This window comes from Calliphora vicina, chromosome 5 (genome assembly GCF_958450345.1).
Source record: "Calliphora vicina chromosome 5, idCalVici1.1, whole genome shotgun sequence".
NCBI classification, from domain to species: Eukaryota; Metazoa; Arthropoda; class Insecta; order Diptera; family Calliphoridae; genus Calliphora; species Calliphora vicina.
The window spans coordinates 105716575-106282839 of NC_088784.1; the positions used below are offsets into that span (position 1 = coordinate 105716575).

General features: G+C 29.2%; 2 protein-coding genes across 2 annotated transcripts; both read right to left on the reverse strand.

Annotated features, from left to right (window-relative positions):
- Window positions 1-98317: 98317 nt before the first annotated feature.
- Window positions 98318-412517, reverse strand: LOC135959637 (Krueppel-like factor luna). Its single transcript, XM_065510629.1, has 4 exons — window positions 412211-412517; window positions 117612-118974; window positions 116780-116932; window positions 98318-98732 (listed from the first exon to the last, which is right to left on the reverse strand). Exons 1-4 carry the CDS (start codon window positions 412322-412324, stop codon window positions 98557-98559), a joined length of 1806 nt encoding a protein of 601 aa, XP_065366701.1. The 5' UTR covers window positions 412325-412517; the 3' UTR covers window positions 98318-98556.
- Window positions 412518-526412: 113895 nt separating this feature from the next.
- LOC135960244 (probable cytochrome P450 12d1 proximal, mitochondrial) lies at window positions 526413-528428 on the reverse strand. Its single transcript, XM_065511487.1, has 5 exons — window positions 528268-528428; window positions 527870-528204; window positions 527692-527808; window positions 527184-527628; window positions 526413-527125 (listed from the first exon to the last, which is right to left on the reverse strand). The coding sequence occupies exons 1-5, from the start codon at window positions 528355-528357 to the stop codon at window positions 526550-526552; spliced, it is 1563 nt and encodes a 520-aa protein (XP_065367559.1). The 5' UTR covers window positions 528358-528428; the 3' UTR covers window positions 526413-526549.
- Between the last annotated feature and the right edge of the window lie 37837 nt (window positions 528429-566265).

Sequence of the window (566265 nt, forward strand, 5' to 3'; positions counted from 1 at the left end):
TTGGCTCTCAGTTACTTATCTAGTTGCCATCTATGGTTTAGAGGTTGCACATTTTATAGTTTCGAGTTCTGGAACAAAGCAGTAGAAATATTTTCAAAAAAAAAAACAAGTAAGAAAGTATGGTCGGTCAAGCCCGAACATATAATACCCTACACCAAGTAAATGAGTAAAAATATTTTTCTTTTAAAATATCAATAATTTATATTCGTGAGTGATTTTCGGAAGTGGGCCTTATATGGGAGCTATGACCAATTATGGACCGATCACCATGAAATTAGGTCGTGTGATTTATGTCTATATTAAAGTTAACTATGTTAAATTTTGTGTGTATACCAACATTTTTAAGCGATTTATGCACGTTAAAGTGTATTCGGAAGCGGGTCTATATGGGAGCTATGTCTAATTATGAACCGATCGTATCACAATTTGGTGACATGACTTTTGTATATATAAAACTTATTTGGAGCGCAATTTGTGGAGATACATTTATAAATTAAACATTTATGACCGATAAAGTCCAATTTCGGAAGGACATTTGTATGGGGGCTAGGTGAAATAATGGACCGATTTTAGCTAGTTTCAATAGGCTTGGTCCTTGGGCTGAACAAATAATATGTACCAAATTTGATCGAAATATCTTCAAATTTGCGACCTGTATTCTGCGCACAAGGTTTACATGGACAGCCAGCCAGCCAGCCAACCAGACGGACGGACGGACGAACATCGTTTAATCGACTCCGAAAGTGATTCTAAGTCGATCGGTATACTTTAAGGTGGGTGTAATATTTTTGGGCGTTACAAACATCTGGACAAACACATGGTGGTGTAGGGTATAAATATAAACATTTTTCTGACATCGTGAACCTAAAACTTGATACCAACAAAAATATCTCAAATCCCAAATTTTACATTTTCAAACGAAATTTCAAAAAGAATTAAAAAATGGTTTTCGAATAAAACAAATGCTAAATAAGAATCACGTGTCACAGAATCTAAGGAGACAAAAATCGAATCTTTAAGATAAAGAGGTCAAAATTGATATGCAACTAGCTTATCAACTTTAATGTATAATACAATAGGTGGCCAGGGTACATGCCACACCCATTTTTTATAAACATGAAAAATTCTTATCATTTCTTTTAAAAATATTGATTATACAGGGCAACAAAATCGAAAAAATGTTAGAGGCTTTTTAAACCACTACACAATTATGCTGTATTGTGGTTCCAGTAGTACAAATATGGTCCAAATTTTAAATTTTATGGAGCAGTTTTTTTTTCCACATAATTTATGATAACTCAAGAAGAGTTAAGCAGATATTACTAAAAAAAACATAGAAAAGTTTAGATTTACATAGCCTTTAATCCATTTATATATTGCATTTTAATCGGCTGAGTAGTTTCGGAGTTATAATAACAAATTTAAACAAAAAATATATTTTTTTTTCTCTGCGAGTTGCTAAGTTTTCCCTAATTAATTTGCCACGTAAAAAACATAAGGTAGACATGTTATTTATCAGTGGATAGGGGATTTTGTCTACTTTTCAATAATGTATATAACTTTTGACAATTTAAAAATTCATGGAATACTTTTTTGAAAAATATGACAAAAAATGCTTTTTATTGAGTTTTTGCATAGATACAAATTTTTCAAATTGAAATAAAATTTTTATTTATGAATATTTTTCTATGAAATTTTACAATTGTATAGAAACAAATTTGGAAATTTGTAATCAGGAATCCCGTAGTTTGCAAAAATAGTATTGAAAAATTCTAAAAATGGGATATTTTCGTTTTTTGGCTAAAATATCCATACCAGGGGCGGGGTTTTCGGAACTCTTTACAAAATAATTAAGAACATATTGGGCCATCTAAAATGAGTTACTATATTTTGATATACTATGCGATTTGAGAATTTTTGCTCTAAAATTAAATTTTTCATAAAAAATAGGCATTTTTTGAATGGACCTGGTCCCCTCGGTGTAAAAATTCAATTTTTTTTTTTTGATTTAGAATATTTAATGTAAAGTTTGCTTCTTAAAAAGTACAAATTCATTATACAGCCTTTTAAAATTTTTTTAGATAACTTAAAAAGAATAAAAGTACTTTTTTCCCAAAAAAATAACGAAAAATAGCCTTTTTTAATTTTTTAAATTCAAATTCCTGTAACTTTGGACTCTCATTTAATTTGATATATAAATCTGCTATTAATCCTATAAAACAAAAATGGAGAAAATCGGGAAATATTTGGAACCGCGGTCATCAAAAAACTAAAGTAGGGTTGGTAAAAATGTTGAAAATTTAATTTTCAAATGCGAATATCTCCTAAGCTATAAGAGATAGGTTTTATGTAGTGCTTGATGAGAAGATTCTATTTATGTATTTTTTTGAAATCGCAACATAAACGAAGAAATATAATTATTTTTAAAATAGAACATACCCGAGGTGTCCTATTTTGGGTACCCCTGGCCCAGCTCCTGGTGGGCTCATGAGGTCCAGTTTCAAAACTTAAACTCGTCAATACTTCCCCTTTACGCATGTAAAATTTTATTCAAATCGGACTAAGGGTTTAAAAGTTACAGATTTATTTCCCTCTTTTTTTTCTCATACCATTGTGCAACGTCTAAAATTAGAGCCACCTTAATGTACATACATATGTAATGTATAAACACAGTCATTTATATTTTGTATTCCCATATAACAGGGGTGATCATCTAAGGACATTCACAACTTTGAAGACAAAAGATATTTAGACAAAATTAAGATGGCATCAATAAAAAATTTAATTATGAATTGAAGTATTTCAAAATAGATAGAAATTTCAATTTATTGTTCCATTCATTAGCAGCATATTTCAACATTTCTGAAATATGTGAAATTATTTCCGAGATTTTAAATTTTATAATTAGTTTTATTTTTTTGCTGATATTCCAAATTTTGCCCTTTGGTAACCAAAACTAGATATAGATATTTTCAAGAACGAAAATAGATTCGAAATTAAATTCGATTATACATTTCCAAATCAAAACCAACACAGACTAATTTTTGTCAGATTGATCTCTTTTTTCAAATTTCCAGGCAGTCATTAATTATTATATGGCTCTTTATTTTTAAGCAAACTATACTTTAATTTCAGTTGTCCACATTGCCAATTTTTTTAATATTGCCATCCTAATACGAATTGCTATTATTTTTAAATTGTTAAATGTTAAACCATACAGTTAGTTGTACTACTAACGAAGCATAAATTAAATAAATTACAGTTAAGAAAAAAAAGAGACGAAGGAACAAACTTTAATTTAAAAACTAGAAAATAAACTTGAAATAAAATAAAAATGCTCTAACATATGAGCACATATGAGGAAATTCAAAACTTAAAGGAAATCATTAAAATATATCTGTATATCAAAAAACTTGGATGAGAAAAATGTTAGGTTACCAATCTGGCAACTCTTAAAGTTATGAACATTTAAATGTTCAAAAATATAAAATAGTATTTGAAAATTACAAAAACTTTATTATTAATTTTTTATCTTTACTCTTGATGAGTGCGTATTTCTACATTTTTCATTTGCGATCCCATAAAGTATATTGTTACGTTTTTACGTCTAAAAACTTTAGTTTTTTTCTTTTTGTATTACGACCTCATCATTCTTGAGGTTGAGTTTGTGCAGATGTTTCTAACGCCCAAAAATATTAGTCTAACACCTACCTTAAATTACACCGATAACTTAGAATCACCGATCGACTTAGAATCACTTTCTGAGTCGATTAAACGATGTCCGTCTGTCTGGCTGGCTGGTCGGGCTTGACCGACCATACTTTCTTACTTGTTTTGATTCGGATTAATTTCTTAAAACGCAAACGTTCTAATTAGGATTTACGTTGGCGGTCATTTATTATTTGTCCAATATTTCCATTTTGGCAATCCCACTTCTGATACCATTTGTTACGTTTTTACCTTTTAAAAATGGTGGTCTATTTACTCTAAATAAATCGTATTATTTTAATCGCAAATAAAAGCGATTTAACAACTCTTTATTTATTTAAATTTACATAACAATTTAAGTAGTCACTCCCTTTTAACACACACACTGGTTAGGGTTCTATAGCTGAAACAAAAAGTCGACTTTTCGAACTTTCGACCTTTTAGTTAATCGACTATTTTCGACTTTCCAACTATGTTCGACTTTTTTCAACTTTTTACCATTTTTTGTAAAAAATACATGGTTTCTACATTGAAATTTATCAAGTCGATAATAAGTAGTTAGAAGAATGTTGTAAGAATTTTGTGTAGAAAAAAGCTTTATTTTATAAACACTTATTTATTATTTACATATATTAGCATACACAACAAAAAATGCAAGTGTACCAAATTGCAATAGTTTTAGTATAATGTTGCAATTAAATTTTTTTTTAACAATCTAAAAAGTCGACTATTATCGACTATTAGACTTTTATCGACTATTCGACTTTTGAGATAACATAATCGACTGTTCGAATTTTTTTCCTACCAAAAAGTCGATTTCGACTTTTTTCAGGAAAAAGTCGATTATAGAAAGTCGACTTATAGAACCCTAACACTGGTAATACAGTTGATGTTAAGTCTAACAGCGACATCAAGTAGTTTCATGAATTATCTAACTCGTTCCACAAATGGCTGAGATATAAGCAAAATAACTCGACTACCTCGGTTTTTTTTTTACTTATTTTTCACCATAAATTTGTTTAGCCAAATTTTTTTTCAAACAATTTTTTTTGCATTAAAATTTTATCAATTTTTTTTCACCGAATTTTCTTTGACCAACAATTTTATATACCGAAACCAATATAACTTTCTTGCGCAATGAGAAAAATAAAAATAAGATTCTTAGATGTCACTACAAAATAGAACTATAGAATTTTTTTAAATATTTTTACTCAAATTCTCCAAAAATTTTTGATTTTCCTCATATGTATATAAATTGCGTACTGATTACACAGGCCAATCTAGAACAAAATACTTACAATACACACATCCTTGTGTAAACTATAGAAATGTTGTGTATGTATTTGAAGCATCAAATGTACAAGAATTTTGTTCAAAAGAGCAACGAAGTAGAATTAAAACGGAAACGCTACACTTAAAGTTGCAGCTCAATAGCGGAAATGCACTCGGATACGGAAATATACTGAGGGTAAAAAAAAAACACACACACAATCTCACTCACTCACATACTAGAAACAACAAAAAGAAACGAGCACACAAATGTTTTCGTGAACATGAAGAAATAAAAAAAAATTAAAATAAGTTCTAACAAATCTGTAAACATAACAACAAGGAATACCAGAAGTATAAACACATATGTAGCATAATGTTCTGAATCTAAAATAATTTCAAATATATTTTTTCATAATCCTAATGAAATTCTTGGCACATCGTTTGTTTTGTTTGTTTGTTTAGCTAAATTTTAAAGAGGTGTAACTGCCTGTATTGATTTCTGGCAGAGTTTTGTGTTTCTTTTTTTTTTACTCAATTTAGTTCACATTTTTTTCACTTTCTAGTATTTTCTATTTTTTTTTGGTACTAAACTAGTGACTTTGTATAAGTATTTAAGAGTTTTTAGAATTTTATATTTTCAGATGCTCTGCCCTAGAAAATCATTTCAGAAAGTTATGAAAAAACTACAACTCAAAATTATCCTTACCCCTAATCTTATGTTTGTCAAAATGCTAATCTACATACCTCAAAAAACCTAATTTTTATTAAACAAAGAGGCTATAATTGCTCTGATTTCACTGCTCTTTAATCACAAGTTAAATTTCTTTCTAATTCATATACATTTTTCTCTTAGACTTGATTTCTCTTTAAAAATCTTACAAATGCAGGCCAACATCATAATCATGTACCAATCCTGCACGATAATGCTGAATACCATAATGATGATGTTTATCAATATTAAAACGAAAGTTAAGAAAAGGTTAAAGCTAATGTGCTGCAGATGAGTTGTTTCATTTCTAATGTGTTCAAAGAATGTTGGTTTGTAGTATTTTTTCTTTTTTATAAAATATACTAAAATCATGTTGGCCGTAGAAAAGCTAAGAGAGAGCATTTAAGAAATAGAAAATAGTTGCATACATACGAGTATTTATTGTACATAGAAAATTCATGTTACAAAAGAATTCGTTGACTGCAAATGTTTGTAACGCATGAATGATCTCAAGGAAACTAATTTGTTTCTTTTTTTTTTGAATTTATTTATTTCTTCTTTTTCAATTCCAGTACAAACATACAAAGCAAATTGTATATAACCCAGCCAACGTTATTTTAAATGTGAGAAAATGCAGGTTTTAAATTTGGAAATTTAATCAAAACATAAATAGCACGGTGCTACGATGGAAAAAAACTTGGAAAATGACCTAGCGTAGGTTATAGTGCTTGCTAAGTACATTTGAAAATTTCCAAAACACCCTCAAATTCAGAAGTTATTCTGAAAAAACCGTTTTCAGTTATGTCCGTGAACTTATCGATTTATAACTCAGTCAGTCTCTGTCCGACTTTAAATATTTTAACGGGGTTAAAAAGTAAACTGATTACGCTTTAAAATGACGTGCATTTTTTGATACATTTGTTAGTTATAAGTATTGTTTTTTTTTAAGAATATCTAAAAGAAAAACGAAATGTATCAACTGTTTTGATTTTAATTTCTTTTCATTGCTTATTTTGATATGGAAGCTTATATAAATTTATACCAATGTATTAAGGAAATTTAGTTCTTAACAAACCATCGTTTTAATAATGCAAATCGTATGAAAATTGTAAAAGTTATTCAACTTTTTATTAACACCTTTTTTAGTATAGCCCATATGAATAAAAAAAAAAAACAAAAAACTTTAAAAAAAAAATTATCTAAAATTTTTAATTTACAAGGTAAATTTTGTGGAACTTTTTTGAAAAAGTTTAACAACTTTTGCAAGTATAAACCGATTTTAACAACTAATATCTCGTTTTTGTCTACATAAAATTGTCTATAAATTACTGTGCAAAAAAATAGGGTTTCATAGACAAAAATTAAAATAACTATTGTTGAATTTGAAAAATTAGGAAAAAAAATAAAAAAGAAAGCCAAACTATTTATAAAAACTTAAACAATTTCTAGGAATATAGAACTTATACATACATTTTATGAAAGCTTAATTCTTTACCTAACTATAATTGTTTAAAATTTTGAAATCGGTCTAAAAATGTGTGAGTTAGAGGTACTAAAGTACTACAACCTACCCTAAAACATTTTTTTCAAAATAACTAAAAATTTTGCGGGTGTTTCAAAATCTTTGAAAACGGTTTTAGTATGTCCTCACCTAGGCCTACAACCTCCACTAGGTGGCTTTTCAAGTTCTGACAAAAAGTGTCATTTTGTAGCAGAGTGTAGTTTTTCTACATGTCTTATTCGTCTTCTGTATACCCTCCATCAATATGTAGTTTTGTCCTTCTATGGTCAAAAACTGTACAGATTATCACTCTAATTTGTCCAACATTTTATAATGATACAGTATTAAGGGGGACATTTGTATGGCAGCTGGGTAAAATCATGGACCGATATTGCTTATTTTTAATACCAAACAAATCTTATCAACAGAGAGTACTTGTGGAAATTTCAGCCGGCTTGCCCCCTTCGTTTAGGACCTATACCACAATTCCCAAAAAAAAGTTTTGAAAAATTCCAAAAAATGGGATTTTTTGGCTATAATAATACCAGAGTCGGAGATATCGGAACCCTTCACAAAATAATTAAGAACATATTAGGTCATCTAAAATGGTTTACTATATTTTGATATCGACTATGCAATTTGAGAATTTTTGCTTTAAACTAGAATTTTACATAAAATATAGGAGTTATTTGGATGGAACTGGTCCGTTGCACATTGTGGTAAATCACAAATCTAGCTGGACAAAATTAAAAAATAAATGTCTGGCAACATTTCTTCTGATCATTTAATGAGCTTCTCAATACAATAGGGAACTGTAATTCATGTTTTGTTTTTTTGGTTTTTAGCTCCGATTAGGAATAACTAAGCTTTAAAGTCAGTTGTTGTCAACAGGTACATTAAGATTTCAAAGAGAAATGTATTTTTTGTGTGACTCTGGTTTATGATTAAAAAGGCTACGGTAATTTTATTGTCATAATTTTTTAATATTATTATTAAGCTCTATTTCAAGGAAATATGCAACAATTTTCATTTAATTATTTCCATGTAACAATTAAAAAAAAACTATTTTTTGTGAGAAGATCAGAAATTGGAAAAAATAAAATATTTCCTTTTTTCAAGTAGAGTTAAATATGTTTATTCCGCATATTTCCGCTGTAAAACTATATTTGGGTTAATCTGTCAAGTGTTCACTTTAAGGTAAATCAAAAACATCTTGCGCATTTTTGGGACCGCCATACATTTGTTTTCATTTTTTAAAAAAGATAATAATCGTATTCCTAAACGTATGTTTTATGAAGATACATCTTCCAACGGTAATCAGGAATCTTGCGAATTATTTGCGGATTACTTTCAAAGCACATTTAGTCAACAAAATTCTAATATTTTTGATATCCAGGGTCAACTTTGTAATACTGATCATAATTTTGATATTTATATAAAGGACGTAGTTGATGCTATAAATTCATTAAGTAATGATACTAAAGCTTCTGTCGGAAATTATCCCCCTATATTTTTTAAAAAATGTTCGGAACAAATTGCGGAAACAATTCTGTTTCTATTCAACAAATGTATTAAACATGGGTTGTTTTTAAGTGACTGGAAACTTTGCTCTATAGTGTCTATTTTTAAATCTGGCGATCGTAGTATGGTAACCAACTATAGACCTATTATCAAACAGTGTACTTTTGCCAAACTTCTGGATAAAATTGTAAAAGATAAACTTTTTAAATTAATTGGACATTCAATATCTCCTTGCCAACATGGCTTTTTTCCAGGTAGATCTACTACTACTAATTTGGCTTTAGTAACCCATGAGATAATTAACTCTATGGAACACAGGTCACAATGTGACGTTATATATACAGACTTTGCTAAAGCGTTTGATTCCGTTAATCATAATATACTCTTGCATAAATTAAATAATTTTGGCATATCCAATAATATTTTACTGTTTTTTAAAAATTTTCTAGTGAACAGGAAAATATATGTTGCCCTTGGAAATTTTAATTCTAATAAATTAATTGATGCATATTCTGGTATTCCTCAAGGAACTCATCTTGGACCTTTATTATTTTTAATATTTATTAATGATTTGCCTCAAATTTTTAAATTTTCAAAATGTCTTTTATTTGCAGATGATATGAAATTATTTGCAAATGTAACTAATGTTAATGATTGTAGTAAACTACAAACCGATTTAAATCACTTATCAGAGTGGTGTTCTAAAAATTTTATTAATATTAATGTTTCAAAATGTTGTATAATTTCTTATACGCGTAGTTTAAACCCTATTATGTTTAATTACATAATAAATAAAATTGAAGTCAAACGTGATGTTGAATTTAAAGACTTGGGAGTTATTTTTGATGTTAAAATGTCATTTGTGAATCATATTGACTACATAACATCTAGAGCATATAGTATGTTAGGGTTTCTAAGAAGAAATTCAAGGGAGTTTAAGGATCCTTTTACTCTAAAATCCTTATATATTTCGCTTGTTCGTAGCTTATTGGAATATTGCTCAATTATTTGGAGTCCATTTTATAAAAAGGAATCTAATCGTATTGAACGGATCCAAAAAAAATTTGTAAACTTTGCTTTTACATTATTATGTTGGCCTAATGATCCTTCTTATGCATCTAAGAGGAAATTGTTTGGTCTTCAAACATTGGATGATCGCAGATCTTGTTGTGTAATGTTTGTTTATAAAGTTTTGTCTGGTCAAATATTATGTACCGAAATGTGTGAACATTTTACATTATTTTCCAGTATGACCTACACAAAGAAAAAATAAAATATTTCCTTTTTTCAAGTAGAGTTAAAGCTGTTTATTTTGGATAGTTCCGGTATAAAACTATATTTGAGTTAATCTTTCAAGTGTTCACTTCAAGGTAAATCAAAAACATCTTGCGCATTCTTGCCGCCATACATTTTTTCACTTTTCCAGTATGACTTCTACTTTTTCGCGAAAGAAAATTTTTGAAGAATGTTTAAAAACTCCCAAAATACATTGCGAAAAAAAAGTTGGTTTTTTATAATCGTTTATATATTTGGACTAATTTTTTATATGATTCATAAGTGAGAAGTGAACCCAACGTGATTTATTAATTTTGTCCAGTTAGATTTGCGATCTACCACACTGTGCGTTGGTAACAAAAATTTTTAAACTTTTTTTCATTTAAAATATTTGATGGAAAATTAGCTTTTCAAAAAGTTTAAATTCCTTATACAATTTCTTAGAAATTTTTTGAGATAAGCATCTAATCTAATCTAATTTTTAAAATTTTTTAAATTCAAATGCATATAAATTTGGACTCAGTTATTAGTTTTAAACAATTCTTTTTCTATTTGACATATACATTTGTTGTTAGTCCAATAAAGGAAAAATAGAGAAAATCGGGAAATATTTGGACCCGCTGTGATAAATGCGAATATCTCCTAAACTATAAGAGATAATTGATTTTTGTAGTGCTCTACGAGGAGATTCTATATAAGTAATTTTTTGATATCGAAACACAAAAGAAAAAATTTAACATACCCGAGGTGTCCTACTTTTGGGGAAGCCTGGCCGCGCCACTTTTGGGCTCATAAGTTTCATATTAAAATCTTAAACTCGACAACACTTTTTCATTCCACATGTGAAATTTCATTTAAAGCCGACTAAGGGTTTAGAAGTTACAGATTTATTTCCCTCTTTTTTCTATACCACAGATTTTTGCAGCTCATAATAAATAGAACATTTTTGCTCCCACCAAATACAAAGTCGATTTGGTTGTTTAGATGTGCTTTACATACGATATCTTACTCTTCGGTATATCAAAATGGATCCATTTTGCATCGGAATTAATGATAACGTTAATTTATAACGTTCATACTGCATTTTAGACAAATCGTCTTTCAAGGTCTCTCGGCTTCATTTCGTATGGTACCCAATTTCCCTGCTTTTGTATGAATTCTGCTGCTGAGTAGCTTCCATTGATTTTGCAAGCTCCTGTTGAGTTTGACACCAATCTTCTTGCAGTAATGCCTCCAATTTTTGTTCTTGAAGCTTTTTTTGCTGGACGATCTTTGTCTTTCGTGTCAAAACGACCACTTCTGAACCGAACAAACCATGTTTCGCAGGCTGAAAACAATGGAAGTAAAGAAGTTAAAGAAGTAAAGCAAAACTTCCCGCATATGACGCTTTGTTACTTATATTTCCATTTAATCTTTTGCGTATTTAGCTACAATTGTTTACTGGGTCATTGTGCACATGTATAGGTAACTTTCATATGTGTAAATTTAGGTGAATGAATTTATGTATGTGTCAGGTTTAAATTACATATATTCACTTAAATCGTTTACGGAAATACCAAACTAAGCAAACAAGAAATTGTTATCCAAAGTTCAAAATGTCCGAGAAGAAAAAATACAATAAATAAAATAATACAAATTGAATAATTTATTCTATAATAAGATGAATAAATTTATAGAAATATGTACATTTTAAATCGATCTCAAATACATTTACATATTTAGGTTGCCAGTATTTTATTTGCCAGTTCAATAGCCTTGACCGAAATAAGGATTTTATGAACTTTCTAGCTTTAATAGTTAAATTTTATTTAGTTATGTTCATTCAATTAAATGGGTTAGCATTGGTGAACTTTTAAATGAATTAAATAATTTATTTAACTTATCTAGTGTTTCATTTTAAGTAATCAGACAAGACAAGTATCATTAGTCAGGTCGCAAATAAATAAGATTTTGAATCACGGGTTAGCATAAGTATATTTTTCGGCATTGCCTATTTTGTCCAGCTAAATTTGTTTGCAAACGTTCACCCTTTAAACCTTCAGGGCAACATTTCAATTATGAGCATCACATCATCTCAGTGACATCATCTTCATGCCATACAACTGTATGGATTCATTATTTATACCTTTAACAGGTCAATCTTTACATGGTTGTACTTGTATAAGTTACTTTAATTTAACACATTTTTCTTTTTATTTTAATTTTTATTAAATTTAAACGAAAAATAAAACCCCACATACAGTGTATTTTGTTGTATTTTTAATTGTATTTTCCTGAATATGGACGATGATGGTCTCTTGTATGGCAAATTATATTAAAAGTTTCCATTCAAACACTCATTTGTAGAGTAGTGGGCAGTGCGGAAAGGACAGAATTTACAATGAAGACAAACAAAAAAACATAAAAGAACCGAAAAATTCAGAGCATGATGACTGACTGAATAATTTAATCTCAAACGTCAACAGCAATAACAACAATATAACACTACCAACTACCGACTACAACATATTTAACACATAGTACATACACTGTGGAACACAGCCGGGGAAATGTGGAATACAAATTGTGTCGTTGGTGCAAGGCGTAAGCAGCAGTAGTAGTTTCCATCATCGACTATTTATTATAAATGTATGAATGTGAATGTGTGTTGCAATAGACTGGTACAAAAAAGTACCTCCCCCATAGAAGAAAGTGTACAGAGGTGACAAATTTGACAAAAAAGTCAAAATCGGTTTTCTAGTGCAGTTCTCATGGAGAGAAAGATAAACAAAAGGCAGTTCGGAAATAAAGAGATAAATATAGAACTTGTTTTTCTTCTGTATACTTGTATTGTAATTTTTGCAATTACCATTTATTTCTGATAAAAATTAGCTCTTGGTAAATTATGCCACATCGGCCCTAAATCACATGTAGACCAAGACCACAGACAAGTATGTTTACCCACAAATGTAAACACAGTCATCAAACTCCTGTTTGTACTCATACGTATGAGTCTAGTGAAACTCCCATAAATTGTCTGTAATGATCGTTACACATCGATGCTACCAATGTCTAAAATAATTCTTCGACATCTAAAAACCAAATGCCGAAAATTTAAGTAAAACCGAATAACGTTTAGATGTTGCACATTTTATCCAAAGTTTCGTGTTTTGGGTCAAAATTGCAATATTTTCCTAAAAATTTTAAAACAATCTAAAATTAAATATTAGAAAATATAGTAACATGTGTATTTCTTAAAAATATTTTTAAAAACTATTTACTTTTTAGATAACAGAGAACAATTTTAGACCTTGGGAAAAGTTCAAAATAAGGACCACCCTAGTAACTATAGATACAAACAGTATATCAAAACATGAAAGATGGTTAAATAAATGCATCTATCTACACATTCGATTAATGTCAACTTTTATAAATGTTGAATAAAGCTTTTTCATAGCGAACATCACAGAAAGCGTCATTGGTCACCGCAATGACAACATATTTCAGTTGTTGTTGCTGCTTCAGCTACTGTTTAAGTTATATCCAGGGCAAGTTTTTCAAGCTTTTTGCATGAAAAATAAGCCTTTTATATTTCACAAGCTTTAACATTTACATATGTCAACGGCAACATACCTTGGGTATGTTTTGCATTTTCAAAATGTTGTAGCTCTGAATTGGATAATCGGATATTCTAGCCAAAACTGTTTTATGCAATTGTCCCAAGTTTGGTTAGGATAGGATCACCCCCGTTTCGAAGATAAAGTCAATTTACAAAGTTGCAGCCTTACGTCAACAGCATAAATACCGGGGTATGTATAGTAAAACGCATGCAAATATAATGATAAAATTGAAAAGTATAGTATTTTTTCAACGTTTTTACCCACCCTACTCCACATTTTTGGTAACAGCGGGTCCAAATATATCCCGATTTGCTATTATTGGACTAACAAGAAATGTATATGTCAAACATTCTCAAATCGCATAGTCAATATCAAAATAAAGTAACCTATTTTATATGACTAAATATGTTCTTAATTATTTTGTAAAGGTTTCCGATAACCCCGCTCCTGGTATGGATATTATAGAAAAAAAAACTAATAAATAGCAGTTTTGGGATTTTTCAAAACTTTTTTAGGAATTGCGAGATTCCTGATTATAAATTTCAAAAGTTTCATTAAAAAACATTAATAAATAAAAATGTTTGTCTATACTTGACAAATATTTATCATAACAATTAATGACGTTTCTTGTCAAGACAAAGTTGTCTGAGCAAAAGCACTAACAATTTTGTCATAACGAAGCAATAATATTAATAAATGGAGACATATATACCTGATAATTTTTTATCTTGACAACCATTTTGACGTTTATCATGATAAAAATTTATCAAGTATAGACAGGGAGTTAACAAAAATTCAATAAAACGAATTTTTTTGTCATACCTACACATACCTACACAAAACGACATGCTAACGACATGCCATTCCCAAAACAAAACGTATGTATATACCCAGGTATGTTGCTGTTGGCGTGCGTAAAGCTGTTCCGGTGTTGATGTAAAGGTTAAGGAGCAAAAAATGAATTGTTTGCTGAACCTTGCAGAAATATCCAAATCCGTCTGTATGTTGAAATCAACTTTCCGTATCCCCCAAATAACTTACATACATGATTCATATAATATACCCGGCTCACAGTGCTTTGTGTTCATATAGGCAATGGACAAAAATAGAAGGAGTTATTGCAGACGAATAAAAATTAGTGGAATATTACCTTTTGGTAAGATTAAGAAAAAATATAATTCTTGAAAAAATCCGTTAAAGGACACGGGTACCTCCCATATATCCTGAACATATAATTTTGAATAAAATTCACAGTTATACTCCTAACATTTTAAAATTTGGTTATAGTCATTTTAATAAAGTTATTGTTGTTTGTGAAAATTTGTATTACAATCGCAGCACGGATTCGGGTGGCTTCCATACATCCTTTTCTTTAAAAAACCTATAAACCTGTATAAAGTTATTCATTTTCAGAAATTATATTTCTCTTATAATATTAGATGCAAAGTTATGAAAATTTTATCGGAAGGATATTCATAATTCCAAGACATCAAGATTTCAATATCCTGTATAACATCTAATTTTTTTTTTAAAAAATTCGTAAAAATCGTTTCTTATTTTGGAACCAATTTGGTTATAATCATTTTAATAAAGTTATTGTTGTTTGTGAAAATTTTTATTACAATCGCAGCAAGGATTCGGGTGGCTGCCATACATCCTTTTCCTTAAAAAACCTATGAACCTGAAAAAAATTATTCATTTTCAGAAATTATTGTTCTCTTATAATATCAGATTAATTTAGTTATTAACATTTCAATTTTAGCAAGGATTTACATATCCTTTTTTAAAAAAAATATTTTATATATTTTCTAAATTCGGAAGGACAGATGGACGGACATTTTTAAATATTGATAGCCTTATGGTTCAGCTGTAATATTAGAAACTGGATGTTGGATTATACTTTAAGTGTTCCTAATATCAGCAGAAGTTCATATTAATATCTCAATCTAAGGATATGTAGGTTATATTAAATTATTGAGTTACTTACATTTACGGTAAAAATGTATTATTTATGGGAGCCATCAAAAACTATTTTTTTTTAAAGTTCTAGTCAAAACGGACAAATAATGATTTCACATTATAATAAATAAGAGATAGGCATTAGATAAAATTAAAGAAAAATTAAAATTGAATAAAATGTTTTTTTTTTCAAAATTAAATCAAACTTTGGAATTTTTTTTTGATTTCAGCAAAAAAACATACAACATCAAGAACCAAATAAAGACCTATTAATACACTTTATGTCATTAAACTACTTTTTTTAAATAACGCAATATTTCTTAGTTACTTAAAAGAAAAAACCGTATTATTTTATAAAAAACCAAAAATCTGGAGCTATTTCCCCAAACCATCAAATTGAAAATTTACGAAATGTGAATTTATACATTTAAACAAAAACTAAATTTTAATAGTTTTCATACGAAAGGACAACTAATGATTACATTTTCTTATAGATAATACTTATGGCTATTCCATAGTTAAACATAATCAAAATAGATTAACACGTATTTTACTAATATTCCAACAAAATTTTAGAATTTCAGGCTTACAATAAAAAAAATGTTAATTATTAAAAATTGCGCAGATTAAACTGTTAAACCTTTTTTGACAAAAACAGTAATTTTTCATAATTCCACATTCATATTCTTTCATTTGCAGCCAATCGCGAGTTTATATCTTTTAAAACGAACTTTTAACAATGATTTTAGTTAACCATAAAAAAAATATATTTTTCTCCATAAAATTTATGTTGAAAATGTACTAAATTTAGCGACCTCTAGTGACGACAAAAAGAGATATTTATAAAAAAGTCTTTTTTACACGAATGAGTTGTTTAGTTGTCCATTGAAAAATATAAATTTCATTAACATCAAAGACATGATCTTGTTTTTGATTTTTGTCCATTGAACAAAGCACTGTGCGGCTGGATTATTTAAAATAAATTAAAAAAGAAAATTTTAAAAAGAAATTTTGAAAAATTGTTTTTGCCATAAAATGTTTTTCAGTAATAAATTAAAAAAAAAAATTTTAAATTTGTTTTTTTTTAAGTATAAATTGGTGAAGCTCCCTTACTGTTTTTAATTTTTTTATGCATATTTAAACTTCCCCTGGTTATATCCTTTACATATTTGTTTTTATCCCTGCTACTACTACAGTGTTGGTGACTTTTATTAAAGTCATGCTAGAATAAAAGTGTATCGTATTTATTTTTCCTAGAATATGGCTGATATAAAATTATTTGTTTCACTTTCACGTTCATCGTTTCCGTACACACGAACATTGTTGGTCTGGCCGTGTTTATATGTATGTTGTGACACTCAAACACATGTGACCCCGCTGTTTTATGTTTAATTGAGTATTATCCATGATGCACTCACTCACTCATTCGCCGTTGTGCTCAATTACAACAGAAATAATAAAATCAAACACAATACTGGGCCGCATCTTAAACACACTTTTTCAACTGGTGGACGAACGTTGTAGCCTGCTATGAATTATGAATAATTTAATAAATTTGGTTAAGAAATCTGTTGGAAAAAAAGTGTTGTGAGTTTCGAAAAAACAAACAAATATGAGATATTGTGGATTTTTACAAAATTACTTTTACATCAATTGTTCGATTTTAAGGTTTTATGATTTTAAAATGGCCGGAATATCTTTTTTACCTATGTGTCATTTTTTGCTTTGTAGCCGAAGATTTATCAAACATATTAATACAGCTTATTATTTAGGGAAAGGGATCAAACAAATCTTTTCATTTCCTATGCATAAGTTTAGACCCTTGTCAATGGTATGTATGTGTATGAGGATGGTTAGTAAATTAAATTAACTTCTTTCTCATTGGGGTGATGCTGCAACCAGTTATTAATTGTATATAAAAAAATACTAACTCATATACATACATATGTGTGTGTATTAGGGTGGCCCTTATTTTAGACTTTACGATTCTCCCACGGTCTAAAATTCTTCTGGGTTATCAAAAAACCAAATGCTGAAAATTAGAGCATAATAGGTACAATCGTTAAAATTTAAATTTTAATTCTTATTAAGCATTTATTAGAATCGAAAGACCTATTTTGAATTTTTGAAAAATTCGTTTAAAAATTTTTGAATATATAAAATTTGGTATTTGACTTATATGGAATTTATATGAATTTATTTTAAATATAAAACATTTTCCGATTTAGCTCACATTTTCAGCATATGATATTTATATGATGTAGAACATTGATGCAATATTGCAAGCTAGTGACACACATATTCTTATTCTCTTTTGTTTAGTCGTCACTGAGACAGCGACGAATGCACATGCTAAGCGGGTGTATTGCTATTTTTTCATGACCACTGCAAAAATATTTGAGTTAGGAAACTTTTCTTTCAGTTGAGTTCTCGTTCACTCACCAACATAAATACAGTTTTAGCTTTGGACATCCCTGATGTAGAACAATTAGACCTTGGAAGTATAGAAAACCCAAAAAGTGCAAAATAAGGGCCACCATATTGTACGCACACTTCCTCAATTACTCATTTACACTACAGATTTCATATCTCATACGATTTGTTCACATCACACGAAGGATTATTGTTGACTCCTCTTGCATTCACAAACATATACATGCATAAGTAAATAATGTTGAATCTTTTGTAACGCTTTTTACCTCCCTATCTATTCTAGTCTTACTAGCAAGTATCCATTGATTACACATTTACCTACACATTTATATGGCTGAGTGTAAAACATACATACGTACTACATATATCTACAAACACATTTCGCACTCCCACAGAAAACAAAATCTCCTTTGAGATGTTGTACAAACAATCCGGTATAGGATTACTTAATGATACAAAGACAAACAACAAAGGGACAACAAACTCCTAACTTTATACTCGTACTTACACATTTGGCCTAGAAGTCCCACCAGACCAAATCATTGAAAATTTCAGTGAGGAACTTTGCAAAAAGCAAATAATTTTCGAAAAGAAATTTTTGCAAAATTATCGAGAATTTCTAAAAATATAAATTTTCACAATACAGAATATTTTTAGAGAATTTTTCGTAAGGTAATTCTCCGATACTTGAGGGAACGTATCCTGGAACTCCCTTCCTCTTGTGTTTAGATGAGTTATCGAGGATGAATCTGAGATGCTTGTCGAGTGGCTGCCTATGAAACCTAATCTGTCCTAATATAAAATGACAAAATTTAATTTAGAAGGGTACGAATGGGATATTGACATTTGACATTTAGAGAAAATATGTATGAAAAGTTGAGTATTTATTTTTGGAAATTTTACAAAAAAAAAGGAAAGTTCTCTTATATCACAGTTGCATTAGTATGTAAACAAAGCAAAAAAAAAACGAAATTACATTTTACTCGATATCGAATGCAGTAATTCGGCTTCAGCTGTTATCGTAAGACTTGGGTAGTTCATGAAGGAGCTAGTTCTATTGAACGATTCACATGATTGAGCTAAATAAAAACGGTAAATTATTTTCGCTCACTACTAAAGCATATCGATAGCTCACCAAAGCTTATGGTACTCCATCTGTTTCAATGTGCGAGAGATGGTTTGTTCGGTTCAGAAGTGGTGAAGGCAGACACGGAAGGCATAGATCGCCCAGGGCATCCAAAAAAGATTGTTGTAAAACTCAAAAAGTGCTTGCTAAATCATTAGAATTAACTGAAGCGGCTATTTCGAAATGATCGCGAGCTGCAGGATTCATCCAAAAAGTTGGAAAATATATGAATTGAAGCCGAAAGACCTTAAAAGACGATTTCGCATGTCCGATGCTTGACGCTATAAACGAAAATCATTTTAGTAACGAATCAATGACTGCGATGAAAAATGGATGCATTACGATAACCCGAAGTGTAAGATAAATATGGTTGCCACAAACATATATTTGTTTACTGTAACCATATAAATGGTTGATACAATCATGTGAATCGTAAATTAACCATATTATGGTCACCACAATCATGTAAATGGTAACTGTGACTATAATATTGTTAAAAATCTTGTAACACTATTTAAATGGTTACAGTAACCATGCCCAATTATATTTTTTCTCTGCGTGTATGTGAAGCCCGGCCAACCAGCCGAATCCACATTAAAGCCAAATATCCATGGCTCTAAGGTAATGCTCTGTATTTGGTGGCAGCACATGGAATCCTTACCGAACGCTACTGATTCGTTTAAAACGAGCACTTGCAGAAAAACTCCCATAATATGCGGTCAGAAATGAAACCCTAATATTCCATCATGACAACGCTCGGCCATTTGTTGTATTACTTGTTAAAAAATATTTAGAATGAATTGGTTGCAAAGTTTTGCCTCACCCGGCTTACAGTTCGGTCCTTGCCTCGTCCGACTACCATTTGTTTTGATCGATGCACAATGCTCACTCTCTGGGATATGCTTCTCTTTTGAACAGAGTATCCGAAATAGTAATGATTCGTTCTCAAAAGATGAGCAGTTTTTTTTTGGATCAGATCCAGCTAACATACTTTGCATAAATTTATATTGTACAATTTATGTTGTAAAATATGAGAATTTGAAAAAATTCCGCATTTTTAAGTTTTACACCCAATCAATAACCTTAATTTGTTCTGACATAAGCTGGATTTTAATTCGAGTTATTTTGTATTATAAAATTTGATTTTTTTTTTAATTTGTAAACCAATAAGTTGCAAGCCATTTATTCAATTAACAGCGAACATTGCAAACATCAATTGCATGAAGTGGTAATTCACGTAGGACGTTCCAAATCAAAAATAGCAATTGAACTAGATGAGCTACCTTTTTAGTTATTGAACTGTAAACTAAATTGAGTGATCATTGCACTAAACTATAAATCACGAATCTAGTTATCGTCTTATTTCACACGGATCGTGTAAAAAAAATACTTAAACTACTTTTATCATATATTTTTTGGCATATGGATGAAATTTGATTTTATTTTCTCTCTCGTACTTAAAACGTTATCTTCTACAGCCATCTTTTGTAATGGTTCAGTATCTAGATCATTGTAGAAACTTTCTAAATGAATATTTACTGTCATAAACTGAGCGGCAATTGAACATCTTTTGAATCGTTCGCATAAAGTTCATTGGTTATCAAATTTTCAAATTCTTTGGCCAGGTGGGCTACTGAAGAAGCCCAGGAAAAACGTCTATGTCATCTTCATATATCTATGTCGTGTTCATTATATCCTCTTCGTCATAGTCTTACTAGTTATTATACAAACAAGATTTGGTGGAACATATGTTTAGCAGACAGATTGTATGAAAAAAATTATAACCAACAAACAAAATGAGAGCAAAAAAAAATGTCACAAAACAACAGAAAATAAAACCAATGTAATTAGAAAGCCACATGTTGCATGCTCACTCATTCTCATTGTACTTTACTCTCCGGAGTATATTTCAATTAAGACTGAGATTAAAAAGTTGTTTAGATTTCTGCTTAAACATTTAATATTTTCTAGTATGAAACACACAATAAATACATTAAGTACACATAATATTATTAATAAGAGAATTTAACTACAAAGGGAATTTAATACAAAACTTATCAACAAAAAATAGTTTTAATTTTTGAATGAAAATCGTAAATAATTATTTCGAATCTAAACAATATAAAATAGCATCATAATTTGAGTTTTTATTGTGACATAAAAATCTTTTATAATGTCCATGGCTTGGAAAAAGTTTGACTACACTCTAGACTACCTTAAGACAGTAAAGTGACAATTGACTTCACTCTAGATTGTCCCGAATATATAAAGTATCCAAATATCTTCTCTTTGCATTGGAAAGAATACATACGTCCAGTGGAGTGCTCCAAGATTGTATGGCTGATAACTAAGACCAAGGCACAGTACGCCCTCCCCCCTTTAAATTGTAACACAATTATCATGACACACTGACTACTTGTGAAACTTTTGGATAATATAAAGCTAAATTATTTAATAAATTTTATTCAACAAATTATGTTTTGTTTAAATTTTCTTTAAAAAACTAATTTTTCGCCTGAACAACTTAAGACTTCATTTCACTTCAGCAAAGAAAAGAAATGAAAAATTTATTTTGTTTTTAACAATTTGTCTGAAGTTGCTTCACACTTGAGTTTTATAAAAAAAAACACGTCATAACTTTTTTTTTTAACTCGTATGAGTGGATGTCATGTCAACAGGTTATAATCGTTCAACACAAACATTTAACCTAATTTGGAAAATGAAAAATAAAATAAAATAAAATAAAAAACTCACACATAACAACAAAATTATCTCTCACGCACATGTCCTTTTGGAAATAATTTTAAGTACTTTTACACAAGAACACATGCACACATTGTACTAAATATTAATTTAGCTTTGTAATGTTGTACTACAAATACGAGTTTATGTGTTGGTATGCATGTGGTGGCACTAAAAATAGCCCTCCACTTGACAATTAACCTTCATTAAATGTAATTCCGTATAAAGAATAAAAAAAAGTTTATTGAATTATAGGAATAGGTCGAATTTTAAGCTCTCTAAAATCTAATTATACGTAAATATTTCCACTATATTCGCAGAATGCATAAACAGAAAATTGTTAAAAGAAATTGCTGAATGCAACACAATTTTAACAAAACTGAAGATTTATTCATAAGGAAAAATAACAAAAAGTTTATGGTTTCAAAAAAGAACTTTAAGGTCATTTTAATCTACAATTTTAGCTTCAACCATAGATCGTTTTAAACTACTTCTCCAAGAGTAAGAGGAAATTTACTACTAATTTGAAAATATTACAAGAAAATTTTTAAATTCTTAAAGCAAATTCTATGAACATTAAGATTCTTTATTAAAAATAAATAAATTTCATACCTTTAAAAAGGTAGTATTTTTACTACTATTTTTCAATAGTCATGAAAATCGTATTTTTGAATTTCTCCTAAGAGTATTAATTTAAAGAAAGATAATAGTTACAAATGAAAAAATTTTTACAACCTTTGCTGAAATAGTAGTAGAAAATATACTACTAATTGAAAAATATTAAATGAAAACCCTTAAATGCTTAAAGAGAATTTTATAAATACTAAGATTATTAGCTAAAAATTAAAGAATTGCATACATTCATAAAAAGTATTTCTACTCCTATTTTCAAAATTGATAAAAGTATTTTTTTTTTTAATATTTCTAAAAGTATTTCTTTAAAGGAATATAATGGCTACAAATGAAATAATTTTTAAGAATTTTGTTCTGAAAAAGTAGTAGAAAATTTACTACTAATTCGAAAATATTAAAAGAAAAGTGATAAATTCTTAAAGCAAATTCAATGAACATTAATATTCTTTATTAAAAATAAATAAAAATTTAAAAAAGTAGTATTTTTACTACTATTTTTCAAAATTGATGAAAATGGTATTTTTAAATTCCTCCTAAGAATATTAATTTAAAGAAATATTGTAGCTAGAAATTAAATATTTTTTTACAACCTTTTCTGAAAAAGTAGTAGAAAATATACTACTAATTGGAAAATATTAAATATAAAATGAGAATTTTATGAACACTAAAGAATTTCACACATTTATAAAAAGTAGTATTTCTACTACTATTGTAAAAATTGTGGTATTTTTTGAATGTTTCTAAAAGTATTTTTTAAATGAATATAATTGCTACAAATGAAATAATTTTTAAGAATTTTTTCCCAAAAAGTAGTAGGAAATTTACTACTACATAATTGGAAAATATTAAAATATTAAATACTTAAAGAAAATTTTATAAACATTCACAGAAAAAAAAAATTCATAATTGGAATGAATTTTGTAATAAATATTATTAATCGAACTTGACTTTTTTTTCCCAAACTTATTTCATTCAAAATAAGAACATGTTCATAAATATTATAAAATTTTACATGACGGAAATTTTAGCTTTTTTTACTTAATTTTTTTAATAAATTGCATTATACTTGTATTATATAATGAATTAGTGCAAGAATATTTGCATAATAGCCATATATTGGCTAATATTTTAAGATAAAAAGGAGAATATCTGAAACTTAAAAATTATCATTAAACATAATAAAACATTCATAAATATAAAAGCATTTCATCCTCTTAAATCAATTTAATCATTTTCGCGCTTTTTATATCATTTTGTAGCTGAAAATCATAAAAAAACTAAAAATTTTCCATGAAAAATTTCAAACATTTTTGAACAACATAAAAATAAAAATGAAATTGAAATTATATTTTTCAAGCCTTCTAGATTTTATTTCAAAACATAAAATATTAAAAAAATCATACTATTTAAGAAATTATTTATAAATGTTATGAATTGAAATCAATGAATTCGAATCATAATATTTATGTTGAAACTTTTTTCTGTGTTAAGATTATTAGTTAAAAATTAAAGAATTGCATACATTTATAAAAAGTAGTATTTCTACTACTATTTTCAACATTGATAAAAGTATTTTTTTTAATATTTCTAAAAGTATTTCTTTAAAGGAATATAATGGCTACAAATGAAATAATTTTTAAGAATTTTGTTCTGAAAAAGTAGTAGAAAATTTACTACTAATTCGAAAATATTAAAAGAAAAGTGATAAATTCTTAAAGCAAATTCAATGAAAATAAAGATTCTTTTAAAGCAAATTCATTGAAAATTAAGATTCTTTATTAAAAATAAATAAATTACATAAATTAAAAAAGTATTATTTTTTACTACTATTTTTCAAAATTTATGAAAATGCTATTTTTTAATTCTTCTAAGAGTATTAATTTATAGAAAGATAATGAAATAATTTTTTACAACCTTTGCAGAAAAAGCAGTAGAAAATGTACTACTAAATGGAAAATATTGAATAAAAACCCTTAAATGTTTGAAATGAATTTTATGAACATTAAGACTATTAGCTAAAAAATAAAGAATTTCATAAATTTATAAAAGTAGTATGTCTACTACAATTTTCCAAATTAATAAAAGTGTTTTTTTTTTAAATGCTTCTAAAAGTATTTCTTTAAAGGAATATAATGGCTGCAAATGAAATAATTTTTAACAACTCTTTCTTAAAAAGTAGTAGGAAATTTACTACTAATTGTAAAATATAATTCTTAAAGCAATGTCTCAAATCATCTACTAAACTTATTTAAACTGACCACTTTGTATTGTGCCACATGCTTTTACTACATAACATTTTCAAAACCGCCAAATAACTACTTTTGTATTTGCCCTAAAAAATACATACACGCGTATAAAATTTTAAACGTACAATAAGTAAATTGAATATTTCACTTACACTAAAGGGAGTGTAACCATTAAAATTTTTGAAAGGATATTTGAAAATTAGTACATTTTTTGTTATAAAGTTATAAAAGAAAAGAAAAATGTTTTGTGGCCAAATGTAGTAAAATAATGATTTAATTAAAAAACTTAATAGGAACATGGGTTCGAATCAAACCCTTAAAATGACAATCCTTAAATATAAACGCCACAACACACACAATTATAACTACTATATATTTGTATTCTTTGTTTATTTCTTTACTTATGTTTGTATTAAACCACTAATGTGTAATTAGTTGCCACTAATATCTAATCAACTGCAACAACTATTATTTCAACACTCTAATTGTAATTGTGTAATTTTGAAATTCGAATTTAAATTTGAACTAATGACAGACCAAACACATGTAAGTACACAGTACAGTCCATAAAACTTAAAACGCACGTGCTTTTTGTGTAATTTTACTAACATTAACATCTTTTAGAATTAAAATTTTAATTAATTTCCTTATTTAAGTATTCATAGTCCTTAATGTAATGTATTCCTTGATAATACTTATAATGATGTCTCTTAGGTATATTAGTGTCATTTTCCTTAAAATAATCATATAATCAACACCATTCATACATATGTACATGCTGAAGCTCGATAGTGAGAAAAGTAATTAAACACGTTATTGTTATTAAAGCCAATTTGATCATAAAGGATGGGGGATGGATAAACAAACAAACAAACTAACGGATGCAAACAATATGTTTGAGATTAGATACTTTTATGAGTGAAATATAAATATGTAGCGTACGTTCTGTAATTAACATTATTATTCAAAGTTATTGCGGAATACATACATATTAATAACTGTTTATATTATGTACATATGTGTGCATACAAAGAAAACAGATTTATTATGACAGTAAATTTCAACTATTTAGATTTTTGTTGGAGATTGAATAGTTTATATAGGAAGGAAATTAAAGTTTTCTATAAGATTGGTACCTTACTATTTCCAAATTTGTTGAAATTTGGCATATCAGTTCACTGTGATAATACGAAATTTGAAGTTCCTCAGAATTTTTTAAATTTGCTATGGTTTGCTTTCTATTAAATTTCAAATTTATAATATTTTTGGGCATTTCATTCGTTGTCCTAATTTTTACACACTTAATATAATACCATAAATCCATTTCCGAAGGAAAAGTATACAAATTTAAACAATATTGTTTACGCAAGGTTGTTTTAAAATCCATATGGGGGATTTCATGTCAAGTGAACCAACTTTTGAAATCGATGTCTTCCGAAAAGTCAAAAATTGCATGTCTTGAGTTACGAAATATTTATTTTGATAGATATCCCACTCGCATTCCACTAAGGTAACATAAATGTCTTCAAGGAAAAGACCTAATAGTGCATTTACACCGAAGCGAAATCTAGTACATACGAGATTTCGAGCCAAATCTTGTTATTTTGACGAGATTTCCCATACAAAATGAAATCTACTTCGTGACTAGATTTTGGTGAAATCTCCTCAAATCTACTTAGTACCAAGTGATGCAACCTTGAATTTCTTAATAATGGACTAAAAAATACAGCCCTGTTCAAGTAAAATTTGACAGATACAAATAAAAAAATAAAATAAAAAAATGCGGAAAAAATTAGTTGAAAAATATTTTCAATGGATGCAAAAATGAATAAAAAAGGTAAGTTATACATATGAAAATAAAAATTATAATACTAAAAATTAACTTATTACCAGCAAATGTACATACAAAAAAAAAATGTGTGTTTTTTTCGTTTTTTGATATTAATAGCCTGAAATCTTGCTAAATGTCAGTAAACAGTATAGATTTTGACGAAGATTTCAATTGAAATCCGATAGATTTCGCTTCGGTGTAAATGCACTATAAGCTTTCTTTTGAGCAAAAAAAAAGATAAATAAAAAAGTGTCCATTCTGAAAAAAAACATGACATGAAATCCCCCATATACCCTTAATTCGCTCGATATTTTGGACAACAACGTTTCGAAAGTACTTATGGTTAGTACCATCAGAATGGAAGATAAATAACAAATTATATTTCAGATACTCTTATTTTTGCATAATCTATTCCACTCAATAGACGTACAAATGCCACGTACGATGACATGGAATTGCCCACATACCTAAATTTTATGCATTTCATATCACTCACACGAATTTTGAACTTAAAATTAAAAACAATTTTATGTTTTTTGTGTGTTTGACCATTTTGGACCTAGCACCGCACGATGGCAAATGTTGTGTTATTTACGATAACATTTTTTTCGGCTCATTTTGGAACAAAAGACTCACCCACAAAATCGATTTTTTATAGTCATAATATTCTCAAATTTTATTACTTTTTTATTTATTTTATATTAGGTTTGCGACTTAAAAATGCGGGATTTTTTCAAATGCATTTGATTTTTTTTGAAACATTTTTATAATATAAATTTACTCAAAGTATTGGCCAATGTTAGCTATAACCTTTTCACATTTTTTGGCAACATATGAATTCCCAACCAAAATAACGGCTCCAAGAACAAATCAAGCCAATATTGGATACTCTATTCCAAAGCGAAGCGTATCCCAGAGAGTGTTCTGCTTCGATCGAAACAAATAGTAGTCAGATAAGGCAAGGTCTGGACTTCAGAGCAGGTAAGGCAAAACCTCCCAACAATTTTATTCTAAATATTTTTTAACTGGTATTCCACAATGTGGCGTTGCCATGTCTAGCCTGGTCAGATTTCAGCAGCTCAGAATAGGACCCTTTTACTCGCACCAAATACACAGAATTGCATTGCTGAGTTTTGCAACAATCTTTATTCAACTCTTGGTCTTCAAACTTTTTTGGTAGGCGTGGGCGATCTTTGTCTTCCGTGTCAAAATCACCAAATCTAAACCGCACAAATCATCTCTTGGTGAGCAATCAGCAGTAATTTTAAAGAAGTAATGCAAACTTCCCGCATATGTGCCCTTCAAATTGACATATAAGTTATTAAAAACAAAAATCCCTATCCCGCATTTTTAAGTCACTCTAACCCAATATATGAGTGGGGCAAATTGTTTGCGACAAAGGGTCATTCCAAGTAACTTTGGCGAAGAAACCAAAGGTCAAATATGAGTTCCGAGCCCCCTATATCCAAATACATACATAAAATATTAAAAAAATGACATTAGAAAAAGTATTTACATAGAAGTTATGATACCTAATTTTATATATAAGGCTGATTTCCGAAAATCACATTAACATGCATTAATATTTTACAAATATCGATATCTAGATGCAATTTAACTCAAATAAGTTTTAAATTTCAAAATATTACATTTCGGCAAACCTTGTTGTGACACAGATATGTCTCAAACTATCGAGAAAAAATATATATTTTAAACAAGTAAGAAAGTATGGTCGGTCAAGCCCGACCGTATAATACCCTACACTAAGTAAAAGGGCAAAAACATTTTTCTTTTAAAACTTCAATAATTTATAATTTATGGACCGATCACCATGAAATTAGGTTGTGTGATGTATGTCCATATGGAAGTTTACTATGTTGAATTTTACCCTAGGTGGTGTAGGGTATAAATAGTACCAAATTAATTACGCGGACTTGGCACAAGTTCGCATTCAAGTTCCAAATAATAACCTTTTCATTTTAAAAATTTCCTTAATAATTTTGAATAAAAAGTATTTTCCCGTTTGGTACCATTTTTTCAATATTTTTTCCACTTTCTAATTTCTTTATTGTATTTTTTTTTCAGCAAATAACTATTGTTAACTTACAATAAAATAACTCGTACATGGAGCAGTGAGTTAGCAGCTTGACTATCAAACACAATTAAATAATGTGACTGTTCGATTCCCACACAAGGCAATATTTTTCGTGTTTTTTTAGCTACATATTCTTGTTGTGAATTTACTACTTATTTCTTAAATGATTGTAAGTACATTTGTAAGCTTGACGCATGAATTTTTTAAAAATCTCGAACAAAGGTAAGTAGTGTTTCAGTCAAATAATAAGTAGTTATGCCTTGGATCCAATATTACTTGCTGGCTTACTAAGTAAGTAAAGTTTTTGCTGGGCGATTCCTCACGTAAAGAGTTTGAATTTTAAAAAGATTTTTTGAAATAGATAAAGATGGAATTTCTTTTTTGGTATTTTTTTGCTCCAATTTATATATTTTGGGTCATTTGACACGTATGTACTATTTGTAGTGCAGAGAGAAGTCATTTGGTTACATTATACCTCCCATGTAATCTATCGTGAAGACAACTGACACTCAAGTGGCTCAAAGTAATCTATAGTGTAGTCACTTTGAAAGTTTATTTCGAACTGCACTTTTTTGTGAGTCATTTTAAAATGGAGAGATATCGGCGGAATATATTTTACAAGCTATCGGTTATTGGACTGTTTATAAGCTGTCTTTTTAACCGACTATTTATGGTCTGACTCTATGTAACCGGTATGTGAATGAAATGCGTATTCCCAAAGGGTCAATTGACAGCCTGTTTATGACAAGCACGTGTTAGAACTAACTAAAAATAACTAGATGATAGGTAAAATCAATAGTTCAGGACAGTATCCTTGAACTGCTGGGATGTACATGGGAAGAGGGAATCTACAATACAAATTGAATGACTATAGCTTCAAACAATTGGGCAATGCAATGATGAATCAGTCATTCATTCATTCAGTAATGTTACTCTTTTATATACACAAGAATTCACATTGCTTATAGATTGATAAATTTAAAATATCATTATAAATAAATTATCGACCTCTAAATATTATCCAATTTGTTAATAAAAATTTGCTAATTGTAATTGTGGGAGCTGTGCAGAAGCTTTTAAATTTCCACAGTTTTGCATTTTTGCACCAGTCTAATGTGTAATACATGTTAATTGTAAAAAGCTTTGTTATGAATATATTCCACAATCGTTATCAGTTGGTGGCTTTTCCATGAATTATTGTTAAAAACTTTAACCGATTCCTAAAGTGTGTCATCATATTATGTACTTGTGAACATGTTGATAAATATTAAAATAAATACTGTAGTCAACAAAAATTTTAAAACTGTGTCATGTCACAGTAAAACAAATAAAATGTTTTATAACTTAATGAGATTTTGCCATGGTTACTCAGCATTCATTAACTTTCGAAATGCTAGAGCATCGGTTTGAATTACTGATGAACTGATGATGGCAAGAAATCTGTATTTCTGGTTTACATACATTGTATATGTTATTTGAATTATGAAAACTATTATAAATATTAATAATATTTGTACAAAACACTAGCTGTTATACTAGCAGCCATTATTAATCATAATCATCACAACCTTTTGTTTCACTCAAAATTTTCTAAATAAATGCTGTCATTTTCTTTTCAGCCAAACTTTGGTAATTTCTTTTAGTCAGCAAATGTCGAAAAATTTTCTATTTTCCGGGATTTCTTGCTGTTTCTGCTGGTATTTAATATGCGACACATGTAATTATGTACATTTATTAAATAAAAAAGAAAACTTTTTTAATAGCAGACCCATCATCATGGATGGGTCAGCATCAAAAAAGTAAATATTTTGTTAATATAGCAATGTAAAAGTATTTATAGCTACAGTGTCAGGCATTCTATAACAGATAGACAGACAGACTTCCTTAATATTCACGCATATATCAAGGTGATAATGGAAATCTATTAACAAAAACCACAAGTTTTTTTTTATTATTTTCCTATGAGTAACAGTGTGGTTCAGAATAATTATTTAAACAGATTACATAAATTTTTCTCAAAACAATAAAGCCATTTAAATTATTAAACTTATACCTACACTTTTAATTTCTGTGTAATTCCTAGTATTTACTTTTTGTTCATATTATAGGTTAGTTAAATTGAATAAACCAAACTGTCACTCTGTCACTTTAAACTTTTCTTTTGCATGTAGTTTTGTAAAACTCAAAAAAAAACAAAAAAACTAAAAATATTGTTGTTAATTACTATGTGTAAGTAAGTATTAGAACGAATATAAAATATAGTTAGTTTGTGTTCCGGCAATTTTGTCATTCTATTACTCTACTACTAGCTACAACTCATCTGGTATTTTGCAGTTTTCTCTTCCTGCTCTGCTAAAACTTAAAAATGTGTTAACTGATGTGGTAAATACAATTCGCTTTTAATGCGACACTAATCATCATGTTGATGATGACGACTACGACGACGATGACTGCGATGACGAGGAAGTCGACCAACTTGAATGTTTGTGTTGATAGTTTGTGGAAAGAAAAAGTTTGTTTAATTTTTTTGAAAATTCAGCAAATCTAGGTTACATATTTACAAATCTAAAATGACATATAAACAGACACACATACACATATACCCCTATATAGTACATGCCCAGCAGTTCTAGGAGACTGTCAACTTGTTACATAACTAGCTACATGACTAGTTATTTTAATATGTGCACGTACTAAACAGGAAACAGTCAACGCATTGGATTCACGTGCCTTACCAGCTACTAGGGTATTCATTCGACTAATGATCGTTCGATTAATTGAATAATTATTCGAACAATTTAAAAATTGCCATTTTCGAATAACGAATAATTCGAACAATTTTATGCAGAATAATCGAATAAAACGAATAAATGTTCATATATATTTAAATTTATTAAATTGCTTAAAATTGTTCATACCCTGAAGGAAACCTGGGGACAAGTGTCTCCAAGTCACCAGTTTTGTCGACTATTTTGGTGACTTTTTAGCGACATTGTCAACGAAGCGTCAACGAAGACTACTCTTCCATCTGTTATGAATTCATACCATTTCGTTTTTTAATTTGTTTAATACAACGTCAAATGTTAACAAAATATCCAGTTTCATTATTTACATCTACTTCAGAAAAGTACCAAAAGTGTAGATTAGAATTACTAAAATGTACTAGTGAATAAATACCTAGTCAATAGTAATATCGTCAGTAGTAGACTTCCAATGACACGCACATGTTAAATGTCTATAGTAAATAGCATTGTCTGGGGTAAAATAAGTCACTAGTTTCACTATTGACACTTCCTGCAGGGATAATTTCCAATTTAGGTAATAATGACTCACAAAAATTGTATTGTTTCTGTAATTCGGCAAATAACTAAAGACAAAGGGACTTTCGATCACTGTAGATGAGCTCCTTCTATAAATATATAAAAATTACTGCAAGAAGTTACAATTCTAAAAACAAATCTTTAACAATTTTGAACTTAGGACTTGAAACAATGAAAATAAAAGGTACGGAATAAAATATTTGTTATTTAGCTGGCGAAATATTAGAAGAATCGCAATTAATAATCAAAATATTAACTTAGATTAAAGTGGAGTTGAATGTGATGGAGAATGTGATTTTGAAACGGTCCACATTGTGGTAGATCGCAAATCTAACTGGACAAAATTAATAAATCACGTTGGGTTCACTTCTCACTTATGAATCATATAAAAAATTAGTTCAAATATATAAACGATTATAAAAACTTTTTTTCGCAATGTATTTTGGGAGTTTTTACCCATTCTTCAAAAATTTTCTTTCGTGAAAAAGTAGAAGTCATACTGGAAAGTGGAAAAATTAATGGCGGTCGCAAGATTGCGCAAGATGTTTTTGATTTACCTTGAAGTGAACACTTGAAAGATTAACTCAAATATAGTTTTACACTGGAACTATCCGGAATAAACAGCTTTAACTCTACTTGAAAAAAGGAAATATTTTATTTTTTCTTTGTGTAGGTCATACTGGAAAAGTGAAAAAAAATGTATGGCGGTAGCAAAAATGCGCAAGATGTTTTTGATTTACCTTAAAGTGAACACTTGACAGATGGAGTTCGTCATATATATGATTTTGAACATCATTGGACATCTTTGTCTAACATGGTAATAAACTTTTTGCGTATTTGTAAATGTGTCAATCATATACTGCCTGACTTCAAACATTGGACAGATTCCCTTTATTGTGTAATTCCCCAAGACCACTTTATTAAGCAAAGGTTCGGCAATGTTGATAGAGCTTGATGTATAATACAATTTGTTATAAATAATTTAGAAATAGTGAATAATTAATTTACTAAAGAATTAGTTACTCAATTTAAAACCCGAATTAATGAACGACATAAAAAAGTTCTTAATACGTTTATATTGTATTTGAATTCAGGATCATGTCCAACTAGCTAAAATTTTTTAAAGTTCCAAAACGGAAACTAAAGTGTTTGCTAGTAAATTGTTATGTAGATTGTTCGGGAGTTAATCTGATCAGAATATTTCTGTTGAAAATTTAATGATGGACTTTGTTTTCGAATGTTTTTTAACATTATCAATACTTGAATTGTTAACTTTAATGTTGTTTTTTGTTTTTCTTTAACAATAAAATATTAAAAAACCGACATCAAAACTTCATTCTTTACTTTTTTGAAAAAATTTTAATTATTCGAATAATTCGATTAATTTTAAACGTGTGATCGAATTATTCGAACAAGTTAAAATCTCTTATTCGAATTATTCGTTTTATTCGATCAAGAGAAATATCGAATAATTCGAATTTCCTACTAGCTACCTAACTGGTTACATGATCAGCTAAAAAACGAATTATTTTAAAGTCTAAGGATGCTAATTGACCTCAAATAGACATCCCATAAACAAGTCCAATAACCGATTACTTGTAAAAAAAACCTTCCTCCTACATTCTCCATTAGATTAGTTCTGTTGGGTAAAATAACTACTTTGCAATATAAAATAAACCTTTAAAGTGACTACACTTCTGGTTACTTAGAGACACTTAAGTGACAAATGACTTCACGCTAGATTACCTGGGATGTATAGAGTAACCAATTGACTTCTCTCTACACTACAAAGTTTACATATGTGTCAAATGACCCAAAATATATTAATTTGAGTTAGCCAAGTGATCAGACATTAGTGACAATTACTGTCTAGAAGGGATATATTGAATTGCTTAACTGCTGGGTACATACTAACCATACACATTCATATATATAAACATATCTATCTATATGTATATAGATTACTTTTATTTCTATTTCAACTATTTGATGTTGTTATTGTTAGTTAGGTTTCCATTCCAACAACATTTAACAAGCATCACAGCATCACAGTGAACTTGGTGAACATTTAGTGTAAGGATTCACTGAAATGAAAGGGTCATAAAAAAGTTTTATGTTATTTTTATGGTGATGACAATTATGCTGGATCCTTAAATAGAAAGTTCCACATTTTTTTTGCTTTTTGTTTTTCCTATACTCTTCAATTCTCTCCTGTCCTGTTGTCGTATGTAATCGTATAATGCCGATTTAACAAAAAAAAAATAAATAAAATAAAGCGTTTAGTTTTTTTTATATGTCTATAAATGTATCTAAGTGTAGTAGTAAATATTAATAAAAATGTGTTTGGTATTAAAATAATATTCAAATGGTACTTTTTATATTCTCAGGGTACTAAAATTGAAAATTCTAATTTAGTTTCATGTAGTTTTTAAGACTGTTATACTAATGATGTTCTATAGAAAATATTGAAGATATTTTATAGAAAATACAAGACTTTCTATAGAAAATACTATTATACTGAATATTTTCTATAGAAAATACCAGAGCAATTTTTTATAGTGCATATGTTCTACAGAAAATACTGAAAATATTGAAGATTTTCTATAGATAATACTGTTATACTGAAGATTTTCTATAGCAAATGCTGTTTTACTGCTTTTTTTATAGAATACAGTGACGGACATTACAATAGAATCACTATCAATATTTCATTTGAAACTAGGAGCAATCATAAGGATTGGTGTGGGCCAGAAAATATAAAGAAGTGGCAAAATGTGTTGTGGACGGACGAAACGACCATTAATTTAATTGGTAGTGATGATAAGACATGGGTTAGACGTCCAAAAAATGGCAAAAACCAAAAACGTTTAAACATGGTTGGGGAAATATTATTATATGGGGATGCTTTTCTTGGTATTGCGTTGGTCCAATTTATTGGATTAAAGAAAATATGGATAAGCACATGTATGTAAATATTTTGGAGAATGTTATAAAGCCACATGCAGAATGGAATATGCCCTTAAAATGGTTCTTCCAGCAAGATAATGACCCAAAGCACACGTCAGGTTTTGCCAAAAAATGGTTTTTATATAACAAAATTCATGTTATGGATTGGCCGTCTCAATAACCAGAATTAAATCCTATGGAAAATAGTAAAAGACAAACTCGGACCTGAAAAATTGAAAAACAAGGAAGAACTTTGGCAGAAAATTCAGGAAATATGGTATGCAATTTCCCGATCTACATGCGAAAGTTTGTTAAATTCAATCACCAAAAGATTTGATGCTGTTATTAGAAATAATTGATATGCAACAAAATATTAAGAAAACAACGAATTCTTATGATGATTTTTTATTTTTAATCATTTTAAGATTGATTGATTCTATTTGAATGTCGCATATTTTATTTAGTCTTTTAGATTTGACATCGTTTTTAACATAAGAATGTGTTATTTTTTTCTATTTATTGTTTACGTTATGAGCATTAATATATAATGAACATATTTTAAATTTTGAAATCAAATTTTGTAGTTTTACCGCTTTAATCGAATTCATATTTAGTGATTCTATTGTATTCTCCGTCACTGTATATATTCAAGATTTTGAATTAGAGTTTAAAGGAAGATTACACATTTTGTGTGTAAAACTTATCTTTATGAACAATATATCGCTCATTTGCTGCAACAACGTCATAATTCAAAAAAAGTCGTTTAGACAAAAATATTTTATGACATTTTACTACTTCTTAAATAAATGTTCAACAAATCATGCGATTTCTGAAATAAAACCTGATTTAAATAGTAGATATTAATATCTTTCTAATCTGTATTTAACCCAAATTTTTACTTGTCAAATATACGAGAAAACATGAATTTTAAATTTGATGTTTACAACTGATAAAAAAAAGACTAAAAAAACGGCGCATATTTTGTATTACTCAGTTCAAAACACCTGGATTTTGAGTTATGACGTTTTTGCAGCAAATGAGCGATATGTAATTTTACACTTATAATGCCTATTGTACACAATAAAAATACTACATTTTGAATGTATTTTTTAAAATAAAAATATGTAAATGATTCTGATAATCATATTTGAGCCTAAATTTACACATATTGTGCACATGAAAACATACTTACTTTTTAGTAGTAAATTTACATGCATTTTTTAGAGTGTACAATACTGAAAATGGTTTGAAAGTATTAAATGAGTCTCGAGAGTACCATGGTACTTTTCTTTATGAAATAGTATTAAAAAAGTAAACTTTTCTATCACTGATACATATGTATTACATAGTGTATAATAGGGTATTCGAATTATTCGATTTTTCTCTTGTTCGAATAAAAGGAATAATTCGAATAAGGGATTTTAACTTGTTCGAATAATTCGATCATACGTTTAAATTAATCGAATTATTCGAATAATTAAAATTTTTTAAAAAAGTAAAGAATGACGTTTTGATGTCGGTTTTTTTAAATTTTATTGTTAAAGAAAAACAAAAAATAACGTTAAAGTTAACAATTCAAGTATTGATAATGTTTAAAAACATTCGAAAACAAAGTCCATCATTAAATTTTCGACAGAAATATTCTGATCAGATTAACTCCGGAACAATCTACAAAACAATTGACTAGCAAACCCTTTAGTTTCCGTTTTGGATCTATGCTTTAAAAACTTTGAGCTAGTTGGACATGATCCTGAATTCAAATACAATATAAACGTATTAAGAACTTTTTTATGTCGTTCATTAATTCGGGTTTTAAATTGAGTAACTAATTCTTTAGTAAATTATTTATTCACTATTTCTAAATTATTTATAACAAATTGTATTATACATCAAGCTCTATCAACGTTGCCAAATCTTTGCTTAATAAAGTGGTCTTGGGGAATTACACAATAAAGGGAATCTGTCCAAAGTTTGATATAATTGTCAGTGAACGTGGCTAATTTGAAGTCAGGCAGTGCATGATTGACGCATTTACAAATACGAAAAAATGTTAGACAATGATGTTCAACGATGTTCAAAATCATGTATAAGACTCCATGCTTTTCTTGCAACAAAACGTTAGTTTGCAAAATTTGTGTTTATCATTCGATTTATTAAATATTTTGCAACACTTACGTACGCGGTTAATAACATCACTTATATACATATATTTTAAGATCATGGCCTTCTATTTCAATGTAATCATTATAAATGTCATCCTCAATATCACTTTCGACGACCGTTTCAAAATCACATACAACTCCACTTTAATCTAAGTTAAGATTTTGATTATTAATTGCGATTCTTCTAATATTTCGCCAGCTAAATAACAAATACTTTTATTTTCATTGGTTCAATTCCAAAGTTAAAAATGTTTAAAGATTTGATTTTAGAATTGTAACTTCTTGCAGTAATATTTATATATTTATAGAAGGAGCTATCGGAACACTCATCTACAGTGATCGAAAGTCCCTTTGTCTTTAGTTATTTGTAGAATTTCAGAAACATTACAATTTTTGTGAGTCATTGTTACTTACTTAAATTTGAAATTATGAAAAATTTTAAGCAATTTAATAAATTTAAATATATATGAGCAATTATTCGTTTTATTCGATTATTCTGCATAAAATTTTTCGAATTATTCGTTATTCGAAAATGTACATTTTTAAATTGTTCGATTGTTAAATTATTCGTAAGAAATTATTCGATTAATCGAACGATCATTAGTCGAATTAATACCCTAGTATATACATATGTTTACTAGGGTGGCCCTTAATTAACAAAAGTTGGATTTTGGCCAGTCTCACCCCCCCCAGTTTGGTGAACATTGGTAAAAAAAAATCATCCTGAAAAATTTTTAGGTAAATCGGTTGGGGTTAAGACGTGCCGTGCCGCAAGCGCTCTGAAGTTTTAAGATGCATTTACAAGGCGAAAAAATGCCATTTCTTCAGTTTTGTAAAAATTTTGCCATTCAAAAATTACTTTTGCAATTTAATTTGAAAGAATAGAAATGTGTATATAATTGTCGTTCTAATGAGACATAAAAAACAGAAATTCGTTAAAAAATGTTAAAGTTATTAAAAATTTTCCAAGTCATTAACGTGTCTCAGGCCACTAGAACAAGAAATGTAGCAACAAAATTAACATATTTTAAGAAATATTAAAATAAAAGCTTATTTTTATTTAAAATATATCCATATTTACTTGTATATTAGTTTTTAGCTTCGTAGGATTCTGATAACCTATTTGCAGGTATGACTACAACAATTTATTTTTTTAACTGCAGTTTCAAAACTCAATTTTCAATTTTTTAAAAATTTTGTTAAACAACTTTCAGAATTTTTTTATCATCTCATTTTGGATTTATTGAGAATATAAAAGAGAATAAAAATATGAAAAAGTTATGAAAATATCTCCAAAAGTTTTAAATTTTCGAGAAAAACAATTTATTTTGCCATATTTTGGCGAATGAGCTCAATTTCCTTACTGTTATGAATTTTAAGTAGAACCTATTCAGAATATTGTTACGAAATTGTACTTGAATTCAAAGTGGCATAATGCTTTCAAATAACAGTGCTGTAATAGCAAACTGTAACATATCTGTGGGCATTATTAAATAAAAGCTTTCAGTTGACCATTGATCGTAAGTTGGCAACGCTGTATTCGAATATTCAGTTAAAGAACATTGTAGAAATAGAACTTTCTAGATGGTTATGCAGTGTTATAAATAGTGGCAGAGGTGGCAGTCGTGAGAGAGTTTTTATCAGAGACGCTTATCGAATAAACAACAACTAGTGCCTTAAAGTGTTTTGTGTTTTTCAAGTAAATTTGTGTACATTATAAATTGTGTCTGTATTTCTGCGAATTTGCAAACGTGTATAAAAAACATTGAGTGACTATTTAATTCTGTTGTTGTTGTACATTTAAAGAAATAAAGAGTTGTTACCATTTTCAAACTACTAAACGGCTTTTATTTGCAATCAAAAGTATCCGGTTTATTTAAAGGAAATAAACTAACGATTTGAAAAGGTTAAAACGTAACAATATTATAGTCAAGATAATTCTAATTATATTCTGAATGTTTTACTAAAAGTGGAAAACGTTAAACCTTAAATCGTGAAGGTCAAAGGTTAAATTTTTCAATATTTGGAATTTCTAATGGAAAGATAGCGCAGTTGTATATATTTAATTCAAGAAATATTAAAATAAAAGCGCATATATGTTAAATCCATTTTTACTTGTATATGACATTTCGTCTTTGTATAATACCGTTAACCAATTCGCAGGTATCTCCAAAAAAAAATTAATTTTTTTTACGGCAGTTTCAAAACTAAATTTTCAAATTTTTAAAAATTTATTGAGAATATAGGTAATAAAAATATGAAAAAAGTATGACAATAACTCCTATAGTATCTACCAGGTGATCGATTAAACTATATATAGGGCTTGAAGTCATATCGAACTACTTAACTCTTTACAAAATTAAAGAAAATTCATAAAATTAAAAAAAAATTAAAATTTGTTGATTTTGCAGAGATGAAAATTTAAACTGAATTAAAATTTTATATCAACTTTATTACTATTGCATTTGTATGGTCAAAGAAGATAGCAGTGACTTTTCTTTTGTAATTTTCGTATATTTTTATTTTATTTAAAGTAGTATATTACTATAAAATCTATTTTTTATTTTACATTAAAAACATCCAAAGAGTTTCATGGTTAAACATTAACTAACTCTTTACTTTCTTTTACTTCTTATCTTAGTTATTTATACTTATCTTATCCCATCATATAATTTGACATTTGTACTTATGATTATAATTGACATTACTTTAAAGGATATCAGTGGACTCAGAGGTAACCAGTGTGTTGTATAAGTAATATAGTGGTTCGTAAAGCATTTGCTATTAATAACCTCCAGCTTTTTAGATAAGAATTTTCATTTTTATAAATTTACAAATAAAAATTCCTTATTATTATATGAATAAGATTTCAAATTATTAACAAACAGAATTTACCTACCACTTCTTAAAGAAAACATCTTTCTATTCTCCACAATTTAATCTTTAGCAAAACTTCAACCTGTCGCGAAAAGTTTCTGGTGTCATGATAAATGTGTCTGTTGGAGTATTTGATTTTATGATTTATAGTTTCATTAGCAACAAAGTCTAAGCTTTAAATCAATCAATTTTCCATGCTGCTGATATTCGTTCATTCATTTCCACTCCTATTCTGAACTGAACTATAACAAATTTCTAACAATGTCACTGTTTTCTAACATGAGCATTATGCTTGAGGCTGTTGTTGGAGGAGGGTGTACAAAATCAAAGACAAATGTGATATTTTCTATAATTTTCCATCATTTTTATTCCGTGTGTGTGTGTGAGTGTTATTCCTTTGAATAGATAGATAGATTGATAGATATTTTATTATATTTTATGCCAATTCACTGCTATTTGCATTGTATGCCAAATATTTTTTTCACCTGAGGAGGTTGTGCAGCAGGATTCTTGCTCTGGTTGTTGCTATTGATACTACTCCTGCCACAAAACTCAAAATTAACTATTCTTTGTGTTCAGTTTGATATTTTTTCTTCTGTCGTATTTTATTTTATCATTTTGCGCCATGAAAGCTGATTTTGCTGTAGAAGACAAAATGGAGTTTAGTTTGAAATAAGGGACACCAACCAACAACACCAACAGAATGGTTACAACAAAATTCTAGTACTTATTAGTTTAGTTTTTGCTCTCGTCCCGTCTTGTGTATGTGTGTCAGTCATGTTTTATAAGTTCAATCTATTCATTTATTGAGTATATAGGAGAGTTTGATTTTTTGGCTCTACTTAGTGACATCACATCCGGTGATTTTATATCTTTGATACTCGTTTACACACACACACACACCCAAACATCCCAACAACTGTGTCTGTAGATTGTGTCAATATGTTTAGTTGTAGAAGTAGTTTGAACATGACGTTTAAATATTGAAACCACTAGTAAGTAGTAATGCTTAGACGTATGATGTACGTAGGATTGCATATGAGGAAAACCAAAAATTTTGTTAGATTTCACTAAAAATATTTTTCAAAATTTGTTTCTTTTGAATCAAATGCCATTTTGTAGTTGTATCACCGATACTTAGGTATGCTAAAACTGCGTGCGTTACTCATTTCTCTCATTGCACGCAGAAGTTATGTTGGTTTAAGGTTGAAAATTTAGGAAATTTGCTTAAAAATTAAGCTTTTGCTAAATTTCAATATATTTCTACGTTTTAACCTTTTCAAAACGTTTGGTTTATTTCCTTTAAATAAACCGGATACTTTTGATTGCAAATAAAAGCCGTTTAGTAGTTTAAAAATTGTAACAACTCTTTGTTTATTCAAAATGTACAACAACCACAGAATTAAATAGCCACTCAATGTTTTATTTTATACACGTTTATAAATTCTCAGAAATACCGACACAATTTATAATGTACACGAATTTACTTGAAAAACTCAACACACTTTAAGGCACTCAGTTGATGTTTATTCGAAAAGCGTCTCTGATAAACTCGCTCACGACTGCAACCTCTGCCACTATTTATAACACTGCCATCTGCACTCTAGATTGCTCATTAACTGTCAAAGTTCGAATATTCTAGATCATACGCCATCTGTGGTGTACTTTCTACAATGTTCTTTAACTCGAATTCAAACAGCGTTGCCAACTTACGATCAATGGTCAACTGAAAGCTTTTATTTAATAATGCCCACAGATATGTTACAGTTTGCTATTACCGCACTGTTATTTGAAAGCATTATGCTACTTTTAAATCAGCTCTTAAAATCGTTATATTTGAATTCAAGTACAATTTCGTAACAATATTTAAAGCGTGTTTGTAAAAACAAAAAATTTACCGTAATTATTTATAGGCTATACAAGTGTCCAAGATCTAGTCATTCTAAATTATGTTGGATTTAATCTGTAAGTTAGAAACTGTTAAGTTAGGTTATGAATGCAACTGATACTATCAGCTCATTTGGATACATGAATTGGTCCCTTTGTTAAACCCTAAGAATCATGCTCAGGTCCTCAAGAGCTCCATCACATGTCGGAATGGGGTTCAATGCCAAACCAACCTGACTCAAGATTGAACGAATCCATCTTCCTAACATCCACACTAGATAGATCCTTTAGGCAGTGCAAAAAAGGACTAGCTATTGTTGTAGTCCGTGCTCCCGGTAGAGCAGAGCAGAGACAGATTATAAGTTCAACCGTTTCCTCATCGTCCTCATCATGGGAACTTTTACAAAAGTAATTTTATGGTGTAATTAGTAGCCGAGCCCGTGAGAGACATTGACCTATGATGGTAAAAAAGCATCGATATCGAGCAATTTGTCAAACTAGACCATCTGAGCTGAGTAGACTCAAACAATTTACAGCTTGCAGACGTGAGCCTTTTTTGGCCAGTTCATCCGCAATAGCATTGCCAAGTACACATGAGTGTCCTGGCATTCAGAATAACTCCAGGTTAGAGCTACCCGGTATTCATGTACCAATCTGGATGTCAAATAGATACGAGAGAGGGATTTGATACTCTCAATACAGATTCGGATATTCATACCAAATAACCTATAGTACTTCATACAGTGTACCGCTCTTTTGATGGCTGAAATCACTGCTTGAATTCTGTAGCCTGAAACACACCCCCTTCGGAAATCGGGGAATATAGAAGCCACCAGCCACCCTAGTTTCTTGAAGAAGGTAACTCGCCCGCCATCGATACGGATAAGCGTCTGTCAATAAAAGGTATGGGGGTGCAGTAGTCAATGTTCGCAGGGATACAAGACATACACCCCAGAACAATCGCATGGCCAGTACAAGCAGAACTCCATGCTCCTACAGCCATAAGATCAGCCAGTAGCCAGTGCAACATACTCGTCATCCTTAGTGCAGAGATTCGCTGGATTCTCGCAATCAACACACAGTAGGCGGATTTACTTAGAGTCTTCCACAATACTAGTGCTCCGTACATTAGTCAAAAAGCCATTTCGGATTCCTTATTCCCCAGTCCCTTCTGCAGGCATAAATTCGGGATCCTGGATAGCTTAGAGTTTAAAATGTTACCTAGGTACTTCCCACTATCCTAGAGCTTAAGTTCCACTTTGTTAAGTCGCGGTAGTGGGAACTAGTGGATTTTGTACCTTCTTGAAAAAGCACAAGTTCCGTTTTCCAAGGATTCACACCAAGTCCACTATAAGTGATCCAATGGCTAATTGTACTAAGAAACTGTTAGTACCGAAAAAAATTTATTTTTAACTATTCATCTTTTAGGTAACCATAACTTTAAGAGATGAAAGATTAATAACCTGAGATTTCAGATTCACAGTTTTTTTTTTCCATGGTCTACCCATCGTGTCACTGATTTTTTTCATTTCGAAATCCAAAAAAAAATTTAAAACATCTGAATTCTCTCGCCAAAATTTTTTGATTTTCCTCATATATCTGTGTATGTTTATCTGTCACTTTGTCTTTATGCCGTTTGTTCAGCTTTTAGGAATATAAACTAAAACTGATTTGAATTTGAGAACTCAGAGTTGAGTTGAGTTGAATTGAGTTGTTTTGTGTTGCAGTTTGACTTTCGTTAAGGATTTATTTTGGCTTTGCATAACGGTTTTACTAACGATTCGCAAACAGATTTTCCAAATGCCAACAGCCATTTAAAGATGTGATACATCCATTTATACATTTGATCACACCACATACAGCAACAACAACAACAGCACTATAAACAAAAATCATCTTATCTTTTGGGTAGTTTATGTCTTTGTGTTTGTTAGCTTTTTCTATTCTGTGCTCTTCTGTTCGGTTCGGTTCAGTTCCGTTTTATCTTTTTGTGGTGCTGCTAAAATTGTATATGTATGTATTTGTTTTGTGTATTTAAGAGTGTCCTTTTTTTACCAGAGTATCTTTGTATGTTTGAATTTGTTTGTTTGCATTTAGTATAAATTGGCACTGACGCGTCAACTTAAGACCTGAGGGCAGTCAATTTTTGTCGGGTTTTTCGTATCTTTTAGATATTTATTACAAATGTGTCTATATACATATGTATGTGTACGTAAGTCTTTGTATTTGCATTTGTGTGTATTGGTTTTTAGTCTATTTGCTTCATTTATTTATCCCAGCTTAGTTTCGATTGTGTCTGCTTAACGAATTTATTTTAACGTTGTCATGTCAGTTACTTTTGTAATGCCACCTTTCACTTTTTTGTGTATTTTGACTTTGACTTTTTCTTATTTTTAATATTCATCTCCTGTTTGTTGCCTGCTAATCTTTAACTGATGATATATTGGATTTAACTGTCTGTCTGTTTGTTTGTTCTTAAATGTGGTTGCAATTTATACTCGTCTTTTTTTTCTACTTAACAAAAAAACTTTCAATTTTTCAAATGAACAAAATAAGAAAATAAACCGAAGGTTTTTACAGATTTCATTAATAGTGTAAATAAAGATTATTGTTAAAAATTAAATAATTAATATGTTCTTGTTATTAATTATTTTCATAATGGATCCGCGCTCGTACCGAATAATGACGAGATCTTCGAAAATGATTTTTAGCCAAAGGATGTCATTATATTGTTCTATAGTCGAATCCAATTGTTCTATAGTCGAATCCAATTCAACTGCATAAATATGAAACGTTTAAAACAAATCTTTGAAGTCTTCTCTACTGCTGTAGATATCTAAATCTTTAAGCTATTACAAAATACCAAAAGTTTATATCTCGTACATAAAATTTGTATCACTGCTTCATCACTTTATCATTAAATTTAAATTAATATAATTAATTTTCTACAATAAAATGTCTAACAACTCATTGTCTAACATGTCGCCCCTTAGAGAGAATAACAACATAACTCTAGAATTACAATATAATTTTAATTAAAAATACCAACCGATATATCGGGTTCGACATAGAAATTTTTTATAATAATGAAAATCTTTGGTCACTGATATTTCCCAACAAAAATATGTTTTTTTAGTACAAAATTCCAAAATATCTAAAATTGCTTATATTTCGTTAATTAAAGGGTTTAGAGCGAAAATAATGAAAATCTGTGATCACTGATATTTCAACAAAAATATATTTTTTTAGTACAAAATTCCAAAATATCTAAAATTGCTTATATTTCGTTAATTAAAGGGTTTAGAGCGAAAATAATGAAAATCTGTGATCACTGATATTTCAACAAAAATATATTTTTTTAGTACAAAATTCCAAAATATCTAAAATTGCTTATATCTCGTTAATTAAGGGGTTTAGAGCGAAAATAATGAAAATCTGTGACCACTGATATTTCCCACAAAAATATATTTTTTTAGTATAAAATTCCAAAATAACTAAAATTGCTTATATCTCGTTAATTAAAGGGTTTAGAGCGAAAATAATGAAAATCTGTGATCACTGATATTTCCCAACAAAAATATATTTTTTTAGTATAAAATTCCAAAATAACTAAAATTGCTTATATCTCGTTAATTAAAGGGTTTAGAGCGAAAATAATGAAAATCTGTGATCACTGATATTTCCCAACAAAAATATATTTTTTTAGTACAAAATTCCAAAATAGCTAAAAGTGCTTATATCTCGTTAATTAAGGGGTTTAGAGCGAAAATAATGAAAATCTGTGATCACTGATATTTCCCAACAAAAATATATTTTTTTAGTATAAAATTCCAAAATAACTAAAATTGCTTATATCTCGTTAATTAAGGGGTTTAGAGCGAAAATAATGAAAATCTGTGATCACTGATATTTCCCAACAAAAATATATTTTTTCAGTACAAATTTTTAAAATAGCTAAATGTGCTTATATCTCGTTAATTAAGGGGTTTAGAGCGAAAATAATGAAAATCTGTGATCACTGATATTTCCCAACAAAAATATATTTTTTTAGTACAAAATTCCAAAATATCTAAAATTGCTTATATTTCGTTAATTAAGGGGTTTAGAGCGAAAATAATGAAAATCTGTGATCACTGATATTTCCCAACAAAAATATATTTTTTTAGTATAAAATTCCAAAATAACTAAAATTGCTTATATCTCGTTAATTAAGGGGTTTAGAGCGAAAATAATGAAAATCTGTGATCACTGATATTTCCCAACAAAAATATATTTTTTTAGTATAAAATTCCAAAATAACTAAAATTGCTTATATCTCGTTAATTAAGGGGTTTAGAGCGAAAATAATGAAAATCTGTGATCACTGATATTTCCCAACAAAAATATATTTTTTCAGTACAAATTTTTAAAATAGCTAAATGTGCTTATATCTCGTTAATTAAGGGGTTTAGAGCGAAAATAATGAAAATCTGTGATCACTGATATTTCCCAACAAAAATATATTTTTTTAGTACAAAATTCCAAAATATCTAAAATTGCTTATATTTCGTTAATTAAGGGGTTTAGAGCGAAAATAATGAAAATCTGTGATCACTGACTGATATTTCCCAACAAAAATATATTTTTTTAGTACAAAATTCCAAAATATCTAAAATTGCTTATATTTCGTTAATTAAGGGGTTTAGAGCGAAAATAATGAAAATCTGTGATCACTGATATTTCAACAAAAATATATTTTTTTAGTACAAAATTCCAAAATATCTAAAATTGCTTATATTTCGTTAATTAAGGGGTTTAGAGAGAAAATAATGAAAATCTGTGATCACTGATATTTCCCAACAAAAATATATTTTTTCAGTACAAATTTTCAAAATAGCTAAAAGTGCTTATATTTCGTTAATTAAGGGGTTTAGAGCGAAAATAATGAAAATCTGTGATCACTGATATTTCCCAACAAAAATATATTTTTTCAGTACAAATTTTCAAAATAGCTAAAAGTGCTTATATTTCGTTAATTAAAGGGTTTAGAGCGAAAATAATGAAAATCTGTGATCACTGATATTTCCCAACAAAAATATATTTTTTTAGTACAAAATTCCAAAATATCTAAAATTGCTTATATTTCGTTAATTAAGGGGTTTAGAGAGAAAATAATGAAAATCTGTGATCACTGATATTTCCCAACAAAAATATATTTTTTCAGTACAAATTTTCAAAATAGCTAAAAGTGCTTATATTTCGTTAATTAAGGGGTTTAGAGCGAAAATAATGAAAATCTGTGATCACTGATATTTCCCAACAAAAATATATTTTTTCAGTACAAATTTTCAAAATAGCTAAAAGTGCTTATATTTCGTTAATTAAAGGGTTTAGAGCGAAAATAATGAAAATCTGTGATCACTGATATTTCCCAACAAAAATATATTTTTTTAGTATAAAATTCCAAAATAACTAAAATTGCTTATATCTCGTTAATTAAGGGGTTTAGAGCGAAAATAATGAAAATCTGTGATCACTGATATTTCCCAACAAAAATATATTTTTTCAGTACAAATTTTCAAAATAGCTAAAAGTGCTTATATTTCGTTAATTAAAGGGTTTAGAGCGAAAATAATGAAAATCTGTGATCACTGATATTTCCCAACAAAAATATATTTTTTTAGTATAAAATTCCAAAATAACTAAAATTGCTTATATCTCGTTAATTAAAGGGTTTAGAGCGAAAATAATGAAAATCTGTGATCACTGATATTTCCCAACAAAAATATATTTTTTCAGTACAAATTTTCAAAATAGCTAAAAGTGCTTATATTTCGTTAATTAAAGGGTTTAGAGCGAAAATAATGAAAATCTGTGATCACTGATATTTCCCAACAAAAATATATTTTTTCAGTACAAATTTTCAAAATAGCTAAAAGTGCTTATATTTCGTTAATTAAAGGGTTTAGAGCGAAAATAATGAAAATCTGTGATCACTGATATTTCCCAACAAAAATATATTTTTTCAGTACAAATTTTCAAAATAGCTAAAAGTGCTTATATTTCGTTAATTAAAGGGTTTAGAGCGAAAATAATGAAAATCTGTGATCTATATAATTCCCAACAAAAATATATTTTTTTAGTATAAAATTCCAAAATAACTAAAATTACTTATATCTCGTTAATTAAGGGGTTTAGAGCGAAAATAATGAAAATCTGTGATCACTGATATTTCCCAACAAAAATATATTTTTTCAGTACAAATTTTCAAAATAGCTAAAAGTGCTTATATTTCGTTAATTAAAGGGTTTAGAGCGAAAATAATGAAAATCTGTGATCACTGATATTTCCCAACAAAAATATATTTTTTTAGTATAAAATTCCAAAATAACTAAAATTGCTTATATCTCGTTAATTAAAGGGTTTAGAGCGAAAATAATGAAAATCTGTGATCACTGATATTTCCCAACAAAAATATATTTTTTCAGTACAAATTTTCAAAATAGCTAAAAGTGCTTATATTTCGTTAATTAAAGGGTTTAGAGCGAAAATAATGAAAATCTGTGATCACTGATATTTCCCAACAAAAATATATTTTTTCAGTACAAATTTTCAAAATAGCTAAAAGTGCTTATATTTCGTTAATTAAAGGGTTTAGAGCGAAAATAATGAAAATCTGTGATCACTGATATTTCCCAACAAAAATATATTTTTTCAGTACAAATTTTCAAAATAGCTAAAAGTGCTTATATTTCGTTAATTAAAGGGTTTAGAGCGAAAATAATGAAAATCTGTGATCTATATAATTCCCAACAAAAATATATTTTTTTAGTATAAAATTCCAAAATAACTAAAATTGCTTATATCTCGTTAATTAAGGGGTTTAGAGCGAAAATAATGAAAATCTGTGATCACTGATATTTCCCAACAAAAATATATTTTTTTAGTATAAAATTCCAAAATAACTAAAATTGCTTATATCTCGTTAATTAAGGGGTTTAGAGCAAAAATAATGAAAATCTGTGATCACTGATATTTCCCAACAAAAATATATTTTTTTAGTATAATATTCCAAAATAACTAAAATTGCTTATATCTCGTTAATTAAGGGGTTTAGAGCGAAAATAATGAAAATCTGTGATCACTGATATTTCCCAACAAAAATATATTTTTTCAGTACAAATTTTCAAAATAGCTAAAAGTGCTTATATTTCGTTAATTAAAGGGTTTAGAGCGAAAATAATGAAAATCTGTGATCACTGATATTTCCCAACAAAAATATATTTTTTCAGTACAAATTTTCAAAATAGCTAAAAGTGCTTATATTTCGTTAATTAAAGGGTTTAGAGCGAAAATAATGAAAATCTGTGATCACTGATATTTCCCAACAAAAATATATTTTTTCAGTACAAATTTTCAAAATAGCTAAAAGTGCTTATATTTCGTTAATTAAAGGGTTTAGAGCGAAAATAATGAAAATCTGTGATCACTGATATTTCCCAACAAAAATATATTTTTTTAGTATAAAATTCCAAAATAACTAAAATTGCTTATATCTCGTTAATTAAGGGGTTTAGAGCGAAAATAATGAAAATCTGTGATCACTAATATTTCCCAACAAAAATATATTTTTTTAGTACAAAATTCCAAAATAGCTAAAAGTGCTTATATCTCGTTAATTAAGGGGTTTAGAGCGAAAATAATGAAAATCTGTGATCACTGATATTTCCCAACAAAAATATATTTTTTTAGTATAAAATTCCAAAATAACTAAAATTGCTTATATCTCGTTAATTAAGGGGTTTAGAGCGAAAATAATGAAAATCTGTGATCACTGATATTTCCCAACAAAAATATATTTTTTTAGTATAAAATTCCAAAATAACTAAAATTGCTTATATCTCGTTAATTAAGGGGTTTAGAGCGAAAATAATGAAAATCTGTGATCACTGATATTTCCCAACAAAAATATATTTTTTTAGTACAAAATTCCAAAATATCTAAAATTGCTTATATTTCGTTAATTAAGGGGTTTAGAGCGAAAATAATGAAAATCTGTGATCACTGATATTTCCCAACAAAAATATATTTTTTTAGTACAAAATTCCAAAATATCTAAAATTGCTTATATCTCGTTAATTAAGGGGTTTAGAGCGAAAATAATGAAAATCTGTGATCACTGATATTTCCCAACAAAAATATATTTTTTTAGTACAAAATTCCAAAATATCTAAAATTGCTTATATTTCGTTAATTAAGGGGTTTAGAGCGAAAATAATGAAAATCTGTGATCACTGACTGATATTTCCCAACAAAAATATATTTTTTTAGTACAAAATTCCAAAATATCTAAAATTGCTTATATTTCGTTAATTAAGGGGTTTAGAGCGAAAATAATGAAAATCTGTGATCACTGATATTTCAACAAAAATATATTTTTTTAGTACAAAATTCCAAAATATCTAAAATTGCTTATATTTCGTTAATTAAGGGGTTTAGAGCGAAAATAATGAAAATCTGTGATCACTGATATTTCCCAACAAAAATATATTTTTTCAGTACAAATTTTCAAAATAGCTAAAAGTGCTTATATTTCGTTAATTAAAGGGTTTAGAGCGAAAATAATGAAAATCTGTGATCACTGATATTTCCCAACAAAAATATATTTTTTTAGTACAAAATTCCAAAATATCTAAAATTGCTTATATTTCGTTAATTAAGGGGTTTAGAGAGAAAATAATGAAAATCTGTGATCACTGATATTTCCCAACAAAAATATATTTTTTCAGTACAAATTTTCAAAATAGCTAAAAGTGCTTATATTTCGTTAATTAAGGGGTTTAGAGCGAAAATAATGAAAATCTGTGATCACTGATATTTCAACAAAAATATATTTTTTTTTCAACAAAAATATATTTTTTCAGTACAAATTTTTAAAATAGCTAAATGTGCTTATATCTCGTTAATTAAGGGGTTTAGAGCGAAAATAATGAAAATCTGTGATCACTGACTGATATTTCCCAACAAAAATATATTTTTTTAGTACAAAATTCCAAAATATCTAAAATTGCTTATATTTCGTTAATTAAGGGGTTTAGAGCGAAAATAATGAAAATCTGTGATCACTGATATTTCCCAACAAAAATATATTTTTTTAGTATAAAATTCCAAAATATCTAAAATTGCTTATATTTCGTTAATTAAGGGGTTTAGAGCGAAAATAATGAAAATCTGTGATCACTGACTGATATTTCCCAACAAAAATATATTTTTTTAGTACAAAATTCCAAAATATCTAAAATTGCTTATATTTCGTTAATTAAGGGGTTTAGAGCGAAAATAATGAAAATCTGTGATCACTGATATTTCAACAAAAATATATTTTTTTAGTACAAAATTCCAAAATATCTAAAATTGCTTATATTTCGTTAATTAAGGGGTTTGAGCGAAAATAATGAAAATCTGTGATCACTGATATTTCCCAACAAAAATATATTTTTTTAGTATAAAATTCCAAAATAACTAAAATTGCTTATATCTCGTTAATTAAGGGGTTTAGAGCGAAAATAATGAAAATCTGTGATCACTGATATTTCCCAACAAAAATATATTTTTTTAGTATAAAATTCCAAAATAACTAAAATTGCTTATATCTCGTTAATTAAGGGGTTTAGAGCGAAAATAATGAAAATCTGTGATCACTGATATTTCCCAACAAAAATATATTTTTTCAGTACAAATTTTCAAAATAGCTAAAAGTGCTTATATTTCGTTAATTAAAGGGTTTAGAGCGAAAATAATGAAAATCTGTGATCACTGATATTTCCCAACAAAAATATATTTTTTTAGTATAAAATTCCAAAATAACTAAAATTGCTTATATCTCGTTAATTAAAGGGTTTAGAGCGAAAATAATGAAAATCTGTGATCACTGATATTTCCCAACAAAAATATATTTTTTCAGTACAAATTTTCAAAATAGCTAAAAGTGCTTATATTTCGTTAATTAAAGGGTTTAGAGCGAAAATAATGAAAATCTGTGATCACTGATATTTCCCAACAAAAATATATTTTTTTAGTATAAAATTCCAAAATAACTAAAATTGCTTATATCTCGTTAATTAAGGGGTTTAGAGCGAAAATAATGAAAATCTGTGATCACTGATATTTCCCAACAAAAATATATTTTTTTAGTATAAAATTCCAAAATAACTAAAATTGCTTATATCTCGTTAATTAAGGGGTTTAGAGCGAAAATAATGAAAATCTGTGATCACTGATATTTCCCAACAAAAATATATTTTTTCAGTACAAATTTTCAAAATAGCTAAAAGTGCTTATATTTCGTTAATTAAAGGGTTTAGAGCGAAAATAATGAAAATCTGTGATTACTGATATTTCCCAACAAAAATATATTTTTTTAGTATAAAATTCCAAAATAACTAAAATTGCTTATATCTCGTTAATTAAGGGGTTTAGAGCGAAAATAATGAAAATCTGTGATCACTGATATTTCCCAACAAAAATATATTTTTTTAGTATAAAATTCCAAAATAACTAAAATTGCTTATATCTCGTTAATTAAGGGGTTTAGAGCGAAAATAATGAAAATCTGTGATCACTGATATTTCCCAACAAAAATATATTTTTTTAGTATAAAATTCCAAAATAACTAAAATTGCTTATATCTCGTTAATTAAGGGGTTTAGAGCGAAAATAATGAAAATCTGTGATCACTGATATTTCCCAACAAAAATATATTTTTTTAGTATAAAATTCGATAATAACTAAAATTGCTTATATCTCGTTAATTAAGGGGTTTAGAGCGAAAATAATGAAAATCTGTGATCACTGATATTTCCCAACAAAAATATATTTTTTCAGTACAAATTTTCAAAATAGCTAAAAGTGCTTATATTTCGTTAATTAAAGGGTTTAGAGCGAAAATAATGAAAATCTGTGATCACTGATATTTCCCAACAAAAATATATTTTTTTAGTATAAAATTCCAAAATAACTAAAATTGCTTATATCTCGTTAATTAAGGGGTTTAGAGCGAAAATAATGAAAATCTGTGATCACTGATATTTCCCAACAAAAATATATTTTTTCAGTACAAATTTTCAAAATAGCTAAAAGTGCTTATATTTCGTTAATTAAAGGGTTTAGAGCGAAAATAATGAAAATCTGTGATCACTGATATTTCCCAACAAAAATATATTTTTTTAGTATAAAATTCCAAAATAACTAAAATTGCTTATATCTCGTTAATTAAGGGGTTTAGAGCGAAAATAATGAAAATCTGTGATCACTGATATTTCCCAACAAAAATATATTTTTTCAGTACAAATTTTCAAAATAGCTAAAAGTGCTTATATTTCGTTAATTAAAGGGTTTAGAGCGAAAATAATGAAAATCTGTGATCACTGATATTTCCCAACAAAAATATATTTTTTTAGTATAAAATTCCAAAATAACTAAAATTGCTTATATCTCGTTAATTAAGGGGTTTAGAGCGAAAATAATGAAAATCTGTGATCACTGATATTTCCCAACAAAAATATATTTTTTCAGTACAAATTTTAAAAATAGCTAAAAGTGCTTATATTTCGTTAATTAAAGGGTTTAGAGCGAAAATAATGAAAATCTGTGATCACTGATATTTCCCAACAAAAATATATTTTTTCAGTACAAATTTTCAAAATAGCTAAAAGTGCTTATATTTCGTTAATTAAAGGGTTTAGAGCGAAAATAATGAAAATCTGTGATCACTGATATTTCCCAACAAAAATATATTTTTTTAGTATAAAATTCCAAAATAACTAAAAATGCTTATATATCGTTAATTAAGGGGTTTAGAGCGAAAATAATGAAAATCTGTGATCACTGATATTTCCCAACAAAAATATATTTTTTCAGTACAAATTTTCAAAATAGCTAAAAGTGCTTATATTTCGTTAATTAAAGGGTTTAGAGCGAAAATAATGAAAATCTGTGATCACTGATATTTCCCAACAAAAATATATTTTTTTAGTATAAAATTCCAAAATAACTAAAATTGCTTATATCTCGTTAATTAAGGGGTTTAGAGCGAAAATAATGAAAATCTGTGATCACTGATATTTCCCAACAAAAATATATTTTTTCAGTACAAATTTTCAAAATAGCTAAAAGTGCTTATATTTCGTTAATTAAAGGGTTTAGAGCGAAAATAATGAAAATCTGTGATCACTGATATTTCCCAACAAAAATATATTTTTTTAGTATAAAATTCCAAAATAACTAAAATTGCTTATATCTCGTTAATTAAGGGGTTTAGAGCGAAAATAATGAAAATCTGTGATCACTGATATTTCCCAACAAAAATATATTTTTTCAGTACAAATTTTCAAAATAGTTAAAATGCTTATATTTCGTTAATTAAAGGGTTTAGAGCGAAAATAATGAAAATCTGTGATCACTGATATTTCCCAACAAAAATATATTTTTTCAGTACAAATTTTCAAAATAGCTAAAAGTGCTTATATTTCGTTAATTAAAGGGTTTAGAGCGAAAATAATGAAAATCTGTGATCACTGATATTTCCCAACAAAAATATATTTTTTTAGTATAAAATTCCAAAATAACTAAAATTGCTTATATCTCGTTAATTAAGGGGTTTAGAGCGAAAATAATGAAAATCTGTGATCACTGATATTTCCCAACAAAAATATATTTTTTTAGTATAAAATTCCAAAATAACTAAAATTGCTTATATCTCGTTAATTAAGGGGTTTAGAGCGAAAATAATGAAAATCTGTGATCACTGATATTTCCCAACAAAAATATATTTTTTCAGTACAAATTTTCAAAATAGCTAAAAGTGCTTATATTTCGTTAATTAAAGGGTTTAGAGCGAAAATAATGAAAATCTGTGATCACTGATATTTCCCAACAAAAATATATTTTTTTAGTATAAAATTCCAAAATAACTAAAATTGCTTATATCTCGTTAATTAAGGGGTTTAGAGCGAAAATAATGAAAATCTGTGATCACTGATATTTCCCAACAAAAATATATTTTTTTAGTATAAAATTCCAAAATAACTAAAATTGCTTATATCTCGTTAATTAAGGGGTTTAGAGCGAAAATAATGAAAATCTGTGATCACTGATATTTCCCAACAAAAATATATTTTTTCAGTACAAATTTTCAAAATAGCTAAAAGTGCTTATATTTCGTTAATTAAAGGGTTTAGAGCGAAAATAATGAAAATCTGTGATCACTGATATTTCCCAACAAAAATATATTTTTTTAGTATAAAATTCCAAAATAACTAAAATTGCTTATATCTCGTTAATTAAGGGGTTTAGAGCGAAAATAATGAAAATCTGTGATCACTGATATTTCCCAACAAAAATATATTTTTTTAGTATAAAATTCCAAAATAACTAAAATTGCTTATATCTCGTTAATTAAGGGGTTTAGAGCGAAAATAATGAAAATCTGTGATCACTGATATTTCCCAACAAAAATATATTTTTTCAGTACAAATTTTCAAAATAGCTAAAAGTGCTTATATTTCGTTAATTAAAGGGTTTAGAGCGAAAATAATGAAAATCTGTGATCACTGATATTTCCCAACAAAAATATATTTTTTTAGTATAAAATTCCAAAATAACTAAAATTGCTTATATCTCGTTAATTAAGGGGTTTAGAGCGAAAATAATGAAAATCTGTGATCACTGATATTTCCCAACAAAAATATATTTTTTTAGTATAAAATTCCAAAATAACTAAAATTGCTTATATCTCGTTAATTAAGGGGTTTAGAGCGAAAATAATGAAAATCTGTGATCACTGATATTTCCCAACAAAAATATATTTTTTCAGTACAAATTTTCAAAATAGCTAAAAGTGCTTATATTTCGTTAATTAAAGGGTTTAGAGCGAAAATAATGAAAATCTGTGATCACTGATATTTCCCAACAAAAATATATACAAAATTCCAAAATATCTAAAATTGCTTATATTTCGTTAATTAAGGGGTTTAGAGCGAAAATAATGAAAATCTGTGATCACTGATATTTCCCAACAAAAATATATTTTTTAGTATAAAATTCCAAAATAACTAAAATTGCTTATATCTCGTTAATTAAGGGGTTTAGAGCGAAAATAATGAAAATCTGTGATCACTGATATTTCCCAACAAAAATATATTTTTTAGTATAAAATTCCAAAATAACTAAAATTGCTTATATCTCGTTAATTAAGGGGTTTAGAGCAAAAATAATGAAAATCTGTGATCACTGATATTTCCCAACAGTACAAATTTTCAAAATAGCTAAAAGTTCTTATATTTCGTTAATTAAAGGGTTTAGAGCGAAAATAATGAAAATCTGTGATCACTGATATTTCCCAACAATAATATATTTTTTTAGTATAAAATTCCAAAATAACTAAAATTGCTTATATCTCGTTAATTAAGGGGTTTAGAGCGAAAATAATGAAAATCTGTGATCACTGATATTTCCCAACAAAAATATATTTTTTCAGTACAAATTTTCAAAATAGCTAAAAGTGCTTATATTTCGTTAATTAAAGGGTTTAGAGCGAAAATAATGAAAATCTGTGATCACTGATATTTCCCAACAAAAATATATTTTTTCAGTACAAATTTTCAAAATAGCTAAAAGTGCTTATATTTCGTTAATTAAAGGGTTTAGAGCGAAAATAATGAAAATCTGTGATCACTGATATTTCCCAACAAAAATATATTTTTTTAGTATAAAATTCCATAATAACTAAAATTGCTTATATCTCGTTAATTAAGGGGTTTAGAGCGAAAATAATGAAAATCTGTGATCACTGATATTTCCCAACAAAAATATATTTTTTCAGTACAAATTTTCAAAATAGGTAAAAGTGCTTATATTTCGTTAATTAAAGGGTTTAGAGCGAAAATAATGAAAATCTGTGATCACTGATATTTCCCAACAAAAATATATTTTTTTAGTACAAAATTCCAAAATATCTAAAATTGCTTATATTTCGTTAATTAAAGGGTTTAGAGCGAAAATAATGAAAATCTGTGATCACTGATATTTCCCAACAAAAATATATTTTTTGTGATCACTGATATTTCCCAACAAAAATATATTTTTTTAGTACAAAATTCCAAAATATCTAAAATTGCTTATATTTCGTTAATTAAGGGGTTTAGAGCGAAAATAATGAAAATCTGTGATCACTGATATTTCCCAACAAAAATATATTTTTTAGTATAAAATTCCAAAATAACTAAAATTGCTTATATCTCGTTAATTAAGGGGTTTAGAGCGAAAATAATGAAAATCTGTGATCACTGATATTTCCCAACAAAAATATATTTTTTTAGTATAAAATTCCAAAATAACTAAAATTGCTTATATCTCGTTAATTAAGGGGTTTAGAGCGAAAATAATGAAAATCTGTGATCACTGATATTTCCCAACAAAAATATATTTTTTCAGTACAAATTTTCAAAATAGCTAAAAATGCTTATATTTCGTTAATTAAAGGGTTTAGAGCGAAAATAATGAAAATCTGTGATCACTGATATTTCCCAACAAAAATATATTTTTTCAGTACAAATTTTCAAAATAGCTAAAAGTGCTTATATTTCGTTAATTAAAGGGTTTAGAGCGAAAATAATGAAAATCTGTGATCACTGATATTTCCCAACAAAAATATATTTTTTTAGTATAAAATTCCAAAATAACTAAAATTGCTTATATCTCGTTAATTAAGGGGTTTAGAGCAAAAATAATGAAAATCTGTGATCACTGATATTTCCCAACAAAAATATATTTTTTCAGTACAAATTTTCAAAATAGCTAAAAGTGCTTATATTTCGTTAATTAAAGGGTTTAGAGCGAAAATAATGAAAATCTGTGATCACTGATATTTCCCAACAAAAATATATTTTTTTAGTATAAAATTCCAAAATAACTAAAATTGCTTATATCTCGTTAATTAAGGGGTTTAGAGCAAAAATAATGAAAATCTGTGATCACTGATATTTCCCAACAATAATATATTTTTTAGTATAAAATTCCAAAATAACTAAAATTGCATATATCTCGTTAATTAAGGGGTTTAGAGCGAAAATAATGAAAATCTGTGATCACTGATATTTCCCAACAAAAATATATTTTTTAGTATAAAATTCCAAAATAACTAAAATTGCTTATATCTCGTTAATTAAGGGGTTTAGAGCGAAAATAATGAAAATCTGTGATCACTGATATTTCCCCACAATAATATATTTTTTTAGTATAAAATTCCAAAATAACTAAAATTGCTTATATCTCGTTAATTAAGGGGTTTAGAGCGAAAATAATGAAAATCTGTGATCACTGATATTTCCCAACAAAAATATATTTTTTAGTATAAAATTCCAAAATAACTAAAATTGCTTATATCTCGTTAATTAAGGGGTTTAGAGCGAAAATAATGAAAATCTGTGATCACTGATATTTCCCCACAATAATATATTTTTTTAGTATAAAATTCCAAAATAACTAAAATTGCTTATATCTCGTTAATTAAGGGGTTTAGAGCGAAAATAATGAAAATCTGTGATCACTGATATTTCCCAACAAAAATATATTTTTTAGTATAAAATTCCAAAATAACTAAAATTGCTTATATCTCGTTAATTAAGGGGTTTAGAGCGAAAATAATGAAAATCTGTGATCACTGATATTTCCCCACAATAATATATTTTTTTAGTATAAAATTCCAAAATAACTAAAATTGCTTATATCTCGTTAATTAAGGGGTTTAGAGCGAAAATAATGAAAATCTGTGATCACTGATATTTCCCAACAAAAATATATTTTTTTAGTATAAAATTCCAAAATAACTAAAATTGCTTATATCTCGTTAATTAAGGGGTTTAGAGCAAAAATAATGAAAATCTGTGATCACTGATATTTCCCAACAAAAATATATTTTTTCAGTACAAATTTTCAAAATAGCTAAAAGTGCTTATATTTCGTTAATTAAAGGGTTTAGAGCGAAAATAATGAAAATCTGTGATCACTGATATTTCCCAACAAAAATATATTTTTTTAGTATAAAATTCCAAAATAACTAAAATTGCTTATATCTCGTTAATTAAGGGGTTTAGAGCGAAAATAATGAAAATCTGTGATCACTGATATTTCCCAACAAAAATATATTTTTTTAGTATAAAATTCCAAAATAACTAAAATTGCTTATATCTCGTTAATTAAGGGGTTTAGAGCAAAAATAATGAAAATCTGTGATCACTGATATTTCCCAACAAAAATATATTTTTTTAGTATAAAATTCCAAAATAACTAAAATTGCTTATATCTCGTTAATTAAGGGGTTTAGAGCGAAAATAATGAAAATCTGTGATCACTGATATTTCCCAACAAAAATATATTTTTTCAGTACAAAATTCCAAAATAACTAAAATTGCTTATATCTCGTTAATTAAGGGGTTTAGAGCGAAAATAATGAAAATCTGTGATCACTGATATTTCCCAACAAAAATATATTTTTTCAGTACAAATTTTCAAAATAGCTAAAAGTGCTTATATTTCGTTAATTAAGGGGTTTAGAGCGAAAATAATGAAAATCTGTGATCACTGATATTTCCCAACAAAAATATATTTTTTCAGTACAAATTTTCAAAATAGCTAAAAGTGCTTATATTTCGTTAATTAAGGGGTTTAGAGCGAAAATAATGAAAATCTGTGATCACTGATATTTCCCAACCAAAATATATTTTTGTAGTACAAAATTCCAAACATAATAATTTCCCAACGTAAATAATTTTTAATATTCTTAACATCTCTTCCATTATTGCCGTCATTTTACCACTCGAATCTATGAGTATTTTTTCCAGTGGGTTCTTCTTAGATTCACAAATTTCTCTGTTATCCAAGGGTTTTCTCTCGGGAATCTTCTATTTCTAAGTGGTTTGGGAATGGGAATACTTTTACCTAATTTTACTTTTAAGGTCGAAATTTTTAAATAAAAATTCTGCTTAAATTTTACACTTAAATTTTACATCGAATATTAGTAAATAGTTCTTACTTGAAGTAAGAACTATTTAGTCAAATAGATGAACCGTGGTTTTAATAACTCTAAATTTAGAGATATGACGGTCTCTGTGGCAAAACAGCATGTACGTTGCAAATCTACATACATACATGTGTATAAATAAGTATATTGTATAAACAATGGTTGTCATTATCTACAGATTGGTTAAATTTTATTTTACTATTGAACCACATAATCATATGCAATGTAAAGGATGTCACATGACTTCAATAATATAAAAGTATAATTTAGAATAGAAGTGAATGACAATATGAGATGAACACTCTCTGGCAGACATTGTGGGCAAAATGGTTAGTCTAATAATATTATCTATATACATAGAGTTTTTTCTTTTTATTTCCTTTAATTTGTATGATCATCAGCATACTTTTCAACATGATTATAAACATTATAAACAAAAACAAACAACATCAACGTCATCATCATTATTTCAGACATCAGCATCACTTTAGTGTTGGATGTCACAGTGTCACTGACAGTCATCCTCTCCTGGTTGTTAAATTTGTGTGTGTATGAGAGTGTATTAGGGTGTCACCAGAAATAAAGTTGTGGATGTTTTCAACTAAAATATAAGTATCAGTAATTCTAGATAAAAGAATGAACATGTCCTTTATGAGGTTTCTATGATTTGATTCATATTTCTCTCAAAGGAAACATAACAAATATTATCATGTGCAAGATGGTGGAAAGTCGCTCGCAATGATAATCTAAAATTATAACGTAGTCCAAAAGTATTCGAACTATAACTATTTTAAATTTTTCAAATTTTTACATACAATTATTTAATAAAATTTGAAAAATCTTATTGGGTGTATGACTTAAAAATGCGGTATCTTTTGGAAAATTTTTACAATATAAATTTATGCAAAGTATTTCCCATCTTTCTACCAACATATGGATTGGGAGCCAAAAGAACTGCTCATCTTTTGAGGCCAACAACGAATCAAGCCAATATCGAATACTCTGTTACAAAGTGAAGCGTATCCCAGAGAGAATGTTCTGCATCGATCGAAACAAATAGTTATCGGTCGGGAAACCATCTGGACTATAAAGCGGGTGAGGTTAAACTTCCCAACCACTTCATTCTAAATAATTTGTAACAGGTATTGCAACATTTGGCGGAGCCTTGCACAGTGAGGCAGAAATAAATATGGTATTTCTAAACGGCTAATACGATCGGTATAAAATTTGACGTGAGCGCAGCCAAGGAGTATTCGAGTTTAAGTTATTAAAATTTGTGCTACAAATCCTCCACGTCGGCGGTATGGGGGCTAGGGTACCTTCGACATGTAAATATTTGGCTTTGGTGTCGATTCTTAAGGTCTCTCAGCTTCAATTCGTATGGTACTCAATTTCCCTGCTTTTGGATGAATCCTGCTGCTCGCAAATGTTTTGAAATTGATGACTGAGTAGCTCAAAAGGATTTTGCAAGTTCTAATTGAGTCTGACAACCATATTCATGGAATAATGCATCCAATAATTAAGTAAAAATAAACGACGGATATGTACGATTCCTTTTGCGAGAAATTGATTTTGAAAAAAATCATAAAAACCTTTAAAAAGGAGCATATTATAAAAATGGTCTTCTTAAATAAACTAAACTTTGATTTTAGTTTTAGTCGGGGCCGCCCTAGAGTATATATGTATGTATATCTTATGGATGTTTAAATATTTAGTTGTGTGCAATTGCTATTAGATACATATGTATGTATATACGAAGTATGTAAGTTAAAGTACCAGTACTAGGGAAATTGACAACATTCTCAGATACATAAATGTTTGAACATTTAACTGTTACATGTTTTAACGTTATCTTTAAACAACTATTTACTACTACATGATTAAACTACACTAACACTCAACACACATAAAACGCCTTACAAATCGATTGTGAGCTGTGGTTGTTGTTGTGGCATGGAACAGCATCCTTTTGACTCCATATCACAGCTATTAGAATTTCCAGTGCATGTAGCTGCATGGTACGTTTTGTTGAAGTTACCGAATTTAAGTTTAGAATTTTAATGTCCCAATACTGAAAGCTAGTAAAACACCAAAAGCATCATTTGTAAAACGAACAATATTTGTGCTGCCACAAAGAGTGTCACGAAACTGAAACATGTTGTTAGAATTTTAAACTCTGAACTCTTTGATTTTCATCAAACGAAGCCAGGCAATTTTTTCCCCAATTTATGGCTTTAAAACATGTACAAGAATTTACATAATGGAGCAGAGAATATATTGGCTATTTTTACACTATTTATAAATAGATATAATTAAGAGTACTCATGGTCATAATTATTTTGATGTCTCTAAAACTGTCTATCAATTAACTTGAAAGACAATTCCATACTCCTGCTCCGTAGACAAAAATATAAATAAATAATGGTGATGGTGAATTACAATTACTTGCAAAAGTTCAAATTAAAGAACAAAATTGAATATATTGTACATACATAATTACAGTAACAATGCTGACAATTAATGATTTGCGAACCACAAAAATACTTCCGGAAAACATGCACACCAACAAAACGTACAACTAAAAACACACAATACCCATAAAAAAGTCCTTTAAAAACTAATTGAGAGTTTAACTCATGCCAGCACCTTTATGAACATGACTGACTGACTAACCGACTGACTCATCAACTAACTCACCCTCGGACCATTTAAGAATATTTATACGAATACACGTGCTATTTCCATCATACCCAAATAAACTATCACTATATCTTGGAAAATCCTACCCACCCCTTCATTATTATAATCATCATCAGCAGCAGCATCAAAATTATCAACATTAACATTACATGTAAGAGTATTGACTTTCTCAACTTCAATTTGCTTTAAATGTTACACTGTTGCCAATTGAAACAATAATGCAATATATTATTTATGAATATAAAGGGTGTGCCAAAATTTACTCAAATGTTACAAACTAAAGGGACAAAAACAGTTTAACAGCTGACAGTTAGGGTTAGTAAAAATGGAGAATTACCCAGTATAACAATGTATTTTCACCTTTGACCTTTAATCGTCAAAAAATGCCGCATTTGCGGTTCACATGTGATTGTTGTAAAATAAATGCATCCACAACGTAAAACTGTTTGTTGCGGAGTTTGGGCTGGAGGCATCATTGGACGATACTTCTTTAAAAATGAGGCTGGTAAAGCAATGACTGTTACTTAAGCTACACGTCATGACAACGGAGTTATTTCTGCCTAAATTGGATGATATTGATGATATGATACGCAATACCGACCTTGAAACGCCTCTATTACTGTCTGTTTCGGTGATCAGAATTGGCTCCATAGATCATTTCTCCTAGATCATTAATTACTCTTTATGAGGATTTTTCAATTCAACGCTGCATCATAGAAATTCATTTAAAATACTTTTACTTTTTCAACGAACATTTATCTTATTTTTATTCAGTATTGTTTGACAATTCCTCGTGATCGAACCAAAACTGGAAATGACTCTGCATCTTCTAAGCTACTGGTCCGAATGCTAAATTATGTATTAATAAATCTTTCGAAAAAAAATATTTTTTTCCGAAATCAAAACATGCAATTTTTTACTTTTTTTTGCAAAATCAAAAACTTTGTTGACTTGTTTTTTAATTTTTTGCTTAAAAAAAGCTTAGATATTTTCCTTGAAGACCTATTTGGTCTCGTAGTGGGATGCGAGTTCGATATCTATAAAAATAAATGTTTTGTAACTCAAAATATGCAATTTTTGACAAAATCTAACTTTTTTTTTCCAAAATGGGCCCTTTTTTAAAATTTTTTTTTTGCTCAAAACAAAGCTTGGGTCTATTCCTATAAGATCTATTTAGTCGCTTAGTACGATGCGAGTGGGATATATAGCAAAATAAATGTTTTGTAACTCAAGATATACAATTTTTGATTTTTTTTGGCAAAATCGATTTTTTTCCAAAATTAAATTAATTAAATTTTTTTTTTTGCTCAAAAGAAAGCTTAGATCTATTCCTTTAAGAGCTTTTTGGTCTCTTAGTGGGATGCGAGTGGGATAGTATCAAAATAAATGAGTTATTAAATATTTATTTTAATAGATATTCCACTCGCATCCCGATCGGAAGACATTGTTTTTAAAAGTTGGTTCACTTGACGTGAAATCCCCCAGATAAATAAGTTTAAAATTCAAAATTATCGTTTTTTATCTTTGTTTTTTGCAAATATTGGGTGTATGACTTAAAAATGCGGAATTTACAATAGAACATGATTTTAGTTTTTAACAACTTATATATCATTTTGAGTGGTGCATATCTGTCATTTATTCTTACTTAGTTATTGAACATTACGTTTTATTTTTGCTTCGAAAATGTCGAATTTTATACCAACGAATGTGCGGGAAGTTTTGCTTTACATTTTTAATCTGAAAAAAGGTGCCGCTGAAGCACACCGATTGCACACAAAAGTTTATTTGTGAATGTGTTTCATCGTTTTCAACGTGCGAGAGCTGGTTTGTGCGGTTCAAAAATGGTGATTTTGACAAAGATCACCCAGGCCAGCCAAAAAAGTTAGAAGACCAAGAATTGGAGATATTACTCTATGAAGATTGTTGTCAAACTCAACCAGAGCTTGGAAAATCATTGGGAGCTACTCAAGCAGCAGTATTCATCCAAAAGCAGTGAAATTGAGTACCAAATAAATTGAAGCCGAGAGACCTTGAAATACGATTTTGCATGTCCGTATGTCGTATGTGAAGCCCGGCGCTAAGGTAAGCCCGGCGCTAAGGTAATGTTCTGTATTTGGTGGAACCAAAAGGGTTTTATCTATTATGAGCTGCTGAAATCTGACCAGTACATCTCAGGGGACCTGTAACTGAATCGTTTGAAAAGAGCATTGGCCCAAAAACTCTCAGACTGTGCGGCCAGACATGAAACCGTAATATTCCATGTTTGGAATCCATATTTTGCCAGAAAGATGGGAAAAGGTCATAGCTAACAATGGCCAATACTTTGAATAATTTTATGTTGTACAAATGTTTCAAAACAAAAGTTAAAAATAACCACCTTCAAAAAAGATGGGGTTATATCGGTTTTGTCATTCCGTTTGTAACACATCAATATATTTGTCGCAAACTCATATTTGTATATGGGGGATTTCATGTCAAGTGAACCAACTTTTGAGATCGATGTCTTCCGATAGTAATTCAGACACAATTTTTCAACAAAATCGGTGGAGAACTCTCTGAGTTCGATATGGTAAAAATTTGACATTTTGGCTAGGAAGGTGTTTTTTTCTCATCCATTTAACTTATTACCTATTGTTCTTAGCAAAATGTGTCTCAAAAAAAAAAATTAAATTTTTTACTTTTTTCCGAAATCAAAATCTTTTTTTACTTTTTTTCAAAATGGGCTGTTTTTTCTTAAAAGAAAGCTTAGATATTTTCCTTGAAGACCTATTTGGTCGCTTATTGGGATATCTATCAAAATAAATATTTTGTAACTCAAAACATACAATTTTTGACTATTTTTTGCAAAATCAAATACTTTGTAGACTTTTTTTTCAAAATGGAACCTTCTTTTCTTTGCCTTGAAGACCTTTTTGGACACTTAGTGGGATGTGAGTGGGATATCTATCAAAATAAATATTTTATAGTTCAAGACATACAGTTTTCGACTTTTTTTTGAATTTTTTTATTGCTCAAAGAAAGCTTAATAACCAAATCGGAGTAACCGTTTGGAAGATACAGATTTATTTCCTACTGTGCGTTGCGTTTTTTTCTATACTACTGTGCGTTTCGTTTTTTTATTCGCGGTACTGTAAGTCCCCATGGAAGGCCAAAACTAGATATAGATGGTATAATAATCGACACAACCGAATTTAACACTGTTACTTGTTTTCTTTTAAGTGCTTGAATAACTTTGACTTGATATCTTTAACTAAGCCCACTAAACGCACAGAAAAAAATATAGTTGTCAATGTTTACTGTAACCATTTCTATATTATTACAAGTTTTTTAACAATTGTATCAATCATATATATGGTTACAGTAAACATGTATATGTTTGTGACAACCATTTATATGATGAAGGACTTACCATATTATGTTGCTCTCGGCTTATTGGTATCATAATCAGAGAACAACATATTATGATAAAATTATTTATCATAAATATGGTTGTCACAAACATATACTTGTTTACTGTAACCATATAAATGGTTGATACAATCATGTGAATCGTAAATTAACCATATTATGGTTGCCACAGTCATGAAATAGTTACTGTTACTATAATATAGTTTAAAAACTTGTAACACTATTTAAATGGTTACAGTAAAGATGCACAACTATATTTTGCCATTATTTGCTTCCTGGTATAAGGCTCGCATGTCTCACTTTCTTCAGTATAATTTGTCTACTTGTCTCGCAACTTTTTCAATCGCCATTTGCTTATTAACATTTAAATTTTCAGTCCCAGTGGACCTTTCCGTGGAAATACCCATATATTTACTGATTACAATGATTTGTCAGGGGAAACAGTGTTGTCGTGTAATCACACATCCTATTTATATGCATACAACAGGATTTCAAACCTTCACACCGGCATAAACTAACACATACATGGCCACACGTACGTAGTTTTTGAGAGTTTTGCTAATGAGTTCAAAACATGCATTCATTCATTCATTTTATGTTTAATACTGCTTGTACGATGCCACTTTAGCTAGTTTTTTTGTTTTCTAATACTTTTATAACACTGCTAAGGAGTGAGATCGAAAAATTCTTAACACACGTTTTTCATTACATTTTTTAACCCAAGTATTATTTGAATTTTTTTTTGATCAAGTTACCTTTGAAAAACATGTCAGTTATTATGTGTAATGTCAATTATATTAATTTTTTTGTTAATCTGATTAAAATGAGTGACCAGAAAAAAGTGCGTACTGAAATTATTAAATATTTTCAACAAAACCCAACTTGGTCTTACAAAAAGTTGGCCAAGCATACAAAGGTCTGCCGTCAAACTGTTTCCAATGTTATTAAACAGTACCGGGAGAACTTGTCAGTTGATAGAAAACCTGGTTCAGGTAGAAGGAATGGTCCACATGATGTTTCTAAAGCCAAAAAAATAGAACGCATTTTCAAAAGAGCTCCCAACACATCCGGTAGGAAAGCAGCCCGGTTAGCTCAGTGCTCGGACTATTTGGTACGAAAAGTTAAAGCTAATGCAGGTTTAAAAACATACAAGGCTCAAAAAGTTCCTGACAGGAACGCTACTAAAAATTTAGAGGCCAAAAACAGAGCACGGAAATTGAAGTCAAGTTTTATAAAAAAATATTCTTGCTGCATAATGGATGACGAAACGTATGTTCTGGCAGATTTTTCGCAACTTCCAGGTCAAAAATTTTATGTTGCTGATGCTCGAGGGAATGTTGAAGAAAAGTTTAGGACCCAAAAGCAGACAAAATTTCCCAGAAAGTTCTTGGTATGGCAAGCAATATGCAGTTGCGGCAAAAGAAGCCACTCATTTGTTACAACGGGCTCTATAAATACCGAAATTTACATCAAGGAATGTTTACAAAAAAGGCTGCTTCCATTCATAAGACTTCATAATGTGTCCACTTATTTTTGGCCTGACTTGGCATCCTGTCACTATGGCAAACAAGCCCTTGAGTGGTACAAGAACAATAATGTGGTATTTGTACCAAGAGAGGCAAATCCTCCAAACTGCCCGGAGCTAAGGCCAGTGGAGAGATATTGGGCTCTTGTTAAAAGAGAATTGAAGAGTACAAAAAAGGTGTCCAAAAGTGTGGTAGATTTTAAACGGAGATGGACTACATGTTCGAGCAAAGTGACAGAAAGCACTATAAAAACGTTAATGGAAGGGTTTCCGAAAAAGGTTCAAAATTTCATCACTAGTGATTAAAACTATAAAAATAATTTTTTTTGTAAATTGTAATAATAATTTCAATCAAATAAAAAAAAATTAAAGCTGTAAGTTTAGTGGTTTCTTTTTTATAAACATATATGTATGTTAAGAATTTTTCGATCTCACTCCTTACTATTTCAGTTGTGTGAAGGTACGAAAAACCACTACTATTACTGCTACACTATCTCGTCCTGTCAGACAATAGTCGTACGTACAAGCAAACATTCATTCATTCTACTTGTAGTCTTTGTTTTTCTAATTTAGATTAATTTATGTTGAACTTAGATTAGATTACAATTCATCCTTTACTGTTTTTTGGTCCTTTTTCTAACTAGACACACACAAACATTCACACTCATTCCAACACAAACGACAACGAATCCCAAGTATTTTTGTTTGGTTTATTTGTTTTCAGTTAATTAAACGTATTACTTGTTTTTTGCATTTTTTTTGTGTTTTTTTGTGTCTTGTATTTTGTTTGTTTGATCATTTGTACTAGTAATGAATAATTAATATTTTTTGTTGCTTTACTTAGTTTCTTTCCTCTGGTTGTTGTTCTAGCTTTTGCTGTGCTGTTGCTGGTGAAGAGCAGAAGAGCTGCAAAAACGTAGAGAAAATGAATTGATGATGAGTCTGTGCTAATGCCTGATGATGATTTTAATCAATTAAAATTATCCTAGAAATAGCAAAACAATCTAAAAAAGGATTTTCTTGTTTCGTAAATTAGTACAACATTGAAAAGTTTTTCTGTATTTTCTTTTTCGACTGATTGAAAGATGTGTGTGAATGGTTTTAATAATTAGTGAATGTGCAAAAATAAAATGAAACTTATCAATTCTATGGATGTATTTTTTCAATCATTTTTCAATTTATATAAAGATGTTAATTTCGATATTATTAACTCACCGATATCTGATATTTTCGTGTTTTTTATTTAAAATTTTACCTAATTTTGTTTAAAGATAGTTTTCAAAATTTTAATTACAACTTTTAATTAAATTACTAAACTTACCTGCACATACTTACATGTAGTTAACTTCTAACAAATAAATCTTAAACTAAGTACCATTTATTATAATAATTAAAATGAATTTTGTGTTTTCTACAATGTGTTTGCTTTTACAAACATTAACTAACAACCATTTACAATATTTAATTTTAATTTAGTCTATACATATAGTAAATAAAATTTACCATAAATACTTATATATACTTAGTAAATACCTATGTATTATATTCTATAAGATTGTAGATGAAATTTAAATTTTATTTTCACATTTTAATAAGTTATTTTATTTAGGCAAAAACAAATGCAAACATTTTAACAGTAAAATACAATCTACATATGTTTATATATATAAATTGAAATCAGTGATGTGTAATTAAAATTCTAGATTTGAACAAAGTTTGATTATTTTAAATTAAATTGTACCAAAACTTTATCAGTCAAGCGTTGTAAAATGTGGCGAAAAGCGGGCAACATTTTTCCATAGTCCCCATACAAGGTTCCCCTGAGAAAATGTCTTGAAAATTCATGATTATCTTATACATAATAATTAATATCGTGCTGAAATTAGTCATTGCTTTATATGCACCTATCACCAATATAAACCCTATATCAGAAAAATTTGTTTATTTGGCTAGTAAGACAAACATTTCAAAATGTATATTTTTATTAAGAGAAAATATAAGTTTACCAAATAATTATTGAGTATACATGTTTTGATTGATCAATATTACTCATACGCTAACTGATTCATCAGAAAGATGCATTTATTTAGTCTAAAGAGTGAGTCAGAAAAATTATTATTTTTTTTAATCATATTAGCTTTTAAAAATATGTCAGATATTCTATTTTCTAAATCATAAAAACTTTTCAAAAAAATCTAATATGGACTTTTAAAAAAAGTAAAAGATCTGAAGGTTTATCGTCACACTGTTTCAAAATTCTTTTAACAGTATAAGGAAGACTTGAACACTGATCAGGAAAAAAAGGTCAAACATATATGTATGTATTGGTAAGGTAAAATAAGTCGAAAACTCTTTTGAAGAGCACAGAGCACTTCCATCAGAAAATCGGATCGTAAAGTTAAATGCTCTGATTCGTTTGTGCGCAGAGCCAAAGCTAATGCTGGGTTGAAGTCATATAAAGTTCAGAAAGTTTCAGATCGCATTGCGGTAAAGAACTTAGAACCAAAGAACGAGCGAACAAATTTAAGTAAAATTTCTGGACCGATTTGGCATCATGCCACTATGGAAAAAGTCCATTAAGTGGTATTCAAACAATAATGTCAGTTTTGATCCACGGGAGGCAAATCCATCCAACTGTCCAGAACTTCGGTTTGTATAAAGGTATTGGGCTCTTGTAAAAAAAAAGAATTAAAGGACACAGGAAAGGTACATGTCTGATTTTAAGCGATAGTGGACCACTTCGTCCAACAACTATAAAATCATTATTGTGAGGATTTCCGGAAAAAGTGAATAAATCTATAAATTCCGAGTACACAGAAAAAAGAAATTCATAATTGGAATGAATTTTGTAATAAATATTATTAATCGAACATGACTTTTTTTTCCCAAACTTTTTCATTCAGAATAAGAATATGTTCATAAATATTATAAAATTGTTCATGACGGAAATTTTAGCTTTTTTTGCATAAATTTAATAATATTTTATAATAAATTGCATTATAATTGCATTATCTAATGAATTAATTCATAACTATTTGCATAATAGCCATATATTGGCCAATATTTTAAGATGAATCAACAATATCTGAAACTTAAAAAATATCATTAAATATAATAAAAATATCCATTAACATTAAGCATATCAATCAATTTCGCGCATATTTTCTCATTTTGCAGCTGAAAATCATAAAAATAAATAAAAAATTTTCCAAGGAAAATTTCAAACATTTTTCAACAACATAAAAATATAAATAAAATTGAAATTATATTTTTCAAGCCTTCTAGATTTAATTTGAAAACATTAAATATGAACAAAATCTTAATATTGAAAAAATTAATTATAAATGTTATGAATTGAAATCAATGAAATCAAATCATAATATTTATGTTGAAACTTTTTTCTGTGTAATATGCCAACATTTTAATGTGTAATCAATTTTTATTAATTCGAATAAATATACGTATTCTTTAAAATTTTTATATTGTACGATTAAAGTTTTATTTAACTTAATACAAGTATATGTTTTTTCTGGCTCACTCTTTACGACTCAAAAATGCGGGATTTTTTAAAATGTTTAGCTTGTATTGGCCATTGTTAGCTATGAAATTTTCCCATCTTTCTAGCAGCATATGGATTCCCACCATATACAAAAAATTACCTTTTGTCATCGCTAGTAATGATTCGCTGCAAATATTATTTTCTTTTGTAGCGTTCAAGCAGCATTTCAAACATACAAAATCGACTTCCAAGATCTCTCAGCTTCAATTAGTATTTCCTGCATTTGCATGAATCCTGCTGCTTGCAAACGTTTTGAAATTGCTTGAGTAGATCCCAATGATATTTAAAGCTCTTGTTCAATTTGGCAACTATATTCATGGAGAAATTCACCCAATTCTTGATCTTCAAACTTTATTGGCTGACCTGGTCGATCTTTGTCTTCCGTTTTCATATCACCACTTCTGAAAGAACCATCTATTGCACGTTGAAACCAATGGAATACATTCACCATAAGCTATGGTGAGTAATCCGTGTGCTTCAGCGCACAGTGGCGCCCGTAGAATAAGTGAGGTTGCAAAAATCAAAATTAAAAAATATTGAATAAACCTCTTTTACAGTAAATTGTCCAAATCAGATTTTTGGTTCAGAAGATATAGCCCTTCAAAGTTGACTGATTTTCAGATTTCAAAAAACAGACAATTTTTAGGTAATTTGGTCCGCTTTCAGATACAATATATCGAAAACTATGTAACTGATTTTTGATTCTTTTGATATATATATTTACTAAGAAAAGAATAAACAAAAATTGTACTGTTTGCTTTTACCAACTATCCATTATTTCAATATTTCTAAACTTTGAAGGAAAATAAAAAAAACTATCAATTTCTATATATGCCATATTTTCAAAATAAGTTCTTTGATTATTCCTTCACTTAATGCAAAAATTTTCAGCTGCCCGTTCTTGCCCCATTTTTTGCTAGAGGTAAAATTTTGAAAAAAGACAAAAATTACATACATATGACCGTGAAAAACCAACCAAACATTTTTTTCAAATCAATTATCTATCATATGCCTTTTAAATTTTTTGATTATTTCATTTGGTTCAAAAGTTATGATTTTAGCAATGAAAAAACTCAAATGGCGCCACTGTGCAGCGGTACTTTTTTCAAATTAAAGAAATAAAGCAAAAATTGCCGCATATGACGCTTTGTTGGCACAAAATTCGACATTTTCGAAGGAATAAAAAAACGTTGTTGTTGACACTATAATGTCCAATAATTAAATGAGAATAATAGAGTTACTAAAATAAAAATCCGCGTTCAAAAAAAAACCCAATATATTGTAAATACTATATTTTTATGACATACTAAAAGTATTAATACAAAACTTAAACATTTTGTTTATTTGGCCAGTAACAACTCAAAATTAATTTTTCGGGTTTATATGCTTAAAATATTTACAATACACTTGCTTATCTATAAAAAAAAAAAACAAGTAAGAAAGTCTGGTCGGTCAAGCCCGACCATATGATACCCTACACCAAGTAAATGAGCAAAAACATTTTTCTTTTAAAATATCAATAATTTATATTCGTGAGTGATTTTTGGAAGTGGGCCTTATAAGGGAGCTATGACCAATTATGGACCGATCACCTCGAAATTAGGTCGTGTGATTTATGTCTTAATGAAAGTTATTTATGTTGAATTTTGTGTGTATACCAACATTTTTAAGAGATTTATGCACGTCAAAGTGATTTTCGGAAGCGGGTCTATATGGGAGCTATGACTAATTATGGACTGATCGTAACGAAATTAGGTGATATGAATTTGGTATATATAAAACTTATTTGGAGCTCAACTTGTGGAGATACATTTATAAATTAAACATTTATGACCGATAAAGTCCAATTTCGGAAGGACATTTGTATGGGGTCTAGGTGAAATAATGGACCGATTCCAGCCAGTTTCGATAGGCTTGGTCCTTGGGATGAAAAAATAATACGTACCAAATTTGATCGAAATATCTTCAAAATTGAGACCTGTACCCTGCGCACAAGTTTTACATGGACAGCCAGCCAGTCATCCAGCCAACCAGACGGACGGACGGTGGGTGTTAGACTAATATTTTTGGGCGTTACAGACATCTGCACAAATGCATCATACCCTCCCTACTATGGTGGTGTAGGGTATAAATAGATTAAATTCGGAAAGATCTAGGGGAATATCTATTAGCTTAAGTTTGCCATTTAGTATATTAAAGTTACTCCTGTCTTTATACCCTACACCACCATAGTGGGGAGGGTATTATGCGTTTGTGCAGATGTTTGTAACGCCCAAAAATATTAGTCTAACACCCACCTTAAAGTATACCGATCGACTTAGAATCACTTTCTGAGTCGATTAAACGATGTCCGTCCGTCCGTCCGTCTGGTTGGCTGGCTGGCTGGCTGGCTGGCTGGCTGGCTGGCTGGCTGTCCATGTAAACCTTGTGCGCAGAGTACAGGTCGCAATTTTGAAGATATTTCGATCCAATTTGGTACATATTACTTTTTCGGCCCAAGGACCAAGCCTATTGAAACTGGCTGAAATCGGTCCATTATTTCACCTAGCCCCCATACAAATGTCCCCTCGAAATTGGACTTTATCGGTCATAAACGTTTAATTTATCTATCTATCTACACAAATTTCGCTCCAAATAAGTTTTATATATACAAAATTCATGTCACCAAATTTTGTTACGATCGGTCCATAATTAGTCATAGCTCCCATATAGACCCGCTTCCGAAAATCACTTTAACGTGCATAAATCGCTTAAAAATGTTGGTATACACACAAAATTCAACATAGTTAACTTTCATATAGACATAAATCACACGACGTAATTTCATGGTCATAGCTCCCATATAAGGCCCACTTCCGAAAATCACTCAAAAATATAAATTATTGATATTTTAAAAGAAAAATTTTTTTACTCATTTACTTGGTGTAGGGTATTATATGGTCGGGCTTGACCGACCATACTTTCTTACTTGTTTTAAAATGTATAAAAACTCTATAAGTTCCTTTAGAAACTACTTTTTTACGAAACTTAGAGTTATAGAGGTTTTCCGCCAAAAGGTATAGTGCCAAACCCATAAAAAATTTCCAACTTGAAGTAAATTCAAATCTTTTAAATAGTTACAAAAGGTTTTTTTTTCTCTGAAGGGAATTGAACCCTTAAACCTCAGATTGATAGTCCGGCACACTATCGTCTATCGGAGCACCCAAATTGTACCAACTATCTCATCCCTGTTGTACTATATTTGTAAGAGTGCACTCACAACCATGCATACATACATACGACTACAACAAGCCAGCAACAGCAATTATTGTTTAGGATGTCTAACTAACAAATTGCATTTGGTTATCGTATGAATTAAAGTCATACAAGTATTCCTAACACTTGTATGTGTGAGATTGTATGGCATATATATCTTTGTTATTTCTTCTTCATTATTATTGTTTTCCAAGGGAACAACATATGCAACACAGATAGAGTTTGTCAATTAGATAAATTCCCTTAAAACATACTTAATTAATGTAGAAATTTTATCAACAATTTTTTTTCCCCAAAAAAAAAAAATATAGAACTTGCTCATTGTAAAATATAACATATGTACGAATGTGTTTTACTATATAAATACAAACAGAGAAATAGCTCTGAATAAGTATAAGAAATAGTTCGTTTATTTTGCTCTTGCTCGTATTCTGACCAATTGTAATAGGATTTGCTTTACATGTTATAAAATTCTTACTTATTTCAATAGTAATTTTACAATAATCTCAAATAGTTTTATTTTCTTTATATAAGTAACTACACACACACAATACATAACCAGTATGTAAGTAAGTGTTTCAATCCATGAATGTTTCCATGTGTTTAGGTGTTAGTGTTATCCTGTCCTTAACTACTTGAAGTGAAAGTAAATTTCCATTTGAATTTTAAATATTTTCACACATCCTTGTACAGATTTGTATGTTTCTGAAGTGAGTGGTGTATGAGTAAGTGTGTGTTATGTTTTTACATTTAAATTTTAGTTTATGCAAATGTTTCCTATTGCCAATTTTCTTATAAAATTAAGATAAACTGCATATAAGGGTGGCCCTCGTATTGGACTGATGTTTTGTCCCAAAATTTGAAATTACTCTCTGTTTGGTAAATTGAAAGTGCAGAAAATTGAAACCAAACCGGATAAAATTTAAAAGTTGCTTTTTTTATCTGAAATTTCCAGCATGGGGTCAATTTTTTTCCAAAATATTTGAAAAAAAAAATATTTCAAACATTCCCATTAAAAATAGTTGTTCAATAGCTGTTTAAATATAAAAATAAGTTTTTAAATAAGGCCCTCCCTAATATATGTATGTATCTTGTATGTTCTCATATCAAAACCACTGTCCAGCTGCAAAGCCCACACATTCCCTCCTTTACTTTAAAATTGTTTTATAGTTATTATTATTGTTGTTAAATTTATTTACAATTTTCTGTAATACAAACATTAAAAATCCTATAAAGTTTTATACTTTCTGTTAAATATTCTCACACACAAATTTTGAAAACAAATAAAGAAAAACGAAAAAGATTTAACAAAAAAAAAACTTTTTCATTTCCGGTACTAAGGTTCAGGGTTTTTTCTTTCTACATAAAAATTTTAGTTTTTCTTGTTGATTTTCTTTAAAAGAAAAACTTCTAATTACATACATGACCAAAGGAAAGAAAAATGGAAAAAATAAGAAGTGAAATTTTGTAAACCCAGCACTCCATACATAGATACACAAGTATGCGAGTGTGTATGTGAGAAAAGTTAATTATTCTTTTTCTTACAACTACAATTTAAAATTACAGACACACGCAATACATACACACATGTTTACTTTCACAAATGTCTACAGAGCAGCTCAAATGAAGTTACACTTAAAGCCAAAAAGGTCTAAAGTTGCGTATGTGTTTTAAGAAGTAAAGAGTTTAGACCAGAAGGCATTTGAACATGAACATGGTTTCACCTTGTTGCAAATACTGCTTGAAAAATGAAAAGTTTTTTCTATATACATATACAATATATATATATGTATTCTTTGCTGTAAGGAGTATGAGTGCAAGCATGCAATCAATATACAGTGGAGGTCATAACAAACAAATTTCCAAAAAAATAAAATAATTGCTGTTTTTATACCTTTTACCATGAGTGGTAAGGGTATATATGTTTGTCATTCCGTTTGTAATTTTCACATTTTTCATTTGCGACCCCATGAAGTATATATAAGGGTGGGTCAATAAAGCCGAGACTTTTTGAATTTCCCGGCTCTTAACTGAACGGGCAACACTTCTCCTGTCAACAGGCAGCTGTCAGTTGACTTCTGTCAAAATTTGAACAAGCTGCGTCATATAGTTTGAGTTTGACACATATTGATAGCAAATTACCTCGTGACTTGAAGACAAATTGGAAAAAGTGAATACCTGCTCATTAAGAATTATTTTATGCGGAAACTACCATCACTCAAGTAAAGTCTAAGCTTGATTAATACTATGGGAGCTCTGTACCATCAATTTAAATGGTAAAAATTGGTTTACTGAATTTCGTTGAGGCTGTACAAGCACGGAAGCACCCGAAACAATCGGAGATTGTAAGTGCGAAGGTAATGGAAGCCATAGGCATCTCACATGGTTCATTAGTTTAAATTTTGAATGATCACTTGTTGCTAATAAAAATCGATGACGAAAAACAACTATATCCACAACCTGGCTCTCGGATTTTGAGAAGGCAACATTTCTTAAAATATTGATGCATGAGACACTTCCTGATCGTTTACTTTCTTGTTTTGATCACTCTTGTCCCGCTGAATCATGCGATTTAACACACAACCTGAGCGTTGATGGATGAAACTATATAGAAAATCTTGTGTATACCAGTATTTTCCATAGAAAATCTTGTGTATAACAGTATTTTCCATAGAAAATCTTGTGTATAACAGTATTTTCCATAGAAAATCTTGTGTATAACAGTATTTTCCATAGAAAATCTTGTGTATAACAGTATTTTCCATAGAAAATCTTGTGTATAACAGTATTTTCCATAGAAAATCTTGTGTATAACAGTATTTTGCATAGAAAATCTTGTGTATAACAGTATTTTCTATAGAAAATCTTGTGTATAACAGTATTTTCCATAGAAAATCTTGTGTATAACAGTATTTTCCATAGAAAATCTTGTGTATAACAGTATTTTCCATAGAAAATCTTGTGTATAACAGTATTTTCCATAGAAAATCTTGTGTATAACAGTATTTTCCATAGAAAATCTTGTGTATAACAGTATTTTCCATAGAAAATCTTGTGTATAACAGTATTTTGCATAGAAAATCTTGTGTATAACAGTATTTTCTATAGAAAATCTTGTGTATAACAGTATTTTCCATAGAAAATCTTGTGTATAACAGTATTTTCCATAGAAAATCTTGTGTATAACAGTATTTTCCATAGAAAATCTTGTGTATAACAGTATTTTCCATAGAAAATCTTGTGTATAACAGTATTTTCCATAGAAAATCTTATATATAACAGTATTTTCCATAGAAAATCTTGTTTATAACATTATTTTCCATAGAAAATCTTGTGTATAACAGTATTTTGCATAGAAAATCTTGTGTATAACAGTATTTTCCATAGAAAATCTTGTGTATAACAGTTTTTTCCATAGAAAATCTTGTGTATAACAGTATTTTCCATAGAAAATCTTGTGTATAACAGTATTTTCCATAGAAAATCTTGTGTATAACAGTATTTTCCATAGAAAATCTTGTGTATGACAGTATTTTGCATATAACACTCCCCTTTTATAAGTTATATAAGAAAGGTATACACATTCTTAAATCAAAATGTTTGATCTATTTGTTAAATTATTCACTGTATTAACACACACTTGCATTGTATGTGTATATTTTTGAATGTATACATTCGTATACGAACGTATGAGCACTTTTTACTTTTACTATTTCACACAGAAACTGCATCTTTATCTAAATTGTTTCCAAGAGTTCAAAAACTCTTCGTGTTACTCCTGAGGCAGCAGTAGCAGCCACTGCCACGGTTAAACATACCAGTCATTTAGACACATGTGTGTCGTACATATACATTCATGACTTTTGGGTAAAAGTGTTTGGGTAGAAAAAGAAAAACTTGCATACATGAGAGTTAGTTAGAGTTGTAGTTTTTATATCAAGCAAAAATGTTTATACTAAAATGTGTGCAAGTATGACTTGTCAAAGTGGCTCAACACTCGGCTCTTAAACGACAGTCATGCTAAAACTCAAACCAATTTATTTCCGTTTCTCTTTCTTAGATGGAGTAAATGTAATTGTATGCCAACGAGTATGAGTGAGTGACTGGTTTCTTTATTTGTGTGCACAAATTTTGAGACTAAAAAAATCAAATTTTTTTTTTACTTTGAAATTTTCTACTTTTTGTATTGTACATATTTTGCTTTTATTTACTTTTATGCCGGATTTTTTTGTAACACTTTGTATGAACATATGTGTAACTTAATTTATAAGTTTTCGTATGTCTGTTTATGTGCTGTTGTCTTATTTTGTCAAAGAGAAATAAAATTTAAAAAAAAAACTTGTTTTAAACTTTAACAATTTTTGCTATGGTTACTTAAAGTTACAAAAATACTATTCAGAGGTATTTTACGGGGTAAATTGTATGTTAAGTTTTACCTGTAAACACACAGGCACACTGCTTAAAAATCCTCAACTCATCGCATGTGTGCGTGGGAATCTGTGTGATTTTAAGTTCACATTTCCAAGATCAAGTGACAGACACTGATGTCAGAATACACAGACATTGCAAATGTGTACATTATTTCAAGACCACCATGTGCGGGAAGTCAGAAAATTGGGTGGGTCAATAATTCCGCTACTTTTTGAAATTCCCGGCTCTTAACTGAAAGTTCCACACTGTTCCCTTCAACAGGCATCTGTCAGTTGTCTCCTGTCAAAATTGATAGTAAACTACATCGTGACTTGAGGAAAAATTAGAAAAAATTGAATTTCGTCTGCTCAGTAAGCATTATTTTGTGCTGGAAAAACGATCATTCAAATAAAAGCTAAGCTTGACAAATACTATGGAAACTCTACACCATTAATTTCAATTGTAAAAAAGTGGTTTACCGAATTTCATTGTGGCCGTACAAGGACGGAAGATGCTGAACGTTTTGGACTCCAAATTGAGGTCTCTACACCCGAATCAATTGAACAAAATAACAATATGAAGTTCGGAGATTGAAAGTGTGAGAGATAGGCATCTCACTTGGCTCAGTGGTTTCAATTTTTAATGACCATTTGGGTATGATAATGCTTTCCGCAAGATCCATAAATTAGACTACGAAATACTCCCTTTTCCACCCTATTCACCGGATTCAACCCCGAATAACTCTTTCTTGTTGCCAAACATCAAATTAAATGTCTGTGCGGAAAGAGATTTCACTCACCAATGAAATCATCTCACAAAAAAAACATATTTTGATGTAGAAATAAACAAAATAGAAAGTTGCAGTAGCAGTAGTATGTTGACAAACAAAAAAGAAACAAATAGTTTATGGTTAGTAAAAATGGAGCTTCGCAATAGTAATTGCTGAACAATATTTCCAAAATAATGAAAGTTTGGCTGCCACGGTTCGAAAATTCCCCACAGAATATGGACGGAATATTGATTTAATTCTTAAACTGTGAAGAGATTAACTGAAAAATTCAAGGTAATTGGATCAATTGGTGATGCTAAATAGTCTGGTTGTTCAAAAACAAGCCGTACAAATTTCAATATCATAGCAGTGTGAAGAGGGTGCTTTGCTAATCGTTGCTGTAATTTGCTAGTTAGGATTATTGCCAATTTTTGAACCAGATCATTCTAAGCGATGAATCAAAATCCCACCTTGATCTTCGAAAAAGTTGCTGGTCGAGCAGTAACATGGTAACGTAGTTATTTCTGCATAAATAGGATAATATTGACGTAGACGATATTTCACGAAGAGGGTGCAACTTGCCATACCCGAAACAATTCAATTGCTGCTATCAGAATTGATCCCTTATATCGTGAGATTTACCAACATTTTATGGGGTTATTTGGAATGAAACATTCGTGCACTGAATAAGGAAATTTATCGCTGCATCAACGAAATTCAGCCATATTTACGGCAAATGTTCATAGAAAATTTTAACAAAAGAGTGTGTACGTTATCGCAAAGCCGTGAAGATCATTGGCTCGATGTTTTCTTTCATACATAACCCTATCTTTAAACTACAACTTTTTGTTAACAGATGTCTTCGAAGAATCCTTAAAATCGTTTGGCCTCGTACAATATCCAAAGAACAACTTTGGGCAAAAGCAGAAGTAAATGGCATTAATATTGAAATCCATAAAGGACATTTTTTTTGTTGGATCGATCATAACCTTCGAGAACCTCATGCGGAGATATGTAATCACGCGCTTGATTATAACCCAAAAGGTAGCAAGGAAAGAGGTCGTCTTAGAAACACCTGACAGATCAACATTACAATAAGTTAACGAGATGCCAGTCAGCCTAGGATATACGCTTAAGAATATCGGTGATCTCAAGGACCTGACAACGATTAGACAATGATGGAGACAACTTAAAAACAACCTATTGCCAGAATAGAGGCAGCCGGTAATCAACATATGTATGAGGGTTTTCATCTTAAGTCACACAACTTGAAATCGGTCAAGAACTCTCTGAGTTAGTCAAAATTTTACATTTTGGCCAAACATGCGTTTTTTCCCATCCATTTAACTTATTATCGATTGTTCTTAGCAATATCTTTCCAAAATATTTTATATAGCAATTTCACCACTATTCCGAAAAAAAAATATTTTTTTTTCTCTTTTTTGCATATCCAAAAACTTGTTTGACTTTTTTTCTAACTATCTTGCTGAAAAATTGTACCTAAACTACTATCCAATAGTACTACCCATAGTTGAGATGGAAACCCCCATATATATATAACCCTATCTTTTGTAGTCTTCGATTCCATAAAAAAATATTTCAATTCAATATTTGATATTCATAAAAATGTATACATATTATTTGCTTGAACTACATATGTATTTATTTCTATAGTATTGAATGACCGTTATATCTCATTATTTAGATTTCAAAAAATGTCCTTTTCCAATTAAAATTATAAATGATAAAAACAATTATGTCATATAATTATGACGTGCCCAAAAGAAACCAATTGGTTTTTAACAAAATATGTTTATATGCACATTAGACCAGACCTTCAAAAATAGATTTGCTTCGGTAATGGTGTTTTCTTGTATGGCATAAATTATGCCTTTGTTCGACCTTTTACCCTTCCTTGTGTCCTTTTCTGAAAAAAAAGTAGTTTGGTAAGCATATAACATGTTCTTTTCAAATAATGTTGCCCTAAAACCCCGAAAATATGTTTTACCTAATTTTATCAAAGGGCTAGAAAGGTAGCACTTTTAAACAGCTTTTCTTGTTATTGTTTTTGAAGTTCGCTTGTTTAATGAAATAGTTTTTGTATTTTTTTATTAAAAGTGTTAAAATGGAAGCAAAAAGCATAGTTTCACAATATTTGGAAGCTACATGAAAGAAAATTGCATAAATGGTAATAGTTTTTGTTCCATTGTGAGCGTTAAAAAGTTAACAAATTATTAGGGTCCAAAAATGTTGGCAAAATCTTGTGTCAGAAAATAAAACGCCATAAGTTTTACATACTTAGGAAGAAAATAAGACCCATCCAGAGCAAATTTATTTTTTAAGAGCAGATCTAATGCACAGATTTCTATGTGCGGGTTAGTGCGTATGTGAAAGCACCCTGTCGGACTTTGAGTTAACTTAAAACTACCTCATTTTCCATGTTATGTCATCAGAATGAGCCAGAACTATTCTAACTCTGCAAACCTTTCTGCCAACCTTCAGTTAGCTGATTATGGGCTTGCCATACCACGACTTCTGCAGAAGTTGTCAAAACGAGGAGGATGATGAGACTATTTTTCATCTTCTTTGTCACTGTCCGGCATTAGGAGATCTACGCCTAAGGTTTCTGGGACACCGTTCGCTAAATAGTCTTTCTGAGCTCTCGAATATGAGGCTTGAGGGCATTAATACCTTTATAAGGAGAAGTAATTGGTTAAAAAGACCAGACATGGGGATCACTTTAGATTAACCCAATTAACCGCCGACTCATTGGCATGCAACTTTTCTTTTTTTTAAATCTCCTCCCTTTCTCTTTCCTCTGACATCTTCTTAATTTTTTCAATCTTCTCCTTCTCTCTTTTCACTTCTACCTGTCCCTCATTTTCTGTTTTTTCTACTTTCAGGTAACACAAAGGGACCATTGTTTGGTCCCACGTGAGCTGCTATTCTTTTCTTTCATTTCGTGGCTGCCTGGAAACCTAACCTAACCTATGGGTTAGCTTGTTCTTTGCTTTTTATCCTCTCTAATGTTTGTTTACTTCTGCATCTGCTTTTAGTGAGCAAAATGTTAGTTAGTTATCAGACTCGGGTGTTCATGAACAAACTAGTTCAATTGAACGATTCACTTGCATGAGCTGAACGAACTAGTTCAAATCTTTTGAACTAGAAATAGCTCGCAGAGATGAAGTCAGATATTATAAAAAAAACAAATAGAATTCAGTTGTAAATAAGTTAGCAATAATTCAACTTGGTTTTGAGTTAGCTTATAAAAGTCCGACAGGGTATGTCATTGTACATATGAATGAATTAATGTAATACATACTACATTTTCACTCTGACTGTTTATTTATTTAAAATATTTCCATGTAACATAATTAAAACGCTGAAAATAAAACAAACTAAATAAAATATCAAAATTAAAACACAAATTATCTATAATATCAGTTAGAGTCATTAATGTTTTTAATTGTGTCGAATCCTACACACCCTACATTATCAAAATGTATGTACATATGTATGTATAATTTAATATAAAACATTTATTTTTAATTGAATGAAACAGTATACCAAACCTTAGAGAAATACACATACAGCGGAAACTAGAAAAAAACTCAAACAAAAAAATTACTCAAAATAATCACACAAATGAGGTCGGTTTTTTTTCACATAGATTTTTTTATTAATACATTCTCACCATTTAGGTTTTTGACAACTGAGTTAGGTCTATGGCAGCAGAGTCTCACTAAACCTATAAAACGAATCCTTGAACTGATAATGTTAACAAATAATAGCAGTATGATTAAAATCGAGTTTGGATACTGATTCACGACGGCCAAAAGGTAACGTTAACGTTAAGCGGTAACAGAAATTTCCGTTATTTCGGTATTTTAATGATATATCACTTTGAATTGAAATTGACACTACCCACAAATAATATAGCTTTTTAGTCACTTGTGACTCATTTCTGATTGATCAAGTGTTAGTTTTAAATTACATAACTCAAATTGTGACAGGATACTTTTATATGTTACAAACGGAAGAACAAAACCATTTATACCCTTATCATTTCCGGTAAATGATAAAAATATACAATAAATGTATGTATGTGTATTACGTATTCTGTATGTGTAAATATGATGGTGATGTGATAAAATTATCACAATAACCGCAAACAATAAAATTGACATTTGTGTTAATTACAAATGCCAAAAATGTTTCGTTTTTTTCTTCTATATTATACAATATAACATTTAATATGAGTTATGTTAAACAAATAAACTACATGACAACCTTTTTAAAACCAAATTTTGTGAATGAAAACCATGAAACCTATAATATGTAAGTGTAAATTAATACGAATGTACGTGTTGTGAAGAGGGTCATAAAGTCACGAAGGAAGTCATTAAGGTTAGATTGAACGTTAATTGTTGTTTATGCATCTACATTTTATTTAAATAATTGTATTACAGTGATTTTATTATAAAGGGTATTTCATTAGGCGCTTCCTATTTTTAAATTTTAATAAAACAAAATCGAAAAATTAAAAACAATGACTTTTTCAGAATACATTGAACGCTTATGAATATCATGGAATCGTCCCAAATTTTACAATTTTGATTGTTTACACAGAATCACTTTCTGAGTCGATTTAACGATGTCCGTCCGATGTTCGTAATCCTATTGAAACTGTAAAAATCTGTCCCTCATACAAATGTCCTCCAGAAATAGGATCAAGTTTCTTATAAGATTAAGTTGAAGTAATTTCACAGCCTTATATTTATAATTAATTATTTAATTAATTTGTCTGTCTATCTTGCACAGTGAATCCGATCGCAAAGTAGTAGTATATGTGGTAGTAAATATTTATCGATGCCCACCATCAAAAAAGATGGGGTTATATTGATTTTGTGTTTCCGTTTGTAACATATCGATTATAAACAAAGTGGGGCAAAAGTAATCACCCTATTTGAAAACGCTATACGTTTTGCAAATGGCGCAATAAATGACTTGAACATTAATAATTAATGTCGTGATGAAATTAGACATAAACAAGTTCTATATGAACCTAAATTAGTGTAATATTCGAACGGATTATATTGAAAGTGACAGGAAATACTTCAGCAGGAAGCTTTTTCCACATACTGAAAGTACGGCTAAAGAATCCAGTCGACCACGAATGGATGAGCTTTTGCCGAAGAAAGTGTATTTCATAAAAAACTATGGGTTTCGGGAACGAGTTCCCTAGTTTCTGCTGAACACATTTCATTGTAGTATCGGTAGAACAGTGAAACACAACCCAAATTGCGACGATGATCCAGTGAGTCAATAGAGCTGGATACCCTACTGTCACCGATAAGCACATTCGGCCTCTCCTGTACGCAGTCAAGTAACTCCAAAATAGACTTCGATATAAGTGGTGTAAATAATAAGGAGATCAGATAGAGTGAAGTATTTCCTACACCGTTTTAGAAAACCAAGGCACTTGATTACTTCCTTCGACACTTGAAAAATTTGGTTTGTCCATCGGACATCGCCTAGAACATCAAGAGCTTCTGATTCTTTTATATTTACACCACCCATAAAAACAGATGAAGCAACATGATCTGTCGTGCGCTTGTGTGTTAACACACAACATTGAGTCTTGCGTGCATTAAAGTCGACTCTGTTCGCACAACCCCATTCAGAGATTGTCACTAGGACCCGATTAAGGGAATCATTCATGTTTTGTCTCGTTGCCCCAATCTCCGACAGAGCTGGTCTTTAATTGAATGAATATGAACGGCAAACTTTGGTAAGCAACTTTGGGGGACGTCCACTAACCCCCATTCCAACTACGAACCCATGCAAATACAAGTCAACTCCTCACCATTGACTACATACTCTGCTGTGCCAAACCTTTTAAAGCTCGTAACCATAGAGTAACATTGAGAGGAGTCATAATTGCCAAAAACCTAACTCTCGCAACATCAAAATACATGTTAGTCAATGTATTTTGTTGTTGTATTTTTGTTTGGAAAATCGGAGTGTCTAGTCTCTATGTATAAATCTCTATGCTCGTACCTTTTATAAATATGGATAGACAGCTTTCAAATATTTGAGAAAAACAAAATAATGCCAAAGTAAAAAACAAGAATTTTAAATTCTACTTATAATAATGTCGACTATTCTTTCTTGTTTGTATTTATTTCAATTAATCAGCCACTAGATTTCGAGGCTAAAAGACGAACAATACAAACTCTGCTCAGGAAATTTGCTGAATCTTGGCATTTTCTCATATATTTTTGTTACAGCATTATTGAACTGCATTACCCATTAACAAGGAAACAGCAATATAAAACCAACTACTTAGAAACTTAAGATATTTAAAGTAAATGCTTGAAATACACTTAATAACTTACCCATTTTGTACTAATTAAAGAAGAACATTAAATTTGTTTTAAATTTTATTCATTTTTTATTGAAATAAAAAAATTTTTGCTTTTTCTTTCTATATTTTTCATAATATTTTTGGGTTTTTTTTCATTAGTTTTCTTTGTTTTTTTTTTTTTTGTTTTTTCACAGTAATTTCCTTCATCAAAATATCAAATTACGTACATTATCTGGAGTTCTTTAAGGATTTTGTTTTTTTTTGCTGTGTTTTTCTTATTTTAAACATTTTATTTTTAAATGATTTTTTGTTTGTTTTGTAATTTATAATTATTTTTTTTTGTTTGTGTTACGGTTGTAGTAATATACTTGACATTTGAATAAAAATATAAATATTACTATTTATTTAATATAATTTGTTTTGTTTTTTTTCTCTCGTTTTATGATTAAAGGAAAATGTTAGTTTTTTCTTTGTTGTTTTTTTTTGTAATTTTTTTTTTATTTTTATATATGTATTTATAATAATTAATAATAATGCACAAAAAGCAGCAACAATTAAGCAAAAATTATTTTTTCATAAAATTATTATAAAGGTAAAAAAAGTAAATAAATTTAATTTATTTTTTCTGGTTTAAGTTTTTGTATTTTTATTTGTTTGTTTGTGTAAATTAAAGCTTAAAATAAATAACAATTTGTGTTTGTTTTATTTCATTTCATTTTGACGAAAACAAAACAAAATAAACTATAAAAATCTTTTATTAAAAATAAAAAACAAGCTGGGGTTGGTTGTAATCATGTTAAATATTAATCAATTAATTAATTATACATACATACATTTAATGCTAACGTTTTTTTTTAATAAATTTAATTTAGTTTAATTTAATTTAAATATATATTAAATATAATTATTTTTGGGTTTTTTATGTTTTTTTTTTATTTTCATTTTTGGAATGTAAAAAAATATGTTTTTTTATTATATTGTAAATTAAGTTTTAACTTAATTTTGCTTTTAGTTGAAAGAAACAAAATCTAGGCTAAAAATAAACAAATTGTAATTATATTTATATTTATACTTATAGTTTGGTTTTGTTTTTTTATACATCTAAATTACGTTTAATTTTACTTACATACATACAGTTTCATTTTGTTTTGTTTTATTTATATTTAATTTATTATATTATTTCTGTTTTATGTTTTACATTTATAAATAACATGGGGATCTTGTTGCTTATTTTTCTTTATAACAATTTTATTCCAGTTTTATTTAATTTTCACACTTAATTTTAGTTCCGAAAATTTTGATTTTTTTTAAATTTTTTTTTTATTATTATTTAACATTTGTTAAATTTTTGTTATTTTTTTTTTCAAGGACATATACAAAACTCACATTTATAAACTGAAAAAGAAAAAGTAGCTAAAATTTATATCTTATTTTCTAGTTTTTTCTACATTTTTTTTTTAATTTATTTTTAATAATTTATTTTAATTAATGCTATCTCGCTCAAAAATTGTTTTATACTTATTAGTAAGTAAATGTTTACATACAACATTATATATATAAACAAGTTATAGTGCTTAAATTCGACCAGGCCGAAGTTTTTATACCCTCTCCAACTGGCTGTCTTTAATTGAAAGGTTTTACAATTCTCTTTTACTTTTATATCACACACATTTTAAATATCCATAAAATGTTTTTCCACATTCTAGTGTATTGCTTGCAATTAAATTTATATTTATTTGAAGTTCATTTATTTTCTAAATTTTCAGTGAAATTTAGTTTGAGTCTTGTTTAGCCAGCCAATGTTTTCCAAGAAAAATATTGTTTCTACTTGAACTCCAAATCGGTAAAGGTTCTTTTCTTGAATAAAATTTCTCCTTGAATAAATAGGCATAATTTTTATAATTGGAGCTAAAAGCAAGCTTATTATGTTCTTTTAGCAGACGGACAAGGATCAATACGCAGAGAAAACACATGGTTGTGGTAAACATATTATGATCATTTTTAGTATCATAAAATATTATCAACTCTAGTATTAATGTCATTGTCATACGTGATCGTAATATATTCTGAATGACCCAAAGTAATATTATTATGAAATTATTTACGATCCAAAGTAATCATATTATAATCCAATATAATCATAATATGACCCAAAGTAATAATTATAATCCAACGTAATTATATCAATAATCATTTAAGATCAACCATATAGGTAATATCATTGCCATACATGATCATATTTATGATCTATTTAAATCATATTATGATCTTAAGCAATCATATTATCATTAAAAGTTATTTAGTGATAAATTCACTGAAATTTATTGTTGTTCGCTTTAGAAAAGCTAAAGATATTATGTGTATGACTTAAAAATGCAGGATTTACAATAGATGACGTATATTTTGAAATCGGTTTTTGTGTTTAATAACTTACATATATGTCATTTTGAAGGATATATATATATAATTTATTCTCTCTTAGTCTCGAATAGAGTCATATGCGGGAAGTTTTGCTTTACTCCTTTAATATGAAAAAAAAGTGCCGCTGAAGCACACCGATTGCTCACCAAAGCTTATGGTGCATATTCTCAATCGGTTTCAACGTGAGAGAGATGGTTTGTGCGGTTCAGAAGTGGTGATTTGACACAAAAGAAAAAGATGGCCTAGGCCAGCCAAAACAGTTTGAAGATCAAGAATTGGAGGCATTACTCCATGAAGATTGTTGTCAAATTACTCCATACGAATTGAAGCCGAGAGACGATTTTGCATGTTCGAAATTATGCTTGAACGCTATACTTGCGATGAAAAATCGATCCATTACGATAACCCGAAGCGTAAGAGATCGTACCAAAGCCAAATATCCTTGTCGCTAAGGTATTGCTGGGAGCAAAAGGTATGAGCTGCTAAAATCTGGCCAGACTATCACAGGGAATCTTTACAGAACTCAAATCATTACATGAAACCGTAATACACAAACAGGACAACTCTCGGGAACATTTTCTAATACCTGTTAAAATGTATGTAGAATAAAGTGGTTGGGAAGTTTTGCCTCATCCTCATTATAGTCAAGATGCAGAACGATCACTCTGGGATATGCTTCACTCTGGAAATGAGTATCCGATATTGGCTTGAACCGTTCTTGGCCTTAAAAGATGAACAGGTAGCATTTTTAAGTCATACAGCCAATATAATTGGGTATAATATAATTTTAATGTCCTAATATATAACGATAGTTTAAACAAATTTTTGTTGTGTTTCGAACAAAATAGTTCTAAACTAATAAGACTATTTGAAGTGTGTTTATTGTTTTGTCATAAAATTACACATTTTTTGTTTAAAACACAACAACAACTATTATAATATATTAGGACATTATGACAATAGCAGACCATGTGAATACTAGACTTGTGCTTAATAGTTCATTTCAATTACCGCTCATTTTAGTACTAGGTAGCTCTTCTAGTTCAATCGCTCTTTTTGACTTTTGAACTACATATTTATAAAAGACCATGGAACGAATAATACATGTCTTATAATAAAATATTAAAATTGTCTCTCTATTCTGAACTAAAACAACAGATATGATACCAGAGCTAAAATGCTCCTTGGGTTTTTAATTTGCTGTCAGTTGCCGTATAATTCCGAGAATCTATCCATTATGACCCTTATTTTTTCGGCATTATATCAGAATTCGTATAAAAAGAAGCAGGAAAAGCAACGAAAACACTCATTAAGTTAAGAGCGCACATATGAGCCATTTTAGTAAACTAAGTGACCATATGATTTGAACTAGTTCATTTAGTTTAAATAATGGAATCGTTCAATTGAACTAGTTCGTTCATGAACTACCCGAGTCTAGTGAATACCCCAAATATTTATCATTCTTTAGTGGTTTGAAAAATAATTATGTTCCATACTCAATAATATAATACCATACTCAATTTTATACTTGCGATGAATGTTTACAGTAACTAAAATATTGTTGAAATTAAATTAAAATAACAATTATTTGTATACAGGGTAATTGTCGTAACCACACCGAACAATGTTTTTCTCTGCGTGAAGAAAGAACTCTTACTTAAATATAACACATACTAAACAGGATCCCGGAAATATATTACAAAATTATATTCAAATCAGTGGTCGGCACTAACAGAACATATATGTAACAATTAGTAAATATATTGTAGTGTTGCATAAAACCAATTTTCAGTTTGGGATTTTGTTTTCACTTTGATAATTTCAACTAGTTTCGCTCGCACTCATGATGCATACATCTAAGTGTTCGGTGGCTATAGCTCATATATGAGTGCCGACCACTGATTTACATACATAGTACTTACATATACCATCATCATAACTAGCTAATGGAGGAGGGTATAAAATTAAGTGATTATTATTTCTAGAAACTTAAAAGAAATAAAAATCAAAATTATGTATAAATAAAAACTTGCCAACAAAAAAATAAAAATTAATCATATATTTCCTTGTTTATTTCATAAAGTTTTAAACATTTTTGTGCGTAAAAATATACTTTTCCTTTTATATCGATTTTTTTTCCATCTATATTACAATTATATTCCATATAAATCTATGCTTAGCATTTTATTTACTTATTTTTTAAATATTTTAATTTATTTTATATTAATTTTTTCCATATCATTTATGCTAAATTTATAAATATTTATTTTTTTTACATTAAACATTAATTAATTTTAGTAATATTATTAAAATAAATCTAACTTAATTTCTTATCCAGTAATTCTATTTTAATAAAATCTAATATTTTGTTACTTTTTATTATTTTTCTTTCTATATCCATAAATAAAAAAATGAATTATTATATTATTTTTTTAATTTAATATTATTATTAGCTTAAAATTAATAATAAATATTTTTAAATATATCATTTGTTTTATTTTTGTCTTACAAAAAATATTTTCTATATTGTAGATATAAATATTTTTCGTTTAAATTGTTTAAATCTTTTCTCTTTCTTTATTTGTTTATTGTTGTTTTCCTTTTACATAAATTTTCTTTTATAGTATATATATTTTCATTTATCATTTTTTGTTGTATTTTATTTGTTTAAATATTTTCTCTACTGTAAATTCTTAGTTTCCATTTCTGTATATCTCGCTATAGAAATAATTTAAACAAAAATAAGAACCGAAATTACTTTTCATTCACTTGTTTGTTGGTTTGTTTGATTTTAACAAATTCGTTTTTTTTTGTTTTATATTTATTTATTCTCTTATCGGCAATAACAAAATAAAAATGTTTATTGCATTGTTGTTGCTATTATTTGTTTTATTTTCTCATTGCTTGATTTACACAACAGTGAACAAAAACAGTGCCCCAAAGTATGCTTTAATTTTAAGTTTTAATTTCCAAGTAAGACAATAGTGTTGCCAGATAACAATTTAGAGTCTCTTAGTTGTTGAAAAGCTATTAAATCTGTTTAATAATGAAACTAACTCAGGCTAGCTAAAAAACTAAAATATTTGCTAAAGCACCGTCACCGAAATATGCAAAATTAAAGTAAACGTATCGAATCGGTAACCAATTAATTTTTTGTACATTTAATTTTCAACAGAAATTATAAAATCTTTCAAATGTTGTGAATTTTAGCCCATTTTTTAAATTTTGAAGAATTTTATAATTAATATGTAAAATTATGAATAAATAATTTCAATCTCGTTGTTGCTTTTATTTAAAAACACTAAATTTTAACAAGAGAAATATTTAAATTTAACATTTCTGAAATTATGCTGTACTCTTCATACAATCGAATACTGAAGTTTTCTTTAATTAAATTTTCAAAATCAAAATAAATTAAATTTCAGATATTTCAATTATAATAGTATGTTAAATAGATGATATTTACAATAGACCTTCATAATAAAGATTGTTGATGACGCCCTTGGCAGGGTAGAAAATGCAATTTGCCAATTGTCTAAATATTAGTTTACAGTGGTATTCTTTGATTTATTACAGATTTATTATAATAAATGAACTTGAAAATAATTAAGAACTAAATTAATTTACAGGTTTTCTTATTATTAAATTTATTTAGAACTCAAAATTAGTTTGATCAGTTCGTAGTATTTTTATGTAATTTAAATGTTTTGAATTCACTGCATTAATTTGTTGTGAAATTAATACTTTATTGAATCATTTAATTTGTCCATAATTCAAACGCATTGAAATTATTGAATAATTCATTTTCTTTTCAATTCCATTCTTTTAAAAATTAATTTCTGAAACTAACCAACATGCAAAATAATTAGCAGTTATCAAGAAAATTAATTAATTTTTCTTAAAATTTCTTTGATATGGAATTCGATGTAATGTCAATAATTTGCATGTTTTCCTATGTAGAATGCAGAGCGATATAGAGTCGCAAAGTGGTTATTATTGCTTCTATATCTCTTTTGATATTAAAAATGTTCAATAACGATTAATTTTATGTTCAACGAACTATGGAACAATGTCTTCTTGAAGTGATTAATTTCCAATACCCTTGTACGTCAGTTGTGTTTTCATTTTCAAAACCAATAAACTCTAAACGTACTTTTGATGTTTGCTGAATGTTTTTAACACGCCAATGATGGACTGAGGTTTTGATTTCCCGACCAAAATTAAGATATTTTTTTACCCGATCATAATGAATTCATTAACGGAATTAATAAGAGAAAATATTTATTTTTATATCGAAAATGGAATAAGAATTAATTCTTTCGAAGCTATACAATTAAAAAACTAAAGTCGTAAGCATTACAAATAAATACCATCGGCAGCACTGAAATAAATTCAATAGCTACAATCATTACATACTTTAAGGCAAAACAATAAATTATGATTTCTTTGTCCCCTTAAGGTATGTGAAGACTTTTATCTAAAAAACATACTTTTTGTATTGTTTTAATAAGTTTTTAATTAAATGCAGCCTGCTGCTTAAAGCAAATTTCAGCCATCTTAAATTTTTCAAAAAGGAATTAATTTTGGAAATGTCTGTGATGGACTGACTCATCATCCGAAAATCTAAACTTTAATGTTTCACTGTTGTGTTTCAGCAGCAGAAAACATTTTCAATTTGTTGCCTTGATTCGCTTTTAAACTTAGGTATAATCATCTTAATAATTTAGTTGTTAAGATTTTACTTGCTAGTGTTTGTCTATTTATTTAATTAATTACATGATTCTTTTTTTGTATTTTTTTTAATAAATGTTTTTTTTTTGTTGCATATACGCGGAACACCTCGTTGACCAGTCTTTAAATTGTTTGCTTTTGTTGTGTAAAAAATTTTTAGATTTTTTTGTTAAATATTTTTTTATACATTTTTTTTCGTTTAAATATGTATTTTATTTTTCTCTTTTGGGGGAAATTTTTTTTCTCATTAAAATAATTGTTCAATGTTAATGGAGAGATGATTTAATTAATTAATGGAAAATGAATTGATTTATAAAAATTAATATTTGTTTTGTTTTCTGTTTTTGTTTTTTCCGTTATGTTTAATTAGTTTAAATAGTAAGTGTTGGTTGGTTGTTTTGGTTTTAGCTTTGATAATAAAGATGAAATACATATGTATAAAGATAATTTTTGTGATGTGAATAAAATCTTATGATTGGTATTTTTTTAAGTGTATTTTTACTTCTTTTTTGTTATTAAACGTGTTCGTGTGTGTGTATTGTGTATGAAAGAGTTTTCAGATATTTTAAATCTTAATTTTTTACTTGGTTTTCTTGTATAAAATATGTATATTTTTACAAAATATGATTTGTTTACTTTTGGAGATTTTATAAATTTTATGATTCATTTTGTTTTGGTTTCAAAAGAAATAAAAGATTGAATTTTTATTTGACACATTCGTAGATAAGAAGACGTTTTTAGTAGAAATGTCTTCTTATTTATTGATTTTTTGTTGTTGTTAAATATTTATAAATTTTTTAGATCTAAATTTGCGGAAGTTGATTTTTTTTTAATAATTTTTATAAAATTAGCCAAATTATACACAGTTTATGGTTTTAATCATTTAAAGGAAGCAAATAAATTAGACTGGAAGCTGAGATCGCGTTTCTTTTCATACTCTCTCTTTGTCTTGTCAGGGGAGGGGCCCTTAATTTTTGTTGTATTTTATTTGCTTATATTAGACGATCTTATATTTTTCAATAAATTTATTTAATTAATCAATAATTACTTAATTAAAATTAGTTAATTTAAGCACACAAAGTAAAAGACACATATTTTTTTTGTTAGACATTAATAAGCATTTTATAAATGTAATTTAATTTTTAATATTTTTTTTTTTATTTTATTTAATGAATGTTTTGTTTTTACTAATTTTTTTTCTTATGGCTTCAAAAAAAGCTTTGTGCCAAAAGTTTTTTTTACCTACATAGAGTTTAAGCTACAAATTAGTTTTTAAGTTTTTTGTTTATACAAATTTGCTAAAAAGCTATATATTACAAATAATTAAAATAAAAATCTAAAATTAATAGGAAAAAATATTTTGCTAATTATTACATATTATTTTATTAATGAAAAGTGTTTTTATTTTCGTTAAGGTTTTTTTTTGCAACATTTTCGGTTGTTGGCTTTTTATGTCGGTTTTAAATATATTAGTTAAGTTTTTTTTATATATTTTTTTTAATTTAATATTTTTTGTTTTTTTTTTCTCAAATGCTGGATCACAGAATTTTTCATCACACATCACTGCATTTAGCAAATATTTTATTTTGTTCTACAAGTTTTGTTCAAATAAATTTATAGTCATGTCTTAGAATTCTTTTATAATGGTGGTGGAGAGCATAAACCTCAAAAAATTAAAAAAAAAACTAGTTTTAAAAAATATATTTTTTTTTAATTTATTAGTGAAACTTATTTTTTCCCCGTTTGTAGGTCCGATTGGCCTTGACTACGCCATTGCAAAGGTCTTTGAAATATCTGACATTATATGCATGTATATCCATATAGTCTACATTAATGAATTGGTAATCCTGATAAAGATCAAAAATAGAGGTTGTCCTGGTTATTTCCTTATATTTCAGCCATTTGTGGGCCGGTATAAAAATTAGAAAGAGGTTAAGATCAATGATCACACAATTTTTTTTGGACATATCAGTGATCGTGTACAGTAAACTTGTTAACAAATACAAGGAGATTTGAATCTCTTCAGTTGCTTCCCACAGATCCATTGTTTAGAACTTTAAGACAAAGATCTAGCATAAATTTTAAATTTGAAGTCTGATCATTAACAAATAAAATTTAAACACGTTTTTAAGGTTTGCTCTCTGTACGCTCTGAACTCTAAGACATGGCTGCTTATATAAAGATTTTATTTTATAATTTAAAGATATAGTTTATGCTCGAGATGAAAATAATGGGAATTCAGAGTGAAAGTGCATCAAAATTTTAATTGTAAATAAAATTGAAAATTACAAAAAATAAAAAGAAAAAACGATCAAACAAATAATCTACTAAAAATAGCACTGTAGTAATGGTTAAGTCTCAAAAAATTAAATACTTTTGCTTCTAAATGCTAAAATGTACTGAGAAATAAAGATCTATAAAATTTTTTCGACTTTTTGGTTATAAAAATTCACTATTGTAAAGTAAAAACTTTAAAATATAAGATTTTACAAAAAATAACATTTCTTTTCCATAAACAAACTGGCAACACTAAATATAATAGTTAAATTAATCATCACATACTTTAAGGCGCCATAATAAAATGCGAATTTTTGCCTCCTTGAGATATGTGAAGAAATATGTTTTACTTATGCAGCTGTTCGGCTTTTTTAACGAGCATAATGTTTGATTGAAAATTTAAATGAAAATGTCCGGTTGTTTTGCATACGAACAAGGATGCAACCAGCTTTAAATTTGTCTGTCCATACTGTCCATTCATTAAGTACATCATTCAATTAACCTTTAGTTAATGAATTCCAAACATTTATTCAGTTTGAAAAATGTTTGCAGAAAATTACATGATGTAGTAGGACAATATCAATCAGTGTGGATAGTTTAGACTTTTCGATTATAGATTTAAATTCATTTTATCAATTTCTGGTTATTTTTTTATCGTGACGATATACCGACAGTTTTCATACAAAAAGTATTTTATTTGGAAGTATGTATATCGTTACGAACCATAGATTAATTAAATGGGACTTAATGTTGAAACAGAACTGGATATTTAAGCATTTTTTCGTACAATTTAACATTTAATTAAATTTTGACAGTTTGAGACGTCATGTGGTTTCAACAAGACAGACCGTAACACATGGCATACACATCATGAAACAATTAAATTATTGGTCGTTTGGTTTGGTCGGTCTTGGCCGCCCTAGATTGTGTGATTAACACCATTGAATTTCTTTTTATGCAGTTGTTTGAAGTCAGACTATAACCATTTTTACATTGAAGCAGGAAATTTAACGATGCATCAATAACAATCTAAGGAAAATCTCCGTTTCCTATTCAATTTTATTCAAATCTTGCGTAAATTTTGCGACATCCATAATAACTCCTTCCACGCGATAAGAGCATGAATTACTATGCACCATGACTTTCATTAAATTTGCTCCGAAAGAAATTATCAAAGCAGAATCAGAGTTCTACAACTAAAAAGGTTCCTGATATTGAACCTGTAATTTGCAAATAAATCAAAGCAACAACTAAAATAAAATTTCCAAAAATTAAAAAAAAGAATCATAGTTTTATTTTTAAAGCATTTATTAAAATAATAAAAATTACATAAAAAAAATATTATTATTATTATCATTATTATTATGTTTAAAACTTTAATAAAAATTTAAGTTTATAAATTGAATTATAGAAATAAAATAAAAAAAAACTTAAAATTTAACAGAAAAATAAATTTTGCATTAAAAATTAATAAGACTGACAGACAAATAATGTGTTTTTAAAAACATACATAGAAGAATTTAATTAAATTATTACTTTTTAAAAAGTTAAGGCCAAACTAGGACAAAAATACAATCATTTAAATTATTTATTTGTAAATAAAGCAACAAAGTTTCAAATATAGATTTTTTTCAATATGATTTGAATTTAACATTTGAGTAAAAAATGTAATTAATTTTTGCTTAAATATTGTGTGCACAACCGTTTTATTTATAGTTAAAAAAAGAAATTATAAATATTTTTAAAGACCAAAATATCAATAGAAATTTAATTAATAATACTTTTGTTATTGTAAAAAAAAACTAGAAAAAATAAAAGCAAAAGACTTGATTTTTTTCAAAGAAATTAAAATAAAAATAATTTTTGTTTTTAAATTTTTGTTTTAATAATTTAATTTAAGATAGTAAGAAAGGGAATATTGTTTAGTTTTTGAATAGGTTTGATTAGAGTAGAATACCATTTTTGTTTTAATTTAAATTATATCATGTTTGTTTTTATATTCTTTTAAATCAACAAATTAATAAATATGAGAACTTAGTAACTAATATCGTTAACATAAATGTTTGAAACATTATTTGCACTTGAAATTTTTAATATAAAAATAAACAAATTTATTTTGTAAAAAAAACTAAAAAAAATATGTATTACTAAAAGCCTAGATACATGTAAGTATATTATTTAATATTTGGAAATTTATAAAAAAACAGCTCAAAATATTAAAAAAATTTTCAGTCTTTTAAGCAAATAACAAAATGACTAAACAATAACCAGGGCAAAAGCAATTAATTTGAAATATTTTGCATTAGTATTTAAAGTTAGTTGCTTTTGCCAAAGTTTGCTAAAATCAACTAAGTAATTACTTGCCCAAATTAGTATTGTGGCTTGTTTGTTTCCATATTATCCAGGCTTGAAAATTAAATTTGCAACATGATTTCTTTTTTACTTTTAAGATTTATTTTTTTTCTGATAATTTTTTGGCAGTGTTTAGCTTGACACTAGCATTTTTCTCTCTCTAAATATTATTTTTACTAATTTTTTTTAAAGACAATTTTGAAAATCAAAATAAAATTTGTTTCTTTAAACAACTTAAACACAAAACTTACTTAAAACATAACATATCTATTAATTAATTAATAATTATGGTAATAATATATAAATATATATTTATAAAAAAAAACATAAATTGCTTTACTTTGGTAAAAATTTGATTTGTTCTTGTTAACATACTACATACAATACAATACACTTCTCTTGCTGGCTTAAAAAACTAAAAAACATTTTTTTATCAACTCCACAAATTATAATAATACAAATAAAAGTAATGAATTTCTTTTTTTTATTAAAAAAAATACAAAATTATATTAAATATATGTTTAAATTTTCTTTTAAATTTTTATTTGATAAAAAAATGTGTGATGATGATGGCACATAACGCTCATAATGTAAAACTTTCTTCTCTAGGTTTTACTTACATACTTACCTTTAGTTTTTGCTAAATTTTTCTCTTAAATATCTATATGCTACAATTCTCTTAAATGCTTAAGAAACTTAAATTTAAATTTATGTTTTTGTAAGGAGTTTTGCAGTATAGTTTCTTTTTTTTCCCAGGAATTTTGCACTGTTTTTCTTAATTATTCAAAAAAGAAAAAAAAGATGACTTTTTTTTCTTGATTTGAATTTCTGTTGGAAGATTTTCCTCTACCGCTTTTATTCTAGGGCTGGCGTTTGCTTGATTTACATGTGACGTTTCATGTGCAACGCTAAGTGATCGGAACGTGAGAAACAACGATCACAGTTGCGGCATTTAAAGGGTTTGGCGCCAGTATGTTTGCGATAGTGACGGGTTAATTCATCACTGCGTGCAAAACGCCATTCACAACCTTCCCACGAGCATTTATACGGTTTTTCGCCTGTAAAGAGAAATAAAGGAGATTTATTAAATTAAGAAAAACTAAGTATTAATAAAAAGCATTAAGTTGAATGATTAAGTTGTGTTGTCCAGTTAGACCTTCTCGGGCAAGATTTTTAAAAATATTTATTAGCCTATGAGTCGTACAAATTTGTATGGAAATTATTCGAAAATGATTTCCAAATTTACAAAAAATAAAATTTTTTGGAGAAAAGCTTTTAAGTAATAAAGCTCCTTTGAGCTAAGCTTTAAAGCTACCTAATTTTTTGAGTAAAGCTTTTAAGTTAGAAAGCGGTTATGTTAGACAGTGTTTAGGAACAGCATCTGTGTTGGAAAGCTTTTTAGAGAAAACTTTTATGTAGGAAATAATGTTTGTATTAAAACAAGATTTTTTAAGCTTTTAAGTTACAAAGTTTCTGGCGTAAAAGCATTTATGTAAGGAAGTTTTTAGGAACAATTTCTGTGTTGGCAAGCGTTTATCTAACATAAATGCTTTTTCAAGTTTTTAGGAACAGATTCTGTGTTGAAAGCTTTTTAGGGAAAAGTATTTATGTAGGAAGGAAATTTAAGAAAACGGTTTTATAAAATAACTTTTTTTAAAAGATTTCTGGAGTAAAGTTTGTTTTGTTTTGTTTATGTGCAATTGAGTTTATGTTAGGAAGTTTTTAGGGACAGCTACTGTGTTGGATAGCTTATTACTGAAAAGCTTTTCTGTAGCTAATATTTTTAGGGAAACTATCAAGGTTGGAGAAAAAGTCTTTTACGGATAAAGCTTTTATGTGGGGAGGCTTCTTAAAGAAAAATATTCATGTTGGGGAGGTTTTTGAGGAAAAGCTAAAACCGGTTTGGCCACAGAATTTTTTTCAAAAGCTTGTCTTTGTTAAAAATCCATTTGGTGGCTAAAGCTTTTTTGGGGAAAATATCTTATACAAATATAGACAATTTTAAGTTTGTTCCTTTTTTTGGATTTAAAAAAGCCTGTCAATAAAGTATTATGTATGTGTTGGAAATGTGTTTTTAGACATGTGTATTTATTTGTTATCCTTCATTGTACGTGTATGCAAGTATAAATTACAATACGTCTTTATTTGTGTTTGTAAATTTTTCAGAACTTATTTGTTTTCATTATTTTTGTTTTGTCTTCAGAATACTTGGTTGTAGTTCTATTTTTTTTTTATTTTTTTTGTTTTATTTATCTTTTTTCTTGTTATTTTCTTTATTTCAAATGTAAAGTTTTCGTTTTCTGCCTTTTCATTAAAGAGTGTGTTCGTTCGTACGTTTTGTTTTAAAAAACTTGGCTCATTTACATTTTCTTCTCATTGTTGTTCTTGTAAGATCCTTGTTTCATTGAAAAAACAAGAAACAAAAATAATAATAAAACGTAGTAAGGAAAGAAAAGTTGTTTGCCGGTTGTTTTGTTTCTGATGAAAGAATTTTAATGAAATTAATTTTTTTCTTTCATTTCTAGTTTTAATTTTTAGTTTTTTTCTTTCATTTCTTCCGTTTTATTTGCAAGTTTTAAGCACAAAAATGTTTTATTAAATAAATATTTATAGCAAATGCATATTGTTGAAAATGTTCCGTAAGGTAAATAGAAATAAAACAAAAATAAATTAATAAAGCCAGAAACCAAATTAAACTTTTGTAATTTAAGCAGGAATGAAAAAAGAAATAACAAAGTTGTGTAAGCTGTGCATATTTAGGGAGTAAATCCAAAGATTTTTAAGAAAGTATTTAAACAAATTTCAAATATAAAATTGAAATAAGTATTTTTAAATTGTTTTAAACAAATTTGTTGCATTTGTAAGTTTCAAAGTAATTTATTGTTAAACTAAGTATGTAAATTAATTAAGGAAATGCTCATAATTTGAGCTGTTTAACTAAAATGAAATTATCCCACTGTATCTCAGTATGTATAACTTAAAATATCATTATTTTAAATCTTGCACAAAATTTATGATTGAATAAGTTAAACTTAATTGAAAACGAGGTCAATTTGGTATAAAAAAACAGTCATTTGTTATATATAGTTATTTTCTATATTCTTGGCAATACAGATAAAATATGTTGGATTCAGTTTTTTTTCTTTTTTGCACAAAATTTTTTTTATAATTTCCGCTTGCTTTGTGCCTGTGTTTAATATACAAGAAACAAGAAGAAAGATGGGAAATAAGGAAACTGGAATGAGGTTAAAACCATAAAATAAAGCTACAACAGAATGATGGGGATAAAATAAAAAAAAATAACGAAACAAGGAAAATCTCAAGCAGACATGCACATAAAAATGGCGACAACCAAAAAACTACCAAAATTTAAAACAAACTCTCGAACTCAGAGAATTGCAATGTCTCTACACTTTTCGCTGCCATAGTATACAGCCAAACAACATTAATAAAAGCTTTAAAAGTAGCTACAACTGTAGTGGTGGTTGCTAATACATCTACCAGTTTAATTTCTAAAGAAACGGCAGATATTTTTTCAACGAAATCTATGCAGACGACGTGCTTAACATGTTCAAAAACACTTACAGAAACATACATCCATGCGATGTACTACATACATTCATGAACATTCGTATATAAAAATCGAATGTAATTTATAGTTAAACATCGCAGTTTGTTAAACTAAAGAATGGACGTATAAGAAAAAACGCAATCAGGATGTGCCAAAAAAAATTGCATTTAATTTAGTTTGCTTAAGAATTCCCACAAAAGAAACATTGAGAAATTCGTTTTACCAAACTTTAACAAAATGGAAATTTTAACAAAATGTATTTCTTTGATGTTTTTCATAATTATATTGTATAATTAATAATTGATATACAGTTACGGTCCAATTAACTGATTAAGTTTAAAGTATTTAAATTGAAGAGAGGATTAACAGAACTTTGAAGCTACAACGTGGATTAACTCTTGCTTAATCAGTGTTGCATACTTTTGGGAACTCAAACAAAGGGCTACATTTTAAAAACGATGTTTTATAAGGAAAATCTATAAAAAAATTTAAAAAAGCGCAAAACAACCTGTTCAAATTTCGAACAAATTTTAAAAGAAATTAATTCTTTTAATCCCAGTGTCTCAACTTGGATCAGTTAAACTGAAATGTTTTGAGCCACTGGCAAGTCTAAATTTAGCTAGAAAAGAGTTAGCATTATTGTAATAATATTTTAAACACAATTTGGAGAGAGAGGGAGAGATCAAATTTATATTATATGGCGGTTATGTTTCAAAGAAAAAGATTATTAACTTTTAAGCAATACTTGTATTTTAATACACGGTGGCATATTCCGTTTGTGCCATCCACTGATTTAATTACATATAACAGGGAGAGCGATTTCCTACATGTCACTAACTTGTTCGTAGCAGGACGTGACATTATGACACGCAGTAAGAGTTTTATATAAAGCTTAAAATTTGTTTCTACTCTTTTTCTTTAAACTCACAATATTTTTAGTTTATTTTCAAATGTTCTCCATGATTTCACTGTATTTTTCTTTAACACAGTGTGTATTTTATGGCACTTTTAAGTGGCCACTAAATGCATTAGCTGTGTCACACACTTGCACATATTTTTCAATTGTACTATATAGTTTGGCAAACATGTTTAAACTGCGCTGGACTTGAACAGTTTAGCTATTAGTTTTTGCGCTGTAATTGAAATTATACAATGCTTATAAATGTACAACATATATAGAGGGCTTAAGTGATAAATAAATCGCAAACACAGCACACACTTGTGTAAATTAATAGCAAAGATGTCAGACATAACTCTTAAATTATGTAAGTTTCTTAATAAGAATTAAAACAGCATTTGTAAGGATTTTAAGGTTTTTTCACAACAAAAGCTTTTTTCGTAAACTTATTACAAACAATACTTTATAATAAAAAAGATATTTTCACAAAAAAAAAAAAATAATCATAAAAAAAGCTTTTTCACAAAAAACTATATATTTTCAAGAAAGATTTGATTTTATAATCAAAGCAGCTATTTTCTTTAAAAAAATTAATTAAAAGCCAAAAATCTTTATAACCAAAAAAGCTCTTTTCTCAAAAAAAACTTTTTATATAAAATAAAGCTTTTTCCAAAAAAAATATCTCTTTTCTCATAAAATAAATTGTACTCACAAACAAATCATTATAATAGATATTATAGATATTATATTTTCACAAAAAAACATTTATTATAAAAAAAGCTTTTTTCACAAAAAACCTGAAGAAGATTTTATAATCAAAACAGCTATTTTCTTAATTAAAAACCTAAAATCTTAAAACAAACAAAAAAGCTCTTTTTCAAAAAAAACTTTTTATATAAAATAAAGCTTTTTCCAAAAAAAAAAAAAATTCTCAAAAAATGTTCTCTCTTTTTTCATAAAATAAACAAAATTTTATAATAAAAAAGATATTTTCACAATAAAGAAATAATCATTTTTTTTTTCACAAAAAAAACTTTGTTAAACATCAAAAAAGCTATTTTCAAGAAAAATTTTGTTTTATAATCAAAACAGCTATTTTCTTTAAAAAAAATAATTAAAAACCAAAAATATTCATAAAAAAGCTCTTTTCACCAAAATATAAAATAAAGCTTTTCCCCAAAAAACTAACTAATAGCTTTTATAATCTAAAAAGCTATATTCACAGAAAAACTGTTTAGATTTTTTTTCCACAAAAGAAAAGCTTCCTTCTTTCATGGAAAATAATCTCTCATAAAAAATTATTTCCGTAAAAAGTTTCTTTCACCAAAACAAAAAGTTTCTTCTAAATTTCCAAAAAATTTACAGAAAATCAAATTTCTCTAAAATCTCAGAGAAAAATGCTATACAGCAAATAAAAGCTTTTTTAAAATTTAAAAAAGCAGAGAAAGTTTTTTGACAGTGAATAAAAAAAAAAATAAAAATAACTTTTATAATTAAAAAAGTTCTTTTCACAAAAATTTAAAACATTTTAATTCAGAAAGTAAGCCTTTTATATATTAACACATTTTACTATCAAAAAATGTATGCATAAAAAGTTTTTTCATAATTTTTTCAATAAAAGTTTCTTCAGACTTTGAACAAATTTTTTAAAAAAATGTGTATTTGATAGAGAAAAACTTTTGTCGCAATAAATAAAAGCTTTTTTTATAATTTTATTTTCAGAAAAATATTTCACATCCAATTTTTTCCCAAAACAAAAATTGTTTAGAATTAAAATTCTCTGATGCCGACAATTTTTTAACAAAAGCTAATTTCAACCATTTTGTTTTGTGTGAAATAATACAAAATCCGCTTTATTTAATACAAATTTAATGTTTGCCATTTTCGTTTCTCCCTTTACCACAGTCAATATTTCACTTTGAACTTAACAATTTCCTTTTTCGCAAAACTTTATAATACAATTTTCATAAAAACCTTCTTGCTGTCTTTGTCTTTTATGGTTATAATTTAATCCACTTTATATAAAATACTACATATACTAATACACACACACAAACATTTTGCATATATATTAGGTTGGCCCCGTTTGTATGGTCTCATCCGATGTTCCCGACTAAAATGAAAATTTAGTTTGTTTGAGGAGACAATTTCTTAAAATTTTTGTTCTGGCTTGTGTATTTGGAGAGCTGAATCAGATTGGGGGAAAATAGGTTTTCAAAAATTCAAATAAATTGAAATAAACTTCCAATTTTTTTGCTGGCACCACCCTATCTTTGTATATATACTCTAGATTTAATGTATAACGAAAAAGCTTTAGTCTTAGCAGCTGCATTTGGATGATAATGGCTTTTGAGACACACAGCAATTAATTGTAAATAAAATGTGTCCAATAGTTTGTAAAAAGGAATTTTTTAATTTCATTTGTATTAGTTCAGCTTGATAAAACTTAGAGATAGCAAAATATTTTGGAATGAAAAACGAACGAAAAAAAACTTAAGGAAAATTGCTTTGGCTTTTACAGTATTCAATCAATTCCATGTATTAAAACTAAAGGCTTGCATTAATGTAAAAAGAAGGAAGACTGCGCACAGAAAATGACAAAGACAACTATGGCTGTCCTGTGTGCGTCAAACTGTTGGTGCCAACACTGCTCGTAGCACACTTGCTTTATTCCTGGTGCTTGTGCTTTAATGGTCGTAAAAACTTTTTAATTACCCGCTAACCATTACAATTTTAAAGTGGTCGTGTAGAAATCCTTAAGGGAGAAATTGTTTTCTTGATGATGATAAAATCGACAATAATTTATGGCCATTTAAGAAGGGAATAAAATCAAGTAGCAAAAGAAAATTAAAAAGGGTTCAAATACAACACGGTTTTTTTGTTGTTGTTATGGTTGTAGCGTTTTAAAACAGTTAATTTAAAAGCTTTTCTGCCAACATCATCACGAGTGAGTAGAGCTTATCAATTATCAAACTTTTTGTATAGATAAAATTTATAATTTGCGTTTTAATTACATTAAATTTTTGTTTTTGTACTCGGTTATAATGATTGAAATCAAAAATGGTAATATCTACTTATGGCTGTGTAGTATTTAAAAGCTCTGTGATTTAAAGTATAAATTTCCCTTAAGGGTTTGGGCACAGTTTCCTAATTGTGTCTATATTTCTTTTCACAGCCGCTCGACAGTATTTTTTAGTTGTTGGCAAAAATGTTTCTTGTGTTGGAAAACACAACTCATATACATACATCCGTTTCCCTGTAAAAAAAGAAACCGGCATTCATTCATTTTTTACATTTAGTTTTGCTTACTAACACTCACTCTTCTTACTCAGTCTCTTTGCAAAGATTTATGCGATATTCTTCTTTCCCTTTTTTTTGTACATATTTTGATCATGGCTATAAAAAATATGCGGCCTATTTTTTAATATTCCTTTATTTACTTAAAGAAAAACAGCGTTAAGGAAATGACGAAACAAAATAATAAGAAAAAAATATATATATTTAAAGGCCTTTTGGCTAAAAAGCTGGAAATGTTGTTTTCTTTATAATTTCAATTTGTGTGTGTTTCTATTTTCAATGGATTTTTGCTGTTTCTTATATGAATAATATTGGTATGTAAGATGTAGTTTGTATGTGGGCTTGGTTTTTTCTCAAACCCATATACTTTAAGGCAAGGAAATATGTCAAGCAAAACGTAGAACTTAAGGCAAGGAAGAAAAAAAGGCTTTAAGTAAATTTCTCAAGAAAAAAAATAACTCCTACTAAGGAGTGAGATCGAAAAATTCTTAACATACATATATGTTTATAAAAAAGAAACCACTAAACTTACAGCTTTAATTTTTTTTTATTTGATTGAAATTATTATTACAATTTACAAAAAAAATTATTTTTATAGTTTTAATCACTAGTGATGAAATTTTGAACCTTTTTCGGAAACCCTTCCATTAACGTTTTTATAGTGCTTTCTGTCACTTTGCTCGAACATGTAGTCCATCTCCGTTTAAAATCTACCACACTTTTGGACACCTTTTTTGTACTCTTCAATTCTCTTTTAACAAGAGCCCAATATCTCTCCACTGGCCTTAGCTCCGGGCAGTTTGGAGGATTTGCCTCTCTTGGTACAAATACCACATTATTGTTCTTGTACCACTCAAGGGCTTGTTTGCCATAGTGACAGGATGCCAAGTCAGGCCAAAAATAAGTGGACACATTATGAAGTCTTATGAATGGAAGCAGCCTTTTTTGTAAACATTCCTTGATGTAAATTTCGGTATTTATAGAGCCCGTTGTAACAAATGAGTGGCTTCTTTTGCCGCAACTGCATATTGCTTGCCATACCAAGAACTTTCTGGGAAATTTTGTCTGCTTTTGGGTCCTAAACTTTTCTTCAACATTCCCTCGAGCATCAGCAACATAAAATTTTTGACCTGGAAGTTGCGAAAAATCTGCCAGAACATACGTTTCGTCATCCATTATGCAGCAAGAATATTTTTTTATAAAACTTGACTTCAATTTCCGTGCTCTGTTTTTGGCCTCTAAATTTTTAGTAGCGTTCCTGTCAGGAACTTTTTGAGCCTTGTATGTTTTTAAACCTGCATTAGCTTTAACTTTTCGTACCAAATAGTCCGAGCACTGAGCTAACCGGGCTGCTTTCCTACCGGATGTGTTGGGAGCTCTTTTGAAAATGCGTTCTATTTTTTTGGCTTTAGAAACATCATGTGGACCATTCCTTCTACCTGAACCAGGTTTTCTATCAACTGACAAGTTCTCCCGGTACTGTTTAATAACATTGGAAACAGTTTGACGGCAGACCTTTGTATGCTTGGCCAACTTTTTGTAAGACCAAGTTGGGTTTTGTTGAAAATATTTAATAATTTCAGTACGCACTTTTTTCTGGTCACTCATTTTAATCAGATTAACAAAAAAATTAATATAATTGACATTACACATAATAACTGACATGTTTTTCAAAGGTAACTTGATCAAAAAAAAATTCAAATAATACTTGGGTTAAAAAATGTAATGAAAAACGTGTGTTAAGAATTTTTCGATCTCACTCCTTAAATACTAAAATATAAATCCACTTCATACTCATGTATATAATACAAATATTAAATCTTTATTTTTTCTCTTTTTCTTGGGAAACATGAAAGCAGTTACAATAAAAGGAAAATCTTTTGTCTCTTCTGTATGAAAGGAAGCCTTAAGGAAACACAAATTCGCCAAATCACACAAATGTCAGCCAGATTTAAGTCACATTTATTATAATTTGAGTGTTATTCATTGTATCATGTGTATATATGTATTTGCTTTAATACAAAAAACTTAAAACTCTGGCTGTAAACATTTGCCACATTGCGGTATTTGTGGCATGCAAGTTTTTCTGTGTGCCACAATTTGTCACTAAAGATATAACATAAAAGGAAAAATTAGAAATTTGTAGGTTGAGTAAAGCTTTAAAAGTAACTGAAAAGTTAAATCCCTACTTTTTTAAAGTTATTATTTTGAAAAGCTTAAAAACAATTTTTAACACAGGCTTTTGTATTGGAATTGAAGGCTAATTTGCTCAAGGGAAAATAATAGCTCTAAATAAAGCTTTTAGTGGTGATATAAACCATCTTTTAACTAATTAACGGTTTCATTAAGCGGCTTTTTCTAATATGGCATTAAAAGCTTTATAAAAAGCTTTTGAAGATTCGTTTATTTAATTTGTTAATGCTTACTTGCATTTTTGGTTGAAAACAATTGTTTTTTGATAAAAACCTTGATATTGATCTAAACTTGTTGAAGTTAAAATTAGCAGGTGTAAATTTAAATTTACAATCAGTTTATAAAAGCTTAATTTTACGCAGTTTTTATTAATGTTTGAGCAGAAACTTTAATAGTTCAGCATTAATTTCTTAATATTTATAAGAATCTCTTATTTCATATAGGATTTTGAAAAGCTCCTGTAAATAATAATAAAATGTTTTAGGAACAAAATTTTTGATTTAAAAAAATTTTAGTGAAATCAATTGGAAAGAAGAATCAAGATAGTCGTGTGTTTTTGCTTATATCTCAACCAGTTATGGACCGATTTTCTTTATATGGCTATGACGACTCCACTATCAATAACGATCCGGAATATGGGGGTCTCAAATGAAAAATGTGGAAATTACAAACTTAAACATAGCCTTACCACTCATGGTTAAGAGTATAAACATAAATCTGAAAGCTATTTTATGATAAAGCTTAAAATTAAATAAACAGTTTATAAAGCTCCATTGAAGAATGTTTTTATTAAGTATATGTTGAAAGCTTTTCCAGAAACGTTCGAATTAAATACTATGTTCTTTCTTCAAATTTTAAAAGCAAATTCAGTTTTATTAATAGTTTATTTATGGATAATTCCAAATTTCATCGACTCAAAAATGGAGTTTTGAATTTGTATCTTTTTTGTTTAGTAAAACTTTAGAACACGATACTTTAAGCTAGGTATTCTATGAAGTTTATCAAGGGCAATTTTGTAAAGAAGATCGCATAACTTTGGAATGCATCTTGAATGTAATTTATGAAACTTGGATCAGCAACTTTTGAATATTTTAATGAAATTGATCGTATTGACTGAGTCTGAAAGCTTTATAAAATGCTTTCACTACCCAAGAACAGTTACTGACTAAAAGCTCAAACAAGAACATTTATATTTTCGAAAGCAGAAATAAGAGCTTTTAGAAATACTTTTATAAACTTGTGTGAGGTTTAAACTCTTCATATTTAATTTAACCAGCAAATAAATAAGAAATTGGTGGTTTTTAAACCATATATTTATTTCCATGAAACTTTTCACACAAAAGGGATTGTTACTTAAAAGCTTTTAGAAATCTGTGTAGGGTATTAGATTCGTATTTATTTTCGAGCTTTGTCTTATGACAAATTTGCCTATTTCGTTTCAGCTCATTTCCAGCGATGAGTCATGTGAATTTTTCAAATGTGTGTGTATCTTTTAAGGATAAATTAGAAAGTCTAACAAATTTTACAAAACTGTTCAACTGACAGCATCTTTCTTACGATTTTTTTAGGCTTTAGCATGTTATTTTATTATTTTCTTTCTTTTTTTTCCAATATTTTTAAAAGGGATTAACTTTTGTCACATTACAACACTATCAGCTTTTGCATACCTGACAATGAGTCTGCTAAACATGTGTTCTACTACTGTGAGAGAGTAAGAGTGTAGATATGTCACTTTAAATCAGAGTAGGTGTTTTAGAAATATATAAAAAAGAAAACTTGACTGTTGGGGATTTACATTTGTTTTCTTTATTTTTGGCTTGAAATTGAATAATTGGTTGTCATAAATTATCTTTTAGAGTCTGTTGGGATTTGTCTAAGGATTTGAAAAGAATAAAATAACCTTCAACTTTTAAACAACAAAACACTTTTGCTTCTAGCTCCCTGTTATCCACTCTCTTTGCTATTACCAGCCACTATGTGTCTTACCATCAATGTTGGCAATGTTGGCTTTTTAATCAATAATGTATGAAATCCTTGCAAAGCTGATTCTTTCTATTTTGTGGTTTTAAGAAATTGTTTAAACTTAAGTAAGCCATTAGAATTATTTATTTATTTACAACAAAACAACAACCAAATTAACCATATTTATTTAATATTCATTTTGTAACAACTAACGTTTATACTTTATTTTTTGTGGCCAGCATATGAACAATTTGTTGCTGCCACTTTCTTAACTGCCAACAGAGTTGTGTGTCTATTGATTAGTGAGTTTGTTAAAGGAACAAATCCAAAAGTAGTAAGTGTCTGGGTTAGATTGTGTGTAAAATAGAGAGGCGTTAATATGAAAGGTGTTAATTTGTTAAAACCTTTTGTTTTTCTTTTCTTTCCATTCCATTCCTTTCACTTTTTATTTTTGCTATTATAGCAAGTGTTGTTATTGTTTCTGCTGGTTATTGTGTATTAAGCCTTTTTTTATGTTGGCAAAAAAGTTGTTATTTATTCTTATTGGTTAACAATATTATTCCTTGAAACATGAAAAAAAATTAAAACTTTTTCCTTTCTATACTTTAACCACCTACTGTTGGTTTTTCTTTGACTTCGTTGGCTTTTTCCTAATTTGGCTTTCATAACCAACCATCTTAAGTTGGTTACGGAAGTAAAATTAAAGCTGGTTTGTTTGTCTCTTTGTATGTGTGTAAATAAGTTCTATTTTAGTTGTTTAACTTAAATAAGTTGGAGTTGTTGAAAGGTTATCGTGGCATAATGGCAGGGGATAACAAAAAAATATTAAATTACAGCTTCATATACCTATTAGGGGCAACCACTACTTTTTCCAAACATCCTGCTGTTTGTTGTTGTTTAATAATAAGCAACTACAAAAGCTCCCTTAGGGTGTTATTTAGTGTTTTGTAGGCCATTTTTTTGAATTTTTTGGCATAAATCATCAGCCTTGCTTACAAAACTCATGTTGGAGTGGAGGCATGGAATTCTGTAGGTGTAAGGAAAATCTTTTGTAATGATTACATCAAAATTTATAAGAATCTGATAACAAGTTTTGGTTACCAGCCACAAAATAACAACAAAACTGTGTAAACAAATTTATTTTTTATGACGTAATATGTTTTCATGAAGAAAAAAAAATGAAAATGAGAGTTGTTGGTTAGAGAATTTTGAAGAAAAATGTCAAAAACATGAAAATTAGTTATTTGTTGCGGGAATAAGTAATTAACCTTTTTAAAGGTCAGATGATTAAAAAGGGATCTAGTAATTTTATATTAAAGAAACTTGATAAAATAAGGTTTATAGTAAGGAAGATTAATAAATTAGGTTCTCAAATGAACTATGAAAGTTAAATTAACAAAGAAAATCAAAATAATGATAAAAACATAAAGGATTTGGGCATATATCCTTATATGGACCTAATTGAATTGAATATCTATCCCAACTACTATAACAGTTTTATCAAATGTTCAAAGAGTCCTTGAAACATGTCATGGGTTTATACATGACATCGTATCTGATTCCCGAATAACGGGAATCTCTTGTATATCTTAATAACTCGCATCCCACTAAGCGACCAAAAAAACTTTTTTTTTATTTTTTTTTTAAAACAAACACAAACTGCGAAGCGTTTTGCTTGTCTGCAGATACACCCAGAGTATCTGGCGGGAATCGAACCCGCAACCCTCCGATTAATAGTTAAGCACACTATCGACTAGTCTATCGCGGCCAAAAAAAGTTAGGTTTTACAAAAAAAAAATAAAAAATTGTATGTTATGAGTTACAAAACATTTATTTTGATAGATATCCAACTCGCAGTAAGCGACCAAATAGGTCTTCAAGGAAAATATCTAAGCTTTCTTTTGAAAAAAAGTTTTTGATTTCGAAAAAAATGCCAAAATTAGTTTTATTTTTTTTTCCAAAGATTAAAGAAATAGCTATATAAACTATTTGGGACACATTAAGAACAATAGGTAATAAGTTAAATGGATGAAAAGAAACACCAGTTTGCCCAAAATGTAAAATTTTGACCTCCTCTAACTCAGAGAGTTCTGGACCGATTAAATTAAAAAATTGTTTATACCGATCGGAACACATAGATTTCAAAAGTTGGTTCACATGACATGAAATCCCCCATAACCGCTATAGCCATAACTTTCACATATAGAAAATCGGCCCACAAATGCCTGAGTTATGAGCAAAAAATCGCGACTAATCGATTTTCCCACCACAGTTTTTTTATAACAAAACTTTTTTCTCCAATTTTCTTTTACCAAAATTTTTTTCCCCTAATTTTTGTTCACACCAATCCTTTTTATCAATATTTTTCTGAAAAATATATATTTATGTTAAATAACAAAAGCTTACTAAAATTTAACTCGAGTAATAGACAACATTAGTTAGGTCATTAGGATCGATGTTGATCGCTAGGCGCCAATAAAACTTTACTTGAGGCTAAGATGGCTAAGGTCTTTAATGGAAGAAAGTTCTTGATTAATATTCTGTAAAACTACCTTGCATGAATGTATAGATTACTTCGATCTGGATGATATTACGCGACATTCGGCTGTGTCTGTTAGGTCAACAGGAGTAATGTGGCAATTGTACTGCTAATCGATTGCTAGAAGAGGAACTTTACTCTCTGTTGCCGAAGTCGATAAATTGATCAATTCAACAGGGTCCCTATAGAGGTGTGTGAAATTTAAAAAGATGGTCTCTAGAGCCTTCATGTTTGAAGGATATTTAAAACTTTAATGATATTAGAATCATAACTTTAAACTCAAAATTATTTCAGGTATTTTAAACAATCTCTAGTATTTACCATTAATGTCAAAGCTCAGAAAGTAAGTCAATAATTCTAACAAAAAGTGACAGAGAAAAATCTTTACAACAAAACCTCTCTAACCTCTAAACCATACATCAAAAATTATACAAAATTCCTTAATAAACCCTTTCTAAGACAATACTTAAATGAAAAACCACTTTGTCTTGAACTTGAAACCCTTAACTTTACAATTATGAAAATAATCCCCTAAAATTCATCATTATGATACTGTTTTACAAAATGAAACTAACACACACACAAAACTAAACAAAACCGTACAAAACTATAATTTAAAAGCCTAAAATGAAATAAAACTTGTCATCTTAGGTTAACAAAATCATATTGAAAGTTGCCACTAAACGAAAATCCTTTAAATCTCTATTTTAACACCCAACTACTTTAGGCATTCTCCATACAAAATCTACATAAAAAAACTAAGAAACCTTAATGAAAATAAAATCTACAGCCTGTCAACCTCTATTATGTACATACATATGTATATAATGGGTAAATGTATAGAGGGACGTAAGTATTGTCATTGCCAGACGAAAGGGTGTAAAAAGAAACTGTTATATGATGACATGGTTTCAATACCTAGATTGAAATGTCAAAAATTGTTGTTTTGTTGTCATCCACAAAAAAGGTCTCTTTAGATGTATAAATAATAAAATATACATATGTAAGGATGTATGTAAATACATATGTGTAATATACATGTGTATGTGCATGATTTATTAATAAAATCATATAACAATTGTCCTTCCGTTATGTTATAAATATTCTTTAATATTTATGTTCAAGTTGTAGTTGGATGTGTTGATACACAAATGTGCGGATCTCTGTATATACCCACGTGTGGGTATTCATTCAATTTGATCTCAAGAGAGAACTTTTTGCATTATAAATATTATTGTATAGAGTTTTTGTGTACATATATGTATATCGTCACCTAAAATGCAAAACAACGTATCATCAAAAAATTCGAAATTGATTTTATTTTATTATTGATGGGGATTCACTACGTTATATTATATATGTGTGCACAATTTTAAACTTTTGCTATCAAAAATAACCAAGTTATAACCAAATCAAGTACACAGAAAAAATTATATTTGAATTCAAACATTTATCCCATATTGAACTGGTTTCAATTATTTCATAATTAAATCAAGTATTCATTTGCTCAAAAACAAAATTTCTTGATATTTTCTATTGAATTTTGAGTTTTGAATTTGATTATTTTGACAATTGAATATACAATTTTCGTTATTGGTTGAATTTCAAATACAAAAATTATTAAATAGATAATTTTCGTAATTGAAACACAAAAAATAACAAAAATGTGTTTTTAATTACTAAAATTATCTATTCAATAATTTGTGTATTTGAAACTCAACCAATAACGAAAATTGTATATTCAATTGTCAAAATAATCAAATTCAAAACTCAAAATTCAATAGAAAATATCAAGAAATTTTGTTGTTGAGCAAATGAATACTTCATTTAATTATGAAATAATTGAAACCAGTTCAATATGTGACAAATATTTGAATTTTAACGGTTTAAGAAATAGTTTTTTCTGTGTACATGACTTTCTTAAACAAAATAACGTATACGCTCTGAGTAATAAAAATAACAATTCAAAATAATGTAAGACACATAGTTAAGTGTACTTTAAAAAAACAATTTTTTTTATATAAAATATAATTCTAATTTCAATGTAATTCAGATTTGAAAATTTTATTTCAATATCACAAATAGTTTTCATTTTATACCGTTTTTTGCTTATCCTATAAATTTATGAAAAGTGAAGTTAGGTTATTTTGCATTTTAGATGACGATATATAGATTTGTGTGTGTCTGTATATGATAGATTAAATCCCTATATTACTTATGCCTATATATAATATACATGTTTATAGCAGTGAGTATAATATACTATTTATTATGTATGTACGTTTTCCAAATATATTTAAATTATTTCATTACTTTCATTAGAGATGTCAATTCCAGTCATATTTGACTTTCGAAGGCCACCTTTTTCATTTATTTAGCTTAAGAGTTGGCTGCTATTGTAATTACATAAAGGCAGCATAAAATATTACATTATTACTTGCTACATTTGTGGAAATTGTTGGACTGTTTCAGTTTCAACTGTAAAGGTTTTTTGGACAAACGTATTTTAACTGAAATGTTTATAGGCTATGGAAGTGAAGTCCTTTTATTTTAAAAGTACCTAAATGTTTGAAAAAAAAAGGAATTGATTAAAAAATATGATCGAAAACAATTTTAAAAACTTTCATTGGAAATCACTCAGTTTTTAAATCATTTTTGAGTGTTTAACATAAAAAAATTGGAAAATTGGAATTGGAAAATTTAATTTGTCAAAAATTCACTGTTAAATATTAAATATTTATTTCATATTTTTGTTGGTTTACAAATTTTAGAAAAACCGTAATTTGGAAAATTTTATTTTGGAAAAAAGTGCTATTTAAAAAAATCAAAAGTTTAAAATGAACATTGATAGTTTTTTTTTTTGGCAAAAAGTACCTTTAAAAAAGGTAATTTGAAGAAAATATACTGCTAAAAAAGAGAATGTCAAAAACGATGTTCGATAAAAGTACTTGTAAAAAATGTCTTTGGAAGAAAATTCTTTAAGGAGGAGATTTAGAATTAAATTTACTTGGGAAACAAGTTTTTTAAAAAAGTTATTTTGGAACAAGTATCTTGATAAATTTGGCACCGTTATATCAAAACCAATAGAACTTTACATGTTTTCAATAGTTAACAAGAGACCATATAAAAAAGTACTTTGATGAAAATACTTTAAAGCTTTTGGATCAAAATATCTCTTGAAACAAGTAGATTTGGGAAAAACTACTTTCGAAAAATGTGATATTGAAGAAAGTATCAATAGACACATGAGATCAATACACACAGAGTGCAGAGAAAAAAAGTACGTTTAGAAAATGTGCTTTGATGGAAATACTCCAAAATTTAACTTTTTGATTTAAGTTCTCCTAAAACAAATACTTTTAGCAAAAAAAATGTCTTCGAAAAAACTGTTGTTGAGAAAAGCTCATTATTTAACCCTCCGTAAGTCGCAATCATTTTCAATCGAGACTAGTCGCAATCTATCAACTTGATATCAATAAAATAAGAAAATAATCTCTTCACTTTTTATTTCGAAAACATAAAAACAACAAAATTGCAGTCAAAATATTATTTTATCAAAAAATTTAAGGAGTTTAAAACAATTTACAATAAAAACGTTTTTGCCTGTATCAGATCAGTTGCGAGTAACGGAGGGTTAAAATACAACAAAATTTTACAAGAAGCTAAGAGTCAAATCTATTATACACAACATTTTCTATAGAAAAAACTGTTATACAAACAATTATATGTGGAAGAAACTGTTATACAAAAAAAAATTTTAAAGAAAAAACTGTTATACACACAATTTTCTGTAGAAAAAAAATGGTATATACAATATTTTCTTTAGAACAAAACAGTTATATATAAAATTTGCTATAGGAAAAACTGTTATACTCTGAACATGAACCAGTATCGTAAAAGTACTATCATATCAACTTGTTGCTACTAGTTTGGAGAACGGCCAGCAATACCAGTATTAATTAGACACAGATCTAAAATTCTAAAATTCATGACGTGGGGACCTAAGTAGAGAGATGTTCATCGATGTTCACGTTAGAGCAAATAGTTTTAATTTCAATTATAAGATTTTAATACTTATTATAAGGCCTATAAAAAAGGTACTTATGGTACCAAAACTAACAATTTACTATTAAATATTACATCACTGTTATTTTTTTATATGAATGTATGTAAAGCTCATTTATTACATGTCCTTAATATGAGTTTATTATTATTGTCTGTTGCTCTCTCTTTCACACGCGGATTACACTAGCATGGAGTCCATTGCATGAAGTAAAAATAAATTGATAGTCATTCTTAGATTTTTCTCATATTTGTTCCAAAAGAATATTGCTATCATATTTGTCCAAGAACTTAACATTTTTAGATTTTCCAAACAAATATTAAATTTTGTAAAGATCTATACGGATTAAACTAGAGTTTTTAGTTTAAATCCAGGCATAACACCTGCAATTCTACTGAAATAGCATTTATTTTTTAAAATTCTTGCCTTTTTGATGGACCATCCTAATATCCACACATGTCCATTGCATGTTTTCAACTTGATTATTATTAAGATTGAATGCTTCAATATACTTATATACATATATATTGTTTCTTTGTTGTTGTTGCTGCTGCTGTTATATTATAAATGAATTTCACTTACCGGTATGTGTCCGTTGATGAGCTTTTAAGTGTGAACTTTTTGTATAGACTTTTTTGCAGCCTAAAAATTGACACTTGTGTATCCGGCGCTTAGCATCAGGACTGTGTTTTTCATGTAATTGCTGTTGTTGACGTTGATGAGGTTTTGTGGTCACTACAATAAGAGTGTGAGAAAAACAAACGGGAAAAAAAGAAAGGCGAAAATTGAAAATGATTTTCAAGGTTATAACAATAGCAAATGAACAAACAAAAAGTAATTAATAAAATATATTGATATTTAATGATGATGAAATAAAGAAAAAAAAAAACTGGTTAAATATTGTATGGCATTAATTTCTTACGTAGTACGTAATTACATTTGCCAGTGTGTATGACACATGAGGATGTTAGTTATACATATAATTTGTTTAATTAATGCATACTTTAAGGGGTTAAAACGTTTGGTTTTAAGAATTAAAAGCGGAAATATGTTTAAAGACGAGGTGTTGGTATACATATTTTCAAATAAAGTTAATGAAAAGAATATGCAAATATCCCCGATTTTTAAAGATGTTCCTTCTAAGTGATTTATAAAAGTTCATCTTCCAAATTTGCCTATTGGCATTCCTAACTATTTTAGGACTATGATGACCAACATTATGGATAATAATATGTATATTTGGATACTATTTTTGTTATGATCATACAGGTATCACAAGATATGTATCATATATCGAGGTCTTATACTCAATAATGATACATATTCCTGCAATTAGAACCTTTTGAATAAAAGCCATTGCTATATATTTTAGATGAAGAAATATCAAATACGTTTAAAGAAATCGTAAACTTACGTGTTGTTACTTGAGGATTCTGCAGCTGAGTACCCCTCTGGGTGATCTGAGCCGACGTCAATGGATTACTAGCATTCCCCACCACATTACCGCCATTGGCAGCAGCTGCTGCAGCCGCGGCGGCCGCCTGTGCTGTATTGAGTAGGGCAGCAGCGGTAGCCGATAAATTCCCACTATTGTTGCTTTGCATTTGTATGACATGGGCCAAACTAATGGCGCCACTCTGTTTGCCATTTGTAGTGGTCAAGCGTACAATGGTGCTGTGGGGAATGTTTGTTGTATGGCTGAGTTGATGTGTGGTGGTTGTAACCGACTGGGGATCGGTGTTGGTAGCAGCACTAGCTGTTTGTATAGTCAAATGATGAGGTACAGCTGTGTTGACATGACTCGCTGGTGGCTGAGACTGTTTTTGTTGCTGTTGTTGCTGCTGTTGTTGAGTGGTGGTTATTGGTTGTACATTATGTGACTGGTGTTGTTGCTGCTGTTGTAGCAGAGGAACTGTGTTGCTAGTAGTGGGACTTACAGTGGCTGTGGTAGCGACAGCGGCGGGAAAACGTAAAATGGCAGTAGTAGTTGGTGGCACATGGGTTTGTTGCTGATTCTGTTGTTGATGGCCAAGACGTTGTTGCTGATGATGTTGTTGATGTTGTTGTTGTTGCTGCTGCTGCTGTTGCTGCTTATGCTGTTGCTGTATAAGGGCAGCCAACTCATTGGCATCAATTTGGGCCGTTTGCTGATGTTGCTGATGTTGCGGCTGCTGTGACTGATGACAACTACTCGATGATATATTAGTACGTATAGATTCAGGCGATGAGGGCGGTGTTAGGGTGGGTAAACTATGATGATGGTGATGATGATGATGATCAGTAGATGTTTTAGCCGCCACTACTCTGAGTTTGATGGCTTTCTCCGTTAACGGACACTGTTGCATAACCGTTGTCGTGGTAGTGGTGGGCGTAGCAGTCGTCGTTGTTAGCATATGGCTTGTACTTAAAACATGTTGTAACGCAGATTGTGATAATTCCGTACTGTGATGATGTAAGCCACCAATAATCATTTTCTCCTCACCATTATCAGAACTGAGAGCCTCTTCGTCATCCTCATCATCTAGTCTTTCCTTCTTAACCACCACCGAACAGCTTAACGACTGAGAACCCGTACTGTCCCAGGACATGCCCGAACATTGTGATGAAACCGATGATGTGGTCGATATAGAGTCCAAATTTTCTTTCTTAATCTTAAGTTCCTCTAAAATGCGAGCAGGTGCTGAGAATATTTCCCAAGAATCGATTTCACTGTGTAGTTTCTTGTAGGACTGTAATTTGGGTTCATCGCGTAAATAACGTTCCAACTCGTAGCAGGTCTAAAAAAAAGAAAGAAGAGAACATAAGATAAATAATCATGAGATAGTTGGAAGGAGCTATAGATATAAATCTAAAATGTAGGTAATTTTTAAGATTTTATGGGCGTTTTAAATTTCATTTATGATAATTATTATGATTCTTTTTGTTGGCTCTCTCTCTACTTGGCCACAAGTTTGCATGTTGATTTTAATAAAGTATGTGAGTGTTAATTTTATAACAGTTAGAGGAGGCAGCAGGGTGAAGAGCAAACATTTTTCAAAGCAAGTAATTCAATTTCAATTTGTTCGTACTTAACAATTGTCATAAATAACTGGAGTGTTTTATGTGTGGCAGCTTTTAAATGTGGCTCTTGCTGCTTGGGTGTCTAGAGTTTATTGTTATAGGATGAAAATTAACAATTTCTGTGCAATTTGGTTAGTTAACAGAGAATGCCGAGTACAACCTCAATTTACCTCAGAATTCTTCAAAAAGCCATTTATTTATTTATTGTTGTTTCATATAAAATTTATGGTCATTGTTATGTGGCATTAATGTGCGGTAGCATCATTTTATTTTCATTTCTTTGTGTTGGTAAATAAAATTTATTTCGAAAAAATACATCAGTTTCAGTAAATTATATAAAATATTTTGGATGTCTATCTATCTGTCTGTCTGTCTTTCGGTCGGTTGGTTGCTCGTTCGGTCTTTGTGGATGAGTAAAAGTGTATGTTTGAGGCTGCCAGTTTGTATAAATATTTTTTCAAAGTTTGGCGTGAAATTAATGTGCCAACATGTATAATCATAAATTCAAAATAATAACATTTTATGAACGCAATTAATGTGGGTTATTTATATGAAAGTGTGAATGTATAAGTTTTATATACTGGTATTTTATGTATGTATGTGTGTGTAAACAGCCAAAAAACACAAAAACTTTTTCCTCATTTCTATAAAGTGCATGCATTTTAATACTCTTTTGCGAGCTCCAGTTTCCTTTTCCGCCATTTGCCTGTGCGCGGTTAATGGGGGAAGTTGATAATAAATGTTTAAAATTAAAGAAATTAATTTTAACAAATTAGCAGTTAGACAGCAGAGGAAAATGTACCATCAAAATAGATAAACAAAAAAAAAAAATACATTATGAAAATTAAATATGTATTTCATTACAAAATGTTTAAAGGTAAACGTGTAACTAAATGAGTTTTTATTGTTTTTTAAGTTGATGGAAGGCGTTGCTCGAAATAGAATAAAACTTTTTAATTATTTTTTTTGGAATATACATATAAAACCAGAGCCAGTAAGTTTATTTTCAAAAGACAGCAGAATGACATGACCGCAAAATTTCGAAGAAATATCAAAAAACATCAAATATATTTATAGGCATATTTTTGTAATATGCACTTTGAACCAAATATCAAATTCAGAAGAGTAAAGCTACAAAATTAATTTTATTGATCGAAATATTTCGCTTTGCCCCATCTATTTAATTAATTTTAGAAAACAAATGGAGCCAACCTAATGTTTATGTGTACATAAGTTTATATGATAGAAGTATATGTATACCACAAAACATTTGCCTAACTAAAACTTTCACAATATTTTATGATTATTTTGCTACCAATTTGGCAGACAGGGTAAAAAGTATGCATAAAAATTACCAACACATACTCACGCATAAACACACAAGCCCACTTACAATAATAACAGCTGCAACAACAATGTAAAATAACATTTTGTTGCAGCCACAAGCAGGCTTTGTGCAAATGACAATAACACACAAAATTTCTGTTTTACTACATACATACTATTTTTTTTGGGTGTTTGTGCTTGTTATACCAAAAACAATAGATTACAACAAAAATAAAACTTGCTCTCTCTCTGTTTGTGATCCTTTCGAACAACAATTTACACCCACACACACAATATAAAGTAGGTGATTGTACTTGTTTCAATGTAGGAGGCTTCAAAACGTTAAAGGACTTTCACAAATGCAATTGATTAAAATACTTGAATATGAGCCATCATCATACAAACGAAACGAAATACACCAGCCAATACTTAAATTTTTGTTTACATTTGTGTGATGCTGCTGCTGAACTGCCAGAGAGTCCCGGGGCTTGGAGAAACATCCACAACAGCCATCATAGTAGTAGTAGTAGTATGTACTTTACTACATAGTTAAACTCTTTCAAGTAAACATTACAAAGTTTTGTGGAGAACAACAATGTGTGTGTAATTTTTACGTTTACATTAACACAAACAAACTTACGCCCTTTTGAAGTTTTAGTTATTTCCGTTGCTGCATTATCCAGGGAAATCAATTTAATATGCAGCCACCCAAAGTCAAGCCCTTTGCAACAACTGATTTCAGCAAAAATACACCAATACAAACGTATGATTTTAAAGCATTTTTTTTTTGCAAAATATATAGAGATTTTACTTTATTTAGTAAAAAGCAACAGGTTGTTATTTGTAAGCTTAGAATTTAATATGGCCTAACAAAGAATTTCATTAAAAAGGAATAACTTGTAATTAAAGCGTGGTATGCGTTAAAGGGATTTTCGAGTCAAAATTATAAAAAAAAAATTTGGGTGAAAAACAATATATTAAGAAAACTATAATATATCAAACAATAACAGGTCGTAAGTCGCTCAAATGTTTCCCTAACGCTGTACAAAAACGTTCCCAAGTCTTTTTAATTAATTGCTTATGCTTTAAATTAAAGAGGTAGCTATTAAAAATAACAAATTTAAAGTTTAAATTTAACATTTCAATTAGCGCCTGTTCGCTATGCTTTAAAAAAAGAACTCAATTAAAATTAAGTACTTATATACACGTAAATAACAGAGATTTACCTTTATACTCACAGTATTTTCAGTGTTATTTCAACATAAATGTTGTGTAAACCTTTGGTTAATATTGTAAAATAAATATTTATTTTGGTCTGATGGAAAAATTATACGTCAGTCAATATAGTTCATAAGTTATGTGAGAGTTATTGTATGCTGTTCGATCATTTGTTTGCATAATTGTCCAAAGAATAAAGTTTATAAAAAAATATCAACAACAAAAAATAAAAAATAAAGTGTATGTATTTCAGGGTTTAATAAACAATTTAAATTTTAATCGTTTTTCATTTAATGTAATTGCTTTTTTCCCTTTTAAAAACGACACACATCTCTATACATACATATGTATATATTTGACAATACAAATAAACAAAATCACTGCCTACTTATGGGGGTAAGGATAACAAAACTTTATGGTTAGAGAGTTATTTGTTGAATGATTTATGGTAATTGTAAACAAACTTTAGACACATATAACAATTTATATTTATCTACTGAATTTACACACAGACAGACAAACACAATAACAAATAAAGTATAAGTAAAAGAAAAATTTTGATTTAGCATACAGCTGTAAATAAATGAATTTAAGTTTATATAAATAATAAACTTTTTTTAAGCTTAGGCTGTTTATGAAAAAAGTTATACAGAGAGAGAGAAAGAATTTAGATATACTCACTCATGTATGTGAAAGTATCTAACAGAAATACAACCAATATACATAATAAGATAAGAAGATTTGAATTGTTTTTTTTTTTTTTTTTGCTTTTATCAGACAATTTGAAAATAAATTTTACTTTATAAATGATAAAAATACATATAATGGCAGTGGTGTTTGTTGGAAATGGCTGTAAGTGTATGAAATATGTTTTTAAATTTTCCTTTATATTTTTGAAATATATGTATTTATTTGTAAATATATATTTTGTTGTTGCAGTGTATATGTTTTATATAAGTATTTTTATGTTTTGTTCTGTTCTGTTTGTTTGCAATCGCTGTAAATCTCAGAGTAATAAATTATTTTGATAACTGTGAAAATAATTGGCTTTAAATCCTTACAGTATGCTTTGGTTTTTTCTTTATTTTTATCCATATGTATGAATGTTTATTTTTCTATATGTTTGTATATGTATAATCATTTTTTGAGTGAAAGCAAAGTATAACGTAATGTTAAAAGAAAGTGCAGAGAATTGACCATGTTTTTTCCCCCATACATATATTTTTTTATTTGGTTTGTGGTTAAGATTATAGTGTTTGTGTGTGTATAAGCATTTGCGCTATCTGTGTGGGTAATATATAGCATAACAAAAAAAAACATATGCTGTCTTTAAAGGATTTATGTGGTGATTTATGATTTAATGTTTTGATTTACATTTTTCTATTAAAAGAAATAAAATTAATATATCTTTGCTCATATTTTTCTGCAGGATTGAAAAACGAAATGATTTTTCGTGTTCAGCAAAAAAAAAGAGAATGAAACAGCAAAAACTATTATTGAATTTCAGTATGAAATGGAGGACTTCTTATATGCGCTATTCACGAAAAAGATCCTAAGCTATTTTTTTAAAAAACCAATGTTTCATTCTAGGCTCTAGATCCCACGAGCCTTTGCCAGGCATAATATTGGACAATTCCAGTGATCGAGCGTTCAAGATCGGCAGTAAGGATAATTTAGGTGGGGTTGATTTCTTCGCACCATATACACAGATATAACCAGATCTTCGGCGTAATCAAATGACTTTATGTTTGTGACTACTCATGTGTGAACTGTTTCCTGAAAATGTTCACAAATAATGTAGAGTACATAAACTGCAACTGCATATGCTGCACTTTCTCTACTGACAATTTTTCACAAAATCTTTGCATATACTTAAGCTCCTAAAAATAACGTAGCATATTATGCTGATATTTCAAAATTGCTTTTTATTTTATGATCTAAAAACACCTTTACAGAAATAAATTCCTACAACAATAATTTGGCATTTTTACTACACACATATACATCATTCACAGACATTTTTGAAATAAGTATAAATTTCAGGCTATTTATTAAGAAAATAAACGAGAATTTTTATGTTTTATTTTAAAAAATGAGTAGAGCTTTGCTACCCTTTTCTTTTGGAATAGATAAAGCGTTAAATTACATCGTTAGACAATATTGTTAACACACTCACACACGCAAAAAAAAAAAACAATCATACCCTTAAATAAATTTCAAAGCTAAGAAAAGGGATTTTGTAGTATATAAATTACCCCAGAAACAACTGATGAACCGTAAACAGTCCTAGCAAAACTAAACCCACGCGGACAAACAGTTAGACACATCATGCGTATACACAGATATTTATTTCCAATAAGATTTATTTATATAAATTACAAGTTAACGGCTCATATATCATACTTTACAAAGATAAAAATTACAAACACACAGCTAAAATAACCCAATTTTACAAGTTTAACACGTATAACACAGAAATCAAAGTCTACTTTAGGGGTTTAATGGTGAGCGACACAGTGAGAGAGAGAGATATTGGAAAAAAGGGTTGCATAGTTTTACAACTTAACAATAAAAATATCATATTTCAAACGAAAGTTTTATGACCCACCTAAAAATTAATGATTTTTATAAAACTGACCATTTAAATAAACAAAACATAAGAGCCATAACAATTGTTAACCTTTTCCGAAAAACATGCAAGTGAGAGGAAATGGAAATTAATGTATAATGTTATCATTTACATTTTCCAGTAAATCATTTTAATGGTATTTCAAAAATAATAATTGTTTAACATAAATTTTCTTGCTTCAAACTTCTCTTCTTTAAACTAAATTTTATGTATGTGTTTTTTGCTCGCTTTTTAAGTATTTTGCTGGTTTTTTACATTTATCTCTATTAGAAGTCCGGTGTTTAAATATTGCCAAAAAAAAAGACAACAACTTTCATTCTTTTTTAGTTTATAGATTTATGGTTAAAAACAGTCAAAACTTTGCTGTGTATGTTTTTTTTAAACCGCAGAGAAGAGGGTTTAAAGCAGTGGCGGACAATCCAAATCAATAGGATACGGATCTAATCGGTTATTAACATGGACTGAACACTAATGTAAAATAAACTTAATAGAGAAAGAAATTATCGGACATTTGTTTTACTTTTTTAAAAAAAGCGTTATATTCTCTTTGTGACCACCACTGCTTTAGAGTATAACCGAAATGTAGTTGAATTATGCTTTAGTTTAGCAAACATTTTATTCATGTGTAATGATTAATGTTTTATAGTTGCTAGAAATATTTTGTTTTGGCGCGTTATTTATTTTCTTGGCCATCCTATTCTATTTATGTTCAGCACACACAAATTACATACGTTGTTTAAAACTTTTTTTTTAAACTATATAAAAATGCTGCTGGTTTTGTTTACTTTTTGCCATACTTTTACCATTGCAAATAAATGAATATTGCATGTTTTTTAAATTGTATTTATGTTGTTTGTTATTTAATTTCAATGCTAAACTAAAAATACAAGTAAAAAAAAGGATTTAGTTTGCTTGAAATAGTGTGGAAATCTTAAAACTATAGGTTCAGTAAAATATTTTCTTTAGAACTTTCTAATTTAGTTAAAAAATCCTCTAAAATTTACTCATGAAAAGCTTCTGCAGCGAAGGCAAAATATATAATCAGAATTTGTATGAAATTCCAAATGTGAGACAATTTTGCAAAAAATAACAAATTGCAAGTCTAATCTTGGCTAATAACATGTCTGAATCCATTTTATGTATTTTTGGGTCATCAGAGAACATACGTGTACTCTTTTTGTAATACAAAGAGAAGTGAATTCTTTACTTTATACATCACAGGTAATTTAGCATGAGGCCAATTGCCACTCTAGTGTCTGTAAGTAATCAAGGGTCTAGTCACAAAGTTTTTTATTTTAGCTAGCAGAAGTAATCTATTGATTAGTCTACTATCACTTAGTGTTCCATTGAAATTTTTAAGTGTAGTCTGTTTAATTTTTTTCATTTCATTTAAGGGATAAGCCATTTTGTTCACTGCAAGGTCCCTTTCCATTGTTGGACCAAGCTGTAGTTATTTCTAAAGTAATAAAGTATGATTATATTCTGGCCAAGTCAATTAAAATATTGTATAATACTTTAGAGACTACTTATTTAACTTACGCCAAGTAATCAAGAGTCGGGCAATTGTATTTGATTGAGTACTAGGATTTATCCTTTAGACTGGCTACGAGGGGTCTATTATCTTCTGCATAAGACCCGGACATGTTAAAAAAAAAGCCAGTCAAGTTACCAGTTGGGCGGCTAGTTAGGTAAAAATTACTAGTTCAGGTCACTCGGTACTGCTGCGGTGTTATAGTTTTAATTGTAGAAGGTATGTGTGAATGATCATCAATGTTGAGACAGATGTGTAATTTTAATGAAATTTTAATCATAGCTAAAATCTAGTATTCTAAATTGTTTTACCTTAAATGTAGATCAAAAAAGATGCATAACAAATAAATAAATTTAATCAAAATCATTTTTATGAGGTTACTGCTAACATTTTTACCCAAGGCTATGTAATTATAATATTAAAATACATTCAATCACTTTTCGATATTTGTTTCCCTATTTATTATACCCTTCACCTTCGTGAGGAGGGTATATATAAGTTTGTCATTCCGTTTGTTATTTCTACATTTTTCATTTTCGACCCTATAAAGTATATATATTCTGGATCCCTATAGATAGCGGTGTCGATTAAGGCATGTCCGTCTGTCTGTCTGTCCCAGGGATCTTCGGAATCCAAATCTTCAATAATTCCGTCAGACATACTTTCGAGAAGTTTGCTATTTAAAATCAGCAAAATCGGTCCACAAATGGCTGAGATATGAGAAAAAAACAAGGACAACCTCGATTTTAGACCTATTTTTGACCTATATCTGGATTCCTAAGTCATTAATATAGACAATATCTAATGACAGATATGTCAAAGATATATAAAACCATAGTAAGTTGGACGTATATAAAACCATAGTAAGTTGGACCTACAATGGGTCAAAATCGGAAAAATATTTTTTAACCCGAATTTTTTTTCGCTAAATATTAAAAAAAATTGAAAAAACAAAAAAAAAAATTTTTAATTTAAAAAAAACAATTCGAAATTTTTTTTTTCCAAAAAATTAAAAAACTGAAAAAAAAATAAATTTTGTTCAGCTAAAAATTTTTAAATATTTTTATTTTGAAGTATAATTTAGTGAAGGGTATATAAGATTCAGCACAGCCGAATATAGCTCTCTTACTTGTTTTATATTGAAATAGTATTTGAATTCAGGAATGTATTAAATACTATATTATCAATAAAATATGAATAAAACTAAATATATTGAAGAATATTTAATGAAGTAAACAAACTAAGTATTTGAAAATGAAAAGTGAGTAATTTTGTAGCATACTTTTGGGAATAATTGATATTTATATGCACACATGATGACAACCATATTAATAAGAATTATTGATATTTAAATGCCAAAATAGATTAAGGCTTAAATAACGAAAGTAGAACAAAGTGATAAAATGCTTTTCTACATAATTTTAAATAAAAAAGGACTCAGTCTTAAACGTTTCCCTTCAATTTTAAATATACTTCTAAGTTTTATTTTGTCAAAATACACTGTCTTTTATTTGTTATTTGTGTCATTTCTAAAGAGTTTAATAACTCATTTATACTGTATACAATACTTTATAAAATACTCTAGTGCAATAAATTTTATACAAATGCTACATGGTAAATTACTTAAATATTTACAAGAACTTGACGTAAATTAGTTGTTTATTAAAAACAACTACAGCCTTAAAAGTGTTTGTTGGCAAAAATTCAATTGAGTTTGTAATTAATTAATAGAATCAATTGTTTTGGCTCTAAATTCTAACTAAACACTCGTTAAAGTAAAATGTAAACAACAGAAACATTTTACTGCATAAATAAAGGGGTACTTGTAAATGTATGTATGGATGTATGTATGTTTTTATGAAGTAGTAGTGAAGTGTTTACAGTATAAATAAATGAGTATGTCAGGAAAGTAAGAGAGTGTGTGTTTTAGGTAAATATTTATAGCGTCGTTATTACCATTAAGAGCGTTAATTTATACAACTAATTGTTACAAATGCAAATGTTGCCATGTTGATGATGATGATGATAACAATAATTAAATGATGAGCAGTGATGATGACAGTGTATTTGGAACATTTAACAAAATATATTTTTGCACTTAAATAGACATTTATACATATTTAAACTCATTAAGTGTAAAATATTATTGCATGTACAATATACATATGTAGGTATGTTTACTCTGGATGTATGTATGTTGTGTGTAATTGTATCAAGTTACTTTATTGTTAAAATATTTATGTATGCCATAAATTTTACTTTATTTTGCTGTTAGCTAGTAAGAAATTATGCGTTTTGTTGTTTCTTTGTGTGTTCCTTTGTTTGTTTTAGTATTTGTATTTCAATTTTCATTTTTGTTTTATCAATATTTATTGTTAACTTGTCACACATAATATTATTTGCTTTTAACAAAAACATCTAAGTATAAGTATATAAACTAAATACATAAACAACGAATAAAAGCTGTAAAGAAAAACTTTTTTCTACACATACAACACACACATAAATACTCGTATAGAGAAGAAGAGCAATTTATATGTGTATTTAAGCAGCAAAAAAAAAAACTAACTAACTTGACGCCTAAATAACTACACTACATTTTTGTATACAAAATATACTATAGACATTTATTTACAATACACTACGCAACTACTAATACACTGTAACTAAAAAATATATGAGAATGAATGAGTGAACGAAGAATGAACGTAGAAATATATGTATGTAATTTCTTTTTTATCATTGCGTTTGTGAGTGCTTCTGTAGAAGTTTGTGATTTTGTGTAAGCGTTTTAAGGAAACGGATATGAGAAAGAAAAACTTTTTTTAGTGTTAGTTATTACTGTCATGCCAACTTAAATTCCCTTAATGTGTTGTATTTTAGATGCTTGTTATGTTGTTTATCATTGAGTTGTTTTTAGAAAAAAAATATTATTTTTCTAACTGTTTAAATAACTATAATTTAAAAAGTTTTTTTCTTTGAGGGGAGTATTAAAACAAATTGGATTAGAGGAAAAACCTTTAATGCATTTCTTCAAGGTTTAAATATGAAGCAGATAACCTAAATATTTCAACTGAATTAAAAGTATGAAAGGCATAGGACACAGAACTGTTGCTAAGATAACCCTGACCTTCCTCATCGGAATTTCGCGGCCCTAAATTTCAAATTTCATCACATTCTTTAATTTATTAAAACAATTTGTTCTGAATGCTATAAATGTCATTCAAAAATGAACTATAGCTTTATGTTTTTGCCGCATAAACTTCACATTATTTGCTAAACAAATCATGACGTTCCTATTTTTCTGGTTTTGCAAAAAAAAAAAAAAAGTTCATTGCCAGTTATTCACCTGAGCCACATTTGTGATTTTTATGTGATTCATGGCTGTTTAATGGCTCATTTTTGCCAACCACACAGGTGTTTACTGCTTAAGCAATATTCTAACCATTTGTTTTATGATTTTCAAATATGGTCATAATATGGACAACAACTTTGTTAGCAAACGTATTAGAAAATTCAAAAAATACAATTACATAACCATTAATTTGTTCATTTATTTTACTATCAGTGTAACCATCAAAATTCATTGTAATAAATTTACTCAATAGACATTTATGACTCATTCTGTTTAAATGTTTAGAATTATGAGTATCTATCTGGTCATTAAGATTTGTATACTTTGAGTAGCTTGAAGTTAATGTGTAATTAAATTTTATTGTGAGTTCTTAAATTACCCAGCAAAATGTATTTTATTTAGCATCTTTACAGCTTCTCCTGAAGTCTAAAAATAAGGTTGAAAACAAAGCCTCGTAGAAGGAATAAATATATCTTTCAGGAGCTTCAATAATGTCTTAAATAATGAAATTTAATTTTAAATGATCAACTTATTTTGCTGGCTATCTCGTTAATAAAATTATTCTACTCTTACTATATTATTTTTAACTGTATTCCTTATAGAGTTTTTTTATGAGTATTTACGAATGCTTAATTTGTAAACAAGTTCTAATTCCTTTAAATAAATTTGCTTATCTATTTGCTGTATAAAAATTAATGATGCATTAGATTTTTGACATATGTATGCTGTAATAAATATGTTCATTAATTCTTTTATTCTAAGATAGACAATGATTAATCGATATGATTGATGCCTAAAAATATGCTTTAATTTAAGTTAATAGAAATGGTAATAAAGATCTGTAGAAGAACATTGACAAATTATTTTATGTGAAAACTTTAAAATAAAGTTAATAGAAACTAGCAGAATAAGAAGTAGTATATTTTTATACCCTTCACGTTCGTGAGAAGGGTATATATAAGTTTGTCATTCTGTTTGTAATTTCTACATTTTTCATTTCCGACCCTATAGATAGCGGAGTCGATTAAGCCATGTCCGTCTGTCTGTTGAAATCAATTTTCTGAAGACCCCAGATATCTTCGGGATCCAAATCTTCAATAATTCTGTCAGACATGCTTTCGGGATGTTTGCTATTTAAAATCAGCAAAATCGGTCCATAAATAACGGAGATATGAGCAAAAAACCGCGACAACCTCAATTTTTGATCTATATCTGGATTACTAAGTCATTAATATAGACAATATGGATATCTAATGATAGATATTTCAAAGTCCATTGCAACGATGTAGATAAGGCTATAGTAAGTTGGACCTACAATGGGTCAAAATCGGGAAAAATATTTTTTAACCCGAATTTTTTTTCCATCAAAAAATTTTTTTTGTCATAAATTTTTTTTCCAAAAAAAAATTTTTTAAAAAAATTTGGAAAAAACTTTTATTAAAAAAAATTAAAAAACAATTTCAAAAAAAATTTTTTTAAAAACAATTAAAAAAAAATATAAATTTTGTTTACCTAAAAATATTTAAAAAAATTTATTTTAAAGTATAATTTGGAGAAGGGTATATAAGATTCGGTACAGCCGAATATAGCTGTCTTACTTGTTGATAATAAAATAGTTTGGGCGTAATGAAATTACAAATGGAATAACAATATTAAAACACTTTCAGCTGAGTTTAATTTTTTGTTTTTCAACACGTTTTTGTTTTAGCATTCATAGCAGAAGACTTAATAACATTTTCCATTAAAATCATATAACAATTTATGTGTGAAATAAATAATTTATGAAATGTTTTCCATTAATAAATTGGAAATCAAAGGTAGACTATATTTGATATGTTTTATTGATCCCTAGGAATATGCTACGTTATTTTGTAGGCTTTCAATGAAATCAAATTTTTATATTTCATAACGACATAGCATTAGCAATAGATACACGTAGACAAACATAAATCTAACAATTATAATGTTAGTTTGTTTCTTCTTTTCCAAGGCAGCCTTTAGAAAAAACATTTCAAATCTCTGCAGACCGGGTAATGTGCAAGAATGTTTAACATAAAATAGGACACAACCAAACAGCATATGTAAATTAGTAAAAGCTTACACAAAGACAAATGAAAACTAAACCAAATAAGAAATTAAATTAACATGTGTAGAAAACAATTGTTTCTTACTTTTACTTAAATATTTAAGAAACAATGAAAGTTATATACATACTATTTAAAGCACAAATGAAATGAACATAATTAGATTTAATTATTTCAATTGTTAGACAAAGCTTTATTAAAGTAAATTAATTAAGAACTAAAAACAAAAATATTTTATTTTAAAGAAAATTTAAATTGACCAAGGGAAATGTAAATAGATATGCTTAAATTTGATTAGAGGTACTTAGTAAACAAGCCTAAAACTAGGCAATTAATATTTCAAATTTAACTAAAAAAGTACCTTTAAGCAATTGCTTAAATTGGAAAACTTTAGTTAAGCTTAAATTTTACAAGTTTTATTAAATTGCATAATTTAATTGTTATACCAAACGAGTGAAGAAATCTAGTTGTTGCTAGTGTAATAGATATTGTAATTTATTGATTATTTCCAACAAAAAATAAGTAGTCAATAGCAACAATAATTTGTAATCTTAATATGTAATATGTTTTTAAAATTGTATACATATATTAACTCTGTGGTAAATTTCTTCGAAAACATATACAATTACAAACATTGTTTAATTGTTTAGCAGCACAAGGACATAGTTATAATCTTGCATTGTTTATTGCAAGTTAGTAAGTAAGTTGCCATTATTATCCTTGATACAATACATAGTTTAAGACTTATACAAGCATTTCGAAATCTACTTACAGTATGGCTACAGAATGTATACATATGTATCTAAAATCTTAAGACAGTCATACAATTCATATCACTAGCAGACGTCTTATTAGTTAGAAGAGATTCCAGGGCAGATGAGATAGAGATAATAATAAAATTATTAGTATTATAAACATGTTAAGTAAGATACCAAACCAATGTCTAAAGCATTCACAAGTGGGGGGTTACAACTTATTATAATTTATAAGCATGTGTAGTATTGTAAACTGAATTAAGTGTAATGCTGGAGAAAATGCATTAAGTAATAAATTATAAATTATTTTAGAGAAAAATTTATGTATAATTCATTATATAATTTTCACATATTTAACAATTAGATATTATTAAATGTTGCAACAACATGTTGCTAAGAACTTTAATAAATACTTATAAATATATATCTATGCAACATGTTGCTAAGAATTATGTATGCAGCCACATTTGTTGAACTTGATTAAAAACAAAGCTAAAATTTAATAGACATTAATGAAATGTTGTTTTTATTCCGTTATTAATATTTTCAAAACTTATAAATGTGTCTGCAACATTATTTGTAGGAATAGTTTACAGAATAATTATGTTGCTAGTCTTTATCACAAACTAGTATTTATAATAATAAGGATATTATAATAATGTTGCTAAGTTCATAATATTGTAACAGCAACATTTATTCAACAAGTTAACAAACAAAGCTACCTTTTAACATCTATTAATGAAATATAAGTCTCTGCAACATGTTGCTTAGAACAGCTTTCATGTGTACGCAACATGTTGGTAACAATTATAATGCTTAAAATTTATAAATTTTTGTGATTTATACTGTAACATCTTTTATAATGATTTGCAATGTTACAGCAATATGTTGCTAATTATTTTTTAGCAAAATATTTGTTTCTAGTCATAAGCATAGTTTCAATTGAGTAATAAATTAGTTTATCTTAAATTTAAAACAAATTTTGTAATACAACATGTTGACGCAACATGCTAGAAATTGTTTATTATTTAATTTTTAACTAAATTATGAAAAGCAACATGTTTAGCAACATCATATAATTAGTGTGGTCCATAGCAGCAAGATTAACATATATAATAATGTTACAATAATGAAGATTAGAACTATTTTGTTCGACACTGTTAAATACACATCATTTAAACTTTTACCATGTTTCTATCTATATACATATTTTGCAATTACGTTTATTGTTATTATTATGAGTTTCTATTGTACATTTTGCAGTATTTTCATCTTTTCCAGCATGTTGCGGTAATGTCTCCACAACATTCTTGGGAAAAAGTTGAAACAAAAGTAACACAAAGAAATTGCAATGAAACCAAAAACATTTTTTAATTAAATTTAATTTCCAGTCTTAAAAACACACTGGGATATAAGCAGTGGCCATAATGCAATATTAAGTAGAAATAATGTTGTAAAATTTAAGCTTCAAATAATATCATATAAGCCAAGGCAGATTACAACAGTTTCAAATATATTTAAGCATGATAATGATTAAATAGCCCATAGAAATCTTCAAAAATATGTATGTTATTATTCAAACAGGTTTCAATGTTTAATAAAATATTTCTACATACATACATATGTCTTGTCACAATCTTCTTTTTCTTTTATTTTTACTTTAAATTGTCCACAAAACTTTTACCAGCTACTGTAAGTTTTAGTATTATTATTATAGTATAATATATATAGTGTTTGATTTTTATGATTATGGACACATGTACTAAGCTGGCAACCACATACTTTTAATAGTTGTTTGCAAAAAGTAAAGAAATAACATAATGTGGTTAGTCTAGTAGCAATAATCTTAAGACAATGCAACTTTAATGGCTAAAAAGTAGCCAGACTAGGAAAAAATAGTCTACAAAATACAAGATTTTTATTTTCAACATTATATGGAATAAAAACCCATAAAAACTGCAATAGAAGTTGTACTCAAACAGCACTTAAGTCGTTTCATTAAAAAGACAAAACAACCATAGCATACATGCAGGCGAAAATCAATAAACAGTCAAGACAGGATATTAAATGGCAAATGAAAATCTTCATTAGAGAACTGTATGTATATTTTTGTAAAAGTTTTTATTTTAAAGTTCGATATGTTCTAAAATAAGCAAATAAAGATATTTTTATTTCACATTTCATGAAAAATTAAAATATTTAATTAGTGTTTTACTTGTATCCATTCCAATGCTGTTTTATTGCAAAAACCATTATTTAATTTTATTTTAAAATAATTTTGTGAAAGTGGATTTTAATTAAAATGTCCAATATTAAATTAAAGTCATGTCTGTATAAACAAAATTTGTTATATAGACAAATCAAATAAAATTGTTGTCATTGCAAACAAAATAACATAAAGGGAATGTATTAAGTTTAACAGTTTGTTTGCTGCATATGTATAAGAAGATAGGAAGACTCATTCAATCAATGGTCGTTACAAAAAATTTTATATTTATGAATATAGTTGGGTATTTGCATTCATGCATTTATAAATAAAATTATGCGCCTAAGAATATGCTTTATTAAAAAATAATTATTAACGGATGGAAACTAACAAACAAACAGAACCAGTATTGATTTATTTTGTTTTTCGTTGTAGTAACTATGTCGTTTAACAGATTTCTTGCCTATCTTTAGGCGCATAATTTTATTTATAAATGCATAAAAATCCGCTCCCCACTAATCAATTAAGAAATAATATTTCTCCCCACTAAAAATTTTTCTTTTGATTGGATAATTATTAGTATATTTAATAGCCACTGAAGTACAATTTAAGTTCGTATCTGCTGGATTTCTATCTACAGTTTAGTTTGAAATTTAATTTAAAAATAAATCACAAAAGTTTTATTATTTATTTGCCAGCAGAGCTGAAATAATAGCAAACGAAACAACCAAATTTGTCATTTGTTGTTTTTAAAGAAATAGTATGACATCTGGCAAATTTAAAACATGTCATGTTTGGCTTGTTAAAACATAAACATCGATTAGATTTGCTAATATTTTCAAGTAAAAATGTAAATTTTAATGAATTTGCTGACACACTCTCTGACCCACCACCACCCTCAAATTTCAAAAGAATTACTTGTCATTTTGAAAAGTAAAAACACAAATACACTCACACACACAGGCACAAAGTGTTTAGAGCTTAACAAGTCTTAAAGCTTAGTTAGCTTATTAGTAACACACAGACAGGCACTGCTACAGTGGAAATATAAGATGAGTAATAAAAGTGAGACGCCAGCGACCTTCTAGAATATAAAGCATGTTTGTGAGCTCTCAAGTGTGCTAAATTTATTTATTATCATTGTAGTCTTGGATAAGACTTAACACTAAATTCACCCTCCCAGCCAACATCCACCACGACAATTGCTTTTTATCTTGATGCCCCTGTGCTGACTCTCGGGTTGTTGTGAAACTAAAATTACTTATTATGATAAAGTGGACGACTAACAAACCAACCATAAACATCAAGCGGAGACTTGTGTCATCATATAGACACCTAAAAACAAAACATTTACAAAGGCATCAACAAAAAATTAAAATTCCTAGGCTAGAGAGTCCTATAACAACATAGTCTGTAAGACTTATTTTGTTTATACAAATATAAATACATATTTCCATTATGCCAAAACCATCGATATTTCCGTTTTATTTAAAACGTAAATATTTCGGTTTTGTTTGACCCTAGATACAAAAATACATAACTTTCCCCCCTGCACTTCCTCATCATCATTGTCAATATTACCATCATCTTAATTTTCAACGTGTTCATCTTTAAAAATGAAAATGAAAGATAGTAAAGTAGAAAAAAACGTAAAGCAACATGGTGGTCCTTGGTAGTCAGCGTTATTGGAATTTTACAAGAAAACCAAAGTAATGTAATATTTGGCATTAATTCCTCATTTAAATTCAGTAACGCGTACCAGGCATTAGTTTGTATTAGCAATAATATTTATTTCTCTTGCCTCTTCCAACACTTGCAAAACCATTTTTACCCAATAAAGGTTTCTCTTTTGCTCTTATACTCTCTTTATATGCATAAGTATAAGCTCGATTGTATGTTTGAATGGATTTTCCCTACAACAGATGTAGGTCGTTGGTTTTATTTATACAGCAGTTTTATTTTTTTACTTTTCTAAACGTTTCATTTTTTATTTTTTCACACATTGTATGTTTTTTGTTCTTCATCTACGTAGCATACTTTTTGGGTTTGTTTGCTGCTGCTGCTGTTTTGTTGTTGTTGTTATTGCTACTAGGCAACCAACCAGCCATCGTTATATTATTGTTTACGTTTCGCTAGACTTTGAAGTGTTTTTCGATTACTTAAAAGCAAATTTAATGCATAGCAAGCGTGAGAGATAATTTGGCCACTTTAATGTTTAAGTGTATGTATTTATGTAAGTTTGTGTTTTCTAAAATATTGGGGTATATGTTTCTTATTTTTGCGTTTCTTTTTTTTTTTTTTGCTTTAAAAAGATTATCGATTTTGGCCTAAATGTATGCAATGTTTTTATTCAATTTGATAGCATCAACTTTGTTGGTTTTGTTCAGTTTGCTGTATTCTTAGCAGACGAGAATAACAAATTAAAGGGGAGCCATTTAAAAATTGACATCACATACATCATTGATGATATAATTAATTTAACTTCAACATTTAACAAATTAAATATGCCGACTGACTGAATCTGCAATATTAGGGGAAGATGATTGGCAATATTTGGGTAATTTTAAGAAAAATTTTAATTTTAATAATATTATACATACAAGTAAGATAGCTATATTCGATAGTAACAAGTCTTATATCCTTCATCTGATACTTTAATGAAGGATATATGCATAAGATAAATATAAAAAAATTTTAAAATAAAAAAAATGTTGGTAAAAAAAATCGGTGAAAAAACTTTTGTATGATTTTTTTTAATATGGGATGGGTGAAACAATTTTATGCCAAAAAAAATTTGGGTTAAAAAAAACTCCGGTTAAAAAATGTATGTCCTGATTTTGACCCATTATAGGTCCGATTTACTATCATATCAATATATGACGTAGGTCAGTTAAAATATGCTTTCGAAAGACACCAAATAACCCACGGAAGTTTATATTATACTTAAATATAAAATATATTTTCAAGTTTATTGATAGATAGCTAAATAATTGGTTCATTAAGTATTTTTGTGCATACGAACATTTAAGACAGATTTACGGCCATTTTCACAATGTACAATTATTTCATTTTAACCGGAAAATTAACTAACTGTCGGTTTGTTTAACGGGGACCATTTAACCAACGGTTACCGATTTACGTTTCACCATCATTTGATTACTTAACCAAAGCATTCAGTAGAAAGTATGGCAATAATGCATACATTTGTTTACGAAAAATAGTGTAATGAAAGATTGAAATATAAAAAATTGTCTAAAAGACGGCATAAAAAAAATAATAATAAAGTGGTATAATAAAAAAAACTTATAAAACTCAAAAATATTAAGGTTCCTAACTGTAAAATTTACAGAACAATCTGAACAACAATTACTGAAAACCATCAAGGAAAAGTGCACATTTGTTGTTTGGTTTGTAAGTGCAATATCCGGGTGGTATATGGATCACCCCGTGCAAAATTTAATTTTCTTCGCTTTACACTTTTAAAAATTATAAATATTACAAAAATATAAATGTTTTTCCATGTTCTTTTATTATATTTCTTTCAATTAAGATGCTAACCGGCGAAATTTATTCGGTTATATTTAACAGCAACTTTGTTGTTAAATAGTGTCAGTTAAGAATTAATCGTACATTGTGAAATTCATATTAGCCTAACTTGCGGTTAAAGTTCACGTTAACTTTTAATCGTACATTGTGAAAATGGCCGTTAGTAAATAATTATTAATAGGAAGTGAATTTTCATGAAATTATAAATAAAATTATGCGCCTAGAAATGCTTTAATAAAAAAAAAACATTATTCAAGGATGAAAATTACCAAACAGAACGAGTATTGATCTATTTTGTTTTTGTTGTTTTTCATTTTAATAACTATTTTGTTTAACAAAGCTCTTGCCTATTTTTAGGCGCAAAAATTTATTTATAAATGTATGAATATCCGCTCCCTATTCTCGAAAATTGTCTCTTTATCAAATCGTTTTCATTAAAAAAAATACTTTCTTTTTTTAAAGAAAATTTTTTTCTTCAAAAAATTTTAGCGAAAAAAAAAAACTTAATTCGAAATTTTCATCAAAAAATACCTGTTTGAAAAAATATTAGGTGTTTAACATTTTATTTAAATCTAAAATATGTATGATTCTTTAAAAATACAAGTTTCAATAAAAAGCCTAAAAAACTATTTTATTAAAATCTTGTTTTAACAACACAAAGCCAATCTGTTTATGTCGATTTGTTAAAGCAAAAAAAAAATCTCATTTAAAAATTATGGCATACCTTTCAGGCGCTTTGCAGTAAAGTATAGTTTTTAACCTATTTTTTTAGGTCAACAACAAATTTACATTTAAATTCATATTAACCTTAATTTACATTAAAGCTGCCAACATAGCTACCATAGTTATATAGATATAGCACACATACACAAAAAATAATCCTTTTATATTATAATTTTTTTCCTTAAACTCATACAATCATACCCCTGTAAATGTACATTACCAATACAACCTTAAATTAACATGAACGAACATGTATAGCCTACAAATTTTCATTGATGTGGCCTTAAACGTAATAAAAAAAAAACAGAAAAAAGTCAATTTTTGTGGTTGTTACAATGATGACAACAATCAATACAAAAGATAACCCGTCTGAACAAAAAAAAAAATTATATAAATGTAAGTGTCTATTTTGTAGGTAGGAAAGTTATACAACATACCTAGAAAAAATATCATTTTTAACATATACAAGTACACAGCTATACAATTATATAAAGGGAAAATAAAGAGAACTGACAACATATAAAGCCATATAAACTTGTTTTGGGTCAATATTATAAGCCATGATAGTTGTTAACCACAAAATGATACAGATATCCATAAGAGACGAACATTTAGACAAACACACTCTCACTCACTCACACATATGTATGTATAAGTGTATATGTACATGTACATCAGATAAATACGATAAAAATAACAAAAACCAAATGGATTTAGGAAATTTTCAAATATTGACTATATTTCTTATATAGTAGATGCTACAAATGTATAACAGAAATGAAAAAGACTTAAAACTTTATTTTTTTTTACTTTTTCTGTACAACTAACACCAGCCAGCAGGGCAGAGGAAAGGTAAGGCAGTAATGTGTATGGTAACACTTGTATATGTATGTAGAGTTTACACATGAGTGTGTGCAAACAGAGTTTTATTTTGTTTTCTTTTGTCATTTATGTGAATCCTCTTAATGCGACCACAAAAAATTAGTTTTTATTGTGACTTTGTTTTATATTTTCAACATCATCTCCCAATATTTGTAGTGTATATTTTTTTTTGTTAAAAAAAAAATCATTTATACTTTCATTATTGTGGCTGTTGTGAAAATTAAACAAAGGCCTGTATAATGTCGAGCCTGATCTCTATTTGTTATTTATCGTTTTGTAAGTGTTCATCTGTGGTTTCTGTTGTAAGCTTTAATATTAAGTAATTTTGTGGTTAAAAGTTTAACACAGGCAAGGGACCTTTGTGTCTGTGTCTGTATTACTATTTTGTTGACAATATATGACAATATGGGTTTAATTTCGGCTATACAGACTGCTATCTATACATTTTAAGTGTAAGAAAAAATAAAAACGCAAACAACCTAAATGTTTGACCAAATATCATCACCATTGACAATGCCGTAATTAATTGTTAGATAAAGAGCAATAAAGGATTTAAGAAATGGCCATAATTGGAAGCAATAAAAATCTTTATGAGCCGTATAAAAGTTTTGCTAGAATATAGAAAAACAAACCACGATAAACAAACAGGAAATACAGAAGCAATATTCATACGTGCCTGAAAGTATGCAATAGTTTTTAAGAAAATATTTTTATAAACTAATTTGTAATTCACCTGCTGCAACATTTGAAATTAACTACTAAACAACAGAAAATATGTAGATGAATAGCAAAAAGCTCATTAAAGTAATATTTTTATAATTGTCTGAAAGTATTATTCGTTTTGGCTACTTACAATAATAGGAATGTTTGAAATATTATCGAAAAAAGTTAGATTATTTTCATAATTGCCTAAAAATATTCTTCGTTTTGGATACTTAAACTAAGTATAGGCAATAAGAATGGAAATTCTAGGAATATTCTTGAAAAAATGTTAAAACTTTTTCATAACTGCTTAAAAATATTCTTCATTTTTGATACTTACAATAAGTATTGGAATATTTTCGAAAAAAGTTAGAACATTTTTATAATTGCCAAATGTATTCTTCGTTTTGGATAGAAATTCAACATAGAAATTCTTGGAATATTCTCAAAAAATATAAAATATTTAACCTGTTTTAATAATTAAGGGTTAATAAGATTATTATAGACATATTTTGAAAATTTCTTTGTTATACAGGAGACAAAACGAAAAATGTCGATTAATACAATTAATTTTTAAACATTTACTCTTCTGATATTATGAAAATAAGACTAATTTTATAAAAATCGGACAACTAATTCCTATGAAATATTAAGACATTTTTACTAAATGATAATTATCTCGAGATCCCCTCATAGCCCCACTCTGAATTTTGTATGTGTTGTCAACAACACAATGGCTTCAGAGAAATCTTTAGAAAATGGAAGATAACTTTTGTGGGATATTCTTTGTTAAAGGACAATTTTTTGGTTCAACACAGGATAGTTGCAAAGAAATGGATCATAGGATTACTATGATACCAATAAATTCTTGACATACATACATAAGTATTCAGAAAATTTTTAATTCTTGTCAAAAAATGTGATATTCCAAATTCAATTATTACTTATACGGTCACTTTCATATTATTCTAAAACTCTGTACATCTCGTTCAAAGAAATAACGTGTTGCAAATCACACAGAAATGACAGCAGCTAACTACTCTTAAGACTGTTAAGTAAACCTTAAAAGGTAGATTTAAAAAATTGTAATTTCCTGTAGCTTTTTAAACTACTACTACATTTTCGTTTAAAAGTCGTAACAACAAAACTACAAATCTAGTTTGATCTCAAGCAAATTCCACTCAAAAGAGTTCCCATATACACACATCCATTTAAATTGCAATTGTACAAATAAAAATCAGAAAAAAATCTAAAAAGGTAGACAGACAAGGGAGAAAGACATGCAAATGCATGTGTCTGTCTGTTTGTCTGACTGTATGCACAAAATGAAAGTGAGAATTACGACAAAAGATAAACTCAATAAAGCTGTTACAAAGTAATTGGGTCGATTTCTCGATATACACACTGTACAGTTTAAACAAATATGCAGGAGAATCAGAGTATACATACATATGTATGAATGAGTGTGTAGAAACCAACCAATATTCACGAATGATTTCATATGTCCTTAACACAACCAGACAAATTTACAATTGAAGTGCAGCAAATACAAACAGATATTCATTAATGTATGTATGTATAAGTGCATTAGAATGGCTCCCATTAAAAGTTTATATTATGATATCATTTCTGGCACTAGCCGAATAATAAGTAACTTGTCAAAAAAGGATAACAATTCGCAGGATAACAAAATTATATAAGTATTTTTATAAATTTTTGTACAAAAAATAAATTGATTTTTGAAAATCATCTACTTTTTGGGTTCATCCTAATAATCCTGCATATATTTGTATAATTTATACCTTTTAGTTTTTATTTTTTGTTGTTGTATAGTTTTGTAAAATTCAAGCTTGACTTCATTCAGTACTACAGCATATATGATTGACTAAATTCGTTCAATCGTATCGCATCTATATACGAGCGAGCAATCAATATTATTCTTTGTACGCCTAAAGCTATGCAATAATTGCATACACAAGTTATAAATTTAACATGACATGTGTGCTGTGGTTAGATGTCAATGATTGATACAAACAACAAAAAAAAATTAAATAATCCACATATTAATCAACTGTAAACTACAATTTTATGGCTCTATGTAATATTTCGTCTATTTTTAATATAAAAAACATTTTTTTTTATGTGTAATTATTATTGCTTTAGTTACACAGCACTTTTATGTGTTTTGTAAAATTTTCCATAAAATATTGATCTGTTTTTGAAAGCCTAAAAACTTATATATGTTTAAATTATAGGAAAAAAACGATGTTGTTAAAAAAAATGTATTCCTTTTGCTATTTATAAGCAATAATCAATGACCTGAATTGAAAACTGAAATGAAAATTTAATGAACATTTAAAAAGAAATTTTAAGCAAAATATAGCATAATAAATAAGCTGCATAAAATTTGATTAAAACTTTTTTGTAAATAAGCAAATTTTACAAAAAAAAAAATGCTGAACATAATTAAGTCATTTACAGATGTTGATATTTTTAAAACTACCTTAAAGTATGCCCTAAATGTGGTAATAATATAAATTGTAAGATAACAAATTCTTGGAATACTCTCGAAAATTACAAAATTGGTTCCTAAATCATCTAGATATAAGTAAAATAAGTCAACCAAGAAAACTTTAGAAAAATTATATGCATATGTACTTAATTAATTTTGAATATTTTGTTTTATATTTAGTTTAAAAAGATTATTTTCGATTGACTAAAGCACAGCATTTAAATTGCTTTTATTGTTTGCTTTTAGGGGGCGAAAACAGTTTAAATTTAAAAGCTCCATAAATCAAACAAACAAAAGAAAAAATCGCTGGGCAAATCTTAAATAAACATGTTAAAGTTATGAAAGTTTATCTGGTTTTTATACTTCTCTCTGGCAAACCCTTTTACCAACTCCCTTCTACCATTCTTAACTCTTCTCTATTATCTACTGTCATGACCACACCACTGACTTTATGCATAAATTTACAACTTGTTGTATGTTGTACTTTTGGCCAAATACTCCATGTTAGTTGGAGGTATTCATGGCAACAATAGGAATACAATAATGACAAAAACAACAGCAACAACTGAAGCTACGTAAATGTATTGCGGTCATTCCTATTACTCTCTTATACAGTACAGTGAGAATTTATAGGAAAATATGATAACACTAACATCGACCACAAAAACCTTTAGCAACACCAATTTACAAATGCAATAATAACGAAAACTGCTAGAGATATGAGAAACTAGAAAACAAGGACAACAACTGAATAGGAAATAAAAGAAAAGAAAACAAATCTGAGGAAAAAAATCCATTTTATATTTACACACTTTACTTTTAGCAATTGTCCTTCCTTAAGGAACACTGCAAAGGCGGAAGAGTGTACAATAGTTAAAATAGAAATTGCTTTCACAACACTGTAAATGTCATTTGGGCCACAAAACATTGCTGGCAAATGTATTACAGTTTACGGTATAATCTACATTTGTTAGTTGGCCATAAATATTGTTCATTTTCTTTCTATGCTCTTTTACCAACTACCATTCATTTCCATTCTTCATGAAAACAACCAACGCAATCCATGTTAAACATAAACGCAAGAAGAGCTGAAATAGAGTTGGTAAATTTTTAATTTTAAATCTCAAGTCTTAAGGGACATATTAAATGTATGGCTAGAAAAGCAAAAGTTATCTATATATCTACTATTACTTACTTTATTTGTTATAAAGAAATTGATTGCTTAGCAGAGACTAAAGCAATTCATTAATTATCTATAAAAAACTGTATAAACAACTACTAGCTAGGAATGTTAATTAATTATTAAGTAAATGTAAAGCAATAAAAAAGAAATCTAAAATTTAAAGCATACTTTGGGGGTTTTAAAGAAGTTACCATAATTTAAGGCTTGATATAAAGAAATTCCGTGTTTGGCATATTTAATATTGTTAAAGGAAATCTAAATTTAAGTTTTTTGTCTCTAGAATAAGATTAAACAAAAATTATGATTTTAATTTCCTTAATAAACTTCAAATACATTTTAAAAGTCTAAATGAGGCTTTCTGTAACTTTGATTCATGTTTTGGCTTTATTTAAAAGCTTACAATTTGTTTATTACAACTAAAGCCTGCCTTAAAAAAGAGTGTGTTCCTCCTTAACACATACAAGACTTGTTAAAAGTTTTACGGCCTCACAAACACTAGTTAACAGTTAATTTTTTTACGATTTTACTCTAAGAATTACTACCGGGTTGTACAAGAAACAGTAAAAATAAAAAAAATCTAAGAAAAAAGTATAAAAACTGTTGTATACTTTTCGGTTTTGTTTATTACATGTAAAATCCCAATTTTCATGTTTTTCCTTTTTTATTCTTACAACATTCAAGTCTGTCTCCTCAACCCGCCTTGATTTCCACTTATAGTCATAAACTTTTGGAGTAAAAGAAGACATAAATTTCCTTTGCTCAAACTTGTATTCAGTATTCTTTGGGATTGTGACATAAAATCTAAATGAAACGTAAATTTGAATAACAAACTTGTTTGTGCATGTTTCGTATTTCTTTCTTTTTGCCGGAATGTTCAGTTTTTTTATCGTTTTAACGAGCGGCATAGAGTTACAACACAGCAGCATTTTTCTCGCAAGGTGTATGCTTGTTTGGTAAACAATTTGGGAATAATTACCTAAAAAGAGACAGAAAGAGAATAAAAAATGTTAATTTAATTTTAAGCAAGTAAGAGAAAAAATCTAGTTAAGAAATAGATATAAAAATTTGCTACAAAATATAAAATTTGATTGGTAAGGTCCAGAAAGAGATATAAAAATATGTATTTAGATTCTAAAAAAACAATTACAATTATTACAATGGGAAACATAAACAAAAGTCGCACAAAATTTTACATTGCTACAATTTAAGCAATAAAGTGTTGCCAACAAATAAAAAATAATTGGTTTGACAGCTGACAGTTTAGGTTTACTAAAATGGAGCATTACACGAGAGAACTGTGTCGAAAATATTGAAAATTTAACGGCCACAGTTCGATCAATATCATCTTAAGCAAAGCCATAAAGATGAAAATGTGATTCATAATTTTCAACTTGATGACTTTGTAAATCGTTCAAATTGTCGCATTGTCGAAACTTTGCCGAAAAACAAATGCATCCACAACGCGTAACTGTTAGTACTGATTTTGGACTGGATACATCATTGGACCATATGTTTACGAAAATGAGGCTAGTCAAGCAGTACGCGTAAATATTCGTGATCGAAATAGCAAGCTTCAGTGAATTCAAATCAGCTGTCATATTTTAAAATATGTTGCTCTACGAAAAGTTCTATGAGCCTGAAAAATAATTCATATAATTAAATCATACTTCAAAGCTTATTATTGTAAGTGAATTTACAGAATAATCATAATAAAAAGGGTGATTCCAAATTAGCTGTCATGTTCTAAACTGGGAGAGGGAGCAGAAATGGTGAGAGTTAAATATTTAAAATTGAAGCATACTTTTAGGGTTATTATAGAAAATGGAAGGCTTGTTATAGGGATAATAAAGGTATCAATAATTAAGGTCCCTAGAGACCGTTGTGGTACGTCTTTATTAATTGATGTATGAACGAATGAACTGAAAACTGTGTTACACTGAAAGTGAAAATTTGTTTCTAGAAGTTATTTTTCGTTGTATAATCGCAATAAAAATAGAAAATTACATTGAATACAATTGAACTAGTAACATTTTAAATCTTGTTACACTGAAAAATGGAATCACAAGCGTATTATTAAAGCATACTTTTAGGATTATAACTGAAAGTGACAACTTGCTAAAAAAAACTATGATGAATAGAAAATCAACGTTTATAAATTTTTAAATATTGTTTAGATCATATATAAAAGTAAAACTAAAATGTAAATTATTTTGTTTAAAATGAAGTCTAACTACTATTTGGGTTATAAGTTTAACATACGTCTTTAAAAAGGAATGTTTATTCATTTAAAACTTTCCCTAGAGATTTAAAATATTCAACAAATCTGATTTACTTTCTATTTCAGCGTGTAAGTAAGTGATTGAAGCAACTGTAAGATTCATTATTCGAAGTAAAACTCCCACACTTATTATATTTGTTACAATTGACAAAATTCCTTATCTAGTTTATGTACAGCAGAGTTTTCTTTAGATGAATAAACTATGTGCCTCTCTAACATAAAACATTGTAGGTTATATTTAGGCGCTACAGGCATAAATATTTTCAAATATTGTATACAGTAGAGTTTCAAATATTCGTTACTTTGCATATTTCTTTTCGAGTATTTGATCCGGTGATTTTTATCACCTTTTTTTGCGTTTGAAAATAAAAAAAAACCTAAAATTAGCAAAAGTATTGCACTACAATTCCATATACATACATCCATATGTATGTATGTAATTTTTTCTAATTTTACATTTTGTATACAAATAGTATGTTGTCACTTTATATACCTACTCCAGTTTAAGTATTCGTACTAAACTTAGAGTAAGATAATAACTAGTATTACTTGAGTAGATATTCTAATCTACATATGAGTTGTTTGTATATTCGAATTAAAAGCAAAATAAAGACTAAATAAAGCAAACGCAACAACAATACTATACATGTGTAAAATACAGTATAAATGCATGTATATATAATTTACAGGCAATATCGGATTGAATACTTTACTGCCTTCCTGGTTGTTAAGTAAGTAAGTAAGAAAAACATGGATAGATACTTACATAGATACATGCACAATTACTTACATGTAAAAACTTGTATGTATACATATTTATATATTTATTTATACACCAGTAGATAGTTGTGTATGTTTTCGTTGACATACAGATTTAATTTCTTTTAATCTTGCAATTGTTTCGCACATCTATGTACTCGTACATTTGTAGAAACTACATTTTTATACAATTGTAATCGACTTATATACATACAGACATTCACGCACTTACTTTTTATGTATTTTGTTTGTATCTTCATTTACTTTTGTCTAATGAAACCCTATAAATGCGTGTGATTTGTTTTTTTTTTTTTCAACTTTGAGTTTTTCCTAACAAATGTTACAAACTACTTTTTATATCTTTGTATCAGTTGGGCTTAATAAATGAGAAAATGTGAATTAAGATTCTAGATATGCTTGTTGTCATATAAAGAATTTTGAGAGCCCTACTCAATAAAGTTGGTTCAATAATGTATTTTATTACACTTTTATGTATGTTTGAATCTTGACGTCTGAAGCTTTCGGAAGTCCTTAGCAGTTTATATTCGTCATACTTCAGCCCACTTTTAATAGTACGAAAGGGATAGTCTAAACGTAATATGTAATGAAACCATTTGACATTGAGAGAAAATACAGATGAAAATTTTGCAGTCTGTCTCTATTTTTTAAAGTTTTTCAAAAATAGTAAGTTGTATTAGATCCGTGTTGCATTTATGTGTAAACAAACCCAGAAAACATCGATAGTTTGGTACATGAAAAAATATTTTTTTTTGAAAATAAATTATTTTAAAAAAAACTTTCAATCAATAGGATTTATTTTTTTTTCATTAATAAAGAGCTTCATTTAGCTTAGAGCTTCTCCTTCTTGTTCTTTTATGTTCAAGTTCATAGGCTTTAGTATTGAATTATTGTGTAGCAACTAAAAATATGCAATACTTTTTGCAGTTATATCTATTACACGCAATTGTCTTAAACATTTAGCTTTCGTCACAAAAAATAACTGTTTTACAAAGAAACTTTAGAAACGTAAATACAATTGACATATTTTCATTAAAATAGAGATCCCTCAAAGTCGAATATGCAACAAAACTTTGTAAAACCAAACATGTCCCATTTAATCAATATACACAAACAACTCCGTAGCATTTCTTCAACAGAGGTTAAACTTAAAACAAAAAGAAATAGAGTAGAAAATCAAGTGTCATTGCACTATTTAAATGAAAATATACATAAAACAGAAACAACTGTTGAAGCAAGGGGAATTTGAATAGAAATAAAAATTAAACAAATAAAAATTATTATAACGTACTACTGCTACTACATGTAGCAATCAACACAGTACATGCTCTTAATAGTTTTAGTATTTTAATAGAAAAATACCAGTATGTATGTATGTATTTTGTTTCCATTTTCAGCAAATTTAATTTTATTAAATCTGTTGTTGTTGCTGGAAATGTTTTGTTTGTCATTTGCAATGAATAAAACATGAGTGTGTAGAAGTTTAAAGTTTAACTTACAATCAAGTGACAAAAATAAACAACAAGAGATCTGCATACATTTGCAAAACAAAAGCTGCAGAGAGCAAAACTACAAGTAGAAGAAGAAAAAAAAGTGCAGTAACTTCATTAAGCCGATTAGTTTTGTTATTGTCTAAGGTAAAGTGTCAACAATAACAACTGCATACACACATTCCAACAACCACAACAACAACTATCTATGTACTACAAACTGGGTTTATTCACAGATTGTTATAGCTGTTGCAGCTACTGCTTTTTTTGAACAATACTCCAACTAACAGTGCTATGAAATGCACTCCAAGGTATTAAATATATAATATTAGATGTTAAGATTTAAAATACAAATAAAACACAATGACAAAAACAAGCAAAACAAGAAAGAAAAAAAGAAAAAGCTCAGCAACAATATACAACAGTGTTTTTAGGTCTTAATGTCAAACTAAACAATGCAACAAAATAACACATGAAAATAATCTTATTCTTCTTCAGTTTCTGCTTTTATTTTCAAGTTCTTAGGCTTTAGTTTTGAGTTATTGTGTGTAGCACCTAAATATAGGCAACACTTTTTACAGGTGATTTTATTACACACAATAATAGTATTCTTAAATGTGTGTAAAATTCCTTAAACATTTAATGAAATGAAATTGTTTAAATTAATATGAAATTTGTAGATAGTTTTGAAAATATAAAATGATTTTAAAGCTTTTTATTATTTAAAACTAAACTTTTTTGTTAACTTAAAAAAAATCCTAAAAATAGGCAATATGTTTTTAAATAAAAAATTTATGAAATTATTTGTATTAAATTAAGATCTTATTTCAGCCAATTCTTAAAAAATTATAAATAATTTTTAGACAATTTATTGAATAATGCAGTTATTTCTTTCTGTTGAAATGCAGAATGTCAAAAATATATTTTAGCCATTACCACAGAAATGGCAGCGTGACCGAAAATAAAAATATTCATAAACAAACATTATATTAAATAAATTTCAAAATTTGTATTTCCAGCTAATATGTGTTGTGATCATGAGAAAATTGGACTGCAAATCCTTGCTCTTGGTACTTTTAATGACTTTTTGTCTTTAGTATTTATTGTTTACATATTTATATCGTGATTGCACTCATCTTATAAAATCTCGTTCAGATTTCTTTTTATTTTTCACTTCAAAGGCGTACGAATGTCGCGTTCGAGAGCGTGGCAATGCCCATATAAATAACTGAAATTGTTATATCAGTTTTACCAAATTTTGTCTTTTAACTATTTGTCGTATAAATCTTTAAAATCCTCACTTGTTTGTTCATTTAAAGCCTCAACCATTTTAAATGGCTACATCAAAGGTCTGTGTTTTAAAATAAAAACAAAAAAAATGTAAATGTTAACATGTTATTGCGCCTAAAAGCAGACAGCATAAATTGTATATACTATTAAAGATCAAGTAAACATCCACAAAAGCATCAGCATCATCGTGCTCGGCAACAACGTCATTGACTACAAAACTGAGAACACCAAAGCAACAGTAGTTTTATGCTTTAACGTTTATTGTGCTTTTTTAAATATTGATACAAACGCATAGCTAAATATACATACACATACTTGCATACATAAATAAATGTTAATATGTATGTATAAATAAAGCAACTATATAAAAAAGACCTAGTCTATGATTACAAGGACTTCATATTGCATTGTATACTACATATAGGAATAAATATACAATACATATATTTTTAATGGTCATAAAAACTCTTAGAGTATTGGTGTTCATTTACCTATTTTCCACTGTGTTTGTTTTTATGGCCCCATATACAGCAACAAACACCCATTCCATTGCTGTTTAACATTGACACTAAAAAGTAACAGGAGCAGGAGTAGAAATAACATTTAAACACGTGTAACCATACCACTATTTTTTTCTCTTTCTTTTTGAACACAACAGCCATTTTGTCCTTACTTCCTTCCTATTTCGCCATCACTATAATGCCAGGGTAAGTGTAAATGTTTGAGTTTTTGTAGAAATATGGCTGGCCATGTTTTATAAGGTTACAATTTTCTATAGAAACAACAGCAGTGTGGCAGCGTCAGCAGCAGCAGTTTACTCATTGTTTGTATTTTGGTTGCTGCTGCTCAAATGTTTACCGTATAAAAAAGGGCTCCTTAGTTAGGTACTTCTTTTTTTCCATATGGTAAATTGAACAAAATGGTATAAAAAAAAATATTGGGATTTTTTTTATTTTGATACTTTGCTTGTTTGCTGCTATGTTGCTCCACACCTCAGTAAATGTTTAGCGTTCGGTTCGGTTGCTGGTGCCGTTTGCCGTTCTGCTATCAGGTAGGACATTTTTTATACAATGGTTTATTCACAGAACCAATGAATTGGTCAATTTTAAACCACAAATGTAGGTATGGTTCGTTAGTTGACATATAGCCATAGAGATAGAAAGATAGATAGATTTTCAGTATACACACATAGTAAAATAAACTGAATGACTGACTATGCTTCTCTTTACCTACAAATATAGACAATATTATGGAAATATATGTATATTGCATATAGGGATCATGGACATAAAGTCAAAAGACAAAAGTTTCCGCATTGAATTGAAAAATATGCGACAAATAGGGCGGGATAATACAACAACAAAGAAAATATAAATAAAAAAAAAACAAGTAACATGTCTATGATGTATGGAAAATTTATTAAAGATTAACAATAGAGTTAAAAGTAAATGGAGTACAGGTATTAATTTATTTAAATTTTCAATACTACAGCATATTTAAAGGAAGTATTTAAAGTATACAGAATAAAGTAATGTTGAAATGTTATATTTTAAAGCATATTTTAAGGGGAAATAACTTAAAAGACTAATAAAGTTATGGAAAACTTTACTATATAGTAAAGTTAGCATTAACTGCTCTATAGAACACTAAAGGTTATCGATAACTTGAATTCTGTGGAATTATAAAGTTATCGATAACTTTTCTGTAGAATAATAAATTTATCGATTAATTTTCTATAGAATAATAAAGTTATCGATCAATTTTCTATAGAGCAGTAAAGTAAACGATTAAGTTGCTATGGAACAGAAATCTAAAGTTATCATTAATTTCTCGATAGAATAGTAAAGGTTATCGATAACTTTTCTATGGAATTATAAAGTTATCGATTAAATTTCTTTATAATAATAAAGTTATCGATTAATTCTATTGAATAATAAAGTTATCGATTAATTTTCTATAGAACACTAAAGTTATCGATTAAGTTTCTATAGCTCAGACAAGTTTTCGAGAATTTTTCTATATACTAGTTAGTTATCGATAACTTTTCTAAATAATAGTAAAGTTATCGATAACTTTTCTGTATAATAGTGAAGTTGTAGTGAATACAGCATATTTAAAGGAGTATTCAAAGTATACAGAATAAAGTAATATTGTTATGTATTATTTTAAGGGGCAATCATTTAAAAGACTAATAAAGTTATGGAAAACTTTTCTATAGAATAGTAAAGTTAGCATTAACTTAATGGATATCTATAACTTTTCTTTGGAAGTTAAGTTCTCGATTACTTATCTATAGAATAATAAAGTTATCGATTAAGTTTCTATGGAACAGAAATGTTATCGATAACTATTCTATAGAATAGAATAATACTAAAGTTATAGTTAGGGTATTGAGAAGTTTTTAATATTTAGTTCTAAAGAAAACCAAGAATTTATTAATTAAAGGTATTTTTAGCTTACATATTCATTCAGACATATTCATATTTTGTTCATCATAAGTTAAAATTTTATAGTCTTAAACTTTATATAATAAATTAACTGAAAGTACTTTTAAAGACTTAATAATAATATCATTTATTATTTTAAATAATACATGACACAAGGACACACAATATATACAATTGCTTCTTTAGACCATCATCAAAATTTCAGCACAGTTAAATAAAAGCACAATAAATGACTATGGCGTTGGTGATGATGTTGATGTTGACGACAATAATGTTAATGATTGCAACAAAATAAATATTACTCAAGGAAAAAAAATTATTATGCGGTTGTTAAGGAAATTTTTATGAAATGAATAAACGAACAACATCATAAAAATCTTTTCGGTTTTTGTGCACAATAATATTTACTTTTTGCTTTCCATTTTCCCCTTGTTATTTCCTTCGTTCGTTTTTAGTTCTTTATAAGTTTCCGTTTCCGTTAATTTGTATTTGTATTGTGATGAACATGACAACAATTACAAGTAGGTATCCAAATAAAATTTGTATTTTTTTTCTCATCTCTCTCTCTCTTGCTACATTTTAATATCACACCTTCTTTACAGCTGCTGCTGCTGCTTTAAATACTACAATTGCTGATACTTTCCGTTTTCCTTCATTGTTGTTGGGACATAAAACGTAAATACATAAAAGAAAAATCTGTCTTATTGTTATTTCTTAATTAACAATTATTGGCAGAATCCTGTTCACCATCCCGCTCTTATACAGTTATCCTTTGGAAATGCCAATTTGACACTTTTTTTATTTTTGGTTTTTTTATGTGTATTTTTCTCTGTTTTGTACCCAAAATAGCCCAAATGAGTAGGAAACCAATGATGTTGGTTGATTTCATTTATTTCTTTTCTTAAATTTTCTATAGATTTCCGTTTTACATAAAGCAGTCGGTAGAGGGTGGCTGTTGAATTTTCTTGCACAGCTTAATTTTCTTAATATCCGCTTTTAATTAAGCAACATCCGTTTGATTATTGTTCGATTTTTCATACTATTACGAACAAGCTGATTTATTTAAACAATAAAATTATAATAATTTAAATTGGTCTGAATGAAAGTTGAAATACATATTAACACACCAAAAGTTGAGAAAATATGAAAGAGATTTTATTTAAGGTTAAAAAAGATGAACTCATTTAAATGTTGAAAATAATGGTATAAAAATATGTCTTTAGCTTAAAGTTGTCTATCTTAAATATTTTTTTCTTTTTTATTTCAATGTTAACAAGCCGTAATTACAATAAAATATATTACAGCCTACTTCTAGGCTTTAAATTGCAATGCTTTAATATTTGGATTAACTCATATATTTTTTTTGTTTGTTATAAATATTTCAAGTAGAGAATGTTGTACTTTAATTTTAAAGTGTAAAACCTTGTAATACCTGAAAATCCCATAAATAACTATGAAGTATGGCTGCTTTTTTTTTGCGAAAAAACTACTGTAACAACAATATTTTGTTAGCTCAAATTTTTTTTCTTATACTTTTAACACATATCTTCATTATACATTAGGAAGGCCCCTTGATTGTCTATCTTCGGGAATAGAGAAGCTGTCGATATTTTTTCTACAGAATAGTAAAGTTATCAATAATTTTTCTAAATAATAGTAAAGTATTCGATACATTTTCTATAGAATATTAAAGTTATCGATAAATTTTCTATGGAATAATAAGTTTGTCGATAACTTTGCTATGGAAGTAAAGTTGGAGTAAAGTTTTTCGAAAACTTTTTATAGAATAGTAAAGTTGTAGATAAGTTTCAATAGAATAGCTAAGTTGTTGATAAATTTTCTGTTGAATAGTAAAGTTGTCCATAACTATTCAATTGAATAGTAATGTTGTTGATAACATTTATATAGAACTAGTTGACCCGTCCGGCTTCGCCCGGTATCATTTACTAATGTTAGTTCTTCAAGTTTCTCCAACCCACATACACCTGCCTGTTCTTATTTATTTGCAAACAAAATATCTAAATTTGTACTGCATACTTTAGGGAGCTTTTTTATTAAGAAAAAAAAATTCCGAGTTTTACCCTCACTCAGCCAAATCCTCCAGCCTTTCTCACGTGATGCCATTAAATACATGGACCATTTAATTTTTATATATATAGATAACAAAGTTATTGACAACACTTCTATAGAATAGTATTGACAAATCTACTATATAATAGTAAAGGTCCCGATAACTACTTTATGGAATAGTAAAGTTTTTGATAATATTTCTATGGAATAGTCAAGCTATAGATAACATTTCTTTTTAATAGTAAAGTTATCAATAAATTTTCTATAGAATAGAAATAATATTGATAGCTTTTATATATTTTTATGGACTAGTAAAGCTTTTTGTGGACCCTACTATTAGACATATTACATGATTCTACTACCTAAAAAAAAATGACATTATTTCTACTTTATTAAATGACATGTGTTGTTTTTTGGTTTTGTAGACTACTAGTGTTGTGTAGTGTCAATTCATTTCTCTCATTTTTTAGCAGATAGAGTTGTTCATTTTCCTTTCCATTTTTGTTGATGGCAGTTTCTTTTTTCTCTTATTATTCAAGCAACAACATAAATCCTTTGTATGATCTGACAACTACATATGAAAATCTAAAAAACCTCAACGTACAGAATTTTAGTTACATTTAACAAGCAACCGAAAAAATGTAATAAAAAACCCGGGCAACTACAACAATTTGAACTTGGTCAAGAAGTTTTGTGCTGTAGTTCGCACATATTGGCTTTCATACGACTACACAGTACAGTACATATACCGAATTGAAAGATACAACAAGAGAGTTTTAGTTTTTGTTTTATTTTTTATGGTATCTAAACTTTACTATGGCTCAAGTAAATGATGTAAATTTTTTGACACTTTTTGAGTTATTCTACTGCAAGTTTAAAGCACAAAAATGTGGATTCTTTTTTTTTTTTTTGCAAGCTTGTGTAGCCAACATGATTATAATGTAGAGCATGTAAAATGTTTGTATGCATGTGTTTAAAAGTTGCTATGTTGTGGTTAAACACTCTGAACTTTAAATACTTTTAACAACTTAACATAACATTACTCATGCAAAGGAATGCTAGGGAAAAAAATGTAATGCGATGAAAAATAAAGAAGATATTTTAAAATGTCTAATGGTATTTTGTTTTCAAAATATTTTACTTTTCTAAACAGGAACAAAAAAACGACATAAAGGAAAACATTTTTAAAAGTTTTTCTAATACAGGACATTATAAATTTGCAGCTTTTAAGTTTTAGTTCAAAGCTAAAGTTTCCCCTAAAAATGTGCTTTAAATATTTGACTTAAACTATTTAAGTTTTCTATTTTTACATGAACTTTTTTAAATTTAGTATTTTATTAAAATACTAACTAAATAAGCTTAAAAATGCTTGGAAAATTTTTATTTTTATTTAGAAAACTTATGTCGCTGTTGGTTAAGCCCTGTCATGTTTTTTAACAGACAGCTGGGCATAACAATGATTTTAAAGGGCTTAACATGTTGCGCGAAATATAAACAGGAAGACCGGGAAATTCAATTTATTTAAATATAAAAAAGACAACACAATACTTTAAGTAAAGCTCAATTTAAAGCTCTCCAACAACTAGAAAACTTTAATTTACTTTAAAATAATTTAAATTATAATTACTGGCAGTCTGTATTTCTTAAAAGTATATAATTTTATATCAAAATAACATTTTCCACCAACAAAAAACGTTAATTTTTCAACATACTTTTATCAAAGTTTAAATTTTGTTTGCCTTAAATGACAACCATTTATTTGATGATGATAATGATTTCCTTCATGGCAGAAAAAGTAACAACCATGTCCTTTAATAATCTGCTGTGCCATAAAAGGGGACACTTTTGGTAATTTTTCGTCTTTATTTTTTTTTGCTTCGCTCCCTTCGGTCATGGTAATCAAATTTATTAGAATAAATATAAACCTTACAGTACTGGCATGGTGGAGGGAGTGCAACAACAACTCAGCTACAACAAAAAGAAAGGAACGATAGAAAGAAAAACATTTACTAAGCTTGAAAAATGGTGACAGTTTCTTGTAATACGTTTGTAAATTACCAACGTCTGTTAAGTAAAATGTTTATATTTAATATAAAAATTTAGCAAGAAAATAAAGAAAGCAGATATTTATACGCAAGTAGACAACAGCACAACTTTTTTTTCTCTAACTTAATTAGCTTATCATTTTGGTATTTAAATACCTTTAACAGGGTCTTAAAGTAACAAAAAGAAACGAAATTTTAAAATATAAATTTTGTTAAGGACCCCCTCATAAAAAGGTCACAGCAGTTAGATTTTTTTACTTTTTTAAATTTTGCTAGATAATGAGATTTAAACACCTTTTTATATATATTTTCTACAGAAACACACCTTTTTTCATTCTCTTAAATGGCAATACTTTTTAAAGCTATAAAATTGATTAAAATTTAGTAGGAGGTATATTTTATTAATGTTTATATTCAAACATATATAGAAATAAGTTTGTATATAGGGAAAAAACATTATGTTGTATACTTTTAGGCTGTAGGTTTAACAAGTTTCTGTGTAAATCGTTTTCCATTAATGGCAGCCGTGTTTTGTACTAATACTCGATATATTTTGCAGAATAAAATTGACATTTATATTGTAGACATATGTAAGTGTACACTTTTAGCCATAGAAATAAGTACGGAATTTCAAATTTATTTTTTTTTCAGTTTCTTTGTATACATATTCAACAGATTCTTTTAAAAGAAAGTATAACTTTTATTCTGGCCAATAGTGTGATTGAATTTCAAGGCCTTAACACGTAACTTTTTTTAATATTTTAAATTAAAAATTTGGTATTTTGTCCAATTTTCATTTACCAACAGATTTCCGAAAAGCTCTTTTAATATGATGGAGTATGTTTGTGAAACTATAATGTGTAATAAACCATTTTGTGTAAACAAAATTTCTTGGAAAATAATTTTGTGAACAGTTTTGTTTTTAAAATGTTATCGATGACTTGTCTATAGAATACTAAAGTTATGGATAACATTTCTATAGACTAGTAAATATATCGATACTTTTTATTGGAATAACAAAGTTATTGATAACTTTTCTATAGAACAGTTAAGTTATCGATAACTTTTCTACAGAACAGTAAAGTTATCGATAACTTTTCAATAGAACAGTAAAGTTATAGATAATTTTTCTATAGAACAGTAAAGTTTTTAATAACTTCATTTCAAGAATAGAATAATAATGTTATCGACAACTTTTCTATACAATAGTAAACTTATCGATTACTATTGTAGAGAATAGAATAGTAAACTTATGGATTAGTAATCGTTTAGGAGCTCATATTGCTTACTTTGTTAATAGTAACCTAAATTGTATACTCTTTATATCAAATATACATTACTCCTTTAAATATGCTTTAAAATTTAATAGTTTTCTTTTTTTAACCTAATACCTTTAAAATCTACAAGTAGAGTAATACAAAACCTTAAAATTGTTCAAGTATTAAAAATTTATTTCAAAGTTAAGAGTTTTTTTTTGCACTTTCCAGCATTAAAAACTACAAAAATAAATAAAACAAAAAATACATAAGTTCATATGTGTGTGTGTGGATAAAACACATAAAAAATCTACACTCAATTAATTTTTGGCAAAAAAAATATACAATAAAAAGTTGTAAAATATACTAAACAAAACGAATAAAGCACATGACCAACAAAACCAGTAGTTAGTTTACAAACTCAAAACTCATATATCATAAACGGATATTTTTTTGGCACCGTTTTACTTTTTTACCAGTGAAGTAAAAAATAAATATTTTTTTTTTATATATGTATGTATTTGTATGTATTAAAAAAAAAAACATCGAACAGATACAATTTATTTGTATAAAATATTTGGGTTGTAAAAATTTGTTATATTGGGGTGGTTTGAGGTTGCTGCTCTAAAACTAAACTTATCATTTATTTGCTGCAAAATAAATTGATTAATATTTTAAATGTTTATTTGAATAGCATAACAAAAAGAGTTTTAGATAAACAAATTTTAGTTAGTGCACTTTTAGGCGCTAGGCACTTTTTTAAGCCATTAAGATAATTGAAAAATAAAAAACACTGTCAATGTGTTTATTGGCAGGTTTATGTAGTTTTAAAATGAGTTTAGTCACGAAAATAATTGCTGAATAAACAATAGTTTAAGTAAACTAATTTTTTGTCAAATCAACAAAACCATTATTATTACTTAATATAATAAACACTAGTAAATAAATACAGTTTTATTTCAAATAAATAAAATTGTATGCTTTAAAATCCTTTTCAAACATTTTCTTGTTATAAAAAACAACTCCCTGATATCGAAAAAGTATGTTGTTAAAGTTATTTTCCTATGATTTTGTAGAAAATATTTTGCCATTCTATGACAAAATGTTAAATGAAAAAAGCAAAAAAAAAAACTGTACATTCTTTATCACTTTGTTTATTTACATCCTTTTTATTTCCATGCAATCTCTATTCACACATACATGCCTCAGAACTCTTTTCCTCCCGATTCCCAACAAAAAAAAATGAAGTTTTATCTTAAAATGTTTTGCAGCTATACAGTGTGGATTTTATGCATTTTCCCAAAATGCATATTTCGTTTTGTATTATTTCATTCTTCAATGGGTTTTTATCAATAAGAAGTTCAGTTGTCGTTATATAAAGTACTTTCTTTACATTATTTTTTTTTTGGCATTTTTAGGATAAAAGGTTTTGACAATTGATATCATTTTCCTTTTTAGCTGCCAAGTCAGTCAGACAGACGTATTTACATATATACATATATTCGTATTATTTACTACTTTTCTCGAATGCAAACAAGCATAAACTTTTAATGCTTAAATGGAGTAATGTTAATATTTAAGAAGTATGTAGAAAACGACTTAGTTTAAGGATTCACAAGTCATGCATGATCAGTGCGAGCAGTGTTGGCAACCATTTGCTTTAGTTATAGTTTTATAATTTCTATAGAGAAAACTAATATTAGTTGGTCTTTAATATTATATGGTTTAAACTACTAAATGTTCAATACTATATTTTACATCATAATTTTATGGTCCTTCGAACTAGATAAAAACTGTTAGTCTTACATGAACCAACATAAATATTGGACTGTTTGGATAGGAAATGTTTAGTACATAGTTCCAGTTTTGTTCTTTATATTTCTGGATGGCGTCTAATATATTAAATATTTGTGAAGAAATAAAAAGCTTCGATAAGGCATCGAGCCTTACCCGTTAAAAATTTTATAAAATCTGGTGCATACACCCAGAGAAAAAATATGGTTGTAAATATTTATTGTAACCATTTCAACATTTGTACAAGTTTTTTAACAATATTATAGCCACAGTAATTGGTTATATGATTGTGGTAACCATGGTATAATAAAATTAAGATTCACATGATTGTCGCAATCATACATATGATTGTTGTAAATAAATACACTGAGGTCTCGTTTTATGCGGAATCAAATTTATGCGGTTTTTAAATAAATTTTTTTTTAGAATTTTAAAAGATTTTGAAATTTTAGATGTTTTTTTAAAGCTTTTTTACCATTTTTAAATTAAACCAGGTTTGATCTGTTTTCCGGATATCAAGAGTTGTATAAGCAACTTAAAAATTCGAAATCGCAAAGTTTAATGACAAATTATTTTGCAAGAAAAAAAGCAATTGAAGCTCCTAAAAATTCTTTGACTTCGTCTCCTATTCACTAGATTAATTCTAGTGATGAAAATGATATTTAACCATATGATGACAATCTGATTTATATCATCTAGTGATGAAAGTGACTTTGAACCAATTCCAAAACGATGCAGACAATTATTCGGTGACTCAGATTAATCATACATATTTACAGAATTTCCTTAAAAAATGTGTTAGCTCATTTTTTGGATCATTTTAACTTTTTCTGTAATTAATTCTATATTTTTTTCATTTTTTTTAACGTATTTGGTTTTTATTGTTTAAGTAAATTAAATAAATATATTTTTTTGTTGATTTTTTATGCGATTTTTAAATTAAAATCTGAATTTATGCGGTTTTTCAGTATTTTGGAACGAATCATTAATTTTTATATGAATCTAGAGTATCGTTTTATGCGAATTCAGTTTATGCGATTTTTTTGGAACGCATCTATTGCATAAAACGAGACCTGAGTGTATATGTTTTTGGCAATCATATTCATGAATAATCATTATATGATAATAAGTTGTTTTCAGATTATGAACAGCATAATATGGTAAATCCTTCATTATAAAAATTTTTACTGCAATTATATATATGATTGCTACAATCATGTGAAGCGTAACGTAACCATATTATGGTTACCGCAATCATATACATAATTACAGGGAGCATAATATTTTGAGAGAAAATTGTCTATTTAATTTTGTGAGTTTATTGTCCTTCGAACCAGACATGAATAATTAGTCCGAATGTGTAGTATAATTTAAGACAAATAGTACTAATGTTTTAATATATTATTTCCTTACCCACCACGATAAAAAGTTACAAAATATTACCTGAAATGAAAAAGATACAAAAAATGGTTAATAAAACTTATTAAAAATTAAATCTTATTATTTGAACTAGAAATAGCTTTACAAATAAAATATGTAAAAGAGAGCGCTACATAAATATTTGTGATTTCTTTAAAAGTTATAATTAAAACTAAAATAAATAAGGAAAAATGTGTTTAATATAATTCTCCATCATTAGTTAGCAGGAAATATAATAAAGGAAATCACATTTGGTTTCATTTCATTAAGGCTAAAAGAATTAAGTATAAAAATATAACTATTTAATGTACAAACAGAGTTCAAAATAAGTCAAAGGAAAATTGTTATTAATAAAATAAAACTAATATTGTCATAGACAACTAAAATGTCCGGCAACAGTAACAAAAACAAATTAAGCAGAGAGCACACACAGTAGGACTAGTCAATGACTCGAGTTTATATAGAAATCCTTGCTAACAAGATAAAATCAATGATTACTAAACTACAATATTATAACAAAACAGTAGGGGTAAGTATGTATGGAAGCAAATTTTTACAGTTTGTAGTAATTAGAAATCTTTACTCAAGCTATTGCTTATTTTTAGGGCATAGCCTTATTGTTGGCAAGTAAATAATTACGGTTTTGTTATTATCCTTATAGCAAAAACACTTCCTTCCCCACATACATATAGTAGATGAATTTAGTTTATTTTAAGCGCCTGTTTTAGTAAACACTTACTCCTCATAGATTTGAATGTGTATGTAAGTATAAAATGCTGCTCTTAATGTTGACAACAATTTAGGTCAAAATAATAAAATAATTGTACTTAACTTCTAAAGAGTCTAAAATAAATACTTTTTCTAGCCACCATTACTTTAGCTAACATTACAACAACTATTTCTTTGTTGTACTAATGTTATTACTTTCATAGAAATTTTCGTTTAAGACAAACACTAACACAAACAACCACATTATCTAAGCAAATATTATTATGTCTGAGCAATAACCCAGCAAACAGAAAATGTCAAGATTTAAAACATTATCATAATGTATAGTTAGGTTTTAACCTAAATTTTAATTACTTTAACAGACATTAATGGGGGTAAGAGTATTAAACATTTTTATTGGATTTAAGGCCAAATTAGGCAACTGGCTTGAACAGTGATCGGCACTCATAGCCACCAGGCAGCGATCATGATGGTTTACTTTACCTAAAAACTATTAATTAAGAAACAAAAATCTTAATCAATAGCTGATCAGTTCTCAACATATTCCGTGTTCTCTTTTTGCCAATTACTGCTGTAGAATGTTATTTGGGTTATTTATATACAGCTTCTCTTGTTTACTCTTTGCATCTGATTAATCTTGTTTTGAGTACAGTTGTTGTAGTAATTTTGAGATGTTGTTGGCTTTTATGTTTTCGTTAAGTCTGGCTAAAAGTATGACACAACCACTACTTACAACTACAACTTCATTTACAAAACACAATGTCAAGAAAATTATCAAGTGTATTTCACAAGTTAATTTGGTTAAACAGCAAAAATATTTTCCTTATTTTTAACATTAATTCTAGAACAACTTACATCTGACACCCTCGGGTAATAAGAAGTTTATAATTTGTACAGATTTATTTTTTGTTTTTTCAAAAGACAAAAAGGTTTAAGGTGTTGGCGTTTGAAATGTAAACAAATAATTGTTTAAAACTCGAACTTTGTTTAAGTTTTCCATGAAGTCATCAAGGGACTTTTAATTTTCACAAGGGTGAAGAAACCTTTTTATTGAAAGAAAAAAAATTTGTTTGAAAAAACATGGAGAAAAAAATCGAGGTAGTCGTGGCTTTTGCCTTATGTGGGCTGCGATATAAATAGCAACGGAACCAGGACTACATCCGATGTATCACTCATGTTAGTAAGTTATTTGGGGGCTTCAGAAAGTTGATTTCCACAGACAGGCGGACCATATCGACTCCACTATCTACAACGATCCATAATATATTTATATATATATTATAGGATCGCAAATGAAAAATAAGGATATTACAAGCGGAATGAAAACACAAAATAAAAATATTTTTTAGTAACAATATTTGCCTAAATGTATGCTACATTTTCTGCATAGTTGCAAGTTTAATAGTAGAAATACAACTTGAAATGCTCAAAGAATTCAACAAAATTAACATTTATTTTATTTCTTTATTGCGGTTTCTCTAAATCTCTCATCTTTATACTCTCGTTCTCAGTTAAAGTGGCCTTGCATTTTTCAAATTTATTTATATCTTCTTAGTATTTTGCACACGAATATGAATGCGTTAAGTATAAAATCTAAAAATAATCAATTCCAAAAACAAATTAACTATTTTGCTAAATGTCATGTTCAAGTTATGTACAGACAAACACCAATCAATTAAATTGACCTATAGCGAAATATTTGTATAGTTTTTCACATGCAGTCAATGAAACACAGGATACCGAAACTAAAAGGACAACACAAAAAAAAAACAATGGTTAAAAATAAAATTTGTATAGATACGTCTATGTTTGTTCTGTCAACGATTCAAAATTCCCCGAAAAATAATGCAGCCACACAACACAGGAATTCTATTACACTTCTATAATAATGACATGTTGTCATGATTGCTTTTGTTCCTAAATAGAAAAAAAGGATTTCGTCAATCTTTTTTTTACAGCTCTACATGTAATAATGCTATAGGATTTGGTGTAAAATTTATAATTTTTATGACGAGGTCAAATGTGTAAAATTTGGCTTAGCCACGTGAACAATGATAAAGTTCCATCAATTGATGTGCGCGTGTGATACACATTTAGATCAAAGAATGGTGTTTTTCTTTTTTGAGGTTTACTACAACTTAGCAGCGAATGTAATATAGTACATGCTGATGTTATCAGCCTCATTCATGGTGTTTTGGTGTATATTGTTGTTATGTTGATGTTGAAAAGCTAATTACCATAAAATTATTAAGTTAGTTATTGTGTGTAACAGCATAACCTATAAATTGATGTTTGCTTGATTATATCTGGGATATTTGTTTAGTTCAAAAATCCATACATAACAATTGAAATGTGACATCCAAACAATATTAATTTTCGTTTTGTGAGAATTGTGATTGTAATTCTAAATAAAAATAAAGAATTTTTGGATTTTATAAAATCAATAGTTTAAATCGTGGAATTTGATGGGTTAATTTGTTTGAAATGAGGAAATTTAAAAGCAATTAGAAATATTTCTATTTTTAAACATGAATAAATACTGCAGAAAATATGTTTCGTACAGTTGTTCAACTATAAATGTTTGTAGCTATTCTTGTATTCCAATAGGGTTGTTACAGGTACGAAATTTTCTAAAAGCTTAAATTGCTGCTGTATATTACTTTTTAATCGGGCCAATAGTTTGGAAGATACATATTGATTAAACATATATGACACACTTCATTCAGCATACTATTGAGGAGGGTTCCAACCGGCGTATAAAAACCTTCGGTTGACAGTCTTTGACCGCATGAGACTTGGATCATTCCGGAGCATATATCCAAATGCCGTGGACATGACTAACGATATTCCATCATTGTAATTTCAGTTATTTTACACAATTTTGTTTAAATATTGCTTTTAAATTTTTATTGTAATAAATAAGAAAAATCTTTACAAAATATTTAGCAAAATTTAGGGATTTTTAAAGCCATAAAATAAAATACTGAAACGAGCTTAATCTAGAGAGAAATTTATTTCGAAATTTATATTAAAAAATTCCAGGAAAAAAGGACATTTCTGCATGTCTTTTATATCAGTGTAAAATTTAACAACACTTAAACATAGCAATAAGAATATTGTAAACAAATGCTATGGAAATCTAGGTCTGTTTAAAAGAAAATATGTACATGAAATGTAAAAGAAGTTCTGGAAAAAATATATATACAAAGTGTTGAGATATCTTAGTGCAATAAACATGAATTTTTTTTGCTTTCCTACTTGCTATATATTCATTGAAATCTGTCCATATTTGTATAAGTTACAAGTTGTACAATTTGTTCCTAATAAGAGGTGGTCGACTTTGACACCCTGTATCTCACCTTGCCGTCTTCTACTATTCGTCATCATTTTGATATTGGATCTAAACCATTCGTTTACTACTTGTAAACACAAGAGTATGAGTAGAAGAATCACAGCAAAAGAGAGGACAATGAATTATAACAAGGCGACTGGCGGAAAAACACATTTTCAGATATACACAGTGGTAAAATATTTAATTTCATTTATGTACATAGGATTCATAATTTGAATTATGTTGAATCTTTAAAAAAAAATTAAAAAAAATTTCATCTAAAAAATTTTCAATATTTTATTTATTGAAATGACCGTTTATATTTTAACACCAAATGATTTTAAGTTGAATTAACCAATTAAAACTTAATTAAACCCCAATAATTAAATACCCTAGTAACTAGAGGCAGAGAGCAAGTACGAATCTATACAAAAGTATAGCCTATGCTCAGGCTGAAGTTTAATGTTTTGTTGAAATCCTTTAAAAGAAGATTTTTAAGATGTTTTGTTATACATGTTTCATTATATTAAGTAGTAATAAATTAAAAATTTTAAATTTGTTGCAAAATTCATAGAAATTTTCTGTAAATTGGGCAAACTTTCCACAATATAACTGATTAAATGCCACATATTAAATTTATTGCTAAATATTAAAGCCTACTTTTAGCTGCCATTAATCATCATATTAGTAAATAATGTAATTTTAGACATTACTCAAGTATATAGCCAAATATTTCCACTACTCTCACTCATTTATACATACACATGGTACAATTTTTATTACCACCATTGCCCTACGCCTCAACACTGTCATCATTATGAGGGAATTGTTTGTCATAAAAACCTCAAACAGAATTTCAAGAATTCTTTTCATTTAATATTTACTTTCCTTATTACATTTTCATGGTATTATATTCTCATTATTGTTGCTTTTCTTTTTTATAACTTGGCTAAATATTGTTTATTTATGAATTTGTAAGAGAACGATGTTTGTTTGTTAGTTGATTCGTGCTAAATTCTTAAAGGTCCTGGCAAAATATATTCCTCTTGCTAAATTTTATTATTGATAATAAAACAACACACACAAATAAAGTTTAATTGCAGTCAGTCAAAAAAAAAAACCAATTGAAACCGTCTGACATGATGTCATGAAAGCCTGATGGCCAAAAAAATCTATATTTTTGGCAACAACAAAAACAAGGAAACCAGGAGTAATTGCGTATTTTACAGCAGCCATACAAAGATGAAAAAGTATTCTAAGAAGGGTGTTTAATTTGAGAGCTGGTATGTCTGTCTCCCTTTTTTGATTTAAGTCTTTGTAAAGTATTAAAGACTGAAATACAGATTCTAAATGAAATGTGTCTGAAATGTGGGTGTATGTTTCAAACTTCATGAATAAAATTTTAACATCATAAAAACCAAGACAATATGGCATTTAAGCTTAACAATATACAACATACATAGCTGGAGAAGGTAACAATTCCACAGCAAATATTATTTAGTAAGAATGAACAGTGATTTTCTTTTGATTAAATACAATTTGTTAATACTTACTTGTACACACAAAAACAAATAAAGAAATCTGTATGTATTTATGTAATGAAAACACATTTTGTGTTGATTCATTCTTAAGTAATTTGTGATTACAGACATTTTTCTTCTAATTCCTCCGTTCCCCCGCCTCATTCCGGTTGCCACAACATCATCATCATATTTCATGTTCTACCATATAAATCAACACTTTGATTTTGATGTGAACCAAAAAATGTAAGGGAGTGTGGAATAGAAAAAAAGTGTGTAAATGACACAGTGTTTGTGTCTGTGCTGGAAAATTTACAAATAAAATTACAAAATAATCAATGTTCTCTTTTAAAAATATTTGCATGACACTTGAAAAAACGTAACGAAATGAAATGAAGAAAAGCTGGAGAAAAATGAGATTTTTACTAAGAAGAAAAACTCAAATGTGTTTGAAAGTGTAAATAAGTTACTTACACAGTGTAACTGTGTTTGTATTTACTATGACAACACATTATTATTTTCTTCTTTTCTTTTTTCAAAATTGTTTGTTTAAGTTAAAGAAATCAGGGAAATGATGTTGAAGCTGATGATGTGGATGCTGCCATATGTTGCCTTGGTGCCTGGCCCTGGCTTTGCTATCGTTGCTTAAGAAAGAAAAAAAAAATATGTTGCAAATTTTGTGATTATGTAAATATTATCGATAAAATTTGGTTTCAACATATTTTCACTACTAACTTTCATTTTACTTACACTTTTTCTTCTTATTTGTATGCGTTTTTTCACACATACTTTTGCTTTTGCAAATTCCTATTCATTTATGTTAAATAAGAAAAGTATGAAGAAGAAAATTGTTTAAGTTTTTGGTCAAATTCAAATTCGAAAGTGAATGGTTTTATTTTACTGAATTTATTTACTTTAAGGGTGTTTATTTGTTGCTTAAACAAATACAAATATTTTGAGTTTAAAATTGAAATTGGTTTTTCTTAAAAATGTCTGGCTTTTTTGATTTTGATTTTAACATGAAATTGTTAATGAAATGTTTTAAAAGAGATAGATTTGTTTAAGTAACCATAAAATTGTCAACAAACAAAACAATGGCATACTTTAAAGGTTTTGGTAAATATGAAAATTTAATTAATATAAAAAAACTGCATTTCGTTTAAGTTATAAATAAAGGAAGTGGAGTATACTTTTAGGTACATTTAAATCACACAAGTTGATTAATAAGACATTGGTATTGTGGTTGACTTTAATTACAAAAAATACTATATACATTTCTTTGAATGTTATATAAATAAAGTGAAGCATACTTTAAGGGAAAAATTAATGAAATTTACAATTTATTGGATTTTAACAAAGGAAATATTTAAACAATTAGATAATACCAAATCTTGCTAATTTAATTAAATTATAAGGATTTTTATATAGAATTTAGATAATATTTAAAGTAGAGGTTAAATTTCATTGCAAATATATATTAAAAACGGCATATTTATAGTACAAGTAAACAAAAGATTTTTTTATTTCATATAATTTGAAAATGCTGAACTCAAATTGTTTAAGGATTGTTGTCGATTTTTGCCATTAAAGCAAACGCATTTTTAACAGCATTTCTTTAATATTGTATTAAACCCAATTCCCTATGAAAATTAAATTTAAAATATAGACATAAAACCATGTTTATGTCTTTTTTTCTTTACAAAAACCGTGTTAATTTTGTTGGATTTACGAGCTGGTTTTTACACTTATAAAATTTTTAAGAAGCAAAAAAAAAATGTGTCATAAAAAATAAACTTCACTTATTTAACACAAAAAATACAATTTTATAGCAATGCTTAAATATTAAAATAGATAAAGTAACAAAGTAAAAAAAAAATTTATGGCTTAAGGTTAAGACTTAGATAAAAATGGGATTTAAGATAAACAAATTTTTCAGAATGAAGGAAAATTAAATTTAAAAAAAAAAAAATAAAATTGTTAATAATTTCCTATTCAAAGTTTATTTAAAAAAAGAACAAATTATAAATTTTATAAATCTTCAAAAATTGAAAATAAAACAAATTTAAAAAAAATGTAACACAGTTCAGTAATACAAAAAATCTCTTCTTGTTGTCTAATAAAACATTTTAACAAACTCATATTTGTAAATTAAAAATTCTTAAAACTCTTTTTCATCATTTTATATTTTTATATTCATAATTGATTTTACATTATAAATAAAGCCTATCTTTAGGCTCCCACTGCTTACAATGAATGCTGGCATTTAATACTTTCAGCATACATAATTCTTAACAAAAAAGATTTTGAACAAAAGTTATTGCTGTTTACATTTTAAACTTTAAACTCATTATAATTAATACATACATATATAAATAAATAAATACATACATATTTTCCATAACATAAATTACTCTTAAAAGGGCTTATTTTCTTTTGTTGTTTACGAAAATATACATACATACATATGTATGTATGTACATACACATAAAATAAAGTAAAATAAAAGTTAACAAATATTTGTGATTTTTGCTGGCAAAATAGCCTTTAGTTATTTGTTGGCTTTTAAGTTTAAATATTTCAACTACTACAATTACCAACAACACAACACAGTACAGTTCACAGCAGAGAGACTCAACAATGAAAGTAATTGGTAAGTTAAAATGGCAACAAATTTTTAAATGAAAATAAAAATAAATTAAAATAAAGATAAATAATAAACAGTACCATAACTTAGGACAAGACAACATTTCATTTAAAATAAGGTAGTTCCATTTTTATGGGGCTCTACTGTATTTAAATTTCTTTTGTAAATAAATTGTGCACACACAAAAGTATTTAACCATATGGAAATGTGCAAAGTTTAATGATTAAAGTTCTGATGGTTATACACAGCCTGAAAATATGCTTTACATTTTGCGTTATTAAAGTCAAAGAATGAAAGCTTAATTAAAAGAGGGGAAGAAAACAAATTACTCAAAATTAAATGTTTTTATATGTATAAAAGGGGAACTTTGGGCACTAACTTAACATAGGAATATTTTTACATGAAGGTAGTTACTGTACAAAGTTTTACTACTGATGTTGTTTCCATTTTTACATTAAACAAAAGTGATACAAATATATATCTATATATAAACGGAAAGGAAATTGTGTCTACTTTTTGAAAAAAATATAAATTATTTTATTATTTAATTCAGGAGCGGATCCAGGTTAACCATTTGGAGGAGGAACAATTAAAATTTGTTCAACATTTTTCTTTTTTTCCTTTTTTATATGAAAATCTATCTGTAAGATAATTACAGATTTATCTTATTAAAGGCCTGTACAATTTTTTAATTGTAGTCTAAAGGTTTTTTATGTATTTTTTTTTAAATGTCCTTTCTTCTTATTTAATAACGCGCTTTTTTAAAAACGCACTTCTTTGAACACGTCCTTTGAATACCTTAAATTTGGTACCAATTCTTTATTTTGTACGCAAAATACTATTAAGTACATTCAAGTTTAAGATCTTTCGCACATTAAGGAAACAATCTAATTTTTGTTGCATACTTTCTGGCTGTTGATTAAAAAAAAAACTATCTGTATTTATTAACCTTTTTCATTGCCTACATAATTTAAACATTTAAAAGTCAATACATATAGAAAAACAAAAGGCTAATGTTTAAAAAATTTACACAATTTAGCATTTAGTCTACAGCTTAAGGCAGGGTGTATAAACAAAAAGAAAAATAAATTATAATTTAAATGGATTTTTTTTTGCCACTTTTAGTAAGATTATCAAGGCCTTCAAACATTTAGCAATATAAATTATTTTGCTCTTTGTAAAAAAGGGTTTATTAAGAGTTGAAAGAGTTGAATTATATACAAAAGTACTTTATTTTATATATAAATTTTCAACAAATACATAAGTGTTATTGGTTTTATATAAAAAAACGAACACAAAATTATTAATAGTTTAAGGTAACCAACCTTTTTTTTCTCATAATATTTTGCTAATATTTGTATGTATAGCGTATTTTCAGTATGTTTCCTTTTAGAACCCTTAAATATATAAAAACAAATTTGTATCATGTCGGTAATTCATATTTCCTTTATTATAGCTACATATGTACAATATATGAAATAAACAAACTAAATGTAGCCAAATGCGGGAAATTCCCCTTGTGTAATTTTAACAACCTCTATAAATTATGGTCGAATACATATTTTTGCAATGCAAATTTTATTCATACATTTAAACACACACACACATGTTTTTATATAAAAACACACATACATACTCGTTTTTTTTAGACATATTTAGGTATTATTGTTTTGTTTTTATTTTTATTTTATTTATAAACATACTCTCTTTTATTTCCTTTTTTCCGGGTTTTTGTTTACAATAAAACTTAGTACTTTTACAACAAAACTGAACAAAATATGAAGGTATATTAAAACAAACACATACATACATCCATTTTGTAGAATAACAAAAAAATACATAAATATGATGTTGCATATTTTAAGGAGGGTTAGTGGCGTTATACAAACCAAATAGAAAATTACCCTTAACCAAAGCTTTTTTTTTAGAAAAAGGTCTATTTTAAACAATTTCATATGTGTTGACTAATCTTCGGCCATATTTTAGTTTTAAATGGGAGTTGGCCCCTTACTCTTACTTTAATATTTATGCGTAAAGCAGCATATTTTGCAATATTCATTTTTTTATTGTTTAAATATCTTTCATTAAGCTCTTTTACATGCTTGGCTGATTATGTTTACATTTCTATATAATTTCTAAAAAAAATTGAAAAAAATTCTTATTGTTTTTTTGCATTTAGGCGTAAATAATGGCATTATAGAAAAATGTATATATATTGTAGAAAAAGTTTTATTTAGTAGTGTTTTGAATAACTTAAGCGTAAAGTATTTGTGGAAAAAAACAAATAATTTGAGATGGCTTTAGGAAAACATAAGAAAAATATGTTTGTTTTCAAAGCATAGTTTTGGGGGGTTTAAAACAAATATGGAGGAACATTTTAAGAGCGAATATCTATCTATTTAAATTTACATTTTTAAATGCAACAATTTTTTGCAGCAACCGTATCAGTAATAATTTTGATCATAATATTGATTTTTTAAGTACTTTTAAACAAATATTTTTTAAAAAAATACTGCTTAAATATTAACTCCTTTTAAACAATAAACATAATCACATGATTTGCTAAATGTTTTCTATTATTTCTATTTAATAAAATATTAAACCCAACTATTTGCTATAATTTAATAAACTTTACCAAAAAAAAAACACAAAAATCTTAAATAAATACACAATGTCAATTTATGCAACCAAATGTATGCTACTAAATACACCAACCATAAACTTATGCAATAAAATATTTCCATTTACAAAACCCAAAATAAATCCAAATACACATGTATGGGTAAATAGTGAAAGTCATAGCGAAAAATAACATGCTACCAGGGATTAAAAGCGTTAAGCATACAAGCACTAATACCATAACATAAGGCTTACTAATACTAATACGCCAAATAAATGAATACACCAAATTATATAACAACATTTAGAGGATATTTTGACTTAAACACAGCTGAAATGGGATAATAAAAGCTAAAGTTTTTAAGTGAAAACTAAAAAAAAAATTATCTAATATTTAAAATAGAAAAACTATTTTCACATTTAATTTGTATATAAATAGTTTTCATATTATTGTATGATTTATGGCGCTTTATAGTATTTTCTCTACTAATGTTTAAATCCAAATGCATACAAATATTTAGCACTATTAGTTATATTTCCTTACACTATCTATTTAACAATAATATTTGGATAAATTTTTCGTTTGTTATACAAAAAATCATTTTTTATAACAAAATAATAAATGCTTCATTGTTTCTATTCTATTTTGGGTATTTGTTGTGGTATTTTTATTTAGATTTTTTTTTCGTTTTGTTTAACACTGTGTAAATTTTTGTCATCTACTATGTAGTTTGGTTTCAATTGTAAATAAATAAACGCTAAATTGCAGGCATTATATCTATTGTTCTAACATTTATTTGGAGATTTCTATTTTTGAAATACTTTTGATAGCTGTAAAATAACCCAGAAAAAAACTTGTTAACATTCTGTTACAAATTAATTAGAAACTTTAGGGTTAGCCAAAATAATGAAAAAAATGTTACGAACAACTTTGTAAATTGTTAAAAGTGTCGCATTTGGTGTTTAGAGAACCCACGAGTAATTGTCGAAAAAATTGGCCAATAAGCCCGCAACCACTTGTACATTGAAGCAGGACATTTCAACTTTGAAGCAACGAAAAAAAATTACAATCTAAGATAAAAACTGTTATTCTAATTTAATATAATGTATAGTAGATATTTATCATTTGATCATATGATAATTTTAACATTTAGAGCATATATAATTTTAGTTGCATACTTTTTGGCTGCTAATTCTAAATTTGTTTCGGTGATCAGAATATACTATTAGATTACATTTGATGGGTTAGTTTAAAGTTAAAGGACCATACCAACAATCCAATAAAGAACAGAACAGAAATAATTGGTATTCTATGGGGCCAACAAATTTCTCAAAACGAGAATGTTTTTGAGTTGACATGATAAGGCTCAACATCTCTTTTGAGTCCTCACATAGCAAGGCATGAATTATTGAAAAATAGTATTTTTGTTTTCAAGCTTAAAACAAAAAACAAACTGAACTATTTTGCAGCACCTTAAATTAACAAAATAAAACTTTAAACATTAACAAAACATCATCTGCTCCTAGCTATGTTTATTCACATTTCTGTGCTTCCCCTTTTTAAAATTTATTAATATAAAATGTTTGCTTTTTGTTTTCGAAAAATAAACACATCACAAGTCAAGTATTTTTTAGTATTCAATTTAAAATGAAAATACAAAAAAAAAACACTCGGAAACGGAAGGGACAAGATAAGGCCAAGAGAAAAAAGAGAATTAAGTTAAATGCACACACACACACACATCTAGAAATCAAGTATCTATGTACATAAGAGTGTGTATATATTTTACAGGTTTCAACTTGTTGTATTTTTGTTGCAATTGTTGATGTTATTTTATGGTTATCGTTTGCAATCTTGTGTTTTGATTAAATTTATAACAATTTTCAATTGCAATTTGGGGGTACAGAGTAAAAATTCAAACTAAAACCAACAAGAAAAGCAAACTAAACCAAACTAAACAATTGGCCAAGAAAAATAACATGTATTTTCCTTTCCATTTTTCTTTAGTTTAAAACAAAAATATACTACAATTTGCTATTTACACAGAAAAATAGCAATACTTGTTTTATATGTATATTGAGCAAGTATAAGAAAATTCAATTTTCTATGGTCAAAGTTTATTGAATTTATTAGACAATAATATCAGCACAACAACAATTTGGTTTTCGTATACACGAGAATTTAAAAAAATAAAATGTAATAAATAAAATCCAGAGATATATATTTTATTTATTTACAGACTTAACTTAATTAAAGTCATTCTTTGTAGCTTTTGTTTAAACATTGCAAAATAAACAAAAATTAAATTTAATTTCGTTTCGTTGCTGTTCTATAAAATTTGTTTTATGTATCATGACCATGTTTCTTTTCATTCTTTTTTTTAGTTTTGTCTTTGTTTTGGAGAGTTTCTAACTCCAACAACGTTAAGTGTTGCTTAAGATGGCGTTAAGATCGTTTTGTTGTTAATGGCTGTTTTCTGCTGTTAGTAGTGATAGTAGCAGCAGTAGTGTCAGTAGTTTTGTTGTTGATTTTTTCCCCGTTTAGATTTTCTTACCCTCTTCAGTCTAGTACGAGTATTTATAAGATTCTTGTTTTTTTTTGCCCCTCTAACTGTTTTTGTTCTGGTTGTTTTGTTTCTTTTGCTGGCAAGTTTTCTTTCCACTTTACTTTTGTATTCTATGTATCTGTGTACTGCTGCTGCTGCTATGTTGTTATGAAGATGTAGATAAGCTTAAGTGTTGTGCAAAATTTTGTGACAACAACCCCAGTACTTATTGCAACGTTTAGTACATGTTTAAGGGGGTAAAATGTTTGCAACATAAAAAAAGTTATAGATATGGATGGAGTGGAAACCTTTAGCTGGTACTGTTTTGAAGTTAAGTGCCAATGATGCACTTGCTAACATCCACACACACACACATAAATACACAATAACGCCTTGTAATATAATATACTATGCACTTGAGATAAATAGATACAGAGAAAATAAAAGACATGCAACAATAAATGCAGCCAGTGGTACATTCTTAAAGAAACATAAACATAAAAACCTAAGAAAACATAAATCTAAATTAAAACAAACCTAAAAGTATGCTTTAGTTATGTTTAAGAAGGGTTTTACATGTTTATGAAACAGTGAATGAAATAATTCATTAATTAAAAATTTTATTGTAATTTTTATTACTTAGAAATTTGTAAGAACAACTGAAGCTCTTCTGTTTTGTGTTGAGTCTCAAAATTTCATAAAAATTTTACTTAAAGCACAGAATTGAAGGTCTCTTGCTTTTAACACAATTACCTAAACTGTTAGCACTCTATCTTTCTCTCACCCTTTCAATACTCCCCCCAAAATATGCTTTACATTTTTATTGAATTTTCTTTGTTGTGGCTAAAACTGTGCGTTTTTTGCAGTACTACATTATAATATAATTCGCTTGAACTATTTCAATTTCACTTAAAATTTTCAGTTACCAAGATGTTGAGAATTTTAATTAAACTACCATTGTGTTTGAAAAATCTTTTGTCTAAGAATTTCTTCTCTCACGTAAATGTGCTCCTAAGTGTATGCTTGTAGTACATACCAGTAGTAGTTGTGTTTTTTTTCTTCTAACAAATCAAATTGAATGTTTGTAAACTGAAATTAAAATTTACTTTTAACAACCTCTACTCTACACTGTTTTAGTACTCTGTGTGGTCTTATTATTTTTGAGGTGGACGTGAAATTTTATTTTAAAGCAACAAAAAAAGTTTTATATTTCCTTGCTGCTGCTTTCTAAATTCCTTGAAGTGTCAAAGTTTGTCTAAAAAGAAAATATATACTTATATATTGGTTTTGTACAGAAAAATTAAGGTACATTTTGGTCACTAAATATCATTGCGCAAAAAAAAACGAGGAAATTTAAAAAGTTTACATTGTCTCAAGGAAATTAAAAATTTGATAAAAAAAAAACTAATTTAATTCAAAAGAAAAATCAACCTTATTTTATGACACTGCAGGAGTGTTTATAAATGAAAACATGAATAAATAAAATGTTCTATAGAAAAAAATGTTGTAAACAACATTTTTTATAGAAAATGTTTTAAGCAACATTTTCTATAGAAAATAGTTGTAAACAACATTTTCTATAGAAAATAATGTTGTAAACAACATTTTCTATAGAAAATAATGTTGTAAACAACATTTTTTATAGAAAATAATGTTGTAAACAACATTTTTTATAGAAAATAATGTTGTAAACAACATTTTTTATAGAAAATAATGTTGTAAACAACATTTTTTATAGAAAATAATGTTGTAAACAACATTTTTTATAGAAAATAATGTTGTAAACAACATTTTTTATAGAAAATAATGTTGTAAACAACATTTTTTATAGAAAATGTTTTAAGCAACATTTTCTATAGAAAATAATGTTGTAAACAACATTTTCTATAGAAAATAATGCTGTAAACAACATTTTCTATAGAAAATAATGTTGTAAACAACATTTTCTATAGAAAATAATGTTGTAAACAACATTTTCTATAGAAAATAATGTTGTAAACAACATTTTCTATAGAAAATAATGTTGTAAACAACATTTTCTATAGAAAATAATGTTGTAAACAACATTTTCTATAGAAAATAATGTTGTAAACAACATTTTCTATAGAAAATAATGTTGTAAACAACATTTCCTATAGAAAATAATGTTGTAAACAACATTTCCTATAGAAAATAATGTTGTAAACAACATTTCCTATAGAAAATAATGTTGTAAACAACATTTCCTATAGAAAATAATGTTGTAAACAACATTTCCTATAGAAAATACTGTTATACACAACACTTTCTATAGAAAATACTGTTATACTTAACATTTTCTATAAAAATACTATTATACCCAACATTTTCTATAAAAAATACTGTTACACACAACATTTTCTATAGAAAATACTGTTACACACAACATTTTCCATAGAAAATACTGTTACACACATTTTCTATAGAAAACCTGATGTAAACAACATTTTCTATAGAAAACCTGATGTAAACAACATTTTCTATAGAAAATCTGATGTAAACAACATTTTCTATAGAAAATACTGTTGTAAACAACATTTTCTATAGAAAATACAGTTGTAAACAACAGTTTCTATAGAAAATGCTATTGTAAACTACATTTGCTATAGAAAATACTATTGTAAACAACATTTTCTATAGAAAATACTATTGTAAACAACATTTGCTATAGAAAATACTGTTGTAAACAACATTTGCTATAGAAAATACTGTTATACACAATACTTTCTATAGAAAATACTGTTATACACTACATTTGCTAAAGAAAATACTGTTATACTCGAAAATTTCTATGGAAAAAAACAGTTATACACGCATTTTTATATATAATATTGTTAAACAGAAAATTTTCTTTAAAAAAACTGTTAGATTTACACATTGTAGAAAAGTCTTCCCAGTTTCCTTTGTGCTGATTATCTCTTTTTTCACATTTCGGTTTAAGGCTCTTATATTTATATAATTTTCAAAATTTGCCTTATAGTGCGACTTTAGATGTTTAATTGGTTTAATATGCTGGCATTTGCTAAATTAGTATTTAGCATAAAGCCTTTAATTGAAATAAATTAAAAAAACTTTACAAATTTAAAGCAACCACCATTTTAATAACACTCCAAAATAAATAACATAAAAGCCTGTTAGTTAGGCAATGATTATTATCAATATATTAAAGTTATTATAACACTCTAGCTGGAATGTTTTTATACCCAAATATTCAATTAATTCATTAGTTAAGTTAATCTTCCACTTTGTTTAATTTAAAATAATCAATAGTTTAATATGTTTTCTTTTGCTACCAAGGTTAAAGAGAAATTAAGCTTAATTTTTATTTAAGACATTTAATTTGCATTTTTTGTTGCGCCAAAACATAGACCTTAGCTAAGAGATTTTATAATTTAACCCTTTTTAAATTGTAATTCTCCAAGACTTTACCTTTCACCCCATTGCTGAAGTTTTCTGTTTCTGGTTTTTGTTGTTCTTTCTGTAAGGCTAATTTACTTGCTGCTAAGCATTACTGAAAGGGGAACAGCAACAAGGTTGAAGGGAGTTAAAGCAGGAGTAGCTACAGCAAGAAGTTGCTATTGTTGGTGGTAAATTAAGGATTTTATGTGTGTTTTTAATGTTCTTATTTTGTGAAAACATTATAAATATAAACTAAGACAACACACACAGACACACAGTAAGAAAAACATACTCATACCTTTGAAAATTGTATAAATAACAATTTTATCACTTTTATTTTTATTATAGAAATTTCTTTAACTTCTTGGTCGTCTCTTGTTTACCCATATAACAATGCCATTCTATTGTTCTTCTAAACAGGTCAGGCTTTTGAGAAGTGTAACACACCCTCCTTGACTTCTAGTTTAACGTACAGTTTCCTAAACAACCAAGAACAAAGGAATCGTCGGCAGCATCATCATCAGCATTACATACAAATACAAACACAATAACAATAACAGAAGCAACAACTAATTTCCCAGAAAATATTTTGGCACGTTTAACTGCTGAAAATGTGTTACAAATTTGCTTTTTATTACAAAAGGATGTTAAGGACTTTTATTGTATAAAGCTTTCTCTCTCCTACACTCATACATAATTTTATTACACCACCCTCCAACAGACACATATTTTGAAACCAAACAATGATAACAAGATGCTTATTATTTAGTTCGTTTATGAGAGTGTGTATATGTTTTTTAGGCTATTTCAAATTAAATTTTATTTGAAATTTATTTTTTGGGTAATAACATTGTCAGTAAGCCCTAAAGTATACTTTTAAATTGTGTAAATATGAAAGGGGAGCCTCGGTTTAAAAGAGAGCATCAATATTTGTTTATAATTTTAACTGCAGATACTCAAACATATAATATAGATTTTCTGACAAATTGTTAGTTCTTTAAAGAATATGCTTACGTTATGCTTTATTTAGTTTTGCTATTAAAAACAATTTAAACTTTCTTAATTGTATATTATAATTGAATTAAGATAAATGCCTAAGTCATGTTGACAAATTTTCACCCACAAGAGAAGTATAGATTTTTGTGAGCAAAAAACACATAAATATACATTTCTAGGACATACACAGATTCGTACAATAGTAGCAACCGAATTTGTTGCCTATCGAATGCTTCAGTATCACACATAGAATTTTTTGGTTATATCAAACAGAAAATCAGTTGATAAAGAAGAATTTCGGGCAACATTTTCGGTTGCCACAACGAATATGTTTTCTCTGTGTACATAAAAATGATCCTCTGATTTTCACAGAGGATTTTGCGTAGTTGTAAACGCTAATTTTAGCACTATTCCAGCAAAAACTTGATTATTACATACATTACTTATTACATGCCCTATAGTTACTTCGCTTTTAATCACATGTTAACCCATTATATTGTAATTCATGTTTTTACCGGGCTAATAATGTAATTCAAATGACTAGCCTAAAAGTATGCAATTTAATTTACTCAAACTTCAATTAGAAGTTTAAAGCTTAAATTTCGATATACAAATCTTGTAGTAAATATAAATGTATTAAAAAAACTGTTTAAATTAGTGTCTTAAATCCCTGCTAATTATTTTCAACATTTACTTTGCTATGTAAATTAACAAAAACTATGAAATCTATAGTTTATTCCCTCTTATTTTATTTTACTTGTTAAAATCCAAAAGGCAAATCCAACAAAAAAAAAAAACACAAAAAAGAAAAATTAAATTATAATAATCAGGCGATAACAAGATGTAAATGAAATTCATTGAATATAGTTGTTTTGAAAGAAATTTCCATTATCGACAACCCACAAACAATACCCCAACATCAGCTGTAAACTTACAAAAGAAACACCAAATTTTCTTCTAGCATTTTATCAAATTCTCCAAAAAAAAAAAAAAAATCTTAGCAAAAGATTTGTTAAACACAAGTTCTATAATCGTCTGTAAGAGGAATAAGCAAAAAATAATAATAAAACGAAGACTAAAAGGAAGTATGTATAGCTGGATCAAATAAAAAAAAAAACTCGACAAGAATTAAATTTACGCCAAATTTACACCAAAAAATGGCAGCAGTTGCAGCAGATGTTGGATAAAATGCAAACATGCAAACTTATGGCAAGAATGAAAGGCAGCCAAAAGAAGAAAAAGAAAATCTTGTAGATGAATTGGATTATTTGTGAGTTGAATGGTTTATCAGTAGCTTATCAATAAAATGTGATTTGCAAAAGGGAACAAGCAAACAGCTAAAGTGTAAGGGTGAATGAAAGGAGATTTACAATTGCGGGGAATTGCATTATATAGGAAAGGTTTTAAGTAACAAAAAAACAGTGTGTCCAAAGAATAGGATGTAAAAAAATTTCCATATAATGCTATTCCCAGTAATAAATCTTGAAATTCAAGTCATTGGCTTTCTTTTCCTTCAAATATATGAATTCCACAAAATTACAACATCTTATTTCTGAGGTTTCTGATTTATTTGAAGAATATTTCAAGAATTTCTGTTCAATTTTACATAACAATGAAATTAAGGCTTAAAAAGTAGCATACTTTAAGGCATTAAACGTAATAATTGTATTATGTTGAAATCTTTGCACTTTTTTTCATTTCCACTGTAGTTTCCAGCCTTATTAAGTACAATTTTATTTATATCTTGTATCTTAGACATTAGTGCTGACATTCTGCTTACATCACACCCCCCCCCCACTTTTCTATTTTCATTCTCTCAATTTGTGGTATGTTTTTCTTCAGTTTTCCGTTTGTATATATTATTTTGCGTACATTCTTTATCATTTATTAACTCAAGCCTGATTACTTGTGCCAGAACATCCGGTTGAAGTGCTTTTAATGATGAATTTTTCTTTATCCTGACAAGCAACACGAGCTCTAGCACCCAAAACCTACCACATTATCCCAGAGTATTAACAAAGTTTTCGTGCTTGGTTTTGTTTTCTTCTTATTTTTTTTTTTTTTAGCCAATAGTTTTTATCACTTTTTTCTTTCTAACACCCCAAGAAAAGGAATATTTTTGCAAAGTTTTCTTTCTTTTTTCTTTTTGTTGTTGCATTAAAGTTTGACGAAATTTATTTAAGCATTAAGACAGGATATAGACTCGGCATTTTTTTTTGGGAGAAATAAAAAAATTTTAGCAAAATTGCTTTAAGGCAAGATTAAGCTTTTGAATGTTAAAAAGTAGTTGGGCTAAATATTATTCTTAGTTGCTTTTTCTTATTAAATCAATATTATTTTAATAAAATAAAGGCCTCAAGCAGGACTACAGAAATGTTTTAGTTTTTCAAAATAATTTTAAAACATTTTAAACAAAAAAGAAATAAGTTTTGTTTAAATTACAGTGCTTTAGCATTGAAAATACAGCAATATAAATAGCAGAGAAATTGAGCTATTACTTAGTTGGTGGTAGAAGAAAAAACTTTGTTTGAAGTTGTTATTTATGAAAAACTAAAAAAAAAACTTTTTTATTGCTTGTCCAAAAATTGATTTTCATCAATGGCTTCGTTAACAACATAAGAATTCTTGTTGCTAAAAAATAACAATAAAAAATCTAGAAAAATTCCATTGTTTATAAATATACAAGTTTTGTTTAAACAATTTCTCATATTTTCACTTGTTTACAGTTTTTCTTCATAAAACTAAATTTCACACACTCCTACACAACTTGAGACTGAGCGGGTGAAAGTCTGACAACAAGTGTTGTCCTTTCAACATAGTACAACTAGGAAAACAAAAACCTTTAGACACAATGTGTTGCAAGGCAAATGCTGCAGACTATAACATTCATCTAACTTTACTTTTATACGCATAGAAAATAATATAACAATTGCCTCATGTTCCTTATAGTTCGTGGAACTTGGGATTAGATTACTAGTTATTACATCACTAGTGTTGAAACAAAGTTGCTCGTCGTTGATGCTCACTTTAATAAAAAAGGGCATGTGTTTTCATCCGTCCTAAGTAGTAAGTTAAGTGTGTAATTAAACCACAAGGTATTACTTAGGATATGCAAATACATAAAGTAACTTTTGGAATGTTAGGGATATTTAGCCAAAGAATTGCCGGGTACTTACATTGCTTTTGTGAGATTTTAATAAGGAAACATATTGTCATTGTAATAACGCTTTACAGTAAAACACTAAACAAGTGATTTCTTTTGAAAATTAAACAAATTCAAAGATTGGTTCAGCTGTATGCTTTTGTCCCCCACTGTAACTAAGTTTATATACATATGTATGTGGCTTTCTTCTATGTCTTTGTTTAGGTCATCACGTGCATTTTATAGTTTGCTTTTCTTTACTTTTTCGATTGTTTCCTATTTGTTTCTCTATCTCTACTTTTGTTTTTATTATTGTTTTGTATTATTTACGAAAACTTTTGCAAGTTTTTCTTATTTTATTTATGCTGGCCACAATTTAGTTAAGCATTAAAGTTTCTGTTTTATTTTATATATTTTTTTTTAAATATACATTTCCCCTCTCTTCAAGTATAAGGAAAATGTCTTTGTTTCTTTCTACTTTTAGGTATTTATTTTTGTTGTCATGGGGTTTTAAAGTTTGTTTTTGCTATTGGTTCTTTTTTGTGTTGTTGTTGCTGTTTCATAGAACTAATGATAAAAACATTTTTATTTTTTATAAGATATTGGCTTAAGTAGCAACATTACCTGCATTACAATGAGTTGCCAAAATCAACATGAGCATGAGGCAGGGGGATTTGGACTTAAACAAGCAAATCTTAACAAAATAAAAAAAGTTGTATTTATAGACAAAGGAACCCCAAATGAATTTTAAACAAAAAGGAATTTAAATTAGTATAAATGTATTAATTTTTAAAATAAGGAGATTTATTTAGTAGTTTTGTTTTAAAGCAAAAAAAAAATAGGAAATTTACATTAAAGTTAGCTATAAATGTGTGAGATATTTTGAGTTAAAGTTTGAAACCAAATGCAGCCTTTGCAATAACAAAGAAATATTTGATGCCTGTAAACACAAACCGCATAATAAAGACATTTTTAAATAGTAAGTAGCCCACTGTGGGGATATACATACTTTAGGAAAGTACACTTGAATTGTTAACAAGTTTTTGCTTATTTTTGATTCATTAATTATTATGCCAAAGTTCAAATATAATTGAAACTTTTCAGTTCTTTAAAAAGCGGTAAAAATAAAGAACTTAAAAAATGGGATAATAAACGATTATGACTGAAAAAGTCATATAAAGCCCAGATTTTACTATAAACGTGGTTAAAATTATGCAAGGAACATGTGTTTTTATATAAATGTTTGCAAATGCCTAAAAAAATTTAAAGAATACCCAAAATTCCCAATTCTGATTTTTTTTAATAAACATGGTTTCATGAGAACTAAAAAGGCAATTATGTTATAAAAGACAATTTCCGAAAAAATCCACTTTATTTTTAAATAAAAACAATTGACTTTTTTCATTTATGTAATGGCGCTACGAAGAAAGTCCCCAAACCGCAAATGAATTAAGGCCTCAAAATTTTATCAAAAACTAGCTTCGCTCAGAAAAGTTGTTTTGCATTGCGCCTGTCGCAAACATTTCCTCCTCTAGGGGTGTATTAAAAACTGACTTCGCTCAGAAAAGATTTTCTGCATAGCCGGTCTAAGGTTTTCTTCTCTTGGGTTTTCTGGGCGAAGCCTGTTTTTGATACACCCCATAGGAGAAAACCTTTGCGTACGGCCGAAGGACGGCAATGAAAAGAGGTTTTAGTATGCGAATCCGGTTTTTTTTTGATTTTGGTTTGGGGGTTCCTTTTGTTGGGGATTTATTTCATTTAGAACTTTTGGGTTTTAAATTATAATGAATTAGTCCCCAATTTTGGGGTTTAAATTCATTTGCGGTTTGGGGACTTTGTAGCGCCTTATGAAAGGGGCAATTTTTAAAGGTTCATTTAGAACTTTTGGGTTTTAAATTATAATGAATTAGTCCCCAATTTTGGGGTTTAAATTCATTTGCGGTTTGGGGACTTTGTAGCGCCTTATGAAAGGGGCAATTTCTAAATTCAATTTTTTTTTCGAAATTAAGAAAATTTAATTTTAAGGTTATTCGAAAGAAAAATTTGTAATTCCCATAAACATTTTTAAAATTTCCAAATTTTTTGTCTTAAAGAAAAACTAGATTTTATGAACTTAGAAAATGCTAATACATTATAAAACACTTTTATAATAAGTCCACTTATGAAGAGAAAAATTCACTAGAGTTTTTTCCCTTTTCTCGTATTTTCTATTCAAATTCAATGATGAATATAGCAAAAGGGTAAAAAAACTCGCGTGGGTTTTTTATTCATAAATGGGCTGAATATTACCATTATTTTTGGGGAACAAGGTTTAATCAAAATTGTAAATAGTGAAATTGGTTAAAAAGCAAACAAGATTGTAGAAATCATAAAAAAACTAGATATTTTATGAAAAACTAGACATGTAATTCCCATACAAATTTTAGAAAATTTCAAAAATGTGTAAATTTCTCTTTCTTAAAGAAAGTATGGTCGGTCAAGCCCGACCATATAATACCCTACACTAAGTTAAAGAGCAAAAACATTTTTCTTTTAAAATTTCAATAATTTATATTTTTGAGTGATTTTCGGAAGTGGGCCTTATATGGGGGCTATGACCAATTATGGACCGATCACCATGAAATTAGGTCGTGTGATTTATGTCTATATGAAAGTTTACTATGTTGAATTTTGTGAGTATACCAAAATTTTTAAGCGATTTATGCACGTTAAAGTGATTTTCGGAAGCGGTTCTATATGGGAGCTATGTCTAATTATGGACCGATCATAACAAAATTTAGTGACAGGAATTTTGTATATATAAAACTTATTTGGAGCGCAATTTGTGGAGATACATTTATAAATTAAACATTTATGACCGATAAAGTCCAATTTCGGAAGGACATTTGTATGGGGGCTAGGTGAAATAATGGACCAATTTCAGCCAGTTTCAATAGGCTTGGTCCTTGGGCCGAAAAAATAATATGTACTAAATTTGATCGAAATATCTTCAAAATTGCGCACAAGGTTTACATGGACAGCCAGCCAACCAGACGGACGGACGACTCAGAAAGTGATTCTAAGTCGATCGGTATACTAAGGTGGGTGTTAGACACCCCACTATGGTGGTGTAGGGTATAAATAGATTTTATGAATTTATAAAGTTCAACTATGTTATAAAACTCCTTTTTGTAACAATATTACAACCATTTCTGGGGAAAATACCAAATTATAGGTTCCCTTTAAAAATGATAAGATAAGTAATGAATTTGTCTAAAATACATAAAATTTACAAACAAATTTGCTAGGAATCAGGTAAATATAAGTATTTTAATTTGAAATTTATGCTAAATAAAAATTTCCAAAATCCCATAAAAAATTTTAAAAATTTCCAAAACACCCAATTTTGATATTTTAAGGGAAACTGAAGTTTATGGTTGCAATTTTATTAATAAACTCATATACCTACTAGATTAACTTTTAATTCTGTTAAAAATATCCAAAATCTTTAAATAAATTTTAAGTCTTTTATATTTAAAAGTACAACTTTTTCCACAAATTGTATGTGCAACAACAACAAATAAGAAATATCTCAATTATTTTCCCAAAATGTTTTCCACAACTGAAAGGGAAAGAAACCTTGTATTTACTACCCCTTCTTACTATTTACACATTCTATAGTTATTATTATTTTTGTGCGGTAGTTGTTTGTTAATGTCAAAAACTGTTGTTGCCGTTGTTGTTTTAATATTTGTGTAAATTGTGTAGTGAAATAAAGTTCCCACAGCTTGACCTAAAAAACAACTGAAAATAAACAAAAAAAAATAAAGGAAAAAAACAAAATTCATACTCTAAGTTTTGTACGAAACCGCAAAAGTACACGCGCGCAACAAGCGAAAAAACATTTTAGTAACGCTAAATTAAATAAAAACAAAGCAAAGCAAGAAAACATAAAAAAAGACCAAACAAAAAAATATTTTTGTAACAACATAATTTTTGAATTTTCGGTTTATTTTTATATTTTGTTGTCGTTTTTTTTTTTTGTTGCCAGTAGTTTGTGTGTTTTTCTAAATTTTCATTCATTTCATGCACATTTGTATTTACCTTCGACCACTTTGTTGTAAAATATTTTAAATTAAAATAAAAGTGCAGCCAAAAACAAGACAACACATTTTTGTATGAAATATTTATGAAAAATTTTACCATTTCCCAGAGATAATAAATTACGCATAGTTTTTGCTTTTTTGTTCTTGTATCCACAATCACATTTTCCCACGTTAATTTTCGTTCAACATTTTTACGCTAATTTGTGTAATTACATGGGAATTTAGTGTACAATAACAGTAATGACGGCCACCACAACATCAAAATTAAGCCATTTGTGTACACGCAACTGTTGCACACTGCTGGACTCTTGGCCAGAAGCGATGTTGACCCAAAATTATTTGATTGACACAAATCTTTATTGTTTAGCATTTGCTCTGGTTTTGAAACTAAAGTAATTTTTATTTAGGAAAATTTTGATTTTTTTTAAATTGTGTTAATTTCGTTTAAAACATTAATGACAGCTGGACATGTTTTGTTGAAATTCATATTTAGCAATGATATAGAGGTAAGACAAAATTTCACAAATAGTTGGATACATAATATCACAGATATGTATATTGACAGATGTTTTGAAATATTTAGGAAATGAGTAAATCAAAATGTTCGAATGCAGTTTCTTTAAATACTAATTATTTGATGAAAAGACTATTTCTATAAATGTTTGATGAAAAAACTATTTCCAAAAATCCCAGCCATTTCACAGATTTTCAATATTGTAATCCTCGAAAGGAAAACGATTTTAAAATATTTGTATGAAAATCACCAAGTTTTCAAATAATTTTCGAGTTTTCCTTTCATGTTTCTGTATCAGGACTTTAATCAAAACAAAAAAATGCAATATTTATTCCAATAATTTTTAAACATTTTAAAGTTATTAAAAGTAAAAATTATTAATTCTGATACAATTTTTTAAAATTTTCTAAATTCCCAGGGATTTAAGGGATTTAAATTTTAAACTTTACGAATTCGCACAAAAATTTTAAAAATTCCCAAATTCGATTTTCTTAAATCATAAAATAGGTCTTTAACAATAGGACCATTAATTCTGGGTAAAAATTTAAGAATTTTAATTTCCCTTTAAATGGTGTAAATAGTGAAATTGATTAGAAAACAAAAATATTAGTTAAAAGTAGGAAGAAATCAGGAAATCTAAATCCCAAATAAAAATTTACTAATTCCCACAAAAATTTTTAAAATTTCCAAAATTCCCAAATTTTTGTTTCTTAATGAAAAACTAGGTTTTATGAATTTTGAAAGTGGAATTAAATTATAACAAACTTTTTAAACAATATGACCATTATTTCTAGTTAAAAATTAAACAATTTTAGTTTCCCTTTAAAAGGGGTAAAAAGTAAAACTGCTTAAAAATCATCAAAAAAGTAAGAATTATGTAAAAATGCTAAAAATATAAGAAATATACATTTTAATGTTATCATGAATAAAAAATTACAAATTCCGTAAAAATATTAAAAAATTTCCAAATTTGTTTTACTTAAAGAAAAACTAAGCTTTATGAATTTAGAAAGTGTAACTGTATTATAAAAAGCTTATCTAACAATACGACCATTATTTCTGATAAAAAATTTGAGAATTTTCATTTCCCTTTAAAAGGGGTAAATAGTGAAATTGATGAAAAGTCAAATATATTAGAAAAAAGTAGGTAGAAATCGAGGAAATACAAAGCATTCAAATTTTAAACTTATCCAATTAAAAAGTTACTAATTTCCACAAATATTTTTAAAATTTCCAAAATTCCCAGTTTTTATTTTTTTAGCAAAAATAAGTTTTATGAGTTTAAAAACAGAAATTATATTATAAAATGTATATACTAACTATGATAACTTTGTTTCTGGCGAAATAAATTCAAAATGCTTTAAATCCGTTTTTTGCCCAGAATTTAGTTTTAAGCAGTTAAATGAACATGAGCACTCCTATTACATGTACATACTGCTAGCAAACGTTAGCTTCTCTCATACTTCCACACAAAACATTTACAGCAAAACCAGAAAATAATAATAAATTATTGCGGTATAAAACTCTCATTTTACGCATACTACAAAACATAGACGAACGAACGAATACATTAACATTGTGTGAGAAAAGCTATGGTATGTGTGATATGTGTTGGTAATAGTTAAACAAGAACTTATTACACATTTTCATTACATTTGCCAGATAGTTTTTCATTTAAATTTTTATTTCTTTTTGGTTTTTTTTTTTTTGTTTGTTTCTGTGTTCTGCAGTTTTCGCTTCTTTACTGTGCTGTTGGTTGCAGCATGAGTATGAAATGGAATTTGTTTGAAAAATAAAACTAGAGCAACATTATAATGTACATTGTCTACAAATATAATAAAGTATAAATTTCAATACGCATACACATATGTGAAAACATACAGATAAAAGAGTGTAAATACATTCACACATATATATCCTTTTAGGCAGACTGAAGCATTAGCAGGATCCTAAAATATAGGAGAACTGGATCGAAAGACAAAAAGATGTAGCGGAATTTTTCTTTAAACGATAATTGTACACATAACACTTTAGGTTATAGCAAATCTGAAATTTATAATATTTGTTTGACTTCTTAACAAAAAGTGCCATCCTAATATCTTACCAAGTTTGATTATATACATATAAGTTTTAAAATATGTTTGTATTTGTACACAGAGACAAGTTACACATGTTTCTATAAAATGAAATACATACTATATAGAGTTATAAATACTGGCAAATAAAACTACATAAAATAAAGAACAAATAAATGAAATGCATTGTGCTGGCAATGACGAGTATGATGAGAAGTATTGCATGCAATTCTATAATTTACTTTATATTAAAAAAAAAAAAAAACTAATAAAGTTGTAGTATACTTTTACACAACTGATTTTTGTGCTAGTCTTTTTTTCGTACCATACCATACTACAAAATTCTATTATTATAAATATTTCTAAAGCATACTTTGAGGTGTAGTTACAACATTTACAACTACACACAAGTTGCTTACCGGTAATGTGTGTTTGTGGCATTATTTTTTATTGACACATTGACATATGAAATTATTATTGTAAAATGTTGAGTATCTCTCAGTTTATTACAGCTTTTTTGTACTAGTTTTAACTGTAGTAATTTTCATTAAAAAGTTTTTTTTTTGAGTAATAAAAGAAAATGTTAAATAATGTTGTTGTTTGAAACAAACAAAAAAAATGTACCAATTAAAATTTAAATAAAGATATATTTAAAAAAAAAAAAACTATTAAAAATACCATTAAAATATTTTTGAAAAGTATTATATTTTAGATATTAAAAAGAGATTAAAAAACAATTTCCTTAAATTGCTACAATATTTTACACTATCAAATTTATTTAAAATTAAATGTACAGAGTTTCTTGCAGTAATAAGTTATAAAAAGAAAAGTTTATATTTTTAGCATACTTTTAGGGGCTTGAAAAATCTCTACAATATGCATTTGCGACTCTCTAAAGTATATATACCCAAGATCCTTATAGGCAGTGTAGTTTAGAAAACGATATGTGGGTTGAATTTAACTTTGACCAGGCCTCAGATATACATTTGAGAATTTTGTTAATAAAAAGAAGTAAGAGAGCTATATTCGGCTGTGCCGAATATAGCTCTATATATAAAAATATTTTTTTTTTTAAATATTTTTATTTAAACAAAATCAAAAAATTTTTTTTCCAAATTGTTTTGTAATTTTTTTTAAAAAAAGTTTTTTCAAACAAAAAAAGAATTTATGACAAAAAAAAAAATGTTGATGAAAAAAAAATTCGGGTTAAAAAATATTTTTTTCCGATTTTGACCCATTGTATGTCCAACTTACTATGGTCTTATATATGTCGTTGCAAAGGTCTTTGAAATATCTATCATTAGATATCCATATTGTCTATATTAATGACTTAGTAATCCAGATATAGGTCAAAAATAGGTAAAAAATCGAGGTTGTCCTAGTTTTTTCATTATATCGATTCCGCTATCTATAACGATCCAGATATATATACTTTATGGGGTCGCAAATGAAAAATGTGGAAATTACAAACGGAATGACAAACTTATATATACTCTTGCCACTCATGGTGAAGGGTATAATTAGCAAAATCGGTCCATTAATGGCTGAGATATGATTAAAAAACCAAGGCTACCCAGATTTAAAGCCTACTTTTAAGCAGAACTGTAAATATATTAAAGCAAAATAAGTTTTCCTTTTGTTAATGCAACAAAAATCCATTATACAAGAGTATGGCAATAAATTTAAAGCCTACTTTAGGGATGGATTAACTATTTAGTACCGTTGAATTGTATGAAAGTCTATAAGTTTTAACCTCGTTATTATTGAAGTGTTTAAAATCTCCTACTTTAAACTCTGCTTTAAAAACATTATTTAAAAATTCTTTTAAATTAAATTCTTAAAGCAACGCTTTTAATTAATTACCGACTAAGCCACATTTTTTTTTTTGTGTTTCAATTTATTTGAGGCGAAAAAATTACAATTTCCTTTTGATTCTTTATTTAGAGAAAAAATACTACTGTAATACTCTGTTTTTTCACATACTACAAACATAAGAATATTTAAATAGAGCGTTTTTTTCAGACATTTTCTAACATGTTTGCATTTCATATATCTTTCATTTGCCATGTTTAGTTTATGGCAAAAGTGTAACAGAATTCTAAAGGACTTTTTTTTTCTTTTTTGTTTTACTCTCTACGTTGTAAATGCCACAAAAGCATTTAAGTCTCTGCTGTATTTAAGGCTAAAACAGACGTTATGTTTAGATAACAAATAACAAAACAAACAAAAAAACCTGAAAAAAGGCTAAAACAAAATGAGTTTCACTCAGCCTTTTAGACATTTGCAGCAGAAAGTGTAAGATATGCAGTTTTATGCAAACATTATGTGCATGATAAATATGAAACGTAAAACCACAACACAAAAAAATTGTAAAGCATAAAAAAGGCAAATCTTTATTATGTATTTATATGTTTTAGACTTTAGTTGGTGTCATTATACATACATATATATGTTTTTTATACATACTTATTTATGTATTAATATGCTCATTTCAGGCAGCATTTTGTGTTGATGTTCATTTTGCTGGCAAAATAAATCCACCTGTTGATGACTGTTACTGTCAGTCCTTTTAGAATTTTTAATTACAAAATTGAATTCAGGGTTTTGCTTAAAGCAAAAACAGAATTTTTAAAATTTAATAAATAAAGAAACCAGAGATTTGTAAATTTTAATTAGAATGAGATAAATTTAATAGTATTATAAATAAATTGAAAATTTACCTAAATGTATGCTTTACTTTGTATGCCTTAAAACAATTACTTTATGTACATATCTCATTTTATGTAAATTGTCACATACTTCCCTTCTATAAAGGTTTCCAATAAGGGCGGATCGATGTTGACAGTCTGTGGCTGCCATATTGGCGGCGGCCGTCAAATATGTTGTTTATTATTTATTTACTAATGCGAAATGCCCATGGCAAGTTATGCGACTGAAACCGAACTGGCTGACTTTCACTAAAAAAGAGGGGAGGGTGCTTTTAGGCGAGACATTTTATAAATCATGAAAATCATTGAATTTTTTTTATAAACTCGCAATACACCTGAGCAGCATAACTTTGCCTATAAATCTATTATATGATTTTTTTTAACAATTTCCATAAAATCTTGTTACTGCATTAAACCAGAAAATTACTTTAAATGTCACTTCAAGTCCAAACAAAACAGCAGGAACATTTTCCAGTCCATTGTTTTTTGCAAGCAACAAAAATAAAAAATCCACAACTTTGCAAGAAATAAAAATAAACAACATAATTTTGTTGCCTACTAACAGGCTGAGAAATAAAAAAAAATAAAACACAGCCATATAATAATGTTCCAACCTGGCCTGGTTTTTTTATAGAATGTTCTTGTCCAAAACAAACAATGCACATGCAGACTCTCACAGAAATGAACAAGTATTAAACTATTTTTATAAAGGACTTTATCTAGCCTTTATCTTAAACTTGTTGGTGTGAGTGTACAAAGTGTCCTTAGTCTATCGATTTGGTATGTATGTCAGTGTAATCGTAGTGTGCTGTTGCCAATGATGACACTCTACTTGATATGCTGTTGATGAGATGAGTGTATGATGATGTTGCTGCTGACGTTGAGATGTTATTGCATATTGGTAGACTTTTTTTTTTGTTTTTCTTTCATAAAAGCATACTTGTCTGCCAGCAATAACAAGTTAACAAAAAACATTTTTTTTTTAAATATGGTCCATACATAATATTGATGTTTCATTGTTAAGGGGTTTTTTGCTCCTTCTTACTTTTTTATAACTTTTTGTTGTATTTAATAGAGAAACAGGCGTCATATATTTTTTTTTAAACTGTTGCTGTTTTATTGTTTGTTCATCATTGTCAGAGTTAATCGACAACAGACATTTTAACAAAATGAAATAAAATTGAAAAGTTTTCTATAAAATTGTGAGCAAGCGGAAATTTTAATAACAGTAAAACATATCATTAAAAGACTAAACATTTTAAATAAGTTTCTCGATTCTGTTTAAATAAGTGTTACTGTAGGTTTTATTTTAAACATTTACATTTATGCAACATTGAAACATCATCACCAAAGCAAGCCAACAATATATTACAACAAGTCGTACCATGTAGTTTTTATACTCTAGTGTATGTATGTAGATATGTATGTACTTGTATTGATTAATTTTATATGTATGTGTCCGTCTGTAGTTTCATATGTAGCAGTTTGTTTTATGTATTGCATTACACGTTTACTTCATGTCCTTTATGTGATTTGTGGCTGTGTGTGTGTGCTCGTTTATCGTTTGAGTATTGACAGCCAAGGGGTTGTGCTATACTTGTCATTATGTGTTTAATGCCTCAATGTATGCTATAGTTTATGGTGGTCTGTTTCATATAAACTTTATTCAATTTTGTTGTTAATACTGCGCGTTTTTGTCACTAAATATATACGTATATGTTTCTGTGTATAAAATTTTTCCATTGGTTTTTGTTTATAAAGTATTTCTAGTTAAACTAAAGTGTAGTTAATTAATAAATTTATGGATCTTTTTGATATAACAAAATTTAATGAAATTTATTAAAATACACGAGTAAGTGCATTTTTGAATGAAACACGGGTTTTTGGATAAAAAATTATTTTATTCTCCAACATAGTCTCAACGTTTCACCCATTTTTGTATCCCTTCCAAAAAATAAGATTTTTTGAGGTATTTTTTGTGAGATGATTTCATTCTTCAGGTTTGGAAACAAGAAATAGTCGCTCGGGAACATTTGGCAGCCTAATTCATTTCTACATTTTTCATTTGCGACCCCACAAAGTACATATATTCTGAATCGTTATAGATATCGAAGTCGATACATCCATGTCCGTGTGTATGTTGAAATCAACATTCCGTACCTCCCAAATAACTTACATACATGATTCATACATCAATATATCGGGAATTCTCCCGGCTATTTAAAATCGAAGAGATGGGCCCACAAATGGCTGATATAAGGACAACCAGGACAACCTTGATTTTTGTCCTATTGTTGATCAATGTATATCTGGATTATTAAGTCATTAATATATACAATATGGATATCCAATAAATTATATTTCAAAGAACTTTGCAATGCCGTTTACAAGCCCAAAGTAAGTCGGACCTACAATGGGTCAAAATAGCCGAATAAAGCTCTCTTAATTGTTTACTATTGAAATTGATGTTGCCGAGTTCCAACAGTATTTATCTAACTTAACCTTTGTTTGTGTGATGGTTTTTTTCGCACAAAAATAATGGTTATTGAGCACACGAAATTCACCTTTTTCAAATTTTTCCTCAAGTCACGAGTTCCTTGTAATAGAAAAATGAGAAATTTAAAAAATTAAACATACAAAAATGAAGCTTACTTTTAAGGTTAAGTTTAATGTTTTATTTAAGGCAAATTCAATTACACGTACTTCATAGAAATAATGGGATTTAGACTGAAAGAATCCAGAAACAGATAATAAGGAGGAAACAAACATGATCAACAAGACATCGCACCAGCTCCAAAACTTCGTACTTTATGGTTAAAATCGTTGTGTCTTTTATCGAGGTTAAAAGTTCAAATTTTATACAAAGGAAATGTAAGGAAAAAATATTATTGAATTGAGAAGAGTAAAAGTTCAAAAATTAGTTTTTTATCGAAATTATTCGCTTTGTTCCTATTTCTTGTTTCACCATATTTTCGAGAAGAAGAAAATTCATGAAATTCGTCACATTTATGCCAAATGGTCAGGGAAATTTTCGGCAAAATAGGGAGAATGTGCCTGAAAATCCCTGAAGGCCATTTATACGATGTACTATTTCATAAATAACTCTAATCTGAGTACTTTATGATTCTAAAATGACAATCTAAAGAAGAACAACTATTTTCTATTTGATTCAAATCTGGCAAACAGTTTGGGACACACTTTTTCCATAAACACAAAAAGTGCTGCATATTTTGCGGCTTAAACAAAAAATTGTTGAAAAGAGTTAATGAGTTTTTTTTTGTGCTGAAAATAAAAATCATTTTCGACAAAATGTAAACAAATTTGAAATTTTCTAAAAGTTGTATTTAAACATTCTATTTAATAAACATGTCATTTACCTTAATATTTCTTCATTTTGTGTTTAACCTAAATGAACTCATAGTATATATTTATATTTTTCTGAACAATTTCCATAATCCTGAACCTTTTCAAATTGACAAATCTGTTGAAAACATCATAACGGAATTAAAAACTTTTCATATGAATAATTTTCGCGTTATTAGCCAAAATGCTAAAAAAAGAGAAAACAAGAGAAACACACACACACGCCGCCAAATAAATAATTTGTCGCTGTAACAATTTTTGGCAAAACAAAAGTGTAACAAAAAATTAAATAAATAAATTATTTAGCATGTTTGTGAAATTCTGCATGAAATAAACAGTGAAATGGCAGGAAAACAACGGGGAAAAAGAGAGAAAAAAAGAAGAGATTTTCAGCTTATTGTTGTTATTGTTTAAAGGTGCAAAGGTGTCATAATCATAAAAGCTAACGTTGCATAAAGCAACTTCATAAAACCATATAAAAAACCATGTGTAACAAAAAAAATAAATAAAATGAAATATAAAAAAAAGGATTTTCACACTTTGACACTAACGAAATAAACAAAAAACATAGCAAACATACAAACTCATATACAGGTAAATAACGTTTATAGCTGTGTATGTATGTATACATAAGTAAATTTTAACTAACACTCATACACAGCACAGAAAAAAATATAACAAAATGAAATTTACACATAAATACATTTACATATAACATTTACTCTCCATCTTTTACATACATAACTACATATATGCTCTTTACACGTTTTATAGAAAATTTTGTCAGTTATTTCTTTTTTTTCCTATTATTACTTGTACTGACAATTTGCTAAAAGGAAAAAAGAAAAATCTAGGAAGTTTTTTCTTTTTTTTTTAAGAAAAAATTAATGTTGCCAAAATATAGCAAAAATATGTAACAATATTTTTATAAATTTACTTTTTTCCTATAACAGTGTAGTAGTGCTTTTTTTCGTTCCTTTAATGTATGTCTCGACGGTTATTTGGTTGCAGCTTTTTGTATATTTTATTGTATTGTGACACTTTAATGATGCGAGTTTATGATGCTTTTAGGGCATTTTACCTTTTTATGCATTTTATTGTTATTATTACGACAATTTTTTCTGTACATCTTGCTTTAGTGTTTTGTTAGTGAAAAAACTACTGTGTGCTTTTAGTTAAAAAAATTTGTTTGAAAATTTCCCCTGTTATATTTTAATATTTTTTTTTTTAAATTTATTTGCTTCATTTCAAACTTTTAAATGTTGACTTTTTTACTTACTTACATTATGAAATTAGTGTCATTTGCTGCTTAGTACTGTGATTTCTTTTCTTTTATGACATAAACTCAAAATATAGCAAAACTTTTCCTTTAACAATAGAGACAATTACCTGTAATGAAGAGAACAATAAGAAAAAAAAAATATTAGACAAATATTATTAATAAAATGTAATAAAAATGTTGTGTAATTTTGTTAATTTACATAAAATTTATGATAGAAAACTTTTCAAAACGAAATTAAGTTTGACTAGAATAAACAAAAACATAACAAATTGGGGCAATAAAGCAGTGATATAATGGACAGGAGAAGTACTTTAAATATTTGCTGTTAGAAGTCATAAAATTGTTTAATGTAAAAGAACTTTTGTAGTAATTTGAAATAAAAGCTTTGAAAGAAAAAAAAAACTGTATTTGAAAGCTGTTTTTATGATTTAAACTTTAAAGCATAAAGTAACGTATGCAGAAAAAAATTACAACAAAACTGTTGACGTTGTTCAGAAGTAGTGATTTTTATGCGGAAAACAAAGATCGCCCATGTTTGAGACCAGTACGATTTATCCAAAAGCAGGGAAATTGGATACCATACGAATTGAAGCCGAGATACATTGAAAGACGATTTTGCATGTCCGAAATGATGTTTGAACGCTATAAAAGAAAATCATTTTTTCACCGAATCATTACTTGCGATGAAAAATTGATGCCTTGCGATCTCGCAACGTAAGATATCGTATGTGAAGCCCGGCCAACCAGCCGAATTGAGACCAAAGCCAAATATCCATAAAAGTAAGGTATAAAGTTGATATAACTACACGCAGAGAAAAAATATAGTTGGACATGGTTACTGTAACCATTTCAATATTGCTACAAGTTTTTTAACTATATTATAGTCACAGTAACCATTTACATGATTGTGGTAACCATAATATGGTTAATTTACGATTCACATGATTGTATCAACCATATATATGGTTACAGTAAACAAATATATGTTTGTGACAACCATTCATATGGTGAAGGACTTATCATATTATGTTGCTCTCGGCTTAAGGCTTATCATAATCTGAGAACAACATATTATGATAAAATTATTCATTATAAATATGGTTGCCACAAACATATATTTGTTTACTGTAACCATATATATGGTTGATACAATCATGTGAATCATAAATTAACCATATAATGGTTACCACAATCATGTAAATAGTTACTGTGACAATAATATTGTTAAAAATCTTGTAGCACTATTTAAATGGTTACAGTAACCATGCCCAATTATATTTTTTCTCTGCGTGTATGTACGTCTATTGGTTTCTCAAGGTTCCAGATATCTGACGAACCCAAATCTTATCGGTTCGGTTGCTATTAAAATCAATTTTAAAATAAAATATATAATAAAAAAAAAAAAAAAATAAAAAAATAAAATTAGGACAACCTCGATTTTTGATCTATTTTTATCTACATATATCTCGAGTCCTAAGTTATTAATATACACAATGTGGATATCCAATGATATATATTTCAAAAACCTTTGCAACGCCATAGTAAGTCGGGTCAACATTGGGAAAAATATTTTTTAAACCCAAATTTTTTCAAAGTTTTGTTTTTTTAATAAAAAAAGAAATTTGAAAATAATTTGTTTGTTAAAATTGTTTTCACTAATAAATAAAATTTAAAAAAAAATGTTGACAAAATAATTTTTTTTAAATTTTGTTTACCTAAAAATGGTAAAGGGTACAACCAAATAAATAAAATAAATGTTAATAAATAAAACAGCAAAAAAGAGCTTTGACGGTCTAGCAAAATTTGAATACTTAAAAAAGATTTTGCTGGAAAGCTAAAGAGAAATAAAAAGTTAAGTAGTTTATATGATATTGAGATGTTAAATATTATATTTAATAATACAAGATTAAAAGCTTATATTGCCAAGCTTAATAGCTGTATTCTACCATATCACTGTAAAAAAACTTTATTAAAGCTCTAATAAAATTTCGAACTTTAAACCAGACTTTTTTAAGTTGAATCTTTAGATTAAAGTTATTATATGTTAAATTTATAAGTATTAAACTAGGATTACAAGTAAAGTACAGCCTTTTTCAATAAAATTAATAGTCTTTTTATATTGAGTGTTTTAGACAAATACAAAGCTTAATGTAGTCAAGATTATTTACCCTTGAGAAGCTTTAGACAAAGATTAAAAGCTTAGTTAATCCCTAATCAAAAGGTTTCTAAAAATTACAATATTTAGTTCAGTTTAATTTAAATCAAGAAGTTAAATAAAAAGGTTTTTTTTAAAGCTAAAATAATTTCAGAAATTGTAAACATTTTAAAAAAATTCATATTTATTCCTCCATTTTTGTAACCAACTACCAAATATAAATTTTCATGATTTATGCATAAATTATGTTACATAGCTTTAAGTTATTACATTTATATTATAATAAAAATTATTTAAAAAATAATAAAGCAACAAAAATTATACTCTTCTACTATACAACGAGTGGATTTCAAACATTTATAATTGTGTAATTTTGGCACGTTTGGTTCATTAAACTTTTCGTACGTTTTTCCTTTTATGTATATGGTTTCCTTTTGAATGTGGCAAAAATGAAAAAAAAAAATAAAATAAACGAAAATGCCATCTATGGGTTTATATGAAAAATAAAATAAAAAAATTACATGTAGTTAAGACCAGGTAGAAGAAGACAATAATAATAATAATCCAGCAACAACACATAACAAACGATCTTCAAAGATACACCTATTCCTGTACACATACATAAGTAGATATTCAAACAATCTATGTGTTTGGCTGAGTGTAAGTAAGAGTAAAATAAATGCGTGTAAGTATGTGCCACCCACTTAATAATTCTAAACATGATTTCAACTACCCCTGAGGCTCATAAACTCTATCAAACAAAATAAACTACTACAACGTACATTATTACAAACATGGGCTATATAGACAGAAAACACTCATACAAGTTTGAATAAAAAAAAACTCCCAACCCAGCAAACATTTTAAGGAATTATTTGGAAGTTTTACTTTAACATTTTATTGAAAGTGGTAGTTTTTTATGGTTTTTTATTTTATTATTTTTATTTTGCTGGGGTTTCTGTTTTTTTTTATTTTCTCTTTAAGTTTTGTTTATAATGTTAAATCCAAGTGTGTATTTTTTCTTCGTTTTTGTTTTTTTATAAACAACCATAGATATCTTCATCTGCGTGTAGTTTCAAGGAATGACTCCATAAATAATCAAAAGAACTCTAGTAATAAAACACTTCATGAAGCAGTACTTGCTGCTGGTTTCCAATAAAATACTTTTGAACATTTTTTTTATTGTTGGCAGCTTAATTAAATGCAGTATATTCAGCCAAAACGAATTGAATATACTTTAAATCGAAGAAACATAAAATTTCAATAAAAAAGTTATAGTTTGAAATGCCAGAAACAGCAATAATATTATGGTCCTTCCAACCATGCGAAACAATTCAACTAATAATACTATGATGGCTGCTTTAATTCATAATAAATCGGGCATTTATAAAATGTATTTGATTAATAGTAATTTTAAATATAATCACAAAAAAAGTAAACATTTTTATAAAGGGTATCCCAAAATTTATGCAAGATTTCAACTGAATAAAAAACACAGTACTCTTTATTGAGATTTTTCTTATTTTATTGAATAACAAAGTATACAGGATAGATTTACTGAACCAAACTGGTTTTTGTATTGTTGGCAGCAATTTACTGCACAATTTGTGACAATTTTGGAACACCTTTTATATTTTTTTTTTAATTTTTTTATATTAAATCAAAATTTATGGTAATTTTAAATTATAGTCCTACGAAAGCATTTAAATGAATTATAGTGCATAGTTTTAGGCTCTTCAAAGTTTATAACAAATAAATTCTTCATTTAAAACATTTAAATATAAAATTTTTCAAACATTTCTAAAATTTCAAGTATTTATGCCAGTAATATTTTGCAATTAATTCTTTATACATTATTTATTTCTCCATAATTTTTTACAGCAACATTTTTATATATATTTCTATAAATACTTTAAGGTACTTATAAATTTATGTATTGATTATGAAGTAGGTGTTTTGCATATTTAAGTACAACATTTTTGTGCTTTGTGTATTTTTGCTGGCAAAGTATTGTATTTCTAGATTTATTTTCTTTAGTCTTCCACACTTGACTTCAACTGGAGAATATCACAACAAACACTCGAGAGACAATAAATTGTAGAAACAACAAATAATAATGAAAATAAAAATATGAATATTTAGTTGAGAAAACCATTAAAATGTGCTGGAATTTTTAATTATTAAGACAACAACAAAGAAAAAACCAAAAAAAAAAAAATATATAAACTACGTGATAAAATGATAAAAATTGTTTTTGGTATTTTATTTTTAAGCAAATGTCATTGATAATATTTTTTCTTTATTTCTTTAAACTTATAGCTGAATGCAAAATAAATATATTTTCCTTATATTTATATACTCAATCAAGTATATTTACATATGAATAACTATAAGTTCATCATTATCTGCAGAATAAGTTTTAGCTGGTATTTGTAAAGTAAAAGTGTTAAAAAAAATATGAAAATTTCTAAAGCCTGCATTTGACATTTACAGCTTGAAGTTTATTTACTTTTTTTTATTACAAAAAAAAAGAAAATAATAATAAAATGTGCAGAATGTATGTTGATAATGTATGCTTGTTTTTTACTCCTAAAGGTATGCTTTGTATTTATGTTGCTGTATATAAAAACTATACACATGATGCAGTTTATTTCTATATAAACAAGCATTTGTAATGCATGACTGATGTATGTTTGATCCTCATCTTCACTAGCTTGATGAACAGTTTTTTTTCCTTTAAATTTTTTGTTTAGCTAAGAGTATTCGAGTAAAGCTATAGAATTTATTTTTTCCTTGTAAGTTTTATTTTTTAAGTTTACCTACTACTACACACTTCAATTGCTTTTAGAGTAGAAACATTTTTTTCCTTTTTATACAAATTCTATTTGCAATATTTAAAGAACAAAACTTAAAATCTGCATTCAATGGCTTCAACATTGATGAATCAGTGAGGCATTTACAAAGTCATGTATTATATTTCTTTTACTTTTATATAGATTTTTTATCTTGCAGCACTCAGGTTATATAGTTTTTCAGTTTGTTTTGCTTTTTTAAATCGAAAAAAGGAAACGCTTTAGACTTAATTAACTTAATAATGCTTGTTACATGTATAAAAGTTAATTAAATGTAGTAGTAAAATAAAAAAAAAACAGTACAATTACTAAAAGTAAGCACAAATTGTTGCCTACTTTAAGGCATTTATGAAAAGAGTTATAGTATGTGATATATCATTATTATACTATTTCATATTTCTAGTTGGAAATTCTCTAAATTCTTAAAAAAAAATTTGATTGCAAGATTGAAAATCTGCAATCAAAAAATACCTTTTGATTTCAAACTTAATTTTATTTCAGGATTTATTTAAATTGCCTACTTTTAGGGTGCTATTTAAAAATAGTAAAAAAACATTACAATTACTAAAATTAAGCACAAATGTTTGCCTATTTTAAGAGATGAAAAGAGTTATATTATGTGATATACCATAATTATACTATTTCATATTTCTAGTTGGAAATTCTCTAATTTCTTTAAAAAAAATTTATTGAAAAATTGAGAATCTGTAATTAAAAAAAATCGTTATGATTTCAAACTTCATTTTATTTGATGATTTATTTAAATTGCCTACTTTCAGGGTGATAATGAAAATAATATTAATTGTATATAAAATGTGTTTTTTTTATAGAAAATGTAAAGCATACTTTAAGGACATAGTAGGTGTTAATTACAGTTTCTCATAACTTTATGTTGACAGCTTTATTAAAAAACACTCTTGTTTATTAATTAAAATATGAATGTATATATATAAAACTCCAGCATCTAAATTAAGCATGAAATAATAAAATTTAATTTTGTATTATTTTCTTTCACAATTCTAAGAAACTGAAACAAAGTTTCTCTTGAAGCGGCTCAGATAAAGTTAAATAAAATTAATGAGAAATATACATATGTCAATGTTTGCTTTAAGAAATTATATACATTTTGTGCCATAATTGTATTTTTATTATTATTTGCAGCCTTTGTAGTATATTTTTTGTTTTATACTTTTTCCATTGCTCAGTTAAAGTGTGACTGTTGTCATGACAGTTTGGCGTTAAATTAAGTTTTTATTCTGAGCTTGTGTTTTCTTTTTTGTTCCTGCTACAACAATGTCAACTTTGTCATCAGTCAAACTACAGTAGCAACTAAAGAGTATTATGGAAAAAATAACAAACAACACACAACGACAATGAAAGTAAAAATGAATTTTAATTTAAAGTTTTTTTTTCATATACATATATTCGTATTCGTTTTTATTATTATTTTTTTCTTCTTATTTTTAGTCTACTTAGTTAGTCACTCACTGTTTGTCTTCTGAGTATGTCTGAGTGGATAACATACATGCTTACTTTTATTCATATACATACATACACATCCCAGCAGTTGTTGGAAAAAGTCCCGAACTAGTGATTGATGGGGTTTCAATTGACTCTTTTTGATAACAATGAGACTGGCCGATAGATAGCTGGTCCAAAGCAGTCAACGCATTGGATTCACATACTGGTTACATAAGGACAGTTACTTTACTAGCTACCTAACTGGTAACTTGATCAGCTGACCACAAGTCGCCATTTAAAAGACATATCAATAAACGATTGCTTGTAAAAACAAGTAAGAGATCTATATTCGGCTGTGCCGAATCTTATATACCCTTCACCAAATTATACTTTAAAATAATTTTTTTTAAATATTTTTAGTTAAACAAAATTTAATTTTTTTTTATTGTTTTTAAATTTTTTTTTTTTTGAAATTGTTTTTTAATTTTTTTTAAAAAAATTTTTTTTCCAAATTTTTTTAAAAAAATTTTTAAAATATTTTTTTTTTTAGTTTTTATTTTTTTGGAAAAAAAATGTATGACAAAAAAATTTTTTTTCCAAAAAAAATTCGGGTTAAAAAATATTTTTCCCGATTTTGACCCATTGTAGGTCCAACTTACTATAGCCTTGTCTACATCGTTGCAATGGACTTTGAAATATCTATCATTAGATATCCATATTGTCTATATTAATGACTTAGTAATCCAGATATAGATCAAAAATAGGTCAAAAATCGAGGTTGTCCCGGTTTTTTGCTCATATCTCCGTTATTTATGGACCGATTTTGCTGATTTTAAATAGCAAACTTCTCCAAAGCATGTCTGACAGAATTATTTCAACAGACAGACGGATATGGCTCAATCGACTCCGCTATCTATAAGGATCCAGAATATATATACTTTATAGGGTCGGAAATGAAAAATGTAGAAATTACAAACGGAATGACAAACTTATATATACCCTTTTCACGAAGGTGAAGGGTATAAAAAACTTCTTCCTACAACTCTCCAATAGATTGCTTCTGGTGGCTAAAATAACTGCTTTCTAAAGTACAGTACAAAATAAACGTTTAAAGTGACTTCACTATAGGTTACTAAGAGACACTAAAGTGACTATTGACTTTACGCTATGTTACATGATAAAAATAAACTGTATGAGAATTATATCAACAGAATTTGCATAAAACCAATTTGTACGAGTTACTCACAAAACGTTTAAAGTGACTACATTCCAGATTACTTAGAGACACTTAAGTGACAATTATTTTAACGCTAGATTACCTGGGTTGTATAAAGTAACCAATTATCTTCTCTGTGCACTACAAAGAGCACATACGTGTTCAAAAGACCCAAAATATATAAATTGGAGTCAGACAAGTGATAAGACTTTTGTGACAATTACTGTCTTTAATGGATACATTGACTACTTGCTTAACTGCTGGGATATTAAAGTTTAATTTTATTTAAGTAATGTGTGTGTGTAGGTTTGTATACATTTTCATTTCTTTGTACATATATTGTTTATGAAGTTTTTTTCTCATATATTTTCTTGTTTAACAAATCTTTCATGCATCAACGAATATTGAAAAGAAAACTACATCCCAGCGTTAAATTAATTGTTGAAGTGTTTAGAGAGTCATTGAGTTAATGAAATATGGTTTAAACCAGGATCGTAGCTGGTTTTAGCCACTTTAAAACATTTTAAAAGGTACTTTTTTAAACATTTTTAAAGTTATTTTTAAATACAAAGTACCTTTTAAGAAATAGTCCTTTTTAAAAAGTAATATTTTCAAATCGAACTTTCAAAAGGTTAAGTTCTAAAATGAACCATTGCAAATTTGTTTGCCTTTTTGTTTACTTGAAAGAAACTCTTATTTTCTGTACCGATACTGATGACATATCAGCTCTTTGTCAGCAGATGATGCAGATCAAATCCAAGCTACCAGATAGTCATCAAGATCTTAAACCTACGGTTTATCATATCCCAATGGAGAATTTCCTACTGGGTGGCAAGAACAATATTAAGAACCAAGTGTCTATTATGTATGATAATGAAATATAAATAAGAAAAATAAAAAAAAAATAAAAAATTATTACAAAACATATACAATAAAGTGTCAACAGTAATTTATACACATTCATATGAAAAAGAAAACCCCTTCATGTAAGACATATACTTCATAACAAACACACGCCTGCACATGAACAACACATCGATTTGACATAAAGTAAAGGATATAAAAAGTTTTGCTAATATTTTGATGTATGACATGTCAAAATATCAACATCAACCATTATATGTACAATATGATAACGTTTGAAAACTCATTCATAAACAGTAAACTAAGTGCCAACATTTAAGAGGATCTTGCCAAACTGAAGGGGCAGAGCGTAGTACATATAGTGGTAGTAAAAGACTTCATAAAAAGCTACAACAACAACAAAAAGAACATCATCAACAACAACAACAAAAGAAAGAAATAAATAAAGAAAATGTGCAAAGTAGAAAAAGAAGTCCTCTTTCATTTATTTCCTTAAGACACATATAAACAGAATGCCACCAACAACAGCAGCAGGGGTAAAAAAAAAATAAAGAAAATCAACACATATACAAGTTTTTTATTACTTTCCGTTTCTTTTCTTTTTTAAAGTATTAAAACATACACATTCACTTACACAGAAATATTGCAAGAAAAATTACTTTTTAAAAAGAGCTGCTAAACGCCATCAACAACAAACGATGACAGTGTTTACACCATCAACAACAGAAGCAGCAGCAAACAACACAAATACTGGAAAATATTTGTCTATATATTAGTGCTTAGTTTACACACTCATACGCTCGTATGTATGTATGTATGAATGATTGTATGTGGCAATTTGTTTTTTAGCTGTGTTTGTCACACTCTTTTCTAATATTTATTTTTTTTGTTCCATTGTAACACCTTTTTTCATTACTGACTGCGAAGTCAAAGAGGTGCTGAAAGCTCTCTTTAGCAAACAAGCAGCCAAAGAGCTCTAAGAGCCACTGGCAGGCCGTGAAAAATGTTAGTATAGAAGGCATATTAGTATTTACTTGATTGCCGTTTAATATCCTGGCAATTTTATATACAGTGACACTTAAAGCTGTCAACACATAATATTTCTTACATCATGTTACAGCAGCAACAACAACAACAACATCAGCAACAACTATCTGCAAATAGATTTCTTTAACAGATGCTATAGAGAGTGATAAATGATATAAAACATGATTTATTTCTGTTTGAGTGTAAATAAATGTGTTTTATTTTTCTTTTTTATTTGTTTAACATAATGAATTTTTAATAAAAATACAATCTCAATATAAATTATATGCTATTATGTATTATTTATAAGAATATTATTTATTTTCCCAATATATAAACGATTTTTTTGAAACAAACATTTCTGCAGCCCTGGGATATGCTACATATTTTTACGTTTGTTAACAGCTTGAATATAATAAAGAGTTTTTAATTTTTCGGAAAACTAAGCTGATAATCATAAAGTTTAAATACAGGACAACTGTAAACAGGCTATATATTTTAATTTTGTAATTATTAAAAAAATGGTTACCACCATAAGCTATGTAAATATATGACAATAACATTTTACCCTGGTTATGGATGACTAATACAGTATGTCTGCCAAACTGACTGACTAAATGGCATTGTAAGTATTTACAAGCATACATAAAAACATATATGACTTACTGCCTTGCCTGGCTTAATATTTATATGATAATTTGTTAAAATTATGACAATTTGTAGTGACTATTATTCCTGCTGTTGCTGCACCCCATCACACCGTTGCGACCGTTACTAAAACAAACTCTGTAAAAATAATGTTGCAAATCTAGAGAGACTGGCGACACACAGAATGAAATATCATAAATTCTGTCATAATATTCATTTAAAATTCATTATTAATAAACAAATACATAATGCATGACAAACAAACGTAAACGTAACAGAATAAACAATTTTTAAAACAGTAAAAAAATACAATAACACAAACAAAAATATTGCATATAAATAAATATTTTTTATTTTTTTTTGTCTGATGCTACTGTGCATTTTTTTAAATAAACAAAAAAAAAATATAGAGAAAATAAAGAAAATTTGCATAATTTACATACATTTTTAATTTGTTGTAAAAATACATTTTATAAGCTGATATAAGTACAAACAACAACAAATAAATTAAAAGAGAAAAATTAAATAATTTCCACACACACACAAAAAAAAATAAAAATAAAACCAATGCATTTATGCGACCATTGTTGTTATATTCATTCATACGATTGTATTTGTTTTTTAATAACTTAAATCTGCAATAAATTTAAATATTTCCAATTAAATACATAATGGAATATATAAAACAAATAGTTCTGCTAAAACAAAAATAAAACATTAATTTAATATTTAAAATATGAACTGGATTTAAAATAAAAGCTTTTGTACTTTAAACAAAAAGTGTAGCATATAGTCAAGGGTTTTACACATTCATACATATAATTAATTTTATTGAGAATTTAAATTGAATAAAATATTGTTCAATTCTACAAATATATTTCTTTAATAAAGTCAAAACCACAATAAAAGCTCTTTATGCATTACAATAGTCAGGCAAAGCTAATTGGTCCATAATCATAGTCAGAAATAAAGTATATTTTAAGAGAAATAAAATCGTCTTTACTTAAGAGTGGGCTTTAGGTCTACTATAGACAAGATAAAATATACTTTTGACGTTTTTAACTGTTTTTAACTCATTTAACAAAAAAGTTCGACACAAAGTCAAAAATGTTTATGTTACAAAATATTGGCAGAGATTTTGCAATTATTGAACAGTTATCAATAAAATTAAAACCAAAATATCCTAATTATGATATTAATTTTATTTTTTCCATTTTTCCACCACAATTTGCTTTTTTTCTTTAGATTTTGCTGTTACTTTTATTGTTTACCTTTTTTTTTTAATTTTCTATGTCAGCTGTTCAGTGGTGCCACTTGTCTATATTTTTTTGTAAATTGTATGAAAACATTTTCTACATTTGAGGTGGCACCCAGTTAAAGTCGGTTCAATTTAAAACACACTTTAATTTTGACTGTAGTTGCAAAATAATTAAAAGCTGGTTTTTATTTTAAAGTTGTTTTTGAAAAGAACCGACTTTAGTGTTTGACTATGATTATGGGCCATTGTGTTTAATTTTTTTTTGATGATTTGTAAAATAAACTGGATTTTTAAGGCTTTTAGAAATTTTATTTGTAAAATTCTCTGAATCTCAAGCGATTGATGATATCTAGAGTCTCGTAAAATCGACTTGCAAAATTAATGATAAAATTTCTATTCATAATGAAGAAAATAATGTTGAATAAAAGTTCATATAGCATCTGCTATTCATCTATAAAACTGTTAATGTCAAATTTACACAACATTGTTTAGTTCCCCTTTATATATGCATTAATTTATTTATATCCCTAAGATATGTTAAAATTTTTTTTTTTTGCAAAAAATCTTTTTTTCTAGAATTTGGCGGTTTATGAACCAATTTGAGTAATATGTATTCAATAATGTATTTCTGACTGATTTTGGAGAAGCCTAAATAATAATTATCTCTCAAAAATCAAATGGAAAAATCATTAGCTATTTAACCAATTAGAACTTAGAATGTATATATTTTGTAGCGCTGCACTTATATTAAAAAAACACGTATTTCTAGCAAAAGCAACGAAAGAAAATAATATAGCATATTTAAAGAATTTGAAGCTGAATAGCTGTTAATATAGCATCTGCTATTTAACCATAAAAATGTGAATGTCAAATTTACACAAAAAATTTTACATCCCCTTAATGTATGCTTTAATTTATATTGTAATTACACCAATCCCTAAAATATGTTAAACAGCTACAAATAAAATATGAAATTTTATTTTAAATTTTACCCCCTAAAATAAACTAACTTTTGACTTATTTTGTGTTATTTTTTTCCTTCAACTTCCAACTCTTGACAAATGAGATTTGTGACACAGCAATATGGGGTTTTTCAAAATTAATAATTTTACTCATATCATACCTTTTTCTGTTTTTTTTTTGTTGTTTGAATGACAATAATAAAAACCATCCTTAAAGTATGTTTTTCCTTGTTCCAGCAAATACAAACCCTACAAATGTAATATCTTGAAAAACAATGAAATAAATTAAAGACAGAAATGTAAAACGAACCAAAAAAAAACCAAACATTTTATTATTAACAATATTTACATTTACATATTTTGTATAAACAAAAACGGAAAAATGTACATGACTTTAATATCCTCCATCCCTAGAGTGTTATTAGAAATATGTACGTTTTTGTGGAAGGAAAATTTTGAAAATATCAAACATTCTTACGATTTGAAATTAAAAATAAAAAAAAAAATAAAAATAAAACAACAACAATAAGCTAAAACAGAAATAACAACAAAACGAAACCCTCAACCTTTAACACTTCAGAAAATAGCCAACCAACCGTTGGCTTCCTCAGCACCCCACCTTGCAACATGTTAAAAGTAAGTAGTAGTCAGTCAGTAATAGTAAGTACGAGTATTTAAAGATGGGTGGTTGAATATCAGAGTTCTTGTTGCACACACACCTACTACTCACAGCCATTATTTCAGAAATTAATTCTATAAATTCGTGTATGTATATATGTTTGAATGTGTAAGTGTGGGAGTTTGTGTGTGTGTGACTGTCTGTCTGTATTTTGTAGCATATCATTATTATGCACGTTGTGTAATTTGTGTAAATTTTTGAATTGTTAATTAAGTCTTGTGGCAAAAAGCACGACTGTAGTCTTCAGGGTCTGAAACAAAAAGAACTGGAGTAAGAGTACAACATTTACATTTTGCTATATTGAGGGTGTTATTAGGGATTGCCGTTAAGGCCAGTGAGTCAGTTGTAATATTAAATTTATTTAAATACTTATTTCTTCTTAATTTTGCTAAAGTAGAATAACACGTTGTATTTTTCTTGATTCTTCTTAAATAATATTATTTCAGCTGCTGCTTAGTTAAATGGAAAAAATGTAAGCCTAATTTTAAGAATTTTATGGCTTAATGTAAAAACAACAACTAAGCACTCACTCATCACATTTAACAAGTCTAGACAATTAAACACGGTGCTTGCTGCTTGCTGACTTAGGGTTGTAAAAAAATAGCCATTAAAAATTTAACCTTAGCATATTTTTAGGTGAGGAGAAAATATACAAATTTGGAATTAAAAATAGATTACTTTTTTTCTTTTTAAATACAAGCTACTATTATAATATTTTACTTTACTTTAAATATTCTAAACTAACCTCCAACAATATTAGCATACTTTTAGGTTTAATTACAATACAAACATTTTCAAATTTTAATTAAGGCCTCATAACAATTACAAATGTTTTAAACATTAAACAGACATGTGTTTGTTGGTACGTGCCTTTGTTGATTATGTAAATCCGTTTTAAGTAATTAAGTCATGCAATATCAACATAATTTTTCTGTTTTAAAGAAAACGTTTGCCTTTAATTCCCTCCTTTTTCTTTGCCTAATAGCTAAAGGTTTTCTGGTTGTTATATTGTATATATTTACTTACTACTTGTTGCTTGCTTGTTATGCTTTCTTGTTGTATACTTAATATTTGTTAAACAAAATCTCTTAATGTTGCTACAAGTTGTAAAGATATTGATTTTTAGTATAACGAAAAGTTTTTAAGCCAAAAAAACTATTTATGTTACTTGTGTTTACTAGTTAAGGTAGTTTATTTGTGTTTTATATTTGTTTTGAGAATTAACTTGATTAAAAAGGTAAAGAACTCTTTTAATTTTGGTTAAGCAGAAACCCTTAGCCTTAAAAAGTTTGATTAAAGTTGTATTTTTAGTATTAAAGCTTTAATTTGAAGAAAGTTTTATAAAAATGTGAAAAAAATTTGGTAACTTTAAAACACTCCCAAAAGTAGGCAATTTTTTTTTAATTTTTAAATAAATTTTAGCTTTTCAGGCTCAGGCAATATTTTGTCATTTTAGTTCATTCATTGTTCTTATTTTTTGTATGTTATTAAGATTTTTAAAAAAATATATTAAAGATTTTTATACAAACTCCTCAATGGAACAAAGTTTGTCTTTTCATAAAAATGTACTTTAAAATCGTTATAGGTATGTCCGTCTGTCTATGGAAAACACTTTCATTTCAGAGTTTAAACCCACTGGTATTTGAGTTAGGATTCAATACTCTGAAAGACGTATTTACCTTGAAATTTTATTAAATTTTCAATATGTATTGTACTTAAATGTGAGGGTCATAATCTCCATTGATAGATATTATGACACTGTACGTTATAAAACCCCACCTACTTAAGTAGGCGTGGCATTAAATTTGCAAACTTTTTGTTTGGCTAGAGAAGCATACTTTTAGGCTACTAGAGAAATTATTAGAATCTTTATATGGCTAAAGTGTTAATTTAACATGCTGCAGATGGTTCTTAACCTTAATAAATAAATCGTTCAACACTTGTTGCAAACATTTCATGTTAAGTACTACATTTGATAAATTAAAACTATTTAATTTTATCTTAAAAGTATGCTACAAATTTTATAAGCATCTTAAATACAAATTAATAAACAAAACAGGAAAAAGTAAGAAATATTTAAAGGCATTTTATGTTTATTTATTTCTAAATATGAAAACAAACAAATCTTTTAAACATACTTGAGTCTGGATTTGAAAACAGCTTAAAGGCATTAACTATATTTAAACAACAATATAAAGACTAAAAATAAAAAAAAATCTCTTTAAAAATTTCACACTTCAGTCAACATTAATTTAATTACTTGTTTCATTATAAAATCTCTATAATTTACTTACAATTCCCCATAACTTAATTACAATACAAATGAAAAGAAAAACAAAATAACAAAATCACAACATAAATTAAGGCTATCTATGAATATATGAAAAAGCAGCATACCTTTAGGCTTCAAAGCAAACATGCATGCATAAATTAAATACTAACGAACTTATTTCATTATGAATACAACACAAAAAAAGAATGAAAAATGTTTATGATTTCTTAAGAAAAATTAAGGTTAATTTATTAAATAAATTACCTTGAACATAAACATCAATGTGAAGCCTCTTTCATCATTAACACGCAAAATCTCTCACGCACATCAAATAATCAAAGACAACAAATTGCCAATGCTGGAAATGAAAACAAATCTTGTCTTTCACATATCCTCGAGTCCTCTAAAGGGAAATTATATAGCAAAATGTCATATTTTAACTATGACCCCAAAAGCAAAGTGAATATTATCTCATCTAACCATATACTAGAGCAAGATTCAACTACATAAATGAATAATAACACATTTTAAGTCCGCTCACCCTTAATCAGAGAAATCTTTGACATTCAGTTTCTCCACCTAAGAGATGTATGTCATATGACACAAAAACAAAGTAGAAAAAAAACTTATTATAAATCATTTGTCATCATTTATGTAGTATAAACAGCCAGAGACTAGCTATAACAAGTACAATATTCAAAACCAAGGTAACACAGTTATACGAGTACCTAAATATCTACACAGACATCCGCAAAAATATTCCTAAGTATAGATACATATTTGCAAGTATGTATGGATGTGTGATGCATTAAATTATTACTTAAAGGTTGTCATACATCATCATCTTTTGCAAGACATGTAGAAAAATTATTTCGTTACATTTTCCTTATTTAGAATTTCCTTTTTTCCCCCTCTTCTTCCAGTTTGTTTTTTTTTTGTGGCTGTATGGCCTCTTCATTCATATTTATGTTTTGTCATCAAAAGTCCCCTGTTAAATTAGGTTGATGGCATAAGAAATCACAGCACCTTGTGTACACAAATTAGCTTGTAAATTTTTTATAACCATCTATATATGAATGTGTTCAGCACTAATAAACACAAACACAGATACAAATACAAATTCAGTGTTTGATTGACATCTTCTCTTGTACATTTGCCCATAAGTATGCCTCGTTTCTTATTCGTTTTCTTTTTTGTTGTATGATTTCCTGTTCTTGTTTATTTGGTTTGTGTTCATTTGGTTTTGTACTTAGTATTTGTATGATTTGTTAACATGTTTTGTCAGTGTATTTGAAGTATATTTAAAATGGCTTTAGCGTAGATATAAATATTGACGAGGGATGTTTTTGGGAAGAACTGTTCCACCAATGTTTTAATGAGGTTGTTGCACATTAAAAAACAAATTTAGGTTCGAATTATTATGGCGTTTATACGTCGTTGGAAAGGTCTTTGAATTATTTATCATTAGATATCCATATTAATAATATTATTAATTTAGTAATCCAGATATAGTTCAAAAATAGACGTAGTCGTGATTTTTTGGTTATATCTCAGTCATTTGTGGTCCGATTTTCTCGATTTTAAATAGCAACTGAACTGGGACTATAGCGGATATATTGATGTATGAATCAGGTATGTAAGTTATTTGGAGGCTACGGAAAGTTTGATTTCAACATACAGACGGACAGTAGGACATGGCTATATCGACTCCGCTATCTATAACGATCCAAATGAAATGTTATTTTTATAGACATTTTTCGTTTTGCCCAATAATAACAATTATGAGCTACCATCATTTATTTGGGGTTTGAGCTTTGGACGTGAGCATGTTTTCTAGAAACAGATGGACTTTGGATTTATGTTTATATACAAATTATTCGCCACTAGTGATCGGCTTAAAGAGAACATAGATTATTACCTTCTTTCTCTGTTATAATCTGACCAGATATTTAATGTGAATTTTGTTTCTACTTTGATAATTTTTACTAACTTCGTTGACATTTGTATTGTTTGACGGAAAATGTCCAATTGTTTTGATATAAAAGTCTATGTTTACCTAACATGTTGGCTTTTTTAAATGAAATTCTAAAGCTGCAGCGAAAAACTCATTTAAAATATCAAAACCATCATATTTGCTAACAACTCAATTGTCTTGTTTATCAGGTTTTGCTGAGTTTTTTTTTTTGGCATATTATGCTTATATTTTGCATTAATCTCTGATTTTTCTTAAGCACAATTTGTTTTCTTATATGTATAACTAAACAAATAATAAATAAAATAAAACATTTCTGAACCTAAAGACCCACTTCAAGTGCAATGGCACAGAAAACTCATAGACCAAAAATAATATTAAACCAGACATTTGTATGACTGTTTTGCTCCACTCCAAACTGTCTGTCTGCCTGACGATTTATATCTTCATGTCTGTTGGCTGTTGTGGAGAAATATCCAAAAAAAATGTTAGCTGTTTAATATAAAAAAAACATCAAAATAATAATGATGGCAATATAAAAATAAAAAACACCATAAATGAGAAGAAAACCATAAATTAAACAGCAAACAGCAGATTATTTATAAAGAAATCTTACTTACTTACTTCTCGGCATTTTCTTCATTACGCCGCCGCTACCCAACTTAACAAAAGTTTGAACATTTTTATTTTTATTTATTTAATTTTTTGCTTTAACTGCATGTTCATTGCAATAAGAGCTGACTTCCGAATTAAATTCTTAAATTTTTGTTTTCATTTTATTTTTTCTTAAATGTTTTTCAGTGGAAATTTTTTAACTTTTCTTTTTTGTTGAGCAACATCATGTTCAGCATCATGTTGTTCATCACCATTATTTATTTATTTAATTCAGTTTTTTCTTTTTTTGTTTTCTCCTTTCACCAAATAAATGTGTGAAATTAAAATAGTATTGGTTATGAACGGAAGGAAAACAGAGACAAAAAGTGGATAAAATTGTTGGAAAAATGCAAATTCGTAGAAGATTTTTTTGTTACAATAAAGAATGTCTTGTTTGTAAAGGGTTTTTTTATAAGGAGAGAGATATTTTTTGCCAAAAAAAACTGGAAAATAGCTTTTTGTAAAAAAGTGCTTTTCTATAAATGTACTTTTTATAAAAAAGTACTTTACTATAAAAAACCCTTTTACTACAAAAGTATTTTTCTGTAAAAAGAACTTTTCCATAAATAGTACTTTTCAAAGTAAAAATGTACTTTTCTGTAATAAGTACTTTTCAATAAAAAGTTTTTTTAAAAAAAATACTTTTCTGTAAAAAGAACTTTTCCATAAAAAGTAAAAAATCGTTTGCCACAAAAGAACTTTTCTGTAAAAAGTACTTTTCCGAAAAAAGAACTTTTCTGTAAAAAGTACTTTTCCGAAAAAATAACTTTTTTGTAAAAAGTACTTTATACAACAGATGCAGACGGTTACGACATACCGTCATAGCAAAAGTAAGTTATTGAGTAATTACAAGTTATTACCCAGTTTTAGCTGGATGCTTATCAGCAATACCAAGTCATTATTATACTTTTTGCTGACACTTTATTAATTCACAAAACCATATCTTAATTATTCTTGTTGAGGAAAGCCATCGACTCCTAACTAAATGCTCTAGAAAACATATTAATGTAAATAAACTTTGTAAAAGCAGTAAACTCAATTAACAAAATGAATTAAAAGAAAATTACAGCATATAAAATGTGAAAATTCTGTAAATTTTATTGTACAATCAAATAAAACAGAAAAAAATAATAATAAAACCCATTACTGCCACCTTGTAAAGTCATCAACTCTATTTTCATTGTCATTATAATTTCATTTTTATCGTCGTCAACATCCTCATCATCATAGCTCTCTGCCCGAAACAGCTTAACAAGAAACCAGTGTTTTATTTATCCTATAGTTTGTGTCTGTTTAAGTATTTTATTATTTCTTTTTTACCCACTTTTTACCTTGAGTTTAATGTTCTACGTTTACAATTAATGGTTTTTAAGCCTTTAAAAACGAGTAACGATTTAATGTTTATGCCTTTTGTAAGGATTTCAGACTCTAGTTGCTGATACTGCTGCTGCACTTTCTACAGGAAGGCAGTTTTAAGTAACAAAGGAAATACAGTTGTTGTATGGCCGTGTTGCTAAGGAATTGTGGCAGTTTGTTTTCTCTTTTTTTGCTTGCTTGCTTTCTTTGGGCTTAAGTACATACATATACATATAAAATATATTATTTAAAGCCTTAAAGTAGGCAATAACATTATAATTCACTGGCAGCCTTGAAGTAGACTATAATTTTAAGTACATAAACTACCAGTTTTGTAGTAAATATAATTAAAGTGTGATTCTAAATTCTTTATATGCAGTTAGTAATAATATTTAAAGAACAAAAGTAGTTTATGACCTTATTTTTTAATCCAAGCTATAGGTGGGCAATGTTGAGTTATCATTGCTAGTAATTAGCTAACAGCTAAACATATTTGCCAAAGTATTCCGAGAAGCAATAAAAACTGTTGTAAATACCCAAAAGAAAATATTTTATTTTGAATTTCATCTTTTGAAATACGCCTTGAAATACTTCTTCTATTTGTATTTTTTAAGTCTTTATTTTGTTGGTGTATTTAATAAATTTGATATAATGGAAAATTGCCTTTAAATTTTCCTAAAGCTTATGCTATTTTTATTACTCCTTAATGTATGCCTTAAAGCTTTAACATCTGTTTATTTTCAAACACTTTAATATTTAAATGTAATAACATTAACCTCAATTTTGTTGCTGCCTACTCTACTTTACTACGTATTTGCCACATTAAACTGTTCTAATTTTAAAATAAACCTTGATTATTAAGTTTTCGAACTATGCAAGTAAATTTCTGTCTTTCAGTTTCTCTCTCTCTCTTAAGGGGCCACATTAATTTTTCAATAACCATAATAATCCCACACTTCATCATCATTTTAGGTTTATCATGTTAGTGTGTTGTTTTCCTTGCTTTTTACACTTGTTTTGCAGTGTTGTTTAGTGCTTTGGCTGCCAACAAATATTAAATAACCTTACAGAAAAACAAACAAACAAAAAGTGTAGCCTACTTTGAGGCACAAGTTTAGTAGTGCTGTTACATAAAATTTCATAGTTAATTATGTGAAGTCTAATTTACCAAGGATCTGCTGCTGCTGGTTGTTGTTGTTGTTTAGATATTAAAGTAAAGATGCCTGTGACATTGTAATGAATTGTTTGTTGTTGCAGCTTTAGTTTTAAAAACAAGACACTTTCTAAGCTGCTAAAAATATAAATAAGAAAAACAATACTATAAAACAACAACGAAAACAAGATATTAAATGTTTTTTTTCCTAGCAACATTTTATAAAATGAAAATTCGAGAAAACCTGTATAACAATTTCGGAAATTAAGGTTTTTGTTTGTTTTTATTGTTGTCTCCTTCTATTTTAACTCAAGTGTTTCTCTGCTACTTTAAGCTGGCAGTCAAATTAAAATGTGTTACAATGATGACGTAAAAAACCAACTTAACAACCAACCGCCATTTAAGGAAATAAGGTCAAAATAGCTTTATATATTTTCGGAGATTTTTCTTTGTCTTTTTTTGGTTTCTTGTGATATAAAAAAACAATAAAAAGAAATCTGTTAAATAACAATGTCAGACATAATGGAAACAGTAGCAAGTGAAAACAAGTAAGGAATTGTTTTCGTCTTGTCTTATGGACAATTTTCAAGTAGCTTTTGTTGAAATAAAATTTAAGGGTTTTTAAAGAAACTATTACTAATAAAATATTAAATAGTAAAAACTTTATAGTACAAAATATGGTCTTTTTAATTTTTAAAAAGCTTTCGTAAGCTTTCACAATAACTTTTTTCTACAAAAATAACCGCTTTTTATAAGAAAATAATGTTTCCCTAAATTTGTTTCACAAATATTTTTTTTCATTAAAATAGCTGAAAAAGCTTTTTTCCCAAAAAAAAATTTGATCAAAAAATTTTTTCACAATAAGGTTTTTTTTCATAAAAAAACTTATCCCTGAAAAAGCTTTTTTCACAAAAAAAAAATTTTCATCAAAAAAGCTCTTTTCTAAAATGATATTTCTAAATTAATTTTTCCCAAAACTCAATTTTTTATCATAAAAAGAAGTTTACAAAAAAAGCTTTTTTCATAAAAAATATTTTTCAAAAAAAATATTTTATTCATTAAAAGCTTTTGTCATAAATAATATTTTCACATGAAATAAATTTTTTCTAAAAAGGCCGACACAATTTTTTATCATGAAAATAAGTTAAAAAAAGCTTTAATCAGAAAAAAATCTTTATTCACCAAAAATTAAAAAAACCCAAAAAAGTTTTTTTTTTTGGGAAAAAAGCTTTTTCACAAAAACTAGGTACATATTATTTTTTATTTCAACATAAAAGCTTTTTTCTGATTAAATATTTTTTTCGTTAAAAGTAGCTTTCTTCACAAAAAATATTTTTTTGGTAAAAAGTTGTTGCTACAAAAAAGCTTTTTTCACCAAAAATTTTTTTTCACAAACTTAAGTATTTCTTTTTTCACAGAAAGGTTTTTTCAACGAAAGATTTCTTAAAATCTGTAAAATATGAATCCTCCTTACTTAATCCCTTATCTTCCATATTTGCTTACTAACAAAATGCTGTTGCAATATTTGTAGCTTAACAATACTCGTACAAAATTGAACATTTTTTCTAACAAACTATTCTCGCATAATATATAAAACGTATGCTAAAAATTCATAATTTTCTCATTTAAATGCATTAAGTCTGAAGTGGAAAGCAACTCATCATCTACCATACATACCAGCCTTATACTCAAAGATTTTTTTTACATTTTCTAAAGAAGGAAATGAAAGAAAAACTGAAGAAAAATTTCCATAATAACACGTGCTTTTCTTTATAATAAGGCCTAAAAGTATGCCATAAAATTTCAAAATAAAAAATGCTAAAAAAAACCTGATATTAAAAAGCAAAATGTGTTTTCCAATAACCATCAAGAAATTGCGAGAAAAAATAAAGGAAAAAAAAGGTGAGTATAGATATTAAATAACACTGAAACGTATTATAAAATTGTGGTTAAAGATGTAAGAATTTCAGAGTTAAAAAAATAAAGCATACTTAAAGGAATTTGCAAAATTTTATTCGTTAGATATTGGAAAATAAAATTCCTGGTGTTTATATTAACAAATATTTATACATATAAAATTTGGCTTAAAAAACGTGTAGAGAAATTTAAATATGTTAGGTTTATTATTAATATTCATTAGATACTAAAATTTACTTAGTTGTAGCTAAAAGTTAGTATATCATTTTAACGCTGTATTATATGCTTTAGAGTTTGAGTTTTGTTAGCAAGTTTGACATGTTTGAAAACACCTTAAAATACAAATTAGTTTCATTTTAGCATAACCTTAAACAAGTATAGCTTTAATTTTGCACAAAGGGCTGGAAAATTACCATATAAGTTAAAATAAAGTTCAAAAAGGGTCTTGTTAGTATACATATAACAATTTTTAAAACTTTTTGGTTGAAAAGAAAAAAAAATAAAGCTTATACTTAAAACTAAGCCAACAAGTATTGTAAGCTATAAAAAAGCCTTAATGTATGCCATAGTTAAATATAAATTTAAAACTTTACCCTTAATTTATATACAAAATAAACCTAAAAATATGCAATACAGAATATGGACTGGTCAGGTAAGTTTTTTTAAATTTTTAATAAATATAGGTATAAAAAACTACTGTTTGGCAAAACCAGCTCAATGTCCTTGTTTTAGCAGAAAAAAAGCTTTATGTAATATTGCAATTTTGTGTTTAACAGTTTTAATTTATAAACAATATTTTTGTTTTGTGTGGATAATTAACCACAATTTTTATAAGTAGATTATTTATAAAAAATTATAACAAGCATTTTAACAATTTTGCAACTGTGTGGTTTAAGGCTATACACATGTATGAGCAGGATAATTAATATATGTACATACACCTACACAGACAGCTAAATGTGTCTTTGTGTTTTAAACATGTTTATGCAATATACATATTTTAAATATGTAATTATGTTATAAATTTATATTGAAATTATTAAAAATGTTTGCTGGCAATACATACATATGTGTAATTAAATATTATAATAAAATTTGTGTCTAGTTTTTGAAACAATTAAATTTAATTAATTATGTAAAACAAAGTATTTAAATTAATTGCAAATTACACAGAATTCATTAAAAATCAATGAACTAAAACAATTTTTATTTTTTTTAAATTTTTAATTAAAAAATTAAAATTTATTAAAAATAAACTTTAAAAATTTAAATAAAATCCAGTAAAATTTATGAAATTTATAAATATCCAAAAAAACGTGCTGCTAATTTGTAACCAAACAGCAAGCAGTAGGAGTAAATATCAAAATCTAAAAATATTTTATTTTATGCCTTGTACTTTGTTGCTTTGTTTGACAACAACTATTGTACTATTGTGCTCCTTTCACTGTTTAAGCTAATAATAACCTTTCTTTCCTTATTTCGGTGTGTTTGTTTTCTTCGTCTTTTTGTGTTCTAAATATCGACCGAAATCAGCGACATTGCGACTCCACTAGAACCATAAAAATAAAGTCGTAAAATATATAAGTTTCTATGTTGACGTTTTACGTTTCAGTATTATTTCAAGCAGCAAACAAAAACTACTACAAAAATAGTACTAAAATGAAGAAAAAAAACTGAAAAACCATGAATGACTAGTCAGTGAGTAAGTGAAAGAAAGATTTGGTTGGAATGGTTATTTGTACATGGTTTGGTTGTTTACGATTAAATGATCGTAAAATTGCTTTCACTTGCTGAAAAGCAATTGAAATCGTACACAACCACAAAATACTTAACAAGAAAAGCAACAAAAAAAAACGAAAAAACTCAAGAAAACAAAACTTTAAAGGTAAAATAAAGTTGAAAGGAAATCATAAATTTACAATAATTTCGAAATAAATGGAAAACGTTTCCCTTGTTCTTAATTTAAAACTGTTTATAAATTTAGAATGTAAGAGAAAAAAACTTTAAGCACATAAATTATTTGTTTCTAAAGAAAAACTTCAACAGGACTTTTTTGTCTATTCTCAAAACAAAAAATATATATATACATAAAAAATCCATGTCCTTAGCGTTCCACTATTAAGACCTAGACCTTTTTGTCGCTAGAGCATGAAGCATGACTGGAAGAGTTACAGACTATAACTTTGTTCCTTTTTTGTTGCCCTTATGTGTCCAAAAATGTGGCAGTTTTCATTTGACTTTTTTTTCCAGGAGCTCAGTGTGCTCTGTAAATCGCGTGCCAAAGTATAATTTATAATGCTACCAATATCCAGACAGTGGAAAATGAAAAACAAGTAGCAAACAAAAATTCCTAGTTTAATTGTTAAAAATATCCTGTAGAAAGTTTTTGATTCCAAACAAAACAAAAACTTTCACATGCCGCTTTACTTCTCTAAATGGTTAAATACACTTAAAGAAATATAAAGAAATATATAAGGATTTTTGGTGAAAAAGCTGTTTTTTTCGCAAAAATATTTTTAACAAAAGCTTTTACTGATGCTATATTTTTTTTTGTGAAAAAATTATTTTAATGAAAATACTTTTTTGAGTGAAAATTAAGTTTTGAGGAAAAAGCTTTCATCGATAAAAACCTGTTTTTGTTTCTAATAATAAAGCTTTTTTGATTATACAGCTTTTTAATTGTAGAAAACAGTTTTTTTAAAGAGCTTTTGTGAGTTATATTTCATTAATATTTTTTAAAGCTTAAAATTTCTAGTAAAAAAGCTAAATTTTTTACTCAAAAATCTTCTTTGATTTTAAAGCTTTTTTTTTATCAAAAAAGCTTTTTTGATGAGAAAACTTTTTAAATATATCAGTTATCAATATGAGTTACACTTTAATGAAAAAAACATATTTTTTGGTTTAAAAAATTAAAAAGCTTTTTTGATTATAAAACATTTTAATACTAGTAGCCAGTTTTAACGAAAGAACTTTTATCAGTATGAGTTAGCTTCCATTTCTAAGAAAAGCTTTTATTCTAGTGAAAAAGCTAAATTTTGTAGTAAAAAATCTTCCTTGATTATAAAGCTTTTTTGATAATAAAACCTTTTAAAGATAATAAACAGTTTTTCTTGTTTAAACACCTTTTGATGATCAATGAAATACTTCTTTTTTGATGAAACAGATTTTTTTGGATGAAAAGGATTTCCTTTGGAGACTTTTTTTAATGCAAAAAACTTTACAAAAAAAAAACTTTTTGTTTAATTATTAGCTTTTTGAAGAAAATTTGTTTTTAAATGTTTATTTTTACAATAATTAATAAACAAGTGGATAATTAGAGTGAATTTGTTGCTCTCAAAATAAGCATGGCTTGAGTTTTAACCCTTAAATGCATGATTTTTACTCTTATTTTTATATAAAGTATCAAATATTTAGTTGATTTTAATTTATTATATTTCCTTTAGCTTTAGTTTGATTTAGAATTTCGTTAGCTGAAACTTTTCGTACTCCATTTGATTTTTCTGAATTAGAATCTGAATTAGTATCAAGCTTATATTCGTCTAAAATTAAGTGGAACTGGAATGTAGACAATTGGCAATTTTTTTTTAGTTCATTTAGACATTAAATGGTTAAATACCATAGCATGCCTTAAGGTGCTGTAATGGAATAATTTTAGTCTTTTGGATTAAATGAATGATAAATACATTTCAGCAAATGACTTTTAAGTCTAAATTTCTCATCATTTCTTCAGGAGTTTTCTTTAATTTGTCTTAATATTTACCTCAGTGTAGCATTTAGTTTCCACGTTTCCCTAACATTTAATGCCACTATCATTTTATTCACTATTTCTTTTCATTTGTTTTGCTTTTGTTTTTACGATTTTTGTGTTGTTGGCGTTGTTATTGTTGTTTGTGGTATAAGTGTGTATTTAGTTTAATATTGTTATTATGTTGATATTTTCTTTTTTATGTGTTTGTTATAAATTCAAGGATTTCTTGGCGCCAAAAAATGTTTGAATATAAAACGACTATATATTTAGACGTCACGTGATATTAGTCATGTTTATCGTTGGATTTCTATACTTCCTTGTTAAATTCTTTACAATAAAATTGCTAAATTATGTATTTAAATATTTAAAACTTAATATTAAGCAATTAGAAAGTTTTAAGGAAATTTAAAAACTAAAGCATATATTTAGGGTTAATATAAAACAGATTAAGTTTTATTATACACCTAGGCGATATGTGTATTTCCCTTCTAAATATGCTTCTATGGTTATGGATATAAAGCCTTTTTGAGAGTAAATTCGAAAATTGTTTTCGATATATAAAATACAAATATATCATGTTAAACAGCTTACCCTGAAGTAATCAGAAATTTATTTTAAAATATTACCTGCAAGTACAAGAAAAATAAAGTTATATTAGTATAAATCTTAATATATAAACTTCATAAGTTATTTAATTCCTACATATAAGGATAATGACATCTGCAGACTACTTTATGCTGTTAAAAACAAATTGTATTGCCTAATTTTAGGCAAGACTATAAAATACATAATTTAATTCAAAAACAACAAAATTTAAATAAAAAATTTAAAATTTCTTATAATTTATTGTATCATTTGTCAATGTTTAAAAATAGACCACATTAATTATAAATATTCCATACTTAAAACAAACATTTATTTTGTTTTCAGTTTCATTAACCTTGAACGTGTTGGATCTTTCATGTTTTCTTAACAAATTAACAGACAAAAAAAGCGAAAAAACAACTCCATTCCACATGTTTTTTTTTTCTTAATGTTTAATCCGCTCATTTAAAATTTCATTCTTTTTTGAAATGTGTCATTTATTTAATAAAATAAAACCGTTTTTTTCCTTAAATTTCTTCTCTTCAAACATGCCACGTCTGTGGCAGCATACAAAAAAAAAACATTCTGTAGTTTTCATCGAAATCATTAAAAATTTCTTTAACACTTTATGGTATTAATGGTGTGTGAGTGCGTATGTTTATTTTAGTGTTGGATAATTATTTTTTTATTGTATTTACAATGGCTTGCTGCTTTGTGTGTGCTGAGCAAATACACAGCCACATCAATATGGTAAAAGTATATAATTCGTTGAATTTTTTAAATTCAATCTGCTAAAGTTGAGTGTAAATGAAAGTACACTTATTTTGTTATCCAAAAAGGTACTAAACTTAAGATTTTAAAAAGTTGTCTTATTGATCTGTCGATTTTGTCGCTTGAATATTTGTGTTGATGACAAAAATGGACTTTCTCATAGATTTGTTCAAACATAATAGTACTTTTTTAGAATTTGTTTTAGAACTGAACTAGAACTGAACTAGAACAGAACTAGAACTGAACTAGAACTGAACTAGAACTGAACTAGAACTGAACTAGAACTGAACTAGAACTGAACTAGAACTGAACTAGAACTGAACTAGAACTGAACTAGAACTGAACTAGAACTGAACTAGAACTGAACTAGAACTGAACTAGAACTGAACTAGAACTGAACTAGAACTGAACTAGAACTGAACTAGAACTGAACTAGAACTGAACTAGAACTGAACTATTAAAAACTGATTTCATAATACATAAACATCGTAAAAACAGAATCATAATATTAATAGGCAAGTCGATTTCTTTAGACCCCTTTTACTCTCACATTATACATTTAATTTGGGCAAGAAATATACCATTTTAAAGGGATTTATTCACAGAAGTGCAGAATATATATTTTATTGAAATCGGTTCAGTTTTTTTAGGAGTTATAAGCGTTTAAAGATGTTACTAACACATATGCAAAAACGTGTACATGTGAACCATAAGCTAAAAAGTAAACAAAGCAAGGCGTGTTTTTCCAGTTTGTTGTTGTAAATAAATAAGAGAAACAATTAAACAGTTTGATTTCGCTCTGAGTTGTTATAGAAAACAAAGAAGAAGACTTAAGTAATTTAAAAACTGTTTATGCATATGGGGGTAAATATGTAATTGTACCTACATAAGTAAATATGTAGTTATTTTATAATATGTGCAGAACTATAATTGTGACGGTTTTCAAACTTCATACGAATCAATTACTTATCACTGCATGAAGTTTAATCAAAAATGGGACGGGTCGGAAAAATGGTGAGCCGCCTTTCATACAAAGTAAATTGTTATTTCTAAATATTTTGTGAACTATAATTGCAAGATTCTTCAAACTTAGTCTAAATGGTTCTTTTATAATTTTGCATAGTTTCGCTGGAATTGTTCGGGATTGGAAAAGTATGCGTGGCATACCCTATACAAAGTATATAATAAATTACGAATATCTGTAGGACTATAATTTAAAAGTGTTTAAACTTATAGAGAAATAATTACTTATTACTGTGCGGAGTTTAGCTCAATATAGACGGAATTAGATTAGAGGGCATAGCACACAAAAAAGAGGTGAGTCACCACCCATACAAAGTAATAATTGCAAGGTTCTTCAAACTTTGTCCGCATAGCTCTCTTACCATTTTACACAAATTGGCTGAAAATGGTCGGGATTGCATTAGTGGTTGTGGCACAAACTAAATAATTAATTTTGAATATCTGGAGAACTATAATTCTAACAGAATTTAAACTCTGTATCAATCAATTTATTACCATTCTACGGAGGTTAGATAAAAACGAATTTATTTCTGTTCCCTGTTTGAAGTTTAGCTAAGCATGATCGGCTTAGTAGGAAAGAAAGTTAAAAAAGAAAGTTAAAGTAAAGCATGATATTTACATAAAGGGTTTAAAAATGGTGTATCTCCCATACAAAATTAGTTAGTTGTTTTCGAATTTCAAGTGAACTGTAATTGAGAGATTCTCAAATGTTGTATGTGTTATTTTCGTATTTCTATTCATATTTTTTTAATTTTACTAGGGTAGGGGTAGCGAAGTGCACCGGGTTATGCTAGTATATATGAATATATAACAAGATTAATAAAATTTCCGCTGAATATATTAAAACATTACAAAATTCTCAAGAAAGCGACACGTGTTTCAATATTCACAGATTCAACAGAGTTCATATTATAACCAAAAAATCGCACATGTCAGCAAGCTTTGTGTTAGTGTGTAAATTCAAAAGAATTTCAAGTAATTAGTTACTTAATCGTCAGTTCTTTTAAACTGCCAAAGAATTTAAAAAATCTTTCATTTATTATGTACATAAAATTCTTGTTAAAATCTTTAGTTTAAGATATTTTTTTTTCAAAATTGTTAACTTTATATGGCATTGTGTTGGTAAGCTGGCATTTGAAGTAGTTTTTTATTTGTTTTGCAAAAATTATTGGTTTCAAACTTTATTTACAAATTTAACCAGTTTTTTTTTACCAACTACCTAGAGTTTAAAATTCATTCAGTTATTTTAAACGCTTAAACCCCGTTTTACCTTTAGTTTATACAAAACTCAGCTGGTGTTCTGAATGTTATCACTGTATGCTGCTAAACGGGGCCTTTAGGTATTTGAAGGAACTGGTTTTATTGTTTACGATGATGTTTATTTTGATTTTTAACGTTTTTTTGGCTTTAAGCTTGACTTACATTATTAAAGAGCTTTAGATGAACAAATAGTAGATTTGATTCAGGTTATAATCACACTTTGTTTTCATAAAAAAAACTTGTTTATTTATTTATGTATTTGATTTAAATATGGTTATGAATGTTTTGAAAATGATTAGGTTTTTTTTAATTCTCTGATGCGGTGACATAATTTTAATATTTCTAAAAATTTTGTATGAATTTTGATACGATGAGAATTGAATTTTAAATGAAATCGAAATTTTGTTTATTTATTTAAAAATAACATTAATTATTAGTTTATAAAAAAACATGCAAGCATATCACAGTTTCTTAAATTAAGCGAAAGTTAAGCTGTTTCGTTTAAAAAAAATCAATCAATATCGAAAGATATTATGTTGAATATAACACTACGAGAGACCTAATTTAGATTATATTGATATTCATTAACTTTGTCAGGTTTGAGATATTCAAATTGAATGCTGTGACTTGCCTATTTATTTATATTTCCACCAAATTAACATCCTAAACAAAAACTATGCAAATTATTTATTTTTAAATAAAAAACAAATAATTCTTATTGATAGTGTGAAGAAAAAATAATTTGAATTGCTAATACACAATTTTAAATAAATTATAAAGACACTCCTTTTGTTTGTTAAAAATAATTTAATGAAGGTCAGGCTATAAGTTTTTCTACTTGCAAGATATGCAGAATTAAACAAAAATATTTTTAAGATAAAAAACATGTTTGGAATCTTTTAAAAATGACATTTAAAATGTTATTTACCCCTATATTGAAGGCGAAATTGAAAAAAAAGCATTTCCCTGAAGCCCATTCATATTTTAAAAACCCCAGAATAATGCCAAATATAAATTTATATTGTATATCAAACAATTTTTATTATTTTCCATTATAATTCTAGCCTCTGTAATTGAACATTTGATACATTTATTTTAAATTAGCTAAAAATCAAGGTTATAAAAAAATGTTATACAAAAATTGCACAAAAAACTTTATTTGACAAATGGTCTAAAAGTCAAAAGATCATATTTGCAATAAAAAATTCTATAAATAACTAACAACTAATGATGAGATTTTCAGTTTAACTTTTTTTATGCAGTTTTTTTTTTAATAAAAAACTAAATTTGCGTGCTTTTAATTACTGGTTTGTGTTTAGATTTTTAAACGAAAAAATTAGAGAATTTTTTTCAAACTGTTTTTTTGCCCACAAATTGCTGTTTTATTTCTGTCTGTTTAAATTGTTGGAATTATTTTTTTCCTACTCAAATATTAATATAATGTTTGTTATTTAGTTTTAGTTCTATTAGTTTTGCTTTTGAACTCATATATGGTTTGTTTGAAATACTACTACAGTGTATACAAAAAGTGCCAATTTATTTAGCCTTGAAGGCTTTAAATAATAAATTTAATGAATTAATATTTGTGCAAAAATACAAATATGTATGTATGTGACCTAAACTAAACAAAATTGTCTAAGATTATGTTTACCAAACAAAGATTTCAAGGTAAAGAGCGGTAGGGAATTCGAAGACGGTTAGATTCCGAGATAAATGTTAAATATCTAAATCTGAAAATATGATGTCATATAAATTTTCTCTTTAATTTCAATCAAATATTTTAAAAATTTAAAATCAGTTAAAAATCTATTTATGAGATTTTTATAAATTTTTCAAAGATTTACAAAAAATTTAAAAAATTCGAATTTTTCTTTAAAAATTGAGGTTTGAAAAAATCAGAAAATTAAAATTAATTTAAAAACAACTTTAAAATAAATAATATTTTTTTAGAGGATTTAAAAAAATCAAAATTTTTATAAAAATACATAAACAAATTAAAATATTTTAAAATTTTAAATTTTTTTTCAAAATTTAAGAAAAAATTAAATTTTAAATAATACAATGCTAATAGTCTGGCGTTTCACTATTTACGCAATAGAATTTAAACTCATTATTTTAACATGGCGATGCCATTGAAGTGCAATTGCTTACCACAATAACATCAATATATATAAAAATTAAATGGTCCATGTATGTAATGGCATCACGTGAGAACGGCTGGAGCGATTTGGCTGATTTTTTTTTATTCGATTCGAAAATTTCAGGAGATGGTTTGAAAAGAAAAAATTAAAAAATTCCGGGTAAAACTCGGAAATACTTTTTTTTGTGAGTCCAGTCAACTGTAATAAAAAAGCTCCCTAAAGTATGCAGTACAAATTTAGATATTTTATTTGCAAATAAATAAGAACAGGCTGGTGTGCGTGGGTTGGAGAAACTTGAAGAACTAACATTAGTAAATGCTACCAGGGGAAGCCGGGGCGATCAACTAGTTATAAATAAAACTGTACATTGATATAACTAAAAGTAGTTACAAGTAATGGCTTAAATAATTAATCTTAAAAGCTCACAGAAGCCGTCATTAGTAAAAACAAAATGATCTCATGCAAAGCAATTATATATCTGATAATAAATAAATCATTATTCATCTACTTCTAAGTAATTTAGGCGATATGTAAAAACAATGTTTAAAATTTTGAATTTTCCCTAAACTTTAAACTGATATTTTCAGTTGTTTATTTTTCACTTCATTCAAAATAGCCAATTATTTCAATATTTATTTTCATATAATAAAATTTCATGCATACATCAGACTTACGCCAAAAGGTTCCATAATTGTTATTATTTTTGGAATTACATATTAAATATTTGAAATACATATTTCCTAAACTTTCAGCTTTGTTGTGTTTACAATCAATAATAATAATATTTGTCTACATATACGCTATAAAATTAGCTAGATTAATTTAAATATTGTATAATAAATACAGATATTTAGTTTTGTGTTTATGTTAAATACTTGTATCTATAGAGTGTAATTATTATTATTATTTTATATATTTTTTTTGTTTGTTTTCTGTTGTATTTCAATTTCGCCAGAAGGATGATTTTTGTTTGGCATTGTTCGGTTTGGCTCTCAAATGAGTCATTTATTAGTTGTAGTTAAATAACGGCAGAGTTGAAATGGAAATACAAAAAAAAAACTAAAATTGTAATCATCGTTTTAGTTTTTTTTTCTTTATAAATTACACAGAATTTATTTATGTGGAAAACAAAACTTAAAAGGTGTTGAACTAAAACGAATTGGTTATGTGCTATTTTTTCCGTTATATAAAATTCAAATTTATCTGCAACAAAACAATTTCAAAAGAAATTATAAGAAAACTTGTTGCTGGATTTTACTGTTAACGGTGGGCATGGTTAAAATGTATATATAACATGGAGAATTATAGTTCAATTTAATTAAAAAATGTTGCTCAACATGTTGAAGGGATTCAGCAACATTTGCTAATATGGAGAATTATGATTCAAAAATTCTTTACAAAAACGAAGTTGCTCTATTAAAAAAATGTTGCTCAACATGTTGCCAGGATTCAGCAACATTTGCAAACATGGAGAATTATGGTTCAAACATGCATAGCAAAAACAAAAATTGCACTAATTAAAAAATGTTGCTAGAAATATGTTGTCAGGATTCAGCAACATTTGCTAAGATGGAGAATAATGGTAAAAACATCCATTACAACAAAAATTTGCTCTACATGTTGCTAGAAATATGTTCCCAGGATACAACAACATTTGCTAGCATGGAGAATTATAGTTCAAAAATCCATTACATACCAGGATTCAGCAACAAACATCCATTATTATAAAAACGAAAAGTTGCTCTATTAAAAAAATGTTGCTCAACATGTTGCCAGGATTCAGCAACATTTGCAAACATGGAGAATTATGGTTCAAACATGCATAACAAAAACAAAAAGTTGCACTAATTAAAAAATGTTGCTATATGTTGCTAGAAATATGTTGCCAGGATTCTACAACAATTCTTAACATTTAATATTATGGTTCAAAAATCCATTACAGAAGCAAAAAGTTGCATTAATTAAAAAATGTTGCTAGAAATATGCTGTCAGGATTCAGCAACATTTGCTAAAATGGAGAATAATGGAAGAAACATCCATTACAACAAAAAGTTGCTCAACATGTTGCTAGAAATATGTTGCCAGGATACAGCAACATTTGCTAACATGGAGAATTATAGTTCAAAAATCCATTACAAAAACGAAAAGTTGCACTAATTAAAAAATGTTGCTCAACATGTTGCTAGGAATATTTTGCCAGTTTCAGAAACATTTTTTAACATGAAGAATTATGGTTCAAAAACCCATTATAAAAACGAAAAGTTGCTATATTAAAAAAATGTTGCTCAACATGTTGCCAGGATTCAGCAACAAACATCCATTAAAACAAAAAGTTGTTCAACATCTTGCAAGGATACAGCAACATTTGCTAACATGGAGAATTATAGTTCAAAAATCCATTACAAAAACGAAAAGTTGCACTAATTAAAAAATGTTGCTCAATATGTTGCTAGAAATATGTTGCCAGGATTCAGAAACATTTCCTAACATAGAGAATTAGGGTTCAAACATCCATTACAAAAACAAAAAACTGCACAAAATTAAAAAATGTTGCTCAACATGTTGCTAGTAATATGTTTCCAGGTTTCGGAACCATTTGCTAATACTGGAGAGGAGAAGAATTTGGAAAGATGCTACAATTAAAAAATATTGTTCAATATGATGTAAGAATTAACCGATACAAATTGGGTTTAGGAAAAATAATTTAAAAACCTACACATGTTGCCATGAAATGTAATGTTTGCTCTGCAACATTTAACAGGACACATAACGAAAACATATTAACCTATTACTAAAGCATATACTTTTGTAGTTTAGCCAGCAGTAGGGTATTACCATAATATAAATAATAAATAAACATGTGTATTTATAGATAATAATTGTTGTTTTTTATTATTGTTACTAGGTACAACATACATACATATGTTTATACTCATATTTACTGCTATTTTTTTTTTTTAATTTTTATTTATAAACATTAATTTTTTTAATACATATAAAAGAAAAAATAAAAATCTTTGTTTAAAATGAAAAAAAAAACAGCAACAACATATTACTGTAGCGTATAGTATGTGTATTAGCGATAATTGCTATATTCACAATAAATAAATACAAAATATTTATATTTTTGCTACAAGTTTTCCTGGCTCTTTCCCCTCTCACTAACAAAACAAATCCCAGGCTGATGGTGATTAATATTTTCTATATATTTTTTTGCTTAAGTCAGGCGTAATGAACTATTGCAAGCCAGTGTGTTAGTCAAAATGACTGTCAGTCAGTCATTGTATAATATTTAAAATTGTTGTTGATTTTTTATTTTTTTTTTAGAATCTTAACTGCAAATCATGTGTCAGTTGGTTGCTATTTTTATTGTTGATATTTAAATAATAATTGTTAGCAAGTAGTGGCAGTATTATTTTTCTAGCTTTTCAATAAAAACAATTTAAACCATGATTCATAATTGAGATATTTGAGTTTTTGTTTAAGTGGTTGTTGTGTGTAGGCACCTTTAAATTGTTATTAGCTGAGAACCGTTTTGTGTTTTTTTTTTGTCTTTTGATTATTTATTTTTTTGTTTTTAATTTATGCATATTTGAAAAATAAGTGAAAAAAATTAATTAAAAAAAATTTATTAAATGAATGATTGTTATGAAACAGGTGGCTGCAAAGAATTTTAAAAATGTTGTAACATTTGTGTTTTGGTTTGTTTTTATACAAATTTAATATAAATTAGCCAAGTTCTAAAGAATGAATGAATGATTCAAGTTGTTAGGAAAATGTTAATAAAAAAGTTCTCATGGTTTAGAGTTTGCTTTAGTAATAATAAAAATGATGAGAATATTGACAATATTGTTACTATCACATAAGTATTGCTTATGTAGCCACCAACAAGTTTTTTTTGCAAAATTTTTAGTAAAAATGTTGTGAATTTTATTTCGACACAAAATATTTTTAATAAAATTTAACAAAAATCAGCTAATGACTAATATTTACTGAATAATTTACTTTTCTATGGCTACAAAATATATTCAGCGTTCCAATAAGCATTTTTACTGGACTTCAAGTTGAAAGCAAGTGTAATTCCAGCCTAAAATTATAGTCAAGCAATTGAATTATAGTTGCATTGCACTTTATACATATAGCACTATCCAGTAAAAAGGAAACATAAATTCAAGCCATGTGTTTTTTGAAAAATATTTAAGTTTTAAAAATATTTTTCAAGTTTAGAACATAATTATATTTGCATTCAAGTCAAATTCCAACAAAATGATCCAGTGCTTGAATTTTTGGGGGTTTGGTGCTTAATAATGCAATAAAACATTTGTCATATTTTTAATGTTTCTAAAAGCTCCTTTAGACGATCACATTTTAGGACTCACTTTTGCTCTCTTCTTATGCTAAAGCTGTAAAACCGCACTCTAACATGACTCTGTCTCAAAAGTTTGTCGTAAAATATGATCATCTAAAGGATCATTAAACCTTTAACGTTACTTCTTAAACATTTTCCTTTTTTGTCAAAAATTTACAAATCAGTTTAACAAATATTAAAAATAAACAGATTTCTTAACCAAATACCAATAAATTTCTTATGCCATAAATATTTAAACAACATTTTAGCCCATTTAAATAATAAATAATGGCAATTTGTCCTTTATCCCATAAACAAGTTGTTTGTTTAAAGGTTTAAAATCGTTTAATCAATTTGCCATAAACAATTTTCGATTTGCAGAATAGCTGGATAATTATTGGCCGTATTCAAAATAAACCATATTGAAAATTACTTACTTGAATTTTGTGTATCTGTTTTTAGACTTTTAAATGGTGGCAGCAACAAAACTTTTTAATTAAGTTGACTTTTAATAACAGACAACGCAGACACACACACACACAGACACTTATGCACACTTTATTAAATAGACATTTACACAGTCATGATGGTTAAATTGCTTTAAAAACGACCATTAATTTTTTAAAAGCCCCCTAAATTATGCTACAATTTTGTGGTGGGAAATTTACCTGGCTCAGAAAAGAAACTCCTTGATAATTATACAGCAGCAAAAACAACAAACCCTAAAGCAGACACAATTTATTTGTATAAAACAGCAGATTTAAATAGAGCAAAAACATGAGAGTGAGAGAGAGAAAAGGTAGAGCGACAAATTATATATTATGTGTGCGATTTGCATACTATTAGGCGGTTTATTTTGTTGGCAGTTGAATTGTTTGGTTATAACGAGACTTTAAATAGATTTCAACAAATTGTTTTGATAAATCTACTAACAAATGAGCGAAATACTAGCGACAATTAAAAAATTCATGCGAGGTGTGGGCATTTGAGAGACATTAAATTTTAGTATTTAATTTTGTGTAATAAAATATGACTGCATACACAATATGACTGCTATAAATTTGAAAACTAATTTAGTTTTAAATAAATTTGTATAGAATTTATCTCTGGCCATAATGTTTTAGTTTAAATGGTTTTGCGCCTAACACTAGACTATAACCATAAATTTTATTTTAACCAAGGGCTGAGTTTGTACTGTATTTTATACATTTTCTTTTTTTTTTGTTGAAAATTTTAGAGCAAAACATACATTTAATGTGTTTTGTCATAAATATTGGTTTAAAAGATTTATAGAAATTTTTTTTTTTGCTTTTTTAATTTATTTCCTCGCATTTTGGCTTTAATCTTTGATTGAGGTTAGCAGGAAGTTAAAGTTAGATATACAAAAAAGAAACCTAAGACAAAATCTAATCATGTTTTAGTTTTGCTGCAGTAAATTCTTTGCCTCCGGTTCCCTTTAGATTTCCTAGTGTATATTTTTTCCATTTTTTATTATTAAGTATTAACAACTGGCTAAAGTCCAAAAAGGGTTCTTAGTTCGTTGCAGACAGTTCGTTGACAAACAGTTGTTGGCCTTTTTTTAGTTTGCTGTATACCAGGCAGTTGGTTGCATGAGTTCAAAGCGAAATATATTACATAAAAAAAAAACAAAATAAATAAATAAATAAACACATTTTCAGTTCAAATGCCTTTGACTCTATTTTATTTTTGTTTATTTCATTTTTATTTATTTTAGTTTTATATTTATTTCATTTATTTCTTTTTTTTTCTGTGGGGCTGTTGTGATGCCTTGTTTTTAATTTTTATTTTCTGGCCAGCCAAAATGTATGCCACATTTTGTTTTTGATGTGCCTGCCAAAAATGTATGCTATAGTTTTTATTTCTTTTACTGTTGTGTTTAATATTTATTTGTATTTAAAAAGAGACTGAAACACACTCATTCAAATGCATATGTATGTATAAATACATAAATAAATTTTGATGTAAATTACGTTTTTTCTGTTGTTGTTGTAAATTGCAAATTGCTATTTGAAAAAACCATAGATAAAATAAATATCAAGTGGTTACACACGAACGCAACGAAAAAAATCCTTGAATATTTAAATTGTTAAAAATAAATACAAAGAATTAGTCATAGATTAAATTCAGATTAAATTAAAATCAATATCACGGAAATACATAATAACAAAATATATATTTAATATAAATCATATGTATACAGTATTTAAAATTTTATGATTTAAAAAATTTATGAAAAATTTATTAAAAATTATTTAATGTGAACCTTTATATATATTAATACTTAATAGTAAAAAATAATTTGTCTCAGAGAAAAAAACTATATACCACAGACAATACGAAACCACCTACTTTTGCGTCATGTAAGCAGAAACCAAAAGTATGTACATATTTTTATAAACAAAATACTGACACGCAATTTAAAAGCTCCCTCCTAAAAGTATGCACGTGATGTGGCATACAAAATGCCGGCTTTCACCGAACACACATATAGAAATATGAATCATACTCGTATACAACCACAACAATAAGTCAACAGACACAAAACACAGCTGCAGTTTTTCACTAAAAAAAAAATACATTCAACAACAAAATGCTTTAAGAACAGCGAAAACAAAAGCCGAAAGTTCATTGTCTTCAATGGCCACAATTGAAATTGTTGAAAGAAGCACACTGAGAGAGAGAGTGAGAGCAAGACCACAAAGCGAAAGACACATACATACTTACAGCATAGAAGTTTAAAGAAAAAGTAAAATTTCATGTTCATAGAAATAGAAAAATAAAAAAATAATACAAAAATTAGACAAAGAACTAGAAAAACACCCTCAAAAGTTTAAAGGTTTTAAACTTTTTTTACAACCCCTTCCCCGTTTTCTTGCTCTTATATTTAGCCTAAAAATATACTATATTTTAGGCTTGCAAATGTATGTTTAGCATGTTTTTATATAAAATGTGTTATTGCTGGTTGCTGGTGTGTGTTTCATACCTAGTTAACGCCTACATGCATGCTATGCAAATATACCACACTACACATTCATAGAAATACATATTTGCAGCAGAAATTATCTTTTGTCTGCCATCAACAACAGAAAGATAAAGCCAGAGAGATGTGCTGGAAGAGTGAGCGGGTGTTTGCCACTACCACAATAATAATAATAACAATAACGAATACATTTACATACATACAGATTTAGCTACAAATAACCTGTTATTGTAGGCATTCCACACATGTGTATGTATATATTTTATTTAACCAACATATGCTTATGACCACAGAGGCGTATTTTATATACCGACAGGCATTGCATACACAAAAGGGGTCATTCACAAGAATTTTTCCTGGTGGGAATAGCAGAAATTGTTTTCTTTGTATTATGGAGACATGGTTTAAGTCTGTGCTTGTAAGCATATGCTAATATTTAGTTAGTTTTGTTTTATGTTTAAACCAACTTTACTAAGTGTAAAATGCATACATACATTGCTGGCATACTTTAAGGCTGAAAAATATGTAGTAGCACAGCAACAGTAACAATAAGACAACAACAACTGCATAAAATAATGACATTTACTTAAATACAAACATTTGTTTAGTTATGAAGATGAGTTATGGTTATCAGCATAAAGATTTAAGACTTCAAGGTGTTGCACAAACAAAAATGTGCATAACAAACTAAAGCCTAATAGTAGGCTTTAAAATTTATGAATTAAACCATATTTTTTAAAGCTTAGATATGCAACAATGTGAAATAATATATTATATAATAAAAGGGCTTTAAAACATAAAAAACTATAGTTTACTTTTAGGGTTCTAATAGAACATTTATTTTCGGTAGAAAATTTTGAGTAAATTATACCTTACACGTTGAAAATTAGACAAATACATTTAGCTTTAATAAATAAATAATTAACAAAAATTATAAAATCTGAGTAACAGTTCTAAATTTAAAAAAAATATGAACTTGGAAATTTCTGCAACACTTATCCCCATAAAACGTAAAGGCAATTGCATACAGCTGGTGGCAATTTGCAAAAAGAAATCAACCAAATTTTAAACAGAAAAATAACCAAACAAATTTTTTTTTTTCAAGACCAACAAAACAAAAATGCGTTTTTTCTTCATTGCCAAAACCATGTAAAATGCAAAAAAAACTCTCTTAGTAACAAATACTATCCTTAAAACAATAACATTAACTAACCATAACTACAAACCAGCAGTCTTTGGAACTAGTTCTGCTTCAACAAAGCGTTTGCTATAAAAAAAAATCAAACGCTAATTACCCCTCAACCTACTTGCAGGGCTTGAACTGGCGAATGTAGCAAGCACAATAGTTTTTAACATTTATAGAGTTTATTACAGGCAAACCTTTCAAACTACAAGGCAACTAATAGCCTGATTCAAAGGTTTAAGTTGTTGCAACCAAACGCTGATTATTATCGTTTCAAACAACCCTTAAGTGCTTTAATACATTGGCAAAAAAGAAAAAAAAGAAAAAACACCCAACAATTACAACAAAATAAATTGTCCTACAACACAAATAGCAATACTAGTATTGGCTGTTATTATTGTTGTTTTATTTTTCTTTGTTCTTACTTCATTTCCAAATGCATTTTGCCACTTTTTTGTGCTGTTGCTAACATTTACAGGTGACGCCTAAAAGAATACTTTAAATACATTTAAAACGTGCATAAATTTGCCTTGTTTTTTTTTTTGCACACAAAATACTTTTCAATAACATGGCAAAATGTTGGAGTTGACTTTCCTGGCTGGTTGACTAGTCGGACGATGATGGTAAATATTGTTTTCATGTTGTAAAGAGTTTTTGCTGTTTTGGTTTTTTGTTTTTTTTCTGTGAACAAAGGAAACTTGCGACGTCATATAGGCTCGCCATATAGACGCCTAAATGTATGCCTTCTTTTTTTAATATTGTAGAATTAAATGCAAGTGGTAGCTAGAAATGCAAGTATAGCAACAGCAGTGTGTATTTGTTGGTATAATGGTATTACATATTTAAATTGTTTGTTTTTTTTATAATTTTTTTTAGGTTAAAATTATTTATACTACAATCGAAAATGTCCTTAGTTTTATTTGTAATACAGGGGCGAAATTATAGGAAAGGCGGTAAGAGTAATTTAGTTAAACATTTTCTCTTAACTTTATTGCTGGTAATATAGAGTATAAGCAATTTTTATATATTTTAAGGTGAAACTGCTGGGTATTTTTATTTGAATGTATAATATAAATAAGTTTTTAATTCATTTGTAGATTACCATACTAAACGCAAGGGTTTTTTTATATTTTAATTATTTTAAAAGGTGTAAATGTAAAATTTTTCTTGAGTAACAGAAAAACAAGGGGAATAGTTAAAAAGAAAAATTGCATACATAGATGGACTTTATTAAGAAGTTTTTGATTAAGCAAATATTTCGCAAATACCAAAACAATTCAGTTAATAAATAATCAAAAACAGGGCAATATTAAACACAACTCTGATGTTTTCTTATTTATTTTAGGTTGTCTTGTATTTTGATTTATAACTTTCTTTATATTAAACCAATGTTGCTGATATTTAATAGCAAACTGCTTAGGACAATGATAAATATTCTAGGTAAATCTGAATACTATTGGTTTCATATTTTGGACGTGAGAGTGTTTTACACTAACAAAAAAACAGACACAGCTAAAACGACTTGGAATTTCGAAAGTATTAATATAACACCACACTTTTAAAATGTAATTGAAATTTTATTAAATTAGTTTTCTTAAACTTTAAATATTCTTACCCTTTTAAACAATATTCTTGCAAGATATTTAGGATTTTTTAAACCATAAAAATATTACCTGAAAATACAAGAAGAAATAAAGTTTTGTTAATAAATTGTAACTAAGAAAGTATAAGTATAAATTTACTTTAAAATTCATATTCATAAAAAATTTATGTGAAATATGTTTAAATATTTGCTAGAAATTTACAAAAATTGTAATACTAACTTCATATTTACCTTAAGGCCATTAAAAAAACATAAAACTAAACAAGAAAATTATGATTTATTTTCATTTTATTATTATTATTTTTCTTTCATTTATTGTAGTTTTTCTTAAACAATAATAATGCTTGGCTGTAAAACAATTTTCTTATAAACCAAAAAACACGCATACATAGTATTGGCTTTATATTTTCTTTTTTTTTGCTATTTTAATAATCATTTGCTAAAGACGAAAGAAAGAAAAATACCACTAGAAAGAAAGAAATCTTAAATAAATATCAGCACTTGCAAAAATGCAAAAAAAAAAGAAAAAATAGAAATAAAGAAATTGCAAAATAGAAAAAATCTATTACAAATATAAAAGAAAACGTTTACATTACTTTCCTCTTTAACTGCAGGCTACAAACAATTATTACTATTTTATTTTTTTTTGTTGTAAACATTTTCCCCTTTTTTATTACTTTCTTTTTTATTTATATTTAAGTAAGTATGTAAGTATATTTATAAATTGTTTTTCAGTTTCTTTCTTAATAGAGAAAAATTGCAAGAATGAATGAAAATTGTTGGTGGTACATAGTTATTTCCCTAGTTTTTTTATTATTATTGACAAAATAGTAATGCAGAAAGTTAAACAGCATCAACAATAATATTAACAAAACAAAAAACAATCAAGAAAAAGTGTTTTTCCTTACATCTAGAAAAACAAAAGAGATTATTATTTATGAAAAACAAAAAAGAATTTTAATGTGTATGGCAGGCACAGTGTAATGCATAAGTAACAAAAAAAGGAAAAAAATATTATATTGTTTTTTTACCTTTTAAAAATGGTGGTTTATTTCCTTTAAATAAATCTAATTCGTTTGATTGCAAATAAAAGGGGTTTAGTAGTTTAAAAAATGTAACAAATCTTTATTTATTTAAATTTATACAACAATTATATTAAACAGTTTATAATGTACAGCAATACACTGGTAATGCAGTTGATGTTAATTCTAACAGCGCAAATGATAAACTTACTGACTGCAGTTTTCTGTTAATATTTATATACACAGTGTCATCTTCTAGTAGTTTCATGAATTTCCTAACGGACAAAACTAGAATGTTATATTTCTAGAGCTTTTTTAACAGCTATGTTAATGTAAGCAGCTTTAACAGTAAATGCTGTTATACTTACAAACAATACTAATAAACAGCGAGATATCAATATTGTTGATAAGTAGAAGTTTCGACTGGTGAAAAGGTGAATGTTCCAAGCAGCCGTTACAGATCTTTAATGCAACTTCGAAACAATATTATAGTTTGGCTAAAGCTAAGATAGTCAGTTACTTATAGTCTCTGGAGTATTGGTCTTGAAAATCTGTTAAATGGGTTCTAAAATGTAGACAGATGGTTTTTTTTCACCATAAAAATATTCTTTTGACAAAAAAAACTGCGTTTTAAGAAGAAAAAAATCTTTTTTTACTTCAAAAACAATAACAAGAAAAGCTGTTTAAAAAGTCATTCTAAACCTTTGATAAAATGAAACATGTAAAATGTAGAAAAAAACACAAAGAATGGTGAAAGTCAGAAAACATTGGATTATTACGTAAAAATGCTTTAACTAAGCTTTTATTCTGTTTTACAGAAAAAATTGATTTTCACCAAAAAAAGTTTTCTTCAAAAATAAAAAGTTTTTTCCGCTAAAATGTTAAAATAGATAATTCTTTATTTTGTTTTACAAAAAAAAGCAGATTTTCTTCAAAAAAAAAGTTTTGTTTTAGCTAAGAAACCTTTTTGGAAGTTTCTTTTTCACCAAAAAAGAAAGTTCTTTTGAAAAATAAAAAGCTTTTTTCAATAAAATGCTTAAAATAAGCATTTTAAAAGAGCTTTTTAAAGTTGCTTTTTTACCATTTTCTTTACGCTTACTTTGTAAAAATGCAATTTTTTTTGTGAAAAACGAATTATTAATTCGAAAAAAGCTTTTTCTCTTATCAAAAAAGCTTTTTCTTACAAATATGGTGGAATTGTATAAATATTATGATAAAGTTTAACTAAAAAAAAAACAAAAAAATTTAAGCTCATTTTGAGATCTTTACTAGAAACCAAAATTCAGCAATTCTTAAAAAAAAATGAATTTTTTCTTGTGGTCTAAAACCACTGTCTCCCTAAACAGTAAATAATATTGCTGCTTAAAACAACTCAATTATTATGCCACTAGTAAGTAGTACAGTACATGTTTTCTGTTTCAGATTTGTTTCATTTTTGTTGCGTTTAGGTGCTACTTTTCTACAAATTTAATGTAAAGCAAACAATATTATAACTTTATTATTAGTCTTATTGTGGCACACAAATAGATTGAAAAGTCAACGTCTTTGGCTTGTGTCATAAAAACGTACAAAACATTATTATTATTATATGTAATATTTAAACAATTTCAGTATTTAAGCTGTATGCTGCAGTTTTCTGAAATCTTCACAGCCAGATAAGTAACGAATAGAGTAATAAAATGTTAACAATAAGCTGTATGTATAAGAAAAAAATCAAAAGAATACGAACAAAAATCATAATAAAACACTTTTTTATTGGTTTTATATTGATGAGTCATAAAAAAAAAACTGCAAACTTGTATAGCTAAAAGTTAAAGGAAGTAAAACTCTTGTATGTTTTAAGGCTGGGATAAAATCATAATAATTCGTAGTATATGTAATAAAAACAAAACCAAGAAAAAACAAGTAAGAGTATTATATTCGGCTGTGTGGAATCTTGTATACTCAACATCAATTAGAGTTTTGGGTTCCAATGGGGACTTGAACTGCACAGATTTGATAGAGTGATTAATTTCTTAAAACTTTAAATCACTTATGTTAAAATTTATATTAATATCATTATACATATGTATATTATTTATTGACAATATAATATTTGAGGAATATACGGGTTATATGGGGAGTTTCATAGAGGGTCAATTATGGACCGATCTTCAGAAAAGTTTATAGAACGACTTAGGTTCACATAAAACTTGTATGTATCCAATTTCATTACAATTATTATAAGACAATTATGAATGTTCAAGTCATTTTCTGGTGGGGACCTTGTATGGGGACTTGGGACAAATGTGGTCCAAATTTAGCCATCCTTTATAGTAAAATATCAGGGTATTTAGAAATAAAAAATCAGGATTACTTCATAATCAACATATGTATCTATGATTGCCCAAACAGTATTCGGGGGAGACATTTGTATGAGGGCTAGGTGAAATAATGAACCGATATGGCCCATTTTCAATACCAAACAAACCTTATCAACAGAAATTATATGTGGACAATACTTCCTATCATATTTTCAACAGACAGACAGGCGGACGGACATAGCTAGATCGTCTTAGATTCTTATGAGTACCCAGAATCTGTAACAAATATCTCGATATGTTACAAACTGAATGTCAAACCCAATATATCCCCCTATTTTATTTTGTTGGTGCGTATAACTAGAAAATTATATATATACAATTCTCATAAAATTGCTTATTTAGCCGTAAGTTATAAAGGAAGTTAGCTGAGAAAATAAGAAATTAAATATTTATTGAAAAGAAAAAGAAATAATGTAAAATAAATATTACTCATACGCCACATATCAGGGGCTAAACATACAACAACAACACCAAAACAAGGATCATGTGTTGCACTTAAAATTTTTTATTTAATACATATAAAATTTTCAATATTTGTTTCATGGCTTTTACATTTTAGCAACAAATCAATCATTTATTCACAAGATGTTGAAGAAGACATGGAAATTATGAAATGAATTTTGTGTTTTTTTATTTAAAAGGAAGTGGAAAAGTTAACCCTTGGAGAAAAATATAATGTATTATATGTTTAAAATTATTTATATGAAAATATGAGCTCTATTTTTTAATTTACTTAAGGCAGAAAAAGCTAATATTTTCTTTATAATTTAATAAAGGGGGGTATAATGTTAGGCAATGTTTATTGAAGCTAAATATAAAATGAATGATGACAGTTGATTTATGTGTTGCTTACAAATTGACGCGCCACATTTATATTTACTTAACAATTTTTCAAAATCCCCTTTATAGAACATCATTTAATTATATTTAAAATTTCTTACTCATTAAGCCTTTAAAGTTAAAATAAAATATATGTTTAAATATAACAACAACCATAAAATAAATTAATAAATATAAAAATGTGTTTGCTTCTGAAACAAAAAAACAAAAAAGAAATAAACGAAAAGCTTCCTTTTTATGTCGTTAATTTTCCCCTTGATCTGCTTAAGTCACAACTTGAAGTTAAGTATGTTTTTGAACATGACGCACTTGATGTTTTTAATTGAGTGCTTTTTTAACTGCAACACACTCTTCAATAGCAGGCAAGAAAGCAGCAAGCAGCTCAGACTCAGACTCTGCTACGTACAAACAAAAAAAATCACAAAACAAAATGAAGCAAAAACAAATATAAATACAACAAATATGAAAATATGCAGAAGAGAAAAAAAATGAATAAAAATATACAACAAACACAACAACACATGTTGTTTAACACCCAGCTGCAACACACTAGCAAAAAAAAAACATTGACGTTGAAATGAAGAGCAAAGTGTATGAGTGAGAGTACTAAAATTATAATGGCATACTTTTCATTGAAGGATTAAAGCATAAGCTTAGGCGAATTTCATAAAGACTCTATGTTGGCTGAAGCCTTTGAAGACATTAGCTTACATTTCTGGTGCTAGGTAATAACAACTACTTATTTTATGCATAACGGGTGAGAAAAAGGCCAGGACTACATTTTGATAGACTTTAAGGCCTGATTAGAATCGACAAATCCAGCATTATTAAGTCATACAACCAATAATATTCAGGGCTATTCCTGCTTACTTTATACATTACAAACAAGGACAAAATAATACTTTTAATAGGAAATAGTTTAAAAGCAAGGACTTTATTATTTATTGCTCTTAAACCTGTTACTTATAGCTCTATGAACTGATAAGGCTGGCACTTGACCTACACTCAAGGGGGTTTGTATTATTTTATTTTCTGTTTTTTTTTTTCTCAAAAAGATGACAAATTTTTCTACATAATTTTTCATTTACCCTTTTCCCTTTACCACCATTAACATATAACAGTAAACATATATGAAAACGTGTGCGTGTAAAATTTATAAATAGGCCTAAAGCCATTTAAAAAATAATAAAGAAAGCCAGGCAGGCAGCCAGGCAGGCAGGAGTAAGAAAGCAGATACGTGTATAAGTAGAACTGTAAGATTTTTTTGTGCTGCATTTTTATGAGGGTGAAGAAGTTGCTGCTGTTTTTCTGGTGCATAATGCTTAAATACACAACACATGTTGAAAAACCAACAAAATGGTACTGTTTTTCTTTGGGTTGTTATGTTAAAGGCGTGTGCAATAATGAGTTGCTTTTAAAATTCATTTTGTCAATCTTGCCAACACTTATAAATTATGCTCTTTTTTCCCAAGAATTATTATTATTATACGTTTTTTTTTTACTGTTTTCCTTTCTTGTTATAAATAATTTGTTATTTTTTTTTGTTGTCGTTCATTTTGTTTGCAACTTAAGTATATGTACAGTGTGTCTATAATTACACTTGAAGATAAAGACATAATGTCAGCCGTTTTATGTGTAAATTTGTATTTATTTTTTTGTATAATTTTTTTTTATATTCTTTCTCTCTTGAAAAAAGTGTTTATTTTGCTGTTTGTTAATGTTTACCAAGCCTTGTTCATTTCTTGTTGATTTTCTTTATTTTTAAACAAGAGCATTTTTTGTAGGAGTCTTTTTTTTAAAACTTCCTCTTTTTGGTCTTAGTCTTAATGATTGTCTTATGTCTACTTTGTAAGTTAGCATGAATATCAAAGGTCATGTTTGTTTTATAATCTTGTCATCTTATGTCAAAATACAAACACACATATACCCATACATACTTACTTAAACCAAAAAGTTTACATAATGATGACATGTTTCAACATGTTAGGAAAAAGGGATAACTGACAAAATATAGTATATAAAAAAAATATGACAATTTTCTTAAGTTCTTAATAAAAAATAAGAAAAAAAACTGAAGATAAAAAATCCAAATGTGTGTTAATCATTTGTTCATTTCTAGATGTTTTAATGGGGATTAAAGGATGTTTAAAAATGTTTTAAATTTATAACCAAACAAAAAATAAAACAAATCAGGGGATTTAAAAAACATATAAGTAAAAATGATGGCAACATTTTAGTTTTCAATTGAAAGAATGTTTAAGAAAATATTTATAACCCAAAAAATAACAAGAAAATCGGAAAATAAAATAAGCAATAATTTAATCGTTTATTTCAAAAACCGGTCAAACAACAAACTATTGATTAGGAGTAAATCAAAGTAAGCTTCCTATAAACCTAAAAATAACCTTTACAAAATTGATATTTTTTCTTTTGAAAGTTATAAACATAATTTTTTGAATCTATATTAACATATATTTAAAAAAATAATATAAAGTTTGCACTTGACTGGTTTCTGGTACAAACAACCATCACTATTGTAAATTTCATACGAAATATTCTAATTTTATTCGGAACTTTAAAATTAGTGTATACATGACATCATAGTCATGTATACATATTTGTTCTGAAAAAACTATTCGTCATCATACAATCGTTATACAAAGCATTCTGCTTCCGTTGAGTAGGTCATTGAAAAATATTCCCATAAAACTCTTTACATCGATCCAAGTAGGGTTTTAGAGCTTGTAAATCTTTTATTTTTTTCACATTTATTGAGACCTACAACATTTATGCACTAAACACGGATTTCTCGGGTTTACTTCACTATAATAGGGGACAGTATTTAATTTTGTTTTGTTGCATTAAACGATGCATTTACCTTTAGATAGCAGTTATCGCTCTATAACTCAATTATGGATTTTTTGTTGCTTGACCGGTTTTTGAAATAAACGATTCAATTTAAAAAAAAAAACAAGTAAGATAGCTATATTCGGCTGTGCCTAATCTTATATACCCTTCACCAAATTATGCTTTAAAATAAAAATTTTTAGGTAAACAAAATTTAAATTTTTTTTCCAATTGTTTTTTCGAAATTGTTTTTTAATTTTTTTTTAAATTTTATAATTTTTTTTTTAATTTTAAAAAATTTTTTTTTTTAGTTTTTAATTTTTTTTTTTAATATTTAGTGAACAAAATTTTGGTGAAAAAAAAATCGGGTTAAAAAATATTTTTTCCGATTTTGACCCGTTAGGTCCAACTTACTATGGTCTTATATACGTCGTGGCACAGGTCTTTGAAATATCTATCATTATATATTCGTATTGTCTATATTAATGATTTAGTAATCCAGATTTGGGTCAAAAATCGAGGTTGTCCTGGTTTTTTCCTTATATCTCAGCCATTTGTGGACCGATTTTCTCGATTTTAAACAGCAACCGAGCCGAAAGAATTTCGGAGATATTGATGTTTCATTCGTGTATGTAAGTTATTTGGGTGCTTCAGAAAGTTGATTTCACAGACGGACATGGCTATATCGACTCCGCTATCTATAACGATTCAGAATATACATATATACTTTGTGGGGTCGCAAATGAAAAATGTAGAAATTACAAACGGAATGACAAACTTATATATATGTATATACCCTTGCCACTTATGGTGAAGGGTATAAAAATATTTCGTGAACAAAAAATTTTTTAGAAGATTTTTATAAATAATAAAGGAATTAAAACCAGTTGAGTACAAAACTGGGACAACCTAAAAAATTTGAGATTTTCACACATCTTTTGTTATTATAATCTGTCTGTTGCAATAAACTTTCCGCAGCCCCCAAATATTTTCCCAATAAGCCCCCAAAATTCAAACACTTGAACATTTTGTTGGAATTTGATTTGAATGCAAATGTAATTATGAGTTAAACTTGAAAAATATTAAAAATTTTCAAACAAAAAATATATGGCTTGAATTTATGTTTCCTTTTTACTGGAGAATGCTATTGAAATAAAGTGTAATTCAATTGCTTGAATATAATTCAAGGCTGGAATTACATTTGTTTTCAATTTGAATTCCAGTACAAATGCATATTGGGTTGCAAATTTGATTGATACATAAATATCTTCGCTATAATTGAACTTATTTAGCTAGTTTCGGACTAAAAATATAATAATAGAAATTTATCAAAATCTGTGTAATGTATACATTGTCAGATTTCAATATTTCACGAATATTCCAAGAACATGGGTTCTCATTTGAAACGATTTTCTAATTCTAGGCCTAATATGCAGCATACTTTGAGGCATTTATGAAAATATTAACGGAAATCACTCTTCGTTGCAAATCTAGGATAAATGCTATTTGTTGTTGTTGTGGTGGTGTAAAATATAGCATTTATCCTAGATTTGCAGCATATGTAAAGTTTGCACCGAATAGTGAGTTCCTCTATTAATTCTTGAAGGAAATGTTTTGTTACAATAAAATTATTGATTTTACCTGCTTCTGTTGCACAGTATCTGAATAATGAATATCCTGTGATATTTATTAGTAATTCTGTAGAACAAATTATAATGAAAATAGTTATTCAAAGGGATTATTTAAGATTCAGCACAGCCAAATACAATATTCTTGGCTTTGCGATAAAGCAATAAATCTGAACAATTTCTGCCGTTTTCGATTTTTCCTGATTTTTTAAAACAAAAAATTGTCTTTTTTCAAGTAAAAATATATATTTTTTGTTTCAATTTGTTATTATAACAAATTAAAACGCAATATATGTATATGTGTAATTTGTACATAGCATGAGGAAAATGTTTTCAAAATTCAATCATTCAAAAGTAGAACATTAACTACTGAATTTTATGTATATCAAACAAAAAACTAAAATTTTGTGAAAATGAGCGAATTCACTTAATTGTGAATAAATTCGAAAATAATCAATCGATTTTTATGATCGATATCTCATTTTGTTGCTATTATATGTGGCTTTGCGATAAAGTAATAAATGTGAACAATTTCTGCCGTTTTCGATCTTTCATGGGTTTTTTAAAACAAAAAATCACACTTTAAATAAAAAAATTAAAAAAAAACTTTCCATAGATTTGAAATTTGGACCATATTTGTACTACTGGAACCACAATATGTACATCAAAATTGTGTAGTGGTTTAAAAAGCCTCTAAAGATGTTTCGATTTTGTCGCCCTGTGTAATTGGCTATTGGCGATGCAATTTTAATATTCAAAATAAAACTTTAAATTTCCATTTTCTTCCTTTTTCCTATAATTTAATTAGTTAATTTATTTATTATTTAAATACAATATTTCTGGAATCATAGCTACCATTAAGTTTATAATTGCTGCAGAAATGGAATTTGTCATTTTAACTCTTTATAAAAATTATACAAAATTTTTTCCAATTAATCGCTTGTTAAGTCAGTATTGTGCTATTAAACATAAATACATCCATCATATACAAACAGACGTTTTTTTGTTAACCAAATTAAAATAGTTAATTGAATAAATTCTATATAAATACAGGCAAAAGTACATAGATATAAATATATTTTTTTTATACAATAACACGAAGTGTAAAACAAATACATGAAATACAAAATAATATATTTATATACATTCATTCATTAATTTAATTTATTTGAATTTTGTGTGTGTGTGTGAGTTTTTTTGTATACTTTTAAACTGAACAAACAAATTAAATCTACATTGTGTTAAACATTAAAGGCAATTTGTTAGTTTACGCAGTGAACATTTCAACAAATTTGCCAGATACTTACAAACATACAAACAAACAAATACACTTGTATATATTCAAATACTAACGCATTTATTCATACTTTCATACAGGCAGACAGACAGACAATTTTGCAGTCATTTAATCAAAATACCAAAAAAAAAAAAAGAAAGGAAACAAACACAATCATTTAACATTTACGAGTTTGTTTGAAATTTTTTTCTCAGTGTTGCTGGGATTTTTCTTATGTTCATTTGATATGTGTGTATTTTTAACATTTTGTTCAATTTATTTAAACACATACAAATATTATTTATAACAATGTATCCATCAGGTATCATGATGGCTTTTAGCTGCACAACATACTCATTCACTCACAAAAAAAATAAAATAAAATAACATAAAACTGTCAATCATGATACTCGTACTTTAACAACATGATACCTTTTTTTCTGTGGCTTTTTAAATGGTATTTTGTGTAGGTGTAGGTAGGTTTCTGAGTGTTTTCCACGATTTTCTCCATTATATTGTATTATTATTATTGTAAATTTTGTTGTATTTTTTATAGCAGTTCAAATTATTATCAAAACTTAATTGAAAACGTTTAACACTTTATTTAGATATAAATGATATTTATAATTTGTTGAAAGGGGCTTTTGTTTTGCATTCAGAAAATATAAAATTAATTTAATTATAGTAGAAAAACACAGATAATTGGTTAAATGAAGCCAGAGGCACATAAAACAAAACTAATTTATATGTTATTTTATAATTTGCTAATAATTTTTATTTTGAATTATATTTATTTAGTTAAAAGTTTTTTAAATGAAGCTGTCAACATGTCATCAGCAGAAAATATTACTAAAAAAAATAGTGAGAAATAATAATGTAAAAGTTTAATAGCCTGCAATTTATATGCAGGCGCTTAATGGCATGCAATACTTATTTTTATAAAGTTTTAGATACTTCAAGAAAGAAATAAAACATTTCCTTCTAAAGCTAAATCTTAAGCAATTAATACTTTCATAAATGCCTTAAATTATGCTATTGATTTAGCATAAAATTTCTGCATTGTTATAAATTTAACGGGATTGTAGGTAATGAGAAATCAAGTCCTTAGAATATTCCTGAATAAAGGAGAATCTATAAGTTTTTGTATGTTTTTAGAATTATACACAGATTTTGATAAATTCCTATAATTTCAATAAAATATGATAAAAATTAATCTTTTATTTTCATGATTTATAATAAACTAGTTGACCGCACCGGTAGCAATTTTCTCCAACCAACATACACCTGACGGATCTTATTTATTTGCAAATAAAATATCTAAATTTGTACTGCATACTTTACTGGACTCAAAAAAAAATCGAGTTTTACCCGGAATTTTTGAATTTTTTTTCCTTACAAACCATCTCCTGAAAATTTCGAATCGCATAAAAACAAGTAAGAGAGCTATATTCGGCTATGCCGAATCTTATATACCCTTCACCAAATTATACAAATTATTTAAACAAAATCAAAATTTTTATTTTAATGTTTTAAAATTTTTTTTTAAATTTTTTTTTTCCAAATTGTTTTTTAATTTTTTTTAAAAAGTTTTTTCAAAATTTTTTTTTTTAAATTTCTTTAATTAATTTTCTTGGAAAAAGAATTTATGACAAAAAAAAAATTTTTGATGAAAAAAAAATTCGTGTTAAAAAATATTTTTTTCCGATTTCGACCCATTGTCCATGTCCAACTTACTATGGTCTTATATACGTCGTTGCAAAGGTCTTTGAAATATCTATCATTAGATATCGATATTGTCTATATTAAGGCCTTAGTAATCCAGATATAGGTCAAAAATAGGTCAAAAATCGAGGTTGTCCTAGTTTTTTCCTTATATCTCAGCCATTTGTGGACCGATTTTCTCGAATTTCGGAGATACTGATGTATGAATCGTGTATGTAAGTTATTTGGGGGCTTCGGAAAGTTGATTTCAACACACAGACGGACAGACGGACATGGCTATATTGATTCCGCTATCTATAACGATCCAGAATATATATACTTTATGGGGTCGCAAATGAAAAATGTGGAAATTACAAACGGAATGACAAAGTTATATATACCCTTGCCACTCATGGTGAAGGGTATAAAAATCAGACAAATCGCTCCAGCCGTTCTCACGTATTGCCATTACATACACGGACCATTTAATTTTTATATATATAGATTAACAAAATTGTAGGCAATATAACAAAAGATATGTGAAAATCATAATTTTTATGTGATTGTCTCAAAATAAACCTAAAACTTCTAATCTACTCAAACTAATCTAATCTAGCCAAATCTTAAACACTGTCTAAATGCCGTAAAGTATGCTTCGGAAATTTCGAATTTTGTACGAACAAAGCGTCAAATGCTGGAAGTTTTGGATTACTTCTTTAATTTGAAAAAAGTGCCGCTGAAGCACACCGATTGCTCACCAAAGCTTATGGTGAATATATTGCATCTGTTTTAATGTAGAAGTGATGTTTTGTGAGGTTCAGAAGTTGTGACACCAAAGCCAAATATCCATTACGTGAAGGTAATGAATGCTCTGTATTTGGTGGGCCCAATATTTAACACATTTACCAGGGCTAATTTGTAATGGAGTCTAGGTAAAAATACATACAATAGATTTGAATTTCATATTTACTAAGTATTTTCAAGACTTTTTGACTTTTATTGAATTTCAAATATGTATGTAATATTTAATGCAAAATTTATAACCTTACATTACATTTTTTACCTTTAATTTTTCAGGCTTAAAACCGAATTACCTAACGGCTGACATAAAATTTACTACAAAATTGGGTTTTTAAATGTCGTGAATCATCATCATAAGGGAAAAATTAAATGCCTATAAACTTGGTAGCTTATATGAGCAAACAAAAAAACTCCCTGAAAAAAGTATTAAAACTGAAATTGAATATTTGAAACAATAATAATAAAAAAGAAGCAAATATTTAGTAAAACACCCCCCTAGTGTTTAAAACAAACACACACACACAAATAGACATATAATAATAAAAATATCTAATATTACAATATTAAACATGTTTTAATAAGATATACAAATAAACCAACAAGAGAATATTTGCTACAAATGTTGTTAGTTAAGTAAAGTAAAGAAAGAAAAACATCAAGAAGTATTAAAGGAAGGATATAAAATGGATTTTAATTTTCTAATTACACGCATACATACATTCATACAAGGATACACTCATCTAATAAATACAAACACACACATTTACATACTTAAACATTAGGGTGGATCCTTTTGCTTGCAGGTAAAATTAAGTGTCAATGTTCCCCACTACAATGAATGTTTGGTTGTGTGAATTGAAAGCCCGTTCCAAAATTTAATATGTTTCCTTTGAGATATAAAATATATAAAAACCTTAGAAAAGGACATTTTAATCCTTTGCTCCAGCTCTCCAACTGATCCAATACTGATGCTAGGACAAACATTTTGAGAAATGGTAGCTTATAATGAATTAAACTTTTATTTCAGTTGGAAAAATCCCCAATATTTTTCTTGGGTTCAACCTAATACAGCTATATAGATGTAAGTGTAAACGTATCCTTACAAAATATCTCTATAGACAGTTAGATAGACGGACGGACAGACAACAAAAGCTGAATGAATATTGTACATTGTGCAGTAAGAACAGGAAGAAAAACAAAACAACAAAATGAAAATTTATTGTGGTTGTTTTTATGAGCAGCAACAAAACAACAACAGCAAAAATGTACAAAATACCGCGTAACCATATATTAGAAAATAACAAAAGCTAACAAACATACACACACCAGCATATGAAATTCACACATCCCAGCAGTTCTAGGATACAGTGCCGAACTAGTTATTTTACCCATATCACATAGCTACATAACTAGCTACGTCACTAGTTATTTTAACACGTGCATGTCCTAAGCAGGGGTCAATTGTACTTTTTTGATTACAATTAGATATTAGTCTGATAGCTGGTCCAAAGTAGTCAACGCATTGGCTTCACATACTTGTTAAATAGCGTTAGTTACCTTACTAGCCACCAAACTGGTTACTTGATCAGCTACATAACTAGCTATTTCAACATGTACGGGTGCTAATTGACTTCAAATAGTCAGCCAAAAAGACATATCATAGACAGTCCAATAAACGATTGCATGTAAACAAACCTTCCTCCGACAGCTCTCCAATGGATTGCTTTCTAAAGTGTAGTACAAAATAAACGTTTAAAGTGATTTCATTATAAGCTACTAAGAGACGCTGAAGTGTCAATTTACTTCATGCTATGTTACATGGGATATCAGTACATATACTTAAGCAAAAATAAAAATAAACTGAATGAGAATTATATCAACACAATTTGTATAAAAACAGTACGAATTACTCACAAAACATTTAAAGTGACACTCTAGATTACTTAGAGACACTTAAGTGACAATTGTCTTCGCGCCAGATTACCTGTGATATATAAAATAACCAGTCTCTGCACTACAAAAATCACATACGTGCCAAATGACCCAAATTATATAAATTGGAGACAGCCAAGTGATAAGGCATTTGTGACAATTACTGTCTATAAACGATACATTGACTACTTGCTAAACTGCTGGGATACATAAGGATATTTTGTGAGTGTATGCTGTTTTATACATTAAACATTTTCATGCAAAATACATGTTTTTTGTAATTTATACTGGCAACTGCAAAGAAAATGTGGAATAAATGTGTTTATATAAAAAAAGAAACGCAAAAATATAAAGCCAGGCGCAATGCCAGTAAGTTTTAGCTTAAATCTAAATCACTTTATTGCTGTGATGTTTTGGTTGTTGTTATAATAACACACAGATACTCGCACACACACATAGTCAACCAGTGGGTAAGTGTTTGTTGCCACACACACACACATCACTAATACATAGTAGTTAGAAGTAGTGGTGGTGCTGGCTGTTCTCTGCTGGGCTGGTTGGTGTTGGTGATGGTGGTTATAGTGTCAGTATTTTGCAAAAGCTTTCATGCGTTTAACGCTTTTTAAATTAGTGTGTGTATGTATATGTTTTTGCCCTGTACCTTATGAATGTGTAAGGCTAAATGCGTGTAAAAATTCTTTTTTATGCAAAAGAAAAAAAAAAAACAAAAAACTTTTTGCCAGGATATGGAAATTTATTTATGTACATAAGGGCATAGTGCAGTTGTACACTGTGAAACAGAAATATAAATAAATTGATGTTTATCAGCATTAAATTAAAATTTATTTCTTAAGCTTCAAATAAAACTGAATGAAATAACGTAAGTTTATTATAAAGAAACATATTGACAAAAGAAAATAACATCCCAGGAGTATATTTGCAAATGTATTTATTATACAAACATTCTAACAGCTGTCTTTTAATTTTTGTATTAGAAAATGTTAAATTTATTGTTAAAATTCTGAAAACCCATTAAATATACAAATACATTAAAAGTCCTAAGGAAATTTTAATTCAATAAACAAAAGCAAAAGAAATTACTTTCCTTCGAAGAGAATTAAGTAGTTCCAGATTGAAAATCGAAAAAATCCAATCAGTGGGAAAAAGAGTTATGAATTAAAAGGGGTGAAAAAGAGATATTTCGTTGATAAAAATAAACTTTAGAACCTTTACTCTTCTGATTTCTATAAAAATATTTTTTTTTGCTTCGAAAATGTAGAATATTTCACCAACAAAGCGTCATATCCGGGAAGTTTTGCTTTACTTCTTTAATTTGAAAAAAAGTGACGCTGAAGTACACATATTGCTCACCAAAGCTTATGGTGAATGTGTCTCATCGGTTTTAATGTGCCAGAGATGATTTGTGCGGTTCAGAAGTGGTGATTTTGACACTAAAGACAAAGATCGCCCAGGCCAGCCAAAAAAAAGTTTTAAGACCAAGAATTGGAGGCATCACTCTATGAAAATTGTTGTAAAACTCAACAAGAGCTTTCAAAATCATTGGGAGCTTCTCAAGCAGCAATTTCAAAACATTTGCGAGCAACAGGATTCATCCAAAAGTAGGAGAATTGGGTACCATACGAATTGAAGCTGAGAGACCTTGAAATACGATTATGCATGTCCGAAATGCTGCTTTCTGCTGCATTTTTGCACAGAATCATAACTTGCGATGAAAAGTTTATCCATTACGATAACCCGAAGTGTAAGATATCGTATTTGAAGCCCGGCCAACCAACCGAATTGACACCAAAGCAATATATTCATGGCGCTAAGGTAAATCTCTGCGTTTGGTGGAAGAAAAAGGGTCCTATCTATTATTAACAGCTAAAATCTGACCAGACCATCAGAGGGAACCAGCATTGGCCGAAAAACGCTAAGAATATGCGGCCAAACATGAAACCGTAATATTTCATCATGACAACGCTAGGCCACATGTTGCAATACCTGTTCAAAACTATTTAGAAAGAAGTGGTTGGGAAGTTTTGCATCACACTCTTTATAGTCCAGACCATGCCCCGTCAGACTACTATTAGCTTCGATCGATGCAGAACACTCTCTCTGGTACACGCTTCACTTCAGAATAGAGTATCCGAAATTGGCTTGATTCTTGATTCTTTCTTGGAGATTGGAACAAGTTATTACTAACAATGGCCAATACTTTGAATACATTTATATTGAACAAAGGAAAAAATCCCAGACATGAAACCATAATATTCCATCATGACGACGCTAGGGCACATGTTGCAATACCTGTTAAACCCTATTTAGAATGCAGTGATTAGGAAGGTTTTGCTTATTTTTACAAAATATTTCCAAGATTTTCTTAATTTGTTTTCAAGGTACAAAATATAATATCAAAAACCCAAAATATTTGTAAATTTTCTACTCAAATTTACATAAAAAAACTATGTTATAAAATAAATTTAACAAAATCTGTCAAATATATTCTGAAATACAATATAACGAGAATATTCCTCGAACTTGTTTGCCTAATGCCAAAAGATCATTAAATTAGTCACTACTTAAATATGTATACAAATATTATAATCAAAAAATTGCATACTTTTAGGCATACAAAAATTACAAATTTTCTTAGAGTGTATTTAAAAAAACTTTGCATTTCTCTTCATTCTGTTGCTAAAAGTTGTAGTTGGTAACACAAAATGTAAATATCTGCTCTTCAATTTTATAATATTTATTTATATATAGAAGAATATATGTTAAAAAGTACAACATACATGTAGGTAAATGTAGGAAAATAACTAAAAAGGGGTATAAAACTTTACCATACTCATAAAATTTTATGCAATCTACTGGCATCTCAAACCCCATCACTGCCACCATTTCGAAACTCCATCTATAATACAATACATAACATAACATTATTTTACATTACATTACATCCATACCATAGAATTTTATTGACTATAATTTTCCAACTTTGACTTTTTCAAGACAACCCCAAACACCTCAGCACATACACTCTCTTCAGAACCCCTGCTCCAGAATTTAGTGGCTTTTTAAATTTACTTAAATCAACTTTGTTTATTTAAAAAGAAAAACTGGGAAAACGACCTTTATGCGTAGAGTTAAATGTAGTTAGTTTTTATGTTTTTTAATATAATTTTTTTTTGTTTTGGTCTTCAACAAAGAGTCCTGTTTGTTGCAAATACGAAATGAGAAAAAAGTAATGTGTAAGTATACAGTTTTGTCCTGACAAAAAAACAGCCTAAGTGTCACAAGTGCTACAATACAAAAAGGTTGGTTGGTAAACTACTCGTATGTTTGTATAGAAACTGTGACTAAGTTGCACGTAGGAAAATGGCTAAACAGTGAAGTTAAAACATTTGCTTAGTATGTAGGTGTGAGTATATCTGTGTGTAATAATAAAACAGATGACACATACTGTGGTAGCAGCACTCCTTTTTTTGTTTGTTTGCTGTGAAACTCTGCAACGCAACACCATATTATAGGAGTCTTACTCCCCAATATGATGATGATGATTAACTTTGTTATAAATGTTGCACAGTGCTGTGCGTATGTTGGTTATACATACATACAGTACCGAGACTCTTCTATATAGTACGTTTAACATTTAGCCGTAGTTTTATATGGTTATGACTTTTTGTTTTGTAAAATACTGTATCACATACTTTTCTGTTTTTAATTTTGTTACTTTCATTTGGTTGTGTTTTTTTTTCTTTTCTCTGCTGTGGCTGTTGGGTGTATGTGTGTCAGAGTTTTTTTTTTTGTTAATGTATGACTCCTGAGGGACTGTGAGCACGAGTCATTTGGTGAAAGACATGCAGCAGGCCCAGTTCATATTAAAGTAAGTAAGTAAATAAAAACAAAATGAAATGTTGTAGCAAATACAAAGGGGCATGAGAACGCAGTTTTTGTTTCAGTTTTTTTTTTAGCTATTAGTTTAAGTTAAATAAAATGAGTTCGTTTGATACTTGGTTACAGTGGCAATTGACCAGACTTTACTTACCTTACGACTTACGGGTTTATTGCTCTATTTGTCTGCTACTTATTTAATGACACACAACTTTGGCAGGATTTTTTTTATTTGTTTAAGTGCATTTAAGAGATGACTCAATGTAATTATTTATACTCGTACGAGTATGTGGCAATTACTTAATTACTGTATTTAAAGGCTGACTAATGTAATGAAAAAAGTTTAAAGAAATGCAGTTTTTAAAGTTAACTACCTCTGGTTTTATTCATAAATTTCTAGGTAAAAAATCCTCAAAATTAAAATAAGAGATTTAAAATAAGTTCGTAGTAGTAAAAACATAAGAGACGTCACATTTTTTTATAATGAAAAACATATCAATAACAAAATTTTGAAATAATTTTTTTAAAGGCCTTTTAGTTTATAGAAAAAGCTTAAACATTTGAAGCTTATATCGAAAGCTTTAAGCTTATATAAAAATCTTAAATATTATATCAGAAAATTTACGTTTATATGAAAAGCTTTAAGCTTATATCAAAAGCATTAGGTTTATATCAAATTATTTAAGATTACATCAAAAGCTTTAAGTTTTAGGATTATATTAAAAGCTTTAAGATTTAAGCTTACATTAAAAGCTTTAAGATTTAAGCTTACATTAAAAGCTTTAAGTTTTATACTTATATAAAAAGCTTAAAGTTTTAGGATTATATAAAAAGCTTTAAGGTTTATGCTTACTTTAAAGGCTTTAAGTTTTAAGCTTATATCAAAAGCATTGAGTTTATATCAAATTGTTATATAAAAAGCTTTAACTTTTATGTTTATATCAAAAGCTTTAAGTTTTAAGCCTGTATCAAAAACTTTAATTTCTATGCTTATATCTTAAGCTTTAAGTTTTAAGCTTATATCAAAAGCTTGAAGTTTTATGCTTATATCAAAAGCTTATGTTAAATAATGTTAAAACCTTTCAGTTTATATCAAAAGTGTGTGGTTTATATTAAAAGCATTATGTTTATATCAAAAGTTTTAGGCTTATATACAAAAGCCTTAAGTTCAGATATAAAGTATTTAATTTAAAGAAAAAGCTTAAAAAATTTTAAGATTATATCAAAAGCTTTAATCTTATATTAAAAGCTGTAAGTGTATATCAAAAGATTTAAGCTTATTTCAGACGCTTTAATTTTACATCAAATTCATTAAGCTTGTATCAGAAGCTTTAACTTTACATCAGATGTTTTAAGTATAAGGGGGATTTCATGTCATATGAACCAACCAGCTATTTCTTCAATCTTTCGAAAAAAATATAAAAAAACTTTTTCCAAAATCAAAAAATATTTAGCTTTTTTTCAAAATGTGCCCTTTTATGGTCGCTTAGTGCGATGCGTGTGGGATATATATCAAAACAAGTGTTTTGTAACTCAAGACAACAATTTTTTTTTGCAAACTCAAAAACTTTTTTGAATTTTTTCTTCAAAATGGGCTAATTTTTGTTTAAGAATTTTTTGGTCGCTTTGTGAGGTGCGAATGGAATATACATATATCAAAATAAATGTTTTGTAACACAAGACATAAAATTCCACATATGTATATCAAAAGCTTATATTTAATAAACGATTCAAACTGATATCAAAAGGTTAAACGCTTTAATTTTATATAAAATTCTTTAAGCTTATATCAAAAGCTATAAGTTTACAGCCAAAGCTTTTTGCTTATATCAAAAGCTTCTCTTAAATAAAAGCCTATATCAAAAGCTTTTAGATTATATCAAAAGCTTCTCTTAAATAAAAGCCAATATCAAAAGCTTTTAGATTATATCAAAAGCTTTAATTCAAGATTTTATATGTATAAAATCCTTAAAGCTTTCAGACATAATGTTGAATTTATGTCAAAAGCGTCATTAAATCATATATTTCAATTATCTGACCTAAAAAATTCTTATTAATTTTTAACCAAATTTAATTATAAAAAAACTAAAAGTCATCTTTTTCAATTCAAAAGTAAATCTTTCACAAACCTATACGGCTTTTAGTTGATAATAACCAAAGCTTTCAAACTAGTCTTCTTTTGATGTCTCCTAAAATTCTAGTTTTATTTTAAACAACCACTAAATGAACTAAAAACAACAAATTTCCATTTCAAATACATAAATAAATATTTTTAGAAAAAATAACTCATCATATTAACTAATAGATTGAACTTTATGTTAAGCTCAACCTCTAAGGCATACTGCTGCATCAAGTCTACCCATAAATTTATACATATTTTACGTGGTCATAATTTCGACCATAAGTGGTGTCCCTCGCCTATAAAATTTCATAATATTAAATTGTTTTCTAGGCATGTGTGGCACAATTATGCGTATTAAGATTTTGATCTTAAATAAAATATCATTCAATTCCATTCAATTACCTCAAAACAGATAAGAGTACGAGTACATGCTCATATAAGCAGTATTTTTACGATATATTTGTATAAAATTCATGTGGTATTTTACGACTCCCCAAACTGCAACAAACCTGCCAAGAATAGGGCAAACAAGGGGAAAAAAACAAGAAACGTTTCAAGTAATAACAAATTTTTTATGATCATTTTATAAATTTTATGCGTAAACACGTTTTGCAGCAAGTAAAATGTACTTTTTTTCATTTGTACTACCCCTCAGCAAACACCACCCCCTGCTAGCAGTCATACCTACTTTCATTTAACCAGGTTTCTGTGACTGTTTCTTACAGTTGTGCATAAATTTTAAGGCTAAAATTGTATTTCAATGTTACATTTGTAATATGTAGCATTAGTAGTATATAGTAGTATATACATTTATTGCAACAACAATGTTGGCTTAATGCGTTGACATTTTATGAGCATCAAGCCAACAAAATATTTTCTTAACTAAAAGCAAAAAACAAATCAACTCTTGATAATGCTCCCTTATTTGTGGCTCGTTCCTGTTGCCGTCTGTTTTTTTTTTATAACCCAACATATTTTATAGTTTTCTGAACAACAAAAAAACATTTACAATTGAATTTTCAAATATTAAGCACAACAAAAAAAAACAGAAAAAACCAGCGCAAGCAAATGTTATAAATTTCGCCATGCCTCATAAAACGTGCCAAAACACTAAGTAAAATTGTTTAAACAATACCTGAAAATATAAGGCCATCTCTGTCTAACTATCTAACCTATACATGCGATAATATGTTGCCACAACTAAAACATACATACTCCTTTTATGCTACCCCTCCCCAACCGTCTTACCAGAACTCCATGGCAATGACAAAAAACACTTACTGGAGTGTAATCAAGTAACGATTTCAATTTTCTAAATACATTTTTAAGAACACTCTGGCTGAAGAAGGAAGAATGGGTGCAGAAGAAGGGTATGAATTCCCTTTCAAACTGTGACAGGATGTGTGTCGATATCATATGTGAGTGCGAGTGTGTGTATCTGTGTCTGTCCGCATGAATCATGTCAATTTTCTTCAACCACAATACTGACACTTTTACCACATTTATGAGGTAGATACTTTAAAATTCTCTCACTCACACTCCTTGGCAAGTGAACAAAATATCACCCCCTACACAACACAATTCACTTATTCGCTGATTCGCACACATATGAGGGCAGGCGTAGAAATTAATTTTCATCAGTATTTTTTATCAATCGCAAATAAATTTATTTCACCAGAATTTATGTGGTCTGAGTAAAGCTTTAATCTAAGTTAAGCTTTAATAATATGTATTTTTGTACTCTTAGTTCAGCTTCAATGATTGTGTAAGCTAACATTCTTAGCCGTTGTCAATTGTAGATCTTTATATACTCTTAGTTGATCCTCAATCATTCTCTTAGTTGGCCTTCAATTGTAGGTCTGTATATAGTCTTAGTTCAGTCTCATAGTTGGGCCTCAATCGTAGGTCTTTATATAGTATTACTTGAGCCTCAATTATTCTCTTAGTTGAACTGCAATTATAAGTCTTTATTGGACTTCAATCATCTGCCTCACTCTTTCTTTTAGTCGAGCTTACGAGTAGGTCTTTGTGTAGTCAGAATTCAGCTTCAATCATTATTTTAGTTGGGCTTCAATCATAGACCTTCATATAGTCTTACTTGAGTCTCAATCTTTCTCTTAGTTGAGCTTCAATCGTTAGTCTTTATATAGTCAGAGTTCAGCCCCAATCGTACTCATAGTTGAGCTTAGGCGTAGGCCTTTGTATAGACATAATTCAGCTTCAATAATTTTCTTAGTTGAGATTCAATCGTAGGTATTTATGTAGACTTAGCTGAGCCACAATCATTCTCTTAGTTGGGCTTCAATCATAGGAATTTATATAGTCTTACATGAGCCTCACTATTTCTCTTAATTGAGTCACAGTTCAGCCTCAAACGTACTCTTAGCTGAGCTTAGGAGTAGGTCTTTGTGTAGTCAGAATTCAGCTTCAATCATTATTTTAGTTGAGCTTAAATCGTAGGTCTTTATGTGGACTTAGCTGAGCCATAATCACTGTCTTAGTTGGGCTTCAATTATAGACCTTCATATAGTCTTACTTGAGCTTCACTCTTTCTCTTAGTTGAGCTTCAATCGTTAGTCTTTATATAGTCATAGTTCAGCCTCAATCGTACTCTTAGTTGAGCTTGAATCGTTAGTCTTTATATAGTCATAGTTCAGCCTCAATCGTACTCTTAGTTGAGCTTAGGCGTAGGAATTTGTGTAGGCAGAATTCAACTTCAATCATTTTCTTAGTTGATCATCAATGGTAGATATTTATGTAGACTTAGCTGAGCCCTAATCACTCTCTTAGTTGGGCTTCAGTCAATGGCCTTTATATGGTCTTACTTGAGCCTCACTCTTTCTCTTAGTTGAGCAACAATCTCAGGTCTTTATGTAGACTTAACTGAGCTACAATCATTCTCTTAGGCTTTTCTATGGTCTTATTTGAGCCTCACTCTTTCTCTTAGTTTAGCTTCAATCGCCGGTGTTTATATAGTATTACTTTAGTCTTAATCATTCTCTTAGTTGAGCTTTAGTTTAGCTTCAATTATTGTAAAAGTTAAGATTCAATAGCAGGTTTTTGTGTGGTCTTGGTTTAGCTTCCATCATTATTTTAATTGAGCTTGAGTCGTATATATTTTAAATAGAGCTTCAATTATTGTCTATGTTAAATTAAGTCTTAGTTACGCTTAAATTTTTCAATCTTAAAATAGTATTTGTTCAGTCTTAATCATTCTCTTAGTTGAGCTTCAATCTTTATCTAAGTTGTGCCTCAATCATTCTCTTAGCTGAGCTGCGATCTCAATTTTTTATAGAGTCACAGCTAAGATTTAGTCATTGTTTTAGTTAAGCTTCAATCATAGGTCTTTTTGGTTTATGTCTCGGCTATTTATGCTCTAATTTTGCTGATTTAACACAGACAATACGGAAAGTATTTGAGAGTTTTTAATTCAATCCGTTTTGTGGGAGCTTCAAAAGTTACTTTATGTGTATAAATTTTGGCTACAAATTAAGATAGTGGTGGATTTTAACTCATAGCTCAGTTATTTATGGGCCAATTGTTGTGGTAATTTTTGCCCTGCTTTTCTAAAGTACTTACAGGTGGCCCTCGAAAATGTTCCTTTTTTTGTAATTTTGTTGTTATTGTAAATAATATGTGTATTTTGCAAAAAGCATTTGGAGATGTTTTGATGGCTGCTGCTGCTGCTGGTAATGACACATTTTTGCATTTCTCCAAAGAGTGTGTGTTGTATCTCTGGTAAGTTTAAACGTAAAGGGACCCAACAACATTCACTGAACTCAGCCACGCACACACACCATCATGTTCTGCAATAATCTCCAATGTAAAAGTATAAAAATTTGTTATACTTTTTCCTCTCTATCTCTATCTTCCTGCTTTACACTTTCTTTCAGCTACAAGTGTCGTAAATGTTTTCTGCTTGATTTTTTCGCTTATGGGTAACAGGAAGTACATTTTGAGGAAAATATCAGGGTGGGGGGAGGTGTTGTAAAGAAAGGAGTTGTGTTTAGTTTGAAGATACATATTAAAGTATGTTAAGAATTAAGACGTAAGTGCGTAATTTGGGTGTGTAATGTTGTTTAAGGAACAAAAAATTTAATGGTTTTCAGGCAATGATGCTTGAAATTGTTGTTGTGAACATTTTTTTATCATCATCACCATTAAATACATCAATACAGAAAATATTAAGAGCAACAATAAAGAAAAAAAGAGCAAAATTGTCTAAATAAAAATGAATTGCAAATTAAATGAACAGTTTTTTTTAAAATAATGGTACATGTTGGCATGTGCTGTGCTTAATTTCATGATAAAAAAAGGAAGACAAATAATTTTTAATCATATAAATTAAATGAGTTTCGTCTAAGACACATGTGCTAACTACGACACTGTTTAAATTAATATTAGGCTGTGTTTATTATTAAGCTGGTTTCTTTAGGACAAAAAATGTTGCACTTTTTCTGCCTTTTTTATGAAAAAAAAACTTATGTGTACAGTAAGGAACAATTGTGGTATCAAATTAAAGGTCTTTAGCAGATATATCACTATAAATATGGAAGAGCTCAATAAGTTAAAAAATAACTTTAATTAGACACCAATTTTATTTGCAAGGGGCAGAAAAAATTAACTTTTTTTTTCTGAAATCATTAGATTTTTAACTTGTTATGAATTTTCCCTATATTAATAAAATGGAAATTCTATAGAGAAGTTCGTTTGTCTTTAGCTTTGCAATATTACCTCTCTATTTACCATTAGCTGTTACAAAAAGAACATTTTGAAAAATGATTTTTATTTTTAAAAATCGAAATAAATAAGCTTGCCTTAATAATCCCACAATTATGTTTAAAGTTCTATTGAATATTTTTTTATATTTAAATACACACATTCTTTTATAAATCTTCATAAGCCATCAAATAAAATCCACTTAAAAATCCTGCTTAATTTTCCCTAATAAACTCAGCTATTGTACCATTTAAGGCAATTTCGAAATAAGTCTTCACTGACACACTTTTTCCAGTTCTACAATTTTCTGACATATTAGATCATCATATCTGGAGATAAGCCGGTTTGATTGAATAAATATGTCTATTATGACATTATTATATTGTTTTATTTTAGTTTTTTTTTTCATTCATTGTGTTTATTTTCTATAACACTTGTGGATTTTGTATTTTATACATTTAATAAAGTTAATTTCAAAAATTGAAAGACAGAGAAAAACAAAAGATGTGGTTCTGTTAAATTGACTGTCTTAACTGTCAAATGTCTATTTATCTGAAGAAAAAAAATTTTATATTTTTTTAATGGATGATTTTACAAACGCAAATGTGTTTCATTTGTTTCTCTTTTTTATTTTTTGGTTTATTTGTAAGTAAAATAAGAAAGTGCCGGTTTTTTCTCTGTGTGTCTCGCTCTCTTCAAACTGTCAATCAATCATACTTTGATGGATAATGTCTATTAAACATTTTTTTCTTTATTTTTTATATTTTTTTTAAATAACAATTTGTTATTGATCTTCACTTTTAAGTATAAAACATTTTGAAGGAATTATAGAACAGGCTGGTAAATGTTATAATTAATCAGCCATATGTTCAAAAAAAGGGCTGAAAAGTTCTCAAAATTTACGCCAGATTTGAATTCTTAAAGTAAAGTGTTGCCAACCTAAAAAACCAGTTTGACAGCTGGAAGTAAAAATGGAACATTGCTGATTTAGGAAGCCTGTAAACCAAGCTAAACTTACAAAAATCATGAGTTCTATAAAGAAGACAAATTTGTATTTACATTTCACCTAAATTTCCCAACTTTGTCCCACTAATAAACCTCAAACCTTTGCAACTAATCCTCCTTAGTTTATATATTATTGCTCCAAAATGCAACATTAAAAAATCAAATCAAATTTGCTTAGATCTTTTTTGCCTGTAGAAATTTAGTTGTTGCTTTTTAACAAAGTCGGTGTCTTAAATTACAAACCGCTGCGTTTCGGCTTCTACTAACAGCAAATAATACAATTTTTTTTTTATAAAAACAGTAACAACAAAAACTGCATTTACACATAAATATATATGTGTACATTCAACTTAACAAAAAGAAAAAAAAACACCTTTGATGGCGACATGTTAACTAGAGCAGAAATTTTTGTTATTTTTATAGAACAAAAAAAAATAGTTTGATTTTTTTTTTTTTTGTCATTAATGTTGGTTACAGGTTAAAATGAAAAAGAAACAAACAACAAATTATGAACCTAGTAATAAAAATAGTTTGATAATACTTGCAATGTATTTCGTTTACATTTAAATAGGTAGTTGATTTTGAAATTAAGTTTAAATGGTTTAAGCAGCTATGGAAGGTTTTACTAATGGGACGAAACGATTGAAAAATGTAAGGTCTAAAACTTTACTCTTCTGGATTCGATAATATTTTGTATATTATTGGGTGTATATCTTAAAAAAAGGGATTCACAATAGATGGCATAACTTTTGAACACGGTTTTTGTTTTTACTAACTTATCTGTCTGTCAATTATTCTCACTTAGTTATTAGTGCCAACAAAGCGTCATATGCTGGAAGTTTAGCTTTACTTCATTAATTTGAAAAAAAGTGCCGCTGAAGAACAACGATTGCTTACCAAAGCTGATGGTGAATGTATTTCATAGAGAAATGGTTTGTTTGTTCGGTTCAGCAGTGATGATTTTGACACGGAAGACAAAGATCGCCCAGGCCAGCCAAAAAAGTTTGAAGACCAAGAATTGGAGGCATTACTCCATGAAGATTGTTGTCCAACTCAACAGCGAGCTTACAAAATCATTGGGAGCTACTCAAAACGTTTACGAGCAGCAGGATTCATCCAAAAGCAGGGATATTGGTTACGAATTGAAGACAAGAGACCTTGAAATTTGTATGTCTGAATGATGCCACATGTTGCAATACCTGTTAAAAACTATTTAGAAAGAAGAGCTTGGAAGTTTTGCCTCAACGGACTTATAGTCCATACCTTCCCGGAACAGAGGCTCACTTTGGAACAGAGGCTCGGAATCCATATCTTGCCAGAATGATGGGAAAAGGACATAGCTAACAATGACCAATACTTTTAATAAATTTTTATTGTAGAAATGTTTCAAAATAAAAAAAAAACATTTGAAAAAATTTCGTTTTTTTAAGTCATACACCCAATACAATTGAAATAGAACGATTTTGTACACCGTTCTTATATACAATTTGAACTTTGACCACGAAAAAAGACAGCATTTTCTATAGAAAATCTTGTGTATAACAGTGTTTTCTTTAGAAAATCTTGTGTATAAGAGTGTTTTCTTTAGAAAATTTTGTGTATAACAGTGTTTTATATAGAAAATCTTGTTTATAACAGCATTTGTTATTGAAAATCTTGTGTATACAGAATTTTCTATAGAAAATCTTGCGTATAACAGTATTTTCTAAAGAATAGATTACGTATGACAGTTTTTGTTATTGAAAATCGTGTGTATAACAGTGTTTTTTATAGAAAATCTTGTGTATAACAGTGTTTTCTATAGAAAATCTAGTGTATAACAGTGTTTTATATAGAAAATCTTATTTATAACAGTTTTTGTTATTGAAAATCTTGTGTATAACAGTATTTTCTATAGAAAATCTCGTGTATAACAGTTTCTATAGAAAATCTTGTGTATAACAGTGTTTCTATAGAAAATCTAGTGTATAACAGTGTTTTATATAGAAAATCTTGTTTATAACAGCATTTCTTATTGAAAATCTTGTATATAGCAGTATTTTCTATAAACGATATTGCGTATAACAGTATTTTCTAAAGAATAGATTACGTATGACAGTTTTTGTCATTGAAAATCGTGTGTGTAACAGTATTTTCTAAAGAATAGATTATGTATGACAGTTTTTGTTATTGAAAATCGTGTGTATAATAGTGTTTTCTATAGAAAATCTCGTGTATAACAGGGTTTTCTATAGAAAATCTTGTGTATAACAGTGTTTTCTATAGAAAATCTAGTGTATAACAGTGTTTTATATAGAAAATATTGTTTATAACAATTTTAGTTATTGAAAATCTTGTGTATAACAGTATTTTCTATAGAAAATCTTGTGTATAACAGTATTTTCTAAAGAATAGATTACGTATTACAGTTTTTGTTATTGAAAATCGTGTGTATAGCAGTGTTTTCTATAGAAAATCTTGTATATAATAGTATTTTCTATAGAAGAGATTATGTATAATAGCTTTTTCTATACACAGAGAAAACAGAATCGAATGATTCTATCTTAGTGACCGAATTTTACAGTTGTGGCTACAATATTTTGGAAGGTGTAACTAAAGTTTGGTTACCTCAACTGAAATTCTTCTTTACCAACTGACTTTCTGTTGTTAGAACTGAAAAATTCTATACGTGTAACCGAATCATTCGATTGGCAACAAATTCGGTTGCTATCACGAATCTGTTTTCTCTGTGTAGAAAGTCTTGTGTATGTGAGTATTTTATATAAATAGATCTTATATATAACAGTATTTGTTATTGAAAATTTTTTGTATAACAGTTTATTCTATAGAAAATATGTTTATAACAGCTGCTTTTCACTAAATAAATATCTACTCTCCTTAAACATATTTCTTTATTATTAGCAGTTCAGTTCTTACCCATATGTTGGACAAAAAAAATTTTCTGTTTTTCAAATATTACCTGGAAAGATAAGAAAAAGAAATAGATTAGAAAATGTATATAAAAAGTTAAAATATATGATGCAAGTAAACTATGGCAGAGATATTGCAAACTTTTGCATAGTTTTCTATTCATTATTCCTTTTAACTATCTGCCATCTTTTCCATTTCCTCTATTATCTAATGCTCTCTGTCTTCCTGTATAAATCACTCAGATATCTTCTCTCAATCTTATTGACACCTTAATGCAAATGACAGCTAATGAAAATATTAATAATACACTGACATGCAACTAAAAACTGCTTTGTTTTCAATGCTGCTGCTCTATTGCTGTATTGCAAAATTGTGTGAACAAAAAATCGCATATATTCAGATGTTTTATAGTTATAATCTTAATTTTTTTCCACTTGATTTATGTTTTTGTTGCCGGACCTATAATACAACAACAATATCCGTTAATTTAAATGACCATTTGCATTGATATTTGCAAAACAGACAAAATAGCGAAATATATGCAGGCAAGCAGGCAGGCAGCAGTTCTTCATTTATTTTATGTTTTAAATGTTTTTTTTGTTTGTTTGTTAACTTTGTATGCAAAACAACAATGAGAAAAAGCCAAAAGTGTTGACAAGCGTTAAATTGTTTTTACGGTATTTGTATACCGTTACATATACAATAAAAAAAAAAAACAAGAAATATTTATGTTGTTGCCGTTGTTAACAATAACTGCAACAACATATACATATTTTTTTGTTGTTTTAGCTGTGACTGATTTTGTTTTCCTTACAAACCAACAACCAGACCAGACAACAACAAAAAAAATAACAGCCAACCAACCACAATTTACATACAAAATATAGAAAAACTTTACTTTACGTGCAACACTGCAACAAGAACAACAACAACACCAGCAACAGAAAAAAAAATTGACAAACACCATAAACTTTGATTGATGAGCTTTTCGAAAACAATAAAAAAAAACTCTTGTATTTATGCAGCACTTTTTATACAGCGAATGACGACCGACGACTGCCTGCCATAAAAACTGAGAATGCTTGCAACAATAACTGAAATTATGGCAACAACAAACAAACAGCCAAACACCACAAAAACAATTGTAGAAAAAGTGCAACGCATGTATACTTCACTCGTATTAAATTATTAAACATTTATGTTTAGTGATATTTACCAAATATGAACAACAATTGCATACAAAAGGCATAAAATAAAATGAAAAATAATAAAAAAAAAAATAATGTAGGTATTTACTCACAATTGTAGAGTCCAACGAAATCGTTTTTTTTTTTACAGGGCTGAAAACAACCGAATATGTGGCTTAAATATCAATAAACCCAAACAAACCGAAACTTTTTTAAGGAATTATCAATTTCCGATATGATTTATTTATCATAATTTTAAAGAATTCTCTTTTTTTAAATATACTTTTTTCGATTCTATCTTAAATCTTCACTATGATTGGCTAGGGTATATAGGTCGTGTCCGTCTATCCGTATGTATGTTGAAATCAACTTCAAGTAGCGCCCTAATAACTTACATACATGATTTATAAATCAATATATACGCTATAGACCCGGTTCGGTTACTATTTAAAATCGAGAAAATCGGCCCACAAATGGCTGAGATATAAGGAAAAAACCAAGACAACCTCGATTGACCTATTTTTATACCCTTCACTTTCGTGACAAGTTTATAATTTCTACATTTTTCATTTCGGACCCTATAAAGTATATATATTCTGGATCCTTATAGATAGCGGAGTCGATTAAGCCATGTCCGTCTGTCTGTCCGTCTGTCTGTTGAAATCAATAATTCTGTCAGACATGCTTTCGAGAAGTTTGCTATTTAAAATCAGCAAAATCGGTCCATAAATAACGGAGATATGAGCAAAAAACCATTGCAACGATGTAGATAAGGCTATAGTAAGTTGGACCTACAATGGGTCAAAATCGGGAAAAATATTTTTTAACCCGAATTTTTATTCATCAAAAAATTTTTTGTCATAAAAACTAAAGAAAAAATTTGGAAAAACTTTTTTTTAAAAAAATTTTGAAAAACAATTTAAAAAAAATTTAATTTTGTTTACCTAAAAATATTTAAAAAAATGTATTTTAAAGTATAATTTGGTGAAGGGTATATAAGATTCTGCACAGCCGAATATAGATCTCTTACTTGTTTTATCAATATCTGGTTTAATAAGTAATTAATGTAGACAATATGGATATCTAATGATAGATATTTCAAAGACCTTTGCAACGACGTATAAGGCCATAGTAAGTCGGACCTACAATGGGTCAAAATCGGGAAAAATATTTTAACCCGATTTTTTTTTCACTAAAAAAATTGTTTGTCTTCAATATATTTTTAATATTTAAAAAAATTTTTGACAAGCGTTAAATTGAAAATTAAAAAATTTTAAATTTTGAAGTACTATAGTAAATTTAAAAAAAAAAATTTCCGTAAAATTTTTTTAATAAAATTTTTTTTTTAATTTTTAAGAAAAAATTTTTGAATTGATTAAAAAATATAAAATTTTAAAGTATAATTTTGTGAAAGCTATATAAGATTCGACACAGGCGAATATAGCTCTCTTACTTGTTTCTTAAATAAAAATTTAGGTATTTCGGTATTCGGCCAAATTTTGAGCGAATACTGGCTGATACCCAATTTTTGGTCTAATCCCAAACCGAATATTCAGTCGAACTCTATTAAATTGGTTTATTGTTATATTCACACACATCCACACATAAACACATACATATGTATGTGTATGTATGTTGTAAGTGTATTGGTTTTTGTAAATTCCCTTGTAAATTGACAACAAAATTTTTATAAAATGCAATACGGCATATTTATTTATACACAAATTGTTTGTGGTATTAGTGGTGGTGTTGTTGTTGTTTATTGTTATTATTGTTTTTGTTGTTATTGCTCTGCCTATAAATTTTTATTGGTTTTATTTGTAAATTTATAGGTATTTAAGTAATTGGCCTGATATAGTGAAAATACATACATAAATGCATGCAAATAACAAAACTAGCAAAAAAAAAACACTACTAAAACGAAAGAGTTTAACAAATAAATTGCACAAAAAGTAATACAATTTATAGAAAAATGTTTATTAAGAGGTTTGCATTTTCATTAACAACCTAATTGCCAACATATGTATGAAAATGGTAATGGGAAAACAGTCAGGAATATAATAATAGGTGCACAATAGGCTTGCTTTTAAGGCTAACTAAACAATTTTGGTAGAAAGCGGGGGACAGAAAGTAGTTAAGTTTCGTGGAAGAAACAGCTTAAATTACTAAACTTTTGTTTAGTCAAATGGATGGTTTCTATATATAGTTTAATATCTAGTTCAATTCTATAGCTGTGCTATTGTCCATCTCTAGTACAATGTAATGAAATCCCCACTAGTTAGTCTCTATATGCCAGTGGTCGGCATAAAGAGAACATAAAATAATAACATCTTTCTCTGTTTTAAATTGAACAGATATTTATTGCATTGGTTCTATGCAATCAGTTAAATGAAGAGCCACATATTTAAATAAACGCATAAACATGATCTCCAATGACACGCTGATGTTAAAATCATGCATGTTTCACTTGAAACCCTGTTTAAACTACTTCTTTGTCATGTAATTTTTTGCTGGGTTAAACATAAATTTTGGTATAACGAAGACAACACCAGCCTTTTTTCATTTATAACGTCATTTACATATTATGTACAGATGTTAATTAACGAAAATATTTAAATTTTTGTTCACGGTTTAAACAATAAATAATAATAATAAACAAATTGGATAACAACATGAAAACAACAACCAAAAATCAATGTCATTTTTATAATATGTAAGAAGTTTTATTGGGAAAGAAAAAAACTATTGTTCTCTGTGAATAAATTAAAAAATGTTAGTAAGTTACAGATAAAAATTTGTTTATTTAATGCAGTATGTAAATCAGTGGTCAACTCTCATAGCTGCCAGTGGCCGAATATGATTGTTTAATCACCTGTCAATAATACGAATGTCAAAGAAGTTCTTACAGACTTTTAGATAACAACAGACAACAAAAGTTTATAACAGGCAATTATAATATAGCATGATGTAAATAAATCAAGTTAGAGAGCTATATTCGGCTATGCAGAATCATATATACCCTTCACCAAATTACACAAGGCAACAAAATCGAAAAACTTTTAAAGGCTTTTTAAATGTTCTTCTTTCGATTGATTGAATTTTGAAAACATTTTCCCCATGCTATGTGCCAATTTTCATACATATATTGGGTGTCAATCGGCTCAGTAGTTTCGGAGTTATAATAACAAATTGAAGCAACAAATTTGTGCAAATTTTTTTGTTTTAAAAAAATCATGAAAAATCGAAAACGCCAGAAATTGTTCAGATTTATTATTTTATCGCAAAGCCACATGTAATAGGAACAAAATAAGATATCGATTATAAATATCGATTTAGGCTTTTCGAATTAATTCACAATTAAGTGAATTCGCTCATTTTCTCAAAATTTTAGTTTTTTGTTTGATATATACATATAAAATTGAGTAGTTAATGTTCTTATTTCGATTGATTGAATTTTGAAAACATTTTCCCCATGCTATGTGCAAATTTTCATACATATATTAGGATTCAATCGGCTCAGTAGTTTCGGAGTTATAATAAGAAATTAAAGCAAAAAATATATTTTTTTATGTGAAAATAGCAAATTTTTTTGTTTAAAAAAAATCATGAAAAATCGAAAACTGCAGAAATTGTTCAGATTTTTTACTTTATCGCAAAGCTACATGTAATAGGAACACAATAATATATCTACCACAAATATCGATTGATTCTTTTCGAATTGATTCACACTTAAGTGAATTCGCTCATTTTCACAAAATTTTAGTTTTTTTTTGCCTGATTTACATTACTTTGAGTAATTAATGTTCTTCTTTCGATTGATTGAATTTTGAAAACATTTTCCCCATACTATGTACAAATTTCCACATATATATTGCGTTTCAATCGGCTCAGTAGTTTCGGAGTTATAATAACAAATTGAAGCAAAAAATATATTTTTAAGTGAAAATAACAATTTTTTTTGTTTTAAAAAAATCATGAAAAATCGAAAACACCAGAAATTGTTCAGATTTATTGCTTTATCGCAAAGCCACATGTAATAGGAACAAAATAAGATATCGGTCATAAAAATCGATGGATTCTTTTAGAATTTATTCACAATTAAGTGAATTCGCTCCATTCCACAAAATTTTAGTTTTTTGTTTGATATACATAAAATTGAGTAGTTAATGTTAAATAATTACACTGTGCAGGAATTTAAACAAATTCGAGTACGCTGAATCCGGTGGTGCTAACTAGCTCAGTTTTATTGAAAATATTTTTTTGTTAGCGAAAAAAATTTTTGGTGAAAAAATCTCGGTTTAAAAGATATTTTTCCCGATTTTGACCCATTGTACGTCCGAATTACTATGGCGTTATAGACGTCGTTGGAAAGGTCTTTGAAATAGCTATCATTAGATATACATATTGTCCATACGAATGACTTAGTAAGCCAGTTATAAAAATAGGCAAACATATCGAGGTAGTCGTGGTTTTTTGCTTATATCTCAGCCATTTGTGTTCCATTTTTCTCGATTTTAAATAGCAGCCGAACCGGGAACTATAGCGAATACATTAATGTATGAATCATGTATTTAAGTTATTTGAGGGCTAGGGAAAGTTGATTTCAACATACATTTTCATTTAATTAAATAGTGGTTAAGCTGTTTTCGTCAAGGTACCTTTAGTATTATGAGTAGGTTTCATAATAATTAATTTGAAATAATTAATTTGAAAATAGCAGCATTGTGTTTGGCATTTTAGTTTACTGAGAAAAATCTCCTTTAAATATTGAATTCTTTAAACTCATTTACATTTTATATCAGATTTTAATTGTGGCATTTTATTATACATAATAAAATTTAATATATGTGTTTGATTTGCTTCAAATCTTTGTATTGTTTGAAGGCTGGTCGTCTTCACCTAGATTATTTAGTAAATTAATTTATGAAATATTAACAGAAATTTTTGCACAGTAACTATTTGTTGCTGCTTGAATAAATGTACTGCTGCTGCATAGTTAATAACACAACAATTTCTTACACTTCCAGTAAATATGTATAACATTAATTATATGGTTGAAATTACTGTATAAGAACAGTGGCAACTTTTAATAGGAGACAGCTTAATTATTAATTAAACTAAGTTTTCATTGCTGATATTTTGAAAGATTTTACTGTTTTTGTAGTCATTGTGGGTGAGTTTGTAATTGTTGCATTAATTAAGCAAAACTTTAGCCATACATGACCTAAATATTCAATTTAATATTTAGTTGTGGTATGATTTAAAATTAATCAAAAGTATTTCAGATATTGATTTAAGACTCTATGCACTTAGATTTTGAACATAAATCTCAGTAAAGTTAATAAATTTCAGGGAATATTTAATAATGCCAGAACAAATATTTTGGTTTGAAGAATTTATTAGCTTAAATTATTTATGTAACAAGGAGATTCAGTTTTAGAAAGAAATTCATAATAATTTTTCTTTTTTGCCATTCACATGAATTGCGTTAAATATTTATTGTGGCATTATTAGATATTGCTTGAAATTAATTAACTTTGATGAGATTTGATGTTTGAAATGTAACTATTTTGAGTAACTTAGGTTCTTTATTATAATTTCAAGACACCTTTAACTCTTTCAGCCATGATTTTTTGCGTATAAGTTTAAAATCAAAATAATTGCATTTTTACTTTAATCAAGGTTAGTCGTTATATATAAAAATTAAATGGTCCATGTATGTAATGGCATCACGTGAGAACGGCTTTATTCGATTCGAAATATTCCGGAGATGGTTTGTAAAGAAAAAAAATCAAAAATTGCGGGTAAAATTCGGAATTTTTTTTCTTGAGTCCAGTCAACTGTAATAAAAAAGTTCCCTAAAGTATGCAGTAGAAATTTTGATATTTTATTTGCAAATAAATAAGAACATTCCGGTGTATGTGGGTTGGAGAAACTTGAAGCACAAAGTATACAGAGGCGTCAAATTTGACAGTTCAAAAACACTAAAATCAGCTTTTTTTGAAATTGTTTCGATAGAAAGAGAAAACAAATTTGCGGTTTAAAACAGACAGTGCGTTAAAACAAACAACTATATAAATAAGCACAAAACCAATCCAGTTGAAATTGTTTCGAACGAAAGAGACAAATATATTTTTTTTGCCTTGTCGCCTCTGTATACTTTGTGACTTGAAGAACTGACATTAGAAAATGCTACCGGGTCAACTAGTTAATTATAAAAAGTAAGTAAAAATAAATCAAAACATAAAAAACCATCCCATTCCAAAGTTTTTTGCGGAGTGGGGTGGTTAGTTTACTAGCCATTAAAAATAATTTCCTGACCAAACAAATGAAATAGCAAAGTAACACTGAATTTGATGAACAATAAACACTCGGGGTTTTTTTATTGAATGCGTGAAAGTCTCTTAAAAAACTGCGGTTTACAATATTTTCAAATTAATATATTTATCTAACCAGAGCATCCTGATGGAAAAAATTTTGCAAAAAACATAATCGATGACTTAGAAAAATATAATTGTTTAGAAAAATAACAATAGATGCCAATAAACTATGTTTTAGAGATTATAGAAAAGGTGGTTAGTAAAGTGACCACTAAAACGCAAATAGTTAAGACTTCCTTTCATAACCAAAATACTAATTTGTAAATAATATACAGCAAAAGGGCAATTTTTTCCCAAAACAATTTCAATTAAAAATGAGACCTTAGATAGTGAAAACATAACTTAAATAATGTTCTTGCTTATCGCTTAAACTTGCCACAATTATAAAAATGGAAATTAAAATCATATTTCCAACTACTTTTCACCTTCTACCAGCAATAAATCAAGAGAGGGTAAAAAAAACTCTAGACGAAATGAAAACTTAAAAAAACTAGACTACAAAATACCTAAAACTAGAAAAACCATGTCACTGTAAACACGCACACAAATTGTAAGCCACAATGGTCACGTGAGGGTGATGCTGCTGTTGTTGCTGCTGCAAGAGGCTTTATACCACAGCCAGCCACATGTATGCAACAAACAAAACATGAGAAAAAAAAAGAAAGAAACAAAAAACAGAAATGCTGATGTGTATGCGAACTATGTCAGGCATGCATGCCACAATTTCTTTTAAAAATGCGCTGCTGCTGACTGCATTAAAGAGGCCCAGCCAATGTTGTTGTGCATGACAGCAGCAGCTTAAAGCCACAAAGCAGAGAATCCCCATAATGTTAAAGGGGGGGTTCATAACAATAAAGGGGGTGTGTGTGAAGGAGTTGTGAAGGTAGGTATGCAGGTATTTAACGTGTATTTTTATACCAAGGCGCGTGGCTGGCAATCACGCGAAAAATAACTTAAGCACGAGTTGGCAAAACTGGCGCGCATTTATTTGTACCTACAAACAGATAAATATATAAATAAATAAATGTATACATTTCAATATGTAAATATGAAACCAAAGAACAAATTTTACAACTGCCACACGGCCAATAAATCCCCAGAACAATACACCATAACATATACGAACGTTGGTGGAATTTACTTTAACAGACAATTCCTGTTGGCTGTTTTCTTATGTGTGACTACATTTGTCCGTCCACTTATGTGCAACATTCAGGGCCATAAAAGTAAAGCTTAAGGATACATAAATTGAATCATTAAGATGTGTGCAACAAAAACTATATGATCCTTATGCATATAATGAAACAAAACAACCGGTAGCATGGAAAACGAAACAATAACAAAAGAACTGAAAAGAAAACTGTGGCAAAAAGTGCTCAACAAGATGTATTAAATAAATTAGTAGTAAAGAAAAACAACACAACACAAAAGGAAGAAGTAAATAAACTGAAACATAAAGCACAAACAAATATGAAATGTAGAGTGCTTCTTGCTACATGTTGTAAATGAAACCAATGTCACAGCAACAGCAGCAACAACAACTACAACTCATTCATACATAATTATCATTATCACCATTAAAGTCATCATCAGCAACACCAACAACAACAACGGCAGCAGCAGCATTTTTGCCTGTTTTAAGCGAGTCTCAGAAATGTTGCATGAGTTGTGTGTGCAAGTGTACATAGTTCTGGTGGTACGTTAGTCATTCCTTAACATCCGTTATACCAAACGGATTTGCAACAACAGCAACGGCACAAAATAGGCAACATTTATGTACATATACATTTCTATATGGAAGCATATAAATTTAACCAGCCAAGTAAGAAACACATTACCCAGTTTATATGAATTTTCAACGAGTTACCAGAAGGAAATGAAAGTGGTTGCATAATAATAATTGTGGCTTAAAACCAGAACATGCTACATTCATACTAACAGTTACAGTTAATACCAGCACATATCCTGGCACCAACAACAACATAAACAAAAATAAGAAATACATTGCACATAAATAATATGCATGCAACAAAAGAACAAGGATATAACGCTCCATTTTTATATGCATATGAGAGTAAACACATGAGTATGTGTAAAACACATATACATTTCTACATTAACACAAAAAAAAAACACAAAATTATGCCAGGCATTGTTACAATAATTGTGCAGGAATCAGCATAACAAAGGAATTGTATATAAATATTACCCATTATTATTGTACAAATAAAAAAAAAACAACTCTCTTTACAAAATTTAAAAAACAACAACTTATTAACACAAATAACAGTTAAAATGAAGAGAGAGAGAGCAAGATAAAGCCTAGTTAATTTAAAGGATATTTGTGAGAAATTTAACAGGATTTTCAATTATTTAAGGAGCTTTAAATTGAAGCAATAAGTTAAGTAAACATTTTCGATGTTTAGAAACATTTTGTATGTTTATAAACATTTTCTATGAAAAATGTCGAGAAAAAATTTTAGAAAAATTAAAAATGTTGAGAAACATGAAAAATGTTTACAAACATGAAAAATGTTAACAAACATGAATATGTTTTTAAAAACGAATAATGTTGAGAAACATGTAAACGTATTTAGAAACATGAAAAATGTTGAGAAACTTGAAAATGTGGTGAAAAATGTTGAGAAACAAGAACAAAATAAACATTGAAAATGTTTAGAAACATTAACAATGCTTAGAAACATGAACAAAGTTTAGAAACATGAAAAATGTTTAGAAACATGTAAATTGTTGAGGAACATGAAAAACGTTTAGAAACATGAAAATGAAGAGAAACATGAAAAATGTTTAGAAACACAAAAATGTTTATAAACATGAAAAATGTTGAGAAAAATGGAAAATGTTTATAAACATGATGAGAAACATGAAAAATTTTTAGAAACATGAAAAATGTTCAGAAAACATAACAAATGTTGAGAAACTTGAAAATGTAGTGAAAAATGTTGAGAAACAAAAAAAAATGTTGATAAACATGAATAATTTTGGGAAAAATTAAAAATGTTCATAAACATGAAAAATTTTGAGAAACATCACAAATGTTGAGAAACATGAAAAATGTTGAGAAACATGAAAAATGTTTAGAAACTCAAAGAATGTTTAGAAACATGACAAATGTTTAGAAACATGACAAATGTTTAGAAACATGACAAATGTTTAGAAAATATCACAAATGTTGAGAAACATGACAAATGTTGAGATACATGAAAAATGTTTAGAAACATAAAAAATGTTTAGAAACATGAAAAATGTTTAGAAACATGAAAAATGTTCAGAAACATGAACAATTTTTGGAAAAATGAAAAATGTTTATAAACATGAAAAATGTTTATAAACATGAAAAATGTTTATAAACATGAAAAATGTTTATAAAAATGAAAAATGTTTATAAGCATGATAAATGTTGAGAAACTTAAAAAATGTTTAGAAAGATGAAAAATGTTTATAAACATGAACAATTTTTAGAAACATGAACAATTTTTGGAATCTTAAAAAATATTTATCGATATTAATTGCAAAATTTTTTTAAATTATATTTACGTTTCTTAACTTGTATTTTAACAGTTTTTAGCAACATTTACTCCATCCACTTTATCCCCATTTTAAACCTGCTCTAAACCCCACCGGTTGCGTTTATTTCATTCCTTTCAGCTGTCAAATTTCAAATATTTTATAATAAAAATAATCGCTGTTAAATTAATAAGAAATCGTGATACACCCACATATTTTTTATTTATTATTTAAGTTTTATTTCGATTTTATTTATAAACAACAACATAAACCAATAAAAAAAAGCAAAAATTTGCAAACAAAACAAATCCCATAAATTGTGGCATAAAAACTTAGTGTCTCTTGGCAGTAAAGCAAATACAAATACAATAACTAATAACGTGAAGACAATACAAGAAAAGAAATAACAAAGACAAGTCGTTAAGCTAAACAATAATAACATACGGGTCTCATACCAATTGAATTACGAATCAAGTTGGCTAAAAAATATTGAATAAAATTCGCATCGTCACGAGCATTGACTTTACACTTGGCATTTAAAATTAAAGCTTAATGCACAGAAGACCAAAATTAAAATATTGAATACATTTTAGACAACAAACAACCCACTATTAGTAACTACAAATAACTTAATTATATTAGAGATAATTTTGAAGGCATGCTAGCTATCATTATTGATACAGTTAAATTAAATTGTAAAGTATTTATTAATAAATACAAGTTTATTGATCTTCCACTTTTGATGATTATATGATCATCAATTGATCTTACAAAATTTTTCGCAAGTGCAAGATGGATCAAATTTTTCATTTTTGTTTAGTTGCCATAATCTGTCTTCATTGAATACTTTCACCTAACAACTTTCGTATAAAATCTGTTTGGCTTTGATTTGCATTCTTGAGCAGCTCACGCTATTTAACCTCAATATAATTTTGTTAACTAGCACAGGTGGGTGCTATAAAATAAAACGTCATACTTTTTGTTTTGTTTTTTCTATATTGTCATTAATTAACTGCAACCCAATTACAACATATTGTTAATTATTTATATTTTTCTAGTTTTATTTTACAAAATATTTTCAATTTAGCAAATATTGATGAGACATTGCATTTTTTTGTTTGTAGTATAACGTTGCCATCGTCTCAGTAATTTGTTGATTTGACACGTTTACCTGTAATTAACTTTTGTTTTTTTTTCAGCTTCATTTCAATATTTAATGCCTTGAATGTTGTTGTTTATTTGTTTGTAGAAAAGGCATCAATTTTCAGTTATTTTGCAAGTTATTGTCGTTGTTGTTTATTACGATTTGAAATTATTTTTATACAATAATAATAACTAAACAGTGAAGTCATCTCAAATGCAAATTTAGCGTATAAAATTTTACGAAAACAAACCCATTCAAGAGCAACATAACATGACATGAGTCATAAAAATTAGTTTTTTTAAATTTGTTTACTCACGTACTTATTTTATTTGGGGAATTTTAAATAAAACAATAGTTTTAAGTTGAGAAACATCAATATCGTGATGTGTTATGAATTGGGTCTGTAATTATTGGTTTATTTAAGGTAAATTAAAGAAAATTAGTTCAATTTTGTTTTAGAAACATGTTGCTGGTAATAAAATTTGAAACTACGTGGGTTGTTTGTTAATTTGGTGGATGACTGCAGAAAAACGATTTAAATATTCATAATATTTGAAAACTTTAGATAAACATAATCTAAATTTTGTGAAATTATTATAAAAAAGAATAGCGTATAAACATAGAGTTTAAAAACATAGAATATGTTTATAAACATTTTCTATATTTCTCAACATTTTTTATGTTTTTTAAAACAAAATTTTCATGTTTTTCAACATTCTTCATGTTTCTCCACATTTTTTATGCTTCTAAACATTTTTCATGTTTCTCAACATTTTTCATGTTTTTTAACATTTTTTATGTTTCTCAACATTTTTCATGTTTCTCAACATTTTTCATGTTTCTCAAAATTTTTCATGTTTCTCAACATTTTTCATGTTTTTCAACATTTTTCATGTTTCTCAACATTTTTCATGTTTCTAAACATTTTTCATGTTTCTCAAAATTTTTCATGTTTTTCAACATTTTTCATGTTTCTCAACATTTTTCATGCTTCTCAACATTTTTCATGTTTCTCAACATTTTTCATGTTTCCCAAAATTGTTCATGTTTATAAACATTTGCATGAAAATGTGCGCACTCCAAATGATTATAACACTATTTAATTTAATTAATTAAAAGCGCATTTTCATCTTTTTTTCCTGCAATTAATTGGCACAGAAACAATTATAATGAAAACAGTAAAATCGGATTAAACTGAGCAAAAATATATTAATAATAATAAAATCAATAAAATACAAACAATTGTTAAATAATATGAGCACAATTTAAATAACAATATTAAATAATAAGTATAAGTATGTTTCGCATATTAACAACAATAAAAAACTTTATTTGTTTTTCAGACACAGAAAATACAATATTAATTATTTAAAGAAAAAATCATGTGAATAAAATATTTTTTCCAAAAAAATAAAAACGCATACATGTGTTGTCACGTAAATTGTTATAAAAGTATTAATATTACACAGAAAAAATTGTACAAAAAACTACAACAAAGTAATTTTGCTGGTTTCCACAAAAAAAAACATGTTAAATAAAAATCAAATTTCACTTGTTTTTTTTATAGTCAGTAGAGGGAACAAGGAAAAAATGCATCAAATGTCAGAAAGACAGACGGAAGGACGGACGGACATTAACAATATATTCCATACCGTTGGACAGAATATGCAACTTATGTAGGCGCATCAACAAAGAATTACAATTGTTGTTGATGTTGATGTGTTGCTGCAACAAGCAGCGCATATGCATATAGAGTGCAAAAGCAGGCAACAACCAAAACATTTGTAAAAACCAAAATCAAAGTTAAAAAAAAGCTAAAAAAAAACTGAAACAGATCAACATTCTTATACGAACGTATACCGAACGATTCGTATGATGATGAATGTCTATCAAAGTATCTGTGTATGTAAAAATGTTTAACAAAAATCCCTTGCATACATTTGAAACGCATGTAAAATGTGTAGAATACGTACATAAGTGAGTGTGTGTGTTGCATGTTTACATAGCATTGTACAAGTGTGCAACATCATACATATGTTGATTTAAGTGCTTGGACAAGTGTATGTACCCCATGTAAAACATCAAGTGACTTTGTGCAACAAAAAAACAGACAACATTCAAACATACATACAGTCCGCATGTGAATCCAAAGTAGAAAGAGAGAAAAAAAATGTTTCATATTTGCAATGATGATTGTTACAAAAATGCAAAGTAGAACGTGGAGTGTAGAGTTGAATGGTTGTTGGTGTGTCCGTCTGTCTGTCTGCAACTTTTGTATTGTATTGTGTGATGGTCAGCAGAGTAGTGTGTGTGGTGGTGTTTGGTTGGTATCATTCATTGCAATGCTTGGCTGGCTGTATGGGAACCACAACACTGCTGTCATTTTAATTTCAGAATTTCCGTTTTAATCACTGGCAGAAAATCGTTTTAATTTAAGAGGGAAAACTTACAACAACAAAATACAACACTCATCTCACATGAATGCGAAATTCCAAAACCACTATAATATTACGTTGTCAAAAGAAATGGCAAAATACTCAGACAGAAAGCGAGACCCATAGACTGATAGAGGAGGTAGAAGGGGGCTAGAAGTAGTCAGTATATGAAGTATGTATATGAAAGTAAAATGGTTTTAAAGAAAATGGCACAAATTATGCGTTATTTAATCTTGTTTTTTTTCTACCACAATTACAACAAAAATATATATCTGCTTTTCTGGGTTACACTTCCCCTTTTTTTTGCTTTGGTTACTACAAATAAATGTTTAATGAAAAATTTTCTGGGAACTAACCAAAAATAAATATAAATCTGCTATCATGTGAGTAGTATGTAAAGCAACAGTGGTCAATTAATTAGCACATTTTTTTGAAAAGCTGAAGAGAATAAACAGTTTTAATTTTTAATTAAAATACTGCTGCAATTGCATAGAGACTTGCATATAGTTTTCCAGGTATTCTTAGCTTTGTGTTAAATAACTTTGATATTTCATTTTAATGAAATTGCTTTATTAGTTTCATTTTAGAAACATTTCTAAAAACTGTTTTGTTCATATCTATAAACATGTTAAATGTTTCTAAACATTTTTCATGTTTCTAAACATTTTTCATGTTTCTAAACATTTTTCATGTTTCTAAACATTTTTCATGTTTCTAAACATTTTAGGTTTCTAAACAAATTTCATGTTACTAAAGATTTTGCATATTTTATTTTTCACAGACATTTTAGTTAATATTTATTGCATTTTATACACTGCAACATTTTCAAATCATAATAAAGCCTAACCCAGATTAGTGTACAAATAAAGACCTTTAACAAAAATTCTATTAAAAACCTCAAAAACGAGATCCCAATTTTATTTGCGGAAGCTTTAATCAATGATTTTTCTTCATAACTTTTCAAGCCTTAGAAATTATTTATTACAATTTAGTTGCATTCACAATTCATTAAATGGACAAGAAGGAGGATGAAAAATTTAGTCGAATTTTTTTGAAGTTTATTCATGCACGTTTAGAATAGAATCAAAATGATAAAAATGAAAGAAAATAAATAAAAATGAAACGAAAATAAAATAGAAATTCGAGGCACGACTTTTGTATACAACAGAAATCTACATGTTTTATTTAGAGATAGAAGTTTTTTGTTTAGAATTTAATATTGTGCAGCAACGTGGTAGTCGTTGCTTTTGTTTTTGTTGTTCTTGTGTTCTCGTCGCCGCCACTGTTCCCTCCATCTAAGCGTATAATTTGTCCGTCTGTCTGGACATTCTCTTTGTTGGCCTAAATTAAAAACAAAAAACTGCAAAATAAAAATATTGTACCAAGTGAAAAAAATACCAAATATAAAAAGCGTTAATAAAAAAAAAAAACAGAAAAAAACATCACTACAATCTATTACTAAAGCAAATCTAACCGGCCACAGCAATACAGTGGTCAGTAAAAGGTGTAATATTTAACAAATGAAATGGTTTTATAGCCTTCTGCAACATGTTGCTAGCAACTTTTATATTAAATAATGCTATATTTTTACAATTAAAAAACATTATTATTTACTAACACTTTTTATGAATTAATGAATTTTTGTGTTTCTCTGCAACATGTTGCTATCAACATTTTTTATTAATTTAAGCCTTTTTTACCTCTATTTACTAAACTATTAACAATAATGATGTTGTTAGATAAAATTATAATTTAACATGATTTTCCCAGCATGTTGCTAGCAACATTTTCTTTGAGATAAATAAATAAGTTTCTTGCCATTCTGCAACATGTTGCCAGCCTTACTTACACTAATATTTTCTTATATTTTGTAACAAGTCAAATTCTTAGATTCTTGTCATTCTGCCATTTTTTGTTAGTAAAGTTTTAAGCTTCACAACATTTTACTTAATCATTGGCAACATGTTGCCAGTAAATTTTGTTCTAATACTAAAAAATTCTGAAATTTTTCATTAGTAATGTTGTAATAAAAATGTAATTAAGTTTAAAATAAAAAAAAATAAATACGCAATTGTATTGTTTACTCAACATGTTGCTAGCATTATATTTATTAGGACAAATGAAACCATGAGCGTAGAAATTACAAAAATTAAAAACAAGCTTGCTAATAATGAAGATTTATATGTTACTATCTAAAATAAATTTAGAATTTAACACTAATTCCTTGTTAGTATCACGTACTTAAATTTATCATGCAATTTATTAATTTAATATTTCTTAGCAACATGTTGCCAGCAAAATTTTTCTCCACAGATTAAACAAATTAAATTAATTAAAATTATTAAAAAACAAGTAAAAGAGCTATATTCGGCTGCGACGAATCTTATATACACTTCAACAAATTATACTTTAAAATAAAAATTTTCAATATTTTTTTAATAAAAAAAATTAAAAAAAAAAAATTTTTAATTTTCATTTCATTTAATTTTTTAATTTAATAGTGAACAAAATTTTATTGCAAACATTTTTTTCTAAATTTTTTTTTCAAATTTTTTTTTTGAAGACAGATTCCAAATAATGCTCGTCCTTGCTAATTTTATAAGAAATAGGAAATTCTTTTGGCTTCTAGGAAAATTATTGGTTTGCTTGATTCTTAGCAACATGTTGCCAGCATTTTAATAGCTTTATATTTTAAATTTCATATTTCTGTCCCTTCAACTATATGGCCAACTGTAGTAGCCAGTTGTTAGTTGGAGTGCCGGCAAAGCTTCAACATAGTTTTATTTCATTTCCAGTGTTTGTTGTTTTGTTGTTCGTTCTCCTCTTTAGTTTTAGTTAAAAATATAAAGTAGTAGTGGCTAGACAATTTGCACGTTTCAAATGAATATGTTGTAGAATAGAAATAGTAGTAGTATGTATAAAAACATTTAAAACATAGAAAAATAAATAGAAACAAAAAAAAAGAGATATCTCCAAACAACTGACTTTACAAACACACATTGAGACACACAAAGTGTAGACCAAACATACATACATATGTATCTTTGTTGGTATGTATGAGTTTGTGCAAATACTTGTGCATTTGCATGAGTTGCTTACATAAGCTTATAAATTATTTATGCATCAAGCCTTGATGATCAGAGCTTGATGCTTTTTGCTGGTGTTTTGTTGTTGTCTTTTACATTTTGCCAACCATCCAACCAACCAAACGACCAACCTGCCAACCAGCCAGCCAGCCAGTAACCAACAAACCAACTCTCGTATCTTTATGTTTCAGCATTGTACAAGCAAGTATTCCTCATACACTTTGGTAAACACTATTTTGGCCATCACGTTGTCTGTTGTGTACAGTGTACAATATGAGCTACAACAAAAAAAAAACGCAACTTTACGTTACTTTTGCTTCTATGGCCGGTTGTAACTATTACTGGAGGAGCTGTCTATGTTCGGTTGGTTGCTGGCTGGGTTTTGTTGGCAACTCGTTCTTCTGTAGCTGCCGCTGCAGATGTTGCTGCTGTTATTTGGTTTTCATGACTTCAGGCTTTTTGTTGTGTTTTTAGCAGCCGCAACGGAAAAAAAATCATAAAGCACGTTAGTTAAAGCTCTATAGAATTACCGCGTGCTCACTCATTTTAGCATTTTTCACTGCTAGTTTTTTTTTTATTCTTGGCAGTTTATATTTTTATAAAAAAAACACAGTTGGTTTCTTTAGAATTCTCGTATGGAGACTGATGTTGAAATTGTTTGTTTAGATGTTTTGCTACCAGCTGATTTTTATGACCAGGCAGGGATGTTGCTGCTCATGCAGTGATATTGCGGAATCCATTGGCTGTTTTTTGTTTTTTTGGAAACATTTTTTAATTTGTTTTTGTTTGCAGTTTACCAAGCGTTTTATTATATTAAATTACTTAATTTATTAGTTTATTTTCTAATAAAGCAAAAACCTCTGAAATATTTTAGTTAATATTGGACAGTAATTGGTATTAGAAAGTTTACAAAAATTTACAATAGTTAAGATAAATTATAAAAGAAATTGTAAATCATCTAGATATTTTATGAGGCTTGTATATAAGTTATAAGTTATTTGGTGGTGGCAACATTTTTTAGTTGGATAGGTATATAAAAATCGAGTTTAGCAATTATAAATTTAAGAAATGTTAACAACTGTAGCAATTAGAATTATGTATAAGGAATGTTAACATAAAATCATATTCGGTTTGAATAATTTATTTTAAAATTACATTTTATTGTTATTTTGACATTTTCAACATGTTGCTAGCAAAAAAAAATTAATATTTTTTATTCCCAAAGAGAATTATGTTGCTAGCAACATGTTGATGTAAAATTGTTTGGAACTAAATAGTTAATTTCCAAATTGACTATATTTTGTTCATAAAAGACATGTTGCCAGCAATATGTAGCTAAGCAATTATGTAGAAATAAATAATTATTCATACAGGTTTATTAAATAGAAATTCCAGAAGATAATTATGATGCTAGCAACATGTTGCATCACAAAATTTATGAATATTTTTTTATGAATTATTTTCAGAAATATATTATTAGTATTTTTAATAAGTTTTGAATGTAAAATACACATAATGTTATCTATATAAAACATGTTTCAGCAACATGACGCGGCATAACAATTATGCTAACAATGTTGCTAGAAATATTTTTCAGTAAAAATTTAATGAAATTAGTGTTTAAATAGTTGTCTGCAACTTTTTTTTTAAAAAATAAGTTACCAGCAACATGTTGCTAATAAATTATTTGAAGTAATTGTGTTCTAATATAGTTTTATTGATATATTTTCTAATATTCAATTGATACAGAAGATAATTATGATTTCTGCAACATGTTGCTGCATAAAATCTATTAAAATTTTTTTAAAAAATTTTTCTGAAATTAATTTAATAATAAAATATGTTACCGATTAACGTTATTAAAATTAATGATGAGTTTTGAACATTAAATACGAAGCATAATTTTCATTAAAAATGTTTCAGCAACATGTTGCAGCATAAACTTTTACTTGAAAGTCCATAAAATTGCTAGACAATTTAATTAAGACGATTATTGATAAGTTTATAGTATTAAAAATGTTTCAGCAACATGTTGCAGCATAAAATTTTCCTTTAAAGTACATAAAATTTGTATTTCTTTTGCTTTATAAAAATGTTTCAGCAACATGTTGCGTTAAAAATTTATTCAAAGAATTATTTGTGTATTTTTTTTATTGAAGTATTTATTTTAATAAAAAATTATTTTTCTAGCAACATGTTGCTGAATAATACAATTTATTATCAAGTCTCTAAAATGTGTTTCCAACCATTTTTGTGGAATAATTTATTGAAGGAAATTTTATTTACACAAACAACTTGTTTCTGGCAACATGTTGCCGATAACGATTTGAACTATTTTATTATTTCAATTAATTGTTTATGTAAAACTTGGCTTAAAATAAGTTTCATTAAAATACGAAACATTTCAAATGTTGTCAGCAACATGTTGCTAATTAAAATACTAAACATTTCAAATGTTGCCAGCAACATGTTGCTAATGTATTTGAAGCAAATTTATACGAAAAAATATAACAATTTTTAAACGAAATTCAGGTTTACTTTAGTAAAATATTCAGCAAAGGAGAAGAAGTTTTAAATGCAGCCAGCAACATATTGCTGAGAATATATTTGGAGAAAACTATTATAAACTAAAATCATTACAATTAAAAATTCTCTATCATTAAAGCAAAGCGTTAAGCTATTACTAAAAAAACGTTGAAATGTTGCCAGCAACATGTTGCGGAAAATGAATTTAAACAAATATTCTATAGAAAACTATAGTAATGTTATCTTGCATGTTGCTATTATAAAAAGCCTAATGCTGTTGCTAGCAATATGTTGCAGAGAAACTGTATTTGAATTTTTCAATATTTTCAGCAGCATTTCACAGAAATTTTTATAAGGATTTATAAGCAAAGTAAAATTTTAAGATCTTTTTAAAAAATCAACACGTTTTAAAGATTACTTGGTTTTACCTGCCTATTATATTTTATTGATATGTAATTTTTTGCCTGAAATTTCCTATAAAATCGCATAAATATTAAAAGTTAATATAAAACTTCATAAATTCACAGCGATGTAAAACTGTCGATAATAAAAATTCATGTGATTTTCTGTGCATTTTTCTCTCTATTTATTTATTTTTTTTTCGCTTGCCCAACTTTCAACATAATAAATTTCAAAAAAATGCTAATAAATATATGGTAGTTACTTACAATGATATGTATCAAATAATTTATACATAAAATATAGACTATTAAGCAAAAAAACTTTAGATTACACACTCTCATAATGAAACAAAAAATAAATTAAAAAAAAGTTTTGTCGCCGTCGCTTGACCATTACAAAACAGCAACAGCAATAGACTTTAGTATGAATACAAAAAAAATACCAGCCAGCCAGCGATCAATGAACTGTAGAGCAAAAAACAGTGGCAAAAATATGTGTTTTTTACTTGATTTTATAATAATAATAAAAAAAAAACTAGTAGAAAAAAAAACAACAACCGCAACAACAGTAGCTGGCTAGAATTACACTCATATCAACAACAACAAAGAGCAACAGCAGCAGCAGCTAAAATAACAACTACGTTCATACATTCAAATTACAATTACTAACATTAAAAGTTTTCACAAATGAAATTTTTTATTATGATTAGTGACCAGTGAAAGACAGAGAGAGAAAGAGTGAACCAACCACAATTGCAGCCACCAGCGACTAGATTAGATTTTTAATTAAAATATTCAAATGTTTGTAATAGTTAGTGTTCAGTAAGTCAGATTAAGATTTATGTGGCAAAAACAAAACAAATAATAACACATGAAATATGTTCAGCAACATGTTGCTGAAAATTTTGACAGCAACATGTTAATGCGGATATATTTGAAGAAATCTACTCTAAACGATAAGTAGTTTTAATTCAACTGCTACCAAAAATATTAGAAATGTTACCAGCAACATGTTGCTAAGCACTTATTATATAAAAATATTAAACTGCAATTTGAAGCTGGCTGCCTGAAATCTGTTTTGATTTTCGCGTAGCACAAAGCATGAATAAATTCATTCATAAAAATTTACAATAATAAATGTTTTGTTTTGTTGTATTTAATTTTATCTCACAAATTCCAGCAATACTCATTCGTATCTACTGCACATAATGTTTGTTTAAATGCAATTAATACAATAATAATAAACCAATTCAATTCCATAAAGACCGTCATACAACTGGAGTGATGTTTGGTTGAGAGAGGTGGTGTGTGGTTTGCATGCAATGAATTTCTAAAAAAAAAACTGCATTCCATGGAAAAAAATGCCAATGTTGTTGAGTTGAGATGAGATGTTGTTTATTTTTTTCGAAAACTAAAGCGTATATAAACTGCAAATTAATATTGTTTATTTTGTACGTTTTCAACTGCTACTATTTTTCAAGCATTTTCTATTAACACATATTGACTCAATGTTATAGATTTGTTTGTATTTTCTATTTATTTATTTTTTTCATATACAAGCTTTTAGCTCATCATCATCAGCAAATTGTTCGTACGGTCTGTCATCAATTTGGTGGTCTTGTACTCGTGTATACAAACAGTACATTGTATGGAGAGTAGAGCAGCAGTGGTGCTTTTAAATATCAATTAATTGTCTATATAAACGAAACCAAACCAAACCAAATCATACACATATATTTACACTATATATTGTAGATATATGGATACTTGATTTGTTTGTTTATCTTTGAAAGTAGAGCTGAGCTGAGTGAGACATATAATTTATACATTTAAACAAAACCAGGCAGTAAATCAAAAGAATCCAAAGGAATATTTTGATAATTGATAATTACAAGAATCAGCAGCAATATAAATCCCGCTTTTATAAGTCATTCAATAATTTAATGTTGCCAGCAACATGTTGCTGAATATTTATATATTTGAAATAAACTTATCTTAAGCTTAAAATGTAATTTTTTTATTCAATATTATGATTAATTATATTAATAAACGAAACATATCAAATGTTTCCAGCAGCATGTTGCTGATAATATATTTGAAGTAAATTAGAAAAGAAATATGAATATGTAAACAAAATTCAAGTTTACTATGATACAAAATACAGCAGAGACGAAAAGTTGATAAATGTTGCCAGCAACATGTTGCTGAAAATATTTTTGCAATAAATTTAAAATAATAAATATAAATATTAACAAAATTCAGGTTTACAATGATACAAAATTCTGCGGAGATAAAAAGTTCATAAAAGCTACCAGCAACATGTTGCTGAGAAAATAATATTTGGAGAAATCTGTTCTATACTATAATAATTTTAGTTACAAATTTAGTATCATTTTGGTAAAGCGTCAATCTATTAATAAAAACGTTTGAAATGTTGCCAGCAACATGTTGCGGAAAGTACATTACAAAAATATTGTATAGAAAATCTATAATAATGTTATTATTAAGGCATTATGTTGATAATGAATGGTAAAAATGTTGTCAGCAACATGTTGCTATGAATTTATTAACATACAGATAATAAAATATGGTAAAAAATAATAAAATCTTTTAAATTTTCTGTGGCTAAGATAGCAACACATGTAATATGATCAGCAACATGTTGCTGAAAACATATTTGTAGTAAATTTAAAATAATAAACATAATTCTTAATCAAAATTCCAGTTTACTATGATACTAAATTCAGTAGACACGAAAAATGTTTCCAGCAACATGCTGCTTAGGATACATTTGAAGAAATCTACATTAAAAGAGAAGTATTGTATTAAGAAATAAAGTATTATTATGCTTAAAATTCAACTGCTAACAAAAAATTTAAATGTTGCCAGCAACATGTTTCTGAGAATATATTTGGAGAAAACTATGCTAAACTATAATAATTTTAGTTAAAAATTTAATATCATTATGAAAACTTTGCAATGTTGCCAGCAACATGTTGCGGAAAATAAATTTAAAAAAATAATCTAAAGAAAATCTATAATAATGTTATAATAAAGCATTATGGTGAAAATGAAAGGTAAAAATGTTGCCAGCAACATGTTGCTATGAATTTGTTTACATACATATAATTAAATATGGTAAAAATTAATAAAATCTTTTACATTTTCTGCGGCTTAGAACAAAATAAATAATAATACATGAAATGTATCCAGCAACATGTTGCTGAAAATATATTTAAAGTAAATTTAAAAGAATAAATATATCTATAAACTAAATTCAGTTTTAGTGTGATCCAAACTTTGGCAGAAATTAAAATGTTATAAATTTTGGCAGCAACATGTTGCTGAGGATACATTTGAAGAAAACTTGTATAAACCAGAAGTAGTTTATTAAGAAATTTAGCACTATTTTGGTTAAGCATTCAACTGCTGCCAAAAATATTTTAAATGTTGCCAGCAACATGTTGCTAAGAACTTTTTTAAGAAAACTGTTTAAATGTGATAAAAATTAAACAAGTTATTTACAAAGTCTTTGTTGTTAATTCTTATGAATGAATTCTCTTAATTCCAGCTACTGCATTCTTCTTTGTTTTTGTTATTATTATTATTTTTTCTTCTTATTTGCAATATTTTCAAAATCAATTCATGAATGTTTGGTATTTAGGTTTATAGTGTGACTTAGATTCATTGACGTTGCCATTATTATTAATGTTATTATTATTTATATCTATCTCTCCATCAAAAGTAGTTGCTGTTGCTGTTGTTGCAGATGTTTGTATGAGTATTATGCAACAATAAAAACAATAACAAACAACTATTATTGCCATTATCATTATGTAGTTGAATGTGGAAAAACATCAACATTATCATCATACCAAACAAACTACTGCATCATGGTACGTCAATATGAGTAAAAACTAGAGTAGCAACTAGTTTTTGTTGTTTTAATTTAATTCATTCAATTCCATTTCATATACAAACAAACACGTTTTTCCGGCCCAGATTTTTAAACGAAATTCAGTTTGAATTGTATGTAATTTTTCTTTAGTTTTTTGTTTTATTTTTTTCTATGACCAAAATAACATTACACACGTTCTAAACTACTACAACAAACATTAAAATTATTTAACTACTTTTGTATAACAACATAATTTAACGAACACAGCTACACACACACACACACACACACATTTACTCTCTCACAAATTTACATAATTTTATTTAATTTTGTTCGCTTGTATACAGACAAACGGAAGTTATAATTTTAGATAATTTTTTTTTTGTTCGTTTTTTGGGTTGCTGGTTTTTTTTTTTGCACGATCTTTATTTTGTATTTTTTTTTTTGGTTGTGAAAAGAATTCTTGTTTAAATTGAAACGTTTAAATTTAATGATGAGTTTTATAAAGTTCTTAGTAGACATTCAGTCGTAATGTTGCTTTTTATATCTCCTCGTGTTTTTGATTTCATGTCAAATGTCTATTATGTTTTTTATTTTTTTGTTTTAAAATTGTGCTGGATTTTGTGTTTCTTTGTTTTTTTTTCGGAAAGATTTTGGTTTCCAGATAATTAAGATAAATGCATTTTAATTTAATGAGAAGATCTGATTAAATTTTTAATGAAAATTATATGGAATTTAAGAAAAATTTATGAAACCCAAAAAAAACTTGAATAATTGTGTTAAATTAAAAAATTTACATAAGTTCTGTCAACATTTGTTGCCACAGTTAAAGTAGTAAACATTAATAATTCTGAAAAGTTTGAAATAGATATGTAGAATACTTTTAAAGATAAGAGAAACATTTAAAATGTTGCCAGCAACATGTTGCTGAAAATATGAAAAAGTTATAAATATTGATAGCAACATGTTGATGCTATTTTAAACGAGGAATATTTCAATTAAAAATCTAATACTATTGAGGTAATTCAATCTTAATAACAACATTTGATATGTTGCCAGCAACATGTTGGTCATAATATTTTTTGAGTAATCACTGAAAAAAGTATATAAAACTGGTGATAATTAAGTATTAAACCAGGATGAATATCCTATTCAATGTTGCCAGCAACATGTTGCTGAATATTCATATATTAAAAGATTTTTAAATCTATTATGATTAAACAATAAATTTAAATATGAAACATATTAAATTTTGCCACCATGATATTGTAAAAACATTAACATTAAACATAGTTCTGTTTTACATGATTACAAAAATAGTAGAGGTGAAAAATGTTGCCAACAACATGCTGAAATCTGTTCTTAATGAGGAAAATTTTAATTAAAATTGACTAGAATTACAACAATTCACTAAACTGTTACCAAAAACAATTGAAATGTTGTCAGCAACATGTTGCTGAAAATATAATTGCAACAAATTTGAAAGGAAAAGTAGAATTTTGAAACGAAATTTGGAGTTTTTCACGGTTAAGAGAGATGAAACAAATGTTGCCATTAAAATGTTGCTATTGGCTATATTTGCCGAAAACTCTTCCAAATGGGTTACATTTTAATTATAAAAAATCATTAGTATTAAGACAAAGTCTTAAATTGATATTAAAAACATTTGAAATGTTGCCAGCAACATGTTGCAGTAAATATATTTAAACAAATATTCTAGAAACAAACAATGATGAGCATTTTCTTCAGTAAATATGTAGCATTAAACTATTAAATATATCTTTTCAAATATTGCCAGCAACATGTTGCAGAGAATTTATTTGCAGAAATTATTAAAATTAAAAGGCAAAGAATTTAATAATAAATTCAAAGGTATTTATAATTTTTAAACTAAAAATTTTATTTATATATTAAATGTTGCCAGAAATATGTTGCTGGAAATATAGTTTTTGATATTGTCATATTTCACATTAATAAACTGTGTCTAAAAGTATTTGTAATGTTGCCAGCAACATGTTGCTGAGTGTCAATTTAAATGAAACCTGTTTTAGAATACTACACTTATTTTTATTTGGTATTATCAAGCTTTTACATTTAACTAAGATACAAAATATTTGAAATAAAGTCTGCAACATGTTGCTAACAATCAGTTTAAGGACATGTTGGTAAATTAAAGAAAGATGTAAAAAAACACTCGAAATGTAGATAAAAATATATGTAGAAAAACTATTCTAAAGTTAATGTTATGCTGCTAATAAATTCTGCAAATTTCTGCAGCAACATGTTGCTAAGAATTTTGGTTTAGAAATGTATATAAATATAATAACAAATTAAAGAGTTTTACACGATTTCTATTACTAAGAATAAAAAATGTGATGTGTTAAGCAACATGTTGCTAAGTATATGTATATCCTATAGTAAAAAAATGTATTCAATTGTTTTAAGCATTAACAAATTCATATTTTAGTTACGCTTTTCTTCAGTAAATATGTATATTAAATTTTTTTATTAAAAAAAAGAATACAAAAATTTTTCAACTATACTAAGAAAAGCTAAACAAATTTTGCTCAATAATTGAATAACATATTTCTTTTTTACTTTAAAAGCTACAAAGATATGTTTTTTTCTCTAAATTAATTCAGCTTTGAATAACAAACGGACTCGTGTCATTATGACTTCAGTGTTTTATTATTTTCCCATTTCACATTTATTTTGGGGAAAGTGACAAAATAATAAAATCTCTGCTTCAAATCACTTTTTGCTCATTGTTGTTGATGTTGTTGCTTTAATAACGAAATTCCAATTAAAATAGTGAATGCTGCAACTCAAGGGGAAGAGAATTTGAAAAAAAAAAAAACAAAAAAATAACTGCATAAAATGGGCACACAAAGCAAATTAAAAATCAGGGTAAGGCTTAGTAGTAGAAACTACACAGCGTCAACTAAAATGTAAAATAGCGTAACATTACTTTTCACAAAATTACAGGAGAAGCAAATAACTACTGGATTACAAAGAAACTAGACAAATATTTCATAAAAAAATGTTTTTTTTTAACTATTCCTTATGCTATATGATTTAGAATTATTATTTAGAATTGTTGTTTTCTGAAACCAAAATAACGTATCATCGAGATAGTCGTGGTTTTTTGCTTATATCTCAGCCATTTATGGGCCGATTTTCTCGATTTTAAATAGCAACCGAAACGGAACTATATCGGATATATTGATGTATGAATCACGCATGTAAGTTATTTGGGGGATATGGAAAAATGATTTCAACATACACACGGATAGACGTACATGGCTATATCGACTCCGCTATTTTTAAATGATGAGAAAAAATTAGAAGGTGAAGCTTATAAAAACTATTTTTCTAATTAATTATTCAAAACGGTATACGTTATTTTTTTTTTTTTAAGAAAATCATGAACATGATGGTACGTTATTTTAAATTTTGGGTAATAACATATTTAGTTTTGATAGTACAAGTTTTAAATTTTCTACACATCTGCAATATGATGTAGCAAATCGTTATCAATTTCCAATTTTCTGCAGATACGTTGTTTTGCATTTTAGTTGATGAAATCTACAAAGTACGGCCTAGTATAAAACTCATATAGAGTAGTAAATATCTGTGTAGCCTTCAAACAAAAAAGTAATAATAAACGAAACCACTACAGCAGCATTATTAATGATGACAATAGTTCTAATATTTTTTTTTAGCTTTTTTGTAGTATTGTTGTCGTTGTTTTTGCCAACATATAATAAAGTTCGCAGATGTGTAGGAAATTAAAACTGAAAAATTAAAAAAAAATAGATATAGAAAAATATGTAACAACTCTGGCATAAATGCAAGAAAAAAAGAAGGACTCTTATGTTGTTTATGTGAAATAAAACAGTGTTATTACTATTTAGTTATATGAGTAAATGGGAACAAAGGACTGCACTTATTTACATACATACTACATATGTACCCAGCAGTTCTAAAAGACTGTCCAGAATTAGTGATTTTACCAATCATTTAGGGTGACAATTAGTTACATAAATATTTATGTGTCTAGTTATTTTAACATGTACATGACCCTTTTGAATTACAATGAGACTGTCTGATAGCTGGTCCAAAGTAGTCAACGCATTGGATTCACATACCGATAATATAAAGTCACTAACTACATAACTAGTTACTTGATCAGCTACATAACTAGTTATTTTAACATGTATGGCTGCTAATTGACCTCAAACAGTCAGTTAAAAATTCATCTCATAGACAGACCAATAAGCGATTGCTTGTAAAGATAACTTTCTCCAACAACTCCCAATATATTACTTCTGGTGGGTAAAATAACTACTTTATAAAGTGTAGTATAAAATAAATGTTTAAAGTGGCTACACTATAGATTACTTAGAGATACTAAAGTGACAATAGAACTAATTTGTACCAATAGAACGAATTACTCACAAAAAGTATAAAGTGACCACACTATAGAATACTTAGAGGCACTAAAATGACAATTGACTTCACACTAGATTACCAGGGATGTATAAAGTAACCAATTGACCCGAAATATATCAATTGAAGTTAACCAAGTGATCAGAAATTAGTGACAATTACTAACTATAAGGGAAACGTTGACTATTTTCTTAACTACTGGGTATATATGCATATAAAAATATCTATATGCAACAAAACATTTTATGCCACACACATAAAGTGTTGTATGTATATGAAATGCAATCATTTAATAGTATCCATAAGTAGAAATGTACAAGAGCATGTCAGTATGTCTAATTTTTCAAAACTGGCAACATCAGAGTAACAGCAGCAGCAGCAACACCACCACCACCAACAACAATATCACCAGCAATTGCTTTACACAAATGAGTCAAAAAAGAAAGAAAAAATCCAGCACATATGGGAGTTCCGCTTAAAGCATTATTACTAAATGCAATACCAAAAGAAATGCAAATGTTGCACAGACAACATACCAAAAATATTTATATTATTACACACAGATACACACACTCTCACACATGTAGAAACAACAAAAAAAAAAACTCATCATAACGGCTGAAATGTTGTTGGCAACAAAAGACAACGACAACAAAATATAAATGAAAAGTAAAAACAAAAAAAAAAAAATACAAACGCCAACTACAATTCACAATCGTCATAATCATCACACAGGAATTGCACTCTCTCCACTCTCCACTAGTGTTTTTTGTTTTCTTTTGTTGCTGTGTTTTTTTCTTCTCCCAGCACTCTACTGTGAATAGAGGAGCACGTGAAAACAAAAATGCAGGCAAAAATGGCAGAAGTTAGTGTGAATGTATGTACATTACAGTGGCCCCGTTTGTATGAAGAATAAATAAGGTGTCGATGTTCCCAACTAAAATGAAAGTCTAGTTTGTTTGAGAAGATCATTTCTCAAAAATTTTGTCCTGGAGTCAGTATTTTTGGTGAGCTGGATCAAAGGATGAAAAGGTATTTTTTTTTTAGTTTTTCCATATTTCTCGTAAAGGAAACATATGAAATATTGGTATCTTGTCCTTTCAATGTCGTATCTAAATTCTTGTACAAGTGCAAAAATATTCGAAATTTATTTTATATTAATTGGGGCCACCCTAATGTATTATGCATGTATTTGTTTAGTAGTAGTACTACCACCACTACAATGCAACGGTGTTATTGGTAACTAGAGCACTAAACTCACGCAGAGGAAGAAGAACAAAAAGCAATAACTGCATAAAAACACTCGCTAACTATACAACTCCCGCGTTTTTTTTCTATTTTTTTTGCAGATTTTTTTTTTCAACAAAAATTGTCTATCTTTTTGGCTGTAGCCGTCTGTCTGATAGACGTGGTTAAAAATGCTCATGGTATTTTGCGTTAAAAGCCTGCCTACATTACAAATGTAGACTCAGGCAGGCATACACGCTCACTTACTCAGTCACTCATATAGTTGCAGCTGATGATGCATCATCATCATGTTAAACAAAAATACACTTAGGGAAAATTTGTTGCTGTTTTTTTTAGCTTTTCTTGCACGAAATCATAAAAATAAACAAACAAATAACATAAACAAAGTGAAAATTTGCAACAACTTTGATTTGACATGCATTTAAGTAAATACCAACACAAAAAATATGAGGGGAAAGTTTTGTTTTTTTAAAGTAAATTTGGAAAAAAGGCACTTAATATGTTTATTTTAGTATATATTTTAAGTGTACAGAAATTAGAACTAAAAAAAAAACCTATAAAAGTCATAAATATAAATTTTACAATTTAATAAAAATAACAGTTTTTAGTACAAAATTAAATCGCCAACTTAGAGCAATTCAAGGCAGGAGGTTTGTAAACATAAAAATGTTTATAAACTTTAAAAAAGCTTTAAACATGTTAAATACTATAAAAAATATTGAAAATAGGCAACATGTTGCTGAATATTAAAATTTTTTTTAAAAAAAAAACTATTCTTAAGTGCAAAAACTTAATTTATATCCGTTATTTAAGCACTAAATTAATATAAGAAAAATTTTGAATGTTGCCAGCAACTTGTTGCTAAAAAAATATTTGAAAGAATTTTAGAGGAAAACAATCATGTTGAAACTAAATTCACAATTATCGGGATTAAGCGGAGATACACAACTCAAAAATTTTGCCACCAACATGTTGCTTTTGGAAATGTTTTTAGAAAACTATTCTAAACGAAATATATTTTAATCATAAATTCCCTACTGTCATATTATATACAACATTTGAAATGCCACCAGCAACATGTTGCTAAAATTAGTTTTGGAGAAATTAAAAAAAAAATTAATTATTTTAAAACTTAATTACTTACTTAAACATTAAATAATTTAATTCAATGTTGCCAGCAACATGTTGCTGAATATTCATATGTATATTAAAAAATTTATAAGTAAATGTATAAAATTACTTTCTGGTTTGCTATTGTGATTTAGCACTAATTAAAATTTCTAAAGATTTTGAATGCTTCCATCAACATGTTGCTGAAAAAATATTTGAAAGTTTCAAATTGAAACAGATTAAATGGCAAAAAAATGTTTATAAACATCAAAATGCTTATAAACATCAAAACGTTTATAAACATCAAAATGTTTATAAACATCAAAATGTTTATAAACATCAAAATGTTTATAAACATCAAAATGTTTATAAACATCAAAATGTTTATAAACATCAAAATGTTTATAAACATCAAAATGTTTATAAACAACAAATTGTTTATAAACATCAAAATGTTTATAAACCCCAAAATGTTTATAAACATCAAAATGTTTATAAACATCAAAATGTTTATAAACATCAAAATGTTTATAAACATCAAAATGTTTATAAACATCAAAATGTTTATAAACATCAAAATGTTTATAAACATCAAAATGTTTATAAACATCAAAATGTTTATAAACATCAAAATGTTTATAAATATCAATATGTTTATAAACATCAAAATGTTTATAAACATTAAAATGTTTATAAACATCAAAATGTTTATAAACTTCAAAATGTTTATAAACATCAAAATGTTTATAAACATCAAAATGTTTATAAACATCAAAATGTTTATAAACATCAAAATGTTTATAAACATCAAAATGTTTATAAACATCAAAATGTTTATAAACATCAAAATGTTTATAAACATCAAAATGTTTATAAACATCAAAATGTTTATAAACCTCAAAATGTTTATAAACATCAAAATGTTTATAACCATCAAAATGTTTATAAACATCATAATGTTAATAAACATCATAATGTTAATAAACATCAAAATGTTTATAAACATAAAAATGTTTATAAACATAAAAATGTTTATAAACATAAAAATGTTTATAAACATAAAAATGTTTATAAACATAAAAATGTTTATAAACATCAAAATGTTTATAAACATCAAATTGTTTATAAACCCCAAAATGTTTATAAACATCAAAATGTTTATAAACATCAAATTGTTTATAAATATCAAAATGTTTATAAACATCAAAATGTTTATAAACATCAAAATGTTTATAAACATCAAAATGTTTATAAACATCAAAATGTTTATAAACATCCAAATGATTGTAAACATCATTATGTTTATAAGCAAACAAATTTTAATAAGCATTTATGTAACCATTTCTCTTTGTGTAGCTTTTAACCATTTATTTTTTATCTAGATCTAGATTTTAAATATATGTATATACATATATTTTTTTCATAAAGTTCCGGTTTATTTTGACGTCACATGCATTGCAATACACAAAATGCAACATAATATGAAAAAAAAAAACGAACAACAAAAATAAGTAAATTTATGATTGTACTTTAAATGCTTTTGGGCTAAAGTAGGCGTCTTCTTCCGTTAAATGTAATAGTTCTCAAAACTCAACGTTATTATATACTTTTTTCATTTCATATATAGGTATGTTTATGGTTTTATTTTTCACAGCAATATAATGTGAACAAGTATCATCAACGTCGTATAGAGAACCCCACCACCAGACCGCCCGCTAGAAAACTTAACAGTGTACGTTCTACCACATGAAATGATGCAGTATGTCTATGATTGCAACAAGAACATCAACAGCATCTAGACTTGTATCGTATCGTTTGATTCTTATTGCATAAGGCCGCATGTGGTTATTTTATGAATGAAATGTTTTTTTTTTTTTGTTTCTTTTTTGCACAAGATACTAGATACAAACTAGGATGGAGTTGAATAAACATTTTACGAAAAATTGTTTATAGAAAAAAAAATACGAAATACAGTAGATATCTTCTTGCCACATCATAACAATTGTATGGGTATTTATGATAAATATGTACATACTTTGCAATATGGACTCGTATGTATATAATTCTGGCAGTATATATTGAAGGAAAAAACAAAATATTAGTTAAATTGCTTTTAAAATTTTATGATGTGAGTAAGAGAGAGATTCATATAAATGTGCATCAATAACGAACGCTATTGACATTTTGATTTTCTATGACTTTCCCCAACAAAAATTGTTTGCTTTATTTCGAAATGACCATGAGTTGAGTGGTAGGTACGGTACGAATGGACAAGTGGACAAGCTATATTTAGCAAAAAAAAAGTTATTATTATCATATTGCAGTGTTCATTTACGTTTAGACTTTGACTTAATTGACAATTTTCTAATTAAGAATCCAGAACAACACTCAAACTAAATTATCTATCTTGCTCTTTGTTTTAAAACAGTAAGAGTATGATGCTTCAGTTGAGAGTTGAGAGTTGTGAGAGACCTAAGGCGGTGAAAGGTTTTTGTGCCACAATAAAACTTTTGTTATTTCTTGTCCCCTTCACCCTGGTCATGTAGCTGTCAAACAAAACTCATTGATTCATACTGTTCCTCTAGCAGTTTTTAAATGCTACAAACTACATGTTAAAAACATGACATGACCACTACTTATTGAACTTTTTCTTTCTTGCCACAACTAAATCACCATTAAATGGGGAATAGAAAGAAAAAAACTACAACTGCAACTTAAACTAGTACAACTGCAGCAACATGACACAGGCAAAATTTATAGAAAATACCAGCAGCTTTAGCTCAACAGATGTCAGATGAAGATATAGTCACACACATTGCAATAAAAAAAAGAAGACAGAAAAAACCATGATGTAGTACTTAGTATGGGATGAGGAGAAAAGGAAAAATTCTTTGGAAATAAACTTTCCAAACAATCATACAACCAGTGAACCAACCAACATACATATGCATCCCTTATAAATGTGACTGTCGTCCAGGCAGCAAAACTTTAAAGTTTTTCCAAGATAATAATTAAACATTATGATGCATGTGTAGGGGGAACTATTTGTAATTGTAGAGAAATTATTATAAAAAATTCTTAGAAATCTATAAAGCCCTACTGCAAGCCAGTAAGTATAAAAACTCAGTTATTATTTTATTAAAGAATAAAAATTGTAGCTCATTTATAAAACTTTTCTGCTGAACTTTTACAAATTTGCTTCCTCTCATTTAGTTGTTTTAGTTTTTCTGCAATTTTTGCAATATTTCTTAATTTTTATAAAGCTTAATTGCTAAAAGCAAAAAAGAAAAGAATAAACATTTCATAATATTTATTTCATTCGTTTCCCCATAAAAAAAACAGCAAATTAAAACTAAAGAAAGAAAACTAAAACTACATTTTATCATCATTGTAGTTTATGACATGGCGGTCTAACTAACTATATAACAAACTCTATCCTAACGACAGACAAATTTATGATATTTTTATTTCTACAAATACATGAAAAATTTAATAGATAATTCATCTCTTTTTTTGTGTGTGTGTGTAATTCTATGAAAAGTTAATTATAATTACGGTATTAATAGATAAACATAAGAAACTAACTCTTATTCTGGCACTATCTTACTCTTTAGACGGGAAACATTAAAAATTTAAAAGTTTGTAATAAAAAAAATTTTAAGGATGAGACGAATTCTATGCCATGAAATATACATTTTTTAATAAAGACTCTGAATAAGAAAACTGTGAAGCATTTCCTGAAAGTTTAATAAAGTTGATTGTGCTTGTAATTGTTTTTAAATATGGGGATTTCTTTTTATACAGAAACATACTTTCTAATTGTTAGAAGGAAGTCATTATAATCTCAATACTAAAAGTATTTGCCGAAAGTCTTGAGTAAAGTTTCTTTACACTCTTCACCATGGGCACAGCCAGGGCATAAGTTTGTCAACATGTTTGACATAATTTAAGACCCTATAAAGTATTTATATATTCTGGATCCATATAGATAGCCCAGTCGATATATCGATGTCCCTGTGTTGGTTTAAATATGTTTTCTAAAGCCCCCAGATATCAGAGGGATCAGCTTGTAGAGAGAATTTTGGTATTGAAAATATTCCAAAGCTGCTTTAAACTTTTATTTCAAAAAACAGCCAAGCGACAAATTATTGATTTTGTGTAAATCAAAGAAAACTTCCTAGTAACCTAAATACTATGAAAGTTATCAATTAGTGTAACTGTTTGAACTTTTTTTTATCTATATTAACATGTATTTAAAAAATAATATAAAGTTTGCACTTGACTGGTTTCTGAAACAAACAACCATCAGTATTGCAAATTTCATACGAAATATTCTAATTTAATTAGGAACTTCAAAAGTAAAAATGACAAATGAATTTAACATCATATTCATATACATATTTGTTCTGAAATAAATATTCGTCATCAGTGAATTCTGCTTCCGTTGTATAATATTGAAAAAATATACCCATAAAAGAGAGAGCTTGTAAATCTTTTATTTTTTAAAATTTATGAAAAAGAAAGTAGATTAGGACTGTCATTTGACTTCTTGCAGTACTCGACTTTGCTTCACCATAATAGGGTAGCAGTATTTATTTATTGCATTTACCTTTTCAAAACAGTAATCGCCCAATAACTTAATTTTGGATTTTTTGTTGCTTGACTGGTTTTTGAAATAAACTATTCAATTGATGAGACATGAACAAAAACTCATGGCTACAATGAGCTTTTAGATCACAGATAGTACTGAAAATAATCAAATCTATCGGCAGTACATTCGGAATTGTTACAAGAATTATGCAAATCATTTAAGGCTGCCCCGATAGTCTAGATTCTAATGTAACGAACTATCAGTTTAACGGTTGCGGGTTCGATTCCCACAAAAGTCTTAGGCTGTTTCAGCAGACAAGCGATACTTTAATTTGAAAAAAAGTGCCGCTGAAGCACATCGATTGCTCAGCAAAGCTTATACTGAATCTGTTTCATCGGTTTCAACATGCGAGATATGGTTTTGACACGAAAGACAAAGATTGCCCAGGCTAGACCAAGAATTGGATGCGTTGCTCCATGAAGATTTTTCGTAAAACTCAACAAGAGCTTGCAAAATCATTGGGAGCTACTCAAGCAGCAATTTCAAAACGTTTGCAAGCAGCAGGATTCATCCAAAAGCAGGGTAATTGTATACCATACGAATTAAAGCCGGGAGACCTTGAAAGACGATTTTGTATGTCTGAAATACAGCTTGATCGCTATAAAAGAAAATCATTTTTGCAACGAATCATTACTTGCGATGTAAAATTGATCCATTACGATAACCCAAAGAGTAGGAGATCGTATCTGAAGACCGGTCAACCAGCCGAATCGACATCAAAGCCAAGTATTCATGGCTGTAAAGAAATTCTTTGTATTTGGTGTGAGCAAAAGGATCTTATCTATTATGAGCTGCTTAAATCTGGCCAGACATCACAGGGAACCTGTACCGAATACAACTGAATCGTTTGAAGCGAGCATTGACCGAATAACGCCAAGACATGAAACCGTAATATTCAATTACGACGACGCTCGACCACATGTTGCAATACCTGTTGAAAAGTGTTTAGAATGAAGTGGTTGGAAGGTTTTCCCTCACCCGCTTTATAGTCCAAACCAAGACTACTCAGACTACTATTTGTTTCGATCGATGCAGAAAGCTGTCTCTGGGATACGCTTCACTTTGGAACAGAGTATCCGATATTGGCTTGATTCGTTCTTGGCCTCAAAAGATGAGCAGTTCTTTTGACTCGGAATCCATATCATGACAGAAATATGGGAAAAGGTCATAGCTAACAATGGCCAATACTTTGAATAAATTTATATTGTATAAATATTTCGAAATAAAAGCTAAACATTTTTAAAAATCCCGCATTTTTAAGTCATATATTCAATAGATGACAATAATGTTTAATTTTAAGATTTTTATTAAAATGTTTATAAATATAGGTTTTTATAAAACCGGTAGTTTTATAATTAAATAGAATTAAAAGGTCTTTATAAATACTAGTATGTAGTTCAAAAAAATATATAAAAAAATTAATATAAATAATGGAATTTTATTCTGGTTTTTAAAAAGACAATCTTTTTATGATTCAATAAATCTGTAGGGAAATACTGGGTTTTAAGTAAGATCTATATAAATATCAATTTTTGAAAAACCCAGTATTTTTATAATTATGTATATAGAATTAACTTTTTTTACAAGTACATTTTTAGATAACCAGTATTGTGTAAAATATATAAAAACGATTATTACATATATTTTAAAAATACTGGTTTTTAAAAAGACAATATTTTTAATCAAATCTATATAAATAACGGTTTTCAGAAACCCAATATTTTTACAATTGTATAGAAATAAATTCATTGTTTTAAAAAACCAGTATTTTATAAATATAATCAAAAAAAATATATTTAAAAAATACTGGTTTTTAAAAAGACAATATTTTAAATCAAATCAATATAAATAACGGTTTTTAGAAACCCAGTATTTTTATAATTGTATAGAAATAATATTTGTTACAGATTATTCATTGTTTTAAAAAACCAGTATTTTATAAATATGATCCAAAAAATATATTTTAAAAATACTGGTTTTTAAAAAGCCAAAACTTTTTTGATTTAATAAATTTGTATATAAATAATGGGTTTGTAGCCAAATCTATATAAATTAATGTTTTTAGAAAACCAGTATTTTTATAAAATTAGTGGGTTTTTAATAAAGTTTTCTTAAATACTGTATAAGTTTTATTATAAAAATTTGTACAAATAATGGTTTTGAGAAAACCAGTATTTTTATAAGATTTTTATAGAAATTAGAGATTTTTCCAAAAGCTTGATTTAATAATAGTTGTTAAAAACCAGTGTTTTTTAGTCACACCTAATAGATATTTAAAGAACTAATATGCCAGTTAAAAAAAAACACTATTTTTCAAATGTAAAACTTTTCATTTAAATATGTTAAAAACTTAAAGCTTAAAAAATACACTATTTTAAAATACTAGTTTTAAGGAGAATTACTAGTTTTAGAAATAAAAAATTTTATAAAACGAAACGTTTGGAAGCGTAAGAAATTTGCATAAAGAATACTGGGAATGGTGTTAAAACTTGAATATTTTTCATTCATAATTTGTTTAACGTTTGTTGTTGCGTTTTATAAAATGAGGCCCTTAGTAAATAAATTTCTCATTTAACTCATTTTCCTCTATTTAGTTTTAAAGATTCCATTGCAATTGCAAATAGTATAATTCATTACGTGTATAAAATAAAACTAAATTTAAATTCTTAAAGCTTTAGAGGAAGTGATTCATTTCAATGTATTTTTTTTTTCGTTTTAAATGATGAAGCATTTCGTTATTCTTACATACTCGAACTTAAGCATGTTTTAATTAAAACCGCAATATATTTACTATTATTACTAATCTTGAGGTTAAATTAAAAAAAAAAACAATTCGCCTCATCCCACAAACATTGTTTTGCTCAGTAGCAGCAGCGTCATCATCAAGATAAATTAAGTTTTTCAAACTTAAATAAATTTTTTTTTATAAATTTAATGAAAAAAAAAATAACACACAGACTCTCACAAGCGATATGACAGCAAAGTACTATTTTTAATTTGATAGTGGCAACAACAAACAAACATAATTAAATTAAATTTTTATTTGTTTCCAACAAAAATTCCAATTAAGGCAATAGATACGAAATAAATAGACAAAACAATTGTAGGCTTCAATGATTATTAGAATTTTTTTTTAAATTAAACTAAAAATAATTTGTTTTGTTTTTTTTGTTCTTGTATCTTAATGATCATTATCTAGAAGTTCTTTGCAATAAATATGATTTATGGCTGATTGTTGTTATTCATGTTTTGGATTTGAATTTCTCTGTCATTCACTGGGACCTAAACGACAGGCGAGAGAGGGAGAGCATTTTACGAGACGAGTGTGTGTGGGTTTTTGGATGCGATTTTGTGGTTTTTCGAGCAAGGAACAGGGCAAACGGTTTATGATGATAATGACGATGATAATAATGTTTGTGATGCTTTATAGTTTGAGCAAACAAACCAAATAGTGTAGACAAAGTCATTAAAGTTGACAATTGATGGTGTGGGATTAATCAAAATGTCACTGGCCATTGACCAACCGAAAGAATTGTGGTTGGTTTTATTTTTTGTGTGTCGAACGCCAGCACACAACTTTGTGGAAATGTTTTTATTAAAGTGAGAAATATAGTACAAAAGTATGTACTTTAAGAGCAGCTATACAATTTAGAACTGAAGTAGAGAAACGAAATTAAAATAAAACTTACTAAGAATTCGATCATTATAATGAGTTGTAATACAAGATATAAAGTCACAATTTACCTGGAAAGAGAGAAAATGAAAAACAAATTAATTAAATATTAAAAAAGTTAGAATAAATAGAAAGGAAAAACATCGATTTATGAAAGTTTGCTATATAAATAAGTGGTGGGCATAAAGAGAACATGGATTATCACATTATAATATAGATATTCTTTCTACGGTGTTATCTCACCAGCTATTTATTAAGATTTTTTAAAATTAATTCATGATTTTTTTCAACTTCCTTGACATTCCAGTAAAAAGGTCTATGGTGGCTACTCATGCCGACCACTAGTTTACAAGAAAAAGCCTCCAAACTTACTGAATTAATTCAAAATGTAAACTAAACATTTATAAAAGGTCGTTTAGCTTTTTTTTTCTTTAAAAATTTCTCCTCAAACTTGGCCCTTATTATTTCTTATAAAAAAAACAAACTCAAGTTTAGTGATTTGATGTTTTTTTTTTTTTGTTTAGTAGACGTTCTTCATGCCTTTTTCTTATATCAATCATTTAACAATAAAGTAGTGGCTGTCTGTCGAAGTGACTGCCAGAATGACTATAGCATTTACAACATTGTGCCAAGTGCACATTGTCTTAATAGCAGCAGCAGCAGCAGACAAATATTTGCAAAACCAAATAGCGCTAGAAATGTATTTGAGTTTTTTTTCTTTCTTTTTTTAACTACAACATACCTCTCACTTCTCTTCATCAGTTTAGTTTAGTTTTCAAATGCATACATATTTTATAGTATCTATGCCATTGACATCTAAAAAGGTATTGTATTGTTTGAATAACTATATACAACTGTATGGATGAATAGCTGGCTGACTGGCTAGATGGAGGCAAGTCCAAGTCTCTGCTGTAAGGCAGCATATAATTTACTTGTCTGCATTTTAGGAAAAAAAAATAAGCAAGAAATAGCTACACATTGATGACTGTGACTGCAATCAGCAATAACAGCCACAACAATAAACATAAGAAAAGCAACAAAACAAAAAAAAAATAAAAAGTAAATGAGCTTTTTTCACAAAGTAGAAAAAAATTGTTTATAGAAATAAATAAATAGACAGAGAGAGAGAGGAAAAAAATGCAGCTATAAAAATACTTGCAGTACTTTCTATTTGCATCTATGTGGCTGCCAACTCTTTAAGACATAAATAACAACAATAGTAAACAGCAACAATTATAATAAAAATAGAGACATTTACATAAAAAAGCAAAATATTGTAGTAACTGGCAAACTTACACAGTGTTTAAACAAAAGTTAATTTTTTTTGAAAAAATAAAATTTTGAAAATTTCAAATTTTCCAAAAAAAAAGTTTCTAGGTTTTCTCTTGATTGTTATCAAAGTGTCAAGAATATTAACAAAAGTTAAATTTTTTTTAGAAAAAATAAAATTTTGAAAATTTTCAAAAAAAAAGTTTTGAAAAAATGTTTCTAGTTTTCTCTTGATTGTTATCAAAGTCTTAAGAATATTAACAACATGTTGACAAAAGTTTAGCAACATGTTGCTGATATTTGTTTTTACACAAAAAACTCTATAAAAGCTTTTTTTAAAACCATTTTTAAATCCATATTTTGATTAAAATTCATACGGCAATGTTTTTCAAGATTTAAAGCAACATCAAGAACATTAAGGCAATAAATGCTGACATTTGTTATATGATCGAAAAAAAACTAAAAAAAAATATTGGAAAAAATTTACAAAATCTTGTAAATTACAATTTGCTAAGCAACATGTTTCCAAACATGCAATGCAATAATAACTTTTATAAAAAATAAATTTTTTTTTAAATTTTAAAAAAAATTAAAATAAATTTTTTTATGGAATTCAAAATTATTAATTATAAATTCGAATTTATTTTTTGTTAATTCTATGTAAAATTTGAATTTCCAAATATTCTTAAAAAATTCGCAAATAGGAGAGCTTTATTTTTAATTTAGGAATTTTATTTTTTTTTTTAAAAATCAAAGTTTTTTAAATAAAAAACATTTTACTATTTATTTCCAGCTATTTAAAAATATTCCTTATAGACTAAATTTAAATTCTTTTTTTTTTTGTAGTTAATTTGTCTAAATTCTTAAACAATTCGCAAATAGGGGAGTTTTATTTTCAATTTAGGATTTTTTTTTTAAGAAAATCGAAATTTTTTAAAAACAAAAATATTTTACTATTCTCATCTATTTAGAAAATCCCTAATTGTTGTAAATTTTAATTAATTTTTTGCTAATTATGTGTTAAATTTGAATTCTTAAAAAAATTGAAAAGTGGAGAATTTTATTTTCAATTTATTTTTCTTTTAAAGAAACATTTTACAATTCCCAGTTATTTAAAAAAATCCCTTAATGTTGAAAATTTAAATATATTTTTGTTAATTATGTGTAAAATTTGAATTCCCAAAAATTCTTAAAAAAATCGCATATAAGAGATTTTTATTTTCAATTTAGGAATTTTTTTTTTTTTTTTTTTAAGAAAATGTAAATTTTTTGAAAACAAACTATTAAACAAGCTAAATTTTTACAATTCCCAGCTATTTAAAAAAAAAATCCCCTATTAGGAGATTTTTATTTTCTATTAAGGAATTTAGATTTATTTTAGAAAATGGTAATTATTTAAATTAAAATTACAAACCCAGCTAAATTTAACAATTCCCAGCTATTAAAAATATCCCTCTTTAAAAAATTTTAATTTTCTATTTGGGAAAATTAATTTTTTCTAAGAAAATGTAAATTTTTTAAGAATAAATTATAAAACAATGAAATTTTTTGTTTTGACTTATTTTTACCCTAATTTTTGATATTTTGATAATTTGAAAATTTTTATAAAAAAGAGAATTTTAGATTTTTTTTAAAAAATCCGTTATTAGCAGATTTGACAATTTTTAATTAATTAGTATGTTGTTAATTATATGTATAATCTGAATTCCCAAATAATCTTAAATAATTCCGAAATGGGAGATTTTTATTTTCAATTTGGGAATTTTAATTTTAATAAAAAATTTGAATTTTAACAAAAATACCCCATTAAGAGATTATTATTTTCTATTTGTCAATTCAGGCTTTCTTGGTTTTATTGCTTATTGGGTGTATGTGGCCGAGCATTGTCATGTTGAACAATTATTTTCTCATGAATACGTTGCGATCGAATAAGTTGCGATCGGTGCAGGTTCCCTGTAATAGATGGGACCCTTTTGGTGCCACCAAATACAGAACATTACCTTAGCGCCATGGATATTTGGCATAGATGTCGATTCGGCTGATTGGACGGGCCTCACATACCATCTCTCACGCTTCGGGTTATCGTAACAGATCCATTTTTCATCGCAAGTAATTATTAGGTGCATTTCAGACATACAAAATCGTCTTTCAAAGTCTCTCAGCTTCAATTCGTACGGTACCCAATTTATCTATTTCTGGATGAATCCTACTGCTTGCAAACGTTTCGAAATTGCTGCTTGAATAACTCCCACCGATTTCGCAAGCTCTTGTTAAATTTTTGACAACAATCTTCATTTAGTAATGCTTTCAATTCTTTGTCGTCAAACTTTTTTGGTTGGCCTGGGCGATCTTTGCCTTCCGCGTCAAAAAAAAACAGTTAAGAACCGCACAAACCACCTCTCGCACGTTGAAACCGTTGAAACACATTCACCATAAGCTTTGGTGTGCTTCAGCGTCACTTTTTTCAAATTAAAGAAGTAAAGCAAAACTTCCAGCATATGACGCTATGTTGGCACAAAATTCGACATTTTCAAAGCAAAAAAAAACTTTGTTGTTTACACAGATATATGACAGATATGTTTCCTTCAAAATGACATATAAGTTATTAAAAACAAAAACCGCTTTCAAAATATCTATTGTTAATCCCGCATTTTTCTCCCCAAATTACCCATAATTCCCACAAAATCTCATTTACTTATAGTCTGCTGACTCCACAGTTCATTTCCTGCTGTTTAACTGATTTGGTCATGTAAAATTTTAGCTCCGTCTTAATCTCTAAAGGAAAAAGCTTAACTAATCTATAATACCAGATATCGAAATAAACATAGATAACAGAAAAACTAAAGAAAATCTTAAATAACTGAAACCAAACTTTAACATGTCACCATCAGCCACTCGAAGATCATAATCAACAACATTTGCAACATTATCGGGTGCAAAATCAAGCCAAACCAAACAAATCTACCACAACAATATTAGAAGCAGAAGATGATAGAAGAACAAAAAAAAACTAGAAATTAACAAGCGGAGATGAGGCAAACGAAGCATAACAATTTTAGTTTGAATCATATTTTTTTCAATTTTTTAAACTTTATTCAAACATACGGTTACCAGCAAATGCATCATCATCATCATCAACAACAACATCAAGAGCACAGATGCAAATAGAAAATTCAAATAAACAAACAAACAGCAGTTGTCTAGCAAGTTCAGTAAAAGTATTTATTTACTCGTACGGGTATCTAGGTATCTATGGATGTACATGGCCGCCATAGAGCAGTTAGAAGAGATCTCTAGGAACAGAAGCTGGGAAGTATGTGGTTCCTATTATGAAGATGACGTTGGTATGTTAAAGATATACTATATGTTTTTTACTTTATTTTTGTTTTGTTTCAACTATAGTTACTCGTAGAGCATCTGTGTGAAAAGCAACAGAATGCCAAATGCCGGCTTTTGCATCATTGCATCATATGCAACAACATAGAATAGGAATGGCAACGACAATAGCGACAGCAATGAATGCATTGAAGTTGCATTAGCAACAACAACAACAACTACAGCAACATCAAATTGTTTCCACTCGACTCTTAACTGCATTAAGCATTTGCAACAGCCTCAACTTCAGCTCCATAATCATCATTGTTGTTGTTGCTGTTGTTCTTGTCGTAGTCGTTTTTAATATTTTTACTTGTATCCTTATGTTTTTTTTTTTGTTGTCCCAAGTCTAAACTCTAAATGATATACTCGTTGTATTAAAAAAATAAATTTAGATTTCATTTGATATTATCTGTATTTAACAGTTGGAGTATTTTACTGTATATAACCACTATAGAAATTTAGCTATTTGTTATTCCAATATGTGATCAGTTTGCAGCAAAAGCTTGCAGTAATTACAAAATAAAAAATAAAGCAGGAAATTTTGTTGAAAGCAAATATAAAACTCTTAAATTGAATTAGGCAATGCCATGAGAAAAGTTTAATTAAGAATGTATACAAACATTATGGAAATTTTGAGATACATTAGCAACATGTAGCATAAAATTTGTGAGCAAATACCAAAACAATGTTTATAAACATTTAAAGCAATACCAGGAACATTAAGGCAACATGTTGCTGAAGTTTGTTTGAAGAGCGAAAATAATTTTTTTTTTAATATTGTGCAATCAATGATACAATCTTGTAAAATAAAATTTGCTTCATTTTTTTCTCATTTATAAAAAAAACATGTTGCGGCAACTTGTTGTTATTAAATGTTAGGAAAATAAAAACAATTTCCTTAGCAACATGTTGATGAAAAAAGCTGTTATTTTAAAAGTGTTTTGAATGTAATTTGTTTAAAATGTGTGTGTGTAAACTTTAATAAAGGAACCTTGTTTTCCTAGCAACATGTTGCTGAGGAAAATTAGTTGCTTTTTCATTATTTATTCCTGATTTTCTATAAAATATCCATAACAATTAGGTTGCCTATTGTCTATGAATATTAGGGAGTTTCTGGCAACATGTTTCAAAGCCATACATACAGTTTTTTTTAATATTTTGGTATAAACATTAAGATAAGAATAATGTTTTGTAAGCAACATGTTGCTAAGGAAATTTAGTTGATTTCCAGATGTGTTGCATTTATAAAATATGTATAAAAATGATGTTATTAGCAACATGTTGTCAATTAATTATAAATATTAGGGATGTTTTTTGCAACATTTTGCAAAGGATGTGTACAGTTTGTTTACGTTTTAAAAAAGTTTATTTTTATTCTTAAAATTTACTTTAAGTTGTTAAGCTATAAAATATGCCAAACACAACACAATCATGTTGACAGCAACACGCTGCCTATCCAATAAATGTGGATGTTGCTAGCAACATTTTGTCAAAAAATACAACCTTTTTTTTATAAGTTATGAAACAAAAAAAACTGTTAAAAAGAAATTTGTCTACATGAGTTTTATTGTAAGTTGTTGTCTAAGTTACAGATATTACAGGCAACATTTAGAGTTTGTTTAATATTTAGTTGTAAACATTATTAAAGGAACAATGTTTTCTTAGCAACATGTTGCAGAGTAAATAGAGTTTTCTAAGTCATACATCCAGACTTAACAATCCGGGATTTACAATAGATGGCGTATCTTTATTCTCACTTAGTTATTGAACATTATAGTGAAAACAACAAAGTTTTTTTGCTTCGAAAATGTCGAATTTTGTGCTGGAAGTTTTGCTTTATTTCTTTAATTTGCAAAAAAAAAGTGCCGCTCAACCACACCGAAACTTATGGTGAATGTGTTTCATCGGTTTCAAAGTGCGAGAGATGGTTTGTTCGGTTCAGAACTGGTGATTTTGACACACAAAACAAAGACAATCCAGGCCACCCAAAAAATTTTGAAGACCAAGAATTGGAGGCTTTACATCATGAAGATTGTCAAACTCAACAGGAGCTTGTAAAATCATTGGGAGCTACTCAATCAGCAATTTCAACGTTTGCAAGCAGCAGGATACCATTCGAATTGAAGCCGAGAGAGCTTGAAAACGATTTTTCATGTTCGATATCATGTTTGAACTCTAGAAAAGAAAATCATTTTTGCACCGAATCTTTACTTGCATTACCCGAAGCCTAAAATATCGTAAGTGAAGCTCGAACAACCAGCCGAATCGACACCAAAGCCGAATATCCACGGCACTAAGGTAATGCTCTGTATTTGATGGGACCAACATGGTATTATGAGCTGCTGAAATCTTACAAAACCATCACAAGGAACCTAATCAGAACGCAACTGATTCGTTGGAAGCGGTTATTAGCCGAAAAATTCCCAGAATATGCGGCCAGACATGAAACCGTAATATTCCATCATGACAACTTTCGGCCACATGTTGCAATACCTGTTAAAAACTAATTAGAATGAAGTGGTTGGAAGTTTTGCCTCACCCGCATTGTAGACCAGACCTTGAAAAATTCGGCATTTTTAAGTCGTTAGCAACATGTTGCAGCAAAAAATTTAAAAATGTAAATGTTGCTGCAACAAAATTTCTTAAATTTTTTACGAATTTAGAAAATAATTAAGGTAGGGTTCCAACAATTCGTAGTTAGTCACTGCAGCCTCTCATAGAACTTAAGCATAAACATAGTAAATGTTTCTATATACTTTTTTTATGCCCTCTCTGCTGCTAAGAGTCATGGGTATCAAATTTAATTTTTTTTTTTTCGTAAATTTTTCCTATTTGAAGAGTACAGTTGAGTTTTTAATGTATAATTTTTTTGCAACAAACTCTATGACAACAACATTTTTCTGTGGCTGTTACTACTATTATGACAGCAACTGAGACTAGAGTAGAGTCAAGACGAGAGTAGAGAGAAAATTGTCATTATTTTTATTTTCCATAATAATCATTAACATCATGATTATTTTGGCATCATTTGCCACAACTACTATACTGTGCTCTTGCTAAACATTATGAAAAATAGCGACAAATCGTTTTGCAATGATAAAACAAATTTCTTGCTTTTTATTTTTTTATTTAACTTTAAGTTCATGCTGCTTTGCTGCATTGTCGCTGCTAATGTCAGGGGAGCCGAAAATGCCACCAAATATGTTTTTCCTTGTTTGCTTCATTTTCTATTTTACGCAGCAGCATAACCACTCGTATATTTATATGTATGAACGTCTACCGAGAAGTTCAAAATCGATTTGCCAGTGGTGCATTTGCTGTTGACAGCCACCACAATTGTGTTGCATTTTAAAATGGAATGGCTGATAAAGTTTTCTTACTATTTTTTATTCGGTTTCTTATACAATTTTTTATTTTTTTATTTATTTATTTTTATTTTTTTGCTGCTGTATTTCTTATTTGTAGTGTCATTAAAAACTATAAAAAGTTCAATAGCAAGACAGACATCTTCAGTTCAAATTATAAGTAAGAGGTTTCTTTCTATTCTTTCTTTATTTCTTTTAAAATATTCCACTTTAATTTCAATGCTATGTTTAGCACGGTACAGTGGGCTTAATAAATTAAGGTAACCATTAAAATAGAGCAGCAAATTCGAATTTAAATATGTAAATCTTCTATATATATAAAAATTAAATGGTCCATGTATGTAATGGCTTCATGTGAGAACGACTGCTCTGATATTTTAACTAGTTCATTACTTTAGTTGCATCTCTTAGTGATCATTTCTAAACAGAGAAACAAATGCTGGAGATCAAGATTGAACTAATTCATCTAGCTTGACGAATAGTATAATTAATTTGAACACACGTTCACATGTTCAAATACAATACAATTTGTGTTTGACTTGATAAATACTTAACTGCCTGCACTGTACTGGATGCTATGCAATTTTAATAAGATGCTGACATTTTACCAATGCAACAGCAAGAAAAATAGAAAGAAAGATTGAGAGAAGGAGCGAGAGGTTAGGCCAAAGAAACCCACTAATTGACACAGACACAATATGGCACTGAACTATGCAACACAATCATGTTAAATGAAATACAAACTCAGGTTCAACATTTTTATTATTGATTTTTTTTTTTGCTGCTGCTAGATTCATAGTTCATTTAAACGTATAAGTTTTTGGTCCGTAATAATTAACTGCCAGCAATATAGTTTTTGTTTTTTAATTTATTTTTTTTTATTACGAGTATTACTATTGTTCTGCCATCATCTTCAACAGTTTATACATAATTATTAATTGCTTTATTTCATAATTTATTTTTTCTTTCTTATCATTATATTGCAATTTTCATAATTTTTCATTGAACTAGAGGGGTTTCATCTTGTGAGTGTTTTTTTTATTATTTTTTTTGCAATTTTTCAATATTGTTTTATCTTTATTATTGGGTGCCAATACACGAGTACAATAACAAACATGAGAAAAATTAAAACACAATGTTTATGAGTCCAAAGCAAAAGTTTAAAAGAACTTATTGCATGACTATAAATGAAGTAGTTATTATTATTATTTTTATTCTTTTGCAAAGTTTTTTTTTTGTTATTTTATTTTTGTTTGTGTCATGTTTTTACTCTTCGTTTTACTTTAATGACAATTATAATTGCTAGCAATTTTTCATATATTGTATTGCTGCTTGTGATACAAACCCTGCAGCAGTTAGCTGGGCACTACAGTGAAAATTTAGACATAATTCTATAAGGCCTAAATAATGTAACAATCAAAATGTGTAACATATATTAAGAATCTATAGCAGTTGTTGGCAAATATGACAACACTAAATGCTCTAGAATTCGAATATTCTAGTTTTGTCCGTTGGTATCATTCATGAAGCTACTGGAAGGAAGATGGCGATGTGTATAAATAGTGGTAGATGTTAAGATCGGTAGTTAGTTTATCATAGGCGCTGTTGCAGTTAATTTCAACTGCATTTGTACATTATAAAGTGTAATTTAAATGTGTGAATTAATGTGAATTTTAAGTGTACTTGTATAAAAACACATACCTATTGACTATTTAAGCAGTTGTTGTATACATTTCAATAAATACAGAGTTGTTACAAATTTTTAACTACTAAACTGCTTTTATTTGCAATCAAAAGTATCCGGTTTATTTAAAGGAAATAATCCACCGTTTTTAAAAGGTAAAAATGTTCTCTCTATGCCGACCACTAAACATCTAAAGCTAGAAATACGAAATTTATACTGTACGTTGTTCCACTTCAGTCAAATAGATCCACTAAGGAAGACAATTCCAATATGTACAGGGTAAAATAGGTCATCTAATGAACCTAATAGATTCATGACATAAAAATGCGGGATTTATAATAGATGACGTATCATTTTGAAGGGTACATATTTATTTATTCTCACTTAACTATTATCACTTATTGAACAGTTATTGAATAGTGTAACAAGTTTTTTTTTGCTTCGAAAATGTCGAATTTTGTATCAACAAAGCGTCATTTGGGGGAAGTTTTGCTTTACTTCTTTAATTTGAAAAAAAAATGCTGCTGAAACACATCGATTGCATACCAAAGCTTATGGTGAATGAGTTCCATCGGTTTCACCTTGCGAGAGATGGTTTGTGTGGTTAAAAAGTGATGATTTTAACACGGAAGACAAAGATCGCCCAGGCCAGCCAAACAAAATTTTAAGATCAAGATTGTTGTAAAACTCAGCAAGAGCTTGCCAGGTCATTGGGACTACTCAAGCAGCAATTTGAAAATGTTTGCGAGCTGCAGGATTCTTCCAAAAGCAGGGAAATTGGGTAACATACAAAGTGAAGCCAAGAGACCTTGAAATACGATTTTGCATGTCCGAAATGATGTTTAAAATCAATTTTGCATCGAATCATTACTTGCCAAACAGCCGAATAGACACCAAAGTTAAATATCCATGGCGCTAAGGTAATGCTCTGTATTGGGTGGGGACAAAAAGGTGCTATGTGTTATGAGCTGCTGAAAGCTGGCCAGACCATCACAGGAAACCTGTACTGAACACCACTGATTCGTTTGGAGCGAGCATTGGCCGAAAACACGCCAAAAATATGGGGCCTATTTGTTCCCATCGATGCAGAACGCACTATCTGGGATATGCTTCACTTCAGAACAGAGTATCCGATATTGGCTTGATTCGTTCTTGGCATTACTCCATGAAGATTGTTGTCAAACTCAGCAAGAGCTTGAAAAATCATCAGGAGCTACTCAAGCAGAAATTTCTAAACGTTTGCGAGCTGCAGGATTCATCCAAAAGCAGAGAAATTGGGTACCATTCGAATTGAAGAGATACTGAGATACCTTGAAAGACTATTTTGCATGATGAAAAATGGATATGTTACGATAACTCGAAGCGTAAGTGATCGTACGTGAAGCCCAGCCAACCAGCCGAATCAACACTAAAGCCAATTATCCATGTCGCTAAGGTTGTTCTCTGTATTTGGTGGGAGCAAAAGGCCCATATCTATTATGAGCTGCTGAAATCTAGCCAGACCATCACAGGGATCGTGGAGCGAACGCAACTGATTCGTTTGAAGCGATCATTGGCCGAAAAGAATATGGGCCAGACATGAATCCGCAATATTCCATCATGACAACACTCGGCCACATTATGCAGTACCTGTTAAAAACTATTTTGAATGAAGTGGGTGGAAAGTGTTACCTCAACCGCCTTATACTTAGTGCAGACCTTGCCCCGTCCGACTACTATTTGTTTCGATCGATGCAGAACGATCTCTCTCTGGAATACTTTAGAACAGAGTATCCCAAATTGTCATACAGACCATAATATGTTTCACATGATTGTCACAATCATATATATGATTATAGTAAATTTACTTTAAAATCTTAAAAGTTTATATCAATATAAAATAATTTAAATTTTTCGGGATTCCAAAAATCATAAATTTTTATTTAAAAAATCTCAGTCTTTATTGCTTACAATTTTGAAAATTTCTTATAATAATAAAATTCCTACTAAATTTGTGTACTTGAAGCCTGTTTTATATTAAGTAATTATGAAATATACTTATGCTGTAGTTGATCTTCCATAATTCGCCTAAACCTTATAAATTAGCTTATTGTCTGCTACAATTGGTTTCCATTTTTGCAAACGATTTATTTTTTTCTTAAAAAAAAAAAAAAACTTAAGGGATCAAGTACAATAATAACAATAATTATATTGTTTATCTATAATTACGAGTACATATATGAGTAAGAAGTGTATATTTGTATCATTTTTCTTTATTTTTATTTTACTGGGTTTTGCTACAAACTGCTATACAACTGGTAATTGTTGTGTATTTTTTTTTTAAATATATATAAATATAAATCTATATATAATTGGTTTTTTATATACAATAATAAAAACCTACATACTTATATATATAAATACATATAAACAATATATGTATCTAAACACATATGAGTGAGAGTATGTTTTATAAATGTACAAGTATGACTGTCATGCAAGTATTGCTGAGTGCAGTATAGGATTTCTTTTAACACAAGTTAAAGTATGATGTATGATATTTTTTCTTTTTAGTACAAACTGTGATTCATAAGAATTGATTACATTTTATATGAAATGATGACTATATATACTTTGTATATAAATATAATATCGAAGAGTAGGATTTTGCGTTTTAAATGTGCATTAAACGGAAATTAACTTACTTGTCATGACAATCATTGTTTAATTTTTATAGAAAGTTTAGTTCATTAAAAAAAATACATACAACATGCTTAATATTTTATATGGCAACCACCACACACAACTTCCAATAAAAACGCACCTTAATTTTGGTTTTCTATAAAGTTCTTTTTATATATTTTAATTTTGATGAACAGAAAACAGCAATCAATGATTATTACAAAGACAGGAAATGAATTTTTACATGTCGTTTAACGAAAAATTAATTGTGCTAAGAAAAATATAATTAAACATGTCAAAGGGAATTGCAAGTACTATAAAAAGCGAAAAAAAATCATATGTTAAGACCTAATCATAGCTAAATTTTAATTTTTGTTTAACAAATTTAGGTTTCATAAAAGCTTTTTTAATAAAAAAACAAGTAAGAGATCTATATTCGGATGTGCCGAATCTTATATAACCTTCACCAAATTATACTCTAAAATACATTTTTTTAAATATTTTTAGGTAAACAAAATTAAAATTTTTTTTTTTAATTGTTTTTCAAAATTTTTTTTTCGAAATAGTTTTTTAATTTTTTAAAAAATTTTTTTTTTCAAATTTTTTTAAAAAATGTTTAAAAAAATTTTTTTTTTTTTGGAAAAAAAATTTATGAGAAAAAAAATTTTTTAATGGAAACAAAATTCGGGTCAAAAAATATTTTTCCCGATTTTGACCCATTGTAGATCCAACTTACTATATATAGCCTTATCTACATCGTTGCAATGGACTTTGAAATATCTATCATTAGATATCCATATAGTCTATATTAATGACTTAGTAATTCATGTATAGATCAAAAATAGGTCAAAAATCGAGGTTGTCCCGGTTTTTTGCTCATATCTCCGTTATTTATGGACCGATTTTGCTGATTTTAAATAGCAAACTTCTCGAAAGCATGTCTGACAAAATTATTGAAGATTTGGATCCCGAAGATAAACTAAGTTTAACTTAAAATTTTAATTGAAAGCTGAATTTAGTTTAAATAGGCATAGCAAGCTTTTAAAAGCTTACTTAATAACTTTTAACAAATTTCAATTAAAATTTTGTTAAAAACTAGAGCTTTAAAATTTGATTTAATAAATTTTAAACAAATTCCGCTTGAACTAATGTTAAAAACTAGGGCATTAAGAATTCTGTCTTTTGAAAAGGATACCTTATTAGAAAGACAAAAATAACACAACGGTATTAATAGCTTTTTTACGGCGTTTGGAATTTTCCTTTATGTGTATGCTTGTTTGTGAACTCAATCACAGTTTATAGTGGGCTTAAACTTATTTTAACGCACATTTGAAAATATTGCTTTACAAGCTTTTAAAAGCTTCTTTATTTACGCACTAATGTAAACTAAATGCAAGCTTAAACTGGGCTTAAACATTTAAGCTTTTAAAAGCTTATTTAATTACACTATTTTACACTAGTAAGTGGGCTTAAATTGTTACTCCTATTTGAAAATATAATACAAGTTTTTAAAAGCTTGTAATTAGCTAAACTACTTAAAGCTTAAACTTATTTAAACTAAGCACTTACATAAACTAATTCTTAGTTTGAAATGGGCTTAAACGTTTACGCTTTTAATAGCTTATTTAATTACACTAGTTTAAGCTTTTATATTTAACAAATTCCAATTAAACTCTTTAAAGCTTAAAACTGATTAAACTAAACTTTCTGTAAACACAACCCCTTTTTAAACTAGGCTCACACGTATAAGCTTTATATAGTCAGTTAATTTATACTAGCTTGGGCCATAATTTCTAAACTTTGAGAGCTTATTATTATTGATTAAAGCTCTTATGTAAGACCTTGATGCACTTAAACTTCTAAGCTTTTAAAAGCTTGTTGAATAACAATACTCTAAGCTTTTTTATATAACAAATCTCAATTAAACTTAAGCCACAGTTTAAACTTGGCTTTAACTTATCTTAAATCTTTATTGAAAATAGCCAGTATAAGCTATTCAAAGCTTATTTAGTTACACTACTTTAAGTTTTATTGTAACACAAATTAAATTATTCATAGATAAATCTACTTCATGTTAAAACTGGGCATAAACTTCTCTTAACTTCCTTTAGAAAATAGCTTTACAACCTAATTTCATTACACTAGTTTATGCTTTTCTATTTAATGAAACTATGTATTTAAAGTTTAATATTGTTTAAAACCTAAACTTATAAAGTTGTAAAAGCTAGTTTATTTATACTAGTTTAAGCTTTTATATTGAAGCTTGTTTGTGAACATAATAAATTTGGCTTAAACTTCTTTTAACTCCCAACTGAACTTGTTTAAGATAAGCTCTTATGTTAACTAAATCCTAGTTTAAGCTGGGCTTAAACTTCTAAGCTTTTAAAAGCTCATTTAATTATATTAGTTTAAGCTTTTTTCTTTAATTAACCTATGTAAAACTTAAACTAGTTTAAACTATATAAACTAAATCCTAGTTTAATTTGAAACTTAAACTTCTCTTTACTCTCATTTGAAATATAATCTTATAATAAATCTCTTCAATCATGATTATTTACTTAGAAATTCCAGTTAACTTTTGCTAATGTGAAATAAATTTCTTTTCTTAAAAGAAAAAAAAACTTTAAATTGCTTTAAAAAAAAGAAAACAATACAAAACAGGAATCTTGCAAACATTGTTGCTTTGGTTGCCATTACGCTTATTATGTTTGTTGTTGATTGTGATGTGATGCATCCTAGAAGTTTTGTGTTGAAAATAAAGCTTAATTTAAATCGCATTTCATGTTGCCAACATTATTTACAATTGCATAAGTAAAAAATGTAAGGGTATGTCAACATCAAAAAAAAAATAAAAAAATAACAAAAAATTTCAGTTACAACAAAGAACTTGGAACTTGCTTCGTCTGAAAGCACACATATGTTGCAGTTGAAACAAAAAACATATTTACTATACGTATGTATGTATATTTCGTGTATAACAAATCGCATTAATTTTTGTTGTTTTATTTAAGTTAAAGTTAAAAGCTTAAAGTTTCTTTTTGGAAAAAAAAAACTTTTTTCAGTTAAAACTCTAAAAATGATGTTGATGAGGCAAGATTTACTTAAAAACTGCTGGTGTAGGAGTGGAAAGAATGATGCTGCTGCTGATGATGATGGTGGGTAATCATAAATAGGCTTTTATTTTCCAAAAGAAACATATGCAAATGTGCACCATATAAATCATGTTAATTTCTTAAGTACTTGCAAAAATAAAATAAATAATGAAACAGTATTTTTTCAACAAATGCCATTTGTTATAGCAAAGAGTGACACAATCTGGCCAAGAAAAATGGAAACTGTTAGCGACAACTGTTTGTAAAAAGTTGTATTCAAATTTATTTTATTTAAGGAAATTTTAAACTTAATATTTAATAAAAATAAGCACAGTTTAGGGAAACTTCGCCACTCTTTTTTGTATAGTTATATATAAGTTTAAAATCAAAACAATAGCATTTTTACTTTAATCTAGGTTAGTTTACTATAAAAAGTAAGAAAAAAATAAATCAAAACATCAAAAAACCACCCCATCCATGGTTTTTTGTGAAGTGAGGTGGTTAGTTTAATAACCACCTCATGATACAAATTTTCGTTTCATATAATCTTGTTTGAAATCTAATATTTTTAACTAAATTGTCTGACCAAAAAAACGATGTAGCAAAGGTACACTGAATTCGATGAACAATAAACACTCTGTGCTTTTTTTCATTGAATGCATGAAAGTCTCTTAGAAAATCTGTGGTTTACAATATTTTCAAATTAATATATTTATCTAAGCAGAGCACTCTGAGGGAAATGTTTTCCAAAAAATCATAAACGATGACTTAAAAAAAGCCAATACATGCCAATAAATTATGTTTTAAAGACTATAGAAAAGGTGGTTAGTAAAGTAACCACCAAACCGTAAAGACTTAAGCTAACGGCTATCTGTTTTCTTAAATGACACTTTAAATTATTTCAAATAAATTGTTATTATTATCAACTTTAATGAATGGAATTTGTCAACAAATATTTGTTTTTGTTAAGAATAAAATTTAAAATAAATTTTTGCAAAAAAACAACATTATTATTATTTTAACAGGCGTAAATAATACTTTTTGTATGATGTCAATATTTGACTAGACAATAAAGATTTTTAGACATTGTCACAGGCAACACACCAACCAGTACCAGAGCACCATTATCATTGACAACAATAACAATAGCAGCAGCAGCAGTAGCAGCAACATCATCATCAGCAATTCACATCATGAAATGATGATTTTGTCCTCGTTGTTGTTAGTGCTGTTGTCGTTTCTATACCAACAATCAATGAAATCATTCACACACAAATTGAATTTAAACACATACCGCCACTAATTGAATTTTTCACTGTCGCGCTCAATTATAATGATTATTATTAAAATTCTTTTCAATATCATCGTCATCGTAATCATCATCATCATCATCAGCACCAGCATTCAAGCAATACACCAATACAAGTGGTAGTTGTTGTTGTAGTTGGGAAAAATAACAACAACAACAACATTTCTCTATGACTTTACTACAGGCAACAGACAATGAATGATTTTAATCCAATACAATACACATTTATGACAATAAAAGGCAACACAACACAAACAAACATAAAGGCAGACCAAAAAAAGCTCCATAATGCACAAAAAGAGAAGCGAGGAAGGAGCTGAACAAAACAACAAGAAATGTGTGACATCTCTGCCAGTCAGTTGTTTTTTTTTTTTGTTTTGTTCATATACTACATTATTTTCTTTACAGTTCTGTTCTTTTTGTAAATTTTTGCCAGCTACAAACAATAAAAAAATCTACAATAAATAATATTGTTACTACACATGTAGCCGTAGGCACAAAACTTAAAGTAGTTAAAAAAAGAATACAATACAGAGACACCAACAACAACGTCATACAATCACAAACAGACACTACTCACTCACACTGGCAATATTTGCCTATTCAAGCGGAAATGAAAATAATGGTTTCATGTGTGAGAGTTTATTGCGCACAGCGAACAGAAAAAGGCAAATATCAAACAAACATACATATTTCCACTCACACACCTTCACCAAGAGAAAGCAAAGCTTGTCAGAGCTTTACAGGTATTAAATATTGCAACATTTCTTATTAATATATCTCCCAAATAGATATCCACAATAAATTTGCTATATTTGATTTTAAGCTTTAATATGTCTACATTCAATTGCAATTTACTTCAATAAAATTGTAAATTAAACAAAAAAGTTATAAACACAAATGTAAAATAACTTGGAATTATTATTACTCATACGTTCAGGTGCATCACATTTTTCTAATTTAATTTTTTACTAGAAAACAGGGGATTTTTAATTTATTTAAAAACTTTTTAAAGTTAAATCCCAACTAGTCATCATTTAATGATTTCAAAGCCGATCAAACAGTTAAGTAATTGTTGTTAAGTGCATTTGTTTGAAAAAAAAAAATATTTTTAATATTTTCGATTTTTCTATTATAAATGCACAGCTTAATTGAAGCTTAAATAATATTAGCTTTTATCGCAAATATATGCGCAAAAAATTTTAAAAATAAATTAAAATATTATGACTTAAAAATGCGGGATTTACAATAGCTGGCATATCTTTTGAAAGAGGTTTTTGTTTATTATTTTTAATATGTCATTTTGAAGGCTAGAAATCTGTCATTTTTTCTAACTTAGTTACTGAACATTATAGTGTATACAACAAACATTTTTTTGCTTCGAAAATGTCGAATTTTGTGGCAACAAAGCGTCATCTGCAAGAAGTTTTGCTTTACTTCTTAAATTTACAGAAAAAATGCCGCTGAAGCACACCAAAGCTTAAGGTTAATGTCTTTCATCGGTTTTAATGTGCGAGAGAAGGTTTTTTTGGTTCAGAAGTGGTGATTTTGCCAAAGAAGACAAAGTTCGTCAGCCAATAAAGTTTGAAGATCAAGAATTGGAGGCCATACTCCATGTAGATTGTTGTCAAACTCAAAAATCATTCGGAGCTATTCAAGCAGCTCCCAAAAGGATTCATCCGAAAGCAGGGAATATGGGTTCCATACGAATTGAAGCCGATAGACATTTTGGCGATGAAAAACCCGAAGCGTGAGAGATGGTATGTGAAGCCCGTCCAAACAGCCGAATCGACACCTAAGACAAATATCCATGGCAAAAGGGCCTGTCTATTATGAGCTGCTGAAATCTGACCAGACCATCACAGAAAGACTTGGTTTGGATGTTTTGACACACCTGCCTTATAGTCTAGACATTGTCTCGTCCGTCTACTATTTGTTTCGATCGATGCAGATCTCACTCTGGGATACGCTCACAAAGTCAAATTTGACAGTTCAAAAACACTAAAATCAGCTTTTTTTGAAATTGTTTCGATAGAAAGAGAAAAAAAATTTGCGGTTTAATACAGACAGTGCGTTAAAACAAACAACTATATAAATAAGCACAAAACCAAACCAGTTGAAATTGTTTCGAGCGAAAGAGACAAATATATTTTTTTGCCGTGTCGCCTCTGTATACTTTGTGATACGCTCTTCAAAACAGAGTATTCGAAATAGGCTTGATTCGTTCTTGGCCTCAAAAGATCAGCTGTTCTTTTGGCTCGGAATCCATACAAAGCAAACAAAGGCCAATACTTTGAATAAATTTATATTGTACAAATCCCAATAAAAAAGTTATTAAAAATTACTCATACGTCAGGGTACCTTAAATTTTTCTAATTAATTTTGAATGCCCATAAAGGAAATTTCTTTTAAGTTTTCATATAACAATATATTTTACTAATATCGCACATTTTCTAAAACAAAGTTTTGTAGATTTTTAATATGAAAAAATATCAACTTATATTAACAATTTTTCATTGTTACATAAATGATAATATCAATTCCTGATAATGTAATTTAAGACTTAAAATGTTAGCTTTAAACGAAACTTTATTCGAATAAAATCGAATAATATATACAAAAGTTATAAACAAAAATGTTAAACAACACGAATTAAATATTACTCATACGTTACAGTATATCAAGTTTTTGTAATTATTTTTGTATGCCTTAAAACATATTTTTGAACACGTATTTTATCAGGGTTTTAATTACTTTTTCATATTTTATTAACTTCTAAGTAAAACAATGTTTTATAACTTGTATTGATGTGATTTTTTTTTATTTATTTAAAAATTTTCATTTTTTCTGATAAGGTAATTTAATGCTTAAAATGTTTGCTTTAAACAGCCATTTATTTGAATACAATCGCATAATATATATAAAAAATATAAACAAAAATGTTTAAAATTTCAAAATTAATATTACTCATACGTCAAGGTATATAAAATCTGATTATCAAGGTTAAACGAAGCTTAGCAAACGAAAGTTTAATTGAATTTGCTAATTGAATTGAAATTTTGCATTAATAAAACAGTGATACAAAAAAGAATGAAGTAGAAATACCTGGGAAATGATACTATTTGTCTGGTAGGTGTTATTTGCCAAACACCTACAAAATCTTGAGTTACGGTAAAAAAAATCGGGTTTTGGTAGTTAGTTTTATATATTTAGTAGCTAAGTGATTTTATGTTTCTCATCGGATTTAGAAAACAGAAAGTCAGGCCTTTCCAATGGTTTATATTATATTTAAGTAACCTAGTGTAACCTTGAAAGAATTGATGTGAAAATTTTGTTATATTTATAATTTTTCTTTAATGCACTAATTGTCATTTAAGCCTCAATATAATAGCTTTAAATAGGAATTTGTTTGAATAAAATCCAATAATATAAACAAAAGTTATAAACAAAAATGTTCAACAACTTGCAATTAATATTACTCATACGTCAGGTTATATTAAATTTTTCTAATAAATTTTTTTATGATTAAAAGGGAATTATTGGAAACAGATTCTATTATTATGATAACTTCAATATAAAACCTACAAATTACTAAGAAAAATATTAATAAATTAGCTAAAAATTCCTAGAAATCTGAAAAATAATTTAAAAAAAAGTTTTTTTTAAAAAAAAGATTTTATACTTTATTTAGCTGTATTTGATTTTTTTGTCTTTCAAATACAGTAAAGAATTGTGTATAGAGCTACTGCTGCTTTAACAAGAGAATTGTCTGGTGGGTGGTATGATGTTGAAGCCGCTGATGCTGAAGCGTTGTTATTCATGATGAATAATTTGATATTGTTGGATCTTTTTTTATTATTTTTTTTTTACTTCTGTGATAGCTGCTTGCTGCTAGTGGGTTGTATTTAAATTTCGTTTCGTTTTATTACATTATTTGTTGCTTTTTCTTTCGATTTAATTTTATTAACATTAAAACTACCGTCTCAACAAGCTGGTCTTTTAGGTTTGCTAGTGGATCTCACAGTTTAAGTTAACGGAAGTTGATCTTCAATGGCCACCCAAGTAGTTGCAACAAAAGTAAAGGAAATATTAATTTAAAGCAATTCATCATGCAAATTGACTGACTGACTGCTTTACTCTGCAGTCACCAACCAACCAACCACATGTTACAATTGCAATTGATATTATAATTTACAATAAATTATACATATGGATAAGAGTATAAAAATAACACAATAATGGAATGTGTAAAGCTTAAATATAGTATTTGATATTATGAAGAAATTTTTAAAAAACAATTAAATTTGAGAAAAGAATTTTAAATTTTATTTCAAATTTTATTTTTTAGAAAATGTTGCAATGATTTCCATGTTTTTATTTTGTTTATAGTTTCGTTTTGTTTAATGCCAATTTCACCAATTTCACACTTGGCGTTTTATTTGTTTTTTTCTTTGCTCACAAGTTCACCGAGGAATACAAATTTCATTCTTAAACTTAAACATTAATTTTCTTAAAGTAGATAGAGAAATTTTGTAAAATTGCCAAGATTTTTTTTTGGTTGGTTTTTGAGGCAAGAACGTGCGCCTTCTTTACAGTGCCTTCTAACCCATGAAAACCACTTTACACCACACGCGCCGATCATGTTCATGATCAAGTTGTTTTTATTGTTTTAGTATTTCTACATGTTTCCATTTCTACATGAATGGTTGCACACAAACACACACCACTTTCAAATGTGGATGGATGCTTTTACCAAATGATGGCTGATTTTTTTTTTTGTTGATTTTCATTTCAAAACAAGCAAAATAAATAAATAAATTTATTGGGAGCAAACATTGCCAATAAGAAGAAAAGGTCTCACACACACTATATTTTTAAAATTATTTTTTTTATTTGACTTTTCAATACATTGCTAATTTTTTTGTGTTTTTGCTTTCTTCTTTCTTAATTTGACATTGACAGCAGCAAGTCATTGAATTAAGTTTCTATAGGGATTTTGATTTTGTTTAAAAAGGCCCATAGTATAGCTTATAAAATCCATTCAAAAATGGCAATGAACTTGAATTGTTTGGTTTCAGTTGTTGTGTGGCGTTTTTAAATTTTTTATGAAAACAAAGATTATATTAAAATAATACAGACCTTTTATTGTTGCTTTACGAATTCTTTTTTTTTAAAGACTCAAAACAAAAGAATTTTGATTTATTGTTTTAATATTAAATTGTAAATACTGTGATTATTATGTATTAATTCTTTATTGTTTAAAGAGATTTTTAAATGTTTAAATGTTGCACTATATCATGTTTATAAACATTTCAAGTGCTCGAACACAATGTTAACAACACGCTGTTATTAACATTGTTTATAAGTATAACAACTTTAACTGTTAAAGCTGCTAACATTAACAGTGAAGCTCTAGAAATAGAATATTCTAGTTTTGTGCGTTAGAAAATTCATGAAACTACTAGAAGATGGCACTGTGTATATAAATAGTAACCGAAAATTGCAGTCAGTCAGTTTATAGTGGGCGCTGTTAGAGTTAACATCAACTGTATTGAAAGTGTACTCTTGTAAATTATAAAGTGGGTGTATTAAAAGAGAGTGACTATTTAAATTGTTGTGTTAATTTAAATAATGTTACAATTTTTAAACTACTGTTCGCTTTTATTTGCCATTAAATGAATTTGGTTTATTTAAAGGAAATATGAATACTTTTATAACCTTCAACATTAGTTATTCGATATAGCCATATCCGTAGCCCCCGAATAACTTATATAGATGATTCATCACTTCAATATATCCCGGTTCGATTGCTATTTAAAATCGAGAAAATCGGTCCACAAATGGCTGAGATATAAGGAAAAAGCAGGACAATCTCGATTTTTGACCCATTTTTTTGTATCTATATCTGGTTTACTAGTCCTTAAATTAGACAATATGGATATCTAAGATACATATTTCAAAGACCTTTGCAAAGTAGAGAAAAATATTTTTTTATTTTTTTTTTTCATCAAATTCTTTTTTGTCTTAAAATTTTTCACTTATTAATTTGAAAAAAATAAAAAAAAATTATTTTTTTTTTGCATAAAAATTTGTATTTTAAAGTATAATTTGGTGAAGGGTATATAAGAATATAGCTTCTTACTTGTTAAATCCAGTAATCCTGTACTTAAGTTTGATAATTTATCAGCATGTTGCTCACCATGTTGCCTAAAATGTTTCTAAGCATTGTAAACAGGCAAAGGTTTGTAAACGTTCAACAATTTCTAAATATGTTAGAAAACTAGTTTCTCAACAATTTGAAAATATGCTGCTCAACAGTTTAACAACATTTCGGAAATTGTTTATAAACATGTTTCTCAGTATGTTGCTAAACATTGCAAAAATATTGCTCAACATGTTGCTTAGTATGTTTGTAAACATGTTTCTCTAAATTTTTGTAAACATCTCTACAACTTTGTAAACATTTTGCTCAACTGTTTATAGGCCTAAATTGTACTGTAAATTGAGCAACATATTTATAATTATAAAGCTGTAAATATTTGTAAACATGTTGCTTACTTTGTTTATAAACATCTTCATATTATAAAACATGTATATCAGCATGCTTAAACATATTTCTGTAAATATTAGCAAAGATATATCTCAATATGAATGCAACATGCTGCTGAATATTCCTCTCAATATGTATGAAAACATGTTGCTCAATATTTGTAGACATTTTTGTAACAATGTTTATAAACATTTTGTTCAACATCTTTATAAATATATTGAGATTTTGCTCAACTTGTTGGTAAACGTGTAGCTTAGTTTGTTTATCAACGTGTTGCTTGAAAATGTTGAAATTTTGATCTACTTATTATAAACATTTTGCTTAGCATGTTTATCAACATATGTCTTAGTCCAATATGTATGTAAGTATGTTGGTAAACAAGTTTACAATGTAGCTCAACATCTTTTTAAAATGTTGCTCAACATTTTTGTAAACATTGTGCTCAATATTTAAATAAACATATCTCTCAACATGTTGGTAAACATGTTGAACAAAATTTATGTAAACATGTTGTTTAACATGTATGTAAACATGTTGCCAAATATTTTTGCAAAAATGTTGCTAAACATTTATGTAAACATGTAGCCCAATATTTATATGCCAAAACTTAAAAAAATATTTCATAATAAACTGCAAGACAAAAATGCCAGCAAAACTGCTTAATAAATGTTATTTTTGTGATATAAAAACGACACAAATAGTTGCTGAAATAGATTATATTTCAAGGTTTTTTAAAGTTTGCAGTTTTTATTAAGTTTTCTAATTAATTTCTCTGGCTATTACTAGCAATATTTTTAAAAGTAAAACCTAAAGAAAATAACTATTTCTATTTATTTTTATTATTATTTTTTTTACAAAAATAAACAAACATAAACCGCAAGATAAGATAAAAAAAGCAAAATAAAAATTGAAAGTTATCTACGATACAAAAAAACAATTATTTCCCCGTATAAATTGCGTCAGTACCGTAATATTTGGAGTATAAGTTTAAAAAACAATGTTGTTGCTATTGTCATTTGTTTGTTTCTAATAGTGATAAGCATTTTAAGGTGTTAAGCTGGTAGTTTAATCAAATTTGCTTTTAAAATTATGCCGGCAAACTAAACCAAACAAAATTTAATAAGAAAGCTAAATTAATTTAATGTAATTTTGTGATTTAAGCAAATTGTTCCCTATTTATATTTATATAATTCAATTCAATTGCATTTCATTTCAATTCCTTATCATCGATTAAAATACAGGTATTTTAAATTTATGATACTGATAACATTCCTTATATTTTGGTTTAATATATTAAATAGTGCATTTGAAATTTAGAAACGTTAGTCATATCTTTCAATTTTTAAACACAAAAATAAAAAAGCTTAAAAATTAATTAAAATAGCAGCAGTAACAATTCATGTATTGTTTTTTAGCTTTTTTTAAACACTGCTAGTTTCTCTTCAAGCAAATACTTAACAAAAAAAATTATGTCATTTCCCTTTCTACATTACTTGACGTAATTTTTATATTTTCTTGTTCGTATTTTTAAGGCCAAAGACCTTTTTAGCTCCCCCACATTCACCAGCAGCAAATGTAAAGAAAGCAAAATAGTCACTATAGTCTTGTTTTAGCAACATGTTTGTAGCAAAAACTAAAGACAAAAACAATATAAAAACACCATCATATTGTCATTTCAACAATGAACAGACAGACATAAAGAATTGCATTCGTTGTTTTTGCTGTAGTTTTATTTGCAATCAAACACCCCATAAAGCTGCCACCCCCAGATGCATCAGCAACAAAAAAAGTGAAAGAAAAGTACAAAAATTTATAATGAAAATGGAAAAATATAGGAAAATTGGTAAAGAACGAATATTAAAACAGCATTCATACATTCAGCTAGTAACACAGGGGCAAAAAACCAACCCAAAGTTTTATACAATTGCAACAACATAATCATAATCATTTGATAATTTGTCAATATGTTGCTCAATATGTTGCTCAACATGTTGCTTAAAATGTTTCTCAACATTGTAAACATGCAACAATTTCTAAATATGTTAATAAGCTAGTTGCTCTGTTTGAAAATATGCTGCTCAACAGCTTAGCAATATTTTGAAAATTGTTTGTAAACATGTTTGCTAAACATTGTAAACATGCCAAGATTAGTAAAAATATTGCTCAACATTTTGCCTAGTATTTTTGCAAACTTGCTTCTCTAAAGTTTTGTAAACATCTCCCCAAAAACTTTGTAAACATCTCCCCAACAACTTTGTAAACATTTTGCTCAACAGTTTATAGACATGTTGCTCAATATTTTAAATTAGTTTGTAAACATGTATCTCATTATGATTACAGGTTTATTTTAATGATGCCTAAATATTATTGTATATTGAGCAACATTTTTATAATTATAAAACTGTAAATATTTATAAACATGTTGCTTAGTTTGTTTATAAACATTTACATATTATAAAACATGTATATCAACATGTTTATATACATATTTCTGTAAATATATGCAAACATATTGCTCAATATGAATGCAACATTTTGCTGAATATTCCACTCAATATGTATGAAAACATGTTGCTTAATATTTGTAGACATTTTTGTAAACATGTTTATAAACATCTTTTTCAACATAATTATAAAAATGTAGAGATTTTATTCATCATGTTGGCAAAGGTGTAGCTTAGTTTGTTTAGCAACATGTTGCTTAATATGTATATAGCCATGTTGTTGAAATGTTTGTAAACAAGCTGCTCGTTATGTTATTAAAAACTTTGCTCTATTTGTTTGTAAACATGTCGCCTAACAGTTTATAAACATTTATATCAACATTTTGCTTAAGCATGTTGCTCAACATTTTTGATTAACAGTTTATTTTAAATTTTCAATTTCTTTTAATGCTCAACATATTTTTAAATTAAACATATTGCTGAACATATTTTTTTTCATAATATTTCTAAACGCGATGCTCAGTTTGTTTGTAAACATGTTGCTAAATAGATTTTCAAACTCAGTGTCTACTAACATGTTGCTCAACATATTTATAAACATGTTGCTTAACATAAAAATCCAAACTTAAAGTCTATACACATTTAGCTTAGCTTGTAAAGATGTTGCTTAAAATATCTTTAAACCTAGTCGATAATCATGTTGCTAAACATATTTCCAAACATAGTGTCTACTAACATGTTGCTCAGTTTGTTTGTAAACATGTTGCTAAATAGATTTTCAAACTCAGTGTCTTTTACCATGGTGATCTGTTTGTTTGTATACATGTTGCTTAAAATATCTTTAAACCTAGTCCATAAACATGTTGCTAAACATATTTTACTTTTAATACAGCTAAAAGTAAAACACATATTTATTTATAACAAAGCGCCTTAAAACTCTTAGTAGGGTATAGCAAAAAAACCAGGAATATATCCAGAAAAACAAAAATAAAAACATATTTATTCCCACATTTTCATAACAATAATAATGAACATACAATACAAGAAAAAAAATTGTTACGAATTTGTTGCCATTATACAGATCCTTTGTTATAGTTGCAATAGTTAAGAGTTTTTATATTTTAAATAGAAACAGAAAACAGAATTACTTTTTATCCTCTCTCTCTCTCTCTCTGTTGCTATAGTTCCTTGCCAGTAACTATGAAAAAACAAAATAACAAATGCGGGATTTTAAGCAATTGCAAGGAATTACTGTGGGTTATTCTGTTGTTATGAAATAATGGTCGCATAGAGTGACTGGTTGGTTAGTTGTCCTGTAGTATTTTTTCTTTTTATTTTTTTGGTCTGCACGTGATGCTATTTGTTGGTGGCACAGACACAACAAAGTTATATGAATTATGGTAGCACAGTAGTAGTAGCAAGTGGCAGCATGAAAAAGGGAAGTTAGCAAAAAATCGAATTATGTAAAAGTCAAGGATTTGTTGCATTAACTATTACATATTAAGGTTTTTATTTAAATATATTGTACAAAAAGTAATTAAGAGCTATTTTTGTTTGGTTATAATTGGCTTAACTGCTGACCTTAAAGGTCCCTATTGTAACAATTTAATTTTGCTTTAAAGTTTGACTTGAAAATCAATTAAATACTTTGTATTTTAAACTTTATTTTCCCTTTTCAGTAGTCATTAACTCACTGAATACCCAATTAATGTTTTCAATAATAAATTCGATTGAAAATTTAAAATGTTATTTTCCAAGAACGAAATACAAAAACAGAAACAGCAGCCATGACAAAAATCAGTAAACAAAAATTAAAGTAAAAACAACATGAAATTAATTTACTTGCTGGCAACAATCATTAAATAATTATTTCAATTTGCAGTAACGTACTTTAGTGCGTATTTGCTACCACACTTCACGTAAGTAGCAAAAACAGAGTCAAACAGACAATCGATCGATTGAAATACTAAATCATTACTATGGTTTTACGAAAATAACTTAATACCATAATGCCAAATATGGTTGTATTAGAATGTATTTATTTATTTATTTATTGTGGGTCTGTGTCTGTATATTTTCTATAGATATAAGCAGGCATACATATGTCACTCACTGTATTATGGCTGATTTTGTGTATTGTTTTTCGTAAACCATATTTGTCAACAACGGATGTCCATTTAATTAAAACTATAGGAATTGTTTTTGCCACGGCAACCGAAGAAGTAATGGCACAAAATATCTGAGCAGATTTTAAGTTGGGACCAATTAAAATCGAAAATAAATTAATTTAAAACTTACTTTGAATTTGACAATAAGAATTAAAATATTTGACGTTTATTTACCTGGAAAGAAAAGAAAAAATAATCATTAGTAAACGTTTTGGGTGTAAAAAGAAAAAATTAAGTTATTATACAAACTGTACAACATATTTGAGAACATGTTGCTCAACAGATTTTTAAACATAATATCTATATTCATGTTGCTAAGTTTGTTGTAAGCATGTTGCTAAATAGATTTTCAAATTCAGTGTCTACTAAGATGTTGCACAGTTCGTTTATAAACATGATACTCAACATATTTATCAACATGTTGCTTGAAATAAAAGTTTATAAACATGTTGTTTAGTTAGTGTGTAAACATGTTGCTTAACATAGTTTTAAACTTAAGGTCTATAAACATGTTGCTTAACATAGTTTTAAACCTAATGTCTCTAAACATGTCGTCCAGTTTTTTTATAATGATGTTGCTTAACATAAATGTCATTAATAATGTTGCTCAGTTTGTTGGTTATATTTATAAACATGTTGCTCAGTATACTTGGAAACTTAATATATATAGTCATGTTGTTCAGATTGTTTGTAAACACGTTGTTCAACATATTTATGAACATGTTGCTCAGCTTATTTGTAAACATGTTGCTTAACATATTTTTAAACCTAGTCTATTAACATGTTGCTAAACATATTTTCAAACTCAGAGTCTACTAACATGTTTCTCAGTTTGTTTATGAACATTGTACTCAAAGTATTTATAAACATGTTGCTAAGTTTGTTTGTAAACATGTTGCTTAACATATTTTTAAACTTAAAGTCTATAAACATGTTGCTAAGCCTATTTTTAAACTTAGTGTCTATAAACATGTCGCCCAGTTTGTTTCCAAAGATGTTGCTTAACACAAAAATCTATAAACATGTTGCTCAGCATATTTGTAAAAGGGTTGCTCAACATATTTGGAATCTTACAGTCTTTAAATATGTTGCTCAGTTTGTTTATACATAAACATATTACCAAATAAATGTTTCAACTCATTGTAGGTCATTTTGTTGCTAAAGATTTTGTGCAACATCTTGTTGCTCAACATTTTAAAACCACTTTGATTCGAAAATGTTGAATTTTGTGCCAACAAAGCGTCATATGTGGGCAGTTTTGCTTTACTTCTTTAATTTCAAAAAAAAATGCCGCTGAAGCAAAACGATACTCACCAAAGCTTATGGTGAATGAGTTCCATCGGTTTCAACATGCGAGAGATGGTTTGTTTGATTCAGAAGTGGTGATATTGGAAAGACAAAGATTGCTCAGTCCATTGGAAATTGTTGTAAAACTCAACACGAGCTTATAAAATCATTGGGAGCTACTCAAGCAGCATTTTCAAAACGTTTGCGAGCAGCAGGATTCATACAAAAGCAGGGAAATTGGGTACCATACGAATTGAAGCTGAGAGACCTAGAAATACTACTTTGCACCGAATCATTACTTGCGATGAAAAATTGATCCATTACGATAAGCCGAAACGTAAGAGATCGTATGTGAAAACCGGTCAGACAGCCGAATCGACACCAAAGTCAAATATCCATGGCGCTAAAGTAATGATCTGTATGTGGTGGGAGCAAAAGCGTCGTATCAATTATGAGCTGCTGAAGAATATACGGCCAGACATGAAACCTTAATATTCCATCATGACAACGCTCAGTCACATGTTGCAAAACCTGTTAAAAAGTATTTAGAATGAAGTGGTTGGCAAGTTTTGTCTCACCCGCTTTATAGTTCAGACCATGCCCGCCCGCCTGCTATTTGTTTCAATCGATGCAGAACGCTTTTAACAGAGTAAACGATATTAGCTTGATTCGTTCTTGGCCTCAAAAGATGAGCAGTTCTTTTGGCTCGGTATCCATATGTTGACAGAAAGATGGATCAATACTTTGAATAAGTTTATATTGTACAAATGTTTCAAAATAAAAGTTAAACATTTTAAATCATAGACCCAATATTTACACAAGTATCAGTTAGGCTGCAAATACATTTTATTTATATGGATAACCCGATGAATTTGTAATGCTGTCATTTGTTTTCCACATTATAAAATCCCTGAATGTCTAAACTTTTCCTAATTAAAGATAAAATTGGTAATTTCCAAGTGCAAAATTTATTTTAAGCTCAATAAGACAAACAAATGAAACCAACCTAACCAATAAAACACAATTTCTCTAACAGAATGTTAAATTATATTTTGTTTTGCATTATTAAGCAACATGCAGCAACAAATTCTTAATGATTTGCAGTATATAACTTTTGCTGATGTCCCAAAAAAAAACTTCGAAAAACCTCTTCAACCAACATGTCACAGAGTGAGTGCTTGTTATTTGGAATTCGGACACATTTTGCTGCAAGCATGTTAGTAGTACTGTTGTGTTGCCATTGGCTTTAACAACTAAATGCCGCCAAAACTGAATACTACCATATGTGGAACTTAAACAGACAAACACCAGTGACGTTGTTGTTAACGATTGCTAAAGATTTTATTTTATTTTTTGTTTTGTTTTGTATTATAAACATGTTGTAATAAAACATCAATGTAAGTTTTTTTCTTTTCTCGTATTTATAAATGTTATTTGTTGTTATTTTATTGGTAGTTTACCGTAAATGTGAAATGGTTTTTTTTTTGTTTTTTTTAGCCATGAAAAAGAGTCTGTTTCCTTTGCAACACAGCAAATTCTCATAACATTTCGTATTGCATTGTATATGCAACGTTAACTATGCTATCTGTGTGACTGTTGTCTGATGACCAAATAATTCGCTGCGATTCAAAGTTGGACAAATCGTTATAATGTCAATACATTGGTCATTCGTACAAAATTATTCACAAAGAATTGTGTAAAATCTCTTTATAATTGTTAATGGTTGTGATGATGAAAAATTGGAGAAATGACTCAGTAAAATTAACTGGAAAATTGCATAAGTTTTTTCAAATTGAGGAGAGTTAAAATAGTAATGTAAACATGACCCCTGGACGGGGTTTTCAAAATAGTTATAAGAAGATTTATATAGGGACTTCCTCAGGTCCCTCCCTTGGTGGTTAAGAACTGATAACTCTGGTTAACCAGAATTTATCTCGTATATTCAAAGTTAATGTGCACCACGGGGTTCATATGCGGGAAGTTTTACCATATATTTTTAATTTGAACAAGTAAGAGAGCTATATTTGGCTATACCGAATATTATATACCCTTCACCAAATTATACTTCAAAATACAAATTTTGTTTTTTTCCAAAGTTGGTTTTTAATTGTTTGAACTTTTTTTCTTCGAATTGTTATTTAAATTTTTTTTTTCAAATAAATTTTTTTTTTTTAAATTTGAAAAATTTTTTTTGTTTTCTCAATTTTTTTTGTAGAAAATAAATTCGAGCTAAAAAATATTTTTTCCGACTTTGACCCATTGCAGGTCCAACTTACAATGGTCTTATATACACGTTGCAAAGGTCTTTGAAATATCTATCATTAGAAATCCTTATTGTCTAATTAATGTCTTAGTAATCCAGATATAGGTCAAAAATCGAGGTTGTCTTGGTTTTTTCCTCATATCTCAGCCATTTGTGGACCGACTTTGCTGATTTTAAATAGGAAACTTCTCGAAAGCATGTCTGACAGAATTATTGAAGATTTGGATTCCGAAGATATCTGGGGTCTTCAGAAAATTGATTTCAACAAACAGACGGACAGACGGACAGACGGACATGGCTTAATCGACTCCGTTATCTATGTATAACGATCCGGAATATATATACTTTATAGGGTCGGAAAAATGTATTGTGGAAATTACAAACGGAATGACAAACTTATATAACCCTTCTCACGAAGGTTAAGGGTACAAAAAAGTACCTCAAAAGCACACCGAAACTTATGGTGAATGTGTTCCATCGGCTTCAACGTACGAGAGACGGTTCGTTCGATTCAAAAGTGGTGATTTTGACACGGAAGTCAAAGATCGCCCAGGCCAGCCAAAAAATGTTTGAAGACCACCAAGAGATTTCGAAATAATTGGGAGCTAATCAAGCAGCAATTTCAAAACGTTTTCGAGCAGCAGGGAAATTGGGGACCTTACAAATTGAAGCCGAGAGATTAGAACACTATAAAAGAAAATCATTTTTGCACCGAATTATTACTTGCGATGAACCGACATCAAAGCCAAATATCCATGGCGCTATTTAGTCTGTATTTGGTGGGAGCAAAAGAGTCTTATCTATTATGAGCTGATGAAATCTGGCCAGACCAGAACAGGGAACCTGGACCAAACGCAGCCGATTCGTTTGAAGCGAGCGGCCAGACATGAAACCGTAATATTCCCTCAAGACAACACTCGGCTACATATTGGAATACCTGTTAAAATGTATTTAGAACGAAGTGGTTGGGAAGTTTTGCCTCAGCCGCCTTATAGTCCAAACCTTGCACCGTCCGACTACTATTTGTTTCGATCGATGCAGATCACTCTGTCTGGGATACACTTCACTTTGGAACAGAATATTCGAAATAAGCTTACTTCCTGCTAACAGGTTTATACCAACTGTGAGCACTCCTCGAAATTCTAAAAAAAAGTCAAATAAAACACCCTAATGACCAAATTGCAGCTTAATTTTAACTGTGGGTTTGCAAGTCAACCCACCTTTTTTTGGGATTTAATCAATTCCTCAGACTCTCATTTTCTTTATTATTTTTGTATAAGAGAAACCATGTAGGCTGTTTGGCTTACTTCCCCCCCCCCCTTTCCTGCTTTACTAAATGCCAAATGCCTACCAAATAATTGAGCACAAATGAAATTGAAATTAAACTTTTCCATGCAACGCCACATCAATAAACAACTTGCTTACGGATTTAATCATGTCTGCTGCTGCTATTTGCTGAACTTCTACAATGGAATAGTTTTAGTTTTCTTTTGAAAAGAGGCGTCAAGGTTTTAGCAGATTTCAGAAAATTCGAAAACTAGTTTCAATCACATAAATAATTTTTGATTAAAAAAAAACTATGTAAAAGAAGTGTTAAAAAATCAAAAGACTTGGTTTGGTGTGTTGGCTGCACAATCAGTAAATGCAAATGCAAATGACAATGACAACAAAACCAAAAACAACAATAAAGAAAACATCACATAAAGTAGGAGAGGCAACCAGAAATTAATGAAGCATGTTGGTTAAATGCTAAGAAAGAAGTGCGTTAATGTTAAGGCAGCATAATAATGCTGACGATCACCATGATGATCATGATAATGACGATCATGTCTTCTTTTTTTTTTTTTTTTTGTTTTGTAAATAACAAAAGCCCCCTCTTTTTGTGTTTACATGCAGAGATTGTAAGCAAATCACTGACAAAAGACAGCATTTAACATCAAGCTGTTTTCCAGAAGAAAAACAGACCTTTATAGTTAAGTTCCCCAAAGTAGTTAAGCTAAGTGTGTTAATTTTAGAAGCTAGAAGTCGAGGTTGCTACCTCGTCAATAACAAAAATATTTATAAAAATCATAACAATAAAGTGTTTTAAAATATGTTGATTGAACAAAAGGGGGCGACAAAAAAACCACACTAATCCAGCATCTTTTTTCTAGTAGTTTGGGATATGATAAAATATTTAAATAAAATAAAAATGACTTGGTTTTTTCCATACTAAAAGACAAAACACTTTAAGGTAGGGCCAGACCTTGATTTAATAAAAAAGTTTAAACTACTCTCGGGATTTTATTTGCAACTAAACCCTAATTTTAGTATTTACTTTCCCCTTAGCCTGTTTTTTTTCTTCATACCTTTAAAGTGATACCATAAAGAGTTGATTACTTGCTGCTAAATGGCAAAATTGATGCTAAAAATTTTGTTGCCAAGAGAACCAAGAGTTGCATGCTTTTTTCCTTACATGCTGGTATTAAATTTTTGTTGATTTTCGCATTTTACGTAGGCGTTTGTTTTAAACTTGTTCAAAAACTCACAGTCAAAACTTGTGCGTGGGCTGTGATTTAATGTACGAAAGCGATTTTATTTTCTGGAGAGTTCTTTCCTTTAAGTTAGGCAGCATAACAGGCTTAATTGTTTTCATCATCATCATCCTCGTCTGCTGCCTCATCTCCAGTTACAAATTTATGCTCAATTCAAAGTGATTTTCTTTATAAATATCCTCAAAAAAAGTAATAAACAGAGACTTGTTTGAATGATTGCAATTGTTGCCTTGTTTACTGGGGGCGTAAAGTACAAGTATTAAAACTGAGTTTGAAATTAATTTTATGATCTTGAAGCAGAGGAACTTAAGCCTAAAAAAAAACCATGATTTCTAATGATTGCCACAGTTGTTCAAAATAATTGTTTGATCTGGCAAAAGCAAACAGTCATAACGTTTGTTATTTTCATTAATTTCATTGTTTTTGATTTCTTATACTGGGTGTTTGACTTAGAAATAGGGATTTTTTCAACTGTTTAGCTTTTATTTTGAAACATTTGTACAATATAAATTTATTCAAAGCATTGGCCATTGTTAGCTTTGACCTTCCGAGCCAAAAGAAGAACAAGCCAATATCGGATACTCTCTATTAAAGTAAAGCGTATCCCGGAGAAAGCATTCTGCCACGATCGAAACAAATATTAGTCGGACTGGGAAAAATCTGGACTATAAGGAGGCTGAGGCAAAACTTCCCAAACACTTCATTCTAAATCGTTTTTAACAGGTATTGCAACATGTGGCCGAGCTTTGCCATAACGGAATATTAGGCCATTGATCGCTTCAAACAAATCAGTTGCCTTAGTTGCAGGTTCCCTGTGATGATCTGGCCTTTTGCTCTCACCAAATACAGAGAGTTACCTTAGCGCCATGGATATTTGGCTTTGATATCGATTCGGCTGGTTGGCTGGGCTTCACATACGATCTCTTACGCTTCGGCTTATCGTAATGGATCCATTTTTCATCGCGTTCAATGATCATTTCGGACATGAAAGATTGCTTTCAAGGTATCTCGTTTTCAAATTATATGGTACCCAATTTTCCTGACAACAATCTTCATGGAGTAATGCCTCCAATTGGTCTTGGTCTTCAAACTTTTTTGGCTGGCCTGGACCGATCTTTGACTTCCGTGTCATAATCCCCACTTCTGAGCCGAACAAACCATCTCTCGCACGTTGAAACGGATGGAACAATGACTATAAGCTTCGGTGAGCAATCGTTGTGCTACAGCGAATTTTTTTCAAATTAAAGAAGTAAAACAAAACTTCCCGCATAAGACACTTTGTTGGCACTTGAATCAAGCTCCGTCTTAACACATTTTAAGAGCTACTTTTAACACCAACCCATAAAACCCAGTAATAATATCAAGATTCCCAAAAAATAAAATGTTTGAAAATTTTGTGTATATTTTCACACATTTAACTGATTCTCTGCATTTAAATTCGTATTTAAATTCGCTGTCCCTCTCAAAAATAAAACAAATTAAAGCAAACACCACTTGAGCAGCCATCTAAAACATCATCTTCTTTGTGGTGGGTGCCAGCTTCACCCTGTTTTTTTTGTGCTAAGGCTTAATATAAAAAGATCTTTGACTTTTGTCACCCTTTAACAAAAAACCAAAAAAATAACTCAAAGAAACCCCTTTTGTGTCCCAAATAAAGGATGAATTATACAAAGAACTAAAATCTTTGACATCTGCCGACATGTTTTATGAAATACATACGAGACTATAAACTAAACTTGACATTTATCTCTGTCACAAAACTACAAATCAGCGCTAAAAATAACCAAAAAAAAAAATACCAAAACAATAAAAAGCAAAAATCAAAGAAAACATACATGTTTGGAAATGTATACCACCTAACTTTTATGGTAATAGTTTGGAGAATTTAAAAATCATTTTTCATTTTTCTATAAATTAAAAATTTTCCATTTTAGCTTTAATAAATTTCAATTATTTGTAAATAAAAATTTATGAAGTACAAAAAAGTGTGTTGTGTGCTTGATTGATTGTAAAAAACGTGCATAATAATTCATAAAATATAAATAAATAAACAAAGAATGAATGAATGAATTACCCCTGCAAAGGGCTTTATAATGCTTCCCCCGCCACTATAAAACAGCTTGTTATGAGCTTTGAAAGCTCATAAACAATTTTATCCCCTGTTTAAAACACAAGAAAATTTACGTTTACAATATTGTTAAATGGTAAGAAGTGGGAAAAGCATAAATACGATTGAGCTTATCATAACTGTAAGACTGGATTTTTGTTCCAGATGAGATGATTTCAGTAAGCACTACTTATTACTTTACTGCTTCTTTTCTATATTTAGTAAGCTATTACATTATGTTTTGCTCTAAAATTTCTATAGCGCATAAATCTTCGATAGGGTGTAAACATATTCTTGTTAATTCAACTTAACTTGCTTCTTAGCATTATTTTTTTGGTACAAGTATGTTCAAGTTTTAAATCCCATATTGACTATTTGTTGGCTTTTATAAACTGAAATATTTTATGATTTTTCTTTCCCTCATAATTTCGCATAAAAGCCAGAATGAACATGAAGTAAAGCAATTTAGAAAACAGCAAATTTATGAGCATCCCTCTTCACGGCGGAAGGGGAATAGAGGCAAATAAATGTAGGGAATGCTTGAACGCCTTGGTGACAGAATTAACATTAAATTGCTAAATGCTGCGAGGATGACAAACAAACAAAAAAAATAAGACAATTGCGTAACTTGGAAAAAGATGAAGAAAGAAACCAAATAATTTGTTAAATATAAAATAAAAAAAAAGGACAGCATTAGTGTTATTAAGAGGGTTTTAAAATAGAGAGCCAAAGTAAAGCCAGATTTTAAAATTTGAAAAGGAAGACAAAAATCTTGAATAGAACCTATTTGTTAAAAAATACATTCAGAAACTTTGTTTGAATCTACCATATCTATTTTAAGGTCAATTTTATTGAAATCAGTCCATAAATGTGTGAGTTCTAACGAATGAAACAAATTTTAAGCAAGAAGACATTTTTCTAACATTAAAAGCGTTTTTCTTAAAAAGCTTTTTTCATAAAAGACATAGTGAACAACAAGAACATACATATTTCACAAAAATACAATATATTTTTTAATCAAAAAGAAAAATTTTTCATTTCACCAAAAAAAACTTTTTTTAAAAAAAAAAAATTTACAAAAAAGCTCAAAAATAAACTCTTTCAATTTCCAAACACATCAAAAACCAATCAGAAATATTATTTTACTACAAAAAAAATGTTACCAAAAAAAAGTTTCTGGATTACGTTAGACTACGAATTCTATAAAAAGCTTTTTCATCAAAAAAATATTTAACAAGCGACTTTTTTTCACAAAAATCTACTGTTACTACCAAAAAAGTTGTCTGTCCACATAAAAATATTTTTCTTAGAAGAGTTTCTGTAACAAAAATATAATTTTTCATAAATAAAGCTCAAAAAAAAATTTTTCAATTTGTAAAAAAAAATATTTTTTACCAAAAAATGCTTTTTGGATCACGTTCGATTAAGAATTCAATAAAAGGAGAATATCAAGCATTTTTATAAAAAATATGTTGTTCGCCTTAAAAGCGTCACAAAGAAAGCTTTTTCATTATTTGCCATTAAATCTTTTCTTAGACAAAAAGGAGCTTTTTCACAAATAACATCTTTATTCCCAAAGTATGTTTTTGTAACAAAACGGACGTTTTTCCCAAATAACATCTTTATTCCCAAAGTATGTTTTTCTTCAGAAATATTATTTTGCTCAGTTTTTCCCTAAAAAGAACCATTTTCATTAAATAGAGCTTATTACACCAAAAATAAACCCAACAAATTCGCCAAAATATAAACAACTTTCAAAAATTTCACAAAAAAAGAGCTTTTTTCGTCAAAAGCTTTAAAAACCTTTTCATCGAAAGCTTCTTTCATCATTGAAAACTTTTTTATCGAAAGCTTATTTCATCTTTAAAAACATTTTCATTAAAAGCTTTTTTCATCATTGAAAACTGTTTTCACCAAAACCTTTTTTATATCCTTCACCTTGAGTTTGTCATTACGTTTGTAGTTTCTACATTTTTCATTTGCGACCCCATAAAGTATATATATTCTGGATCATTATAGATATCGGAGTCGATATAGCTATGTCCGTCTGACCGTCTGTGTGTTGAAATCAACTTTCCGTAGCCCCCAAATAACTGACATACATGATTCATACATTAATTTATCCGCTATAGTCCCGGTTAGGTTGACATTTAAAATCGAGAAAATCGGCCCACAAATTACTGAGATATAAGGAAAAAAACCAGGACAACCTCGATTTTTTATCTATATCTGGATTACTAATACAATATGGATATCTAATGATAGATATTTCAAAGTCCTTTGCAACGACCTCTATAAGGCTATAATAAGTTGGACCTACAATGGGTCAAAATCGGGAAAAATATTTATTAACCCGATTTTTTCTTTTCACAAAAAAAATATTTTTGTTAAAAATTATTTTTTCATTAAAAAATAAATTAAAAAAAAAATTTTAAACAAAATTAAAAAAAAAAATTTAACAAAATTAAAAAAAAAATTTGAAACAAAATTAAAAAAAAAAATTGAAACAAAATTAAAAAAAAAAAAATAAATTTAGTTTACCTAAAATTATTTAAAATTTTTGTTTTAAAATATAATTTGGTGAAAGGTATATAAGATTCGGCACAAACTAAACTCTCCCTAGAAAATATTTTCCACTTAAATTTTTTAATATTTAAAAAAATTATAATGATTTTTTATTTAAAAGCTTTTAATACCTTAAAGTTAAAAAAATTTTAAATATTTTTGCGATAATTAATTAAATTGTATTCTATGATAATATTTTTTTTTGCACATTGCAAATATCAAACTCCTCTAAACGTTTTCCTACATTCTTCATTTCATTAACAATGTTGTTGTGGATTTATTTATTTAATTTTTTTCGTTGAAAAATACTAGAAACAATAAAACAAACACGTAAAATGCGTTATAAACTCAATGTTGTCTTATAAACAGTCTGAACGAAGAAAACACAACAAATTGACATTTAAAGTGACAGCTTCATTTGGTGCGTAATACGGAAGTTCCATTTTTAGATGAGTTAAATGAAGAAAATAAAAATAAAAAAACGTCTGTCGTCTCAACAACATCATCATGGTCAGTGGCAGTCCATCACTTAGAGCAGCAATCAGCACACGACCGACCACTAGACGTGAGCTCTATTAAGAATTTATTTTTTTTGATAAATGGCCAAGAAATTTCACAGTACGCACACGATACTATCGTTCTACACTCCCCTTAGAAATGGCAGAGTTAGAAGAGAAGAGAAAAAAACTATAACCGCCATTTATTCATTTAAGTTTATATGATTAATTAATTTTAGTTTAGGACAATGAAATGGTTTTTGGAGAGGTTTTTTTTTGTGTGTTATGGTAAGGCCAGGGCTGTTGAGGAGTTCGGAATGTATAAAGAGGTGTTCATTAATTGTTGTTGGTTTTGTACAGTTTCCTTAAATGCTTGAATGGTCTTTCACTCAATTTTGGTCTATTGTTTCCGTTTTATTGTTGTACACATGTCTGGTACTTATAAATTTACTTTTGCGAGTGTCATTATCAATGTTTGTATAAATATTTATATAGGTTTTGTTTTTTTGTTTTTTCCTAATAAAAGTACGTGTGTGCGTTTGTGTTTATAGCTATTATGTTGATTGCTTTCATGACATTCGTAGCGCCAAATAAAGATTGACGTCAAATTCTTCATTTACTAACTTGTACTATTCTATCTCCCTCCCCCCTTCTATGCCCTTGTTACCATACTAATCGTTAACAGCAACTGCAAAACCAACCATCATCATCGTCATCGGTGCCAGCAACATTATTGTCTATTGCTGTAAAAGTAGTTGCTGATACCAGGCGTAGGAAGGAGCAGGAGCTTAATTTGAGGCAACGGCAAAGTGCTAAAATATACATACATACATACATACATATTAACGATTAAATTCCACTTGCTGATTCCTTGTTTTTTTTTCATTTCTCATCAACATTTGGTTTTATTTGTATGTCTGTCCGTCCGTCTGTCTTTCCAACATACAATTCATTCATTTATTCATTGATTTTACCATTATGTGCTCTCATACATGTGAATTCTTTACTTATACAGATAAAAATTTTAGGTATTTCCTGCATACACACTTTGCCCGTAAAATAATTGTTTTCACATCTCACATACTCTCACTCACAATGAGTTTAATACTGAAATGATTGAACTAAACGTTGAAAATATTTGGCATTCAATACGGTGTATTGCAGCAATCAAATAGCAAATGTTAGCAACTGAAACTGATCAGGCAGGCAGGCACAAGGAAGTAAGTATGTAATGTCTTAAAAATAATTTACATTTACAGCAAAAATTCATGTAAAATGTTAACAACTTTAAAGGTGCTTTAAATGCTGGCTGTTAGCCAAGGGCAATTTGTGTTATTGTCGAAGGCAACAGCTATTGCTGTTTGACTAAAATAAATAATTGATATAGAAACTATTATATGTATATGGAATTTTGATATCAAAAAAGAGTAAATAAAAATGTGTTGATTTTTGGTCAAGGCAACTTTTGTTGCTGTTGACCAAAACATATTAGAAAGGCTTAGGAGCTTTGCAAAATATTCAAAAGTCTAAGCTAATATCTAAGACTTGAAAACATTTGTGGTTTAGACTTCTAAATGGTATCAACAGCAATTGCTAGTAAGGGCAACTTTAGTTGCTAAAACAAACAATTAAGGCAAACTTAAAAAAAAATACAATGGAAAAAATGTATTTAGAAGCTAGTATCTAATAGTTCTAAGATTTTTTTGGTTTAGACTTATAAAAGCAATTTTTAGTCAAGGCAACTTTTGTTGCTGTTGACCAAAATATATTAGAAAGGCTTTGGAACTTTGAAAAATATTTAAAAGTCTAAAGGCTTCAAAATATGTTTATTTTACACTTCTAAATGACATCAACAGCAATTGCTGGTTAGGGCAACTTTAGTTGCTGTTGGGCGAAAACAAATAATTTAGGCAAAAGTAAAAAAAAAGACAATGGAAACAAATTTATTTAGCAGCTAGTATCTAACAGTTTTAAAATTTTTTTGGTTTAGACTTATAAAAGCAATTTTTGATTTAGGCAACTTTTGTTGCTGTCGACCAAAACATATCTGAAAGGGTTTGGAACTTTGAAAATACCATAATAATATCTAAGAATTCAAAATATTTTTGGTTTAGACTTCTAAATGGCATCAACGGCAATTGCTGGTTAGGGCAACTTTAGTTGCTGTTAAGCAAAAACAAATAATTAAGGCAAAAGTAAAAAAGGCAATGGAAAATATATATTTAGAAGCTAGTATCTAATAGTTCTAAGATTTGTTTGGTTTAGACTTATGAAAGCAATTTTTGGTCAAGGCAACTTTTGTTGCTGTTGACCAAAATATATTAGAAAGGCTTTGGAACTTTGAAAAATATTCAAAAATCTAAGCTAATATCTAAGACATCAAAATATGTTTGGTTTAGACTTCTAAATGGCATCAACAGCAATTGCCAGTAAGGGCAACTTTAGTTGCTGTTGTGCGAAAACCAATAATTAAGGCGAAATATTAAAAAGAAGTTAATGGAAACAAATATATTTAGAAGCTAGTATCTAATAGTTCTAAATTTTTTGGTTTAGACTTATAAAATCAATTTTTGATTTAGGCAACTTTTGTTGTCTGTAGATCTAAAAGGTACAAACAATTCTGTTGGTAGCAATGTTTAGATCATATGTATTGTTCTTTTTATTTTTGGCATAACATATGTCCAATCATTTTTACTGAAACCTCAACTAATCTAACAAAAGCCCCTAAAAAAAATAATCGTCTTAAACAAGAAAATTAACACACCTCTTTCAATGCTCCAAACAAGCTGCTAAAAAAAACATGAAAAAATATATTTACCACATAAAAAATGAAGCAACAATTTGAAAATAAAATAATAAAAAAAAAACAATAAAACACCTTCCCTTTAACTTGTTAGAACATTTACCACCAAAACAACAAACATTTCGTCTAAATATTGAAACTAAAAACATGGAGTAGAAGTAAAAAAAAAATACAGCTCAAAACCTCTAAATCGACCACAATAACTGACAGCCAACACCATAATCAAAGGCAGCAACATAGTAGAGCAAAAATTAAACGCCATTGGTTGAGGCGGCGGCATGTGTAGTTGATGGCTTCTGACATGTTTTCCCCACAAAAACAGAAAAAAAACGAAAAATACCAAAAATATGAAATAGAAAAGAAGATTTGCAGGAATTGTTTAATTGTAGTTTTTGTGTTTAGCTAATAAATTGTTATTATAATCTTAATGAGAAAATCATTAATCAATTTTGTTGAGATATATATATATATTAATTCCTGTTGTTCCTATAAGGAACATAGGGCCGTAACTAGTTCGTTCCATTCGGATCTGTCGTATGCAATGGCTTTAGTTTCCCTCCAGCTTTTACGAATTCTCGTCAATTCCACATCAATCTGCCGCTTCCATGTATGAGCAGGTCGACCTCTACGCCTGCTTCCCTGGGGATTCCATTCGATTGCCTGCTTAGCAATATCATTATCATCTTTACGAAGTGTGTGACCTATCCACTTCCATTTGCGTTTACATAGTTCCGTTTGTATTGGAATTTGGTGAGTTGTTTCCCAAAGACGAGAGTTGGATATTGTATTTGGCCAATATATTTTAAGAAGTCTACGAAGACAGTTGTTGGTGAAAACTTGCATAGATTGAACATCAGAGCTGGCGGCATTCCATGTTTCACAACCATATAGTAGAACTGACTTTACGTTGGAGTTAAAGATCTTGAGCTTCGTCCTTTGTGAAATATTGGACGATTTCCACACGTTAGTCAACATTCCAAATGCTTGCCTTGCTTTCTTTACGCGCGCCGAAATATCTGCGCTGGAGCCGCCCTGCCTGTCAATTATGCTTCCAAGGTAACAAAAGGATTCTACCTCCTCAAGTTGTGTGCCACCAATGTGAAAAGGGGTATTATTTTCGGTAAAAATGCGCATTATTTTCGTTTTACCGATGTTTATTTTGTTGAGATGGAGGGATTTAATTACAAAATTTTTTACTAAAAATTTTCAAAATTAAAATTTCTAAAATAATTTTTAACGCTAATTTAGCTTTACCTAATATAGAAAATTATTTTTATCTTAAATTTAACAAATTTTAAAAATTCCTAAATTTTTTTTAAAAAATCCCAAAATGTCCAAAAATTTATTACAGGTCAATTTTAAATTTATATAGAGAAAAAATTATATTTTTTATATAAAATCTTATTGATTTATGAATTTTCAACAAATTTATTTAATTTCTAAATTTTTTATAAAAAATCCCAAAAATTCCAATTTTATTTATAGGGTGTATGACTTAAAAATGCGAGATTTACAATAGATAACTTATGACATTTTGTACCCTTCAAAATGTCATTTATTCTACTTAGTTACTGAAAATTATAGTGTAAACAACAAACTTTTTTTGCTTCGAAAATTGTGCCAAGAAAGCGTCATATGGGGGAAGTTTTGCTTTACTTCTGTCGCTTCAGAAGTGGAGATTTTGACACGAAGACAAAGATCGCCGGCCAGCCAAAGAAGTTTGAAGGCCAAGAATTGGAGGCATTACTACATGAAAATTTTTGTAAAACTCAACAAGGGCTTGCAAAATCGTTGGGAGGTACTCAAGCAGCAATTTCAAAGTGTTTGCAAGCAACTGGATTCATTCAAAAGTAGGGAAATTGGGTATCATACGAATTGAAGCTGAGTGACCTTGAAATACGATTTTATATGTCTGAAAAGAAAATAATTTTTGCACTGAATCATTGCGATAAAAAATGGATGCAATACAATATTCCGAAGCGTAAGAGATCGTATGAAGCCTGGCTAACCAGCCGAATCGACACCAAAACCAAATATCCATGGCGCTAAGGTAATTCTCTGTATTTGGTGGGAGCAAAAGTGTGCTATCTATTATGAGCTGCCGAAATCTGATCAGACCATCACCGGGAACCATTGGTCCCTTGACAAAGCTTGGCTTGAAATACCTGTTAAAAACTATTTAGAATAAAGTGTTTGGGAAGTTTTGCCCGGTATCCGATATAGGCTTGATTCGTTCTGGGCCTCAAATGATGAACAGTTCTTTCGGCTCGAAATGCTTTGAATAAATGTATATTCCACAAATGTTTCAAAATAGAAGTAAAAATTTTAAATTTTTAAAAAAAAATTAAAAAATTCCTAAAATTTTAAGATTGTTTATTTAATTTAAATTAAGCTGAATTCACCCATGAGTTTCAGAAACATTTTTTGTTCGGAACAATTTTTTTTTTATATGTAGTTTGACATTCTATTTTTGAGAGAGACTTCAAACTACATATAAAAAAAATTGTTCCGAACAAAAAATATTTCAGAAACTCATGGGTGAATTCAGCTTTAGTCAACTATTCCTTTACGGCTTTTGGAAAATTTGTTTATTTAATTCCTAAAAAAAATTAAAAAAATTCCAAAATATCCAAAAACGAAAATTTTTAAACATTTTCTTAATGAAGGAATTTATTGTTCTTAAAATTTTAACAAATTTGATTAAATCCTAATTTTTTTTTTAAAAAATCCCAAAATGTCCAAAACTTTTATTAAGACCAACTTTGACATTTTTAATAAAAAAAATTCAAGTTTTGATAAGACAACTATTGTTTTAGGGTTTTTGCATAAATTTGTTTAATTCCTAAAAAAAATTTTAAAAATTCCAAAATATCCAAAATGATATTTCTAACTAAAATTCCAAAAGTTTTAAGATTTTTTATTTAATTTTAATTAGACAACTATTCTTTTACGGCTTCTGGAAAATTTATTTACTTAATTCCTAAAAAAAAATTAAAAAAAATTACAAAATACCAAAACAAAAATTTTATCAAAAATTATTTTTAAACATTTTCTTAATGAAGGAATTTATTTTTCATTAAATTTTAACAAATTTGAATAAATCCTAATTTTTTTTAAAAAAAATCCCAAAATGTCCTAAACTTTTATTAAGACCAACTTTGAAATTTTTTAGTTTCAAAGCGTATTCAACATTTTATTAGTAAAGATATTAATTTTTCACCAAATTTTAACAAATTTGGTTTATTCCTAAAAACTTTTTAAAAAATTACAAAATGTCCAAAAATTTTATTAAACTAATTTTTACATTTTTTGTTAAAAAAAATTCTTGTTTTTAAAAGAAAATTATTTATTAATTATTTTTCCTCAAACTTATTGAATATCTCAACTTTTTGCAAAAAATCCCAAAAAGAATTTTATTTTTTTTTTTCATTAAATTTTAACAAATTTGATTAAATCCTAATTTTTTTGTAAAAAAATCCCAAAATGTCCAAAACTTTGTACCAACTTTGACATTTTTAATAAAAAAAATGCAAGTTTTGATAAGACAACTATTGTTTTAGGGTTTTTGCATAAATTTATTCAATTCCTAAAAAAAATTTTAAAAATTCCAAAATATCCAAAATTAAATTTTTTTAAAAATTAGTTTCTAAGCGTATTCAATATTTTATTAGTAAAGATATTAATTTTTCACCAAATTTTAACAAATTTGTTTAATTCCTAAAAACTTTTTAAAAAATTCCAAAATGTCCAAAAATTTTATTAAACTAATTTTTACATTTTTGTCAAAAAAAATTCTTGTTGGTAAAGATATTAATTTTTCACCAAATTTTAACAAATTTGGTTAATTCCTAAAAACTTTTTAAAAAATTCCAAAATGTCCAAAAATTTTATTAAACTAATTTTTACATTTTTTGTTAAAAAAAAATTCTTGTTTTTAATAAGAACATTATTTATTAATTATTTTTCCTCAAACTTATTGAATATCTCAACTTTTTGCAAAAAATCCCAAAAAGAATTTTAAAGTTAATTTTATTTTTCTTAACAAAAAATGCTTTTTTCAATGGAAAGTTCATACTTTATTTATTCCTATAAACTGATTAATTTTACCCTCTTACTTTTTTTTATAATATATTTTATTTCATTAGAAACTAATTACAAATACTGTCAAAATGTATATTTAGGTATTGTAATGTTAAACAAAAACCACCAAAAACAATGGTATTGATTTGATTAAAACCACAAAAAATGGATATTTGCAAAGAATGGGGGGAATAAAAATTAAAAATAAAACGGGAAAAACCAAGGTATAGAAGGAAGGAATATATACACATTCAGACAACCACAAAACACAAAAATTAAACAAAAATAATAGATTGCGTGCTGATGGCTGATAGTAAATTTATGTGCTGTTTGTTGCCAGGATTTAGTTGATGTGGCGCTGTTGTTGTTGCTGCTTGTAGTTAGTTGTTATTGTTATTGTCTTCCTCGTGATTAATTTGCAACAATTTGTAACATTGTTTTTTGTTGCATGCTTTCATTCCTTTCATTTTATACCTTCTCTTCGTCCGTCCTTCCCTCCGTCCGTCTAACTGTCTCTTTTACACTTTGGCGTGCTCTCTATCGAATTGAACATAACCTGAACATGATTCTTTGCTGTTCGATTTAATATTTCTGTATTCCCTTGATACAACATATTAAAATCCCTCTACATGACTAGCTCGGCCTGCAGTATTTCAGTTTTTTTTTCTCTCATTTTGCCTGGGTTGGCAATATTTTGAATTTTTTATTTTTTTTTTTTTGTATGGGTTTCCTTTTTGTTCATATTTGCTGAGATAGCGACGAGCGGGGGTTTTCTGTTGTTGGTTATAAATACATCGAATGTAGTGTTTTTTTATATTATTTTCAATTTCTGATGATTTTCCCGTTTTTGTTCTTTCATTTATTTTTGCCCTGCTGCTGCTGCTGCCGCTGCTGTTGATGATGACGATGATGATGATTTTTTATTATGGTTCTCTGGGTTTCTGTGTGCGGTAGTAGTAGAGTATAAAAATAACAAGCCGTATAAACCACAACATGTTGTAATTAACCCGCTTGTCATGTAAATAAATCAAAAAACGAATGAAAAAATCGGAAAAAAGGTATTAGCAACAACCCACCGTTTTATGGTGGATAATTTGTTTTTTTTTTTCTCCAACTTTTTGTTTCAGTTTGCACAATTTTCCCCACATATTTTAATGGCACTTGGAGTAAATGATGATAAAACATATTGATAGATTTTTATATACATAAGTATTTAAAACAACAGCATGTAACGTATTTTTTATTTTTTTTTTTTGCTCTCTCACAATTGACAAGTTTGTAGTTTAATTTTTATATTTTATTTTTTCTGTTTCAAATAGAGTTTGTTTTTTATGTTGCCAGGATCAAGGTGGGTAGTTTTTGAATTAATCAAATGTTGGTGTTGGTTACCATGATTATCTGCTTTAAAAAGCCATTGTAATAAAAGAGCCAACAGATAATTTTTATTGGCAATACATAAAAATTGATCATAAAATTTGTTTTAATTTATTTGTTTTAGATAAAATCATGAATTTTGCTAAGGATTTAAAATGCACACCGACTTATTGACTAGAACAGCCAGACAACGAGTGTTTAATTATGACAAGCTGCTTCATCATAATCAGCGCATGACACTAGAAGCAAAAGCAGCATGGCAAAAAAATAAATAGAATTCGTTTTTTTCTTACTTTCTTACATCTTGTTTTACACAGTTGTTTGTTTGTTTGTTGGTTGGTTGGCTTGCAACATTACATTATGGCATAGTTGCCATTACTGTGCTGTTGTAGTCTTACTTCATTATCATCGTTCTCATCCTCATATTCATAGTCATCCTCGTTGTCCTCGTCGTCGTCGTCATCATCAACACAACAGCTTTAGAGTTATATATTCCTACACAGCAAATATTCTGGCCATGGCATGCCTTTGACATGAAAATGTGAAGTGGAGTATTCATTCAGTGCAACACAAAAAATCAAAAGAATAAAAATAAAAATGAGCATAAAACTTCCTTCCACTTCTTTAGCAGGCAAAGAAATATTTCAACTAAAATTTGCCAAGGAATTTATGAAAAGTCATAACGACTTGTAAAGGTCCCCTAAAATTTCCTAAATTCCCAAAAATATTTTTAAAACCTCCCAAAATATAGGCCACTTCCAGCATTTTTACTGGAATTCATGTTGAAAGCAAGTGTATTCAAGCCTTAAGTCCAGTGTTGTATTACACTTTATATCAGTAGCTTTTTCAAGTATAAAGGAAACAAAACTAGCAAAATTCCCAAAAATTAATAAAAAATTCCCAAAATTCCAAAATAAATATTAGGTACAAATTTTTATTAAATTTCATAATTTTTAAAAATATTAAGCTTAAAATCAATTTAGACAACTTTTATTAAAAATCCTGGAATTCCCAAAAAATTTTAAAAATTCCCAAAAATTTGAGTTTATGCTTAAAATCAAATTTTTGGATTTTAAAGTAAAATTCGGAAATTCCTAAAAAAAATCCCAAAATTACATTTCAATTTTATGTTCAAATTGTTAACAAATTTAATAATTTTTAAACAAATCCATTTAGATAAATTTTACACAAATCCCGGAATTCCAAAAAAAAAAAAATCTAAATTCCCCAAATAAGTGAAATTTTTAAAATTATTTTCTTTTTTCATAAATTTGAACCTTAAAATTCCGAAATTCTTAAAAATAAATAAAAATTCCCCACTAAACAATTTCTATATTTAAATTTATTAAAAAATTTCATAATTTTTTAGCTAAAATCCATTTAGATAAAGTTTTTACAAAATCCCGGAATTCCCAAAAAAAATTTAAAAATCCCAAAAATTTTAGCTTATTTGAAAATCAAATTTTTTTTCATAATTATAATCTAATTTTTGGTTTTTAAAGTAAAATTCAGAAATTTTTAAAAATAAATAAAAAAAATGCCTAAAATAACATTTCAATTTTATGGTCAAATTGTTAACAACTTTTATAATTTTTAAACGTTTAAAGCTTCAAAACAATTTAGATAAATTTTATACAAAATCTCGGAATACCCCAAAAAAAAAAAAAAAATTTTTAAATTATTGTCTTTTTTCATAATTTTGAACCATAATAAATTCCGAAATTCCAAAAACTAAATAAAAATTCCCAATAATCATATACATTTCATAATTTTTAAACATTTGAGGCTTAAAATCCATTTCGATAACTTTTATTGAAAATCCAGGAATTCCCAAAAAAAATTAAAAAAATCCCAAAAAATTTATTTTATTTGGAAAATTAAATTTTCCCTCAATTTTAAAGCTTTATAACAAATTTTAGGTTTTTAAAGTAAAATCCCAAAATTCCTAAAAAAAATAAAAAAATTCCCAAAATAAAATTAAAATTTTATGCTCAAATTGTTAACAAATTTAATAATTTTTAAACGTTTTAAGCTTAAAATCCATTTAGATAACTTTTATTGAAAATCCAGGAATTCCCAAAAAAAAATTAAAAATCCCAAAAATTTTAGTTTATTTGAAAATCAATTTTTTTTTCATAATTATAAAGCTTAAATTCTAGTTTTTCGTTTTTAAAGTAAAATTCAGAAATTCCTAAAAATAAATAAAAAAAAATTCCCAAAATAACATTTCAATTTTATGGTCAAATTGTTAATAAATTTGATAATTTTTCAACATTTTAAGCTTAAAATCCATTTCTTTTGTTTTAAATAATTTTTTTTCATGATTTTGAAGTATGAAAACTATTTTTTCTATTTCAAAACTCAAATCCCGAAATTCCTAAAAATAAATCTAAAAAATCCCAATATAAAAATTTTTATTTTTATTTTTAAATTTTTTAACAAATTTCACAATTTTCCAACATTTTAAGCTTAAAATTAATTTTTATAAGTTTTATACAAAATCCCGAAATTCCCAAATAAATTTCAAAAATCTCCAAGACAACCCAATATTTTGGGAAACTAATTTTGAACATAATAGTGTAAACAGTAAAGTTTTATTTTGCTTCGTAATTGTCGAATTTTGTGCCAACAAAGCGTCATATGCGGGAAGTTTCTCTTTACTTCTTTAAGTTGACGCTGAAGCAAACCGATTGAATGTGTTTCATTGGTTTCAACTTACAAGAGATGGTTTGTGCGGTTCAGAAGTGACATGCCCAGGACAGTCAAAAAAATTTGAAGACCCAAAATTGGTGGAATTACTCCATGAAGTTGGTTGAAAAACTCAACAAGAGCTTTCACAATCATTGGGATCTACTCAAGCAGCAATTTCAAAACGTTTGCGAGCAGCAGGTTTCAACCAAATAAGAGAAATATTTAGATACATTTTATAAAAAATCCTGGGATTGTTACGCAAAATGTTTTTTGTAATTTTTGTGAAAATGAAATTAAAAATCTCCAAAACTTAAGTAGGGTTTTGAGTTGAGTATTTATTTTCCTTTAAAAAGTTTAAGCTCAAATTAATATATAATTTTTTTTCTTGTTTCATCAGCAAAGAAAAGTGTAGTAATCCCTAGTGATGGAAGTTAAGAAAATCACCACAGATTCTTTATATTTTGTGCATGGAAAAGACCACAAGTTAATGTGTTGATCCTGGTTTTAAGTGGTGGTTGTAAGCACAGTGTTGAATAGCTTTAATTGAAGTGCATACTATACATTTTTGCCTGGTTCCTTTCATCATTATTTGGCTTGATTCTTGGCAACAAAAATGTCTTCTTTTTTCTCTCCTACTTATTGCTAGCTAGAGCTGGAGAGGTGTAGGAAGTTTATCTTTTCATAATTTGCTGTCATTGTAGTGGTTGTTAGTTGTCTGTTGCTGTTAGTTCAAATTATATTCAACATAAATACATTTAGTTGTTGTTTTTTTTTTTTGCTTCTTCCTCCTTTTTGTATAAAATTAAGTCGGTTAAAGCAACTAAATAAATAAATAAATATTGCCTTAACTTCAAAACCAGATCATTTGGGAAGTGCTCACTCTATTTAACCCAACGTAGGCTCAAATTACACATAATTTTTTTTTTCTTCTCCTGCTTCAAATCATGTTGTAGGGTAAAGCAACGAAAAAAAAATAAATAAAATGATTATGAACAAGTTCAGGAAGAAACGGATGTATACACCATGAAACTGTACAAAAAAATATTTATGTTGTTAGCCAGATAGCAAGTTATAACATTTACATACAAAACTACATCCATCCATACGCTCAAAGAAATGAAAAAAAAAAACATCAAGAAGTGCTGTTGTGTGTTAAAGGTTGCCTTTGTAAGTAAAAGTATGTATTTTTATTTGTATGAATTTGTATAAGAAGCCCCATTAAGTTTTATGTTGTTACTCCTTATATTTACAGCAAAAATATAATTTATAACCAGCCAGCAAAACTTAATCTAGATTTATATTATAGATTAACAAAAGAGACTGACTGACTGACATGCCTGTACACTCTGGTGTTTGGTGGTGATCTTTTAATAAGACTGATGATCAGTTAAAACAAATGAGCTACAAAAATATAAAAAAAAACAAGACAACAGCAGTAGCAAGCAAAAAATACCAACCATCGGAAACTGGTTAATAATAAGTAGTGCAGTAAACAGAGCTGGATATTAGCAATTAATTAATGAACAAAATCCATAATTTAAAGCTTAACAGAGCAGCACATTATACAACTATTAATATGTACTTACTGAAAATCTGCGATATAAATTGATCGTACAGACTAAAATGTTTTTTACTTATTCAAATTTAAGACTCAATTACCGTATTGCTAATGAAAGTAACATGATTTTGTTTTCTCTCTTGAATAATATATTCTTGATTTTTAATTTATGTGGATAAAAAAAGCACAATTTTATTTTGATTTAGATCTAGAACAGAACTAGAACAGAACAGAACTAGAACAGAACTAGAACAGAACTAGAACAGAACTAGAACAGAACTAGAACAGAACTAGAACAGAACTAGAACAGAACTAGAACAGAACTAGAACAGAACTAGAACAGAACTAGAACAGAACTAGAACAGAACTAGAACAGAACTAGAACAGAACTAGAACAGAACTAGAACAGAACTAGAACAGAACTAGAACAGAACTAGAACAGAACTAGAACAGAACTAGAACAGAACTAGAACAGAACTAGAACAGAACTAGAACAGAACTAGAACAGAACTAGAACAGAACTAGAACAGAACTAGAACAGAACTAGAACAGAACTAGAACAGAACTAGAACAGAACTAGAACAGAACTAGAACAGAACTAGAACAGAACTAGAACAGAACTAGAACAGAACTAGAACAGAACTAGAACAGAACTAGAACAGAACTAGAACAGAACTAGAACAGAACTAGAACAGAACTAGAACAGAACTAGAACAGAACTAGAACAGAACTAGAACAGAACTAGAACAGAACTAGAACAGAACTAGAACAGAACTAGAACAGAACTAGAACAGAACTAGAACAGAACTAGAACAGAACTAGAACAGAACTAGAACAGAACTAGAACAGAACTAGAACAGAACTAGAACAGAACTAGAACAGAACTAGAACAGAACTAGAACAGAACTAGAACAGAACTAGAACAGAACTAGAACAGAACTAGAACAGAACTAGAACAGAACTAGAACAGAACTAGAACAGAACTAGAACAGAACTAGAACAGAACTAGAACAGAACTAGAACAGAACTAGAACAGAACTAGAACAGAACTAGAACAGAACTAGAACAGAACTAGAACAGAACTAGAACAGAACTAGAACAGAACTAGAACAGAACTAGAACAGAACTAGAACAGAACTAGAACAGAACTAGAACAGAACTAGAACAGAACTAGAACAGAACTAGAACAGAACTAGAACAGAACTAGAACAGAACTAGAACAGAACTAGAACAGAACTAGAACAGAACTAGAACAGAACTAGAACAGAACTAGAACAGAACTAGAACAGAACTAGAACAGAACTAGAACAGAACTAGAACAGAACTAGAACAGAACTAGAACAGAACTAGAACAGAACAAGAACAGAACTAGAACAGAACTAGAACAGAACTAGAACAGAACTAGAACAGAACTAGAACAGAACTAGAACAGAACTAGAACAGAACTAGAACAGAACTAGAACAGAACTAGAACAGAACTAGAACAGAACTAGAACAGAACTAGAACAGAACTAGAACAGAACTAGAACAGAACTAGAACAGAACTAGAACAGAACTAGAACAGAACTAGAACAGAACTAGAACAGAACTAGAACAGAACTAGAACAGAACTAGAACAGAACTAGAACTAGAACAGAACTAGAACAGAACTAGAACAGAACTAGAACAGAACTAGAACAGAACTAGAACAGAACTAGAACAGAACTAGAACAGAACTAGAACAGAACTAGAACAGAACTAGAACAGAACTAGAACAGAACTAGAACAGAACTAGAACAGAACTAGAACAGAACTAGAACAGAACTAGAACAGAACTAGAACAGAACTAGAACTGAACTAGAACTGAACTAGAACTGAACTAGAACTGAACTAGAACTGAACTAGAACTGAACTAGAACTGAACTAGAACTGAACTAGAACTGAACTAGAACTGAACTAGAACTGAACTAGAACTGAACTAGAACAGAACTAGAACAGAACTACAACTAGAACCAGAACTAGTTTAAAACAGATTTCTTTATTAATAAAAAGTTAAGTTGAGCATAAAACTGGGTTTTGGTAGTTTTTAGTTTATTGAATATTTTGGGATTTTTGAGAATTTTGTTTAGAAATTTAATATGTTTGTCAATAAACAGTTAATACATAATTTTCTTATAAACAATTTTGACTTGTTTAACAAAAATAGTTTAAGCCTTAATGAAAGTTTTGGACATTTTGGGAGTTTTAAATTTTTTTTTAGGAATTAATCAAATTTGTTTTGAAATTAAATTTCTTTATTAAATATATCTTAAAAACTGGTTTAGAAAAATGTTTGGGTTTTGGTACGTACTATTCTTAGTACTTTTAAAAAGTACTTTTTGTAAAAAACAGAAACTAGCAAATTGATATCTCATAAAACTGGCTTTAAATTAAGTAAAACATTTCTTTTAATTTTAAATAAATCTTACCCACCTCAACTGGTTATTATATAGAAATTAGTACAAAAATATTACCTGCAAAGAAAAGAAACAAACAATTTTAAAATACAATACAAATTTAGTTTAACATAAAAAACTATAACTTAAATTAAACACCATATGCATAAAAAAATTACTAAAAAAATAACCATTTGAAGCATCAATGGTTTAAATAAATTTTGAATACAAAATAGCACTAACAACTAAAACATGAATTTATTGAAGCAACAAACTGTGGCTGCTGCAACAAAACAGCTAGAAACCAATTGATGCTGCTAAAACTCATGCAGACGTTATTCATATGTAGAAAATCTACCTAGAGACACTTCGTTAGTTATTGACGCCTTAAGCAATTTAACGAACTATACAGCAACACTTGGTTAAATTTCAATACAATTTGATGATGAATATTATAAAATAAATAAACACAAAAATAAAGAAAAGAATGAATGAATTGCATACAACAGCCAGAAAAGACCTTCAGGCCACAATTTGTCGTTTATGCAGAGAGCAGTAAGGAGGAGAGGAGGAGCAGCAGCAGCAGGAGTCTGCTGCATTATGTAGTGTTGCCAAACAATCTCACAGTAAATGAGCAATTGAACAGATGTTTTTATAACATTTTGAACAAATTTTTTTTCTGCCAACTTTTTTTTGCTCAAAATCTTGTTTAACCTAAGAAGTTGTGGAGGAATATTAAGGCACAAACAAAACATGGCTAAAAGACAATTTCAATTAACACCATTAACCAAAGATGTTGTTGATTACATACTTATGTTGCTATTGTTGTTGTTGTTATTGTTGCTGTTTGTTGTTGTCGCTCAAAAACGTTTAAGAGTGTAATGTGTGTTTATTACACATCCATGCAAACTTGTTCAAGTTGTTTTTGTTAATACCCTTCAACAAGAATGTTAAGCATATGTAGAATTGTCATTACGTTTGTAATTTCTACAATATTCATTTTCAAAACAACGACTATTTAGATTTTTGAAGGCATATAGCTCGGCTACTGGCCTTTTAAAGGCCTTTCTAATGGTATGGCTAATTTTTTGTTCATGCAAATAATAATAAAAATTTTCGAATAAAAAGTTTCCAAAAAAATAAAAATTATTTAGATTTTTGATGGCATATAACTCGAGTACTTGGATGCGTACACAGAAAATGTGTATATCAAATGAAAGGCGTTTTAGAGGCCTTTCTAATGGTATGGCTCATTTTTTGTTCATACAAATAATAATAAAAATTTTCAAATAAAAATTTCCAAAAAAAAATATTTACATTTTTTATGGTATATAACTCAAGTACTTGGATGCATACATAGACAATATGAATATTAAATGAAAGGTGTTTTAAAGACCTTTCTAACGGTATGGCTCATTTTTTGTTTATGCAAATAATAATAAAAATATTCAAATAAAAAGTTAAAAAAAAAAAAAATATTTAGATTTTTGATGGTATATAACTCGAGTACTTGGATGCGTACATAGACACAATGTATATCATTTTATCAAGGCATTTTAAAGACCTTTCTAACGTTATTTCACATTGTTTTTTCTTGCAAATAATAATAAAAATGTTCAAACAAAGTTTCCGAAAGTCGGTTTCACCCAAAAAAAAAAAATACTTTTTTCTTTTAAAGAATTCTCAGCAGAAGGGTACATAAGATTCGTTACACTCTTGCTGTGTTTTTCTTTTGTTGTTTGTTCCACTGATTTATCCACTTACTCGTTTAAGGCCAACATCATGTTTTTAATATTATTTTGTGTTTTTATTATCTTTATTTTTTAATATCTATGTTGTTGCAACATACACGTTGCACGTACAAGCATAATTCATATTGTATGCAGTACATTGCAATAACAATAGAAGCACTTAAGTTTAAGTGCAGTATAGATAATATTCACAGTGATTTTTTAAAAGTTTACAGCTTTTCGAACTAGTGATGAAAACATAGAAAGCATAATGAAAACTGTTTAATATATGATTTATACTTTGAAAATAAAAGAATTGTTAAAACTTTGTTACATTATTTAAAAAAGTAAGGAAGTATAATTAAAAGCTAAAAAAAAGCTTTAAATTTAGTTTAAAGCTTTTAACTATTTCAGATATGCATTCAAGCTTTATTATTCTTGCAATCACAGCTAAACTTTTTAAGCTTTAATTAGAAGCTTTATAAAACTATTTTACTCTAAATAGCTAAAACACAGCTTTTAAGCTAAAACACAGCTTTTGAAATATTTAATTTGCAATAAGCTTTTAAGTTTAAATCTAAAAGCTAAGCTTTTAAGCTCATCAAGCTTTAATTAAAAGATATTTAGAGTAGGAAACAAAGTAAATTAATAAAGTAGACTCAGTAGAACAGCTGACTATTTTTTTTATTCAGTCTGAACTGTCAATTCACTTGTGGTTGTTGTGGCGAAAAATACAACAAGCCCAAGAGCAAAAACAACAACAGGCAACTTTGACAGCTCAGACCTTAAACCAAAAACAAAATTGCTTGTGGTTTTTGTAAATGTTGTATTTGTTGTAGTACTGTCGCTACTATATTAATTTACTTTGGTAGGAAAGCTAAAAATACTTATTTTCAAACTTTTAATTCACAGCCAAGCTTTTAAGCTCATCAAGCTTTAATTAAAAGCTGTATTACCAATTTAGAACAGGAAAGCTAAAAACACTGATTTTAAAATATTTCTTTTGCAATAAGCTTTTAAGCTTTAATTAAAAGCTTTATAAAATTATTTAGAATACATTTCTTTTTTTTAAATTTTGAACTAATTTCCTGCAAATCTAACCACTGTGCTTCACTCTATAAGTTATTGTTAATTTATTTTTTATTCTTCCCCATACTAAAGAACATTTGAAGTTGTTGGTTTTTATGAATTTCAAATGTTATTTCTTTGTTATTAAATATTTAACACTCACATGTTACTAAATAAGTTGTATAAATATTTACTTTGAAATTAATTCTGATGAGTTATTTTTCTAGTTTTGTTAGTTAACACAAATTATTCAACAGCCACAGTAACAACAAGAAAAATCTATTTGATGACCGAAAATCGTTTCAAACATCAAAAACACACTCACCACCAAGTTAACGAACCCAAATTGGAGCAAAATGTAAATGCAAGTGAGATGTATGAGACATGGATTAAGTTTGGAAAAGGCCATCATAATGAATATAAAACAGAAATAAATAAAAATCTTAAACTCAAACTAAATAAAGCATAAATGCATTTTGATGTAAATCTTTTAAGTCAATCAGACAAATTATGGCAAATTTCATTTTGATAATCAAATTCTTGACTTTCCTTTCAAATGTTTTCCCCCATCATCATCATCTTCATCTCTCCTACCATATATAGAATGTCTATGCTAAAAAAAAAGCTTAACAAAGCTTTTAGTACTCATAATAACATTATGGGCAAAACAAAACAATACTCAACTCAAACAAAATACAAGCAAAAAAATACAGTGTTTTTCTTGTAAAAGAAATTCAATGAATTTAATGGAAATTTTTCATTTACATAATCGTTGCCTGCATTTACCAACCAGTCATTCATACATACATGCAGCAAAAAAAAACTTCAACAACCAAATCTAAACCTAAGAAAAAAACAAACTTAGACAGACTTAAAAGAGTTTGCAAAAAAATAGAAAATCATCATCATCATATTGAAACCAATAAGCGTGTGTAAAAAGAAAGGCAAACAATATTTAATACGAGTTAGACGATCGATGCCCAGACCCAGATACCCAACCATATGAATGCCCTTTTACTTTATTGTTTTCTCTGTAAATGTCAGCCTAGACAAAGACTACCTCCCACACCCACACCTACCCGGCACAAAAAAGCTCTTAAATTGAAGCAATTCAAGATGAGAAAGAAACTGTTGAGATAGAAATGTTTTAAAAAAAAAACAAACAGAAAACTTGACCGGGAGTAGAAACAAAAACTAAGGAAAACACTTTAAACTGTTGGGAGATGCATATAAAATAAAGTAAATGTGCTAGAAAAAGTGATTTAGTAGTCAAAGATATTGCAAATGCTGATAAATACCAAACAGTGGGGCTAAAAACTTAAAAAAAAATCTTTTGAAAGAAAGCTACTTTCCTTAGCAATCCTGTACAAGAAAATGGAATTTATATATCTATCAATATGTTGATTTTGTGCACAATGGAAGGGAATTGTGATCTATTTTCAAAGATCAAAATTTTTTTTCAGGAATCATTGAGCAGTGTTTACGTGATCATCGAAGCTGGCAACAATGTTCCTAAGAAAACATGGAGCAAACTGTATATAAACCAGAGCAACATGTTGCTTTAGCAAAATAATAATGTGAAAGGGGATAAGTAGTAATTTACTTTTGTTTTGAACATGAAAAGACTTTATAAATCTTAAGCACATATTGCTTTGGCTACAAATGCTTGTCAACAGCTGCTTAGGAAAATTTTTAAATGTTTTTCCAGATACATGTTGCTTTGGAAAATAATTCTTATCAGCATGTTGCTAAGAATTTTTTTTTTCATTTTTTGCTTACTTTTTTAAAATAAATTTGTTTTAACAATTGGAAAGCTAATTATAGCCTTCACCTTCGTGAGAAGGGTATATATAAGTTTGTCATTCCGTTTGTAATTTCTACATTTTTCATTTCCGACCCTATAAAGTATATATATTCTGGATCCTTATAGATAGCGGAGTCGATTAAGCCATGTCCGTCTGTCTGTCTGTCTGTCTGTTGAAATCAATTTTCTGAAGACCACAGATATCTTCGGGATCCAAATCTTCAATAATTCTGTCAGACATGCTTTCGAGAAGTTTGCTATTTAAAATCAGCAAAATCGGTCCATGAGCAAAAAACCGGGACAACCTCGATTTTTTACCTATTTTTTACCCTCATCTGGATTACGAAGTCATTAATATACACAAGATGGATATCTAATGATAGATAAATATTTTTTAACCCAAATTTTTTTTTCATCAAAAAATTTTTTGTCATAAATTTAAAAAAAAATGTAAAAACTAAAAAAAAAATTTTAAAAAATTTTGGAAAAAACTTTTTTAAAAAAAATTTAAAAAAAAATTTTGAAAATCAATTAAAAAAAAATTAAATTTTGTTTACCTAAAAATATTTAAACAGATTTATTTTAAAGTATAATTTGGTGAAGGGTATATAAGATTCGGCACATCCGAATATAGCTCTCTTACTTGTTTTAAACTAAACTTTATCAACAAGTTGCTAAGAAATATTTTCGATTGTTAACAGTTTGTTGAAGGAAATTTTTGAAAGAAATGAAATCTAATTAATTTTCAAGGAAAAATTTTATATAAATCTTTAAAATATGTTGCTTTGATGAAAAAGTTTTGTCAGCATATAGCTAAGGAATGTTTTAAAGATCTATAATTAAAATGTAATAAATAAAATGGTATATAGATGTTTAGCAACATGTTGCTTTGTTCAAGATTTCCCCGCAACATGTTGCTAAGACATATTTTTTTTGTGTTTTATCTCATTTTTTTATATATTCAGATTGTTGTTAACAATTTCTTAATAGAAAACATAAAAAAAAAATTTAAATCTAAATAAATTATGGATATTTTGAAACATTTAAACAATATCAATTTATTCAAAGTATTGGCCATTGTAAGCTTTGACCTTTTCCCATCTTTCTCGAAACATATGGATTCCGAGCCAAAAGACCTGCTCATCTGAACAAATCAAGCCAATATTGGATACTCTGTTTCAAAGTGAAGCGTATCCCAGAGATTTGGTGTCGATTCGGCTGGTTGGCAGGGCTTCACATGCGATCTCTTGGGCGATCTTTGTCTTCCGTGTCAAAATAACTACTTCCGAACCGCACATACCATCATCCGATGGAACACAAAATGACAAATAAATTTACGTTTAGTAATTACAGTAAAATTACTTTGATTTTTTAAAGCTACAAAAAAAAAATTTCAAAAAATATTCAAATTTTGATTTTACTTTTCAAAAATATTTATTGATGAAAATTAATTATTTTTCAAATTATTAGTAGCTTAAATTGTTGTCTTTGAGATAATAAAACAAAACTTTAAGATTTTTAATTTTTATTAATTTTATGAAACTTAAAAAATTTTATAAAAATTTAAAAAAAATAAATTTTTATTTTACGAAAACAACCAAAATTTAGCTATTCCGTACAAGAAAATTACCAAAATTAAGAATCTAGCACACCTGCACTTAGTGCTTCAGATGCAGACTTTTCTGTAATTGTACCTAAAACGTTTCCCTCAAATCACTGAGAATTTCTTTAAGGGTTGACTTAACTTATAATACCCAAACTTAAGCATGAAGTGGAACGTAAATAAATTTCTAAAAAATTTAAAAAATAAAACTAAATAAAATATATTTTTTGTTGCCGCCCCCCTCTTTATGTTCCCTTATCCCCCTAACCCAAAAACAGAAAGAAATATCTGCAACAAATGTTAAAACATTTTGGTTGCTTGCTATCTATCTATACAATGCCTGTTGCTAAATGTTGAACAATTTATCAATATTGCCAACCCTTTTGATGAGATACATTTTCAAGCCAAAGGAAAATAAATGTACAAATGTGTAAGAAAACCATCAATGTAAATGACTGTCAGTCAGTCAAAAGGAAAGAAATAACAAAATAACAACAGCAACAAAAAAAATAAATAAATAAAATAAAAATTCTTTTTATGCATTACATCACTTTTCATTATGGTTGATAATTTGTTATACAAAGTACGTAACGTAAGAGAGGAACAAAAAGTAGCTACAACATCCTACTTCTCCTCCTCCTGCTCATCATCATCAATACAAAAATGTTGTATCTATCTGGTAGCTGGCAATAATTCTCACCCAAAAAATAAAAAATAACATTGAATGTTATGGAGTGTGTTCAAACCATTAAATTTTACACAAGTGTATCGAAGTTAAATTATTTAAATTCTTGTATATTTTTCTTTTCATTTAACCCTTTTTTTCATTTAACATTTTTCTGTTGCTACTAAATTTTGGGTTTTTGGTTACTGGAATGTTTGTTTGTTTGCATGCTTTTATTTGTTTTATTTGGTTTTCAATTTAAAAAGAAATTCATCATTGTTTGTCTATATTAGAGTTTTGTCTTGTCTCGTCTCGTCTCGATTTGTAAGTACATGTATACATACATATTTTGGGGTTTCAGTTCTAAAACTGGATCGACAATAACAAACATTTGCTATTAAATAATGTCCTCCTAGTTGATATGGAGAAATGTTTATGTTAACAAATTGTTATTTATTTAAATTTTAACATGAACATAAATTGAAAACAAACTTCTTTGTACACATATTTATATTTTATTTCTTTTTCAGTTTTGAAATTGATTCGTACAATCATTTGTTTTGGTAGCAGCCAATAAAAAAAATTTTGTTAAATTGTTTAAGATTTGTAGATAAAGGATTTGTATTAGAATTTGCTGCTTAATTGTGGTCTATATTCAGGGGCATTTCAAAAGCTGCAGAATTGATTTTTGTTTGAAAAATAATATTTCTTTTAATAAAAAGCACTCAAAATTAAAGTAGTTATAACATCCTCAAAGTATGTTAATAATTGTATAACTTCCTGAAAGTAGGCTACTGTTTTGAGCATATTATTTCAGCGTAATTTTAAATTGTACAGAAATATGCTATAGTATAAAAAAATTATTGGAATAATCTTGTAATTAACTTGAATTTGAAATGCGTTTGCATTTATAACTTAAATATTTTGGATTTACAATAGACGGCGTATATATGCCATTTTGAAGGGTACAAGGTGAATACCTTTATTTTTTCTGCTTCGAAAATGTCGAATTTTGTACCAACAAAGCGTCATATGCGGGAGGTTTTGTTTCACTTCCTTAATTTGTAAAAAATTGCAGCTGATTGATCACCAAAGCTTATGGTGAAAGTGTTCCCTTGGTTTCAACATGCAAGAGATGGTATGTTCAGTTCAGAAGTGGTGATTTTGACGCAGATCGCCCAGACCAGCAAAAATTGTTTGTGGACCAAGAACTGGAGGCATTACTCCATGAAGCTTGTTGTAAAACTCAACAAGATCTTGCAAAATCGTTGGAAGCTACTCAAAAAGAAATTTCAAAATGTTTGCAAGCAGCAGGATTCATCTAAAACTAGGGAAATTGGGCCGAGAAACATTCAAAGATTATTTTTCACGTCCGAAATGATGAAAATAATCATTACTTTTGATGATAAATCGTATATGAAGCCTGGCCAACCAGCCGAATCTGTTTTGAGCTGTTGAAACCATCACAAGGAACTTGTACCGAAAGCAACTGATTCGTTTGAAGCGAGCATTGGCCGAAAAACGTCCAGAATATGCAGCTAGACATGAAACTGTAATATTCTATCATGACAACATTTGGCCACATGTTGCAATACCTGTTAAAAACTATTTAGAATGAACTGTTGGGAAAGTTTTGCCTAACTCGCCTTATAGTCCACAGCTAAACCCCTCCGACTACTATTTGTTTCGATCAATGCAGAACGCTCTCTCTAGGATATGCTTCACTTTGCTACAGAGCATCCGATATTGGCTTGATTCGTTCTTGGCCTCAAAAGATGAGCAGTTCATTTTGACTCGGAATCCATATGTTGCCAGAAAGATGGGGAAATATAGCTAACAATGGCCAATTTGTAACAATGTTACAAAATAAAAGCTAAAAATTTGAGAAAAAAATCCTCAATTTTTAAGTCACTCCCCACTATGGTGGTGTAGGGTATAATTACTTTAGGGAACTTAAGTAAAATTGTTTTTATTCTCTTATAAGGCCTCTTAATAAATTTCAAATGTTTATACCCTACACCACCATAGTGGGGAGGGTATAATTCGTTTGTGCAGATGTTTGTAACCCCCAAAAATATTGGTCTAACACCCACCTTAAAGTATACCGATCAACTTAGAATCACTTTCTGCGTCGATGTCCGTCCGTCCGTCTGGTTGGCTGGCTGGCTGTCCATGTAAACCTTGTGCGCAGAGTACAGGTCGCAATTTTGAAGATATTTCGATCAAATTTGGTATATATTACTTTTTCGGCCCAAGGACCAAGCCTATTGAAACTGGCTGAAATCGGTCCATTATTTCACCTAGCCCCCATACAAATGTCCTTCCGAAATTGGACTTTATCGATCATAAATGTTTAATTTATATATGTATCTAAACATATTTCGCTATAAATAAGTTTCATATATACAAAATTCATTTCACCAAATTTTGTTACGATCGGTCCATAATTAGTCATAGCTCCCATATAGACACACTTCCGAAAATCACTTTAACGTACATAAATCGCTTAAAAATGTTGGTATATACACAAAATTCAACATAGAAAACTTTCATATAGGCATAAATCACACAACCTAATTTCATGATGATCGGTCCATAATTGGTCATAGCCCCCATATAAGGCCCACTTCCGAAAATCACTCAAAAATAAAAATTATTGAAATTTTAAAAGAAAAATGTTTTTGCTCTTTTACTTAGTGTAGGGTATTATATGGTGGCGCTTGACCAACCATACTTTCTTACTTGTTTCTTGTTATATTTTGTATTATTGTTTAGTTAGGCTATACTTTTAGGCGCCTTAACTCGTTTTTATTCTATTTTTATCATCCCAATTAAATTATGCTTTATGTTTAATAATGTTTTGCTATTTTCCTTTTTAGTCTAGAAAAAAATTAAGCTTTTACTCAATTTCTATTACTAAAATAATATTTATTTTAAGCTGTATTTTTCTGTTCATAATTTATTTGCATATAAATTTTTCCATTTACATATGTCGCCCCATTATCCCTTATTTGCTGAGGCTTTATTTATTGATTTCTGGCTTGATTTTCTATACAAATTTGCTTTATTTTAAGCATTAATAAAGACAATTTCTTCTTGTGTTTATTTTTCAAACCAAAAATAATTAAATTAAATTTCTGAAAAACTTTTCTTAGGCTAAAAGCCTGCAAGTGGTTTTTTAATGTTAAATTGGGAAAAAGAAGAAAAAAACGAAAAGTTAAAAGGAGAATATGGGGAATATTTATGAAATACAAAGAAAATTATTTTAAAGAAATTTAAAAAACTGCCTAAAAGTAGGCTATAAATGCTGCCTAAAAGTAGGGAATATTTATGAAATTCATGGAAAGAAATTTAAAATAATTTTATAAACTGCCTAAATGTAGGCTATAATTTATTTATAAATTCGAATCTAACAGATAAATGGTTTTTATGTCAATCATAAAAAAATAAATTCTGAGAATATTCTTGAAAATTATTAAAAGCTCACGAATACAAGCCATAAGGAGATAAATTCTGGGAATATTCTTGATAATTATAAGAAGCTAAATTTTTAAATCATTTTTAATAAAAAATTAATTTAATTCATGAATTTTTTTGCTGTGCATTATCTTTGTCAGCCTCATTATCTGGTATGTCAATTTTAAATTAACCTCGAATCTTGATTTTTAATTACATTACATACTTTTTGTTTTGCTTTTTGCAGGGTACTTAAAAATTGGTGAAAATAAAAATTTAATGTTTTTTGATGTTGAGCAATTAAATGGAAAAAGCAATTTGTTACAAATTAACTTTCAGGCCAAATATAAATAACTTTAAATTCTCTTGCCCCTCTCTTTAGGCAACAGTTTAAAAATATTCCAAGAAAAATGAAAAATAACATTTTGTGATTAAAAAGGATTTTTCACATTAATTAAGGCAAATTGAAAAGAGAGAGAGAGAAATAAATTTGACAAATTTGTTTAATGGTATTTTTTTGCTTTGAAAAAAAGAGAGATACAGTAAAAAATTGCTAGAAAATTCTTTTATTTATGTATGAAGGCAGGCTACAGTTACATTTTAGCATTGAGTCTATTTAATGACCTATTGAAGCCTATTTGCAATATTTTAATAAAGCCTGTTGAAAAAATACATTTCGTTTTAGCTTCTTGTTGTGAAAAATGAAATGTAGCAACTTGCAGCAACTACTGAAATTACATTAACCACACCGATAGCAAAATAAAAGGGATAAATCAACACTGGAGAGAAAATACAACTAGAAAATTTAGCCTAAAGCCAATCATTAATCATTTTTGTAAAAAAAAAAGAATTCTGGCAAATTGTTAAAAAAAACCTCCCTCCCCCTCAACAAAAAATCAAAAAGTCTTCAATACATTTATTTGTTAGTCAACAACATATTGACAGCATTATGTAATGTTACATATCGTCATAGAAGAAGAAAAAAAAACTAAAGAAAATAACAAATTACTTTTTCCAATTACCATGTTGTATATATTTGTTTCCAAGTTTTTTTTCTTTTTTAGACTAAATTTTCTTTTTATAATCATGTATTTCTCCTTTCGTTCTGTGGACTTTTTTTTTTTTGTTAGCAAACTTTTTAAAAGAAAATTCCATTAACTTTTTTTTTATATATTTCTACTGCTTCATTTTGGTTTTTTTTTGTGTTCATTGTGCCATTATGTGCCTGAATATTAAAAAGTCATACATTAATATGTGCCATATTTGTATACATATTTTTCATATATTAAAAGCCTAAATTTGTGTTTTTTTTTTTGCAGGCTTTTTATATGGCCAAATTACTTGTGTCTAGACATTTAAGTTTTTGCAAACTTTTTGTAATTTAACTAATTATTCACAAAAGGTAACTGGTAGAATTCGTCTGAAAAAGGCCGAAAGTTTTAGCAAATAATTTTGCAGAATTTAATCAATTTCCAGCATAAATTTCTGCAACAAATGGGGATTTTCATTAATAGTTAGGTTTAATCCGCTTCAATATATGTTAAATAACCCCCTTATTATACCCTACACCACCATAGTGGGGAGGGTATAATGCGTTTGTGCAGATGTTTGTAACGCCCAAAAATATTGGTCTAACACCCACCTTAAAGTATACCAACACGCAGAAAAAAAATATAATTGGGTATGGTTACTGTAACCATTTAAATAGTGTTACAAGATTTTTAATAATATTATAGTCACAAACATATATTTGGTTACTGTAACCATATATATGGTTGATACAATCATGTGAATCGTAAATTAACCATATTATGGTTACCACAATCATGTAAATGGTTACTGTGACTATAATATAGTTAAAAAACTTGTAACAATATTGAAATAGTTACAGTAACCATGCCCAACTATATTTTTTCTCTGCGTGAATCGACTTAGAATCACTTTCTGAGTCGATGTCCGTCCGTCTGGCTGGCTTGTTGGCTGTCCATGTAAACCTTGTGCGCAGAGTACAGGTCGCAATTTTAAAGATATTTCGATCAAATTTGGTACATATAATTTGTTCGGCCCAAGGACCAAGCCTATTGAAACTGGCTGAAATCGATCCATTATTTCACCTAGCCCCCATACAAATGTCGTCTCGAAATTGGACTTTATCGGACATAAATGTTTAATTTATAAATGTATCTCCACAAATATCGCTCCAAATTAATTTCATATATAAAAAATTCATATCACCAAATTTTGTTACGATCGGTCCATAATTAGTCATAGCTCCCATATAGAGCCGCTTCCGTAAATCACTTTAACGTGCATAAATCTCTTAAAAATGTTGGTATATACACAAAATTCAACATAAATAACTTGCATATAGACATAAATCACACCACCTAATTTCAAGGTTATCGGTCCATAATTGGTCATAGCCCCCATATAAGGCCCACTTCCGGAAATCGCTCAAAAATATAAATTATTAAAATTTTAAAAGAAAAATGTTTTTGCTCATTTACTTGGTGTAGGGTATTATATGGTCGGGCTTGACCGACCATACTTTCTTACTTGTTCATAATAAATTTAAGTCCTTTAAGCGAGACAATACAAGTTAAAGCTCTTGTTGCTTAACAAAAAGCTATTTAAAAAAATGTTTGCCAATATGTTGCTATATATTTTTATCTATAAGCAACATGTTGCAACATGTTGCCTTCTCACCTTCGTGAGAAGGGTATATATAAGTTTGTCATTCCGTTTGTAATGTCTACATTTTTCATTTCCGACCCTATAAAGTATATATATTCTGGATCCTTATAGATACCGGTGTCGATTAAGCCATGTCCGTCTGTCTGTTGAAATCAATTTTCTAGGGTATTCGAATTATTCGATTTTTCTCTTGTTCGAATAAAACGAATAACTCGAATAAGAGATTTTAACTTGTTCGAATAATTCGATCACACATTTAAAATTAATCGAATTATTCGAATAATTTAATTTTTTTTTTAAAGTAAAGAATGAAGTTTTGATGTCGATTTTTTAATATTTTATTGTTAAAGAAAAACCAAAAATAATAACGTTAAATTAAGTTAACAATTCAAGTATAGATAATGTTAAAAAGCATTTGAAAACAAAGTCCATCATTAAATTTTCAACAGAAATATTCTGATCAGGTTAACTCAGATTTGAGATAGTTGGACATGATCCTGATTTCAAATACGATATAAACGTATTAGAACTCTTTTATGTCGTTCACTAATTCCGGGTTTAAATTGAGTAACTAATTCTTTAGTAAATTAATTATTCACTATTTCTAAATTATTAATAACAAATTTTATTATACATCCAGCTCTATCAACGTTGTCGAATCTTTGCTTAATAAATTGATCTTGGGGAATTACACAATAAAGGGTACCTGTTGATGTCAAAGTTTGATATCGTCAGTGAATGTGGCTAATTTGAAGTCAGGCAGCGCATGATTGACTCATTTACAAATACGCAAAAAGTTTATTACCATGTTCGACAAAGATGTTCAACGATGTTCGAAATCATGTATAAGATGAACTCCATGCTTTTCTTGCAACAAAACGTTAGTTTGCAATATTTGTGTTTGTCATTCGATTTATTAAATATTTTGCAACACTTACGTACGGGGTTAATAACATCACCTATATACATATATTTTAAGATCATGGCCTTCATCTATTTCAATGTAATCATTATTAATGTCATCCTCAATATCACTTTCGACGACCGTTTCAAAATCACATTCTCCATCACATTGAACTCCACTTTAATCTAAGTTAATATTTTGATTATTAATTGCGAGTCTTCTAATATTTTGCCAGCTAAATAATAAATATTTTATTCCGTAACTTTTATTTTCATTGGTTAAAGTCCTAAGTTAAAAATTTTGAAAGATTTGTTAGATTTCTAACTTCTTGCAGTAATATTTATACATTTATAGAAGGAGCTATTGGAACACTCATCTACAGTGATCGAAAGTCTTTAGTTATTTGTCGAATTTCAGAAACAATACAATTTTTGTGAGTCTTATTACTTATTTAAATTTAAAGTTATGAAAAATTTTAAGCAATTTAATAAATTTAAATATATTTGAACATTTATTCGTTTTATTCGATTATTCTACATAAAATTTTTCGAATTATTCGTTATTCGAAAATGGACATTTTTAAATTGTTCGAATAATTATTCGTAAGAAATTATTCGATTAATCGAACGATCATTAGTCGAGCGAATACCCTACAATTTTCTGAAGACCCCTGATATCCTCGGGATCCAAATCTTCAATGATTCTGTCAGACATGCTTTCGAGAAGTTTGCTATTTAAAATCATCAAAATCGGTCCACAAATGGCTGAGATATGAGGAAAAAACCAAGATAACCTCGATTTTTGACCTATTTTTGACCTATATCTGGATTACTAAGTTATTAACTATAGACAATATGGATATCTAATGATAGATATTTCAACGACGTATATAAGACCATAGTAAATTGGACCTACAATGGGTCAAAATCGGAAAAAATATTTTTTAACCCGGATTTTTTTTCACGAAAAAAAAAAAAATTTAAAAAACCAAAAAATTTTTTAAAATTTTAAAAAACAATTCAAAAATTTTTTTTTACAAAACATGAAAAAACTCAAAAAAAAATTTTTGTTTCCCTAAAAATATTTAAAATTTTTATTTTGAAGTATAATTTGTTAAGGGATATATAAGAGTCGGCACAGCCGAATACAGCTCTCTTACTTGTTTAACATATTTTCTACCTACTGCTTAATACAAATGTTGCTAATTTTGTATATAAGTATATCGAATTTTTTTACATTTTTCCCCTTTAATTGATAATTATTTGTATCAATCTTAGCGTAAAAACTAAAATAAATAATTTGAAATATGTATAATTCTTTGCAACATGTTGCTAATGATTTGTTTTTTCTACAGCATCGAAAAAGACAGAAAAATATTTCTTAGTAACATATTTACAAGGATTATTAACCCTGGCAACATGTTGCTAAGGTTTTTTATAAATTTTTCGCTCGTGGAGTCCAATGGAAAGATGTTTATTACTAAAAAATGGTTCAGAGTTTAGCTTTTTGCAATGTCTACCATCATTTAGCTATATTTAGCTAAACATTAATATTCTATTTTTCACAAATTCAATAATGTCAACAAAAAATACTTAAAGAAAATCTTCAAAATATTCCTTAGAAAAATTTTTACAAAATTTTGCTTAAGAGCGGGATTTAAAATGGATAGCGTATCTTTTGAACTCGGTTTTTGTTTTTAATAACTTATATGTCGTTTTGAAGGATACATATCTGTCATTTATTCTCACTTAGTTATTGAACATTGTAATGTAAACACAGAGTTTTTTTGCTTTAAAAACTTCGAATTTTGTATTAACAAAGCGTCATATGCGGGAAGTTTTGCTTTACTTCTTTAATTTGAAAAAAAGTGGAGCTGAAGCACACCGATTGCTCACCAAAGCTCTCCGGTTTCAAATTGCGAGAGATGGTTAGTGCGGTTCAGAAGTGGTGATTTTTCAACGGAAGACAAAAATCGCCCAGTCCAGCCAAAAAATTTTGAAGACCAAGAATTGGAGGCATTACTCCATGAAGATTGTTGTAAAACTCAACGACAGCTCGCAAAATCATTGGGAGCTACTCAATCAGCAATTTCAAAACGGTTGCGAGCAGCAGGATTCATCCAAAAGCAGGGAAATTGGGTGCCATACGAATTGATGCCGAGAGACCTTGAAATACGATTTTGCATGTTCGAAATGATTCTAGAACGCTATAAAAGCAAATCCTATTTGCACCGAATGGATACATTACGATACCCGAAGCGTAAGATATCGTATGTGGAGCCCGGCCAACCAGCCGAATCGGTACCAAAGCCAAATAATCATGGCGCTAAGGTAATGTTTGGTGTATTTGGTGGGACCAAAAGATAGGATCTTTTATGAGCTGCTCAAATCTTGCCATTTTATTTTTCTATTTTTTTTAATATTTTCCTTAAATTGTGCATTTTTAAAGTTTAGCTCTTATTTTAATTAAAAATGTATAGGAAAAGAATTTATAGATTTATCTTGTCAGGCTTGCATAACATTAAAGGCCACTTAATGGAAATTTATTCAAGCTTAAATATTCAAATATATTAATCACAAATATTTCCCCATTGCAATTAAAAAATTAATTTTCTCTTTTCTGTCTCTCTATCTCTCTTCACACTTTTATTCAGATTCATTGAGCTAAAAAGTAATTGCTAATGAAGTCACAATGACAATTTCATTTAAGAATTTTGTTAAAATAAAAAAAAAACCAACAGCCAATATTCAATTTCTATTAGACTTCTTTTTAGTTTTTTATTTTTTTTTGGAAAGAAGTAGCTATGGAAAATGAAGACAACAAAAAAAGCACTTTGTTTTTGGTTTAGACAATTTTCTTGGCTACAGATCTTTACTAACATATTTGCTGCTTTTAACATATCAAATATTTTGTTCATCTTTCAAAAAAAAAAATAAAAAAAAAAAATAAAAAAAAAATGAAAAAGAAAAATTCTTAAGGATTTTATAAATTAGTTTTGGTGTAGAAGATTTTTGTCAATATATTCTTCATTCCATTCCAGCTTACAATAAGTTTTCTTTCTTTTATTTTTTTTTAAATTATTCTCTTAGAAAGTAAAAGATGAAAAAGTTGAAAAAGGAAGTTGCAAGAAAAATACAACATGTCGTAGAGATTCTTTGAATTTTTGATTTTAGCTCCTTGGGGACATGCAGTGAGTTTGTCAGGCAGTATTGTGGGTAGAGGGGTTTGGATTTCTGGTCATGTTGACAGTTTTTTAATAAAACTTTTTTCATATTAAGGATTTAGAGAGAGTGCTTGATTTTCTATCAGACATAGACATGTGTATTTCTGCCAATACTTCTTCTGTGATTTTCTTTTTTTTTTACTTTTTTCTAAATATGTAAGTAATTTGGGGGTTAGGGGGGGTTTAAAGGAAGTTTTCTTGAGCAAAAGGGTATGTTTTTTTGGTTTCCGGGAATTGTTCATGAAATAATAATAAAGGAAAATATGTTTAACATTAAAACAAGATGATATGGTTTTTATTTTTTTTTTCTTTTTCAGCTACCTTTTCTGTGTGTTGGAAAAAGTATTTGTTTTGGGTTATTTTCTTTTTAGAAATAAATAAATAAAATTAACAATATTTAAGTTAAATTGTAGACCTTAAATAAGGTCTTGTGTTGAAACAGCAAAATATACTAGGTTTATTTGCTTTAAAACAAGACGCAAATACTGTCTCTAGAGTATTTTAGCTGTTATTTATTTGCTATTTTTGGTTTCAGTTTAAATCTAAAAAAGATTTTAGAAAAAAAAGTACTCTGTTAGCCAGAAAAATGGCAAAAAAATTGACACAGTTTCACAGCATACAGTATAGAATTAGTAAAAATTGAACTAATCAAGATAACCAGGCATTTTTTTGAACAATTTTGGAAAAATAATGAAATGGGCATCACAGTAAGAACAAAATCATTTTAAGCAATGAAGCATATTTTCACAATAATGGATTTTTGGTGAGACGTTTGTGCTGGACGCATCATATGACCATACTTCTTTGGTCAAGCTAAGACGGTTACTGGTGCTCGATATAGACATTGCCTAATTTGGAATAGAAAGGTTGGTATAGGGAGCTAGGTTTGTGGAGCTTCTGAAAAGTAAATATAAGATTTTTAAATAACTATTTGATATTGATGAAAACCATAGGACTTGAAGATAAATATTTGAATAAAATTAAATAATGTTGTGAAGTGTTCGGACAACATTTACCTTAAAAACTTAACAAATTTTAATATAATGAGTTTCCCTGAAGAAAAATATAAAATTTAAATTAATGTAGAATTTTAATGGTAAAAGATATCTTAACAAAATTAAAAAATAATATTTATCTAAATGTTATTAAATAAATGTCATTATAATTTTTAAAATTTTTTATTTTCAAATACCTAAATTCCTAAAACTGGGAAAGTTTGTTCCAAAAACTGATTTTTTTTAGAAAAGTGCCCACTGAGACGTTATTTACCAAAAGATAGTAAAAAAACCTTTGTATTTATTTTAGTAAAATATAGGGCTATACAAATGTATAGCTTTTTTGAGGATCAGTACTTGGTGTTTTTAGAATTTTTTACTCAAACCTTAAAATGTTGTTTCAAAATTTTCCAAGTTTGAATAGCTCTGGGATGGACTGTATACGCTTAAGTAAGCCAAATGTTACTTTACATGCTTTTGCATTAAGTTCTCTTTCCAGATCATATACAAATTTTATATAGTCCCGAAGAATTTTTTTTTCTATAGAAGAGGACTTTTTTGGGAAAAAATGTACTACGTTCCTTTTATATATTCCAACATTGGATGTGTATAATTTTTTATAGGGACGAGATAGCTGTTAGCAAGTTGTTTTATTTTATTTAGAATTTTATTGCAAATATAGCTGATATTTTTAAAAAAAATTTCGACCCTCCGTAAGCCCACCATATATAAAAAACCAAGAAAAGATCAAGCTAAATTTAAAGAAAAAAATAAATAAACCTAAATACCTCTTGAACTGAAAGTGAAAACATCTTCTCAAGTATTATTTATATTTTAAATTTCAGCTCATTCGAATCATAAATGGATTTTTGGCGATTAAAAAAAAAATGATACGAGGTGACCAACTTTGAGAGGCCACCCACTGAGCCCCCTTTCGGTTACGACGCTAAACAACTATAAATCAACATGGAAACACCTCGGCTCCAACCTTGTGAAATTTCGTTACGATATCTCCAATAGTTCCGGAGATACCGAATTATTTCCAAAAAACGTTTCTTTAACACTGTGCAGCATGACACGTATCCTTATCGCGTAATCTCTCGTTTCGGATATCAGAATTGGCCCGATAGATCATGTGATTTAAAACAATAAGATTTATTTGTATGGGGTTATTTAAAGGCAAAGGTCTATGCCAATGACCAAATAGAGCGTATATGACAGGCAGGCGCGGATGCAGGTAAACCATTTAGGGAGAAAAAAGTAAAATTTGTTCCACATTTTTCTTTTTTTCCTTTTTTATATGGAAACTGTTCGATTCTTGGAGGGAGGAATTCCTATTTTCCCCCTCTGGATCCACTCCTGATGCCAGTCCTGAAGCCCATTCACCTGATTTGCTCTTCCATAAATAACCAATCTGTATTTGTGTTGGTTGAAATGTGTTTTCCGAAAGCCCCCAGATAATCGACGGAACCATATGAAGTATCGATAATTCATGAGCATTTTTTTGTATTAAAAATCATCTAAATCTGTAGAAAAATGGCTGAGATATGAACCTATCTTAATTTGTTTACTTATTTTAGTCTATATCTCGAATACTACGTTCTGTACATTCTGCACTCGTATATCAAATAAAAGCTCTTTCCCAAGAGTTTAACCACATAGAAATTTGGATCATTACCTTAAACTGCAGTTAATTAACACTGTCCAGGATAACAGACATAGGGCTGATTTTTTTAATTTGCGTTATAAATTGAAAACAAAAAACGCCTTTGCAATTTAGTGTTTTCTTTGTCAAACAACCACAATTCAAGTCCTTTTCTCCAACACATAAATACTATTAAACGAAAATCTTAAACAGGAACCTTTAGCAAGTTAGCAGAGGTTGTCACTTAAAGGAGTGTGAGTCCAACTATTCATTTAAAGCCTTGTGTAGGTAGTGATTACAATATTTTGTGTAAATCTGAGAATTAAATCACATGTTTTTAAATAAATAATAAAAACAAACAAACACAAATGATTTTTGTCACTTGAGTTATATTTAACTGTTGATGATGATGCTGCTGCTGCTGCTTGCCACAGCAGATGTAGATGCTGTTGTTCATTTAACACTTAACCGCCAAGACTGTTGTCGTCGTCTTTAACTTTAACATTGTTGTTATTGTTGTCGTCAGCCAGCCAGCCAGTCACTCAGTCAGTCAGTGTCATCATCATCATCATGATCGTCATGAGATGAGAAAACCTCAACCAAGACAATTGCACATGGTTTATTTGGTTTATTGTACAATATTTCGGTTTTTTGTGGTTTTTTTTAATTTCAAAACAGGGCAGATTTCAAGTGCTCTTTTTTGTTCTTGTTGTTGTCATCATCAACACTGCCAGCCCACCACACATCCATATTTATAAAACTTACACATATATTTGTATGCATGTTAAATTTGAGTGTATTTGTTGTTGTTGCAAGCATGTTTGTTTGTATGTCATATGTATGAATGAATGTACTACTTCTGTTGCACAGCTTCTTTATTCATGTATGCAGTTTTCTTTTGTGGTTAATGCATTAAATCATCAACAACAACAAACTTGTAAATGTGTGGCCCTTTTTGCCCTCCATCACAGCAAGTAAAAATACATACTTTTTTTTGTTTATTTTTTCAAGTGTTTTTTCCTGTTTTTGTTGCTGCCTTATTTAAAGGAAAATACTTCTTAAGATTCTTCTCTCTATATCATGTCTGCTACAAGCAGGCTGTTCCCATACATCACATTACAGGGCTGTTGTTGTGTCAGTAGCCCAAATATACTCGTGCCATGTCAAACATTTTTTTTTTTTTTGACAAAATTGTATAAACAAAAATATTTTTGATAATTAACCTTCTTCTTAGTGTTGCCTTTATACTCGGCTGAGAAAAATTTTAAATAAAAAACTGCTGGAATGTAATAGATATTAATAGGAGGCAGGAGGAAGGAGTGTTTAAGGAATTAAAATTAAAAATTATTTATGACAAACTATGTTAAACATCAATTGTGCATTATAGGGGTATTGAGTTTCTATGCACGAGTTATAAAAGGATTACAGATGAGCAGCAAATGTAATCTGAACTGGAAATTATGACAGTTTTAAAGCAACTTATGATTTTATGCATTGAAATTGTGGAGTTTTATTTCGGAATCACAAAACTTTACAAAGTGTTACAAGCTAAACCATTTCAAAACAAGTAAGAGAGCTATATTCGACAATGCCGATTCTTATATACTCTATTATACTTTAAAGTTTAAACTAAAAATTTAAATATTAAAAAAAAATTTTAACTTTTTTTTTTAATTAGGGAAAAAAAATTTTAAAAATTTTTGTTATTAAATTTATTAGTGAAACAAATTTTTTTTGTGAAAACAAAATTTGGGTTAAAATATATTTTTTTCGATTTTGACCCATTGTAGGTCCGTATTAGTATGGCGTTATATGCGTCGTTGGAAAGGTGTTTGAAATGTCTATTATTAGATATACATATTGCCTATATTAATGTCTTAGTAATTTATATATAGATAAAAATAGTCCAAAATGAAGGTAGTCGTAGTTTTTGACTCATATCTCAGCCATTTGTGGGCCGATTTTATCGATTTTTAAATTGCTATAAACCGACTCCATAGCAGATATATTGGTGTATGAATCATGTATGTAAGCTATTTGGGGGCTTCGGCACAATATGGATTCCCAGCCAAATGAACGGCTCATCTTTTGAAGCCAAGAAACGTATCCAAAGTGAAACGTATCCCGGAGAGAGAGTTCTGTCCGATCGAAACAAATAGTAGTCGGGCGGGGCAAGGGGTGATGCAAAACTTCCCAACTACGTCTATCTAAATACTTTTTAACAGATATTGAAACATGTGACCGAGTGTTGTCATGATGGAATATTAAGGTTTCATTCCTGGCCATATATTCCGGGCGTTTTTCGACCAATGCTCGTTTCAAACGAATCAGTTGTGATTGCTACAGGTTCCCGATGATAGTCTGGCCAGATTTCAGCAGCTCATAATAATTAGTACAATTTTGCTCCCACCAAGCCGCATTTCGGACATGCAAAATCCTATTTCAAGGTCTTTCAGCTTTAGTTCGTATGGTATCCAATTTTCCTGCTTTTGGATGAATACTGCTGCCAGCAAACGTTTTGAAATTATTGATTTAGTCGAGTTTGATAACAATCTTCATGGACTTTTGCCTCCAATTCTTGGTGTTCAAACTTTTTTCGCTGGTCTGGGCGTTCTTAATCTTCAGTGTCAAAATTACCACTTCAGAACCGAACAAACCATCTATCGCGTGTTGAAACCGATGGAACACATTCATTCCTGACTATACACCAGTCTATAGTCCTGACTATAATCCAGTCTATAGTCCTGACTATAGTCCAGTCTATAGTCCTGACTATAGTCCAGTCTATAGTCCTGACTATAGTCCAGTCTATAGTCCTGACTATAGTCCAGTCTATAGTCCTGACTATAGTCCAGTCTATAGTCCTGACTATAGTCCACTCTATAGTCCTGACTATAGTCCAGTCTATAGTCCTGACTATAGTCCAGTCTATAGTCCTGACTATAGTCCAGTCTATAGTCCTGACTATAGTCCAGTCTATAGTCCTGACTATAGTCCAGTCTATAGTCCTGACTATAGTCCAGTCTATAGTCCTGACTATAGTCCAGTCTATAGTCCTGACTATAGTCCAGTCTATAGTCCTGACTATAGTCCAGTCTATAGTCCTGACTATAGTCCAGTCTATAGTCCTGACTATAGTCCAGTCTATAGTCCTGACTCTAGCCTAGTCTATAAATGACAGATATGTACCCTTCAATAAAATTAAGACCTGCGTTTAAAAGGTCATCTATTGCAAATCCCGAATTTTTAAGTCATTCAAAATTAAACAAAAAAAAAAAATTTTTCTTACCCAAAAATTTGTCAAAATATTGAAATTTGGAATGAAATTTATTACCTGCAACAAAGAAAAAGAATATATTAGTAATAGTATTAAATAAATTACATTAAAAACTAAATAGAAACATTAATTATGTTATAAAACTAACAATTTATCCAATTTCCAAGAGTTTTTACCAAAAACATCAAATTTGTTTGAGGTTGGGTCTCACTTTGTCTTATAACTTTTTTTCTATTAAACCGATTTGGCTGATTTTCAATAACTAGCTACCTAGTACTACACTAAACATTTTAGGGGAATTTTATTAAATTCGGTTTTGTATTTTGACCTAGAGCGTGATTTACACACACAAATGAACAAAGCATATTGAATTTGAGTTGGAATTTTTTCTAGGATCTGGAATAACAGTTTTTCTAAGAATGACAAACTGTTATATATCCTCATTTATAACACATAGCCTGGTCTGAATGTTTCCTATTCCTAGCTAGAATGTTGCAAAACTTGAAAATTTTTATTTTTTAACAAAAAAAAAATATAAAAGAGTTTTTCCTCTTTGTTATTTTTTGTATTTCTTTCCTTTTGCTTCATTATTATCCTTTTTATTTGATTAATAAACATTTAAATATCTACATATACAATTTTTGGCCTAATTTTTTTTTGAGGGCTTCTTTTTAAGACTATTAATATAAACATACTTTGAATAGTTTTCATAGAAATTTTCTGCCCAAAAAAAATATTATTATTTTAGACCTTTTTTTTACGTTTTATGTTAAAAGAATTTACTTCATTTGCTTTAGACGTTATTTGACAGCCTCAAGGTTAAAATAAAAATTTTGTTTTGAATGAATAAAGAATAAATGTTTGAATAACTGACTGACTGACTGGCTGGCTGGTATGGGAACATTGTGCCAACGTCTGCAATTTGTGATAAGGCCAATGACAACAAAAAAATATGAGAATAGAGGATTTTTTTCTAGCCTAAAAGATTAGAGATCCTGGCTGGCTGGTGGCTTGTGAGTATGTGCTGCATAAAGACTTTTTAAGTGTAGGGTGAGTGGGATCCAGTTTAGAAAAGATTTAAGTCCTTTATTAAAACTCTATACAATAGAGAAATAAAACACCCAAAATAAATGTATGGTTTATAGAGATTCTCTCTGCTCATATTCTATGGGGAAAATAAACACTATAGTTTCTTTTATATTTTTGTATTTTATTTGGTGTAGCCTGACACATATGTACTTCAATTTTAAATGGATAAATTGTGTAACAAAATAAAATAAAATGTGTTGAGAAATTTGTCACTTTGACAAACAAACACCAACCCCACTATAATAAAATAAAATAAAAAAAGGGGTTTAACTAACTTATTTGTTGGTCAAACTTTTTTAAAGCTCTCCCCACCCATATTGTGGACTTTACAATAAATATTTAAAATATTTCTTTATACGATTTAAAAGATAAAATAATGAAAATATGTATATGGTTGCTGAGTGACACATCAATCTAAAAAAACAAACACTCCTTTTAATTAAATATATTTTTAAATGAATTTTTCACACAATCAAATGTTTGTATTCCCCCTCCAAACATGTGTTAATCATCTTAACAAATATAAATAATATTTGAAATATTTAATATGTTAAACAAACTTAAACATCAAGACAATTCTGTTTTAAAGTGTGAGAAATTTAAAAACCCTTAAATAATATTTACCAAATATCTTACAAATCTTTATTTAAATAAGAAAATTTCCCACATTTCTTTTTAAATAAATTTCATCATAAACATTTTTCTCAATTTCTCCCCCATTTTCCATAAAAATAATGATTTTTTCCTTTTTGTATTTGTAACCTGGTTTTATTAGAAAATTGAAAGTTGTGGTCTTTTCTATTAACTGTAGAAAAATAAAGCCACTTTTCCTTTACTTAATAACTAAGTGAAGGCATCCTGCAGGTTTTTTGTCTGGATTTAGTTTTTGTTTTTGACATGTTTTTAATTTTGTAGCCCTTAAAAAAAAACTGACGTTTTTCTGCCACAATTGTTGCTCCAATTTTATTAATAATTTTAATATATAAAAACATATTTTGAAGGCTTTATAATTCCCCTAAAAAATATTCCTTAAAACCCAGCAGTTCTTGTAACCATAAAGCAAAAGTTTTGGCGAATTTTCGTATGACCACTACATACCCCATACCTTATTTTGTAAGGTTAGGTCCTTACCCATTACATTATTTTAATTAGTTGCTTGAGAAATTTCTCCTTAATTCAGTTGTATTTTTTTATTTGTTCTTGTTTAAAACTAACGGGTGTTCTTTAGCTTCATGCTGCGTTTAGTAAGCGTGTGTATGTATGTGTTTTCATTTTGGTATTTTGAAAAGGGAAAATATGAAAATTACCACTTAAGAAATATTTTATTAATTAAAATAACAACAAACCAAAGGGAAAAACAATGAGAAATATGTTAAGTGCTAATATTAAGTAAATTATTTTGAGTTTTATTTTAAACTAAAGGGGTCGAGGTCGTGTATTAAAAGAGTCTAGAGCTCATGATTTCAAGTGGCCATATATTGGGTGCTTTAAGTTAAACAGAAATAAATAGCTGTAAATTAGAAATTATTGTAAAGATATTAAACCCCCAATTAACAAGAAAAATTTAACATTCTTATTAAAAAAAATTAGCTTCTTTTCAAAGTACTTAAGAAAAAAATAATTTTTTGGTGCATTTCATTTGCTCTCCTTTACATGGTATACTTGGGTTTTGCTTTGGTTCAATGAGATAATTTACAATTCTCCAGATTCCCTCATCTCCAAAATCATAAACATTTGAGCTTAATATTTTGGTCCTTCGAACCGGATTTTTTATTAGAAGTTTTACACTAATTGAGATATCTACACTTTGGCTGGATATTCAATGAACATCATATAAGGAAAACAGGTTCGTTTGTATTTCCATCATGTCCAAAATCATAAACATTTGAGCTAAACATGTTGGTCCTTCGAACCGGATTTTGTACTAGAAGTGTTTTACACTTATTCTACTCTTTTCCTGGATATTCAATCAACATTATATACATAAGTAAAACCGGTTCGTTTGTATTTCCATCATCTCCAAAACCATAAACATTTGAGCTTAACATTTTGGTCCTTCGAACCGGATTTTGTACTGGAAATTTTTTACACTCATTGAGGTATCTACTCTTTTGCTGGATATTCAATCAGTATCATATAAGGAAAACAGGTTCGTTTGTATTTCCATCATATCCAACATCATAAACATTTGAGCTAAACATTTTGGTCCTTCGAACCGGATTTTGTACTGGAAGTTTTTACACTTATTCTACTCTTTTGCTGGATATTCAATCAACATCATATACATAAAGAAAATAAGTTCGTTTGTATTTCCATCATCTCCAGAATCATAAACATTTGAGCTAAACATTTTGGTCCTTCGAACCGGATTTTGTACTAGAAGTTTTTTACACTTATTCTACTCTTTTACTGGATATTCAAACAACATCATATACATAAGTAAAACCGGTTCGTTTGTATTTCCATCATCTCCAAAACCATAAACATTTGAGCTTAACATTTTGGTCCTTCGAACCGAATTTTGTACTGGAAATTTTTTACACTCATTGAGGTATCTACTCTTTTGCTGGATATTCAATCAGTATCATATAAGGAAAACAGGTTCGTTTGTATTTCCATCATCTCCAACATCATAAACATTTCAGCTAAACATTTTGGTCCTTCGAACCGGATTTTGTACTGGAAGTTTTTACACTTATTCTACTCTTTTGCTGGATATTCAATCAGTATCATATAAGGAAAATAGGTTCGTTTGTATTTCCATCATCTCCAGAATCATAAACATTTGAGCTAAGCATTTTGGTCCTTCGAACCGGATTTTGTACTGAAAGTAACACTCATTCAGATTTCTAATCAACATCATATAAGGAAAACAGGTTGGTTTGTATTTCCATCATCTCCAAACATGTTGGTCCTTCGATCCGGATTTTGTATTTCTTGTGCTATATGGTGTTATTTTGATAAATCCAGAAAGTCCTATGACTTGATTTGAGAAAGTATTTCTCTTGAATTCGCCGTCCACTTTCTCAATGAAAAGCCAGCAGCTTGGGAGCACGGATAAAATCGTGAATATGATATGAACTTGTAAAAAAATGTTAAAATAGTTACAGTAAACATGTACAACGATATTTTTTCTCTGGGTGCATTTACTGTATGTCGCCATTATCAAATCTTTCTGTCATTAAAATTTATCCCATTGGAAGTTTGTGCGGATGCATTGAATACGACACGCACCTTCGTAGTAATACTGTCCGGTTTTACTACAGCGTGGTGTGGCAGATAAAACAGTTTCGTCTCTTTGGAATAAATTGAAAAGGAAACTCTAACCATTTGATTAACTTCCTCATATGCTTGTACGATATTCCTCCTGAAAACTCTTGTTTATAAACATCTCCATCAGTAGAAGCTTCTACTTATCAACAATATTGATAGCATGCAGTTATTAGCATTGTTTGTAAACTAAATGTTTAAACTGCTAACATTAACATTGAAAGCTCTAGAATTCGAATATTCTTGTTTTGTCTGTTAAGACCACAGAGCTTTCAAGAAGCATCTAGATGGTAATGAAGTGTATATAAATTGGCAGTGAGAAGATCAACCAGTCAGTAGTCTAAGCATTGTTAAGTAAAGACAAATTAACTGCCTTAACGTGAGCTGTATAAATGTGTATTAAAATACAGAGTATATTTGAATAAATTAAGAGTTGTTACAATTTATAAACCACTAAAATGCTTTTATTAGCAATCAGAAGTATCCGGTTTATTTAAAGGAAATAAACCACCATTTTTAAAAGGTAAAAACGTAACAATATGTTGTAATAATAGACTGATATCTCAGTCATTTATGGAACAATTTAAGTAATTTTTAAAAGCAAAATTCTCAAAACTTTTTGTGATATTTAGATGCTACTTAAGGAATCTTAAGTTATCTAAAAGCTGAGACAAGTTGATTTCAAAAGGACTATTGCATATTTTTAGATTCTCTTGCAAATAACAACTTTCCTATATCTTAATAAATTATCCAGGCGTCTATAATTATAATGTACACAACATACACACATTTCTATTGTTATAATTTTCAAATCGTAAATTATACTTTAATTGTAATAACATGTACAAATTTTGGAAATTCATAAGCAAAAAAAAACCAACCCTTAATATTGGCAAAATGAACAACAACCCTCAGCGTTAAAAACAAAAACGAGGCTTAGCATAATTTAATAGACTTAGCAACTACTAACAATACTAAAGACAATAAAATGAAATTACGAAATTATTTCCTTACTTTACTCCCCTAACAACTATGAGTGTCATGAACTGGAGAGTTCCTGCAAGTATGTTTAAAAATATTGGCTCATATGTCTATTTTTGCAACCACTAACAGAGTGTAGAGGAAATCGTTGAAACCCGACAGTTTTAAAGGTATAAAAAAGGAAATTATGCCAAGAACTGGCCACCATTCACTAGTAATTGCTCTAGTGAAAGGTTATTAATTAAAAAAATAACTTCGCCCACTAAAATCATTGGTAATATATTGGTGGCTAACAATTCCTCAAAACGAACCTAGTCTTAAACACTGCAAGGTATATTTTTATCTATATGAATCCATTATGGTACAACAATAAATGTATGTATGACTTGACATTGCTAAATAATATTTAATAAAATAAAATATTTTATTTCGTTTGCTCTCTACTCGTATATGAGTAAGCAGCAGCAGCAAGTGTGTAAATTTCTTTAGAACCATTTTTGCACATTTTCAGCATCACAATAATAATATTTTTATTTTTTATTTTTTTATTTTGGAAAATACCCAACATTTGTCCCGTGACATGTTTTTCGATTTTTATGTCTGTGTACAAATAATAAAAATGTATGCGTAAGTGGTTGTGTGTATAGTTGGGCTTAATCCCATTTAAATACATTTACAGGGGTCCTCTATTGTCCTGTTATATTTGTAATCTGCCAACATCTGAGTGAGTGAGTGATGTAATTGATGTAACAATAAAATTTAATGGATTTATCAAAAAAAAAAATAAATAAAAATCATAAAATAATCATAAGAAAAATATGTATGAATTTTATAACTAAATATACAATTCTATCAAGTAAACCCCAAACAAAATTTCAAATGAAATCAAAAACCATTTATAGTATTAGACTTGAAAGATGTTGTAAGAACAATAAATAAATAATTAAATTTTAAAATGCTGAAATTTAATATAGTAAATATAATAGTATTTTAGGATATCCTTTTTAAATCGAATGTTATTGAACTATTGGCTTCCACTTAACAAACTTAAAAGGAATTTATTTTTAAGATATACATAAATGAAAAAAGATCTAAATATGATTTCACATACAGCAAAACAGGAAATAAAAAAATTGAAGCATTTAAATGGTAATACAAAATTACCAGAATCATTTAAAGACTGTTATATTTTATATAAACAAAGCGTCATAATCGAGAAGTTTTGCTTTACTTCTTTAATTTGAAAAATGTGGCGCCGAAGCAAACCGATTGCTCACCGAAGCTTATGGTGAATGTGTTTCATCGGTTCCAACGTGGTTTGTTCGGTTCAGAAGTGGTGATTTTGACACGGAAGACATAGATGCTCAGACCAGCCAAAAAAAGTTTGAAGACCTAGAATTGGAGTTATTACTCCATGAAGATTGTTATCAAACTCAACAAGAGCTAGAAAAATCATTGGGAGCTACTCAAGCAGCAATTTCAAAACGTTTGCCAACAGCAGGATTCATCCAAAAGCAGGGAAAATCTGGTACCATACGAATTGTAGCCGAGAGACCTTGAACGACGATTTTGCATGTCCGAAATGATGCTTGAAAGCTATAAAAGAAAATCATTTTTGCGCCGAATCATTACATACGGTGCTAGAATGATCAGTATAACAGTATTTTCTACAGAAAATTGTCTGTATGACAGTATTTTCTATAGAAAATTTTCTGTATAACAGTATTTTCTAGTCATTTGTCAGTATTTTCTACAGAAAATGTTCAGTATAACAGTATTTTCAAGACATTTTTCTGTATAACAGTTTTTTTTATTAAAGTTTTCTACAAAATTCTATAGAAAGTTTCTATAGAAAATTGTCAGTATAACAGTATTTTCTACAAAAATGATCAGTATAACATTATATTCTACAGAAAATTGTCTGAATGACAGTATTTTCTATAGAAAATTCTCTGTATAACAGAATTTCAGGATTTCACCAATAATATTTTGTTGAAATATTGTTAAAATCACGTTAAAAGTAATCATATTATGATTGCGCTGGAATCATAATATGGACTCAATCATAATATGATTGAACTCAATCATAATATGATTGAACTCAATCATAATATGATTGAACTCAATCATAATATGATTGGACTCAATCATAATACTTAAAATCAATCATAACATGATTGAACTCAATCATAACATGATTGGACTCAACCATAATATGATTGGATTCAATTATAATATAAGAAAATGTTCAGTATAACAGTATTTTCTAGACATTTTTCTGTATAACAGTTTTCTAAAAAATTCTATAGAAAGTTTCTAAAGAAAATCACTATAACAGTATTTTCTACAGAAAATTGTCTGTATGACAGTATTTTCTATAGACAGTTTTCTGTATTTTTGTATTTTCTAGTCATTTGCCTATATAACAGTATATTGTGGGTAACAATTTGTAAACATTTAATTAGTATTTCTAATTGCTACACATGAAATAAAATACTAAACTATTTACAACTTATTTACTTATTTAGAAAAGATTTCAAATATTAAGACTTCATTTAAACCAAATTAAATCTGTGTAGTTTTTTTTAACTATAATTGTTTTAAAACCAATTTAATACAAATAGTTTCTGTCAATTTAAGACAATATTCCTTAAACAACATACAATATTTTTTTAATCTTCCATATTTGTTTTTGAAGTAAGACAAAATGAAAAACTTGAGCAGCGGCAAAAAAAAAATAAAAAAAAAACTAATAATACATATTATAACATTACAATAACAGCCAAGCAACAAATATAAACGAATAGAAATGAAAATGTTAGAAATGTTTTTTGAACTATAAACAATTTTAGGAATTTCTATATAAATTGTTTTGGCACAAAATTTCAAAACATCTTAAGATTGTGTGTTGTACGAGCAACTATGTATGAATAGATGATTGTACATATGACTATTTCATCCTTAAACTCCTACAAGGAATAGTTTCAACAATGTTCTTTATAATATGTATAAAATAATAGAAAAACAAAAAAAAAACTAAAATAAATATAAATTTTCTTTTGTTTTGTATTGTGTCTCAAACTACAGCATGTTATTACAACATAATACATTTTGTTTTTTTTTTGTTGTTGCTGCTAAGATGTCGATACGACGACGTTGTTGATTGCGAATTGTGAACATGAGCATGATGATTCCAAAAATAAAAAATAGAAAATAAAAAGGAAAATGTTAAAAACTAAAGTACCATGTAGTTTTTCAAAGAACATCTACAGCGTTATAGTTATTCATAGTTTTATATGTATATAGATGCTGGTATTAGAAAATATGTTATTATATAAATATATTATAAAATATAGTAGATATTCGTATATACAAGTATGTTTGTGTCTCTTGAAATTACATTTTTAGTTGTGTTGTTTATGAAAATTCTTTGTTTTTAGCCAACAAAATATTGTAGACTACAAAGCATGTAGTTGCTGAAATCTATATTTAATTTAAAAGCTAAAGATTTGATTTTATTACCAGCAAATGGATGATGAAACTTGAAGAAAAAGTTAAATTTTTATGAAAAATTACCAAAATACAAGTGGAGTTTAAAATGCACTTGTATGAAACTTAAGTGATGAGAATGTATTCGTGACAAAAGCTTTATTGTTGTAAAATACTGTTATACACAAACTTTTCTATAAAAGATACTGTCATACACAAGATTTTCTATAGAAAAAACTGTCATCCAAATACTTTTCTTAAGAAAATACTGTTATTGACAAACTTTTCTAAAGAAAATACTGTTATACACAAACTTTTCTATAAAAAGATACTGTCATACACAACATTTTCTATCGAAAATACTCTTATACACAAGATTTTATATAGTAAATACTGTTAGACACAGGATTTGCTATAGAAAATACTGTTATACACAAATGACCTATAGAAAAAAATGTTATACTCAAACCATTCTGCTGTTTTTTTTCAAATTTGCAAATTTTTCTAGAGAAAACGATTTCCTTAAATACTGTTAAACACAACAGATCTAACTATCTATTACGTTTGAATGACTCTCTTCTTGAGTCTATAAGAATGTGTAAGTTTTTAATTTTATTTAAAAAATTAAAAGTTGCTAGAAGTTCTGATAGAAATCATTGTATTTTTGAATTTGAAAATAGAGTTATTTAGTGTTTAGAGTTTCCACACTTTATGAATATCACAATATGATTGGACTCAATCATTATATGCTTGGACTCAATCATAATATGATTGGACTCAATCATAATATGATTGGACTCAATCATAATATGATTGAACTCAAGCATAATATGATTGGACTCAAGCATAATATGATTGGACTCAATCGTTATATGCTTGGACTCAATCATTATATGCTTGGACTCAATCAGAATATGATTGAATTCAATCATAATATGATTGGACTCAATCATAACATGATTGGACTCAATCATAACATGATTGGACTCAATCATAACATGATTGGACTCAATCATAACATGATTGGACTCAATCATAACATGATTGGACTCACTCGTTATATGCTTGGACTCAATCATTATATGCTTGGACTCAACCATAATATGATTGGACTCAATCATAATATGATTGGACTCAATCATAATATGATTGAACTCAATCATAATATGATTGAATTCAATCATAATATGATTGGACTCAATCATAATATGATTGGCCTCAATCATAATATGATTGGCCTCAATCATAATATGATTGGCCTCAATCATAATATGATTGGCCTCAATCATAATATGATTGGCCTCAATCATAATATGATTGGCCTCAATCATAATATGATTGACTCAATCATAATATGATTGACTCAATCATAAAATGATTGACTCAATCATAAAATGGTTGACTCAATCATAAAATGATTGGACTCAACCATAATATGATTGGACTCAATCATAATATGATTGAACTCAATCAGAATATGATTGAACTCAATCAGAATATGATTGAACTCAATCAGAATATGATTGAACTCAATCAGAATATGATTGAATTCAATCATAATATGATTGGACTCAATCATAATATGATTGGACTCAACCATAATATGATTGGACTCAACCATAATATGATTGGACTCAACCATAATATGATTGGACTCAATTATAATATGATTGGACTTAATTATAATATGATTGAATTCAATCATAATATGAGTGTGTTCAGCCATACTATGATCATGTCAGGATATAGTATTGCCATTTCATGGTTGAGGTGGAATCATAATATCGTTGGGCACAATCATATTATGATTGTGTTACTATTATTAATGATTGTTGAACCATAATATTGTTACATATAATGTTTTTTTATTTATTCATTCCGTTACAGAATCCTAGTGGCCATAATCACTTCCAATTATTATGGTTAATTAAGATCATATTATGATATTTGATGATGCTTCACATTAGTAGTAATATGATCATCTACAAACCATAACATAATTTAACAGCAACCATAAAATCATATCGTATATGGTTACCGCAAGCATATTTTTTCTGCGCTTATTGGTAAAATTGGAGCATATCTCAGTCATTTAATTATTTATTCATTCGACTGATTGCTAATATCGACAATCTGGAATTCTAATGTGTATAATAGATTAAACAATCATATAAGCCCTTAAGATAGATATCTGTTAATTTGAAAGGGTTGATTTTAATAGACCACTTCAGAAGCTTCCAAATAATAATCGTATGTAAATATCTTCGAAACTACTAGTACTGAAACAATGTTTTTTTTGAAATCATAATATGGTTGGATTCAATCATAATATGATTGTGTTACAGCTATAACATGATCATGTCAGCATATTGCATTATCATTTTATGAAACCATAATATGGTTGGACTCATATTATGATTTCATAAAATTAAATCATAAATATCTTCTAAACTACTGGTACAAAATTGTAGATGTGAACCCTATTTAAATGTAGTCTAAGCTACAGCTTGATCGCCTCGGGTATTTAAAAGCTTTTACAGTTTGAAAGCTTTACAAAACTTGAAATATTTTTTTTTCGAATTTTAACTTTTTGTGAACAAGATAATGAGATAATATCTTATAATTAATTCAAAAATATAAAATTGTATGGCAATATGTTGAAATTTTGACTATAATATCAAGGTTGATTGCCTAGGGTATTAAAAAGTTTTTAAAAATTGAAACTTTTACAAATCTGAACGGTATTGTTAGAATTCCAACTTTTTGTGAACGATTTATAGAGATAAGGAAAAACTAATATAAATATTTAGGGCCATATTTTGATGCTTCAAATAGATTTTATATATATTTCCGTTACTAAAAGTTAAAAAATTTAAAAAAAAAAAAAATCTCTTTTAATCAAAACTTTTGCTGCTAAGTAAGTAAGGCTGGTAAGTCGCGTAAGTAAATTTTAAATGAGTTTATTGACCACACTTGACAGCGCTGGTTTTCAGCAAGTTTTAATTTGTTAAACTATTTTCCATTTAAAATAATTTTATTTTTATTTTTATTTTATTTTTTTCTGTTATTTGCTGTTGTTTTTAACGCATTCTTAAACTCTTTACGCTGCTAAAAATGCGGTGGACAATAAAATTAATTTCAAAAGTTTTACTTTAACTACAACTTTTTTTCTTTACTTTTTTTGCGTTTATTTATACGTGTTTTGCTATTTCTTGTGCTGGCTTTTCTATTTATAACTAACCCCATTTCAGGAGCAGTTACCAGCAGCAACCTCAAAAGTGTTTAAATGCAGAGTGTGTGTGTGTTTGTGTTTAAGTTTGCAAATGTGTATTGTGCTGTTGCTTTCAGACTTTGGGTTTATTTATTTTTTCTTCTTAGTTTATTTTAATTTATACGTTTCAATTTTAACTCATTATAGCTTAAAAGACTAACATTTATTTACTTCATACAAATACATTAATATACTGAGACACACACACACACTTATACAACACATACATACATACACAATGGTAGTTAGAAAAATGCCGCAGGATGATTATGAAAAACTAACAGCAGACAAACCTGCTTTTATTTTTTGTTTGTTTTGTTTTAGTGATGCTGCTGTACAGTGGTTTCGATCGATATAAAAAGTGATAATAAATCTGAAGCTTCTAAACTATTGGTACGATTGCAAAATGATGTGTGAAGGATTCATAGAGAAGAGTATAAGCTTTAACCTTTAGCGGTTTGGTGGTCACTTTACTAACCACCTTTTCTGTAGTCTTTAAAACATAGTTAATTGGCATCTATTGACATTTTACTAAACAATTATATTTTTTGAAGTCATCGTTTATGATTTTTTTGCAAAACTTTGCCGTCAGGTTGCTCTGTATAGATAAATATATTAATTTGAAAATATTGCAAACCTCAGTTTTTTTAAGATACTTTCATGAATTCATTAAAAAAAAATCACAGAGTGTTTATTGTTCATAGAATTCAGTGTTACTTTGATATTTCGTGTGTTTGTTCAGAAAATTTAGTCAAAATAATTCGATTTCAAAAAATTGTTTATCATAATTATTTTCAATGCCAACTGCCACGGTGGTTAGTAAACTAACCACCCCATTCCATGGTCTTTTGTGGAGTGGGGTGGTTAGTTTACTAACCACCTTGGCGGTTGGCATAGAAAATATGTTTTGATTTATTTTTTCTTACTTTTTATAATAAACTAACCTTGATTAAAGTAAATATGCAATTGTTTTGATTTTAAAATTCTAAACAAAAAAGCGTTGCTGAAAGTATTAAGAAATTGATACTTGTGACCAACTTGTTAGAATACAAGATGAGTTACACAGTGTCAAAGTCGAACACCTCTGGTTAGAAAAACTTTGTACACCTTGTAATGGACAGATTTCAAAGAATAAAACAAAGTTTTTCTTATCAAAGGTGGTCGACTTTGGCACCCTGTATCTCACCATTTTTTTCTAACAGCGTGGTCGGAAATTTAATTTTCTTAAAACTTTTTGGATTTCTCTACAATTCGTTCATACATCATTTTGCAATTGGACCAGCAGTTCAGAAGATTCAGATTTATGACTACTTTTTTATCGATCGTCCTCACTGTGTGCTGTTTTGTTGCTCTCTGGTTTCTACAATATTTTGTTATAGCTCAAGTCTGATAAAGGAAGTGGTAACCAACCAACACATCTTTCCTTTAATACGGACAGTTTTGGAACAAAAGCAACACAACACATGATTCTAACTACATATAAACCCAGCAGTTAAGCAAATAGTCAATGTATCCCATGTCTGACTCAAATTTCTATATTTTGAGTCATTTGACACGTATGTGCTCTTTGTAGTGCAGAGAGAAGACAATTGGTTACTTTATACATCCCAGGTAATCTAGCGTGAAGACAGTTGACACTTAAGTGTCTCTAAGTAATCCAGAGTGCAGTCACTTTAAATGTTTCAAACTGGTTTTAAACAAATTGTGCAGATATAATTCTCATACAGTTTATTTTTATTTTTGCTTAAGTATACTGATATTCCATGTAACATAGCTCGAAGTAATAAGTCACTTAGTGTCTCTAAGTAACCTATAGGGAAGTCACTTTAAACTGCACTTTAGAAAGTAGTTATTTTAGCCACAAGAAGCAATATATCGGAAAGTTGTCGGAGGTAGGGTTGTTTACAAGCAAACGTTTATTGGACTGTCTTTTTAGCTGACTATTTGAGGTCAATTAGCACCAGTACGTGTTAAAATAACTAGTCACGCAGCTATTGAAGTAACTAGTTCCCACCCTAAATGAAGTTTAAAATCACAAGTTCGTAACTGTCTCCTAGAACTGCTGGGACACTCTCTCTTGGTCCTTCAAATTTATGTATATTAAAATACAACCAACACATGTACTTAAACAGGATAAAATCAAGCATATAGAGTTGTGTATGTGAGTGTAATAGATCCACCATTGTTAATGAATTGCTATAATAAATACAAATTTATCAGTGAACCAACCATGCATATGTAATGGTAAAACCAATTAGGAACGGTTATATATCATAGATGAATTCTAACATTGAAACACACATCCTTGTATCCTTTAAATAAACATCACTTAGACACACAGACACGCTCTCATATCTAACACCAAATGTTAAAAGTTAACGTATCACAAGCTCATTTCTTTTTCCTCTTCATATTTCTAACACTCCTTCCTGCTGCTGCTGCAAACACGCTTACTTATACATCAATGATTAAATGTATTAGTTTACAACAACAGCAATAATAAAAACCCTAGATGATCCTTTTTATATACATTCTGTTGTTATTCCTGTAATTTATCCCCAGAAAAAAAAAACACTAAATTTTTCCTATTAAATATTATTGTATTCCAAAACTTCTTTCTTACGTTTTTTTTTTTTTTGTTCCAAAGCTTTAAGGATTAGTTGCAAAGTTTTGTGGAAAATTATTATTAAAAGCATCACATTGTAAGTTATAATTTTCAAAACTAATCACGTTTTTGTTTGCTGCTTTTTTCTGACTCTATATTTTTTCTTGGGAGCGTTTAATACATTCTATAGAGTTCAAGTTAATATTCTTCTTTGTTTGGTTTGGTTTAGTTTTTGTTGGTGGATTGGGTGTTTTTTGCAAATGGTATATTGTTTTAAGCTGGTGTCTTAAGTTAAGGTTTTTTTGTTTTGTTTCTTTTAAGGATTTTAGTTAAGCGCATCACTATAAATGAAATTGAATAAAAAGGCTCTTTAGTAGGGGTAAGCACTTTAGAAGACAGGGAGGGAACTGCAGCCTAAAGATAAACAAACATCAGTTATAACAATGGAAGGGAAATAGTATCTTCCAAAAATTAATCTGTCATACTAAATAGCAGTGGAAAGGTTACATCATTGCTCACCAAAGCTTATGGTGAGCCAGCCAAAAAGTTTGAAGTTTGAAGAACTCAGCCAGAGCTAGCAAAATCATTGAGAACTACTGAAACAGCAATTGCAAAACGTTTGTAAGCAGCAGAATTCATCCAAATGCAGGGAAATTGGGTACCATAGGAATTGGAGCCGAGAGACCTTGAAATGATGCTTGAACGCAATAAATGAATCATTACTTGCAATGAAAAATTGATCCCTTACGATAACCCGAAGCGTAAGAGATAGTATGTGAAGCCCGGCCAACCAGCCGAATCCACAATAAAGCCAAATATCCATGGAGCTAAGGTAATTATCCAACCAGATCTTTTGATAGAAACAAATAGAATAGAAATCTTCATAGTTGTGGGAGCTATTCAGAAATTTAATCCTAACGCCAAAGCACAGCGGGTTCGTCAGGAAAAAAACGGTATTAATTATGGCTCTTCTAAATTTCTGGTAGTTTGGATGTTTTAAATTCCCCTCTTTCCGCCTTTTCGGAAAAGGGAAAGGCTGCCGGTTAAATGCTGCTTTGTCCAGTCTAAGATCTCGACTATTAATTCGGCAGTACTGGCTGAGGTACTAGCTGATATGTGGTGGGAATATCGTGCTACTAAATCACTCTCAGGTATCCTTAAAACATCTAGATTGGTTTATGAACGTCAGGTTTCTTTTATGAGATGAAGAGATATTCTTATTTTGATCTATTCCGGTTAAGGGCTGAACTGGTTAGAACCGGTTCTCGTTTGGAGGATGAGGCACTAGAGTGGTTGGTTGAAGTTCCGGTTGCATGCTGTCTATACAGTGGGAACTTTAAAGTTCCAGTCGACATCAAGCCAATATTAGTGGCTTTGTTGAGGCATTCACTATATAAGGAGATGGAATCTACCTTTTACTAATTTCTGTATTAGTTGTGAGGATGAGAACTAGTAGGAGCCGATGGAACAACTCCTCTCTATTTGGTCTGCCAGTGCATTTCTGCATGTACTGACGAATCTATCGTTGGTGAAACTGGATAAAACCGGTTCTCGTTTGCAAGGCGAGACAATTGAGTGATTGATTGAAGTTTCGGTTTGTGTTCTCACTTTAGGGTTCCATGCTTGACATCAAGCCTATATTGGTGGCTCTGATGAGACTTTCACCTGGCTTCTGGTTTTGATAGCTATTTTGACGGCGCATTTGCTTTGCTAGCGCATTTCTGAAAGTACTGACAAATCTATCGGAGGTGGATTTGTGGAAAATGAATTCGTTCTTTCGTCATTCTATTTGATTTGGCTTCGATTCTACACACGAACATAAAAAAGTTGCAATTGGATTCGATACCACATGATCCATATAGAATACAACAAGGGGACCATATTATGGTCCCAATTATGCCGTATCAGTACTATTAGAATCCTAGAGATCGTGTCCGGCTAATGTTGTATGGGAACTTTCAGTAGCTCATCAACATCAGTGACAAAGAAATAAGAAATTTTCCAATTAAGGTTGGACTGTTTTAGAACTAATCTATTGTTTTCCAGCTGACTTTAAAGTAATTGAAAAAAGCACAAACTGTGATAGTCCAACACACTATGATCACCATGAACGATTTAAATGACATAGTAGATGTTAAATTAACAGAGCTATGTTAAGCTAACAGTTTTTGCAAAAGTTTAAAAGAAAATAACAGTTTTATTGGAATACTGACTCATGTTAGGTTACTGCACTAATTTGAGATAATTCCAAGCAAGTCAGCAAACCTTGAAAAAGAATTTTTTCTGTTGAGTTTTTGTTCAGTTTTTTTCTGCATGTTTTTCCATTTGCAAATCTTAAAATGTTTTAGCAACATTTTTTTATCATCACTTCGAAGGTTAATGAAACTTTAAAATATCTGGTAAACACTATCAGTGGCGACAAGTGAATACCCTTTATAAACAAAGGCACACCACTATGAAAGCCATGGCAGGCCAAACATTGGAACCAGAACATAGGAACAAATGAATGAACGAACGAACGACTTTAGCATATAATGCTCTTTTTTTGTTGTTTTTGGTTTCTTCCTGTACATGTTTGCAATCGTATATTTGTGCTGCTTATTTTTGTTGATGATTAATTGCAGGAAACATGATTAATGATTGGAGGGTAGTTACCACAGTCATCGTCTTTTTTTTGTTTTTTGTGTTTTGTTTTCCTTGTCGACAACGTCTACTAACTGAAAATGTTCTATATAGAAACTTAACACAACAACATACGATAACTGTCATAGAATTTTTTTGGCAAAAAAAACCCGAAACTAAACTGAAAATAAAATGTATGGAGAAATAAAATACAAATAATGTTGAGTTACGAAATGAAAATGCTAGAAAGAAAAAACCAAAAAGTGAAATAAAATGTTGTAATGAAAATCACGTTGTTGTTGTCTAGTAAAGGAAATCTATAGCAGTATAATATATCCTGCTATAAAAGACTGAACGAGTGAGTAAATGAGGAGTAGTTTTCTAGACACAAGTAAGAAATAAAACAAATCTGTGTGAGAGTATCATGGAAAACAGAAAGTGATGAAACCATATTTTCCGTTTGCACGTAGTTTGTGAATTTTTTGCCAAAACTGACTTAAAGTCATTAAAGCTAAAAACTAGAGAGAGGGTCTCTGATACTAAGGACATTAACATCATTTGACGCTGTTATTTTTTTTTAGCGAGTTTTTCTTCGTTTTTGCTACGTGCCATTTTGTGTGCTGTTACGCTGATTAGTGTTACATTCTTATAAATTATATGAATGTAGTATGTGTCGGGAATATGTATTTCGTTGCTGCTTTCTTTGTAAGTATTATCAACATTATGTGGAAATGAGCAGGGTGGGTTTTAAGTTTGTTACTCTAGTGTTGTCTAGTCGTTTGCCTAGAATTTGTATATTATATGCCCCTTGTTACAAGCATTTTATCTTAACAGTTGGTTTTTCGTTAACGATTTTATCGTTTCTGGAGAAAGCAAAACCGCACTTTTCTCTTTGTATTAATGTTATATTATACTATATATGATTTATAGGACATTATCACACAAAGAAACAAAATACTACAAGTATTTTGAATTTTAGAAGAAAAAAATTTGCCAGTTTCTTAGCCTGGAAACATAAAAATTTATATCACAGACAGATATCTTAAAAATAAGTCTACATACAATTGCTTGCTACCCTCTCAAATATAAAGACAGTCAAGTTGAGTATGAAACCATTTTTATACCCTTCACTATAAGCCCTTTAGGTATCAGTTATACCAATGTCCTTCGGTCTTTCTGTTTGTGTGTTTAAATCATCATTCCAAATCCACCAAATAACATATCAACATAAGTGATACATGAAATTATTGAGCAAGGTCCTAGTTAGATTCCTATTAAAAATCGCTACAATCAGTTAACAAATGGCTGAGGTAGAATGCAACAAAGTTACAGATATTCGCAACTTCTGGGAAAATAAGCTTATGTCGCTTAATTGTAAATAAGGTCATCAATTGTTTATCGATTTTAACAAAATATGGCTCGTTTTATTTGCAACATATTTAGCTTTATGACCAAAGAATAAAAACTAAAATTATTAATAGTCTTCGATTATTTATGAATTTTTAAAAATAAAAATTTTTAATGAAATATTTTTTCGGAATATTGATGTATTTTGTGTGTTTAAATCAATTTTACGAAGACCCCAAATATGCTAGGAACATTAATAATACATCCATATATCGATCAAGGTCCTAGTTAGATTACTATTAAAAATTGGCCCAAGCACTCAGTAAATGACTGAGGTGGGATGCATGTAAGTTACAGTTAATCGCAATTTCTGAGAAAATAAGCTAATATCGCTTAATTGTAAATAAGGTCATCAATTGTTTATCGATTTTAACAAGATATGGCTCATTTCATTTACAACATATTTAGCTTTATGACCAAAGAAGAAAAACTAAAATAATTAATTGTCTTTGATTTTTTTATGAATTTTTAAAAAATAAAAATTTTTAATGAAATTTTTTTCGGAATATTGATGTATTTTGTGTGTTTAAATCAATTTAACGAAGACCCCAAATATGCTAGGAACATTAATGTTACATAAATATAGCGATCAAGGTCCTAGTTAGATTACTATTAAAAATTGGCCCAAGCACTCAATAAATGACTGAGGTGGGATGCATGTAAGTTACAGTTAATCGCAATTTCTGAGAAAATAAGCTAATATCACTTAATTGTAAATAAAGTCATGAATTGTTTATCGATTTTAACAAAATATGGCTTATTTTATTTGCAACATATTTAGCTTTATGACCATAGAATAAAAACTAAAATTATTAATAGTCTTTGATTTTTTATGAATTTTTAAAAAATAAAATTTTTTAATGAAATTTTTTGCGGAATATTGATGTATTTTGTGTGTTTAAATCAATTTTACGAAGACCCTAAATATGCTAGGAACATTAATAATACATCCATATATCGAGCAAGGTCCTAGTTAGATTACTATTAAAAATCGCAACAATCAGTCTACAATTGGCTGAGGTAGGGTGCAAGTAAGTTACAGTTAATAGCAATTTCTGGGAAAATAAGCTAATATCGCTATATTGTAAATAAAGTCATCAATTGTTTATCGATTTTAAAGAAATATAGCTCGTTTTACTGTCAACAGATTTAACTTTATGATCTAAGCATAAAAACTAAAATTGTTGATAGTTTTCGATTTTTTAGGAATTTTTAAAAAATAAAAAATTTTCCAAAAAAATTTGTTAAAGAAACTTTTTTTTGTTATTAACTGCAAAACTATTAAGCAGCTTAGAATATAATGCTGTTAATATTTGGAAGAAATTTAAATTAGAATTTACTTTAATTATACCAACAATTAAGACCAACCTCAATAGTTTAGTTTCGGTATTACGAAGATCCCAAATATGTTACCAACATTACTGTTACATCATTATATAGAGCAAGGTATAAGTTAGTTTGCTATTGAAAATCGTTACAATCGTTACATAAATGGCTGAGTTAGGAGGCAAGTAAATTACAGATATTTGTTATTTCTGGGAAAATAAGCTAGTATCGCTTAACTGTAAATAAAGTCATCAATTGTTTATCGATTTAAATGAAATATGACTTGTTTTATTGGCCACATATTTCGATTTTTGAATAAAGAATAAAAATTAGTATTCTGGATCATTTTCTATTTTTTTATGAATTTTTAAAAATTAAAAATTTCCTGCTAAATTAAAATTTTCCATTTCTGTTGACCTCATTCTCTAGTTCTTTTATTATTCCTTATAGTTGTGAAAAATTTAAAATAAATTTTCCCCTCCATGTCAAAGTGGCTTATCGTTTTTTTTTATATTTTTTTTTTGCTTTAAGTCTATATTTAAAAAAAATGCAAATATATGTATTAAAAAATAATAAATGTTTTATAAACAATTTATTAATAAACAAAAACAATAATTGAAAGAAATGAGAGATAACATTGGAGCAAGACCAAGACCAAGTCTTATCACAATTTCTACAACAACAAAAAAAAAACAATGGCAGCAGCAAAGATAACAATTATATGCCAGCTGATATTTAAATGTTTTTTTTTTTTTGAATGAATGACTTTTTTCGCCAAAAAGGAAAAAGAATTTTATCTTTAAGCCTGAATGATTAAGGGAAATCAAAGAGAAAGAATAAACAATTTAAAGAATTTCAACAAATATTGAATTGCCAGTCTTTTAAATTTCAAGTTGAAATGAGCTACAAACTTCATTAGGTCTCTTTGGTTATAGTTTTAAACTTGCTCTTGGTTCTTAATGTGCAAAGAGCTTTTGTTATTTGAAAAAGCTATAGCTAAGTACAGGGTGGTGGTAATGTAATTTAGATATTACTGAACTACTTCCAAATCATTAAACAGCAATGAAAAGTTAAGTTTTAGCAGAAAACTTTTAGCAAAAACCATTTCATGTCAGGCCAATTCTTAAATAAATACCAATTTGTAATATTTAATCGTTATATATTGAATTTTATCTCAATATTATTAATATTTTCCTGATTTGAATTAAAACCTCTGTACTGAGCTTATTTAATAACATTGGTATTTCAATTATTCATACATCAAATACCTACATACTTCTTAATACTTGATAAAAACAGCTGAAATAATACAATAATAATTGAACAGAAAAAAATAATAAAAAATACTACTAACACCACAAGTGTATGAGTGAGTATAAAGTTTTACACACAAACCAACAAGTGCTAAAGCATTTTATTTTAATTTTATTTTATTAAAAGCCTTCAACCTCATAAGTTTATTTTATAATTATGAGCCACAATAAAAATATTGCAAAAATACTACATTCACACACACTTGAACTACAAACTACAAATGGATTTAAATATAGCAATTGGAAAAAGGCAGAGTAAAAAAGCCAGAAAAAAACATAAAATAAAAATTTTAAATTGTTTTTTGCTTAAATAGAAAATGATCAGAGCATGTTTGCATTTAAAATAAACAAAAAAAAATAATAAGTTTTCATTTGGTAAAAAAAAACATAAATTGTTTTGATTTTGTTGTTATATAAAACTTTAGTTTCAATAATTTTCACATAGACAAATGTTTATACAATAAACTACAACTACAAAAAGAAAATATAGACGGTCAGCCACAGCAAAAACAACAAAGGAACATCGGAAAAATCAATAACCAGTAGTGCCGGAAACCAGCACCGATATGGTGATTTCACCGATCATTAGTTATTTTAACAAGTCAACTCATCATACATAGATTACACTCTAGATTACATGTGGCTACATAGTGGCCATTGACAACTATTTCTTCTAAAAAAATATAACCAAATAAAACAGGCTACTCTCTAGATTACTTAGGTATACTAAAGAGACAATTGACTCTTTACTAGATTACTTGGAAGCTGTAAAGTAATCTATTGATTTTACTAAGCATACCAAAAGAAACCATGTCATGCCAAGTAACTAGTCACTACTGAAAATAAAATAATCTACTCTTCAGATTACTTAGGGAACTGATTACACGCTAGATTACCTGGAAGTTGTTAAGTAATCTAAAAGAAACCAAAATAAACCATATGAGTTAAGCCAAGTAACTAATCACTAAAGACATTTTTGTCCTAAAAACAAGCCAGCTATTAAAACTACTGGGTAATGATGAAAAGCTATAACCAAGTAGAGGAAGATCATAATTTTTAGGCAAATACTGGTACGACTGCTCTTAAACATAAGCAATCAAATATTTGGAGGATTATTTAGTTTAAATGTTAAACTAATTGAGAATTCTAAAATTTATGAAAAGAAGTGTGAAAATATAAACACAGAAGCTTAGGTGTTAAGGAAAATATTACAAACATTTTGAAATTTCTATTATTATTAAGCAAACAGTGAAATAAAGATGTTCGTGTCTCCTTTAATATTCCATATCCCCCAAATAACTCACGAACACGAATAATATATCTATATAACGGCTATGATCACGATTAGGTTTATGGATTAATGAAACCATAAATGACAGAGGTAGTATGCAAAAACAGGGAGATGGTTTGTGCGGTTCAAAAGTGGTGCTATTGACACGGAAGACAAAAATCGTCCAGGCCAAAGTTTGAAAAAAGTTTAAAGATCATGAATTGGAGGCAACTCCCTGAAGATTGTTGCAAAACTCAACAAGAGCTTGCAAAATCAGCTACTCTAGTAGCAATTTCAAAACGTTCGCGAGCAGCTAGATTCATTCAAGAGCAGGGAAATTGAGTACCATACGATATGAAGTTGAGAGAACATGAATAATGATGCTTGAATGCTATAACAGAAAATGATTTTAGTACCGAATCATTAATTGCGATGAAAAATGGATATATTACTATCCGAAGAGTAAGAAATCGTATGTGACGCCCGTCCAACCGCCCGAATCGACACCAAAGCAAATATCCATGGCGCTAAGATAATTCTCTATATTTGATAGGAGCAAAAGGGGTTTATCAGTTATGAGCTGCTGAAATCTGGCCAGACCAGACTATCACAGGGAACCTGTACGAACGCAACTGATGCGTTTGAAGCGAATTCGCCGAAAAACGACCAGAATATGCGGCCAGACATGAAACCGTAATATGCCATCATGGCAATGCTGGGCCTCATTATGCAATACTTGTTAAAAAGTATTTAGAATGAAGCCTCAACCGCTTTATAGTCCAGACCGTGCACCGCCCGACTACTATTTGTTTCGATCGATGCAGAACGCTCTCTCTGGGCTACGCCGAAAATTTTAAAGCCGAAATTTTAAAAAATTCCACATTTTTAAGTCCACCCATTCAATGGTTGTGTGTTTAAATTAATATTGCGAAACCCCCAATTAACTTACGAAAATTAATTATACATCAATATAACGAGCAAGCTCCGAATTAGGTTGCTATCAAAAATGAGGAAAATCAAACCATAAATGCCGCAGGTGGGCTGCGAAATGAGCTACCATCGCTTATGCTTTGAGTTTCATGAACAACATTTTTTGGATGTTTTAGATTTTTGAATGGGGATTTACAATATTTGATGATAGATATTGTAAATCCGGATTACTTTACTGCGATTAACTGGAACTTTAGCTTTTATTTTCAACTTATCTGAAGCTCTTTAAATTTTGAATGCAATATTATCACCTATTCTATTTTCTAAAATTCTTACCTTATCTCCTCTTATCTTTTTAGGAAACACAAAGGGACCAATTGAATGCACAAGTACACCAATGAACAACTACCTTTCAAAACCAACAATATGAAAGCCGATTGTCACCAGAGAGCGGTTGGAGATTCTCGGAAATATTAATGAAAAATAATGTCACAGAAGAACTGGACTAGAAGCATGGAGTATCCAACTCAACCATTTGAGGGCGGGTTAGGTTTAATGAAAACTTTCATTTATTTTCTTTTCCCTCCCCCTTGGATCCGCGTCTTACTAGGAGTAACATAAAAATCATGAAAATGCTGCTGCTGCAATAAATAAACGTGAACTAATTTCTTTGTTATTTATTACAAATTTAATATCTTCTTGATGAGAACAAATAAATACAAATTATAGGTATTTGTTCTCATGGAAAATCATTTAGCATTTAAATTTGTCAAAAAGCAAAAAATTTCTTCACATTCTTCAAACATTAATAAACAAACCCATTACATTTTCCTGCTCAGAAAAAACTTTTTTTTAAGAATGTAAAAATCTCATTGTAAATTCCATAAAGAAAATCTTTAAGAAATTAAAAATATTTTGATTTTCTTTTCATGCTACAACTAAGCAAGAAAATTGCCACATGTGCAACAGTATTTACATACGTGTGTAAGTCATGAAACAAAAAAAAAAATACTGTGCTGAAAGACTGAAAATCCGTTTAAATCTAAAGAAAGTACTTGAATACAAAATGTATGCTTCGGTTTGCTTTGGTTGCTGGTTGCTGTTAATAACTTGTATACATTTTTCATTTACCAAGAAAATTGAAAGAAATTAACACTTGCTACATGACAAGCTACACGTATCTACGTACATAAGCACTCATACGCACATTATAGTTTGGGAAAATTTTGTAAACAAAATTTAGAGAAAGAGAGAAAAAGTAACAACAAATTTAATGAATAAGTAAAAAAACTGAGAAAATTTTTAATATTTTCTACTAGATTTTCTTGTTTTTTTATGATGGGAAAATGTTTTTTTTTCTCTGTTACGCATTGTAGAAATAGAAAAATAAACAAAGTTATAAATACAGGGAAGAGATGGAGGGAGATGGCTGGAGTGTTGTTGCCTGTAGAATGTAATGAGTGGGGCTGGTTATTAAAACAAAAACAAAAGCCTGCAATAGCAAACAACAAAAATAATAATAATAACAAACGACAAATAAATAAACAAACGGAAGTCAACGGAAATAGGAAAAAACATCCGTTATTTTACGCTCATTAATTATGTTGTTGTTGTTTTTGTTGTTGTGGCGCTTTTTCTCTCTTTTCCTATATTTCACACAATTTATTACAAAAATATCAGCTAAATTTTCCTTTTAATAAACAAATTAATTTGCATAGCATTCTTTTTATTGTGTTGTTTTGTTTGCACAGTAACAGGCCCAGAAAGTTTTTCTACAAATATTTATAGATTTAATTGCCAAAGCAAAACTTTGGCAAAAGCAAACAAAGCCATTAGAAAAACATAATTGCAAAATCAAAGCAATAAACGTTATAATTATCATTTGAATTGTGAGCCAGCACTTAAACAAACATTATTGTTTGCTGTTACAAACTGTTGTAGAAGCAACTAAACTATCAATTTATAGTTATAGTGTTCATTGATTTCATATCATTTGGTTGTTACAAACTTTTGTACAAGCATCTATCAGTTTATTTTGTTGTATGACAAACTTAAACCATATCAAAAGTGTTACCTGGTTGTGTCTGTTTGTTGTTACAAAACTTTGCTAGGCCTATCAATTTATTACTAAAACTATTTATTTTTTTTTACATTTTATTAAAATTTCATCATGTTGAAATTTCATTTCATGTTTATACATTCTCTTTATTTATTGTTGGATATTTTGTTTAATTATTTATTAGTTTTTCCCCATCAAAATTGCCATAAATCATTGATTATTTGTTTATTTTCTTCTTTTTTTGCATTGCTTTAAAAATAAAATTTCAATTTCTTAATTCCTATGAATTTAAGATGAATACAAAAACAAACAATGTTTTAATATTTAGTATAACAAATTTTCAAGATTTAGTTTTTAATAAATTAAAACTATTTTCATTCATTTATAAGTTGTATCATAATTTTTCTTGTTTTTATTTTTGCTTTTAATAATAAATAATATTGGCAAATTGTTTTAAAAGCATTTACAAAATTCTCTTTCAAAATGGAGAGTGAAAGACTGAGATTATTTACAAAATACTACTCAGACACTTTACACATACAGACAAAACTGTATTGTTTGCTAAGTATGACTGCCAGCAGTTCTGGAGACTGGTCATGAACTAGTGATTTTTAGCTAATATTTGGGCTCACCACTGCACAATTCTACTGACCCTTAGTGACCACTGACTCTGCAAAAGATTATTTCTGCTAAGTGAAATAGCTAATTCTTAAAGCAAAACATTAAAAAAAAAACAATCGAACAGACTACCCGCCTGATTACTTAGGCACACAAAAGAGACAATTGACTCTTTACTAGATTACCTGGGAGCTATAAAGTAATAATTGCAATAATTCCACAGCTCTGCAAATAGCAGAAAAGTAAACTGACATTAAAGAAAAACACTAACTAAAAGGCCAACATTACCCCTATTAACAATGCAGGGTTATTAGCAATAAATGTTTAGATTTTAACATGCTGCTGCCTATATATTTTAGTTGTTTTGTTATTGTTAATACTTTATTTGTTTACAATTTGTTTAGATTTTGTTTTAATTTTATTGAACCTACAATTCCAATTTCCCCCCCCAAAAAAAAACGAATTTGTATTGATTTTAAGTATTTCAATCTGTCTATTTGACTTGATTTTGCAGTTGAAACTGTTCAAATAAACAATTTCCATTATGACTCTATACAATGTGCGTAAATAGTGTTGGGAAATGTTACAGTACTTTTTTGGATTCCCAAAGAAAATCTAGATTTTTTTTAAATAAAATTCATAAACAAACAATAATGTTTTTTTTTTTGTTATAAAAAAGAAATAAAGGTGGGGGGCATGATGATGATTTTTATTGTCTATATTTAGTGTTAGTAGTAATTTATACAAATTATTCAGCAAATGTTTCTTAGAATTAAGGAATAATTGGCTACGCAGCAGTAAATGATTGAAATAGGAATGTTTAAGTTTTAAGTAGTCAGGCAAAAACCTATAGCAAATTATACTTTAAAATATAAATTTTTAATTTTTTTAGATAAAAAAAATTTTAAATTTTTTCAAATTTTTTTTCAAATATTTTTTAAAATTTTTTTTTTAATTTTTTCATATTTATTAGTGAAAAAAATATATGACAAACTATTTTTTTTGGTGAAAAAAAAATTCGTGATACAAAATATTTTTCCCGATTTTGACCCACTGTAGGTGTCCAACTTACTATATACATCGTTGCAATGGACTTTGAAATATCTATCATTAGATATCCATATTGTATATGTTAATGACTTTGTAACCCAGATATACATCAAAAATAGGCCAAAAATCTAGGTTGTCCCGGTTTTTTCCTTATATCTCAGACATTTGTGGGCGATTTTCTCGATTTTAAATAGCAAACGAGTCGGAAGTATTTCCGATATATTGATATATCAATCATGTTTGTAAGTTATTTGGGAGCTACGGAATGTAGATTTCAACATACAGACGGACATGGCTATATAGACTCCGATATGAAAAATGTAGAAATTACAAACGGAATGACAATCTTATATATAGCCTTAATACTCACGGTAAAGGGTATAATAAATAATGTTAAAATTGAAGACATTTTCAAAGTTCTTTCACATTCGCTTATAAGCCCGGGATTTTTTAATTTTAAATCTCGGGATTTTCGGGATTTTCCAAATCCCTTTTTTCATAAATAAATAGGGGAAATTGTCATTTTTGTGTGCCTTTTTCATGCATTTTGACATTCTACATGCCCGAATATCGCAAAGTAATGTTCAGAAAAGTTGTTAAGCTCAACTCCTGCTACAATATAGTTAATAAAGGAAAACGCAATTTTAATCCTCTTCAAATGAAATAGATTTTATCTCAGATGTGGAGCTCGAACAAAATGAAAATATTTCGATTGCTAAAAGGCTAAAAGATAAAAGATAAGGTACTGTTTTTACCAGTATGTACATTAGGCTGGATCGATTTGTATGGACGATCAAAAAGTAAAAAATCGTATAGCAGAAACACAATCTACGGAAAATTCTAAGAAAGTTTCCTCAAGAAACCATAGGTCTAAAATCAAATCCTATCTTATATAATGTATTCATGCAAGTATTTTATGCTTTTTAGTGTCTAATAAAAATTAATTGCTAAATAAAAAATTTCCTTTCAATTGTAAAGACATAATTATGTACGTTTCTTTCTTATAATTTTCGGGATTTTAGATTTTTTACCAAATCCCGAATACCGGGATTTTCAAAAATCAGTCCCGATTAGCATCTCTAGTCATGATTATTATTTTTATTTTTTCTCCACACACTCACCTGTTGCCATTGATCCTCAATCGAGGGCTGTGATGAAAAATATCCAGTTGTGCAGATGCGTTCCAATTCGCTGAAAATATTCCCACTTGGTAATATATCCATATTGACGTCCATACTATGTAAATCCCAGGACTCCGTGATGAAAATTTTTTATTAGGCCAGCACTTAAGAAAATTGATTTATTTTTTTTTTAATTTTTTTTAACAAAAAGGCTCTTTTTTTCTTTATTCAAACACTTAAAAGCCCCGATTTCTTACAATATGTATTACCAAAAAAACACTATTTTTAACACTTTTCTGTAAAGGATTTCATAGATTTTTTATTATAAATTATTTTTTTCTGATTTCTTTAATTTCTTAATTTAAGTAAAATATTTTATTTTTTATTTTTTGCTTTAATTTTAATATTTTTTCATCTTTTTGTATTTATTTTAAAAATATTTTCTTGATTTAAGTTTCAAGCAAGGAATTGTAGTCAAAACCTGTAAAGAAAATAAAACAAATAAATTTAATATTATTTTTAAAATTTATGTTAATTTTAAACTAAAAAATCATTTCCTAAAATAAAAATATTCTAAAAATTAATAAAAAAAAAAAAATAATATTTAATTTAAACAACAAGTGGCTAAAGTTAATTATGTATGCCAAGTGCAGCACTCAATACTCAATTATTCCCTTTTGTTTTTTTTGTTAATTTTTGTATTAATATTTTATTTTATTAGTGGTCAGATTTTTTTTTTACATTTCCCTTGTTATTTTATTAATGTGTTTTTACCAAAACTAATAAGTATTTCCAAAAAACAAAAAAATAGAAAAACACCTTTTGAGTTCGGTTCAGTGACCTACACATTTTGTTGCCAGTAAATGTTTGTTTGGTTTTAAATAAAATTCTGTTTCGTTTTTCTTTTTTTTCCCTTTCTCTTTCTCTTTTTATTATTTTTATTTTCAATTTGTTGGTTTTGTTTTCTTTCAAAAGGGGATTCTTTGAAAACCTGGTAACAGTGAGTGAGTGTGTCTATATGGCCACATGTATGTGTTAACTGGGTTTATAGTAACAACAACAACTACAGTAAAGTAAAACAACAAAAATTTATTTGTTACTATTACTTGCTAAGACCACTACTACTACTGTCAGCCGGCCTGTAGAACGGACAGACACTCAAATGCCTGTTGTTGCCACATTGTAGGTTTATGCCACCACCACCATTCATTCCATTCCACTCCACTCTATGTTGCATTATTGAGAATTTCGTATTAGTATTTTAACGTGTTAGCCAAACAAGCAACTGTGTTTGGAGTACAGTTTTTATATATATTGAAAGTAATAGCTTTATTTTTATAAAGAATAAATAAAAATTAAAAATAAATTAGAAAAGGTATTTAGGCGAAATTAATGAAATTTGTTTAACAAAACATTATGAGAAAGAAAGTACCTCCACCTATAACTGGAAACACTCATTTATACACATTTTAAGTGCAAACTATTAAGAGAAACTCCATATGAAAAGAACTTCCAAGGAATCAAAAATGAAGTTGATGGCAAGATTCCGAAGTAGCGAAAATTGGCACACTGTAGCTCTGCCAGAGTTTAAATGTTTTGATTAAAGAACTTCCAAAGAAGCAAAATAGAAGTAGTGAAGAGAAAGCTTTACCAGCTATTAATTTAACATACCATAGACCTAAGTTGAATTTTCATCTTTTTATACCCTTCTCCTTCGTGAGAAGGGTATATATAAGTTTGTCATTCCGTTTTTAATTTCTACATTTTTCATTTCCGACCCTATAAAGTATATATATTCTGGATCCTTATAGATAGCGGAGTCGATTAAGCCATGTCCGTCTGTCTGTCTGTCCGTCTGTCTGTCTGTTGAAATCAATTTTCTGAAGACCCCAGATATCTTCGGGATCCAAATCTTCAATAATTCTGTCAGACATGCTTTCGAGAATTTTGCTATTTAAAATCAGCAAAATCGGTCCACAAATGGCTGAGATATGAGGAAAAAACCAAGACAACCTCGATTTCTGACCTATTTTTGACCTATATCTGGATTACTAAGACATTACTATAGACAATATGGATATCTAATGATAGATATTTCAAAGACATTTGCAACGACGTATATAAGACCATAGTAAGTTGGACCTACAATGGGTCAAAATCGGAAAAAAAAAATTTAAAACACAAAAAAAAATTTTAAAATTTAAAAAAAAAAAAATTTTAAATTGAACAAAAAAAATTTTAATACATATTTAACAAAAAAAATATTTTAAATTTTTAAAAAAAAAATTAAAAAAAAATTTAAAATAATCGAAAAAAAATTTTTCCAAAAAATGATTTCGATTTTGTTTACCTAAAAATATTTAAAATTTTGAAGTATAATATGGTGAAGGGTATATAAGATTCGGCACAGCCGAATATAGCACTCTTACTTGTTTCATATTAATTTTTACAAATTAATTTCGAAATTAAAACAATTTCTTAATTATTTTCCAATGTTTCCAAATTTGTATTTTGCTAAAAATCAGTTCTTATTGTTATCACTCCATAATTCCCTTAATCGGGACAATATTTGAATGGGGTCGTACGAATATGGTCAATTTCAATGCACGCACAGTGGGGCAGTATTCTAAACGGCTGGTCCGATCGGGACAAAACTTGACGTCAGAGTAGCCAAGGAGTATTGGAGTTCATGTTATAAAAATGGTCCCTACAAATGCTCCAGGGGCGGCGCTATGGTGGCTCAAAGTAGGATACCATCGACATGTAAAATTTTTAAACACATGCAATTTTTTTGTATCCCATTCTATTTTAAAGTTTTTTTTTCATTTTTGGAAAGCGCTTGGCATGCTATTTATCTCTTATAATTTCCAAGTTATAGGCATTTCAAAGTTGAAAATTTCATTGAGTTTTGTTAATAAATAAAGAATTTATTACATATTTCTAAAACTATGCCAGTTTAAAACTCAGTCCGTCACAAATATTGCACTTTTTCATATTTTGAAAATATATAGAAAATTTATAAAAAAAAAAAATATGTTCTTGATACTGATCTCCAAACTAGGGACATATTTTCCCGGCTTATGGATACATTACATCGTTTAAAATGGATCTGTATCCGATTACAGTCATAGTATATTTTCTGATATGAATTGGACCCATACCTTGCCCTGAAAAACATACACACACCATAATATTGCCAGCTCCAAACTTCACAATTTTAGTTGTGTACTTGAGATCCAGCCTTTTTCCCTGCGACTGTCTTACAAATATTTTCCCATCACTGCCTCGACTAGTTTATATGTTCTTTGGCAAATTTGTTGGAATAAAAGGTTTCATTCGCGCGGCAAGACATTTGCCTTGCGGCTAATAGTTAAAGAACTAATTTCCAATTTTAGATTATTTATACCCTCCCAGGGATAACATTTTTGAGAATTTCTTAAACTTTCTTGCTATTAAATTATCTTGCACAGAGAAAACAGATTCGTGATAGCAACCGAATTTGTTGTCAATCGAATGATTCGGTTGCACACATTGAATTTTTCAGTTCTAACAACAGAAAGTCAGTTGATAAAGAAGAATTTCAGTTCCAACCAAATTTTAGTTACAAAATATTGTAGTCACAACTGTAAAATTCGGTCACTAAGATAGAATCATTCGATTGGAAACAAATTCGGTTGCTATCACGAATCTGTTTTCTCTGTGTGTCTTTCTCGTAAATTCTCATGATTTTTTTTTAAATAATTTTGGACACTTCTGATTTATTAATTAAATAGGTATTTATCACAGATCGGTTATTGCTTCAATCCAGTATTAACATTGTTTATTGCTTTTTTTTAAAAAATTCCATTCGGCTACTTCCAAGTACATATTGTAGAAGTCGTTGAAAAGTATATTTTTTATTTATTGCAAATCATTTACAAGTTCTTTTCTGGGATTATTATTAAATTAATAATAAACTTAGCACACGTTTTTTGTTAAAAATACTTCAAATTTTCCCCCTTTTTTCTTAACCTTTTGTGGTTTATTTCTTTTACAATAACAAAAAACACCAAACACAGAAACTGTTTTTGTATTAATTCTCTTTTGAAAGGGTTTCATTGTTGTGTTTTTCGGTTTTGTATATAGAAAATTGTTTATGGTTGGCATACAAAACACGGGGCTTAATCAAAACAACAACAACAACATCAGAAACAAAAACCAAAAAAATTAAAACCGAAAAACTCCAACCAAATTTGGATATCAAAACAAAAAACTTACCAAAACAAGAACGAACCAAAACAGAAGAAACAAAACAAAATAAAAGTATGAGAAAATAAGATCCAAAAGAGTAAAAAAAATAAAATGCCCTTAAAAACAACAACAACAACGAATAGGTACAGCAGGCGTTAATAATATAAAAAACAACAATAACAAAATGTTATTAATATGTACTAAAAAGCAACAACAACTTGAAATTTTGGAGAAGAGTAGTGGTGGTGTAATGAAGAAGAAGTCTTTGAAATGAAATTATTACGCACATGATTTGTTAGCGTACGATAGCTACGTTATTACCTTAAATATGAGATGATGTTTAATAAAACAATACGTTACGATACGGTACAGTTTGTATGTTTATGGCAAAATGTCAACTTCTTTAAAAACGTCAGTTTTTTCCCATTCTTCTTTTTCTTAAATTTCTTAAGATATTGAACTGTATTTTGTTGTTGTTGGGGTAGTTTATTCCCAGCAGTTTTACAATTAAGTCAAAGTGTATCCCTTGTCTAATTACTTGGCTGTTGCCAATTAATATATTTTTTGGGTAATTCGTTGCTTGTGCACTCTTTGTAATAACATGATAAGTCAATTGGTTGCTTTATACTTCCTAGTTAATCTAGTGGGAAGTAAATGGTTACTTTAGTGGTTATAAGTAATCTAGAGTGTAGTCATATCAAAAAGTAGTTATTTTACTTAACAAAAATAAGTAAAAATGGCTAGATTTGCGAAAATTTAAAAAACAAAATAAGAAACAATTTTAATAGTCGATTGAAACTATCTGTTATCAACAGCAGTCTCAAAAGTTATCATTTTGAATGATACATATCTGTCCTTTATTCTCATTTTATTATTGAACATTATAGTGTAAACAACACAGTTTTTTCTTGCTTCGAAAAAGTCAGATATTGTGCCAACAAAGCGTCATATGCGGAAAGTATTACTTTACTTCTTTCATTTGAAAAAAAGTGCGGCTGAAGCTCACCGATTGCTCACCAAAGCTTTCCGGTTTTTTCAACGGAAGACAAAGATCGCCCAGGCCAGCCAGAAAAGTTTGAAGTCCATGAAATAGAGGCATTACTCCATGAAGATTGTTGTAAAACTCATGAAACAATTTCAAAACGTTTGCGGGCATCAGGATTCATCCAAAAGCATGGAAATTGGGTACCATACGAATTGAAGCCTAGAGACCTTGAAAGGCGATTTTGCATGTCCGAAATAATATTTGAACACTATGAAAGAAAATCATTTTTGAACCTAATCATTACTTGTGATGAAAACTGGATACATTACGATAACCCGAAGCATAAGAGATCGTATGTGAAGCCCGACCAATCAGACGAATCGACACCAAAGCCAAATATCCATGAAGCTATGGTATTGCTCTGTATTTATTGGGAGCAAAAGGGTCCTATCTATTATGAGCTGCTGTAACCTGGCCAAACCATCACAAGGAACTCCACTTATTCGATTGAAGCGAGCATTGGACATCAACCAGACATGAAACCTTAATATTCCACATGTTACAATACTTGTTAAAATCAATTAAGAATGAAGTGGTTGGGAAGTTTTGCCTCACCCGCCTGAGAGTACACCTTGTACCGTCCGGAAACTATTTGTTTCGATCGATGCAGAACGCTCTCTCTGGGATACGCTTCACTTTGGATCAAAGACCAGATATTGACTTGATTCGTTCTTGACCTCAAAAGATGAGCAGTTTTTTTGTCGTGGAATCCATGTGTTGCCAGAAAGATGGGAAAAGGTTATAGCTATGGCCAATACTTTGAATAAATATATATTGTACAAATGTTTTAAAATAGAAGCTAAAAATTTTGAAAAATTCCCCATTGTTTTATTGTAGTCAGCATATAGTATATGGTCAACCATTTGGGGGGGTTGGCTTTGAAATCAAAATTTTGTTCTAAATTGTTCTTTTTTTCTTCTTTTTTATATGAAAACTTTTCGGTTTTGGGGTGAAAAATTCCTATTTCACACCCTCTAGATCCGCGCCTGATTCAGAGTATGGGCTGTTTTCAAGAAACAGAGTATTAACCAATCTCTATCTATTTGAATTCCCTGAGAAATAGTCAATTACTAAGAACATTACTGAACACACTCGTACTAAGAACATAGCTGGTATCTGGTTGGGTTGTATACTAGGAACTGTCCTTTAGACTGTCGGTTTGTAGCTGGTATTTGGTTGGGTTTTGTATTAGGAGCTGTTTTCTAGACTGACTATTGGTGGTATGTTAGCTTACGCTTAAGTGGTCAAGTAACCTCTTAGGTAGCTAGTACGGTAATTGGCTCTATGTATCCGGTATGTGAATTTCCAAGCGTTGACTACTTTAAACCAGCTATCAGAGAGTCTCTATAATCTATATATATCGAGACTCATTTAACTTCCGCCTAGAGCACTTTAAAACCTCTGACCCTAAATCATAGGTTCAAACTTCTCATAGGGTCACTCTCCCAGAACTGCTGGGTTATTTACAAAAAATGCTTTGTTTACCTTTTCTTCGGTAGTGGTAGCAGTAATAGTGTTCTTGTTATTGCTTTATTACAATAACAAAAACAAACGCTAAATACAAACATTTAGTAAGTAGTTGTCACTAGAAAGGGAGTGAAATGAACTGACACATTAGAGGAAAACAACAAACAGAAAGAAAGGTAAATAAAGAAATATAAATACTCGTTTATTAAAAGTCTCAGGTTTCAAATTCAATGCGATGTAACAATTCTTTTTTAAAACGTTTTTTCTTTTTGTTTATTTCTTTCAATTTCCCATTGCCAAACATTGATGATTTTCAACATCCTTTTACTACAATTACAAAACTTGCAGAAATTGAAGCCGGCTCAAGGGGCATTTGATCTGTTATCATTTTTTTTTTTGGGAAAATCAAAGAAAAAACCTTTTAATGACTTTTTTGGAATGCTATTTATTGTGTGCTATTTTTATCTTTAATCATAAAAGTCTTTAATTTCCAACACATTGTGGTGGCTGGCTTCTATTGTTTTTCCTTTACAAAAACACTCAACCAATCTTGCCATCATCCACTACTGCTGTTTGTAATCTCTAGAGCTGTTGCCTTTTCACACACACAATAATCTACCAGCATTTTTAAGAGGTGTTACTTTAGTCATGCAATTTTTATTGCTGCCACTATAAACTCACAAAAATTCCATTAATGATCAATTGTAATTGAAAAGCAAAGGATTATTTAGGAGTTGGAAAAAAGAACATAATATTAAAAAAAATCTCTTAGATTGCAGCAAAGATATTAGGAAAGAATTTGGATCATTACAATCCAATAGTTATTTTAGTGCTTACATGTAATTAGTTATTTCAGTGATACCAAAGTAATGAAATATTTAAGTTCCTAGTTCTTTAAAAACAAAACATAAGTATACAATAGTAATGAAAATTTCTGGTGATATTTACCAATTCACCAAAAAAGTATTAGAATTTTAAAAACGATTTGGAATTTAAAATTTACTAAAGTATTGAGGGCAAAACTATCATTTTTATTGTTTAGGAAACAGGAACATTTTCACACATTTCTGTTCAGCAAAAAAAAATATAAAAAAAATTAACCACCATCATCACCATCAGCAAAAAGCAACACCTCTACATTAGGTTGCATTGTTTTTAAACTACCAGCAGAAGTTGCAACATGAAGCAGTGGGAAATGCAACTCTAAACCTAAAGTGTTGAGAATTCAATTTGTTACTGATTTGTTTCAAAAACAAAATCAACCGGCATATAAATAATGAAAGAGAGAGAATCCAAGTAAGAAGTATGAAAAAAACCAGTGTGATAAAGTTCTATTTGAAAGTAAAGAAATTCAGCTCTATTCAGGAAAATGAAAATATTAAGAAAATAAGTTCTAAAAAATACAAAAAGTTATCTGAAATTTCTAGTATTACTGTAATTTATGGTAATTGAAAATTAGTACAGGAATAAACCTGATTGTTTGTTACTGTATTTGCAGTAGTAATGAAAAGGCATTGCATTGAATATATTGATTCTTTGCCCCTGTACAAAAAAAAGCCAACAAATGGAATAGCTTGAGAGGCAGTAAATAAAATGAGAAATTGGAAAGCAAAACTAGTTAGTCTATAGCGAATTTTAAATAGCCTTTATGTAAAACTAGAATTATATACAGATAATGCAGTGGTATGCATTCAAAGCCACCAGGGGCCGAACAGAATCAACTATTCAGATTAACACAATATAAGAGAATTTGAGTTAAAATCAATTAACAAATTGAAAATTGTGTAACACAAACGAAAACAGAAAATAAAGATGCCGACCACTGCTTTAAAAGAGATCCCCATTCACACATACACCCAGTTGGCCACGTCATCAATGATAGGTGCAACGTTGAAGACATATGATAGACATAAGGAACAAATCAAAAAAGCGAAAATTGTGAACGACTAAAAGAGAGTCGCTCAGTTTGTAGTTTATACAACAACAATGAAAAGTTCGGCTATAAGTTAACAATGTCGCTCAACTTTTCGTCAACATTCTAGACATTGTCGATCATCTTGTCCTCAATTGTCTTCGATTTAAGACATGTCTTACTTAAATCGTCAAAGACAATGTCGTCTACGAAGATTTCACCAACTGAGCCTGTTTGGGTTTATATTACTGTTGCCTTTTCCTACAACAAAGCAGAAAAAAACAACATAATAAGTTAAAGTAACATTGTTGGAAATTGTTTTAAGAAAATACTTAAAATTTTTTGGAGTTGTCTAACATTTTGGTCCATAACTTTTTTGTTAAACAATCGAGTTTGCTGATTTTCAATAGCAAACTTCTTAGGACAATGATAAACATTTTGGTGCAAAACAAATTAAATCGCTTAAATGTTTTAGACGTGAGCGTGATTTACACACACTCAGCTAAAATATCATAAAATTCTTTTTTTTTACATTTCGTTGCATAACTTTTTTTACTGCAACAAATTTGCTAATTTTCAATACGATAATGTTTAGGATAAAATTTCATAAGGATCAAGAATATATATCAAATTTGTTTGAAGTTGTCTTCTTACATTTCGATCAATAACTTTCTTTCTACTGCAAGGATTTTGCTAATTTTCATTAACAAACTGTTTAGGACAATAATAAACATTTTGCTAGAAATTCCATTAATTTTATTAAGTATTTTGAATGTAAGCATGTTTTAAACTCACAAATAACTTAGAATTTCAAGAAGATCAAGAATATCTTCTATTTCTCAGTGTTACACAAGCAATGACAAACTGATATATACCCTTATATATATCAACAGTGCTGGTGCTGGATATAAAAAGAACCCTGAACTTGAATATTAAACACTTGAATACACACACTTTAAAACAAAATGCATTTTCATTTCCAACTCCTTTCATTTTTCAGCAACATCCTCAACATCATCATCATCCTCAATCGTCGTCATTTGTAAATTTTAAATTACATCAAATTGAACTTCAATCATATGCCAGTCAAGCAGCCGGGCCGGCATTCAGGCTGTTATGCACGTGGTACGATTAAACACTACAACAGGAATAACAACAGCAAAAAAAAAAATAAAAAAATCAAACAAAATAAATGTAATTAAAATTGAGTAGTGTTAAAAGCTGAAATTTTTCTCATTTTTATACCAACCATCAAAAAAAATTGAGGGGTAGTATATTGATTTTGTCATTCCATTTGTAACATGTCAAAATATTTGTATATATTCTGGGTCCTCATAAGATTCTAAGAGGATTTAGCTATGTCCGTCCGTCCGTCTGTCCATCCTTCTGTCTGTTGAAAATACAACAGGGCCCAAACTAAAGGAGCTAACTGTCAGATATTTTCCACAAGTAATCTTTCTTGCTAAGGTTTGTGTGATTTCATCTAGCCCCCATACAAATATCACCTCGGAATACTGTAAATACAGCCATAAATATCAATCCTGATAACATTTTGCACAAATTATTTCTAAATACTCTGAAATTATACTGTAAAGTATGACGAAAATCATGCAATAATTGTCCCTAGTCCCCATATAAGGTCCCCCTCAGAAAATGACATTCATAATTAATATCATGATGAAATTTGTTATAAACAAGTATTACACGGACCGAACTCTTTCTATCAACTTTTGTTAGGATCGGTTTATAAGTGAGCATAACCCCTCATGTAACTATATCAGTAAAATATTATATTTTCACATATTGCTGGTGTATATACAAGATTAGGATGCCCCGATAGACTAGACAAGAAGTGTGCTGGACTATCAATCTAAGGGTTTCGGGTTCGATTCCTGCCAAAGACTCTGGGTGTATCTGCAGACAAGCCAAAGGGCTTTGCAGTTTGTGTTTGTAAAAAAAATATTTGGCACAGCCTTGTTGTTCTCTCATTTTGTATTTAGTTATTGAAGTAGAATTTCAATGTAAATTCATTAAATTGGAATTGAAAAACTAAGTTTTTCTTAATTTTAATAGGAAAGAATTGCAATAAGTTTTATTAAAGACAAACATTTTAAGTTACAATACCAAAAAAATGGCTAACTAATATTGGAATTTAAGTAAAATACCCTTTTCTGTTATTAAAATCAATGCTCAGCTGTCATAGCCAACTGAGAATGTCAACAAAATTCTTAAAAATCATTAAATTTGAAACATAAACTACAATTAATATCACATCACAATGATTAGATTACAACTGAGAAAGAAATTGCATAATATTTTATTATAATCAAAGATCTCTTTATGCCCACCACTGATTTAAATGCTATATTTTGTTTATTTAAAATTTCAGTATAAAAACCAGTTTTTTCTTTAGCATCTAAATTCTATAATCCACATGCTCCCCCCAAGACCTTGTCTTAAATTTAATAACGATTAAATTTTAATCAATACAGCCACCACAGACAAACATCCATACGTTTTAAATAATTCTTTATTTGTGTTTGTTTGAGTGTAAAATGCAACGGAAATTCAGATTATTTGCAAAAAAATAAATAAGAAAAAATATGTTTTCACTTAATTGATTTTATTCGCTTGGTACATTGCAGTTCCAGGCATTATTATCATTGTTGTTATTTTAAATTTTGCTCATTTCATTTCAATTTGATTTAATTTAATAAGATTCACTACAAGTCATTGTAAATTCTACGAAATTCATATTGACTAAAAACAGAATTATTTATACATGTACGTACTCACTCGGTAACTAAAGCAAATGATAAAAGTGAATCATCATTCATTCATTCATTCATTCATATTTTTAAACAATTTGTTTTTATTTTTATTTCAGCAAATATTCTGGAGACGTACTCGTAGAACACAGAAACTCTGAAACAAAAACTGAAATTATAAGCGCCGGTAACTGCATACATATGTACTGCATTGCATGTGTGTTTTGTAGTGCTATATTTTACATATATTCAAGTGCATCGAATTACTACTATTTCAGTTGTTTTCTTTACAATTCATTTAGAATGAAATACCAGGGAATGAAATACGATTACAAAAGTGTCATGATGATTGTGGCGGCGGTGGCGTCTGTATTATTTTTTTCTTTTTTGTTTTGTTTAGCTATATAAATGACTAATGACAGTGTGTTTATTGTCAATTTTGAAAAGGGATAAACTAACTCCCTGCAAGGAAAGTAAAATTTAAACAAAAAAATTTGGTAAAATTTCTGCATAAAAAAGGAAATGAAATATAAGGAGTAGCAAAGAAAGTTAACAGGAGTTTTTTATAAAGCAAACTAATTTATAATTAAGTTAAGAATGCTGGTTTAAAAATAATAAAGTATTGTGCAGCAATTTTGAAACATTTTATTTTGAAAATATGAATTTTGGCAGCTCGTGAGTAGAAGTGTTTGTAAATTAAAGAAATTTCAGAATTTCCTAAATTCATTGTTCTACACATATCTTCTATATAAATAAAAATGAAATGGTCCATGTATGTAATGGCATCACGTGAGAACAGCTGGAGCGATTTTGCTGATTTTTTTTCGATTCAAAATTTTCAGGAAATGGTTTGTAAGAAAAAAATTTAAAAATTCCAGGTAAAACTCGGATTTTTTTTTGAGTCCAGTTAACTGTAATAAAAAGGATCCCTAAAGTATGCAGTACAAATTTCGATATTTTATTTGCAAATAAATAAGAACAGGCAGGTGAAGAACTAACATTAGTAAATGCTACCGGGCTATGCTACTAGTATATGTATAATAATGAAATGGTCCATGTATTTAATGAAATCACATGAGAACGGCTGGAGCGATTTTGCTGATTTTTTTTTTATTCGATTCAAAATTTTCAGGAGATGGTTTGTAAAGAAAAAAAAATCAAAAATTCCAGGTACAACTCCGATTTTTTTTTTTGTCAATTGTAATAAAAAAAGCTCCCTAAAGTATGCAGCACAACTTTAGATATTTCATTTGCAAATAAATAAGAACAGGCAGGTGTATGTGGGTTGAAGAGACTTGAAGAACTAACATTAGTAAATGCTACGGGGCGAAGCGGGCGGTCAACTAGTATATTATAATTCTCGTCACTTTTGGCCAATTCTAAGTTTAAAGGTTTTTTACCCAAAAAAAAATGGGGGTATATTGGTTTTGTCATTCCGTTTAAAATACATCAAAATATTTGTCGCAAAACTACATAAGAACATATATATATTCTGGGTCCTCACAGGATCCTAAGACGATCTAGCTATGTCCGTCCTTCTGTCCATCCATCTGTCTGTTGAAAACACGACGGTGCTCAAACAAAAAAAGCCAGCTGACTGAAATTTACCACAAATACTCTATGTTTATAAGATTTGTTTTATATTGAAAATGGCCAATATCGGTCCATGATGTCCCCCCGGAATACTGTTTGCCGCTTTCCTGATCAAATTTTGCATAAATTAGATCTAAATACTCTGAAATTATACTGTAACGTACGACTAAAATCGGGCAACATTTGTCCCTAGTCCCCATACAAGGCCCCCCTCAGAAAATAACTTGAAAATTCATAATATTTTTACAATAATTAATATCGTGATGAAATTGGACACAAACTATTTTTTTTTTATAAACGTAGTTGAAACAAAGTTATGTTCTTTATATTTTTTATTGAAATATTAGAAAAATTAGCTTCTTTTTACTTGAAATGATAGTTAACTGAAAGACCTATTAAAATATAAATTAACATGTGAAATTGCTTAATATAAAGTTTTGTTTATTATTAAAGCAAACTTGATAAAAACTTATTATAAGATTTTTGAAATTTTTCAAAAGTAAGCATTTTTTTGATATTCAGCTAAATTTAAAACTAAAATAATATTAAATAAAATTTACTGTATTTAATAGATAACTAAATATACTACTGAAACCTGTTGGAATTTTTAGAAATTCTCTAAATTTGTTTATTTAATATCAAAAAAATCTTTGAGTAAAATTTTATTTTTTAAATTTTTCTTAAAGGCACAACTTTTGCAATATTAAACAAAATTCAAAGAAATTAAGAAAAACTAACTTAATTTATATTTAATTAATGGTACAAATAATTATCTACTGGAAAGTTTATTTATATTAAGAAGGATTCATATTTTTACTTTAAATATTCAAACAAAATCTGCATAAAAATTTTGGTTTCTAAGAAAATGAGAATTTTTACTAAAAATACCAAAAAATGCCACATAATGCTATTAAAAAATTGAAGAATATTTTAATATATATTAGCAAAATTTGTTAAAAATTTTAGATTTTTCGAATTTTTCAAGACAAAATGATTGGCATATTCAACAAAATTTTAAAAATTCAATTAAGATTATTAATTTTACAGTATTTAATAGATAACTGAACGATGTACTCAAAACTGCCAGAACTTCTCAATATATATTTTATTAATATTTAAAAAAAGCTTTATAAAATCGATATTTTTTTGTGATATTTGTTTTTAATTAAACAAAGTTCAAAAAATTGATTTAAAATAATATAAATTTTATACTATTTAATAGGCCACTAAATGATCTACTAAAATTTGTTAGAATTGATATAAAATTCTAAACATATATATTTTAAATATTACAAAAAACGTTAAACAATATTTGCATTTTTTCAGATCAAAAGTTATTCAAAACTAAACAATATTACAATAAAAAAATTGGATTAAGACTAAGCAAATTTAACTGTATTTGAAAGATAACTAAATGGTCTACTACAATTAAAAGAATTAGCAAGAAATTAATGCAAAATTTTATAAAAATTTAATTCGAAATTTTGTTTGCGAATACAAGTTGATATTGTGATAATCAAATTAATATTGAGAAAATACAAATTTAAATCAATAAATCCAAATTAAAGTTAAAAAAAAAAATATTGAAATTAAGAAATCCAATTTTTTATTGAAAAAAAATAAAATTCAGAAATCGGCATTATTATTCAGAAAATGAAAATTGAAATTCAGAAAATACAAATTAATGTTGAGAAAACCTATATTGATATTGAGAAATAATAATTTGCTATTCGTTTAAAATTTCGAACTCGTTAGTATGTATTTTTAATAAGAAAAAAATTTTCATAAAAATTTATAATTTTTCAATTATAATTTTTATTTACTCAGTTTCAATTTGTGGTTCTCCAAGTAAGCAATTTATATGAAGAATACTGGGAAAAAGGTTTTGAACTTGAATATTTTCCATATAAAATTTGTTAAACTTTTGTCGTTGCTTTTTATAAAATGAGGCTATATATTTTATAAATATTAATTTCGATTTCAATTGGTTTTTTCTCAATTTCAATTTCTGTGTAGTAACAAAATGTTTAAGCCCAAACAAAATTTTTTACTTTTTTTAATACAGATTTTACTATTCGAATAAATCTTGTTGTTGTTCTAAATCTATTGAAATGAACTAAAATTTAAAGTTTAAACTTAAAATTTATTTGTATAATATGGTATATTTATTTATAAAACCAAGAAAACTAACCAGATATGGCAATGCATGTTTTTTCCTAAGCTATTTATCAGTTTCAGAATATTTTACGAATTTTGCCATCGATTTGTTAGAGCATATTTTTGCATAAACATGCATTTTTCCCTTAAAAACATATTTTTCTATTTATTCGTTTTTACAGCATATTAGAGGAATATTTAAACTCTTTAGAGCATATTTTTCCATTTTCTGCAACTTTTTTTAATTTTGAATTTATTTAAAAAAAAGGTTGTTTCATTAAAAAATTAAAGAATTTTGGCATCGATTTGTTAGTGCATATTTTGCATTTATTAGTTTTTACATAATATTAGTGCTGTATTTTGATATATTAGAGTCTATTTAGCATTTTTCTATAACTTTTTTACTTTTAACGTAAAAAAAAATGTTCATTAAAAAATTTAAGAATTTGGCCTCGAATTTTTAGTGCATATTTTGCCCTTAAAAGCATATGTTTGCATTTATTAGTTTTTACAGCTTATTAGTGACTTTTTGGAGTATTTTCTAGATTTTTAGATTTTATTTTGTTCTTTTCTGTAACTTTTTTCAATTTTATATTATTAAAAAAAAATTCTTCAACAATTTTTTTTAATTTATTTATTATTTTAATATTTATCTTAAATTTGATTCGATTTATTTAAAAAAAAAATTTTTTTTTTTGAACCTGCCCAAACAATGTTTTTTTCATCGTTAACTTCTACTAAAATACGAATAAAAATATCAGTAGCCAACGACTGCCAATAATATGACACTTGTTATTATTTGAAATCCAGATATGTTGAAAAAAACTAAACATTTGAAAATGCCTGAATTCTTTCAGCACTTTAACAGAATAGCAATAAATACTTAAATATTTATTGTAGAAAATTTGTGTTAAAACATTTGATAATTTAAAAATTGATTATAAATTATAAGGCCTTTGAATCTACATCTAAGCAAACATTTAAAAAAATCTACTTTCATATAAAAATTTAGTTTTTAAAGATTTTTTATACCTATAGGAAACTACCTACTAATTAATACATAATTGTTTGGCTTTATTTTAATATCTTTAGATTCAAAAAAATTGCAGTAAAATTTATAACTAGAGATTTTGTGTTTTAAAGCATATACCTATTCTGGTTTCCCTATTTATTTTCCCTGATTATAAATTAAATTTCAAAATTTCTTTACCTTTTTCTTTAATTTTGTGTTTAAGTTAAAATTTAGTACTTTTAACAAATATTGTAGGTATTATTCCGTTTAGTTTTGCTTTTTATTTTTATGCAGATGTTTTAAATATTGAATTTTTTTTGAATATATTTTTCACTTCTTTTTGCAATAATGCCAACTAAACAATATTTTTCTTTTGAGATTTAGTTTAGTGTATTTATTAAATTTGCTTTATTTTTTTCAAAAATAATTTCACTGAAAATTTTAGATATTTTTTTTTATACAAATAAATTTCCTTAGTTAAATGCGTTTTTTAGCTACTTTTATCAATTTCAGTATTTTTTGCACATTTTTTTCTTTATTATTTTGCAAATTTTTTTCCTTCTTGTTTTAGCCAGTTTTTTTTATTAATATTTTTTTTTTTTGATAAATTTTTGTTGGTTTTTCTTTACACTTTGTTAGTTATTTTATTTTATTTATTCTTTTTTGGTTTGGAAATTTTGTGTGAACAACAGCAAAAATATACACAAACTTATATAAAATTATGATTTTTTTTTAATTAATTTCTTTTTTTCGCTTTAGCTCTTTATTTTGTTGCTTTTTTGATTAAAGAATATTTTCTTTGAAATCCAATTAAATGGAGAAAATTAACGCAAATACACTTGGTGAGCAAAAAGAAATTAAATAGAACACAAATAACAGATGGTTTTGGTTGTTGGTTGGTTGGTTGGATTGATTTGTTTTAAATTAAAAGCAAAAATTCGAATTTAATATCTATAGATATTTGTTTGGAGAGAAAATCTGCTGCTTGTATTAAATAAATTTAATTTGGTTTTCGGGCTCCCACAATTATTGTATCTGTATCTATATTTTAATGTTTGTATATAAGTATTTTTTGTTTGACTTTTTTTTGTTTTAGATCTTTTTGTTAGATTTCCATAAAAACTAAAAAATTGCTCTCTTTAGCGTTTTTAATTAAAGCCAGCGTAATGTTGTGATTAATTTTTTTTTTTTGATTATTTCACGAAATAAATTTAAGCGTTTTTTTATGTTTTCACTAGACACACAAAAACACCGAGAAAAAATTTGCTGAATTTTTTTTAAATTCAAGTCTGATGAATGACGGACGTTTATGACGAAGTTGTCTAAACAACAACTACAACTTGTATTCCAAAAAAAAAGAAGTAAAACAACGACGTTGTTGCTTACGACGACGGCAACGGTGACGACGACAACAAATGACGGCGACTACGACAACAAATGCTGGCTGGTTTGATTTTACTACGTAATAATTATTATATTTTGTAGCAGTAGCATCAGCAGCACCTTAAATAATTTTCAAGATGACTACACTATGACGTTTATTATTTATTGTTGTTAAAAATCACTTAAATGAAAACCGCTTAAATTCCTTACACAAAACTACAGGCAAAAACATACGTTGTTTATTTTGTAACTGGCTCTTTTCAACTACGTTTTATAACTGGTTTAGTTTACGTTTTGCTTCGTTTTTTTCTTCTTTATTTTGTTTTCTTATATGAAAATATAAGAAAATGTTTTCTTCTTGTTATTTTTTTTTATTATTACTTTTTTTTTTTGTAAAGTTGGTTGGAGTAACAAAAGAAAAAAACGCTTTAAAAACGACGTTGAACTAACGTTACACGTTTGCGAGTATGTTGCATGTTAGCCGGCATAAACAAGACTAAATGCGGTAAATGCGCTACGAGAATGAGATGGTTATAAAACGGCATTAAACTAGAAAATCCATTGAAGTTGATTTCATTTGCCATTTCGTTCCCCTCACGCAAGCACACACACTCACTCACTCCCCATTCAAATGATACGCAAAGTTCGAAATTTTATTTCTGTTAAACACACAGAATAAATTAATTCCAGTTGAATACAAATGAAAATCTCTCTCATTTTATGGCCATTTTTCGTTTATTTCTCATTTAATTAAAACACTCTCTCTCTCCTTAGCAGCATAAAATCTGAAAATAATTCCATTTTGTTTCTTTCTTTCCAAAAACAAAAAAATGTTTTGTTTATTTTTCGTTCGTTTTTTCTTTGCAGTATTCTTCTCTTTACAAAACAAAATCCACTACAATGTGTAGGAGAGTGAGTGGAATAATGTAAATAATACAAGTGTATGGAAAAACAGTGTTGTCGGTTTTTAAATTTTAAAAGCAAAATAAACACTAACATTTAATAAAATATCCTATAATTGTACCAAACTCGTTGTCCAATTTCTGTAAAATATTGTTCCATTTTACTCACACAACGCTAATGCATGCTGACATTTCACTTATGATGAATGCATTACGAAGCCAGTTCTATATCCCAGGACTTAAAAGAGCAGTAAAGAAATGTGTCAACCATTGTTTAATATGCGTTCGTTATAAGCAGCAAGTTAAGTCCCAGATTATGGCTGCTCTTCCTATAGAAAGATGTTCATTTTCTTTACCATTTTCATATTCGCTGGCTCATTTCAAATAAAGTCAGGAAATGTTCGAAATTCTAATTACGTAAAAGGATATACTTTTGCTCGAAAACCATATTGCTCCAGCTTATCCTTAGACGCATTTCTTGCAGCGTTCCCCAGGTTCATAGCAAGAAGTGGTCTTCCAAAATGCCTTATGTCCGATAATGTTACTAATTTCATCGGTGCAAGTCGATCTTTACCAAAGGAGTATTCTTTATTTCTTAAAAGATCATCCAAATCTATTACCGAGAAATATGCAATTTGAGTGAAAGTTCATTCCTCCCAGCGCTCAGCACATGGGAGGTCTTTGAGTAGCCGGAGTAAAGAGTCAAAAATTCAATTTTGAAGAGTTTTCGACTCTTCTGGCTCGAATCGAGTGTGCTCAACTCCAGGCCCATTTCCCTAATGTCTGAAGACCCCGAAGATCTTCAATCCCTAACTCCACGACATTTTCTAAGAGGAGCTCCATTGGAAAAAATGGTTTAAATAATTTTTTGGTAAAAAAAATTCGAGTTAAAAAATATTTTTCCCAATTTTGACCCATTGTAGGTCCAAATTGCTATAGCCTTATATATGTCGTTGCAATGGAAATATATTTTTGAAATATCTATCATTAGACATCTATATTGTCTATATTAATGACTTGATAATCCAGATATAGATCAAAAATTGGTAAAAAAATCGAGATTGTCTTCTTATATCTCAGCCATTTGTGGGCCGATTTTAAATAGTGGAAAATAGCCTATTTGCAGGCCTATTTATTTTTGTCCTCTAGCAGCCCTCCCTATTGCTTCTTCTTCTAAGTTCCGATGTTCTACTTTCCATTGACTTTGAATGCTAGATATGAGCGGATTTGACGTTGCCAATAAAACAGTAGAAAACGAGTTATTTTCCAATTGACTTTTTTTGAGAATAAATATATTTTAGATATTTTTTTGCACTTTTTATTATTTAACAAAAACAAAATCTTATAATCGATTTTAAATAAGTTTTTAGTATTTTGCAAAGCGGCAAATCAAGCGTTTTTGTCTTAATTAGCGAATCATGCACACAAAAGAATTAATTGAATGTAATTTGAGTCAATTCAAATGAAAAATGAGTCAATTTTAATGTATTGCAATTCGTTTCTAATTCAAATGAATTTGACAAAGTGAATTGCAATTCATATCCAGTTCATGAATTGATTTTGAATTCAATTCATTTTACAGAATCATTTGAATTGAAAACGAATTGCATCTCATTTTTACAAATTCATTTGAATTGGAAATGAATTGAAAGTCATTCCATTATTTTTTATATCTTCCGGTCAGCTTTTAAGCATTGAGTTACTATCAATAGCATTCCACAGATTCTGCAATTCTAAGAAAAGTTCATCACCATTACGGAATAATTTGTTGCCTATATTGCGTTTTGCATTCATCCGCATGAGATCGGGAGATTGAAGTGGCCACGTCATAATTTTTATTTGATTTTAATCCAACCAAGCTTGTTCGATCTCCGCCGTATGTTTGAGATGATTATCATGTTGGAAAGTCCAAGAAAGTGACATTTCCCAGTCAGCATATGAAAGTATTACTGGGCTAAGAAGATCTCTGTAGATTGTGGACATCATTGTGTCAGTAGTACTGTGAATTGGACCTATCCCATATCCCGAAAAACACCCCCAAACCATAATATTTCCACCGCCGTGTTTAACTGTTGCTGTTGTATACCTGGGATTAAATTTTTCCCCTAGTAATCGTCGAACACTAAATCTTCCATTTGATATTTTAAACATCTGTAGCTCTTGAGACCACATTATTGTGCTCTTCTCTTTATAGTTGAAAGACTAGCATCTATTAGAATATCAGTTTCTGCCTCTCTGGGAACTGCTTTGGGATATTTCGTAAAAAAGTTTCTTATTTTTCGATCTCCTCGTACAGTTGTGACAGGGATCTTCCTCCCTTATGAACAGTATGGAAATTGCCAATATTAACTATACATATTGTTGACTTGGGATCAGAGTATTTTATAGAAATATCTTTCTGCGATAGTCCAATGACATCTACTCCATAATAAAGGATTTTGTGGACTGGCTATTTGGTTGTATATATTCGTTCATTTACCTTCGCATAATCACCAAATTGTCTGGCATAAATTTGTTCATTGCATCGATAATTGTTTTAGATCTTGAAATATGATTTATATTTCAAATGCTCCTTAGTGATCTGATTCGTATTGACTGATCCTTGTTTCGGTTGATCCATATTTGAGAAATTCGTCCTGAACATGTTTCTTTTTTAATCATCTTAACTCCTTATTGGTATCGTTGTTTCTTATTGATCCTGTAGGTCCAAAATCCAAATCATACTTGATTTTTTGTATGTGTTAATTGAATCATATTCTTGTATGTAGCGGTGATAATCCAAATTCATATGCTTTAGTCTAATCATATTTCCAGGACTTGGTTTAAGTGGCTGTATGTGGTTTGACATATAATGCAGCACATCCCCATTAACAAAAGATAGTTAACTTGCTGTTTGCATATTTCTTCAAATCATTTACTTTAAGTGGTAGTAGCCTTTGTGTGTCAGTCAATGCTTGGCCTAGCTTACTTCAAATGTCTGGCCGTCAATCTCTAATTCGAATGGATGTAGTGTTGCAATTTGGATTCAAATATCAGTGACTTCTTTTTTAATGGCATCATGAGTTTCCATTTTAAATTAAATTTATTGGTCTGCAGTATTTCGTAGAAGATTGTGTTTGATTTGTCCAAATATCCTTTGTTTGCATCTTACTGGTCGAAGGCTCCGAGTATTCTAAACTATTTATCAATCGCAATGCCACAATTGACACCATGATCATATCTGTGTCTGAAGTATTTTCACATACATATTGCTGGTATTGTTTTGTCCAGAAGTTCCATCACATCCCCATTTGCAAAAGAGAGTTAACTTGCAGTTTCTATATTTCTTCAAATCGGTAGGCAAATTGATGGCAAACAGTCCTTCTTAGCATTTCACCAAATTTGCTATAATATATCCAAAAATTATCCGAACAAAAAGCGGCAAGATGTTCTAAGTCGTACGATTTGACACCTCTCGATTATTTCTTGTGGGCCACGTGAATTCACTGGTTTATGCTGATATACCAGCAACAATTGATGCCTTGGATGTCAACATTGTCCGTGTTATTCGTGACATACGTCTGGCAGTGCTCAAAAAGTAGCTCAAATTTGGACGTCCAAAATGCTCTTCGTTCGAATACCAAAAAAGCAAGATTGTACCAACTTTGCTCTCCCTGGAAGGGCATACAATTTTTATTTTTAGTTTTATTTATATGTACAAAGAAAAATCGCTAAATATTATATCCGAGTTGACATTACTAACAGTGATGCAAAGCAAATACAGAAACACTTTGTACCAGTCACTGAGTGTTTCAATTCACCGGCAAACAAACAAAACACACTCACAGTCACTTGCTCAGCACTCCATCCACATATAAAAACCAATAATTCCATGACTGTTCTTCGTTCAAAAGCAGAAGATTTTGATTCGATTGTTGTAGTTATTGTTGTTGTTTTCGTTTCATATCAAAACGAACGAATAACAAAACAAAAAGAAAACGGCAAAATAATAAATAATAATGGCTGGCTGATTGACTGAGTGACTGACTGACAGACTAACTAACTGGCTGACTGAGTGTATGAGCGTGTGATTGTGTATTTGTAAAGTTGTGTTTCTATTTCTTCTTGGTTCTGTTTCAAATTCCATAGATTGCGTCAGCGCCATAAAACCAAACATGACGTTCTCAAAGTTACTCAAAGTATCTGTTATACGAATAATAAATAAATTGTTTGCAGCTTGTTGTTGTTGTGGTTTCTCGTATAACAGAAACACACAGAAGAGAACTTTTTAAATAAACAAACTGTTAAGCTACAGTTTTAACAGAATGTTGTTTACATAGACTCTTAATTACATAGTTTGAGTATAACAGTTTAGCTGCTTGTTCTTTTTATTACGCACACACTTATCTCAAGTTGTTGTTTTTTTTGTTAGTTCATTTGTTGGAAGAAAACTGTTATAACTGCTTCATTAAAGACATTCCTTAAGTTATTAAATAATTTGTTTTCTTAATTGGCATGATCTCACTTAAATAATATTAATCATCATTTATTAATTAGATCACATACATTTATGGAAATAATGTATCTAAAACTATAACTACAACTACATATCTAATAATAAAACTAAAAATAAACTTAATTCTAATTTAAAACAACTAAGAAAGTATGGTCAGTCAAGCTTCACAATATAATACCCTACACTGAGTAAATGATCAAAAAAAATTTTCTTTTAAAATTTGAAAAAATCATTTTCGTGAGTGATTTTCGGAAGTGTGCCTTACTTATATGGAAGCTATGCGCCATTATGGACCGATCGCCATGAAATTAGGCCGTGTGATTTTGTTCTGTATGACACTTATTTTTGTTAAATTATATTTGGATCACAACATTTATAAGAGATTTATGCTCGTTAATGTGATTTTCGGAAGACGGCAATTTCCGAAAAAATGCATGTGTCAAATTTAATCCAAATACCTACATATCTTCAATATTGCGACCTGTACTTTGCGCACAAGGTTTACTTGGACAGCCGGATGAACGGACGGGCGGACATTGTTTAATCGACTCAGAAAGTGACCATATTTAATAATTGAGTTAGGGACTTTCTACAATGAGACAACGATATATAATTTGCTAAAGAACATTTAAACTGGTCGAGACAGAAATGGAACACTGGGGCCAAATTACCGCATTCGTGATCAAATGAGCTATCGCATCGAAAAATGATTTCTTGCTCGATATCGAATGTCATAATCTCAAATAAAAATTTTACTCGATATCGAATGCAGTAATTCGGCCCCTGTTCACTTTTCGGATGAATCCAAAAACAATTAAAGTGTCAATGATGGCAGAACATTTGCATGACGGCCGAAGGGAAACAGACTGGACCCAATTTCATTAATGACGTCTGTGGCGCCAGATCTCAATTCCATAGAAAACCTATGGGAAATTGTAGATCACACATTATTTTTGGATTTTAATTCGTTACGAATTAAATAAATTTTGAATTAATTCTTTGCACAACAAAAAAGGATTGAATGAAATTTGAATCAATTCAAACGAATTAGACAGAAATGAATTTGAATTCATTTCCAATTCAAATTAATTTGTAAAATGTACATTGTAGTTGCAATTCATTTTCAATTTAAATGAATCTGTATAATGAATTGCAATTCAAATGAATTTGTTAAGGTGAATTGCAATTCATTTCCAATTCGTTTGAGTTCATTCAAATGAATTAGAACAATGAATTGCAATTCAAATGAATGAAATCAATAATGAGTTGCAATTAGAGGTTTTTCTCGACCCGGCAATTTCGCAATATTTTCAATCCCTGGAGAATTCCCGGGATTTATTTTCCTTAGTTTTATTTGATGTTTTTTGAACTTGAATTTCTCTAAAAGATGCTTTAAGCTCCAAAACAAATTCAGAATATTCATAGAACAAAAACGATGTAACCCAAATAGACCAATAACATTTTCATTATTCAAATTATTTCAAAAACAAAAACTAGTGAATGTTCAAGGCTGTCACAGAATTCTATTCCGGTCAAATGTGGAATTATTTTAGTATTTAGCTTTTTCACAAAAAATAAAACGAACATTTTTGGAATAAAACCAAGGTAGAACAAAATCTAATGGAAATTGAAGCCATTCCGATACAAATAATAAATGGTAACAGGTTTGTATATAACCAGAATTAGAAATCGGGTCAGTTTATTTCTTTATATTAAATTTGTATAGGATTTTTTATTTGTATCCAATTACATTTTAAAACCAAAGATATTTTTTAGCTTTTTACCAAAGTTTACATTCTTAAAATTTTATAATTTATTCTATGCGGGAATTCCCGGGATCCCGGGAAATTTCAAAATTAATCCCGATTTCCCGGGAAATGAAAAAGTGCTGGAAAAGAAAAACTCTAGTTCCAATCAATCAAATTCAAGAGCAGATCTAGGGGGAATGAAAAATAAAAATTTAAGTTTCTTTTAGCAAATAAACAAAATTTTTTCCATTTTGATAGGATTTTCGCCGATATCTAATAATTCAATTCCTATTCTGCCTCTACCTTGCAATTCCAGTATATCATGGGAATTTCAAATCTAAGAATTTTTTGTCTTTGGACTATACCAAACGAGAGTAATGCTGGCTGTCTTTTACATAAAAAAATTAGTTGAATAACACGACAGTGATTACTGTAGATTTACTTACAAAATCAATCAATTTAATTCAAATGAGTTGGAAATGAATTGATAATTCTTGTTTCTAATTCATTTGAATTCATTCAAAATCAATGAATTGCAATTCGCTTTGACAAATTCATTTGAATTAGAAACGAATTGCAATTAATTTTTAGCTTTATTTATCAATGGAAACGATTGATTATTTCTTGAAGCAGTTATTTAAAATTCAGACTCATTAACGGGGCCAGACTTTTTTTGAAAAAATTATTGTTTTGTCAATACCATAATAATGAATACTTTTTAGTTTGCTATTTTCAGAATTTAATTAATTATGTTCTGATTTGGGGATGAAATAAATTAAAATTTATTTTACTCCTCATTTGGCTGGTAAAAATATATTATAGCTATGGCTAAATCTCACTAAATCAAAAAGTACGGCCTAGATTGAATTAATCTTAAAATTAGCTTATTTCAAGAATTCTAAACTTGATTTAAGCGTGAATTCATACTTGATGTAATCCAAAATAAGATTGAATTAAAATGAGCTATTTCTAACAATTGTATTCTTGCCTATATGTAAACTACTTTTAGTAAATCTTAATTAAGCCTTTTCTTTTGGCAAAAAAAATCAAAATGTTTTCAATTTTCAAGATTAAAATCAATTATTTTTTTGACTTGCAAAATATTTTCCTTTGAAACTTCTTTCACGTTATTGTTTTAAATATTGTTTAATTAATGAATAAAGTCAGTCATAAATTGTATCCGATATTGTAAAAAATACTGGGCCAAGCAAGGTAAGGTATGGTGAAATTTTTAAATTTGAACATTCTGGTGTAGTCTAAGGGTTTAGACTAATGAACTGTGGGTTCGAATCTCAGTGAAGGCAATTTATAGAATACCAGAAATTAATGTCAAAAAAGTACCAAAATATGTAAACTGCAGTTTGCCCTTTTTTACCCCTTAGTCGTTGAGTTCTGAATAGCATATTGTGGCATCCTTTTTGTGTCGTTGGAATGATATTTTTTTTAATTTGAATAAATAACATCAAATTCCCGGTTTTACTTCCTTTGTGGGCAATTTTTTCCATTGTGTGGAAGGAAAAAGTGCAGTTATAAAATAATATTTCTTGGTACTTTTATTGAAAAATCGAATTTCAAAAAAGTACCCAAAAGAATTCTACTCATAATTTTTCTGGGTCAGGTTAATTAAGATTTGTATTTGTATGTTTTTGTTTTAATTTAGGAGATATAGAGGTTAACAGAGGGTTCAACTGGTACTAGTTTTACCCGTTGACCACCTAGAATATCGAACTTCCAAAAAGTACCAGACACCTGTTGGATCTTTTTATATCCTTCACCAATAGTATATATAAGTTTGTCAGTCCGTTTGTAATTTCTATGTTTTTCATTTGGGTCCCCACAAAGTACATACATATATAGTTTAGATCGTTATAGATAGCAGAGTCGATATAGCCATGTCTGTCTTTCCGTCAGTATGTTGAAATCACCTTTCCGTAGCATGCCCATAACTTACATACATGATTCATACATCAATATATCGGGAATTCTACCGGTACGGTTGATATTTAGAATTGACAAAATCGGCCCACAAATGGCTGAGAAGAAACCGGGACAACCTAGATTTTTGGCCTATTTTTGATGTATATCTGGGTTACAAAGTCATTCACATATACAATATGGATATCTAATGATAGATATTTCAAAGTCCATTGCAACGATGAATATAAGTTGGACCTACAATGGGTCAAAATCGGGAAAAATATTTTTTAACCCGAATTTTTTTTTCATCAAACAAATTTTTTTTGTCATAAATTTTTTTTCATTAAAAAATTAAAAAAAAACTTGAAATAAACTTTTTTAAAAAAAATAAAAAAACTATTTCTAAAAAAATTTTAAAAACGATTTTGAAAAAAAAAAAATAAATTTTATTTACTTAAAAATATTTCAAAATTTTCTTTTTAAGTATAATTTGGTGATGGATATGAGATTCGGCACAGCTCTCTACTTGTTTTAAATTTTATTACCATGTTTATTTGTTTTGATTGGATAGTGGTACAGGTATTCCCATTTTTTGTCCGTTTTTTTTTTTGGAAACTGCTTTTGCAGTTTGCGCTGGGCGTTGATAAGTCGTTGAGTGAGTGAGTCAGGTCGTGAATGTGTTTAATGCATGAGGTGCCCTACCTTTAGATTCCACCATGTCGCTCCTTAGGGGATTGTGGGGTCCGTCTTTATAACATAAATTTGAATACTCCTATGAATCTGTGAAATTTCATGTCAATCAGATCGGCCAGTTAGAAATGACAATTTATTTTCAAAATATTTTGATTCTGATTGCGCAAATTAGGACATCTTTTAACTTATATCAGTTGTTCAACTTAAATACGAACCCACAAATTGTAAATTTGGTTTTATTATCATTATTATGTTTCAGTAAAATTTACCATCTGCTAGCTACCAACTTAACCTTATAAAACTAACTCTGCCTTGTCTACAAATTAATTTCATCTAACAACAAAAAATTAAAACAAAATTTTCTCAAATCTCTGCTCATTAACTCATTAAAGATTTTATAAATAAATTTATTTTATACTGTTTTGTTGGCTAAATAATCTTTTAATCTCGCGAACAGAACACAAAAAACCAGTAAAATATTTATCTTGGTCATCTTGCAGAAGCATGACTTATATTTCAAGGAATGTTAATAAATAATCCTAAAAGTTATGTCATTCATTTTGCTCTATTCTGTGATTATATGTATCTAAAATTCAGTTTTTTATTTTTTTATTTACTAATGAATAAACCTTCCTTTTTTGCAAAAAAAAATATATAAATTTTGTTATTTATTTTTTTGCTAATGTCTCTTGGATTTTTTTCGAAAGTAATTTGTCATATTTTTTGTTGTACATGTTTTGTGATTTTTTTATAATTAAAAATTTTAATTTTTTATGAAATCTAATAGCAAGGAGTACATTAAAAAAATGAAGCGTTGAAATTCAAGCGTAGAGAAATTGTTTAATGAGCAAAACACACTTCAGAGTTTAGTACCAACGACTGTGACTGCGACAACAACTACTACTACATAACAAATAGTCGTCGCACTGTAAGTTAGTAAGTACACTTACTCCAGTACTACTCCCCCAACACTCCACCATAGTTACCAGAGATTACAGCAAAAAAAAAAGCAAAACATGGAAAAACATCAGCATAGAAATATAGTATTTTCCATAATGGTGATGATGACGCTGCTGTTGGTGACGATGATGAGGAAAATGACGCGATGCTTGTCTGGTGGCGGCGGCCACCACCATTCAACAATAAAATGCAAAGCAATAAAATAGAAAACAAATTGTAGGAATAATAATTATTAACAAAACAAAAACTAAAAGAAATATGAAATATACATAATAATAATAAAGTAAGCAATCAAACAAATAATAAAATATAAAAATAGGAAAATAAATTTATGTATTTTGGATTCACAAACAATAGGGAACAATAGAAATTATACTTGTACTAAATCGAATAAAGGCGACGACATGTGCGTAAATGTGTATAATTTGGAAAATAAATATATTTTCTTATTGTTAATATCAATCAAGGTAATAATTAATAATCTATAGACGGCAGCGCCCAATCAATGCATTTTAAATGGAGTCGTAACTACACCATTTCCCCAGTGAAACCTTACAAGCATTCTTCTGTTTATGATGTATTTAATACTCGTATTTGTTTTTATTTTTTCGTTCTAGGCTCTAAATCAGTGCTTTCATGTATCCATGTATCTTTTTTAAAAAGTTGTATTTTATTTTACTTCTACTACTTTTTTAAAAAAAGTAGTATTTCTACTCCTTTTCTAAAAAAGTAGTATTTCTACTACTTTTTTAAAAATAGTAGTACATATTTCTACTACTTTTAAAAAAGGTAGTGTTTTTATTATTTTTTTAAAAAAGTAGTATTTTTACTATTTCTACTCCTTTTCTAAAAAGTAGTATTTCTACTCCTTTTCTAAAAAAGTAGTACTTCTACTACTTTTTTAAAAAAGTAGAACATATTTCTACTAATTTTCTAAAAAAAGTAGTATTTTTACTATTTTTTTAAAAAAGTAGTATTTTTAGTTCTTTTTTAAAAAGTTGTATTTTATTTAACTTGTACTACTTTTTTAAAAAAAGTAGTATTTCTACTCCTTTTCTAAAAAGTAGTATTTCTACTCCTTTTCTAAAAAGTAGTATTTCTACTCCTTATCTAAAAAGTAGTATTTCTACTCCTTTTCTAAAAAAGTAGTATTTCTACTACTTTTTTAAAAATAATAGTACATATTTCTACTACTTTTAAAAAAAGTAGTGTTTTTATTATTTTTTAATAAAAGTAGTATTTTTACTACTTTTTAAGAATAAGTAGTATTTTTACTACTTTTTAGTACTTCTACTACTTTTTTAAAAAAGTAGTACATATTTCTACTAATTTTCTAAAAAAAGTAGTATTTTTACTACTTTTTAAAAAAAGTAGTATTTTTACTACTTTTTTAAAAAAGTAGTATTTTTACTACTTTTTAAAAAAAGTAGTATTTTTACTACTTTTTTAAAAAGTTGTATTTTATTTTACTTCTACTACTTTTTTAAAAAAAGTAGTATTTCTACTCCTTTTCTAAAAAAGTAGTATTTCTACTACTTTTTTAAAAATAGTAGTACATATTTCTACTACTTTTAAAAAAGGTAGTGTTTTTATTATTTTTTTAAAAAAGTAGTATTTTTACTATTTCTACTCCTTTTCTAAAAAGTAGTATTTCTACTCCTTTTCTAAAAAAGTAGTACTTCTACTACTTTTTTAAAAAAGTAGAACATATTTCTACTAATTTTCTAAAAAAAGTAGTATTTTTACTATTTTTTTAAAAAAGTAGTATTTTTAGTTCTTTTTTAAAAAGTTGTATTTTATTTAACTTGTACTACTTTTTTAAAAAAAGTAGTATTTCTACTCCTTTTCTAAAAAGTAGTATTTCTACTCCTTTTCTAAAAAGTAGTATTTCTACTCCTTATCTAAAAAGTAGTATTTCTACTCCTTTTCTAAAAAAGTAGTATTTCTACTACTTTTTTAAAAATAGTAGTACATATTTCTACTACTTTTTAAAAAAAGTAGTGTTTTTATTATTTTTTTAAAAAAGTAGTATTTCTACTCCTTTTCTAAATAGGAGTATTTTTACTCCTTTTTTAAAAAAAGTAGTATTTCTACTACTTTTTAAAAAAAGTAATGTTTTTATTATTTTTTTAAAAAGTAGTATTTTAACCTTTTATAAAAAAGTAGTATTTTTACTACTTTTTTAAAAAAAGTAGTATTTTTACTACTTTTTATAAAAAGTAGTACTTCTACTGCTTTTTTAAAAAAAGTTTTACTAGTTTTTTCAAAAAGTAATATTTCTACTCATTTTCTCTAATAGTAGTAGTATTTCTACTATATTTTTTAAAAAAAGTAGTATTTTTACTATTTCAATTCCTTTTCTAAAATTGCAGTATTTCTAATACTTTTTAAAAAAAGTAGTATTTCTAATACTTTTTTCAAAAAGTAGTATTTCTACTCCTTTTCTAAAATAGTAATATTTTTTACTACTTTTTTTAAAAAAAAGTATTTCTTTTTAAAATAAATAATTTCTACTACTTTTTTAAAAAATAATATTTCTACTACTTTTTAAAAAAGTATTATTTCTACCACTTATTTCCATACTAAACCTATCAATTTCTAATGATCAACTAGAATGACGTTGTGAAATTCAGACATCAATTGAATGATCCTCTTTCAACCTAACCTTACTAAAATGTCACAAATAATTGCAGTGGCAAAAGTAGAACTTGCTACTTCATATTCCAACTAAATACATCAGGAGACGGTGTAACTGTTGCTGCTTGGTTTCACGGATTGTGTAACCATTAAGGAAATCATAAAGTATGTTTGGTCATAAGCGAAATTATTATTAAGCATATTAACTTCAGCCATAAACGTCTAGAAATCTACTTGCGCATATACTCACATGCCAGTAAAGTACTCGCAACGTAACGTGTCATGTGTATGAGAGGAGGACCAAACATTTTGATGCATTTACCTCAATACATTTGATGCATGATAAATAGTCAATCAATGCGTACAACAAACAAATAAAGTAAAAAAAAGAATTACGTACATAGCAGCCGTAAGTAAGTAAGTAAAATTGTGTACAAGTCTGTCTGTCTGTCAGACCGTCCGTCTGTTTGACGGTGTTGCTGCATTGGCTGTGTGTTAAAATGATGACACAACGGAAACCTCTCAATATTACTTTTAGCTGACGACGTGTAAGAAAGAAAAAGATACAAGTAAGTAAATGGCAATGGTAGTGTTGGTGTTGCTGCTAGTGGTAGTAGTTCACAAAACCCACACAGCACTCACAAGGACAGACTGTGCCAGCCACTTTAACTACCATTGTTGGTAGTTGAAGTTGGTTTAAACAAAAAAAAAAAAAAACAAAAAACAACAAATAATGAACCCCAACACCACATCAACTAACAGAGACACAAGTTGTATGGGGACAGACGGACTGCTGCTGCCTTTTAGTCGATCGCTCGTTCGATGGGTTTAAATGTGCGAACAATTCCTAATGCGTTAAGTCAAGTCATATTATTAATTTACGTGTTAATATAAACATACTCGTACTTATATTTATTTATTTATATTTTCTATACTTTAGGTATAATTTTTGCTGTGTTGCTGTTGCTGACTGTTGTTGTCGTTATTGTGGTGTGTTTGCATGTTTTATGGTTAAAAATAAAAATACAGAAAAATAGGCCTAAAACTTAACCAACTTAACTCAACTCTACTCGTAAACAACGCAACACAGGCCGGGCCATCAAGCCATATGGATGTGTACAATCAGCACATCACACTTTTTTTGTGTACAATGTAGCAAATGCGGGTCGGAAACGTGCATCAACGCCAATAACTAATCAATAAAGGTTAAAATGAAGCATAAATATTAAATACAAAAATCAAGTACAGTGGATGTATCGGGGTTAAGTTTGAAATGCTTAATTGTGAAGAAAACTGCAATCAAGTACAAACGAAAACAGTAATTAAACGCAATATTTATGGAACATAGACATATTTGGAGCGTGATATATAATTAGTAATGTTTCCAATTTTTAGCATTCCATTATTTAAGAGATATTTTCCTTGCCATTAGTAAATTGGCTCTTATGGAAACATGATATCCTTGAAATTGAAAACAGCATAATGAAGCTTAAAGTCATGTTCGATGTCTTTTGCAGCTAGTGTAGCACCCAATCTTATTATACATGACGCTAACGAGGGCCTATTAAATACATGCTCCGGTTTCATTCTGCAGCCCACTTTGTGAGAGCTAACAATGGGTTCCGATTTTTCATTCAAGACGAATAAATTTAAAATTTTAAATTTGAACTACCGTTTACTTTGACTTTGAAATAGAATAACATAAATTTTTATTTTCAGGATTATGTATAATATTTGCAAAATGGATCGCTATACGCCCCATCAAAATTGGAAATATTAAAAACTTATTTCCAAAGTAGTCAGTCTTTAAAGCAAACTATAAGACCTTTACGTGATTGGTCTTTAGTTCAGGTTGTGCACCAATTTGTGAAGCGGGTTAATGAAAATGGATCGTTATTATACAAACCAATCCTTGTACGTTCTCATTCAGTGCTTTCAATCGAAAACATTGCTGCTGTGGCTGAGAATAGCCAAGAATATTCATCGACATCAACTCGTCATGCTTCTCAGGAACTGAACATTTCTCGCACTTCTTTGAGAAGCATTTAGCATAAAGACCTCGTTATGAAGGTTTACAAAGTTCAATTGGTCCAACAACTGAAGCCTCATGACCATCCGATGAGTTTTCGCTTCGCCCAAAGGGCCGAATATTATTTGTCAAGAAATGAAGAAAATATACTGAAAAATTGGGTTGATCGGATGAGGTACTGCCGAGCCAGTCGTGGTAGTCATATGAATGATATTGTGTTCCATTATTAAATGACAAAGTTAAACCTTTCCAATTAAAACAGAAATTTGAAAAAATTATCAGTTTTTATTTATAGTCGATTCAAATTTTAAATGGCCCATCCTGTATATCGTCCTAGTATAGTATTCTCCAGTTGGCTATAAAAGTACAATTTTTCCTTGGGATCAGCTACTTCCGTAGGGGCATAACATTTAATACAGCATGCAGATAATTCTATCCGAATAGGGTTTCCAAAGTATTAAGGGTTGTTTAACGCATTGGGCACTCCAATGTTAAACTCAACCCAGCAACCTGACTTTTCCTTAACATATCTAAAAGAGATACCAAAGAAAAGTTCTGGTCCCACATTTGTATGTCCAGCCCATAAGTTAGCCAAACACTAGTCACGTTCTTATCCAGAGTGACCTTTATTGTCAAGTATACGGCGCAATATCAATCTATTGTGCTTCCATAGTTCGTTTAGAGACCATATTACAGTCCACGACAACTTCCGACATTACTTAATACAATAATAAGGCCCTGGGCGAAGCCTGACTATCAGAAATCACATGCATTTTTTGGATCTCTTAACTTTCTCCTCAAGTACAGTCGCAGATGAAGATGGCGTAAATGTCAGCTTGAAAATTTGGACCACAAATATCCGCACTAGTTTCGCCATTTGGCTGTTTCAATTCGTCTGTGAACTATACTGATCAGCCAGCTTCCAAACTTGCTATACAAGGTCCTGGACGAAGCCTGACTATGCAAAATTACAAGAATTCTTCTTATCAACTCTCAACCTTACCTTATAGGATAATAAGTCCCTGACCAAAGACTGACTATCCGAAACCACATGAATTCTTGCATCCTTCATTCTTATCATCTGGCCGATTGCAGATTGGCTTATACAGGGCTATAAATCCAAAAAACGTATACTGAAAGATCACCAAAACAGTTTCGACCGTATTTTGACGAAGAACTACTCCATCGAAGGCATTGTCCATTATCCTTAACTGGCTACCACGATATATACCGGCATAGAAACATGAAAAGTTTAGTCATGCTAAAAGTTTATGCTTATTTCTGTTGATTATACGATACCGGAACCAGTTTTCGATCTACTTCCCGTAAAATATCATCAAAATATTCACTAATGGATCAAGATCATAAGATAAGATCGGTGCTGGCATATTTTCTGACCAGCTGAATTATAGACTGTCTTATTGACTACCAAACTATTGCAGCATAATTCAAGACGAAATAATTTCTATAAAGTATCAAATGATATTGAATAGCAATATCAAAATATTTACTGAAAGCAAAGCGGCCATTAGATCCCTAGAAAGATTAACGTCTGCTCTGTAACTGACCTGCATTTGGGAAACTGAGACGTAGATTTCTGGGGGAACAAACACTTTTCAACAAAACCTTTCTATCAAGTGGCGATTTGGGTAAAATCCGCACCTCCATTAATCAACGGATATTGAATAGCAATATCCATATATTTACTGATAACAAAGCGGCCATTAGATCCTTAAAAGGAGGAGTCCACTAATATATGCTCTGTAATTGCCCTGCATTTGGGAACCTGAGACGTAGATTTCTGGGGCAACAAAAACTTATCGGCAAAACCTGTCTAGAAAGTGGCGGTTTTTGAAAACTTCACATCTTAATTAAAGCTTTAGGTTAGCTGAAGAATGAATACGGCTAAGAAACATAATACGATGAACATAAGGTATTACAACGGGGCCTACTCTTGGACCCAAGTGAGCTATGCTTCGGGCGGCTGCCAGTTCAGTCTAACCTACACCACGACCCTCTCACATTTGAAAGTTTGACTAAAGGAATATGGACATTAGTCTGTGAAATGATTTTTATCTGAAGGAACCGCCAGTCAGTGTTTACTCGAATGCCAACTATTTGTAGGATATTTAGACTTCTCTGATTCTAACTCCGAGGTTCAGGACCAAAGACCTCCAAACATTTGGAGTATACGGATATAGTGGCTACAGTAAAAATTGTTTGGATGAATAAAAAAATGTTTGTATAACACCTTTTGCCTCTACTCCACTCATTAGTAGAAATTGCTTGGATGAGAAGAAAAAAGGTGGTGGAACCTACCTTCTGTAGGGGTTTCTAATCAACAGGAATGGAGTCACAGAAGTGGGACTGGAGAATCTGGATTAATTTGTCAGAAGTAGTGAAATATTCTTTCGAATATAATTCTTTTCATTTAACTCAATCTTTGGCACATTAGTAGGGAGGTCACTGGAAATGGTTGGCTCCAAAATGTAATTTCACAGATCACGATTTTTGCATCAAAATATCAAAAAGCCAATTTTTAGAAATCACTTGAATCCTCAGCTTAAATGACACTATAAATATTAACAAATATACATGTAATAGCAACCACAGTCACATTCGTGCCACTGTTAACTGCCATGTAACACTGTACGGTAAGCATTAAGTCTATAAAGATTGAACTATGCATAAATGAGAAGAAGTACGACTGACTTGTAATCATTATTATGCGAAAACGCACTTATCATTAAAGATATAGTATAGTACAATAGTAGTGATTTCATATACTAAAAAAATGTCTATCTAAATGTAAGCGACGATGAGGTTTTCCATGCTGAATGTGTGTTTTGTACAATGAAATGAATCTCAGCTAAAAACGACACACATAAAACAAAAGTAACAATAATTTTAGCAAAATAAATATAAAAACTATGTAGATATGTAGTATGTAATATATACATGTGTATGTGTGATAATGATGGTCTAAAAGCTTACACTAGTAACAAAAAAAACTAACAACAGTTACAATAACAAAAAGTTAATAATCATTATTCTCCTTCCCACATGTGGAGTTGTAAGTAGTAGAAGTAGAAAATAACAACCGACTGCAAAAGAAATAAGGAAAAAATCGTAACAATATTAAAACTGAACAAGTTGATATTCGTTTCATGTTTATTTTCATTGTATGTTGTTGTTTGTTGTTGGTGTTGTTGCTGTTACTGTTGTTGCATGTGCGAATTGTTGCTTAAACTTAAACTAAGGCGCCATCTTCTTTGCGGTTCCTTCTTTAGGTTTAAACACTAAATTTTATTTCTCACCATTTGAGAAATGTACAGACACAAACATGTGCAGGGATACACTGGCAGAAAAACTTAGTACATACATATATACATTGAGAACTGGAGGAGTTCGAATTTGGATTCCGAGATTCCGGAAGAACGAGTGAAAGTTAATGCGAAACATTGATACGAAAGTAGAAGATGTACTCTTTTTCTAGCCATACCCTCAAAATCCCATATTTGGCTAACGAATAAATTTGTTTAGCGGCATTTGGGTCATTTGTTCGAAAAAGGATCAGTACAATATTATTAAGCACATAATTTGGAACTCTACGATCGTGTGGTGGACAAAATTACGTTCGATGAGTACAATTACGAAACATAGATGTTTCATCACTATGTGTGATATTACAAGATTATTACCCAACAACTCTAGTACTGAGTTGTTGAGGCTCCTTGAAAGTTTTATGAGAATATTTATTCTAAAGTGCCCAAATTAATTCTGGCGGGAATTCGGTCAATTATTGCTTGAGTTATTTCTGACTTAACTAAGGATACATATATGTACTTTAATATTCTGGAGTAGTAAAGCTATCCCAGTATGCAAAATGATTCGAAGTTATGTCGAAAATGAATCATTTTTTCGTAAAATTTTATCGATATCGACTTCGATATAATGTCGAGAATGTGCGTGTTTTCCTAAGTAGAGTGCAGAGCGATAAAGAGTCGAAAATTATTTATTACTCTGATTCTAATTTTTATCGATATACTATACCTTTTTCGGTATTAAAAATGTTCTAAATTGATTCGATTTCGATTAAATATATGAACAATTTCGTATACTTTATACCATCGAGCAATTTCTTCTTGAAATAATGCATATTCAATACCTTTATTATTATCCAATAATGTTGCGTTAGATGTGTTTTCATTTTCAAATGCAATAAACTCTGCACATATTTCTGATGTTTGCTGATTATGAGATTCGAATTGTCAAAAACAACATCAATAATTGGCTGCGCTTTTCTTTTAAGATGCCTTTGATCCATTTTTCGTGTTAAACTATATTTTTATGAATATGTTATTGATAGAATAAGAAATAAAATTTTATTTTCTCACAAATTGACAAAAGAATAAACCATATCCTTCTATAGCAGAAAACTCTGGGACTCGAGCAATGTCTTAAGTATCTCTGTTCAGGTAGTTACCAAAGACCGGTAGTATTGGATGATTCCATGTAGGATTTAATATATAACAATAGTGGTAGTCTGCACGACCTAATAGTTAACACAGTAGTGGGTGATTCATATCTAAACATATCCTTAATATTTCATTCATTCTTTTCTTTTTAGTGATCCAGAGGAATTTGATATGATCACATGTCTTAGATCAATCTGAGATTGAAAAAATTTTTGACTCCACGCTGATATATCTGCATAATAGGGAATCGAAAAGAGAAAAGCCATTCCCGTCTCCTCTTCTCCATCATCATGACAACTCCAGAAATGTTATTACATGGAAGATTCACATCAAACAGGATGTGACGATCTCGAGGAATGTTTATCTTTGTTGCAAATCGAACGCAGTCATACTGAGGTGATATGGCTCTTGCCGTCTTATATGTGGTCTCAAGTCTGCGCGTAATCATCGATTCCCCCTGAAACCATGAAAGCGGTTCACAAATCAATCGGTCAACCTCGTCATCCAAGAGCGAAGTTTTCCGTTTGGCCAATAAATGCCCAGTATGATTCCAGTCCGTCCATCCGTGGGTGTGCAATAGTCAATGCTGTCCGATAATTCACCGAAACAGTCCACTATGAATCGGACCCAGTCATACTCTTAGGTCATAGGATCTTGCCGTAACACAACACATATATACCCCCTGAACCCCTCGATTGCACGATAAAAACGTACACAAATCAATCGGTCAAACTCGTCATCCAAGAGGAAGCTTTCTGTTTAGACAATAAATGCGCAGTACGAAACTTAGAGACATTTTATTGTAACATATTTATCTCTTTAGTTCGTCCATCCGTAAAAGTGGAATACAAACTGTACGACTGTTCCTCCGGTCCTATACGCCAGTAATATCAAGTCTAATGGCAGTGTTGAGAGCAACGTTCTAAGCTATAAGATCAACGGGAAGCCAGCTCAACATGATGAAGAACCAGTGATCATTAATGCGGAGGTCATCGTAAGATTCTAACAAAAGACCAACGGTGGGAGCATTTGCCAAGAGATATTCACCAAAGAAGAATCTAATATATAAGCGTACCCACGACAATTGAATCTTCGCTCTGGAACGCCCCAAGTCTCACTCGGGCGTTCGAAGAGATTACGCAAAGAAAATGCTGTGGCCCCAGCATCTTATTTGGTGAAAGTGCCTTGGCAGTCAATGTGTTAATATCATCAGAATATGCAACAGTGTAGTCACATAAAAGATATGTCGACACGGAGATTATGCCTTCATGAGAGCATCGGGACACTGTCTCGTACAGAGTATGATTGGCATTTCGGATACTCTCTGCATTGAGTGCTAGGAGTTGGCTTAGTATGAACCCCAAAATCACTGAACTTGTACACATTTCGAGGAAGGACAAGATACCCATCTGTTTGAGGAACTGACATTATCTGGTAGTTATTCTGATTTCAAATCTATCCTGGAGTAGGAAGAGTATAATGCCCGTTGCATGTATATAAGGGTGCAGAAGGGAGATACATAGAACATTACATCTGTGTTGGACATGGTTGTTGTTGCTGTTACCTATTGCAAGGTTGTCGAAAGTTCTTTCCTGGCGAAAGACTTCCGATGAATACAGCTGTCTCTGAGTTCAGCTAATCTCTTCGAAAACGTCAATATTGGAATTTAGGCTATTGTCAGTAATATTTACTGCTTAGAAATCGTTTTTTTATAAATAAGAGGGTCTTACGAAATGGCGAAAAGGATTTTTTTATGGGATACTGAGTTAGAAAATATACTCAGTACAAGTTCAGAAAGTGATGAAGAATGTCAAGATTACAGTTTTGATGACGAACTTCCAGACAACATCGAACAAATTCTTAAAATCCAGCACTATTGTCTGACATGGCTAGAGAGAATAAAAGTCGTGTCAACATATGTGTCTGACGTGGCGTAAACCACATAGTGCAGTGTCACACATATGTGTCCGACGTGGCAGTCAATGTGTTAAAGAACCTTAACAATTATCTGTACTAACTTTCATAAAAGATTCTGTATAGCATCGTAGTTCCAGTCCATGAACCAAAAGTGATTTCTAAAATAATGATTTTAATCCTAAAATATCTCCATCCTAAAAGTATGCATATTATTAAATCAATTTACCTTTCACCCTGCTATTTATTCTTCAAGTAACAAATTTATTCATTACTTTAACTAGTTTTCACAAAAATACATTAGATACAAATGGTGCCTGATTAAATGTCACATAAAATTTATGCTTAGCCTATAAAATAAAGAGAGAAATAATTAAAGAATCTGTTAAATAAATTTGCAAAAATAATATATAAATCATTATCTCTGCAACCCGCAAAAACTCATAATTCATGTATAATTTATTTAAGCATACACAAAAATTATTAATTTATCCTGAGGACCATAAAATTATTATACAAAACCTACACACATACACATAAATATTTCTACATATACATACATACATATGTATATAAACACTCAAACATACATACAAGTATACATATATGTATGTATAGCTATGCAAAGTTTTTTTTACTGTGTAGTTTAGTACTGCTCCTAGTTGTGAATACGTCTGCTAATCCCACCAGTATATTTTAACCAAAAAAAAAATAAAAAATAAAAGTTTTATTTTGTTTTCTTTTCCTATTATTCTCATTACTTTTACATTTTACTCATACTCTCTGCAACTGGCAAGTGTATGGATGTGAGAATACGTGTGATATTTTATTATTGTAGTGGTAGTATACAATATTTCTTGTGATTTTTTTTTTTGTATTTCATTTTATTTTGTTTTGTTTTCATCCAGGATACGTTGCAGAATGTTAATAACTTTCATTTCATTGTATTAAGAAAATCACACGTTAAGTACAAAAATGTTTTCGCTGACAAAGCAACTACTACACCACAACTACTACTACTACTACTATAGCTACACACAACAACTGTGTGACAACCACTGTCCATACCGAATTAATATCTGGACATGATTATACTACAGACATCCATACGTACGTACATACATACATGCATAAATACGTAAACTACAGCGCGATTATATTGTAGTCGTGTGTAGGTGTAGAATTGGCAGTGGAAGTGGGAGTAAGTATGAGAATACTTATTTTAATCCTTTTAATCTTCTTTCCTCTCCGACAAGTAAACTGCAGCATTGGATTTAAAACTTTATGCTAATGGGATTGAATATCCAATAATTAGATTTACATTTATTTAAACTAATTGGAAATGTTTGTAGTGGTCTTAAGTAATAGTTTCAGTTCAAAAATAATGAATTGTATAGAAATTTCCACCTCCTTCTTTCCTTAATCATGACAGATCCAACAAAAGCCATAAATGGTAGATTCACATCGATAAGGCAGTGACGATCACGCGAAATGTTTATCTTATGTTTAGCTTTTGCATTGTTAATTGTTATCTGAGAGTAATCGTCATGGCCCATTAATAGTTTTAATTCGAAAACTTGGTAAAAATAAAATTAAGGGAAACATTTCTTGAATCCAGAAGAAGAAAACAATTCCAACCTTCTCCTCTCCTTCAGCATGACAACTCCAACAAAAGCCATAACATGGGAGATTCATATCAGATCGAAAACAGTCATATTAAAGTCATATTGCTTTTACCATGACACAAGTGTCCTCATACGACTACCTCGCCTGAGAGCAATCACCGATTTCCCCTTAACCCAAAATTTGCATGATAAAAGCGGTACACCAATCGATCGGTCAACATCATCATAGAAGAGCCTGGATTCCCGCTTGGACATCGAAATCTCAGTATGATTCTTAGGGACATTTTGGTGTCTCGATAACCAAAAAACATCAACTGTGGAATGTCTGTCCATTTTGTTTAGACATGCGGCATTCCAGGATAATTTCGAATAATTTCGAATGCCATGTAGACTCCTATAACAGATTTCAGGGGGACCTATTATGTAAGGTACATATCTGTCGTTTATTCTCACTTAGTTATTAAATATTATAGTGGAAACACCAAAGTTTATTTTTGCTCCGAAAATGTCGTGCCAACTCTTTAAAACATCGACCAATGCTTATGGTGAATGTGTTCCGTCGGTTTGAACTTGCGAGAGACGGTTTGTGCAGTTCACAAGTGGTGATCTTGACACGGAAGACAATGATCGTCCATGCCAGCCAAAAAAGTTTGAAGACCAAGAATTTGAGGCACTACTCCATGAAGATTGTTGTCAAACTCACTAAGAGCTTGCAAAATTATTGGGAACTGCTCAAGCAGTAATTTCAAAACGTTTGCAGTAGGATTCATCCAAAATCAGGGAAATTGAACAACCAGCCAAATCGACACCAAAGCCAAATATCGATGGCGCTAAGGTAATACTCCGTATTTGGTGGGAGCAAAAGGGTCCTATCTGGCGATCATTATTCGAAAAACGTCCAGAATATCCGGATAGACATGAAATCGTAATATTCCATCTTGACAACGCTCGACCTGTTGAAAAGTATTTAAAATTAAATGGTTTGGAAGTTTTGCCTAACCCGCCTTATAGTCCAGACCTTGACCGATCCGAATACTATTGTTGTTGTTGTTGTTGTAGTAGCGTGAACAATTTTACAATATATAATCTGGAGGTTCTGCAAGTAGATCAAGTCCAAGTAATTGTGCTACTTCTACTGGGTGGGTCAAAAATCCACTGGACGTAGTGAAGTAGGGTTGGCTGGACAGTTGAATATGTGGAGGGTGTCATGGGGACCCTGACCACATGCTGGGCACGGAATATGCAGGACCAGAAGGCATTAAGCCTGTTGATCCATCTTGATCTTAGTTGTGCCAGAATGACTCTTGTTTACGCGGCAGTGTCTTCTCGGTGTCAGCTAGCGCTGGTGGGCGACCTACAAGTACGACATTCATACGGTATCCTACTACCGCGAAATTGATGGCGTCTCTATGAATGTAGTTCAAAACTGTCATATACGAGCTAAGATCAAATGGATCCTGCACATACCTCTGTATGCTCTCCTCGTATTTCCTAAAGTCCTGTCAGATATGCCTCGGGGGAGTCTCCAACTGTGTGTTTGCTGAAGTTTGGATGACTCCTCCGGTGACATCCCATAAGGAACTGTTACGTCAACATATCGCTATGTTCCCTGACCGGTAGAATCTGAATTTTCTCGTGAAGGTAGTGTTCGGATGTAATTTAGAGTCAGCCTGTGAAGGTCATTAAGGCTGCATTTTGACAGCTTTCAATATTTCTCCACTGAATATTATTTGTTTCGGTTGATGCAGAGCGCTCTCTCTGGGATACTTTGGAACAGAGTTTCCGAAATTGGCTTCATTCATTCTTGGCTTCAAAAGATGAGCAGTTCTTTAGGCGCGGTATTCATATGTAGCCAGAGAGATGGGAAAAGGTCATAGCTAACAATGGCCAATAATTTTAATAAATTTATATTGTAAATACAAATGTTTCAAAATAGAAGCTCAAATTTCAAAAAATTTCGCATTTTTAAGTTACACTCCAAATAATTGGGAATATTTATAGCGATTTTAACTTAACGTTAATTGAGACGTTAAAGTAGCCTATGTGGATCCAATTTTAATATGTAAATAAAAACGAAATCAGTGAAAACATCAGTTGAAACTTTCATATTTATTTTGTTATACAAATCCTTAATAACAGCCCTTGTCTTGGACATATATTTGTCCCAATGTCTACCATAAAAAAACAATAATTAAATATTTAGTTATGAACTGAATTTTTCATTAATTTCCTCAATTCTATATATTTAAAATTCTAAATAGAACAAATGTTTTGAAAACGAACTCATTTTTTTCTCACAACGTTTTCCAACAATATACATATGTAGACTATTCTATAATACATATAAATTTGCATACATTCTATTATGTATTATAGTATATATAGCATAATTATAATCATAAATTATACCATATGCAAACAATTCTTTTTTTGTTAATAGTTGTATTTTAAAATATATTTTGTTTTTGTGCATTTTTGTTGAAAGCTTTTACAACATTATTGAAAATTTAATACTTCATATGCAGAATGGTTTAAAAAAAAAATAAAAATAAACATAAAAATAAATTTAATTTGTAAAAACAAATAATGCTCTGGCATATTTTATAGCCGCAAGTCGTAACAAATTATAGACAAACATCGAATATCCTGAATCTGTGTAAAACAAATGTTTATGACTGTGTGTATGAGGGATAATATATATAAACAGTGAAGGAGTAAAGTGCGGATATGCTCCTCTCATTATCCTCTTCATAGTGTGTCCAGCAATCGGACATAACCTATAGGATTAGGAGTTGAAAATTTGCTCAGCCTTAACTTTGCTTGGCAATTTCCATCAAAATATCCATATGAATGTCCGTATGACCATTGGAACTTGTTTACTTGTATGTTGAACTATTTGTCAGCCAATCGGGACTTTCTTCATACTGGTTTTATAGCAATATCCCAGCAAAAAATATTCTGGATTTGGAAGCAATAAATATGATTACTGCATCTTCTACTGCTACATTAATTGCATCCTAAAATGATTGTCTTACAAAAATGATTTTGGAAGGCATACATTAAGCTATTCGTATAGGTGGTGAAGAACTTAGAAAATATCAGCGCTTCTTGTTAGGCAATCACTGGGTCTGTAATCTACATATGTGCACAATTATTGCACATATTTAATTCGATGATATCAGATTAATTTAAAAGCTGTGAAATATGCTTATTTTGGATTCCTTATGCAGAGCATCTACGCGAGGAATCCCATTTAAAAATCATGTAATCTTTCATGCGAAGTGGTAGCAGTATACAAGTGCTCTCTGCCTTACAAACCTGCTTCCGAGGAAGCACCATTTTTTTCTGGGATGGTAAATCAAAGTTAAAAAAATCATACAGAGGTTAGGAAATATTATCGTCATATTGATGCAGTTGACAAAGTTTGATCTTTCAATCATATTATTTTGTATCAATTTTGATTTGAATTCAGAAGTATGAGCTTATCTTACAGGGAAATACTAAACTTACTTTTACAGATAATTAGGTAGATAATAAAACTTTAATGAGTGTCTACTAGGGTGGCCCTTAATAAACGAATGTTGGATTTTGGCCATTCTCACCCCCCAGTTTGGTGAACATTAGTAAAAAAATCATCCTGAAAAAATTTTAGGTAAATCGGTTGGGGTTAAGACGTGCCGCAAGCCCTCTGAAGTTTTGAGATGCATTTACAAGGGGAAAAAATGCATTTTTTTCAGTTTTTGTAAAAATTTTGCCATTAAAAAATTACTTTTGCAATTTAATTTTAAAGAATCGAAATGTGTACGTAATTGTCGTTCTAATGAGACATAAAAAGCAGAAATTGGTCAAAAAATGTTAAAGTTATTAAAAATTCGCCAGGCCATTAACGTGTCTCAGGCCACTATAACAAGAAATGTAGGAACAAAATTAACATATTTTGATAAATATTAAAATAAAAGCTAATTTTTACTTAAAATATGTCCATATATACTTTATATGAGTTTTTGTCTTCGTAGGATACCGTTAACCTATTCTTAGGTATGAACAAAAAAATAAAATTTTTTTAACGGCAGTTTCAAAACTCCATTTTCAAATTTTTAAAAATTTTGTTAAACAAATTTCAGAATTTTTTGATCATCGCATTGGGATTTATTAAGAATATAATAGGGAATAAAAATGTGAAAAAATTATGAAAATACCTCTTATAGTTTTTCCGTACCTACGATTTAAATTTTGAAATTTTCGAGAAAAACCAATTAAGTATTTGGCAATTTTTAGGCCAATGAGCTCTATTTCCTACTATTATGAATTTTAAGTAAAATCTATTGATAATATTATAGTCCAGATAATTCTAAATATACTCTGAAACTTTTACTAAAATCGGAAAACGGTAACCCTTAAATCGTGAAGGTCAAAGGTCAAATTTTTCAATATTTGGAATTTCTCTTGGAAAGATTTCGAAATGTTCGAAATGTTGTATATTTTTGGGCCGATTTTGATGAAATTTAACAAAAATATAACACAAAGCCTAGTATTTACAAAAACAGCAGAAAAATTAAAATTAACCCTATATAGCACTTGGTGTTAAAATGACCCCAAAACTTCTAAAACCATAAAAAAAATTATGATTTTAAAAGTTTGGGGTAATTTTAACCCCAAGTGCCATTAAACGTTAATTTCCATTCTTGTGCTGTTATTATAAACCCTAGAGTTTATGTTATATTTTCTTGAGTTTCATCAAAATCGGCCCAAAAATATACAACATTTCGAAATCTTTCCAAGAGAAATTCCAAGTATTGAAAAATTTTACCTTTGACCTTCACGATTTAAGGGTTAAGGTTTTCCGATTTTAGTAAAAGTTTCAGAGTATATTTAGAATTATCTGGACTATAATATTATCAATAGATTTTACTTAAAATTCATAAGAGTAAGGAAATAGAGCTCATTAGCCTAAAAATTGCTAAATAATTGGTTTTTCTCGAAAATTTCAAAATTTAAATCACAGGTACAGAAAAACTATAAGAGGTATTTTCATATTTTTTTCACATTTTTGTTCCCTATTATATTCTTAATAAATCCCAATGAGATGATCAAAAAATTCTGAAATTTGTTTAACAAAATTTTTAAAAATTTGAAAATGGAGTTTTGAAACTGCCGTTAAAAAATTTTATTTTTTTGTTCATACCTAAGAATAGGTTAACGGTATCCTACGAAGACAAAAACTCATATACAAGTAAATATGGACATATTTTAAGTAAAAATTAGCTTTTATTTTAATATTTCTCAAAATATGTTAATTTTGTTCCTAAATTTCTTGTTATAGTGGCCTGAGACACGTTAATGGCCTGGCGAATTTTCAATAACATTAACATTTTTTGACCGATTTCTGTTTTTTATATCTCATTAGAACGATAATTACGTACACATTTCGATTCTTTTAAATTAAATTACAAAAGTAATTTTTTAATGGCAAAATTTTTACAAAAACTGAAAAAAATGCATTTTTCCCCTTGTAAATGCATCTCAAAACTTCAGAGGGCTTGCGGCACGGCTTATCCCCAACCGATTTACCTAAAATTTTTTCAGGATGATTTTTTTTACTAATGTTCACCAAACTGGGGGGTGAGAATGACCAAAATCCAACTTTTGTTTATTAAGGGCCACCCTAGTGTCTACTCTACACCCAATTTTATCCAAGAATGTAAGACATCTCTCTATGAGGTGGCAAGACAATCGTTTACTGCAAGAAATTCACTACTTTATCAAGAGATTCTTTGCTGTGGTCCCAGATTGTTTAAGTCGCGTTCGACCAACAAACTGTTTATATCCGCGAAATTTTGCTTATTTCGTTTCAGATAATCCGAAGTTCGAAGATAACGAACAACGAACGAGGCATTTAGTCAGTAGCATGTGGGGAGTTTTAATTTTTCTTATAAGATAGTAATCAGTTATAGAGAGCCAACAGAGGAAACTATGCAGAGAAAAGTAAGCTGATCAGCAAGTCAACAGTCATAATATAGCCAATAGAGGAGCATATCTCAATTGAATCTGAAGAAGTGATGTGACGCAGCTATGACGTAATGAGGAGAGTCATGAAACATGTTATTCCGCAGTGGACTAACATCCGGTTGACTTAGGACAAGGATGTGAATATATTTTTCTTCGATGGACAAATTTTAAATTTGTGACGGGAGTCATCTGACAGATGCCTGTTAACAGGAACAGTGTTGCCCTTTCAGTTAAGAGGCAGGAACTTCAAAACGTCAAGGACTTATTGACCCACCCTCTTAACAGTTTACATATGATACAGACATTGAATCAGTGCCTTTCCTACAAATACTGTCCTGAAACATTCAAAACGAGAAGATGAATCGTTACGGAATCTAACTATTCTGACATTGTCCTGTTTTGGTTGGGGTACTATATATTAAAATTTAATAATATAAAATAATAATAAAATAATTAAATCCATTGCTACTATGTACTAAATCCATTGAGCTATTCAATAAGTATACGCATTCTCAGATTGATCTGCATGTATATATTTGTCCAAATATCTGTGTTTCGAAGAATTTTGTACCTTAATACTCTTACTAGGCTTTGACTTCTTGATTTTCCGCATTATTTTGTTTCTCACTGTATATTAAGTGTATAGATATTGTTACAAATATATGTACTTGTGTATATTATTTTATGTAAAATACTTATAGACACATGTACCGCATGTAATTAATACAAACATAATAATGAACAGTATGGAAGCAAAATAATGGAAAATTTAAACAAAAATTAACAGAGAAATCTGTGTGAAATAGCGGTCAAGACGAGAATCTGAGACATGACCAGAACCTCGTTGTCATGTATTAGAATTATGAGCGCTTATATCAGGATCAGGTATAGACGTACAATCTTCATTTGAGCTTGTAGGAGTTTACTTATTTTTCTACTTGGACCAGCACTCAGGGGATAATCCCTACTAATAGTGAGGAGATCAGATGGAGTGGAGTAATTCCTACACCGTTTCAGAAAACCGACATTTGAAAATTTTTTTTAGACCAGCTGATATCACATTGTATTCTCATGCCCAGAACATCAAGAGCATTTGATTGCACAATATTTACACTACCCATAAATACAGATGAAGCTACATGGTTTGACGTTCGTTTTTGTGTCAACATGCAAAGCGACCCTTTTCGCGCGACCTCATTCAGAGATTGACAGAAGGTACAGATTAAGATAATCATTCATGTTTTGTCATATTGCCCCAATCTCCGACAGGCTTGGTTTATAACTGAATAAATATACTTTAAAAAGACTTTAAAAAAGTACTTTAAAAAGACTTTAAAATACTTTAAAAAAGTACTTTAAAAAGTACTTTAAAAGAAGTACTTTAAAAAGAACTTTAACAAGTACTTTAAAAAGTACTTTAAAAAAAGTACTTTAAAAAGTACTTTAAAAAAAGGACTTTAAAAAGTACTTTAAAAAAAGGACTTTAAAAAGTACTTTAAAAAAAGGACTTTAAAAAGTACTTTAAAAAGTACTTTAAAAAAAGTACTTTAAAAAGTATTTTAAAAAAAGTACTTTAAAAAGTACTTTAAAAAAAGTACTTTAAAAAGTATTTTAAAAAAAGTACTTTAAAAAGTATTTTAAAAAGTACTTTAAAAAAAGTACTTTAAAAAGTACTTTAAAAAGTACTTTAAAAAAAGTACTTTAAAAAGTACTTTAAATAGTACTTTAAAAAGTACATTAAAAACAATACTTTAAAAAGTACTTTAAAAAAAGTACTTTAAAAAGTAATTTAAAAAAAGTACTTTAAAAAGTACTTTAAAAAGTACTTTAAAAAAAGTACTTCAAAAAAAGTACTTTAAAAAAGTACTTCAAAAAAAGTACTTTAAAAAAAGTACTTCAAAAAAAGTACTTTAAAAAGTACTTTAAAAAAAGTACTTCAAAAAAAGTACTTCAAAAAAAGTACTTTAAAAAAAGTACTTCAAAAAAAGTACTTTAAAAAGTACTTTAAAAATAGTACTTTAAAAAGTAATTTAAAAAGTACTTTTAAAAGTACTTAAAAAAGTACTTTAAAAAGAACTTAAAAAAGTACTTAAAAAAGTACTTTAAAAAGAACTTAAAAAAGTACTTTAAAAAGTACTTTAAAAAGTACTTTAAAAAGTACTTTAAAAAGTACTTTAAAAAGTACTTTTAAAAGTACTTTAAAAAGTTCTTTAAAAAAGTACTTTAAAAAGATTTTAAAAAATTTTTTTCCAAAAAAAAAAATTATTTTAAATTACTTTTCAAAATTTTTTTCTATATGAAAATTTTCGAAATTTCTCGATTCAGAAAATTTCCAAAGCTAAATTTTGTTTTTGTGTAAAAATTTTTCAAAATTACTTTTTTCATAAAAAATTTTTAAAATTTGTTTAATGCCGAAAATATTTAAAGATTTTTTCATATGAAAGTTTTGAAAATGTTAAAAAAATTATGAGTTTCACAAAACTACAAACATGATACAACTCTATAAGTAGTATTCTCTGTTTCAAACTGGAATCTAATCTGACTTTTCTCTTGATTTTTTCTCACATTAAGTTGACTCTATGTGATATTTTTTTGTGAAAAAGTTCCAATTACACTAACTTTTACTGTCCATTAAACACTAAACAAAACTCTGGTACTTGAAAAGAAGCAGAAGCTTAAAAATTAAAATTAAATTTGCTGTTATTGGGCGAAAAGTATACAAAATATAAGTAAATGAGTAAAACAAGTAGAACAAGCAGATGGTAAGAATTTATTCACAAATTTATGGAAAAATTTAAAAATAATTTGTTAATTAAATTTGAAAATATGTTTAATGGTTTTTATTTAATTGTTTGTAACCACGACAGATAATTAGAAATGAACTCTTTAAAAATTATAAACTAAATAAATTTAAATATTTTTTTTTTCCATTTAAGGCAATTAATTTTGCATTTCATTATTTATTTGAATATGTTTGTATTTATTTTCAAATCATATAATTTAATAACATTTTTGTCAGTTTATTTAAAATTGCATAAAAAAGGGCCAACTGTAAAGGCTCTTAAAATAAAATCTCCATTAAATTTCATTAAATAAACAGAAGCAAATTTATGCAAAAGACTTGGATTTTATTTAAAATTTTAAAATGACTTTTCAAACGGCTCTCATATATGTAATACATGTGTGTGGGGTGTGCTTAAATGCGGCTAAAATTGGTGACATTTTACGCACGCACACGTCCAACACAATCACTAAAACACGCACTAAAAGCCTCTATAACATTATAATCAAACTGAATGAATGAACGGTTATTGGAAATTAATTTAATGAAAATTCATTATATAAAATTTATGAAATTATTCAATGTATTGTTAATTACAAAAATTTTACCTTCACACACAAACACATTAAAGTGTTGCTTATTTTTTTTTTAAAAACCCCCCCTTGTAAACACTTACAACATGTAGTAAATATGAGTATTTGTGCGAATGATTTCATTTAATCTCTATGAAAATATGCGTGTAAAATTTGTAATTATACAAACACAAGTACAAAGGCCCATCTCGGCTCTCATGCATTTGCAATTGAATTGAAATCCGAAAAAAAACAAGTGAAAAATTCAATAAATCCCCTGGTGTATTAAACACAATACCACAATTATAGAATTTTTCGAATGATTAAGTTTTTGGCTGGATTTTATTTTCACATTACTTTTTTTTTGGATATTTTTTTTTGGTTTGTTTATGTTCTAGTATTTAATATTCAATAAATTTTACAAAAACTGACCTGTGACAAAGTTTTGTAATTATGGCAGACATATTTACACAAACGTTTTAAAATTGAGCCCAAAAATTGCTTTAACATTGTTTTAAATTTAAGGATTATACACTGTGGGAAAAATTAATAAAAATACATTCATTCAAAATAACAATCTAATGAAAAACAAGTCAGATTGCTATATTCGGCTGTGCCGAATCTTATATACCCTTCAACAAAGTCTGCTTTAAAATAAAAATTGAAAAATTTTTTTGAAGTTCGAATTTATTTTCCACCAACAAAATTTTGGTGAAACAATTTGTATGGTTTGACTAGGCTTGTCATTTTTATTATTTGAGTAATCGATTAAGTTTTTAGTATTCGAATAATTTACTAAAAATTATTTAATTCTATTCGAAAGGAAATCGTTTCGACTTACAATGATTGATTGAGTTACTCAGTAAACCCCCAGAAAGGGTCGAATAGTTTATTTTTTAACAATGAAGCTTTTATTTTTTAACAAATTAAGAAAAGAAGCTAAATTTATAAAATATCCATGTAAATAATAACAAATAAGAGAGCTTCGTTCGCCAAATCGTATACAGGCAAATCCCAGTATAACGAATCTCACTTTAACGAAAATCCGATATAACGTACAACCATATTTTTAACATTAACTACCTTATATAACGAACTTTTCAACAATTTTGTACTCGATATAACGAATATTGGGAAAAATAAAAATAAATCAAACGAACAATAAAATTGTTAATATTGACAATTATATCAAGCTATCAAGACTGGCTCAAATAATCATCGATCTATAAATAATGATGTGTATACCCTTGTATAAAAGGAGTTAAATTGATGATTAGTCGACCAGAGATAAAAACACATTCCAGTTAAAACAATTGCTTTAAAATCCAGAAAGGCTTTATAATAGTGGATTTCGTTTCATGCAAGTGTTATCTGTATTCAAAAAAAAATACGGTGTAAGACTTCTTAAATAATCAGCATACAATTACAGTTGAACACAATCTAACTCCTGATGTTATTCTCAAAGCGAATAAAACTGATATCTTTTGGAAAATGATACAAGATAAAATGTTTGTTCGCGCTAGAGAAACTAATGCTCCAGAAAGAATGTTATCGAAAGACTAACAATTTTGGTTTACTCTAATGAATGTGGAACAAAGAAGATTTCTTTTTTTTGAAGGGCAAAGTGTTGTTGTAGACTTTCTTCATTGAAATAATGGATATTTTTAATGGTAGGATCAACTTTAAAACCGACATCCCTTTTAATGAAGGATTTATTAATCCTAGGTAATGCCTCAAGTCAAGCTAATGTCACACCGCCTAAAAATTATTCAAACAAGTAAGAAAGTATGGTCGGTCAAGCCCGAGTAAATGAGTAAAAATATTTTTCTTTTAAAATATCAATAATTATATTCGAGAGTGATTTTCGGAAGTGGGCCTTATATGGGGGCTATGACCAATTATGGACCGATCACCATGAAATTAGGTCGTGTGATTTGTGTCTATATGAAAGTTATTCATGTTGAATTTTGTGTATATACCAACATTTTTAAGTGATTTAAGCACCTTAAAGTGATTTTCGGAAGCGGGTCTATATGGGAGCTATGACTAATTATGGACCGATCGTAACAAAATTTGGTGACATGAATTTTGTATATATTCAACTTATTTGGAGCGAAATTTGTGTAGATCATATATAAATTAAACATTTATGACCGATAAAGTCCAATTTAGAGAGGACATTTGTATGGGGGCTAGGTGAAATAATGGACCGATTTCAGCCAGTTTCAATAGGCTTCCTTTGGCCGAAAAAATAATATGTACGAAATTTGATCGAAATATCTTCAAAATTGGACAGCCAGCCAGACGGACGGACATCGTTTAATCGACTCAGAAAGTGATTCTAAGTCGATCGGTATACTTTAAGGTGGGTTAGACCAATATTTTTGGTCTTTTCGATTTTACGAATGGGCCTGACAACATATCGTTCGTTATACCGGGATTTGCCTGTATACCCTTCACCAAATTATACTTTAAAATAAATATTTTTTTAATATTTTTAGTAAACAACAATTTTTTGTTTTTTTCGAAACTTTTTTTTATTTTTTTTTTTAAGTTTTTTCCAAATTTTTTTTTAAAATTTGTTTTTATTTGGAAAAAGAATTTATGACCAAAAAAAATTTTTTATGAAAAATAATTCGGGTTAAAAAATATTTTTCCCGATTTTGACCCATTATACGCCAACTAACTATAGCCTTATATACATCATTGCAATGGGCTCTGAAATATCTATCATGAGATATCCATATTGTCTATATTAATGACTTAGTAGTTCAGATATAGATCAAAAATAGAAAATCGAGGTTGTCCTGGTTATATCCTTATATCTCAGCCATCTGTTGTAAATCCCGCATTTTTAAGTCATACTACACCTAATATAAACATGATGCCGCAACGTTTTTCCTATAAACAGGTTTCCTCAACATTTTTGAGAATAAATTCTTGCTGTAACATTTTTACTATTTCTACATTTCTGTAAACACGTTGCTGTAACATTTGTTCCGGAAACATGTTGCAGCTAAAATTTCTTCTGTAAACATGTTGCTGCAACATTTTCTTCTATAAACATGTTGCAGCAACACTTTTTTTTATAAACATTCATCTAGATTATGCATTATATATAAATATTCTTTTTAACTTCAGTGAATTTTATTCAATTGAGTTGAAATAATTGATTACCTACTCATTAGCTATTTATTTTAAAACTGTTCTCTAGATTCAACAATAATTAGAAAAACAAACAGAGCTATTCCACATTGCACCCTTAAATGCTTTGTTCTAATTGCTAAGAAATATATTTGTATTTATCATGAATTTTCTTAAATAAATGACGATAATTTTTTTTAATTACTTATACATACATATACACAGAAATGCTAAGTAAGAATGTATTGTTTGGTCGACAATAATTTTATGATTGATATTTACTGACAATTACACTGTTATTAATTGTAGGCAAGTTAATTAAATGTGTTTACCATACTCGGATCATTAAACATTTGATGGACTTTCATCAATATAAAATGAAAGATATTTAACGCACACTAAAATGGGAAAAAAATAAAATATATAACATCGACAGAATATTAATAAATGTCTTTCAATGTTTAATACGGTCACGCACGACTGTTTTATATCCTACGGCTATTATATGTATGTATAAGTAAAACTGTTGCAGGACTGTTGCTAGTAGTGTCTGTCTAAAATGCCGAAAGCATGAAGCTACATGCTTGTTTGAAGAGTTTTCAGTTTGTTAGAGATTTTTATAAAATTAAAATTGGAAAATCATGTAAGAACTAAAAGTATAGACGCATGAGTTTGGGAGAAAGTGGTTGGTAGGGAAATGCTGATCAGCAAAAAAGGATAATCGTTGCTCATTGTTCATTCCATAAGTATCAAGGACTCACATTTACATAGACAATATTGAAATGATCTAAATAATGGAGTTATTTGAAAACTGTTTACAAATATTTTCAAATAAATTCCATAATTTTGTTTTCTTTTGATAACTAGAAGTTATCTGGATACTACATAATTATACAATGTTCAAACAAAATCATTGTGTCGACTGGATCACTAGATATGGGGACAATGATTAATATATAGTTGGTTGATTTACGAGAAGTCCCACAAGCAATCAAGTAGGATCGATATGACACCGTTTTATTACTCAATCAATGAGATCGATACTAAGTCAAACTAGAGAAATGTTTACTAGATCCAAACTGCCGTCTTCAGATATCCAGATATCCTTCTTCCCACAATCCGGTAGATGTGACAGTCTGCTTGCATCCTTACCGTCCACTTAATGATTCGTTAAGACGTACATTAGGCTCAAAATGGTCTTCCGATTCCTATTCAAGAGTTGTACAGTACGTTTCAAATCGTCTACATGCCAAAAATTCCAAGCAACTTTGCATGTTCGCATTTTGCGCCATCTGTTACCAGCCTTCTTAAGTTTTGGTCTGAAGATTATGCCTCTACAAGACTGTCAATTCATCACAGCTGTATCAACTGGAAATTTGTTCTCCAGGGAAGAACTTTTGAGGACAGATCCGTTACAACGACAAAATATGTCACAGATTTCTGTGGGGGAAATAGTCTATGAAATGAATAACAACCTTGAACATCCTACGGTAGTCTGTAAGAGGCGTAGGCAGAGAGTATTGAGTTAGGAGAGAAGGAAGAGTATACAAAATCCAAAATCCAACATTTAAGATATCCAGTATCTATAGGCAGATGGCTGCACCGCACTGTTGGAGATAAAAAGTAAAGTTTATTTATTAATTTTCTCTCCACCATCACAGCGAAGAAAGAAATGGTCGAGTTTCAGTTTCTTAAACTATCAAATTTGATCATATACTTTGAAGGCATTTAACTTCCTTTTCCTTGAGCAAATAGAAACGAAATGTTGCTCATAAATATCACAACCTTAAAGTCCAAAACCATAATATAATCAGTTTGTTAAACAAGGACAAGCTGAAGAAATAGTTAAATTTTCAATGAACTCCTACTCGAGTAAGTAAAGGTCTATTGGAGTTAGGTGCAATAAAGTGTTCAGAGCCTCTGAAGGATTAGTGCATCAGTGCTGACGATGACAGGTATCTGAATTCTGTACAAAAATCTGTTACAGTCCATGGCGGTGTAAATCCACTAACCAGCTTTGGGCTCTTTTTGTACCAAACATCTAGCGGCAGGCATAGTAAGCTATAATAGACTTCTAAACACCATGTTGTATGTTCCTTTTCCATGATATTTCGCACTGTCTGTTAGGGAAAGTTTACAGTTCCAAAACCGTGGTAATCGCAACCCAGTAGTTCTAGGAGACAGTCACGAACTAGTGATTTTATCCATCATTTAGGGTGACTAGCTAAATGACTAGTTATTTTAGTTATTTTTAGATTACAATGAGACTGTCTAATAGCTGGTCCAAAGTAGTTAAAACATTTTATTCACATATTGGTTACATAGCGTCAGTTATCTTACTAGCTACCTAACTGGTTACTAATCAGCTACATTACTAGTTATGTTAACATTTAAGGGTGCTAATTGACCTCAAATAGTAAAAAGACATATCATAGACAGTCCAATAAACGTTTGCTTGTAAACAAACCTTCCTCCGACAATTCTCCAATAGATTGCTTCTGGTGGGTAAAATAACTTTCTAAAGTGCAGTACAAAATAAACGTTTAAAGTGACTTCACTATAGGTTACTAAGAGACACTAAAGTGACTATTGACTCCACGCAATGTTACTTGGGATATTAGTATATTTAAGCAAAAATAAAAATAAACTGTATGTGAATTATATCAATCAACACAATTTGTATAAAACCAGTTTGTACGAATTACTTACAAAACGTTTAAAGTGACTACACTCTAGATTACTTAGGGACACTTAACTGACAATTTTTTTCACTCTAGATTACCGGGGATGTAAAAAGTAACCAATTGTCTTCACTCTGCACTACAAAGAGCACATACGTGTCAAATGACCCAAAATATGGAAATTGGAGTCAGCCAAGTGATAACAAATTAGTGATAATAACAGTCTATAAGGGATACATTGACTACTTGCTTAATTGCTGGGAAGTTAATCAATTCAAGACAGATTTACATCTGTATTCCGATTAATTCAGTTATTGTGAATCCATTATAATGCGAATTATCACCCAATTCCCTTTGTGAAACATAATCTAATGATAAACCTCGCATCTATAAACTTCATTAATGCACAACTTTAAATTCTGTCTTTAAAAACAATCTTAACAACATTAAAGGTATTTCCCCCCTCACCCCCTCAAAATAAATACACATTAAGGATTTTCCCACTTGCAGTAAGTCGATATGCTTAAAATAAAAAAGAAAAAATTATCAACAGAAATACTTAACCACATTCGCATACATAACTGGCGAATATGGCACAGTTTTGGGCTTTTTTTCATGTTATTTGTGGATATTGGTGATAATTTCAATTAATGCGGCATTTAATAAATAAATAATTGTTTTCATTTGTTCGGCAGACATTCGCAGAAGAACGGACTGAGAAAGGCAAAACAACAAAAGCCGACTCCTTTATTAATTTATCCTTACACGCATACGAGTACGAAACAAATTCATACAGTGGAAAAGAAGCTTAACGATTCTGCTTTTTTTTATTTTTAATTTGCATTAAATTGCACCAAATTGAGAAATGTACAATGCAATATTCATATGCGTATAAAAATACTTTATAAAACGTCAACATGCTGACACAGAGGCTTAGGGAAGTAAAAGGATACAGCCAAGTAAAAAAATTCAGCGCACAAATTTTAATAAAATTAGTTTGCAGTTAGTTTTTGAATTTTCTTTTTTGTTACTCGAATGTTCCCCTTCTTCAATAGCAGTGTTATTCATCCACGCTCCTGTTGAGTTTGTCTATGGTTTGGACTTGTTTGTACTGGGCATTTCCTAGATGTTTAAGTTTATTTATTGCATTTAAGCTTAATGAACGCGAAAATGCTTTTGTTAAATCCGCTGAAATGCTATTAAACCACCAGTCCGACAGACATGGCAAAAACTTTGCAAGCACAAAAGCACAATTGTATAAATTTCAGTCAATTATTGGCTGGAGTGTGTGGAAAAGAGAAAGCAATATGGGCAGCAAAAGAGACATCAAATTTATGAATGAAAAAAAGAATTGATCACAGAAATTATATTAGGCGATAATTAATGGGCTTAGTAATTTCTAAAGAAACATTTTAAATATAATATAATTTGTCTTCTTTAAATTTACTCATATTTATGTGATGCGAGTGATTGGATTAAACATACATATGTAAAATTTAATTGTATTGAAAAATAAATAATTTGATTAAATTTTTTATTTAGTAAACCCAGCAAAATGTTTTATAATCCTCTTAATACCGAAACAATACGAAAGTTAGGTTCATATCTACATATTAATGGAATTAACATTTTAGAAACTGTTAATTCCATTAACAATAAAAATTTCGATTAACAAAAAATTTCGTTGTCGAAAAAAAAATTCTCTCTATGTACAACATGTCATACATACATATGTCAATATTTCAATATGTCAAAATATCAATACATATGTCAATACGTCAATATGTCAATGTGTAAATACGTCAATATGTCAATGTGTCAATATGTCAAAATATGTATGTCAATACGTCAATATGTCAAAATAGGTCAATATGTCAAAATATATCAATATGTCAATGTGCCAATGTGTCAATACGTCAATATGTCAAAATATATCAATATGTCAAAATATATCAATATGTCAATACGTCATTATGTCAATATGTCAATACGTCAATATGTTAATGTGTAAATATGTCAATACCTATGTCAATATGTCAATATATCAATATGTCAAAATATGTCAATATGTCAAAATATGTCAATACGTCAATATGTCAATATATCAATATGTCAATATATCAATATGTCAAAATATGTCAATATGTCAATATGTCAAAATATGTCAATATGTCAATATGTCAATACGTCAATACGTCAATATGTCAATACGTCAATATGTCAATATATCAATATGTCAAAATATATCAATATGTCAATACGTCAATATGTCAATATATCAATATGTTAATACGTCAATATGTCAAAATATGTCAATACGTCAATACGTCAAAATATGTCAATATGTTAATATATCAATATGTCAATACGTCAATATATCAATATGTCAAAATATGTCAATTCGTCAATATATCAATATGTCAAAATATGTCAATATGTCAAAATATGTCAATACGTCAATATGTCAATATATCAATATGTCAAAATATGTCAATATATCAATATGTCAATACGTCAATATGTCAATATGTCAAAATAGGTCAATATGTCAAAATATATCAATATGTCAATGTGTCAATATGTCTATAAGTCAATATGTCAAAACATATCAATACGTCAATGTGTAAATACGTCAATATGTCAATACGTAAATATATCAATATGTCTATATGTTAATATGTCGATATATATATATTATGTCTTACTCCCATGGTTTGAACTAGAAGAGGCCTTATTAAAGGATCTTCTTCCACTGTGCTAACGATGGTCTGTCAAAATGTTCATAGTACGAAGAAGCTATATCTCAGTGCCATTTGAAAATCTGAAAGACAAATGACGTGCACTGAAACTAGACAAATCTGGCCTCATATGAATGTATAGAGAGCGGCGATTGAGTTTAATCTCTTAAGATTCTACCATAGTAATCTTAATTATGGTCATAGATTACGTCGCCAATATAACGAATTTTGTAGAAGGTGTTACATAGGCCTTTAGTAAACTGAGATTGTCATTGGCTAGACATGTCTATATACCGGCAATTTGGGTGATATCAAAAACCTTTATAAACGGTAAAGATTAATTAAAAACCATGAATGATTTAGCTAATGGAATCACAACGCCTAATCTGCCTAACCATCAGATTTTTGGACACATCCATGGTCAAAAATTTGATAGATCTTGATATTACAACAACCGCTTATTAGGCGATAACTCATACACTGACTCAAAATGTTCTTTATACACCAATTGATGTGTTTGGAATTGTTTGGATTTGTGTGGAAAAATTTAAATTTTATTACAATTTACTGGGTTATGAAATGTAATTTATTACCTACTACCAGTAACAGACGTATTTAAGCTTAAATACGATACTTTTTATACATATACCTACAAATCTACATATGTATTTTCTGTGTTATTTCCCATAAACGTTTAAATTAAAACGTATGATGATCACAATGATTTAATGATGATAAACAAAAAAAAAAAAAAAAAAACGTCACTGATGGACGATTGCCTGGCTGAATGTAACAAATGATTACGTACGTATTCCAATTAAACAAAACAAAACAAAACGATATCGACTCGGAAACCCCAAAAATAAAAAAAATAATAAAAATTATAATACAAATTGTATACAATACGCAAGTATTGAAGTGTATGATTAAATTGATTGAAGGATTTTATACAGTTAATGGCCATAGTACTCCAGGAATTTTACAACAATTCATTACGTTTCGCATATATTTATGTATTGTAAAATGCGAATTATACATATGTATGTATATTTAAATCCTCAGCCATGTAATAACATTCAATGTGATATGTTGTAAAAGCAATTAAAAAATCGAGTATATGTTAATTTATGATAAAATTTTCAAATAATACTCAAACAATAACTCACACACACACACACAATGTAAATACTCAGTTATGCAAAAAGGGAGTAACTATAAATAAATTTGAAATAACCATCTTAATCATATAATCTTTTTATACAAACAAACTTATAGACATGGATATGTACATTAGAGTGCTCCAAAAAAATAAAATTGCGAATTTTGACCGTCCCCCCCTCTAGAATTGTTCTATGTATTGTAGAAATACATTGTGTAAAATATTAGGATGATAGGATAACGTTAACTGGTGGCGCAACGACGCTGAAGTTTTGAGGTGCATTTACAAGGGGAAAATATGCAATTTTTTCAGTTTTTGTAAAAATTTTGCCATTAAATAATGACTTTTACAATTTAATTTAAAAGAATCGAAATGTGTACGTAATTGTCGTTATAATAAGAAATAAAAGACAAAAATTGGTGAAAAAATGTTAAAGTTATTAAAAAATCGCCAGAACATTAACGTGACTCAGGCCACTAGAACAAGAAATTTATGAACAAAATTAACATATTTTGAGAAATATTAAAATAAAAGCTTATTTTTACTTAAAATATATCCACATTTACTTGTATATGAGTTTTTGTCCTTGTAGGATACCGTTACCTATTCGCAGGTATGACCAACAAAATTAAATTTTTTTAACGGCAGTTTCAAAACTCCAATTTCAAATTTTTAAAAATTTTGTTAAACAAATTTCAGAATTTTTCGATCATCACATGGGGATTTATTGACAACATAATAGGGAATAAAAATATGAAAAAAGTATGTCAATACCTCCTATAGTTTTTCCGTAAATGCGATATAAATTTTGCGATTTTCGAGAAAAACTAATTTTTTGCCCATATTTTGGGGAATGTCCAGAATTTCCTTACTGTAATGATTTTTCAGTAAAAGCTATTCAGAATAATATAGTCCAGGTAATTTTAAATATAGTCTGAAAGTTTTACTAAAATCGGAAAACTTTAACCCTTATATCGTGAAGGTCAAAGGTCAATTTTCAATATTTGGAATTTCTAAATGAAAGATTTGGAAATATTATATATTTTTGGGCCGATTTTAATGAAACTTGAGAAAAATTTACATTAGGGTCAAACATTTACAACAACAGTGCAAAAATGGATTTTAACCCTTAAGAGTACTTGGGGTCAAAATGAATGTGTTTTTCGTGATTTGGACCCCAAGTGCTATTAAGGGCTAATTTCCATTTTTGTACTGTTATTGTGAATACTAGACTTCATTTTATATTTTTCTTAAGTTTCATCAAAATCGGCCCAAAAATATATAATATTTCGCTATCTTTCCATGAGAAATTCCAAATATTGAAAAAATTGACCTTTGACCTTCACGATTTAAGGGTTAAAGTTTTCCGATTTTAGTAAAACTTTCAGACTATATTTAAAATTACCTGGACTATATTATTCTGAATAGCCTTTACTTAAAAATCATTACAGTAAGGAAATTCTGGTCATTCCCCAAAATATGGCCAAAAAATTAGATTTTCTCGAAAATCGCAAAATTTATATCGCAGGTACGGAAAAACTATAGGAGGTATTAATATACTTTTTTCACATTTTTATTCCCTATTATGTTGTCAATAAATTCCCATGTGATGATAAAAAAATTCTGAAATTTGTTTAACAAAATTTTTAAAAATTTGAAATTGGAGTTTTGAAACTGCCGTTAAAAAAATTTAATTTTTTTGGTCATACCTGCGAATAGGTTAACGGTATCCTACGAGGACAAAAACTCATATACAAGTAAATATGGATATATTTTAAGTAAAAATAAGTTTTTATTTTAATATTTCTCAAAATATGTTAATTTTGTTCATAAATTTCTTGATCTAGTGGCCTGATTCATGTTAATGGCCTGGCGATTTTTTAATAACTTTAACATTTTTTCACCAATTTTTGTCTTTTATATCTTATTATAACGACAATTACGTACACATTTCGATTCTTTTAAATTAAATTGCAAAAGTCATTATTTAATGGCAAAATTTTTACAAAAACTGAAAAAATTTAATATTTTCCCCTTGTAAATGCACCTCAAAACTTCAGAGTCGTTGCGCCACCAGTTAACGTTATCCTATCATCCTAATATTTTACACAACGTGTTTCTACAATACATAGAACAATTCTAGAGGGGGGGACGGCCTGTACCTAGAAAGTTTTTTTCGTCCATACAATCTTGGAGCACTCTAATGTACATACATATAAATGTCGTTGGCAATATAATAGATACTATTAGCATTGGTCATAACTAGGGGGCGGATTTTCATGCATTTATTATTGGAAAATATGCGCCTAAAAAATGCTTCAAAAAAATCAAAATATGACCTAAAAATTTAAAAAATATGCACTTATATTTTTGTGCAGAAACATAAAATAAATTAAGTATGGATTTCGAAATGTCTTAAAAATACACAACACTGTTGCCAGCAGTTCGAACTCTTTAAATTATACTAGGAATTAAACAATTAAAGTTCTAAAACTATTTTTAACATAACTTTTCTTCTAAAAAACGATGGATATTTATATTAATTGTAATATCTTGGTATAAATCACTTGTTTAAAGCCAAAAGCTTCTATATTGTGACTTTCCCTTTAAAATCATCAATATTTTGATCGTGCTGTAAAGTAGCATCCAACCTTAATATTTATCTCGTCAATTGGTTACATTATACATCTCATGTAATCTAGCATAAAGACAATTGTCACTTAAGTGTCTCTATGTAATCTATAGTGTAGGGACTTTAAACATTAATTGTGTAGTGCATTTGTCTCTAAGTTATCCAAAATCACTAGTTTACGACAGTCTCGTAGAACTGCTTGGAAATGACTGTCGGGAGCGGTTACTGTGTAGGTGAAGTTACAAAATCTTTCGATAATGAAATCTCTTATAAATCGAATGTGCAATGAAAACAAATATCAATGTTTTCGACACATTTAATGAATTTTTGATACTTGATAGAGAAATGAAGAACTTAATGCCAGTTTCACGATGTCGAAAGAAGTTAGTCGATAAAATTTACTGCTATTTCTATAACAAATTCGACAAAAAATGTTTGTCGAAACAATGTCGACGACAAAAATTATATTTTTATTAAAAATTGGGATAATATGCATATAAATATGCATTTTGAAGTAAAATATAACAAAATATGCATTATCAATAAAATATGCAAAAATATGCACTAACAAATCGATGCCATTTTGCAGCAAAATGTGCGATTCGGATAGATAATTAATCTACATTGTATTTGGACGTTCGAGAAAAAACATGCATTTGCATATAAATCCGCCCCTTAGTCATAACCTATTTATATATGAGAGCAATCGAAAAAGTCCTTTTTAACTGCTGATGTTACAAGCGTCAATGAACTGCCGTTAATTTTGTTGTCGTTTAAGGGAAGGAAAAGTTACCAAATCATAAAGGTCTTTGAAATATCTATTATTGGATATCCATATTGTCTATATTAATGACTTAGTAATCCAGGTTGTCCTGGTTTTTTCTTATATATCAGCCATTTATGGGCCGATTATCTCGATTTTAAATAGCAACCCAGCCGGGAGAATTCCCGATATATTGATGTATGAATCATGTATGTAAGTTATTAGGGGGCTAGGGAAAGACTATCAATACCGACCCAGAATATATATACTTTGTGGGATCGCAAATGAGAAATGTAGAAAAATGAGAAGCTACATTTTGGGATACTTCTCTTAACTCTCTGCATCTCCATAAGCAATGTAAATATGGGCCTCAATCATGTCGGGTAAATATTTATCTTAAATTGATATACATATGATTTTCTTACTGCACGTAACCTGCAATTATAACCAGATTAGTCAGAGATAACACTCTTCGCCTCCTGGACAATTGACATGAGACTGAAAGTAATCATTAAAGTCAATGTAGTACACACTCAAAATGTGAATGAATCATGGAATAAATACAGAGTAGATCTACCATAACGGACGTCAGAGGTGATTCCACATGAGCGGAGTGTAGTTAGCAGCCTCACCTCATCACATCATAGCGATATACCCCTCCATGAGGAAATAGTAGTTTTGCTACATAAACAAAATAAAAAACTATGCACTCTTATTGGCTACAGATCTGAGTAAAGCATACGATTCCATGCAAATAATTTTGGATAAAATTTGCTACACTGATCACATGTGACGTGATCTGAAAATTGTGGCGATGCTTTGAGGTCTCCAAGTTGGCTGTGTGTTTCTTGTGTCTCTGGAATAGCCGATTCAAATGAAACCAGTACGAAACCCATGACTCGCTTGTTCAAGATCCAACGAAGAAAGAACACAACTACGTAAATGATCCACTCGTGCCTATGAAGAACGTGCTCATGCCCCCACATCATGTTAGACTGGGAATCGTCAAAAAATCTCGATTATTTCAAAAATATTTTCCCAAGAATCAGCGAACAGCTCATGATATCAAAGAAATTTAAAGACGCTTTAGTATGTTATGATTAACTTGCGTGGAGGTCTGTGAAGAGAAAATGTATGTGAATATGTCTCACAAAATTCTCTTCTCCATCAATTGGCCATGCCCATGGAAACGCGATATAATGGCACAATTTGATGGTGGTCGCAAAAATCATGTGATCTCGACAATGAAGAAGAAGAAGATACAATGGGACTATCCTCCGTTGAAATGTCACAAAATTGAAGAAAACTAACTGATTAAAAACAATTGATTTTTTTCCAGATAAAGACAGATCCTCGTCGGACACAGACACCGAACAAGATGGGCGCTTCAACAAGAAAGTAAAGACAGCAATGAAACGAATGGGGACTGGTAATTTTAATTAAATACTTTGATGATGTTTTTAACTGAGTTTTGATAGATAATTTACGAAAAAAATAATAAAAATCTGATTTTCCAGTGTACCACTTAAGGAAAATCATGTTTTTGTTAGGGTAACATCAAAAAAGTCTTTGAAAGTGTTTCTCATAAGCATTTGTGCATGTATAAGTTTTTTGTAACATGTGAAACAACAAGTAAATTCGCTATTGGAGGTGTTAAACTCAATTCCTATTCTCATCTAACTATGTCTTCTATTCACAGAAGAATCTCTTTACAGGGAAATCAAAGGCAAGAACTTCGACCAATAAGGAATAAATTTATTCCTAAGTGGGGGAAAATTCATGAAGTGGATATTGGTGAAACCTATTACACCTCACTAAGATCATATTTCATTAGCCTTCACCTTCACTAAAAGAGCATATAGTACGAGGAATTAAATATAATTTTGTGAAAGACATTCAATAAATATACCTTAATAAGAAGTGCGTTATCTATAGTTCTTAATCTACTTTATTTACTGTCCTCTTACATATATTCTAATAAACATATTTACGATTTGATAACGATAATGGATATGTATTATAATTAAAAACAACTCCAGCTACTCAAACATTGACTTGTTTGTTCTCAGCTTGATCCTTCATTCTTAACCGTTTCGTTACTAACCCCAAAACTATGTATATTGTGGCTTGTTTCAAATGTTCTTATTTAAAATATCAATATATTGCACACATAACTGTTGTGTTGGTGCATTTTGCTCGTATATCTTGTGCATTTGTACTTAAATCACTTAACATTTTATGCAATTAACTAAAAGACCTCTATGGTTTGATTAGTATTAGTACAAAACTGTATGCAAGTAGCAGTAGTAAGTAGTAGTAGTAGTAGTGGCGAAAGCAGCAGTTTAAAGTATTAGTTAGAAACGGAAGAATGCGGATAACCCAACCATTATATTACACCTACACACACACGTACATTTATACATACATAAATACTTATGGATACCTGCATTAGTATACGTGGCACACACTTTAAATCATTAGTTGTAATTGTTGTTCTAAATAGTTACTAACGATATAACCAAATCGCCTACCTCAACCATTTATTTCTTCTGCTTCTATCCAGCCATGCATCCATTCATCCATCCATCCATTTATTCAACTTTAGTGATTCGTATTTGATTTGATTTAAACCATTTTACCTTATGTTTTGTTCTCATATTTTGCCTAAAGGGGGAAAAGTCTCTTAAAGTTCAGATATTTATACATATATGTGTATGAAAACAGACATATGGCTACGACTACATATATATACCATCATACATACATACATTTATGTATACGAAGACAAACACATGTTTTGAATTAAATTAAGGTGATATGCATTTGTAGTGTCTAATTGGAGTTTGTTCCTTTGAGGTCCATCGGTATTATGCTTTAAAAATATGACTATCATAGGTTCTTTGATAGAATCTTACGAAGATCGACACTGATGATCACAGTGTTACAAGATCGTTTCCATTGCTTATGTTATTTCCCGTTGCCCTTATTGGTAATAAAGTTGCTCTCAGCGCTGACGTGAGACTCCATACTCCTGCTATATGAAACAGGAGATACGTCGGATATACGAACATATTGGGCTGTCTCAATGAAATCCCAGATAACATTGACTATTCCGAACCAAGTACCCAGAACATTTTTCGACAGGGACTTCAATGAGTCGATTACTGATCGTTAGACTAGTTCGATACAATCTCTCCAATTGAACCCATTTAAGATTTTCAATAATAACTAGATATATACCCCCAGGTTTTTGTATAACACGGACTGAAATGCGCGTGACTTTTAGTCTAACAGATCAGTTTATTGTTCTTCAGGTGGAGATCTCAAACGTGGGGAAGCCTCGTTGAGGTTTTACCCAGTATATGGAGAGAATATTCAGATTTACATTGATAGTCAGACCTTCTTGAAATCTCTTAAGGGTGTCTTGAATTTTCTTTCTGTTACATTTTTTCGCTATCGGAAACTGGCAACGGTTCCTAGGTCGTGGATGATGAGTTGAATTGCTGTATCACTTTCATTGGGAAAACCTCGGATTCGGGAGAATCCATCGATCTGCAAAATCGGCAGTGATCTCAGACGTGGGAAAGACTGCGAACTCGCAGAGCTTTTATCGAATATTCGGATTAAAACTGAAAGTCAGATCGTCTTCTTCGTCGGGTGTCACGAATTTTTTTTTCTGTTAGACGTTTTTAGATATCGGAAACTGTCTTCGGATTCAATTGCCAAAAAGAAGCTTCACCCTTGGATGATGAGGATAATTGCCACTTTCATTGAGCAGACATGGATCTCCAATAAGGATAAATAAGCGGCAGTGATAACTGCACAATGTGTCGTCTTAATGATACACAAAACTTATGAAAATACATAAGAAAGTAACCAAAAAATTAACTAAATGATGAATTTTTAGATGGGGATCTCCCTCTGTACCACTTTCATTGAGCAAACATCGCATTCAGGAGAAATTTCAAGGACAAAGTATGACAAATACGTATTTTGAATTAAATAAGAAAGTTGTTTTCAGCGCTGACTACTGCAGACAACATTGATTATTATACAATCATACCTCAGACATGGGAAACTGAGAACTCGCTGAGGTTTTACTAAGCGAAAAGTCTCCCTCTCAGTTAGACTTTTGGGACTTTCGGAAACTGTCTTGCTCTTGGATGATGAGGTTAATTACTGAACCACTTTCAATGAGCAAACCTCAGATTCAGGAGAAACTTCCAGAATAAAATTGTCTAAGTATGATTCTTGTCGATCTGCAACACAGATAAACTATCGGCAGTGATCGTCTTAATGATATAGTTTATGGAAAATCATAAGAAAGTAACACGAAGATGAACTAAATTTTAAAATGCATGAGATTACGGATAGAATATGTCTTCTGAGATGTTTTCTCCATTCCCCTTTTGGGAGCATATGGCTTTCACAAAGCATCTTACACGATTTGTTGCAGTTGTTTTCGATTCTTCCCATGTATTTTTTGGCCGACCACAGCTTTTTGTGCCTTGAGGGTTCCACTCTAGCACCATCCTTGTTCTACTGTCAGGATTCTTTTTGATAGTATGGCCGATCCACCTCCATTTCCTACGTTTTATTTGGGTTAGTATGGGTTCCTCGTTGGTAAGGATCCAGAGATCAGTGTTGCTGATGTTGTTAGGCCATAATATTTTGCTTATGATTCCGAGGCACTTGTTGATGAATGGTGTTCGATACTAACCAAGTTTCACTTCCGTACAACAGAGTAGACTTTACACATATGCGTTGAATATTCTCAGCTTGATTCATCTGGATATTTGAGAGTTTCTCCATACTGGTTGTAGTCTTCCGAATTTCTTTTGAGATGGGGCTGTGTAATTAAGTTACACCAGAAAAGTATTGATGATTCAAATAGTATTTTGAAGTACATAGTTTCAAATAAGTGCAGTGGAAGTTTTACAAACACTTGAAACAATGGATGAGATGTGGTTCCAACTATGTCCAAGCTTTATGTCGGTTGCTAACAATGGTTGAGTTTTAGTGAAAGCTGAAGCAAAGCAGCCACCGAAAAAAATTATTTTTATTTTTCAATATCCAACTTATAACATAATTCCCTAAAACTTGTTACCACCCTTATACTTATTATTCAAGTTCACTCATACTTAGAGGATTTCATGTTAGAAACCAAACATTATCCTTAAAGTTTAATACAAATATGACAGTGGGTTCTTTACCAGAAGTAGAGGAATTTTCATTATAAAAAAAATAAAAGCAAAACATAAATATAATTATTTATAGAGCAATTATTGAATGGCTTTTAATGAAACAAGTACTAGTGCTATATTGTGCTGTACCGAATTATAAATACGTTTCACAAAAGTAAAAACAAAATTTGTGAAAAAAAAATTTTTTGAAATAAAATTTTTGTTGAAACAAAAACTTGTTGAAAAAAAATGTTGCTGGAGAAAAATTTGATGAAAAGAAAATTTTGTTGAAAAATAAAATGTTGGTGAAAAAATTATTTTGAATGAAAAATAGATGATAAAATTGAGATAGTCGCTGTTTTTTGCTTATATTTTAGACAGGTTAGAGTCGATTTTTTTCAATTTTAAATAGCAATCTATATTGATGTATCATGTTAGTTAATTGGGGACTTCGGAAAGTTGATATCAACATGGCCGGATATGGCCTTATTGACTCAGCTATCTATAACGATCTAGAATAGGTTCTTCAATGGAAAATCAGTTCATTGAGGAAAATTTGTTTTCTTAACAGTCTGTGTTCTATTTTAGCAAGCTGATGATAAGAATTTAATTCATTTTAAAAATTATTGTCATAAATTTCAGAGATCACCACTGTTCATGGTTGTTATAGTATTTCCCTAGTCTTATTTAAAATAGTGTATGGTCTGGGTATTTGGTGGGCGTTTAGCTGTTTTCCTTTTTCTTTCGTGATACATAAACATGCAGATATCCAAACACATACAGATGTTTAAAAAAAGGATGTCCCAAAATTCACGCAAGATTTGAATTTACCGCCATTTGTGCCAGTAAAGTGTTTGGCAGTTTGACAGCTAACAGTTTAGGTTTAGTAAAAATGGAGCATTATACAAGAGAACATTAAGTATTTATTGTTGGAAGGTTAGGTTAGGTTATAAAGTCAGCTAGTTATCATCCAGCTCACTTGGGTCCATGAGATTGGTCCCTTTATGTTACCCTAAGGATCATACTCAAGACCTCAAGAGGTCCTTCACATGTCAGAACTGGGTTCAATGCCGAACCAACCTGACGCACGAATTAACGAATCCATCCTCCTGACATCCAGAGTAGATAGATCCGATAGGCCGTGCAAAAATGGACTACCCTGCTAGGGCAGGGCAAAGACAGAGGAGATGTTCAATTGTCCCATCCTCGTCTTCATCATGACAACTCCTACAGAAGTCATTATATGGAGTATTCAGTCTCCTAGCATGCGCACCTATCAAGCAATGCCCCGTGAGCACTGTTATCAGAGCTCGTAGCCTAGCCCCGTGAGGGACATTGACCTATGATGGTCAAAAACGGGCCAAGTGAGTCTCGATATCGAGCAATTTGTCAAATTAGACCATCTGAGCTGAGCAGACTCAAATAATTTACGCTGTATGATTGACTTACAGCAAGATAGCGGTAAACCGACCAAGTGATCGATCTCGTAAATTTGTAGACGTGAGCCTCTTTTGGCCAGTTCATCCGCAATAGCATTGCCAGGTACACCAGAGTGACCAGGCACCCAGAATAACTCCAGGTTAGAATGTCTCGCCATCTCAGTAAGAGATACCCGGTATTCATGTACCAATCTGGATGTCGAGTAGACGCCAGATAGGGATTTGATAGCAGGCTTACTGTCGGTACAGATTCGGATATTCACACCAAATAGCCTATAGTACTTCATCCAGTGTACCGCCCATTTGATCGCTGAAATCTCAGCTTGAATTACACTACATTGATCATGTAGCCTGAAACACACTCTCTTCTGAAGATGGGGAATATAAAAGCCTCCACCCACCCCATCCGCAGACTTGGAGCCATCTGTGTATATGACAAACGTGTCCATAGAAGCGGGTCTCCTGCCCGCCAATGACTTATTGTTGGAAAATAATAAAAAAAATAGTGAAAGATGACGGCCATAGTTCGAAAAAAGCACATTTTCACCTTGATCATAAAAATTACAGATTGTGGGGTTCAAAGAGCCCATATATGATTGTCGAATAACAAAGGAATCCCTAAAATGCTGGAGGCACCATTTTGACCGATATCGCGACAGGATAACAGAGTTCTTTCTGCCTAAATTTGATGATATTGATGTGGACGCCATGTGCTTCCGACAAGACCGTGCCATATGTCATACAACCCGTGAAATAGACCACCTTGATTGAATGATTTAATAATATTGAATTTATTTTAAAGTTAAAGCTCATAACAAGCCCATAATCAGCCGTACATTGAAATGGGAATTTTTATTTCGATAAAAGAGACATTTTCCCGGTATCCATACATAACTGAACTTTAATCTAAATTTTATGATTCAATAAAATACTATTTAATTCAAAACTTACGTCAATTTTGGAATAACCTTTAAATATACATATAATCATGTAGGTATATTACCCCCACATATTTCTAAATCTATGTTTGTATTTATAAATAAAATATTTTCTACCATCAGTATATTTCTAAATGTCTATTAACATTTTCTCTGCCTCTTCTAGCCACCCCCTTTGCCCATTTCTATTTAAGCTTAAGTTCAGTCTTGTTTGTCGCCAATATTTTAATATTGTTATGGCATTTCGTTTTTCTTTTAACATATTTAGTTTGTTTATTTTCATCTTCTACTTATTCTCCTTATTTTTCTGTATTATTGACGATAATGCTGTTGCTCTTTGCTTGGGTTGTGTGCAGCAGCTAGTCGGTCCTCTTCTGTGTCCTCTTAACTGTCATTATCCTTATTTTTATAATTTGATTATATGGTATTTTCATTGTTCGCAGCAGCTTTGACATTAAGAAACAAGTCATAAAAGGAATGGAATCTAACAAAAATTGTATGTTTTTTCTACATTGTATTTTAAATTGAGACTAAATGAGTTTAAACGGAATATAAAGCTTTCGTTTATGAACTGGAATACGAAGTATGCATTTCATAATAAAAAAAAAAGAAATATTTTAGAAATTAATGGAGGATGTTAAAAGTTTTATTTTTCAAATATGTCTGTACTTAGATGACATATGGTTGAAAATTATCAACAGTACCTACATGTAAGTGAAATATTACTTGATAATTGTGAACATCTTTGACAGTAGGAGAACTGGGGTTTCTAAGGTAAAATAGGATTTCAAGGGTAATGGTAGTGGAATTGTTTATTTCCTTTAAATAAACCGTATTCTTTTAATTGCAAATAGTTAAAGTTAAGTGTAAAAGCGCTTACAATACACTAACTCTGCAACTGGTTGTTACTATTTATATACACAGTGCCATCTTCTAGTAGTTTCATGAATTATCTAACGGACAAAACTAGAATGTATACCATCCAGAATATACATAAGTATATACTTTATGGGGTCACAACTGAAAACTAGGAAAATTACAAAGGGTGAAGTGTATAACAAGGTATATCCAACAAAGTATTCTGTTGCTAAAAGGGCCAAACAATTTTCTGAATTCTTAATCCTCTTAATTGAATATTTGGGAAAAGTTACCTTTGTAATTATATATAAACATTTTTCTCAGTGTATGTTGCCGAATTTATGTCTCATAATTATTCAGCAGCTACAAAGAAAAATGTGTAACACAGACAGGATAACAACAACACAAAAAAAACCTGTAAACGTTATGTAAATACATATATTAAATTTTTTTCTCACGCACTTTACAATATACGATACCTACGTAATATTTAAACGCAACAAATTTTATGCACATGTAATAGACCATGTTTACAGCTATTGGTAACTGAAAGAAACAAACAAACAACAAAAAAAAAACAAGAAAGGAAGAAACACAAACTGGGAAAAAAACAAATGATCAATACATCACACGTTTACATATACTAATAGTGAATACTTGCGTAAATATGTAACAAAATACACGTGGTTCTTTGCTAGCCAACAACCTGAAACGGTTCAATAATACAAAAAAAAACAGACAATGTACTACAAAAGCAGAAATAACAAAAAAAAAACTTGAACAACAACTACAACTGCACCGTTACAGATTCTGTTTTATTTTTTTTTGTTTTTCTTTGTTGTAGTAGAAAAAAGCCCTATTGATGGCATTTCATAATATTGCTAGACAGCAGAACAGAAGCTGGTGAAGTAACTGCAGCAACAAACAGCAGCAGCAGTAGCAGGAACACCACAGCAGGAACAAGAAACAAAAACAGCAAACGGGATGCGCCATCAAAGTTTACACCGCAATAATATCAACACCAGAACAGCAAAAGCGTTAACATACATACATTAATTCCCGTACTTGCAATATACATATATTGTAGAAACTTCTACGAGATTAGTCTGAAAAGGGGTTTTCCTTAGCCTTCAACTTCTAGGTAGAGGTGTCAAAATTAATTACGAACAAGTACATATAATGCATCATTATATCTTTCATTCATTTCATTCGTAGGGGCGTGGCATTAAGAAAAAATCTGCCATTATCTATAGTTGGTTTTGAAGCAGGTGTTTGCCAAAATGTATGTGATCAAAAGAATAAATAAAAATTTTGTAAAATAGCTATTTTACAGTGGGCCTAAAAGTGGGCGTATCAACGAATTATGATCGAATGTTGCCTATAATTCCTGCTGAATAACGAACTATCAAATCGGTTGAAAGTTTAGCCCCTCCTTCTTAAGCGAATGTGGCCACGTTTAGATTTTCACATTTTTAATATACCAGGGGCAATTGTGTTCATTCCTGGAAAGTTTCATGTTTTGAAGTTTTTGAATTGTCTACATTTGAAGATGAGACCATGCCCTAAAGACGAATCATTTGGAGTTGATGATGGGATCTTAGCTTAATGTTTTCCTGAGTTCTTTGCGGCCTCCAATGTGGAATGTTTATATGTAGACTTAGTGGGTCGCGGACCACAATTTGACAACCATTGATGTAAATAATATGCAATAGTTATTGATGGATACTGATTTAGATAGTTTTGAAAGAACTTTTCAGTCTATCCTGGTAATATCGTATAGTAGTTACCTCACAAAAACTACAACAACAAACAGTTGTTGTATCTCTGTGATACAATAGAAGACGGGCTTTTAAATGCGAAAAGAAGGATACAACTGGAAAAATGTTAAAACAAAAACAACAACAGAACCATGCTACTGGCAGTTCAGAAATGTATGCTGTATACGACTGCACGGTGCACAACAAAACACAATTCCACGCTGTCTAGCAAAGTAAAAGAATTGAAAACTGAACAGAAGCAGAAACAAAAATATTAAACGAGCAAAATGAAAGCCAACAAAAAATGGTAGCATAAAAAACGAATGAAATGAATGCAAAGACAGACAGACAGATGGAAGGATGGACGGACAAACGAACTAACGAATAGACAGCAGCAATATATTCGTATTTGTAAATATGTATGTATTGCTTGTACACAGTAGTAAAAGTAGTTGGCAACAAGAAGAGCAATAGACCGGCAGCATTCATAGCAACATACACACGAGCAAACAAAGCTTAAACGGCACCGCATGAACAACAGCAGCAGCAACAACGACAATAATGACAACAACAACAGTCAGCAATAGCACCAGCGACAACAACAAAAACCATAAGAACAACAATAACAATTCATACTAACCAAAAAAAAAATTTGCTTTAACATCGACTACACGAGACAAAATGGAATTTTAATGATAGTAACAACAACAATATTACCGGCGTATGTAGTACACACACGCTTACAAACAAATACACAAATGTATCCAGAGGTGGAACATATGGAGTTTAAAAGCCTTTTGCTAAGGCCTTATTTTGGACACTATACTCTCGTCATAATCTTTCTTATGTGATTTTTCTTAATTTTTTTCTAAAAATGCTGCAACATTTTTACACCTAAAATGTTGCTGCAACAATTTTACTATCACCATGTTGCTGCAACAATTTTACTATCACCATGACGCTGCAACATTTTTTCTATCAACATGTTGCAGCAACATTTTTACAGTTAACATGTTGCTGCAAGATTTTTACAGTCAACATGTTGCTGCAACATTTTTACAGTCAACATGTTGCTGCAACATTTTTACAGTCAACATGTTGCAGAACATTTTTCTATGAACATATTGCTGAAACATTTTTAAGATCAACATGTTGCAGCAACATGTTGTTAAAAATTTTTTAATATACATGTTGCTGCAACATTTTTAATCTCAACATGTTGCTGCAAGATTTCGACTCTCAACATGTTGCTGCAATATTTTTTCTATCAACATGTTGCAGCAACATTTTTACAGTCAACATGTTGCTGCAACATTTTTACTGTCAACATGTTGCAGAACATTTTTCTATGAACATGTTGCTGAAAAATTTTTACCATCAACATGTTGCAGCAACATTTTCTAAAAATATTTTAATTTACATGTTGCTGCAACATTTTTACTCTCAACATGTTGCTGCAAGATTTCGACTATCAACATGTTGCTGCAACATTTTTAGTATCAATATGTTGCTGCAAAATTTTTACAGTCAACATGTTGTTGTAAGATTTTTTCTATCAACACGTTGCTGCAACATTTTTACTAGCAACATGATGCGGCATGAATTTTACACTCAACTTGTTGCTGAAAGATTTTTACATTCAACATGTTGGTATAAAATGTTTACTATCAACATGTTCCTACAACGTTTTTACTTTCACCATTTAGCTGCAAGAATTTTAGACTCAACTTGTTGCTGCAAGATTTTTACACCAACATGTTGCTACAACATTTTTACAATCAACATTCTGTAAAATTGAGCTTCAGAGCATTAACGATCATTAAAACTGATCCCTTTTGAAATGCAAGGATAAAATGATAACTATAAATAATGGAATGATAAGACCTCAACAAAGGACCTGCTTAATGCAGGCCTTTCGTTTGTTTCCACCGTGTAGGGTAATACAAAATCAAACTTGCACATTCACCAGAGATAAAATGGGAGGTTAAAAATAACAACAACATAAGTAACAGCAAGAATAAAATACAATCATTTGAAAATAACAAAATGGAAAAATAGGAAAAAGACAAAATAACAATATAAACGAATAAACTCTACATATGCATACGAATACATACATTTGTACGTACGTTTAGTTGTATATTATATGCATACATTTAACATTCATACATACATATCTATCTATATGCTATTTTAAAACAACAACTGTCAATAGCGTGGCATAAACAGGATCAAAGTGGGGATTACTTGTAATTACTTCCAATAAGATCTGGTTGATGTTGTCAATATATAACGGTTGTCAAATATGTTGTTTATAGTGTTTATAAAGCGGTTATTCGAAAAACCCGTTTTTCTTCGCAATTTAGGTTTTTTAGCTTCGAATACGTCGAATTTTGTACCAACAAAGCCTCATATGAGGGAAGTTTTGCTTTACTTCTTTAACCCTCTAACCGGCCAATTTTATTTTGAGGTAAAAAATTATGCCAGATTGTTTGAATAAAAAAAAATACGTTGGAATAAAAAAAAAACAAAATACAAGTGCACGTTCATATTTCTCACAATAAGTAAATTGTTTGTCTCTTTACATATATTTACCGTTATAACGGGAGAAATAAGTAAATAAAGCAGCATTACATACATTTAATATACCCCGCCTAAAGGCAGCCTTGTCGGTTAGAGGGTTAATTTGGAAACAAGAGCTGCTAAAGCACACCGATTTCTCAACAAAGCTTATGGTGAATACGTTCCATCGGTTTCAACGCGAGAGAAATGTTTTGTGAGGTTCAAAGGTGGTTATTTTGACACGGAAGAAAAAGATCGCCCAAGCCAGCCAAACAATTTTGAAGACCAAGAATTGGAAGCAATTTCAAAAAATTGGATCATTACGACAAGCTGAAGCGAAAGAGATCGTATGTGAAGCTCGGCCAACCAGCCGAATCCACACCAATGCCAAATATCCATGGCGATAATGTAATGCTCTGAATTTGGTGTGACTAAAAGGGTTCTATCTATTATGACCAGACCAGACCATCATAGGAAATCTATGCCGAACACAACCGATTCGCAAAGATCATAGCTAACAATGGCCAATACTTTGAATAAATTTATATTATGTTTCAAAATTAAAACTAAAACTTTGAAAATTGGACTTTTTCCGCTTCCGGGAAATGTTAATAAAATCTGTTAAATCCCGGAAATTTCAGGGCTACATATTCGGTTGCCACAACGCGATATTTGGTTTTCATATCTCGTGATGTTGAAATGACCCTTTATACACCTACTCGACAAACAAAGCCCTGGTGACCGGTATACAACAATAATAATGAAAGTTGATACGATTGCAGCGACAGCATCATCAACATTTATAGTCGCAGCAGTAAAAATCATACTACTATATCAAAAGCAGCAGCAAGCACTTTTGCTTGAACTTCTAATAAAAATATGTACAAAAATCCCTTCCTCAATGAATTTTTTGTAATGGTGGCGCACAGATACAGATACTCACACAATTTCACATACAGTGGGGGATACACAAAATAGTATGTATCTGGTTATAACGCGGCACAATATTCTCGTAACTATAAATATGTAGCTCTGTTGTGTTGTGCTCTTTGTTGCTGTTGGTATTTTTGTTGTAGTTGTTATTGCTGCATTTATTGTTTGTACGGCGAGTACTACCACAATTTGATAGTACAATACAATCGAAGATACTTTAGTGTTCAACTAAAATGCTGGCACATTAATATGTTCGAAAGCTCTCTTAGGTGATTGCAAAATGCTCTTTATTATATTCGGAAGCTCTTGTAACAGGATGCTCTCTTTAAAATGTCGATGCATGTGTATGCGTTATAAAAACTAATAAACTATTGTGCATACATGTGCAAAAATAGAAAGCGTGCTTACTTTTGTAAGGACAACTTGGTGGTGGTGATGGTGGTAGTTGATAGCAGCCATGTTAACACGCACACAAACTTAAACACATACATTGACAATCTCATAAAAAATGCCGGCAACACTTGTTATACGAACCCAGTTCCTTTTTGCGCCGTGTGTTTGTTTAAAAGCACGATTTAAAACGATGTTTTAAATCCCAAAATATGGACCAGTTGTTGTTGATTATGGTGGCATAGTGGTGGTAGTAGCAGAAAGCAGCAACATTTTCGAAACTACATCAGCGACGACCGGGCTTGCCAGTATTGGGAATTTTAAAAGGACTTTTGGAACAGAAAATTCCGCTCGGGGACGATAATCACAATAAAAATACCAATAACTGAACTTTATTCCATCTTTTTGGGATAGATGTAGACAATTTTTAGATGAAAATCAGTATTTGCAAGAACTTTTCAAATGGTCGGATTGTGGTGTTCCAACTGCTGAACCGCTCAGACTAGTTCCGTAAAGGGGAACTTAAAGGAAATAATTATGGTACTGTTCAGCACTACACATCAAAGGTACTGCAGATTCCATCATCGGGGTAGACTGAAGGTACAACTCCGGCCAGCGCCGGTTGTCATCAACTAATAAGATCTTTGAACCAGGATGGACACTTCCAGACATCTGTTTTCGTGACAGTTGTATTTCCAAGACATTAAATATGACAATTTTTAAATCCAAATCAGTATTTGCAATAACTTTTCATAGGACATTGCATAGGCAGGACGTCACTAAATTAGGACTGTGGTGTTCCAACTTCTAATGCGCTCAGGTCTTCGGCAAGAGCTGGTCACAATCACAGGTACCAAAGGTGAAGAGTGCAACCGGCTAGTTCTTTTAATTTCCTACGTAAAGGAGACCTTAAAGGAGACAAAGCTGATAGTGTTCAGTACTCCTCATCAAAGGTACTGAAAATTCCGGCATCGGGGAAGACGGGGGGTTCAACTTCGGATAGCGTTCTTATAGGCTCCCAAAAGATACCGTTAAGAATGCTAGCTGTGGGAATGATTCAGGATGGGCACATTCAGGCAGCTGTTATCGATCGGAATGATCCTGATGTAGTTGGCAGTTGGTTGAAAGTAGGCTGTTAGATGTGATCGCCGTTTTTACTGACAGTTCGGATGATGTACAATTCAAAAGAGCTAATTGGGCTAAGAGTGTGAAGGTTGTTAATTGTGAAAATGAGAATTCCTTCGAATTGTTAAGGTTATCAATTGAAAAGCTTGGCAAAACTTAGTCCAGACTCAAAACTGGAAGTGATTCACTCCTCTGAGTTGCCTTTAAGGTCAATAGTGACAGTGGCTCACGATATTGGCTAAACAAAACGGTAATCTCCAGACCTGTGGTGTGTGGTACCGATTCGCTCTGGATCGAAAATCCCTTGAATGGGTTGAAGGGTGTTGTCAAGTTCAAATAAATGGACTGAATATTTTTGAAAAGAAATTTTGACACATTCATAAGCCCTTTTGATTAAGGATATTCATCAATGGAACATCAACCAAAGGAGAATGAAGAAAATACAAACGGAATAAAATTGAATTTTTACTGCAACATTTATTGAAGAAAAGTCTATATTTGGGATTTTTGGAGATATTTTTTTATTTCGTTTGGAGACAGCAATTAAAATTACCTGGCAACCCTGGCTACAGCAGCAAACATCATGTGTATAATTTTACTCACTCTCTCACAGACACATTTACATACCCATACATGAGAATAATGCTTTTTAATGCTAGACTTGTCTGTGTTTGTTTCACAGCAGAAGCAAAAAAAAACATACACCAAACAACAAAATTAAAAACGCACATAAAAATTGTATAGCATACTTTTTGGCACAATAAAGAATTTTATTCCTTGTTTTCCTTGCTTTTCACTCGTAGTACGCGTAGAGTGGTATGTATTTCTGCTGACAAATTAAAGGAAAATCCACATTGACACACTCATAATCACAAATAGCACGCACAAATACCACAGTTCAACACTTCAAATTTAAATTCTTTTTAACATGGAACGAACACATTGAAATTTGCTCTCTTTGTGTGGAATTTTTTAATGTGATTTTGATTTTTAAATTAAATTTCTTTTTGCATTTGCACAAAAAGCCAAACAACAAGACAGAGAAAAACTACGTCAATTACTAGTATGTAGTAGGTTTTGTGTTGTTTCTTTTTTATTTGTGGAAATTACTGTTTTTTTCGTACATAAAGCGGCTCAATGACCCGACACTCTCGAACGTTGACTCGTTTCTATATGTTTTTAGTTGTCATCGTGCTGTGGCAATCTTCCGTTCTGATAATCATCATTATAATGATAGTAATGATGTTGTACTAGTCGCATGGATGTGAGTATGAATGATTTTAGCTGATTGTATGCATATATTGTAGTTAGTTTGTTAGTTAGTTAGTTGTTAGCCATATTGTATTTTATATGTAGAAGAAATGTTGTTGATATCAGTGTTTGTTGTTCCTGCTTCTTACATACATATTTTATTTTATTTCAATAACTTTTCATTTTATTCCTTGATGCTCTTAATTTGTTGATGTACATAGTTATATCCTTCGTTCGTTCGTTTGTTGTTGTAATAAACATTGCCGCAAAGTATACTTTTAAAGTACCATTTTCCTTTAGACCCATCAACAACAACACAACAGCAGCAGCAATGAAAATAAAACACAAAATTCACACTTCCTCTCTTGTTGAAGGAATTATTTTCGAATTTGCAAAAGGTTCCACCGCACACATTCACACTAACTAACACTCGGAAATGACATATAAACTTCAAAAACATTAAGTCATAGAAAAACAATAATATATTTCTCATTAACACAAGAGTATTTCTACACATTTAAGAGCTCTTGACTCTTTATAACACATCCCTGCTGAGTCCTTGCTCTCTGGCTGTAACTTTCTACTCTGTATTCCGTATAACAGTTTATAAAATCTCTAGCACTCTGGTCCTGTTATAATAATATCCTGGCCAGTTTTAGCTACTCTATTTAACAATGACGTCATTGTTGTGCTGAATTTTGAAAATGGCAACAAAAACAACCACAACTACAGGAACTAAAAGGAAAACAAATCATAAACATGGAAGTATGAATGAAAATGGAGGAAGAGCTTTTTAATAATGTTATCGAGACAAACAAACTGACAGCAGCAGCAGCAAATACAAAAAAAAAACAGTGTTTGTGTTTTGTTTAGCAAATTTTGGCTATTCTCAGGTATTAACACACACATACATATTTACAGGAGTATCGACGTCAGAGAATTGTAAATGGATTTATGTACAACACTTTAATGTGATGATATTATGTATTAAGTTAATTAATTATGAATTAAATGCTACAACCAATAATAGGGAAACCTAAATTTATTAAATAAACCTATTTCGGAATTATAACATTCTTAAATTAACTAGTTGTGTTTAAAGGTCTGACTTTAAGTCGGTTTATAGCTAATATTATCATAACTTGTAGGCAAGAAGCAAACATCATAATTACAATATCGGTATCAACATATCGGACAAAATTCGCGATATAACCTTTATCCAATTCCAAAGAAATTAAAGATTTTAGAATCAAAGTAAAATAGCTCAATATTTCTTATGATATTATTAAAAACTTTAACAAAAAAGTAACAACAGGACAATGCTTGCAGTTATATTGATTCTGAAACCATTGTCAGAGTAAATGATGATTATTCTCCTCTGACTCACTACACCACCTGGAAATATCATCCGTCATATTCGAAGATCATTATGTCGTAATACCTATATACATCCTCAATTCGGGTTTACCAACCAAGGATTTTATCTGTATACATCACGTGGAGTTATTTCACAATGTATCTGCATCAATTTGGAATATATCTCTTATCGCCTTGTATACATTGTCAAGGACGCGGAGCATAACTGTCTTCGCCAAGTGTGGGCAGGCCGCCTTCTCCTCCTGCTACCTTACGGATTCTAGTCGATGGCATTGTGGGTTCCATCTCCGAGTGGTCTTCTTAATGCGTGGCCAATCCATCACTATTTCCTTCTAAAAACTGTGTGTGAGTGTCCAGAGGTGTGTGTTCGATATCGTGTTGGGCCTGTAGATTTTCAATATTCTTGTTAGTCATTTTTTGGTGAAAAATTGCAAAGTGTTTACGACTGCAGCTGCCAAATTCCGCGTTTCACAGCCATAGAGCAGCACAGACTTACTACACGAATTAAAATTTGTAATCTTAGTGCGGGTGGAGATTGATGGTATTTCCACACTGTATTTCGTTGGCCGAAAGCTTGCCGAGCTCTCATTGTGAGGTTTGAGACATGATTAGAAGATCCTCCAGTCGATGTTATGATGCTACCCAAGTAGTTGGATGTTTTGTATAGAGAATGGTGACAACCATATTTATGATGAATAATTTTATCATAATATGTTGTTCTCAGATTATGATAAGCCTTAAGCCGAGAGCACCATAATATGATAAGTCCTTTATCATATGAATGGTTGTCACAAACATATATTTGTTTACTATAACCATATATATGGTTGATACAATCATGTGAATCGAAAATTAACCATATTATGGTTACCACAATCATGTAAATGGTTACTGTGACTATAATATAGTTAAAAAACTTGTAACAATATTGAAATGGTTACAGTAACCATGCCCAACCATATTTTTTCTCTGCGTGTACCATTTGAAGGCTTTGCACCATGTCAGAGTGACTGTATGATAGAAGACATATGTCGTCGGCATAGTCAAGATCGGCTAGGCGGCCTCCTAAACCCCATGTTATGCCTCTGTTGTTGCTCGTTGCATTTCTCATGGCAATGTCCAGCACTACATTAAAGAGTAACGGCGACAAGACGTAACCTTGACGTACACAAGCTTTAACAGAAACCTTATCGCTAACTGAGTTCCGTTGAAGTATACGACAATTTGAGTTTCTGTATAGCTCTTGGATAATCCATATTATTTTCCTAGGTACGACTTTACATGTGAATGCCTTCCAAATGGTAGTGTGGACCAGTGTTTCGAAAGCCTTTTCAAAGTCGATGAACCCCTTCCAGTTTTTGCACTCCGTGAGATTACCTTTCTTAGGAATGTTGATGATCAAACCCTCTTTCAGTTCGTCGGAAAGTTCATTATCATCCCAGAGCCTTTACACCACATTCTGAAGCAGGAAGGCACTTGTTTGGGGGTCCGCTTTTAACAGCTCTGGGTTAATGTTGTCAGGTTCTGGAGCCTTGTTGTGTATAAGGCTACAGCGACAGTGATACCAAGAAACTTTGCCGAAGATTCCATTTCTTGGAATGAACAATAGAACAAGATCCGTGATGCGGCGTTGTTCATTGTTTCGACCCTCTAGAATTTGAACCACCCTAACCTGCATACATAATCCATGTATGGACTCATTTATAATAAAGAAAGCCAGGACGCTAAACTTTTCTAAAAGATGACTAAACTGTGACTATATGGAGAATGTTGGTCAGCAATATTTGATCCTCAATCACTGAGGATCACTATAATGGTTTTTTGAAATTGAGATCACAACCAACACTTAATTTGGGGAATTAAATGACTACTTGCCGAAATGAGAGTTAACATATATCCCGCAGTGTGTAAATATGGATCAACTATAATGGTTTTTTGAAATTCAGATCGCAGCCAACACTTAATGTTAGGAATCGAATGACAACTTGCCGCAATGAAGATTTACTTATATATTAATGATTTCTAACAATGACTACATTAACTATTGTATATCAGGGAACAAAAGGCATCCTGAAAAGCTGTTATAAGAATATCAATTTCTCGACATGCTAGATCTCATGTGGTAATAATTTTTTTTTTACTACTTACACAGTAAAACGTTAAAGATCAGTTTTAACCAATATCTAATCTAAGTGTCTTGACTTCTTCTCTTCCCGTCTTAATCTAAAAATAAACTCTTTACAATACCATTTTTAAATGACTACTATTTCAATATATGTCTCTAAAATGACACTTCTCATGTTATTTATTTAACTATTTAACTCATTTAGAGTTCTTTAATTGAAAAACTTTTTTCTTTCTTATGAAATTGAAATCCAACAAGTTGAACGCAAAAAAGTAGAAAAGAATAAACTAAGAAAAAAATACGTTAGTATTTCACTGAACATAGCAATTACATACTACCAACATGTTTTTGTCCTCTATTAAATATTTTTTTTTTTATTTTATCGTCTTCCTTTTTTTTCGACACACCAAACAATTGACAAAATTGACAATGCTGTCAAATGTCCTTTTAATTTAAATTCTTTAGCTTTTTTTTGCTTTCTATTTTAGGTTTTGCCATCACAACGCCAACGCCAATAACAACTACAGCCACAACAAGAACATGGTGAAGAAATACTTTAGTACATAACTCGAAATATAAAGTCAATTTCCAAAACAAGAAAGTGTTAAGCTTTCAAATGAAAGGGGTGCGCCAAAAAGGAAGCGACAAGTTAAATGGAACGAGATGATGATGATGCCAATGGTCGTAGTGGTGGTGGTGGTGGGATGGTGGAGCATGGCTAGTGTTGAGCAGCAGCAGTGTTAGCGAGTAGAAAGTAGATTTGTAGAGGAGAAATGAAAAGAAAAACTGACAGTACAAAATAGAACATTGTGAATTGGAATCTTGTGAAAGGAATTTCTATTTAAGAATTTGTCATGTCTTGAGCTATCAACACTTTTTCTTTCTGTTTTTTTTTTTGCTGCTGTATTTATTTTTTTTTTATATATATTTGCGTAGTGTTTTGTTTTTGTTATTGCTGTTGATTTCTTTTACAATAAGTATAAAATATCACAGAAATCTAAAGAAAAACTTGATGTAGTTGATGGGTATTTGCAAAAAGTAGAAATTGTACAAGAATAAAGTTTAAGATTATTTAAGATAAGCAGAAACTAAACTTTCAAAGAATTACATACAACTAAACAGCAATATGTGTGTTCGTGTGTAAATGATGGCAATATTTTCAAAGATATAAAGGAAAAATGTACCCACTTCAAGTGATGGAGTCAAGGCAATATTTAGTGTTTATTAAGCAACCCTTTAAAAGGTTGATTTTAGTTTTAACCAAACACATGTTATGTGTGATACACATACTTGGATAACACCTCTCAGTGATTTTGAAAATTTTATTTAATTTTCCCATTTGGGTTACCAATGAAGGATTCCGATGCCACAAATTACCTCGAGCATCCCTATTGGCAAAACAATCAACCCTTATGTTAACAGACTGGACCTCGTGGGGCAGTATCCTGCACAATGTTAACCTGTTGTGCATACCTAGTTCCTTCAGTGTCAATGTACCCCTTAACCTTCACATCAAGCACTCTCTGTCACAAAAGAAGGTGGTGTAGAATTGAAGGATATTTTCCCATGAAACGACCCCTTGAAATTAAGTTTAAAAATAACCGCTCTGCTTTCACCATTCATCGTTTGATCCGCTCGTGAAAGAATATGGATAAACTACTACGTACTACCAAGACGAATTGAAACACTGGTGTCTATTAGGAATTAGAACAACAAAGATCCACCTTGATATAAGAGTCCTTCATAAATATTTTATGTAGGATAGGATTTCATGGCCCCAGTGAGTCATGACTTTATCCAGCTTGTTACAGCAAGGCAGCGTAGTTTAGTATACAATTTATAGTGACCTCAAAAGACCAGTAGATTCTTCTAGGTTTTAAACTCCACGTCCTAGCAAAAAACGTTGGCTTTCCCTGAGAAATATGTCTTGCCAATGGCACAAGCATAGGATATTAAGTTATATTAACAACTATGATCCAAGATAGAGGCGATATTTCGACATCGATATTTGGACATCGGATCGCCCATGTGATATCTGGTATTCCACATAGGTCAAGCTGGACCCTGGATGTAGGCATATAACGTCACAGAGGGGCAGCACTGAGGGCTTTGAAATGTTATATAGTACACTCGAGAATAGTGTTGAACTGTAAAAGGGCTTATTGGAACTAAACAATATCCAGTGCACTGTAACATACATGGAAATAAGATAGCAGATGAACTGGCCAGACAGGGTTGGGATCTGGGCTATATTAATAGGAACTGGGAGGTTAAACCTTCTATATGCCACTACTATAGGTTGTTCTTCGGACTCTACCAACCAATCCTATGGAAAGTCTCTGATCTTCATTGGTAAATGGGACAGGACTTTTGCAGAATGTGCGAGGATATTGTGGAACTAGAAACAGTGGAACACACTTATTCTGTGTAACTGTCCTAGAGTACAGGGTCTCTGGCAAATGTGGCTAGGGGAAAGAGCTAGATATGAGCTAGGTTATCTATTAGGCTTCATCAGGGGACTAGGCTGGTTATTTTAGGTAGAAGGACTGTAAGAATACCAGTCTATACTTATCTCCTGTCCTTTTTGGATTGGGTTTTTCAATTTATTTCTCTTAATATCGCTTGACTTCTTTATTTTCTCTCCAATTTCATTTCTTCTCTTCACAATCTCGGATATAACAAATGAATCCTATGTGTTTTATCTGCAAACATTTATTGGCATATGTATACTTTGGCCCCTCACTGTACATTACGCATCAGATCTGCTATTTTTACAGGTTCCTTTAGACTAAAATTCACGCATATGTTGACACTACAACACTTTACATACTCATACATACATCTCCTCTAAATGAGCTAAATAAAGAAACAAAGGCAATACTCATCACATGCCAAACTAACTCGATTGCTTGTAGTGTCAGCCATGCTGACAAATAGCCACCCCAACAGCTTGATATCTAGTTGGACGACGACATGATTGCCATTTAAAATGACAGTAAATGATTTGACCATATTTAAGTTCTATTTCAGTGCTTATTTGCATGTAACCCGTGCAAAGGGCTAGACTTGAGACGCATTTTTCTAATGACATTTACATAAAATTTACTGCAAATGTTTAATGCAAGAGATAGAATATGCATGTATCAAATAAAAGGATACAGATGATGTAAAGGTGTCTAAGCAATTTCCAAAGGAATGTATGATTCGGCTGGCTAGTTGTTGGTGTTATCATAGAAGTTGTTGTAAAAGAGTGTGAAAAATTTAAATCGCGAAATGCTTGAAAGAATTATTAATCGAAATTATGCAACTTCACGAATATTATTTCCTAATTTGAACACAGACTCAGAGTGTTATGGTGAATAAAACCGTAGGATAACATAGCGATAAACACGATAAACATGGTTTTGTTAAAAATTTTAACAAGTTGGAAATTGCGGTTGCAAAAGGGTCAAAATAGGATTTAAATTTTCCCTAATAATTACACTTGAAGAAAACACTACAAAATATGAATGAAATGTATTGAGCTTCCTTCGCTTACTTGTATTTATATACTGTATCATATTTCCAGTACCATCTACATACTAATTATATCCACTTTGGGATGTATGACAATTCTTAAATAGTTCAAAGCATAACACGATGGGACCTAAACTCGTAGTTGATATTTATACCGTAGTCGATCTCAGATTGTCTTTAGTTGTTTATAGTTCTGAAGTAAGAGCCTTCTAGCTGTATTGGAAGCTTAGCCCCAACCGTATCCCAAAGACACAAGACAGCTTTGTGGTAAATTAGATTTTAAATAAACTTTTGAAGAACCTGGACAGTTTAAGCATACCACGGATCGAAACTGAATGCTGCTCTGGAAGTAATGAATGCTAAACAGATAAGTTATCTTTTTTTTATAGGAAGGTGTAAATTTTGAATATAAACTCTAGTTGCCTCGGGTTATGTCGGATTCTTACCGACATAGTTTCTTCCCAGTATGCAAAATGATTCGAAGTTATGTCGAAAATGAATCATTTTTTCGTAAAATTTGATCGATATCGACTTCGATATAATGTCGAGAATGTGCGTGTTTTCCTAAGTAGAGTGCAGAGCGATAAAGAGTCGAAAATTATTTATTATTCTGATTCTAATTTTTATCGATATACTATACCTTTTTCGATGTTAAAAATGTTCTAAATAGATTCGATTTCGATTAAATATATGAACAATTTCGTATACTTTATACCATCGAGCAATTTCTTCTTGAAATAATGCATATTCAATACCTTTATTATTATCCAATAATGTTGCGTTAGATATGTTTTCATTTTCAAATGCAATAAACTCTGCACATATTTCTGATGTTTGCTGATTATGAAGATTCGAATTGTCAAAAATAACATCAATAATTATCTGCGCTTTTCTTTAAAGACGTCTTTGATCCATTTTTCGTGTTAAACTATATTTTTATGAATATGTTATTGATAGGATTAGAAACAAAATTTTATTTTCTCACAAATTGACAAATGAATAATATGTATGTATATGAATTTGTTAATTTGTTTAAAAATAAAATTTGACATTAAAAAAAAAACTCGAACATTATTCGCCATTTCTATAAAATATTAAAATACGATATTCTAAAAAATGTAGATTGGATAGAGCATCATAATAAATTCATATTTTCGATTTTAATTCGAAATAAGTTCGATAAAAAGAACTGACTCGAAATGTTGCATACTGGGTTCAATTTACCCTGCGGAAATGTTTGCTTAATCAGCATTCGCTTCTATTTGTCGCAAAGTCTTCCTTCGCTTCTCTTCAATTCCAAGCTTTTCATGAACTTTTCATGTATTTTTCCGTATATCCCGCTCTTCTTTAAATCTCGAGCAATAGCATACAAAGTGGTCAGCATCTTCTGTAGAGTTTGGTCACCTGAGGCAGTTTGGTGAGATGTGAATTTATATAAATACCTCTTATATCCTCCATGCCTACTTAAACCCATATATCAATTTTTAGTATCAGTCTAAAGGTACATACATATTTCTTTGCGACTTTCTTCATATATCGTCGGCCATAATCGTACAGATTTACTTCTTTCAGAGTGTGAAATTTGGTCACCATTTGATGTACTCAGTTTCTTTGCTTCATTTTCCAGTACATATATCAATTGAAATTATCCCGGCTACGATGATACACCGATGTCAGTTTTCCTACTACTGACTTGATTGTCTGGGCTGTAGACCATATGGGAGCTAAATATAGTATCGTTCAGTTATCAGTCTTCATTTAATTTCTCAAGGCTCTCCTAGTTTGAGCAGCATTAATGCTAATGCTGCTCTGATATTGGAAGCTTTATAACTGACATCTGAGATAAGCATAAATAGATTAAGACAAACAGAATCACTGCAGACTCGAACGGTCTGTCATTATGATTCAAAATTCTGTATCTGATTTTGAAATTCCACGTTATGTGATAGGGAACAAAATGGATACAACTTTTCCATTGCTGAAAACTGTAATTAAGTTATCCGAAAGTAAATGTTTTCATCGATGGTTCTGAAATACTAGAATTCAGCAAGAGATAATTAGTGCAAACCTTCCCCCGGAAACGTTGGTATTGGATATATATTCTCCATTATTCCAACTATTCTTAGAATTGAGTGGGTAAATCTATTAAAAGAGTCGGATAGTTACAAAACAGAAAATACTTGTAGGAACCAAAGTCAAGAGTTTTAATCATACTCTTGGTTTGCAGTAAGGGGAAGTGGTCAAGGATAGCTACCGCTTTTTAAGTGAATTTCCTGTTCTACCAAATTATCTTAATATATTTGCATTTTGTTCCTTTCATATGGTTAAGGTGAGCGGGTTTGACTACGTAATGATATTTAAAAGGATATAGCAGTGCACCTTACGCCATTTCCTCGACGCAGATCTCTGAGACTTAACATGCCGACTATGAATAGCTCGACTATTGAGTTCTCGAAGCCTACTAAATACCTTGGACTCTTCATAAAAAACACTGAAATAGTCATATTTCCTGAACTCAGGAAGACCATAAAGGTGAGAGGAAATACGTGGGACAATGGACCTAACCAAGACTATCCGGCGCCATTTCCTAGACGCAGATCACTGAGACTTAACATGCCGACTATGAATAGCTCGACTATTGAGTTCTCGGAGCAGATAAAATACCTTTGATTATTTTTGGCAAATCTCTGAGCTGGAATATTCATATTTCCTGCACTCAGGAAGACCATAAAGGTACGAGGAAATACACTGGACAATGGACCTAACCAAGACTCTCCGGCGCCATTTCCTGGACGCAGATCTCTGAGACTATGAATGGCTCGGCTATTGAATTCACGGAGCTGGAATAGTCATATTTCCTACACTATCAGGAAGGCAATATAGGTAGAAGTAAATGAGCTGGACAATTGAGCCAACCAAGACTATCCTGGTGCAATTTCGCAGATCTGTGACTTATCAGGCCGACTATGAAAGACACGACTATTGAGTTCATGATGCTGGAATAGTCATATTTCCTGCATTATTAGCAAGACCATAAGGGCTTGTAACATCTTTGAATGAATTAGGTAGGTACAACAGGTTATCATATTGCTGGATACCATGAATATTTCAGGAATACATCAAGTATATGGCCATATCAGAAAAATAGCTACCATTTAGAGGGGAGAAGGAATTAGGAATCATAACGTATCATATTGGCAGTTAAGTATAGAGTCTGGCTTTTATAAGAAGCAGAGTTATTCTTGTAGCCTAGCCTAACCAGTCGGATGGATTTCTATTTTAAACTGCAATTATTTCATATATTTTCTTATTTACCCTTTCTAAAATATTCTCATAATCTAATTTAGAACAGTTTAGATGAATATTTTATGAAATATTTTGTTTAAAAATCTTTAATAATCATTTAGACTTTGAGTCATATAAATTTCATTTTAAAATTTATGACATACTCAGTCATCGTAACTGACTGAGACCGAGACAAAGAGTGAGTTAGTGGCTGACTGACGGACGGTCTAGTTGGTTGACTGGCTGGGATTTAGCTTTAAACATTCCTTATTTTTTTTTGGTCTATAAATTCTACTCCTTCTTTTTATGTTTTCTATACAATTTTATCATTCATTCCTTGTTTCTTTTAGTTTACAATATGATGATGTTACCATATTACATTAGTGTTGTCCATTCTGTGGTTCCATTTTAGTTCTTAGCACATTCTTTGTTGTTGTGTATTTTCTTTTTTTTTAATAATTTCCACATCAGGAACAAGCAAAAGCCTCCCTTTTTTGCATGTATAGTATATGATTATTTTTTTTCCTTCGTGTTGTGTTCTACTGCGTAATCTTTTGGTACACAGGGACACAAGGAACACCAGTGAAAAAAAACAGAAGAATGTAAATGAAAAATAAAAGAACTATTTCACACTCATCAAGTTGACAAAGAAAAAGTTTTTCATTATTACATTGAGCTGTCACTGGTGTTCTTTTTTTCATTTAATTTTTTTTTTTTGCCTTTTTCATCTTTGTCATCCTAAGAAAAGTATGAAATTTCCATGAAAGATGAGGACTACGGACAGGAGAAATTATTTGTATGTGTGGTAGTGTTAATATACAGGATGTATGTAAGCGTACAACTTTCCACAATAAAGAGGGTGTTTGGGTTACTCAGTTTTTCTTATTTTTTATTTTTTTTATATTTTTGTTATGTGAAGACTGGCGGAGTGAATGTACATTGTTAATACAAAGGACTCTTCGTCATACGCATCATATTTCTTGGCTGGTAAAATCATATAAATATATAAATTGGCAAAAAAAAAAAATAAAATAAAAAATATCAGCATGTTTTTTTAATGGTGTATAAAAGATATTATGACTCCTTTTTTTATATTCATTTCATAAATTATTTATAATGCTTGCTTTTTAATCTTTCACCAGGACAGTTCTTATTTTAATCCATGTTATATAGATAAATGGACTCTAAATTGTAAATTATAGCTAGCAAGACTTTGTAGTCTGATGCAGCATTAAATACGGAGAAGATTTATTTTTAATAAATCCAATTAAATGTTAAAAAGTCTCGCGCGGAAAGCATGCCACAGTTATAATACTGTTAATCTGAGCAGGACTCAAAGTTGTTTTTTTAGGTGCGTATGAAAAGAGCAGGGGATAATAAATGCATAACATAGGTACATACTTGCATATGTATGTATATTAATTTAAAAAAGGTTACACACTATGCTATTTTTCTATGGATTGAAGTTATATGAAAAAAGGATTACTTCAAGTAATTTATAACCAAAGTTCCATTAACTGCAGAACTGAGTTCAAACTAATAAAGAAATCTTAAGAAAAAATTAGAAAATATAATTATGGAATCAATAACGTGACATCTAGAAAAATGCAATAATCTGTAAATTGGATACATTTTTTTTAACAAAAATATTATAATGCTGTTTTCTGTTGAAATATTTGCATTTTTTTTTACAATTTATAATGCGACATAATTTTCCATTTTTCCGTCAAGTTTGTAATAGGGATTAGTTCAAGTATTTTCAACTCAAAATTTATTGTTTTTTGGCGGATTTCTGTTAATAGTTGTCACGTCGAAATATTTGCCATTGTTTTTTACGTGACTATTTAGAACGTGACATATTTTTTCGTCAGGTTTGTATTTCAAGTTGTTTCGGCTCAAAAATGCAATAAATACTCAATGCTTGCTTGTAGGTAAATTTCTATCAATTCCATTAGATCTTCACTGCTGTATAGAAAAAAAGAGGGAAATAAATCTTCAGTGCGATATGAATGAAATCTCATATAACTTAGGAGATATTCACATTTGAAAATTAAATTCTCAACATTTTTACGCACCCTACTCCAGTTTTTTGTGGATCCAAATATTTCACTATTTTCTCCATTTTGTCTTTATTCGATTAACAACAAATATATGTGTCAAATTAAAAAAGATGTATTTAAAACTAATGACTGAGTCCTACGTTATTTGCATTTGAATTTAAAATTTTTTTTTAATTTTGGAAAAATTACTTTTTTTTTTAAGTTATCTCATAAAATGTCTAAGAAGATTTATTAGGAATTTAATCTTTTTGAAAAGCTAACTTTACATTAAATATTTTAAATGAAAATAAATTTCAAAATTGTTGAAATTTATTTTCATTATATATTTCATTATGTAAAATTCAACTTTAGGGCAAAAATTCTCAAATCCCATAGTCGATATCAAAATATAGTAATCCATTTTAGATGGCCAAATTATGTTCTTAATTGTTTTATAAAGGGTTCCGATAACCCAGCCCTGGTGTAGATTTTATAGCCAAAGAACTAAAAAATCCGATTTTTGGGATTTTTCAACACTTTTTTGAGAATTACGGGATTCCTGATTACAAATTTCAAAATTTGTTTTCATTTTTTCATTTTTAATAAAAATTATTCATAAATAAAAATTTTATTTCAATTTGAAAAATTTTATCTTTGCAAAAACTCAATAAAAAACATTTTTTGTCATATTTTTGAAGAAAATATTCCATGAATTTTTTAATTGTCAAAAGCTATATATATTTTTGAAAAGTAGACAATTTCTCCTATCCATTGATACATAACATGTCTATCTACCTTATTTTTACGTGGCGAATTACATAATTAGGGAAAATTTAATTATTTAAAATCGAAAAAATCGGTCCACAAATGGCTGAGATATAAGGAAAAAAACAGGACAATCTCGACTTTTGACCTATATCTGGATTACTAAGTCATTAATATGGATATCTAATGATAGATATTTCAAAGACCTTTGCAACGACGTATATAAGACCATAGTAAGTTGGACCTACAATGAGTCAAAATCGGAAAAATTATTTTTTAACCCGAATTTTTTTTCACCAAATGTTTTTTTGCTAAATATAAAAAAAAAAATTTTTTAAATTTAAAAAAAAAAATTTACAATAAATTAAAAACACAACTTTGGAAAAACAATAAAATTTTATTTACATAAAAATATTTAAATATTCGGTACATATGTATATATAAGATTCGGTACAAAATAATTAAAAACGAGTAAGAGAGCTATTATATTTCAACTTGCCCTGTTAATAAAAAACCCATCGAAATGACATTTCCCATTAAGTATATTGAAGAATATAGTTGGCTTGTCCCTGTAACTAAAAACAAATCCATTTTTGTTTGTAATTTAACAAATTTATTATTGAAAATCAAATATTTATTTATATATGCAGTAGATAGATAACCTTGTTTAGTTAAAGCCACAACATTTCGATTTGAATTTTCAACCACAAGATTATAACGATCGAGGAGTACTGATAACAAACGTTGATTGTGGTACAAGAACGTGACACAATCAAATGAAAAACGGTAAATTAAATTTTTGTATTAATTTGTTCAAAGAATATGATATAAATATAAAAATAAACACTAAAAACAAAACGTCATTAAAAGTTGCTAAGATTAAGAAAAAATATTTATATGTATTCAAATTTCAGGCCAATTTTCTCATGATAATCTACCTATATTATAAAAATTTAGAAAATCTATAATCAGACTGCGAACATTTTATTTTTCGTGCCCAGTGGACTTTAATATGGAAATGAACCTATTTAGGTAAAATAAAAAGTTATAAAAAACTCACCTTATTTTCCAACTTCTAAAGATGTATAATTCGCCTTAACACACACAATAACATCAATTTTAAACAGAGCAAATTTTGTTTCTGCAAATTAATGTTAGCTTTTTTGAATTTTATTTTAATATATTTATGTATGAAGTTATTAAAAATATTGAAAAATTGGTTATGAATATAGGGGTAAAAGATTTATATATGTATTTGCATTTCATTCTACATCAAATTAATGCATTTTATATTATTTCTTAAAAATTTCTCTTTAAACACTTTGCTCTTTATTTACACTGCACTTTTATTATTACTCTTATTTCTTTCACAACTCTTGTTTACCTTCTTTAATTAAAAGCAACTAAAGTTTAGTTACTAAACTAGTAAAAGCTTAATAAACCTTATACACATGACAAAAACAACACTCTCACTTCCTTTATGTCGTCTACTAAAACTTCATACAACAGCAACAACAAACATAAACAACAAAACCCGATTTCTCGCGACACGACTTGACTTATATGATGCTGCAGCAGCGCTGCTTGCACTAACAAAGCACTAAATTAGAAACAATTATTATATTAACTTTAAACACAATTTACTCTATTTTCTCATAAGATATTCACTATAAAAATTATATGATTTTGTTCACTACAGTTTTATAAACATTTTGCTGTAATTTTTATTAAAAACCGTAAACGTTTAATAATTTTATTTAATTAAATAGACGACCATTAAACAAATACACGTTACACATTAAACACCGGCAATTTAACTAAATTATGATGACACGAGAGAATGAATGAATGTTCGTCACTTTCTTCTCAGATGCAGTTGACTTAAAAAGGAGACAGCAATAGGGTGGCCACTTTAGGTTTTACTTAGTTCAGCTTTACACAGAGGTTTAAAAACGTTTCTTATGGAAATAATTCGGTATCTCTGGAACTATTGTAGATATTGTTACGAAATTTCACATGGTTGGAGCTGAGGTGCTTTTGAGGTGATTTACAGTTGTTTTGCTTCCTAGGGGTAATGAGGGCCATTGTGTGGCCCTTCAAAGTTGGTCTCCTCGGGTCCCAAATTTAAAAAAAAATCGCCAAAAATACATTTATGATCCGAATAATAAATGTAATTTTTTTTTTTTTCATTTTGGTTACTTTTTTCAAAACTACATATTTTGTTATAGACAGATTTTTAAAAATTATTGGATATTTTTTAAGATAATAAAAGTTCTAAAATTTATCCATCGATTAAAATTTTAAAGTTTCGGTTTGTTGGAGATTGGCTTGAATAATATTTTTGGTTGTGAAAAAAAAAATACTTTAGTCGGACTATAATGATTTTCATGATCTTAAAAAAAATCAAAAAATTCGCTGGTGTTTACTCACTTTTGAGGCTGTGTGTATGTTCGTCATAGAACTATTTATTAAAAAAATCAGTTTTCAAAATAACTAATGCATTCAATAAGTCATCTGAAATCCGATTTCTAATTTAAGCCACCTATAAAACTCTCTCGCTTTCCACAGATGTTGACTTTATTGTCAGTACACGCAGAGAAAAAATATAATTGGGCATGGTTACTGTAACCATTTAAATAGTGTTACAAGATTTTTAACTATATTATAGTCACAGTAACCATTTACATAAATGTGGTAACCATAATATGGTTAATTTATGATTCACATGATTGTAGCAACCATATATATGGTCACAGTAAACAAATATATGTTTGTGGCAACCATATTTATGATGAATACATAAATACATTTTTATATTCTTCACCAAGAGTGTATATAAGATTTTTGTATTTTCTATATTTTTCATTTGTGACCCCACAAAGTATATATATTCTAGATCGTTATAGATAGCTGAGTCGATATAGCCATGTCCGCCTGTATGTTGAAATCAACTTTCCGTAGCCCCCAAATAATAATAATAATGATTCATACATCAACATTTACGCTATAGACAAGGTTCAGTTGCTATTTAAAATCGACAAAATCGGACCACAAATTGCTGAGATTTAAGGGAAAAACCAGGACAACCTCGATTTTTGATCTATCTATATCTGGATTACTAAGTCATTAATATAGACAATATGGATATCTACAGATAGATATTTCAAAGATTTTTGCAACGACCTATATAAGCCATAGGTTAAATAAACCCTTGCTGTGGTAAGCCTGTTTACTGCATTTTGCATTGAATAACATTGAAAACACAAATTAGTTTATTCGTCGGTGTTTAAAGTTTAGCTTTAATATTTAAAAAAATATAATAAAAATGTTAACAATATTGTAATAAATATAATTTAAGTGTTGTTTTTGATGAAAAGTCTTAAATAAAGTTGTAATTGTTGTTAGTTAAATCTGTATGAAATGCAAAATAATGTGAAGTCATGAAGTCAGGCTGTGGGCAGCGCTGTTGCAGCAGGCAGCAATGTTGTTATGTTGTTGTTGCTAAAATTAAAGATAGTTTAGTGTGGGAAAAAGCTTTGTTTGTAAGCTTATAAAGTGCTTGGCGCCGTCGTTTACAGAAGTTTAATGTTGTTATTGTTTTTAAACTTAGCAAAAATAATTTAAAAGAGAGAAAAGAAATTAAATTGTTTTAAGAGCGGGTTGATTTTTAAGAGAAAATAATCACTTTAATAAAAAATATAGAAAAATTATAAATAAATTTAAATAAATCAGAGTAATAATGCTAACTATGGAAAATAATAATTTTAATAATTAAAATTCAATAAATACATAATTTAAATACGAAAATATGGGTTGACAGCATATAAAAAAAACTAAAATTGACGATTGACGATCTAACAAGGCTATTGCTAGTTTTGGTAAGTTTTTATTTTATACATACAGGTAAGCCTCCATTTACGCGGTACTTTATTTACGCGAAGTCGATATAACGCAAACTCAACCATTTTTTCAAATACGCGACTTTTTTACACGATTTTTATATAATGCGGCAACAAACACAAGCGAATAACAGATTTCTTTTTTGAAAACTTCGTTAATTTTTATGAATTTTTTGTTTTGATCTCTTTTTAATCTCTCTTTAATTGAAATTTTTTCGTTAATTTTCGATAATAAATAATTTTTTTAGTTGGGTTTTTTTATTTACTTTTGTAAGTTTACTTAAAGTATATATCGTCGCCTTAAATGCAAACGGACGTAACTACATTTTTATTGTTTTTACAGGATACGTTATAAAATCAATAATAATAGAGTATTCTTGGCAATTGTTCAATCAATCAATAACTCGATTTTGAATTTTTGTGTAGTTACTTCCGCTTTCATTTAAGGAGACGATATGTATGTACATATGTATATTCTATTTAACGCGATTTTTAGGTCCCAATTTCTTTTTTGTTGAATAAAAAAATATTGGCCCCACAAAAGAATATCGTTCTAACTTAGAACCTCGTTTTACGCGAATTTGATTTACACGGTTTGGGCCCAACAAACCGTGTAAATGGAGGCCTACCTGTATATATATGGGTCAATTTCATGTCAAGTAAACCAACTTTTGAAGCCAACTTTTGATCGGGATGAAATTTGTCCTATTCTTAGTCCTATTGGATAGTAATTTAGACAAAATTTTTCAACAAGGTGTTTTTTCTCATCCATGTAACTTATTATCTATGGTTCTTAACAAAATGTTTCCCAAATAGTTTAAATAGCTACATATTTCTTCAATCTTTTGGAAAAAAAAAAATAAAAAAATGTTTACTCTCTTTTAAATGGCCGCTTTTTTCTCAAAAGAAAGCTTAGGTATTTTCCTTTAAGAGCTTTTTCGTATGAAGCGAATAATGCATTTAATAATTTTAATTCAATTTATTATTTTGGTAAAATGAATTAATTTTTGATGAATTCATTCAAAATTTAATTTGATAGGCATGAATGATTCAAAGATTCACTCAAAAATTAATTATTTTTACAGCCCTTCTACTTACTTACATATGCTTGGTATCGTCGGAAAAGTAACTAAGTGTATAATACTGCGATGTTACAAAACATTGCACAGTCATGCTCTAGGTGTAATTTGGTTGGTCCGAAAGTTTTAACGTAAATGTGATTTTTTGAAAAACCCTAAATATGCGTTATAGATATATTGTTACGTTTTTATCTTTTAAAAACGGTGTCTTATTTCCTTTAAATAAATCGGATTCTTTTAATTGCAAATAAAAACGATCAGTTGTTTAAAAATTGTAACAACTCTTTATTTATTATTATAAACACAACAATTTAAGTAGTCACTCTCATTTAATATACATACACAGCGCCATCTTCTAGAAATCTAATGAATAATCTAATGGGAAAATTATAATTTTCTATTTCTACAATGATCACCTAGTGCTATTAAAGCTGGTTCACAGTTAATGTTGTCGTACTTATAAACAATGTCAATAACAGCGTGTTATCAACATTGTTGAAAACACATTTAGTCCGAGGATAATAAAAGGCTTATATGGTATATTCAAAACATACTGGGGTATGTATTACGTGCTTTGGTAGTTTAAAATAAATAGGATAAAAATAAATTTTGATATAGGTTAAATTTGGAAGGTCCTCTAAATAGTGACACTTTGCTGATGGTTTTGTTTTGTTCTCTGAACCCCACTAATTTAAACGATTAACAAAATCCTGAATTCTTAAAACAACTTGTAAGTTTTCAGCTAAAATAAACAGAATATTCTTCAAAGAATTCTCATCTCTATTAAAGATCACAAAGAGCTGTAAAGTATGTATGTATTTATATAAAATACAAAAGCATAATTACAACTCGTGCTAAAGCATTTTTTTTTGATTACATCATTCCCTACGAAATAATTTATAAATTTCTAGTTCTAAAACGCGTTAAAATAATTCGTTAAATAAAATATTTCTTTTAAATACCTCACAGGATTCCCATCAGCTTAAACATAAAACGCACTGAAAAAAGGGAGAAAGCAAAAAATAAAAAAAATAAAAATAAACGAGAACACAGTTCTTTAGTTAGTTGCACCATACTTAGTAGTAAGAGTAGTGGCAGTGGTATTTATGTTGTAGTTATGCTGCAAAACCAAAAATAGTTGTGTAGTAAAAGTACGCTCTCTGTTTAGGCCCTAAGCCAAATGTCTGCTTTGAAAGTAACTAACATTTTTAACATTCTTTTTCATAAATTTCCTTTAGTTGTTGTATTTTTTTCATCTCTTTTGCTTTTATATATTTTTTTTTATTTTACAACATTTCCTTGTGTAGTTTGTACCAACTATTTTTATGGGAGGATTTCTAATAAAATATTTTGGAAATTTTAGGAAAGTATTTGGGATATATCTATTTGCAATTATGGAAATTTGGGCCCTAATTTTGTAAATCACGTCACCAAGGTGATATTTATGTGGATAAAACAAAACAAAATTTCCAACATTTGATTTTGTTTTATATACAAATTTTGAACAGAACAACCGCACCAAAATTCAGGCGTTAATTTGCCTTTCATAATTTGAAAATTTAGTATGAAAAACAAATACCACTTTGGTGACGTGATTTACAAAATTAGGGCCTTAATGTAAATCAGGTAAAAAGTTTGAATTTTGGGAGTTGATTGAAAAGGTCTTGGGGTCAAATTTGACCCATTTTGAAATTAAAATTAAATTTTTTCTAAAAATGAGTGGTTGATATTTTATGACTTTTAATTAATTTCACCAACTAGGGTTTTAGAAAAAAAATGTTAGTTGGGTTTACTGCACTTCGATCAAGTTCAGTTCTAGTTCAGTTCTAGTTCAGTTCTAGTTCAGTTCTAGTTCAGTTCTAGTTCAGTTCTAGTTCAGTTCTAGTTCAGTTCTAGTTCAGTTCTAGTTCAGTTCTAGTTCAGTTCTAGTTCAGTTCTAGTTCAGTTCTAGTTCAGTTCTAGTTCAGTTCTAGTTCAGTTCTAGTTCAGTTCTAGTTCAGTTCTAGTTCAGTTCTAGTTCAGTTCTAGTTCAGTTCTAGTTCAGTTCTAGTTCAGTTCTAGTTCAGTTCTAGTTCAGTTCTAGTTCAGTTCTAGTTCAGTTCTAGTTCAGTTCTAGTTCAGTTCTAGTTCAGTTCTAGTTCAGTTCTAGTTCAGTTCTAGTTCAGTTCTAGTTCAGTTCTAGTTCAGTTCTAGTTCAGTTCTAGTTCAGTTCTAGTTCAGTTCTAGTTCAGTTCTAGTTCAGTTCTAGTTCAGTTCTAGTTCAGTTCTAGTTCAGTTCTAGTTCAGTTCTAGTTCAGTTCTAGTTCAGTTCTAGTTCAGTTCTAGTTCAGTTCTAGTTCAGTTCTAGTTCAGTTCTAGTTCAGTTCTAGTTCAGTTCTAGTTCAGTTCTAGTTCAGTTCTAGTTCAGTTCTAGTTCAGTTCTAGTTCAGTTCTAGTTCAGTTCTAGTTCAGTTCTAGTTCAGTTCTAGTTCAGTTCTAGTTCAGTTCTAGTTCAGTTCTAGTTCAGTTCTAGTTCAGTTCTAGTTCAGTTCTAGTTCAGTTCTAGTTCAGTTCTAGTTCAGTTCTAGTTCAGTTCTAGTTCAGTTCTAGTTCAGTTCTAGTTCAGTTCTAGTTCAGTTCTAGTTCAGTTCTAGTTCAGTTCTAGTTCAGTTCTAGTTCAGTTCTAGTTCAGTTCTAGTTCAGTTCTAGTTCAGTTCTAGTTCAGTTCTAGTTCAGTTCTAGTTCAGTTCTAGTTCAGTTCTAGTTCAGTTCTAGTTCAGTTCTAGTTCAGTTCTAGTTCAGTTCTAGTTCAGTTCTAGTTCAGTTCTAGTTCAGTTCTAGTTCAGTTCTAGTTCAGTTCTAGTTCAGTTCTAGTTCAGTTCTAGTTCAGTTCTAGTTCAGTTCTAGTTCAGTTCTAGTTCAGTTCTAGTTCAGTTCTAGTTCAGTTCTAGTTCAGTTCTAGTTCTAGTTCAGTTCTAGTTCAGTTCTAGTTCAGTTCTAGTTCAGTTCTAGTTCAGTTCTAGTTCAGTTCTAGTTCAGTTCTAGTTCAGTTCTAGTTCAGTTCTAGTTCAGTTCTAGTTCAGTTCTAGTTCAGTTCTAGTTCTAGTTCAGTTCTAGTTCAGTTCTAGTTCAGTTTTTAACAAAATTTGACATGAACTTCAATATTAAAAAAAAATACCAAATTTAAAATCGGCTCTAGTTCATTTAAAACAGCTCCAATCAAGAAAAGGATGATAATCCGTGATCACTGGTAGTCACCGCCTAAGCAACATGGTCGCCTGATATTGTCAGCATCTTTCTTTACTAAGTTGAGCATTCACAAGTATATAGACTGATCTCCACTGGTCTAAATACATTTAGCTATTGAAAAAAGAAGTTATTAAAATTTATAACAATACAACTCTGATGGTAAGTGCTTCTATTTTAATTTTAAAGCTTCTCAATCGTTAGTGTTCTCTCTATACAATGTTATATTTTATAAATTAGGCTACTTGAGAACCGCACATTGTCATTGGCCATCCTTCCCTCGATGAAATGCTACGCATAAACAACACTCTTACAACAATATTTTTTGTATGTTATTTATTCCTTTAGAGTTTAATGCTTGTTATGTGTTTTTCTTTGCTGTTTTTATTTCTGTTTATTTTTGTTTTATTTTTTGTTTTCATAATATTTAATGGCAAAAACTAAAGATGAGAGCAGCTATACTGTGGTACACGACTCCGTAATACAAAGCAACGAATAGTGTACTAACATCGAATAGAATGTTTTGTGAATGAATGTGAGTACTTATGCACTGCTCATAGTTTCAAGATGTAGTTCATCTTATATAAAATAATACTGCAAGAAATACTCGTAGATTTCTTAGTAGAAGTAGTAGTAGTACTTGTGATATTAGCATAATTCAAGCAACTTTACAACAAAGGAATAAAATACTACTAAAAATAACTAAAAATAGCAAAAGAAGTGAATATAATTTAACATATTTAATGTAAACAACAAATATTTGTATTAACTCCCACCCACTTTTTTAGCTGCAACAATAACAATCATCTCCCTCCTTGTTGGTTGTTGTTGTTGCTGTTGTTACAAATTAGCTAAATTCTAAAATTCAATTTAAACAATTTCCAACAAATTGTCAAAGTTTTAAAAATAAATCAATCATTTGGTATTTACAGGCGAACAATTTACAAGTTTATAATGAATTACTTAAACTCCGTATGCAGGAGAGTTTGTTTGAATGTTGGACCCGGTCTAAAGGTTTATTTTTGCTGTCGTAAAGTCCCCACACAGTGCAAACTCTAAAGCTCACCCTTATTTTGGCCAAACAATCAATTCGCTCAGTCAATTGGTTGTTGGCTGGTTGGTTGGTTGGTTGCCTGGCTCGTTTGGTTTTTAGAGTAAAAGTAAAAATTGTTACGCTTGTTTTATGAGTTTCCTCTTAATTTTAGTTCCTGTTGTTGTTTTTTGTTGTTGTTGTTGTTATTTTATTTTTCAGTTGGCCATAGACCAAAAACAACTACAACAAATTATCACCAAAAACAAGTCATAAATAATCAAAATGTTTGTTTGAATGTATGACATGACCATGCATCTATTAGATACACTCACAGTTTCTCACACACACATGTAAAATGGTTGCTAATGTTGCTGATGATGGTATTTTTTTTTTTGGTTTTTTCCAAAAGTTTGGTTGATAGTGAATCCGTGTAAACGTTTACTTACATGTAACAATAGGGTTACAATAACAATTGCAACAACAGCCACTACTACTGCAAAAACCTCTCTACATTGACAATAACAAATACAAACATTACGATCTCTAAATTGTTCAATGTTGTATTCATTGCTAAAAATGTAAGGCACAGTGGGCTGCAGGAATTACAAATTTTAATATCAAACTTTTTCGGTAAGTTCGATTTATCTCTCCTTATGGCCGCAACTTTAAAACGTATCTTTGCGATAACTAAATGGTGATCACTGGCAATATCTATCCCACGCTTGTTTCGTACGTCCAGCAAAGATCCCCGCCACGTCTTGCTTATGGCAATGTGGTTTAATTGGTTCTCGGTTCTATGATAAGGAGAAACCCACACGACCTTGTGTACATTCCTGTGTGGAACCAAGTGCCTCCTATTATCTGGTTGTTATTTAAACTCTGTGAATAGATCACCATTAGCGTTTATGGTCCCACAAACATGATGCCCCATTATTCTTTCGTAGCCATTATTATCACAGCCATGTTGAACATTGAAGTCACCCATGAGCATTATAATGTCTCCATGATTGATGGCAGATTAGACACTTGTAAGACAGCTATAAAATTCTTCCTTTGCAGCAGGGTCAGAAACTTCGATAAGTGCATAACATTATATGATCGATATTTTCCTGAAACGAGATCTTAATGTGATTGAGATTATTCGATCAGAATGAGACTTTCATTCAATTAGTGAGTCCTGTGCCTTCTTTGAGAACAAAAATCTTTCGCCGTTTTGGTGTTTTGAACCATTGGGTTTTCTAGAAAACAGCAGTTTGAGAACCTCAGTTGACCTCATCTTACCAGAGTCAAGCCATATCATTTCCTCAATCATAAGTACTAGAAGATTATAGTTTCTAAATTCTTTGCACAGCTGAGACAATTTAGAAGCTTGTAACAGTGTGCACACGTACCATGTTGTCTACAATTGATCCGTCCATTTTATATTACAGCTTTCATTAATCAGAGGGATTTAAGATGGCTAAATGATTAGTCTACCGCATCCTGTCCTGTTTATGGAGATGCCTCAAGGCTAGCTAATTTTAATATTCAAAATAAAGACGCACCTAACATGGTGAACAGACGCTTCCGATACACATTCATGGTGTACTGACGCTGGTTTGTTGAGTTTAGTTCTGGGTACCTATTTGATTTCGATGCTACCTGTTACCGGCATTTCCCTATCCAACACCTGGGAACAGTCTGGTAGGAGACTAACAACTCCCCCAGAAACGAGCATACTACCGCTACAATATTCCTTCAGAACTGATTCTACCTATTATAGAAGAAATTTGGACAACAGAGAGAATTCCAGACGAGCTCAAAGAAGGCATTATTGTTAAAATATCTAAGAAAGGCGACTTAACAAATCACAACTACTGGCGGGGAATCACTTTACTAAGTATGCTGAATAAAGTCTTATCTCACGTTATAAAAGGGTTATCTGAGGAATTAATGCCACATTTAAGAAACCACAGGCTGGATTTTACCTTAAAAAATCGTGTGTGGACCATATAAACTCATTGAGAGAAATCGTAGAGCAGTCAGTTGAATGGAGGTCTTCTCTGTACCATATCTTTATTGCTTTCGAGAAGGCATTTGTCACCCTGTGCCATAACATTATCTGGAAAGCTCTCGAATGCTGAATAGTGTGATGCACTAGGCAATGATGATAGGAAACTGCGGGATCGTATGGTGCTGAACGAAAGGTTGGAGGATCTCGAATATGCCTTCTCTCTCATAGCTATGTTAACATGGCTGCACAACTAAGACGTCTCACCTAAATATAGTAGCTGAAAATCAATATATAAAGACCAAAGTCATGCGAATAAATTCTGGAAACTTGAATCCCTTTCTAATAAATAATTAAATATTAAAAAAAGTTGAAACATGCTGTTACCTCGCATTTGTTATAAATCGAATTTGGGGATCTAGTGAAGACATTGTAAGCTGAATAAAATCTTTTTGACAGCATAGTAAAATACGGAAATCGTCTTCAATATCAAGCCGTGTTAAAATCAACATTTTCTACCACAACGTTAAATCAACTCTGTTATATGGCTGTGAAACTTGGAATGATGCCTCCTGAGATATTAAAACTTTGCTAGATTTCGTAAACAACTGTATCCAAAGAGTTCTACGAACCTTCTGATCACGAACCATCTTTGACAACAATCAACAACGTCAAATACCGTTGTGAACCAAGTGGAACTGGATTGAACACACACTCCGTAAGCCACTGACCGATCTTGCCAGGGGAGTCGCAGAAGATGCCGACCAGCACATACATGGCGAAGGCAAATTGATAGCGAGTCTAGAAAAATTCATAAAAGCTGGAGTGAAGTAACAACTATTGCGATGAATAGATCTGAATGGAAGATCTATTGCACCTTATAGGATCGAGGAGAATATATGTAATGATGGACAGTCCTTGTTTTACTGCGAACTCAAAGATTCTTTACTGTCATGTCTTTGCATGGGTGGTGTGTATGTTTAAATTCCTTAAATTCTAGATACAAAGATAAGGAATTGGATTTCATAAAGCAATGTAGAGCTTACATCTTAAAACTTACCTTTATCTACAGGGGTGGGTGAATAAGACAGCGACTTTTTGAATTTCCCTGCTTTTAGCTGAAAGGGCAACATTGCTCCTGTCAACAGTTGAGTCTGTCAAAATTTGAACAAGCTGCCTCGTTTAGTTTGTGTTTGACAGCCATTGATAGCAGATTACCTCGTGACACGAGGAGAAATTGATAAAAAAGTGAATTTGGAACAAAACCATCAAATAAAGGCTAATTTCAATGGCCGTCCAGTTGAGGTCTCTAATCTGGAAATAATTGAATAAATTTACTATATGGTGTTGGCCGATTAGAGATTGAAAGTGCGAGAGATTATGAAAGCTATAGGCATCACAAATGACTCAATGGTTTCAATTTCGAAAGATCGCTTGGGTATGAGAAAGCTTTTCGCAAAATGGCTGCCGCGTTTCAGTTTCCATGGCAAAAATCCATGAATTAGGCTACGAAATGCTCCTTCATCCGCCCTATTCTCCGGATTTAGCCGCGAGCGACTATTTCTTGTTTCAAAATCTGAAGAAATGTCTCAGCGGAAGGAGATTTGACTCCAAGGGTGAAATCATCACACAAAAAATTGCTATTTTTTGGTTAATCTTATTTTTTGGAAAGGATACAAATATTTTATAAAAAGATGGAGCTCAAAGGAGACTATGTTGACAAATAAAATAATTGTATGTTCCTGCAAAGCTTAAGTTTAGAGGTGGGTTCGGCTATGTATAATAGATATTATTAAATCTTATAGGAGACGAAGTAACACTCAGGCAATTTTTTTTTTCTTGGAGCAGCACTCAGGGGATGACCCCTACTCATGCAAAGAATTGTGTTGGAACTAGGAAAATAGGTTACGGGAGGGAGGATAGAGGGAGTAGTATTTGTGGACATTTGATTTGAATTTTCCTACATTGAAAGTGACAGGAAAGACTTCAGGAGGAAGCTTATTCCACATACGGACAGTACGGCTAAAGAACGAATTTTCCCAGTAATGTGTTCTGCGCCTTTGCCGAAAAGCGTGGGTTTCGGGAACAAGTTCCCTAATTTCAGCAGATCACATACAATTGTAGTATCGGTAGAACAGTGAAACACAACCCACATTACGACGATGTTCCAGTGAGTCAATAGAGCTGGATACCCTACTGTCACTGATAAGCATCTTCGCCCTCTTCTGTACGCGGTCGAGTAACTCCAAAATAGACTTCGAAGCACCGGCCCACACATGAGAGTTGTATTCAATTTTAGGTCGGATATAAGTGGTGCAAATAGTAAGGAGATCAGATGGAGTGAAGTATGGTAGGAAGGGGCATTATTCAAGCCAATAACCATTATTTTTTTTATAGGAGACGAAGCCTTAAGCTTCTCAGGTTAATTGGTCCCACTGTGTGAACAATGAATGTGTGTCAAAGTATGGTTTCAGTTTTGGAAAGGTTCTTTTCGTTGTTTTTTTTTTTGATTCAACTTAAACACTCAAACACATTGGATTCAATTACACATGTGTATGTTTAGTTGAGAATTTGTGTACATTAAACATACAAACACATATGTATAGGAAAATTTATATAACAAAGTGTATGTGAGAGTGTGTTTAAATGCGAAATACACACACATTCATTCTAACAAACACAGTGAGGCAGGCAGGCAGTCAGTCACATTCACTTGCATACAATATTGTGGTAAATTTTCAATTTTACGCTAGTTTGCAAAATTAGATGCTAATTAAATTTACATATTCCAATTGCACTCACTCTGTACGAGTGGTGATGATGATGATGATGTTGGTAATGTTGCCGCCACCAATGTGGATGCAACTGCCAGCTGCCAGCGCTAACACTAGCAATTTGCCAAGTATCACTAATATGAGTGTGTGAATATATACTAACTTACACTTGCTACATGTTCTTAATAACTACAACTAGTTAGTGCTAAAAAGAATTTTTGTTTTTATTTGGTTCACTTTTTGTTTTTTGTTTTTTTTTTTTGATGATAAAAAACTGTTTATTGTGAACCTCATTTTGTTGCCATTTAAATATGTATTTCTTTCTTTTGTCTAACTAATTCTTTGTTTTTTTGTTTATATTTTGTTGTTTAGCATTTGAAATAATTTTTCAAAAACGAGCCATTTAATGTAGTCAATTCACAGTTGTTGTCTAAACACATTGTTTTGGTTGCAAATAGCAAATTGCCAACCCATTTGGTGTTTTTCCTCTTTTTCCTAAATTGTAGTTGTTTTTGGTAGCATATGCAAAATAGATGAACTCCATGGACTTGAAAACGTAAATTGTATGCTACTCGTACTACGATATGTATGTACTTCGTTGTATTTTAGTAAATAGTTTTAACAATAGACATTGTGTTTTAGTTCCCTCTTAATTAGTCCTTTTAACCACAACATTAATGTTGAAAAATTTTACATTGAATATTTTCAAAATTTATTCCAATGCTGTTTGTAACCAAACGAAAAAAAAAACATATTGGTTTGACAAAAATTTAGCATTAAGCTTATTTTAATAGTTGGTAATGTTAAATGGTATTTAAAAGGAAATTGTAGAGAAAGTAAAAACTAAACAAAAAGGTATTTTTTTATTTCTAAAAATACAAAAAATTTCTATATCTAAATACTACACATAGATCGAAAACTTTCTCGTCAAAGACCTAACTCAGTTGTCAAAAACCAAGTGGTGAGAAATAATTATTAAAAAAGCTTTGTGAAAACATAAACATTTGAGTAATAATTTTATTGGAGTTTTTTTTCTAAATTACGCTCTATGTGTATTTCTCTATGCTACCAACTACACGTGGTTTAATACAGTTAAAACAAAGTTTCTTGTTGGGAAATATAAATCTTCTATTGGATGGTCTAATGAAAATATTGTTGACTTGGCAGTTAAATATTTGATACATATTGTTACGAAATTGTACTTGAATTCAAATATAACGATTTTAACTTCTGATTTAAAGTTGCATAATGCTTTCAAATAGCAGTGCCTCTCAAACTGTAACATATCTGTGGGCATTATTAACATTGAATACAAGTTTTCAGTTGATCATTGGTCGTAAGTATGGCAACGCTGAATGTTTGCCGCGACTTGTATATTCGAGAAGGCGTGTGTATTTGAAAGCTCTAGACTTCGAATATACGAGCTTTGACAGTTAAAGAACAATCTAGAGTGCAGATGGCAGTGTTATAAATAGTGGTAGAGGTTGCAGTCGTGAAGGAGTTTATCAGAGACGCTATTCGAATAAACATCAACTGAGTGCCTTAAAGTGTGCTGTATTTTTCAAGTGAATTTGTGTACATTATAAAGTGTGTCTGTATTTGTGTGAATTTATAAACCTGTATAAAAAAACACTTAGTGAATACTTAATTCTGTGGTTGTTGTACATTTTAAATAAATAAAGAGTTGTTACAATTTTTAAACTACTAAACGGCTTTTATTTGCAATCAAAAGTATCCGGTTTATTTAAAGGAAATAAACCAACGTTTATTAATTAAAATGCTGCACTGTGATATCGGAATATTTCATTAATGAAAAATAAATTGAAAACAACGAAATCAATAATTTCGCCTAAATCCAGTTTAGGCCGTAGAGCTATTTGATCATATGCTTAATGATTGATTTGTATGCAATCAAATTGAATGGAACCTTAACCTTACAGCTTGCAATATTCCTCATGTTCATAAACATTTCCATCAGTAGAAACTTCTACTTATCAACAATGTTGATAACACGCAATTATTAAAATTGTTAGTAAGTATGTAAACATTAAGAGTTGAAGCTGATAATATTAACATTCAAGCTTTCAAAAGCTTTTAAAAAATTCTAGTTTTGTCCTTTAAGATAATTCACGAAACTGCTGGAAGATGGCACTGTATATACTGTATGTTTTATCAAAATGGGTGTTCTATATATTACGCGATTACTGTCGCTTCTGATTAAATGGGTAGGCCAACAAACAAAATTGTCGAATTTGGGAATAACCAATCCACATGAGATTCAATAGCGTCCAATGCATTCCGAAAAAGTCACTGTTTGATGTGGATTTTGGGCTGGCGGTATAATCGGTACATATTTCTTTAAGACAAGATTGGCCAGGTCAGTACCGTCAACGACGAGCGCTATAGGTCGATGAATACCAACTTATTTTGAACTGAATTAAATGGTATGTACACCAACAATGGCGCTAAATGCCAAATTGGACATTCTGCACGAGCGATTTGAGGACATGGTCATCTCATATGGAGATGATGTGAATAAGCCACAAACAGTAGCCCTAAAAGCCACATTCAGCTTAATTGATGCGCAAGAGTCATGGAAATTTGGACATTTCGGATGAGCGCCACCAATCTATAGAATTTGAATAAAACGCAGGATAAGTCTATTGAAGTCTATGCCCTTCCAAAAAATAAAAACTGTCGAAGTCATCAACATTTTTTGTGAGATGATTTCATCGTTGGAGTCAAATCTCTTTCCGCCGACACATTTCTTCAGGTTTGGAAACAAAATATAGTTACTCGGTGCTAAATACGGAGAATTGGCCGGATACATGGATTTTTCATGTGTATATCCTTTTGTGCACCCGATTGTAAGCAACAGCAGCACCTATCTTGCGGAAAGTTTTCTCATATCCAAGTAATCATTCAAAATTTAAACCACTAAGATGCCTATGCCTTCATCAATCTCTCCCACTCGTGACTTTTTTAAATTTTTCCGGGTGTAGAGATCTTAAATGGACGTCCAGAACGTTCGGCATTTTCCGTGATTGTACCGCCACAACGAAATTCAGTAAACCAGTTTTTTACCATTGAAATTGATGGTGCAGAATTCCCATAATTTTTATCAAGCGTAGTCTTTATTTCAGTGCAGACGAAAATAATTTTTTTTCAATTTCACCTCAAGTCACGAGGTAGTCCGCTATGGCTGTCAAACATAAACTAAATAAAGCAGCTTGTTCAAATTTTGACATGAGTCAACTGACAGATGCCTGTTGACAGGCATTCAAAAGATCGCGGACTTATTGACCCACTCTCTTATCTTCTCCCTATATGCCCATTTCATAAATTTTGGTACTTTTTTTTAGCAATTACTATTGAATATTTTTAAAATTCTTTTCGCAGTTAAGGTTTAGTACACCAAAACAAAAACATATGTATATTACCTCGTATATCTGTAATAATAGTGGCATCATTATTTTTATTTTTTTTTTACCACAAAAATAGTGAAAGCTATTTTAAAGTACAATAGTTGGCACTATTTGGCAATGTTCTTGCTTAGCTAGCTAACCATTATAAGTAGTACATGCATATAAAATGAGAAATTTACTGTTAAATTTTGGGTTTTACCAAATTATTTTACGTTTAATTTAATTTTTATGTACATGACATTTTCAACAGCAGTAACAACATGCTCCACATAATAAACTACATACTAGACTAAATACAATGGCATTAATAGCAATATTACCATGTCCTTTTTTTTGGTAGATTGTACAACTAAATTGATTAAACATTTGTGGGTTATTATTTAAATTTAAGTTGAATACTTAATATAGTTAAAAGTAAAAAGCATTGCTAAACCGGATAGATTTACAGCATTTGAATTGCAACCAACTACATGAACATGATTGCCATAAAAATATATTTTATATATATATGATTGCTACAATGATGTTAATGGTAACATAAACATATTATGGTTACCACAATCATTCCACAATTTTTTCTTTGGTTTATTAAAACGATCAGATGATAATATTGATGTCTTAGCAGATAAATATTCAATGTATGATCCTCATCATTTCAAGTTCTGGCAAACGTTTTTCTATATTAATTATAAGTAATTAAAGCTTCCGCATACACCGTAATCGGCACCGAAAACGAAATTCCATACATTTGCACCGAAAAAAAGTTTGTTTCAGAAATCGGCAACGAAAATTGGGAGCGAAACGGCACCGATCAGTAAAGAAAACCCTGTCATTTGGGGCCGGAACGAAAACAACTTCAAGTAGGTTGTTTTCGGTGCTATAGGAACGAAATTATTTTAATTATTTTTTTATTTCAAATTTAAAGAAAATCAAAACGAAAAAAAAACATTTCTTTTTTGGAAGAGGAAAAAATAAGGGATTTTGTCAAAAATATTGAAATTCTATTTAATTTCCAAATGACAACTTAAAAAATAATTTCGTTTCTATTTTATGCCGCAACGCACCCAACTGAAACGAAAACAATTCAGAAACGAGACGATGACGAAAACCAACGTTTTTCAGTTTCTGTTTTCGTTATCGGCGCCGATTACGGTGTATGCGGAAACCCAGCTTAAAGGGTTCTAGTTAATCGTTTGTTTGTTATTTTTTTTTTAAAACCTGAGTTTCAGGAAATAATTAAAGTTTATTGCTTTCAGAATCTTTAGAAATTACTTTTGATAACTTTTGCTGTTTTTTGATATTTTTAGCAGGACACTGTTCAGCTTGTCTTAGTTATACTTGTCTGCCTTCATTTCCTCTTTTACATATTAAAGAACCCAACAGCCACAATACATATTGTTACGTTTGAACCTTTTCAAAACGTTGGTTTATTTCTTTTAAATAAACCGGATACTTTGAATGCAAATAAAAATTGTAACAACTCTTTATTTATTTAAAATGTACAACAACAGAATTAAATAGTCACTCAATGTTTTTTTATACACGTTTATAAATTCGCAGAAATTCAGACACACTTTATAATGTACACGAATTCACTTGAAAAACACAGCACTCAGTTGATGTTTATTCGAAAAGCGGCTCTGATAAACTCACTAGCGACTGCAACCTCTGCCACTATTTATAACAGATGGCAGTATCTGCACTCTAGATTTCTCTTTAACTGTCTAGAGGTTTCAATCCTCTGTGCGCCATCTGTGGTGTACTTTCTACAATGTACTTCAACTGAATATTCGAATTCGAATATACGGTCGCAGCAAACAGCGTTGCCAACTTACGATTAATGGTCAACTGAAAGCTTTTATTTAATGTTAATAATGCCCACAGATATGTTACAGTTTGCTATTACAGCACTGTTATTTGAAAGCATTAGGCTACTTTTAAATCAGCCTTTAAAATCGTTATATTTGAATTCAAGTACAATTTCGTAAACATATTCTTAATTTGTTTCTTGTTTCGGATACTTAGATATGTTGGCTTTAATTTTGATCATTTCAATCTTTCCTATCTCATCTTAATATGCACATTTTTTCAACATTTCTAGACTGACCAAAAACGGCGAAACCACCCCACCCATGGGGTAAATACGCCATAGGGATGGGGCAGATTTGTCATTTGTAAAATAAGACAAGAAAATCAAAAAATATATTACTGTTTTATACCTTAATTCACAAAACAAAGTATAATAAACTAGATATTTATTGTGTATTTCACTTAGCCAAAAAAAAAATTTAAACAAATTGTGTTAATTTTTTCTACATTTTATCAACATTTTGCTCTAAATCACAGGGATTCCTTGTATCTGGGTTATGTGCCCCAGGAAGAGTTTTGAGGTTGAATATATATATTTTTTTCATACTTCAAATTAAATGACCGAAAAAATTATTGTCACTTATTGTTCACTACTATTGACATTCTATCACCAACCAATATCTTTTTTGTATCACAAAAACTAAAGAAGTTAGCACAAAAAATTCGCACCCTGAAATATTTTCGCAGCTTGTTGAAAAAACATTAATCGCGTCTGGTTCACATCATATGTAATACCATGTTCACACGACAACATTATTCGTCATTCACGCTCACATTCGTCATTCAACCTCCAATTACGAACTGAATTATATGATTCGCCATACAAAATTTCAAGTGCGAATTACCTTGTTCGTACGTAATTCAGTTTGAATTACTTTATGAATTACGAATGAATGACTGTCATCTCTAATTTTTATCGATTATTTATGTATCAAAATCAGATGTCCAAACAAAAATGTCAAAACAAAAGAAAATAAAGAAAAAGATTTTTGTATTAAATAAATAAATTAAAAGAAATAAAAAGTCTGATTAAAGTCTGATTAATAAAGCCCGCTCGCTGCCCTGGTCCCACTTACTTGCACTTTTTCTTTTTTCTAATAATGAAAATAATAATTAAATTATATTTGTTTAATTAATAATGCTACAATTTTATGTTTTTACTTACCTTTTTTATCCATTGCCAAATTACAAATTTAAAATTCGCACCAAACAAACAAAATAAACAAAACATGTAAACAGAAGAAAAAAAAACAAGAACAAGAAATAAATAAATGTCAAACTGAATTACGAATGTTGTCGTGTAAACAGGTTGATTCGCAATCGTAATTCAAAACGCGAATTAAGTAATTCAGACTGCCGTGGAAACATGGCATAAAATTAAACTTTCAAACGTTCAGGGATGATAAATAATCGATAAAAGAATACATAACTTGATAATGTAACTAAATCGATTACTCGGTTTTTAAGTTATTCGGTGTTGGCAGATGTGCCCCTATGGCAATGATCCCCCTACTGATATTCCATGTAAAATAGCCACTTTAGTGTCTCTTAGTAACCTATAGTGAAGTCACTATAAACGTTTATTTTATACTGCAATTTAGAAAGTAGTTATTTTAGCCACCAGAAGTAATATATTGGAGAGTTGTTTACAATCAATCGTTTGTTGGGCTATATGTGATATGTCTTTTTAGATTTGTGGCCAATTAGCTGATCAAGTAACCAGTTAGGTAACTAGTAAGGTAACTGACTCTATGTAATTGATGTCTGAATCCAATACGTTGACTACTTTTGATCAGCTATCGGACAGTCTCATTTTAATCAAAAATGGTCAATTGACTCCCTGCTTAGGACAAGCATGATCTGTAAAATCACTAATTCGGGACTGTCTTCTAGAACTGCTGGCAATAAAAAGTCAACAAATTATTTTATGAGTTGCATTTGGATATGGATATTCATATATATGATACAATTGAAAAAGTTTTAATACATATAATTAACTACTATTTACATTATATACAATGACAGCATAAAATTTCTTAAATATTAAGCACAACAATTTACTGATCAATATCCTTAAATGTAAAACGCATTGGTATACCGGGCATATTAACAAAATTCGCTTTAAACGGTTTTGAAGCATCATAATTAAATTCCACCTCAAAATTTCTCAATAATTTCAAAATCACTACCTCCATTTCCAATTCGGCCAAACGTTTGCCCACACAAATACGTGGTCCTACGCCAAAGGGCAAATAACTAAAGGGATCTACTTTGTCTTTTTTATTATTTTCATCACGTAGCCAACGTTCGGGCAAATATTTATCGGCTTGTGGAAAGAAGGCCTCATCTTTTAGTAAGGTATTGAAATTCATTATAACATTTGAACCTTTGGGTATTTTATAGCCTGATAGTATGACATCTTGCACGGGATTACGGAAGGAGCCAGTACCATTGGGATAATAACGCAAGGCTTCTTTGATAACGGCTCTTAAGTAGGGCATATTTTTGGTATTAGTTTCGTTTAGTACAGTATCTTTGGTGGGCATTACTTTGAAAATTTCTTCGCGTAATTTCAGCTGTTTTTCGGGATTTTTAGCTAAACACAGGAGAATGGCCATGAGAGTAACACTGGTCTGTGGAAGAGAAAATAAATTAGAGAAAATTTCATTTCTACTCTAAAACTCAACTTACCGTATCAACACCAGCGATTAACATATCAATAGCAGTGACCACAGCCAACTTCTTGTCTATTACCAGTAGTTTCTCTAAAACACTATAAACTTCTTCATTATTGTTGCCTCTCTTCTGTTTCTCTTCGATTTCCTTAAGTGTCTCATTAATATAATTAAGAGTAATCCTAAACAGATCTTCCTGTACCTTCATATTTTTGTAATATGTAGGAGTACGTATAACCTTCCACATGGAGGGTTGTATATCCAACTTATAAGCGTAATCGAAACTCAAGCGGGTACATTTAATTAGATGCTCAGCATCGGGATTGTTACGAGCCCGATTAATAAGGCCTAGTCTGCGATTTAGAGCCACTAAAGAAATTGATTCAAAAGCCAAACGATTAAGCTCATTATCGAAAGTACCAGGAACTTCTTGTGTTTTAGGATCACGAATTTCTTTGATGCTGAAATTTTACAAACAATATTTTATTGATCTATTATATGTACATGCAATACACATTTCTTACCGGTTAATAAATTCATCGTTAATTTCTTGTAGTGGCTTCAAATACATGGTTAAATTTTGAGGTTTCATCAGTACAGGATTTATGGCAGAACGCATTTTACCCCAGTTTTCTCCTTGTCTACAAAAAAATTAAAACTTTTATTTAAAGTTTTACCTTTGAAATGCTATTGAGTACTCACGCTACTGGCAAGCCTATGGTTTGATTAAAGAAATCCCCTTTAATATTTTCTCTGAAATGTTTGACCGAATCAAAACCTTGTCTTTGTGGCCATTGACCCTCATTGCGATACACAGTTTCAATGTCTTTGGTATTGAACACCATGACCATATCAGGTTTACCAAACATACCAGGCAACACATAAATATCGCCATAACGCTTGCGCATCTCCAGGGCATAATCGAAGAAAGATATGTCATGGAATTGGCCACCAGGCATAAAGTCACGCAAATAGCTGAAAGTGCTGGGTCTGGGTATTGCTTGATAATCCAAAACACTGTCATAACTAGAGGCCACCTAAAATAGAAATGTTTAATTTCTGTAATAAAATCATTAATTAGTTTAGTAAATCTTAAGTACCGTGCTTTGTGTTCTTAATATTCTTTCTATTAGAAATAGATTATGTTTTAGTTTTGTTGTTGTTTGTGCTGTTAGATTGCGTGCTAACATTTTGTATTATTTTGATTTTAAACAAATATTTATTTAATAAATTGTGAAAGCTAGACCTAGTCGTTGTGGCGTTCTAAACAAACTATCTAATAATTTAGTTTGTTTGCGTTATTAAATAAGTTTCTCTCCCATTTTTGTTTGGTTGATAACAGGTTTCTAGTATACCTTCTTATCAGCTAAAAGCGTCTATCTCTTAATTCTACCTATATAATTGATAAGTGTATCTGAGAGCAGTCCCCCCAGTTGGTCAATATATATTGTTAATGACTTTCAGAATTATAAAAGCAAGTATTTTTGCCAATCATTGTTTTATTTTATAAATTGTATACAAAACAAATGACCAGCGTTTTTTCTATTTGAAAATTCATCTGTCTCGACAGTAGCACCCGCTTAAATACAACTCACTAACAGGGTCTCTCAGTTTAATTGAATGATAATATAATAATATTTAATTACATGGCGATCAATCCACAATTGTTCAGAGCTCCCATATAAGTCTTAATTTCATGACGATTGATCCATGACATGTCATAGCTCCCATATAAGGCCTACTTCCAAAAACCACTCACAAAAAAAAAATATTCAAATCTTATATAACCTCACCAAAATATACTTTAAAATAAAATTTTTAAATATTTTGAGGTTAACAAGATTAAATTTTTTTTTTTAATTTTCAATTCAAAATTTAAAAATTTTTTTTTTCTAATTTTGAAATTTTTTCAATTTATTAATGAAAAAAAATTTTTTCGTGAAAAAAAAATTCGGGTTAAAAGTTATTTTTCCCGATTTTAACTTATTGTATGTCCGACTAACTATGGCGGACAAAGGTCTTTGAAATATCTATCATTAGATATCCATATTGTCTATATTAATGACTTAGTAATCCAGATATGGATAAAAATAGGTTACCTTATATCTCAGCCATTTGTGGGCTGATTTTCTTGATTTTAAATAGCAACCGAACTGGGTCTATAGTGGATATATTGAACGAATGAATCATGTATTAAAGTTATTTGGGGGCTACGGAAAGTTGATTTCAACATACATAAGGACAGGCTATAACGATCCAGAATTTATATAATTTATGGGGTCGCTCATGGTGAAGGGTATAAAAATACAAAAAACTATTTCATCAACACAAACGAACTTCAAAAACAATAATAAGAAAAGCTGTTTAAACAGTGGTGCCTTTAATAAAATTGAGTGTGAAACATGTAGCATATTTTCGGGGTTCTAGGGCAACATTATTATGAAAAGAACACAAAGAAGTCATAAAGGCAGAATAAAGGAATCATTTATGTCAGAAAAGAAAACGCCGTAAGAGATTGAAAAATAAATTTAATGAAGAAAAAATAAGATCTAAGTTAACAAAAATGCAATCGTTCAAAGGTTGAATGTATTTTACTTTGAATTAATACTGAATTTAGTAAACAAGTGCTTATATATCTGATTATATAACAGTCATTACCAAACTACTTCTAAGTAAGGCAGATGTTATGAAGTAATAAATGAAAACTAAGTTGTTGATTCATTACCAATTTTTTGCTGGTTTCATAAGTTCTGCTTCTATTTATTACGCAGTCAAAATACTTATCAAAAACTAACTCTTTTGATTCGCAAATTTAGAAAATTACATATTCGGGATACTCATTATTAGGCAATACTATTTAATATCATTAATATTCTGTCTATATTTAGAACCGCATTATAAATCGTTTTGTTGAAAGGTTAGGTTAAGATGGGAGAACACTGCGATACACTGTGATTAGAAAACCGGTCAACCGTTTTTTCATTGTTGTAAACTCTTTAACTTTTCGGTATTTTGTAGGGTATTCAATTAATCGCGTTTCTGGTTTAATCGGGTAATCGAGCAAATAATTAATCGGGGTTTATATTTATTTGGTTAATAATCGGTTAATTTAAAATTATTCGATTAACCGAATAATTTCTATTTTAATTTTAAATTGAAAATACAACAACGAATTTTGTGTACAAAAACATTAAAAATAAACAAAACATAACAATTGAACCAAAAAATAATAGAAAATATGGTATTTGAGATCCTTTTTGTATACACATGTGAGTTTTTTTTAGGGTTTTATTGAAAAATTCTGAAATAATCTTTTAAAAAACAATATAATTTTAATATTTTCCTTTAAAACTATTTTTTTCTTTAGATTTAATAAAACTTGACTTGGAAAAAACTATCTCGCTTATGTATTGTTGGAGAAATAGAAATTATGATAAATAATATCCAATATATCAGTTCTTTTTTTGATAACATCATTGGAGTCCTTTTTGGATTGTTTTAGATATTGAATACTTTTAATAGTTTCGTTAAGTTCTACAAACAAAGCTTCAAATATATGTAAATTAAATATGTCAGTTTTTATACTCACGTTTTTCTTGAATGTTTGAAAAAATATGTAATTTTAATTTGAAATTTGTTTTTTAATTGAAACGGAAAATAAATACAAAAAAATATATATGTTAAAGTGCAAAAAAAAGGAACTTCGGTTAATCGGTTAATCGACACAAATTAATCGGTTTATTTGTTATTCGAAAATCGGAAATTTTAAATAATTCGAACAGTTAACCGTCAAAAATAAATCGGTTAATCGATTGAATACCCTAGTATTTTGAGAAATCGGTTTTTTATGACGCTTAACCGGTTTTTGAAAAACGTTTATGATATTGACATATTTTATAGAAAATTGTAGCATTTGACTAATAGATCGTTAACAAGAGGTTGTAGAGGAAACAGATCAATAATTTCTGATAATTTTTTTCCCACGAAATATAGATTTTTATATGAAAAAAACTAAAATCAGTCATAGATAACTTGTGATCACTCATATTTCCCACCAAATATCGATCTTTACATGAAAAATCTAAAATAACTATAGATCTTTAGCAAGAGGATTTAGAGGAAAAATGACAATAATCTGTGAGCACTCATATTTCCCACCAGATATCGATTTTTATACGAAACATGTAAAATCACTTATAGGTCGTTAACAGGAGGTCCTAGACTAATAAGGAAAATAATCTGTGATCACTCATATTTCCCACCAAATATCGATTTTTATATGAAAAATCTAAAATCCCTCATAGATCGTTAACAAGAGGTCCTAAACGAAAAAGGACAATAATCTGTGATCACTCATATTTCCTAACAAAAATCGATTTCTATATGAAAAATCTAAAATCATTCATAGATCATTAACAAGTGGTCCTAGACGAAAAAGGGCAATAATCTGTGATCACTCATATTTCCCACCAAATATCGATTTTTATATGAAAAATCTAAAATCATTCATAGATCGTTAACAAGAGGTCCTAAACGAAAAAAGACAATAATCTAAGATCACTCATATTTCCTAACAAAAATCGATTTTTATATGAAAAATCTAAAATCATTCATAGATCGTTAACAAGAGGTCCTGACGAAAAAGGGCAATAATCTCTGATCACTCATATTTCCCACCAAATAACGATTTTTTTATGAAAAATCTAAAATCCAATAGATCGTTAACAAGGTCCTAGACGAAAAAGGGCAATAATCTGTGATCACTCATATTTCCTACCAAATATCGATTTTTATATGCTAAATCTTAAATCAGTCATAGATCGTTAACAAGGGCAATAATCTGTGATCACTTATATTTCCCACCAAATGTCGATTTTTATATGATAAAATCAGTCATAGATATTGAGCAAGAGGTCCTATACCAAAAAGAGCAATAATCTGTGATCAATCATATTTCCCACCAAATAACGATTTTTATATGATAAATCTAAAATCCCTCATAGATCGTTAACAAGAGGTCCTAAACGAAAAGAGACAATAATCTATGATCACTCATATTTCCTAACAAAAATTGATTTTTATACGAAAAATTTAAAATCACTCATAGATCGTTAACAAGAGGTCCTAGAGGAAAAAGGGCAATAATCTGTGATCACTCATATTTCCCACCAAATATCGATTTTTATATGAAAAATCTAAAATCTCGCATAGATCGTTAACAAAATCACTCATAAATTTTTAACAAAAGGGGAAAAAGTACAATAAACTTTGATAACACATATTTCCCACCAAATATCGATTTTGAAATAGAAGTAGACCTTTTTTACATTGAATAAAAATTTAATAAAATATCGGTTAATCTGTTGCCGATGGGAAAGGATTATAGCTAACAATGGCCAATATTTTGAATAAATTTATATTGTGCCAATGTTTCGAAATAAAAGCTAATATTTTAAAAGATCTCGCATTTTTATGTCATACACCCAATACGAAAATTTTATAATTCATAAATGATTTTCATTCACAATTTCTGAAATATTTTTCTTCAAAAAGTTGAGGCAATACTCAACTCATGCCAAATAATTGAGTCACACAAAAACTACCACATATTTTATTAAATAAATTTTTCAATGCTAAGTCCTACAAACCAAAGGGTGAAATATAGTTGCTGTTAAAGAAACCATGTGGTGAGCCATGTTAGAAATTATTCACTGCTGCATTTACTAACCCACAAATTATGATAATTAAGGAATAAAATATCATGTCAACTATGTCAGATAAAACATAGGTAATTAATTCCCCCCTTAAGTAGCCTTAGCTAATTTTTGTTATGGTTTTCCCCTGACGGAACACTATCCTTACTTTACATTACATTCTTTTTTTTTTGGTTTTTTGACAACTTCGCGGTACTTTCTTTTCACATTAGTTTATTGTATTGTATTTTTTGTTATTTTTTGATATAATTCTTTTGGCTTTAAAATTGCTGTATTAAAGGACCTTTAAGGCATAAAATACCAATTAGTTTATATTTCTTTTTTTTTCAAATATTATCTCGCTCATTTTATCTCAATTCGTTTTTAGATACTTCGAGATACTCATACAGACATTCGTATAAAATTGAACGAGTTGTTATTGTATAAAACACATACATACATAGTGTGGCAGTCAGTTAGTTGGATGGCGATAGCCTAGTTTTTAGTATTTCAGTTGCATTTTACTAGCCAGCCATTCATTTCGATATTGCTGTAACCGCCATACAAACAAGGACAATAACGACAGATACTTTTAGCTAAATATGACTACATACAAACCTACATGTATATATGAATGTATGCATGTATAAGTATGGGCAAAAGTATCTTTTAGTTTAAAATATGGTAAACGGCATATTTGTAAGGAGTGAGTTCAGTTTATTATTAAGTGTTTTACAATTAGTATACAAGAATATTTTTTATTTAAGAGTGTATGAAAGAGAGGCTTTTGTTGTATCAGTTCTGGTATTGAGCAGAAAACTTTCAACTATCTATGGGTTGTTGATCTTTTACCGAGAGAAATTAGGTGTTTTACAGCGAAAATTCAATTGTGGTGTAATCGAAGTCCTTTTGTAATTTGGTCTGCATTGATTGATTGAATGGATGCCAATTAAAAGATATTTCGAGTTTGTGAAAAACTGATCTGCTAAAAAAAAGCATACTTTTTGTGAGGGTAAGTACTTTTGTAAAATATAATCAACATTCTGGACATAGCTTTCCATTTAAATAAGATTACTTTCATTAATATTTATACTCAGTTACATATGTTTCACACAAGTTTCACTTAACAATTTCCTTACATGTATATGTTTGTGCTGGTTTTTCTATCTTAAAGTATGATTATGAGTCCCTTTTGCTAAAGCAGCTGTTGCCAAAAGTGCATATAATAAACCCATTCGCTCGTTCATTCATTCGTTTATTCGTTCATTTACTGATTCACTAACACTTGCAGAAGGGGGAAAACTGAACTGAAAAACTGACCAATACCACTATTTTATTATTACACAGATGCATACATACTCAATAGTACCACTATTGAGTATGTGGTACTATTGATGCTCAATTAGTACCAACGAAACGAAAATAGCACATTTTTGGCAATAATCTTGCTAGTAAAAATGTCAATTTGATTTTTTAAAAACTTTTCAGGAGAATCCAAACTATTACTACCATATAAATTCATAAATGATCGTGTGGATCGTAACTGCTTTAAAATTTAATCACGAATATACTAAACTTTTTCACCAAGAGAAAAACTTGTAATCTATGATAGGAGTTTCGATTATATAGCATGGACTTTGCTATACAAAGATCATGCCACACAAAGGCTACTTAATGTTGCACGATCGGTGGTTTTATTTAAACAATGATGGTTGTTAAGTATGACAGACATCAATACAAAATTATCCTTAACATCAGTTTTCAGATTTGGCAAGTTAATCGTTTTGGCAATTTCATATATATTTCAGCTGTATTCGCCATTGCTAGCAGGAATCGAAAGCAATTAAAATACATTAAGCTTCAAACTGAAAGTTGTTGCTTACAACAGCACGAAGCCTAATGTCCTGACTCCACTTTTCGAAAATTTCTAAATTTTGTTATTTTACTAGCTACTAGGGTATTCGAATTATTCGATTTTTCTCTTGTTCGAATAAAACGAATAACTCGAATAAGAGATTTTAACTTGTTCGAATAATTCGATCACACATTTAAAATTAATCGAATTATTCGAATAATTTAATTTTTTTTTAAAAAGTAAAGAATGAAGTTTTGATGACGATTTTTTAATATTTTATTGTTAAAGAAAAACAAAAAAAAATAACGTTAAATAAAGTTAACAATTCAAGTATTGATAATGTTAAAAAGCATTCGAAAACAAAGTCCATCATTAAATTTTCAACAGAAATATTCTGATCAGATTAACTCAGATTTGAGATAGTTGGACATGATCCTGAATTCAAATACAATATAAACGTATTAGAACTCTTTTATGTCGTTCATTAGTTCCGGTTTTAAATTGAGTAACTAATTCTTTAGTAAATTAATTATTCACTATTTCTAAATTATTTATAACAAATTGTATTATACATCCAGCTCTACAACGTAGCCGAATCTTTGCTTAATAAAGTGATCTTGGGGAATTACACAAAGAGTATCTGTCCAAAGTTTGATATCATTGTCAGTGAACGTGGCTAATTTGAAGTCAGGCAGCGCATGATTGACGCATTTACAAATACGCAAAAAGTTTATTACCATGTTCGACAAAGATGTTCAACGATGTTCAGAATCATGTATAAGACGAACTCCATGCTTTTCTTGCAACAAAACGTTAGTTTGCAATATTTGTGTTTGTCATTCGATTTATTAAATATTTTGCAACACTTACGTATGCGGTTAATAACATCACTTATATACATATATTTTAAGATCATGGCCTTCATCTATTTCAATGTAATAATTATAAATGTCATCCTCAATATCACTTTCGACGACCGTTTCAAAATCACATTCTCCATCACATTCAACTCCACTTTAATCTAAGTTAATATTTTGATTATTAATTGCGATTCTTCTAATATTTTGCCAGCTAAATAATAAATATTTTATTCCGTAACTTTTATTTTCATTGGTTAAAGTCCTAAGTTAAAAATTTTGAAAGATTTGTTTTTAGATTTCTAACTTCTTGCAGTAATATTTATACATTTATAGAAGGAGCTATTGGAACACTCATCTACAGTTATCGAAAGTCCCTTTGTCTTTAGTTATTTGTCGAATTTCAGAAACAATACAATTTTTGTGAGTCATTATTACATATTTAAATTTGAAATTATGAAATATTTTAAGCAATTTAATAAATTTAAATATATTTGAACATTTATTCGATTATTCTACATAAAATTGTTCGAATTATTCGTTATTCGAAAATGGCCATTTTTAAATTGTTCGAATAATTATTCGTAAGAAATTATTCGATTAATCGAACGATCATTAGTCGAGCGAATACCCTACTAGCTACTTAGTTGTGAACTCTTTGAAAATTAGTTTGTTCTTCTATTATTTAATTTAATTTATGAGGAGTGACTACAACCATTTGTTCTGTTTTATCATTTTCATAAATTTAGGAAATCAATTTTACAAACATCACTAATTTACTCAAATTTTTATTTTGTGGAGTTAGGCCATTTAGCTTCTGCTATGTGTCAGATAACAGTATTTAATGACGAACCGAGACAAATTTATCTCATATTTCAGACATCTTCATTTTGAAACAATATATGAAGGAAGATCAGCAGGCTAGATCACTAGATTCTTTAAAGGGAAAAAGTACTATAAAGTCTTGTAAGTAAACATAAACATCGGCTTGAAACCGAAACCATTTGACTAATTGAACTTGTCCCAGGTTATTATTGGCAAATTTTGATATTATATTCAGTTTTCGGAACATAACTAAATAACTAAATTGATTTGCTTTGAATATCTATCTCCCTTGATAACCCACACTAAGTAAATCCAGCAGAGCTATCACTATAACCTGTTGAAAATACTACAACTTTGATTATTGATTTTTTGATAATAAAGACAATAAATACTTCAAATAAAAATAAATATTTAAAAATGTGCAAAATACTTCTTTGCGTTTTATAGAAAATTCGTTAATTTTTATGAAAAATTTCATAAAAATTTAAATCTTCAATAACTCTATTAATTTTTTTTTGACAGAACCAGCTCAATCTGTGATCACTTCCTCTTTATACCAAAAAAAAAAAATTAATGCAACCTGTTGAAAATGCTATAATCTTGATTATAGATTTAATAAATCGTTATTATTCATTTCAGGGATAATAACGATTCAATAAACTGATATTTGCAAAAGTTATGTATATGAAAACATGCATTTTAAGGACCAACCAACATCTTTTGAAAAATCTGTTTTGATAATAAAGACAATAAATATTTAAAAATGAGCTCAATGCTCTGTGTTTTGCACAAATTAAGTCAATTTTTCAACAATTCCATTTTATACAAAATTCCGATCTTTTTTGAAAATCAATGATAACTTAAATCTTCCATAACTATTTAGTTTTTAGCCAAAACAAGCTCTATCGGTGATCACTTCCTCTTTATAGCAAAAAACCCGACATTTTTTATAAATAAATCAATGACAACTTGAATCTTCAATAACTCTGTAAATACTGTGATTTTAGAGAAAATAAGCTGAATCTGTGATCAGTTCCAAAAATCGATCATTTTAATAAAAAATGTAATAAAAACATAAATCTTCAAAATGCAATTTCTACTACGCCGAATCTTCCACCATCAATATGTGACAATAAAATATTTTACTGATATGGGGGTTATAAGAGTATAGGGTTAATTATAGACCGATCCTCACAAAAATTGGTAGAACGATTTAGGTTCATATAAAATTAGTTTATGTCCAATTTCATGACGAGATTAATTATTATAAGACAATTATGAATATTAACGTCATTTTTTGGGGAGACCATGTATGGGGGCTAGGGACAAATGTTGTCCGATTTCAGAGGAGCGTGTTGGAGCGTAGGGTCACTACAAATGTATTCCATTGTGATCTATTACAAGCTATTAGTTTGATTTCATTCCAGGACTTCCTTGTGATTGCTACTTCAGAATCCAACTGTCTTCACCACGTGCGGGCGGGTCTTCCTCTTCTTCTGTTACCCTGTTAATGGCTGCCTGTGTTATGTTATCTGCGGGTTTACGTGTTTCGATTAGCAGAGGAACATGACTTGTGGTTGTCACACACGTGGCAGTTGGATATAAAATTTGGCCAAAATATTTTTAAAATCTTCTTCAAGCAAAACGATTCGCAGTTTGTGTTTGCTTTCTTTTTTTTAAAGTAGAGCCATTGTATAGACTTCTAATAAGATATATTAGTTTCGGTGGGGTCCATTTGCATTCAAGTGCCTTCCAGATGGTGTTATGAGCGAGCTTATCAAATGCTTTCCCAAAGTCTACAAATACGAGATATAAGGCAGATCTCGACTCCAAAGACTGTTCAACGATTACCACATAGAATTTTCGTGGTTGAAAGCCAGCGTACTACGGGCGGAGTTCTGGTTCCATCAGCCTTGGAACTAGAACTCCGTCCGGAGTCGGCTTATAAATATACGCGCTACCACCTTGTTCATCATACTCAAAAGTGTAATTCCCCCCAGTTAGTACACGCCGACAAATTTCCCGTTTTTTTAGCTCATCGTGGATATCGAGTGCATTAATCGCACACTGACATTGGGATCAGCTTTTAGCATTTCTGGCGAGATGTTGTCAGTTCCTGGAGCCTTGTTAGCGTTGAAGACTTCCATCAGCACAGCACAGTTGCATAGATTTGCATTGGGCAGTCTTGGTGTTTCATGCAGTTCATTCTAGTGGTTTGTTCATATCTCCAGCTGTTCAGTTTTTGAGGTTGTAAGTTCTCCAGCGCTGTTCCTTAGTGGCCTATAGGAAACGAAAGATTGAGTTGTAAGTTACCCTAACCAATACCAAAAATACGATTTCTCCGACCTTTAAAATCTTATTTTTATACCCTTCACCTTCGTGAGAAGGATATATATTTGTCATTCCGTTTGTAATATCCACAATATAAAGTATATATATTCTGGATCCTTATAGATCGCGGAGTCGATTAAGCCATGTCCGTCTGTCTGTCTGTCCGTCTGTTTGTTTAAATAAATTTTCTGAAGGCCCCAGATACCTTCGGGATCCAAATCTATAATAATTCTGTCAGACATGCTTTCGAGAAGTTTCCTATTTAAAATCAGCAAAATCGGTCCACAAACAAGGACAACCTCGATTTTTGACCTACAATCTGGATTACTAATTCATTAATATAGATAATATGGATATCTAATGTTTTCAAAAATGCAAAAAAAACAACTTTGGAAAAAAAAATAAATTTTGTTTCCCTAAAAATATTTAAAATTTGTGTTTTGAAGTATAATTTGGTGAAGTTTATTAAAATTCGGCACATCCGAATATAGCTCTCTAACTTGTTTCATAATAATAAAGTGAGGTCGCGGATTTATTGAATGCAAAAAATGTTTCAGCTGCAGTACTTTTCAGATTTGAATTGTAGCCCCCTCAAAAAAGTACAAATGTACCATTATTTTTCTGCTCAATATTGTGGACTTGTTGTATTTGTAAAATATTGTTAACAAAGAAATAATCACGTGTCCTGTGTGTTTTGTGTTGGCTTGAGCTGCTAGTGAATTTCGAAATGTGTGAGAATAGAGCACCAGCACCACTACCAGTTTATTTAATCCAAGTATTTGTGCGTTTCAAAGTGTGCGTTTGTTTGTGCATGTTTTTAAACATTTTTATCTTTAACCAGCTAAAAGAAGCGCATGAATGAAAATAAAATAAAACTAAAAATAAAAATGTGAGGGTGTCATTAGGCCATGGTCACTTGGCTGTTGCGAGCAACATTTAATGCATTTTACAAACGGACAGCTGTTATTACGGGGGTTTGAACAGCGAAGCTGTTGTTGTTTTCTTTGGGTTTTAGAATTTTAAAACATGTTTTTAATGGTTAATAAAGTTCTCTTTATTTTTATGTTTCTGCTGCTGCCTGCTGCTGTGGTTGTTGTTCTTGTTGTTTCCATTCTATCCACTTTTCTTATCTTCGGTGGGAGGTTGTTTTGCATTGAATTTATTTTTTGCTGTAATTTATTCCCTTTGTTTGGGTGTTTGTATAATTAAATTTTATTTGGAAGGACCGAATATTCGAACATTTCTTTAGAAAACATATTTATTTATTTATAATTTTGTAGCAACCACAAATGTTGTTGGCAAATTCTTGTTTTGAGTGCAAAATACTGCTGTGCAGTGGATTTGAAACCCTTAAAGTGGCAATTTTAAAATTATTTAGAGCTATAGTGGGTTTTGTTATGCAGTTCAGCAGTTTGAAATATCCTTGAAATGGCGGTATATTTAATGCAATATAGAGATTAGTGCCAGTCCAACATTTTAAGTTGGAGTACTTGTTACAGGTAGTGTTTTTATATGGTTTAGACTTGGTTTGTTTAAGCTTACTTTGTTTAATAGATATTGCAACTGGGGATGTAAACATTTTGTAAATTTTTTTTCTCAGCTATAAATCTTTAGGGCATTACTGTTGTCCAAAACACCTACCAAAATAATAATGCTGGCTTCTGCCTTAGTTCAATTAAAACATGAAATTTTCTTTATACTTTAATAATTTGCCACCTTGCTGCTGTTACAGATGTAGTGTTATTGCTGTGTTATTACATATTTGGTAGATATTTTAAATTTGTTGTATTTATTTTTGCCATATTATTATTACCACCCATGAAGTTGTGACCACATGTCATGTTGTATTGTATATTAGTGTTTGTTTTAATATTTTGCATTGCACATTTCCAAAAAATGAACAACAGCCCATTTTATGGTTTTTTGCAAAGCAGGGGGAGTTAGTTATGTATTTGAATAATGAAATGACACATTTCAACCCTAAAAATTTGGTTTTATAAAAGGGGTTTAAACAAATGCAGAGAGGTAAGGCAAAAGGATAATAACACGAGATCTTTTAAGAAATAAAACTGAATACACTAATTTATTTCAAAAGAGTTTTATATTTCACGATTTAAAATAGTTGAGTTGTTTATACTAAAAAAATATGCTAACAATATCAAGCTGTCCCTCCAGAATAAGTGAGATAAAGGAGGCCTTCGGGAAGTTAAGAAATAACTGGACAGCAGGCGATGATGGAATATCAGCTGAAATTCTTCGGGTTCACATGGAAACCACAGCTGAACGACCGCACATCACATCAGTCTGGAAGGAAGAAAGGCTACCTCCAACTTGAAAGAATGGCATCATCGTTAAGTTAACGAAAAGAGGAGTTTTGAAAGATTGCAACAACTGGAGAGGAATTACTCTACTTAACACCACATACCAGATACTAGCAGTCATAATACAGGGAAGGCTTCAAATTAAAATGGAAAACATTCTACGTGATGAACAGGCAGGTTTCTGGCCAAACAGAAGCTGTGTACATCAGGCCAACACTCTACGCATTATAATAGAACAATCTTTAGAATGGCGTACTTCCCTGTACCTACTGTTCATAGATTTTAAGAAAGCCTTCGATACCATTAGACGAACTGCCATATGGAAAGCATTGAGAAGAAAAGTCACAACGATAACATAAGTCAAACATTGGAGTAAATCAAGGATGTCCCCTATCACCCCTGCTATATGATAGAAAGAATGGAGCCTCTAACCTCAACTCGAGGATTTGGATTATGCGGATGATATTTGTCTACTCTCGCACAAAATCTCCAACATGCAAGCAAAAGTAGAAGATTTGGAAAGATTAGCACGTAATGTTGGACTTGAGATAAATATCAAGAAAACCAAAGCTATGAGAATCCGATAACATCATACTATAAGGCCAACCAGTTGAATACGTAAAAAGCTTTTGAAATCTAGGCAGTACAGTATCCAGGAATGACGACGCTGAAACAGACGTTTATAGTCTCAATAAAGCGAGAGCGGCATTTGGAAGACTACAACCACCACTAAGCTTAGAATCAGAGACCGAAAATAACGGGTTCACTTTCATTTCAATGGTAAATTCTCATTCGCAGCCATTTATAAATAATTTTTTGTGATATATCACTGAGAGAGTGATTTATTCGAGAACATTTTTGGTTTGGGGTTGAGAGAAACAGAAAAGAAATAAAAATAAATAATCTGGATGAGTGATTTATAATTTATTTTTTTCGTAAAGGATATTCATCAACAAGTGCCTCAGAATCATATGCAGAATATTCTGGCCTAACAACATCAGCAACACGGATCTCTGGATCCTTACCAACGACGAAATGGAGGTGGATCGGCCATACTATCAGAAAGAATCATTACAGTATAACAAGAATGGCGCTAGAGTGGAAGCCTCAAGGCTCAAGAAGCCGTGGTCGGCCAAAGAATACATGGAGACCCACGATACTCCAAGAACTAGAAGATGCGAAAAAGACTGCAACAAATCGTGTAAGATGGTGATGCTTTGTGGTACCCATGTGCACTTAAGAGAGGTAATTGAGAAAAAATATATCAGTTTAGAAGATATACCGAATTTGCACGTTTTTAGCCCCTAAACCTTTGAGTTTTCAAAAATCGCTTCTTAGTGGATATATATAGGGTGCCCCGGTAGACTAGACAATAGTGTGCTGGGTCATCAATCTGAGGGTTGCGGGTTCGATTCCCGACAGAAACTCTCGGTGTATCTGTAGACAAGCAAAATGCTTCGCAGTTTGTATTTGTTTAAAAGTAAACAAAACATAGGGAGAGGGGAACGTATGTTAGGTTAGGTTCACAGGCCTATCGTCTTATGTACAGCTCTCTTGGGTACATTGATTGTTTCCTTTGTGTTACCTGGGGAAGAGAAATAAATAAAATAGAGAGAGAGATAAATAAATAAAAGGAAGAATGAAGGCGATAAGTTTAGTGACAGTAACCTTACTCTCACTAAGCTTATAACTCAGAAATTATAGAAAGAGGTTAGAGGAGCTAAAGTAGAGAATAAATTCATAGAGTGCAGACCATCATGCTACAAATTCGGGGTCCCTGAGAGAGACCATTTGCATGAGACCATATGCTTTTCCTACTAAAGGCATCTATCTATACACCTTAATTCCTTCCAACATGATTCGGAGAGGTTACTAAAGGATCGCTCCCCTAAAAGCCTGGCACGCTGATCATCCAGTGCCGGGCAGTTGCAGAAGAAGTGTCTCTTCCTCCTCCTCATTTTGACAACTCCTTCACAAGTCGTGGTGCGGCAGCTCAAGTCTTGCAGCATGGTTACTGAAAGCGCAATGCCCGGTGATCATGGTTACCATATTTCTGAGTCGTATTCATTGTAAACCGAGTAGGTACAACGTGCGTTTACAGTCCAACGCAGGCCATATCATCCTCGTTATCGCACATGTGGATTCATTGCACCACCTCATTTGGGCAAGTTCATAGTATGCATTAATTATCCGTTATTTACACGTGGACAGCGGATGCCACATGGGAAGTATATCTCCAATTCCAAACACCGAGGCTCCTATCCTCGCCAAGTTATCAGCAATACAATTGACTTCATTATCCCTAAGTCCACGTACGCAAGTAAATACAACTGTTGAATGTCTCGCCATATTATTCCTGGATGCCCGGCATTCCTGGAATATACTCGATGTTGTATAAACACCTATCAGGGATTTGATTGCAGCTTTACTGTCAGTATATATACGAATATCCCTACTACATATCCTGTAATATCTGAGCCAGTTGGTCGCTCTCCTAATGGCCTGAAGAATACTGCATCTATTTGGGAGTCTAAAGGTCATTTTTATCCCAATGTAGACACCTCCGCCCACTCTATACGTTTTTTTGGAACCGTCCGTATAGATGGATAGCCCCATTAAGACAAGGGAGAGACTATCATAAGATTCTATTCTGGGCGGGATTGAAAATCCTAAGTTACTCAAGAGAAAAGGTCTAGGGGTTCAGTATACAATATGTTCAGGAAAATGTCCATAGGATCTGTAATTCTCTACCTTTTGGCATTTGGGTTGGGCGATGTTGAATCAGTCAGTCACTCAGTAACGTTACTCTTGTTTTATATATAGATTTGCCTATTTTTGCTGTATGAGAAGTTTTTTGTTTTTACTTATTTTTATTTGTTTGCTTTCATACATTATGTTCCTTAAGTGCTACTCCAGAGATAAATCTCAAGAAAGTACAAAATGAAGTAAACTCTTTTTTATTGTTTTAGTTGTTTGTACCTCCACACTTGTGATGACATTTCAAGTGCATTTAAAGAGAAAACTTTATCACATTTTGAGGAATTGGTTGTGAGTGTTTAGGAGAATGTGCTTGTGCACATTCAAGTTTAAAAATTATGGCTTTTATGAGTGAATACTTTTCCCTGTTGCAAAGAAATTTTGCTCATATTTTCTTTAAAGACATTTTAGGTTTGTAATGCGGGAAATTTTCAAACTTTAGTAAATCTTTGTTATTTTTTTGTAGGGCATTTTAGCGTCGTTATTTATGTGTAGGTTTTTACTTCATCCTTGATTATTTTTTTTTTAATGTTTATTTCATTATTATTATTTTTAATGTTCATCTTAAGTACCTTTACATGTATGAGTTCGTGATAAACTGTAAAAGTTTTTGTCACAATCACAAGTATTTGTGTCTAACAAGTTTGTACTTAATTTAAAGTTATAATTGTTAACTACACAATAATAATAATGGAAATGTTTACAAAACTTTACCATTTCACACAAATTAGTTTCGAAAAAAACTCTTAAATATTAAAGCTACTTAAAATTTGTAGAATTTTATTTTGGCCAAAAAAATGGTGAAATTTTTGCAGTTGAAATTGCAATTTTTATTATAATTTTCTTTATCTTTTGCTAAGCAATAATGCAAAGCTACTTACTTGGCTTCCAGGTATCTCGATTACAAAATATGTCACAATTGCACAGTTGTTGTTTTTTTGGTTTTGTTGAACAAATATAAAAAAAAAAATCTGTCATACTAAAATGTCCAAAATCTCAGCATGAAATAAACAACAAGAAACATCATTCTAATGAACCTTCATAGTGAAATTCTCTAGTTGTCATATGATTTAACATTTATTCAGTTTTTGCTGTGATTTTTATTCTTTTGCTTTTCGCATTTTTATGAAATTTTTGCACAAATATGCACCTTAGTTGTTGACCAACCACAAGGTTGTTGTTTTTTTCTTCTTTTTTTTTAGTTATTTTGTTAGCATGTTACATGTAACTGCATATTTTTTTACTCAAATGTGTAGTGCAGTGGGTGATAAAAGTTGAATTTATGTGATGTTTATCTATAGCGAACGAGTACTTTGAGTGTTTTGTTATTGTAACAAAAACAAAGTACATGTAAAACGTCCACTCAAAGCACTCGTTCGCTATAGAAAAACAGCACATTAGTTGCCAGTAACTATTTGTTGGAAACTTGAGTGAGAACATTCGATTCGAAACATCACATCAAAAAGTATCAATATAATTCTCATTCAGTAAGGATAATTTTGCATATAATTAATTATGGCCACATTCGAGCAAAATCATTTTCTATGATTGCTTTGTTAATCGTCAAAATTCACATTTGGAAAAACGAATACATCCACAACGTGTCCCTGTCTTCGAAAGTCTGGAGGTCCAGCAGAGACTAATACTCTATTTAGCGACATGATATTTCTTCAATTTGACATGGAAGACAAAGATCGCCCAGGCCAGCCAAAAAAGTTTGAAGACCAAGAATTGGAGGCATTACTCCATGAAGATTGTTGTAAAACTCAACAAGAGCTTGCTAAATCATTGGGAGCTACTCTATCAGTTATTTCAAAATGTTTGCAAGCAGCAGGATTCATCGAAAAGCAAGGTAATTGGCTACCATACGAATTGAAGCCGAGAGACTAGACTTTAGGCTAGACTTGAGACTAGACTTTAGACTAGACTTTAAACTTGACTTTAGACTAGACTTTAGACTAGACTTTAGACTAGACTTTAGACTAGACTTTAGACTAGACTTTAGACTAGACTTTAGACTAGACTTTAGACTAGACTTTAGACTAGACTTTAGACTAGACTTTAGACTAGACTTTAGACTAGACTTTAGACTAGACTTTAGACTAGACTTTAGACTAGACTTTAGACTAGACTTTAGACTAGACTTTAGACTAGACTTTAGACTAGACTTTAGACTAGACTTTAGACTAGACTTTAGACTAGACTTTAGACTAGACTTTAGACTAGACTTTAGACTAGACTTTAGACTAGACTTTAGACTAGACTTTAGACTAGACTTTAGACTAGACTTTAGACTAGACTTTATACTAGACTTTAGACTAGACTTTAGACTAGACTTTAGACTAGACTTTAGACTAGATTTTATAACTTCGTAAATACGACGATTTTAAGGAAAATAAGCTTAATCTGTGATCACTCATATTTCATATCAAAATTCGATTTTTAGTATAAAAAAAACTCAAATATCTTCCGGGTAAACAGTTGGTTACTTTTTTAAATATGATTTGAATTGTTTCAGATATACTATCTGTATCACAAAATGTGTCTGTTAAATGGAGTGTTTTAAAAATTGACGGGTGTTCAAGAGGATCATTACGATACTCCGAAGCGTAAGAGATCGTACGTCAAGTCCGGCCAACAAAAAGCCAAATCGACACCAAAGCCAAATATCCATGACGGTAAGGTATCTATATTTGGTGGGACCAAAAAGTTCATATCTATTAAGAAATCTGCGCTGACCATCACAGTGAACCTGTACCAAATGCAACTGATACGCTAGAGACGAGCATTGTTCGAAAAATGCCTGGAATATGCGGCTAGACTTGAAATATTCCATTACAACGCTCGGCCACATGTTGCAATATCTGCTAAAAAGTATTTAGAGGGAAGTTTTTCCAGACCGAGCCCCGTCCGACTACTATTTGTTTCGATCGATGCAGAACGCTCTGTCTGGGATACGTTTCACTTTGGAACAGAGTATCCGACATTGGCTTGATTCGATCTTGGCCTAAACAGACGAGCAGTTCTTTTGTCTCGGAATCCATATATTGCCAGAAAGATAGGAAAATGTCATAACTAACAATGGCCAATGATTTGGATACATTTATATTGTACAAATGTTTCAAAATAAAAGCTAAACATTTGAAAAACGTCCCGCATTCTTAAGTCATCCACCCATTGCATTATTTCGCTTAATGTGATCACGGTCACTGTTTAACCCTTGGAGGTATAACCAGGTCTGTGCAGACCTTTTGCATATAAAAGTGTGTATATCTTTATTGTTTTTGGTGTTAGAGACAAATCCTTTCATGACTTCCTGGAGCAACATTCTCCAATCACAATGAGCAAAAAATCAAACCGATTGTGGATCCGGGTTCGGCTTTATCCAGATTTTCCAATGTTTTGGTTCAAACGTCATGTGCAGACCTATGAATAATTTGAACGTTAAGAAAAATTAAAAAAAGGACACTATACATACGGTACCTCTTTTCTATGTATAATGTAAGGGGTTTCACACATTAATAATGCATGTACAGCATTGTGGTTCCATTGCATGTATTGCAAAAACTCGGTTTATTTACTGCATTCACATACCAGGTATTCGTGCCTTGAATGCCAAATAAACAAATTTACACGTACTTTTAGGAGACCTGACTTTGTATTTCCATACAAATCCCATATAGGTCTGCACAGACCTGGTTATACCGTATAGCGCCAAAAAATCCCTATACCTCCGAGGGTTAAAAGAACAGAGATTTATAAATCATTTTCACAGAGAATCACGGGATAGCTCATCTCTACCATACAGCCCATGAACAAATCCAATTACTGCATGGGACATTTCCAAGTCGTGTACTCTCTCGTTTCGGTGATCGTAATTGAACCCTGTGATCGTGTGATTTAACACCATTGTTCTTCTTTCCTATATATGAAGTTTATTCAATAAAAAATCTACTGCACTTTTTCAACCTCCACTGTACACAGAAACATTGTTACAGATTGTCTATTTACACTATTTACACAATGTGAGTTGAGGACAAAAAAATGAATAAAAAAATAAAAATGGAAAAAATATACTGACCTAATTTCCAGCAATCATATGCTACGTATTTTTAATCAAACATTCTTCATTTTATTATTTGCATTCAAAACCAAAAAAAAAGAAAAACAGAATAGAACAGAACAGAACAAATTCATGGCATTTTGTTTTGCAATTTAATTTAAGATCATTGTGTTCTCAACATGTGAGTAGACAGACAATGTTCACAAAATGTTTAATAATTAATGACTGAGTGAATGAATGTATGAATGACAGAGTGACTCACATATGACGATGAGTTATCATTAAATTGGCTAGTTTAGTTTTACGAGTAAAGTGATCGAATAGCAGAAAAGTTCATTCATTCATTCATAATTTTATGAATGTAATGAAGGTCAGAAAATACAGCATCAAACAGCTGAATATTTGTGAAACGTCAATTGAAAGGTTAAAATAAACATAAAAAAAAAATAACTCATACAACATAAATATTTGATGCGTCAGTTAAACAAATTATAAATCCCCTTAACTTCCCCTCCAATTCCCTTTCTCTTTGCTGATAGAATTTAATCAGACATGCAACGTGTTTTAAATTCAATCAACTTTATATTTATTTAAACACCCCTTCCATCTTTGTGTTATTGACCACGATTCTCATGGTGAGGATTTATGATGATGATTATCATTGTGATAGTGGTGTTTTATTTTTTTTTGACTTTGTGTATTTTTAATTTGAACAATAATAATTTAATTAATTTTTTTTTTAAAAACAAATTAAAGTCTTATAGTCATTAAACGCCTTTAATGCAATAAATATTACAAAAAAGAATTGAAAGTGACATTTGTTTTTTTTTGTTTTGTTTTAATAATTCAAAGGAATTTAATGCTGGTCAATATATATGATCACAATTATAATTATCAATAGGGAGGCACAGTGAGCTATGATGTGTGCGAAGTTAGACTGTCAAATTAAGTAAAATAATTGGTGAACATGAAATGGACGATAGAGTTATATCATTAAAAGAAGTTCAGAAATATTTGAAAATATCAAAAATTCCATGATTTGAGGATTGTTATTCCGGACCCCGAAGACAGAGGGGTCAATTGCGGACACAAAACTAAATACTATACCTCAATATCTGTTTAAACAATTGTGTATCACTTACATTAATGACGGCTAATAGATTTCCATTAAAGTCTCCATTTTTACTCAAATTGAATATTGTCTTTGTTGTATCAATCAGTAACATTACGTTTGGCACATCCTACACTCCTTCCTGCGCGAGCAGGAAGTCGTATTGTAATTGGGCTGTCGGGAGTTGGCTCTTTGGGAGAGTTACTGCAACAGAAGAAAGCCTTGTGTGCTAAACCCCGGTTTGGAAGGATACTACTCGTGGTTTTACGAAGGGTTTCATCTGTGATCCATTTATATGGATCCTCTTTTGAGACAGCTCGGTCGTTCACTCAAGGTGATAGTTTATGTGGACAACTTGCTGATATTGATTGAAGGTCGGTTTTGTGATAATCTTGAAGTCAAGGCTGAGCATGACATGTGTGATAAATTGAGTAGAGGTATTATGTAGCTGTTGAAAGCTGGTGAAAGGTAGATAGTCGAACGATCGTCCTCCACTTATTTGGTTCGGTAAAGTAAATCTTAGAAATATCTGCGAATTACTATGGGAGCTGGATGAACTTCTCATGTTAGAGACAAGGAACATGGATCCTGGTCTTGTCATGTCAGAACTGTTTGCTATGACGACGAGTTCCACTGATGCTCTTCAGGTTCTACCAGATGGTAGCAACAATTTATTTGATTGGCTATCTCCGTCTGACTTGGTGGATGGAGATGTTTGGCAAAATAAGACACTTCTTTTGGAGTATGTTATATCTTGGTGGAGGATGAGGGAGACTAACAAAAACTTGTATGGAATATATGTCACGCGGTGCTGCATTCCACGTCTCGCATTCATACAACAGTGTGGATTAAAAATTCGAATTAAATATCTTTAGATTAGTCCTTCTTGATATATATGACGAGTTCCACACTGATTTGGGTTGGCTTGTCGAGCTAATGTTCATTTTTGTTTTGCTGATATTTATTTTCAAGCCAACGTGTGATGCAGTTTCCTGGACTGGTGATAACTTAGCGTATTCAAGGTCCTCTAATCTGCGTAGGAGATCCCAAGTGATTCCCCTTTTATGAGATGTTGCCTTATCCATTACTACGTCAAGTACTCAGTTGAAAACCAGGAGTTAATGCTTACACCGGAGTTAATGTTTATTTTGTTGCTCAGTTATTTTTCATGAAGAATACTACAAGTAGCTTGGCAGGTACACCTTTACATTCTAATGCGTTCCATATGGCTGAGCGATTTAGGGTATCAAAAGCCTTCTCAAAGTCTATAAACGTTAGGTACAGAGGTGATATCCATTCTATGATCACTCTTAGGCTATTAGTATGATCGACAGAGAATTTGTAAGCACGAAAACCGGCTTGTTCCTTTCTAAGCACAGGAAGAAATTCTTTTATTTATTCTCTGAGCAATAACCTTGTTGATCATAATAAAAATCGTAATACCTCTCCAAATTTTTACTGGCTGTTATAACCCCTTATTTTGGGAAATTTATTGTGATACCTTCAGCAATTTCCACTGGAATGAAATCCGTTCACCAGAATTTGTTAATAATTGGCTTGAGTACAGCTCTGGGAGGAGATACTGTCTATACGAGGCGATTTGCTTCGCAAATTTCAAACATTTTGGGACAATCGATGAAGATATTTGTGTTCGTCGAATGTGATTTATATCTGCATATTGACTGCTGTGCGAGTAGGGACGACGACAGCATAGTTGTATAGAATTCTTCCTAAAATTTCAGTTCTTGTTTTTTGGATGCAGTTCTGGAATTCTCCAGCATAGTTTTTCAATTGTTTATCAATGCGTCTTGAACTATTAGTGATTTTCTTTGCCACACGGTAGAGATATCCCATACGATACGTTTCGGTAGCAGCCTGCGACTCTTTAGGGATACTGTTAACCCAGTTTCGTTTGTCACGCCGGGCACTCCAATTGTCTTCACGGTTGAGGCAATTATGCAACTGTTGACAGAGTGTTTGCTTATATTCTTTAAACTCTTTATTCTTCAATAAATATAAAATAAAATATATATTCTCTAGTCCCACTGTTCTTTGACCCATTCAATTATTTTTCACAAATAATACACTTAATACTATTATAATCTTATGCATAACTAACCCGGGGTATGTAGTCGTCATATCGAATTCCCTTTCTAATGCCTGGAAATAAAAATCAATGATGATAATGGATTATTATTTAAATATGCTGGTTGGTACGTTTTGTAATTATACCACTCATGCCAACTCAACTCAACTCTACTCAACCATTCATTCATTCATCCATCCATCCATTTACACACTTGGTCATTCATAACTATTTGTACATTTGAACTTAAATTGTTCATTTACAAATTGATAATTACTGCTTATTGTAGTTTAAATTATTATTAAGATTGTTTGGTAAGGCAGGGGCAACGACAATGAGTGAGAGTTATAGAAGATGCTGTGATGTTATTGTCATATGAAAGGTCACTGACAATCCTTAACTAACAGACAGACAGCCAGCCAGCCAGCCGAACAAACATAACAACTCAGCAAGCAAGCTAGCAGAGAGGGGCATATAGAAAAGGGGTTAATTTATTTGATTATGCAATTAAAATTTGTTTACAACAGAACATTTTCTTCATAAAATTTAACGTTTTACTCTAATGCTAACCCCTGACTGTCAGTCAGTTCATACCCTATACTACTCGTACTCGTAATTAATTTTATAAAATGTTGCAATCATTAGATACACATACTTAAGAGCAGTGTAGTGTAGAGTACCAGCATCAAATGCATGTTAAATTTATAGTTGCTACTCACACTTCAAGTGTCTACTAATAGATGAAAGGGTCATGCATGCGAGTAGGGGCAGACAAACAAAATTTCATTTCGGTTGATTTTAACCATCAAACAATTAAGATAAAATCCTATATCAGGAAATTATGGTAAAACCCTATAATCCTTAACGAATCTCCGTTACACTCATGCTCAAACATGCCAACATACCTACTACTACTACTTATTTATTCTCACACATTCATAATATTAAATAATATTATGTAATTGTATTTGTGTGTAATGGTTGTATAGGTTTAGTTTAATGTTGGCTAATATTTTAAACTCCTGTTTCCCCATCCCTTGCTCAGATAAGCTGGATGTGCTGTTAGTTTTTGGTTTTAGTTCTGTTTTTAGATGTTGGAAGGAGATTTTTTAATGTCAGTAATTCATAACGTTGACAAATATTTATAAAAGTATTAAATTAAGCTTCAAACCATCCAACAAAATCAGAAACACTAACACCATTTTCAACATCAAAGCATTATAAATTTCATACATGTGAAGAAGTATCAAACACTTACCGAATTCACCTCAACTCTCACCTTTATCACACCATCATAATTTTCATTTAGGACCCAGTGAGGAAATTATTTAATAAAGACCATTTGTTTTCGAGAATTTCTCGGAATTTATCTTTAATCGATTTAAGAAATTCGATATTTATGATACCAATGACGTCCTCTATCTGACCTAATAATCCGGAAGGCTAGTTGTTAGTGTTTGGGGTTGCGAATTCGATTCCAGTCAGAGACTCAGGTCTGTTTCATTACAATAGGCTTATAGACTTAGGTCATCTGCTTGATAAATTATGTTAGAATTAGAAAAAGCCAGCATTAGAATTATAATATTTCAGTGAAATCTATAAGCCTGAGAAATGTTCTCTAACAGGCATTTTAAAATTAAGCTGCAAAACTCATACACATTGTTAAGTACTACTTTCAATGTGTGTGAGCTTTAACTCAAAAACTCACACAAGTTCAATACAAACACATTTAAACATTTATACAGAATTTCCAGTAGTTCTAGGAGAAGTCCCGAACTAGAGATTTTAACCATCATTTAGGGTGACAACTAGTTATATAACTAGCTACGTGACTACACCATTTTTCATTGAAATTGAGAACATTATACATGATATAGAGAAAATTCCAATTGAAATTGCGAATTTCCATTTTAAATTGAGAAAATTCCAATTGAAATTGCGAATTTCCATTTTAAATTGAAAAAATTCCAAATGAATTTGAGAAATTCCATTTCAAATTGAGAAAATTCCAAATGATATTGAGAATTTCAATATGAAATTGAGAAAATTCCAAGTGAAATTAAGAAATTCCATTTCAAATTGAGAAAATTCCAATTGAAATTGCGTATTTCCATTGGACTGATATAATCGTTAATTTTGTTTTTTTTTAGTTTAAAATAATTTATATAATGTTTCTCAATTTTATTTAGAATTTTCCCAATTTCCTTTGGAATTTTCTCAATTTCAATTGGAATTTTCTCAATTTCATTTGGAATTTTCTCAATTTAAATTTGAATTTCTTAATTTCATTTGGAATTTTCTCAATTTCAAATGTAAATTTTCAATTTCATTTGGAATTTTCTCAATTTCAAATGTAAATTTTCAATTTCATTTGGAATTTTCTCAATTTCAATGAAAAATGGTGTAGTTGTTTTAACAAGTGCATGTTCTAAGCAGGGGGTAATTTTTGACCATTTTTGATTACAATGATACTGTGTAATACCTGGTCCAAAGTAATCAATGTACTGGATTTACCCACTTATTGCATAGCGTTAGTTACCTTACTAGCTACCAAACTGGTTACTTGATCAGCTACATAACTAGTTATTTTAATATATACGAGTGCTAATTGACCTCAAATAGTCAGCTAAAAAGACATATCATTAATAAAGGATTGCTTGTAAACAATCCTTCCTCCGACAACTCTCCAATGGATTGCTTTCTAAAGTGCAGTACTAAATAAATGTTTAGAGTGACTACACTTAAGTGACACTTGTCTTCACGCTAGATTACCTGGGGCATATAAAGTAACCAATTGTCTTCTCTCTGCACTACAAAGAACATATACGTGTCAATGACCCAAAACATAGAGACGAGACACTCCGATTTGTCAAACAAATATATAAAAAATCGTATGTCTGATACAATAACAAAATACATTGACTAGCATGTATTTTGTTGTTGCCAGAGTTAGGTTTTTGACAATTACTTCTCGTCTCTATGTTACCCTATGACCCAAAATATATAAATTGGAGTCAGCCAAATGATAAGACATTAGTGACAATTACTGTCTATAAGGGATACATTGACTACTTACTTAACTGCTGGGTTGTATGAAGTTTATTTATGCACAAAACAACAATACAATACAAAAACATAGAAATATTGGAAACACAAGAACACCAACATTCTAATACACCTGTTGTTAAACTTTATAGTGCCCACCTTTCTCATACATGTCCGATTAGTTGTGTATGAGTTCGAAAATAGTTATGTGTATCTGTGAAATATACTTGTTTGTATCTTATTGCAACAGCTAGTGTTGGCATTTATGTCCAGCAGGAAAATATACGGAATAAAAAGGCCTCTTAAAGGTCAATTCAGTTTTTTAAAAAAAACTGACACTAAGCTGTTGTGGTATAACTCAGAGCAAAGATCCTAGTGTACTATTTGATGTTCTGGGATCAGGAATCAGTGCAAGGTTTAGACTACCAGATCACTGTAATATAATTTAGGTTGGAGTATGTTCACTTAATATGTTCAGTATGAAGGGATATCAGGAAGAGAACTTCTTAAGTTGCCGCCTTAAGGAGGATATATATCACATCGAAAAATGCCAGTTGTCTCTTGAGGAGTTAGCGGTCATCTAGGAGCATGAAGATCGGGACATTGATGTTAGTTGCTTGGCTGATGGTCTTCCTATTATCGGAACTACACTGCATTGAGGACAGTTGTTACTTAGACACAAAGTATTCAGAGGTATCACGAGACAGAAGATAAGCAAGTTCTATATTTCTCTCGTTCTTTCAGAACTATTCTTTGTTTATATTTTAGCTACATGTAACATTAGTTTCTTTACTTATTATTTTGGATTCCTTGAAACATCAAAATTGTCTCCTCTGTATAATTTGAGACTTATGCGTGTCATTCCATAAAAGTAAGCTTTTAATAACATAGATTTCATAACTCATTACCAATTCAAGATGAAAGGTCAGGCCCTGATAACCTACCAAGTCCCCATTTACAGAACTCAATTGCGGTGTTAACATGTTAAACACGATCGTAGGCAACAAATTCCTTACAACGATTTGCGAAAAAGCTGCTACAAGGAGGAGAATTTGAATTTTCCCATACTTAAAATTACAGGAAAGACTTCAGAAGCTTATTTCACTTACGAACAGTATGGCTAAAGAACGAATTATCCATGAAATGTGTTGTGCGATCCACTGTTCAGTCGAAAATGAATTGATGAGCCCTTGGCGATGAACGTGTGTTGCTTAAAAAACAACTGGTTTCGGGAACAAGTTCCCTAATTTTCGGTAGAACAGTGAAACACAACCCACATTTCGACAATGTTCCATTGAGTCAATAGAGCTGGATACCCTACTGTCACCCCCTCATGTACGCGATTTAGTAACTCCAAAATCGACTTGGAAGCATCGGCCCACACATGAGAGTTGTATTCGATTTTGGATCGTATATAAGTGGTATAAATAAAAGAGAGATCAGATGGAATGTATTGAATGCTTCTTTCGACCCTTGAAGGATGTGTTTTGTAAGAGAAAGAACGGAGCCTTGCGGTATCCCTGAATTGATCTTGAACTCGTTTGATGAGATTCCATATTAACAACTCGTATAGTGCGATCGAATGCTCGATATAAAACGAGAGAAGCTATTACCGACACCAAAAGCATAAAACGATAATGGAACCCCACAAGTTTTTCCGATTAGAAGACTAGCAAGTCTCCGGCAGAGCGTTCTCTACGAAAGTCATACTGCCGGTCGCTGAGTATATTGTTGGATTCTAAATATTTATCAAGATGGTAGTTAACTCTCCATAACTTTTTAAAGTGCAGAATACTTTTTAGGAATTGGCGTTACATTAGCACCCGTCCAATGGACGAGCTAGCATAGAATAACTCTGCTTCAAGACCAGTGCTGGTATACCATCAGGCCCAGGAGACTTGTTTATGTTGAGATCCGCTAAAACCTTTTAAACTGAGCAAGCGGGAAAGAATATAGTCGGCATCGTAACTGATACTCTTTCGAGCTCGGATAGTGGTTGATTGCTTTCCGAATTATTTGCAAAGTGTTCAAGTTGTAGAACTTCTAGAGACACTATTTGCTCACACTAAAATATTCAATACTCATTACATCCTAGCTTCCTTAAAAATATCTTCTACCTTAAAACCAGTTCTTACAGAACTTCAAAAGCTCTTTAAGAAACTCAGTCATAAAAAGAGAGAAGAGGCCTTCTGAAAGGCTTCATTCCTCCATAATTTTTCCGCTGATTATCACTCCTTTAAATTCATACATAGTAAATCTTTTGGGGTATAATGTGTTTATGTTGTTATAGCATTGGCAAAATGGGGTTTAAATGTTAATTTGTAAATGCAATTTGGTTTTGTCGACATCATCGTTGTCATTGACTTTTGTTGGTTTGATTGTTTGCTAAGAATTGTCATACACATACATATTTACAAATGATTTGTGCATGTTTGTATTGCAAATACATGTATTAGTATAGAAGCTGTTTACGCTTAAAAGTATTATTTTCATAATTTACAAATTAAGAGTTGTTTCACTTTGTGGTAAGAGATTTCCACACTCGACCCCATTAACAGAATATTTTTATCTGTTTTGTTTTTAAACTTAAAACCTCCAAGTAAGACTGTGTTAGTGGCTCACTTCTGACACACTCTTCAATGTACAGCTGGTTTAATGCTGAGTTCTGATACTCTTCTCTCATACTTTCCTGTATATTTTCATCTCTGTCCGTTGAACTAATCAAGCTTGACCATATAAATTACTCATAAGTCCAGGCCTGCAAAAAGAACAACTGAAACATAAAACAATTTTTTAACATAAATTTCTAATTTATTGGGTCAATAATAAAATTTATTGTCACATAATTTTACAAATTCACGACCAGCAGCCACGATGGAATAGAAACAGTAGTCTAAGCTTAAAATATTATGAATGAAAGGAATGAATAAGAGGATACACACTGATAGAAGTTAGACATAGATTCAAATACATGAAAATAACATTATTTGAATATTAAGACAAATCTTCAACAAAGGAATGAATAATTTGGCATAATTGTACTTTTGATGGTGGTACAATTGTTGTCTAGAAAGTACAAATTTTGTAGAATTGAAAAATATATTTAGGGATATAAGAGAATAAGGATACTATATGTCATCAGATGCATTAAGTTAAAATTCAATATTTATAAAAGTCATATCAAGAAGAAAGAGTTAATACATGAGGGCGGGTCAATAAGTCAGTGACTTTTAGAATATCCCGCCTCTTATCTGGAAGTGCAACACTACTCCTGTGAACAGACATCTGTCAGTTGACTGCTATCAAAATTTGAACATTTTGTTTGTATTTTACAGCCATTATTAGCAGAGGATACAATAGAAAAATGTGAATTTCTTGTGCTTATTATTTTTTGTGGAAACAACTATCACTCAATACAAGGCTAAGCTTTATAAAAACTTTGGGAACTCTTCACCATCAATTTCAATGGTAAAAATTAGCCGTACAATCACAGAAGTTGCCGAACGTTCAGGACGCCCAGTCGAGGTTTCTACACCCGAAATAGTTGGAAAAATTCAAATGCGAGAGATTATGGAGACAATAGACATCTCACATGGCTCAGTGGTTTAAATTTGGAGTGATCACCATATTCGCAAGATGGATGTCGCATTTGCACAATTGATTGCGTTTGTGCTATCGTGTGACAACTTGCCAGGAGTGTTTTGACAAGAAATCAAGATGGACGAGGATCCATCTTGAAACTTTGCTAAAAGAATCGAATACAATATGATTGTTTAGTGTAACAAAAACAATTTGATTATTTGGAGTTAGTAAACATGGAGAGATAAGAATGTGTTTTCATTGTTGAACAATATTTCAAAAATAATAAAAGTTTGGCGATCACAGTTATGGCAATGTACAACGAAGAGAGTTCGTTGAATGGATCATCAATATCAACAACTGGACGCTGATTTTTTGATCAAATCATCCTAAATGTTGAAGCGTATTTTAAACTTTATGACTTTGTTAATAGTCAATATTGGCACATTTGGAATTAAGAGTACCCAAATTCGATTCTTAGCATTTTGAGCTGGAAGCGTCATTAGATCAGAATCCTTCGAAAATAAGACTGGTCTAGCAGAGACTGTTACTGATGCTCGATATCCCGACATGATGGCAGAGTTTTTTCTTTACAGATTGTGTGTTTTATCAACATTCGATTTAATTGTATGGGATCTACCAACAAGCCCACAATCATAAGGGGAATTCATAAGGGTGAATATGTTCCATCGGTTTAAAGGTGCGAGGGATGGTTTGTTCGGTTCAGATGTCGTGATTTCGACACGAAAGATAAAGATCACTCAGGCCAGCCAAAAAGTTTGAAGACTAAGAATTGTAGGCAATACTTCATGAAGATTGCTGTGAAACTCAACAAGAGCTTGCAAAGTCATTGGGAGCTACTCAAGCAGACGTTTGCGAGAAGCAGCAATCATCCACAAGCAGGGAAATTAGGTACCATACGAATTGAAGAAGAGAGACCTTTAAAAACAATTTTGCATGTCCAAAATGATGCTTGAACGCTATAAAACAAAATTATTTTTGCATCGAATAATTACTTGAGATGAAAAATGGATCCATTACATGACCCGAAGTGTAAGAGATCTTATGTGAAGCCCGTTCAACCAGCGGAATAGACACCAAAGCCAAATATCCATGTCGCTAAGATAATTCTCTGTCCTATCTATTATAAAGGGTCCTATCTATTATGAGCTGCTGAAATCTGACCAGACCATCACCGAATGCAACTGATTCCCTTGAAGAGAGCATTGGCCAAAAAACTCCCAGAATATGCGATATCAGACTTAAAACTGTAATATTCCATCACGACAACGCTCGACCTAATGTTGCAATACCATTTAAAAAGTATTTAAAATAAAGTGTTTAAGAAATTTTGCCTCACCCGCTTTATAGTCCAAACCGTGCACCGTCCGACTACTATTATTGGCTTGATTCGTGCTTGGCCTCAAACGATGAGAATTCTTTTTTTCTCGGAATCCATATGTTTGCCAGAAAGATGGGAAAAGGTCATATCGAACAATGGCCAATACTTTAAACACATCTTTACGAAGTGATACAGACAAATGTTGTAATAATATCCCAAATCCAAATCAGTTTCCTCTGTGTGCTAGATTCCTATTATATGGAAGGAAATGAAAAGATTAGACTATGTGCAATAAGGGATATTATTACAATCTCTGCATATCTCGATATCAACGTTTCCAAGACTCAGTACTTTATACCAGCAGTACTTTATACCAGACTTCCGTGATGTCCGCTGGACTAATCATTATTCTCATGGGTCGAAAGAACCCAGGTGTATTGGTTCTTGAGATAATTCACTCCAGTAATCTGCTACTTAAAGAGCCTTCATAATATTGTATGTGTCAGTAAATGGAATTGAAAATTGTTATGCATTGGAAGTTCTTGCCCGAGTACAGGAGAGAGCAAAGGTGCTTATCGATAACAATTAGGTAAACGCTCTATTGGAAGGAGCCTAGTCTTAATGTGGATTGTGTTTTTCTCCCGATTCTATTTTTACTAGAGAATAGACATAGAGCGGAAACTCTCCTGTCAAAGACCTAACTCAGTTGTCAGAAACCTAAGTGGTGAGAATGTATTAGTAGAAAAAACTATGTGAAAACCAAAACAACACTCATATGTGAGATTATTTTGAGTAATTTTATTATTTGAGCTTTTTTCTAGTTCCGCTCTATGTTCTCTATGGAATAAACTTTTAGGAGAAGTATTTTCAGATAAAATATAAAGAAAACCTGCTCCTCCTTCCCATAAACAATTTTCCTAGTTCCAAAAAATGCTTGAGTAATGGTCATCCTCCGGGTGGTTCAAAACTACCACGTTTATAAACAATACAACAATTATGTGCTGTTTTTCTATAGCGAACGAGTACTTTGAGTAGAAATTTAACATGTGTTTTGTCCACTCAAAACGCTCATTTGCTATAGAAAAACAGCACATTAATATAGTCAACAAATTCAGTTGGTACCATTTTCAAATTTGTAATCGCATGTCCGATTTATGCACGTCTTCAACAGCATCTATCTATCGCCACATACTTGTAATTCCGTATTTTTATGACCTTTAGACATAAAAGTTTAAGTGGTCACATACATATACACGCACATTATTCGAGTACTACATATATATCTATGTATTTGCCTATGGGTACGTGTAAATGTACATGAAAATGTGTTTTAAAAGCAAAACTCAAAAAACATATCTTTGTAAATCATATTTACAGTGGGACAAGCCAAAATAATTGAATTAGACTCTCGAGTAATAATTATTGTTGTTGTTGTTCTTATACATACATAAACACATAAAAAAAATAAACCATGAGTCAGAGTATATGAGTGTTTTGTCCCCTTTGTAGTACTTACTTTCATTCAATCACTTTGCCATTTCGGCGTATTGTCATAATAGGAATGGGTGGAAATGGTGGTGGAGGTCGTGATATGGCAGCCGTGGTGGTGACGGCAGAATTGTTTTATGATGTATACTCTCATCTTTTATCATAAAAATCGTCATAAATATTAGCTTGAGGTTAATGTGATTGTGTCTGTGCGTGAATGTGAGTGCGACTGTGTATTTGTATTTGTTGTTAACCAGAATTGTACTTGATTTAAAGTACTTTTATAGATTTTTGTTGGTTTGTTATTAGAAGAGGGGTGGAGAGGAGGGCATCAGTAAATTTAATTTAAATTGATTAAGTCTTTGTTTAAACATGGAAACCCTCTGTTGTGGGGTAATGATATTTGCACAATTTTTAGAGAGCTGTAGTAGTAATCAATAGTTAGTTCCCCTTTTTTGGTCTACAGAAAACTATGATTTTTATGGGGGTTCCTGCTACTTGAAGGAGATTTAAAGACTAAGACGATTACAAAACACCTAACTCATAAATCTGTATGACATTACTACAAATCTTTCCCAAATTATATGAATTTTTAAATGTATATTGGCTTTTTAATATTTGCGAATCGATAACTTTGTACTCATAACAGTTATTGAATTATTCGAACTACAGATAAAAGTTGTAAATTATCTTGAAAGTCAATATACGCATTATTATTAAAATTATGGTAGCCATTATTGAATTCACGGTAAAATTTCCTAAGATTTTCTCTTAAAAATGTTAACAAAAATTTAGTTTTTATAAATTTGATAACCAAATTTTAAGTTATCTTTAATATAAAATGTTATGTTTGTTAATTTTTGTTTGGAATTGGGCATTCTTCCCCACAAATTTTTTTTGAATTAATAATACCACTACTTCACAGGGTTGGTGAACACACTACATCAGCTTTTGGTTTATGTCTACAATATAACATTACTAGCTTTATCAATAGATGGCGCATATATGCAGTGGGGAATATATTAATTGCATTGAATTATTATGATTTAAGTTTAGCAAATACACAAACCTTTTCAAAATGAAACAGACTTTTAGAAACTTGTAGTGGCAACACCGGGGGTTACGTCAGCGGCTGACGTCAGCCAAACCATTTTTTTGGATGAAGTTTTTACGATTTAATTTGGGGGGTACATGAGCCAAAAAATCCCATAAGAAATATACAGGCGTGAAAATGTGAGCGGCTGATGTCAACTAAACGGGCTGATGTCAGTCACTAATTGAGACAATAAATATTTATAGGCATCAAAGGAGTACAAAACCAACAAATTTACTTTCTTTACAAACTAATTTTAACATATAATTCATATAAAAATTGATATTGGGTGGGAAATATAAATGATCACAGATTATTGCCCTTTTTCATCTAGGACCTCTTGTTAACGAAATATGAGATTTTTCATATAAAAATCGATATTTGGTGGGAAATATGAGTGATCACAGATTATTGCCCTTTTTCCTCTAGGACCTCTTATTTAAGATCTATGACTGATTTCAGATTTATCATATAAAAATCGATATTTGGTGGGAAATACGAGTGATCACAGATTATTGCCCTTTTTCCTCTAGGACCTCTTGTTAACGATCTATGTGATTTTAGATTTTTCATATAAAAATCGATATTTGGTGGGAAATATGAGTGATCACAGATTATTGCCCTTTTTCCTCTAGGACCTCTTGCTAACGATCTATGAGTGATTTTAGATCTTTCATATAAAAATCGATATTTGGTGGGAAATATGAGTGATCACAGATTATTGCCCTTTTTCCTCTAGGACCTCTTGTTTAAGATCTATGACTGATTTCAGATTTATCATATAAAAATCGATATTTGGTGGGAAATACGAGTGATCACAGATTATTGCCCTTTTTCCTCTAGGACCTCTTGTTAACGATCTATGAGTGATTTTAGATTTTTCATATAAAAATCGATATTTGGTGGGAAATATGAGTGATCACAGATTATTGCCCTTTTTCCTCTAGGACCTCTTGTTAACGATCTATGAGTGATTTTAGATCTTTCATATAAAAATCGATATTTGGTGGGAAATATAAGTGATCACAGATTATTGCCCTTTTTCCTCTAGGACCTCCTGTTAACGATCTACGAGTGATTTTAGATTTTTCATATAAAGTCGATTTTTGGTGAGAAATATAAGTGATCACAGATTATTGCCCTTTTTCCTCTAGGACCTCTTGTTAACGATCTATGAGTGATTTTAGATTTTTCATATAAAAATCGATATTTGGTGAGAATTATGAGTGATCACAGATTATTTCCCTTTTTCCTCTAGGACCTCTTGTTAACGATCTATGAGTAATTTTAGATTTTTCATATAAAAATCGATATTTGGTAGGAAATATAAGTGATCACAGATTATTGCCCTTTTTTCCCTAGGACCTCTTGTTAACGAAATATGAGTGATTTTAAATTTTTCATATAAAAATCGATATTTGGTGGGAAATATGAGTGATCACAGATTATTGCCCTTTTTCCTCTAGGACCTCTTGATTTTTGATATAAAAATCGATATTTGGTGGGAAATATAAGTGATCACAGATTATTTCCCTTTTTCCTCTAGGACCTCTTGTTAACGATCTATGAGTGATTTTAGATTTTTCATATAAAAATCGATATTTGATGGGAAATACGAGTGATCACAGATTATTGCCCTTTTTCCTCTAGGACCTCTTGTTAACGATCTATGAGTGATTTTAGATTTTTCATATAAAAATCGATATTTGGTGGGAAATATGAGTGATCACAGATTATTGCCCTTTTTCCTCTAGGACCTCTTGTTAACGATCTATGAGTGATTTTAGATTTTTCATATAAAAATCGATATTTGGTGGGAAATATGAGTGATCACAGATTATTGCCCTTTTTCCTCTAGGACCTCTTGTTAACGATCTATGAGTGATTTTAGATTTTTCATATAAAAATCGATATTTGGTGGGAAATATGAGTGATCACAGATTATTGCTCTTTTTCGTCTAGGACCTCTTGTTAACGATTTATGAGAGATTTTAGATTTTTCATACAAAAATTGATATTTGGTGGGAAATATGAGTGATCACAGATTATTGCTCTTTTTCGTCTAGGACCTCTTGTTAACTATCTATGAGTGATTTTTCATATAAAAATAGATATTTGGTGGGAAATATGAGTGATCACAGATTATTGCCCTTTTTTCTCTAGGACCTCTTGTTCAAGATCTATGAGTGATTTTAGATTTTTCATATAAAAATCGATATTTTTCGTCTAGGACCTCTTGTTAACGATCTATGAGAGTAACGATCGATATTTGGTAGGAAATATGAATGATCACAGATTATTGCCCTTTTTCCCTAGGACCTCTTGTTAAGGATCTATGAGTAATTTTAGATTTTTCATATTAAAATCGATATTTGTTGGGAAATATGAGTGATCACTGATTATTGCTCTTTTTCGCATAGGACCTCTTATTAACGATTTATGAGAGATTTTAGATTTTTCATACAAAAATTGATATTTGGTGGGAAATATGAGTGATCACAGATTATTGCTCTTTTTCGTCTAGGACCTCTTGTTAACTATCTATGTGTGATTTTCGATTTTTCATATAAAAATCGATATTTGGTGGGAAATATGAGTGATCACAGATTATTACCCTATTTTCCCTAGGACATCTTGTTAACGATCTATGAGTGATTTTAGATTTTTCATATAAAAATAGATATTTGGTGGGAAATATGAGTGATCACAGATTATTGCCCTTTTTTCTCTAGGACCTCTTGTTCAAGATCTATGAGTGATTTTAGATTTTTCATATAAAAATCGATATTTTTCGTCTAGGACCTCTTGTTAACGATCTATGAGAGTAACGATCGATATTTGGTAGGAAATATGAATGATCACAGATTATTGCCCTTTTTCCTCTAGGACCTCTTGTTAACGATCTATGAGTGATTTTAGATTTTTCATATAAAATTCGATATTTGGTGGGAAATATGAGTGATCACAGATTATTGCTCTTTTTCGTCTAGGACCTCTTGTTAACGATCTATGAGTGATTTTACATTTTTCATATAAAAATCGATATTTTTCGTCTAGGACCTCTTGTTAACGATCTATGAGAGTAACAATCGATATTTGGTAGGAAATATGAATGATCACAGATTATTGCCCTCTTTCCTCTAGGACCTCTTGTTCAAGATCTATTAGTGATTTTAGATTTTCATATAAAAATTGATATTTGGTGGGAAATATGAGTGATCACAGATTATTGCCCTTTTTCCTCTAGGACCTCTTGTTAACGAAATATGAGTGATTTTAGATTTTTCATATAAAAATCGATATTTGGTTGGAAATATGAGTGATCAGAGATTATTGATCTTTTTTCTCTAGGACCTCTTGTTCAAGATCTATTTTTGATTTTAGATTTTTCATATAAGATTCGATATTTGGTGGGAAATAAGAGTGATCATAGATTATTGCCCTTTTTCCTTTAGGACCTCTTGTTAACGATCTATGAGTGATTTTAGATTTTTCATATAAAAATGGAAATTTGGTGGGAAATATGAGTGATCACAGATTATTGCCCTTTTCCCTCTAGGACCTCTTGTTTAAGATCTATGAGTAATTTTAGATTTATCATATAAAAATCGATATTTGGTGGGAAATATGAGTGATCACAGATTATTGCTCTTTTTCTCATAGGACCTCTTATTAACGATCTATGAGTGATTTTAGATTTTTCATATAAAAATTGATATTTTGTGGGAAATATGAGTGATCACAGATTATTGCCCTTTTTCCTCTAGGACCTCTTGTTAACGATCTATGAGTGATTTTAGATTGATCATATAAAAATCGATATTTGGTGGGAAATATGAGTGATCACAGATTATTGCCCTTTTTTCTCTAGGACTTCTTGTTAACGATTTATGAGTGATTTTAGATTTTTCATATAAAATCGATATTTGGTGGGAAATATGAGTGATCACAGATTATTGCCCTTTTTTCCTAGGACCTCTTGTTAACGATCTATGAGTAATTTTAGATTTTTCATATTAAAATCGATATTTGGTGGGAAATATGAGTGATCACAGATTATTGCCCTTTTTCCTCTAGGACCTCTTGTTTAAGATCTATGAGTAATTTTATATTTTTCATATAAAATCGATATTCGGTGGGAAATATGAGTGATCACAGATTATTGCCCTTTTTCCTTTAGGACCTCTTGTTAACGATCTATGAGTGATTTTAGATTTTTCATATAAAAATCGATATTTGGTTGGAAATATGAGTGATCACAGATTATTGCCCTCTTTCGTCTAGGACCTCTTGTTAACGGTCTATGAGTGATTTTAGATTTATCATATAAAAATCGAAATTTTGTGGGAAATATGAGTGATCACAGATTCTTCATATATTGTTTATAGTTATCTCTCATATGGGTAATAAAACAAGAAATTCTATATTTTAAATTTCTTTATTATTAATGTTCAATTAGAACATTTAAATTGCTTACACGGATACAACTGATTTTTTGTTATAATTATTTATGTTATGTTTAAGATGGAACTACACTTAGAAAAATTACATTGATTTTTATTTCTTTGTTTGTATACTGTTTATAATTATTGATATTTTTCTTGAATCATTTAAAAATCTCAACCTCATTATCAAATATTTTACTATGAATA

Coding starts and splice junctions, on each gene's coding strand:
- LOC135959637 (XM_065510629.1), bottom strand. CDS start 412,324: ATGGACGTCAATATGGATATATTACCAAGTGGGAATATTTTCAGCGAA. Junction 118,975..412,210: donor TTGAGGATCAATGGCAACAG/GTGAGTGTGTGG, acceptor TCTTTTTTTTAG/ACCTGCTACGAGTTGGAACG. Junction 98,733..116,779: donor TCATCAACGGACACATACCG/GTAAGTGAAATT, acceptor TTCTCTTTACAG/GCGAAAAACCGTATAAATGC.
- LOC135960244 (XM_065511487.1), bottom strand. CDS start 528,357: ATGTTAGCACGCAATCTAACAGCACAAACAACAACAAAACTAAAACAT. Junction 527,809..527,869: donor ACCATAGGCTTGCCAGTAGC/GTGAGTACTCAA, acceptor ATTTTTTTGTAG/ACAAGGAGAAAACTGGGGTA. Junction 527,629..527,691: donor AACGATGAATTTATTAACCG/GTAAGAAATGTG, acceptor GTAAAATTTCAG/CATCAAAGAAATTCGTGATC.